The 530,902-nt window shown below is 41.3% G+C and overlaps 12 protein-coding genes and 1 long non-coding RNA gene across 44 annotated transcripts; 4 read left to right on the top strand and 9 right to left on the bottom strand.

Moving 5' to 3' along the window:
* Positions 1–10,569: 10,569 nt before the first annotated feature.
* RPS6KB1 (ribosomal protein S6 kinase B1) lies at positions 10,570–32,894 on the bottom strand. 3 transcript variants are annotated; one of them, XM_030536239.1, is made up of 15 exons: positions 32,706–32,893; positions 28,558–28,607; positions 27,087–27,207; positions 26,692–26,760; positions 26,113–26,260; positions 25,560–25,617; positions 24,466–24,566; positions 23,100–23,190; positions 22,803–22,893; positions 21,942–22,049; positions 21,276–21,338; positions 19,398–19,475; positions 17,023–17,130; positions 15,247–15,359; positions 10,570–14,662 (listed from the first exon to the last, which is right to left on the bottom strand). In XM_030536239.1, exons 1-15 carry the CDS (start codon positions 32,775–32,777, stop codon positions 14,425–14,427), a joined length of 1,509 nt encoding a protein of 502 aa, XP_030392099.1. In that variant the 5' UTR covers positions 32,778–32,893; the 3' UTR covers positions 10,570–14,424. The 3 variants fall into 3 exon arrangements, with proteins under 3 accessions (XP_030392099.1, XP_030392100.1, XP_030392101.1); XM_030536240.1 differs by lacking the exons at positions 10,570–14,662; positions 15,247–15,359; positions 17,023–17,130 and adding an exon at positions 17,147–17,316 and having other exon boundaries at positions 32,706–32,894; XM_030536241.1 differs by lacking the exons at positions 10,570–14,662; positions 15,247–15,359; positions 17,023–17,130; ... (1 more) ...; positions 21,276–21,338; positions 21,942–22,049 and having other exon boundaries at positions 22,805–22,893; positions 23,056–23,190; positions 32,706–32,894.
* A 173-nt stretch (positions 32,895–33,067) lies between these two features.
* TUBD1 (tubulin delta 1) lies at positions 33,068–44,332 on the top strand. Of its 4 annotated transcripts, none has more exons than XM_030536243.1 (9): positions 33,068–33,316; positions 34,993–35,187; positions 35,971–36,118; positions 36,637–36,853; positions 37,937–38,168; positions 40,335–40,499; positions 41,151–41,291; positions 42,242–42,425; positions 43,989–44,332. In XM_030536243.1, exons 2-9 carry the CDS (start codon positions 35,016–35,018, stop codon positions 44,089–44,091), a joined length of 1,362 nt encoding a protein of 453 aa, XP_030392103.1. In that variant the 5' UTR covers positions 33,068–33,316; positions 34,993–35,015; the 3' UTR covers positions 44,092–44,332. The 4 variants fall into 4 exon arrangements, with proteins under 4 accessions (XP_030392103.1, XP_030392102.1, XP_030392104.1 ...); XM_030536242.1 differs by having other exon boundaries at positions 33,069–33,360; XM_030536244.1 differs by lacking the exon at positions 33,068–33,316 and adding an exon at positions 33,988–34,121.
* A 14,243-nt stretch (positions 44,333–58,575) lies between these two features.
* On the bottom strand, positions 58,576–141,787 carry VMP1 (vacuole membrane protein 1). 4 transcript variants are annotated; one of them, XM_030536622.1, is made up of 13 exons: positions 141,690–141,787; positions 135,487–135,620; positions 129,213–129,314; positions 126,472–126,607; positions 123,651–123,741; positions 121,460–121,570; positions 105,680–105,847; positions 99,820–99,951; positions 81,154–81,234; positions 75,670–75,786; positions 73,100–73,161; positions 60,711–60,813; positions 58,576–59,403 (listed from the first exon to the last, which is right to left on the bottom strand). In XM_030536622.1, exons 3-13 carry the CDS (start codon positions 129,286–129,288, stop codon positions 59,260–59,262), a joined length of 1,221 nt encoding a protein of 406 aa, XP_030392482.1. In that variant the 5' UTR covers positions 129,289–129,314; positions 135,487–135,620; positions 141,690–141,787; the 3' UTR covers positions 58,576–59,259. The 4 variants fall into 4 exon arrangements, with proteins under 4 accessions (XP_030392482.1, XP_030392483.1, XP_030392485.1 ...); XM_030536623.1 differs by lacking the exon at positions 141,690–141,787 and adding an exon at positions 141,288–141,476; XM_030536625.1 differs by lacking the exon at positions 135,487–135,620.
* Positions 141,788–141,837: 50 nt separating this feature from the next.
* PTRH2 (peptidyl-tRNA hydrolase 2) lies at positions 141,838–145,178 on the top strand. 5 transcript variants are annotated; one of them, XR_003997001.1, is made up of 2 exons: positions 141,838–142,104; positions 142,982–143,021. XR_003997001.1 is itself a non-coding variant. In XM_030536933.1 (2 exons), the coding sequence occupies exon 2, from the start codon at positions 144,523–144,525 to the stop codon at positions 145,039–145,041; it is 519 nt and encodes a 172-aa protein (XP_030392793.1). In that variant the 5' UTR covers positions 141,845–142,058; positions 144,502–144,522; the 3' UTR covers positions 145,042–145,178. The 5 variants fall into 5 exon arrangements, 4 of the variants coding, with proteins under 4 accessions (XP_030392793.1, XP_030392791.1, XP_030392794.1 ...); XM_030536933.1 differs by lacking the exon at positions 142,982–143,021 and adding an exon at positions 144,502–145,178 and having other exon boundaries at positions 141,845–142,058; XM_030536931.1 differs by lacking the exon at positions 142,982–143,021 and adding an exon at positions 144,502–145,178 and having other exon boundaries at positions 141,846–142,104.
* Positions 145,179–151,144: 5,966 nt separating this feature from the next.
* Positions 151,145–205,300, bottom strand: CLTC (clathrin heavy chain). Of its 2 annotated transcripts, XM_030537142.1 has the most exons (33): positions 204,963–205,300; positions 184,557–184,764; positions 181,148–181,416; positions 180,513–180,674; positions 179,156–179,269; positions 178,477–178,650; positions 175,880–176,077; positions 174,675–174,875; positions 173,412–173,564; positions 172,748–172,870; positions 172,160–172,297; positions 171,500–171,664; positions 171,153–171,333; positions 169,288–169,451; positions 167,281–167,406; positions 166,384–166,526; positions 165,626–165,860; positions 164,900–165,022; positions 164,631–164,776; positions 164,166–164,349; positions 163,444–163,636; positions 162,647–162,804; positions 162,173–162,337; positions 161,876–161,983; positions 161,514–161,681; positions 161,036–161,185; positions 160,433–160,564; positions 160,123–160,233; positions 159,687–159,857; positions 159,176–159,397; positions 157,602–157,622; positions 154,052–154,127; positions 151,145–152,170 (listed from the first exon to the last, which is right to left on the bottom strand). In XM_030537142.1, exons 1-33 carry the CDS (start codon positions 205,002–205,004, stop codon positions 152,046–152,048), a joined length of 5,049 nt encoding a protein of 1,682 aa, XP_030393002.1. In that variant the 5' UTR covers positions 205,005–205,300; the 3' UTR covers positions 151,145–152,045. The 2 variants fall into 2 exon arrangements, with proteins under 2 accessions (XP_030393002.1, XP_030393003.1); XM_030537143.1 differs by lacking the exon at positions 157,602–157,622 and having other exon boundaries at positions 204,963–205,299.
* A 10,822-nt stretch (positions 205,301–216,122) lies between these two features.
* On the bottom strand, positions 216,123–235,376 carry DHX40 (DEAH-box helicase 40). Of its 3 annotated transcripts, none has more exons than XM_030536611.1 (18): positions 235,222–235,376; positions 233,889–234,096; positions 233,369–233,514; positions 232,356–232,475; positions 230,282–230,512; positions 229,965–230,031; positions 228,537–228,668; positions 226,748–226,847; positions 226,136–226,222; positions 225,435–225,617; positions 224,067–224,147; positions 223,153–223,310; positions 220,929–221,043; positions 220,551–220,659; positions 220,125–220,219; positions 219,447–219,516; positions 218,550–218,778; positions 216,123–216,951 (listed from the first exon to the last, which is right to left on the bottom strand). In XM_030536611.1, exons 2-18 carry the CDS (start codon positions 234,070–234,072, stop codon positions 216,812–216,814), a joined length of 2,247 nt encoding a protein of 748 aa, XP_030392471.1. In that variant the 5' UTR covers positions 234,073–234,096; positions 235,222–235,376; the 3' UTR covers positions 216,123–216,811. The 3 variants fall into 3 exon arrangements, with proteins under 3 accessions (XP_030392471.1, XP_030392472.1, XP_030392473.1); XM_030536612.1 differs by lacking the exon at positions 235,222–235,376 and adding an exon at positions 235,099–235,200; XM_030536613.1 differs by lacking the exons at positions 233,889–234,096; positions 235,222–235,376 and having other exon boundaries at positions 232,356–232,508; positions 233,369–233,456.
* Positions 235,377–239,602: 4,226 nt separating this feature from the next.
* On the bottom strand, positions 239,603–359,223 carry YPEL2 (yippee like 2). Of its 12 annotated transcripts, none has more exons than XR_003996953.1 (8): positions 358,923–359,124; positions 329,116–329,159; positions 328,214–328,322; positions 325,468–327,305; positions 321,811–321,861; positions 312,889–313,009; positions 270,011–270,155; positions 239,603–239,684 (listed from the first exon to the last, which is right to left on the bottom strand). XR_003996953.1 is itself a non-coding variant. In XM_030536614.1 (5 exons), exons 1-4 carry the CDS (start codon positions 359,037–359,039, stop codon positions 327,216–327,218), a joined length of 360 nt encoding a protein of 119 aa, XP_030392474.1. In that variant the 5' UTR covers positions 359,040–359,124; the 3' UTR covers positions 322,162–325,506; positions 327,189–327,215. The 12 variants fall into 12 exon arrangements, 3 of the variants coding, with proteins under 3 accessions (XP_030392475.1, XP_030392474.1, XP_030392476.1); XR_003996951.1 differs by lacking the exons at positions 239,603–239,684; positions 270,011–270,155 and adding exons at positions 281,421–283,473; positions 302,893–303,034; XR_003996952.1 differs by lacking the exons at positions 239,603–239,684; positions 270,011–270,155 and adding exons at positions 281,421–283,473; positions 302,944–303,034.
* A 10,088-nt stretch (positions 359,224–369,311) lies between these two features.
* Positions 369,312–377,747, bottom strand: LOC115636474. The gene is made up of 3 exons (XR_003996961.1): positions 377,624–377,747; positions 370,405–370,559; positions 369,312–369,552 (listed from the first exon to the last, which is right to left on the bottom strand). It is a non-coding gene; the product is annotated as an uncharacterized LOC115636474 (long non-coding RNA).
* A 7,186-nt stretch (positions 377,748–384,933) lies between these two features.
* Positions 384,934–420,225, bottom strand: GDPD1 (glycerophosphodiester phosphodiesterase domain containing 1). 2 transcript variants are annotated; one of them, XR_003996891.1, is made up of 13 exons: positions 420,032–420,225; positions 411,676–411,718; positions 406,724–406,859; positions 405,851–405,896; positions 404,185–404,303; positions 400,493–400,582; positions 398,307–398,440; positions 397,035–397,094; positions 395,924–395,975; positions 394,130–394,780; positions 390,124–390,200; positions 385,983–386,049; positions 384,934–385,353 (listed from the first exon to the last, which is right to left on the bottom strand). XR_003996891.1 is itself a non-coding variant. In XM_030536322.1 (10 exons), the coding sequence occupies exons 1-10, from the start codon at positions 420,168–420,170 to the stop codon at positions 394,658–394,660; spliced, it is 942 nt and encodes a 313-aa protein (XP_030392182.1). In that variant the 5' UTR covers positions 420,171–420,225; the 3' UTR covers positions 392,673–394,657. The 2 variants fall into 2 exon arrangements, 1 of the variants encoding a protein (XP_030392182.1); XM_030536322.1 differs by lacking the exons at positions 384,934–385,353; positions 385,983–386,049; positions 390,124–390,200 and having other exon boundaries at positions 392,673–394,780.
* Positions 420,226–422,713: 2,488 nt separating this feature from the next.
* SMG8 (SMG8 nonsense mediated mRNA decay factor) lies at positions 422,714–433,250 on the bottom strand. Its single transcript, XM_030536318.1, has 4 exons — positions 431,537–433,250; positions 428,875–429,020; positions 426,660–427,535; positions 422,714–423,674 (listed from the first exon to the last, which is right to left on the bottom strand). The coding sequence occupies exons 1-4, from the start codon at positions 433,233–433,235 to the stop codon at positions 423,477–423,479; spliced, it is 2,919 nt and encodes a 972-aa protein (XP_030392178.1). The 5' UTR covers positions 433,236–433,250; the 3' UTR covers positions 422,714–423,476.
* A 739-nt stretch (positions 433,251–433,989) lies between these two features.
* On the bottom strand, positions 433,990–445,464 carry PRR11 (proline rich 11). Of its 2 annotated transcripts, none has more exons than XM_030536319.1 (10): positions 445,346–445,464; positions 442,648–442,762; positions 442,014–442,167; positions 441,167–441,289; positions 439,088–439,330; positions 438,856–438,951; positions 436,643–436,755; positions 436,457–436,516; positions 436,275–436,371; positions 433,990–435,037 (listed from the first exon to the last, which is right to left on the bottom strand). In XM_030536319.1, the coding sequence occupies exons 2-10, from the start codon at positions 442,755–442,757 to the stop codon at positions 434,969–434,971; spliced, it is 1,065 nt and encodes a 354-aa protein (XP_030392179.1). In that variant the 5' UTR covers positions 442,758–442,762; positions 445,346–445,464; the 3' UTR covers positions 433,990–434,968. The 2 variants fall into 2 exon arrangements, with proteins under 2 accessions (XP_030392179.1, XP_030392180.1); XM_030536320.1 differs by lacking the exon at positions 433,990–435,037 and adding an exon at positions 435,744–435,825.
* Positions 445,465–445,995: 531 nt separating this feature from the next.
* SKA2 (spindle and kinetochore associated complex subunit 2) lies at positions 445,996–475,339 on the top strand. Of its 4 annotated transcripts, none has more exons than XM_030536526.1 (8): positions 445,996–446,139; positions 446,877–446,969; positions 467,267–467,356; positions 468,195–468,371; positions 469,877–469,963; positions 470,999–471,038; positions 473,234–473,366; positions 474,073–475,339. In XM_030536526.1, the coding sequence occupies exons 1-8, from the start codon at positions 446,107–446,109 to the stop codon at positions 474,197–474,199; spliced, it is 780 nt and encodes a 259-aa protein (XP_030392386.1). In that variant the 5' UTR covers positions 445,996–446,106; the 3' UTR covers positions 474,200–475,339. The 4 variants fall into 4 exon arrangements, with proteins under 4 accessions (XP_030392386.1, XP_030392388.1, XP_030392390.1 ...); XM_030536529.1 differs by lacking the exon at positions 446,877–446,969 and adding an exon at positions 466,501–466,628 and having other exon boundaries at positions 446,005–446,139; XM_030536528.1 differs by lacking the exon at positions 446,877–446,969 and having other exon boundaries at positions 445,997–446,139.
* Positions 475,340–478,783: 3,444 nt separating this feature from the next.
* On the top strand, positions 478,784–529,540 carry TRIM37 (tripartite motif containing 37). The gene is given in 27 exon segments (XM_030536509.1): positions 478,784–479,054; positions 481,412–481,513; positions 483,938–483,978; positions 484,329–484,445; positions 487,001–487,088; positions 489,041–489,163; positions 490,298–490,421; positions 492,476–492,543; positions 494,970–495,094; positions 497,453–497,503; positions 499,936–500,017; positions 502,794–502,870; positions 506,589–506,768; positions 507,473–507,587; positions 507,874–507,898; positions 507,901–508,057; positions 508,059–508,083; positions 508,684–508,820; positions 509,498–509,589; positions 511,146–511,346; positions 516,860–517,168; positions 520,984–521,115; positions 522,355–522,541; positions 523,446–523,564; positions 526,601–526,753; positions 527,959–528,043; positions 528,787–529,540. Coding segments are annotated over 27 exon segments (2,940 nt in total). The 5' UTR covers positions 478,784–479,033; the 3' UTR covers positions 528,791–529,540.
* The last annotated feature ends 1,362 nt before the right edge of the window (positions 529,541–530,902 follow it).

Here is a 530,902-nt window from a genome sequence, read left to right as displayed (position 1 = left end):
TAGCCTCTCCTGATGCACTTTCCTCCCTCCCTGAAATCAACAGCAAACAAACCAAGCCTTTTTCATGCCTTTTTTCCTAAGCCTGGGTTACACGTGCAGACGCCATAGCACGGCAAGCATGGACCCTGCTCAGCTGTACACTCTTATGAGCATTGCAAACTCCTCACGCCTTATTCTGTAGTATTTGCTCGGCCGAAACAGGAGCCGCTGCATGGAAAAAATGGTTACTCACCTTCTCAGACTGTGGTTCTTTGAGATGTGTTGTTTGTGTCCATTCCAATCAGGTGTGTGTGCACACGTGCGCAGTAGCCAGAAGATTTTTCCCCTAGCAGCAACCGTAGGGTCGGCCTGGGTGCCCCCTGGAGTCACGCCTTCATCTGCCGACCCTGCATCCCCTCAGATCCTTCTTGCCAGCTACTCCGACATAAGGGTAGGAGGGTGGGGATTGGAATGGACATGAACAACACATCTCAAAGAACAAGAGTTTATGAGAAGGTACCGTTTTTTCTTCGAGGACTTGTTCATGTCAATTCTAATCAGGTGACTTTCAAGCCCAAATTCAGGAGGTGGAGTCAGAGTCGTCCACTGACTGGAGCACTGCTCATCCGAAGGCCGCGTCGTCTCTGGCCTGTTGCGTAATCGCATAATACATGGTAAAAGTGTGGACAGAGGACCACGTCACCGCCCTGTAGATTTCCTGAGTAGGGATCTGAGCCAGGAATGCTGTTGACGAGGCCTGCACCCTAGTGGAATGTGCAGTGATCGAGGGTGCGAGAACCCCTGCCAGACTGTAGCACTCGCATATGCAGGACATGATCCATGACGAGATGCGTTGTGAGGACATGGGTAGGCCCTTCATTCTGTCTTGCCACCGCCACGAACAGCTGGACTGATTTTCTCAATGGCTTTATTCTTTCGATGTAGAAAGCTAGCGCCCTACGAACATCTAATGAGTGGAGTCTGCTCCCTGCTGCTAGAATGCAGTTTAGGGTAGAATACTAGGAGAAAGATGCCCTGCTTGATGTGGAACTGCAACACGACCTTCGGGAGGAAAGCAGGATGAGGCCTGAGCTGAACCTTGTCCTTACAGAACACAGTATAAGGGGGCTCTGATGTCAGGGCCCTGGGCTCAAACACCCTCCTGGCCAAGGTTATCGCTACCAGGAATGCTACCTTGTAAGAGTGATAGAGCAGGAAGCAAGTTGCTAACTGTTCAAATGCAGGTCCCATGAGCCTAGGGAGGACCAGGTTGAGGTCCCAGGCAGGGACAGGTTGATGGACATTAGAGTATAGCCTGTCGAGCCCTTTTAGGAACTGGCTGACCATCGGGTTAGCAAACACAGAACGGCCCTCCTCGCTTGGGTGGAAAGCTGAGATGGCAGCTAAGTGCAGCCTTATTGACGATAACGAAAGTCCCTGCTGCTTCAGATGTAGGAGGTAGTCCAGAATAAGTGGCACTGAGGCTAGCATTGGGGGTGAAATGGTGCTGCGCTGACCAGACTGAAAATCTCTTCCACTTGGCAAGATATGTGGCTTTCGTAGAGGGTTTTATGCTGCCAAGGAGGACTTTTCTAACCTGGCCTGAACAGGAAAGCTCCATCAGTTTCAACCATGGGGCTTCCACGCTATGAGGTGAAGCAACCAAAGACGGCCGTGATCTTGTGATACAAGGTCCAGGCAGAGTGGGAGGGTGATGAGGGCTTCTATGGACATGTCTAGGAGAGATATGTACCAGTGCTGTTGGGGCCATGATGGAGCTATCAATATACCTGAGCTCATTCCCTTCAGATCTTGAGGAGCACCTTGTGAACCAGTGGTATGGGTTGAAAGGTGTGTAAGAGAGAACCTCCCCATAGGAGGAGGAATGCATCAGCACTGGAGCCAAGGTTGTGATTTTGGAAGGAGCAGAACTGCTGACACTCCCTGTTGCACTGTGTGGTGAATAGGTCTATCTGGAAGATCAAAATCACAATGTCCAGACAAAGGGGCCACTCCTGGCCATGAAATGACCTGCTGCGGTGGTCCACCAGCTCATTCCGTACCTCAGGGAAGTACGATGCATGCAGGTGTACTGAATGTTCTACACAAGTCCCACAGGATGAGAGCTTCCTGGCACAGGGGAGAGGAGTGTGCACCCCCCAGTTGTTGATCTAGAACTTTGCCATGGTGTTGTCCATCATGACTAATACACATTGTCCCGTTAAATGTGCTCGGAAGGTCTAGCACGCCAGGTGCACCTCTCTCAGCTCTCTGACTTTGATACAGAGAGCCAGATCCACCTGAGACCAGAGGTCTTGAGTCCTGAGGTCTTCCAGATGTGCTTCCCAGCCCAAATCTGATGCATCCATCACTAGCGTCAGAGACAGGTGAGGACTGGAGAAGGAGATGCCTGAACATACCTCCTGAGGGTTGAGCCACCACAGGAGGGAGTCGAGTATTAGGTGAGACAGGGTCACTATCCTGTTTATACTGTCCCTGGCTGGCCAGTACACCGACACAAGCCAAGACTGAAGAGGTCAAACCCTGAGTCTGGCATGCTGCACCACATGTGTACAGGCAGTCATGTGTCTAAGAAGCCTCAGGCAATTTCTTGCTGTGGTGGTGTAAAACTGTCTGAGGCCTTGGATGATATTGGTCAGGGCCTGAAACCTCACTTACGGTAGGTGTGCCCTAGCCTGGGTCAAGTCCAATATTGCCCCTATAAATTCTATCCTCTGGTCTGAGGACAGAATGGATTTTGATTCGTTTAGAAGACAACCTAGGCTGTCAAAGGTGGTTCTGATGAGTCTGACCTGAGTTTCCACTTGGGTCTTGGAGTGGCTCTAGATCAGCCAGTTGTCGAGGTAAGGATACACCTGTACCCGGTGCCTGCGCAGAAATGACTGCCATGCACTTGGTGAAGACAAGAGGTGCTGCTGACAGACCACTTGGGAGGACTGTAAATTGGTAGTGGGTATTGCTCACCACACACTTGCGGTACTTCCTGTGGGGTTGGGCAATTGTGATATGAAAGTATGCGTTCTTTAAGTCGAGGGTAGCATACCAGTCTGCTGGATCCAATGAGGGAATGATGGAGGCCAGAGAGCCCATGCAGAACTTGTTTTTTTATGAACTTTTTGAGTTCTCGCAGGTCCAGGATGTGTCTGAGGCCACCTTTGGCTTTCGGTATTAGGAAATACCAGGAATAGAATCTCCTATGCTCCTGAAGAACCTCCTCCACTGCCCCTAAAGATTGGAGCGACTGCACCTCCTGGATAAGGAGTTGCTCATGAGAGGGGTCCCTGAGGAGGGACAGGGAAGTGGGGTGGAAGGGTGGCAGGGCACAGAAGTAGATGGAGTATCCCGTCTACCGTGCGGAGCACTTATCAGTCCGAGGTAATATTGGACCATGCATGGTAGGAAGGGGATAGACGAGACGGTAAGGCAGGGTGGATCCATTGTTAGGTGTGGGAGGGATTATTTTAAAAGTGGTCCAGTTTTCTTTCTACTGAAAGTAGTATCTTGAAAAGATCTGTATGCAATCATGTAAAAGATGTTTAATTTGGGCTAACTATAGCTGAGAGTTGATCTGTCAACAAGCAAGAGCCCAGCAGCAAAGCTTTATTTTATGATGAAGTGAAATATATGTGGATAAGGCATAGATCATGGAGTAATTTAAGGGCAAATTCATTACTTGTTTGAGCTGCAATGGCCAGCTAAAAATAATTACTTTTTCTAGAACATTGGGTGGGAAAATAACTTAATCTAGAGTTATTTGTCTCTCTCAAGGAACTGGTGCTAAGTGACTGAATTCATTTTAAACTGAATTTTCTCTCTCTCTCTCTCTCTCACTCACACACAGACACACACGTTCATTAAGGACTGTAATATTTCTCTGCTGTAGTCTGAGTGTCAAGTTTGGGACAGAGTAGCTGACTATGTCTCCTAAAGTTCCAGCATCAATATTTATTTGAAACAGTGTCCTGACAAATTACTATCTGCCAAGATAGACTATAACAGCACATGAGATATCTAGGCACACTTCTGGACTGTTGTTCTGACTCGCATGTGGCTTTTAGGTAAGGATGTTTGGTAATATCGATGGAAGAGCAGTTGAGTTACATGCTAGCTATGCCTGTGATATTAGAGTGAGGTCCCACTACATACAAACATTTGTTTGGGAATTCCTTACATGATAATTAAGTGGAACACTTTGTTTGTTCGATTTTTTAAAGGTAGCTTTCAGTAGGAAGTAATTTTACTGAGAAAGGCATGCAAAATTGTACTTAGTACCTCAAGTCCCTGTATTTTTGTTTGCTTTCTTTGACAAATGTTTTACTTGTTAGCTCTACTCACGGTATGGCTAAACTTACAGCTGTACAGCGCTGGGAGTTACAGCTGTCTTCATACAGCTGTGTAGGGAAAGCGCTGCAGTGTGGCCACAGTGACAGCTACCAGCGCTGCAGTGTGGCCACATTTGCAGCGCTGTTGGGAGTGGTGCATTATGGGCAGCTATCCCACAGAGCACCTCGTCCCATTTTGGCGCTGTGGGAAGGGGATGGAAGGGTGCGGGTCATTCCACTTCCTGTCCCAACGCCCCGTGGTGCATCGCCTCACATCCCAGCAGTCACTGTTTTTCTGTCCACGTTTGGCGCCATTGTGAGTCTCCCAACGGTTTCTGTGCAGTGCGATTTCTGTGGGAAGTGGAGCCTGAGCTGCTGAGGACTTTGCTGATGAGTGTTGCTAGCACATCACGTTTGGCAGTTGAGCTATTCCTTCAGCTCCAAAGTGATAGCGAGTCGCCTGATGCGTATGACACTAAATTGCTTGTGGCATTCACGGAAATGCTCAGCACCGTGGAACACGCTTTTGGGCTCGGTAAACAAGCAGAGTGGTGGGATCACATCGTCATGGAAGTCTGGGATGACAATCAGTCGCTGCAGAACTTTCGGATGAGAAAAGCCACTTTCATGGGACTGTGTGCTGAGCTCGCCCCCACCCTGCAGCGCAAGGACACGAGATTGAGAGCTGCCCTGCCAGTGGAGAAGCGGGTGGCTATTGCAATCTGGAAGCTGGCAACTCCAGACAGCTACCGATCGGTCAGGAACCAGTTTGGAGTGGGAAAGTCAACCGTTGGAGTAGTTTTGATGCAAGTTTGCAAGGCCATTAATCGCATCCTGCTGAGAAGCGTGACTCTGGGGAACGTGCAGGACATTCTGGATGGCTTTGCACAAATGGGTTTCCCTAACTGTGGAGGGGCGATAGATGGGACGCATATTCCTATTCTGGCACATCCCACCTAGCATCCGAGTACATTAATCGGAAGGGGTATTTCTCTATGGTTCTCCAGGCGCTTGTGGCTCACTGTGGGTGTTTCATTGACATTAACACAGGCTGGCCTGGAAAGGTGCATGATGCACGCATCTTTCAGAACAGTGGCCTGTTCAGGAAGATGCAGGCCAGGACTTTTTTTCCAGACCGGAAGATCACAGTAGGGGACGTCGAAATGCCCATTGTGATCCTTGGCGACCCCGCTTACCCGTTAATGCCTTGGCTCATGAAACTGTATACAGGGAAGCTTGAGAGAAGCAAGGACCGGTTCAACTACAGGCTGAGCCGGTGCCGAATGACTGTGGAGTGTGCTTTTGGCCGTTTAAAAGGGCGCTGGCGATCTCTGTATGAGAAGCTAGACTTGGGGGAAAGCAGCATCCCTGTGGTTATATCCGCGTGCTGTACCCTCCATAATATTTGTGAAGGGAAGGGTGAAACATTCAGTCAGGAATGGACCTCTGAAGTTCAACGCCTGGAGGCTGAATTTGCACAGCCAGAGAGCAGGGCTACTAGAGAGGCCCAGCACAGAGCTACAAGGATTAGGGATGCCTTGAGGGAGGCTGAAAACCAACAGTAATGTTTAGTGCCTTGCACGGGAGTGAAGTGCAGTGGTTACAATGTTAGTAGGAATCTGTTTTTCCTGAAATGATTTGCAGTGCCTGTTTCTTTCCTGGGCTACAGTATCTTTCACTTTCTGCAATAATAAAGACTCTTTTGAAAGCCAAGAATTCATTTATTGAAAAGAAAATAACTTTCTTGACAGACATACAACATTTTGGGAACCTAAAAGGGCAGGTGGGTGGGGTGGTGAACTGTACAGTCACAGGTTTGAATATGTCCTGTCTGGAGTGCTGTGCAATGACTCTGCACTTCAGGATGAAAATACTGCATGGTGATGAGGGTTGAGTGCAGAGGGTAAGGGTCGTAGTTCTCAGGGCTGGTTGATGAATGTACAGGTGTTGGGGGCAGCTGGCGGTGGTAAGAACCTGGATGCTTGGGCAGGGGGTTTGGAGCTGACATTGGGGCACAAGGGAAAGAGCTTTGGGACGGGGGCGGGGGGGAGTCGCACGGTAGTGCTCTGCCTGCATGGCTACGAGTGACTGGATAGAGTCCGCTTGACACGCCAGGATGCTTATCAGCTGTTTTGTGCTTTTCTTCTTAGCTGCTGCGTTTCTCTGGCGCAGCCTGCTTTTGCTTTCCCTTTCCCTCCAGTTTTTTACTCTCTCTGGCAGTGTGATCCATAACTGCTTTCAGCATGTCTTCTTTGCTTTTTCACGGCTTCAGCTTGAGGTTTTGTAGCCTCTGAGCAGTGGATGATACGGGCAGTCGAGTTGTCAAGGACACTTTTCGAAAGGCAAAAATGGCAACAGTTAACAGGCAGTGTTGTTTATAATCTCACCTAGACAGTTATTCCCACACAGTGAAGGAGTTTACAGTCTTCACTTTAGCATACTTTTCCCATATCAAACAGAGCACACATAACCCACAGGAGCCACGAAATGGTGAGTAAGGGGGACTGATTGCTTCAGGGATGTGCAGGGGTTTCTGTGCATTGGGGAAAGCAAACTGCTGCAGGGGGCATCTGCACTGAACACTCTCCCAACATTTTCCACAGGAGTCAATTCTGGAAGATATCTCGCTGCTCCGGGTCACCTGGGAGGAGTGGGAGGGTCTTCTACAGCAATGCGGATTCCGCCCTGGCCCCTATGCAGCTTGCCTGTGTGCAGCAATGGTCCCCCCACTCCTTGCAGCACAGTGGTTCGGATGCGTTAGCCTGACTGGGACAAGGACCACAGTGGCTCTCCCTATAAACTTGCGCAAGCGCATTGCCCACACTCTGGCTGAAACTTTTGAGGAGGTTACTGAGGCCGATTACTGCGACGTGATAGACCACGTCAATGGGCTATTCCACATCTAGGCATGGATGCAGCCCTAACCCTCCTCTCCCGAAACATTTACATCCTGAAAATAAAAGCCGCTTACCAGGAACCCGCTCCTCTGCTTGTCGTTCACCAAGTACCGGCTGCTGCGACTGGCTACCTTCCTCCTGGCTGCATGCCTCCTGGGACTCCACGGTGTCTCCCTCCACCCCAGTACCCTCACTCTCGGTTTCCTCCCCCACCCCGCTCTGAAGTGTCCATCATGGTCGTTGGATTGGCAGTGGGGTCACCCCCAAGTATCATGTCCAGCCCGCTGTAAAAATGGCATGTCCTAGGGGCAGCACCGGAGCGGCGGTTTCCCTCACGGGCTTTGCAATAGGCACTCTGCAGCTCCTTCACTTTAACCCTGCACTGCAATGTGTCCCAGTCATGGCCCCTTTTCAGCATGGCCCTTGAGATCTGCCCATAGGTATCGTAATTCCTACGGCTGGAGCGCAGCTGTGACTGCACAGCTTCCTTCCCCCAAACACTGATGAGGTCCAGCAACTCGCCATTGCTCCATGCTGGGGCTCGTTTGGCGCCTGGAGGCATGGTCAGCTGGAAAGATTCTGATTGCACTCCACACCTGGCTGAATAAACAGGAAGGGGTTTTTTAAAATTCCCAGGGCATTTAAAGGGCAAGTCACCTGAAGCCAGGGCAGTAGACTGCGAACTGATGAGCAGAGTGGCTGAACAGGCATTCTGGGATACCTCAGAATACTCTGGAGGCCAATAACAGTGCTTTTGGTGGCCACACTGGCGGAGCAACACTGCATCACCAGCGCTGCAATCGTTATTCCCCAGGTAGAGCAGGAGTACAGCCAGCGCTGCAGCCAGGGAGAAGCAGCGCTGTATGTGCCTTGCAAGTGTGGACGGTAAGGTGCAGCGCTGTAAACCCACCACCAGCGCTGCAACTCTCCAGTGTAGCCATACCCTCAGTAACTCATCTAAGAGGAGAGAGGGGTTTTTTTTTTGTTTTTTTGCGATACTTCAGAATTAAGTTGGTTAGTTTTATCTGTGCAAACTTATGTAAGAAGGTAAGGTTGCAAAAGTGGCAATGGGTCTAATTTAGCCTATGCAACCTTTTATTAGAGGAAAGACTACTGCAAGGATGTATGTGTGGCAGTTAATCAAAACTGAGTACAGTTGATACGGCAAGCACACACCAATATTGTCAGAGTAGAACCACAGCAAGCAGCCGCTTGCTGATGAAAAAAGAATTGTTTCGACAAGATTTAGTGGGAGATATCACTTGAATTGTAAGTTGCTTATTAGAACAAACGCTAAGTGGTAATTTGTTGAACCACAGGGAAAGTTTTACAATAAGTGTTCACTTCCTCTATTAGTTCCCAGCCACCACCTCAGCTCAAGTTCTGGCATACAGGCATGGAGAACAGTGATGTTTCTCTATCCATCTCCTATTTCGTTCTAGTGAACCACAGTACGAACTACTTGCAGTTTAGGCTAGGTATACTGATAGCAGCACAGAGTGCCTACTGGTAGACACTTACAATGAACTCCTGTATGAAGGTACCATTAAGAATTAAACCTAGATCCTTAATGAGGGCAGAGGAAAAAGTGGTGTTTTAGAGACAGTGAAAAAATATTTTTTAAACACCCTTCTTCACTCAGTTTGCATAGTTTCTTGCTGGCTTCCCTCAGTCCCATTGTGTTCAACACTGCAGAGGCATATTTTAATTGATATGGTTTGAAAAGATTTTAACCAAATCTTTTTTGGGGTGTGAACTACTTTTTCACCTGTTCATGGAGAACCCAATGGGAAAATAATTTGGAAGCTAGGATTTCTAATTAGAATCTTGTATTCTGAACAGTCGCAGGTGCTACCATAAGGTAAAAAGAACAGGTTCTCCTAAGCAATTGGTTTCACAATAGCAGAGTCCCACAAAGACTAACTGAAAACAGGTGCATTTCATGTCTGTGGGACCACAAAACTGCAACTTCTATTTGTTGAAGCTGTAGAATATGAATTGTGGTGAACTAGCCCCATTAGTCATTCAGCTAGGCAGGATACATACAGACTGCTTACACTGTCCCTCAGCAGTCTGTTCACATTCACACAAAGGGTATCAGCCAACATGGAAGAATTTAAACCTTTTGGGGGAGACCACCCATCAAATAGCATTTTAAAGAAATTGGAATCAATAAGATTCAATGAGAGTGTGCACATCTAAACAATCACACTGCTTTGAGATTTACCCACAGGGAGGCTGGGAGAGAGGACACTAAGAGAATGGACTTCTTGCTAATCAAATAAAGAACAAAAGTATGTTTTTTGAAAGTTTAGTAAGGGAAAGTTAAGTAATATAGGCAACAGCATTTAAAAAAACGGTTTTCAACAAATGCTTCCAGAAATTAATAAAATTCAGTGAAGAGGAGTTTGTTACATCACAGCATATATACCCCAACAACACATTAATACGTAAGAACCAGAAAGTGAAACCTTCCTGCCTAGTTTATTTGTAAATAAAAGTAGACATATTGTATTTTAAAATATTTAAGGTATTAGACATTTAGTTAAGGAAATTTAACAAGTTTACCTGATAATGTTCTCTGACCCACAGCGATCACTTAGGAATTTTCCTGTAAGGCAACCAGTGGACTATGCTCAACTTGAATTGGGAAAAAAAAAATCATGGCTAACTTGGCTGCCAACTCATCTCTAGCTTGGTCCTTTGGTGTTCACGCAATACACAGAGAGGACACGTCAGACAGTAGGTTCCAGAAACACTATACCACCCCTCCCTGGGATGCTCTTTTATTTGGGGAGAACTGACTAAAGTTATCCAAACCCAGTAATCTTAATAAAAATATGTTGATTACAAAAACAAAATAAGGAACTAAAACAAAAGCTTGACACTTCTCAGATGTGAGAATGCATTTCAGCTTAGATGTAGAAGAAAAAAGTGAGTAACTTACATAACTTGAATGTCATCCTTCCTCTCGTCTGCTTGTCAACATCATGCTCCTGTCTAAGGAGAGAAGCATCTCCCTTCCCTATCAACCCCCAAAGCACTGCCTTCAGCTACACATACACAGAGAGATCCATGTCTCATCCTGAAGGAGGCAGACTACTGACAAGTGGATAACTAATGGCAATTCACAGCCACCTTTCAAAGGCTTAAGGATCTAGCTGAGGTACCACACTGCATAAACCACATTACTTGGTTGCATCTAGCTTCAGCCGGGCCACTTCTTAAAACTCACTAAGGTTTTCCTCCATTTCATGAAGTATAAATTATGGATGAAGGTCCAAACTGTCAAACTTAAGGGTTACCCTATTTAACAAAAGAAAAAAATAAGTCACTTCTACTAGCATATGTTCATTCAAATTTGCATTTAATTGCTATTTACATCCATTCACAAATCAAGTATATTTTATTACAGTAAACTAAATACAAAATGAAAAGCAGACCGGGGATTACCCTCATACCATTCCTAATAAGGCAGCTGAAGAGTTTTACAGATAGATACCAAGTCAATTTGATATAGCAGAAAATAATAGTTTGTAAAAATACACAACGAACCACATACCCTCAGCCCCCAAGAATCTACACACGTAGCATAGAAATGTCTTATTTCCTTGAGACAATACTTGTGCTGTTCACGATAAGGACAGACTCTTGATTAACAGGAATTTCCCCCCCAGTCGATTAAGTGTAGCAGTACCTGGAACAATGGACAAACAGTATCTTGCTTTGTGAACACAGATTACTTGAGACTATTGCTGCAGAGACTGGGAAACAAATGCTTGAGTTTTCCGATATTAACGAGTTGCAGTCTCCCTCTTGATCTGAATATGTACTCTTCCATGACTGTTAACAGACCAGGAGTTACTCATTTATTAAGGAGACAATAAACCCAAGAAAACCAATATCTCTAGAATTAGAGTGGACACAAACATTAATGTCTGTTCTCCAGAAATTTAGCTTTTCTTATAGGAATACCAACTTTTTTTTTTTTTTAAAGGATATTCAAGAGAACAAGTGATGCATTTTTATATTTTATTACCAGCTAATACCAAGATGACATTCAAATGTCAGATGGCACAATTAAGACAGTCTCGGTAGGAATTATTCCAGCATTCCCAAAATTACAAAGTTCAGTACATCAATGGAATCAAACGTATGTATGTATCACTCCTTCTATAGAGAAAGTGTTGAAAGTGTTCCACATCAAATGGGAAAGAAAACAATGCTGGTAACACAGCCAACCTGTAAGTCTTTATAGTTTCTAGAATGAACTGCAGAACAAAATAGCCCTCTAATTTAATATCTCGTAAAAAAAACTGAATCTGGTTCAAGTTTAAGATTTAATACTTTTACATGGTTACCACCCACAGCAGATATTACCTCAGTCGTAATATATTTTTGTAATGCTACAAAAATCCTATAAAAGTCAAATGATAGCAAAATTTTCAGTGATTATAATTAAAAAAAGCACAGCTTGTAAAAAATAAAAATAAGATTCTATACTCTAAAGAAAAATTTAAGACAATTTTTGAAATTAACAAAAAAAGCACTTGTTAAGCTCTCCAATATTCAATGCATTCTGTATACTAGCATTTGTCTGAAGTAGCTATACAGGAGTTAGAACTCCACTCCCCTTAAAAGTTCATGACTATTAATATTGACACTAATATATATATATATATATAAAGAAGATCTATGTCTGATATTTTTACAAATAAATACAGGATAAACCATATTGCATAGTGTGTGCTTGCTGTCTGAGTCACACTCCTAAAGTTTCACAGTTATGATAGGGTATTAGACTTATGTCTAGGCAATGAAACATTTTTAATAGTACATGAAATTTACTTTTAAAATAACAAACTGGATATGTAATTAAGCAATGAACTCTGACAAACAACTCTTGCCATTCTTGCCAGCCATACTAATCAATTCTATTGGATGATTATATCCAGCCAGCCACAGCACAACTGTTACTTGTAAATAGGAGCAAGAGATAATTGTTTGGCTTTTGGGAAAAAAAAAAATCAGATTTTGGTCTTTCATATCACTTCTGCTGTATTTAGTAAACATGTTTGGAAACTTCTATAACACGTGGCACAAAGCAGATACTGCTTGAAGTGATGCCTGTTGCAAATGTGCTTTATATGTATAGAGTATGAGGGTTATGGTCTCAGTTCCACAACATGTCACCAATGGCCCCGTAAAAGAATGAAAAATGGCACTCTTCTTCTAGTATAATTTTTGGGCAGACGGTGCTGGCAAACTCGTGGAGCTTTATTGTTACCATAAATTGAATTTCCTTATAAAAATGAAAAACAGACCACCACAAAAGGCTCCTCAGAAAGAAAACTGCTAACAGTAATTTTGCTAATCATAAGAAAATTAAAAAGTCAAGTACTGATATTCGCATTTTTTAGGGGGATTAGTAAGATTTCATTCAACCCTACTGACTTGCAAGTTGTAGAAGGTGGTGCCTCTCTGACTGGATTCAACGTGCTTAGAGAGTTTTATGGCTTGGATCCTATGGCTCAAGAAGATTCACTATACAAAGAGCAAGCAGAATTTATAAAGAGATCGCCACTGTTATGAAACACCAGAAGTAGACTTTGCACAGTCAGACTAAAGATAATGCAACATGACGCAAGCGAAAAGTGACAGGACTTGTATGCAGTTACATGATCACTTACACACGCACGCCCACACACACACCACACACACACACACTCTAACTAGGGTAAAGCTCTGCAGATATTAACCCTTTCACCAGCTATGTTCATGGAAATGCTTTCTTTAAGGCAGGAAGTATTTAAGTAAGGTACAGTTACCTTTATTTTATTCTTTGTACCTGTAAATCATTTGTACAGCTTTAATGACAATTTCAAGAACATAAATAGTATCTTTAGAACATGTTTCCTAAATTAAGTTGCTAAAGTTCTGACCCACTGTGGAAGACATTCATTGAAAGGCCATCTAATACTTTTCTCTCTCTCTTTTTTTTTTTTCAATACAATCAGCAAACTTGTTGTCCCAGCACAGGGGAAAAGTTACTTTAATTTTTGTGGAAATGTGAGACAAAAACCATACAAAAATCCCTCCAATTCTTACCCATTAGTTGAAAAGCTTTTATTCACTTATGACTTGTTGAACTTGTAGATGTTCACTGTGACAATGCATTCCCTGACCCTTGCCTTCTGATGGATTTTATCCTGACCTGTTTAGATGGATAAGAATCTGAACATGTTCAGCTGTCTTGAACCAAATGACTGGCATACAAATGAAAGGCAATTTTTCCAGTGAAATGTCTGCCAAAAACAATAGTGAAATATGAAGGACATGTGTGCAGCCCATGGCTTCCAGTTAAGCCTAGAACATAGCAGCATTGCCATTTGATTAGGTTTTGTTTTTCTTAGCAATACAGATGATATAGATACTTTAGCTGGGTAAGCAAATAAGACAATTCTCTCCCTCCTCTTACACCCAACAGCCATGTACGTAATTAACAATGATTCCTTTACTAATGTACTGTTTCACCAGGAGAAGAAAAAGAACTAAGTGAATCTACCTTTTCTTCACATAAACAAATATTTGTTTTAAATTTTGGGATACTTTCCATAATGAGCTGAATCAAAAAATCTATTTGAAAAATATATATTTATATAAAAAAAATTCATTAAGTTGTTTGCACGTGAAACATCAATTGTTAAGTTTATCTTTCATCTTTGATTCCACACCACTGTAGGAAACAGCTGGACCAGGCTTGCATGCTAATTAATCCTCAGACGCAAGAATTATAGGCATTTCACACTCTGCCCAGTGAAACGGCTAACCCTTCTCGACACAATCATGACTAGACAGTGATTCTGGAGCAACATCCTACCCTTAATACTGTCAGTTTCAAGCTATCAACCTGAAAAATCCTTGATAAGGCGAGATGATGTCACTGGGAATCAGTTAGCTGATGTGCCTAGAGTTCTGCAATACCATTTTGCTTTAGTTTTTTTATGCACCATTGATTAATAGAAAAAAATCCATGTGTTTGTTTTACTTTTCTTTCCAAGTCGTTCTGTGCAATGACTTTGATAACTGTCACTTTTAAAAAGTAAACCATATGAGCCCTCACATTTCAACTGGCAGGGGGCTTATGTCCATTCTTTGTTTTTCCACCTTTATGGGTTTAAAAAAAAAGAAAAAAAGTTGTGTTGTCATAGATTCATGCGCAAGTGCTCTGGCCGTTTGGAAATCATGGGAAAGGCTTGTTTTTTATATGGCCCAGAGTTTGGTTGTCGTATTGGAAGCGGTGCTGAGGCCTCTCCACAAACTGTCACATCCATTTGTTCTATTCCACTTGTCTCCACTGGATATTCCACAGGTGTCTGCGTATTTGGTGCACTGGCCGAAGCACTTCTTCCCCAGAAATCCCCAGGGGAGAACTTTACAGGGCTTTAAGACAAAAAATATAAATTACTTAGCACTGAGGATATGCGCGATGCTAAGACATTTCCTTCACACTGCAAGAAGTGGAGCATAAATGCCTGTTCTCTGAAGTATTTAGTTTTTGCTCCCCTTTCCTGGCTTGAGAGAAGCATGTACCTGGGCTAGTTCCTACCAAAACTCACTATAAACTAGACACACTGACACTAGACTTTTCTCATTTGGCATTCACCATGTAACATACTTGTAGGTGTGTGGAAGAAGGGAGATTTTGCACTAACATTACTCTCATCATGAGCAGCACAGGAACACACAAAGGATCCAGCAGCAGTTTTAAAGGATGGTGTATTGAAGTCACCAGAATGACAGGATGTACCAATAATGTGTATCAGGCAAATCAGTCTTTCCTGTGCTGCCAAACATAATGTTTCCTGCAGGGAAGCTGCTTGTAAAATGTGCAGAAAACATGTTGCGTTTAAAAATAAGCACCCTAGTTCTTTCAGAAAAAAAGGTCAAACTCTTAATGTTTTTAATGGAGATCATTTACAATTGCTCACTGAAGAGTAAATTGTTAAAAAAAAATTAAAAAATACCTGACTGGTGTCCTAGGACTGCCAATGAATCTGCGAGGTGATCGAATTTTTGGTTCAAAAGAAAACTTCTCTTTTACGCTTTCAAGTACGGATGGAGCCACATACGTAAAACCCTGGAAGACAGGAATAATTTCATTGTGATTGGTAGGAAAGGTTTATTTTTATGACCACAGAATCACAGAAACGTAGGGCCAGACGGGACCTCAAGATGTCTGCTAGTCCAGCCATCTGCACCGAGGTAGACTAAGTACACATAGGCCATCCCTGACAAGTACACATAGGCCTAAGTACACATAGGCCATCCCTGTTTCTCCAACCTCTTCTTAAAAACCTCCAATGATGAGGATTTCACAACCTCCCCTGGAATCCTATTCCAAGGCTTAACTATACTTATAGCTAGAAAAATTTTCCTAACCCAGACATCCTAACCTAAGTGTTCTTTGCTGTAGATTAAGAACATAGACATGAAGAACAACTGATCACTATCCTCTTTGTAATAGCTCTTGAGACATATTTGAAGTCTTATCATGTTTCCCCTCAGTCGTCTTTTCTGAAGACCAAAAGTGGCCAGTTTCAACCTTGCCTGACAGGTCAGGTTTTCTAAACTTTTTATCGTTTTTGTTACTCTCTTCCAGACTCGCTCCACATCTTTCTTAAAGTGTGGCACCCAGATCTGGACACAGTGCTTCACCTGACGCCTCACCAGTGCTGAGCAGACCAGAACAATTACCTCCAGAGTCTTACATAGAATCATAGAATATCTGGGTTGGAAGGGACTTCAGGAGGTCATCTAGTCCAACCCCCTTCTCAAAGCAGGACCAATCTCCAGACAGATTTTTACCCCAAAATGGTCCCCTCAAGAATTGAACTCAAACCCTGGGTTTAGCAGGCCAATGCTCAAACCACTGATACAACACTCCTGTTAATATACACCAGAATGCTATTAGCCTATTTCAGAACTGCATCTCATTGACTCATACTGAATTTGCAATCCGCTAGAACCCCCAGATCTTTTCCAGAAGTACTTCTGCCTAGCCAGTTATTTCCCATTTTGTAGTTGTGCATTTGACTTTTCCTTCCTAAGCGTAAAACTCTGGACTTGTCTTTACTGAATTTAAACTTGTTGAATTCAGACCAATTCTCCAATGTGTCAAGGTCATTTTGAAGTCTAATCCTGTCCTCTAAAGTGACCTAATGGATGGCTGGTACTACGACTCCTTAATTCCTTAGTTGGGGAATGCAAGTGTAATCCCCCTCCACGGATACATGCAGTGTGCTTGGGCAGCCCAGACATTGCTGTTCAGATTATAGATCCATATAAGCAATGCTCAAAGACAACATAATTTTGATCTACACTGTAACCACTTTGGACATAGTTCTCTCTGCATTCCTATTAAAGTAATGAGCAATTTCTCTCCTACTGCAATTAGAATTAGTGTCCATTTTACTACAAAATGTGAACAAGATTCCCTTTTTAAAATCTAGAATCTTATCATCCTGTGTAAAAATGAGGCTGTAACCCAGAATAAGTAAATATCAAAGGTTACAAGGCAAAATGGCCAAAAAGAAGCTACACTTCTGCAAGGAGTAATAAATTTAACATTTTGATGTATTAGAACTTGTCTGACACAAATAGTTCTCACTCTCATAAGTGGTAAGATTCAACCTTTTCTTTCCAGAGATGGAATTCACTTGAAATGCACTATACCATTTCCAAACAAGAACACAATGTACCTCTCCAAAGTCAACACACACACAGATCCCTGCCTCACTTACCAGGAAGACCCGGTTGGCACTTTCACTGAGAGTTGAGTCATCTGGGCTATCAACAGGTGTCTGACGTGTAAACTTTGAATCAAACTGGCTCACATCCTCTTCGGATTGCTTTGCAAAAACAAAATGATTAAGGGTTTATAATACAGATATCAACCAAATGGCTTAGCGGTGATCAGTGAAGCCTCTGCTTGGAGTTCATCCCACATGTTTTTGGCAGAGCTCTGCTGTAGTAAAACCTTGGAGAGGAGTCCGAATCCTGCTGTTGCCAGTGGGAGGTCACTATGGGCACTGACACTGAGAAATAAAGGCAAGGGGGAGGGGCAAGAATTATGGATCAAAAAGGAACACAAAATTAAAAAGATGTCTTTAAAATAATCTCAAATTACAATAGAAACAAATGCCAGGTTCTTGTGAGAGCTAAACACTGGGTCACTCCCAGTATGGAAGTTACACCAGTTAGTCTACTGGAATTTCACACACTAAATAATCCAGCACATTTTTATAGACACAAAAATGCTTGTCTTGCTAAGGACAGGAAGAATCATTTGAAAAAAATGACTATCAAGTAACTGTCTATTGTTCAGCTGAGGAACTGAACAGACTTTTCCAACGGCAGTTCTCACAGTTTGTTTTCTCACAGATCCCTGAATGATTGTTAAAAAAATCAGCCTCACAATTATACAGATATCTTGCCTTACTTTAGCAATCTGGTTAGTATAACTGATTAGCAAACTACAGAATTTGTTGAAGTTATCAGAAGCAAATTCAGTCATCATGTACAGGTGACATTTTCATAAATATCAGCCTCTTTTTTGAACTTCAGTCCAATAGATTAGGGGCTTGGGCCTTATTAACAATATTGCCATATTAAGATTAAAGTTAAATCATGCTTGTAAAACTATGTGCAAGACAAATATTAGTGAGGTAACATTCAAGATGTTGAATAAAGTGACTTTTTACTGAGTGACTATTTAAAATTTTAGTTTCAGTCAAGTATTGGCTGCATGTTTGATGCTTAGAAACAAATTCAGAAGTAAGAATTGCACCTCTGAGCTTGTTTAGCCAGAAGGTTACAAATAAAAGGATGTAAAATTGAAATGGAACTGCTCCACTTCCTCCACAATCTGGGATTAATGGAAAATAATCAGTAAAACTAAGAATGAAGAGTCTACACTGGCTCTGTTCAGTAACTCCTCACTTAACGTCCTCCCGTTGCTGTTCAAATAAGGAACATGCTCGTTTAAAGTTGTGCAATGCTCCCTTATAATGTCATTTGGCTGCCTGCTCTGTCCACCGCTTCTAAGAGTCTGTGGAAGAGCAGTGACTTTACAAGGGAGCATTGCACACGTTCCTCTTCTCTACCTCCCTCCCAGCGCTTCCTCCACTGTCTCCACTCCTCCCACTCCCTCCCAGAAAGTCCTAAGCGACGCCAAACAGCTGTTTGGCAGCATTTAGAACTGGGGGGAGTGGGGATGCGGCTGCTCCAGAGAGGAGGTGGAGTGGAGGTGGGAAGAGGTGGGCCTGGAGTTGAGTGGGGAAAGGAAGAGGCAGGCCTGGAGCATCCCCCAGCAAAATTGGCACCTGTTCTTCTCCAGGGAAGCTGCCGCTGCAACTGCAAAGGTGCTTCCTAGTGTCCTTGCCTGCAGTGGGCTGTACCTGTGTGGGACAAGCCAGGGGCACTTCTAAAAACCACAGTACAGTACTTTACAGTATAGAAAGCCTTTTGTCTGCCCCCAAAACGTTTCCTTGGACTCTAACACCCTGCATTTACATTAAATCTTATGGGAAAACTGGATTCGTTTAACATCATTTCACTTAAAGATGGCATTTCTCAGGAACATAACTACAACATTAAGTGAGGAATTACTGTACTGAGTTTCCCGATCCTGTCCACTTAAAAAAAGCAAACTCTCCCCCGAGCGCAGAGAGTACTTGAGGTGGGAGGAACACAGTAATGCTATCCAGTGTCCTCAGTACAATGGCAAGTGTCTGTGGACAAGCAGTCATGACAAGGCCTTTTAATTCCTGAGTGTTTTTACTGGCATCAGTTCTCAAAAGTGCCCTATGGAATGTCCTGAGATGGGTGGTTTCTTCTAACCCTAGGTCTGATAGCAATGCTACATCTGAGTACCAGTAACTCAAGTTGTTTCAATTAAGTGTGCAGCTTTTACAATACTATGAGCAGAGGTTCTCAAACTGTAGTATATGGGTCAGTTTATCAGAGTATAAATCCATAATAACTGAGTAGTTACAAAGGTAGCATGACAAGTACTTTTGAATTTTAGATCCAATATGGTAAGTCATAAAGTTTGAGAACGGCTGCTAAAAGGCACACAAGGAACAAACAAACAACCTACTGTATTCCCAGTACGTACCAATAATGGTTTAAAGGGAGGTTCCACCTTCCGAGCTAGCAGCTCTTCCCAGTTAATGTGTCTGAAGAAAGGGTGAACCTAAGAAAATTCACAAGAATGAAAAGCATAACTGGTCTTCCTGGCAAAAATTAAGAATGGATACTTGGCGACCTTGTAGATAGGAAAATGAGCTATATTTTCTAATGTTCATAAAGCAAGCTAAGATGAGAATATCTGAGGAATAATAAACTAGGTCTCTTTAGACCTCAACTTTGGGCTCCTTTCCTTCCAAACTGTGTGTACTTCAAGTGCAGCATCTATTATTTGTCCTACTGTGCTATTTAGAATAGTCATGAATAGTTTAAAATTGTCACTGAAAAATTCTTAAATATAAACTTTCAGTAAAATGTGTGATTGTATCAGGATTTCCTCATGAGACTGCCTCAATCTAACAAAAATTAGTTCACAGTTCATTATGTACATGTCACTAGCAGTGAAATAGTGGATTAAAAGAAAATGGCAGGCGGAGGTTGAATGAAATGTAGACCGGGAATTTCATTTGCCTACACATCAAATCTGATGTCATTCTATTGACTGAAAATGTATGAGATGGAGTAATACCACGGTCACTTGATGGTTTATGATTTCAGTGTGATAGTATACATGAGCTTCTTAGGGATATTACATGCCAAATGTATTTAACTTCATAGATGCAAAAATCTATTACCACCAACAATCAAAGACTGTATGTATGGCAGATGTATTGGCTTTTTACAAAGTGTCACTTTCTAAATAGAGTCAAGTATCAGAGGGGTAGTCGTGTTAGTCTGGACCTGTAGAAAGCGACAAAGAGTCCTGTGGCACCTTACAGACTAACAGACCTATAGGAGCATAAGCTTTCATGGGTGAACATCCAACGAAGTGGGTAACCACCCATGAAAGCTTATGCTCCAATAGGTCTGTTAGTCTATAAGGTGCCACAGGACTCTTTGTGGCTTTCTAAATAGAGAAATTTGGGGAAATTTGCCATCCTTTAGAACATAAGGATGACTGACAATGATTTGTGAAAGATTCTCAGTACCTGATATCTCATCTTCTGCTACAACTTGCTGGGAATGGTGAAATATTGCCATTCTGCACATTATGCCTATTGTCACTTTTATGCCTATGTAGGCTTTCGTTTTGCTTATTATTCTTTTAGTTTCTGATCTGTTCAAGTTAAAGAAATTAACTCCATATTACCAATCTAGGTAATGTGCCACGCACATCTACATCTCTTGAAAATATTTCAGATGAATTTCTAATAGCAATGTCATAAAAACTGACACAATTATCCATAGAACTATTAAAACATGAAATGATGCGAGTTGTACAGGAGATGTTTAAATATAGCCAAAAAACCCAATCTGTGTAGGCTGGGGACAAGCTTTAAATAATTTTGTAGTAGATGAAATAATTGAGTTACACCTGTTTCACATTAGGAGTGCAAAATGTAACATCTTTCCTGAAAAACATTCAACCTCAAATGCAATGTGTCGGTTATTCACCAATCCACTAGAATACCACAATGTATCAATTTGTTCAGTGAGTAACTGATAAAGATAGGGGGACACGGGAATCATAGAATCATAGGAAAGTGAAAAAAAATTGAGGGGGAGAAGAGCAATTAAATCCTCAGGACCCCATCCTTCACCTCGCTGTTTCCTTGAGACTTATTATTTAGATATCTAACTCTTCCTTAAATTCCTCAGAGGAAACATTTGACCATTTGTCTAAATCCCTGTCTCTGCTCTCACCGTACTTCAGAGAATGACACGTTCTCCCACGTCTATTCTTCTTGGACTATCCTTGAATCTTGTTTCTCAATAAGATAATCAAGAGAAATTAAACAAGATCTACCTGAACTTCTCCAGCATCTCCAGAACCAGCTCCTAGACGTGAGGCAGCATTTCTTTTTAGCAGCTTAGAGGAGAAAAATTACAACGAAATAAAAATTTATTGAAATGGTGAAACAATTTTTGAAGAGTATTTCTACTAAAATCATTAATAGAAACACTTTACATCCGTGTTAAATTATTTGAACTATCACGTAGTAGTTACAATAATGGAAGATATTCAAATCGTAATTTCATTGTACAGCATGTGTGCTGTTCTAGCCACGCTGGTCCCATGACACTAGAAACAAGGTGGGTGAGATATCTCTTATTGAACCACTTCTGTTGGAGAGAGAAGCTTTTGATCTTACACAGAAGATCTCTGTATAAGCTCGAAAGCCTGTCTCTCTCTCCAACAAAAGCTAGTCCAAAAAAAGACATTATCTCACTCTCATTGTCTCTGTTAATCTTAAGGCAGTTCTCAGAACAACTTTAGAATTGTGTTTTCAAACAAAGCATTATTTTCTGCTTCATGCAACTTGAAGATTGAACCGAGCTCCATTAAAAGATTAAGTTGATTGAACTATAGTAGCACTATGATTCACCTGGGAAAACGCAGTACAGCAATATTGATCAGTATGTTTCTAGTATCTGCATACACATGTAGGTTTAACATTAATTAAAACTTTACCTTTTTAAGCAGATCTCTGGCTTCTTGCGTGAGGTAGGGAGGCAAGTTGAGTTTACATTTGAGAATCTTGTCAATGGTTTTCTTTCGGTTCTCCCCAGTGAACGGGGGCTGAAAAACATCATTGCAGTGTGAAGAAAACCAGGTGAAAAACTCTAGCACAGTTGTTATAGACTCATAGACGTTAAGGTCAGAAGGGACCATTATGATCACCTAGTCTGACCTCCTGCACAATGCAGGCCACAGAATCTTACCCATCCACTTCTATAAAAACCCCCTAACCTATTCTTTAACTTTATTGCACTGCAACCCCGCTCCTGAAATTACCATGTGACCCTAGTGACCAGTGTTACTCCAGAATAGTTAATATTTTAAATAAAAAATGCATTGCAAGCAGAGCTATTGCATGGGGCCCCCATGCCACAGGGGGCCCTGTGAAACTAAGTTACTCAGGCTTTGGCTTCAGCCCTGCACAGAGGGTTTCGGGCTTCAGCTTTCTGCTCTTGGCCCCTAAGAGTCTAATGCCGGCCCTGCCTAGGCAACCCCATTGAGATGAACTTGTGACCCACAGTAACTAACAAATACCTGTTCAGCTCTCTTCATTTGCATATATAGAACAGGGCTAGTTTCAGCCACTTGTGAAACAGGGATATACTTGCTTCAAATGTGACTTCCAAATATTTGCTTGGGCTATTACAGAACAGCCCAAGACCATGGTTAAAAAGGTCTAGCCATTTTAGTTAGGTTTCTTAGCAGCAGCTGATATAAGTACATACATATCTTATCTATGCCTACACCTGAACGGGAGTTTCAGTGATTAGTGATGTAGAATAAAATGTATGCAGTTTTTAACTGTGCACCTACTGCTCCAGTCAGCATGTCATACATCAGTGCCCCCAAACTCCACCAGTCCACAGCACGATTATGCCCACTTCTCATCAAGATTTCAGGGGCCCTAGAATGAGAAAAATTAGAAATAAGAAAGTATTTTATTAAACACTCAATTACGGCTCAGGTTTCAAGTTTTTAAACATAATCTACATTTATAATCTGAAAGTTCCATAAATAACTGAACATATTTAACCATCAGTTAAAAAAGGTAAAATTTAGCCATTACCCCCAGACCAGAGTAATACTTTTCTGTTTCATCATGCAGCTCACATGTATTCTATTGTTCCACAGAAAGTGTGTGTGACTGTTCCATCATGAATAGATTCTTTACATAGTCCGAAGTCTGTTAGTTTTACGTGACCTGAAATAAAAGAAAAAATATTTAATTCTAAAATCACTCCAAATTCTGAAATGAAATTACATGCACATCAGCAACTAAACATATATGTAATTTATAAAATGGACAGCGCAAATATGTCTACTGCCTACAGTAACAAAACAGGACTCCTCCCAGTAGGCATCAAAGTCTTCTTCTATTGGTCTGGTAAGACTGAAAAATGACTTCTTAGTCATTTAAAAAAAATCTTAGTTAACTATAGTCAGTGAAGATACAGGCTTATTTTTGCACGAAAAAGGGTTGTTATTCGGTGGAGAGAAACAAAAACACAGCCAAGACACCAAGAGAATCTCAAAGCCAGGAAAAAAATTGTTTCCTCATTTTCTGTTCTCATTACTTAGACCTGTAGAAACGCAAAATAAACTAATTGTTCACATCTTATTGCAATCCTTCTAGTAGTTAGATCTATCTGTTTCTTTGTGCCTAAGTAGCAGCCTCCTGACTGTTTTTATACGAGCTTATTCCCATTCATGCAGAATCAAGTTGTTGATTTGCACAGTGCACTAAGGTTTTTTTTAATTAATCATATACAAGTTTTTTTACATATATGCAAACAATATCCCTATAAAAAACTGCACTGCTGCCGAGATGAAATCAAGACACCTAGTCTTATGCTTACTCCAGAATTTAGAAATCAAAATGAGTGTCACAATTCATTTCTAATTTACAACCTTCACTCTCCAGAACCACTATGCACTAGTAAACATTCACACTCAGTGAACAGCTTAAAAGTAGTCTTTTAGCTCTTTAATGTTAGGATTTGCTGGCACTAATCAATAGTGCTGCAAGCATTAGTGCTCAACACACACAGAGCTTTGAACCTGCTGCTACAATCAAGTAAAGTGACAGTTTTTTTCCCTAATTGTTTCCTTTTAAAAAGCTAGAACATTAGTATTAGCACAGTTATTTGTAAACATGAAAATTACAGAGCAGGTCTGAATTCAGATATCATGCACAGATGACTCAGCTGCATGAGAATATCCCATTAATGAACAGAAAAATCTCTAGTGGGTTTACTCTAAAAGTCTCTTGCCCGTTCCTAAAGTGCTGTAACTACTAAAACGAACGCCATGCCATGACTAGAGATCAGCAAATGGCAGCTACTTGTATAGGTGTATCAGGAAAAAAGAAGGATAACAGTAGTAACAGTTTTCTGAGGTAATTTTATATTATGCTGTGACCTGTGAGAAAGGATTTTGAGAGGATTATTGGCTACACAATTGTTTACTATATTTCCACCTTGACGATTAAGCATGATATTTTCCGGCTTCAGATCTCGATAGATGATTCCTTTTTGATGTAAGTGCCCCAAAGCCATTGAGATCTCTGCCAAGTAAAAGCTGAAACAAAAGGGATTTGATACAATTAAACTCATTCAACCACACAAAGCATCTTAAGCACTAAAACAATTATACTTGCTAGTACATAGCAATGATTCCTTGAAAGCATAGTTAGATGTGCATCATAGAATAAATTACTAGAATAATTATGCTATTGAGGTTTATTTGCCAAAGGGCAGAGGGACACAATGGAACAACAAAATTACACCATCAATATTAGGTTAATTTGCTTAGTAGTTACTCTGTCTTGAATACTTTTGTTGCAATCTGAATTTGCTAGTCATTAAGTCTGGCTCTAAATTGATGCCCTGTTCTGGGAAACGAAGAGGAAAGCACGCTCTCTGTAGCATACAGCTGCAATCCTATATGTATATCTGAGCTGTTCCAAAACACTCACAGCATATGTTGTGGGAAGATGGAGCTTGTGTGCTGTGTGAAGCCTAATCAAGAAAGTGCACTTCATTTACCTAGGTCATGTGTGATATGTAGCTACTGAAAAGGCTCTCTAAGCAGAATGATCATTTACACAGAAGTTCAGTTCTTTCTTCATGTATGTGCTCAGAACAAGTAGGATAAATACAGTAATTACACCACTTCTAAAGTGAACTGCAGCCAACAGAAGCTACAATCTTTTACCCAATGCACTCAAAGCAAGGTTTCGAACATTTCTTTCATGCAGAAGGTTCCCAGAAATTCAGGTGTAGGCTGCCATTCCCCAACAAATCAAGTGCCTCCCCTCTGCAAGCACATGCCTAAGTTCCAGTAGAATATAATGACAACCTTCAATAGGGTGGGCAGTGAACCTTCTCACAGACTGTAATGCCATTCCTACACTAGCTGGTCAGAGATTCAGCAGAGTAAGATATGCGGAACAGCCACCACCTCCACAAAACACTAATTGAACTGCCTAGCTCACTAAACTAGATTATTAAAATACAGTTGTATGTTTCTCTTTTGAATTCTACGAAGCCACAAAAATTTTGTTTCACATACCAGGCTGTGTCTTCCATAAAAATTCCCTCTCGCTCTAACTGCATAAATAGTTCTCCTCCTGCAAGGGGAAAAATAAGATGTTAGAAGCAAGAATCCATATTTCTGTTACACTGCTACTGAAAATACATTTTTCATTTCTAATCACAATTAAAGAACTACCCGTTCCCTTATCAGTGGATAGATGACGGAATTATGCTCTGCAGAAGACAATTTTAATCCAGGGTTGTTAATGCGTGAAAAGTGGGTGAATATTCACTAATACAGGAAGTATCAATTAGGAGTCAGAAGAGGACCTGGAGACAGAATTCCTGGTATATGATAATTAGAAATTCCCCCTTCTTTACTTCCCTGTAAGATATTCTTAACATCAGTTTTGTGATGCAGTTTATATAGATTGAGTTATAGGTTAATTATGAAAATGTGCAGACTAATTTAAGTCAACTACGAGAGCTTAGCTGGGATTTTATAAAGGGAAAAAATAAAAACTTTTCAGATTCTGGATTAAATAAGAGATACTGAAAAGCTCCTGTGTAGCAGAATTAAATATACTGACCACTGAGATACTCAAGGATGAGGTAGAGTTTTCCACCAGTCTGAAAGGCATAAATTAAATCTACAATGAAGGGATGCTTCACTTCCTCCAGGATATTACGCTCAGCTTTTGTGTGTGCTGTATCTTTTGCATTCCTTACAATCATTGCCTACAGAACAAAGAAAAATGACATCAGAGCAAAGAACATGGGATTCCTAAATGAGGCAGAATTCTACATAGGGTTCTATTTCCAATTTACAGAAGTCTCCACATAATTGTCACAATAACACTGAGTCAGCAACATGATAAAAAACTGCTTAATTTTTCTTGCATTACTGTTAAATATGAAATCTCATCATGCTTTTAAAGTAATTAAAAATAGAGAGACTGTCTAGAATCACACAATAGATGCTCGAGAAAATGTGATAATACATATTTCAATTTTAAATGGATGTAAAGATTAATTTTAATAGATTAATGACAAATGTTCAATCTTGGCACATTAGAACAATTATTATATAGTAATTACATTGCAAAGGGAACAAAAATACCACCTTTTTTGGATTGGAAAGTAGCCAAAAGAGTGAAAGACCAAGTTACCTTTTTAAGAACTTTCATGGCAAAAATTTTTCCAATATTTGCTCCTGTTACTTTTCGTACTTGAAAAACCTATGGAACAAAAGTAAGTAAATTCCTTATAAGTCACAGTGTCAGTTAGAATTCCAATATTTACTTTAAATTCTTCTATTACCAACTGGTGATAAAATTGTGCAACTAATCACAATCACTAAAGTCAATTTTGATCAAATGCATCGCCAATAAAAAAGAATGGTGACTTCATACTGGACACTGGCTTGCATCAGCTCATTGTTGCCTATGGAAAGGTAGAATTTTTCTGGAAACACATAGGACATATAACAGGGAGCCAACAAGAAAATTCTTTCATTGCCTCCACCGTGATGGATAATGGATTTTCCAAGATGAAGATTTTGTACCTTTCCATAACCACCTTTGCCAAGTACACGTAGTAACTCAAAGCATTCTGGTCGGATCTTTTCTGGACCTCTGTTTACACTAGTTTCCGAAATCTCAAATTTTTCACAATGTTCCATGCCACTGAATAAAGACAAAACAGTATATTACAAAATCAACTCAAGTTAAAGAAAGAATAATCATGCAAATTTCTCTGCAGAAAGCACATTATATTCACTGGCACAACTGACAGTGTGCTTAGGAAATGTCCAGAATCGTAACACCAGGAATTCTATTAATGTGTACATATAGCTATGAGTGGCAGCTTGCATAATGCAGAAATTTGGAAAGTTCCTAGGATTCACAGAGTCATGCATTTCCTGAAATGACATTTTATAAAAGTGTACATGTTCTGACAACTGAAACAGGCACCCTTGGCAATTTAGTTAATTGAGGAGCATTGCTGCTACCTTTAAAATAAAAATTACATTTATAAATTCCATTAAAAGTTATGGGACTCACAGGTGTGATCTGTAGGGTCATATTTACACGATGAAAGTATTACTACCTTGCAAAAATAGTTAGGTAAACTAAAATATGGTTCGATCTTGCCAAAGTAGAGGATTAACCCAATACTTGATGATGTTTCTAAATTATGCTAAATCCTGCAAAGTATAAATCAGTAACACAGTTTGGTTCTGTCTATGCTGACAATATTGAATTGTGTTTTAGCTGTGTCACTACCATGTTCTCACTGAGCCTTCCAACATGATGCATTTTCAGACTAAGCCCCGAAGCAACCAAGAAAGTTTTAATGAGACTTAAGGGCAGCAATGTTTTCTAGAAGACTTGAAGTCAGAACTCCTGAATTCTAGTCACCTATCTGCCACTGGTTTGCTATGTGAACTTGCAAACACCAGAACTTCTCTATCATTGTCAGAACCTTCTGTAAAATGGAGATAACATCTACCACTTCACAGGAGGCTGCAAGATTTCATACAGTGAAATTGTTCAAACCAAAGTACAGTAGTTTTTAAACCCCCCCCCCCCGAAAGGTAATAAATCGATGTAGCCTATAATGGAGTTTATAATTCGTTTTTTTAAAACAAGATTAGGCTTGATATATACTGGTTAGGAATGCACATTATAGCACTTTCCGGGAAAAGCCACGTTTAAATGAGTATTCAGGAGCTTACGGAATGTAAAGTCTTCTTGATAAATTGTGTTTTATAAAAGTGCACTATATTAACAACATTTAATATATCGGAATGAGTGTGATTACAAATAGTATTCAAATAAAGTAAAAGTGTAGGAACAAGAAAGATACAAAATGTAAGACATTGCAGATTGTTGCCAATTTCTCCATAGAATTCTTCTGTTACAAGATACGGCTATAAAACTTGAATTAATTTAATTAACTTTTCTATTAAATTCGAGAAAAACTATTTGTAGTTATCATGAATGTTATAGAAATGTTTTCTAATAGGAACTTACATTTCATATTGGCCAACTCCTCCATGGTCCATGCTTTCACTTAACTGACCCTGGGATGGAGGGGGAGAACATTTAAAAAAGTCACTAAAATAACATCATAACTGTAAACAAAAACAGTGAGTACTAACAGTAAGCTTTGTTTAAAAACAAAAACATGTCACTGTCTGACTGATTTAGCTCTAAAATTTGTTAAACTGGCCAAGAAGTCATAAGCAACAAATTATCAAAAGGAAGCAATTTGTATGATAGGCTTTCACAAAACATTTACAGAGTTCTGCAGAAAAGTTGCAAAATTCCTAAGGATCCCACAACTACAGCAGGCGAACCCACTACTTTTTAGCTAACTGCAGTTATCTGATTATGTTTGTATACGCAGCAATTAATCCAACTCCAGACAAATCTTGTAAAAATGCAGTGGTATTTCAATTTTTATTTTTACACCTGTGTTCATGTAAGAATTTTGGTGAACAGGATTCATACATGTAATGGCTATCCTGTACAAAGGTTTCCTCTAAAGAATCTGACTTATTGTGGAGCCAGATGACTAAAGGAACTGGAAACAGATATAGTGACTTAACTGTGAAATTCTAAATAATTAGGAAAAGGAAGACATAAAAAGGTCTGAAAGCTGCAGTTTTCATTTTTACGTTGTAAAATATTCAATAAGTAAGGCCCTATGTAATTGACGATATTGTGGATCCCGCAATATTAGGCTTCCACTGGAATTCTGATTTTAATTAGCTTACTTTGCACAGTCCACAATTTTGCATACATTTTGAGGTTTGCAACACACTTTTTTCACCATTAGTACAGTACTTTTTCTATTTATCCAAGCTGACGGTAGCAGGGTTCCTGCTGTGTGTTTATATTGCACCAGCAAATTTTTCTTAAACAAATAGGTCTTCTCTGGCTTTTCCAAATTACCGTGAATAATAATGGTCCATTATTACTTTTCCATGTCTTGTCTGCAACTCAGCCACAATTATTTGACAATCATACCATGATTCAAGTAGGCTTGACTTATACTGGTTAGGAAATCATGTTAAAGCTTGCACTACTGCCAGCAACACTGGTCTTGTTCTGTAAACAGAGGCTTTCATTTTCCAAGTCTCATTTTCATCAGCATTACACTTGTTTTTTAAAAGTTTTTTTTAAATCTGTTTTTCATTCAAGAAGCCATGAGTCTTCCCCTTCTTGTCATCTCAGACAACCAAGCATTTGAAGATTAGTGGTATTCTAGCTGGACAGTCTCACTTTGGTTTCTATTTACTGTCATTTGACTTTGTTACAGATGAGAGAAATATTAAAGCTGCTGTTATATTCAATAAAACTCTGTGGCAACCAAGAACTGTGGCTTAATTGCAATCTCTCTAGTCAGAAGTCTTGTGGCAATTTCATTTCCTAGGTTAGCGGTATCTGTAGGCACACCTGTAACATCACTTGTTCTTGTTGCTGCTATAATAGCTTTTTGGAGTGAAAACTTTCCAGCTGCAGGATTACCTAGTCTAATATAGTTTCACATCCAGCTCACATTCAGTTTGATGATTTCAAACTCTCAGTTATGCACTATGCCACCTGGAGGTAGCTTTTAGTAAAGCTCATGCTTTCCTGTTGATCCTCCCCCATCAAATTATTTGCTCGTGTTCTCTTTGGTTCTATGTTTTGCTTTAACTATACTAACTCTACAGTGTCTCTACTCTTATTTATTGTTCAAAAGCCCTATTTTATTGCTTTTTTCCCCTTCTAGTGTTACTAACACTGAAAATGAAAGTAGTCATGAACTGAAATTGATTGTCCCACTAGTTTGTTCATCCTGCCTGAGAGCCAAGTTTGCTTGCTAATGGGCATTAACTCTAATGGAAATTGTGCTGCAAATATTACCCACATTTATGGGAGAGTACAGTCATAACGGTTGATGAATTAGGATTCGCTGACTCTAGGTCCTTAGGGTTGAACTTTTGGGAACTCTAGGACGGCAATTTGCTCACTTCCATAGACCATCTGAGACTGCTGGCAGCCTTCAAGGTGTGATCTGAGGGACATTTTTAGCCAGGCATTTTGTTGGTTACTGATGTTGCTCCCAGGGTCATTTTTTTAAAGTTGATAAATTATATTGGCTACAAAAAGAACAGGAGTACTTGTAGCACCTTAGAGACTAACAAATTTATTTGAGCATAAGCTTTCCTGTTACTCTCTAAGGTGCCACAAGTACTCCTGTTCTTTTTGCGGATACAGACTTACATGGCTGCTACTCTGATATATTGGCTACAGTGAGCCAGCAAAATAACGTCTTTACTGTTTTTAAACTATTGACACTGACGGACACCAAATAATCTGTGTAAAAATGCTGTAAACAATGGCTGGTTTCAGACTGTAATGGTACAACCCTAAAGACACAAGATCAAGAGCAACATCAGATTGGCAAGGTAATAGGAGCTTGACATAAGGTGAGGCACTCAGTTTATTTTGGAGAGGCTGTAACATTCATCACTCTTCTGTACCTGGTAATCACTATAAATTTTTTGCAGTTCAATGCCTGTGCACTTTAGACAAGATTGACAATTCCCTGGGGAAAAGTAGTTTGACCACAGCACTGATAAATACCATCTTAAGCCTGGTTTAAACCAGAAAATTGGTAAAAACTAATTGCATCGGTGTCCAGCAAGGGCAGAAAAAAATCTTGTCAAACTCTGGATACATCCATTCAAAAATGAAGGAATAGTTTCAGTCTTTCCACTACATCAAAATTGGGCTTCTGCTACAGAATGCTGGATTGCCAAATGAACCTGGGTGGTTAGTCTGAAATGCTGTATGCTTCTGACTGCTTAAGGCTTCAAGCCTACAACTCTGCATTATTGCAGTTTTCATATAACCAAATATTTCTGACTTTTTTCTATACAATATTGAAAACTGAAATGAGCCATGATATGTATGACTTCCTTGAGAAAATATGAAACCAAAATATAAACATTCAGCTATTCAGTGTTATAGTTATATATTTACTGTTATAACCACTGCAGTTTTACTTTCTATTTGTAAAACTCTGAATTAATCTATGAATATATTGCCATATATAACCACAATTTGAATACCTAACAAACAATAAGTGTAATACAGTATGCATTAACAAAATAGTTTTTAAAGCAGAAAATGCCTTAAACTGGGACTAATTAGTTGTTCCCAGAGTAATAAAAAACACCTCTGGTAAATACCAAGCCATCTCTGACTTTAGATGTTAGCACAGAAGTGATGATTACAAATTTCCAATATAGATGAGCATTTCTGGGCTGATCTAATGTGTGGGACACTTATGTGAAACTATTTTGAACTGAAAATAAGTAGTTCTGGGTTATTGTTCTTTTTTAATTATACATTAGAAAAGGTAAAACAACCCACTCATTCACACATAAAAGCATCCTCAAATTTAGACTGGCATATTATGGCGTGTCAGCTAAAAGGCAATCACTGACAATTCTTAGCTCCATATATCTATTCTTAGAAAAATAAATCACGGTTACTGAGTTACTTAAGATTTGATCCAATTCAAATTTATTATCTTTAGTACCAGACTGAGTTCTACACTATGGGAAAGTTTTATAACTACAAAGTCCAAGCACGGGGCAGATCCAAGCCTCCTGAAATAAATGCCCCGCAACAGCCTGTGCAGGTCTCAGCCCTCACCTCAAAAGCCGGGCGAGGGGGAAACCACCAAATATGAAGGGGGAAAGGACGGTGACGCCTGGCTGAGGCACATCGACGTTATAACAAACCGTTACCCAAGCAGTAACTGCCTAGGACTAACGTCAGGGGACGCGTCCTCCACCACCGCCTACAGCTGCACCCGCACAGCGGTGCCACCCGCGCTGGATGGTGCAGCAATTGCCACAGAAGCAGGCAGCAGCTCATCCAGACAGGGCACCTCGCTCCCTCACCAGGCCGCCCCTCCTCTCCCGCTGACTAGGCCGGCCCCCGTCACCCTCCTCGGCGCATCGGGCCCCTCACCGGAGCGGACCCGTCCTACGAGCCCGGGTCTCCCTCTCGGATCCCAGGTGGGGCCGCTCACCGGACTGGGCCGGGGCCCCCCGCCCTACCCCAGGCGAGGCCCGCTCCCTCTCAGCCCCTCGCCGGCTCAGGCTCCCCCCTCTCACCCCCTCCTCCAACTCCTCGTCCGAACCCGCGTCTTCGGGCTGGTCCAGGTCAATGTCGAACACGCCCGCCATGGCCTGGGTGCGAGCAGCGCCTCCGCCGGCCCTTCCGCGCTGTGCTGAGTCCGCGGGGCCTGGGCCGCCTCATGGGCCCGCAGCCCCTAACGCCGCCACAGCCGCCATCGCCGGCTGCCAGGCTTCAGCGCGGCTGCGCCCCCGCCCTGACTCCGTCTACGGCGCAGGCGCACGACCCAACCCCGTGACCGCAAGGGACCACACTGAACATGCGCAGAACGCGCAATAGCGTGCGACCTCAGTTGCGGTTCGTACTGAGCATGCGCAAAGCTCCGTGGGCTGCTAGATTTACTGGCAATGAGAATGCGCAGACTGCAGACTGAAGCTTCTCGGCGCGGTGCATGCGTATAAGGTTCATTGAAGCCTCCAACGCTGGTACTGGACCTGCACACTGAAGCCCCCTACACCGCCTCCTGCTGGCTCAGAGCATGCGCAAGCGGTCAGTTGAAAGGCGGCTCTGTACGGATGCCGGAGGGGCTAGGAGGCTTGTTGTGATGGTAACGCTGCGCGCGCTCCCTGAGGGAAGAAGTCTGGACCTGGTGAGTCAGAATCCTGGTGTGAGACCGTGAGGGGCGAGACTCAGGTACCGAGCTGGGCCTGGTGGGGAGGCGCTTGGGGCTGGGGTACGGTACGCGCCCTGTGCTGGCGCGGGGCGGCGCGGGGCGGGGGGTTATGAAGGCTACACGGGAAGGCGGGGATGCAGGACGGGGACAAAGAGGCATCGCTCTCCGCGTGGGAGCAGGATCGGGATGGGGGGCGCCACGTACGTGGCTGGATGAGGGGGGCGTGGGGTCAGGGAGTGCCACATATGTGGCTGGATGAGGGGGACCTGGGGTCGGGGGGCGCCACATACGGGGTCCTGGGATCAGGGGGTACCACCTACATGGCCAGATGAGGGGGGCTTGGGGGGGGTACCACCTATGTGGCTGGATGAGGTGGGCCTGGGATTAGGGGTGCTAGTTCAACTCCTACTCCCTTCTGCCCTCCCCCACAAAGATAGAATACAGTCATTCTCCACATTCTTGATAAATGGATTGGATATTAAACTAGAATTTACAATTGTGGGAGTGTAATGAGTGGGCTACGGTTGGCTGCTTTAACAGAGTGATAAATACCAACTATTATAGTTTCAATTGGATGGATTATGTAAGTGTGAATGGTTTGTACATGTCAGTTTAGCTTCTCAGAGTAATTCTTCTCATTGATCTAGCTTGGTTTCATCCACCCCCGTAATGCATGCAAGAATCTAAATTCTCACATTTGAAATGGGATCCTGTAGATCTTTCAGCAGGAGGTGCTTCTTTGCATCTGCAAGGAAGGGACTATTGGCAGAGTAATGCCCGGGTAGGTCATGTAGGCAGTGTTGGAAAAGATTTTGTTTCACTCAGAGGAGAATGTGAGGCTCTAATCTGTCCATAGTTGTATCCTGAATTAGCCTCTTATTTCTAAGATTTCCTATTGTTGCTACCACCAGTGCAGCTCCATCAGTGGGAGCATTAATATAATCCAGCATTTTAACTTCAGTGTCATTTCAATTTGGTGGTCTAGGCAACCTGCTAGTTTAAAATACCAGCGTCTGGTCTATATTAGAGCTTCTACCATGGCTAACAACAGACTAACTCAACCACTGGAATTGCAGAAAAAGAAGTAGACAACCCTGCAACAAGACTGAATGTCAGTAATGTCTAAGGAATGACAATAGAGTCTTCATGTGTCAGCTGAGACTTGCACGTACGAACAGATAGTGTAGCGCAGTTGTGCTTGAGCATTAGTCATTGTGGTGCATATTAGGCACCTTAGCCTTCAACCTGCAGTTTCTGAGGCAGTTAAATATAGGCCGGCTTTGTGTGACATAAAAGAGAGATATAAGTACCATGGAAAACCCAATTGTTCTGTTTTTTTCTGGTTGTCCTGAGCAGCAATTGGTGGGGGAAAAATTCAGCACCTAACCCCACTCAAACACAGCACAGCCCCACTGTGGCCACTGTCAACACCCAATGATGGCCGCAGCTCCTTCAGAGGAGCTTCAGCCGCTAAATCCAGGTAACTGCAGGGTTTAAATAGTCTGGAAAACCACACAGCTGCCCTTTGTACAAAGGAAATTTCACTGCCCGATCGTGCTTTTCATGGGTTATGAAGCTGGTCCAAAGTCTTCCACTCTCTACAGCTTGATCAACCACAGTAAAAAGCCCAAATCTATATTTTTTCTTTTTAGGATTAAATCCAAGGTGAAGGAGAATGTCAATAGTCACAGTACAGCTTGGTCAGTGTGGTAACCAGATTGGTTACGAGGTGTTTAATGCTATCTGCAATGACTTCCACAGCACACATGGACTGTGCTCCAAGAAGGAGAATGAATCCTATCAGGAAGCTTGCAAGGAACGTTTCTTCAGTGAGGAAAAAACTGGAGGTACAATTTTTAAGGATTTTTTTTTTCATACCATACTGAGCCTGTTAGAAATATACGTAGTAATAAACAATACTTTGCATTTCTATTTAAGGATGTGCTTTAGGTATATTTATGAACTTAACATCTCAGCCCTGTTGTCATCAGCATTTAACAAATGGCAAAGCAGACACTGAGAGGTGAAGTGACTTGCCCAAGGTCACATACCAAGTCAGTGGCAGAGCTGGAACAAATCCCTGCTGTCCTGAACCCTGATGCTGTGCCTTAATCCCAAGCCCACCTTTCTCTTTCTTACAGTAATAGAACTATAGCAGTGAGCTTTGTTTTTCTTATTTTGTGCCTTTGATTGCCATCATACATTCAAGAGAACTAATAAAGAGCTTTTCTAGATGAGAAACATGTTTTTGTTCTTTCCAGATTTCTGTTTATTACACACGTTAGGTAGATCAGATTAAGTACTCAGGTATGAAGCCCGTCCATTTCAAATGCTAGCCGACCTGAATGGTTTCCCTACTGAGAAGGACTCCTGTCTATGTAGAGTTTGCAAAATACATTTTGGGATAATGAAAGGTTCTATGTAAATGTAAAGCTTTGAGGGTCAGATCCCGCTCACCTTATTCTCATTTACTGTCCCCCTGAAGTTAATGGGATGACTTGCCTGAATAAGTATTATCTGGCCTTTCGTATGTTTTTATGTCCGTTATGTGAACATTGTTCTCTAGTTAAAAGGTTTAAGTATGATGCAGTCTTTCTGATTTTGCATTTTTTATCTCTCTCTCTCTCCAGTACCTGTTGCCCGAGCTGTGCTTGTTGACATGGAACCAAAAGTAATCAGTCAGACCCTCTCAATAGCTGCTAGGTCTGGCCACTGGAGATATGACCACCAGTCACACTTCTGTCAGAAACAGGGGTCTGGAAACAACTGGGCAAATGGGTATAAATGATCACCGCAAGCTTTGCTAATAATAATAATACAACATGTGAATACTAAGGAACTGCCTAGACTCACAGCCATCCTCTCTTAGAAGCCGAACTATTGCTGCTGTGAAGTAATACACTGCATGCATAACATTACCCTGATTTTACTGCTATTGTAGAGTGCTTGTGCTCTTTTTTGCAAGGAACTGAGATTGGTATTAAAAGTAAAGACCTACTACTCAATTACAGAAAAGTGAACAAAATGTCACCTAGACATGTAACTACTTGATTTGTGGGTGCAGAGTGGGAGGCTAATTTTAAAGATCAGGCTCTTACTGCAGAATAAATGGCACAACAAAAGAATTGAGGATTGTTCACTACAGGCAGCATTGGTGATATAAAGAGTTAGATAAATGGATCGGCATTTTTAAAAAAGAAAAACTACTTTATATATTTGTGTGGCTGATTTTATTGCTTTTATTTTGCTATAAAGTAAGAGTTCTTGCTCTTTTTGCTTTCTCTCTTATGCTCCAGTTACTCTGTTCATGGGCCCAGGTACAGAGACGTTATCATGAACCTGGTACAGAAGGAAGCAGAGAAATGTGACCGACTCAGTGGATTTTTCACAGTAATGAGCATGGCTGGTGGCACAGGATCAGGCATGGGAGCCTTTGTGACCCAGTGCTTAAGAGATGCTTTTCCAACCTCATTTATACTCAACCAGGTTATCTGGCCCTATGGAACCGGTGAGGTGAATGTTAAAGCTCCATGAGGGTTCTGCAGAATTTTTAATCGGTATTAAAAGGCCAGTCTAGCAATAACAAAAAAAAAAACAGCTCTACACTTGCTTTACCTTCTAGTGTTACAAATAACACCTAAAATGCCTATAACTGAAATATATTGGAGAAAGGGAGAGAATTGTTTCTTCACAGTTTATTTACTTTGTGTATTTAATATCGCCTCATGTATAGTCAGTTTCATTGTTTGCCTGTAGTCAGTTGCTGTGAGTTCTTCAGAAGTGAAAACCAAACATAATTTTTAAAATATGATTGTAAAACTGCACATCCCAACTATGAGACTTACTTCATTAGTGCCTGAGGCTAACTTAGTACATAAGGCCCCCATTGCCATAGTACGTGAGCATATCACAATTTTTCTCCATGTATTTATCGTTACAACACCTCTGTGAGACACAGAAGTACTATTATCCCTGTTTTACAGATGAGAACTGAGGCACAGGGACACTGGGCTAGTGTACACAAGAAAGGCTTTGCCAATACAGCTGTAATAGAGACACAGTTTATAACCAGCATAAGGAGATCTTTTGCCAGTATAGTTAAACTGCCTCACCAAGCAACATGAGCTATGCAGACAAAAGGACCTGAGGGCAGGGAGGGTGGTCTGCCGGCATCACTATGTCAGATGGAAGTGTGAATTTTTCCACACACCCTGTACTGACATAGGTATGCCAGCAAAACTTTGTAGTGTAGACTTGGCCTAAGTGACTTGCCCAAGGTCACACAGGAAGTCTGTAGTGGAGCAGGGAATTCAAACAAGCCTCCAGTTTATTACATGGCAAGTATAATAAATACAGCACGATCATACTGGTTCATTCTCAGTATCTTGCTATCAGTGCAGCTGTGGATGATAAGATCAAGGCAGGCATTGTTCACTATCTTAAATGGAAGCTAAAAGTGTTGCTGAATTGCGTGCAGGATCTTGGTAAAGGGGGAAGCAGTCACTCCATGAAGAATATCAAAAGAGGTGACATAAGTTATGTAGACAAAAATTCTTAATTTAACTTATCCTTGTTGATGTGCGTTTCTGTTTCCAGGTAATTGTTCAAAACTACAACTCAGTTCTGACACTCTCACACCTGTACCAGTCAGCAGATGCTCTCCTTGTTCACGAAAATGATGCCATCCACAAGATCTGTGCTCAGCTAATGAATATTAAAAAGATCTCCTTCAGGGATGTAAATCAAGTAATTGCACATCAGCTGGGAAGTGTGTTCCAGCCCACTTACTCCTCAGAAGGTGCCTCACAGTATAGCAGAAGCCCACTAGGTATCTAATTATAATAATACTTTCATTTCAAGGATCTCGGAGCTCTCTTCAAACTGCGAGCTAAACATCAGCCCCCTCTGTGAGTTGGGTATTAGCCCCTCTTTTAAAGATGATGAAACTGAGGCAGAAAGAAATTAAGTGACTTGCCGTTGGTCATACATCAGTTTTGCAACAGAGTTAAGAGTAGAGCTTCTGACACCCGGTCTCATGCTTTACCACCAAGCGATGCTTCCTCTTTCCAAGTGGCTGGTGTCAGCCTGGGACTGATTTACATTTTAGGTGAAACCATGTGCAAGTCAGTGGTTTTGTTTCGAGTTTTCAGGTTTAGTTTAGAACTATATGCAAACTGAAACCAGATAAAAAGGCTTGCATAAAAAGCTGCAAACCGGAATTAGAGTATTTTGCTGATCTTGTTAGTGATAATACAGGTCTGTGGTGTGTGTCATCCTGGAATGAGAGAATTCATTTATTTATAGTACCAAGATTTGGGGTTGCTACCCAAAATTTCCACTTTGGCATTTTCCCATTGGTCCCTGCAACAATAGACTTGGAGTGCAGCCAGACAAATACAGAGGAGGGTTTATTATTTTCTATACTCCATATCAGACAGAAATGCGGGGCTGGGGGGGGAGTGGGCTGTTTGTGTTTACATCCTTATGGATGATAAGGAACACAGGGTCATTCCCTCTGTTCCTGTTTCTGTGTATTTACGGTGCATCTTCATTGTTTTACCCTTTTGCTATACAATCTTTACCATGAAGAAGGAGAAAGCAAGTTTCAGTTGTCTAATGAAACATGATTAAATGTCATAAGACCATTAGAATTGCCATATTGGCTCAGAGTAGCGGCCTGCCTCATCCAGTATCTTTTCACCAACAGTGATCGTTACCAGATGCTTTTAGAGGGAGGCATAAGAAACACCGTAGCGCAGTGGTTCTCAAACTTCATTGCACCGTGACCTCCTTCTGATAATAAAAATTACTACATGACCCCAGGAGCAGACCTAGCCAACAGACGAAGACCGAGCCTGCATGAGCCCCACTGCCCTGGCTGGGGGGACCAAAGCTAAAGCCCAAGGGCTTCTGCCCTGAGTGGTGGGGCTCTGGCTTCGGCTTCAGCTTCAGCTTCAGCCCCTGGCGGTGGGGCTTGGGCTTGGCCTTCAGACTTGCTGATGCCCAGGGCCAACACCAGCCTTGGTGATCCCATTAAAATCGGGTCATGACCCACTTTGGAGTCCCTGACCCACAGTTTGAGAATCTCTGCTCCAGTGGACAACTATGGAATAACTTTCCCCTAGGGGAAATTTCTTCCTAACCCACATCAGTTAGTAGCAGGTTTTTGCCCTGATTTGTGAGCATTTATATCCCATCTGAATAATTATCCTTTTTTAGTTTCAGTTTTGCCTATTTCGGTGTCATGTCATATCCTCGTGGTCTTGTATTATGAGAGAGTAAATTAGTTTATCTTGTCTATTCTATTTATTATTTGTATAGTTCTACCATGTCTTTGCTCTAAATAGTCCCAATTGCATACAGAATTGGCTTTCTGCCTCTAATCATTCTCATTCTTTTTCTTTAAACTCCTTCAATTTTAGCTTTCTGTCTGAGATGCCTTCACTGGAATTGATTTATACTTTGACCTAACAAGAGCATTGTAATACTATCACTGTTTGTTTTCCATCCCATTCTTTATACACCTCTGCCCTGATAGAATGCTGTCCTTGGGAGCCAAAAAATCTTACCGCATTATAGGTGAAACCGCATTATATCAAACTTGCTTTGATCCACTGGAGTGCGCAGCCCCGCCCGCCCGGAGCTCTGCTTTACCACGTTATAGCCAAATTTGTGTTATATCGGGTTGCGTTATATCGGGGTAGAGGTGTATAGTCCAGCATTTTTGCTTTTTTTGACCACCACTAAACAAGAAGCAGATTTTTTTCCAGTGATTTATCTGTGACCTCTCCAGAGTGCTAACATGCCAATATAGACCCCAGTAAAGTGTATGAGTTTTTCATATTGTTCACTGTGATGTGTATGACTTGCACTTATCTACTCTGCATGTTGCCCCTTCATCCTGTGTCATTAGGTCCCCATGAAGTTCCTCACTATTGTCTCTCATAGACTAGCCTAAGTGATTTTTGATTCTCAGGTGTTTTTTGATTCTCAGGAGACTTAATGGAGTCTTTAGTTCCCCATCCTGAATTCAAGATGTTGGGTCTTCGTAACATACCGCAGATGTCAGAGAACTCCCTGACATACAGCACATTTACTTGGCCTGGGCTCATCAAACATTTAAGACAGATGCTTATTGCTAATGCTAAGATGGAAGAAGGTAAGAGGTGTGTGCACACCTTGGAAATCAGTTACTCTTTCAGCATAAGTTTCTTTATATGGAATAAGGTTTATTGCCTTTGGGAACTCACTGAATAGCTTTAACCAATTCAGGAAGACGTAGCCCCCTTCATCTAGACATCCCTATATACCCACCAGCTACTTCAACTAATAACACTGCTGCCATAAGACCTTCCAGTTCATCCCTGCTTTAGCTCCCAGACCTCTCAACTTCCATGATTCACTTGGAACAGCTGTTGGATTCCTAGTGCTGCTTTGGTTTTTAACACATTAATCCTTGACAGGTGGTGAACTGTAATATGGCTTCCAATTACATAGTTTAGGTGCCAACAAGGCACAAGAATGGTGAACTGTTTCCTATGCAGTAGGAACAGTGACTGCAGTGGGAGATTTCCCTCCATAAGACCTGCAGGTTGAGCTCCCTTACCATCTAAGAGTCACGTAACTGCTGCTTGATCAGTGAGTGGACTGTGGCATACCCTTGGCCATACGTCCAGTGCCAGGTACTGAACATCACTAGCACTAGACTGTCTCCAAGTAGCCCGCAGTACCTCTTTCTGAATACAGCCATATTTCGCATCACATGACTGAAATATAGTTTTTAGTTGGTTTCAAAAACTTCTGTTTCTAGGTATCGATTGGCAGGTGCGACCACCATTGCCAGGGCATCCTGTCCCTCCAAAAGCCTCTCCAAATAAGGCACTACATTTTAACACCTCCATTGCCAACCTGGTTGTCCTGCGAGGAAAAGATGTGCAAAGTGTTGATCTAGGTGAGCAAAAATACACAGTACGTTAGTTATTCCTTCTTCCGTCTCCCACTGTTTTCATTGTGTCAGTCACCGGCAAAAGAGAAAAAAGCCGAAGGCTGCATACTTTAAAGATTAAGGTCAACATTCTCTCTGCAAACACATTCTAACGTCCAAGGCTGTATTATGCAGTCATGAAGGACTCCTATATTTACATACGTAGATGCTACACTGGCAGTGTCTATCAGGGCTTCCTAAAGCAACCTGCGGGAAAAGAGAGGTACCATCAGACTGTAAAACTAAATTCTATCTGTGTGATAGTATTCGTTGCTATAGTATACTGCCACCTGGAAAGATACTGAGCCGCTACAGGAGTGAGAGACATCGTAGCTTGCTTATCATAGAGCACTGAAGCCGTGCTGGGATACTTTTATATCCTGTCCTCACCACATTGTGTGGGAAGGAATCAGTTTGAACAGTTACACTTTTACTGGGCCCATCAGGTGGAATTATTGCTAGGAAGTCTGACTTGATCTGCCAAGCAGCAGCTGAGGCTTTAGAGAACTGGTGGGACAGAAATACATGGATAACTTACTGCAGCTGTTTTTTCTTTCACATCACGGTCTTGTGAGATCACCCACCTCATTCTACACCACTCCCAAAGCCCCAGCTTCTAATTATTAGCTGGGACACAGTGGACATGAGAACAAATTTCAGTTTTCCTTTCCACTTATGTTGATTTGTGAGGTTGAATGGGTAGTATCTGCAGCAGCTCCATGTTGCCCTGATAGGCACAGAACCAGTCATGAACTATCCTTTTTCAGGGTCACTTTTTAGTCTGTATTCATGCAGTAGATTTAAAGCAGAGATTCAGAGTTCTAGCATACAATACTCAGTGTAACATGGTGATGAACCTGTAACGAAAATCACTTGGTAAAACTTTGTCAGAAAAGACTGTTATATTCCCATTGCAGGAGGTTTCAGAGATCCAGCATTGTATACATCCTGGCTAAACCCTCAAGAGGCCTTTAAAATATGGAAAACACCAAGAGCCTTTAACAAGTATGAAAAATCTGCTTCTTTGGTCAGCAACAGCCAGTTCCTGCTGAAACTTATGGACAACATTGTGGGGAAAGCGTGGAATATGTTTGCTTCCAAGTAAGTGAAAATAAGACTGTTAGTTTTTCATTTAGACTTTTCAATATTTTCATTGGAAATAAATAGTTGCAAACACACATCTCAGTTTAAAATGCTTCACAAATAATTCTGATTTGGGATAAAAAGGTGTCGCTTAACAGTAAAAGAAACAGTGATACCAGCTTCATTACAGAATGTGTGTAAATATGGTGGTAGTTTTCCAGATAATGTTCGTGGGTGATTTGGGTATAGAAGCCTCTGCGTCACAGATTCAAATCCAAGCCGGGATGTAAGTGAGTGCAAGTTGCTGATCAACCCTGCTGTAAAATATGAGCACAATAAATATATATAGGAGTACATCCATTCCTGCACAGAGGAGGAACAAAGCTCCCATCGATCAAAACGACTTAAGAGGAACCAGTGCTACATGGCTGATTTCCTAGAACACTGAATTCATTTCAGAGAAAACTTGCCAGAACAAATTTTTTTTTGCAGGGCACTCTAAGACAGTAAAACTAAGTCAGACCAGTGGCTATTCCCTTACCTTTGTTAAATGGTGAGTGGCCTGGAACCATTTCTCCATGGCACAATTGGTTTTTTTCCCCCCAGCAGTCTCTGCAGAGGAACTTGAATGATCATGGAGGCTGTTACCTTGATTCTAGAGGAACCAATTCTAGGGTTGAGGCACCGTGGCAGAGCGGTGGGGGGCAGCTTGCATTACCTCTGTAGTATCTGTTCCGTAAATAGGACCAGTTTCTAGTGCAGTGAAGTTGGCTCTTTCACCAGCACTAAAAAAACCCCAGTTACTTGTCCATTCCAGAATATCCATTCTGAAACAAATAGATACAAACTCTTTTACTGATCACACAGTTTCTAGGTTGTATCCAGCCTTGCTGCTCATTCCAGGAAACAGTGAGATTTCTGGCTTGGTTCAAAAACCATTTTGGGAGTTGCTGTGTTTATAAAGGCTCTGACCCCTGAGGTTTACTTTTCCTTAAAACCAGACTTTAACTCAAAGAAAAATTGCCTCTTTTCTTTCATCACGAGGCCAAGATTATTGGGCGTCGGAGGGCAAGTGTCCAGGAAATGTGGGAATTAGCCACACGATCTGTGTGAATAAGAGCTGAATAGTTTTATTCCTAAATTTATCATCTGTTAAACTCATGCAACAAACAGCAGTTTTACGTTTATCCCGCAAAGACTACTTGACACTTTGCCCATCATAAATGAGTAAAGTGCTGCCTCCAAGTACAATCATTGCTTTTAGTGGCTCTGCTGAGATTCAGAAACAAGCCAGAAAATGCTCTTTGCATTTCCCCAAAAGCTAGCCATTGAACCTGAAATTGTATTGTTCCTTTAAAGCAGCATACCTGAGGCTATAAACACTATTAGAACTGGATTATGTTGTACTGTCCAGTATGAATTACACAAGAAGAGTCCAAACAAACAATTCAGTTCTGGGTTACAGGGGTACAAGCAGCTCAGGCTGATGCTGTACTAGGTGTCAGATTTTTAGGGACCAATGATTTGTAATGTTTTGCTGTCTAGTTCTTTGTTGTTTACCCAAACTCTTTGCCCCCTCAGAGCTTATGTTCACCAGTACACTAAGTTTGGGATCGAAGAGGAGGACTTTCTGGACTGCTTCACAACTCTGGAACAGGTTCTCTCTAGTTATGCCAGCCTTTGATTTTTCAACCACTTACAACTAGGGCTTTGTCAGGGAGAGTACACACTGAAAGGCTTTCTGTGTCAGCTGCCCCAAGCTGAAGTGGCTAAGGGAGGTACAGGGGTGTAAATGTTCTTTTTATTGTTGAAGGAATAATAGTCTACATCAGGACTGAATCTATTCCTTGTCTCCCATAAAGACAAGTGTATTTTGTATATAATGAATTTATATATTGAATATTTAATAAAGTTTTATTTTTCAGTACATTTTCCTTAATTTACTCTGATTTGAAGCCCTCTAGTGCCTACTCCTTCTCCTCCTGGCCGTGCATATTTTTCCTGAAGAATTTCCATAGCCTGAAGTTTTTTCAGGTTGAAATCTAGCGTCTGAATTAATATTAACTGTCATGGTAGAGTAGGACTGAAGGATGCTGTTAGTTACAGTACTAATACAATTTGATCTTTCACTTCAAACTTTACATTCTAATACTTGGCCTGAGTTTGTTTTACCAATAGCTACCAAAATACCCATTAGCAAAGCAGTACTAATAAAAATAGCTAAGCATAACGTACCATTACGTATTTGCTAATATTCACTAAGGCCCCATTTGCTGCAGCAAGCTGGTGTTAAATTCTGTGGCAAGACTCCTGATCTCTGTGGCACTTCAATAGGACAGACTGGAGATTCTGCAACATTTTTAAAGTGTTTTTTTTTTTTTAAATTGAAGTTCTTAATTCATATGAAACAATAATAAAGTTACACTGAGGAGACTTTGCTGATTATGGTAAATTCCATTTATTTTCTGCTGTCTCTATATTGTCCAATGTGCCACATTTAGGTTGTCAGTCTTTATGCTTCAGAATTAACAATCCCTTGAAAAGAACCAAGCAGTTCAGCTGTCTCAGCTACTGTTGCAGACTCTCCTGCAGATTGAGGGATTCACTGCATCCATTTATATTTGGGCTCTGTTTATAACTTTTTTCTTTCCACAAGGAGGGCAGAAGTAGCTTTGATAAACGAAAGATTCTAGAGCAAGGTCATGCTGCAGATTCCACAGACGCAGGGCCCTCCCTGTGTTGGGAAACTTCAAAATTCCCCCTTAGAAATGTGTTGGACTTTAGACAGATTTTTCCACAACCACAAGGTGGTGCCATTGTCAAGTAGAGACTCTAAATGTTCAGCCTGTGAACTAATTCAATAGGAAGGCTGCTGCAATCGCATGCAAGGTACAGCATCAGCACATAAATCTGCCCTAATTCCAGTGTATGAGCTTTCAGCCCTGGTTGTTCCTTGTTTTGGTTTTTTGTTTTCCTTGTTGCACAAGATAGGAGATGGAAGGTTTTCATATGGTAAAATATTACACTGGGAAAGATAAATGTATTTATTTTGTACTAAATCAGACCTCCTCCTCCTTTGCTGACAGGAGCCATTTTCATGTTGTTTCCTTTGTATTTCTTATCCTCCAGTTTTTGTTTTTCTACCTACATACATCAGGTTCTTCATTACAAATAGCCCCTTTCAGTGGTCACACCATAAAATTCAAGCTCAAGGACTCTTCCCTTATGATAGTTCAGTAGATACATACAATAAACTTTCCCTTAGGTCCTGATTGCCTTGTAGTCCAATTAAAATGCGAGCAAGCACATACTGGGGTGGTAAATGTGTTTCATCTCATTTTTATATATATTCTCACTCTCACACACACACAAAATAGCTGACTATTGAGGTTAAATATAGAAAGGTTGACCTGTTTTAGACACACTTGAACTCTCTCTTCCCTCACTCCCTAGGGAGAGTTTTTTGGTTTGTCAGCATGATTAGTTATTTTAGATCCAGAAAATATCTTTCACACGAAGTCGAACATAGGGGCAGTCCCAGTTGCAGAAGTGATCTTGTGACTCACCTGGGCCATAGATTGACTTGCAAAGTGCCTGCTATCATCCTGTTTCCCCTTACTGCCTTCATTGGTTTACGCACCTCTGCGTTCTTCTGTTTAGACTGGGAACAGTAGCACTGAGGTCCCCTGGGAGCAGCTGTTCTCCTGGTAGTTCTAGCCTTTCAGGAAGAAGGAACTGGTAGAGCTCATGAGTCTTCTTGCTGAGGGTTGAATAAGTGAGTAACTGATTGCTGTGAGATTGAGCCAGTACTGGGGCTAAATTCACTATTGCTTGAGTATCATGATAGCTAATTGTTGACGCAGTGTTAGCCATTTCAGGGCAGGCCCCAAATGATTCTGGCGAAAATGGGGCTAGCTGCTGGGGCATTGAGGTTGAACTCTAAGACAGACACGTCTTTCCCCATCCTATTCCCAGTAAAGGAGAAAGGTCCACTGGCTGTTGGCAACATGAAGCCTATTCAGCTCACCCCTTATTTTGTGTGAACTAGGAGTGAATTCGGAGACTGATCTTAATTCCTTTCTGTTATGCACTAAAATTAGCTCTGTAAATAATATTCATGCTAGAGTTTCATATCTGATTTAGGGACTATTATAGCTAAAGCCTTCAACATTTCATGGGACGGCAGCCCAGGGACTTGTTGTGGCAGCAGTGGTAAACCTACCACTACTGTTCTCACACTAATGCACTTACATTTTTTTCTGTCCAAGAGATGTCACAACATTGCATCATAGGATTTTTCCTCCAGAGACCTAGCAAGGAATCCAGTCAAGCGCATCCTCTCACTTGCTTTTTCTTAGCCAGTCTTTACTTAGCCACTCTCGTTCCTTCTTTAAGGCCCATAAACTCCCCCAGAAGTCAGTGAAAGGACACACATCATTCTAATAGCCAAGCATGTTCTTGAAACAAGCTTAGGGGCTAATATTTGTTTTATGCTGATTTTTTCCAAGTTGTTGTGGGGATTTTTAAATTAGAATTTCTTGATAAAGAAAAATATTTCTCTGTAAAAATGACTGTTTCCTAGCTGCTGGGTTGCTAAACTAAATAAAAAGGTTTGTTTGGTGGGTTTGTTTTGTTTTTAAACCCTTCTTGAAAGTCTCACTTGCTTATTTTTACTGAAGAGACTGAAGCTTCTTCAGAAGGAAAGATTGCACAAGAGGTTAAGATAAACAACACAGACTATTCAAGGAACAAAGGGTCAGGAAAAGACAATACAGAGAATGGAATTTTTCCCCCTCTTCTTGTTAGCGACATAGTAGGAATTCTTTTGCCTCAGTGTTTTAAAAGAGCACTGCTGAAGTATCAGAAAAAGAAGTAGTTCTCCTATCAGAGCTGACAATAAGTAACCAAGAAATTTAATGTCTGAAGACTGGAAGTTCCGGGAACACATGACCCAACCTATAGTTCTAGAGAACATGGTGAAACAAGATAAAATCTTTAGCAGATAAACCTCCTTGGAATCGGAGAGAGTTCTTACTGCTACATCAACAAGTAAGCAGATATTCCTTCCTGCATGACTGTCATCCCTTTGTTTCTCTTCTGCATGCTTATTATTCCGAGCATGGACATAACTGATCCAGTTTGTCTTGACTTGACAATTTTTCAATTTCAGAATTAAGAGATTGTTGCTAGAATCAGGAAATTTAACAGCCATCTAAAGTGTGATTTCAGTGCTAGAAAAAAAGCAGGAAATTCCAAATACAGGTAGAAAGGTAGAGCTGCAATTACGGCGACTCAGCAAAGATTGAAAAACAAAGAGGACAGATTTCAGTAGCTCAAAGGCAGAGCAGAACCCACCTATTAATCGTTGCTTTATGAGGATGCCTGACAAAACTTGCTCACAAATAGGATTCAGGGCAAAACATTGCCAATTCCAGCAAGGAACACACCTCTGTGCAGTAACATGACAGGATGGCACCCAGTGACCAAAACAATGAATGTTCAGAAAACAAGTTTCATGCCAGCAAAAATGGCCTTGAGGCTGTGAGAAGAATTTGAGGGGAGAATGGAAGTGTAAGCTTTTGCACCAGCAGTCACCATTATTTTCATTGCTTAGCACAAGAAATTGATAATTGGTTGGAATCCTGTTTCACCTCTAGGCTACTTCCTCTCAGGCTGTTCTTTAGCAGGGACCGTGACTTTGGATTCAGCACACTCGCCTCATTCCAAAATGGACCTACTTTTCTGGCATGCTGCGCGGCCCCTCTATTTTCCCAGGGCCTTGGGGAAGAGTGGGCTGAGAGTTAGCGGAGCTGGATGATGTGTGATTTTTATTATTGTTTGAAATTATATTAGTCGAGCAGCCTCAGCAGTCCCCCTTTTTATTTTACTGTGAAAATTAATTATGTAGGGTAAGCCAGAGCCTTGGATAGGGCCTTTAACGTTAATGTAATTATATCAACTTAGTGGCTTGATTCAGCAGTCCTCACAAGCTTATTAACTGAAGGCGTCATTCTAGGAGCCATAGGAGTCAAGTATTCACATCGCAGAAACTATCAGAGATGACACTGTTACGATAGAGCTATTGGAAAGAGGCCAAGGAATGGAGCATAATGCCTGCACTACTCATTTGCCCAGTGTCCCGCCACATGAATGTCGAGGCAGACTGATTGGTTGGCAGAAGGTAGCTTCTGCTGAGGTTGAGTGTTGTTGATCTGTTTGGTGAATAAGGGAACTTTACCTTGGTCCCACTAGGCTGGTGCGATTCAGCAGCACCAAAAATTCACCTGTTAAAAGCAGAATGAAAGCATGAAATTGTTTGAGGGAGTGACAAAGCCTTGAAGTGGCTATGGACATAATCTACCTGGCTCTCAATATGCATTCATCCCCAAGAGAACCTACATGTGGAGTATTGCAGAAGGTACAGTCTGCACACCTTGACTGTGTTGGGCCTTGAATGCAGAGGATAATTTAGTGAAAGCAGTTAAAGATCAAGGAGAGCAATTAGTTAACCATGAAGAAATGTGCTACAATCAGCTAATGAAACTCAGATACAAGGAGCCTGAGTATTAGTTTTTATCAAATCCAGTGTAGATGGAAGAAGTCTTATGAAACCAGGCATCAAATCCATGAAAGAAAGCACACTCACAAGTCAAAGTCTGTGTTCCAGAGAAGTCCGTGAGTTTTGGATACCACTTTAAAAACTTCCTGTCCAAAGTTAACAATAAATCATCTGGAATCCGTAAGTCAAGGTCTGAATATAAAAATCAACTTGTTAGAGCAATACAGTGCAAAAGCCACATTTGAAATAATACATGGAACTGATTTTTGAGCTATAAATATATTAAAGAAATTGAGCATGAGCTGGTGCCTTTCCCAAACTGCTCTCATGGCACAGTGCGTACACAGCCTTAGCAATACAACCAAGTTCAGTGTAAGGCTCCTTTCTGGATTTGGCTGCTCCTAAGATTCCTACTCCAGGTTTGCTCTGCCTACATGCCCCCCATGGCTCAGTGCAGCACTGCAGCTGTAGAGAGTGATTGGATAAGATTATCACAATACCCCCTTCTGGCTTTATAATCCTCTCTCTCTAGACAGCCATTTCCCCTATAGCTGGGTGGGGTAATGAGTCACCCGGCTTAGTGAGTCAGCACAGCCCATTTAACCCTTCCCCAGCAGGCTAAAGGGTGTGGTGTTTCAAGCAAGCACTGGCAGCCTGTTACATGGAGGAAAGGGTAAATGATGAAAATAGGAGCTGAGATAGTCACTGAGTTTACAGAAACTGCCCCAGTTTAATGAAACAGGAGCCACAGGCAACCTTGTGAAGTTGTGATGGGAACAGGTGTTGCAAATGCTCCAGCGTTATCAAGGTAGTGGTTTGAGCACTGGCCTGCTAAACACAGGGTTGTTTGTTAGTTCAGTCCTAGAAGGGGCCATTTAGGGATCTGGGGCAAAAATCTGCCTGGGGATTGGTCCTGCTTTGAGCAGGGGGTTGGACTGTTAGACCTCCTGAGGTCCCTTCCAACCCTGATATTCTAGGATTCTAACAAATGGAAATATTTAATAATTGAAGATGTACCTATCTCCTAGAACTGGAAGGGACCTTGAAAGGTCATTGAGTCCAGCCCCCCACCTTCACTAGCAGGACCAGATACTGATTTTTTTTTTTGCCCCAGATCCCTAAGTGGCCCCCTCAAGGATTGAACTGATAACCCTGTGTTTAGCAGGCCAATGCTCAAACCACTGAGCTCTCCTTCTGAACTTAACTCCATAGTCCTGTTAAAGCTGAGGGATTCTAGACAGCAATTCCTCCCTCAGAGAGAGTAATTAACGTAAAACAAAACCGCAGACAGCTGTATGTACACCTAGTTCAAAATGAGGCTTGATCTTCTAAACCTTATTCATTTAAGTGGGGCTTACTCACAGGAGTTCCATTTAAGTCAATGGAGTATTCATGTGAGTTAGGCCTGTTTAAAAAAAAAAGTTACGTATCACAAGATATAAACAGCAGAAAAAAAAGTGATAAAGGTTTCTTGGGCCTAAAATTATAAAAGATACTGACTTTGATGAGTAGTAGAATTAACTAGAAGAACAAACTAGTTAATGATTCAAAAATACAAAATACAGCAGAAAGCTGCTCTAAATCATCACACACCAAACATTGACAGTTCCTTGTTTGAACCTCACTTGCTGTTCAAGAGTTTTTGTTCCATATTTACATGCAACAGGAAACACAAACTCTATTCTATTAGTATATTATTTGCACATTTAAAGGTGTAAGTTCTATTCTGTGGTCTCTGAATATTTCTTTATACATATTAGATTACATGCACAGTATAGTGTTTATACACAGATTCACAAAAATGCACTTCATCTGCTTGAGAATGGTGTAATTGTGGTCAGATGACATGATTTAATTTGATCTTTTGCCCAGTGAACTTCAATATGTAATAGATCATTTGTGGAGCATGTAAGCAGAACACCGCCAGAGGAGCCAAGTGGAAAGCAGCCCTTCTCCCACAAGGTGTAATAAAATACTGACTCTTTGTATTTTGTGTTTGGCAAAGGCAGCTGCAGAATCGTTATAACACTGTCAGTAAGTACAGGGAGACTTGGGCAACAGTTCAGAGCCACTGCTCTCCAAACCGGTCAGTACAGTATCTGCGCTCAAGAATATACAGCCAACTTACACGCAACTTCACTCATTGCTGGACTATCATTGTCATTTGTATCTTGCAAGGGAAAAACCAGTGGGGTTTTCCCACTCTCTGGACAGTTCAAGCTTGTAGTTCTGCCTATGTTGTAACTGCTACATTATCTAGAAAGTGACTATATTACTCAGTAGTTCAACAGTACAAGGTAACAACTTCTCGTTTCTTTACTGGATTTTAGGTGAAAAACCAAAATGGTAATATATGCAATGGATGAATGTAAATTCAACTAAACATCCTTATCCCAAGAGGAAATATTTGATTCTTCTGCACCTGCTAAGTCTGAATATTTCCACTGAGTTCTATTACACACAAGGCCAGGTATTTCCCTCCACCAATCCAGTATTTTAATTTCAGAGTATTGTTGTATATAAAAAGAATTTGACCCAAGGTCAACTGCTGTATTTTGAATGGTCTGGTGATATTCTGATGACATTACAAATGATGGCCCCAATCTTACCTCCACACAGGTAGACTTCTGGGCCTGAGCTGAGCCATGCTGAAGTCAAAAGGGCTCAGTCCAGGCCAAAGTCACTGAGCCAAGGGGCTGCTCAGACAGAGGTAAGCATTGGGGCTTAGGAGAGCAAAGTACACAACAGAAAATAATGCCAGGAAAACTATAGAAAAAAGAGATTGTTATAATCCCAGGGAAAAAGCTGAAATTATGGTTCATGTAAAATAATACCTAGCTCTTCTCATCTGTACATCAACAAGCACTTTATAAAGGAGGGCAGTGTCTCTATCACCATTTTACAGAACTAAATGATTGGGGGCGGGAGGGGAGGAAGAGAAGCAGCACAAGACTGACTTGCGAGGCCCGGATTGCAGACCTGTTACAGGTGTATGAAGTTGGACAACTCACTGACCCTCATTATGTCTTAATTTCCCCATTTGTAAAGCAGGGGGTAACATCCACCTTTGAAGAGCACTTGGTCATTACTGACCAAACACCTGGCAAGTGCAAAGCATTTTCATGGACTTCTGGGCAACAAAAATAAGTGTTGAGATACAAATTGTAAGCTCCCTCCCCACCAAGAAAGCCAGGGGCTTTTATCATCTTGAGTCAAATCCGGAAGTCTTTACTCCAGGTAAAAATGCCACTGAAGGTCACAGAGTTTTGCTCAAGTATGAACTGCAAGGATTTGGCCCTTGAGTAGTGACTGAAAGCTAAGCAATTCCAATTTAGCCTCTCTTGAATGCCCTTCCCAGAACCAGACCGAAAGTAGGCCTCCATAAAAGGGCCTGGGAAATTTTCACACTATGGCTTCACCTAAAAATGCTGCAGCCATTTGTGGGCTATAGTCACCATCTTCTCACTCCTGAGCACAACAACTGTATTGGTCAATAGTCAATGTAGTGTGTGTATATCCGGTAATTACACAGGCAATTCAGCCCTATATAAAATGCTTAAGGGAGGCACCAGATTAAAGCTCACCTGCTGCACCAACGAATGCTGCTTCTAAGCAAGCCTGCTTAGATAAGCGTCCCCCCACCCCTTTTTTTTTTTCCATTGACCTTTTTAGGCAAAGCTCTGAGTAATAAACTCGCCCTGGATTTCTTTAGAATTCTTCTCTTCCTGTTGCTTGTTTCCCCACCTGGAGTCCCTCTTATGCAATATATAAAATAAGTTCCATAGCAACCAGTGGTGATGTCGCAAGCAGAGGTCAATAAGACAGATGAGGAATAAGCAGCAGGAAACAAGCCTCTGAAACCAAGAGGCTGTTTTTATGCAAATATCTTCAGTAATAAGGACCCAGAGGAAGGGAAAGGCTGTGAATGACTGACATGGAGACAGAATGGTTTTTGGCAGAGAGAGCAACTTACCTCAGATCAAAGTCAGTGGCAGAGATGGGAATATAACCCAGGTTCCCATCGCTGCACCACAGCTGTAATGGTTAGTTCTAGGGGAGCATTTCACTGGGGGGAGGTTATTTGGGTAATGCTGCATTAATAGGGGAAATGTAGTAAGTGATCGAGTAGCCTTTTCCCTGCCCTAGTTGCTTTGTTTGTAATACCATGTGAGTGGGCAGTTTTTGATTACTGACTGTGGAAAATGCTAATTCTGTACAGACACTCCATAGGATCAGGGCTGCTCAGATACACCTATTAAGTTGCCAACATTTGCAATAATTTGAATTTTGTCACTTTTTCTCTCTAGAGCAATTGATGAAGCCTAATTAACTGCTCAGGGAAAGCACCTGAAGAGGCAATAGCGTAATTAGTAGTTACCTCATTCCACTGTGGAGGCTGTGGCCTACACAGAATGTGGCCTAAGGAATCCTGGAGTCCTGGGACAGCCCAGGGTCAGACCTTGGGAAAAGCACTTGAGTGAGATCTGAGTGAGGACGATTCCATGGACAACTCTTGCTAATAAAGCAGCAGGCTTTATTCCTAACAGAAATCCTGTCCTGTAGAGCAGGAAGGCCCTTGGCAATTTGACAGATGTTCAGCTACAGTATAGTGCTGCTTACAGCACAGACTTCTAGGCTGCCTTAAACAGCAGACAAATCACCACCAAAAAAAGTGTTTATATAACTGGGATCTCAAAAACTTTGTTTAGATCCACAGCTACATCTTCTCTCTAAATAAGGCAGTTTACAGACTGGTATAACGCTCCGTGCAGTAACAATGTCTGAAAGCAACACACACCATCAAGGCAAAGGGAAGGAGACAAATGGTTTAACTAAACGGGGGTTTCTAGTATGACTGTCTAGGTGAAACACCTCAATATAACTGGCCCAAAGATTGGGACTAACATGTCCTGCATACACAGGGCAGGGTTGGGGGCCATTATGAGAATGGTGAGGCTGTAGGGGAATTTATCAAAACAGGGAACAAAACACTGAAATGACAAGACCTGCCTCTTTTCTTTCAGTTGGAAATGGCAGGCAACTGCTTGGGCAACCTAGTTCATATTTCTCAGGAAGTTACAGGAACAATTAAACCCAAGTGTCACTCCCATGAAATGCTGATTCATTTGTAATACACAAGATATTAAATATAAACAACTTAAGTGAGGTTTAGAGAACGCTGCCCTTTGGTTTTAATGTTAACGTGTTCAAGGTTCTCTTAGTCATTCAGTGAATGATAAGAATTATGCACAGTAAAGTCCAGTGTTAGCTTAAAACAGACTAAAATAAGGTTCAGCCCAATTAACTACATTTAAAAAAATTATATTTACATGTTTAGATTCATTTTAGAGCATTAACACTTCAGAGCGCGCTTTTTTTTCAACAGTTCACCAGCCCCACAGCACAATCAGTGAGCGGACTGAATGATGTCACAGCTAAAAAGCCTGTTGAGGCTGAAGTAACACAGATAAATGCACAACATTTTGCCTGCAATAACATTTTGCTAAGTCTACAGCAATAAGACTATTCCAGACTCTTGACTTCCTCCAGCGTGCACTTTACTTGAAATCAAATACAAGCACCAGGATGAAGCTAGACCAATGTTATGACTGTAGCTTTGATTAAGCAGTTTTTGTGTTTGGGCAGCATCCTAAATATTAGGTCTGAGGGTTTCAGAAGAACCTAAATTCAATGGCAGTTGCACAGCTAACTCCCTTAGGCTCCTTTGAAAACTCCAACCTACATTACATCCTCTTCCTTCATCCCCCAAGACAAGTCTAGCAAAATGTATTGCTTTGTTGCCTTTAATAAAACTTTTTTTCCATGGGCATTTTCACCAACGGTGTGGCACAGTAAAAAGTGAAGTGGGTGAAAGGGGAAGGAATGCACCGTTGGCATTCTGTGCCCTCCAGCTCGTCCATTAGAGAAGAGCACTGCAGCAGGCTCAAAATACATTTTGCATAATCACATTTAAAATGAGCCTGCAGGAGCATATGCAAACTTTGCCTGTTGTATGGTTCTGACTGTGCTAGCAGAGCATGTCTTATCACAGGGAAAGTGTTCATCCCATTCTAAACTTCCTGAAGAAGCTATCAGGAACCCCCTCAGCAAAGTCCCACCTAGGCTAGTCTGTTCTCAGTGAGGTGGATCAGAGCCTAGCAGAAAACATTGGTTATTGTTCTCTTGCACTTTTCACACACGTATTACTGCATCCCTGTGGGAGCGAGGAGTAGTTACTTTCATGCATATGAATAATTTCACCCTTTTCACATATTGCTGCTATTAAAAGGCATTTTTAACGATGTGCTTCAAGGAAAACAGCAATTTTTATTGTTGCCTCTGAGGAACAGACATAATCACCATCCTTTTATTTTTGCACCTGCCATCAATGATGGGCACAATATTTAGAGTTTCAATTGTGCCTCTTAATCATGGAGATGTCTAACTGCTGTTTGTGCCTGCAATTAATTGTACATGCAAAGAGACTGAAGCTGGACCGAGACCAATTTACAAATTAGGTCCAATATGGACATTAAGAAAGGATACTATAGAATAACCACCATCATATGCTCCTGAATACTAAACATCTCCATTAATATGAGCCGGGCATCTGCATAATCCCTAGGGCAGCCATTTTAATGATAATTCCAATAAGGATAAAGACAGGTGGTTCAGAGCTACAGTTAGACAGGGAACAGGCAATTTCCACAGCTATTTTCATGGGTGATAGGAGAAGTACAGAACTTGCCTATAATTCCCATCACAGATGGTTTTCTTTGAGATCCTCTAGGCCAGTCTAGACATTCGACAGGGCCTGGAGGATCAAAGAGGAGGATCTGTTGAAATCCTTGCTGTGATTTCAGCTCTGATCTAACTGGCTTGATAATTAGGTCGACTAATTGCTTTGTTATTTCATATTTACAGTGGACATGTGAAATGAGTGATTTAGTCACGTTTTATACTGGTGATTGGTAATCTGTTTCATCTTGCAGTTTTCCCTTTCAAAGCCGGGTTAAACCAAAACATTAATTGCCACTGCTAGGGCTGCTAATAGCTCATTGCTATGTGGTCCTCAACAGTACAAGGAAAATATGTGCATGACAAAGTATCAAGGCATGTAAGAACAATGAGAGTGCAGAGAAAATAAGGAAACTTTACTCGTCACTGCAAAGATGATAGTATATGCACACAGTACACCTTTAGTACTGTAACAAAGCGCATACATGTCCGACAACTAAGAAATTACCTATCAATATTTCTTCATTAAATGTAATTCAGCTAAGCTCTAAATGGATCATTTTCTCCTTTAATACTGAACATCCATGTGATCTGAAAACCATAGGAATCTTGTTTTTTGGAAGACCAAACCCCATTTCCACATACAGAGTTAAAGGCTTTGGAATTTCCTTTGAATTTGTCATGCAGTTGTGAAATCTCTTCTTGAATCATATTCCTCACTGAATGTCTGTGTTGGGACAGCACATATTTACAGGATAACATGAAAAGGCAAAATATACAACATGGGCTCTATTCAGCTGAAATGAAACAAAAGAAAACACTATACCACTTAGAGATATTTATTTTTATTTGAGCAAAAACATGAAGACATCAATTTGAAAATCTTTATTTTTTACCTTGTATTAAGTATTAAAGGATCACCATCCAGTGTCTGATAAGAAAGAAGCAGGTATAGTGTTCAGTCCATTCTCTAAATATCAGATAAAACATGAACTTTAGAAAGCTTTCAGAATTACAGCACAGTTCATCAGAATGGGCACACACAAATGTGGCTTGCAGAGTAATCTATATATACACACGGGGGAAAGCTTGCAATTTGTTTGGTTATTATTCTCTAGGCAGAGTCACTGTAAAGACTTTGGATAAAAGAGGCAACTAAAAGTGTGTTTGAGAAATCATCTGAAGACATACTGAGACAGAAAGCTCTAGGGCCAGATCCTTTGTTACACATGATCCTTTCATCTCACTCTGGTACCATGAACGGACCTTAAAGGAGGCCTACATTAAATACACTCTTAGGGCCCTTTCCCTGCCAGAGTGGTGTAAAACAGCTTTGGTGTGAATGAGAATAGTGCCCCATATATTTAGTAGATGTTAGAGCTGAACAAAACAAAGCTGCTACTAAATAAAGTGGTACAAATGGCAAACCACAATGTTTTCCTAAGTCAAAATATGTTGTGGGAAAAATAACGTAAGTGCCTCAAAGCTGCTGAATATAACCCATGACTAACCAAAAATTGCATAATTTAAGTTTTGGCTGATTTAAACCACTGCTGTGAAATATCAAATAGTCATGATTTTATGCATGTATAATTAGTCATATGAATTTGTTGCTACATTTTGCTCTTTTTAAATCTCCAGGCACAAACAGGAGTGGGGCCCTTTGTGCCTTTGAAAATGTCCTACTGAGATTTTTATATCAGAAGCAATGTTACAGAAGTCTATATAAAATTCTCTTCATGCATTCAGGTAACACTGTCAGTTTGTTTAAAGTTATGTATGATGCACACAAAAGCAAAAACGTTACAAATCTCACACACCTTGCAATGTAATTTAACTATAAATTTAATACTTAACTGCTATATTTTAAGAAAAATAGTTACGACACATTTACATTTAAAATAATTTGCGTTCTAAACTTTAAACACTTATATGCCTGTTGATGTTCAATGAAAAACAGATTTTGAGATGGATGAGCAAACGGTCAGATGAAAGATACCAAAATGTCAGACAGCCTACCGACTGTTGTTGCCATGAGATCCAACAGTCAACATCAGTCTGATAAGCTATCCGACAGGATGGTACAGCCATGGAGATGTCACGACGGTAGGCAACACAAGTGAACATTCAGGCAGAACAAAAAGCATGTTTACTGCACCTTGCTCGAGATGGGCAGATGCATCTAATTTAATAGGTATTGAGCCAGTTCTAGCCTAAATAGAATCCATGTACCACCATTTAAGAACGTCTGATTAAACAAGTCAACTTATTTTAATTTTCTTATAGATAAAACAAAACTACATTCCTACTAGTTCAGGGATTATTAGAGAAGCGTTGTATATACACAGTAGCAGTGGAATAGTCACCCATTTACTAAGAAAAGAACAAGTCTACCCCTTCAATACAAGTTAATTTCAAACACACTGATTTATAACAATAAAAAAATCCCGATATTTATTCAAGTATACTTTAATGTTCTTTATTACGGTTATTAATTACCATTCCTGTGTTTAATTTCTGATTTCTACGCTTCCCCAACTTTTTTCCTGCAGTACTCACGGTGCTATAAATCTGTATTCCTGACATTAAGCAAATATCTAGAGTGATCTGATAAAATTAGTAACGTCATTTAACTAGCCTATTTAAATAAATCATATCATACTGCAAGGTGCTAAGTACATGCTTTCTACTTCCTTCTGCTGAGCAAGAAGTTCGAGAAAAATTAACAAAAGGTTTCTGTGCTTACTGTACAGGAAGCATTAGTAAGCATGCAATAAACTGGACATAAGCTTAATAAAGAAACTAAAGAGAAACTGAGTATACCAAAGGTGTTGAGGGAAAGAAACAGCTTAAGAAGACCGACACAAGAAATTCTGGAATGATCAAAGATGACTTTATAAAGTTTTATCTTGACTTCATTCTAAATATACAGAATAAAAAAGTGAACTGCACCAGTTTGACATCTGCCATCTCTGCTTACACCATTATGAAGTTGGCAAGGGTGGCTTTTCCAACCGAGAGCATGTGCGATGACCCGGCATTTCTGAGAACTCAGATGGACTCGTATTACCATGAGGGACATGCAAGAATGTTACCCAGTCTACTATCATTTACATACATTTCAATGACCTTGAAATTATGAGGCATGACAGCCATCCTTCAAAAGAAAATTGTTACTTTTAGGCCAGGCTGCAAGTTAATCAGGAAATCTGGAGCTGTGCTAAGTATTAAATCATCAATTTTGGAATTAACTTGAATGGAAAGCATTCATGTTCAACATTAGTCTATCATCACACGTGCCACCCCAGAAAGTACAACTCAGACTGAATTAAAGAGAGAGTATATACATTACCTTAACATACATACGTTTGTAAATGAAAAAGTTATTCTCTAATAGTGAATTACTTTCAAAAGAAAATTAAAAAATTGATACAGCTGGAAAATTGACGATTTTTAAAAATGTTTCCCTGTTTTGAATAATGCCGATTTTTAACATATGGTAAGACCTGTCACTTGCATGTCTGCTAAAGCCCATTTCAATGGGTTTTACCCAGCTTATTTTGTCTTTTCTTCAGAGTACATCTTCTGCTGCACTCGTTTGGCATAGCTCTGGGCCATGGAGTTTATTATAGACAAGATGAAATAGCAAACCATGACAATCACAAGTTTTTCAAACATCCATGATAACCAGTTCTCCCCCTGCAAAAACAAAAAACAGAACAAGGGGAAAAAATTCAGATTAGCAGAATACAAAAGATTTCTCCTCCTCCTAGCTGAAGGGAAAGAAAGAATCTAATCTCAGGATTCTGCATAATTTATCAAACTACAACAGGAACCCTGCAGGCTTCTTTGTAAAGCTAACTTTGGTCTTTTAAAGTCAGCATGAAAGGTGCTGCCAAATCACTGCAGGCAACTGATTATTTCTGGTCAGTGAGTCGATAAGTGATTTATTAGCCATGATTTTGTTTCTTTTTGTTGGCGTCTCATAAAATTCACATAAAGCCTGATGTGATCCGTAGTCATTTGCACAAGGTACAATACGGTCACTGGTTCAGTCAGTTTTTACTGAACTGCCTACAGCAAGTTTGATACTAATTGGAAGCTATTTCAAGTTATGTAGCTGGAAGTTAATGGAATGGATTAAAAAAATCATGCTTCTGCAGTGTTCTCCAGTCCGGTGCTTTTTTCTACTTTCTATTTTGGTCAAAGGAGGGCAGCAATGCACTGCACAGAGATTACTTCAAAGGGCAGAAGTTATTCCAGACTGGTCTTCCCTTAATTACCCTTCTTTTTCTGTTAGCAACTAGGAAAGCAAATGTTTATAGAAACAAAAGGGTTTAGGACTTAAAATGTAAGGTTAATAATTTGTCTATATCAGTATCTTAGTTGCCCTAAAAATGTCATGTCTAAAATTTAGGGATTAATTAATCATTTTATATCTAAAGCTGTGGGACATGTATTTAAAGATTTTTGCATGAAAAGGCCCCCACATTGTATTTTCCTAATATTTTCTCTTTGACCATCGAGATGTGTTTTGGTTGGTTGGTTGGTTGGTTATTTGGTTATTTTTTTGGGGGGGGGGGAGTAGGGTTAAGTAGCTAACAAGAAAAACGGAAAGTCAAATCTTAGATGCTTCAGTAATATTTGATGGTGGGGGGAATTCTTTACTCATAATTGTCCATGGAAAGTGAACTTCTAGCTGTCTTTAATAGCTTGCCTCTTGTACCAAAAGAAATGACTAGAAAGTCAGGACAAACCACCAGCTTTGCTTAGCTGCCTAGCTTACTCCCAGATGGATAGAATGTCTAACCCAGTTCTATGTAGTACAAATACAGTTTTTCCTCTGAACTTCCCAGCTTGTTTTTAAAATCAATTCAAAGCCTTATCTCCTTTGAGATCTGCAAGTCTTTGAAGGCTAGAATCAAAACTTTATCAGATAAAATGGGTAAGGAGTCAAGGAGTAGCAAAGAAGAAGAAAGGAAAGAGGTAGTGGGTGGAATTCTTACCTGTGGCACTCCATTGTCAGATTTGTGGTGAAGTTTAATTCGCTGAGCTTCCAAGTACTCTTGAAACGGCTTCTGAAGAGAGGGACCTATACTTGGGACAGCACTGGTGCAAATTTCATTCCAGAGAACAAGACAAAATTTGGAGAGAAAAAACAAGAAAACAATTTATTTATTTTTTAAACTTACCACTTTGGCTCAAAAAGAACAAAGTTCAGATTAGAGCCATAGATCAGAAGGCATCACCCTGCACTGGATATTTGGGAGACCCAAACAATACAGTGTTTGTTATCGATTCATCTGAAGAAGAGAGACAAGTGGGTCCCCCAGACTCTCAAAGAGGAAAAAAAAGGAGTAAAAAGAAAAGAAAAGGATTTCACAGCAGATTGATGATAAACTCAGAGGTAACACAGAGAGCTATATGCTCCACTACTTCCTCAAAGCCAGGGAGAAGTTCAGCTAAGGCTGTGCACTGATGCACGGCTGAGAATAAAATGAATGACTTCTCAGAAGTCCCACATTTATCACCAGCAGTTCCTGTAAGAACTGGTTTGAACCGATTAATAAGGAAATGACTTGTGCTTGTGTCATCCCTCAGTTAAAAAAGAAACTGCCCACCCTATGACTTGCCCCTATCTTCTCAAAGAAGGCGGCTCCTTTCTCAAACTAAATCCTTATTAGGACAATCTGTGCGTCATCCTTATCCAAAAAGAATGCATTAGCAAATTCTAAAGGCACCTCCCACTAGTCAGTGATTAACAAAGGAACAAAGAAGGAACTATGAACCTTGTTCTGATTCATTCCATGTTTTATGGCAGATGACTTGCATAGAAACTACAGTATGTTACTAAACACCTTGTTCTCAGATGACTGTAATAAGGATCTCTGATAAGTTTATGTACTCTTCTCCCATCTATAAAGAGCTGGAAATACTAAACTGGACAGGCTTAGCAAAATAGTTACCAAATTTCATTCTGGAGATGCCAGAGCATTTTTTAAATTGTAACTTGAGGCTACTCAAATGAATCAGTATCATTTTTTGTACCCACTATCTAACCATTGCAGACCATAGCAGTCAACAGCAACATAAGACAAGAGCTGTATCCTCTTCCCCATAGGGACCTACTTGCTCCTAAATACATGGTTCTTGGTGCTTTAGAATTACCCACAAGAGACACTTTAAGCCTTTGTGTACACTATGGCAACTTCATCAGTGGTGACAAAGTTCCTATGGCTGGACCCTTCTTCTCTACACCAGGGATCTCAGTGAAAACCAGTGGGCCCCCCCCAACTTTCCCAATGCAGACATGCCCCATCTGATTTTCAAAATCATTTTGTGTGCTTTAAAAAGGGGGGAAGAGCACTTCCCAAATTAAATGACATTTATTTAGTACACTGCATTACAATTCACTCCTTTTCACTAGACAGATTACATTTTCCTGGGTAAATAAAACAAGTTAGAAAGGAGGACAATGGCTTTCTAACATTTAGAATTTTAGTAAATCCACAGAATCCAAGAAGTACAAATAGCTCACTATCAGCCTTTCTAATTAGATTTGCTCCACTAGCCTGGGGCAAGCAATTTTACTAAATGCCAAGTTTAGAAAAAAATCTTCAGTGATTCCTCATCAACATGGATAAACTGGTGAATACATTTTGTGGCTGGGCTGGTAAGTTTTCCTAAAAATTTTGCAAGGCAACTGTAACTATAGATCCATGTATTTTATGGAAGGGGATAGCAGCTTTTACAAGGTATTTCCAGTTCTTCAGAAAACTCCAGTAACGGCCCAGCTGCTAGTTTGCGGCAGAAGTTCTCCCGAATGAGTCGCTGGTCTGTACGAGTCACTGGTTTAAAACCATCTCTGGGGTATTTTTTTTTTTTTTAAATAAGTGACACATACAACAGAAGGAAAAAGCTACTGAGAGGTAATATTTCACTTTTAAAAAGCTTTACATGAATTTTAAAATAGAAATGTTTAAATGATGAGAGTTGAACTAAGTAGTTGTCCAAACCCTTGGTTTAAAAAAAACCCCCAACCTCATCTACTCAGTCTCCAAAATTATAATGACTATCACAGCAGTGAAATGAAAATTAGGAAGTTCACAGGGCTCAGATTAGGGAATTGCCTCCTGATACATCAAGAGTATGTTTTTAAAAAAGTCTTTCATTTAAAGCATTCTGCACAACTTTTTATAATGGTGAATGATGATTGAAGTTCGCTTTATGACTGAACTTCATTAAGCTATTTTATGGACCTTTGGGCCATGCATACAAGGACCATGGGAACCCTAAACTAGATCCTGCATAACTCAACAATTAACAATATTTTATGGCATATTTATACTTATACACACAGTTGCCAAATAAATGTGTGTTGTATTCATTTTTACTCGAGTGAAATGTAGAAAGTAGCAAGTTTATACATTTATATTTGCAATACTAGAAATGAAATTTTTCTTTACCTTTAGTGGTTAAAACCTCTAGTTTTGATTATTTCTGTAATCGTCCACTAAAATCCAGCCATTTAAGCAGTACTAATTCTCTGACCATTTCCTCACACACATTCTGAAGAGCTAACATTTTACTGAATGTCCAGAACCCAATTTCAGTTGCAGGGTATATACATTTTTAAGGTTAGCAATTGATCAAATGCATTTTAATTACATACCACAGCTCTCCCATTCCTAATGGATCTTTAGGAAAGTATGTCAACCCACTAACTCAACAGCCATAGACTAGATTTCAGCATCAGTTTCAAGAATTCTATCCATTTGCTGGATGCAGTTGCGACTGCAGAAGCAACAGCATTTTGCATCACAGTTCTGCGCCACTCAGCAATGGGTTTAAGATGTAGCTTCAGAAGAGAACTGTGGTTCCAGTTTTCTAAATGCAAACCACATACATCATTGCGCAACTGGCTGAATAAAGGAAGGCAATGGAAGATATCCCCTCCAACAATAAAATGGCGTCAAGCTACCCCTTATCTACCATTCTGTTCAGATCCTCTCACTTCCATAGTTAACAGAGGAAAGCCTGTGGTCTTTTAAAAGAAATAAGAGTAATAATAATAAGAACTCAAGGACCTAAATGTACAATAGAATTTTGTTCATCAATACACTTTATAATCTGCACACAAACAAAAAACTCCCTACCTTTCAACGATTTAGCAACACGGGTAGTGAACTGATGTATGACCTCAATTTTTGTTTAAATAGAAAGATCATCACTAAGACATTATGAAACATCAAAAGCAGTGATAATTGTCATAAGTAGTGAGCAAAGGACATTCCATGAAGTATTCTCCTTTATTGTACTTATTCACAAATTTGCAGAATTCATTAATTTGTATTGCATCCCTAACATTGATGCAAGTCAGTGAGGTTGACTTTATTTTTATATTAAGTGTTAGAAAATATTTTTAGATTTTACCTTGCTTGCAAAAATAATCTCTCTCAATTTGGATTCAGAATGAGAGATTTCAGAATAAAATAAGAACTATTTGCATACCCTGAAATTGTACTTTTTATTTTACTTTGTAGCAATCCTGTACTAAATCTGAATGTTTCTTGAGGAACTGTGAATCATTTCTGTTTAACTGGAAGCTACAATTAGCTTAAAAAGATTTCTTATTTTCATTTACCTGTGTTAAATATATTTTTGGATATTCATCTGAAAAACTGATTTGAAAATTTTTCAATGGAACAAAAAACTTTACAAATCTTGGAAGCTTCATGATACACTTTCGGTGATCCTGCATTAAAAATCTTAGCCTTTTTTAGAAAAATATTACTGATTGAAGAGAATGTCTATCAGCTGAATGGAGTTAAAAATTTCTCTTAAAGAACTGTGAAAAATTGGTTATTTTGGTTGAACATTTCTGCTCTAGTTACCAATACACTTGGGATTCACTGATAATTTATTTGCAGATTATAGTAAATCAAAACCAATTTGTCAAAGACACTACACACTGCACCTTTCTCTCTCTCTCTCTCTCTCTCTCTCTATTTTTGCTTAAAACAAAAATCACTGTCTCTACAAAACTCCAGATACCAAACGTATGGTGGTGATAACGAAATGGTGCTTATGATTTGAGCAGAAATCTTAGCCTGGATCTCTATGGGTTAGAAGTAGGGTGACCAAATAGCAACTGTGAAAAAACAGGACAGGGTATGGGGGTAACAGGAGCCTATATAAGAAAAAATCCCCCCAAAATGGGACTGTCCCTATAAAAACGGGACATATGGTCACCCTAGTTAGAAGAAGATTTTTCTCACAAAAAATCAAGTGCTTGGAAGAGATGCACCAAAAAAATTAATGATTTATCAAGGATTTGTGATGGATTCTCCATCACTGGGAATTTTTAAATCAAGACAATGTTCTTCTAAAAAGATATACTGTAGTTCAAAAAGGAATTATTTTGGGGAACTACTGCGGCCTCAGTTCTGCGGAAGACCAGACTAGATGGCAACCATGCTCCCTCTTTTAGAACCTATAAACACCATTTGAAAAGGGTTAACGGTTTTCATTTTGTGAATGTTCTCTTTAAAAATACACCCTTCCCATTAAGCTGGAAAGACTCGCTGCTAATATAAGGACTGGGCTTGTCCAGACTACACAGCTACTAAACACACAGGCACTGTGCTTGCTCAAGAAGAGACAGTGTTCGTAAGAATTAACTGTTCATAGGAAAAAGGACCCGACATCACATTCTGGTTAACATGTCAGAAGTCCTACAGTTTTGGCCAGAAGTAGCACACCTATAGTAAAGTATTGTTTTAAATAAATCTAGAGCTTAAGTCAAGTAAATACCTGCCCAGTTCATCACAATGGATTGCCCATGTGAGACTCTCCTTCAAATCAATTTTCTACAGGGTTTCCCAGAGTGAGTGAGTGAGAGAGAGAGAGAAAGACTGTGTGCACGTTTGTGAACACACCTCTTACTAACCTGGCCCTTTGGCTCTATGCAACCATATGTTGCCTTTGTGGGTAATAAACTGTAGAGACCAGATTAACACCTCTAGAGCCCAATTCTGAGTCAGAAAGCATATGTTCACCATAGCTGTGGGAAGAGTTTTTGAACTGGCTACTCTGTCCCTACCCTTGGACTACCTGAAACACCAAACAGATAGAAGATCATGTCATGATCACATTAGGGGGCTTTTTTAAAATGGATTTTTCCCTCCCTTTCATCACCAAAAATCCTTTTGCTTTTTGTCAACATGAGCCATGAACATATTCTGATTTCACTAATAAAGTAAACTTAGCCTGCAGCCAGATTGATTCTCTGCCTCTACAAAAAAGAAATGTTCATTGGTGACAAAGAGTCAAAAGTTTAATGTAATGAAGGGAATTCACTGCTCTGGGCTCTCCTCCATTATCTGTGGCTCTGAGGAAGACTGGTTCTGCTTGTTGATCAAACTTGCAATGGCAGACAGGGCAATGGCTTTCAACTTCCACATAACTGTGGAAAGCTAAAGAAAAGTTTTACTGTATATCACATACAACTCCTAATATACCCAGCTTTGAGTTGCTCTGTTCTGATTTTCACATTTCTTTCTAGGTTTTCCCCAAAGGACACAGGAGATACCTAGGAAGCCGTATGTTTTACTCTTCATATTGCTGCACAAGAGGAATGAGGCATTCACTAAAATAGCCACAATTAGACATTTTCTATTGTCTCTTCCTTAAAAGGGCTCAAGATGTTATGGATTTGTATGGCCTAAATTTTCTCAAGAAGAGTTTTATGCCTCAGTTATAACCCCCCCAAACAAACAGGTTTGAAAGGATATATTTTAAGTGACACTGGACTAGTAAGTGAAGCTGACTGATTTGCATGCCTCCCTCACCATCCAAAAAGTACACCTTCTTCTGGCAAGTTATCTGAACCTTCAAATGGTTAATTTTTTTTTCCAGACAGTGATCTAAACAGGCTTAACTGTTAGTATTTTAATAAGCTGTCATTTCCTGTGCTGATAAAGATTCTCACAGTATTTAAACCATCCATTTCCCTGAGGCTCAACCAATACCAGGACACAATTCATGGTGAGTCAGAATGGACCTCAGACTCCTTGCCTGACTCAACCATGATAGATTACACTGCAGCAAATCTGGACTCACTCCTAAGGTGCCTCTGGCTTAAACAGACCTGACTTCTAAAACTCAGGGCAGAGTCACTGGCTTTAATTTAGATCAGTGCAGCCTTGGGTTTTAAAACATTTGGGGAAATAAAGATAAGTCATCTGTATTATTTTAAAATTGGAGAACGAAACTGGTGATATTTAATTAAATAAATCTGGTTTATGCTCAAGGTCCAGGGGAGCAAAGCTGGGGTTAAAAAGCTGCTTTGCGTTTTCATTTTGATTTAATCTGAAACATTATTAGGAATAATCTTCAAATAAAATACTTGTGTGATCATGAAATTAAAGTTGCCTTAAATGTGATCTAATTTATCTGGGACGGCCTCAAATACACAAGTGACCTAAATGTCATGAACAACATCTCGCCTTGAGAGATTTTTATTTTTGGTATGTTAAACACTAACTTTAACAGAGTTGTCACTGCAGTTTGTATTAGATTTCAAATCTGTTGGATATTGTTATTTGTAAAGAAATATTTCTTTTAACTGAGGGCAAGAAAAATCAGAGTTGTACCTTTAAAAAGCAAAACTACAGCTTTCAAGCATTCACTTGCTAGTTCAGATTTAAATCCTACAAGCCCTATTCAAATAAACTCTTAATTCTATTGTGATCCATCTAAAGGTTCTAACATCAAAACATCTCAAATTTCATTAACATCTGTGTCCCTTTTAAGCTATTAAAACCTTTTTTGTGCCAGTTTCCCCATTGTGTACACAACTGTATTATAAAGGCACAATCCCACAGGTTTCTAATATACTTGTGGGAGGAGAGCCATTGATTTACTGCACCAAGAAATGTCAGGTGTAATGTTGTAAGCTTCCAAAAGCATTTCTACCTCAGGTGACTTTATTTAAAGTCACTGCTAAATTATCTATGTTCTCAGACGTTTTGGATTATTTTCAACAGAATTTTAATAAATAGCAAGTCAGTCTAAAATGCAAATTAGAAGCAATTTTTTAATATATATTTTAATTCTGGTGCCAATTCAGGAAGACTTCTTCCACCATATTAGTGCTGAGTTATTTATGTAAAACAAAGGTCCATATAAAGACAGGACATGAGATTTGTAAATCAGATCTTGCTCCTTGGACCGTGTTCTGTTAAAATCAAAGTGATGTGGATTCTGCCAGTTTGATGCTTACTGTTCCAAATTATATTGCTGGGGTCCTGAAGCTGCTAAAGAGCTTCACTTTGCATATTAAGGAGAATAAATCACAAAGCTAAACTATTCTGCATGAAAAGATAGAAAAGGCCACACTATAGATTACTATAATTGTCCTCACTGCTAAAAAAAAAAAAAAAAAAAAAAAAAGTATTGGTTTTTTGGGAAAACTTCAAAGGAAAAAATTAAAACCTTTTGGGTGGCTGACGTTTTCTGACACCATTTTTGGATGAAAAATTGTGTCAAGAGGAAAGCACAATGCCCTTTACAGATAAAGTCACAAGAGTCAGTTACGACTAATTTGCTGCTGAGTCAATGGGTTGCGTTGTGAATTGTAACGTAACAAGGAGCGGCACACCATTAGTTCATAAAGTCAGTGATTCAAGTATGAATACAGGCTGGTTTCATGTAAGCTGTTTAATTACTAGTGCAAACTAGTCAAATTCCAACTGGCCTGTGTGGCTTTAAAGCATCAAAAATTGGCTCAGGTGAAACCCTAGATTGAGAAATTGCTCAGAAGAAATATTTGATACTTCGGGTTAGATTTTCAGACCTATGTCTTCTGACTCAGACTTTGCTGTTGCATTAATGGAAGTTATAAGTCTAATCTGCAGGACATGGCGTTGACAATTTAGCCCTTAAACTGCACAGGAGTGCTACAGTCTATATTTTTGCATAAATACCACTGACTGAATGGACCCCACTTTTTGTTTGTCTTTTGCAACTAGTTAACAATTAATTTCCTGAGGCATTATTTTTAGAAGGGAAATTGAGACTGTCAAATGGAGCAAGTGTACGTATTTCCCCAGCTCAAACATTGCTCATACCTTATCCTGATCATCACAGGAACATATACTGTACATACAAAAACTCTTTTTCTGTGAAAAGAAGAGTGGCCACATCCCTCTGACTGTGTAGGCAGCAGGACTATGATGACAGCATTTGCTGCCTGAGCTTGGGATGAGCTTCCTACTGGCAAGTTCTAATGAGGATCATTTGCACGGGGTTCCTGAAGGATGCTGAAGTGTTTTAACAACAGGTTTTACGATCTATATATATGTAATAAAAACTTAAATTATGGAAGTGCAGCTACTTCTGGGGTGAAACTTGGCAGCCATTTAACATTACACAGCACTATGCTAGAGCTCAGAACTCCCAGCAGGAACCTAGAACACAATTTTTTTTTCTTCTGTCCTCTTTTTTGATCACTAAGCAATGGCAACTCCTTAACAGCAGGATAAAACCAAAGGGTGGACTTTTCTTTCTGATAAATCATTCAGCAATGTTACAGCTTGCCAAAGTTCTTTGTATGGTTGCTTTTGAGCTTTAGTAGCTTTCTGGGAATTCCTAATGCCCATTTGAAATCACCACTTCAAAGTCAAATGTGATCATGTTTAAAAGCAATATGCTCAGTGACTTCATAAAAACATTCCTGCAGCTGTAGGTAAAACAATTACATCGAAAGATTAAAAAACACAAAAGAAAACCCACAATCTAGCTACTAATTAAACAATTTTAAAATTGGTTAATTGTGGCCTGAAACTAGTACAAAAAAGTATGTAACACGGCTGCTTAGTAAACTAACCTCCTCTTTAAGTCAGAGAATACAAAAGTAATAGTTAATACATACAATACATTGCAACCTCCAAATTATTTGCTGATATCATTGGTAGCTGAGTGATCCGAGGCTCCCCCTGCCAATCTTTCAATGGCCTTCTGCCTTTTCTCAGCTCAGACCTCACTTGGAATTTCAGCAGCAATCCAGAATCCAGCATGTGCAGAATACTGATGCCCACCTTCTTGCACATACAATCAAGTACAAGTACACTCTCCCCCATCCTAAAACAACTTCACTTGCTTCCCATTCATTTAGACTGGAATCTTTCTGGGGAAAGGACTGACATTTTCTTCTGTGTTTGTACAGCACCTAGCACAATGAGGTCCTAGGCCATGAGTGGGGCTTCTACAATAACACAAATAATCTAACTCATTGATTTCCTGAAAAAACTAGCCCTGCTGCTTAAAATCCTCTGTGATCTTGCTCCAACTTCTTAGGGCCCTCTCTTATTCTCTATGCTCTATCCTCTTCAGCTAGCACCATTCTCCTTTCCTGGGTGCTCTTCCACACACCCTGGCTCAGTTGGTGAGATAGCCTTGCCAACATGGGGATGCTGACCAGAACAGCTCTCCATGTGGATGCTCTTATTTCAGAATAAGAGCACCTTTTTCTGATTTAAATGAATAGCACTTTGGAAGTAGATTAAGCTAATTTGGAAAAAGGCACTCTTCTTCCAAAATACAAGTGTCCACATGGGGAACAGCTACTGCACTTAGAATTCACACCCTATCTTAATCCAAAATAACCCTTAAGTGTAGACGAGCCCTTAGGTCTTTGTACCTCAGACTTCTCCATTTTATTTCAAAACTTGGTTGACAACATTTCCCTCACTAAGCCTCTCAGTATCTTTCAGCTTTTGATTTATGTAATGGCTTTTAATTCTGAAGTGTTTGGGTAGGTTGTTTGTAAGAAAAACTTTCTACAAAATAAAATTGTGAAACCAAAGCACCCTGAACTGTATTAAAGGGATGATTTTGCAAGTTCAAGATACAATGAACACAGACTCTGGCAATATCAGTAAAGAACTGCAATCCTAAGGAAAAGAACTGCACAGAACTCTGTTTTTCATTAAAGATTAAGACTCATCTATTTATCAAAGAGAATATGGTCTAGTGCATAAAATCGCAACAATTTCAAGGACGTTAATAATTCTCTCCTTACAGTTCAACTTAATCTTCCATCGAGGCTTTGGTGATCCTGTACATCAATTTTCTTTTAAAAAAATCTTTCTGGTTAGAAACTGTTTTGCAAAAGGCAACATCTAGGAATTACAGACTCTCTCAAGTCAAACTAATGGCATAAATGTGATTAAAAAGGTTAATGTTACTGATCATTGAGTATTCTCTTTGTACTTAATAATGATTGAGAACTTCTAATGCAAGCTGTTGCTTAAGTGCTTTATATACTACTCTAGAGAGAAATTGATGAGGTAATGCTAGCAGACTGTGTTTGAGAAAAAGTCAAGGATACTGGGACATTCCAAAAAACTTACGGTCTCCCAAGAACATTTTTGAATTCTGACATCAACTGTCTAATAAAAATCTGAAGCCAGCGGAAATCCTGTGAATATGTTCAAAAGTCTCCAAGACAGATGAAGAAAGAAAAAACTAGCTTTGGCCCAAAGATTGCATTTGAGGAAGTCTTTGGAAATATACCTTACTCAGCAGCAGTGTTGATCAAAGATAAACAACAAATCAGTTTTGAGTAGCTAATGTCAAAAAAGACAATTTAATGATTTCTAACCAGTAGAATTTTTTTAAAGGAATATTCAAAACAAAAAACATTCATTTTGAAGTTTGTTACAATCCAGACTCCTAATGAGAAACTCAGGAAGCAATAAAATCAGATCTGTTCCATCAGTGAAGTGCCCAAGAATGTTGCATCAGACCCTCCTATTTCTTTGTATAACATTACTACTTCAAGTTTACATATTTCAATAGCAATTATTTCCAGACATTCCTATCCAGAAACTCTTCTTGAGACCAAATTTTTTTATATACTAAAAAAGCAGTTAACGATTAGACAACAAAAATAGTCCTGGCTATCAATCATGTGTCCTCAAAAGTGAGTGAAAGTCCTTAAGGAGCACGTAAACTCATCTTTAGAATTGATTTTGAAATCAGATTGTTAACACCTTATGTATATCAGACATCAGATCAAATACTACATTTAAACCACTGTTTAATAAAAATGAAAAACCACCTCTTCTAATGTCAGAGCAGTCCGAACAATATATTAAAAAAAGTCTGCAACATTTTTGTCTTTGAGCCCACAGTTAAGCACAATTTAGTGATGCAATACAAGATGATTTGCACTAAGTCATGTATATTGAGACAAATTAACTGCATATTTTGTTTGTATTCACGTAGTTTTATGCACTGCTTAATGCTGTGTATTGGGAACATATTACTTAGATTGCCAATAAGGGATGATCAGATTGACTTGGGCTCTTGAAATTATACAGCATTTTTGACTGAATAGGTAAATCTTAAGTGACACGGTGAAAATCAGTGCTTGATTACATATACTTTTCAATTAGTATTAAATCCCATCATGCCAATACATTCATACATTGTATTTTAAATTATCTTTTTTTTTTTTAAACTGGGTATTACATGTGTTCTTGCTCTACTTCCCCTGACGTTTTAAATCAAATCTGAGCTTAGAACAAGTCTGCATCATTTCCTAACACACACACTAGTCTGGAAAAAGACAGGTATTTTCTCAAAATAGGAACAGTTTATCCCTAAACAGCTCGCAACTTTCTCTAATGAAAAAACATGTTTGTAATAGAGAAGATTACAATGCTATGCCCAGGTTTTCATCCTAACATATTATAAGGTATTTCATATAATAAAATATTTGGAATGTCTCTTCTAAGGGCCTCCACCTTTAAGCTACTTGTGAACACTATGTATTGTAAGTAGTGACAGTTCATTCATTTTCTAATAAGGAGTCACAATATATCATCACAGAAAGCTACCAGATTATACTGCAGATCTTCAGCTAGCAGGGTCACTAATTCATAATAAGAACATGATATGTACACACATCTCTACCCCGATATAACGCGACCCGATATAACACAAATTCAGATATAACGCGGTAAAGCAGTGCTCCGGGGAAGGGGAAGGAGGGCTGTGTGCTCTGGCGGATCAAAGCAAGTTCAATATAATGTGGTTTTGCCTATAACGCGGTAAGATTTTTTGGCTCCCGAGGACAGCGTTATGTCGGGGTAGAGATGTACTACATCCATCCAAACTGTCAGGATATCACTTGAGGTAGCTGAAATCTTTGGGATAAGAAATGACAGCTCAAATAAGATCTAAACCAGCTTTGCTGGCCAAAGCTTGCACTTCGAGAATAAAGCATTGCCTCCTCTAGCAGAAAGTTGACTTTCAGCATACTAGATTGGACTCCTAGTATTCTTCCACTCAAACACTGAAGGTATTAGTCAGTCATAGAATTACTCACCCAATTAGGGACACCATCTGCTCCACTATATGTTTGCTGAATGTTATAATTACGAAAAGTTTCTGTAGGAAGGAAAACATCAGTTAGAGAAATGTTTAATCAAAAAGGAAGCGAGGACAATGGAGCACGACAACTTATGTTCTTTCCAATTCTTCTTCTGCACTTACAGATAATTTTCCCTTAACTTTTCTTTCAGTGTCACTGTTTTTCAATATCATCCTTTTCAATGAAAGAGGCAGAACAGATAAGCGCTAGTTACTTTTAAACTGTTATTCTATTTCCTCATACATTTAACTTCTTGCAATGTTTTTCCAGCCTGTGTTGCTAACCATTTCACATCCTCCCTAAACCTAAATTCCCAGACGCTTAAGGTCACAACTCCACCAGTGTCTTCATGGATAAAAAACACCCATCTCTGTGCAGAAAGACAAATTTATGTCCCCATTATAAACATACATTTGGGTAGATAAAATTCAAAATTTCATGGTAGTGAAATATAGTGAATCTTTTTGGTTCCAAGACTTTATCCCCTAGAAGGGCAATGTAAAGAACACAGACCTACCACGTTAGGAACAAAATAAAAGAGATCATGGGTATCCAAATTTGCCTTTGAAAATTAGACTATTTCTCCCGTTAGAGGCAGTGACCTGGTTGAGATGATTGCCCTAGATACTGAAAGTTAAAAAATTAAAATAAGAATGTATTTCAGTGACAGAAAGGTGAACGTAAGTAGATAAAATGCCTTATGTGATAAATCCAAAGCCTCATGATAACTGTATTACTCTACTTGCTACAGTTAAAGTTATGTTAATGTAGCCACTGTTAATCCCATTTTTGTCAGATTTGATAGCTTGCCCTTTTACAGATTGTAGGTGAGACGATACATAGTGTTTATATAGTCTCCACTATAGTGTATTTATAATTTGATGAGAGGTAAATTAACTGGGCTCTGAATAAGGAAATTAATAAAACTTTGATTCAATGGTCCAGATTAAAAGGGCCAATTAAATGCAACTATAAAATGGCAATGCTTATGGACTCGCTGGCTTTCTCTCTAATTTTATTATAGTTCTTTTCCACAACCACTGCATTTCCAAAAATTCCAATTTACAGCAAAATCTCTACAAAATCCAGATTATTGCACAATTTGCCTGAAAGAAAACAACACACAAAATGTAATTCTAATAGCTAAACACATTTATGATGTGAAAGGGTTTACCAAGTAAGAGTACAAGGCACTGGGAATATTTGTTGCTTTCACTATCCCAGTGTAGATCACTGGAAATTACATTGCAAAGCAATGGAGAACAACAAACTCTCTTCAAATTAATTTCACTGTACAGATTAAAAAAATCTTGGGAATTACTTCCCACAGAGACTATTTTATTTTTAGTCTTTTCCAAGTCAGAATAAATAAAGCTTAACTATACACATTTCAGTTAAATATAAAATTCCAAGGAAGGCAAAAATGGCATTGACCAATGCAAGTCTTTTCACAATAAACTCAACATCAAGATTTCTGACCCATGAATTGGCCTTCATTTTAAGACTATGCAAAGTAGGATAGAAAGGCAGATAAAATAAGGTGGAACGAATACCCCTTTAACAGGAGTTCTGGTCTGGGATGAGATCCTTCTGGTTGGGTGTATTGAAGAAGTAGTAATCTCATGCAGCCACCCACTATCATTACTTTAATGAAGTAACGATAAAGATTTTTAAGCTATACAACTGTGGCCAGTGCATTACTACTGGGGATGCTGAATCAAAAGACATTTGTTCTACTGATTACAAAGCAGGTGACATAGTTAGGGACACATCATATATCCAGCTGTAGCATCACCAATAACTATAATGTAACTGAATACAATACCAATTTATCTTGCATTGAACAGAATGGTGAGAAGCTCCTCCAGTTACTTTAAAAGCTAGCATCAACATTTTCAGAAGCGACTAGTGATTTTGGGTGTCCAACTTAACGTACATTGAAAGGGCTTCATTTTCAGAAAATATTACCTGTTCTCTGAAACTCAGTCCCCTTTGAAGTGTCTGAGTCACCAGTGACTTTTGAAAATAATGGCCAAGGTGTCCAAACACATGGCCCCAGGTTGGCTTCAGCAAAGACCATCAGTGGGATGAAAGGATTGGGATTTTCTTTAAGACTAACTCAAGTGAAAGTGAACATTTAAAAATACTTCCTGACTGATAAACGCTCATTCCAGCGCTCTCTGAAAACGAACATGTATGTGTGTTACCAAAAAGGTAAGTTCATTATGAGTATGAAGCCTTTTCCATCTGGTAAAAACCCTAGGTAAATAACTTGGCTAACCAATTTCCTGAGTGGTGTAGGCGGTGAGTTTATAGCCATAGATTATTTAGTTGCCCAAGTTTTGAGTACAGTAACTCCAACAGAACCTTTATTTTAAATCTGTTGCACCAAATGAATTTTCACCACAGTGAGTCAGGAAGGGGTCACCACAGCTCACTGAAATACTGCAGAGATAACGGTGCAACAAATCCTCCTTACAACAAATCCTCCCCAGTGTTTTATAAGAGGTGTAACATGTACTTGCCTGGATGTGCATTTTAATTATTGCTTTCCCAATTAAGGTTGCGCCAAAGAAGGTCCAAAAGGGAACCAGAAAGTGGCCACATGTTATCCCTGCCAGGTCAAACAGAGGATTTGGAATCTATGAAGTATAAGGGAAAGAAAAAAGAACCAGAACTCAACATTACATTCACTTTACTTAATATCTCAAACTTTGAAAAATGACCTCCTCCTCATTCCTCAAAACCATCCCAAAATTGTGGCTTAATACACACAAAAATGTTATTATAGCCCATAACTTAAATCATTAAGCTTCAGCTAGACAATGTCCCAGACAATTCCACTCTGATTGCTATTCTTTTAATCTGAGGATAAAAGAGTAACAGAGGTTTTCCATATGAAAAGCATAGAAAACACAGCAAGCAGTTTGAGTGATATCTCAAATTCTCTCCCTGACAAGCACGTTGCTCGTGTGAGTCAATGCTCAAAATGATCTGCAATGATTTCTGTCTGAAAGGCATAAAACCCCTGGTACTTACAGTCATAAATAAAAAGCAAAGATGTTTATTTAAAGAACAAAAAGCAAAGATGTTTATTTAAAGAACAAAAAGTATTTCATTAAAAATTAAAGGATTTCTTTATTGTTAAACTCTTTCCTTGAATTTTTATTTAATTTCAAGAACATTTTAGAGAAGGGATCATAATACTAAGAAAAGACCAACCGATTCCAAGACTTGATACTTAACCTACAGCCCACAGCATACTGCATCTGTCAGATAAGAGTAAACACACAAGGATATTTTGCTTACAGTAGCAGCGAATTACACTGCTATTTTCCCACAGTATTTCTGCTTTCCCTGTTCTGTTACGTGAATAAATAAATATAGGCAAATTAGATACTGAGAGAGCTATAAAAGTGACATTTAAGATTTCAAGTTTTAATATATGGTTAACATTTAACAGGTTGTTACAGATTAGTAATTCCAAGTTTAATTAGAAGTTCATTTGAGCACCCACCACTTTCCTAAGAAGGCAAGACACATCAAATGGTATCCACTCATGCCCATCTTTGCTTAAGCTGCATCTTGACCACACTAATAACCATCTTACTTTTAGAAAGCTACTAACTGGATTTACCTATTAGAGGGATGTATTTCTCTCACAAAACAAGTCTACACTAGTCTATAAGGTGTTGTTTTTTTTTAAAAAAAAAATCACATTACTCAATACACTGTAACTATTACATGAAAACAAGCGATTAACGCAAAACAAATTAACTAGATTAAAAAAGTCACAATTAATTGCAGTTTTAATCACACTGTTAAACAATACTAGAATACCAATTTACATTTATTATAAATATTTTTGGATGTTTTTCTACATTTTCAAATATACTGATTTCAGTTACAATACAGAATAAAAAGTGTACAGTGCTAACTTTACATTAATTTTTATTACAAATATTTGCACTGTAAAAAAGAAACAAGAAATAATATTTTTCAATTCACGCCATACAAGTATGGTAGTGCAATCTCTATCGTGAAAGTGAAGCTTACAAATGTAAAATTATTATTATGACTTTAGTGCCTACAAGTTGAAGCATGGATGGGTATACAAATGTTTAGCCTATCTGACACAAAAACCTTGCAACGCTGGCTACAATGGTGCCATGCAAACGCCTGTTCTCACTTTCAGGTGACACTGTACATAAGAAGTGGGCAGCATTATCTGCTGTAAATGTAAACAAACTTGTTTGTCTTAGCAATTGGTTGAACAAGAAGTAGGACTGAGTGGACTTGTCGGCGCTGAAGTTGTACATTGTTTTGTTTTTTTGTGTACAGTTATATAAAAACCCTATATTTGTAGATTAAAACTGTGATTAATTGTGATTATTTCTTTAAACTGTTTGACAGCTCTACATGAAAACCATAGCATAGATGAGGTAAGTTGTATCTGAACATGCATTAACTAGGGGAAACCTAGGGTTCCTCTCAACCAGCTAACACCTGTTAAAATACAAGATGAGCTGCTCACGTTAGGATGTTAAAATATGTTGCTAACATGTGCTGTCTTAACACTCCTTTTATCCTAATCTAGACATACCCAAAATGAGTATGGAAGGACGTCAGAAAAAGCTAACCACAGGATGTGAAATCCTCACTGGCCTACCATAAGGATCTATTAGGCTGCTTTTGCCATTCTGTTCATAAACTGGAGAGCCCTCACAGATCTAGACAAGTTATCTGAGCTCAAAGTACTGGTAAAGGGCTAGTTAGTTGCTAGGTTGCCAAATAAATTGCTATTAATGGAATCCAATGGTGGATAGTCTTTGGAGGTTAGGTAGGGATAGCAGATACCACAGGCTAGGATCATTCTGCTATGGCCTTGTCTTCACTAGGAAAATGTGTATGTTTTTAACAAGCGTTAGCTAATGTGTTAAAATTCTAATACAGACAAGGTAATTTATAGTTTTAGCTGGTTGAGGTTTATTCTAGATGTTAAAGCTACAGATTGCATTGTCCATACTAGGTTACAAATTAACAAACAAGTTAAAAACATGCTTTTTTCCCCTAGTGACAACTGTCAGACTCCCCAGGGTTTGCCCAACTGTGAGCATAGTCCTGTCCAACAACAGAATAACTTGGGAACACTGGGCAAATACTCTTTATGGCCAAGTGGCTGCAGCTTCCTCAAAATAGGAGCTGCAGGAATTATCTTCAGGACAGTGCCAATGCTTCATTTCAAATTGCCATTGAATAAAACTATAGCCAATCAGCCCTGCTAGCTGAGCTTGTGAGGCTTTTGACACAAATATGGAATTGTGTGTGTCTCTAATGTGATAATTTCGGAACTCTGCACAATGTAGTCCCCTTCCCCAACCCCCATGTCAACTCTGCCTATCTTCCCAATACAGTTTACAATGTTAAGACCCTGAGTAACTTACCTCCCAGCCAGAAAACAAAAGTAGTAAGAATGATGGGGAGAAAGAGAAATGCACGCAGAGCCCCTTGCATGTGGCAAAGCAGGGCGAGGGGGGGACACAAAGCCCCTGATATGGGGAGACTCAGGGAGTCCCTGAAATAGAAAGGGATGAGAAGATGGCACACAGGGAGCCGTTGGTGGGAATGAAAGAGTCTCTGTTGTGCGCAATGATTTTGGTCAACACAGGCAACAAAGCATGCCTCCCTAGAATTATCCAATGTCTTCCTTGAAGCATTGTCCATGAGAAGTTCATATCATGCTGTCTTCATAATGTTTTCATAAGCAAAATTCAAAAGTTACATTTTAAAAAGGAATTCATCACTTAGTGTACACTAGTCATCCGGAATTTCCACATGCATGAAAACAAATAGCATACTGTACAGCAGAAGCAGACTGAGCTGATAGGCTAACTCACATTTAAGATACAATGCACCTTAGTTGGTAATACTGCATCACACTAAGAAACGACTGAACACTAAACCAAAGCATTACTAAGTAACACCCTCCTCCCATGTTTACATATGCTCCTGTTTTCCCGATATCCACATTTTACCCAGTCCAACTGCTCTGATAAGTCATCTACCATTTTTAAATTGTTTTTCTCATTAAACAAAGCAGATACATTAGGCTATTCAGTAACGTCTCACGAGATAGTGACTGCAGAATGATGAGTCAGACCTGACAAAAGCTTACTAATTTGAGAGCTTTGAGTATAATTCAGCTCAGTGATCTAGCTCTACACAAGGGACAGTCAATAGGTGGACTGCATGCCAAATCTGGATTGCCAGATACTTTTGAATGGACCCCTATATCTTTTTATTTATCATTTTGGGGGCGGGGGGTGGGAGGTATTATTTTTTCTGGAGTCTGGCCCTTGACTATACCTGGATGAAGAAATTTGGACCTTGACAAAAAATAATTGACTGCTTAAACTGGAAGGAGTTTGCCAGCTACGTGATAATGAGGGCCATGCCAAAAACTGTAATCAGATTGATCTTTGCCAGTAAATGTAAGGGCCCTAACTTTTACAAATATTATTATTTGCCATCTCTGAAGTTCTGGAAGCTAATAAAGAAGCTAGGCTCACAGAGGGTGCCGAAGGACGGCAACAGGTCTCAACTGGGATATGCAATGCATCCCCACCAATAATCACATCTGTCAGCAACAGCAGGGAGAGAAAAAAAAATCCTAACAGCTTCCAGTTTGCTTTCAGAGGGAATTTTAAAGGTGCTGGATTAAAACCCTACAAGCTGTGAGACGTTGCTACTTTTGCTTCCCCTGTATAAGGGCATCACCATAGCCTTTAGCGGAGGTGCCTGAACGAACACCCTCCTGGTTTAGAAGACAGGAGACTGCTAGAGGGCTGTGACTTTACGATTCACTCCCTTTCCTTAGTCCATTTGCTCTCTTGGGCTCCTTAGGGTAGGGTGAGCTGAGAGAATGTCTTATAGACACATTTTGAGGAATCACTGTGGGTGACCATTGTAACCTGGTTGTGTGTTTTGCATAGACAATTTTATGTATGTGGGGGATATTTCTATTCCTGCTTCTTGTTTAAAATGCAGAAGTGCGGAGAACTATTAGCCCAGGTACGTCATAGACATCTACAGAAATGAAAACACGGTTTTATCAAGACCCTAGGGTAGTGCCTGAACCAGTCATAACAAACCAGGATACATTTTTTTTATGACTAATCCCCAGAAATCAGAACTGGTTCACTCTCTACGGAATCAGGATAGGAGGAGCAGGCCTGCTTACGCCTTAGTCACAGGATAGTGGGCAACATGGCACGCTCTTGCATTAGACAAGACCGATACAGACTAATACAGAGTCTGCTGCCTGTTATGAAGTAGAAGCTTATGGGCATTTAACTTGCTTTTAAGGATACCTTTGTTTACTCTGCTAAAACTTCAATGTGAGGCACACTGGACCATAAATCTTTCCAATTCATAGGCAGCAGCAGCATCACAGCAAGCATCAGGCTTCACTGTAACAGGCTTTACCATATAACTAACCACCGCATCTTGTGGATAGCAAGCCATCCTGACACTCATAGGGAAGCCCTGAGTTGGGGGTTGTTGGGGCTTTCTTAAACTTATTAAAAATCTTCCTTGAAAGTATGCATCCCCCTTGTTTTGTTCTCACTGCCTTGTTAATCCATCTCAGTTTTTGATGAGAGCTGAGACAACAAGGAAACAAAATACTAAGCTCTTCGGGGCAGGGGCCATCTTTGTTCTGTGTTTATATACCGCCCAGCGCAATGGGTTCTGGTCCATGACTGCAGCTCCTACGTGCTTCCACAAACAATAATTACCACCGCCAACACTCCATTCCCCCAACATGGAGAACAGCTCTTGTTTGATGAACGTGAAGATTAAAATTGGGTTACTAAAAACCAGACCAAGCCATGGGCAATTTAATGTTATTTCACTGCAGGTAAGTAATAAATCTCACATAGATTATTCACATTTTTGTGACACTTCCCTGCTCCCACACTCCCCAAACTGTGTTACTGGAATGAACTTACTGAAGCACAGGCCAAAATGCCAAAGAATCCAACCTTCTGCACCAGGTTCTGGACGGCCAGTTTAGCTCGGGAGGCAAAGTCCTGTAAACAAGGAAGCAGGACATTAATAAGGATGGAAACGAAACAAAAGCATCTCTTGAGCAACGTACAGCATATAATTTCATATTCTCAAACCTGTCCTCTAGCGTTTGTATTTTACAAGCGAGCAATTAGAGAGCTGTTAAGACAAGAAAGCAAATCTAACACGTCAGTGAACCAAACAGTGAACCAAACATTCATCATGTTTAGCCAAGTTGAAATTCTGAACATTTACAGTCACCAGTTTTTAGCTTTTCCTGCAGACATAAATCTTCCAAATTATGTCACATAGGTACAGATTACTCCACTATAGAATAATCCCTTCTAGTATATTTTCCCTTCCACACCCCTGAGTTGCTGCTTCCACTACTGCTACTCCTAATGCTGCAGAAGAGGTTAATCCCTGCAAGGCCATCAGCAGTATGTCACAGACGGTAGAAGGTACTTTCAGAGGGTGAGGTCAGCACACAGTATTTCCATAATACCTCACGTCTCTATCACTGTGGAAAGATGCTCTCAAACCAGGGTCTCCAACAACATGTGCTCCTGGTTGCTACAACAATTGAGATTCTGAGGCCCCATCAAAGTTAATGGCAAAACTCTTACTGATGTTATTGGAGCTAGGATTTCACCCCTGAGATTTAAAAAGCAATGAAGAAGGTGGTCATGTCAATGTTAAGGCTATATTCCCTCTGCATCAGAGCCATTCTAACCACGTGTAGCCTACCTCCAAAATATTTTTCTGTGAACAGTGCCATAATGCATTTAAATGACTGAAGTCTATAAAAATGATAGGGGTGAACAGTTCTATTTCCCACAAATTCCTTAATCTAAATGCTTTATCACTAAGAAAAAGACAAGGTGGGTGAGGTAATAGCTTTTAATCGGACTAACTTCTGTTGGTGAAAGAGACAAGCTTTTGAGCTACACAGAGTCTTAAGAATGGATTTAATTAAGAATGGAATTAATTTAAGAATGCAATGGAATGGAGCTCTGTTTAGCTTAGAAGCTTTCTCTTTCACCAACAGAAGTTGGTCCGATAAAAGATATTACCTCACCCGTCCTGTCTGTAATATCCTGGGATGAACATGGCTACAATTATCACTAATAAGACTGTAAAATACTGATTTCAGTCACTTAAAACACAATAGCTTTGTCATTTAATGTGCTGTTTACTTTCTGATTTTTAAAGTCAGAGAAACATTTGACATAAACTTTAGAGTGTCTGTTGCTTTATCAAATAGACAGTAAAATGGCTATTTTAAAATCATAGTTACTATAAAATGTAATCCCACAGAGGTATATTAATTTTACTTAAAAATGAAGGAAGTAAAACAGAAACCTGCTAGAATATACAATTGTTATTCAAATTAAAACAGGTCTGTTTAAGTGGATCCATGTGCAAAGACATCTATTCAGGCTTGGAGCAAACTGTGCAATATAAAATGGGAATACTTTGATATTAGGGTGCTTAAAATTGGGGGAGTTCACATTAATAAGATTTTGTCAAAAGTCAGATATTATGTATGTTTTTATATTCTGTTACAAAGATTGTTAGACACAACCTCCTTTCATAGCAAGCATCTTGCCTAACAATCTGATTATTAACCCCTCTACCCCTTTCATGGCTAGATATGCTAATGTATTTCAACCTACACATTTTTAAAACTTATTCTCATTACTAAAAACAGAACCTTCAGAAACGTAAACTAATACATATAAACAGCAAATATTTTTCATGAACAACAGCAGTAAGCAAATGGATGTGATTCACGTATGTAAACGTTTTTAAAATAAAAATTTAAATATTTAAGCAACTTAATATTTATTCCACTTGTTGTTCAGCTTTATTAAAAAGATCTTTCATATAACATTGTATCTTTTCTCCAAACTACAGTAAAATAAAACCTATTCATTATGGCACTTTTAACCAACAAATTTGGAGGATTCTTAGTAATTAACTGAGTTCTTTGAATTGGAATGGTAATTTTAGGTTTAAAGATAGCTTTTGACAGTCAGGCAGGTTATTGTTCTAACCTAAGTATTTTTCTGTTTAAACACAATTATGTCAATGTTAAAATCCACACTACAACTTTACTTACTGTGAGTTTTATACTCTGAGAAAAGTTTTCAATTTAGAAATTCTATTATTGTAGAAAGAGCGATCATTGAAATTTTCTCTTTTAAACTACTGTTTTTAGAACACTTCCAAATTAGGACTAGCAAAAATTAATACTATAAATTAAAGAAAATAGAAAAACAAAGTCAGATTTTTATACCCCGCCCCCATAATGGGGCATTTATTGTTTATGTGGATTTTTTAAAATGTGCTCATCCGATATTCCCTTTTATGATACTCCAGTGGGAAATTTTGCTATACGAATAGTAATAACATCTCATATATACCATCTCAAAACCCACTATCTACACATTCTATTGACAAATAAAATAGGATAAAATAGTTATATTTAAAACTCCTTCCAATTTGTTTTCTGCTTTAAGTTTACAGGCTATTGAAACCACAAGTAGGTTACAAACAAGTTCCCATTCCTGCTCCTGTTTAAATCTTAAGACTTCCAGTGGCTTCATTGGGACTGAGACTAAAAATTTAAATTTGGGAAAGTATCTATAAATATAGAATATTTTTACTTTCTCATCTTTATACTTTGAACTGTCTTCCCAAAGAAGAAAAAAAAGTGTCTGAGAAGAAGCAGTTTATTATACTAATTATATGGAAATGCATATTTGAGACATTTCATGGTACCATCTTGCCTTTTAGCTAAATTGAGAAGCTACCACAGGATTATCAATGCTTTCCACCACTTTATCTTCTATTTTTGCATTTATAAGAAATTATATTAAGGGGTTTTGTGTTGCCAGACTTTCTGGATAAAGCAACCAGGGAAATTCTAGGCATTAAAGAAAGCAGCTTGTTATGCAATAATCACAAAAATATACCTACATTTTAGTTACCAGTTAAAACTTGTGGCTGTAAATAACAATTGATCTATGAAGTAGGATAGCCCAAAACTTTTCATATGTCAAATATATTGCTCTTTGTCAGTCTGGGTGGCAGCTTCTCATACTAAAATTTCTTCAAAATTATTTTTTAATTGAAAACAAATATGAAATAGTTTAATGCATAAGCACTTGTAAGAGAAGAGATACATGGGAAGATCTCATTTGCTCAGTACACACACAACTTCCACTAAGGTTAACATGAGTTAGGCGTGATGAGCAGAGAGGAAATGAGACCCTTTTAAAATTTCAGTATGATCACACGGCCACCGATAAAAGTCGTTAAGAGCAATACAAATGAAGGAAAAACACAGCCTAATGAAGATCAACATGGAAATACTGTTTTAAAAGCGTACCTACTGGCAATTTTATTTATGTTGGAAAAAGCCTATTAAAGTATTGTTTTAAAAGCCAATTTTACTTCAGAAACAGAATTCACATCTTTGTTGAAAGGATAAACTAAAGAAAATGCTGCCTTCTGCACAGGAATTTCATAAGATGTTGCTCTAGGTATTTTATAACAAAATTCGATATGAGCATGACATTTTCAGTTCCTATTTTGCCAACCGTTTCACAATGTTCATGGAATTAAAGTGACATTTGCACTTTAAACCAAGTAAAGTTTTCACACAATATTGTATTAAACTAGGTTTAATACATCTTTAAACTAATTTTAAAAGACATTAAAATCCAGTTACTCAAACAGGTATGTGCTATATTACAACGGAAGTAGATTGCATTTAATTTTTACTATTATATGTTTATGAGTTAGAATTTGAAACAAACCCTCTAGCGAAAGAACTATGAGGTAACATTTAGCAAAACATTTATAGAACATAATTATAATATAACTAAATTATAGACAGATTTTGAGTCTATGCTAAGCAGCATAAATATAAATTAACATTTTACTTTAAAGAAGTAAATACTTAGCTTTAAAAGACATTTGTAATCTAATACAATCACCTACAATTCAAAAAGTGAACAGCCTACCTCAAATTAAAATATTTTCTTCCAGAGAGGAACAAACATTTCCCATTTCAGAAAGCGTGATTTACAAAAATTAAGGACAATTGTAAAAAGCTCATTTTATTCTTTTTTGAAGCCTTTTTTCAGTAGTAACAGTATAATATTCCATGTTATAGATAACTTTAGTTATTTACTTTTCATGTTAACTATTTTCAGTTTAAGATTCTCTTTCTCCTGTTTTTTTTGTTATGTTTAAAATAAAACTTAAAAAGACAGCACTATTTTAAGTTGGAGTAAATTAAACTAATTTTATCTGTTTATGGTCTGTGCATTTTATACTTTACTCCAAACTAAAATAAAATCACAGCTACATAAGTCTATTGGATAGCAATATACAGGTTAGAATCACTATCAAGTTATGCAGTTGCAGTGTTTAGCAGTTTATTTTAATGGAAACAAATGTAGAAAACTTTATTGCTTCCTCAAATTTAATTTGTCAATTTTTTAGAACATCTGCAATAATAAAAAACCCCTCATAAGTTTCATTTCTCAGACACTATCATCATCAGTTTCACAACTTTTACCTATTTCACAATACAAGCGCACAAGAGAAAAGACTGATGTTGGGAACAGATTCTTTTTCAATACATTCTTTAGTGTTTAATAAAACAATTAACTCTCATATAATTAATCTATTTCTTACTTTAAAATAAAGAAATACATAAAGTTAAACTACTTACAGGCAAAACATATTCCCTCAAAATTAAAGAATCTAGACTTTCCTCTCTTCTCCTCTCCGCTACTATGATTCATTCACCCTAACATTACAGTATTTTTTTTACTCACTATGTTGCTATCAAAGAAGATTTGTTTTTGGTTTGGGAATAGATTTCCTGTGACTACTGCAAGACAGGCAAGGGAAGGTTAAATGATTATATATTACTTCACTGGGTTAATCATCAGATCACAAGAACTGGAATGGAAATAAGCATCATCAAAAAATAGACAATGTTGAAATACTGAATCACAGGTCTCAGTTGGCAGTTTAAAAAGTTTTGCTCCAGATCTGCCTTTTATGAAAAAAAGTGACTTACTGAAGTACAATGTATTGATGATAACATTTTGTTATTGCAAATTGCAGGCGAACAAAATCAAGGGGAAATTAAAAAACAACCAAACCTTTTGCTTCTCAGCAAGCTTTACCAAGAGGATCCAGCTCACAACCCTATAGCAATGGTTTGTGTATATCTTAACATAGATCATTGGCAACTATAAAAATCACTGTTCAGCAAAGTGCACATAAAGTAATTCTGTGCCTCATCTGCAAGGCCTCATTTCATTCCCTTGGGTTGTTTTGTTTCCATTTTTACAAAATTTGTAGTCACATTTCCCCTCTTCCTTCCTTCGTTTTAAAACATGAGTGTTTCCTTGCTTTTACAAGAAGGACAAAATTATACTGGACTTTAAAGGATTCTCTTCAATGTATTAGCTAAGTAGATGCATTTCCAGCAGCATAAATCATTTCCTGATATTGATTCAGATTTTGTATATACAAAGTGTACACAAAATTGTAATTAGTGAATCTTAAAGGACAGATTGGTGTGGGTTTCAGAATGTGAAATGGCCAAAATTCAGGCAACTCTGTTTTTCTTCTTTAAAGCAGAGAGACTCATCCAGTTCACAGCCCCATGGCAGATAGCTAACTGAAAGTCACTAAGAGCTCTGAACATTAACAATATGGGGCAGCAGCCAGTAACCCTTACATGAGCAGTCCTTAAAGTTTCAATGGGCCCATTCATGGGAATAAGGTGTATCCCTCAAGGGACAACGAGACTGGGTCTATGGTAACCATGTAACACTGAAGAGAACTAGATCTTCCAACATGCTGAGAGCTGCTGTGAGTGGTGCGGAGTATTGAGTCAAGGTGAATATGCCTCCCTTTCACAAATTTGCGCACGACTTGCCATTCACTTGTGTCCAGCAGAAAAACTGCTGCCGTGGTGCTAGCATTGTAGGCTCTGTTTTGGAGCTATGGCTTCCACAAGACAAGTCAATTAAAAAGAGCAGGAAAGAATAGCAGGACCAGAGGTTGGTTCATTAGTATTTGAATGTAGCTATCTAAAACACACAAGAGATCCACAGACATCTATAAGGAAGAATGCTTTTTGAAAACAATTCCTTGAATTGGCATTCACATTTTGACCCAGCACAAGTGCCTCTATCTGCCCATCTAAGCATTTCTAAACACGTGTCCACATGGTGCAGCCATGTGCGCTATAGGGGTGCGATTTCTGAAGTGTTTACACAGATCAATTAATGTGCAACACATTAGTGTGCATTGCTGCACCTTGTAGACAATCCCTAATACGCCCATCATTGTGATATCCAGGGGCACAAGCATAAAGAAGTTTTATCAAGTGGGAAATAGATATATCGTTTTCCTTAGGCTTGTGAAGCTTATGAGCCTTGTTACAACAAAGAAAATGCCAAATTATGAGGCTCTATATATTTTAAATATAATGTTCTTTAAAATGGTCTGTCTGTAGGTTCATTTGTAGATTTATTCAGCAGTTTTAAGGCCAAAGGGACCCATTGTGCGACTAATTCGGTCTCAATGAGTATTACTGCCTTATAAAGATCTGAATGGACTGGCCCTGATTATACTTGAGACTTCCTCCTGCAGCTTCCACCTGAGGGGTTTTTGCACTTGCATTCCACCAGCACCTAGTCATTAGGTGATTTTGGAAACAGTGCCTGGAATAAGAACAGGAGTACCTGTGGCACCTTAGAGACTAACAAATTTCTTTGAGCATAAGCTTTCGTGGGCTAGAGCCCACTTCTTCAGATGCACAGAATGGAACATATAGTAAGGAGATATATATACACATATATATGTATATATATAGTAAGGAGATATATATATACACATAGAGAACATGAAAAGATGGAAGTGCTTGGAATGAAGGCTTGACTTAAGCAACTGTCCAGCAGGACAGCTTAGCAAAATAGAGTCTTTAAAGTTCAGACAAAAATATTTGGGGGTATTAAGTGCAGGCTTTGCTGTATTTAACAACGAAAGCTGGGATTGTTGGTGGAAGTTTAATGGCTGATATCAAAACAGGAGTAATTTGGGGTCCGAATTCAGTAATTGTTGAGGGCACCCAGCCTCTTCTAAGATCAGGACCCTTGGCATTCCCATCTCCCTATAAAGGCACCTACATAGTCATTACCTATCCTAGTGTTGACCCAGCTGCCTCGCCTCTCAGTATGAGTGTGTAACTCACATGAAGGGTAGTTCTACGCAGGAGTGCATAGACCTCCAAGGTTTGATTTCTAATTGGGTTGTAATGTTCGTTACCTGCCAGAAGTTTAAAATTAATTTACATGATGCAAGATATGATAAAAATCACATACATTCTTCCTAGAGACATTATATAAAATTACTGTTATGGATTATTAAAATTAAAAATTCTTGATGTCTTACGTGCTGCCTAGGAAGACAGAGCTGCTTTTTCATTTAAAAATCTGAGGTATTTTAAAAATGAGCTTCACTATATTTTGTTTCTTTGGGCTTTCTATTCTAACACAATGGAATCAAACAGAATTTATGGAATAAAGACCATTTGTGGTTAGGCACTGAATTCTAGAATTTCAGTGGACAGGGAGGGATTATTAACTCATCGGAATAAGATGTTCCTAAGTGCTAGCTATAGGTTCATATACTATGCATACACAAGCCAAGAAAGCAGCACAGAAGCTACTATGCCTACTGATTAGTACATCATTATCTAGACCTAAAAATGTTGAAACTGGTCCCTGCTTTTATCTGCAAAGTGATGAACTCCCAAAGGCAGCCAATGGTGCGCATTACAAACCCAGTTCCCAACATACAACTAAAATGATTAGTGTGCAAATACACACAAGAACACCAGGTATCAGAGAACAGAGAAGAATATTAATTTTGGGAATTTATAAGAATAAAAGGATGGCCTATGTAAACCAGAGTCTAGTATTACAGTTCTGAGGCAGGCAAGATTCTCACTACCTTCAATGGAAATTTTGCTTGTGTAATGATTACAGAATTCAGCCAGTAGCAGGTCAATAATCCAGCTAATACTTGCACCATTCTTTTGCATTTTAGAGGGAAGTTAGAAAAGAGATTTAAAGTGACAAAAATGGTATCAAACTGCCACATTGCTAATTCATGTGTACACACTATGGACTTCCTAAAAGGGCCAAAGAGAGAGGAGAGACGCCCATGAGAAGTAGGGAGTTTAGATTGAGTGGGAATAGGCAGCTTAATTAGTTAGTGGACTACTGCAAAGGAAATCAGTTAAATTAACCAAGCTACGGAGCTTCTAATAAAGATTCTGTTCAAACCAATACATGTTGGCAAACTAAAAACCCCATTGAACTATGGAAATAGAAGATCAGCAGCAGAGTATACCAGTGTACAGGCTGCCTGCCCCATGTACTGTACAGACTGAAGAATACAGAACTACTCATCTTGTGGCCAAATTGAGTATGTAATGCAGCTGAAGGAGAGTTCATAGTTTCCAGACCCCATGGGCAGCCACTTAAGGGCAGAGTTGCTTACTGGAGTAAGAGAGGGAGAGATTTATTAAAAAGACAGGAAATAGGCACACCGTGGAGTGGGGCCATCTCCAAGCTGCTTTCCTCAATCCTGTAGGTGAGGAAGCTAGTCTCTCAGTGGGAGAGAGCTAAAATGGAATGGAAGGTCAAAGTCCTCATCTGGGACCCAGCTTCCAGTAGAGGTAGAGGCAGCTGATTCTTCCTCAAATGCCAAGGAGTTGAGTCCAGGAGTTCAGAACACTGTTGTGAGATGCACAGGCCCTGGTGAATGACTGACCTATCCTTAGAAATATCAACAGCTGGTTATCTGGTGACCATAAAAACAGTTTGTGACTCACCTGCCAGGTGTAAAGGTGGCAGATCTCATGACCCATCTAAAAAAATTCCAGTAAGTGCTAGGGAGGGGGATTCTAGTCCTTGTACATATGGGATCAATGATGCAGTAAAGCGCAGGAAAATGATACTGGAAGCTACATTTAAATTACTAGGAAGGCAGCTTTTGTCCAGGTCCTCTATTGTAGGCTTCTCTGAAATACTTCCAGTTCTATGCAAAGGGACAATGAGATGGGGGAATGTTCACAATCTGGGTGAGAAGATGGTGAAAAGAGGAGAGGCTTAAACAAATTTATCACAAAAGGAACTCTTTACAGAAAGAGGGAACCTGTACAAGAGGGATGGGATCCATTTAACAGACATGGAGCCAGACTGCTGGAACAGAAAATTAACAAGGTTTTGGAGGATTATTTTAACTAGGAATTAAAGGAAACCTGACAGATGCAAAAAGCACCGAAGCTGGACAAAGGCACCTGCTAGGGATGCCCTAATACAATTGTACAGTGAAGGAGAACACAGAAATTCTGGCTGAATAGGAGACTCTTGGGTACTAAGGTGATGAAAGCCACATAAGTACCTAGAGAAGAGTACAGGTTTAGAACAGAGGTAAATTCTAGAAAAGTATCATATTAAGGAGCCCAAATAAAAATGGGCACTTAGACAAAACAAAAAGGATCAATTTCTATACACCAATGTAAGAAGTTACTAGATAAACTAGAATGACTGGTAATGGAAGAGGACCTTGGCCTAACTACTACATCTGGTTATAAGCTATAATGAAAGGACAGATATGGTCATGGAAGCGGGGAGTTACACAATACCTAAACGATTTCATAGAATTTACTGAGAATATTTTTAGAAGAGAGTGACCGTGCAGTAAATACTGTATAGATGCAAATCCCAACTAATAAGAACATACATATGGCAATTAAATTACACTATTAGCTTACTGATCAGGAAAAGGACATTCAGTACATGATGTTGAAGATCAAAGAAACAATTAAGTAATAAAACAGTAATAAATGGCCAACAAGCTACTAACATTAAATTATCTGTCAAAATGTGACAAAGGTTTGGAGGAACACAAGAACTAGGTGTGTGTCTTAAGAAATATATCAATGCATTTCCACCAGCAAATCTGCTCACATTAATGCCTTTCATGTAGCTTCCACATTATCTGAAGATACTGCCAATTCACTCAGGATGATGGAACAAGGCCTAATTTTGGTGCATCACATATTAAGAGAGAAAGTACTTAAACTCAGTTCCCATCCCTTAAAATAAAAGTGAGGGGAGAGGAGTTCTCTGATAAGAAACACAATTAGCCTTATTGCCCTTCCAGCACAGGAGTTTTGAAGGTGACTACTAAAGAGAAAAGGGGCTGAGAGTGCCACATAGGATACTAATGCTGTTACAGTGAAGACTCTCAGACATTATAGTGATGAAGGCCATATATAACTAGACAGATAGGTAATTAGGTAGAAAAGGCCAAAACATAATGAAATGAGGTTTTCCTTGTAATGGCCATGACAATTTATTTGATACTTTAAACCTGCATTTGAGCAGAAATAGGACCCTTACCAACAGTAACCCCTTATTTGAAAAATAAGAGCTCTCACTAAAATCTGCGGATCTAGGTTGATCAGTGAAATGAATGCTACACAATTTACTGCTAACTGCCTAAGCGTAGTAGCAAGAGAATGTAGAGTCCTGTTTTAATTAGACTCTTTGGCATAAATAAGAGGCTTTCTAATTTTCTTCAGTACTCTGTCCATCTTGGAATAGGAAGGGCTTGGAATAATTTTCCCCATCCACCAAGCATCTTGGGATAAGGACTAGCAAATGTACCTGTGAACTACCAGAACAAATTCTTAAAACACCAAAATCCATAGTATCTCCAAAGCCTGCCTTACAAGCCTCAAGATAACAGCAATTCAGCGTCAGTTCTGTGGCAATGATCCATGGGGCTGAATGCGTTTAAGTCAGAGCTCAAAGCGAGTGGAAACTCTCACAAACTGAGCTCCGGCACTTGTCTCCAGCTGGATCTGACGCTCTCTCACTTGTGAATTAAAAAAAAAAAGTTCTGTTTCATTTCAACAGAAAGAAATTATGCAAAGAATGAAACAATTAAAGGAAACAGTTTAAGGGAAGAGGAAGAAGCATGTCGTTTCAGAGTCTTATCAGATCTGTCCTCTAGTACACTAGCATGTTTTACCACATCCCCAGCCCTCAGTGTGTTCTGCTCCCCATCTCAGACCAGTGCTGGAGCATTACATGACTTACCCACTTCAGCACCTAGCACTTAACATTTTCAAAGTGCGATCTAGATATTACACACAATTTAGTATTATTTCACTCATCAAGGAATTAAGGGTACATGGGGTCTATACTCAGTTATTCCAGAGGTTCACTTCTTGCGAGAGATCTGGCAGTGCGTGGATTCTGGAATTGGTTCCATGCAAGACAACTAAGCATTTTTTCTATATTTGTCACATGGTAGAGAAGGCAGCCAGGCCACTGTTCTGGTCAAGGAGAAGTCAGACCAGTGTTAAATTAGTCACCACTGCTCTACTAGTAAAGAACAGTGAAGTATAGAAAACCTGCCAGACTCATTCCCACACATTAGGCAGTGACCCCCAAACCCCATTCTGTCCCCTTCCTCTCTGAATGGGCTTACATCAATACTGTCTATTGATACTGCATCTGACAAGGTGGAGGCTGCTCAAACACTATTATATAGCATCAAATTAAGGGTTCATCCATACCAAGGCTATAATCAGATTCCCATGGCCACAGGCAGCTGATCTAGCATGCTGGTGTAACTAGCAGCAGTAGGACATCCTGAAAATCTTGTCCTATCCAAATTACAAAAAAAAAATTTACAGGATTTGAGCAAGATCTAGTTATTTTAACAAAGGCTCTTTGTGTCTGGAATGTAGGGAGATTGATTACTTACCCCCAAACGCCCACAATAAGGAAGGAAGCAATTTTGGATAACCGGATGAGCATTGTATGCAATGTTATTTCGTCCCCAGACAAATCCAAATTTAAAAAAAATCACCAGCATTAAAAATACATATTTTATCCCTTTACAAGGAACTCGAAATCAGGGGGGAAAAGAAAAAAAAACAAAACACAAGCAAAGACATTTAAATTATTAAAAACAGGCAAACAACCAATTACACAGCTGACCAGCCTCCCTACATGCAAAGGCTCCCCCAATAAGCCTAATCAGCAGAGGATGTACAGAGCTCAGCATATCTTGCCACTTTTTATTAATGGGAAGCTAACATGGCTGCCAGATGACTTAAAGAGAAGTGGTCTGTGTACCACTCTCCTACAAGGGTAAGGATTTAAACAGTGTTTGGAACAAGAAAAAAATGTAGCCATTTTCTTGATGACAAGAATTAATCTCTATTATTTATTGCAGGCTCCTACGGGGGGGGGGGGTGAAGGGGAAGGGGAGGGCTGAGTGGTACTTCAAGCATCTCCTTTGATCTCTATCCTATACACAGAACATTAGGGTGTTCTTCTGTTTGACAGAACAGACCCTCGTATGGAAAGGAGTAGAAAAATGAACTCGCTTGAAGCTTTTATAATCCAAACCATCTTTAGAAGCTCCTTTGCTGAGGTGTAGCATGTTTTCCCAAATACAATCCACATACAAAATGGTAACTAAAGGTTTGGGATGAACCTGATTGAAATTAGAGGGGAGTCCTAAAGGAAAATAAGATCAGGGATGAAGTAAGGGAGCTAACAAAATCCTGGGTAAGGAAGATGGCACAGCTTATACATTTGAATTGAAGAGCAACAGAGATCATGATCAGAAATTTCTGACTAGATACCAGCTTCCCAGAAAATGCAAACTAAGATTCAGAGATTTATGCAGTAGTTACTGATTGTTCTCCAGAGAACACAAGGAGAATTAATCTCATCTGAGACTGCAGTACTGTACCATCAAGTGTTAAGGACAAATTGTATCCTTAGATATGTACATCGAATGCTCTGTGACAGCAACATGAATTCCCCATGAACATTCAAGGGCGGAGTTCAAACTAACTGCTCGTTCACAATTGCTATATGACAGCAGCTCACGACATCAGAAACTCACATTGGACTCTTTTTGGCATGAGGGGCTTTTATTGCAAAATAACATGAGATTTGTAACTGGACTAATTTCTGCTTTCAATGCTGATAGTGGGCCAGGCCACTTCAAGGTGATCAAGATTTCTAAGTTGGTGACTTTGTATTAGGAAATTATTCATTTGCATGTTCCAGATTTAAAAAACATAGAAGCATGTAAAGAAGTTTTAGTGCATAGAGCCTCTATTGCATTTTGCAAAGGGCATGTCAAAGAGAAAACTGGAAAGACATCTTTAAATTAGTTTAAACAAAGGTAACCTAATGCTTCCTACTGGTTATTTTTTCCTTATCTGTAAACAGGTGTGCAAATGAACAGAACAATGCCGGCACAAGACTGCTGTATTTACTGCCTATAACCAAAGAAATCAAGCAAGAAACAAGGCTTATGTTATTACTCATAGCTTCTACTGTCAACAGTCTGGCTATATTAACTCTTCATTGCCCCCTTTTCTTGGGAAGTCCTCTTTAATATGGTTTCCAAACTCAAAGTTTTCACTGATCCTTTACAAAGCCCAGATACTAAAGACGATACTGCTATTTAGTAGGCTCTTTCTCCAGTGAAAAATAATTTCACTCTTAGCTCACTATAAAGCCCTGTATTTCACAGAAAGTTTCTATTTTTAAGGGGAAGCTTCACCAGAGTTAAATCAGTGTGAAGTTATATTTTTAATTCTGGCTCAAGGTGAAAGGGTTAAAAAAACTCCCATACATGTATTAACAAATGCATGCATCAAACTTCAGGAATGCACAATGTGCAGACAAGCCTCCTGGTGGCCACCCATTACGAAGCCTAGACCAAACACTGACAATCTCTTTCTTGTACAGCACAATTAATAAAGACAGGAAGCTGATGAGGGAATGGGGCAATTGGAAGACTAAAAGAAAGATGAAGAATGGCATTTGGAACTGGGTCCAAACAAATACTTTCTGAGAAGGAAAAATGATTTCCACTGTACTCTTCTTGCTGCACTTCCATTTTCTTTACAACTCCCTATGCACTATTTTAAGCATAAAAATGTCTTGAAAAAACCAAGGCAACAAAATAACCTTTCAATCCAACAAGCGGGCAACCAAGGAAGCCTTTTAGAGAAGTCATATCTGAACATGATGGTTAATTTTGTTTTACCCAAGAAACAGACCAAAATTTAATTTAATCACAGACCAGCTCCACTTTGGTAATTATATAACAACATTTCGACTTATTCATGCCATGTGAGTGAAGTCACCATGCCGTGTCAGAACATACAGTCCTCCCATCCTCACAGCAACCATGGCTGGGTGTGGTGGTGTACTTTGCATCCTTTTTTCTGAGACGAGAAACTCTACATTAAGGTGTGGAAAAGCAACCCAACTCAAGGCACAAAGCCTTGAAGAAATGCTAGAAAGATGGGCTTAACACATGTCTAGTGGCCAGTATCTTCGAGTTTATCAGTTTAACTCATTGCTGACAAGCAGCATACTCTTCAGGCAGGAAGTTGTTCTATGGAACTCCTGACGCAATACAAACCAAAGCAGTTACAGCGAACTTTAATACAAACCCTCTAGAGTCCACGTTGACAAATTCTTTAACAGGCCCTGTGGTTACAGGGAAGCTGGTTTCACTCTGAGTCACTCCTGTTCAAACAGTTTACTGGAAATGGAGGGGAGGGGGAATTTTCAGAGAAGTCATGTGATGGCCAGACAAACCACAACCAGTAAAGGTTCAGTGGAGTCAAAAACAGGTCCCAGCAACGGCTGATGCTCAGTGCACAGATGGCACTCAATCATTTACAACGAGTCCTGTTTTATCTCAGGGCTTATATGGTATTAACCCTTTTTCAAGTTTGTATTCTTTAAAGGAAGCCAGAACATAATTTGCAAAGTAAACAAACAGCAAGTAACCGATAGTAACACAGGCAACTAGAAAATATTTTTTACAGGGAAACTTGGCTCACACAGCAGTGCACAGAAGCAAAGCGCAAGCACTCAGTGTAAATCATTAGTCCTTAAAGAATATGCCACTTAAATATGAATCCAAACATACAAAGTCACTAATGATCAGATGTACAAAGAAGATTTAATTAGCTTTCAGGCCCCCTTTAGTTATGTTCTCCTCTTAGTAGAGAGCAGCATGGTATTGCAAGGGCCCACACATTCAGTACTTTCATAGGGTTGTATTAAGTTGCATTAAGCTTTGTTTTCACCGCAAACTTCATCAGCTTTTAAGTTGTTCAGTATGATACAAAAAGAGATGCAGACGTTAGAAAATACTTTATAATCAGTAGCTATCATACTGGCAAAAACAGAGACAAAGTATCTATAGGAAACTGTACAGTTACATGTGCACTGTTATTGCCCATGCGCTGCTCCAGCAGTGAGCAGTAGATTCAACTTCCCCTAATTGAGAGGTCGGTTTGAAAGGTTTCACTAGTGATATTCCTCATCTTTAGAGTGGGGAGCTCTGATAGAAAATTTCAGCACACTGGTGCTTAACTGGACAGAACAGAAATGACAGCCTTTGGAAAAACCACTATTAAAATTCTATAAAAAATCAAATTCATAATATAGAGAGGAAATATTTACGTATCACAGGCCAAGTTAGTGTAGTTATACAGCCAACCGCGCTTTGCACTCACTGTAGTGTTCCGTGAAAAAGCAATCCTGATTAGCCAAGGCAGAACTAGAGTACTGCCAACGAGATGACCAAGCAGAATAAAAGGTGACATATGAAGCAATAGAAGACGTGAAGCTCTCTTTAGTTAACTTACACTAACTGTAATTGACAAAAAAAAGAAGTGGTGTTCCATTAAGATGAAGGGCTTTTTCTAAATATATTAATGGAAAAATACAAAAACAGTAAGTTACACATCAGCCAGCTCATGGTTTCTCTCAAAAAGTGACTGAAGGAGCCAGATCACTTGGACTGACAGTTTATGAAAGAAAACTTGCTAAAATATATTCTTTAACTTTAGGGAGACAATATTCTTTCCCTATTCAAATTTTAACGGAATGATTGGTCTAAACCATCATGCTGTATAACCCATTTTAAATCATTTTTTTCCCCTTTAGTCTTTTTTAAAATCCACAGAGAACATTTTTTTTTCTTCTGTCAATCACACAGACTGGATATTACTTGACAGAATGCCACAAGTATCCTCATCTGTTTCGCAAAAACAATGGTATTTCTCAGAAACAGTAGTGACAAATTTTCTAAATAAAAAAACATACAAAACATGCAAAATGCCAATCAATCAATTTGGCTCTGCTTTGTAGGCAGCCATAGCAGCTCATTAGAACTAAAGGAGGAAGCTATTCTCTAATACAACACACCTATTTTCACACTTCCCAAATAAGTGGGGAGGAGAGAGGCCTTTATATTGAAAGGATTCCTTTCAGTGTTAAAAGGCACCAAAACATTTATAGTTTTCCACTGGCATCAGATTGCCATGTTCTCTATACCCTTGGGCACTGAGGACCAGAACTGGATAGTGAGGCAAGCTGATTTAGGTAACACAAACATTGCTATTCAGCAATTATAAGGAGACTTTAAACTGCACAAGAAGTAGTGATTGTGCAGTGCAAATAGCGACAAAGCTTCACTTTTGCGAACAATGTCAGGATTTGCTCAAGGCCGTAGGATGACACATTCATGCGTGCCTCATAGATATCTAACGAAAATATGATAGGAAGCCAAAAGCACAAAGGAAGTCATATTAGCGAGTGGAAAATAGCATCCAATCTTAAATACTGGAATATCAGTTTAATAATCATACTACAATTTAATCAGATTGTTATAGCCTCGCGCTGGAGTGTCTTATACGCATCAAACTGCAAGTGAAGTTTTAAGAAATGTCATCCTGAAAACATGTGCTTCAATCCAAACTCGATTGCTGAGAAAATGAAATCAAAGCACTGATAAATACAATGTTATTTATTCTCGACGAACTACGCAATTTCACTTGTTCACCAATCACACAGTCATTGTAGTTAAGGGTATTTCTGGTCTATCTTGACAAGGTTCTCACTAGCAAAGGTTTTGTATCCAAGAATCCTACCATGCATTTTGGAAACCAATCTTGGCTGCACCTAGAACTTTAAAAATCTCACATTATTTACTGTGACTCTCCCAGCAAGTTAATATGGACAGTAGTTCAGTTTCGAGCCATGTATTTGATTGAGTTTGTGTTTTGCTGGGATTTTTTAAATATGTATATGGATCAAGGATTGGTTTGTAAAATTAACACCTAGCAATGAGGCAAAAGTTAAAATAGGTGAATTTTTGGCCATCTGCCTTTTAAAAGACGGAACTCTTAATTTACTATTATTATTTATTTAGTGCAAATGTGTTAGGCATTTTCCTGAATAGGTATTAAGATGAGGTGCTTGTCCTGAAATGCTGGCAAGTTAGATAGCATTAAATACTTTGATTAACACTATTAGACTAGAATTAATGTTTGCAGACAAGTCCAAGGAAACATAAGGCTGTTTTCGGATGAAAATTTTCAGAGATTCTTGGGTTTATCCAAATGCTCTCTCTCTTAGGGCTACTTTTTCCTGCATGCAATAACTTATCAAAAGAGGCTAAGAAACATTTATACTTCTTAAAAGTCAAGATTGGGTGGTTTTTTTTGCTACAGTAAAGGGTTGGTCAAAGAGAAAGCAGTGTAAATTCTTTTTGTGCATAGTAGATAACATTAGCTTGATTCCTTCATATACAAATGTATCGTGACCCACTTCCACCTAGTGGTTCAGTAGACAAACAAACACGAGTAAAAAGGAAGCAGAATACAAAGGAGAAATTCAGCAGCAAGATGTTTTTGAGACTCCACCCCCAGAATTGTACACTTAGAAACTACATAGTTTCTGAACTAAGGCACACAGACTGCTGACCTGAACAGAAAGCTATTAACAGTCATATACTCTATTAAGATCTAATATGAGACAATGCAAGTTGTAAGAGATCTATCAATAAAACTGAATTGAAAAAGGCTAAGAACAAAAAGATTCAAAGCAGCTTTGGTTGCTTTTCAACATCAGGAAGAATGTGTTTCTTCAGGTTAAATCGGCCAAGACACTGGCAGCACAAACAGCTAGTGGCAAGGTAGGTGAATATTATCCAGTGAAAACAAGTTGGCTGGCAATTATCTCCTCGTTAAGAGAGATTTAAGAAACAGTTTGGCAGTTCAGCTATTTCATAATCACAGTTGGTTTAATGACTCCTACATCATTTATTAGTGGGCCTCACCTTCCCTCTAATACTTCCTTTGCTATATTTGTAGAACTTCTTCGTATTTGTAAAAGCCATTGTTTGCCCTAATTTTTTTTGTCTACATTAACATATCCCTGCCTTAACGGACTATACATTCTTGTTTGGTTTTCTCCACATGTCTCTGTATCCAGTGCAGGTTCTTTTCTAACCTATGAGCAGCCCCTCACAATCATATTGGTTGCTTTCCTGCATGTTTGCTTCAGTGGAACTGTTGTCCGCTGCATCTTAATCTTGCTGTGTTTTGTGATAATTAAACGCATTCTAATGTTTTGCAGTGTTCTTACTTGTGCAGCCTCTGCATGTTCCAGCATCTCCTCAAATTCCTGATACTCTTCATCATCAGGTTCAGCACCAGAGAGTCGGGCTGCTCTGGCCATGAAATAAGGAGGCAGTTCTCCAATAGCTGTGCCAGCACCCTGGGAAGAGAATAATGATTTTAATTTCATTGTTCTTGATTAGAGCTCTTTAAAATAGCTCAACTGATGTTCACAATTTTTCTTGGAAAGTTAAAAAAATACTCATAATAAGAGTCACAAATACACACACCTCTACCTCCATATAACGCTGTCCTCGGGAGCCAAAAAATCTTACCGCGTGATGGGTGAAACCACATTACATCAAACTTGCTTTGATCCACCGGAGTGCGCAGCCCTGCCCCCCAGAGCACTGCTTTACAGTGTTATATCCGAATTCATGTTATATCAGGTTGTGTTATATCGGAGTAGAGGTGTATAAAGTTAATCCCACCAGAATTGCACGAGTCATTTGTTTCCAATGGAAGCTTATTATTGTTACCAGGTACACAAAGTTCTCCCAGCTTCAAACGTTACCTAAGTTACTTTGAGAAACTATATTTTTCCCCCTCTCTTAGGGCTGGTCTACACTGGGATGTATGTGTGTGTTCCAAACCAAGATACGCAACTTCAGCTATGCTATTCACGTAGCTGAAGTTGAAGTATCTCAGTTCGACTTATCTGGCATCCTCACGGCGGCGAGTCAACTGCTGCAGTGCCCCCAATGACTGCACTTACTCCTCCTGCCGAGGTGGAGTATGGGCGTCGATTAGCGGATCGATTTATCGTGTCCAGACGAGATGTGATAAATCGATCCCTGATACATCAAACAGTATCCGCCAATCCGGCGGCTAGTACAGACGTACCCTTAGTTTAACCACATGCATTCTCCCTGCCACCCAAACTATAATTCTGTAGAGTTGCAATATAGTTGAATTGTCGGTCCTGAGACTTGGCACACTTGTTTATTGAAAAACATTGCCACAAGTTCTATTACAGTTTGAGCAAATGAAAATACTGCTGAATAGACCGTAACTTATCTAGTATTTTATCGGTCCATAAAATGGGGTCAAGAAAGACAAGAGAAATAAGAATCAGAATAGGGTTGCCTTTTCACTGCAGGAAAATGATTGGTTTTCTTGGGACATCAAATGACTCATTTCAGCCTTGTGGGTAAAAACAGATTTAGGTTTTTTTAAAAATCAGTATTAGACAGAGATAAACAGAGGATAATGAAACAGGACCTTGGATTAAATGCAAATGGTTTAAAATATAGGACAGGTAATAGCACAACAGTTGGCCGCTTTGCTGGAAAAGTGCTAAACCTTAGCCACACACAGATGTCTTACTAAGAACCATTAGCAAGTGACAAATGCTTTTACATTCCTTTAAAAGCAGCATGAAGTCCTACAGTTTCCTTTGTTCATATTCTGTATGCAGCTGTATGTAGGGAAGAATCCCAACTGCTTTGATTTTAAACACTAAAAAAAAAAGACATTTGTTGTACTATTACCCAAACTCCCTGTTTGTGTAGTGTATAAATACACATCCCTCATATGATTGTCTTCCGATTGGCCACATGCGTAACAAATTTGCATGAATACAATACCACCAAAACATCATTAGCCTGTCTATTTCTGATACATGGAAAGCTAAGCTTGGAAAGAGTTATAGCTATTTTTCAGAAAAAATAAATTTAGATTATGTTCTCAAGATGATGCAAGAACAACAGAAATAAGGTTTGCTTCACAACTATGTGCCAATTTGCTTGGCTTCATTTTGTTAATGAAGGAAAGGTTCACATGTGTACTAGAAGTGAACTTTCCTTAAATTGGTTAAATCCAGAAGTGAAAGTAAGCCAATACGGTCCGATACGGTGTACCGGCAAGAGCCAGTATGCTGTGCTGGACTGGACCAGCTTCCCCAGGCTGACGATTTAAAGGGTCCAGAGTTTCCTGCAGCAGCCAGAGCCCCAGGGTAGTGGCAGCAGGACTCCGGTGGTGATTTAAAGGGCCCAGGACTCCTGTCATAGTGGGGAGTCCCTGGGCCGTTTAAATTTCCACTTGAGCCCGGCTGCTGAAGCCCTGAGGTAGCAGTGGCAGGGCTCCAGTGGTGATTTAAAGGGCCTGGGGCTCCCTGCACCAGCCGGAGCACAGGGCCCTTTAAATTGCCTCCCAGGCCCCGCTGCTGGAGCCCTGGGGTCACGGCGGCAGCTCTCCGGCAGTCATTTAAAGGACACGGGTCTTCACTGTGGTAGTGGCGGCCAGAGCCCTGGGCCCTTTAAATTGCCCCTGAACCCCGGGGCTCCCAGCTGCCTCTGCAGCCGGTAGCTCTGGGGGTGATTTAAAGACCCCAGGGCTTCCAGCTGCAGCCGGAGCCCCATGACCCTTAAAACTTGATTTAAAGAACCCGGGTATTAAAAGGCCCCGCCCCTTCCAGTTGAGGCCATGTCCCCGTGTGCAGACCTCTGGCATACCGTTAAGTCCTTTAAGTTACTTTCACCCCTGGTTAAATCACAAGGTCTTGTTACAACATATCTCAAAAATATGAGATCATATGATTCCATGTATACTCAAGACAGATTGCCTTAATATGTAAAAAAAAGGAAGCATTTAAGTGATCCAAACCAACAACTATATACTACTTTTTGCAAACATGGCTGTTAACTCTTACTTTTAAAATTTACATCTGATATTTGTTAGAGTTCCCCTAGATCAACAAGGAATTAGAAAGGCAAGTGCTAATCAATATTCTTTTGCACAAATACATACAGTTAAAATGGGAAACTAGTCATCTAGAAAGCTTTTTTTAAACTTTATTCCGGTCAAGAGACAGACTACCTGATCTGTCAATCCTGAGAGATTATACATTTTTACCTTTTCAGATAATTTCTAACAAAAAACACAAAAGAGATGCAACACATTTAAGGTGCTATTCAATTCCTAGCTTCTGTGGGGTGAAAGGCTCTGAAAACTGGCCTACCTTCCAGTAGGCTGAAAGCCCTTTAAAAATACCTTCTGCAAACCAGGATTGGTGAGGCTCATTTTATACTGATTGTCACCTTTTGATCAAAGAGGATGGGCCAGGATTCACTTTGGAGCCACTCCACAGGGTTACACACTAATTGTCTAAAGGAAATTAGTGTTTAGCAACGTTGCTTCACTCCCTCACTGGGCACCAGGATGTTGTCACCAACACTTCCAGTCCCTGCTCACCCAATGAGCTGGGGAACCTGAGAATTAGACAATGCAAAAGGCTCCCTCTAACAGTCCCTTTATGTTTGAATTTTGAACAGTTGTATTGATAATTTCAGATTTTAGAGATTACTAGAAATTGGTACACCTCTACCCCACTATAACACGATCTGCTATAACACAAATTCGGATATAATGCTGTAAAGCAGCACTCCGGAAGTGGAGGGGGGGGGGCAGGCTGTGCGCTCTGGTGGATCAAAGCAAGTTCAATATAACACGGTTTCACCTATAATGCGGTAAGATTTTTTGGCTCCCAAGGACAGCGTTATATTGCGGTAGAGGTGTAGTTCATACCTTTTTAGTTTTCATGAGTTAGTTTTCCATAATCAGACTCTAATAAAAAATTCAACCTACTATTCTTGGTTTCAGTTTGCAAGGAGAAAAATTAATATTGCTATTTATTTATCAGATTTTGAGTTACTAAAATCGTCAGTCGATTTACTTCCTTTTCAGGAATTTAGTACTGTGTTGCACATAAAAGGATGCTGGATTTAACAGTGATAGGACCAAGAATTCTTCAGTGGTTTCTATAAAAGCAAACTGGAGTAAAGACGAAAGAAAAACAATGGAAGCAGCAGCGCAGCTGCCAATTTGATTTGACCTACAGGAAATTAATAAACAATGTTTAGGTACTCATGAAGCAGTCCAAGAAAAGATAACATTATAGTAGACACCAGCACAGATTGAAGATGCTCTCATGGGGAAATCTACCACAGACGAAGTTCAATAAAAAGGTAGCTGACAATATATTTGGAGGAGGGTAGGAAGAAAGACAAGATTACATAAAACGTTTTGGCTTGCTCATAGTCTTGTAATTCCCCTGGTCTGAACCAGCAAGCAGCACAAAGGAAGGCCTGAGAAGGTACCTCTTGTTCTCTCTCTTGTCTCAAGATAGGGTGCAATCAGTTGCAAGGTATGCAACGGTGTGTTCATTTCCGTCTAAGCTACTTATTTTTCAGTTAGGTTAGTAATTTTATACATTAACAAAGATGTGCAGCAAGCACATTTATCTTGAGCTACGTTTTCCTTGCAACCTTAGAACTTCATTTTAAGTGATATTCTTATTGCTCCAACTTCATGAAGACTGATGTAGAGCAGTGGGAAAAAACAAAAGAGAGTCTGAACTTACTGTCTTATAGATGCTTGTTTGTGGGAGATTTTCAGTTAACTACTTATTTTTCGAACATTAAAACATTTATGCAATTTTGCTCTCTAGTTAGCAAAAGGAAACATTAAAACTGTATATTGTATTTGTTTTTGAGAGGGCTGGGGGTTTGCAGTTCTTTCTTTGTAAGATTTTTTTTTAAAGTATTTTTACACTGTACTTATAAACCTGTAATGTGTATCATCTACTTTAAGTTCTTTGTTGGAGATTGGGTCACTAACAAGTTTTAAAACCGTAATAACCAAAATATAAAGTCTATTATAGGCTATTTTCACACCTTTAAGGCTTCTAGAAACAAGTTAGAAAAGATTAGATATCATATACTATAGGGATCCCATTCCATCCCCCAGGTCTGAACTGGAGAACCAAGTATTTAATAATTAAACCAACGGTCAGAACAGGAAGTCATCAGTGGTAAAATGAAGCCTTTTGGCATAAAAGCAGTTCACAACAGATGTGTTTGTGTAAGTTTCAGTTCAAAACTTACGGGGAAAAACGTCTTAGCTGACCAATATTCTTCAATAAACAAATTTTAAAAAGTCAAAGAAGTGAACACGAAAGTAAGATTAGAGTACATTTCCACATCCACCTCACTAAATCCCTGTCCTAAGAGTGTGCTTCAGTGTTTAGCAGATAACTTTTTTCTTTTTTGCCTTATAAGAAGGGTGACCAGATGTCCTGATTTTATACGAACAGTCCTGACTTTTGGGTCTTTTTCCGATATAGGCTCCTATTACCTCCTACCCTTGTCCCAATTTTTTACATTTGTTGTCTGGTCACCCTACTTATAAGTGAATGTTTTCATCAGGCAAACATTGATTTTTAATTTCAATGCGTAACTTGTGAACAGGCTACATGTAACAACAGAAAACTGATGCAACCCCAAGATCAGGGCATCTGCTACAACATTAGGCCCTGATCCTTCCACAACATACGAATAACTTCATTCACTTGAATATGCCCATGGACTTCGAAGGGAGTATTCATGAGAGTGAAGTCACTCACTTGCCTCACTGCTTGCAGGATTCAGCCCTTAATCTGCAAGCGCAGCGGGGCAAAGAATCTTTCAAAAACTTGTCTTTTGCACTGAGTTTCTCAAAAATGTCATGCATTTTCTGCTAAAGTACGTAGAAAAAACAGTTATGCTTTGGAAACAGAGGTGATTTTTATAGAGCTCTACAGAAGAAATTCTTATAACACAATAGATTTCTTTCTTTCCCCAACCTTACTCCAAACCTGGAGCTGATAACTGACCCAACCATTTTCAACTGCTTCTGTTTAATACATTTTTAAGATGCTCGGATCTAATACAGACATCTAAAGTGAATCAGCAAATCATGCCTCCAACGTGAATAGTTACATGTAATTGCTGTCAGCAAAAGCCAGCATTGCTATGTTTATTTTAGGTAAAATTGTATAAGTTAAACCTTACCCACATGCAGGCCTCTAGCCTGACTTTTGAGATTATGGTCCATAAAGAGATGGATCCTTCAATCCCCTCCTCATCAGGACAGATAATTTGATCAGGGTACGGTGGTTCAGGAAAATTAACTGAGTTACATTCATACGCAGCAAGTGTAACTGATGCTATGTGTGGACCCTGAAAAATATATCAGACAAGAACATTTCAGTACATTTTGTGTGCATTAAACAAGAGTTAGCTTTACCTTAAATAATATTGCTAATAGGAAACCTATCAGGACACAAAATGCATACAGGAAATGGACTTCCACACTTGACATTAGACATAGCATATAATGTTGTATACAATGGTCTTAGCCTTCCGATGCATGTGAGTAAATAAATCTCCAACTCCAAACATGAGAAGACTTAAAGTGCTCCTGTTTCAGTTTTAAGAGACTATGAAGTTAAAATACAAGTTTCCTTGCCTGTGTTACTGTAGACTTAAAACTGGAAGAACTTCTAAAATAAATATCAAAGTATACTTTTAACCAATATTTTGGGGGTTTTTTTTCCTATTTCATTCCACACGAACGATTAATAAAAGAAGCAGAGTAGTCTTTCCATTTCTCATGCATTGGCACAGACCAGCAATATTTGAGATACAAATACTGAAAAGGAATCTTTACATCCTAACAACAACAAAAAAATGCAATTATTTCAAATATTTTTAAAAAGATCCCATAAAAGTATTTCTACTGATTTCAGTTTTGCATAACCTAGGTTTTGAGCCTAGTTGGGCTTGACAATATTTTGAAGTGTTCCTCCCCTTCTCTCCACTCTTTTCTTAAGATATTAGTTAGTACATCAGCCATCTCTTGTGCAAGTCACAGTCTTTCTGCTTCAGTTTCCAACGTGTAAAATGGGAACGGTCTGACTGAGGTGCTCAGAAGACCGTTTGTAAAGTGCTTTAAAATTCAACTGTTGTGCAAGTGCCAAGTATCATTATTAATAGAATTAAGCTGACACAGACTCTGCCTTCTATTAAAGATTACCAATGTGTTTTATTGAGCCCAGATCTCAGGTACAGATGGCTTAAATGTATACAAGAACTGAAGTGCAATACATTTAAATAATGAAACAAACTGCCATTGTATGACTATAAAATAATAAAATTACTATAAAATCTGTGCAAATAGTTCAGATTTATCCTTATGTTGGACATCAGGAGTTTCAAAACAAAGAATCAGCTTAAAAATCACCTTCCAACATCTGTGTTTCAGCAAGACGCTTAAACTGTATAAACTGTTTAGAAAGTTTGCAAAAAATCTGTTTTAATAAAAATACCTTAATTTCACCCGAAGTCTTAGCCTTACCAGAATAAATTCATAATCAATTGTGTTCACATAGACAGCAAGAATTGCTCAGTCTTTAGCTTCTGCTATTAATTACATGGTGGTTTTTTGTCATCATTTTGGGAGATATTCTGTCAATTTTCCTCTGTTTTTTCCTTAAGTGAGTCACGGTCTATTAGACTAGCAGGGAATCACAGTATGAAAATCAAATTGAAATTACATTTATTATACAAAGACTAAATCTGTAAATGTGATGATAATGGGTACAGAAAGTTCTTGATGCACAATACCTACTGCTTGGATAGCTCTCTTTCCCTTTACACGGTATTTTAAAAATGTATTTTAATACAGAGACCAGGGACTATTTAGGAGAGTTTATGGACTTGTTGCAATTACTGGGTGAAATTTTATGGGCTGCGTTAAGCAAAGAAGTCAGAGTAGAAGATCGCTCTGACCTTAAATATCTATGAGAATGAGCAACTTACTGAATTCTTTTCTAGACATTGGGAGGTGGTTTTTCATTGGGTTCACTCTTGTCAATATTAGCAGTTTCTCTGAACCAACTGGAACAATGGAATTACAAAATTTAGTATATATAGCAAAGTTATTTTAGGTACATGAAATAGTGGGAAAGCCCTACTGAGAAAATATCTGGTCTATTTTATTTTTCAATTTGTAACTTTGGCTATCCGTCATAGGCTATTCAGTTTTAGACCACTGTAACAAGAAAAAAAATTCCCACTTTGCTGTCACGCCAATTCTTGTACCTATACCTCTCCCTGTTCTTTTGTTGGGAGACTGACCTAATGCTCAATAGGCACTAACTTGAACTACTTTCTGTAATTATTTAAATAAAGTTATAATTCTGATTTCATGGTAAATTAGGAGCAATTCCGTCAAAGGAATTGCACTGAAGTAATGGGACAGCAGATTCAGACCTGTTAAATACCAAATAATGTTTCTGATTCTGTGGGGCAAAGAAACTGTAAATGGGTGAAAAATTACTAATTATCTGCATTGCAGTACTGTCTAGAGGTCTCTTAGGCTGGATCCTGTATGTATCCATAGTAAATGACAGTCCCTGCCCCAAAGAGTTTACAATCTGAACAGACAAGACAGACAAAGGGAAAGAAAAAGAAAGTATCCCCTTTTTTATATATGGAGAATCAACACCAGAAAAGATTAAGTGACTTTTCCAAGGTTAAACAGCAAGTCAGTTGCAGAGCTGAGAACTGAATCTAGATCTTGAGTCCTCAACCAGTGACAATCATAAAGTCATCCCTTCCTTGATATGCCCTAAAATCTCAAGGAATCTTGATTTTTTCCTCCTATACCCAGATAGCTTCATGCACTAAAAGACCTTTTAAGGTTTTGTGCCTCAAGCTCTAAGCGCCAGCTATTCAAATCTGCACCATAATTCTCCTCAGCTGGAAATTTGCATGGAGGAAAACCCCAAAGTCAAGTGCCATTGCTCATGGTCTCTTGAGGGTAAGGGCAAGTTCATTGCCAAGGTTGTCAGAGATGGTCTGTGAATCAAGAAGTACAATTTTCAGTTCCACAAAATTTGGAAGACATACCACAGTATAATGTAACTGTGGCCAGATGTGATGAAAGACTGCAGAACCGGTTAGTTTCAATCTTATAGCCGTATAAGAAAAAAAAGTACAATTGCCAGCACAGTAATGCCCTCTGCCATATTTCCATAACTGAAATTACCACTATCTCGAAGGTTGAGATTTTGAAATGAAGGCCGGTGGACAATTTAAGATGAGTCCCTGCCTGGAGAAGCCTACATTTTAACTTAGAGCACAGCAAGTGAAGACAAAGAAAATGTAATAGAGGGGTCTGCTAAGGATAATTGTTATAAAAGCAAACCACCCATACACATAGCTCCTATTCACTGTTTAAAACTTGCCACAATTAGTATCCTAGGTTCCCTCAGATCTTTTAACAAGTGTTGCCATCTCTAGGATGCCTTAATTGTCTCAAATATACATCTTCCTATTAATCCAGCTCTAACAAACAGTTTCAACAACTGAAGTCTGCAAAAGGAAAAATCCTAAAGCAAGAAACAGCTAATGGAAAAATACATTTCAGAATAGAGCTGAAAACATCCCTCCAGCCACCTGACGGCTAAACCAATTTAGCACAACTCTTCCACTGAAATGCAAACAATTCTATAATGGAAAAAAGTTGAAATTATGGATCCCACAGAAACCACATTTTAACTGGAATAAGAAGTAAAATGTAAAAGATTCATTTTGAATGATGATCAAGTGTGGCGTACTCAAATTCAGAACTAGCCACGTAAGGGAGGCAAAACAATCTTGTGCCTTTTACTTAAAGCAGCTGAGCTCTGCTGCTTTAAGTAAAGTCAACTGGACAACATATCAAGGTTTGGCAGACTGTATTTTGGATATGTGTTTTTGTTCCAGTTCAGACTTGCAAAGCCTACATACAGTATCTATTCTCAAGAACCGAGCCCGCATTATGAATGCACAATGCCTTGGTCCACAAGTCCATAATCTCCCCTTGAGACGCTAACACAGTGGTGGGCAACCTGTGGGTCACAAGACAATTTGTTTACACTGACCATCCGCAGGCATGGCTGCCCGCAGTTCCCAGTGGCCGTAGGTTACCCACCACTAGACTAGAAATGTGGTCCTGACAGGGCAAGAGCTGTGGTATGATCATACGATAGACGTTCCAACAAAGACATGTGCCATTTTATTTTATATTTAGCAATAATGATAGTCAAACTATGTGGGTGGGGTGATTTTCAAAGATACAAATGGGAGTTGGTACCCAATTCTCATTGGCTTTCAATGCAATTAGAATGGCCAGCATCTCTAGGTTCTTTGAAAATATCAGCCTATTTTCATCAAGTGTTTCTTTTTGCTCTTTGAGTCTAAATATTAGTCCTCAGTCACAGTTTTTGACCTTTATCTCACACACGTACCCATGTTTGCTTACCAAATTTTATTTTTAAAAAAAGGCATTAATGGCTTTTCCAAAGTTTGAGTTAATTCTTATGGTGGGTCAATTTATTGTAACCTATTAAGAAATACCTGCTGCTTGAGTCTAATTTTAGGTCCACTTTTAAATGGACATACATTTTAAAATCACTCCAATCCCTATAATGATAAATAAGCAACAGCAAAATTGGTAGGTTTAGAAGAGGCACTGTTTGTCAAAGAAGCTGAAAGAATCATTAAAATGTCAAGTTAAATATCTAATCACCAATTTTCTTCTCTTCCCCCCCAATCCTATTTTCTTCTTTTTAATTGCAGGAGCAAGCACCGACAGGGGCAAAAACGTTGGAGTCAGTAATCTCCTGCTGATTAGGGGGAGAAACATTTGCTCTCCAAACTCTTACAACGACCAACAGGAGCCTGTGGTTAGACTGGAATGTGATTTGTTAGAAATTTTTGTGCAATTTATAAATCAAATGAGACAAGGGGTGGTCATCAGTAAGGACTTGATGCAAATCTATTTTTGCAAAAGTATTTCAGAGGAATCGCTATCTAAAAAGCCCTGATTTGTTATAAAAGGGAGCTTTATTTGAACCCATGGATACATTTGGAGCCCTACATTTATTTTTAGTTCAATGCTTTGATCAATCACCAGAGTTAGAATTTACTCACTGTTATTCTAGGTTAGCGAGTTATTTTGGAAGGCAACATTCAAAGCCTCCAGAAACGTAGATTTCTTAATAGGTACAAAATATATATAAGTAGAAGCAATTCGTACAGATTTTTTTACAAACTATGTATTTCAAGATAAAGTCAAATCGCATCTTCAAAAATGTCAACATGTACATTATATTAGAAAGTCTTCAAGGTAAGCGGAAGCGAGTATCAAAAATATCCATGGTATTTCTATGTTACTTATCACTTTGGTATCTATGCTATGAACAAAATTATGGAGCATTGAACTATCTCAAATGCGGTTTTCTCAGCTCTCTCTTTACAGATCATTCATATTGTTGAAGTGATGCTAGCCCCACAAGTCCATCTGGCTCCAAATTTTAACACTTTCTGTTTAAGAAGATATAGTTTTAGACTAGCTCTAATTTAAAAACATTTTATGACAAAAAATTATACCACTTCAACAGAGGTGGGGGATTATCTTGAACGCATTCTGGTGGGCTAGAAACTTGTTTTCTTCCTTGGATATGGAATTTTTAATACTTGGTACAAGGCTCAACCCTTACACTAAAAGGGGAAAATGTGTCATTCTATATTTGATGTAAGATAAATAAAAAAAACAAGAGCTAGTTTCTCATGGGAAACAGCCGGCTAGCTTTGCCACAGCCTGCGACTCATCTCATACTTATCTACTAAGTCATTACACCTCTCAGGAAAGCGAGACTAAGTTACAGCACCTTTTATCTTCAGGACTGGCGGGCAGCTAAACACACAGAAAACTGTTCATTTCAGATGTGACTAAAAGGGGAAATTGGCTCGGAGATAGTTGGCTAATAAGCCAAGGCATTTTCACCCCCAACTGCAACAGTTGGGTATCAGAGAGGTTGCTAGTCCATATTCATCTAATAAGTAAAGACTAGGAGCACAGGCAGATTTCTGACTCTGGGAAGATTTTTTCCCCTTCCTCTTCTGAAATCAACCCAGTCTATCCACATATCACTAGGGCCCAAGAATGCCTAATGATTTCACATATTATCTGAGTTGCAATGCAAGCTGTAAAGCGGGGGTTAAGAACAAAGCAGTTTTCTCAGCTTGGAACTTCTTTAGCTTTCCAAATCATTTGGGCTAACTTTGATGTACTAATTTTGTATTCCCATAGTTGCACTCATTTTACACCGGGAACCTAGACATTTAATTTAGCACTTTTCTATTCCCACCTCAGTAAAGTCTTTCCCCTCAGAGCACGGCTAATGGAAATCCCAGATGATGAACAACAAGCTCCAAATACAACTGAACGAGAGACACCAGGGGATGATGCATGTGGTGCCGTTAAACGTGCAGCATAGCCACTGCATTACTTCCAGGAGAAACTCCGGCTTTGGCGTGATAGTATAACAAAATACAGCCATTTTACAAGAATACTTATTGGAAATTAAAGATGCCACCCAGAACACCCGTCTGCCCCCACAGTAGCAGTTACAAGCAGATTTCTGGTCCCATATCGGCAGAATTGAAATGCGAGGCAAGGTAGGAAGTGTGAGGGTTTATACTCTGCTCCTGTCCTCCCTCAGCACCCATCTGCCCTCAGGTCTGCATTCTCCCACTTTTCTCCTTTAACCAGTGATATATTATGATCAGTGAAGAGCACATTACAATATCAATTCAAACTGACATGGTGTTAAAGCCTACTCAGCCTTTCCAGCTGTATCATGGTTTGCTATGTTATGTTGTGCCTTCTCTCTGCCCTGTTCTTGTGAGCAAAGAGCAACATGAAACATACAAAATTCAGATTTGCATATGGGAACAGAACAGAGGAAATAAGATGTGTGCATGACTGGGAAAACATAATACACCAGGTTTATTATTGTAGGGTCTCCCAGCAAAGTAGTTTGAACTGCAGGCACAATGTGGAACAGAACTGAGTAAATAAAAACAAAACTTGCTTTCATAAGAGAGTTTGAAATATGCAGCTTGTCAGTTTTTGAAAGATCAAAATATCATGCCAAGCATCTACTCTCCTCTCTTGCTGGACAGAACTTCAAGTCACCTCTGCTGGCTAAAATGTTCAATATTGTTTAAGTGCCACCACTACACTAACATCTTATAGACATTTAAAGACTAAGTACCAGGAAGCCATTCTCTAGTGTATTGCTTCACCTCATGAAAGAGGTTTATTATAATGATTCAAATGTTATTCAGGCTTCAGACAAGATGTCTAGATTCTGATGTACGACCACTTTAAACACATTGGGAAGACACACACAACATTTCTATAAATCGCTCAGAATTCAGTTCCCTGCTCTGTATATATTTACAATTAATACTGACAGATAAACATTAGCATGGTTTGTCCCACAAGCCTTACATTTTATGACAGGCACCCTTAAAATAAACAAGATTTCACCTGGAGAGAAGACTGAAGAAAATCAGCATAAGAAATTTACCCAACTAAATTGGCAGCACTGCACAGTTTAATCCACTAGGACTCTTGCTGGAAGCATTTAGACTAAAAACACAACTATGCATTGTATCAAGGAGAATACAGCCCATGTGGAAATTAACGAGGAGTTCCCAGCAAACAGAGATAGAATTAATTTTCTAAGCTCCATGTTGATCCGTGTGTTCCAGGATGTTTCACTTCATTGTAAATAGCTTAGGACAGCTAAAGGAAGTTGGTTTTAAAGGCATGAAGGAAACACATGAGACAGAAACAGAGTTATCAACAATCCTCGTACAAACAGGCTCCATTTCAATATATTTTTGAATCATATTCTGTGTTCAATACATTTTTGAATCATATTCTGTGTTCAATACATTTTTCTTTCAACTACCTTACCCGGTCAACAACAGTAATCTGATCCCAGATATTGGACAGGACAGAACCGACCCTTGTTTTGTCTGTTCTAGGTTTGTAAGCCGACATGCAAACTGAAGAATGATGCAAACTGGAAATGGACACTTTCTTCAGCTAGAAGAATTACACGCAGGGAGGAAAGAAAATACATTCCCCATCTTGCTAAAGAAGCAAGCTGTTAGTTAACCACATTTTTCTACCCACATGGAACCCATCAATCTTCTAATTACTAACATTAATTTTGAAGGAACCATATGAGAAGGGTAAGACTCCTTGCAAACTAGTGGAGAATCAGTAAAAGGCAGAGTCTTCCAGTCAATAATTTAATAGCAACATTTTATACGTGAACAACAAAATGGAGGCTGCCATTCTGTTCTTACAATCAAAGGCTGGAAAGGCAGGTGAGTGCATGGCATTTGCAAAATTACCAAATAGTAACATTGTTCCAATCCCAACACAGGGCAGAAATGAAAACAAGTTTGGTGATTCTCGGAAATAGTGTGACCACTTCACAAAATTACCACACAACTGAACAAAAACTCTCTCCAGTGTTACCAGCTCTTGCATGAGTCTTGGGATATTCGGTGTTCTTAAAAGCCCAGCTCCTGGAGTTAGTTGATTACAAAGAAATTGAAGATTTCATTTAAGAAAAATAAGATTTTCCTGATTAGTAGAGTAAAAAAACCACCACGACTTGACTATATCCTAAAGGCCCAAAACCTAGAGGCAAATAAGAACCCCCACATTTGTTGTTTGTTTAAAATTTCATGATTTAATGGCATCCTCATGACATTGGAGGGCCTGACATGTTTTTTGAATGATTGGTGTTGGCAATAGTATTAACCAGTGACTATTGCACAAGCTGTTTGGATTTTAAGTCAGCAGATCCCAGACTGAATTACTTGATATTTAGGTCAGACCAAATGGGTCTTTTTTCAGTTCCAAGCTGCTGAACTCATGGAAGAACAGTTTGTGAGTTCCTGGCTCAATCAAACAAACCCCCGAGCTGATCGAAGCACAAAAATGAACTAATCTCCAGCCTAGAAGGAATTCAAACACACTCCTTCCGTGCCCACTTAGTTGTAAGGAGGATACAACGTATTTAATTTATCTTCTGTCTTCATAAGACTGTTTTTATCACTTGTAGTGGACGGCAGTTACTGCAATGTCACTTCCTTTCTTTTATTACAAGATTTTTCACTGAGGTTTCGTTACAGAGACTAACCCCACATATGAAAACTTTGAAGAATTTAACGTCCCTTCCATCATCCACACACAATGCATTCCTGTATTCTGCTACTGTGGGTGAGGCCTGGAGGTTCTCATTACATTCTTACATTTCCTGTTTGTTCTATTTCATACCAAGACTATCAGTGAAAACCTATTCAACAGTTGCTCCACTTGGCTCTAGTGGCAATTAGACATAAAAATTCATTTTTACAAATATCACATAACTCGAAGAGCTAAAACTGTTCCCGCTCCCCATATCTGATCCGTAAGGGATTCACTTCCACTTAGCCATCAGTGTTAAGACAGAAAACAAATTATAAGCTCCATGAGGCCATTGACCTTTTGTTTTTGCACAGGTTTTTTTAAAATGAGCAATAATTCCAAACTTGTTTTCTGCTTGTCTCAGTTTCATCTACTTTTGCAATTTCTATGCCAGAGATGAACTGAAACCAAGTCATGAGGCAAGGAGTTTTGCTGAACACTACACAGCATTTGCAAGCAATACTTCAAACAAGTGCTCCACCTAGCGTCAATTATTATTAAAGTATGCACTGCAAACCAATCATATGGTCACAAGTTCAACTGGCAGCTCATTCATTACTTTTTGTAACAGCAAAGAGACCTCCTTAAGTGATATAAATTCCTTGCATATGACTAGATACCTCTGGTCATCTGCTCTTCTGGTAACTAGGTGATTCATTCTGTTTCTGTTTGAAAATGCCAGCAATTTGTGAGAAGTTATTTTTGACCGTAGAAAGCAGCAGTGGGCCGATGGAAAAAACGTCTCAATTAGCGGCCAATAGATTTTGGATCCCTACAGAGCTACATGTCAATTTCTATTTTTAAAATGTTATTTTCAAAAGAGATGGAAGAAAAACAGTGTCTTAAGGAAATTAAGCCAGCAGGCTTGTTTTGAAAAGTGTCAGAATGAAGATTTATCGGAAGAAACATGTAGTCTTCTTCCATAATATATTTTAAAGCCATATTCCATTCTAACCTTGTGCTCAGAGTTACACTTAGTGGCAACAGTGAGCGTTATTTCCCAAAAGTCTAGTAAAATGTTGCATTTTTCACTGGATAAAAAAAAACAAAACACAAACAGAAGCAGCATGAAACTAGAAACCGATCCAGAACAGCAATTTTAGATACAGTCTAATGTCAAGGAAGTTCCTCAAGATAACTAGTAAATGGCAGTTAAGTGTAAGAATAACCTTTAAATATTAAACATTGACACTCAGGCACACTCAATAAGATCCCTCTAGTAGTCGAAGAGCAACAAAACCTAAATGCAAGCAAACAGATTTGAATTGATACTAACCACAGTCTCTTACTGACAGTAAACCACCCCTAAAGTAGAGATTGCTTTAGATTTTAAGACCTACCCCTTCATGCAGGACTGCCACCCCCCATGCTCTTTTACCTTCTGATATTATGATCTACCTCTCTGTGGATGACAAAATTAGTAGCTGGATCGAGCTTCTTTGAAAGACCCAGCCAAACCATTTTTTTAACACTAGGAAAACAACCAAGTAGGCCAGAGAGAGCAAACATCCACGGTCATTCACATATTGGATCTACTGCACACAATTCCACCAAATTATTTGCCAAGCTAACAGTTTGCTTGTGCAGAGTTTTTTTACTTTAACTATAGTTGTACATATCAAATATAGGACTATATTTTAAAAAGATGCACCTGTATCATATATGCTATATGCTAGCACGTTCCAGAAGTCGGTACTTAATAGTGAAGACATTATTGCAAATAGCAACAAACATTCAGAAGCACATGGGTCGGCCTGATAGCACTATTATCTAATCATGTAATTGCACTTTCAACAATCTCACTGTGCACTCAAATTTGGTATGAGCAATTAATTATGAGTAATTTAAAGAAAAAAAACAAAACACCACACTTTACAGGTGCTCTACTCTCCACTCCCAACAAATCAAGTCACTGAGGCCTGATTTGATTTTTACATCATTTTGAAATGTTTTCATCAATGGTATCAAAGCAGAAATTCTTTTACCTGCTAATGACATGTACACAAGTAATTTATTGTTAGATCTGGTTTAAATAAGTATGTTGAAAATGGGAGGTGAAAATATTAACAAAGGAGAATGTATAATGTGCAATGAACACAAAATCTTTTACCTAGAGTGCTTGGGGGTTATTTAAAAAAAATCTGATATATTGGACAGCTAAATAAAACAGTTTGAGAGACCTAATATAACTGTATGATGAGTTGGAGAACTTCTGAATACACCTATTTTCACTTGGACTAATAATTTATACTGCTCTTCTGCAGACTTCCATTAAACTCTGCAGTTGCACCAAGCAGTTAGTACTTTGTGTTTCCTTTGATGTAGGGTATAAATTCTCAAATTCAGGAGCTATCGGATACAAAATTGATATTATACTTCACATACACTTAATTAACTCAACACTGCCCTTAGAAATAGAGAAAAAAAATTAATACCTTTGAGCCTTAAATTGGTAGCATTCTGGAAAGTCATTAAGAGCTCCACATATTTACATTTAGAAGGATTATATTTTTATTGGTAAATGTCTGTAAATGTCCATTTCACCATACACATGGGCAGATGACAAATATTTCCATAGATTATATCAGAAATTTATAGATTGGCAAAAAAAAAATGTTGCTTGAGAACTTAGAGTTCGATTTAAGGATATTTAATTAATATATTTTGACATGTGATGTTGACAGTGTTTTAATGGTATAAAGCTTTAACTTTTTGAATCTCAACATTTACTGTCATTAAATAATTATTGTCTCACCAATATTATCTGTCAAAATTATAAAACTAAAAATCTGTTTCCACCAAGCCTACATACATTACAGATTTGTGTTTTTACATGTGTATTGCCACCTAGTGACTGCAGGACAAGCACTACTGCACGTAACTGAGTTAATGCAACTAAGTGACACCATGGTTGAAAACAATCAAGAAGTGAGAAATTCTCAAGTTAATGGTCCACAGAACAGTCATCACTGGGACCTCTTGTGTTCGCACAATGTAAGTATTTATGAAAGGAGGAAAGAAACAGCATCTTTGCTTCCTCTACCTATTTACCACTAGGGACTTGTCTACACTGGCATGCAAAATCAGCACTGCTGTGATCGATGCAACAACATCGATTTAGTGGGTCATGTGAAGACACATTAAGCTGATGGCAGAGTGCTTTCCTGTCGACTTTAGTACACCATCTCCCCAAGAGGTGGAAGGTAAGTCGGCGGAACAGCGTCTCCTGCGAACACAACGTGGTGTACACACTGTGTTAGGCTGATAACAGCTACGTCGCTTGGGGGGAGGAGTGTGAGAGATTTTTTTCACACTCCCAAGTGATGTAATTCACATCGACCTAAGCAGTGGTGTAGGCCAGGCCTAGGACAACTTACAGCATTCCCTCCATATAATGAGAGCTTGCTTCTCTGCTCAATTTATCCAAAGAGTACGTAAACAGCACACACATTTTTCCTGTATTAATGCACTTAAATTAATTGTGTTACATACCTATTGAATTTTAACACCCTATAATAAATTCGCTCTAGTTATTCAGAGCAGTCTATTTTGTCTGTTCTTTTACATTGAAAGATCTGTGTTTAGATGTTGCTGTTTTCTGGTATGACTGTTGAATTTACGTTAAAAGGTCACCTGACTCACCATCCACACAGGGTCATATGCTGGCACACAACACCAGTATGTGGATGTCTCCAGTTCTCTCAGTGTTTAACTGTACTGTGGAAATGCATTTTCAAAGAGAACCTAGTCCCCAATCATGAAGTCTTCCACTACACTAGTCCAATTTTCTGCTTCTCTCAAGTAATGTTTCAAATTGGAGTCAACATCTCAGTTACTTAATTCTATACTAACATGCAAATTTTCAACAAGTCAGTGCTTTGAGTTAAACTAAATCAGTGATTCTCAAACTTTTGAACTCGTGACTCCTTTCACATAGCAAGCCTCTGAGTGCAACCCTGCCCCCCCCTTATAAATTAAAAACATTTGTTTATAAATTTAATGCCATTATAAATGCTGGAGGCAAAGCGGGGTTTGGGGTAGAGGCGACAGCTCACAACCCCCCCCCCCCCCCGGAATAACCTCGTGACCCAGAGGGGTCCCGACCCCCAATTTGAGAACCCCTGTGCTAAATGGGCTCACTATGGTAGATGGATGATCAGAAGCTGCTCAGAGTTTGAATGGCAACTAGGAGGTGCAGATAATAAAAACAGGTTAAGATCCTGAATTAGGGGCACAAATGGAAACGTTTGGTGGGTCTCATCCTAATATTCACATTTCCAATACAAAATCCACCACATTTGGCATTATCTGCTCAAGAGAAATGCAAGGCTAAGACAAGAGGATGAGAATCACAAATAAGACATTGTGAGAACTTAGAAGAAACTTAATATCTGCCCACATTGTATCTGGCAGTTCAGAGAGAAAATAGCCCCTCATTTGCGATTGCTACACTCGCCTTCGAAGTAAGACATTTCAGACAAAAGACAAAGCCTATTTTTCTTTATCAATTTTCGATGGAGTTGAGAGATTGACAACCATAGATTTGTGCCCACTTAGTATGAATGTCTGATTTAAGTTAGGCAGGCAGATGATGTGCCCTTGAAGGCAACTTTATTAGCAGAAGGATCTTACAAGTCCCACAATAAGTACTTTCAATAAACCAGCATTAATCCAAGCTTCTCTGCCTACATGATGTTATTTTATGTTGTGTTAGGACAGCTGTTCACTCATTCACTCTGCAGACACAGTTAAGGCAAGTTAATAACTTGACAAAAATTAAGCAAGCTACACAACTGTCAGTTCATGTATCCTGCTTCAAATAGGCAAATGTAAGTAGAACACTGCCCTGTTTCATTTGCTTTTCTATTTTAAAGGAAATAAAACACTTACATATGAACTCTCTTTTACTATAGATCTAAAAAGGCTATTCACTGTACCTTATGGTGGAGCTCTTCAGGAATGCTGCATCTCCAAAGTTTTTTTCTATCCCCTATAAACTCTCCACTGTGTTACAAGAAGTTGATGAAATGACCCTCTCAGATTTCAGGCATGCTTGGCTGCTACGTGACTTTTCACACTTCACAGAACTAGCAATAATATATAGCCTAGGATTAATGCTCTGATGCGCAGTGGGGTAAATGTCCAGTTTTCCCAATAGTCTTATTCAGTTAGAGTTTTACCAATATGCTGTCAGCCACTGCAGCAAGGGGCCATGTCTTCCAATCCGGCCCTGATACTGCACAGGACTTTTGGGTGCTATCACAATACAAAAGACATTCCAGTCTCTTCCAGCCTGTAAGCAGAGAAAAGCTACTATTTTCTAGTTAGAGCAAAAGATTTTTACAGTAGAAAATCTAGGCAGGATTCTCAACAGGAATCCTGAGAGCTGTCATTTTCCATGCACTCTCTTCTACTGTCAACAACTGTCTGCACATGTAACCCTATGCTTTAAACTCCCCCCCCTGCAAACAATGGAAATGTGTGTTTTTTAAGTGCGGGATAGACAGTTATCCTGCACTTGCTGATAAAAATATAACCTCTTTATTTACATTTGCACACACATTCCTCTTTACTACTCTTTCCATTTTACAGAGGGGAAAAATAAAGTAAACCAAAGCCAGAGTGTATTAAAACATTACATATAACTCAAATTAACAACCGAGTAACCTTATCAAGCTCTTTACATCTTAATTCAGAGTGAAGATGACAGTTATGTCTCCTCTTTTCTGCTCCCGACAAAGACTTTAGGAAAGCAGTTATGGTGCAAACACATCCCTAATGCTCAAGTGAACACATCCTACATAGCTGTCATTCAGTCTGAGCGGCATTGCTCTATTGCATGGAAAACAACAAGAGTTCTCCTGTTTCCCGAAATGCTTTACGTGTTATTGTTCATGATTAAAGCAATCCTAAAATTAAACCATCAGTAATTGTTCCAAGTACAATATGAGGTTGGTTGCACAAAATGGTTTTATTATTTTTTGCAGCCTTTTTAAAAACCATGACAGTTGTTTCGTAATCAAAGAACTAACCCGATGGCCAAAAACAAAACAAAAATTTTCCTGTCTTTTCAAGGTAATGAAGTTGAGATAAACACCACAATGTGGTTTTCTTCAGAGAGATTTAGAGGTTAATTTACTATGGTATCTAGACTTGTTTTTCCTGTATCTTATTATTTATAGAACAGAATTACTGTGGACTGAGCTATAAGAATAATTTACTGCATGTTTCGGAAGCTTCAGCTAGGAAAATTAACATTTTGATCTACCAAAAAAACCCAAGCATCCTAAAAAGTCCAGTCCAGACCCCATTTTCCATCGGTCACAGCTACTTCATACTAGAAAACTTCCCTGCTTATTTAAGTGCATGAATTAGTGCAGATAGCATTGAAAATTATTACAACAAATTATGGGTCCAGTTCTGCAAGGTAAAGACAATCTTCAACTGCAGGACCTCACCAAGAGTTCAATATGAGATATAGCATACAGACAACAGAACAAGGTTACAGAACACCATTTAACAAAGATAACATCACAGAGACTCAACAGCATGGATGAATTTCTTTAAAAGTCCACAAGTATAACACCTAGGTCATATATAGCACTTTTCATCCACAGATCTCAAAGCACTTTATAAAAAGGAATAGCATGATTGGAAAGAAAATATAGTTGTAGGTTTCTTACCAAATAGAGTAGAAAGGTATGAAGACCTGTTCCAAGTCCAACAGAGGACAGAATGCCTAAGCCTACCCAGTAGGCACACCACAAGAATTTTTTCTCCGTATACTGTACATACTGAAAAACAAGAAAAATCACAAAAGAAAAACAGGATGAGTGAATTCTCATGGAGGAGGAAAGAAAGGTGCAAGTGCTTAAATTAATTTATCAGTGTCAAAATGACCAAACTGGAATTCTAGACAGTTCTCAAAACAGGCTGATCTATGTAAGGTACGCTAGGGTTAAAGATGTTATATGTAAACAGCAATGGTCCAAAGAGGATACTAATGAGTGTAATCAATGGTATAGTTGTAATTCAATTCCAGACACCATTAACATCTGTACGATAAAGTAAAAGACCTGTCGGGAACACAGTGCCTGTGAAAGGTTATGGGATGGATAATCAGGAGACTAAGGTTCCATAGGTATCCACAGAACAGGTACGGAAGCAGTGTAAACTTCCTCACGATGCTCTGCTGAACTACCTCAATTCTAATCCGTCAGAGCCACCTAGTGGTGAAATGGGAGTTCAGTTGAACTCTAAACTGACAAAATTGTCAGCTACTACCAAATGCAGTTTTTGTGAAGCAGATTCTGGACTGAGCCATCAACTCATTTCAGAGGCCAACGAGCCAGATGGTAGTGACTTAGTTACTATCTACATGGGGTGAGTTTGAGTGATTCTATATTTTCTTAATAAAAGCAATGGTAAGAGAACACTTGGAAAGGGAATTCTAAGTGATTACTCTATTAGCCTGTGGATTTAAATAAAGCTGTGTCTGTGTTAAAAACAGAACAGCAAGTGTAGGAGTTCTGCCATGTAACAGACTCTTGATTTTCTAGGTCAAGGATAAGAACAAGATGAGTCACATCAGAGGATGGGAGAAAACAAGCACTAGAGGCCATTTTCAATATTGAACTCCAGTCAGTGAAAGGGAACACGACCAATCAGAAAATGGCAGCACTTGGATCTCCTGGCTGAGGTTGGGAATCAAAGCCCAGCTGAAATGCAAACGGTAATTTCTCTAGCACCACCAAACATTTACATAGCAAAGGTGAGGCTCTCACTATGCCTGTAAAAGCACCTAAAAAGCAGTTAGCCTAACAGTTTGACAGAATGAAATGTACTTTAATGCTTCAAAACTGCACAAGATTCTTCCCTATGTACATGACTCATCGGACTAACCTATTCTTAGGTCTCACAAAACTATACCAAGGGATTCAATTACAATCAGAAAAGTTATTGTGCTAGGTTACTACACAAAAGATCTGGTGTAGGAGTTAGGACTCTTGCTGCACATGTTGCAAGCACCACAGGTGGCCAGCCGAATTTCTGAGTGGGGAAGTAGGTGGAGGTGGATTTAGGCAAGATTTTTGGAATATGAAGGGGCTGCATGGAAAAGAGAGAGTCAGGGCAACAAAAAGGGACAGCTGGTGGCTTGTAGCCAGCCATCTCCTTTGCAGGGCTGGGCTGACAGGGCTGTCTCCCACAGGACAACATCGGAGACTTGGTATTGCCTTCCTCCCTGCCTTACATTTCTATCGATGCAAAAAGTATCAATCTTCATGTCATCTGAGAGGCAGGTCAGTATTAAATCCATTTTAAAGGAACTGGGAGTAACAGCACTAGGATTTGAACTCAGGAGCTCCTGACTCACACCCCCATGCTCAGTCCATTAGATTATTCTATTTCCGGAGAGAAAAGACCATCCCAGATGGTTTGGAGAATCCTCTGCAAGGAGGAAGAAAATCTACCTGGGAGCCCTGACATTTTGGTAGATTATGGTTCCATTTAGCCTTAGTTTTCCTGACAGCAGAGCCCAGTGCTGAACACTCTGAAAAGCAGATGTGGATCGGCACTGCAGCCTTGGACAGAGTTACTTATTCAGAGATGGATGACAAGTAGATTACACGTGGCTGCAGAGAGGTGGACTGAATGATCTGATAGGTCTTCCCTATCTTTACCATCTATGAGTCATATGCTATGTGGCAGAAGGGAGTGCAGCTACAGGGAGAATTAACAGCTGCATAAAATGAACGCTCAGGTAGATGTATTGCCATTCCTGTATGACATTATTCAATTTCCTCAGTATATGTTTTGATAGGAAAGGCAGGAAGTGCCAGCCACAAAAGAAAATAACATGGATGAACTGCATACCTGTTGATGTGTTCCTTCTATATAATACGCAGCTGTAAGCACTGCAAGCAGCAGCAAAAGAGACACCACGATACTTCGGCGATGCCACAATCTTAAAAGACAAATTACAGTTAGTCATATTCATATTTTTCCATGCATTGCAAAGCCACCTCTATGTCATTGTAGAACAGCTTTGTTGGGGTGCATGAAAAGGGTAAAAAGGCAGTCGGACAAATTTTGTTATTTTAGATATAGGTCAAAGCTCTCTTAAAAGAGCTGAGAAGTCTTGATGTTTTCACTTGGAACTGGAATAAAAGAGTTCTACTATACAAACTGAAAACATTTTTCATCCAATTAACTCCATGTTCTACAAACATTAAGCCTTGAACCAAAGATAACTGACACTGCCGTATTATCAGTTTTACTGGGGGGTAAAGCAAGATACAAAGGAGTTAAGTAACTTGGCCAAGGTCACAGTAAGTCAGTGGGAGAGCTGAGAACAGAACCTAAAACTCCTAACGCTGAGTCATAGGGTCTGACCAGTAGACCAAAATGGCATTAGAAAGGGTAGCCTAATAACTATTTGGGTGCTCTCTATCTGTTGAAATTAAACCTTGAAAAGGTTCTTGTTGCAGCTCAGAAAAATTAAATGTGAAAATCATCCAGTTAATTATCAAGTGTAAGAAAATTATCAGTGGGGGCGGAAGGGGAGAAGTATTTCTTTATGTAATTTGAGATCCAGCTACTTTGGTTTTTTTGTCCATCTAGCTTTACCAGGCTGCAATAAAACTGTTCCTCATGCTTGGCTGTGCACAGCTAGTTAAGGAGAGATCACTTATTTTATACTTTTCTTGCCAATCTAACACAATTACACTCTCATCTATTGCCATATTATGGAAATTTTAATTCGCTGTTTCCTCACGTTTTTAAAATAACACCATCAACTGCAATTAAGTAAATTTTAAAATAGTTAAAGTTTCAGGTATCACACTAGTCCCCTGCCAATTTTTGTGTTTTTACAACCACATCTGCCCTTATATGGCATTTTTCTCCCCTACTGCAGTGTAGGAATCCCACCCAATCAACAGGGGGGAATCTCCATATAGCAAAAACAGTGAAACTGACTAAACACAAAGCACTCAAATGCATAATTAAACAAGGTAAAAACCTCACTAATCTCTTGCAATTATATAAATATTTGGTGTTACTTGTAACAATAGGTTACGAATTCAGACAGAAGTGCAATTCTTAGATTGACAGTCACCCTTTAAAGCATCATTTAACAACAATATAGTATAATCCAGCATAGGACAATCTGAATTTGTGTCTGTTAATATGTTAAAGCAGAATCAGGAAAGTTATTTTCTGTGAATACTGCATAACGTTAGTGTTCAAAATACTGCTGTGTTACAATACAAGATGTAAGACAGATACCTGGCTTTCTATATTTTAAACTTGTGTAACAATCAAATTGGATAAAATATCAACTCAAATGTTATTTTCTAGGGTGTACTTTAGTAATGTGTTAGAGAATTTTAAATAAACAGCTGTCACAAATGTATAACACGGGACATGGAAAAACAGTTCTCAAAAGGAATAAGCCCAAGGACATAGAAAGAAAGCAAGTGCAAGACGATATTTTTTAGGAATACACTATATAAGCCACAAACTATTTTTCACTTGGGTCATTTCAGAAGATCAGTATTTAAGTTACTTAGTCCTCTGAACGGGTCCCATACATCAGCACTTTGCTTCTGGCCTGGAAAGTGGGTGAAAGCAGCTTGTAATCACCATGCTCAACTGACTAAAGAGCTTATCTATACAGAGACTTGATGCACGGCAAGTCGGGATGTGAATCTATGCACATCAGCCTGCTGTGCTGTGGCCACGCAGACCCTGCAGCCATGCACTAGAAGTTCAGTGTGCTTTGACATACACAGCAGGCTGGTGCACATCCAAGCCTGCCATACACTAAGTCTCCATAAAGACAAGCCCTCAGTAAGGGGCATTCTGACAATGGTACTACTAACATTACCCAAGACCACATCAGAGCATACCTACTGGGCTGGAAAATGATCCAAGGCTCTTATCTGAACACATGCGCATTAATTATCAACATGTTAGGATGGCATGTTATTAATGCTGTTCTCCCTTGGTAATTTTATTCATATTTCTCCTTCTCTAATACAAACCTTTTCATGTTTATTACAGTAAGAATCTTAACTCTACAGCTCCCTATTAGGAAAGGATGTTAGGCAGGTTGGGGGTAACAATCATAATCATAGTGAGAGTCTATTCAACATACCGTTTGCAAATAATGGTTTAAAGACAGCACCACTACAGATTATTTCTTATTGTGGAAGGGAACACGTCGGTTAAAAGCAAAGTCCTCTCTAGTTTCATATACATCAGTACAAGTGACAGGCAATCTTGAACTTTGCCCTGATAGGGAGTTACTAATATCCCTTAATGAGTTTCAAAGGGATATAATAATAAAATCTGAGCTCCCGACTAGATGCAGTCATTAACACAATAGTTCATGCCATCAGGGTCCCTAAGCACTCTCTTATCATTTCAAAGACGGATATTTAATTATTCAGAAATAAAGACTCTGATTCTTTTCTAGCTATCAAGGCAATTTGGAGTTTGATATCAATGTAATTTACACACAAATTTTGGGAATATGATTTGTTTAAAATAATTAAAAAAGAAGAGTATTTTTCTTTGAAACAGATTTATAACCATGAATCATCACAGAATGTGAGATGCCACAATGATCTACTGAATCAAAGCATCAGTTTCCCCACAGAGCTCAGAGGTGGAAATTAAAGGTGATCTTTACTTTATGGTCCATTCCTTCAAGTTTATTAGGGTTTCCAGGAAAAAATACTGCAAGGTAATGAGTGGTTGTCTCCAGAGCACAATATTCTGCCTCTCTTCTTGGTCCCTTCGCTTCCGTTCACATGGCAAAGAGGGGTCTGGAAATGAAGATGGATGGAAGAGTTAACAGCTGACAGTTGACATTCCACTCCAACCAAAAGTTCCATGATATTTTTAACTTCTCTGGGAAATTAACACTTGTGCTCACAGCAGCATCTCCTCTCCCCCTTCTAGAGAGTTCCTCCAGTGGCTCTATGCATGTGAAGTGACCTACAGCAAAGGAAGGCTCATGACTCAGCTGACCAATTGCTCCAGAGTTTGATGGCCATGAAAATATTCAAACAAGAAAAGTGCCGACCCGGGCTGCAAGGAACTTAGGGTTTGTAGGTCTTAATGCAAGAGACTACGCTACTTGTCTCCATACCCGGCTACATTCAGTCAATATCCATTCCCCATTGCAGGAGACAAATTTTATCTTGAATTTTTTAATTTGGTTCCCTTCTATAACTATTTCCAATCAAATTGGATTGAATTGCATGTGCTCTTTACACAGTTTTGTCTGCTGGCCACTGTGTAACCAGAGAAGAACATCATACATTGCGCAAAGCACTTCAGGCCATGCTTGAATGGTTACTTACAAAGGCCCATCCGCACTATCTCCCAGACAAAGTGAATCCACTGAAAAATAGGGATCCCACCTAGAGAGCACACATTTTTGTTTGAACTGCTGTCTTTAGCCAGCTTAGACATTATAAATGTGAAGAGAAGTTTCATTGCAGTAATTCAGTTACAAGACTAAACACTGCACACGGTTTAACAATCCCTGGTGCTTCCCCTTTGAAAGTTAGAGAACAAGAATCGAAGGATTTTATGGGCAGTATTTAGTGCAGTTATCGAGAGTACCATAAACGCTAATAAAAACCAACTAATTTGGATCAGGATGACTTGTCCAAGACCGTGTAAATCAATGATTTTCCCAAGCTTGTCAGAAAAATTGGAATTCTGTTCACTCAGAAGCGCATGTGTGCACTGAGATAAACAGACAAGATTACGAAGCAAACCAAGATATAGATTGGTTACCCTCATATTCCAACTAACAATGACTTTTCTATTGTTTTGTGCATCTAATAACATAAAATATTCTTATAGTGCGTTACAAGTTCACAGCATTTTACACACATTAACTAGTAAATCTCACATTCCTGTGATGTAGATAGAGAGGCCAGCCCACGGCCATATGGCATAATCAGGACTAAAATTCAAGGTCACTTGACTACCAGTCCTGTTTTAGACACTGGTCCACGTTGTCCTATAAGATAGTCTCTGAAACAATTTATTTCACACATGAATTGCATATTGGATCAGACACAGGTTCCATCTAGTCCCATATCTTGTCTCTGACAGTAGCCAGCACCAGATTCTTCAGAGGGATGTGCAAGAAACCCTACGGTTGGCTGATATGGAATAACTTGCCTTCCAGGGGAATCTCTTTCCAACTCCTACTAGCTAAAGGCTGGTTTAAGCCGCTGAAGCAGGAGGTTGTGTGTCCCTTCTAAAACTTTAATATAAAAAGCTTGCATATTCTTGTTATCCATACAAATATCCACCCCCTCTTTGAACAGTGCTATTTCACTGCCATTTCACAGAACATCTTTAACAAAGACACTTCACAGTTATTAAAAGTGCAACAAGATAGACTATGAACAAATACCAATAAAGGAAATGAGGGGTTGAAAAAGACCACAAACTTCACAATAGAAAACAGTGTGAGGAGGAGTAGAACAATAGGTTGAAGAGCAATAAATAAGTGGTTTGAAGAAATGTGGGGAAAAAAAATTAATGATGATATCGTAGATATCACAGAATCATAGAACTGGAAGGGACCTCAAGAGGTCATCTAGTCCAGTCCCTGCACTCAAGGCATGACAAAGTATTATAAACAGAGAGATTATTCCACCTAAGAAAAACAGAAAGAAGGGATGCAAAGCAAACAGAGATGGCACAGGCACCCACTGGTTTCAGAATGGTGAAGTCCAGACTATACATATACGGTGACCAGTGACTAGAGACGAGGTAGGTAGGGAAAGAGAAAGAACCAGAATGCTAAACTGCACAGGGGCATGAACTGACACATACAAACCATATGAAGCTGATGGAAACAAGATAAGATTATTTTTATGAAATACAGCACAAAGCAGCCAACAAGTTATTTATGAAAAGATAAGATCCTATGCTCTAAGCATTATTTCTATGTTAGTTCAAAGAGTAACCAAGAGAAGCTAACTGTTTTGTCAGCAATCCATCTTTAGCAAATGGTAAACTATAGTTTACAGATGGGCTCATTCAGAAATTAAAATTTGGGTTTCTCCCAAAGTAGGGCAGACTTTTCACTGTCCAAGTACAAACTCTTGTGTCAAAGGGTTGGGTTGCTTGGAATGCTTTCTAAACACCTGCCAAAAGTTTGTTTTTTTTTTAATTAGCACCTGATGCTGCAGTCCTTAAGCATACACTCATTCAAGCCAATAGGATTTGTGCATGGTAAGGATATAGAACAGGTTTAGGCAGTATATTTCTAGGTCAGTCTCCCCCTCAGTTCTACTTGGGCTAAGTTTCCCAACCCACATATTCCCTCAGAGTCTGTTGAGGGTAACTGCAGGTACCAGACTGACTGGACTGGAGAAGGAACAGCCATTTTCAGCCTACCTGTAAAGTTCCCATTGTGCTGTTCTTTGATCATTCCTATGCGCCTCTGGTCACAATCTGTTCCATTCTCTGCCATTTCATAGATCAGTCACTTATGAGGATCTAATAGCAAACAAAAAAAAGTGTAAGTATAATGATTACTCATAACAGACAAGATTCCATTTATTACTTATTCCAAGGATGAAAAGGAGAGATCCTGCATCAGTGTGCTTTTTGCTGGTTCCATGAGTGGTCACTGAAGACAAATTTCAGTTAATTTAAGCACTAGCTTTCTTTAATGTGACACACGTGAGTTCGAAACTGAAGTGTGGTGAACACAGAAAGTAGGGACACGACTACAGCTGCTGGAGCTCAGACAGATAATGGTATGCTACCAGCTGGCTTTGCAGTTGACCAAATTACAAAGCCAAGTTGTAACTCAAAAAATCCTACTTATATTAATTCTGAAATACTTACTGAAACCATATTTCCATATTCTTCGCACCAGAAACTAGATCAGATGGCATGATGGCACACGCCCACCAGCTAATCATGCATGAAACAAGCCACCAAAGTAGTTCACATTCTTAATAAAAATAACCTAATTCAAGAAATAGGATATAGATTTGTCCCTTGTTTGCTAAAGCACAATCTAAAATAATTAAAAAAAAACAGTAAAAGCATGCTCTAAATCAGCCTCCTTCTAAAGCGATCTGAAAAGTATACATTTCCTCCATTATCTGCTCTTTCCTTTTGTCTATATCTTTTCATCCTTAAAGAATTTTAACAACCAGCTACGTTCTTCCTTATTCCCCAGTATAAGTGGTGCAACATGTGGGAGGACAGCCTGAAATAGAATGTTGCAACAGAGATTTTCAACTGACCAGCTGACAGTTCTTATGCAATGAACAAACAAAACACCCCCCACAACCCCGTGAAGTTCCCTACTTTAAAATTTAACTCTTGCATCTTGAAATAGCCTCTCAAAATTTGTTTTGGAAGAAATACTCTAGGAAGCTAAAACATCTTCTTTGCAGTAAGTTTCTCTTGGTTGATAAAATAAGATTTACAGTTTTTGATAGGCTTCTCATGTCAGAAGGACGAGAAGACTATTAACATGATAGTTACATAAACTACACATTGGTAGGAAATGAAAACAGTTTTCGAGACAAATATTTATTTTTCCTTTATGTTACAAACATGGAAAAAGAAGCAAGGGGACACTCAGCTGTGCAGGAATGAGAGAGGTTCTCCCTTCAGTTTAAGGGGAAGCAACAACTTTAAATCTAGTCAATTTAAAAAATAAGTTGAAATATGTTTCAAATAGTAGGACTTGGCCCAAATGTCCCTTCCTGACTTTTGTAGTTTTACAAATCTCATTTTACTATTTTAACAAATGTTTTTCACAACACTGTTGCTGTGTAAGAAATCCCACACAAACAGAAGAAACTGACTGCACACAAAAGTGCTGGCAAATGCACCAAGTTATTCTTTCTTCCCTTTTTATCTATATTATAGTTTAATTTCTTTCAATTGTAGGAGTCTCGTTTGTTACTTGTTACACCAGTTGGCAAAAAATTTTCAGGAGGAAGTGTGATTTTTAAATTGTTATCCCTTTAACTAAACAACCTATTTCCCTGCACAAAGATCTAAGCTTTAGGAACAAAATCAGCCAAATGTCAGTAATCACTCATGCAGTCTTTTCACCAAGAAATATTTTCCCATAATTAACAAATGAGCAAAAGCAATGTAGTGTTTAAACAAATTAGTAAAACTGTTACAGTTATTTTGCAAATAGAAACTGTTTAGTCAAATGCTAAAGGGTTCCAAAAGGACTAAACCAACAGCAGACAAAGCAATGTGACCTTGCAAAAGCTTCCTTTTGTAGAATGATAGATATCTGAGAGACTGCAAAACCTGCCATGCCCTAAGGATCACACAGGGCAGAAATGGTACAGCAGCAGGTTTACAACATAGCTATGCTGTCACATGAGAATCCTCAGCTCAAGGATGTTCTCAGAACTGCTACCAGAGCAGACAGAGACTCTCCCGATTTGTCACCGCACCAGTTTTACACTAGCATAACCCAATTGTCTGCAGTTGAATTGCACCAATACAAATCAGAACATGGCATTGGCACGGCTATGTGACACAGGGACAAATGTTTGACTATCTCCTGATTTCAGCAGGGCAGCAATTCCACGAAGTGGCAGATTGTATCATTTCTAGTGATCACATTTATTAACCGGCTATGCAAGAGATTTACGAGGCTTGGGGCTGCAAAGGGAAATAGTGAAATTGGAGGACGACAGTTGCATTTACAGATGATTATACAGATACCATTTTCTTAGGGAAGTGATTTTTGAAAGACTGCTCATCTCCGGGATCAGCAAAATTCAACAGGTACTATGCATGACTCAAATGTAGCCAACATGCATTTCAAAACTGCATAAATAAGATCTATTTATTCTTTATTTTAGTTTAATTCTTTCTTTTGCACAGTTTTAGCCTCCAAGATAGGAGAGTTTTAAACAGATGACAGTGGGGAAAGATTGTGTCTCTACACTCTGCTTAATTATGTTTCAATAAAATGGAGCTAGTGCAATATGAATACAAAGAGTTCTGTCAGGTTTGATGCTACAATCTAGTTTCCATGCAATTCTCCAATACTTAATTAGCTGAATTCCACTGCTGTCCATTAAACACTTTAAAGGTAGGAAAAATCTACAGCTCCCAAGAGCTTAAAGGCTCAGTACTATACAAATCCAGCTAACAGAGGGCAAATCTTACCTTGTCTGCTTGGAAAGGGATTAGCTTTGTGTAATGTTACCTCAAAATACACAAATTAGTGTTTACAGTAAAGCATATAAATCTCCTAGCAAACCTCAGTAAGTTATATAATCATTAAGAAGGTCCCAAGTACATTTACTGTATGGCTAAACTAGCAAGTTTAAGAACTTGGGTTGAGAAGTAGGGAGTTCAGTGCTTTCCACACTGCAGGTCTGACTGTGGTGCAGTTAAACTTTATCCAGTTTTTTTTTTTTAATTCAAAAGTTATTTTTGTTTTACTTAATTCATACACACTCAAATATACAAACATCTCGCAAAAAGTGGAAGGATGCACATGCAGAAAGTAAAGCAAGTTTAGCTTTTAGACATTTTAATCTGTTTGAGGCCTAACAGACACACTGATCCTGTCATAGAGTTTAATTACTGTACTACCTATATGATTAGGGCCAGAGATGGACAGCAGCCCCTGGTTTACTGGTGTCCACGTAAGACTCTTCATATGTTGCTGAGCATCCTCTATGATCTTTTGCCAAGTATTTAATGAATAATGCCATGATGCCTCACCCAGAACAAAGAGAAACGGTAAGGCTATACCTGAGGAGTCTGCTCAGATCTATCTATACTGGCCTGCTGAACCCAGGTTTGTGAGTTCAATCCTTGAGGGGGCCACTTAGGGATCTGAGGCAAAAAATCAGTACTTGGTCCTGCTAGTGAAGGCAGGGGGCTGGACTCCATGACCTTTCAGGGTCCCTTCCAGTTCTATGAGATAGGTATATCTCCATATATTATCTGCAGAAGGGATGCATGCGCGGTGAGCGAGTTAAACCCCAGCACTGAATCAGACCCTCACCTCTCGTGAGCATTGAAAACGAAATGCATTCCATATCTAGACAGAAAGCAGCCTAATATAATGCAGTGACCAGCAAATAGTGGAGTAAATAATTCAAAACAAGGGGTTAAAGAGGGCAACTTTCCTTTAGTTTTGCATCTGAGCTACTTACACTGTGTGTGTGTTAGAGCAATCCTGGGATTCGCTCACAAAAGGTTCCTGGCGAGCTGCCTACCCAGCCCCACAATACTCTATTCAGCTTTAGTGTGATTCATAACATTTTTCATCGTAAAGATAATTACTGCTAGTCAAAATGTTACTTTGTCAACAACAACAAAAGGCTTATAAAAATGGTGGCTGTTACTACCCAGTAAAATTACAAATAATTTGTAACAAACTATTGTAGTGTCAAAATAAAACCAAATTAAAACTCCTGATTTAGAATTCCAGTCAACTGTACTTAAAGCAGAGTCAGGCTGGTGTATAAAAACTTTCCTTTCAGTATTGTGAGGGGCCTGCTGGAATGCCCTGCCCTGGAGCTTACCCAAAGCTAATCTCCAAAAACATCAGCCTGGAGATGTTCCATTCACTCAGGAACTCGCTAAGGTATCTTCATCTTCCAACTCATAGTAACTGAAAGTCATACAGGAGACGTACTTTGCTCTCCAGTCTGGGGGAGCGAACAGTGCACTGCAAGAGGTAAATAAATGCTTCTTGAGAATCCCTTATTTCCTCTTAATCACTGCACCTAAGATTTTTGGAAGAGCTCTCCCCCATTATGTTCAAATACCAGGGAAACAAGTAAACTGTTTTAACAACTTCATGGTTTTCAAAGACAATACAGGGTAAGTCCAAGGCCAAGACCTCATTAGGACCAATAACCCCAAATTAGCACATTAATCCTTAACCCAGTACTAAGCAGCATACGGGTCTTTAAAAGTCCTACTCTTAGGCCTGGACTACACCTAAAAAACTTAGGTCATCCTAGCTACCTCACTCGGGGTTAGTTAAGTTGACCTAACCCCTGTAAAGAATTCTTCGTTGATCTAGCTACTGCCTCTGGAGGGGATGAATTTGCTACAGAGATGGAAAAACCCCTTCTGTCACTGTAAGGTGTGTGTACAGCAGGCGTTACCATCACACAAATATTAAGTGTAAATTTAAATTGCAAGTAATTACTGACCAATGTGAGAAAAGCTACGTGATGTAAAACCACAATTTTAGATACATTTTTACAAGACACAAAAAGCCCCCTGCTCTTCCACTTATAATAGAAATAACTCTACAGAAATGACAGAACCTGAATAAGGCTAAGATTTAGTCACGGGAATTTTTGGTAAAAGGTCATGGACAGGTCACAGGCAATAAATAAAAATTCACCCCCCATAACCTGTCCATGACTTCTACCAAAAATACCTATGACTAAATCTCTATTTCTGGTGCCCGGGGCTCTGGGGGGGACCTGTGCTGGGGGTTGACTGCCCCCCAGCTGCTGGTCCCAGGGATCGCTCTCTGGCCAGCCTCCAAACGCCCAAGGGCTGCTGCTCCAACTGCCCTGGGACTGCTGCTATCCGAGTGGTCCCCATGGCACTCCCAGGACTGCTGCTCGGGCATTCTCCAGAGCCACCCACATCAGACTCTGTCCCTGTGACCAGCTGCCCGGTGCCTCCCAAGCAGCGGCTGGTGCTGAATCCATGACTTCCGCGATCTCTGTGAAAGAATCACAGCCTTAAACATGAACAATGTGATTTATCACCGGTGAACTAGACTGTAGCCACTAGAAGTCTACAGATATTTGACATTGTTTTGGAACAAATGTGAAACAACCCCAAAGGCAAATGCTATTCGCATCAACTTGACAAGGCCCCTTGAAAGAAACATCTTCACTAAAAGATAGCCATCCAGTTCTGACTCACTGTCATAACACTGCCTAACATAACTCACTGCAGTTCTCAAGCATGACAGGCCACTAAAATCCTGCTCACAGAACACAAAATAGTAGGAAGGCATTTAAATGACCAGTTGCGAGTTTCTTTGTCCACTAAGGGCTAACATTTCCCTTTTTACAACACCAGATGACCAACTAAACATTGAAGTCCATTCTTTCCACAGTAAAGTAAATACAAGAGGGCCCAGGACACAGACACATGCGCGGAGAGCAGAGACAGTGATCTAAAACAAAGGTTTCTTTTTATTGTAGATTTCATCACCTCCCTCCATCACTCCCACACTCATTACTAATCCAGAGGCAATAATGTAGGCTTGGTCTACACTGGCAACTCACGTCCCTGTAATTTGTCACTCTCAGGTGGGGAAAATCCACACTCTGGAGCAACATAATTATACCAACCTAATTCTTGGTATATACAGCACCATGTCAACAGGAGGCCTTCTCCCCTCCACACAGCTACCACTTCTCGGGGAGATGGAGTGCCTACACCGACAGGAGAACTCTCCCATCAGCGTTCGGAGTGTCTTCAGTGAGTGGGGCAGATGCACTGCTGCAGAACTGTAGGTGTGGACAAGCCCTTAATGAAGGCTAGACTGACAATGCCTTGGTTCTTATCAAAATAAAGACACACTTTCCTCCACTAGATAGTCATGGATTATCTGCTCATGAATGAATTTCTGCCAGTAAAGAACAAAAACCAGCCTGCAAATGAATCATTAATATACCTTTTAGCTTCCTGTTCAGTATTTCAGATCTTCTTCCTCCTCTTCTGTGTATTAAGCCAATGGGACAGTCGACTATCTTGTCAGCTCGGTAGACATTCAAGACCCAAGTGCTCTTCTCCCAGATCTTCTGCCCTCTATAGAGGAAGATATTGCCCGCTCATCACATGACATAAAACTGACAATTCATAATCTGACAGTTAATAACTCTCCCAAAAGTCCACAGAAAATATAAAAAGTAGCAACTTGAGACGTTTTAATCCTTTGAAAACTCAAGGGGAGCATTCAATTAAAATATAAAATTAGGACACATCTTAAAGGCATTCCAAATCTCCATAGAGCTATCTATAATAGGTTACTTTGATATATATATGCATATATTCCAGTACTAAAACACTCTTCCAGCTAAAACTGTTTAATGCCACAAAGGAAAGGACAAGTAATTTAAAGACCACAGGCTTCCATTTAATGGGTCATGCCTCTGTTCACCAGACCTACTTTCCAATTTCTAGTCATCTAAAAAACCCCCAACAGCTAACATTTTCATCTTTTCAACAAGACTTTGGGATGCCTTTTAAAAAGAATTAATCCGAAGTGTCGTAGCCCTCCATTTGTAGTGGATGCCACACATTTCTCTTTCCAAGTTATTAAAAGCTCAGACTCTGCAATCAGATCCACATGGACTGAACATGTGTGCCTGTGAGGAGCCTCACTGACTTCACCAAGGCTCTGCATGGGTTAAAATGGTCTATCTGTGCAGCTCCAAATGGAAGATCAGGAACAATGTGAGTACCTGAGTGATGCGTATTTGCATTAGTCCTTTTTATCTATATTGTATAAATATTAATAGCCAAAACGCAAGCCACTGAGGCTGTACAAGTTATCTTCAGTAGTGCTTATTTGTGCAAACTCTGCCTGTTCTTCTCTAACACCCAGAAGTCTTTTAAAAAGTTATTTCCTTTAAAAACAAAAACAAACGGGACAGACATAACTTTATAACTAGTATCCCCACAGCTTTGTAATTTCACATTTTCCTAGTGAATTTCAGAATGGAAATAATGTAAATAAGGAGGCTTAATTTAATTCTTCCATTAGAAAAGCAAGAACGTGGCTTTACTCCATGTTAAGGAGCAGGAAGGAACTCAACACACTCAGAACATAAACCCATTTTATTCACCCTTTTTAGTAGATTTTAAAAGTTGCATTTTTATAGCCAGGCTCACTTCCTCCTCACAAAAGAATGAATTCTTACTCCCTTTCAAAGCACTTCAGGTTGGGTTTTTGCCATCCATGTTTTTCCACGCAGCAAGTGAATTAGCTGGCCCAGCAGTCTAGAGCTGCATCACTACACGCTGCCACGATGGAGATCACAGGCCAGAGTCCTCACTCTGCAAGCTGTCAGGAGACAACATGCTTAACCTAGGGGTGGATCATGAAGCAGGGAGCCAGTTCCCTGAATTATTTTTAATGAACTCCTCTGGGCTGTCACAGGCAGTGCTCTGAATGGCATTGATAGGCTGCAGACAAAACCACTTCTAGCCCTCCAAAGAGAGAGGGTGATGTATGCCCCTAGGAAGGGAGATGTGAGGGGATCCTCAAAGACCTCATAAGAAGTATTGCAGACAAGTTACTGCACAACTCCAGTACCCTGTGCTTGAACAATGTGACCAGAACATGCTTCTTTAAGCCTTTTACATATCAAAATGTCACTGGAAAAGCTATTACACCCCGGCTGATTTTGAACCAGAACATACTAAGACAACAAGCTCTTCCTCTACCACATTAAGCTAGTGTTTGGAAAGCACTGTACCTTATAAACAGAGATGAAGTGGTAAGTATTACACACAACATCCAATCAATGCCATGAGGATGCTCTGTGGCTCGGGAGGACAGACTGGACTAAGGGTCACAGTTTCACTCATCCATATCGACCAATTGGGGCAAGGTTTGAATTGTCCCTTCGGCAGAATTGATGATTTGAAAAGACTGATATGAGGATAAATAATGGATTCTGAGCAAGACATGACAGACTAGAGAGAAATCTTCAAAAAAGAACATAACCCCATTTTTAAGTGGTTAGACAGGTACATCGCTTTACCTAAACCCAATGTTAAGAAGCACAAAGCAGTTCATGCAGGGCCACCGGCAAACGTTAGTGCTTTTAATACAGCTCTAACACAATATTCAACAAGGCATTAGTAAAGTTTAGACTACAGCAGCCAAGCGGACTATCGCCAGCTTCCATAGACTTATAATACAAACATAGGCAGGAAATGAGATGGTCACAAGGTAGAAATAAGTTTAGTGCCAAAAGGGAATGTCAGTGGGAATTAACTGTGGGGGAACAAACAGACAGCAAGGCTACAGTGAAAGTGAATGGGCAACACTGTAGTCCTGGCACAATAGCAACCTGGAGCTTCACAACCTCTGACCCCCAACCACTGGCTGGTGGAGCAGAAGGGTTTTATACCGTAGTTGATTTGACTCTATCCTGTTTTCTAATCAGAGGATGACACTTGGTCCCAGGAAGTGGATGCCCAAGCCTGCCTGGTCATTAAAATTAGGAAGTGTCTCTTCTGTATGTGGAACTACATACCCTGGTTATTCAAATCTGAAAAGGAGAAAAGAGAGCGGACTTGATGGGAAACACTGACTGCAGTACTCTACAGCTGCCACTGGGGACTTTGTGTCTCTATTCACCTGCTCGGCATGATTCCCATACACTAAACTACATCTTTCAAAACATGAGCGTCTACAACTAGGACATACATGACTGGACAGCAGTAACCCAGCAACACCAGTTGTGTCACCATGTGAATTCTGGCTCTTCCAGTAAGGGAACAGTATCCCTTGAAGAGGGTTCTTCAGCAGGGGATGCTAAGAAATTAATTTAATTAGGAAAAATATAATAGTTATACTAGAGCTGCTGCTATGGAAGAATGAGTCAGCCAACTTAAAGGACATGCCCTTCACATCCCTGAAATACCCAAAGTCTAGCCAGCTAACACTCGGACCTGGCTCAGCAGAAGCAATTATCCTCAGGTTGCAGAAAAAATTATAAATTTACCTCCCAGATAACAAGTTGTCTCCTGTCATATCCATATACCAAAAGATATGGCCATTCATATGACACTCACTGGGAGGCTGACACCTGGGGACAAGAACTGAGAAGCCAATTCAAAATCTCAGTTCCCTGAACGATGGAAGACCAACTGCACTCATTTTCTAGGTGAATAGGGGCAGTAACACCAAAGTTGGCTTCATCCAGTCCAGCACTACTGTTAACACAGGTCTAAAATAAAGCCAAATGGCAGATTTGGTCTGAACTGAAGTAGAGAATGGGTTAACCCAGAAAGCAAAAAACACTTGTTTACTAGGGGCAGCAAAATACTAAGTCTCTAAAACACACCAGTATATATTTTACAAGCACTTTTCATAATGTGTATTTTTCCTATACACATTAAATCTATGTAAACTGAGCCATAAATATTCAATAATTAGATGCTACTCTTTTTCAGCAGTATTAAGTGTTTGGGAGATCTGATTAAAAACTGTGATTAAGATGGACTAAAATACAGGAAGTATCCCACAGCAGAAAAAAAAAGTTTGTCAGTACAGGATTTAAACATGGAAGTGTCAGAAATTGTGAGGTCAATATTTTCTTTCTATCTGCTCTCCTTTCCCACCTGCCATTCCCCATTTAAGAACAGGAAACTGACTCTCCTGCTCCTAACCCTGCTCGCAGACAATGCACAGAACTGCCAACTTCAACTGCTAAACGTAGGATACAAAACTCAGTCCAAATTAATAGATGGTGCGGAGAGAAGAGGACATTTCCTATTGCACATGTTTTTCCAAACTCTGTATCCTATAAAAGTTAGCTGAAGTAATTACACATCCAACAGTTACAATGATTATCATGGAATAAAAATATATATATATATTCTCAAGCAGCAAAACCGACACAATGTTGAAAGGGAAAGGGCTGCCATTAGTATGAATTTTTCCAGGGGGGCAAATTCATGCATCAGAAAGATCTGACATTTATTTTGTGACCGTTGTGACAGGATGAAGGTTTGCAACCCCTAGCAGGACTTATTAATATTTCTTAGTCTTGCAGAATGTGGAATCACACCACCAAGAATGTAATAATTTTAGATGATCAAAAGCCCGTAGGAGAAAGTAAAGGCAAAGAGCAAATGCCTAGACAAGCTTAATACAATTAAGTAATATTACTTTGTTTCTTTGCACTACCTTCCCTCCAAGATGCTCAGAGCACATTACTAAAGTTAATTAAACCAGCAAACCCATTTGATAAGCAAGTGTTATTTTCCTAGATTGTAGATTAGCCTACTGAGGCACAGAAGATAACTAGATTTTGAAAAAGAACTGCATGTACAATATACTGCCTATGACGGTGGTACTTCCAGTTCTCCCACTATGACACCTCTTACTGATGCTCAGTTTCCCCTGTCTATAAATCAAGGATAATACAAATCAGATAACTGGCAGTTTCGGCTCACAATTATTCTGTTTCATGCGCCAACAGTAGCTGCTGCCCAAGTAATCATACAGACGGCTTTTTGTCAAAACCAGGCAACTTCTCTAAAGTCACACAAACTGTCAGTGGCAGAGCTGGAAGATAATGCAGGAGTCCTAATGCCCAGTACTCTGCCATAATCACTAAATGACATTGGCTCTGGTATGAGGGAATGAAAGCTAAGAGTCTAGGTCCCCAATACAAGCCCAACACTGGTCACTAGCCAAAGGGAATAGACTATTACCTGGGTGCAATAGGTAGGGTGGCATTTACTGCTGAAGATGGAGCTGTGGGTAATGCTGCTGCTGGAGGGTGAGGAAGATGAATCCCTGGTGAAGGGGTAATTAGGGAACAGAGACTCTTAACAGCTAGAAAGAGAAATTACTTATTGTGTCATCAGTCATTCCCCCTGGGGCCAATACAAGGATTCGCTTTTCTACAATTTCCAGAGTTCTGTCCAATCTGGTTTGAAATGTCATAAGCAATGGGAGTCCCATGTCCGTTGGCAGACTGTTCCACAGCAACACAGCTCACTGGCAAGGAGTTTTCACTGTAATTCAGTCTATTTTTCCCTCCCATTGCTTCTAGTCATACTCCCAATGTGGCACTCTTTAAATATTCATAGGCTGTTATGTCCCTAACCTCAGTCATCTCTTAGTCAAGCTATGAAGAATTAGTTCTTTTAACTTTTTCCTTATGAGTCAACCCCTACAGCCTCAATCATTTTTGTTGCTCTTCTTAGAGCTCCCTGAAATTTTCCACTCTTTCTGGTAATGTAACCAGCCATTAGCACAGCAGCCATCACACAAGAGCCATATGGAGCCTCCCTGCTCACTGCACTATGATATTATGCCCGTGCAGCCTAGTACTAGGATGTCCTGTTTTGGCTGCCATATGTCACTCCAAACCGATGTCTAGTTTGCAGTTCACTCTCCCCCTTAAGCTCTCCTCAGGTTTCTGTCTCCCATTGAATGTACACACTGACAGTTACTTTCCTTCTCCTCAACTCCAAGAAGCAGCCTATTTTCCTGTTATTTCTTGCCTATGTATCCAGAGCCTCTTTAATAGTTCTCTATCCTCTCAACGTAGTATTAGCTGCAAATTTCATTAGTGGACCCTTCACTCCTGCCAAGTTATTAATGAAGACGTTAGTGAAGGACAGACCTAACACAGCGCACACACACACACCCCTGCCCTGGCTCCACAGACTGCTGTTGAGCATCGCTCTCTGTTCACGGGCTATGAGCCAGTTTCCAGTGCTCACCACAGCCTCCTGCCGGGCTGGCCGGACTTGGCTTGCAGATAAAGTGTCACACGATCACAGAGGATTCTGCTGCGAGAACAGCACATGGGCTCGGCTCGCCTGGCAGGGTTTCCTACCCCCCCCCCGGGGCTCCCCCCTGGAGACGCTCAGTGACGGGAGAGGAGCCGAGGGCAGCTCCCTGCTCCAGGGTGACCCCCCGTAGGAAGAAGGGCTGGCCCCGGGGAGGGGGGGCGGATCCTCCTGCCTCAGGGAACGGGGCAGGGCATGAGGAGTCCCCGCTGCAGGCTCAGAGCCGGGGGACGCCGCGCCAGGCAGGCCCGCGGCTGAGGCAGGACACGCGCGGGAAGTCTTATTGCGGGGGGGTCGCTGCTCCAGAGGCTGCGGGGGGGGGCCCGCACTCACCCTGATCCAGCTGCGGCTTCTTCACCCGGCGCCTCCGGCTCCTGCTGGGCACGAGCCAACCCAGAACTGGAGGGAGGCGGGCAATTCTCGCCCACTCCACCTACCGGAAGTGACCGATGATATCATCACTTCCTGCGCGCCTCCCGGAAGTTGTTCTCTACATCACTTCGGCTCAGGCCGGAAAATTCGTGCTCGATTTTTTTCCGCTTTATATTTAATTTTCCTTCCCGTTGGCCGTTGATGACGTTTCAAGGAGATGCTACATCCCGGATTAAATAATTTGCGATTGAGACGTGCGCGTGACGTCATAGGCAGGCGACGATTGTTGGGGGAAAGTGGCCGGAAGTGCCTCAGGCTCGCGCGTGGTGGGTAGGTGGCAGCGGGCTCGGTGGTGCGAACGGAAGGCGGGTCTCAGGTGAGATGACACAGCTTCCTGTTCCCTCGCCCCAGGGGCCCTGGGCCTGGACGGGAAGTGGAGCAGAGCGGCCTCGTCTCTAATGAAAGGCCCCTTTCCGGGGGGGCGGCCCCGGCATCTCCCCAGCGTGGGGGGGGGCATGAGACACTGACAGGCTGTGCCTAGGGTGGTGACTGGTCTCCGCGGCCCATGTAGGCTGGGGTCCCTGGTACCCGGGGCCTGTGAGACACGCGGAGATGGGAGCAGGGTTGCCAGCTTCTGTCAGCACAAAACCGAAAACCCGACCCTGCCTCGGCGGCTCGCTCTCCCCCACCCTCCACCACTTTCACTGGGCTGGGGGTTGGAGTGCGAGAGGCGGTGAGAGCCCTAAATAGGGCTGCGAGCTCTGGGATGGGGCCAGAAATGAGGGTATCAGGGTGCGGGAAGGGGGCTCCCTGCTGGGAAGGGGGGGGGTGAGGGCTCCGGCTGGGAATGCAGGTTCTGGGGAGGAGGGATTCGGGGTGCAGGAAGGGGGCTCCTTGCTGGGAAGGGGGTGGTGGTGAGGGGTCCGGCTGGGAATGCAGGCTCTGGGGAGGAGGGATTCGGGGTGCAGGAAGGGGGCTCCTGGCTGGGGCTGAGGGATTGGAAATGTAGGAGGGGGCTTTGGGTTGGGGTGTGGGAGGAGTAAGGGCTCTGGGCTGGGGGTGTTTACCTCAGGTGGCTCCTCATCAGCAGCACAGCAGGGCTAAGGCTGGCTGCCTGCCTGTCCTGGGGCACTGCGCTGCACCCTGGAAGCAGCCAGCAGATTCAGCTCCTGCAGGGGGACAGGAGGCTTTGCAGCATGTGCTGCTTTCACCTGCAGCCACTCCCCCTCCACCCTTGCTTCCATTTGCTGCAGAGCCAGTGTTTGGGATGGGGGCAGTGCATGGACTATCATGGCCCCCCACCTAGGAGCCGGACCTGCTGGCTGCTTCTGGGGCACAGAGTGGTGACCCAGGACAGGTAGGGACTAGCTAGCTGTTCTTTCTCTAATCACTAGATCTGTTTATATAGCATGGTCTGGACTGTGGGGAAACTGTGCACACAATGCACTGGAACTTGGATAGAGAGAAACTTTCCTTATATTGAAGGAGAACAAAATATCTCAAATTGTGACACTGGATCATAAAGTGCAGAGAGTGATTCTGGTTATATTGAATGTTCTGTGGAACAAGAAACATGACCTCACTATAAAACTATTTCTGTGCTCCAGATCTTTATAGTCTGTTGCAGCTTCTCCCCATTGCCTACTAAAGCAAATAATGCTTTCTGGCCATGAATCATAGAATATCAGGATTGGAAGGGACCTCAGGAGGTCATCTAGTCCAACCCCCTGTTCAAAGAAGGACCAATCCCCAGACAGCTTTTTGCCCCAGATCCCTGAATGGCCCCCTCAAGGATTGAGCTCACAACCTGGGGTTTAGGAGGTTAATGCTCAAACCACTGAGCTATCCCTCTCCCCCCCTAAGCCTCACATACAGTTGATTTGGGTGTTTTTTTTACATTTCCTCAAGTAGAGCAAGATTTTGGCTGCAGAATTTCTTTCGAACAGTGCATTTCCTGGGGATGACTGCTCCATTCAACATTATTGCCACAAAGCAAACTGAGAAAAAAGCATAGTTCATGTCTGGTGTCCACTGAACTGTGACACTAGAATTTGCTGTTTATGAACCACATAGCATCATACTACCGTGAGGCTTGCCTGCCCACAATGACCTAACTTTCAGTGGTGCTGAGCACTGCAGCTCTCATTAATTTAAAGTATGGTTGTCGCTGCTGGGCCTCTCCAAAGATCAGAAAAGAGGCATAATATGATTTCATGTTTATCTCACTAGCACCAGCTCCAATCTGTTCTGTAAATATTTACTAAGTATATGCAAATAAACTTTTTCTCAAATTACCAGCTCTATAAATGCCACATGGAATCCAGAAGTTGTTCTGAGTTCCTTCTGGCTTGTGCCTCATCAGCAATGAGAATTTTGCAATCAGAACTTAACACTTTTGTTGATGTGTGAGTAAGAATAATCTGAGGCACTAGAGGAGGCAGATAGGGAGAACAGAAGTTCCCAGTCTCATAAGTACATGAAAATGGAATAGTTTCTCCACTTATGAATGTCCTTTTGTTTCTCAGTGATAAAGAACTGTCATGATCCCAGAAAGCTAAAAAAACCCTAAAGATATTATAAAATGTTAACATGTTATACATTCTCACCTGGATGAGTATCCTCTAATAGGAAGCCATGGGGACTAGGATTCAGGAGACCTGTATTCTGATAACTACAGCGTCCCATGCTGTATGGTGGTGCTCCAATGAAAGGTGTAATGTAAAATGAAAAGATTATCTTAATAAAACATATCCTAACATCTCTTTTGTTTTAGTCAATCTCCCAATCTCCTACTATGGATTCTCTCTTTAAACCGAGTGTCCTCAGCGTAATTGCAGGAGTCGCATGTGGAGTATGCCTGGGCTGGGGCATTCGTGGGCGATTCTTTAGACCATCCAGAGCCAAAATGCCTGTGTTTGCAAATGAGCTGGGGAATGAAGCCAGTATTATGGGAGAGTCTGGAGAATACAAGATGGTGCTGATAGTCCGTAATGACTTAAAGATGGGAAAGGGTAAAGTAGCAGCACAATGTTCTCATGCTGCAGTTTCTGCCTACAAGCAAGTTCAACGAAGAAATCCTGAGCTCCTTAAACAGTGGGAGTATTGTGGACAGCCAAAAGTGGTTCTCAAAGCCCCTAATGAAGAGTCGCTAGTTCAACTCCTTGTTGATGCTCAACAGCTGGGACTGACTGTGAGTATAATCCAAGATGCAGGTCGTACTCAGATAGCACCAGGCTCCCGGACTGTACTAGGGATCGGACCAGGACCAGCTGATGTAGTGGATAAAGTTTCTGGCCATCTCAAACTCTTCTAAGATGGAGAACAAGCCTAAGTTTTATTGGAGCAATTGTATCCTTCAGCACCAAAGTAATGGGGATAAAATCCAAGCTGTTTTCATTTCTATGGTTCTGCTTTAGTAAAAATAAAAAGCATGTCTATCTTTAGACCTTTTCTTGCCTAGTATGGTCACTTTGTTTCTCTAACGGCTGGGATCAGCACAATGAATTGCAAAGGAAGAGCAATCCTAAAATTCTCCTTTGGAGGGAGTGGAACACAAATCCTGAACCAAACAGATGGCACCTAAATGTCTGAGACCTAAAATAGTGCCTTTTAGGAGATTGCAGAAGTGCAGTAACCCTGGAACTGTAACATAGCTTACTTTTACAACCTAAAATACCACCTTATGTACTGCAACCATTTCAGCCATCTCTAGCATGAAATACAACTGTTAAATAGCAGCAAAGAATCCTGTGGCACCTTATAAACTAACAGACGTTTTGGAGCATGAGCTTTCGTGGGTGAATACCCACTTCTTCAGATGCATCTGAAGAAGTGGGTATTCACCCACGAAAGCTCATGCTCCAAAACGTCTGTTAGTCTATAAGGTGCCACAGGATTCTTTGCTGCTTTTACAGATCCAGACCAACGCGGCTACCCCTCTGATAACTGTTAAATAGCATGCAACACCACTTTAAAACAAAGGGAAAAATCCAGTATCCAACAGAATTTGCAGGGCAAATGGTAGGTGGGTAAGATGTCACTACCCATGCTGAAAGAGCAAACCTAACCCCACAATTCTTTGAAAGAGTACCAAGCAATGTTGGACAGTGGGAACTTGTTAAGAGCTTGACTTTAAGCTCAGCAAACCAGAATGAAGAAAGGTTCTGTGACCAATTCAGCAGAGTTTGTTTCCTTTGCCACTAAGGTACTTAAACAGTCACATTCTCTTCTCAGTTCCACATATAAGGCAGCTGAAAAAAAGATAGGTTCTGATTTCCTTGGAGACTAGCATGTTGGAACAGGTCTGAGGTCACTGATTCCTTCCCTCCCCATCCAATATCTGGGTGTTGTGTTTTGGCTTGCCCTGTGCCACCAGGGCTAACTGCAAATTAAATGTTTTAGAAGAGTATCTAGAAAATAGCTCCCTTAATAGTTTGAGGCATGCACTTGGGGAGATGAAATAACAGTAGAGCTATGAAACCATAACTGTGAGCACATTAGCAACTGTCTACATGAAACATTTATGCAATAAATCAACTGATGCAACATCATGTAATCAAATAAGACTGAAGCTCAACTCCAATTGCAGCCTTCGATCCTTGCCTTTAAGAAAATAGTGAAAAGCAAAAGGTGGCCTTTGATGTAGGGTGCAAGCCATGTTATTACACTACCCCCTGCTGGTTGGCTTGTGTAATGGTACTTGGATTGAAAGGAAATTGGAACACTGCCAACCAAGGTAAGCCTCTCTCTACCGTTCCTTGTATCACGTATCAGTACTAACCAGAAATTAATGTGAAAATTATTGGAGGGTGGATGTACCTTGCACCCCATTTCCCCCTTTGTTGAGGATTATTTTTTGACTCTTCATTCCTTTGGGTTTGTTTTTACTAGGAAAAGTGGTCATGTGTAGGCTGGATTTAGCTAACTAAAACCAATCTGTGACTTTTTCCTGGTGTAGGTTAAGGGTAACACCTTTTGCTGGTCAAGTTGTAGCATAGGGTAGAACAGCCCCAGAAAATGGAGCAAGAGGCATTCTATTGAATCTATACTAAGGAAAAGGTTGAATTTTGTCCATGCTGCTAGAGCAGCAACCTGTGTTGTAATTGATCATAGTTTTGATGACCAGGCTGTGGTCACTGGGAAAACTGCCCTTTAGTGGTTAAATTAATTCTTGAAAGTGAGGTCTTGGGGGAGAGTTAAGGTAATTGCTCATTGTTTAAAAGTCTCAGGAGGGGGGAAGCACAGCAGTGCTTTCTAAATGTAATCTAAATGGGGGGGGGGGGAAGAGAATGAGACAGTGGATGAGTTTAGGCCAGTCACTTTTTCTAAATTAGTGGCAGAGGTAAGAATAGGAGCTGTCTCTTGAGTCACCATCCCAGTGCCATATCCCCTGCAGCATGTCACAAGGGGGCTCTTAGGAGATTGCTCTGGGTGGGGAAACATATGGCTTAGTCAACCTAGCTAGCTCAAAAGGTAATTGTGTAAGGAAAACACTAAGTGACTTGCAGAGGGACTTTAGAGTTCTGATATTCAGAAACAAGCTATTCTGCGAGCACAGAACTTGAGGCAGCATTGAACACAAGGCTATATTGCAAAGGTAAATGATAAATTTGTGCTTAAGGCATTGATCTAAGCCTTTGTAAAATGTGGAAAGTGCTTTGAGATCTACCACTAAAAAGTGCTAGCAGAACTAGAGATTACTTGACAGTCAGGACTTTGTGGACAGAGGGCCTCCCTGATGTGGGCATAGAAGCCTTCCCTAGTTAGATTAGGGATAACTTGCTGGAACTTCCCTTCATGTTGAACTTACAGGGACAGAACATAACTTTGCATGTGCTCTTTCACAGAGCAGCATTGCCTAATGAGTTGCTTAGTAGTTCATAGAGCTCATGTGTTAAGATTATAGAAGACAAGAAGTTGCACCATCCTCTTACCCTAAGTTAATTTAGTTGAAGCAGCATTAATTCAGTCTTCATGGGTAAAGAGGAAGAAAAATACCCAAATAAATACCTGTTTGAGGCAGCTTGTGACTAAATTTCAGCTCTAAACTGGGCCTTGATCCCCTTCTCTAATATAGTCTGTCTAGCCTGCTGTAATGATTGCTAGTTTTATGACCCTTGTCCCCACTAAAATGTAGAAAGGGGACACTTGAGAAGGCCCCAGACCACAAGCTGTTAGAAGATGCACACGTTCCTGTTGAGTGTATTTTGACTCTAGAGCAGCTCTCATCTGTGGTGGATTCAGCTCTAACTCACTTAATTATGGCTGAAGAGCACCTGGTGTGGATACAAAGTTTAAAAAGACACTAGAAGACAGGCCTTGCTCAGGTAAAGCTCAAGTATGGTTGAGAAGTGACAGAGGTAAAGCTATGGCAGGGTGCCTATAGCAGAGGTAGGAACGGTTAAATTCTTTGACAGTACTTCAAAGCCAATAAATGCTTATTTCAGACATCAAACCAGAAAGACACCCAGCCCTTCACCTGTAACTGACCCTGCAGCTGGTAAAGAATTTGCATAAGCTGCTCTCACAAGAGAGCTATGAGACAACCTGAATTCTTCCAATTGTCCAAGTTAACTGGAGAGCGTTTCAGTAGTGGTTACCAGAGGCCAGAAACCATCATAGCATAAAGACTGCAAGTAAGTTGATTTTATATTGTGATGTGAAGGTTTTAGTTTGCTTAGCAATAAGTTAAACACAGCTTTAAAAACTGCAGTGGAAGATTGAGCAGTACCTTCCATGGAAGATAAAGGTAAGTTTCTCTTGTACAGGCACATCCATTCTTGTTAGGAGGGTGGTCTCTCCACTCCCTCACCCATGACATAATTGTCTATTCAGTTCATGTTTTACAGGCACATGTGCTTTATTCCTGAAGATGTCTTGGTACAATAGATTGATGTAATGTCACTAGAAGAATGACTACATCAACTCACTCAAACAACAGTTTAGAAACTGAAGCTTTCCTCTGAAAGGTCTACATACCTATTGCAAGTGAATAGGAACCAGATCAGCTTGTTTAATCATGATTTTCACTGTTGCCATGTCCATTTGACAGGGTTAAGCAGGATAAAGTTACTGGATGGTTCTAGAGACCACTAGTGGAAGGGAGGTGTTAGTTCAGCCTCAGTTGAGTGCAGTCTCGGTGTTCTGATGGAATCTTGTTCAGAGCAGCATGTACAAGCACCTGGCAGAGTGGGTCCTATTACCACAACAGTAATAAGGAACTGTGGCGTAAACTCCCATAGGGCAGCTACAAGATGTACAAAGCAGTGGAACAAAGCAGAATCTGTAAATACATGTATAACACTGGGACAGTTTTGGGAAAGCCTGTAGTTCCTATTGCTGGACTGTGGGCCATGGTTATGAAGTACCATACTTACGTTCCCTAGTTACTAGTGGTTAGTTTTAACATGCAATATAGTCGTCTCAGGGAATTAGTTTAACAGTTTCCTTCCACTTTAAACTTACAACTAAATGTATAAGCAGTGTTCTGGGTGGTGCTTTTCTCCTTCTGAAAAGCCCCAGGCTTAACTTAAACTGAGAAAATTTGTTTTAAAAAAAAAAAGTGTCCGCTGGTGGTAGCTCAAGAGTAAGCTTATCTAGCCTCAAATTTACATAGTAAGGTAGAGTTTGTCAGATTAAAGCAGCAGAACCAAGCTTTAATATCATGCCCTTACCACATGGACCAAAACAGGAAGAGAAAAAAAATAAATAGTTCCCCTCCCAGTCAGATGTTTACTTCTAGGTTTTAAGAACCTTCTGTACACCAAAAATGGGTACAAGTTTACTCTTTACTCTTTCATTACTTGCTCTGCTCTTCATGATCACCTAGAGTTAAGAAAGGCTACCCAAACCCTTGGGAGATGGTCTGATTTGTCATGACAATTTGAGGCAGTCTAGCTTTACAGCTCCACTAAATTGAGTCTGATCATTTACAGCTATCTAGCCAGAGTAGTGTACTTTGAGCACAGATGTACATTAGTTGGGCAAACTTCCAGCTTTGGCAAATTAGCTCATCTGTACATTTTAGATGAAGCGGGGACCCAACCAAGTCTCTTGGTGCCCCTGCCATAAATACAAAATTAGGTGGCCTGCAGAGCACTCTTCTCACTCCACACTTCTGGCAAAGGCCCACCTCCACAGCAGCCCATGTAAACATGGCTTAGCACTCCACAAGTCAAGATGAGAGCCATTTTGGAGTAGAAAAGCCAATTCCAGAGCTGATGAGCCCTTTCAGAGAATGCTGTACTGCCAGCTCCTCTACTCCAAACAAAGGGTGCTCATCTGTGATAAGGAGACGGAATTGTGACAGTATGGCATTAGGAAAAGTTGTCTCAAGTAGCAAGACAATGCATGCAGTGCTTATACATCGCAACCACCTTCAGGAGTGGCTCTAGCTTTTTTGCCGTCCCAAGCACAGCAAACAGGCTGCCTTGGGCAGCTTGCCTGCTGGAGGTCTGCTGGTCCCATGGATTCAGCATACCTGCCACCGAATCCGTGGACCTCCCGCAGGCAAGCCACCAAAGGCCGCCCTTGCAGGGACCAGCAGGGCACCCCCACGCTGGTGCCTGGAGCTGCCACTGACCACCTTAAATGCAGTTTAGAAATCAAAGTAGATGCAGATTATGTAGTCCTGCTGACATGTGCCACCACTGAACCATTCCTTAATAGATGGACTGCTGCATTCTGCACCAGTTTAAGTTTTCAGATAGACTCAAGAGGCAGTGCCCTGTAGAATAAGACTAAGTTGTTACATAAAGTGACGGACTTGATTCATCAAAATGAAAGTGATAAGCAGCAAGGGAGTGGAGCACACTTAGATTTAAAATTCGTTTCAGTAGAAGTTGGTTTTAAACAAAAAATTCATAACCAGCAGCTATGATATTAAATTGTACTATAGCTGAAATACAAATGCTTAGTCTTCAGGAATTGATTTGGTATGGGTATCAGTGCCTCTAACAGATGCATTAAATTACATACTCAAATATGACAGTATTCAGCATTGTCAAACATTTAAGTCAATTTTATTTGAAGCTAAATATATTAAGGCAACTTAACATACCTAAAACATGATCTTTGTCAATTTAACTGAAACAGACTACAACCTTAAAGTATCTCTCAGTCAAGATGCTGTAGCTGACCACATGTAGCCAACTTTTGAAAAGTGCTATTTTCAACTGTCTGGTAGAGTCCTCGCTATAGGAAAAGCATTAATACATATTTACTGTATAACCCATCAGTGCAAGACACTTTCCAATAGTCTCCATTCTCACAATTTGTTTTGCTAAGATGATGGCCCCTCCCTTAACCTAGGAATGCTGTCTGAACTTGGGCCCTGACACCAAGTGAACCATTGAGACCAACTATTCCGGTAGATAGTTTTGAAGAGAAAAAGATACACAAGTGAAACCACCACTATACAGGATGTCCACAGTCCAGTAATTTATTTTTAAATTTGAGTAATTTCAAATTGCACAGACAAAACTGAACAGCAATATTTTGTTTGAATTCTCTCTTCTGTACACTCAAAACAGTGATCTAAAACACCACAATATCCAACATACACAAACCGCAGGGCAGGGTTAGTAAATACAGATTGGAATCATGGTGCTCTGTTCCCAAATGGAATGATCCCACAAAAAAGCACAGGATACAGCACAAACGTAAGGTCATCTGTTACATATGGAGTGAGCAAAACTAGCGTTTCTATAAGCAAAAACTGGAAAACCTGCATAGGTTAAGGGAAATTTTACTCATTTTTAAAGATCAGGCAAGGTTGTCCATATGCATTTTTTAATCATTTTAAGAGCTATGCAATCCAGAATAGCATATGCTGATTAGTGTTGTCTGTCATCGGCAGTCTTGCAAGTTCAAATACAAATCTCTGCTTTAGCATTTTCTTTGAATACACAATGAGACTTAAATGCATTTAGATAGACAGTACATATTGTAAGCTGCTCACATACACTAAACGCAAGATTCAATATTGAGAGTTTAACACTACAGAGTGCAAACTGGAATCTCCGCAACAGCCTGTTTTAATGTTAAGAAGCAGTCCTGCAAAAAAGAAAGCCCACTTGAACAAAAACATTTAAGCTATTCCTCTTTTCAAAGTAAAATCTATATGACATGGAATGTGAAAAAAGATTGAAGATAGGTGTGATCCAAACAGTTTGCGCTAGAAAACCATAGTCCTTCATGAAATAAAGGTTACAAGAACACAAGGCAAAATGCTTGCTTTTCTCTTAGAGTTGAAGCTGGGAGGGACGGTGGAATTTCAATACGAAAATATGCTAGCTCCAGCTTGATTTGCACTGCACCTTACATGGTGTACCCGAAACCAGGCTGAGGTTGCCCATATGGAGGTGCTGTGTAACCATAGCCAAAAGGTGCTTGTGGGGGAACTGCAACACTGGGTCCTGCTGTCAACATTAGTTGTGGCTGACCTGAAAATGGGAAGAGCACAATGATTGTTTATAACTATTTCAGTCTGCTCTAGCTACTAAAGTTTGCCTCATTTCTACTCTTTCCCAGAACTGTAGAAAAGATGTACAATAATTCATTATTTACAATAATGCTGGTAATACACATTTAGGGAATGAGATTACCTACAGAAATCAGGCTATTTCTGGCCACCTCAACATTTTACAGAGTCCTTGGTAATCTACCTTCCCTTGCCTTTGAGTTTTATGTTCTGCCTTGCCTCTAGAGATCTAAGGAAGTACATGGATTTAGATAGCTTCTAAAAATTAAAGTACTTGTAGCATCTATTGCACAAGATGGAATGGCAAGTAAGTTTGCTTCCCTATGATGCAGTGAGCTGTTTATCCACCTCAGGGCTGGGGCGGGGGGGGGGGGGGGTCGAAGTAAGTTACGCAACTTCAGCTACAGGAATAGTGTAGTTGAAGTAGACATCTTATTTTGATGTCCCTCCCATCCTCACAGTGCAGGATCAACAGCTGCGGCTCCCCCATCAACTCCCCTTCCGCCTTTTGCCCTGGAGGAGTTCCGGAGTCAACAGGAGCATGTTCAGGGATTGATTTATCGCGTCTAGACGAGACGCAATGTATCGATCACTGATCCAGCGGGTAGTGTGGAGACACCCTTAGCCTACATGGTGTCCTAGCCCAGTCCCTCTAATCCCTGATCAGTTTGGATTAGTCTTGATTATGCATTCTTTAGGTCATGGACTGTTTATATAGTGGCTTGCCACAATCAGGCCCCAGCCTAAACTTTACACCCAACACACAAGTGCTGTAACAGCCTTTTGTGTACTCCCACTTTGGTCAATTTTACTGCAAAACCAATTAAATAGTGAGGAAGGCAATACTGTATACTCTAGGGACTTTGAGTCGTCTTCTAGATACTCACAGTAGCTCAGGATTCTGGTCCCAGAACTGTTTCTGCCTAGATTCTCTTGACAAAGTCCTTTATGTTCCAATTTTAAAAAAAGTTATTGCAAGTTTAGGTATTAATTGTGTGTGTCTATGTAGAAGTCCACCCAAGACTGTCTATAGTTATTGCCACAGATCAGAGTCTGAATCATCAACCCTCCCATAGCAGAACAAAGTTTGATACTTGTGTTCTATTTTGCTTCACAAAAAGGTTGATTCATATGGTAGTGCCCAAAGACCAAGCAAAAACAGGACCCCATTGTGCAAGACGCTGCACAGAGGGGCAAACATTCTTTTGCCCAGAAGACTTACAATTAAAAATACCTACACACACGGGAGGTTGTTATGCTATAATAGCAAGTTAATAGTGTTAAGGTGGCAATTTTTAGTTTTTAGTTGGGGTGGATTCAGTTGGGGGGGGGGGATTAGCTACAACATGGAGAGAGTCAGGAGGGAGGCATTAAAAGGGGAGACAGGTGTGGAATGAAGCTGAATAAGCATGTACTACTCCAGATTTCTAACCCCCTGGAGCATGGTTAATAAATATTTACCTTTGGTAAGAGTTCCTTGACTGGGTTGGGGTGTATGCGTGATTTAAGAGAGGGCTATGCAATCTTCACCCAGCCTCCTACAAGGGAGGTGAAGAACCACAAACTGCTGGATTCCTTCCAAAGGAGACTTGGCAGCGTTAATGTAGAATTTAGACACTGCTGGTCAGACTACAGTCTCAAACCAGCACCACCCTGCTTAATTAGCAGAAGCTTCCCAGTTTCAGGGAAAGTTCTTTGGATATGGGTAGGAAGAAGTGAGTTGTCAGTATAATGCATTGATCTTTGGAAAGAATATCAATATCAATATTTAGTGCATACTTGTATATCTGGACATTAATGCACTGATTATTAATAGCGATAAGTGAATCAAAAGAAAGGTTACCATAAACAATAGGTTGTGTTTCTGTAGCTTGCTCCTCTTCCTTTCTCAGCGACTCTGAGGCATCCAGTTTATCCACCTAGAAATATGAAGGCCCAAAAATTAAATGACCACCTCTCTATAGAGAAGCGATACTTATTTTTTCTGGCAGACGTGGAAAAGCCTTCACGTACATTAACCACCCTCAAGAAAAGACCACTGCTTACAAATTCAAAGAAGCAATGTTGGTACTGCTGCAGTCAAGTTTGTCTCAGCATTTCCATGAGAATGGCCCCCTGAAGGCTTTACAGGACAGCTGTAAAAGCTCACACCAGGCTGAAATTTGGCATGCAAATTTTCTGCAGCCTGGGGAAACCAATTAGTTTTTTTTTAATCCTTGACCATATTTAAAATACCGTAAGGAAAGTTCACTGGAGTCATTTTAGTGCTCCAGCAGCTTTAGACTGTAGAGAGAAAGTTCGTCAATCGAGTGTGACGACAACATAAGATTGTTCAACTTGGTACACACACATTTGGCACCACACTTCAAGAGTGTGCAGCAATTGATAAGATTCAGTTCATTCACAACGAACCCTTGAATTAGACAAAGGTCTCCAGGTCTAGAATTTCTATTAAGAGAAAATTCTTACAAGGGCACAGAATAGTTTATGAATATCAATAGTATCAGTCCACATCTGACATTTCACTTGAGCATCAAGGAGGTTAGTTTCACTAACAGCCCTAGGGAAAAAGTCAGTCTGTTCACTCATGCAGTTTGACTTAAGCAAAAAGTCAGAACTATGGGGCAAGTTCTTCAGAACCATGCTGCAGAGGGCAGAATATCAGAGCCTAGGTGCATAAATGCAGAGTTCCCACTGTATTTACACATGGAGGACAGACTAAGTGATGTGTGGATCAGAGATAAATATTTGGAGCAAAAAAAACAAACAGTGTTTTCATCCTGATCATGTTAGGGCTATGAAGACTGGTTAGATGCACATTAGAGCTTAGTGTATGTGTTATTAGTTGGCTAGTCTTCCTCTTCCCTGCCCCCCCACCCCTCCAAATAGAAACTATAGCTTTGTAATGGGAAAGTTGCTTATATTTAACTATTCCATACCACTTTATATATAGCAACTAGAGGACTCCTAATAGTCATAATAGTTGCCACAGAGACAGACTTAAACTTCAGCTTCGGTATCATAAGATGTAGGAGACTTATCTATGAAAGTTACTATTTGCAGTTATACTAAGGTGGTGTCAGTGCCAGAAGTTTCCTCCTTAAGTACTGACAACTCAAAGGAGCATAACCCACAGATGTCAAATCTGCCATCTTTAAAGAGATCACATTTTTGTCCTTGATATTAATCAGAGTTGTGAGGAGGTCACTACCCTAGTTGGTACTCCAAAACTTTGATGCATGCCAGATGTCCATGAGAGCATTAAAAAAAAAAAAAAAAAAGTGTTGCCAAACTGAGCACAAAGAACTAGCATCGGTTGTAAACTTTCTGAAGCAAGCCGTCCTTCATCCAGAGAAAAGACCAACTACATTTATGGAATCTAATGGTTTTACGAATCCACATTCACTTGTGACCCCAGTTACCAGGCCACAGTTCATGCATAGAATAGATTTCAGAAATACAAGTATTGGCATTTGAGAGTTGTAGCATCTTTCGCTCAAATGTCAGGGGTGAGTAGCAGAATCTTGTTTTGAGACATTAGCAAAACACCTCACTGAAAAGTTGGTTGTCAAGTTAGATTCACAAGAGAAAGAATGCCATTAAAAATCTTAAATTTCATTCAACATTAAGTCTGTTTCAAGAATAAAAATGGGATTAACTAGAATAGCTGGGAGTATTGGAATGCTCAAGCATAGATCCAGATAGGCACTGCATAGGATAGTGGGATATTTTGCAGTAGCAGCAACAGCTAAGCAGAAAGTTTCAGGTTTCCATATATTTGGCTAACCCCTAGCCCAGAATATTCTGTTTTAAGTCTCTAATGTTTGCCTTTCCTTTATCAGACCTGGTTTAGATGCCTCCTTAAAAAAGGAATTATGAACACGAGCTTGTTAAAGGTCTGAAGACAGTGTTCCTTATATACCACTTGATTAAGCCTCACTGGGTTCAGTGCCCTGTTACAGTGCTTTAATAAAGTAATAAAATTGCATTAAAAAGGCTTTTCCACAAAGACTGCAATAAGCTGCAGAGGAAAAGTAGTAACATGCAATCGATGTTATTTTGGTGTTATGTGTGCATGAAAAAGAGGCAAGAGTACTGAAGCAAGTAGTGATATCTGAAGATGATTGCCACACAGGCTCCCCCCCCCTCAAAAAACCACACACAGCCCACAGCAAATGCTTTGTAGCTCGAGGAATAGTGGGATGTAATTGCAATGACTGTTGTACATGCTCAGTTTAATAATGCAGACACTGCAGTTCAGTTACCTTTTTTCCACACACACGCTTTCTTACTGCCTCACTTACTAGCTGCTGAAGGACCTTACGTGATGCATTTTACTCAGGTTAGCCTTGAGTTCCAGTGGTGACTAAGATGGATGTATAAACACAGCAGAAGGTAGTTTGTACTGAATTAGTCTTCAAGGCACTTACATAAGCTTGCTTGCCCTTTGCCCAACCACATTTGACAGACAAGTGTTACACAAACTATGCCAGCATGGCTCATGTTCCATGGAAAATTGAGAGTGGGTATAGGGTACAGAAAAACAGATGGACAGAAGCTTTGGAATCTGCCCTCAGGCTGGGCATAATTGAGCAGCAATAGGCAAGTACCAGAGAGGCATCAAAAGAGTTCAAGTTTTAGCATTACCACTTGTTTCAAGGTTTCTTTTAAGAAAGGCAGCAAGCGGTTGTGTTTTTTTAAGAAGCTGAAGAGCCCTGAAGGCAGTCTTTGCTTGTAGCTGAGCAAAAGTGATGGCATGAGAAGGGTAAACAAACCTTAAGCTATTGTAGCAAGTCTTAAGTTACTGCATGGAAACAGACTAGCAGCACCATAAGAACTGGAAACCTGAAGAAACATGAGGAAAAGTCTCTTCTGAAGCAGCTAGTATCTATTCTGCCTACTGTCAGCACACGTTAGTAAAAGTCAATAAATCAGAGTGGATCACAGTCCTTAAGTTTGCAAAAACTGCTGCTAAAGCAAATGCACGTAACTTCAGTTTAAGCTAGAGTCTCTGGCTGGAGTTGGAATAGCTTTAGTTACTGCTTTTTGTGGAGAAAGTGGCTATTATCAATTCCTTCTGTTTGTACAGTCCATTTCTTCTGCACAGTATTGGTCAACATTAGTATCTTTAAATTAGTACTCTGACTGTGATCCAACTGATCAGCCTTCTGCTCTTCCTGAAAAAAAGAGTCTAGTAGCCGATTAGTAGCAAGTGTATCTACTTTTGTCCTACAGTTCTAACTATTGTAGTTAATCTGCAGAGGCTTTAGTGAGATATTGTTGGGGAAAAAAGCGGTAGCAGCAGTGTAGTAAAGGTAGAAAGGAAAAAACTCATGCAGTTTTTTTTAGACTTAGTCCTCCAGACTTAAAGATGGAAAAGAATCAACTTTCACCTTTTCCTTTATTGCATCAACCTGCAAAGGAATTCAGAAGTGCAGCTTAGAAAAAAAATCAAATTCCATATGTAGCATATAATGGTAGAATTAGCAACATAAGAATCAGGGAAGAAACAGTTAATTGATGATACAAGAGACCAATAAAAGTGTAAAACACAAACACCAGAAGTATCTGCTTCAGAAAGCCAACTGTGGTTTGTATTGGTTACTAGTACTTATTGACTGATAAGTCAAACTAAAAATACAATAAGGTAAGTCCTTTTACAACAACATTTATACTGGAGGTCTATGCACTAGAAGTTGTAATTCAAGACTAGCATACTCAAAAGTTAACAGATATTAGTTTGGACAGATGTCAAAGTATCCTATAACCACTAATAGAAACAACTTTTTCAAATGTATCCCAAAGCACTAACACCAATTGCTTCCTGCCAAAAATTCTCTGCACTAGTTTGGCTCTGCAACAAGTGGCTTTAGAATGGCCATAAACACACACCCCCATACACACCCACCTTTGAACATTAACAGGCAAATCCTCTGTGCAATGAAATACGCATTATCACTGTTTTATCACTCAAAAAAAGATTACCTAGTAGTCCCTAGCTGCAGAAGCTTTATCATAAAAATTCAGGAGTCCAAAGAATAAGATGTATGGAAAGTGATTGACAAAAAATGCTCAAAGTCAGTGTAGCTGAGTTGTCCAAGAAAAGTCCTGTGACACTGGAATTGAAAACACTACTAAAAGTGAAAAGGTGCTACTGTTAAATAGCTTATGGCTTTTTCTGGAGGTTTATGCCTACATAAAGCCCCAGAGGAAAAAAAATTCTTATATAGTCTGTCAGATTTATGTGGAGAGTCCTGCTGGAAGGAAAGAATCCTGAAAATAAAGGAGTTTCTTCAAACAGAAGAGCAAGCAAGAGTGAAAAAGAGGCTAGTTAAAACTAGCGTTGATTGTCTTATGGAATTAGAACCACACGTCCTTGAATATATGTTCAAGTAATCTGCTTCATAAAGACTTAAATTTCTGAGATTCACCCCAAAATGAGCCTAGATTGATAGGATTACAAATTTGTCATATTTCAATTCACTGTATCCTTTGACTATTGAAGTTAATTGCTGAGCTATCCAAAATATTTTTCACTTAAGAGCATTGCAGATGTGTATACTCAAGAGTATCTATAAAAGCCATCTTGTTCTAATACTCCTGTCCACTGGGGGGAAAAGCCTGCACACACACACACACACGGGCATGCTAACCCATAATACGTGGGTAGTTTCCAGACTTCTCTAGTCTAGGGGGAAGAACAGTTCGACAAGGAAGAAAGTTTTGGAGCAAGAATCACATTATCTGTATGTTGGGCAGAGAATTATTACAGACGCAGGTTCTTCTAACTGAGAGCTAGGGGTGTGTGGGGGTGTTTTGTTTTTCCTAGCAGGGATCACTTAAGTGAAGCCCCCTGCCCAGGATGAACAGAAAATAAGAGTGAACATAAGGCAGACATTTGAGAAAGTCAATATCAATGTTAGTGGTAGGTGAAAACACAGTCTCAACCAACAGCAATAGCTTTTACCTTGCTCAAGTACTCCTTCATGACTTGAATAAAGTAGGGCATGGCAAAGTCCATGATGTTGTGTCTCCATGCAGTTTCCAAGACAACATCTGGCCTTAGAAGGTCATAACAAGTGAAGAGACAAGCTCCAAAACATTCTCTCTTTTCTTCCTGCAAGAACCACTGCAGCAATTCTTCTGCTAACTCTGTATCTTTGGATTCTGAAGCATATTGCATTGCATCCTAGAAAAAAAGACAAGAGAACCTCTCATTTTAAAAAAAAAGTCACACAACACACTGGAGCAGGAACTATGCTAGGCATACCAAGTTTGGTCAAAGCAGTAATGAGCCATTCCAAAATAAAGCCACACCTCACAACATTATCTTGGGGATTTAGGCTTCCAAGATGCAAAAACAGCTTAAGTGCATTATAGTAATACTATCAGAGGGGGTAGGATCACAGATACTAGTATTAAAGCCATGTGAACATAGGTCTGCATAGCTGTAAGTGTTATATTTTCCAGTCTGTTACCTTGTATAGTCTGTCTTTCTTGCAAAGTTCTACACTCTGTTTCCAGCGATTGTTGCCTTTAAAGAGATATGCAGCAATTCTTCTGAACTCAATCAGCTCATGCTTCTCCAAACGCTGAGCAAGGGAGATGTTGTCAAAGTTGTCATAGGCATCTATAGAGGTCCTAAGAGCCTGAATTAGAATAGAACTAGTCAAACCTCAGTGCTTAACCATGTACCAGAAAAGGTCAATCAATTTATGTTTTAGATAACATTTGAACTGCTCGCAGAGTTCCTTTGCTCAAACTTTTGAGCTGATTTTCAGATATTAAGCAATCCTGCAGTCTTTGTTATTGCAGCTAGTGGATGCATAGTTACACCAGTTTGTTATCTATACTAATTAGCATGCACAAAAGAAAGGTTTTAAACAACAAGGCACAAAATTTAAAAAAGCCTACCTGATAGTCCTCTTCTATAATGAAGAGATTATTCAGAGACTCATTCACTGATTTGTTGTTGTGGTTTTGAACTGAGCGCAAGTAGGGTTTAACAAGTGGAAGCTGTTTAGTCTTTAAGAGAAGAAGAAGTAGTTTTGACATGAGAATCCTGAATATAGCCACATACATCTACAAGCTTATAGTGTGCTATCTGCGACAAACATTCACTGTCATTTACTCAACTGGAGTCAAAAACCTTTAAAATGTAGCCAAATGCTTCATCTCCACTTGTAAAATCTTTCATAATTATAGGAAAATAAAGTCAAATTACCTTACTGAAGAAGTTTACAGCACGAGTATGATCCAGCCGGGGAGACAGCACCATCAGCAGATCATTGAGCAACAGGGGTTTAAATTCCAAATAAAACTGGATTGCTTTATAATACAGCTCCACATTCGCCACCTAGAGACAGCAGAGACGATCATTTAATAGATCTTTACATACTTGTTCTATGGGGTTTATATATTTTCTGCATGGGTTTTTCTGGTTCACAAGCATCTTATTTTCATTAGAGGTAAAGCTACCTGAAATATGCCTACCAGCATTAAGAAATTTTGCTTTAGATATCTCAGATTTGCTCAGTGTACTCAATTTCCTTTTATATTTAATCAAATAGCACAGAAATCTTCAAAGGGTAATCCAAACAATCAATCATTTGTGGCACTGTAAGTCTACTTGGCATTTTACCATGTATCCAGGGTCCCTGACATAAGCTTAAGATAGTGATGTAGAGGGGAAAAAAGTTATGCTGAAACTAGTACCAGTTTTTAAGCTAGGATAGCTTCTAATAAGACCATTAGCTACAATACAAATAAAACATGCAGAACTGTGTTGTCTTTAAAGAGGCATTTCTCTCACAGGATCAGGCAGTACCTTGGTGATGATATCTTTAAACTGTCCTTCTTTCCATGCATCTGTTGGGTGATTCATCATTGTGATGATGGCATTATCATACTCTTCATATTTATCATACAAGAACACCAGCTCTGCCCAAAGATGGGCTTGTTCTGCAGCTCTTAGAACCTGTACACAGAATTTAAGTGTTTAAACACAAATTTAATAGATCAAATACATACATTTAAGGCCAGAAGGGGCCATGATAATCTAGTCTGACCTCCTGCATAACACAAGCAAGTGGTTTTCAACCTGCGGTCTGTCATCAATAGCTTTCAGCACTCTTTCAGATTTGAAATCCAACACAACTTCAGAGCACTGATTTACTTTCATCTTGGTATTTCATTAGTGTTGAAGCTTAATAGATCAGGTGGTTTTATTAAGTGTGAAAATCTTGTACTTTTATTAGCTGTCCAGAACTGCTTAAAGACACTTCACATAGTTTCGAGACTGTTACCTTGGGAATGTTGACTCTGGACCAGAATAGTTCCAAGTGCTCCCTCATCTTCTGAGGCTTGAATTTGGAGTAGAGAATTGCTAGCTCTGTAAACATCCCCATGTGGGCACGCTCAAGTCCCAGTGCTGCTTCCAACATAGTTATCAGCTCTTCAAAGTATCCACGATCCTTAAAAGACAGGTACAGTTAAAGACCAGCTGTAGCAAGAAGTTAAGTACTAAATGAATAAAAGACAGTATGCCAAGTTTGAAGCAGAGGTGATTCTGTAACACTGAGTTACAACAGCATCTGTATAGGTATGTTTTGGTTGATGCTTTCAGTAGCATTAGAATCAGGAGTATCTAGTACGTTCTCTTCATTACCTGGTAATAGTTGATGAGCTCTTCCAATTCATCTGCATGCACTACAATATGAAGTCCACACATCTGGGCTAGACGGAATTCTTTCCCGTCAACACATGCAAAGCAAACCTGAAATTCAGGGGATAACAATTAAGTTTTGTCCAGTTTATGAAAAGCACAGCTCTATCCAATTGTATACTGAAGAGTCTTGTCAACATAGGTATATTAGGATTTAAATAAACACTATCAGTAAGATCTCAGAGGCAAACCTCCTTTGGATATGTTCCTGAGCTGAACTCTTAAGACAAGGTAATTTACCTCTTTCCATGTTCGAGTGCTGTTTGCTTTCCGAGCACCATCAACAGCTGCTTGGTATTCACCTAGGTGAACCAATGTGGATGCCAAACGGCCAAAGTTTGACACGTTATTATACAATAGCTTAGCAGCATCGTACATCTTCTCATCATAGCAGCGATCACCAACCTAAGATTAAGTTTAAACATTAGTCTCAAGTACTTAACACTAATAGAATTTTGTATAGTGACAAATGGATTTTATTCTGAGATATTTCTCAAGTTAGATCCATCCCCAAGTCTGAGCAAGTTCTAGCCACTAGCTAGTCATGGCTAAAAGCTATTAGATAAAGTCAGCTCTGCCTCAAGTTATTTGTATTTTTTAAGACTTCTTGAAGAACTACATTGCATTAAACCCAATAAATGCTTGGCATTCTTGTTGGCTGAACCCCCAAATCCTATTACCATGACAGCTAAGGAACCAAGAGCAGAAACTCACTTGCTGTATGTGAGCATTATTAGGTCCATTTATGAATTCTTCCAGCTCAGCTAGACGATTTGTTTTAGCAAGAGCAAAAATGAGTTCTGTCTCCACATAGGACTCTCGGGCTTTTTTGCGTGCCATCTGTAGGTATTTCACCAGCTCTTCCCAGTTTCCTAGGTGAAGAAACCTTACATTAGAAATAGTAAACTTCTCATGACTGCATCACCTATATTTTAAGAGAATGAACAGGACTGGACATTTGCTCCAGTAAGTTAGTTTTACAATGACAGCTTCTGCAGGTAGCAAACATACCTTGGTCCTGGCTAAAGTAAAGAATTTGCCACTATGAGTGGCCGGCCTCTCATGCTAGAGACTACAATGATCTAAGTGTTTCCCCTTGACTACAGGAAACAGTTAGAGCTCTATCAGTTAACTTGCATTTTACTTACTATTGTTAGAGTTGTTAAATGCAATTCTCACTGCACAGAATTCAGAAGCCTAGGGAAAATTTAACTCTGCAGCTAGAACAGCTGACCAGGAGAGGGCAGTAAAGACTATGAGGAGCTAGCAGTGATATGTTCATTTGATACTATCAACCTGAGTTTTTGCTCTTTGATTTTTAAGTATTATGATACAAGACATACACAAGATCAAACACATTTCTCTAGTTCAGCAGAATTTAGTGCTACTCATAACAGACTGTAGTTTCATTTAAATGACTAATGGCTGACATGCTTAGATTAAACTTCAGATATCCCAACATACCAGAACAGCACAGAAGATTCAGTTAGACAATAAACTGGAAAACCTACCGCTAGCATTGGCAGCTTGAACAACTTCCATGTAAGAGGAAGGATCATCTGCTTTAATGTAGGAGTCAATGGCTTCTTTTACCATCCCTTTCTGAAGCTGGGCTTTAGCAAGCTGACTCCACACAGCAGGCTCATTGCAGCGTTCGGCAAATTCATAAGCACGATCCAGGTTTCCAATGTGTTCAATCAATACCTGAGGAAATAGCATCAGTCACCATCAGTACAGAAAGTTAATCTTAGGTTTTAAGACAACTAATGGGTTGCACCCAACACATTAGTTTGTTTTTTCCTTTAGACCAGAGAGTAATTAAGTTTTGTTGGTTCTTTGAGATCCAGTCTCACTAATGCTCAGCATGACTCTCCCAATAACTGCTAACTTCTCTTCCACCTTCTGAAAGAAACTTAAGGGGCAAGTCTAAGAATGCATAAGCAGAATATGGCTGAAGTCTAAATGCAGCTGTGTAGCTCTGATTTCAACACTCAAGGCTTGTATAATCAAAGCTGAGACCAAATTTCAGTAGTAGAAAGAGAAACTAGATAAGCCAGGAAGCAATAGGAAGGTGACTGCCCTGTCATCTTTGGAAGGGGATGCTACTGCTGGTAGTCCACTTCAAAAAAGATGCACATCAGAGCCAGCAGCACACTCCACCATACAGGCTTTTATGCTGTCTCAAGAGCTTCAAGATTTCCTAATTGGAGAATCAGACTAGAATTTATGATACCTGCACAGCTGAAGTGTTGACATCAAATTTCCTGAAGATGGCAAAAGCCTCCTCAAAAAGTTCATTACTGATAGCAATGTTAGCAATATCTGGAGCATCATAATTATCCAGACGGTTAATATATTCCATGACACGAGTACGGTCAGCTTTAATAGCTGTGAGAATGAGGAGGTTTTGCAGGTTCCTAGTAAGAAATAGACAAGGCTATTAATGAGTGCTGAGTCAGTTACTTCACGGAATAAAATCCACTGGCTATTGTTAGAGGCGAATACTGTATTGAAACTCAAATCCAAGAACTTCCCCATTCTAAACTCTAATCCCCAAACCAAAAAGAGTGAACCTAAAGTTATGTTTACTCCCCAAAGCAGCTGGAATTTTTACTGCAGCAAGCCCCAGCACAGAGCTAGATGGCCTCCGTGAAGTTTACTGTAGCTTCCTATGTATGGTTTAGAACTTTACACCCACCTGTGTTCACTGAACACTGAGTTATCAAGAACTATTTTCTCCAGCAGTTCAATGAGCTCATTGGGAAGATCAGCAGTCATGAAAGCTTTTACAGTAACAGACACTTCTTCGGGGTCCTGTGTCTCAGACAATGCAGTCTGCACAACCTATAGATAGAAAAGTCAAGCCATGGAGAAGCTATAGTCAGCAAGTTGCAAATATTTCACCTTCAATTAGAGCTTGTTCTGTCATTATGTTACATGTAGTAGGAAGTTTGAAGGAGACTATACCTGGTCAATAAGTGGTCTTCTGTAAGGATTGCTTTCCAGCAGTACACTCCCCCACAATTCAGGATCCTTACGGCGAACTAAGTAACGTGAGAGGCTCTTGAAGAGGGAGTTTTCATTGCATACCTAAATGACAAAAAAAAGTAGATAAGTGAAGTCATCTGAAGTTACTTAAAGCAAATCTTTAATAGATTCATAGAAATGTAAGGATGGAAGGGACCTTAGAGGTCATCTAGTCCAACCCCTTGTGCTAAGCCAGGGTGAAACATACTTCGATAAGCACTTTTTTTTTTTTTTTTTTTTTTTAAGTGTTTACCTCCAAATCTTGGGACTGGGGAAAACAAGTTAATTTCTAATTATGTGGTTTGAATTTGGCAGCAAGTAAAGCTCATTTCAAGATTTACACCAGAAATCTGAGGACTTTCCACAACACACAGTCACTGTGGTAGTTCAAAGGAATCTCACAGCTTTCAAATTTGGATCAGATCCTTGGAAGAGTTTACTTTTTCATCTAAATTAATCTGATTAAACAGGGACATGCCTTTTTTTTTAAACATTTAAAAAGTTCATGGTGCTATACTTATGCCAGTTAATTCCCACTTGTAACTTCTGCTTTTGAAGCTAAAGTTTGTTGGAATAATGCATAAAATCTCTTCCAAGATCACTCAAGTAGTTTTACTTTGTGGGCGATTCCACCCCATTTTCCCTGAACTCACTGGATATACGCACATTAATAAGCTCCAAGTCACACTGCCCACGCTCATAAGCCACACATGCCAAATGAGGATCTCTCTTCTCACAGTACTTCCCCACAACACGGCTGTCATAGTAGGGATTCTCACGCAGAAATCTTTCCGGGTTGTTGTTGCTGTCTATGTAGATTTTGGCCAGTGCATTATGAGTAGCAGGTTCCTCACAACCCTCATGAATTCTTGCTTCTAACCATGGAAGAAGCAGTTTTAGCCTAGAACAAAAATAAGTTTTATTAAACAAACCTGCAGGATCTACCCAACCCAGAGACCTCCCCAGTTTCTTCCTGAAGGCATTACACACAATGGTAGAAGGAGTATTTATCTATAGTTTTCTTTATTGAAAGCTATCAAATTAGCTGAATGCCAAAAACCAAAAGCTACCTCCATTAAGTCTTAATTGCAATGCCAAAGCATCCAGATGCACCTCAAGAGTCTACAATTAAAGATAATCTATTCTTTTCCATTAGCTCCCCAGTGTCCCATACAGGACACTATTGGAAGCTAAGGGAGAAACTTGTCACAAGGCTATAATTTGTCTTTTATAATTTAAAATCACTGTAAATGCAGTAGCCTAATGAAGGTCTAAACCCTTTCCCCTTTTCAGATAGCTTGTGGTTAAAGCCTAGGGCCTAACAATCAGAAATTGTTTATTCAGTAAAAGTTTATTCTGAGGGAACAAACATTAGCCCCAATTCAAAACCATGTACAGAGACTGTTATTTGTGGAGTTGGATACCTGTTTCTTTTTTCTACTTCTGCAACAAGCTCATCAGTGGAGAATTGACCTCTCACAACAAGGATCAAGTTCTTTATCACATCTTCAGAGCAATCCACATCAAGCAATCCCCCAATTACAACAGGCAGACGGCTTGGATTCACCTAAGCAACAAGAACACTTTACTCAAGTGACAAATTGGAGTACCAAACCATGGAGGTATTGCATCTTCCTTCCCTGAGAAATCCATTTCCATGAATGAGAATTGCTAGAATATTGTTCAACTTCAAGTGGGCCTGCTTCATTTTCCCTACCAGGACTCCAGACAAGCTCTTGAAGACTATGACCAGTTGAGAAATCCAAAGCATCTGCCTCAATCATGTGAAGATTGGCAAGAACTTACAAACTTCCTCAGACTTCAGCAACAGGGCTAAGTAAGTGAACTATGTAGTGTGCTATTCTCATTCTTACAGGGAAAGAAAGGTATGTTAGGCCATTGTGGCATTCCCCTCAAATGCAGCAGCTCCATTAGCTTTCATGGAGGGGAAACTGTTTGTTGTACAAAACAGAAGGAATAAATAATGAAGAGTCAAATCACAATATTTTGAAGGTTGAACCCTCCTTCCCAGAAAAGGGTCTGTTTTCAATACTAAGGTCGCCAGAAGCAGAACCAATTTATCACATAGGAGATTATATAGCTATTTGTTGAGAGCACAAAGGAAGTTACATGGTTAACATCCTCTCCAATTCTGATAGCAAACTTGGAAGTCTGTTTGAAGTGATTTAGATTGAGTTTTGTGGTGTTGATATTGCATGTGTTTGTAGCTATGGACAGTCCTTGTGAAAAGAAACTGTATGAGACTGTATCAAGCCATTTGGACAGAAGCTTTTAAGTCCTTCTGGACATTTGGCTCTTACCTTCTGTACATAAATCTCAATATATTTTTGGAGGTTATTTCTATACAGGTACAGCACGAGGTCATGGACAAAGTCAAAGCGATCACATACAATGATCAGTGGTAACTGGTCAGTCAGTTTTGCTTCCTGCAAAAAGAAAAAAAAGCAGAGCTATGAGAGTTACATTAAAAGCTGGAGAGCGTTAATAAATGAGGCAAGTCTGAGGAGGAGACCAGTCTGTGATTCAGAGATAGTTTACTGTTTAAATTTCAGCTGTTTTGGTTTCCTAAACTAATTTACCTGACAGCATGTTACTATTGTTCCCAGTTCTTTGAAGCCATGCACACAGTGAATTGTCAAGGTTTACACCAGTTTATAATACCTAGAGCACAAACCCATCTGAAATGTCAGTCACTAGTCCTTGGCACACCCACATCTACAAAACAGCTTTACAACACAGGACAACAAGTATTATGAATCTAAGCTATACTTCAGCACGTGTGAACTGCCACTGGTGTTCAGCGTGCAGGATTAACACTCTGGGATCGCAACAGGAGTCTAACAAAACCATTTTAAGGATGATGTGGTCTCAGTCACTTGTGAGACGACCAGATATGCATGATTGAGCTCATTTCTCACCTCACACCTTAATCTGAAGAATCTCTGGTATCTGCAAGGAACCCACTGTTTCAGAGTTTAACTAGGATACCTGTGCAGAGTCACATCCATCTCAGGAACCTACCCAACTACCACATTGTTGCATCACTTACTTGTGACTGCAGAGGTCAAAAAAAAAAATCAGAGCATGCATCAGTAGCCTGTATGTCCAAAGACCTTTGGGAATGAATGCCCCAAAATTATCTGGCAAAGGGCAACATGTCTAGAGTGGGAGCCAAATACTGTATGTTTAGAGTACCCTGAAGAATCAGCCTTGTCAGACCCAGCTACTAGAGTGGTTTAACATGCACATCCCAGAATGTAATTCTACATACAAATTGACACTGAAGGAGTTGACAGATGGGGGGAGACCTAATCGGGGGCGGATTTACCTGGTACATGTCCTGCACATTCCACAGACACAAGGAACAGCACAAAAAACAACAGCTTCCATCAGGAATTTGTTGACACAGTAGCCATTCATTGAGGATAATGTGTTGTCAATAGAAAGACTGCTGAGTTACACACAAAACCCTTCCCCCCAATAATAGCAACATTTCTCTGAGTTTATTTTCTGGGACATTAATCAGTTTTTCTGCACAACAGATGTGAGAAGTGTTAAGTAGCAATAGGTGTATTATGTTATTTAATAGATTTTGCTGTCACACCACTAAATGGCTATACAACCAGGAAAAAATGTGAAGGCAGGAAATGTTCCCAGATGAAGGCTGATTCTCTGGCAAGTCTGTTTAGAAACAACCTTAGCTAGCAGTATTGACTGACATGTCTATAGACACTGTAACAATGTCAACTGGCTACTGATTTTCAACTTCAGGTTTGAGGATGTAAAGATGCCATGTATGAAGATTTGCTCTGATTTCAGGTTATGGATACCACTAGTTCTCTAGTACTAATTTTCACAGAATTGTTATCCTGTAGTAGTAAGAAACTGAAATGGGATTTGAGATTACAACATTCGTGAGGGGAAGGAGACAACTTTTTCCATTCATAGCTCATGTAATTAAATTCAACTGGCATTGTATGTTGAAGTTAAGTTTATTCAATGTGTCCACCTCCAAGATGCTAGGGAAAACAGACTGGCTCAGCAGTATCCTCCAATACAGATAGTATCTGCTGACTTATGGATGCACATGCGACCTGAGGAACAGCATTCATCTTTCATATATTACAGAATGTTTCTCATATGGAGACCGATTAAGAACTTTGTTTTGGACTTTCATATGTGTATGTGCAATCCAGAGTTTCTGTTCAAGATATCTACTCCCATTAGGTTACATCACTAAGTAGTGATAAGTAACAAGCAATCCTGCTGTAAAATAGAAAAATACTGTAGTGCTAATCAGACTCTACCTTGAGGAAGTTTTTAACACGTTCTGGATCATAGCAGTTGCTCTCTCTGCAGATTCGTTCTACTTCTTTAATTTGCCCTGTCTTGCATGCAGCTTGGATATATTTGAAGTGCACATCTGGGTCCTGGCTGAAGTTTACAATTGAGCCCAAGAAATAAAAGAGACCTTAAGGAAAACAAGAGACTCCATATTAATTGATTTTTATTTGGTATGAAGACAAAGTTGATTATGTGATACAGTTTGCTCAAAGGACTTCTCCTAAGTCTCAGACTGCAGCAGAGTAGCCATGGGATACCCAAGTAGACATATTTAAACTGGAGAAGCTAAACAGTGGGTGGACCACCACACAGAGAAGTGGAAATGTAGCTGAAGTGCAGTACTGTAATCTCTTCAGCAACTGAGACGGCATGCACAGAAGGGAGTTCCAGGCTCTTTGGAGCAATGCAAGCAATAGCAAAGTCACAAATCATCCCTCTCCCTAGGGCATATATTACACAAGTCCATCTGCTCCAGGCAAGTAACTGAAGCTTTATACTCGAGTCTGGTTAGGAAGAGTCATGCCTCCCTTCACTTTGGGCCATCACTGATCCTCTACACTCAAGCTGTGGCTGAATCATGGTCCAAGTATGCCAACTGAAATACATTCACTTCCATTTCTAATTTCCCCATGCAGTTGAGAGGATGAATACATGTCTTACTTTGGAAAAGTATTAGGCAGCTCTGCTTCCAAGATGCTCCCTGGTAAGTACACATTTATAAGTGTGCAATATTCAGTTAGCTCAGTTTTGCCATGTATCTAACGTCTCTTGCACAAAGTTTGATCCTGCTGTGCAAACAGTTAACACTCCTTACTTGACCTCCCTCAAATGCAGTGTAGAGCTGAGCAGAGCAGTGATAGCTAGCTACAGGCCACACAAAGATGGATTAAGGTCAAGTGTTATTTAACAATTACATGCGTAAAGCAACTGCCATGTCAGTTAAGAAAAATACTTGTGCGAGAAAGCTTAAGTCTCGCTGAAACAAATGGCCAAAAGGCCAATGCTTGATAGTGAGTTTTTGGGCAATGCTGTTTAGCTACAGGGCTTTTACACAGAAAGCAGCTTTGAAAGGGGACCCTGTTCACCTATATGGCAAAGGCAAGATATTCCCTAATACAAGGAAAGTCAGACTGAAAAGCTTTCCAACAGCTAATGTCTCCATCTATTCCTATCCCAACAGTCCACTTGGAGTTGCAACAGGCCAATCAAAATCTGCAGTACCACTTATGCCATTTAGGATATTTCCCCCCACCCTGTATAGATGCTGAAAGTGGATAAAAATTCAGTCAGAAAGGGCTGAAAAATAGATTGGGAATGGCTAAACTAACTACCAAGAGGGTGAGAGTGTAGAGGAGATACAAATATATAGAACTAATCTCTAAATATGAATAGCCACCAGTAGAGACAGTTTAGAAAAGCATTAAAAAACGGTAGGAGAGCTGGCAGCTACTTCAAGTATATAAATTTGATGCAGACACACACACTGCCCTTGTCCCTATGGAGATCCTTTTAGGAGTCCCTGTTCTAAAGGCCTCCAACAAGAATCTACTTAACTAAAATAGTTTACCCAAGAAGTTTCATGGCAGCAGTGCAACTGGACAGTGAAGTAGTCAAAATGGCAGATTCAGACAGACTTCTTGAACTCTTGCTTTTGGAGGGTCAGACAAGCCCTACAAATGCGAAACTTTCTAATGTCTATCAGGTTGCCAAATGGACTCAAACACTCCTGTACACATTAGCATACAGACTATTACATCTGCAGTATAATAGATACTTATGTTTAAGAAAGTGAAGTAGTGCTAAACAAAGTATTCCTATTGCATCTTACCTTCAAAGCTCTTAAAAGACTCAAAGAGCTCAATAAGTGACTGTGTTGACAGTTGTTCATGGTATTTTGAAGCTACCTGAACACAAATCTGCAGGTTTTGACGAATATTAGCAGAAAGCATGGCACGCAGACACTCCAGAGAGTCTTCTACTGATAGGGAGCCAAAATAATTCACCAGCCACTAGAGAGATAGGAAGATTACAAAGATTCTCCATATAAATATTAACACACTAATTTTAAAGCTGCCTAAATACTGCAATTTGAAAGATACACTGCAAGCAGTGTGATAATTTTAAGATCCTGGAAGGTAAGCTAGCCAAAGCTATATAAGATTTTGGATTCTGTACCTCAGGGTTGAGAAGATGAGTGTGAACTACTGCACGCTTGATATCATACAAGTCAGTGAAGTGTTCTAATGCTCTCTGCAGCAGGCCAGCTTTCTCACAGAGCTGTGCAATGTGAGCCCTGTCATAGTGGGTAAACATCTGGTTTCCCAAGATAGCATCTGCAACCTATAAAGAGAGACAGTTGGAACAAGACAGTTTATTCTAGTTCTGGAGTTGTACATTGGATTATGCATGACGACTCATCAGGAAGACTTACTACCCCAAATCAGAATGAGGTCTTGAACTAAAACTACAGAAGATCCTGTAACTATTTTAAAGAGATCACTTAGGATACTAGAATTAGAGCCAAGGTGAACAGTAGGTTTCTAGGCATGAACTTTGGAGCCAGGTCCAGATTTTTGGGGGGCATGAGAGTTGTTAGACCTGGAATATGTAGATCCTAGCTACAGAACAGGGAACAAAAAACCTTTTAAATAATTAGTTCTAGGCAAAAAGTTACTGTTTTCACTGAGTTTAAAGTGTATCTAGTCAGATATTAAGCTAAGTAGAAACCCAGAAGCTACTACAATGTCCTCTAAAATTATACCTATGCTGATGGAAGTCTGGCTACAAGATACAAAAACCTGTTCAACTGAGTTTGAGGACATCCATAGGACATACCTGAGGTGCATGCATGAGGTTCATCTCAAGTAAACGTGTTTGTAGGGGACCTTCAGAAGGGCGGTTATTCTTCAATGCATCCAGCAAGAAGGCAGTACACTGCTGAATTAGGTTGTACTCCATAAAAACATCCACAATCTGGAGGGGTAAAAAAAAAGTTTAGAACTGCAGTACTACTTTAAGTTAAAACATTCCATTCAAGAAGTGAACAAGTTTAGATGCAGTCATGAGATCTAGCTTGATTTTACTAGTATTATCCCAGACAGTGGGAGCACTCATCTCATGTTCTTGTAAGAGTATGATTGCCTCCTCATGAGGACAAGGAATTTCAACTAACAGGTTATGCTTGAAACCTCACAAGGCAGAGCCAAGTACCTGAGCTATCACTTCTTGGAAACACTGCTGAAACAAGCTTAGCTTACCTATTTAAATTGCTTTTCAGTGTTAGAAAATTTAATTTTGAAAAGCCACATCTTCAGGAGGCAATTTAATACCCTTTCTCCACAGGCAGCTGTAAGTGGCAAGAATGAATCCCAACTCATTTGCTTAACAGTCTTAAGATTTGCAAGGTATTTAAGAAGTTATTACTTGTGTGATATCTGCAAGGGGTTCTTCATCCTGAACTAGCATTTGAGCAAACTGCTGTCCTTGGTCAGGGCTGATTCGCATTACATTCCTCAGCAGGAAAATCCAGTCTGGAGTATATCCAACCTGTAAAAGTAGCCACAATCAAGAGTTAGTGCTTCAAGAGAAGTTAAGTAAAAAGTTTGATACAAAGCCAAGGAGCAGCTACATGAAAGCATCAGTTCTTATCCAAATGAGTGTAGATTCTTCATTTATATCTCAAAGCACTTTTCCCATCTGTGTGGGGAATGTAAAAGAGCTACATGGGTAGACAAGCATGGAGATGTTGCCCAAGATCTGTCAGTGGATCAATCAAGATTTTAACTCGAGTGCCACATACCCCCTTTTAAGTAGCAGACCAAAGTGTAAGTTTTCAATTAAAAGGATAGTCTTGAATGCAATATTTCATATATAGCTAAATGTTCTGGAAAAATAGATATCCTATGAGAACAAAAATTATATCATAGTGGAACACTTTAAAAACACAAAGTGGCTAATTTAGCATATTTTGGAAGTTTTGCTTTAAGTCTGTTTCTTAAACCCAAGTAGTTCCCCTTAATTTGTGCTCCTGAATGCAGTAGGGTTTACAATTTCAAATGTTATCAATATGTAGTTAGCACAGTCTCACCTTCTTAGCATACAGAACAATCTTCTGGACTTGTCCTGTTTCAGCAAAACATTGAATGACCTTGTTAGGAACATTAGCTCTTAGATAGACACTAAGTGCCAATGTAGGGTCCACAGACTTCACTAGATCTCCCAATTCTTCTGAACACTCCAACTGTTTAGAAAGAATATAGTTAAGAATAACTCATTTTAATAAATGTAGACTGGATGAAGGCAGATCTACATGAGGGCAGGGGACTGGACTCGATGACCTCTCGAGGTCCCTTCCAGTCCTAGAGTCTATGAATCTATGAATCTATATTCTAGGTCTAAAGGCGCATTCATGGATAGTGCTGGGATAACAATTTTCATATATACATATAGCAGGTTGAAGAGATGTCAAAGTATTTTCCAGTAACTGTGGACTTAACTGTTAAGTTCCTTTATGAAAAAATGCATCCTAGTTGGTCATTGTTCATGGGCCAAAGTTTTAGCATTACAAAAATATTTCAGGGCTACTTTCCTTAAATCTCAACCTATGATAGGATTAAGGAACACCTGTGTATCCTTATTACTTCAGCATAAATTGGATCATTTTTCAGTTTGCCTTTGGATTTTATTCCCTCTATCCTCCAGGTTTGATTAGCACCACTAAGTGAGATTTATATAAAAATCCCAGTTGATAGAGTCAGATTAGAGTCAACTGGCAATGATCCAGTAGGTCTGCATTAAAATTCTTGTTCTGGTTGTTCTAAATTGGGGCAAGAGTGTACTTGTTCAGCATTGTGAGGAGGACTGGCTTACATCATTAGTGTCATCTCTCTCCAGCTAATTAAGGAGTGGCTGGGGGGGGGGGAAGTGTCCCTGCCCACAGCATAGCATGAGTCACAGTAAGCATGACAAGGGCCTTGAATATAAAAAGTTGCTCAGAAATAGGGAAGAGGGAAGTCTTTGAAGGGACACTTAAATTATATTCTTCACACACACTCCCGCCTTTACTCCGCCCTGAGCCTTCGGAAGTAGAAACAGTTGTCAGTGTCTGTCAGTGGGTAGTAGATTAATGTAAAAAGTATCATGGAGATGTATTGTTTACACTGAAACACTGTCTGTCCTACATTTAAGGGGGTGGAAAAAAAAATATTCTACCACAAAACATCCCACAAAGTCACATTACTGATTTTTGTGCAGGATATAGGTCTCAGTCCTTCCAGTGGCCATGACATGACTGTTACTAGTACAGATTACCCCAAATTATTTAAAAACCACACATGCACTGCAGCTTTACCTTATCCTCTTTTAACCATTTCTCCAGAAGCTGTTTGCGTCCCTGCTGAAGCACTGGCCTGCAGAGTTCCAAGGATTCATATTTGTTCAGCTGACCTTGGTCTAGCAGAATTCCAAAGTACTGGAGCAAGGGAGACGTCTGACCTGGCTGTGCTTGAACGCTCTGGAATCGGCGTATGGTGTCTGGAGTACGCAGGATTCCCTTACAAAGAGTTAGGGGATGCATTTTATTCACCAGTTCCATTACCCAGTGACTTTAGTTTTCAGTCCTGTAGGTTGTCTGATCTTACATATTCAAAGAATTGTTTGAACTATTTCTTCACCTGCTCTGGTTAGTAGCTACACTAACGAGAGTGACATTTTCTCCTGTAGTGTCACAATTGAAGAGTTAAGCTATTTCTGAATGCGCTCTGGTACAAGCCCAGCACTGGCATAGATACATTAGAGATAACGTTTCCACCTTAGTTTGACAGTTTTGTACAGATGCCTTTAACATCTAGTTGGAAAATATTATCCTGATAACTAAGAGTAAAAAAACTCCAATTCTAGAAGCAGTGCAGCTGTTCGGTATGCCCAACAGGCACTACTGGATGCCAAAAGGAATGACCACCACCACCGGGTAAGCAGTAAAAGTCCGAACAGCTACTGTCATGAGGAGCCTTTACAGCCTTTGACTTTTCGGATTTCATGTGGACTCTGGATATTCTTTGCTGCTGGTTGTCTCCCTTATCCCATCTCTTACCACTGTGAAGTTCACTCCTCTTACTCCCATAATCCTTTTCTTTAAACCCAATTAGTGCCCTCTAATCCTGCAAGGTCTGTTTTTAAATAAAACACAGAGCTACAATATCAACTTTGATCCAGATTACTATGCTTGTGTCTTGTACTATTCTCCCCACTTATCTTTGTTCCTTCAATTTAGTCTGGCTGAAGGCCTGACTTTTTATATTTGTGTCCACTGCTGCAGTACGAACAGTCCGCTGAAGAGGTCTGTTCTAGACGATTGCTTTGGTGAACATACCTGTTCAAGCCATTTCAGTAGTGCTACTTCCAAGAGCAAAATGTTGATCCTTCCAACTCTTACCCATGTGAGTAATCACTGACTTCAGTGCACATCTCAGATGAAGACCTAACCTTGCAAAGGTTAAGAATGTGCTTAACTATACATTTTCAGCTTTGATAAACATCTGTTTAGCAACACTTTACCTTTGGTGCATTTGCTGCCACTTTTGCTGCCTCTGAGTAGTTTCCCTGGGCAAACAGTGCATTGAATTTTCGGGCAAAGAGTTCCTCAGCTCCTGCCAGATTGTTGCGGACAGCCATTCGCAAAGCTAGGTCAGGATTTTGTAGTACATTAGTGATGTAAGGAATTATGTTCTCTTCCTCTACACAGACTGAGAGCACCTGAATTGGATTTAGAGGGGGGAAAAAGGGACATTTACAATCAGTGCATCTTCAGGCTGCAATTAAGATAAGTATACCAGCTGCTCAGAGTAGATGCATTCTGCAAGCATTTTCAATATAGTGCCACAACAAAAAAAGTAATTGTTTAGGGTGAAGGTAGGAGTAACAAGTTAGATTAAGCAGAGAAATATTTAGACTGAATGTCAGGAAGTATTTGCCACTGCGGTAAGCTATTTCTGCAGGACAAGCTCTGAAGTCAAAGCCCCATTTCTTGGTCCTACAGTTGACTTCAACAGCACCATGAAGCAATTCCTTCACCCCAAAGAGGGATGAGCACTAAGTTACCCAATAGGTCCCCACCATCTCTCCTTTTGGAGATGAAAAAAATAATTCTAGAGAGTGTAAACACATGAATTAGGGTTTAATAACTTTCCAAACATTTCACTGAATCGTCTCCTGAAATTGCAAGGCTGAATATACTGGTTGCCTGCAATGTCAATTTGAGAGGTTTCCCTATCCAAACATTTAGATCTAGGGTTTCCAGACAGAGCCCACCTGTTCAGAACCCATAGTTTGCTTTGTGCACAGCACTGAAATACTGAATACCATTGAAAAACTGCAGAATTACTGCTTAGTTAGCAAGTCTGTCCTTCCAAAATTCCATTGAACATTAGATGCTATAAGAAACGCCCCTGAAGGGAATTTCCTCCATCTTCATCCACAAGAGTTTAGAAACCAGCCCATTCACATATTGCTCTGATTAAGATAGTTCTGCAAATAAAAAAGTCAGAGGGGAAGGAGACCTCATTCTCCATCACACGTCTTTGCCAGAACGATTAGTTGAGTCTCTGAAGAGACTTGGACTGCTTCCATTCATCTGCAAGATGACCTGACATTGTCTATTCCTTTCAAGGATTCAGAAAGCCACCTAAAACAGTATTCCTAGCACAAAAGGCTGAAAAAAAATTAAACCTATATCTAGGGCCCCAAAGACCACCACTATTGCACAAACCAAAGTCAGTATCAATTTTATTTCTTACATGTAGAAGTGTTCAGCATCTGCATTCTATACCTAACCCTAGTTGGAAATAGTGACTAATATTTAGAGATTAGACTAGATTTTGCTAGTTACATAGCTACAAGCTCTTCCCACTCAGTAGAAAGCACTCATCTCTACCTAGCACTGCAGATTGTGCGCTAGTATGTACAAGGACAGCAACTTGTGATTCAGATGTTGTAATGTCCAAAAAGTTGCCCCACTCATTGCTTCCAGGAGAATGTCTCTAGTAGTATTTTACGGGAAGATTAAACAATCTGAGGGAGAAGTTATGGTAAATACAATTGTGGGATTAAACAGATTCTCCTCAAGTAATTCAGAATTCCTCAAACTTGGTATGTTTTTAGATCTCCTATTCTACCATGTTTATTGCCTTATGTTTAAAAACAGCGAGTTCTTAAGTTTCTGCATTTTAGTGCCATATAGCAGGCATGGAGCACTAACTGAAAGATTTTATACAAGTTTTTCCCCCAAAGAGCCTGATCTACATCAGAGAAATGCCTTGTTTTGTTTACCACCTTTATGGAAGATCTGGACTCAAGAACAGCACTGGCAGCAGCTCATGTTATGTTAACTATTGATACAGATTATCTTTCAACTGTAAATACTGAATTACACTTAAAAAAAAGTTCAGCTAGGTGGAATGAAAGGATTCTTATACCAGCAAGCTGCCTTTCCACACAACAGAAGGTGTGCGCAAGTTACAGACAAGTTTTATATAGGTAAACTCAAGTCTATTTTAATAGACAATTCTTCCCAATTAAGACATGACAACTATTTTCTGCCTTTCCTGTTTTGTGCACCAGAACTTAAGATATGAGCCACCAATGATCACCATTCAGGCATCTAATTCCATCCCTTTTGATAAAAGGAGGGCAGAGTTCTGCACCTGACACCACTATGAGCTTGAACTCTTGCCCACCTTCACCTACCCAAAAAAGGTATGCTGCTAGCGACAGCTTTAGACAATGAGAAGTAGAGCACTTGAATAATCAGTGATGTTAAACATGGTCTCTCCCCGCCCCCAAACAAAAACAAAAAGACCACCACACACAACCTGATGCTAGTCAGACATTCATGAACTCTGATCAGTTATCACCTAGTATCTCATTTAGAGGCCAGTCTGTAAACTGTTCCACAAAGGAGAGAGAGAGTCATTTGAAGTGAAAGTGCCTATGTCAGGATACATACTGCAAGTTTCTCCTAGAAGACTGAGTGTTTGAACAGAAACGTAAAGAGGATACTTGTCAGGCATCACAACTATCACTTGTTCCCATTCCCCTCCCACTCTAATCTTGCTGGGACAACTTAGTCAAGTGCTCTAGGAACAAAATTTCCTTACTTGTCCCTTTCTGTTAACTCCTATAATTCCAGCGGTTGCTTCATGCGGTGCAGTGACAAATATGGTTTCTCCACTGATTCTATTCATGTAGATGCAGGTGCCAGTTTCAAGGTCATACAAATGGATGTAACCGTATTTTGTTATCAGAAACACCACATCATGTTTTTCACTAATCTGCAAGACAAGAGTAAGGTTGAACAGTCAGTGTACTTAAAACTTTGCTTTAAATTCAAATTTGTTGTAGTGTTACAAAGGTTAGCATGAAGGGGCACACTTGTTTTGATTGCACAAAGTGACTGTTTCTTACTGAATTGTGCTTGAGAGTGAGTGTGTGTGCACTTTATAGCATAGTAGCAGAATATCTACTTCATCATATTGTCATTTGGGCTTACATATCAAAATAGCAGGATACTTGTTCTATAAAGGGGAAAGGATAATCAGCAACTAAAACAGCTTACAAAGTTTAAGGCTGGAGGGGTGGGGGAGATATTATACTTAAAGTATAAACTCTGCTGAATTAAATGTATTGGATTTTAGGACATGTATTTTTCTTTGCAAAACCTCAGATTCCGTAGCTGCACAGGAGTGTATATATTTATCATCCTGCTATATTACCATATCCCTGAGAGTCTGCGTCAATCTCATATCCTTCCATCTTGGTCTTGGACATCTACCATACCTGCATTGCTACAGGAAAGTCATTCTGTGCTTCAGGAGGAAAGAAGACATCCACTGCTTTCTTGGGAAATGGTTGGTTCCCTGTTGGTGGTGTGCCAACTTCAATGATATGCAACTGTACAACAGATGAGGTTAGTTAATACATAATATATATATTTTCTGAAATATTGCATAGCTGCATGGCTGCTCAAATTCACTGGGCACTGTAGTTAGATTAGAAAGTAAGTGCTTTGTTTGCTGCCACATGAGCCTCATTATCAAGCTTACAAAAAAATTCAGATTGTGTGAACAAGAATGCTATATATCAGGGCATCTGATCTTACTGTAGATCACAGAAGCTTTTCCTTAGTTAATTCATATATCACATTAAGCCACAGGTCTTCCCATATTCATGAGGCCATCAGAAGTTCCTCTATCACTCTGGGTGTAACCATATTCCCCAATATTGCTATGAAAAGCCATTATTGACTACTCAGTTGTACTGCCATTTAACTGTCAGCTTGTGTATTTCTACTTATACCTCCAATCTGACAGCATTGGGCACAGAAATTCAAGTTCAGTCACTTACAAAGTAATAAGCTGCAAGTTTGTGTTTTATTTAACTGTCAGCCAGAAGCCAACAGACAAGTTCTCTTTTCCAGTTTAGTCTGTTCCAGTCATGAACTCATTTGCTATTCCAAAAATAGCTGAGAAGGCAAGTTTGGCTCCTAATGGAATTCTCTAAAGTTAAGAATTGAAGTGAACACTGTCCAGTATCAGGACTCAGACTTTAAGGTCAGAAGGGAACATTTTGATCATCCAGTCTGACCTCCTGCACAATGCAGGCCACAGAATTTCACCCACCCACTCCTGTAACAAACCCCTAACCTAAGTAGGAAGAGCTCTGCCATCTAAAAGAGTATGAGGTCTACTTTCAAAGTCAAGCACCAGAACTTTCACTTACCTCAGTTCAAATTTTCGATATTTGGACATCTGAACAAGTCATATCACTAAAGTTTTCTATGTCCCCAAAAATATAGATTATACATGAATAACCCATTTGGAGAATCATCTGCAGGTACCTAAGGTAACTGGTAGTGAGTCTGCTAGGAGCAGTGTTAAGATTTACACACATGCATATAAAAAGCTATTTGAGGCTAGAGATCACTTAAAGCCACAAGATTGCTACATAACGGAAGCACTTCCTTCCAAAACAGAGGAGAAAAAAGGCAAACACTAACAAGCTCAGGGAAAGTCTATCGATGCATGCACTATGTAGTCTAACCTCTCTATGGTTGCTTTTTGAAACCCCTTGTTTGCTCCCAGGCTAAATATTCTTAAGCAAAATGAGGTAGATAGCATCCACAATCAGAGCTTACCTTGCCTCCCGCTTGACCTCTTACTGCAAAACAGAAGAGAGTAGACTCCTCAGCATTACCTTCCATCTTGAACTGAGCAAAACTAGCTGCATGCCCCTCAATAGGCTGGGACACTTTTCTATCTACAGAATAAAGCTGCATGGCTCCCACAACACGATTTTGCTAAACAAAACGTAAAGAGAAGTTAGTGACAAAGCATATCCCCCCTCACAATACTACCTTAAGTATGGCAGATTGTACTGTGAAAAACAGTTCTTGTTTAGTTTGAGTTAAGTCAGCATCTTGATTCTGTAAGCTAGTTAATTTTTTTGCTAATCAGATTTGATTGTACAGTAAATCCATTGTATCAGAATGATGACAGATACAAAACTGAAATGGCCAGCTGAACACTGGACGGAGAAGAAAAATAGAGTCTCCAAATAAGCTCATTCAGAGTTAAGGTACCCTCCCCCCTAAGTCTCAGTTTAAGATGGTCTTTGGCCTTAGCATATCTAAAAAAATCAAACTATTCATTGTCTTTGTAATGAGAGGAATCAGAATATCATTACAACTGAGGGAAGTGATGCGGCTTACAAAAAAGCATGTCAGTCAAGTTTTGGCCTTCTAGACTGGTATAATCAATAACTATTAAGTACCTGTGCAGATATGCCAGTCAGAAGTAACCATTTCTGCTTAGCATCTGTACGATAGTTGATGATCTGGCATCCTGCAAGACTAGAGTGTCGGTCAAACATTTTCACAGGCTGAGATTCTCCCTCCATGCTCCAGTGGTAGACTGCATTGTCAGTTACAAGTGCAACAGTGTTCAGCGAAATCCATTTCCAGAAGGTAACATCATCAGTCATAGTATGAGCCTTCATTTTACTCTTCATCTCAATGTTAAAGATTTGAAGCGTTTTCCCAGCTAAAAAACACACAAGTTCAACGCAATAAGCTGAGTTAGTAGATGTCGCCCCTTCAAATACCATGACAGCTGCACTATGAAGTTAGACAGCATCTAGCCTTCCTTTTAGGAGGATGCCATAATGCACTGCATTTGCCTATGACATTCATAGTGATAAGCTAAACTATTAGCCAGACATTTCTAAAGCTATGTTATTAGCTGTACAAAATACCCTGACCTCTCAATTGGCTGTTGCTTAACCAATTTTGAACAGATGGTGGAAACAGCTTTTTAATTAAGTGACAAACCATCTGAACAATTTCAGTTTTATCAGTTACAGGTAACCACATTTTTAAAGGTACATATTTAAGAACGCATTCAGTTGAATTTCTCTTGAAACTTGTTAGGTGTCAAATGTCCATGTCTGTTTCAAGTATAACAAACCACAATCAAAAAGTGGGCTCTGTCAGGTTTTTTGTAATTCTGTTTCATTAACCAAAACACTTATAAGTTGGTAAGCTAATAAAACAAAGGATCTTTGGCTGCAACAGACCAGAGATAAATATAAACTACACATGGGACAGGGAGGGTAGGGGGGAGAACCACAACAAGGGACTAATGCAAGCTCCAGAGGATAGGGAAAGGCAAATGTTTTGAATTACATGGAAGGGTAAATACACATGTCCAAAATGATGCTGCCACCCATTTTACTCCTTCTGCCACCAGAATAATGCTTAGATTCATTCTACAGTAGCATATGCTGAAGAATCATTGCTACTTTTAAAGGGGAACAAAAAAAAGTTTGAAGTGGCATGCCAAAAAATTTCTGGCTCAGCTAGTTGCTAATCAAGGGAATGCAGAGAGCAGAAAGTTCAAGCTATTCCCATTATTAATAGACACGTACTAGTGAAGGACTAGCTAATCACATTTATATGATCTTTACTGTAAGATGCAAAACAGAGGCTATTTTATTTGCACTGGTGGCTATTAAAAGCTAACTGTCAAAAGTTTGTTGCATACTTTCAAAACTAGGTCTCAGTTAAAGGTTAGAAAGGAGTCCCATATGGATCATGGTGACAGTCTACTACAGATTTGATTTGGTTGACAGTCACTCTGCTAACAAGATAGCCGTGTTCCAAGGCATATAAGGATTGAAATAGGGGTTAAGGAATGCTGTATCTGAACTGCAAATAATGAGAAGTTTGGTGTTATGTGCTAGAGATACTACAGTTCATCTAATCTCAAGGTCTCGTTTTGCACCATTTCATAATGCTATTTTTCAAGTATGGGGCATTACAGTTAACACAAGGGATTATGTAAGGGAACTAGAGTACAGTCCAGTTTTATTTCCATCCCACACAATATGCAAAGCACACCAAGGGAAAAAACAACCAGACTTGAGTTGTAAGTCATAATCCTGCTTATAAAAAGTCTGAAGGGTCCTAAGTTTACTGCTTTAGGCCAAGTGCAACTGTAGAGCTTTCAAACTGGTACTTTTTGAAGTAAGTTTCCTAAATTTGGAGTACATGGTTTCCTTAACCTCTTCAGTGCTACTCTAAAGAATATCTAGGGACGAGCATGCAGGCCGTTGTCTGCTCTTACACCTTAATTATTCAGTAACATGCACTGTAAGCCTTTAAGCCTGTAAGCCTTTGGACTTTGGCATTCTCTTTTCATAGAACAGGACAAAAACTAATACAATCTAAATTGAGAACTCACCATCTGCATACACAAGAAAGCATTAGAGATGCAAACAAAATAGGAGTACAACATTAAAACCATCAGAAAGATTAATGTAACTATTTAGTGTCTGAGTCCAAAGCAATACAGGACAATAGATGAGAAATTAAGAGAAAAACCCCTTACTTTAATCAGATCTAATAGATTAGCTCAGGGGTAGGCAACCTATGGCACATGTGCCAAAGGCGGCACGTGAGCTGATTTTGAGTGGCATTCACACTGCCCAGGTCTTGCCCACTGGTCTGGGGGGCTCTGCATTTTAATTTTAAAATGAAACTTCTTAAACATTTTAAAACCCTTATTTACTTTATGTACAACAGTAGTTTAGTTTATATTATAGACTTATAGAAAGACCTTCTAAAAATGTTGAATGTATTACTGGCATGCAAAACTAGAGTTAAATTAGAGTGAATAAATGAAGACTCGGCACACCACTTTTGAAAGGCTGCCAACCCGATTAGCTTGTTCTAAAACAAAGGTTGCATAGACTAATGAATGACTTCAAAAATTAAGCTAATCATTTTAATTTCCAAACAGTTTATCCTCCCCAAAAAATGGGCAAATACACAGTACTCTTTTGAGCATAACTGTCAATGGATGACTTAGTACATGTTTGACCTTGCACTACAGTTTTAGTGTAGCGTGGAGGATACAGGTTTTTAATTTTTTGTATAATATGTAGCTTGACAGAGTTTGACTTCTGTATCTTGTAAATCTGTAGAGCATTTAGTGACTCATGAATTTTTCAAAATGCACTAAACTATAAAGTTGTTCGTCCTTGTTTGACTCACTTGGCACACCCTCTGCCCCCCTCCCACAACCCCCAGGAGGTCAGATCTGAGAACAGATGGACAGCAATAATCCTTTTATCCTCCTCTCCTCCCCCCAAAAAGGGAGTCCAGGTTTTTTGGGGCAAGGAGGTTTAGCAAGGAGTCACCTGAAATCCCTTTTGTTCCATGAAGAGTTACTATTAACTAGGAATTTCAGACAACTATCTCTGGCTTCCATAGCTGGACTAGCCACCACAAGCTGTAAGATTGTGTTAGTCTATTCACCAAGCAAAATCCTGATCTCAGCTGTAGGTGGACCAAGACTAGAATATAGAAAAGCAGACAGCAAGTCATTATCAAAAAACACTCACTGCAAATCAGCAGCATTCTATTCAACAAGTTAGCTATCCTCAGCTAAGCTGTCATCCTAAGACAAGGATCCAGATTTTCCATGGTGAATTTTGGGAAAGGCAGACAAACATCTTAGAGCAACCAGCATGCTCTTAGAATGTCTTCCCAAAATCGGGGTTAACCTTTGATATGCACTTTTCAGTCTTTAAAAAACAAACAATGGATTTTCCCTGAACTGGTAGTTTACACAGAAAGTTATACAATAGTCAGATCTTAAAACATAAGATGTTCTTTTCATACCTTTTAGTGCAATGACTTTGCTAGCAGGATTCATGATAGCACTGTCAGCCGAAATTGGTCTGCGAATGGGATTGCTGGGGTCATTCATGTCAATAATCACCACTTGTGCTTGTTCTCCTACTTTCTCTCTTATGCAGATGAATTTGTCTGACTCCATAGTCAGAGTACTGAAGCCAATGTTAGCTGGGTTGATCCCCAGATTTTGGAGCTAGAAGACAAAAAATAAAAAGTTTAGTCACACTAAGTTTGTATTACATAGGATGATTATCAGCTGAAGTCTGGTTCACGAAATCTACTCTATAAAGTGAACAATAACCATGAAGCTTTGTCAGAAAGTATTCTTTTGCAAGCTTTTCCCTATAATAGGTCTTTTACTGGGAAGAAGGGCATGAGATAGAGGTCCACCACCTGGAAGGTGTGTCTGAGCACAACTGGAGGAAAGCCTGCTATGCTTTATTCCAAGATGGGTTCCAGAGCATTTTTATAACATTTAAGAAGGTTCAAAATTTTAGTCTGATCTTGAGTATGAGGTATGCTCTCAAACTTTGTTGCACTACAACCCCCTTCTGACAATGAAAATTACAACATGACCCCAGGAGTGGGGACTGAAGTCTGAGCCCACCACCCCTGGTGGAGGGGCCAAAGCCCAAGGGCTTCAGCCCTAGGCTGGGCAGGCCTGTAACCTGAGCCCTGCCACCCAGGGTGGAAGCTAAAGCCTGAGCCCCCGCAAGTCTAAGCTAGGCCTGGTGACCCCATTAAAATGGGGTCCTGACCCACAGATTATTCTTCTAGAGCAGCAGTTCTCAAAGTAACTTATGGCAGGTCCACATGAGCAGTTTTCAGGTATCTAAAAGGGTGTCGTCAGGAGGAGGGAGAAAACTTGTTCACCTTAGCCTCCAATGATGGAGCAAGAACCAATGGGCTTAAACTGCAGCAAGGGAGATTTAGGCTGGATATTAGGAAACAGTTCCTAACTGTCAGGGTAGTTAAACACTGGAATAGATTGCCTAGGGAAGTTGTGGAATCTCCATCTCTGGAGATATTTAAGAGTAGGTTAGATAAATGTCTATTAGGGATGGTCTAGACAGTATTTGGTCCTGCCAGGAGGGCAGGGGACTGGACTCGATGACCTCTCGAGGTCCCTTCCAGTCCTAGAGTCTAGGAGAGCTGGAAGGTGCAGTTTCTAGGCTGAGGAGACATACCTGCACTCACTGACAGAGAGTGCACTAAAAAATATGAGTGGAATAGCCATGGTGTTAGGAAGGGCTAGCTGCTCAAGTACAATTCCATCTGAGGCCACAGGCAGGTACTTTGAGTGGTCAGCCCCTCTGGTTGTTCATGCTGCCATGGCTACACTTCTACTTTTAGCGCACTATTTCAAACACACTGCTCAAGCATAGGTATCTCCCCCCAAGCAGGAATTTGTGTCATTCATGTAAGTTTCTGGTAGTTCTCTCCTTCCAAAAAGGTGTACACTAAAGCCAGAGTGAAGAGCTTAATCTAAGAATTGAGAGCAGTGTGTTGGACAACTCAGCTGCATCTGAGCCATTTTTGTTCTGATGTGGATGATGTATTCAGTATTCAAGCCTCAAACTTGTTTCTAGAGAACAGGCTAAGGATTTAATTTCTGCACTTGACTACCTCAATAAAAAAACATTGAATTTTAGACCATTAACTATAAACCTAAGTATGTTAGATGAAGTTCTCTCATTTGTCTTAACCACTTCTGTACTGGTTAGATTAGAGGGTAAATTTACATGTAGTGATTCTTACAATATTCGGTGTTTAACAAGGACTGCATAACAAACAAAGTCAGGATAGTGGTTCCCAGAAGGGCAAGGGTGGAGCACATAGAACACTGCCTACTACTGCATAAAGAATTTACTGAGCCAGGCAGCCACCCCTTCCTGCTTAGACCTGATCTGCCTCTCTTGAGAAATCTGTTGATTAAAAGCTTACTTTAGAAGTAGGAGCTTAGGGAAAAAAGGTTCAGTTCGAGTGCTTGAAGGGAGTATGCTTTGTTTAATTTTAAATGCTTCAAGTGTTTAAAACCAAAATTTTAGCCAGCAAAGCTCGGTAGTACAAATAGTCTTCTGAGGGTCAAGGTATTGAGACCCAAGTTCAGGTCCTGTTTCTAACACACTGACTTTTAGGACGAATGACAACTTATGCCTCAGTTTCTCACTGGTAGAAGTGGAGAGTAGCTACCTAACAGGGATGAGACATTTTGTAAAGCTTGGAGCTTTGGATAAAACTATAGGATTGCAATTAATTTACATTAGTATCAAAGTTGTGGGAAGATTAGTGGTCTTATTCTACCACTTAAGGTTCAGAATTTTGCATTCATTTATGAAAAGACAATGCTTAGTAACCAAAGTATATTTAGTTCAAAAGGGAAGAGGTCAAACACGTGGCTCCTTGACAGAGTTTGGTCTTTAAACAAAGCTACTTTTGAAGAACAGTGTTCTGGAAACCACATGTTAAATTTGAGTAAAATGTTGGTGTTCTAACACTCTTATCAGTTATCCTTGGTGCAGGCTTTATGAAAGGCTCCACCTTAGCAATTCTATTACAGTCTTCTCTTGCACACTCCGATAAAGAGGGTGTGTCATACTGTGCTATTCTGCTCAACCTTCCCTTTCCCACAACATTGTGAAAGGAGTTTATAGAAGCAGCCAACTTACAGGGCGCCAGATTAGAATGGTGGATGCCTTAAAAACAACTTTTAGGGTATGGCTACACTTGAAATTTCAAAACAATGCCGCGGCAGCATTTTGAAGTGCGAGTGCGCTCCCAGCACTGCAGCCCTGATTACACTGAGGCTTTACAGCACTGCAGCCATGATTACACTGAGGCTTTACAGCACTGTATCTTGCAGCGCTCAGGGGGGTGTTTTTTCACACCCTTGAGCGCAAAAGTTGCAGCGCTGTAAAGTGCCAGTGTAGCCAAGGCCTTAGAAAGAATCCATATGATCTAGTGCAGTGGTTCTCAACCATGGATAACACTTACCCCTGGGAGTATGCAGAGGTCTTAGGGGTATATCAATTCATCTAGATATATATCCTGTAGTAAAACTAGGCAAATAAAAAGCAGTAGTGAAGTCAGTACAAACTAAAATTTCATACAGACAATGATTTGTTTATACTGCTCTATATACACCTCTACTCCAGTATAACGTGACCTGATATAACATGAATTTGGATATAATGCGTTAAAGCAGCACTCTGGCAGATCAAAGCAAGTTCAATATAATGCGGTTTCAGCTATAACATGGTAAGATTTTTGGCTCCTGAGGAGAGTTATATTGGTGCAGAGGTGTACTATAAATATTATAACTGGAATATACACTGAAAAGTACATAAGAATGATAACAATTTTAGTAATAGTGTACTTTGACACTTGTGTATTTTTATGTCTGATTTAGTGAACAAGTACTTTAAATGAGGTGAAACTCCGGGGATGGGGGGGGGATAAGAAAACAAATCAGACTCCTGCAAGGGATCCAGTAGTCTGGAAAGGTGGAGTGCCTCTGATCAAGTGAATCGTGATTGGAGTCAGAAACCTAAGGCTTACCTCAAACTGCTACTGACTTACACAAGGCAACAGAGTCACAAAGGCTTACTACTTCCTCCATATTTCCCTCCCAACAAACCCATCATTACTTCCCAAATGAGGAAATTCCTTCTTAGTTAACGAAGGCATTGTGAGCTTCATGGTTTTCACAGAAACTTAAAATATTAGTTTTATTCTACTCTAGCTTAGCTTGTCCCATTAATATTAGGTTGTCTTTTGGATCAGAAGATCTAAACTACTTCTGCCACAAAGTGAACAGATGTTCAATGCTGAACAAGTCCCCCCAACCCCCAAAAGAGTCAGATTCTCCTGTGAAGCTCTTCAGTGGATGATCTGCCTGCTATGGACCAGATTTTTAAACTTAAGCAAAAAAGTGTGCAAGTCAGCTTTTCTGCATGCATATATTCACATCTGCATCAAGGTTTGTATGCTGTTTGAAAGTCTAGGTCTATTTATAAAAACATAAAAAAAGAGGCACCATTCAATTGGCAGGTTAACCAAGCTTTCACTTGTGTTGACTGTGCCATGTCTTGTTTAAGCTGGGCTCCTTGGGGACAGAGATGGAGTTCTTCTGTACAACTTAATGTGAGCAAGGTCAGACAATGTACTAAGTCACCTAATCCATTTAAACTCATTTTAATTCTATTTAAGTTCCACTCTATCCTTCCAGTCACTGCTGGACAATGCAAGCCACTCTTCCCCTACAAAGAGAGAAGTGCCTTATGTTTACACTAGACAGTCACAGCTAATCCAAGGAACAAGAGGCTAGCCACTACTACTGTAATACTATAGCTCAGTGAAACCTACTCCTCTGCTTAAGCATCCCATAAATTTCTCCTGAATGCTTGACATTTAAAAGTTGTTGTATTTCACATTGCAAGCCATGTTGTACTCGGCATGGGAGAGACCACATTGGAATTTGGCTTACTACAGTCATTACTAGACTTTTGTTTAAAGAGGAAGGCAACAAAACCAAGCAACATTTGGGACAAAACAAGTGATGTGTAAAAAAGATTACTCATTTTATACCCATTGGTAAATTGGGAATGTTGTGACAAATATGGAAATTTCCTGCAATATCCTTAAACTTTGTATAATAAATGTTTTCAAGTATTTTTAGATTAAATGCAAAGTTCAAGTCTTATTGTGGGCTGGGATTGCATGCAACTTCTCAGGGAGGGGGAGATGGGAAGTGAACCCTGAGGAGTGTAATGAATTTTAAAGAACTTCACTGAGTGTGCAGACAAGAATGTACTTCTGGGACTTCAAGTGGTTGCCTGGAGAATCTCTAGGGGAAGGAAAATGCAAATTCCCGACTTCCAGTTATGCAAAAACCAGAAAAAAGACTATGAACCTTTTGAACCTATAGCCTGAAGAGAGGACCACTGTCAATTACCTATTCCTGAAGTCTCAAGATCAAAGGCTCAGCTATATGAAGAGGTTAGTCTCGCCTTTATAACTAGCACACCTATGAACTTGTTACCACAGGAAAGCCCTGTTGAGGTTTGAAGGACTCACTACCAGAGCCCATGCTGGAGTTGGGGGGTGACTGCTGACAAGTTTATCTTCTTTTGATTGTAAGATGTTTTCACTTTAAGAAAAGTGTGCTTGCTTAGAGAGCTGTGTGGTAAGTTAACACTACTGACAATTACATTATTCATAGCCCTCAAAGAGAAAGCAAAGTGCAGGCACTGGTCTGTTTTGGCAGTCTGTCTTGCTGGGAATACTAGTGTGGACATGAAACTGAAGCCTAAAAACTCCTGGTCAAGAGGGAGAAAGTTATGGGTCTCTGCCCAAGAAAGGTGATGATTAAGGAGCCTGGAGCCTAGGTGTGCACTCTTGGTGGACCAATGAGGAGGAACACAGGTGCAGTTCCCATGGACTGTGAAATATGTTATTTTTCGTCTCATTTCTGACTTTGGTATTGAGGCAAAAATTGGTACAATTCCTGACCTCAAGTCAGTGCTCCAACCATGCTCCCATGGAAGCTTGAGTCTGCTCAATCACTTTTCTTCCCACTCACTCTGCAAAGAGAAAGTCCTGCCCAAGAACTGAGGTGGCAGATCATGACCTGATCTTTTTAAAACCTTGAACAAACATTTCCCACATTTGTCATATTCTGGCAGAGGCACTAAATAAAGTGGATGCTTATTTAGAATCCCACTTTTTTAGTTGCATGATTTCATCAAGAGCCTAGGTCTCCAGTCAGGCTATCCTTGCTGCTAAATTATATAACAAGGTTCAAAATGGCTGTATGAACCAAACTGTGTGCAAAACTGTCAAAGTTATAGTTTCTACAGTAAACGTAAGGCAGACCTCAAGCAGACATTGTACAATTTCACCCTAGTATGGTAGTTGCATTGCTGTGGGATCCAAGCTAGGAATTCCCTGAATCTATGTGCTGAGTAACTTGGTTCCATTTCAGATTGTCCCTTGCCAGAAAGTCAAGGGAAAAGTTGAATTTCTAACAATCTGAGTTACAGTAGTCTGAATTATTTCATATGTCAAGTCACTCTGCATAAGGAAATTCAGTAATTTTTATCTCGAGTAACCGGAGGGTCAAAATTAAAGCTTAAGCAAGTTTGTGTCTGTATTTAACTCGAAGTATAACAGTTTTCTGAACATTATTTTTCCACCTCAGTGGGTGAGCATATATCCTGTAGGAGACAGCATACACAAAACTTCAATTGCTTTTAAGATTGATTTTTCGAGTCAATATTCTTGCTTTTGTTACCAAAGAACTGTTAGACAGTTGGAGTTGTCTATACAAAACAGGTTTACAGAGTTGTATCCCTTTTTCCTATCCAGGTGATGCAAGTCAAGCTTTCCAGATCACCAAGGATGTCCGCTTTTGGATTAACACACAAGAATTCATTCCAAAGGTGTGCCCCCCCCCCCCTCCCCGCACACACTAGAAGGACACGATATAGTATCTTGGACCTGAAGTGTTCCACATGAGTAAGGAGTATATGATTAAGGTGAAGAGGGAGAGTGTCATACTCACTGCATGATTTACCTTAGACACATGGCCAAGTGCAAATACTACTGTAAAAGCCACACCTTCCTAAGTAGCCATTCACATACATGTGATAAGATATACTACTCCCTTACTACAGGTATGTGCTAAAGGGCTTGTCTACATCACAAAGTTGCAGCGCTGGTGAGGGGGTTACAGCGCTGCAACTTACGAGGTGTACACATCTGCAGGGCATCACCAGCGCTGCAACTCCCTGTTTGCAGCGCTGGCCGTACTCCCGTTTTGTCTCGGGTGTAGAGGATCCAGCGCTGGTGATCCAACACTGGTAATCAAGTGTAGACACTTACCAGCGCTTTTCTTGACCTCCGTGGAATAAGCAGGTATCCCAGCATACCTGAGGAAGCCTCTCTGGTAATCAAGCAGGTCTCCTTCCCCGCGGTTTGCAGGGGGGTTCGGGGAACGCAAGAGCAAACCGCGGGGAAGGAGACCTGCTTGCTCAGGGGTTCGGGAACGTGAGAGCACACCGCGGGGAAGGAGACCTGCTTGCACGGAGGTTCGGGGAACACTGGAGCAAACCGGGGAAGGAGACCTGCTTCCCCCCGGTTTGCTCTCGTGTTCCCCAAACCCCCCTTGAAGCCGCCCAACAGCGCTGCAGTGTGGCCACATCTAACACCACTTGCAGCGCTGGTTGCTGTAAGTGTGACCACTCTGCAGCGCTGGCCCTATACAGCTGTACTAATACAGCTGTAACAACCAGCGCTGCAAAATTGTAGATGTAGACATACCCAAAGTTGCAATTCATTTATCTTCAATCTTCTGCAGAGCTTTTATTTGAAAAGTCTTCTCTTAGGTGAAGATTACAGGACGTTTCCTCCCATGTGCTCCACACTACTCCTGAGCTAGACCACCACAACTATGGTGTTATGATCAGTAGAACAGCAGCACTCACAGTCTAAGCATTGCAATTGCTTGCAACTTGAACAAGAACTTTGTTATTGATACTTGCCTAGGACACTTCAATAGTGAATGTGATTACTTTTGTAAACTTGACCTGTATTTCACCTCTGCCTGAAGAGATGCACCTTTACTTAAGCAGGATTGAAAAGTGAAGATCAACAGGAATATTTTCAGGTTAATTGAAATCTGAGATTAGACAAATGCATTGCTGTTCACATCTCCCAAGTGTAGACTTTAAACTTCACTGCATTTAAATCAATTCAAGTCAGGAGTGTCTTTTTCTGCACTGTCTTAAGGTTACCCATGTCTGGCTAGATTATGGCCCTAAACTCTAAAAAGTTTACTTGTTTTTAAATTCTGAGTTACTCTATTTGTAACGGTTAAGACTTGACAGATGGTAGTCAGTCATCCCAGTGAAGTCAGGACTTCACCACCACAGTATCCAGGCAGTTTCACCTTAAATAATCATGGCCAAACTGTACCATCTGCCAGAAGTAGTGCTTTGTGTACTTGTGCTTTCGATGCTGGTGCCACAAGATACACGTGTTATCAGATTGCATTTAGGTTGGTTAACAGCAGACACAAGTAGCAATTTAACTTTGTCAAGCTGGATCCTAGTTAAGTTGGTTTAGAACTGGCATCTTTGAAGTTCAGCTATTACACAAAACTGGTCCAAGCTTTAGATGTTCACCATGGCAGCTCAGAGTAACTAGTCTGATTTTATTGGCATTTGCCCATAGATCATGGAGAAACATTCCCTTCCAAGCTCTGATAGTGAATGCATCTAAACAATGAAGCTTCATTGACAGACTAGTATGTTAGGGTCATCCCTAGCCAGCTTTCAGCCTATGCCATACTTCTGTATGGTCAACATGGCATTTCAGCTACTCTAATTCTAGAAGTGACGGAATGAGGCAAACCTGGCTTTTCCTCCCCTAGGTCTTCCTAACCAACAGTAGTTAGGGACTAACTTTACGGCCTTCAGAACATTCCTAGATGTCCCAGTATCAAACTCATGTAGGCCAGGTAGGACACTTATATCCATAATAATTGTAGCGGAATAGTAAATGTTAGATCTTAATATTGCTATATGGCAGTAGAACTTATTGGTAGATGGCAAATGCACCCTTTCAAATGCTTTAAGGGAATGTCTTCATACCAGCTGGATCGAGGGGCAGCAATCGAGCCAGTGGGGATTGATTTATTATGTCTAGTCTAGATGCAATCAATCCCTGAGCGCTCTCCCATTGACTTCTGTACTCCAGCTCAGTGAGAGGCGCAGGCAGAGTCGCTGGGGGAGTGGCAGCAGTCAACTCACTGCAGTGAAGACCACGGTAAGTCCATCTAAGTATGCTAACTTCAGCTACGTTATTGACCTAGTTGAATTTGCTTAACTTAGATCGATTTCACTCTCCCACCCCAGTGCAGACCTAGGGTAAGTAAAAACTAGAAATTGAAATATGCTAACTGCATACTATTGTGACAGTCTAAACCAGGGATCAGCAACCTTTCAGAAGTGGTGTTCCGAGTCTTCATTTATTCACTCTGGTTTAAAGGTTGTGCCAGTAATGCATTAATGTTTTTAGAAGGTCTTTATATTATAGACTTATGGAAACTAAACTAATTGTAAGTAAAGTAAATAAGGTTTTTAAAATGTTTAAGAAGCTTCATTTAAAATTAAATTAAAATGCAGAGACCCCTGGACTGGTGGCTAGGACCCAGGCAGTATGAGTGCCACTAAAATCAGCTCACATACCGCCTCTGGCATGTGTGCCATAGGTTGCCTACCCCTGGTCTAAACCCAACCACCTCCCTTAAATTTACTAGGCACCAGTGTACTTGTCTAGGCAGAAGACAACTAGTCTATAATTAAAAATCAGTGAGGCAGGTGAATTTGAAGACAGGACGGAGTTAGATTTGCTTGGCTCTGCTCTAATAAAATATTGAGGTAAAGAGGTTATTTAACATGGGCTAGTGTTTGTGGTCCTTGCAGAAGTAGTTTTTTGGAGTTTGTTCCATGTACAGTGAACCATTATGGAAGTTTAAAGGCAACCAGGAATGAGAAATTTGATGTATGCCCTTTTTGTCTTTGATGTAGAAAGGGCTTTGTTTGTTTTTCCTAAAGATGCTCCTGCTTGGTTTTACATGTGGAGTTTGGATCATCAACATTTTTCCTCAAAAGACAAAAACTGGAAAGCAAGGATCATAAACATATCTGCAAGTGAAACCTGAGAGGGAATGTAATTTGTGTTCTTAAAGGAAGTTCTTATTTTATTAAAGAATTTAAACTCATGTTCCTAACTTCTCTGGCAATTCAATTAAGTAAAGGGATCTCTGGTAAAGCAGGACTTAAAGTGTGAAGTTTTAAACAAAACCAGTGCTTTTGCCGTTCAGCCTTTATTAAGCCTGCAGAGGACAGAAAGATACAAACCATTTTTCTCCTCCATCCTTGCTCTATATCACCTTTAAGCAGGGCCCCATTTATTCTGCAATGGAGGAATTTGCTGCAGAATTGTTTTCTAGCATCTCAGCTTTCATTTTAAAAATCTTGCCCTTATTGTTTCAGATAACCTTCATAAGCTTGAGTCAAATGTAAACCAATGCACACTCAAAGAGCCGGAAAAACAATGGCCATGAGATATGGCTGAACTGACTGGAGCAACTCAAGGCCTTCTGAACTCCATGGTTGCAACACCAGGAAATTTAACATTCTACCAGTCTCAAGTGAATTCAGTATATTTTGCAGGAAAATTTGTTAACTTGCTGTTGTTAGGCATCCATAATTGTTTTCATACACACACACGCGAACTGGTTGACTTCCAGTGCCTATTCCCTTCATTGTTCTGTCAGCTTAGGTCGACTGAGCTCCGTGTAGTGTAGGCCTGTCCTAAATGTAGCTGAGTTGACATAACTTAGGTCAACCTTTTGCAGTGTCTACATTGCACTGGGTTGACAGGAGAGTTTCTCCCATCAACTTACCTTATGCTTCTCATTCTGGTAGAGTACTGGAATTGACAGGACAGCGATCAGTGGTCAATTTAGTGGATCTTCACTAGACCTGCTAAATCAACCCCCAGTGGATCAATTGCCAGGCATCTATCCCCCAGTAAGTGAGGACAAGCCCTTGGTAGTGGGGGAGACTGAGACCAAGTCCAGCTTGCAACCAGTGAACAGGAAGAGCCAGAAGTTCACACGGCCTAGCAAACTGAGGAGATGGACTGATGAAGCAGACTACAAGCTTCCCTAGTACATTGCATGTAGGCAGACTATTCTTAGTTGAACCAACACAACTATCAACCCCATAGAAGTAGGCCTGCTTTCTTAGACTTAAGATTCTTTAGGCTAGCAGGTACCAAGTGAGCTCACCACATTAAAAGCCTTCATAAGGTGACTCCAGTTAGCACAAGAGACCAATGCATTGTTTGGCAGTGCCCATTTGAAACTTCCTGCAACTTCTACTCTAAGTTCAGAAACCAAGTGGGTGAGAGAATCTCATATTGGACCAACTTCTGTTGGTGACAGACAAGCTTTCAAGGCACAGAGCTTGTCACAGACCTGAAGAGCTCTGAGAGACTCAAAAGCTCGTCTCTCACCAACAGAAGTTGGTCCAATATGAGATTTTACTTCACCCATCTCATCTCTAAACTGCTAGAACTCTTCAAACATGCAGACAGCTTCTCACACAGAACATGTTACTGCCTATGTCGAGTCATTAAGATTTAATCTTTGTGGGCTGGGACAAATTTTAACCACTACAAGATGACCCAAGAGAAAATCCTATTTTAAAAAGGAACAACTATAACACAAAAATGATTATGCCATCTTTGGTCTGGTGGTTGATTTTAATGCTGAATTTGAGGGCAGATCAGGAACCTTTTCTTCACACTTCAGTTTAGTTCAGCACAACACAAGTTAACACCACAGTGTGAAAAGGAGGTGGACTTAAAGAGTGAATGGATCTCTGGTCCTGTCTTCATCTACAGCAGCCCAACTGCAGCGCTGTATGTTAAAATGCTATTACAATGAGAGAGCTTCTCCCATCAGCATAGTTAATCCACCCAAGAGGCGGTAGCAATGTTGATGGGAGAACCTCTACACCATGGAGGGGGTCAGTTATACTGATTCACCTCTGTAGTGTAGACCTGGCCTTAGTTTGCAGTAAGATGCCTGAGTCTCCTCTAGTCCCCATTTAAAAGGGGACCTCCATGGCAGAGTATCTAGCTATAGACCAGTCACAAGCATCTTCAGTTATTTCTTGCAGCTTCTGTCATAAGCTTTCCAATTCAGTCTACCTTAGAACTTAACATGGATGCCCATGCTAATGGGTGCTTAAGTGCCTACCCAAATTACAAGGGACACACAAGACAAGATGGTTGAGGTAATCTCTTATGGGGACCAGCTTCTGTTGGTGAAAGACAAGCTTTTAAGCTTACATAGAGCTCTTCTTCAGGTATACACAGTGTTTATTACTATGTTTTTTAGTAGAGAAAACTTATTTCAGTCTTACTTTCCGTTAACTTAGACCCCTGCTGGTAACTAACATTAAAACTGTAACCTGCAACAAGATATACTTGTTCAATTAATGATTATTGAATGTACCCAGAAGTACTTTTACTGGTTTTTAAAAAGATACCTGTCAAATCTACACTGAAACTTAACCCACTATTGTTATAAGCAACTCTGGATGTTATTGTTATCAAATGAGAAAAAAGTTCACTTTGTGCAGATTCAGGGTCATTTCCCCATTTGTCAGCAGGTAAATTCAGAGGCTGAGACAGTATTTGAAGTTATCTTGAAAAACAGTAAACTCAGCGTGAAGGTAATATCCCACCAGAGGGAAGGGAGAATTTTTAGATGTTATTACACTACATTGGAAAACTCAAATCTGTTGTATTTGTTTTGTGGCTTCCAGGGGAAGAATTAGGAAAAGAATGAAGGTTAGCCTAATTTAGTCATTAGATAGTCACTTCAGAAACTAAATATGGGATGTGAAAAATTACTTCACAGCTTAAGTTTTACAGGACATCTTGCCAACTCTGAAAAGTTTAACCAATGATGATCTCCAATGCTGCTGGTTATTTCATAAAGCAGTTATAGAAACAAAGCATCAAACTTATAATGCTGCTTCATAAAGTTCTGGCAAGAGCAACTGCTGTTTGGCATCCAGTCTGAAGCTAACTTCAAGTTTTTTAAAACAGAACTGAAGGTTGGAGAGTTCAGCTAAATTGCATGGTGTACCTAAAGCCATTAATTTTAGATTATGGCTTCATCTGAATGCACTATTGTATGAGCAACAGCCATGGTAAGTGAAAACTATTCAGTAGTAATAAGTATGTACATTACAGTAAAGGCTGTCAATGCAAGTATCTTGAATAGTTTACTACAAAAAAAGATATACTAACAAAAATGAGGGGTAACTAATGATGAAACCTGATGAAAAATGTGCTGACAGCAGTAACTGTTGCCTCCTTCCTGAAAAGCCTGATTTCTTAGACAATTTGCTGAGCTTTCATCAAGCCTTCCCTGCTCCCCAGGGCATAAAGATGCTGAGAATGCAGTATTTCCTAGCATCACTGAACAACAGGATATAAGCCATTGTTCTTACAGTGAGAAATCCCCCTCACCCCCCGAAAAAAAACTGGTTTATCTACAGGACTAGGAAGCCAAACAGCCCTGAGAACTGAGAGATTTGTAATAACCTCTATAAAACAAATTAAGATTTTAAATTTTCCTAAGGAAAGTGTTACCCTAATTATTTTAAGTGTCATGTAGCTAATGCACATTGTAGATTACACTACAAACACCGAAAATACAAGGGACAGGCTTAAGGAAGCCTTGCTGGCACTTGTTTATCTTGTGCTGCTTGAGTTGAGTTTCAGCTTTACTCCCTTATGTTACAGAACGTTTAACTATCTGTGCTGGCATTTGCCAGAATGTAGCTTTGGAGCAATTCTTGTTTTAAGAGATTGGTGCAACACTGTTGTCTGTTACCAGCACAGTTAGAAACTGTTTTGGAGTTGCATAAAAGCATGTCACATTTTTCAAACACACCCCTGGGACTCTCACACTAAGTTTTAGCCATACAGAATGGACAGTCTTGTGTTGCATTTGCTGCTTGTCCACTAGCATTTGGGCAAGTCAGTGGAGGGCGGGGAGGGAGAAGGGGACAACAATCACAGAAGTCTTAAGAGCACTCTCAGGCCATGTCTACATCTAAAATTTTGCAGCGCTGGTTGTTCAGCTGTACTAATACAGCTGTATAGGGCCAGCGCTGCAGAGTGGCCACACTTACAGCAACCAGCGCTGCAAGTGGAGTTAGATGTGGCCACACTGCAGCGCTGTTGGGCAGCTTCAAGGGGGGTTCGGGGAACGCGAGAGCAAACCGGGAAAGGAGACCAGTTTCGCCGCGGTTTGCTCACGCGTTCCCGAAGCCACCCAGCAAACCGCAGGGAAGGAGACCTGCTTGCTCGGGGTTCCGGGAACGAGAGAGCAAACCGGGGAAGGAGACCAGCTTGATTACCAGAGGCTTCCTCCTTCCACGGAGGTCAAGAAAAGCGCTGGTAAGTGTTTACATTGGATCACCAGCGCTGGATCACCAGCGCTGGATCCTCTACACCCGAGACAAAACGGGAGTACGGCCAGCGCTGCAAACAGGGAGTTGCAGCGCTGGTGATGCCCTGCAGATGTGTACACCTTCAAAATTGCAGCGCTGTAACTCCCTCACCAGCGCTGCAACTTTCTGATGTAGACAAGCCCTCAGACAACTTGCTAACAGCTGAAGCTTCCTTGTGCTAGGATATCTATGAGCTGCCTCAGCAAATCAGAAGGGACTGTTACCAAACCACAAAACTAATTATGTTTCCAGGATGCAAGTAACTTGTTCAAATTCTAGGTTAATATGATGGTAGGCTGTATAAGCTAAAGCTAAATATTTAAAGTGTTATTTCCAAGATTCCAACAGCGTTCTGACAGTCGTAAAGTAACCATTTGTATGACTCAGCTCTGTCCTTGTCACTTTCAAGGCTCCCCAAGTCCCTTCTGTAAGTTCATACAGCTACAATACAAGCTTGAGATCCCAAATAAGATGGCAAAACAGGAAATTCAAAGTCAAGATCTAGCTCATGTTACTATAGCAATTGTTATGGCTCCACTCCTACAGCACCATATCTCCTATTGTCACTGTTGCCTTCCATATTGGAGATGGCATTTCAGCTGGAGCCTATTCAGCTTGTTTCAGTACATAGAGGGTATAGGTCATTTGAAATTCACATATGCACATTGAGAATAAATTTAGTCCTCTGCCACTATTGCTCAACTTTCCATCTGAAAAACTCCACACTGAACTGTAGGTTTCCTTCCCAGCTGCACTGCTTGACATTCACCTGTCTAGAACAGGCATAGTTTTGCTACATTGCTCTATTATGAGGCAGTTTACAATATTTTTGGAGACTAAGCTATACAAAGGTTTTGGCAACTTTCAAAATGTTGATTTAATTGACATTAATGGGTAACGCTATTGCATTAGATCAGAAAAATGCAAGCACTTAGGCTCTAGTTTTTGGTTAGTGTTTGTCTACTTATAAATCCACCTGCTAGAGTAATGAAAGCATGCGGGGTAGAAAATCTCACACACACCCCCACCTATGTTCAATAGTGGTTTAAAATGCTCTTCCCAAATAAGTCAATATTCATACTTGTCCAATGTTACTTAAAAGTAACCTACAAAGCTTTGAGTGATTCTGAAAACAAAGTATTATGGTGCTTAAAAGTGAAGAGCAAATTCACATCTGGGGAGAGACCACCAGAAGTTTTAATTATGCTTAAATTAAAAAGCCCACAACCTTAAGAGTTTCAGCCCCAATTTTCAGTTTGTAGCAAATAACCTGACAGCAGTAATATACAACACAGTGTCCTCATTTAAGTTGTCAGTTGCATTACTTGAAAATCTATATAGTTGGACTAATAAGCTTAAAGACTCAGTAAAATAAAGATGAAAAGTAAACTTGTTAACAAACATACTATTTTAAGCACAATTCTCTTCATGCCAGTAGTTCTGATATATATATAAAAATCACCCTCCAAGACATCTGACTCTTAATACCAGTATTAAGGTTAAAGTGTTGAATACTGTTACCCCAGCACGTCCTTTACAGTATTAACCCAATATCTAGTAGAGGAACGTTCATTAAGAAAGGTCTAATTATTTCACTTTCCTTTGTAGACAGCATGTTAGTCAATAACTGAAACCAATCACAATTCCTCTATGAATGGTAACAAGGGCACATGTCATTTAAGGATGCTTTGATATAGATTCACAGTGTTACATGTTCATGTCCCACCCACCCACTATCTTCCAATTTCTGGAAAAGTAATTAGCCAGTGAGGTTTGTAACTGATTTGAGACCCACTACACTTGGTTTTTATTCTGCAAATAAGATTAGGCAGAGTGTTTTGACAGTTAAATTTTAGATTAACTATTGAATAAGGTGCACAGTATATTCTGTAATAAAGTCTTAGAAATATAAAGCCTTGCTCCTGCAGCTATTTATCTTGAGATACTGGGAGAGGCAGCCTGTTGGTATATAGTGGAGCCATGCTCATCTACATAATCACCAACATCAGTCAGAAGTAATACTGCAAGAAGCTTATTTAAATAATGTGTACAAATAATTTATGTTTACATCATAATGCAATTTGATCTGAGATTTGTCAGTAGTAAAATCAATGGATCATTTAAAGCCCAACTCTTATTTAATTGTCACTGGTTGCTAATCCATTGGCATAGCTAGAAAACAAAATTACACTTTCAGAACATGCTTCAATGAATCACCAGACACCACCAGCGTGCAGGTGTTTGACAGTACCAAAGTATCTAGACCAGTGACCACAGCATTGTGTTAATTTTTTGGTCCCCCACCCCCAGAGAACAGAAGTTGAGTGTTGTCAGAAAGTTACACCTTTGTCTTCTGGTAGAAGTCCCTTGCGTGGGAAGTATTTCTGAAAACTTATCTAAAAATATTCTGAAGAGCACATAAGAAATTAGGCTGTGCACTTCAAATACTCAAAGCCATTTATTTCAGCTCACAGCACTATAGACTGAAAGAAAAAAAAATTGCTCCCAGTAATACAAGTAGCCACTGATGTGAACATTTGGTAATTCACAGTGAGCGGTTATTCTAACAGTCTTCTCTGGGAGGAAGTGACTCCAACACAGGACTCTGTCTCTTTTTACAGATCCAGACTAACACGGCTATCCCTCTGATACTTGAGCTCCAAATGTTTCACTTTGTTGGTTTCTACATTTGAACATTTTCTGCATGCAAGATTTAAGCTAGTGAAACTCCTCCTATGCATTAGGAGAGCCATGAAATTAACTTAATGCTTGCCATCTGTATATCCAATCTCTCAAGGAAGAATGGTTAAGTCAATCAGTGTTTGCATTCATAATAAAGACTTCAGTTTGAACTATAATATGTACTCCCAGAAAGTCAGTTATAATGCATTAATCACAATCTGAGTATAGTGTCCTCCAAGTGGCTTTTGGCTTGTAAAAGATTTACTCCTGTCACAATGGACTGCCACAGAAAGAATTGATGGCCTTGTCCCATCCACACCAGCTAGTCAGATATGCTTGCTGAGACAGCCATCTTAATTTTCAGAAAATGCTTATTCTCCAATGAGAATCAGAATCTCAGTGTATGAGGATACTGGCTACTGACTAAATGGTGATAAGATTTTACCTGAAAGTTTATCATACTGATCTTTAGACATGTCTGAAGCTACTTCCCTACTTCTGAATTGGATGGTGGTTGTTCTATCCGGATCCATGGTGCCAGACACCATAAAGGCAAGCATGCTATACATTTTAAAGCTTTACAATGCATTTCGTTAGTCTATTACCAGACCTATATTACCAAAGGTTGTTGCTAGGTACATGATTTCCCACTGTATCCTAGCCAGAAAAATTTCTCCCTCCTCCCTCAATATTTTTAGATCAATTGGCTTTTGAATATAACATTTTGGATTTATCAAGTTGATTTTTCAAATGAAAAAAGTATTTTAGTATGTGAAATATGATGCTTAGAGACTGCACCCCACCAAAACTGCTTGAAGGTCATACCTGGGAATATGTGCAGCAACTTTACTGAATTCAAGAAGTTGTGTTTCTAGAGTTTGATAACACTATTTTCAAACAATTCAACACTAAAAGAAAAGTTACAGGTTTCAGGAGTTCCCTCTGATTTTTTGGCTCCTATTGCAAAGGATATTGGTTAAGTGTAGAATAAGAAATAAGCACAATACAGGGCAACTCAACTAAGTTTGGGAAAAATTTTTAGACTGATCAATAATGTTTGAAGTTCAGGAATGAGAAAGTTAAACAGCTACAGGAAACCATTTGTTAGTATCTCAAAGACAATACACAAGAAGCCTTGTGTTCCCAGATACTATGGCTAGCTATTCAACTGAATGCACAAGTGCAGTTTGCAAGTATAATTGTAGAAGCTATATATTTACGGATAGGGATCAATTTTTGGATTGAACAGTTCAGCTCTAGAGTAGCATACTGGCACGAAACCCAGTTAAGAGTTCTTAACATGAGCAGGTAGGTTTCATTTGTCACTATAGTGGGATGGTGGGTCACATGCAGAGTTTGCATCTTAAATAATATATTAGAGATCCATTTTCTACAATAGCTTAATACAAGCTGATCTACCTGGCACATAAGAAATTATTCCAACTTGTTCCCCCACCCCCGTCCTTCCTACATATTGAGTTTGAACCAATCCAGTCATTTACAGTGACATTTCTGCTTTAATCAGAAAGGTAATTCCATTAGTGAAAGAGTATTTTAAAATAATTCTATTGTAAAATTGAGATGCACACAATGATTTAAGTGCTAACTTTAGTCCATGAGTTTGCACAGGATTTAAGTTATTTTTCCATAGATTTAAAAAAAAAAATCAGAAAAATTAGTTCTCAGCTGGTTCACTTGGAATTTGAGTGCACTTTGTCTACTCAGTTGGTTTTCCCCATTTGTTTTTCTTGCTGTGTAAGAGATCACTTTCAGTGAGTGAAAGTGACTGTAAAACCTCATTAGAGGGACCTGGGGACAATTCTTGAACTGATAGGGCTTCAGTTGCTAGTGCTCCTTTGAAGGAGTAACTAGAAATGAAACAAATGTAGTCAGTTCTAGGTTTGACTGAGTCAGTTGCTTCAAAAGAAGCATGGATCTCTCCATATCCCCAACTTGGATGTGCTGACTTAGATGTTTCCTTCCATTTAAGGAACAGAAATTATGAGGAAGACACCCCCCTACACACACACACACACACACACTCCAAATTTCACAAGGCTTCAGAAAGCTAGTAGTGCCCAGCTCAGTCATTGCAGAGAGCCAAATCCACCATACAAGGCAAGTCTGAGACAGTTTGTTGAACAGTATAATTTTGTTCAGTCTCCTTCACAAGTTCTTTGGCATGAAGACAAATCACCGCATGACAAGGGTTGGGGGTGCAGTCAGCCTTCCATTACAAGGTTCCCCTAGACCCCTCCCGACATGTGTTACTCCTAACAATTTCAAAACAACATGTTTTGATCTTAGTATTTCAGAACCAGGACATATGTTAAACTTCAGTTCATTGACTACATAATGTGCTATCTATAGCACTTAGCCATAATATTCTTCAGAAATTATTCTGTTATTTAAGAGACTCTTTTAACCTAGAGGTTATTTTAGTACACTCAAATTACTGCTTATCAGACAGACATCCACATGTAAAGTTACTTTTATCAGAGATTATTTGACACTATGCTAACAGGGAGGACAAAATGTAGCTTATGCATTTATTGTCGTATGCTGCCACAGCTATATACTGCTGTAACTTCCATGGTATTACTAATTGCATGGTTCTTCCTGGCACAACGTTAGAAGCTAGTTCTCTACAAGGAAATGAGATTAATGCACTACTGCAATGAGTGAGATTCCACTTTACAGAACCATTAACATCACCACTACAGAAAGATAACATTCGCATCCATATCTCACATCTAAATAGACAGTAACACAAAGTTTATTTGTATTATGTCATCCATTTTGTAAAGCTCCTGCAAAACAAAGTTTAGCAGTTTCACTTGGTTTTAACCCAGAGAGAAACTCGCTCCTAATATGGAAAGAGGAACTAAGGCACAGAGGGATCTTCTCAGTTTACCCCTCCCACAACACTGCACCACCCAGCAGGTGCTACTGTAGGCCTAGGCCCAGACCGAGTCTCACCCACAAAACAGGCTGAAGTACACTACTTCACACAGAGAAAAAAGGAGACACTAGAACAGAATCACAGTAAGGAGAAAACCAACTGCTCTGTTTCAATGGGATCTTTAAGCAATGCCGGACCTTGGATTTTGATCAGGCAGATCATTTTATAGCACTAAAACATGTATCACCTTTAAGAAAATGAAAGGGCCCCAGAGAAACACCCTGGGAGAGATGGGGTCACTAGCAGCTACAGGCTGTTTCGAGGAAGGGACAAACTCCCGAGGTATAAGGGAAGATTCAGCATCCCCGTGTGCCAATAGAGCCATTCCCCGGGCCAGTGGGGAGTCAAGGCAGCGATGTAGTAGAGAGGCACCCCGCCACTCACACGCTGCAGGAAAAGGTGCCCACTGGAGCTGGTGCAAAGGGAGGCTGGGCTGAGGCAGGCTCTGCCATTCGGGGCTGCCCTCCCACGCGCCTCCCGCTGGAAGCGGAGCGAGCGCTGGAGCCAGCGGGCGGGGGCCACAGCCCCGCAGCGCATCCCTCCCCTGACAGGAGCGGAGGGCCGAGCAGCTCCCGGCGCCCCCAGGTGAGATCCGAGCCACCGGGGTGCCCGTAACCCCCACAGCGCCCCCCGCCCCCCTACCTGGAGATGCTCCTGGAACCGGATGGGCAGAATTTGGGCCATGGCGGCAGCGGCGCCTGGTGGGGGCTCCAGCCCGAGACCGGACCGGGGAGTCTCCTCAGGGGCTCCGGGGTGGAAGGGAGGCCGGGGCGCAGAACCGCAATGGCGGAATGGGCCAGGAAGGGAGAGAGCGAGCCGTTCGATCCGGAAACGGCTCCTGCTGGCGGAGCGATACACAAACTGAAGGAGCAGCCGCCTCCTCACTTGCCGGGACCCCGCATTAACAGCGCCGGACAGGCGGAAGAATTCAGAGAACGGCGGTGAAGGGGTTGCGGGGTATCCAATGGGAACGGCGGAGAGATCCTCCTACCGGAAGGGACTATTTTATGACTCATCACTCTTCCCTCCCCCGGCCTTTTTTTTTCCCTGCCACATCATGCGACTCGGGTGCGGATGCGTCATTTCCGTTGCGCGCTCCAAGGCGGACCCTGCGGTCACGTGATGGGGGGAGCCACCGGGCAAGGTGACCATCCCGCTGAGGGGGAAGCGTCAGAGCTGAGCCCTCAGTGACCGCACCGCCCTTCCCCTACGAGCGCCTGCCTGTCTGCCTGCGGGAAACGCCTGGTCTAGGGGTCAGCGTAGTGCGCCTGTGACACAGGGCGCGGGGGGGTTCGAATCCCCGAGCTGCTATTCCCCTAAATACCGAGTGACCTTGGACCATCCCCTGGAAGGGGCCTTTGATGAGCCGGGTCTCTGTGGTCTTTGGCAAAGCTTCTGTTAAAAGCCCCAGGCCTATGGGAGGCCCCTCCTATGGGGGAGCCTTATGATCACCCACCTATACAGTGCTGTCATCTGTTTATTTATTCTTCCTTGTAGGAAGGGCATCACATACACACCAACAAAACATGAAGCCACATCAAACTAAATGCTAAAACAGGATATCCTACATGGTAGGAAACCCTGTGCTATTGCCAACTGTTATTCAAACCTCACGAGTCAGGCCCCAAATCATGAAAGGCTGAATTAATTATTTTTTAATACATTTGGGATTCTTCTTCTTTGCTGATTTTTAACATTTAGGATTCATATTTGTAAAGCTTGTTATCAGTCATGAGTTAGCAATTTACCTTTTTTTAAAAATGGAAAGATATTCTCACATAATCACACATCTCATAAAAAACACCAAATGGCACACAAGTTGGCAATAGTGACAGAAGAGTTACCATACTCGCTTGACCCATATCCTGTCTCAAACAGTGACAAGTAGCAGAACTTCAGGGGAGTGTACAATACAGTGCAATTTTTGAGAGATCCACCTGTTTTCCCTTCCTGACTTCTCACAGTCAGAGGTTTAAAGTCATCCCCGGCATGGTGTTCCATACCAGACCATCTTGGCTAATAGCCATTGGTAAATCTATCCTCCAGGAACTTTCCTAGTTCTTCTTTTAATCCAGTTATACTTTTGCACATCACAAGGCAACGAGTTCCAGAGGTTAATTGTACATTATGTGAAAAAGTACTTCCTCTTGTTTGTATTACACCTGATGCCTATTAATTTCATTGGGTGACCACTTGCTTTTTGTATTGTCGGAAAGGATGAACAAAGACTTCCCTGTTCGTTTTGTCCACACCATTCATGATTTTTGAAGTTCTGCTACTTTATCATATCCCCCCTTAGTCGTCTTTTTTCTAAGATGACTAGCCCTACTCTTTTTAGTCTCTCTTCATGTAGAAACTGTTCTATACCCTTGATCGTCTTTGTTGCCTTTCTCTGTAGTTTTTCCCATATCAGTCCAGAATTCAATCCTTCCCATCCTGACCCTTCAGGAAAAGGTCAATCAGGATTTAAAAGTGAGATTATACATCATGTTCTTCAGGTCAACAAACTGCCTGAGGTTGGCTCCCTTTAAAAAAAATTTTAGGAAACCATACACATAAAAACAAACATAAAAGAGCAAATTAATTCCTGGTGTAACTCTAATGCAACCAGTGGCAACAGTAAAGAGGAACTAGTCCCAGATACTTAGGCAGCCAGACCTTTCAATGTAATCAACTATGGTGATTGTCTCATGAGATTTGTGATATTTAATATTTTTACTCAAGTTACAACTCATGGAGTCATGTAATTACATAAGAATCTCAATTTTTTCTTTTTCTTTAATTTAAATTTCTAGACCTCATGATTGCAGAAAAAAATCTTGAAAATATTAATCCTAGAGGCTCAAATCGAGAAGGCAAATTTAAAAGAAAACACTTTAAAATCTTATTTTGAATTAATCTCCTATTTTTAAGGAGGTCTGCTTCATAATTTTTTAACATTTGGAGTTGATAATAACGAACCCTGCATTGTTATGAGATTTAGGTAATGAATGAGAGAAAAGCACTTTAAGATCCTTGGGCAATTGCCAGCACTACACATACATAGAGTGTTAGTATTAATTATTGTTTCTTGAAAGCCTTACCAATATGAATAATTGGACACTGGGTACATTGTACTGACCTAATAGCAGCTTCCCTGTCCAAAATCAGAGTTAGCCCTAGCCCTTGTGCAGCCCTACATGAAAAAAAAAAAGTGAGGTACCAACTCACCAAATGTGAGGTAGCACCCTTCATAGGAACAGTTATACTGGGTCAGACCAAAGATCCATCTAGTCCAGTATCCTGTCTTCCAACAGTGGCCAATGTCAGGTGCCCAGAGGGAATGAACAGAACAGGTAATCATCAAGTGATCCATCCCCCATTACCCCTTCATTGATGGACCCATCCTCTGTTAATTTATATAGTTATTTTTTCAATCTTGTTATAGTCTTGGCCTTCACAACATCCTCTGGCAAGGAGTTCCACAGGTTGTGTGAAAAAATACTTGCTTTTGTTTGTTTTAAACCTGCTGCCTATTCATTTGGTGACCCCTAGTTTTTGTGTTACAAGGAGTAAATAACACTTCCTTATTTACTTTCTCCACACCAGTCATGATTTTATAGACTTCCATCACATCCCCCCTTTGTTGTCTCTTTTCCAAGCTGAAAAGTCCCAGTCTTATTAGTTGATCCTCATATGGAAGCCAGTCGACTCCCCTAATCATTTTTCTTGCCCTTTTCTGAACCTTTTCCAATTCCAGTATGTGTTTTATTAAGATGGGGTAACCACATCTGTATGCAGTATTCAACATGTGGGCATACCATAGATTAATATAGAGGCAATATGATATTTTCTGTCTTATTATCTATCCCCTTCTTAATGATTCCCAACATTGTTTGCTTTTTTGACTGCCGCTGCATATTGAGTGGATGTTTTCAGAGAACTATTCACAATGACTCCAAGATCTCTTTCTCGAGTGGTAATAGCTAATTTAGACCGCATCATTTCATATGTATAGTTAGGATTATGTTTTCCAATGTGCATTACTTTGCATTTATCAACATTGAATTTCATCTGCCATTTTATTGGTCAGTCATCCAGTTTTGTGAGATCCTTGTGCAACTTGTCACAGGCTGCTTGGGACTTAACTATCTTGAGTAGTTTTGTAGCATCTGCAAATTTTTCCACCTCATTGTTTACCCCTTTTTCTAGATCATTTATGAATATGTTGAATAGGACTGGTCCCAGTACAGACCCCTAAGGGACACCACCATTTACCATGTACACATGATAATTCACAACACCTTTTTTCTATCTCCTGCAAAGTCCTCAGACTATGGCAACATCACTTTAACACTTTGTGAGGCTCCATGACCCCTGGCAACACCCTCTCCCTCCCAAATATGGATAGTAATATAAGGTGGTTGAGGAAGAAATAATTCCTACTGAAAGAATGAATGAGACACCAGAACAAGTAAAGTTGATTGCTATTAGCTGTACTGTATGTTGTTGGCAGGTCAGGGCATCGGGATGAACGCTATGAGCAGAGGTCTACACTATGGGCTAGATTCACAAAGGTACTTATGCATTGGAATACCTACCTCTTAGGGGTCCTGCTGCCTAGTGGAATTCAGTCCTGAGTTAGGCACACGGGCTCCCCTTGTATAGTATGGAAAGAATTAGGCACTTAAGACAGTGAGTCCCAGAAGCTAGAAAGCTGAGCAAGGAGCCACCTACACTAGCCAGAAGTGAAATGCAGAGGAAAGAGGTGGAGCTTAGGCCAAGATCCTCAAAGCTCCGTAGGCACCTACCTCCCACTGATCTAGGTCTTACGCACCTTACTGAGGGGCCGAAGGGGCCTCCCTCTGCCTGGGATTCTCAGCCATGAATCCTCTTATGGAGATAAAAACAAGAAGGAGTCCAGTGGCACCTTGTTGTTTTTGTGGATACAGACTAACATGGCTACCCTGATACTTCTGGAGATAGGGACTTGAGCCAGGTCATCCCTTTTTCATTCAAAGCTAATAGCCAGGTGGTTAGGATGCTTGCCTGGGAGCTAGGAAACCCAGACTCAAATCCCCATTCTACCCAAGGTAGAGCAGGAATTTGAACTTGCATGTCCCATATCCTGGAGAGTGCCCTAACTGCCAGACTATTAGGTATCGTGGGATAAGACTCTCTGAATCTCTATGCTTAAAGTTGTTCCACTTTGTATAAGTAATTAAATATCTATTGGGCCAGAAAAAGAGATTGATACTGTAACCCAGTGGCCAAGCCCCACCAGGGATGTGGAAGACTTGAGTTCAAAGCCCTAAGCAGGCAGAGTAGAGATTCAAACCAACATATGCCACATCCCAGGTGAGTGCCCTAACTAACAGGCTATTGGATATTCCCTGAACACCCACACACCAACTGCCTCTTGTGCAGGACCCAACCCTGTAGGTGTGCTCTGAACATGCCTATGCGTTTGGGACCTGCTGTCGAGATAGGTAGGGGAACAACCAGTTTGAGAATCCCACTTTGCAGCCATAGGGTCTTTAGCTTGTGCTAGGCTCCAAGCAGCTAGTTAGTTGTGGAATGGCATCAGGACTCAGGCAGCTTTATACCTGCCCACCAGTAGAGACTTTGGTACGTAGGTGGATAGAGAGCAGTTGCACAGTGGTTTTAAGCATCTAAGTGGTGCCTAAATATTGGACTTCAATACCTCCATGAATCTGGCCCTATAGGACTGCATAGGTGGCACAAGCCTACAGCCCTCAATATCCAATTATCTTAATCTAAAAAATTAAGAGTTGTTGAGCATGTCAACAACTCCCTGTGAGGTCAATGGAGATTGACAGCACTCATCAAGTCCCAGGAAATACTCAGCACCAACTGCTCTTCATGGTCTTGGTTCCTCCTGCAGAGAAGCAGGAATTTGTATTCCTTGTAAATGAACAAGATGGCATCAAAGAAAATACCAGACTCCGTCAATTTCTACCTCCAACTGGCAATCCCCCCTGCTCTGAACTTTAACTAGCCCTGCAGGCTGAAAAGGGGCAATGCTACCCTGCTCTACTGTGTAACACACACAATGAACTATGTGGGCTGTAGTGAAATGCTTAAAAGCTCTCAGGCTGACATCATTGATCAACATCTTCATGCTAAAGAGTGGATGAAGGCTGTATACAGACTGAGCACCCTGGCTTTTGTCACTCTGAAACTACACTAGGCAAGTAGGGTCCACATTTAGGAGAGACTGAATGCAAAAGGTCAGTCTTTGAAGAAGACAATGAGGAGTAGCCCCTCAAAGGTCACTTCTGTCTCAGCTACAGAAAATTGTTACATGCTCTATCGGGAAACCAGCCCATTATACTTGCAAGAGACCACCTCAATTACGTCTTCGGCATTTTATGTCGATGAATCTATGAGACAGAACGTAGAAAAAATTGTCCACATTGTCTAGTTCAGGGATTGCCACAGTGCATCACACAGGTCACACAAAGCCCTCCACTACTCATCATGGGACCTGTTCTCCACATTGTAATTCTGCACAAAATAAATGGCCAGGTTTTCTCCTCTCCACAGCAGCTATGATACAGTAACAGTTAGACAGGCCAGCACCAGCTTCCATTTGACTTTTGCTCTGCTCAGCTCCTGCAATGTCTTTAGATAAAAAAGTCCTTATTTAAAAAACAAAACCAAAAAACCCATAGAAGTGCTATGCGGGGCACTCCCTACTAAAGCGGAGGATTCTTCCTCTATGGCATTTTTCTTTTCTACTTCAAGAAGGATGGGGCTGCTATTCTAGCTTCTCTATACCTTTTAATGACATTAGCTTGCCTGATAGGAATCTGAAGATTTGTCTCCATAAGCCGATCTCAACCCCTGTAGGGCATACATGTTTTCTAGCCCATTTTCTTTATAAATCAAGTGTCTCCTCCTTACCCTTGCATGAGAGAGCGCACAAACCAGCAATTTCTAATGTGTTTCAGTAGCTTATTCAATAAATTGGTGACTTGCAGGCATCTAACTTTAAGTGATTTTTAATAAAAAAAAGAGCAAGTTAAAAATCATTTAGATGCCTGCAAGTCACCAGGGCCTGATTAAATGCATCCTAGAATACTCAAGGAGTTAATAGAGGAGGTATCTGAGCCTCTAGCTATTATCTTTGGAAAGCCATGGGAGACGGGAGAGATTCCAGAAGACTGGAAAAGGGCAAATATAGTGCCCATCTATAAAAAGGGAAATAAAAACAACCCAGGAAACTACAGACCAGTTAGTTTAACTTCTGTGCCAGGGAAGATAATGGAGCAATTAAGGAAATCATCTGCAAACACTTGGAAGGTGGTAAGGTGATAGAATAGCCAGCATGGATTTGTAAAGAACAAATCGAGTCAAACCAATCTGATAGCTTTCTTTGATAGGATAACGAGTCTTGTGGATAAGGGAGAAGCGGTGGATGTGGTATACCTAGACTTTAGTAAGGCATTTGGTATGGTCTTGCATGATATCCTTATCAATAAGCTAGGCAAATACAATTTAGATGGGGCTACTATAAGGTGGGTGCTTAACTGGCTGGATAACCGTACTCAGAGAGTAGTTATTAATGGCTCCCAATCCTGCTGGAAAGGTATAACAAGTGGGGTTCCGAAGGGGTCTGTTTTGGGATCTGCTCTGTTCAATATCTTCATCAACGGCTTAGATGTTGGCATAGAAAGTACGCTTATTAAGTTTGCAGACGATACCAAACTGGGAGGGATTGCAACTGCTTTGGAGGACAGGGTCAAAATTCAAAATGATCTGGACAAATTGGAGAAATGGTCTGAGGTAAACCGGATGAAGTTCAATAAAGACAAAGGCAAAGTGCTCCACTTAGGAAGGAACAATCAGTTTCACACATACAGAATGGGAAGAGACTGTCTAGGAAGGAGTATGACAGAAAGAGATGTAGGGGTCATAGTGGACCACAAGCTAAATATGAGTCAGTGTGATACTGTTGCAAAAAAAGCAAACGTAATTCTGTGATGCATTAACAGGTGTGTTGTAAACAAGACACGAGAAGTCATTCTTCCGCTCTATTCTGCGCTGGTTAGGCCTCAACTGGAGTATTGTGTCCAGTTCTGGGCACCGCATTTCAAGAAAGATGTGGAGAAATTGAAGAGGGTCCAGAGAAGAGCAACAAGAATGATTAAAGGTCTTGAGAACATGACCTATGAAGGAAGGCTGAAAGAATTGGGTTTGTTTAGTTTGGAAAAGAGAAGACTGAGAGGGGACATGATAGCAGTTTTCAGGTATCTAAAAGGGTGTCATCAGGAAGAGGGAGAAAACTTGTTCACCTTAGCCTCTAATGATAGAACAAGAAGCAATGGGCTTAAACTGCAGCAAGGCAGATTTAGGTTGGACATTAGGAAAAAATTCCTAACTGTCAGGGTAGTTAAACACTGGAATAAATTGCCTAGGGAGGTTGTGGAATCTCCATCTCTGGAGATATTTAAGAGTAGGTTAGATAAATGTCTATCAGGGATGGTCTAGACAGTATTTGGTCCTGCCATGAGGGCAGGGGACTGGACTCGACCTCTTGAGGTCCCTTCCAGTCCTAGAGTCTATGAATCTATGAAAATTGCATCCCTATCCTCAAGCTGCTAAGGATGTCAGAGCCCAATCGATATTTTTCCTTCTCAGAGATTTCTCCCAGTTCACCACTGTGTGCTCCATCCAGATTTCCTTGCTTGATTCTGACCATGTTCTGCTTTCCACTGTGTATTAGGAAACAATCTTGTTTTACTTCATGGAATATAAAAGTTTTAATGTACAGTGCATGGATTAGCAGTTCCTCATAACAAGCAGGAAAAGGGTCAAAATACAATCTTTGACCATATAGCAAATCATCATTCATCTCTTTCCTTCACCAAAATACATGTGCCAGGATCTTTTTTAAAATTACAGAAAGCTATACAAAAATGAAAAGTATTCCAAGGTTTCAGGTGTCCCCTACAGTTCCAGGGCTTGTTAGAGGAATTTTTAAAAAAACATTATTGCTTTGTGCAGTGGCAATAATTAAAGTGATTTCAAACTTTACCCTATAGTAACTTTAAAAAAAATAAGAAAAAAGTCCTCTTGTAACCTAACCCCATAAAAACAAGATATGTTGAGTTAAAGCTGTTAGAGCTTCTTTAACCAATGCATTACAGCACATATGGTCCTTTATCAGAGGATTTTACATACCATATGTACTGCTGTCGCTAAACAGATAAGTTAAGGACACCATGGAAAACTTAATTCATATTTTCCCTTATGCTATGGGCTTATGCTGCAGCGATACTTTCTTGTATAGTCACATTTTCAAGCCTGTTTGCCAGAACTGCCGCACAATAGATTAAAAAGGCTTAACAAGCAAGAGAGGAGGCTCATTATAACCCTATGTGTTCAGTTAGAAAGATAAAAAATTAAATATAGTATAGCTTCTCAGTAACTATTTTTTAAGCAGACACTTCTGCCATAACAAGAAACCAGTTGGTTCCTATTGTTGAGGACTTGGTGCCTGCAAAATCTGGGATACTGATGTCATATTTCAAGTTAAAAAAAAAAAAAAAGGATGCCTCACTGCTACTAAGGAAGTCAAAGGAAATCCCTGCATAACTATATGTCAGGAGGGACATGGGCTCTGAGTAGGAATTTGTGTCGTACCTACAAATATGAGACTCAGTATATGGTACAGACATCATTTGAACGGACACTGCAAGTGCATTAACATTAAACAATATGATACTGGGTTGCAGGCCCCTTGCAAAAGCAAGGAAGAACATATACAATTAGTGAGGAATGGAGTGCTGGTTGCTAAAAAGCACACTCTGAAGATAAGACTGAGAAAGAACAAAAAGCTCTTCCATTTGAATACACTGTAAAACACAACAAAGCGAGAGCCTTTGACATAAATTTAGATAATGTTTTCACCCCTCAGCCAAAAGGCCTAGCTACTACTTACATTGATCTCATCCAAGAATATTTTGATTCATTCATCCCTGTAGGAACTAGAAAGGCATTCATTTGGCAGCTACCTCTGCATTTGGTATACACAAAGAGAATAAGAGGAGTGGTGGGCAGCACTGCATTTCACATTGTTAAGGGCAACATGACTGCAACTTACACAATCTGCAGGCATTAACACGTGCTCCTGTTATTACTATTAATATCTGTAATATAGCCTTAGCTAAGCCTCTTACGGTCCAGCGAGTTAATAATGTTCTTTGCAGAGCAGCATAGGGAGTACTCGGTAGCCTCTATAGCTTGTAAGCTCCTTGATGAAGGGATCATGCTTCTCTCTCTGTTTGGAAAGCACAGCAGACATGATGGGCCCTGCCAGAAATACATAATTTTAATATTGATCACAAATTGCAGTCCAGTGTATACTAGACACGCTGCTTTTTATGCAAGACAATGTTTTCCTGCAGTCTCATCCAAATTAGTATCCTGCAGGCTTTTGAGACCTTACTTCCTAATGTTAGTCTAGAGTCCTAAAAACATTACACAACTCAGATGTAAGAATTAATTTCCACAAACTGCATCAAGTCTTCCCCTTCAGAATATAGCACCTAGGAAGCCTCCTTGTTCTAAGGCTCTGAATGCCGCACTGCTCCAAGAGTGTCACTGTCTTGTAACTGAGCGGTGCTGTATTGACACTAATAGAAATACACGTGAGAGGAGCTAGGGAGCTGGAGATGTAGGTGCTCAGTACCACTCTGTGAAGCCAACAGGAGTTTTGCTGTTGATTTTCATCGGAGTGGAATGGAGACTCCTGGGTTTCATGTAAGCTCCTTGGGACAGAGGCTGCCTTTTTGTTCTGTGGCAGTACAGCACCTAGCAGACTAGAATACAATAATGAAAAATGTCTCAACCAATTAGCAAAGAGGGTGGGCAGAAGAGAGCACATTTGGACACTACCTACAAATGAAAGCCACAAGAACCATGAGCTCAGAAGTAGGAATGTTATACTATCATTTTTGGAGTTGACTACCTGCAATAGGGTTTTATACACAGTTTATTATGTAACTGAGAATCAAATATAAGCTTAGCTCCTATAACAGAGAGGAAGACATGGTCCCTTCCTTCTGGCACTTACTATCTAAAACGATTTCACCTTAAAGATACATTATACGATTATCGTAAGAGGAGGAAGCCATCTGTTTTGTGAAAACTTGTCCACCAGCTTTTTTTCGCCGTCTATAAAAAGACAGCTGCTAGTGACATTCACTCGGTCCTGACCTCAGGCTGTGCGGTTTGGTCATATTATGAACTGGTACATAAAAGTGGCAGCCAAATGCATGTGATTTATGCATTCATCTCAATATCTAACCAACCAATCTGCATATATTTTTAAATGACCATTTTGATTTTTAGTCCAGCCCCAAAGTGCTCTTGAAGAAAGGGGGCATCCACACACAATAGCTTTCTTCTCTAAGCAACTTAAACATCAGCAGGGAAACATTATACCCCTTCCTAATGCCCTACACCAAGCCTAAACACAGACTGATGACAAATATTAGAAAGCAGACACACATCTGGAAGAGGAGCATCTTTCCACAGTTACCCTTGATTCAAGAATGTAGACACCTTCTTTTTTACCCCATAAATGCTTCTCAGAAACCTTCATCATTTTAAAAACATTCTAACATTAAATCAGACAGCTCTGAGGAGGCGGTGGCCTGTTGGTGGATTGTGGGATGTAACCATCTGGAGAGGAGAAATGGACAGACCGCTGTTTCTTTGCCAACTAGATGATAGCAATGCAGGGAAACTTCCCTATGACAAGCAGGCTGTACCTTGATGGCAAGAACGTAAACATTCATTTGAATTGGTTGGGTTTTTTTGGGACATTTTAATGCCAAAGCAAACACTGTGTATGGTACAGCTAAATACAGAGTAGGTACTGATCCTGCATGAGGTAGAACATAGGTAAATGACATAAGCCTTTCTAATTTGGATTCTTATTATCCCATTGTTAAAAGAGCACACGAAGTACTATACAATTTAAAAATAGTAATTATACATAATTTAGCAAAACGATCACACCACACAGGTCCTATAAGCCAACAATTTACAGAAGGAAATAAAACAAATACATATTTTTTAAAAATGTAACACAGGACAGTTATACTCTATTTCAAAAGGTTTTCAAGAAAATGTGATTAAAAATTGCATTGACACAATGCCCATTTTTGTAGGCCAACTCCAATTCCAACTGAGTGACATAGAACAGGCTGTAAATACTGCTTCTTCAGCCACATTTGCAGTGAATAAGCTACTGCCTAAGACACATGGCAATGAAAGTTCAGCTCATTAACCTTTCCTCACTGTCTGTCAAAAAAACCAGCAAGGAGTATCAGGTTTGTGCCCCCAAGCAGACAGACTCCACATGAACTGGCAGCTTCCTTCAGTTCTCCCTTTTTTTTTTTTTTTTTGGTGTGGTTATGCTGCAAGCTTATCAACAAGCAATTGCACTGAGTGCCTTTGCTGGCGTACTCATCACTGCACTAGCACATCTCCTTCAGCGTGGCATTTATACACTGTGCCCTTTGCTGTTTTCTCTGGAGGTAACGCACTCGGGCATCCTGTATTGATTTATCATCATTCCTTTTCTCCATCTTCTTTGCAGAGTCATCTTTGATTTTTTCTACAGAAAAACAAAACATTACAATTCTGTGTCATAAATGCCACTTCCACCCCCTGACTTCACACTTACAGGGTCAGCTGATCAACTAAAACCAACAGAAGCTCAATTTTTTCAAGTGCTGCTCTTGGCCATGCCAATGGATGGTCCAATGATCTCCAGAAGAGACAAACAGCTAAGTAACTAGGACGTCCTTTCTATGGAAAAACTAAAGTCTCAAAGACAAATATAGTGTATATCCAGCTATACTTAAGTTATAGAAAAAATCATACCCTCAACCCTCTTGTCAATATTTGCATGTGCATCACCCCTAGTATATGTCTGGACCATGCTGGTTTTACTATAACTGAGCCTTTGGGCCTCAAGTTCTACGCATCTGTTACTTTTCTATGCTACCTCTTCCATTCTGAAAAAAAAAATACTACAAGGCTCAGGGAAAAATGCCTTCCCGGATTTTCTTGAAAGGAGAAGAAAAAAAAATGGAGGTAGATCCCTCTTCCAGGACTTCTCTATTAGAAATGCAAACTCTCTCCCGCTCCCACTGAGCTGTCTCAGATCATGGCATTGGATGAATTCACCTGCCTGATTGTATTGGAGAAACATGAATTATTTGTCATAACATTAAATGAATAAATTTATAAAATAAATACATTTTTTAACAAATATCAGAGGGGTAGCTGTGCTAGTCTGGATCTATAAAAAGCAACAGCGTCCTGTGGCACCTTATAGATTAATACACATATTGGAGCATAAGCTTTCGGGGTGAATACCCACTTCATCAGATGAATGCCGAATCTGACGAAGTGGATGTTCATCCACAAAAGCTCATGCTCCAATATGTCTGTTAGTCTATAAGATGCCACAGGACTGTCTTTTTTTTTTTTTTTTTTTTTTTTTACAATTAATTACTCTTTTAATTAAGGGAAGTACTGATGGTAAAACATGCTTTCTTGAAGGCTGAAGTTCCCTATTTATCCACAGGTCAGGTACAGCACAGGCAGAGACAGTTCACGATTCCCTCGCAACGCCCTGCCAGTGTCTCTCAAATCCATGTTTGGAAAGAGCAGCTTAGGGGCTTCTCTACTGGAACCACTGACAAAAGAATTCAGAGAATGTCAAGCTGCTGAATCAGTTAATATGCACTAGTTTAATTAAAACAGACCATTATTTGTAAATCAGGTGTTAAACTTTGCTGGATGTTATTTTGCTGACAAGGAATTTGTAATGATCTCCTCCCTCACCCCATCTGTAATATTATAGCTCTTGGAATTTCTCTCTGACAATATCAGGTTAGCAAATAATTATACTCTCTACAGTAGGGGAAATACCCTTTCCAAACCTAAAGTAACTTGTGAAAATAGGTGTTCATGTTCAAAATGCTTTTCTTCTAGTTACAGGAGTGTGCATAGCTAACATTACTGACAGAAGACAAAAGTCAAAAGAGGTGTGGCCAGGTTAACAAGCAGCATCTAGGCTAGTGACTTCACGCAATACTCAGCATGCATTTTGCCATCTCTCTCATTCACAGCCACCTAACATGGCTAAAAGAGACAGTCAATTTCTGATTCAGGTTTATGGAAAGCTAAGACCAGTTTGCTCACCATACTGTCGTTTGAGGTCTGTCTTGTTTTTCCACTTGGTTATTTCCTCCTCAGTCACCTCTTCCCGTGCCACACTGCTCAGTTCATACACATCAATTTCATGTAACTTAGGCAACAAGTCTTTGACCCACTCATAGTGAATAGGACACGCTATCCTCACATACATTTTAGATGTGACCAGGACATCGTGGAAGATGATCCATTCAGGTTGAGGTTCCTGGTCATGGAGCTAAAGGTAAAGTTAATCACATTTTTTCAGATTACTATCTTGGTTTTCTTTCAAAAAGTGTGCTCTGCAGATTGACAGCCTTCCCATGGCTTTTACTTTGGAATGCTGAAACATCCCATATTTAACCAGACTAATTCAGAACCTAGAGTTGTCTTCAGTAACATTTATCAATAATGGTTTTCATTTCTAGAGCATCTTCTAGGAGAGGATCTCCAAGTACTTCAGACACATGAATAGATTAATCCTCTTTAAAAGCCTGTGAGGTAGGTTAATATCATCTCCTTGGGATGGGAAAACTGAGGGATAGAAGTTAGTGACTTGCCCAAAGTTGCACAGAAAGTCAGTGAGAGCCAGAATTCAGATCTACTGACTTTTCCAGTTCTGGGTTATAGCCACTTGATCACGCTGCCTTCGCAAACCAAACATTTGTATGAATTCTGTGCGATTCCCTAAGGAAAGGTGTGGTATAGTCTAGACACTATAGGCAGTGTCTTACAGTATGGAGGCTGTATGCAATATTTCACATGGCCAGAAGCTAGCTTCAAGCTTACACCAGGAACAAACAAGCCAAAGATCAGGGAAACAATTTGCATAGCCTGCTTTTTTTTCCCCATTTACCTGAAAAAAAAAAAACACCACAAAACTATTAGCAGAAGTAAGTAACTTACTGCTGATGAAGGATGAAGATGGACTATGCTACCATGTCCGTCCATTGTGCAATACGTCCTGCCTGCAGACCTAAAAGCATGGGGAATATTTTTATATCCAGTGACATGTTTCTGTTGCTGTCTAAGCACAGCTAATCTAAAAAGAGCAGCAGCAGGATAGGATTAAATGCTTTAGGATAGAAAAAATAAACTTTCCAGAAATAAGTGTAAATACTAGATGAGGATTAAAACGTCTCTTTATACACCATATTAACTCTTTTCAGCCCACACTTGATGCTGAGACAAATGTGGTTTTAGGATTTCCATCTTGCTGACAGATGACGATTCAGACATCAGCAAAGCCCTTTACCAATATTAGCTAGGCCTCCCACCGCCACTGCAAGGTGGGTAATTAAATATTATCCCCCCACATTTCACAGATATGGAGACTGAGATACCAAGAAGTTAAATAATTTGTCCAAAATCACAATGAGAGTAAGTGGCAGAGCTGGCCCTGGTAATTAAGACTCTTGGCTCCCAGGCCTGCACTCAGACAGCTCCTCTCCTGCTGTAACAAGTGAAGTTGACTCTTTTAATAAACTGTGGTATAGTTTTGCGACTATTTGTTTTGATTTATAAGCACATACTAACAAATGCGGCAAATCTTTTCCATGCAATTCCCCAAACTCCACTCCTTACCTTCTGGCTACATTGGTGAAGTATCCTGTGCATAGACATCTTCTGAGTATCTCATTTCTGGAGCCATCAAAACGCTCTCTTGGGAAGTCTGACAGCTGCATAAAGAGCAGCACAAACTAGATTAGTGTCTTTGTTAAAGGAAAATTGGTCACACTTTTCCCCCCTCAGGAGCTTAAACCTTGTGTTTCACACTTCATAGTCTGCTATTTTATATGACCTTCTTTTTGTCCGTTGCTACCATTACACCACATATTTAGAGATGTGTACTAATAAAAAACTACCTAATTGTAGCCTAAAAAGATTAGTTTAGATTAGGACAAAGATGGCAGCCATCTAGTGAAGACTCCATACTGCAGTACACATCTAACGTAGGCACTTGTGCAAAGACAAATGCCATTAATTTATATTAGAAGGAAGTTTGTTCACCTGTTTAAGCTTACTGGTTATTTCCTGAAGTTGTGCTTCCACGCTAAAAGCAGATTTTAAAGCTCTGAAATGGACCCAGTGTTTCTGGCACCAAGCTGCAGGAGACTTGCTAGGAATAGAGATACTGGTGTTATAACGAGGCCTTTCATAAGTGGAAGGCAACAAGTTGCTGCTATTTTTTATTATGGTCATACAAAGAAGACAACAAACATTCATGTAAATTTGGACAGCAGATTCCTTGTACTGTACATATATTACAGTGTGCAAAAATCCGCATCTGGGTATGAGCACATGTGCACATAGACGGGCTTTAGAGAAGAAATGTACAATAGAGCTCCCAATTGATGTCTTCTGTGCATTGAACAAACACCTATGTACCTTGATTTGCACTGTTCAAAGATGTTTAAAAGGGTTGCAAAATCATTGCATCCTCCTGCCTCTAATGACAGTTCCTGGTGGTGGTGTTCTGCTTCCTTTTGTTTCTGAAGGTCACCTGAGGAAATACTAAGTTATATTTCACTTTAACACATTCAATTTTCATTTGTCACTCCTACCTTAGTTTTCTATAATCTCTCTGAAGTGCAGCTGAAAGTCTTGACTCTTTATTTAGATTAATTTTAAGACTCGTTTCTTTCCCACTCACCCCCAACCTCAGTTTTGTCTCGCCCACTTCTGAGAACACGAAGCTGCTATTAAAGCTGTGATTAAAACTGTCAGCCAGCACTAGAGATGTAGCTTTGATGCCAGTGCTAAACTCTTTCCTTGGGAAAGGTTAGTGGGTATTGTGTTCTCTCATGATCAATTCTGAGTGGTCACGTAGAATGAAGACATGAAAATATACAAAAGCAACAGAGTTTAAAGAGTTTCTAGAAATTAAGTGAGTGGAAGATTTGATCATCTGAGCAGCAGTACCTCACATTTCAGATGAGACAGAAAAAACAGGGCCCGCTGCTGCTATTTGTGGGTAGTTTCATTTATCCTGTTGAACCTAACTTATGTCATGAAGTCTAGATAACATGGCAATGGATAGATAGAAGAAATAAGTAGTTTGGCATAAAACTCAACCCATGAGTCTACGGAAACCTTCATGACAGGTTCCAGAGTAGCAGCCGCATTAGTTTGTATCCGCAAAAAGAACAGGAGTACTTGTGGCACCTTAGAGACTTAACGAATTTATTTGAGAGCACGAAAGCTTATGCTCAAATAAATGTGCTAGTCTTTAAGGTGCCACAAGTACTCCTGTCCTTTTTGCAGAAACCTTCCTGTAACTGCAAAGAATGTGCCATGCCAAAGAAATAACACCTCAGAATTTTGACCTCAATTTTTGAGCTCAAAAGGATTCCCCCCGCCCCAAGTAAAGACAGATATGGGCTGCTTTAGGCCAATGCAGTATGCTGCTGCACTTCCCCAGGCCACGACCACACACACATTCAGGTATTTAATTTCAAACACACGTGGCACCACTAAAGTCAACAAGGGTACTCATGCACTTAGCTCTAAGCACATGAGTACGTGTTTGCAGGATATGAGTCTATGCCATGATCCCTTGTTTTCAGATTGACAGGTACACTGTTTAACAGGGACTGGAGTCCCTGCACTAGTTTGTTAGCTGGCTGAAAAGGAAATGTGAACAAGCTGCAAAAGAAGCCAGAGGGAGAATGGGAAAGCAAAATCAAGTCTATGGGAGTGTGAGGAACTGCAGAGTATCATCCAACAGCAAAAATCTTCTGATAGCTCACTTACAACTGAACTGCCTTTTGCCATTGTATCAGCAAAAATGAGTTAATACATTACGGAGATAACCAGACACTGACAGTGCACATAAGCAGAAAGGACAAAGTTCTCCCCAAGACTTTGCTACACATACTGTTTTCAAAAGCGAGTGGGCTCAGTGCTAGTGAAAGGTGCTGACCTGAAAGTCCAGCAGAATTAAATCTGTTTAGTCGCTGAATTGGCACAGGACCAGCAGCAGCAGTTCATGCTCCCCCCACACTGACTAATAATCCTGCCCCAGAGGGAGCATTTATAGGGCGAGTTCACTCTTTTAATCTAGTCAGCTCTTGGTCTCTCATTGCAGACTGGCCAAAAGTGGATCCAGGTAGCAGCTGATGAGGTGTTATTTTTTGTTATGATACTAGATCTGAGCTGCCAGTTGCAATGGAATCTTTCAACAGTGACACTCCCCACGCTGCTACAGACAGCATTTATGAAATACACCGGCTTAGGGTGTGCAGCCATGTCTCCCTCTCGTGACTGGGCTAGTTGAGAATACAAGCTTGCTCCTTACTGATAGCTCATGGAGTCATTCTTTTAACTTAAGTGACAGGAGCTTGTGGGGGGGGGGGGGGGTTGCCAGAGATTCCCAGACGATTCCCACTGATGACTGAAGTGCATGTATGTAATGAGCTGTGGCTTCACATAACTAATGACAATAGGAATGGGAAACTAGTGAAGAAGTGAAAGACAAAATGCATAAGGACATTAAGAACAAGTTCTCCAGACTAAGCAGTGTGTGTTGATCAACCACCTCCCGGCAGACATTCTGCTCAGGGTACAATTTGTAACCTGAGATGGCCTGCTTCTGGAGAACAGGGCTTCTTACCAGGTCGTATGAAGACATTTTCCACAGACAACATCGCAGCTATGGGAAGCAATAGCTCTTCGCAGTCGAGAGAAGCTGCCTTTATGACAGCACAAGTCAGGTTTGGAGGGAGAGGAAATTGCACCAAAAACTCTCCCAGTCTTGTCACATGGCCTCTCCTTATTGGGAGGAAAAGATTCAAACATCAGATTGAACAGACTCAATCTGTAAGGCCAGAACGTAGGTACAAGACCCAAGCAGCCAGAACATCTCCAATAGAGCCTTCATTGGCTCTTATATAAACACACACTTCCCAGAGGCCCAGGAGAGAGAGCCCTTGCAAATCCAGATAGCAGATGACCCTCTAGCCAAAACTCTCCCTCAGATTGCTCACATCCTGTCCCATCTGCACTGTCAATGGGGGTTTTGAGTGCACCAGGAGTGCAGGATTAGTGTGAAGAATTCTTAGAAGATTAGGATAAGATATGTGAGTTTCTCTCTTAAGTATTATATAGGTCCCATTACTGTTATGTCTGAGTATCTCACACACTTTAGCACATTTAGCCTCACAACAGCCCTGTGAGGTGCTATTTCTCCCATTTTACAGATGGGGAAATGAAGCACAGAAAGACTAAGTAACTTGCCCAAGGTCATACAGGGAAATCTGGGGCAGAGCAAGAACTGAATCCAGGTCTCCTGAGTCCCAGGTTAGTGCCCTAACCAGTAGCCCATCCTTCCTCTTGGATCAGAACATTCTTTTCACACTGGAAAATATTTAAGTTCATGGGCAAACTAATATATGGGCTCTACTGCTGAGGAAAGCAATCTACCTTATGTTCCCACTCACTAACAACAGTACAAAATTATGTCACAAATTTTTTTTTTTTCAACTACTGAGATTCAAAAGGTAAAAAGTTGGTTTCTGCCCTTTTTACCTGTCAATAGCATCACACTGGTAAAGTTGCTTAAGAGCCTCTAAAATATGCCTCTCTTCAGGGCGGTCCAAATAGGGGAACCTACAAACAGAAAGGCAGATTAAATTCCATTGCTTGGGCTCAAGGTAGTTTGCTAAAGCTGTAAGTGTTTTATATTACAATGCTCCTGGAATCCTTCAATACAGGTCAACACCCAAGGGAAAGCGTGTTTGCACGTGTATGTATAATAGTTACACATTTCTATTTAATGAAGGAAATAGCTTCCATATCCCAAATGAGCTCTGTCTGCACACACAAATATATCTATTGTGACAAAGTTCCTCCTCTACCTTGGTGTGTCCTGCACTTACTGGCGGATTTGCTCACCTCACAGATTCACTCTGTGGGTCAGGAAACAGCCCAGAGACCTTCCCCTCTGGTAGAAGCCATAGTCCAGGTCAATTCCTCCCGTGTTTGATCAGAAGTTGGGAGGTTTGAGGGGAACCCGGGTCCGCCATCTACTCCAGATTCCAGCCCAGGGCCCTGTGGACTGCAGCTGTCTAGAGTGCCTCCTGGTACAGTTGCGCGACAGCTACAACTCCCTGGGCTACTTCCCCATGGCCTCCTCCCAACACCTTCTTTGTCCTCACCACCGGACCTTCCTCCTGATGTCTGATAACCCTTGTACTTCTGAGTCCTCCAGCAGTGTGCCTACTCACTCTCAGCTTCTTGCATGCCTCTTGCTCCCAGTTCTTCACAAGCACTTCCTCTCCTCTGGCTCCCTCTGGCCTTACTGGAGTGAGCCCTTTTATAGCATCAGAGGGGCCTTAATTGGAGTCAGGTGCTTAACAGCCTCACCTGACTCTTAGCAGGTTAATTGGAGCCAGGTGTTCTCATTAGCCTGGAGCAGCCCTGCCCTGGTCACTCAGGGAACATAAAACTGCTTATCCAGTGTCCAGTATATCTCCCTTCCCTAGTTCCCTTGGGAACTACTCTGCTGTTCCCAACTGGCCTGGGTCTATCACACTATATTTACACACATACCCGGCACATGGGATCCTCAAGTTACTTATTCCACAAGGGGCAAGTTTTAGGCATACAAACCTCAGCAATGTTCCTTTAAAACACTAACAAAGATTACTGTTATTTCAGGAGCTAGTTTTGACCGATCCCCAAAGAGATGTGAAGCCTAAAACACAGCCAAATGCTGGAGATTTTTAAGAGAATGACACAAGAGTTGATGTTGTGAAATCGTCCCATTTACCCTCACATCTAATTCTGTTCTTGGTACCAACAGGACATAGTGTGTTCTCTTCTGGTGCCAACACTCTCTAACATGCATTGCCAAGACTCAGGAGGGAGGTTACAATTCCTTCCTCCATGGGTTACCTTATGACATCATGTACAGCAAGGCACTTCAAGGTCAAGATCACAGACGTAAGACTAGTTCTCTTAATCTCTGGGATCATGTGATCAGGCATACACTGATCCCAGAATTCCTTGCTGTATACCCTGTAGCATTTTCCAGATGATGTCCTGCCAGCTCGGCCTGCTCGTTGCATTGCTTCACTCCTCCAAAAATAAGCGAAGAAAAATAATATTGTGCTTGTCATCAAAGTAGCAAAGCACCCTATAATTATGATCAGTGATAGCAATTTGTCTTTCTCTAGATGAAGAAATTAATATATTGTACAGGAACCCTGCTATGCAAAATGTAACAGCATAAAGAAATAATATTGGGCAAAAACTTCCTGAACATCTTTGAATTACTTGTGCTCAATGTTGGAAAGATGGTGTAAATAATTTTCAGATTACAGATAATACATGGTGCATTCTTCTTCACTGCTCATGATTAAAATTAAAGTACCATGCTCTACTAAAATGTTTTATTTACTATTCCTGATGTTTTCTAAATATTGATCTAATACAGCTGCAAATGAAAGCTAAATGTGCTGCAGTGCCTCCAAAATCTCTCTGCTCTTCTTTATATTGCGAATATTGCAGTCATACAATACATTCAAAGCAACTTTCAAAGGCAATCTGAGGACTCTTCTCAAACCAGAAAGTAAATTACCTTTCTTCTAACTTACTTTGAAATGGGAACCACCTCCAGTATGTCCAAGCCAACCCTGGGGTTATGATTTAACTGCTTCACGAATCCACTATCAACTACATACCTGAAAAAAAAAAATTAAAATACCATAAGATACAGGAAGAGGGACCTAGATCAGGCAGTGGCTTAGATTCCTTATCCTCAGCCACAGTAACATGTCAGATGGAACCCCATTGGTCTGTAAATGCAGAAGATGACAGTTGCACTCTGCTGGCCAATTACTGAACTACAATGGGATGGACCTTGAGGGAATTCCTCACATAGGGCTTGTCTACACAGAAATTACACTGATTTAGTGGAATCAAAGTACTGGGTTTGGTTTCAAAATCAGATAAAGAATTCTAAATATCAGTTTAAGCCTACTTAAGAGTGCCAGAGCAAAAGGGATGTATCATTTATTAAACTGACGCAAACATATTTCTGGTCAACATACAGAGAAGAGTCACTTACTGCAAAAGGGCATGTAATTACTCAGCAGGATCAGAAGAGAAACAGAAGGGGAGGGGAATTGGATGAGGTTTTCCCAATTCTAATGCAGCATTGAGTCATTCCTCGGTTACAGCTTTAACCAAGGATAGGAAATAGTTACCTGATTCCATCAATGGTCAGAGATGTTGCAGCAACATTTGTGGATACCACACATTTTCTAATGCCTGGAGGTGGCGGCAAAAATATTCTTCTCTGCTGATCTAAAGAGAAACAGTCCATCAAGTAATCCTTTATGTCAGGATGCACAGAAGTCAAATTTCATCTCTAGAAAAGGACAAGATTACCCACTAAAGACAGAAAATTAATGGAGGTCTTTGGGTTGAAACTAAAAGGTGAGCCCATCTTTTTGTTCCGTGTTTTATACTGCCAAGTACAATGGGGCTCCCAGGCACTTCAAGCACTATCCTGGTACCTTTGCTGTTGTAAAAATAAATAACTCCTCTCTCATTCAACCCTCAGTCCATCTTTTTGGGAGGGAACAAGGTCTGCACCCTCCCTACATGTCATCAACCAATATACTCCCTACAAAGGTTTCCAGGCCTTAAGATTGCTGACCTACTCTTCTCATGTACATTTATTCTGCCTTTTGGCATTCTACACATTGCATCCACAGAATTAATACCACATTCAAGATCATCTGAAGTGAAAACATCTGTTTTTATAAGGGTCATGAAGCCTTCATTTCTGAACTCTTCAAAATTAGGCAGCGACACTGCAGGCTGACTTCGTTCAGTAATTTACACCTTCTACATAGGGCAACACCACATTATTTGTATCTTCTCTTGTATGTATCATCTTATTGCTGCATATCTTATTGGCAACACTTTTTTTTTTAAAGGTAACTTTTGATTAAGATTAATTGGAGCAACACAACTGAGTAATTAAGTCAAATCCCTACCAAACATATTTTAATTGAAAATGGGTATCCTCTCCCTATAACAAACATTATCCACAAATTGTATGTGAAGCTTTTGAAATGATACTTTATTTTAAAAGCAAACACTGGACTGAAAAGAAGACAGGCTTCCTGGCACTCAACACTCCCATTAGCCAGTTAAAGAGCAGAGTTAATGAGCTCTAACAATCATTCCATCCAGTCCTCGAGTGGAAGGACAGTAGCTATAACAGGAATCCTTAGGGCAAGTATGATGATCTACTCATAGCTAGGGAATCCTCCAGCTTCTAGTTACGCCACAAGAATCTTCTCTGCTGGGAGCAGAAGAATGCAATAGCTTTACAAGAAAAGTTATGTGTGTTTTTAGTACAAGAAAGACAACATGTCATTATGAAAAGGCATTGAAAGGATCTGACAATTTAATGGATTTTTGCCAACTACCATTATGAACCAGCACGCAATACAATTCTTTTTTGTTAGAGAAAATAATACCTTTTCCTATTGAGGCTGCAAGGGGAATTTCAAAGAGGCAGAATGTCATTATCAGTGCTGAAGTTTGGCCAGGACATCAGAGCCAGCAAATTCTTGTGAAAACCACTATGACATTTTTAAATAACCACAAGTAGTCAGAACTTTGGGGTTTGGTACAAACTGAAAGACTGAACTTCCAACAACACAGCATTCACTTTTTCCACGCTAGGACTGTCATTCAGGACAGATTTGGAGAGAAGGGCACTGCCTTCTAAGCCAACATTGCCGCTTCCAGCAGAATATGGACTTTAATTCACAGTCCCCGAGCAAGAACTGACCAGGCCAAATTATGATTAGCTTGTGACAATACTGCTTTATTAGTCTCTCAAACAGGTAAGCAAATAGCTGGGTTGTTTCCATTCAAAATTAAAGTATTTGACCAGGATGTCACATATAACAATTAACTGCAGCTAAGATCTGCATGAACCAAATATAACATTATGTTTAATTCAGTAACCCTTACCTGTTGGCATTGACCCATACAACGGTAAGATAAGCAAACCTTCAACAGAACAATCTTGCACATCATAGCAGTAATCAATAGATTCTGCTTTCTGGAAAAGTAAGTCGCACGTTCTTTCTATCTCAGACTGTCCTAAAGCAAAACACAGAAGCACTTAAAATACAAATTAGTTAGTGAGGACTTTATCTTGTTAGTTTGCAACAGCTCTACACAATCTGGTCTTTTACACGTACTGTGGAGATGTCAGTACAACTGTGAGGGTAAAGGAAAATTAACTGGTCATTTGCAGTCTTTCCAAACTGGGTTTTATCCTTAGGGTTTTTTTGTGCAACACTGATGGTTTAGATATGTATTTTGTATCGGGTTTTATTCACTATTTCAGCAACCTGAATTATAAATTAACAAGTTTTTGCCAGGGGGATTATTTAAGGAGCTTCCCTTTTCCAGAAGAGCAGCAGCGAACCCTTATACCGTACAAGTATACAATGCATTGCTTCATTCTCCTACATGAACACAGAAAAACCAACCTGGAGTTTATCTTCTCTCCCACATTGGAAAGAGTTGGTCAGCATGATTATTTTGTTTGTTTAAAGCCCCTATGAAATCAGGGAGAGGCTCTGGTGCGCAAGGAATGTAAGAACAGGTCCTTAGAAAAAAAAGTGACACACCAGTCATTTTCTTTCCCCTTCTCACATCCCATAAAACAGGATTCCATACTCCTGCTTCCTAGTAAGGCGAGCTGTGTAACTTTCTGTATAGAATCTCTCTTTTCCAAAGGGCAGAAGAGCGGATGTAGAACTAGATGTGGTTTATTTTCAACTTTTTGGTTTAGTCTTTACTATCTAACATCACCTCTCTCAAGGGACTATATCCTGCCCTGATAGGGGGCTGGACTCTGATCTTGCTGTTTTGTACTTCTACAACCACTAGTGACTAATGCCATCATACAATCAAAATCCTGAAAGACTCTTGGCTGGGTTTATAAAGGAGCAGGGAGTAGTTAGGGCATCTTTCTCCACATTAGGATAGGACAGAAACATCAGGAATAGAGGCAATGTTAGAGGTATAACAACCACCACTGTTGGAAAAGCTATCTAAACAGCGTTAGGGTAGGATTTTTGAAAGTGCCTAAGTGACTTAGACTTTCAATGGGATTTGTGGTCCTAAGCCACTTAGGACCCTTTGAAAATCCCACCCACAATCTTTAAAATCATTACATGTTTGCCACAGCCACTTTCTCGACATTTGCCTTCCATGCCCTAGTTCAGTTGTGCACTGCTGCACTGATGCACCTAGACACAGCTCTAATGCTGCCAGTGCCCATTGTTCTAGGATGATCTGGGCATTCAGCAGTAAGACAATTATTTCTGTTGGCAATGCCACCACTTGGTACAGGATAGAGTTTTTCAAGTAAAAAGGAATTCTCACCAGTCAGAAAAACCAAGATGTCTCCTGCTGACTCATTCAAGTGGATATCCAGGGTCGCTTTTACAGCCTGAAACAAGCAGCACTAACAGGATTATCTACTGGAATTAGAGCTTTTCTCATCACTAGCTGTAACTGACAGTGTAAATCAACTCCCTCCTCCCCCTTTCCACCACCAAAACTAGGAAGCTTGAGAAACTAGCCTTGCACGAAGTGTTTAATGCTTCATGCAGAGATGAGCTCCAATGCTCTTTGAGAGCTCATTATCATACAGTTAACAGTGAGAACATGGCAAACAGACAAAGAAAAATAAGCAATACCTCTGTAACATAAGCAGAGCTTTCTGCATCCTTTGGACCAAGCAGGCTGCAGAATATCTCCTTGACAGGATAATTCCTTCCTGGAATGTTCACCACTGCGCAGCCTCCAAAGAACTCTGAGAGCTTGTCTACCTCCAGGGTGGCTGACATCACCACCACCTTCAGGGCTTTCCTTCTCTTGAGAGGCTTCTTTTGTTGAAACAGTTTCTTCAGCAAGCCAAATAAAATGTCCTGAAAGAAAGAGTCACCTTAGCTTCACAACTCAACTCTTCTGACTACAAATGCCCACTGAAATACATGTGGAAGGGTTGATTTTACCCCAGAACCACTGGTAAATGGGACAAAATTAAGCAATGTGCTTTGGGGGCACAAGTGCTTTAAAAGGTTTTTTCCTTCTTGTAAATATTCTGGTTGCTCTCTAAAGCTTAGCAACAAAATGTTTCGTAGGCTTAAAGAAACGCAAGTTTTTTCCACAGCTCTGTAACAGCAAGCTGAAACAACACAGGTAAAATACCTTATTTCTCATTCCTAATTCTCCCCTCAGCTGCAAAATGGCAACTGTTTTTAAAGCAGTGCCAAAATTGTTAGTACTGTAGTTCCCCCACAGAAAAAAAAATGGCCCTTGCTGGTGTTTGTGCTGCACTCAGAGGTGGTCTCTGTTTCCTCAGTTATTATGCAAAAAATCAAAAAATGCAGAATAACTGAAGTAGGGAGAGGTGTGGGAAGAAATCAGATCCACAGGCTAACTGTCAGAAAAGTGTAACCCTTCCCCCTATCCTCCCATCTCAGGAGAGACTTATAAAGTGTAAATGTGCTTTAGTTTAAATCCCTTTGACTTAATGCCAAAGTTTAATAGAACACTGGAACTTTCAATAATAGAACAGTTATATTTTTTTGCAACATTGATAACTGCAGCTGTATCAATAAAAATATGCTTGTAACATGATAAAACCATGAGTGTTACAAACTATGTGAGGAAGTAACCAAGGGCGTGGTTTCAGCTAGCACGTTTGTGCACTGGAACCTTGCTAGTAACATTCATGCTGAAAAAACTGACAGCTTGACTGCTGTTTTTGAACAGAACTGTAGCGAACAGTGCCAGGCACAGTGCTGACAGGACCTAAAACTGACAGATGTTCCAATTTCAGTAAAGAAGCAGCCAGTTCATGCTGTGGTGAAGTCAAAAGATACACCAGAAGCACAGAAGATCATTGGTTTCAGAAGAGTGCCTCACACCCAGCCAGAAGGCTGTAGGGATTGTGCAACAGCCAAAGGAAGGAATAAGTAGATCACAACAGTGGAGAAAGTGACCCAAACTGAACAGTCAAACAGAAGCACTACAACTTCATATAGACAAACTGTAAACCTCAAGGCATTCAAAGAGAAGAAAAAGTCTATGCTACATGGACCTTCTCTATCTGGATGGTGCAGATAGGGAGGAACAACATGTTTAATTATTAGAAGTGCAGCAAGGAGTCAGGACCCCTGGGTTCTAGTCTAACCTCTGACACCAATTCACTGTATGAGATTCTAGATAAATCACTTAACTGTTCTATGGATCAGTTAAAAATATTTCAGTTGCTCCTGTAAAATGGTGAAGTCACACAGGAAGGTCATGAGCTTTAGTTAGCACGTAAAGCACTTTGAGATCCTTAAATGAAAGACGTTATCAAGGGGCAGAGTATCATCTTTTTAGTCTCTTATAACTGAACTAAACAGAATTAATGCTTCCAGGAACTAAGGACCAACACAAACCTCATCACTTTCCACACTGAAGTGTGCTTCTTTGACCTGGGCTTCTCTCTCAAATACACAGTGACATGTACTTTCATTAAAAAACAAAAAAACAAACCAAAAACCACACACACATCCCACCAACCTACAAAAACAAGACACTCCATTGCAAACACTTCTCCCCTGGGAGAAGGAATGGGAGAACAAATTCATGACAGATGTTAGTCATATCACTTCACGTACTAAGAGACAGAGTGCAGCACAAGAACCTATAGAGAACAGAACTGCAAGTTTCTTTTAGTTATACTGAATGATGTGTGTCAAATGAAGCAACACTCACTGTGCTTAAGCTCCGCTCATGGGCTTCATCCAGTATAATGACACTGTATTTGGTAAGATGGAGATCTGCCAGTATCTGTCTCAGTAAGCAGCCATCAGTCATATACTTGATTGCAGTACCCTGAATAGTTTAATCATCCATTCAGTTATTGCCCTGGATATGGATTTCATTACATACAGTCACATATAAGGAGTGACTACAGACTGAAGTTGATCATTTAGACTTAATAAGGTTCACTGAGAGACTTTGGATGCTATAATTAACATGCTAAGCCACAGCTACAAAAGACACTTGCTAAGTTTTCTGAAATACTTTACAAATACACAAAGTCCATTATTTACAACATTTCTGAAGTGCTATATTTCTAATACGTGCAAATCTTTTCTTAATTGTGGGATCTCAGCATCACCTCCTAATGACAATCCAATAATTCTAATTACAAAATCACAGTCAAGTATTCACCTAGCATGCACATTCAGATTGTTTAAAAAACAACTTTCTTGATGAGAATTTGTGGGTTCTGTGGCAAAGTTTCAGTTGTAATATGCTATGAAAACATGTTCAGCATATAAAGTTGATTTGAGCCGTATTTCAGACTGCTAAGATTGAATCTCTGGTGGAGATTCACAACAATGAACATATAGAATGCAATTCAAAACAGACTTCCTGGTTGGCGAAAAGCAATTTTAGATTTAAACTAATCCACAATATAGATCAAGATGAGAATCCAAACTCTGAAGCAAGCACCTTTATGTAACGTGCATGTAGCTCAAGGACAACCTCACTAAAAGGTATTGACACACAGCTTTATTTTACATAGGTCATATTGACAACTTGCCAGGAACTCAAGGGCAGCACCTGATTTGTATTAAATGGAATCACTTGCAGTCACCTCTTTTAAAATGGAGGATGTGCCACACAGAGACAATAGGGCCCAGAATGCAATGATTTATCTTGCTCCATTAAGATAATTTTTTTTTAAATAACATTAATAAATAATCTTCAACTTGTACCTCAGAGGTGCAGTCATCAAAGCGAACCTGATATCCCACTCTGCTTCCTAGTGAAGAGTTCATCTCCTCAGCCACTCTCTGAGCCACTGACATGGTAGCTACTCGGCGTGGCTGAGTCACACCAATCACTCCATGCTTTGCAAAGCCTACAAAAGGCAAGGAAATTGCTTCATCAATGAATTACCTTCATGGCATATTAACTGTTGCTAATATATTTTTAAAAGCTTCACTGACTGATTTCACTGACTAATATCTCCCCCTCCTCTCACAAACCTGTGAAGTCCAACATAAATCATCTTTGTTCTAAGTTTTAAAAATATATATTTATTTTCTTTGATCTATTTTGCTGATAATTTCTGGAGAGGGGAGTGACCAGCATTTGTGGGCCTCTCCTGGAAAAACGGAGGGGGACAAGAAACATGAAGATTACTTATATTTTAAAGAGTATATTAAGAGTATTGTCTAACTGAAGGGTTTTACATTTCACCAATAGCATCTTAAGGAGAAAATAAACAGTTACCTTCTTCAAATAGATATTTAGGGAGCTGGGTAGTTTTGCCACTCCCTGTCTCTCCAGTCACAATAAGAAATGAATTCTCTCTCACAGCCTCAACTAGTTTCTTCCTGTATCTGTGAATAGGGAGGGCTCTGAAGTCTGAGTTTCCTTTGTCCTTTTCCTTTAGGCAACTGGCTTTTCCTTCCATTTGGGCAACAATTTGAGTGCTTTCCTGTGGTGCACAGATAGATGAATACACCTCCCAAAGTTATAATTACATGCATGTTTGATATTTGTATCACAGTATACAGTAAGTGTTCTATATTTCACATTAGCATTAAACAGGGAAAACAGGTCCTCTCTCAGACTAATCCTAATGAGATGAAATTCAGGAGCTAGTAGAAGGTGGAGTCAGCTCAGGATACTTTCCAGACAGTTTCCCAACAGCAGAATTCAACCCTGCTAAAGCACAAACTTGGGACCCTCACAGGCGAGAGAATACAACTCTTCAATTAGGATGGCTAGTGCAAATACTGAACTCCACTATTCTGGGTTTGTGGGGATGAAATGGTCCCTGCCCAAAATCTTGCAGTGTACTGGAGAACACAGCTACACTTTTACACTGCGTACATGTACCCCCCATTCCACATTAACGGGGGGCAGGGGCAGGCAGGTGCCATTTAACTCATCCCCAAAACACAGATAGTAACCAGGGAAAGAAGAGAGCTGGGCAGGATCCATGACACCCCTCCAGACCCAATAACTAGGGAAAGGAAGGAGTTGGGGCACGAGCCATGACACCCCCTAGTAACCAGGGGAGGGAGGGGACCAGGTAGGAGCCATGACACCTCCACACACTAATAACCAGGGAAGGAAGGGGGCCAGACAGGTACCATGCCATAATCCTCCCACCCCCACAGTAACCAGGGAAGTGAGCGGGCAGGGTAGGAACCATGACACCCACCTCAGTAACTAGTGGAGGGTGGAAGGGGGCCAGGCAAGAACCATGAACCCCCACCCCAGAGCAACTAGGGGAGGGTGGGACGGAGCCAGGCAGGAACCATGAACCGCCCCGCCTCCATAACCAGGGGAGGGTGGGAGGGAGCCGGGCAGGAGCTATGACACCCCCACACACTAGTAACCAGGGAAGGGAGGGGGCCGGGCAGCAGCCATGACACACACACCAACTCCCCCGGGGAGGGAAGGCGGCGAACAGAAACCGTTACACACACCCCCGTCAAAGCCCCCGGAACGCGGGGCGGGGCCCCATTACTCCCCACAGGCCCCGCAGTGGGGACAGGACGCCGCCATATTCGTGGGCCCCCCCCCACACCCCAGTGGGCGGAGCTTCCCCTACCTTTTCACAGGTATCCGCCACGTGACTCCAGCCGGTCTCTCCTCCCTACTCGGAAGTTGAACCCGGCGCGCTTTGATGACGTTTCGTGTTTACTTGAGGTCGCTGCAGCCGCCGGGGAAACGGGGCAGGCTCTGGGAAATTGTAACCCCACCCCCTCCTACCCAGGCCACGCCCCTCCCGTCCATCATCACTTAGCCCCGCCTCTCCCCCTGCACTGGTCTCAACATAGCCCCTGCGCCCTGCTAGGGGTCAGCTCAGTGCCCCAGCTCTGCCCTGGGCCCCGTTCTCCACTCCCTACAAGCTGGGGGACACGGGACCTGCCCCGAGGGGCCCGCCACCCCAGGAACTCTGCTGTCCCGCAGCCCAGTGGGGCGGCTTCGGCCAAGGCCTCTCCTTGGGCCCTGCGTGAATCCCACACCTTGCCCTGGCAGTATGGGGATAGGTGCCATAAAGCATGGAGAGGGGCACAGGCCCACTCGGGCGCACAGCAGTCCTTTGAGCCACGAGGCTGCCCTATTAAATGTAGTAGGCCCCTGACCTGCCCAGGCCCTGTATCAGTCATCTGCCCCAATGCCATCTAAGTGAATGTGAATGTGAGACCCCACTGGGCTGAGAGGGTAACACTTTACCCCCACTTGTCACAGGTGAAAAGAAGGGTGCAAGGTGGGGGTGAATAAGATCCCTGCTTTTGCTTAAACCCTTATCTCTGTCACTAAATATTAACAGAGTTGGTTATTCAAACCAAAAGACTCTCATTGTCACTGGTTTTTGCATTTCACTTAGCTTGGAGAATGTGAATAGAGCAGCCTGTTCTAGTTTGCTTATACAGGCTTCCTAATTGGTTTCATTTTCTGGTTCTCATGCACTAGCCCAAAGGCTGCAATGTTTGCTGTAAACCCTATATGGAACAACTTAAATAATAACAAAAACATTTGTTGATTAAATAAAAAAAGGTTCAGGTAGTGTTTAAACAACCTGCAAGTGACCCATTAATAGGAAAATCTTTCCCTAAAAGCAATAAATTGTCACAACGTATTTGGAAATATTATAGTACAGTTTCAAACTTAACTATATTGTAAAGTGACATTAAGTATATGATGAAGCAAAGACATCTGAACAAAAAAAAAAGCCTCCTTTTGCTTAATACAATTCAAATACACACTTGTGATATTTTCATTTTGATTGAAGAACCTCTGCTGAATATTTTCTGGTTTTGATACTCTGGTGTGTAAATCCCAACATGCCCAGAAGGTGGCAAGCTAGGCATACTTAAAGATTATGGGAAAAAAACACAAATCCCCAAGTAAAAGGTAAATGCAGTATTACTGTTTCCACTGAAAGTAAGATTTCTATGTTATTTAACAGTAAAATCAGTAATCAAAGGATTAAACATGGTGAAGAGAAGGGTTTGGATGGCACTTCCTTTCATCAAGGTAGTCATCAATATATTCGCTATTGTTAGAAAGGATATGCAGAAATTGTTTCAAGTATCAGAGGGGTAGCCGTGTTAGTCTGGATCTGTAAAAAGCGACAAAGAGTCCTGTGGCACATTACAGACTAACATAAGTATTCATAGACTCATAGGCTCTAGGACTGGAAGGGACCTCAAGAGGTCATTGAGTCCAGTCCCCTGCCCTCATGGCAGGACCAAATACTGTCTAGACCAACCCTAATAGACATTTATCTAATCTACTCTTAAATATCTCCAGAGATGGAGATTCCACAACTTCCCTAGGCAATCTATTCCAGTGTTTAACTACCCTGACAGTTAGGAACTTTTTCCTAATGTCCAACCTAAATCTCCCTTGCTGCAGTTTAAGCCCATTGCTTCTTGTTCTATCATTGGAGGCTAAGGTGAACAAGTTTTCTCCCTCCTCCTGATGACACCCTTTTAGATACCTGAAAACTGCTATCATGTCCCCTCTCAGTCTTCTCTTTTCCAAACTAAACAAACCCAATTCCTTCAGCCTTCCTTCATAGGTCATGTTCTCAAGACCTTTAATCATTCTCGTTGCTCTTCTCTGGACCCTCTTAAGTTTCTCCACATCTTTCTTGAAATGCGGTGCCCAGAACTGGACACAATACTCCAGTTGAGGCCTAACCAGCGCAGAGTAGAGCGGAAGAATGACTTCTCGTGTCTTGTTTACAACACACCTGTTAATGCATCCCAGAATCACATTTGCTTTTTTTGCAACAGTATCACACTGTTGACTCATATTAAGCTTGTGGTCCACTATGACCCGTAGATCTCTTTCTGCCATACTTCTTCCTAGACAGTCTCCTCCCATTCTGTATGTGTGAAACTGATTGTTCCTTCCTAAGTGGAGCACTTTGCATTTGTCTTTATTGAACTTCATCCGGTTTACCTCAGACCATTTCTCCAATTTGTCCAGATCATTTTGAATTTTGACCCTGTCCTCCAAAGCAGTTGCAATCCCTCCCAGTTTGGTATCGTCCTCAAACTTAATAAGCGTACTTTCTATGCCAACATTAAATCGTTGATGAAGATATTGAACAGAGCCGGTCCCAAAACAGACCCCTGCGGAACCCCACTTGTTATACCTTTCCAGCAGGATTGGGAGACATTAATAACTACTCTCTGAGTACGGTTATCCAGCCATACTCAGTTATTGGAGCATAAGCTTTCGTGGGTGAATACTGACGTGGGTAATCACCCATGAAAGCTTATGGTCCAGTACTTCTGTTAGTCTATAAGGTGCCACAGGACTCTTTGTCGCTTTTTACAGAAATTGTATGTACATCCTAAGATTTAGTCTGTCTTTAAGAATCCTGTTTATGTGCATTAAGAATGTTTCACCTCTCACTGGGATAAATAAGTGATGAGTACCACATGGTAAATTTCTCTTACCACATAAGCACAGAACTAGGAACCAGAAACTCCTAGATTCTAATCCTACACCCACCACTGACTCCCATTGCCATCATGGGCAAGGTATTTAACTTCTAAACTTTAGTATCTCCAACTGAAAAAAAATGGGATAATATTTAAATATATTACCTACGTAGCTCACAGGAAGTTGCAAATACTGATTAGTTAATATTTGCAAAGCTCTTTGAAGATATATCGCTTTGAAGATATATCACTGCCAAATATCATCATCATTAGACACCTCCAAACATATATACACACTTGTTATGATCAGTTCATCAGTGCAGTGAACCATTTGTATCCAATGACAAAAACTCATCTAATAGCCAATAGCACAAAATTGCTCATCAGCTTTTGACAAATCGTTCACATACCATTCTGTCTTGTAGTTTTCATATTCCCATGTTTGATTACAACATATTCAGACACTCAGGAGCCATAAAGCCTCCATATCTACCTGAAAACTTCTACAGAAATTACCCAAAATGACATTAATGTTTATCTTGAAGCATGAAAAACATTCTGTTTTACACCTATATTAGTATAATCAATATATAATTATCTTCACTCAGGATACAGTACGGGATGTGACAATACACAATATGCTATGACTTCATTTTAGAAATATGCACCTGATTTATTACCTTAAAATGTGGTAGTGTTATGTTGCTACTAGTAACTCACTCAGCTAATAGCATTCAAATTATCTGTTTTACTATTCCCTAGTGAGGACTGCAAATATCCCATCATTGCATTTTCTTGGCACATTTTTAGAGAGGGTAATTTATTAAGTGATACTCAGATGTACATGGTTTATCTTCCTAACAGGTTTTATCTTAATCAGACATGACTCACACTTTGTGCGTAAGCAATGTTTCACTGTAACAGTTTATGGAGCCAGGTGAGATGCTTTTTTTCCTCTCTTAGGGTAGGGATGACATGTTTGGTTTTAATCATGCTCTTTGGCAGTTTTGAACTTTGTTTCTGCTGTATATTGTGCCTTTCAACCAAGAATCTCATGCTGCTTAAACATTAATGAATTACACTCCACACCCCCTTGAGATATTATCTCAGTTTTGCAGATGGGGAAAACAGACAGATTAAAAGGTTTGCAGTAACAGCAATTTGGCAGAGCTGAGAAAAAAATCCAGGAATCCTATCTACAATTCCTTGCCCCAACTACTAACAACATGTCATCGCCATCCTTATAGCACATTTATTAGCATAGCAGCTATGTGGGGTTGCACTTTTGCTTTCAGGTTTGCTAGAAAAAATTGCTCTTGGCCTAGGGATTAGGTTTAGACACCACTGCAAATTTGCTCACTGAAAGAGGACAATGCTACTCTGCCACCTACTCTAGCCAAATTGTGCTGGACGCACAACAGTGAATGTGTTTTGCTTTCTGCTGAGCAGAGAAATAGTTGAATACAGGAAATATTTCAGTCCTTAGTTGTATAAACCTGTTTTATCACCAACCTTCCAAGAGGTGAACTCTGAATTCCTTGGGGAATTTCTCTTTCTCTGTTCTGGAAGAGATGGTCTGTTCCATGATGAACATAGCATCCCTTAATGGCTGGAGAGAAAACCACATCTATTAATGACACTGAACAAGCAGAGACAGATAATCATGAGCCCGGCATCTCCATATATGGGAGCTGACAAGAAGAGCAATCCCTGAGCTTTAATTTGGTTGCAGACATACATAACATAAGCCAGTGTTTTACATAGCCCAACCTCAGATAGTCAAGAGTTTCCTTTTTCTGATATCCATTATGTTAGTGCCCATCCTTTGTGTCACTAGCTACAAGTTAGCAACATTACTCAAAAAGAAGATCTGTATCCCTACCTGGAAGATGGTTGCTCCAGACATAGTATTATTTGTAGAATTTTTCCAGGAGCATCACAGTTGGAAGAAGATGCCTCCTATACTCTAATTTTTCACGGATTTTCTCTTATAATACTTTGCAGTTCTATAGTACTTTCAAATGAGGAATTTAAAGTGCTTTACAAACAGACAATTTTTGCCTCCAAATCCCATTATGAAGTTACTAAATATTGTCTTCTTTTACAGATAGGGACATGGGGCTTATTCTTCAGTCTTCATATTGAGTAGACTGCGTTCATGTGTTGAGACCCATTAAAGGCAAACAGACTGAGTCATGGTTAGGAGGTCAGACGAGATGATCTTAATGGTTCCTTCTGACCTTAGCATCTATGAGTGCTTCTCAGAATGAGTAATGGTTATAGAATCAGGCCCTCATGCCCCAATCCTGCAAAGACTTATGCATGTCTTTAATTTTATGCAGTTGCATAGTCCCATATATATCAATGATGATAGGGCTAAGTGGTTTTTAATCAAACTATAAGTTATTCCTTTGCATATTAAACCTTGGCTATGATATTTCTGCCCAGGTTATCATTTCACTATGGTACTATACCACCCTTACATGCCTGGCCAAATCACCCTTTTTAATTTTAACTACAGACTCAGACACACAGCATACACCAATTATTGCTGTGCTTGTTAGAGATGTCAGGTGCAAGTTATGAATAAAAAGATCACTGTGGTTAATACCTGGACTCAGCTGTTTGCAATCTCTCCCTCAGTTACAGAAATCTAGAAATGCACAGATGGTTCGGGTGCTGAGTATTATAAACTCTATGACACTCTTTTGAAGCCACTGCCTAAGATGTATCATGCAGTGCAGTCTTTGTGGGGGAAAAAAACCAAACACATTTCCCGCAACCCTTAAAACATTTTTGATCTCTGTAACATTTTATATATAGCTCCATAAGGCCAGGGTCCAAAGCAGTAGTCTTACAGGAGTGTAGACTTTAGAACAGTCTAGATCTTAAAATCTTACCAAAGATTCTGTCCTTAAGATTAAAACATTTCCTTCCCAGTCTCCTCTCAGAAGATCAGGCACAGTTAGTTAGAAATAGATGCTTGTTATATAAATGTACACAGAGTACTGGAGGCAGTCTGGGCAGAAAAATGCATAGTATTAGCCTTTTTAGATGCTGAAAAGGCATTTAATAGAGTCTTCTGTGTTTTTAAACCCTCATAACTTGCATATGTTTAGATTAGGGACACATTTTGTACAGTGGATTCAAAACCTAAAGCCTCTGTTAATATCAGTAGCCACCGCTCCTCTATAGTTTTCCTGGAAAGAGGAGCCAGATAGACTGTTCCCTTCTCTCCACTACAGTGCTTGCCCAGCCATAGAGTCCCTAGCTACATAATTTCAGAACTGTGCCATCCTTCAGGAAGTCCACCTTAAGCACTGCACAGTATGTTCTCTTCAAATCCTAGTTTTTTATACCTGCAGTAATTAAAATTATTAGGGACTTTTCAGGCCTGCACCTCAACTAGTCATAAGCTTTGAAGATATCCTTGCATATCAGATCTCATCCCTTTTCTGATTTCCTTATCAAATGATCAAAGGAATCAATAATTTACCTAGGCTTCCAATTCCCAATAGACTGCATCTAGAAAACAACTAGGTAAGAAACGCTCCTCAAAAAAGAGCTCTTATTTTTGGCCTATACAAAATCATTGGGCTTGGTTCTCAGTTATTCCAGTCCTGCCGTTGGTGCAGGGACAAGAGGAGGAACAAAAGTGGCCCTAATCAATCTTTGTGTTGCCAATATTCTGGGGAGCCAGAGGCCTGCTTGGTCACTGGTGCAAATCAGAGGACGCTCAGGTCTACTATAACTTGCATGTTATTTCCCACTGCCCCCCTGTGGACTCTGAAAAACAATGAACAGTTGTAGGGCAGTGTGGTCTGGCCACACACAGTTAGCTGGGCACATGGAGTAGGGCTGGCATGAGCCCTTATGTTGGCTACACGAGCCAGGGAGACTGCCAGAGGATGGATTTATTCAAGAGGCTACTTATGCCCCTTCTAGGACTTATTTAGTTTTCCTGAATGGCATAAATTGGACACCTTTCTGCTACACCTACAACCCCACAGTGGGAAGAACTTAAGAGTTATCTGGCAGCAAGACATCGGTAAAAAACTCTCCCTAGAAAACCAGCAGGACACACTTGCCTCACTAAAAGTGGGACAAATTCTACTTCAGTTATATTGATGTAAATTTGATGAAAGTCCATTGAAGTCTGTGGAGTCATTGTAGAGTCACACCAGTGTAAATTACAGTAAAATTTCTCATTAGACATTTATACCTCCCTTGTCACCATGGTATCTCAGTTCCTTGGTCCCTGTCTTCCCATCTTATCAGACCCAGTACAGATTGCTAAATGGAACTCTCCGCAAATGCTTCAAAACTGCCCGACACATACTCTATCATTGTGTTTAGAACAGTCTAGATGTTGCCAAGTTTTTGACAAAAATCTGTACTGATCCATTCATCTCTTATAACAAGGTTGATATTTTGCCTTTAGTACATGATCCCTCCTAAATGACAGCACTCTGAGATAGAAAAAACAAATCAGTGATTCTCCCTGAGATATAGCCCTGTGACAGACAAACTAGAAATGGACTGTCCAATTCCCTGCACTGGACATTTTGATGTGAGCATTTCTGCAACCTATTAAGTAGGATATCCTCTTCACATAGTAACCTTTTGGGTAGCACAAAGGACAAGTCAGAATCCTGGCATCCTTTCATTCAACAGATGCAAGAGGAGCTTCAGAATCACTTTGGGACAGGACAGTATGACAGATATTGCAACTTTTTTTCAACAGACCTGAATGGGAACTCAAAATTCTGTGGACCTCACAGCCCTCGTTGCACATTGTGATTAAAGGATCACTTACCTCTTTTCTGCCACCTCCTTCCCTTGCCTTCATTATGAAGGAACTGCTAGATGTATCTTAATAAAGAAGATAGCTAATATGAGATCTGTTAATCTAATATAAGAATACATATGTCGCCTATCACCATAATGTGTGAGCACCTCAAGGCCATTAATGATTGCATCCTCATCACCTTTGTGAAATATGTAGTTGTTACCTACATTTTACAGATGAGGAACTGAGGCACAGGGCAAGTAAATGACTTTCCCAAGGTCACAGAGAAAAATTTTGGCAGAGCGGGGAACTGAACCAAGATTTCATGAGTTCTAGTCCAGGGTCTTAATCACAAGTCATACCTGCAGCATCTTAAGAGGAAGGTTTAAGTAAAACACCGTACTCTGGACAGCCAGTATTGTCAGTGAGTGACAATAATATTACGAACTTGGCTTTTTCTCCCAATAAAATACATTTAAAATAAATCCTCACTCTCAGCAACATTTTTGCTCTTAATTTTCAACTTTTCATCAGACACACTTTGTAGCCAGGTCACAAAGCCCATCACCCCCTTCCTCTTTATTGCCATTATGCACCATCATGACCAATTCCCCAAGGTTACCCTGAACACTTAATAGGTTTGTCTGAGCATCAGCAACACAAGGGGAGCACATGGCAGCCACACACACACCATGTTAATTACTTAATTTCTCTCCGTGGCACTGAAAAAAACCCTGACACTAGATAATTGCAGCCCGGTTATTCATGAGTCTTAAATTGTGTGTCTTCATGAATTTTAATGGGCAGTCCATTTTCTGTCCACTAATCCTGTAATTAAAGTAATTCATTTACTTATTATGATCATCATTGCTGTTGTTTTGTTATTAATATGTTCTCTGGAGTCTATCCTTGATTATATGTTGACCAAGACATTTGTACCTTGACAAAAAATAATTGGCCACTCCTGCCCTAGACAAATCAATCCACTGCTTCAAACTTCAGTTTCCCTAGCAATAAAATGGATACAATACACTAGGGTGTTTTGAGTTTCATTATTATTTACCATTTGTATTACTATATATCTAGGAGCCATTGTCATGGACCAAGACCCCATTGTGTTAGGTGCTGCACAAATACAGAACCGAAAAGATGGTCCCTGTCCCAAGGAGTTTACAATCTTGGTATAAAAACAAGAGATAATAGATAGATACAGACAGATGGGTGAGTTTAAGTAAACAATGAAAGAATATTGATCAGCATGATAGGCAGCTCCCAAGCAGCCTAAGTGTTGTCAAGTTCCAGTGAGCAGCATGGCAAAGGAGTTTTGAGGAGGGATTTGAAGGCAGAGAATGAATTAGCTTTGTGGATGCTTACTGAGAGTGCATCCCAAGAAAGAAGGGTCAACTAATGTTTGGGAAGCACTTTGAGATCCTCCAAAGTAAGGAACTACATATAAGTCTGAAATATCCTTATATGCAAACAATTATACAAAGACACAGATTTACTCCAGGGGAGGGTTCTAGAAGAATCAGAATTCCAAGTAAAACAAAGTATCTCTACTGTAAACTGAGCAGATTTTTAAACTTCCTTGGGAAGCAAAAGTTGGTGTTATCAGAAAAACATTGTACTTATCCTTCAACTTGAAAGAACATAAAGAGGATATAGGCAGATCTATTCTCTTCCACTTAGTGTGAATGGGATTTGGCAGGACAGTGCCCATTAGCACAGAACATACCCATTACATATTTAATACATTTTGTGCAATGTGGAATAGAAAATTAAGTGGGGAACTGTAAAGGTCCCCACTCAAAGCCTTTATGTTAAAAAGCAAGTTTACAATGTTTCCTCAAATCCCACATAAGCTAATGAATTTTTTAAATGGAACCTGTTATAACTGCATTTAGTTAATGTGCTGCCTTGTTTAGAGAGGAGTTGTCTTCCATTCCTTCTTAGGGGCTCTTATCATCGTTCAATGTGGATAATCTCCTGACCATATTAAAAACACATTATTCACTCAGCTCCAACTCTTTAACTTAGCCAGAGATTTCATTATTCCCATTATAAGGACCATATGTCACATTGTGTTTGATCTGTATAGCATCTACACTCACATGGTACTCTGTGCCTATCTTGCTCTCAAGTGTACAGGAGCTGGGAGGTGCTTTTCACATCATAGATTGAGCCCTTAGATTTCTTTCAGGTCAGGATCCTGGTATGTGGCACAAGTAAGCTATTGCACAGCTCCATGTACACATGTCCCATAAGAATAATTAATTATTATTTCCTTATCAAGTGTCATTGTCTTGAGGATTTGTGTCTGGCATGTTTTGCAATGGCTCCCAAGGGAGATAAGGATTTCAGGCTAGATCCTAAATTGCTTTGGGATTTTGCACACGATAGGCCTGTAAAATTGCCTGATATCTGAAGAGAGCTTTTAAGTATTTGAAGAATATTTTCCCCCTTTTAATAGCTGGCTATTTTAATTTTTTTAAATAGTCCAATATATTATTATTATAGTCCAAAATATTCTTGTAGGAAGTATCTTGATCCAACAGTGGGTGCTTCTTTTTTGCCATAGATATTAAGCTAGTGGTTGGATGAACATTAGCCATCTGTTTGAGTTGTGGCTCCCATATGCACATCTAGATCTGCCCCAGTTAAACAGACACATTGAAATCTTTGCCTCTAGAGACTGATTCCCTGAATAAAGATCAGTCCCTTATTCTAGAAGGCAGCCTAAAGTAATTGGGGAACAAAATTACAGCAACCTTAATCAGAGAGTGATCCAGTAGAGAGTATTGTACCAGTGGTAAAAGTGCATTAAGGTAATTGATCATGTGCAGTTTAATTATACTATTCTGTATGGCAGAATCTGAGCTGATAGTTAATAATGAGTCTTTTTAAAATTACATTTAGTTTTCCCAGCTGGTGGTTGCTGCATATATTTAATTTGCTGTTGGAGTCTTAGGCCCTTACATTCTGTCTCACAGTTTAGTATTGACTAAACTTCAGTCTCTTGACATCCCAGTCTGGATTTAGAAGGCCATGGTCTGGTTCACTTCTACTGTGAACAATATTTTTTAATTATTCTGACAAATGCACTTTTCTGTAGTAGGCACAAGAGATTTCCTTGGCTTTCCAGTCTTGTGTCCGATGAATATTATTCAAGAGGCTCATGTTTGTATTTAAACCAAGGTACCTCCTAGGCATTGTATTTGATCTGACAGAGACCTGTGCTCTACAATGCAGGTTGTGATGAGCCAAATTTTTAGAACTGAGATGCAACTCACAGGTTTCATAAGGGATTAACATAGAAACTACGGGCTTGTCTACACTACCACACAGGGACGATCTAAGATACGCAACTTCAGCTACATGAATAGCGTCGCTGAAGTCAGTGTACTTAGATCTACTTACCATGGTGTCTCCTGTCAACTCTGCTTGCACTCCTCATTCTGGTGGAGTACTGAAGTTGACAGGAGAGTGCTCAGTGGTTGATTTATTGCATCTATACTAGATCCTACAGGTCCTAGCATCCAGTGTTCCAAAGCCCCAGTTCAGCAAAGCATTTAAACACACTGGTGAATCAGGGCCCAATGACTTAACTTCCATATTCAGATTACAGTGACTGTAGTCTGCTCTATTTGATGCAAACCAGGTATCCAATCCTGAAAGGTGCTGATTGAAGTTAAAGTTTGCGCATGCCTGAGTGTTTGAATAATCTGACATGACTCAGGTCTTTCACCACCAAGACAAGTGTACTTGGGATAACATTAGCCTTTGTTAGAATGATTTCTGTGTCAATCCAAGTTAGAGAATAACTAAGTAGCCTGTTCTGTGTTTGGCACAAGGCATCTTGAACCCAATGACACATGGTTAAAACTATCACAAGTTACGGAGCTATTGATTAACACTAACCATAACTGTGGGAAATGAAACAATGTGTACCTAGTTCTGATATGTGCCTCATCACTATTATATCTAAGAGCCTATAGAGTCCTACAGGAGGCACCTAACACCTGTCAAGGTCAGATGCTCGGTGTGACCCTTAGGTTCCCAGCAAACTGCAAACAAAGCCCTCGTTTAGACAAAGATCAAATGCCCCTGATGTAGGTCTCTTTGAAATGCACAGGCTCAAACCATATTTTCTCCCAACTGTGACAATGCTATTTACTATAAGAAATGCTCCTTCAAGTCCTCCTCCTTTGGTATAGCAGATACCCTCCAGGACTGGGTATTTGGATTTTTTCTGTCTTTGCCTAATGATATCACTCAATATGGGCTTTAAATATCTTTGTTATGGAGACAACACCAAGATGAATTGCTTTGTTGAAAATTGTCTGAAACCTTTTTTCCCCCCTTTCCCTGCACTTCGAGATGTTTAATTTAGATGCAGTAGTGGATATGCTCCAGTAAATTGATTCATAATGTCTTAAAATGAAGTTATTGATTACCAGTATTCCATCCCTTTTGTGGTGGTACTTTTGTTCAGTACACGGTGTGCACAGTTTTTTAAATCGCTAGCCCACACACTGGGGATTCAATAGCATTCTGTTTTATATTCTGTTCAAAAGCATAACAAAACATTTATCATCAGGTTTTCTTTTCTTCAGCTACCGCTGGCCTGTGGACAATTCATAGGATTTTTAACCAGGCTTTTTGCAGCAGAACCCTCCTTTCATCATTTCTCACAGTGATTACTCTAATTACTTTCTGGTCTCTCCTTCCAACCTATACTTTAGTCACAATACTAGCTCAAAATGCAGCTTCTTGGGTCCTCATCTGACCAAAGGAAAAAGATATCCCATTTCAAATTGGATTAGAATTCATTATTTAAAAAGTAAGTTTAACGTGAAGTCCTCAGAACTGAGAGAGCACAGAAAAGAGCAGTGACTGTGTCCCTCCATGATGCCTTGCCAAGGAACTCTCAAGCCTGAACTAAAGGGTCCACAGCTAGCTGTTGAGATGGGAGTTCAGTTTCCATGGCCCTCTGCCAACACTACCATGTGGTTGTCACCTGCAATGGTGTTTTTTGGGGTGCGGATGTTTGTCCATTAGGAATTGAAGAGTGATCCATAAGTGAGGGACATTAGATCTAAGTACTTAGATTGTAAGCTCCTCAAGGCAGGGACTTTCTTATTGTTCTACATTTGTGCAGCACCTAGCACACTGGAACCCTGGTCTATGACTGGGGTCTCTTGGTGCTACTGCAGTATAAATCACAATTAGCAAGCCCTTGAGCCAGCTAGTCCTATCCCCCTACAGGCAACATGATTTGTATTTTAAAGGTCCTAGCTCATTTAATACCAAACTTAGTTAATTTTGTGTAACTGCTGTGCAGCTGTTCAGCCAGCTACTTTTATCTTTCCATCACAGGTCATCATACAAATCAATCCATCACATTTATTACACTTGAGTGCTATTTTGCAGATTACTTTTTGGACTATGATAGCGACCACAAGCTCCCATCAGAGATCAGGGCCCCACTGTGCTGGTCACAATACACACATACAAAGATAATAAAAAGGGACAGTCCCGTCCCTCAAGGAATTTGCATGCCTACTTTGTTTCTGAAAATACTGATGTGATTATCAGGACTTCCTCCTTTTCTTAATTAGACTGAGAAGCACAGTAGCCAGAAAGTCCTACTAGGTTCTCACTTACAGCAATATAAATCAGGAGTGTCTCCACGTGATGGCGCTCATCTCCTTGCAGAATCAAGGCCTTACTGATAATGTTCTTTGTTTCTATAACTAGGTTGGCACTGCAGATCATATTGTTCATGAAGTTTTGTACTCAGCGATGAAATACAATAGGGGAGTAGTGAGCATAACATCCATATGACAGCAGGATGATCCTAGTAACAGGAGCAAAAAACCTCTGGGTTTCAACCCACAGCTGTGCGACAGGTATCTAATCTGTGATACTGGGAGTATATAACCAGGCAAGCAGCATATTTATTTACAAACAGAGGTGACTCTCTTTTATATTTAAAATCCAGATAATTGAAGCCAGAGTACTAAATTCATTTCATCTATTGTTTTCTACAATGACCCTTGAAATGTATAATGCGACCCCCATACAATGTAGCGATTGATAAAGCATGACACTTTTAATGCGTTTTTCACATTTCACTCTGACATACTGAAGACTTGAGTATAGATGCTTGCCACAGACGATCTGAAATGCTTTAGGCATAGCAGCTTGAGAGGGCAGGGGAGGAACTGGATGGTTGAGGGGATTGTTGGTAACAGGATACAGAGCCTTTCGCTTCTCAGTCATTGGATTGATTGAGGCCCTAGTTGGTGGGAATGGCAGTTGTTGCAATCTCACAGCTGTTCAATAGCAGATGTGAAATGAGTAGAGGTTTGGGGGAGGGAGGCAAGAAAGGTGAAGGATGTCAGTTATGTTCCCAGTGGATAAATGTCCTCATGACTAAAACCTCCATCGTAATTGTCACCTTCACTAGCAGGCTCAGGAAAAAGGCCAAGGAATTAACTTCCCTCTCTGCACTCAGCCTAGTCCCTCCAGATCACACCAGGGGATCAGTGCTGGAGGCGTGTCATAGGAGAAGCTTGCATTGCACCTGCCTGTGCTGTATCTTCTGTGTGAACCAAGTGAGGAAACTGTCACTCTTGTATCTTTCACTAGTAGAGTTGAGTAGTTTACAAACCTTGTACAGCAGGAGCCAACAAGTCTGCATACATCATGATGAGAGATTGGGACAGTGCAGGGCTTTCTCCCCCGTGTTATGATGTTGCCGTTGTTCCAAGCTGATTTCACTCTGGTTTCCACTCAGATCCTTTCAAGTCCATTACACACTAACCTAAATGGTTCCCTTATAATTGGAGACAGCATGCAGACTCCCTGGCTCCTATAAAAAGCCTCATAGAAAGAGCTGCTGGAAGGATTACACTGCATCTCGCCAGGCCCACGTAGCTCTGCATCTGTGCAGAGACTAGAGAAGGAACCAAGCTGCAAAGATCCCAATTTCCCCTGAAATCAGGGCCACTGGATCTAGGCCTGTCTAAACTACAATTTTTCCCCGTGTTTGTAACCATTCAGATTAATAGATGTCAAGGCTAAAAGGAGACAAGATGAGTGACGTAATATCATTGATTGGACCAACTTCTGTTGATGGAAAGGACAAGCTTTTGAGCTTCCATCCACAGAAGTTGGTCCAATAAAAAATATTACCTCACCCACCTTGTCTCTCTCCTATCCTATGACCAACACGACTACAATAAATATTGCAAATAACAAAAGGCTGGAAGGGACCATTATAATTGTTTAGTCTGACCTCCTGTATATCTCTGCCCACCTCCCATCGCTTTCATCAATACGAGAAAACTTCCCCTTCTTAATTCCACCTATCACCAATGGCCATATGTATCATTTGCCATCTGTCTGTTACACTCTAATGGCAGGCAGTATGGGAAGACCCTTCATTGGTTTAACTTCTCTAACTGGCTTCTAGTTAAGTGATACTGATGTAAAGGATCCATTTAACCCTTCTTCTCTAAAATAAATATCTATTGAAATCCACTGCTGAAGGTCTCTGAGGTCTGGATGTTTCTAACATGAAAGAGCTAATATTAATATTATATTGTCATCGTTAGTCCAAAGTTAAACACTCTGCTGAGATAAGGTGGGGGCGATTCAGGCCTCTCAGAACTATTGTTTCGGGCTGTTTGCAGAGTCAGTGAAGCAGTGCTGCCAATAATAAATGTCAGCAGTGTCTGTGCACTGTGCCAGGAGCTTTCTGGCCTATGGCTTTCTAAAAACAAACAAAAGAATGTGACTCAAACACAAACAAAACAACGTGTCTCAAACAGTAAAATACCTCTCATTACAATTTGGAAAGGCATAATGATATGTTTACAGCCACTAAAAGTCTATAAATTCTTGTTGATGGAAACAATCAGACACAATAATTCAACTCCTCTACCTGATCTATGTACTTTTCCTTTTACTCTTTACACATCAGAGCTCTTTCAAAAGTGCCCTCTCCCCCTTCTCTAATTGCTGTGAGCAGTCTGGTCAAAGTGCATTCCTGCCTTATTAACAGCCTGATCCAAAGCCCACTGAAAACAATGGAAAGATTCCCGTTGACTTCAGTGCACTTTGGATCAAGACCTTGGAGCTTAATGCTGCACCACTGCAATCAATGAAAGATTTAGTTGGGATGCAGGCAAGGGCCTAGGACACTGATCTTGAGATGACACAAATCTGATGTACTAAAAATGATAAGGCCTAAATCTTCTCCATGAGTAAAGGTTGAAGGATTGGGCCTCTAACTACATTCCCGAACACAGTTCAGATCTTAGATACAGTCACACAATATCAAACAGAGACAGGGTGTTGGAATGGAGAGAAGTGTAAGGAAAGAGAGGCACATATTCCGCATTTCATTCCCAATGCACATTACAGGCACAAAACCTGTGGGTCTGATTCTGATTCCACTTACACTGGTGTAAAACCAGTGTAACTCAATCAATTTAAATAGAGTTGCTTTTGATTTACACCAGTATAAGTGAGATTAGAATCAAGTTCACTATCTGATCCATGATCTCCTAATGTATTTTGTCTGTTGCAAAGACAATGGGTTCAAAACTCTTCCCACTTATACAGGTGCAAATCAGGAGTAATTCCATCAGTCAATTGAGTTCCACCTGGTGTAAGAGGAGAATTAGGCCCAATGGGTCAAATTCTGCTGACAGTTACACCAGCATAAATCCACACTAACTCCAGTGAAGCCAAAGACATTATTCTGCCTTTGCACTCATATGATAATAGAGCATAATTTACCCCAGTCTTTATTTGCAGAAAATTATTTCATATATATATATATTCAGGATTACTTCCTTTCTTGGGACTCAGCAGTTTGGCTGCTAGCATCATGTCAGAGGATATACACTATTAATTTGATAGGGAAAATGCTTGTGGCATTCACAATTTAGAGAAGCTGCTCTAATAAAGAAAAGGAATTCCAGGTAATTTTTATTCACTGCTTTAAGGCAATTTCACTGCAGTTCTCCAAATCCTCTCTTTTCCTCCCCTCTGTTCCCCATCCTGCATCCCTGTGTCTCTGGAAACCCTGGACCCAATTCTCTGTGGGTGTGAAACCTGGGGGAACTCCACTGAATCAAGTGGAGCTTTCCCACAGAATCTGTCTCATCATGTTTTAGGATTAACCCATTTGTCAGCCACCCACAAACATGTGTATTAGCTCTCACAAAGTTATCACGCTCAAAGCACACTGAACTTAAGCAGATAATCAATGCACTTCTGAGAGTCTATGTAGCTCAGTTCAGCAGGCAATGTGCCATATGCTGCAGTATGCATTTTAACGGGGTCTGCGGACACAGTTTAGCTAGTCCCACTATACAAGACATATTTTCACTCATTGGGTACAAGACTTAGAATGTGCACGTTCCTTTCTAAGCATGTTCCACCATTACACCCTCTACCATTGTATTCTCTAAAGTCAGTCTGCCATGGTGGTTGCATGGCTGAGGTATAAAGCCTAAACACATGATTTAAAACATGTTCTCAACATTCTGGGAAGCAAGGAGGGTTTTATTTTATAAATGGATATTTTTACATGCTGAGTCCAACACACACGCAATCAATCCATCAATCAGATCCTGCTGAGGGGAATGGAAAATCCCCCAAGCAGAACGACCCTGAGAGTCCGTTGCAATCGTTACAAATGTCAGGTAATAAGACTGCATCCCAAGGCGCATGAGGATTGCTGTGCCAAGGCTCAGACGTAGTTCTGTGTACCTTAGCGTTGATCTGGGAAACAGATGTTTCTTCAGGCACATTTTTTTGCTAAGTTGTAAAACCCAGCGCTCTTGGGGGTAAGCTTTCCAAAGGCAATATGTGGGTGTTGCACACACACAGAGATCTCATTAACAAAGGATGGGATCTGTGCCCAGGCCATCCCAGCACCACTCTGAATCATTAACCCTTCCAACTTTTAAAACTTCATTCGCTGCTAATTCTTCCTGCCCTTATTCACAACCATTTTAACCCTCTTTGCTTAGGCTCAGGGCAATACCTTTTAATAACGTGAACCTTCATTTGCTAGGATGAGAGAAGAGAAGTCAGGATGATTAACCAAGGATCTGCCTATTTATATTCGGTGTTTAAAGCACAGTCCTGCAAGGGGCCAAACACCAAGACCCTGATCCAGTACAGCCCTAGGTGCTGGCACTAGGGGTGCTGCCGCACCCCCTGGCTTGAAGTGGTTTCCATCATATACAAGGTTTACAGTTTGGTCCAACGGCTCTCAGCACCCCCACTATACAAATTGTTCCAGCCCCCGAGTACAGCACTTAAGCACTAGCTTAACTTTAAGCACACAAGTAGTTCCAACTTGTAAGTAAAGGTAAGTAAAGCACTCAGGTAAATGCTTACCTCAGGGCCTTGGTGCTCAGCACCCTCTAGTCCTAAGCCCTTGTTCAGAGCTCATCGCTACTATCTCTATGCACAGACTCCTAACTTAAATAGTGATGAAAAACACCAAGGGCTTGATTCTTGACTCATACTACTTCTATGCCGATGCAACTCCACTGACATTAGTGGAGCTACTCCTGATTTACATCAGTGTAAATAAGATCAGAATCAGGACCTGAATAAGGAGGTTGGAACTGAGCCCCTGCTCTGAAGAAGCTCCTCTGGGGGAGGACCAAGATTGTGGAATGAACTGCCTGGGAAACTCCAGGCCACCACAAACCTCACCACCACTTTCCACGCCAAGTGCAAAACACCTTTCTTTGACCTTGCCTTTCATAATATAAACACATAGCAACAGGTATAACAAACTACCAAAACATGACACTCCAATGCACACACTTCTCCCTCTGGGGATAGGATGAACAAACAACGCGGGCCAGATGTATAGTCAAGTTGCTTAATGCACTGCTGGAAGGCGCTCAGATACAACAATGAAGTGCCATTATAAAAAAAACTATACAGAATAGAAAGAAGCCCCACACTCTCAGTTCTTCCCTAGCCTCTATATTCCAGTGATATTCTGCCTAGTTGGGGTATTCAGGTGTCACTGAGGGAAGAGTTTGATCCAGCAATAGGAATTTAGGCACAGATCCTCAAAGTATTTAGGTGCCTAACTCCCAATGAGTATGTAAACTGGCTTAGCCAGCAGCATCTGCCTTTGGATAGAACAAACCTAAGGACCTCATTGCAATTACAGTTTGTTAGCAACAAAAAAATTATCATGGTAGGCTAAATTTAACTCAGTGGCACTTTAAACAATTAAATGTTTTCCTCTTCCTCATTGACGCTGAAGAATTATTATCATCATCATCAGAAGCAAGAAAAGGGGATTAGAAGACAGGTCCCCTTGCTCCAAGACATGGTCAGACAATGAGGAAGGTAAATCAATAGAACAAGATGCATGCAACCATCACTCTGGGGATATTAGCACTTACAGTCAGCTGGTATCCTTCCCTTTAAGGTATATTGGCTGCAGAGGACTTCCGCAGGTCTGTCGTTAGGATGCTATTTGTGCCAGTGGAAGGAAAGAGGGTCTATGGGTGGAGATCTTGGGTGTACATAGTGATGTCCATTAAACCCACCATTTGAGTTTATTAAAGAACTTCTCCAAGAGTCAGGCTGTTAAATTAATCCCAGTGTAAACCTCTGGTTTAACTTACCAGCCTGTGCACCAAAGACCACTCTCCAGCCATGAGGTTCCAGTCTCCATTTGACTCAGTTTAATTTCCTTAAAACAAAACTGTTTACCACAAGTCGAACAGGTCACGCAAGCCTTTTTCCTCGTAACTCAGGTCCTCTGCAGGGGCCTAGCTACTATCTATGGGATTATACTCCACAGGCCCTCTGTCCAGGAGTCAAAGTGAGCCTCTCTGTTCCCTTCTTTCAGGGTTGCACTTGATCGACCATCCCTCCAAGAGTCACATATAAACTGGATTCTTTTTCCTGCTAGTCTCACCCTCAAGTGAGCTACCTGCCGGCTTTTATGAGGACCAAGTGATCTTCAAGCTATCACAGGATCCCTGGCCTCAGAAGATCAGCTGGGAGGCAGCTGATTAGCTACAGGCAGGGCTGGGATCAACTTCCGTTAAAGGGCCAGATATCCTGTGACATCCAGTTTCCCACTAAAAACCCAGTTCTGATACATACATCCTGACCACCTACAATTAATTCATTTAGAAGTACAGGAGCTGCAGGGCCTGGGCAGGTCAGTTCTTTGCTGGGACCAGAGGGGTGAGGAAGGGAGCTCCTCTCTGGCCACAGACGATCAACAGGCTGCCTTTACTGGACCTGGGAACAAGAGGACCTGAGAACTTTAACCCTAAGGTAATGAGTGAAAGGAAAGGGGTCATGTGGGAAGAGGCCCAGGGAATGAAGCAGCAACTAACTGAAGGAAGCAGTACGTGGCTGCTCTTTATAGGGTCGTTGGGTTGGAATCCAGAATAGTGGGCAGGTCTGGGTTCCCTCACTGGCCGAGTGGCCTAAGCCTCGAGAAGGGGACAAGATGCTTGAGCAAAGGGCAGGATTTAAAGGGTCCAGAGACAGGGCTGAAGACCCTGGTGAGGACAGATAGTTTGTTGCACTTTTGCTATCCCGGAAGGGGTTCGCCCATTTTTGACTGTATGACTTGATCAGAGGGACGAGCCATTGAAGACCTACCAAGCAACATCAACAACCTACAGGGGGCACCAGGAGCAGGAAAAGTCCTTCAGTACCAGATGCAACAGCAGGAGGTGCTCAAGAGGTGAGCAACCCACATTACAGGCAGTAACAGCCTTTCATTTGATGGGCCACTGACAAGGCCCATCATTCCATACTGATCTTAAAAAAATCAATTTAAGCTTGACCAAACCAGATGCAACTTCAACGCCACTTTCCCAATAACTTTATATAAACGTTACTCCTCCAGGTTCAGGTGGATAAATTAGTCTCCATTTCCCCTTTTTAAAAAAAAACATGTGAAAAGTGCATAGCCATGGCTGCTGTGCTGCACGCAAGAGGCAGTGGCATTTCAATGGTGGCATAAATTATCTCTGTTCCTAATCCTGTTAAAGCAACTGTTAAAATCATTCGGCTTGTACAGGATATAAATCTTAGCAGGATTTGTCCTATACTCTGGAATCCTTCTGGATGGAAGGTGCTATATAAATGGAGGTGATTATGACTATGAATGAGAGAATTAAAAAATCATAGTGGCTGGATAAGGAGGAGACCTGTTAAGCCATGAGTTGCAATCTCTCTGCAGCACAGACAGGATACAGTCCCTCAATAGAGGACATATTAGATGTTAAAGAGATATTTGTTCTTATCCAACCAGCGAAGACAAGTTTGTCTAGGTTGTGCAGCAGCCTGGGAAACTTAGCTGGTGTCTCTGTATCTTGCACCCTACAAGTGACGCAATGGGATAATTTTGGTTCAGGAATCAAGACTAGACAGAAAACTAAGCTGTGGCCAAATCACCAACCTGTGGCAAATCCATGGCAGTTTAAAGTTTTGCTCAACACAACCCTTTAAAAAGGTAGCAAATTAACAATGATCCAGGAGATCCAGTGGAAGACTGGAGAGATCTAACTAGGGGACTTCCAGGGAAAGAATTGTTGCCTTGCATTGTACATTTAGGAGGCCTGTGCCAAGACTGTTTTGTAGTTACACAAATGCTGTGAGCATAAAACACTCGTGCACGTCAAAGAAAAAACATTCTTTACTTCTTTCACTGATACCACCTTTGATTATAAAACTGAACAGCTCTTTGCCATTTATGCTGTTAGTTTAGTGTTTGAACTTCACTCAGGAGTGGCGCCACAGTTTTTGGCGCCCTAGGCAGGGGTCTTTCCACACCTCTGGTCGTTGGCGGCAATTCTGTGGCGGGGAGGTCTTTCCGCAGCTCCCGGTCTTCGGGGCACTTTGGTGGTGGGTCCTGGAGCGAATGAAGGACCCGTCGCAGAATTGCCGCTGAAGACCCAGAGCGCGGAAGGACCCCTTGCCGCCCTCCCAAATCCTGGTGCCCTGGGCAACCACCTAGGTCACCTAAATGGAAGTGCCGGCTCTGACTTCACTCAAAAACAAACTGGTCAGTTTCATTTTCTGGTTTTAATTCCTCTTAAAGCAAAAGGTCTGCACAAGTCCTACACTCTGGGATCCTTCTGGATGGAAGGTGCTATATAAATGGAGGGCTTAAGTGAGCCCTAAGTGTGCACAGGCCATGAGCTGGCTGCTCTGCAAAGAGGTGAATCCATCATAGGAAAATATTTCAATATTTGGGCTGGAATCCCACAGCAACAAAAAAAGAATCTCTGTTTTTAATTGTTTTTAATATAATGGAAACATTTCCATAATGTAAGCAACCAGTCCCTGTTACATAGTTAAGGTTGAGTTCAGTTTTGCAATTAAAGCAGGGATTCAGTGATTCTGTTCAAACATAACAAAAAATGTTGCCAACTCCCAATCTGATCATGAGTCACACTATAGTTGGTGTATTTCTTAAAGCTTCAGCTCCCAGAGTCATCTGATTACATGAAAATCTCAGTTTTTATTTAAAAAAAACCACCTAACCCTCAGGTTTCAGAGAAAAACCTGAAAATGTAAACCTAAAAGCTCAAAACCAGAACGCAAATAAAAAGAACTAAAACATTATTGTTAAAAATCTCATTTATGGGCAGGACTGACTCATGATTTTTTAACACCAAGGATGAATATAGTGTATCCTCCCCAAAATTACAACACTTACTCTTTGCATGCAAAATTAACATTAGGTTTTGTAACACTTTTTTCCCTTTCAAAACCTAAATATGGGGCCATGTCCCTTTAAAAATACATGCACTGACGTACCTATGCAGCAGCAATTTCACCTACCTGGCTTAACCTTTAAAGAAACACTACCACCATACAGATCAGATAAACAATGATTCAAACTAGCATAACCTCGGCCTGACTTACTGATTTTCCCTAAATTAATTTTTTCTGTCTAGAAATGTGATTTCCTCTATCTAATGTGAATTGATCTTTTCACCGAATCTTATTTGACAGCCCTACAATTTACTGTGCAATTAACATTTCTTGAATAAAAACAGTTTGCAATGCAGACACTAATTCCAGGAGTGAACTTCAGATTTCCATATTCACTCTGACATTTCCTTGCCAAACAAAAGAAGATCCTCAAGGCAGCCTGGCATCTTGTCTTTTAATGTCACAAACAACAAAACAAATGCAGAAAATGGAGCTTTTTGCCGAGAACTAAAATAATGGAACAATTTGTTTGATCAAGGGAAAATTGTTGAGGGCTTTTAAATAAAAAATATTAAACTCTACATGACACTGAGATGCCAGTGGAATACTGCAGACAAGTGGAACGTCTCATGGAAGGGAAGCAAAAACAACACAACAAAGGGACTTTTTCTATTGAAGCAGCACTGCTTTGTGTAATGGAAATGCTTTAAACTGAAAATCTTTCTTTATGAAAGAAGCTAGTAAATGGTTAAAGAAGGAGGACACTGGACTAGGACTAGGACTCAGGGGACCTTAGTTCTGTTCCTGGCACTGCCAATGACCTTCGGCTAGCCTCTGTACCTCTGTTTCCCTTCTTGGCCTTGTCTAAGGACTGCAATCTCTGTGGGGCAAGGACTGTCTCTCACCGTGTGTTAGTACAGCACCTATTATAACACAGTTTTGGTCTCAGCTGGAGTTTCTAGGCACTATCTTAATACAAATAATAATAAATTCCATCAGATTAAATGGAGTCAGACCTGTTTAGGCCTGCAGTGAGGTTAAGAACGAGATGCCTACAGTGTGAACTGCAACGTACTCATGGGGCTATATGCTGGTGGTAATCCACACCTGTATCTCTCATCGACATCAGCAGCAACTGCACATGTGGTCTGAGAGTGAAAGAAGGCTCTTAATTCAATGCAACAGCCACTGTGCTCATTTCTCACTGTGAGAAAGTGCCCTCCCCCAATCCAATTAAGAGTATCTAAATGACTTTCTGAACTTAGATGACTTCCTTAATTATACCAAACATTACAGTTTAATCAAGAAATCAATCTTTATACCACTATATACCCAAGGGTGCTGAGCATCCAGCTAACAAGCTGGCAGAACATGATTCACTCTGTTTTAAAGGTGTTTGTGTTCTGGGTCTCTTTGGATATGTCTATATTGCATTGTAATCCCGGGTCAGTGGGACCTGGGCATGTGGACCTGGTGTTTCCAAGCCTGTATTTGAACCTACACGCTGCATTGTAAGCTTGGCTTACAATGTTAGACCCAGGTCTTGCAGCCATATTAACATGCCATACTCCACTATGCAGCCTTTCTGACTCAGATCTGTGGTTTGAGCTGTGTTCACACTGCAAAATGACAGGGCTTGGGTCTGAATCACAGTGGGCCTCAGGCTCTGACCCACCCTCCTAGCAGGGTTCTAGGATCTGGATCATGAGTGCTGGCTGACCCAAGTCAGACTGATTTGTGAGTGGATGGCTTGGGCTCAAATCTGAGTTAGAGCCTGAGCATAGTGTACAGTGTAGACATACCCTCTAGGGCTCAGGGTTCTATTCCCAGCACCGTTACAAACACACTATGTGGCTTTAGCTGAATCACTGCATTGCTCCATGCCTCAGTTTCCCCACCTGTAAAACAAGGTCAGAAGAGACCATTATGATCAGCTAGTCCAACCTCCTCCATAACACAGGCCATAGGATATTCCTGCTTAAGTCCAATAGCTGTGGTTGAACTAGAGTGTGTCTTTTAGAAAAGCAGCCAACGTTGATTTAAGGAATTCTAGTGATGGAGAAAGCCACCACAACCCTTGGTATGTTGTTTTTCTGGTTAACTACCCTCACTGTTAAAAATCTGTATCTTATTTCTAATCTGAATTTGTTTAGCTTAATTTTCTAGCCCCGGGTGTTGTTATAACTTTGTCTGCTAGATGAAAAACCTCAGTTAACAGACTCCTATTCCCCACGTAGTTACTTATAGGCTGTGATCAAGTCACCCCTTAACCTTCTCTTTGATAAACGAAATCGACTGAGCTCCTTCACTAGAAAGGATGTTTTCCAATCCTTTAATCATTCTCAGAGCTGTTCTCTGAAACCTCTCCAATTTTGATATTTAATGAGCTCTGGAAAGCAGATGGAGATCTAGACAGTAAAAGTTCAAAATAAGAATTAGTTATTGTATTGCCCTCAGCCCTTCGTTTACAGTGAAATCCATGCTGGTGAGAGGGGATGGACTGAGAACCTTGATGGTTGGAAGCCTCTACCCATAGTATCATATGAGCAGTAGCTGTTTAAGCTTCTCAATAGATCACCCTCTCAATGTGCCTCAGAACTACTCACAGCAGAGAAAGAGGAATCCAGTCTGCACCTCTGCTGAGACTGCCAACAAAGGTAGCAATCATAGTGACGGTCTTTATGACACAGAAACATGCCCACTAGTGACGTAACTTAACTTAAACTGGCAGCTCATTTCAGGTAGGCTATTAAATAGCCTTCAGATGGTAACAACTTTTAGTTACTGGTAACTTGCCTTGGATCAAACTGGTGATCCAGAAGTGAAAGGTCCTACCTGTTACCAATCCAACCAGACAGTACACTAAAGTGTACTGGTTTTATTAAGATACAGTGTGCTGGTGTTGTAGGTGCCTCACAAACACATTATGAAGCCTTCTTCTCAGTACGCATAACTCACAGATTCCCATTAGGAAAGGCTTTGTCTGATTTTGAGACTCAAGCTCTTTCTCAAGCTCATTACAGTCACACAGAGAATTGATTAAACGACGGCAATATCACTACTTTTTCAGGATTATCCAATTCCTTTAACTCAGCAGTCCTGCCATTCCACCCACACACACCTCAATGTCTCTCATCTCCTGCCCCCTCACACCCGGTACTTCTACAGAACAGAAGAAATAACTGCCACAGAAGCAGTTGTACATTCTAAACCTTCTCAGCACGACTCCTATTTATTTCCAAAGACTACGCCCTGCTCTGGCAGCCCTGTTAGTTGGAAAAATTAGTATCCAACATGATAACATCATTGGGTTAGGGCCCAGAGGCAGGTCACAGCCCCTTGTTAGGTAGGGGAAGAAAATCACATTAACCAGGATGCACAGGAAGCAAACAAACAATCCACACACAGCAACTGAGAGATTTATTGGGTGGTGGTTAGTGGGCTCACTAACCCACTTATATGTCTCTGAAGACAGCTCCAACAGTTGCCATATCAATTAAAAACTTGCAAGTTCAAAAGTGTAGAGATTTCACCCTCCAACCAGATCCATCATCATTAAGAATTTGGAAACAATACAAAACAGAGATATGCCAAACTGGAGATACCTGCAAAATGTTGCTAGTTCTTTCCTATCTCATCAGAGTATGGGTTAGGGGCTGTCATTAATTACTGTTTGAAAGGCGCTTTCAGGTCCTAGAAGGTTCTATTAAGGGGCAAAATATTATTATCATTTCTTCAGTGGAAGCCAGAGTCATGCTTTTGCTTAATCCCATCAACTCCCCTCGTTCCCCCAAAGTATCTTCAAGATGGAATCCACTGTGCCTTCTCCCCGTTGAGTACAGAAAAAAGTCTGTACCCTCCTCCAGCCTAACCTACCATGCCCATCATTCCCACTGCTCACATGTCCAGAACCCATTGCCTTCCCCTCCTCTTGTTCATTAGATTTTGCTTTGGACATTCAACATGTTTCACCTATGTTGCATTTAGCAACATGCACCTGCTGTCATGATAAATATTCACTGCAAAGGCTGCATTGTGAGCCGTGTGTGCAAAAAGGGCTGGCTCAGGGTTCACCTTATGGTTCAGCTAAGCACTGCACATGTGAAAGGCTGGAAAATGAATTATGATCGATATCAGTAGAACATAACAGTGAATGAGCCGCATCCCTGAAAGGTTAAATGATTTGCATGCATGGTGCCAATCAATTATTTGCTGTCAATTCAACTGCACATCTTTGCCCTGTTCCCTTCAGACTACAGAGGCTCGTTGATAAGCCTCAACACAGTCTGTTACATGGGCACAGGAGAGACATTTTCACACTGAGTGCAAGTAGGGGAAGTTCTGTTGGCCAATCATATTGCTACATTGACAGCCGAACTAGACTTGTTTGGGTTTTAAGATCAATATGCATCCACTCATCTCGAATACTGACGACAGCATTGTTCCTGTGTTATGCAACGGTCATGAGACAAAGGACATCGCAGACAAGACAATCGGTATGATAGTTTGTGAATGATGTGTTCTGATTTCCCTGCAGAGCCTGCCTCCAAGACCTGAGCTAACCTTGCTAGTTCTTCCCCGAGGAGAGGGGACTACGGCCACATGACAAACTATGGAGAGAGACACTTCTCCACTATAGTCTCTCCAGAGTTACATCAAGTTCTGCATTTGGTGTGTTCGCATGAGCTGTATGAGAACTTGGTAAAGTGGTCATGGATGTGGGCAGGAACTTACACCAGAAGAAGAGTGTGTGGTCATGTGGTTAGTGCAGCAGATAATTTCTAGCTGAGTTCTAGCTCTGCCACCAACTAGCTGTGCAAACTTGCACAAGTTATTCAATTTCTATTTAAATTCTTCCTTCTGTGAAATGGGGATCAGGCTTATTTATTGCACACAGTTGTCATGAGCCTTTGTTCTCGGGGCACTTTGGGATCCTTACACAGAAGGCATTAGTGAAGTGCAGAGGATTAGTATTTAGTGGTAGCAGCAGCAGAGACTGGAGTCACAACTTGACTGCATAGCTGGAAGTGAACAGACACGGATCCTGCAAACTGCTAATAATTTATGGGATTTAAAGTGTGGGAGGTGATGGGAGAATGTATTGGCCTTGCCAACCTCAGACCCTTGTACAAAGAGTAATCTTCCTTCTCCTTATAGCCTACCCCAGAGCAAAAAAATGAAAAAGGGAAGAGAAAGAACAGGTGGCAGAGCCTTTCATCCCTGGGGGCTGTTACCCTGGAAAGCATCCCTTCCTCTTATCCCATTGGATCTCTTCCCACTTTGCCCTCTCAATAATACAAAGGAAAGAAGATTTATATTTAACATACACACATCAAAGGAGTCTTTCTTACTTTGGCAGGAAAAAAAATAAAGTGCTGGATGGAATTTATACCTTGTGGCTCTGATTTGGCAAAGAACTTAAGCATGTGCTTAACTTTAAGCCCCACTTGATATCAATGGAGTTTTAAGCATATGCTTAAGTGCTTTGCTGAACTGGGACCTTATTCCATCATGCTTCTCTTGGTGTAGATATGTGAAGCAGCAGTCGAACCATGAGCCACAGTGCAGCAAGTATCTGAACTGGAGAAGTATTTTAATTGGTTATGGATAGATTGAGCGTTCAGGTATTCAAATTTGTATGGATAGCGGGGGTTGAAAAAGTGAACCATAGACTCCGATGTTAGAGATAGAAAAGTCTTTCTTATTAGATCTAGCTCCATTTCTCATTTCAGGCAGAGAGTTACTGAAGGTTGAGAAGTCACGTATTTCAAGTTCAGCACATGCTTAAGTGCTTTGCTGGAGGAGGACTTTGTGCATCAGGACACACATTTACACATGCGGCAGGTGTATGAGCAAACCTGGGAAAGGCATGTGGAAATGGAGACGTATAAATGCACCCAGACTTCTGTGGATTCCACTGAAATGGGGCCCATTTGGTTGGCTGCAACTATTCCAACTCTGCTTAAACTAGGCGAGTATTTCTCTAAAACAGATCTGTACCTTGCCAAAGGGATACTGTGAAGTATTGTTTTAACACAAAACTGATTGTAGAGCACAGCTAAAACAAATCTGACAACATTCTGCAAAATCTCTCCTAACCTCCTTCTTCCCCCACCCCCCTCCGTCTTAAATCTCTGCATTCAACAAACGCGGATAGACAGTATTTGGCATTTACTCAAATACCTAAAAAAATGGATTGGTCTCTTCCTTATTCTTGAATTTAAGATTGATATCAATCCAGTGTGTAAATGGAATCCTGTTTAGTTTAGGCCCTGAAGAATGTTCTTTTAAGCACGGCTCTTTGGATTTATGCTGCAGCACAACACACACCTAGGGGGGCTAAATTCTGCCTTCACTGGCATCTGTGCAACTCCATGGAATCAATATAATTTAGGACAGAATCTGGGCTGTGGTTGACATTGACTAGGCCATGTTTGTTTGTTTGTTTCTTTTTTTTTTAAAGGAGCAATATTGAATTAATTAAATGGAATTTGGAAACTATAAATACCTATGCAGAGCTCATTACTGAATCTAGTCTAAGTGATTTAATTAAGATCTCTGTACAACTCTGTGCCTGTGCTCCAAGCCAATTGAGCACTTACATCTTAATTTTAATTTTGTTACTTGTCTGATCTATTACGCAGGCAACATTCAGTTCTCATATGTAATCTTATTTCCTTTGTTTACAATCTTATGATGCGAGGAAAGTATTTGCATTTTCAGGCAAGCTGTTGCAGCCACAACAAAGCCTTACAGAGACTTCACCTACTGACAATGTTGTGTACAGACAAAAGCAGCTCTGGATACATTTAATGACTCTGTAAACCTGCATTTCTCTTGTAAATATATATAAATAAAATCACTAGTTTCCTGTCTTCTGCTTTTAGAACAAGCAAGTTGCAAGGTTTCTGTCAACCAAAAGAAAGAGCAGAGTGAGAATAAAATATCTAATTAAATATTAACCTTTCTTGTTTGTTCCCAGTTTATGGAGCTGTAACAGCCATTACGCCAAAGGCGGATGAAAGGAGATGTCAGCTCACTGCTGATCTGCAGCATTTTTACAAAGAAGAAAACACAACAAACAAATCCCGTTGCTTGTGTGTGTACACAGCCCTTCCTGCTCCCAGAGAAATATCACAGCTCCACAGCCAAACATTGCAAGACAGACAGGAATCGCATGCGTCTAGCATGAAATTCTCCCTCTGTATCAGAAAGAGTGATCAAGATGCAGTATCGGCTGTTTAAAAATATTAAAAGGTGGAGGGACTGAACCTTGACTGTGAGTGCTGGCTCACGAAAACATTTCTTGACACTTTAACCACATCCAGTAGTGTTCCTTGCTTCATTTGTATCAGAAAATAAATCTCTCTTTTTTTTTTATCAGGAGGGACTCCTTCAAGAAGCTACTGTGTTCAGAAATTAAAAGTACTGCTACAACAGACATCTGCATTACTGCTGCTGTACGTTTTACTGTGAATCCTGGGACGCAGTGCTCAGTGGGTCCATTGGGTGCTCTCAACTCCCTAAGACCTAGGCCTGATTCACCACTGCCTTGTATGTCATTTACCTCAGAAGACATCTATGACTGTACATCTGGTAGCACTGGGCCCCACTTGAAACGGATGTAGATGACACTACAAGACTCTACCCCACTATGTGCAATGGGCTCAGAGGATGTTCTCTGATCGGTACATCCAGTGAGTGCACCTGATGTCTTCTGAATTTGCCGGCTCTACAGGTTGTGCCAAGAAGGGGTAGATCTACATTTTGTCCCAGATTTTAGAAAAGGAACCTCTGCAACATCCATAATCCTTCCTCCACTTCTTACAGTACTTAGCACTAGTAGTGTTTCTCCTCTGGAAGTCTCTGGGGCCCGATTTAAAAGGTATTTAAGCATTGCTGTGCTCAGCATTGCTTGGGACCCTAAATCTCATTTTTTAAGAGTGATTTAGGCACTCAGGGGCCTAAATCCCCAGTTAAGTGTTTCACAGCAATACCTAAATACCATTAAAAATTGGGGGCTGAGTGCTTTACAGAAGGTGGGCGAGCATCATAACCCCCATTTTCCAGGTGGAGAAACTGAGGGACAGATATAGTGTCTTGCCCAGTCACACAACAGTCAGTGACAGATTTGGGAATAGAGTTCAGATGAGTACCCTTTAATCCCCATCTGTGTAAACTCTCCTACTGCACAACGTCTTTAAACTTACAGTATAGCCTGGTGCTCCCTGTGGGACTGCTACAAAGCCTGTTAAAGTCAATATAGAGCCTTTCTATCAACTTCAGTGAGCTTTGGATGAGGCCCTGTGATGGACAGGATGCACGTAGGTCACACAAGCCCATTGCTATTTATGTTGCACCTGTGTTGTAACTAAAAAAGTAAATAGGCTAAATTCTCAGTTCTTCCACCTCAGAGTGTGAAATTCATATTTTATCACCCATTCTTTTGATCTTCCGAAGCTGGAATCATGTTCTGACCTCTAGGAGAGTTGTCTTGAATGGATTTTCCTTTCTGTATTAATATTTTTTGTAACTGTCATTGCATTACTTAGGATGGTTGTCCCACATCCCAACCGATCAATTTGTCCCAATATTTCACTGTGTAGCACTGTTTTTTTTTTAATTTTCGATCCGCCGGCAGCACTCGGCTTTTTTTTTTTTTCTCGGCCGGTGGACCCTCGCCCTGCCCCCATGTGTCCTGATATTTTCTTCATCTCGTCTGGTCACCCTACATTTATTGGTTTAATTTAATAAGCTACCCGTGCTCAGGAATCTTATTAAAGTTTAGGTTCATTGTCAAAATCACACAGAAGCACAGAAAGACTTAATAGAGGAGTAAATGCAATAGCTGGAAAACAGAGCTATACTACTATGCTGACTTGTGGTTTTGTATGTAAATAATGTGTATTTTACAGCATCCCACGCCTATGTGCGAGAAGAGGGAGAAGTGGTGATGCATCTCCTACCTGACTGGTATTCAGGCCAAAGCCAGTATCAAGACCTTGGCCCAGATCCTTGGTGTCTGTTAAGGAGAATATGATGCAGTGCAGGATGAGGGCACAAAAGCAGCACTTATGCTCCCCTAGTTCGAGGCCAGCTGTGTCAGTCCCCAGCTGTCTACAGGGCTGACCTCAGTAGTAGTATTCCAACAGCACCTGATATATACTGGGATCCAACATGCTGGGCATTACACAAACACATAGAGAGCGTGTCTGTCCCAGAGAACTAATGATTGAAATAAGCAAGGCAAACACAAGGTGGGAACAGAATCCGAGGCACAAATAGGGGAAGTGACTAGCCCAAGGCCATGCTGCAGAGCAGCAGAAGAGCTGAGAATAGAACCCAGCTCTCCTGAACTGCTGATTGCTGAGGGCATAAAGAAACAACACCCGGGCTCCTTTCCTTCTGGCCACGTCCCCTATTCCAGCGGCAGCAGTGGTACAAGAATCACTGTGTCAGTTCTATGCTGCTGAGAGATCCCACTGCACAGGCCTTATCCTCCTGTGTCCGGACATACCAGCTTTATGGCTGCTCTGCACTGGCCGCATGGCACAGGACGTAAAATACTTGGCCAAGATCATCACTTAACTCTGTGACATTACACCAGGGGTGAATTGGCCTGGTGTGTTTTACGCTACTGCCAGACTATTCCTTTCATTTGAGGGACGATCAGCATAGGCTAAAAATGTGGGTTCTTGGAACCAGTGCTATTATTTTAGGAAGGTCTATTCAACAGGGGCTAATTCAGCATTAAATTGTTCCAGTCATAAATCCTTAGACTTTAAATTTGATTTAACTCCTATATATTACCTGTAAAGTAAACAGGGTTTCAATTAACAAGTCAACAGGGTATGCCTTAGCACCTATTAATTTCTGTGCCAGGGACATATAGCGTTTCCGTAGAAAGTAATTTAACATAAAATGTACCTGGGAGTTATTATTACATTGCTAATGAACTCTTTGTGTGAAAAATTCATTCCTGGCACAGAACTCTCCCGCTGATCATCACCATCTGTTTGCAGAGTTGACATAATCCGTGTTCTACTAAGTACATGCAAGATGGACAAGGTCACAGTTCCTTTGGGCCACAGTGAATGGAGTGTTTGAAGAGTAAAGATAAAGGGAGGGTGCCTCATCTGCACCCCCTACTTTACACCCTGAAAAAAAAAAGAGTTTAGGAACAAGGGCCGGGTTCTCATTCATATCAAAGCCCATTTAGGCTGCGCTGCTGTAAAGGGGCCTTAAAGTGGACATAAAACCCAGAATAGTGTAAAAGGGGCCTTACTGTAAATGAAAATCCAACCCTAAGCATCTAGTTTCATGGAAACTAATGGCCATTCCTTCCTCCTTCTGATATGTTGTGGTTGGGCTTCATCGTGTGTCCTGATGCTAACTTGGTTTTAGCTCCTATTTCCTATGGACCCCATGCTGATTCTTTACCCCAGTACTGGACGTGTGAAAGGCCCCAACTGCACTTCTGCTGTTCAGAGAACCATAGGAGAGAGGCCAAACCATGCAGGGGAGACTCTACCCTCCTGTGCACCAAAGCTCAGCTTCATGGTGCCTTTCCCCACAGCTCCATGGGCTAGGGAAGAGATAGAGGAGCAGCCCCTGGATCTGTTGCTAAATTAGTGCCATAGGCCTAACCTGCCCAACATAGAGAGTGTGGAAGACTAGCTGCTACTCCCACCTAAAGACCTTAATAGGGCAGGGGTAGGAAGGATTATCTAACAGAGGCTCTGGGCTCAAGAGATCTGCGTTCTACTCCTGGTGCTGCCACAGATTTCCTGTTTGACCTCGGATATCTCAGTTAATCTACTCTGTACCTCAGTTCCCCAGCTGAAAAACGGGATAGTGCTCTCCTACTTCACAGGGGATTGAGAGGTGCTTGCATACTATGGTGGTTGGGACAAAGTAGGTAGAACAGGTGGGAATTCAGTCCTGCCATGATGGCGGATTGAAGGAAGGACAATCTCTTTACCATGTCCTTGGGCCCTGTGTGCAACCAGACAAGGGAGGAAGAGTAGTCTTGGGGTTAAGAACAGGTGTGAGAGGCAGAAGCTCTGTGTGCTGCTCTTTGGACTTGGAAAGAGCTTCACTTCTCAACTGTATAATGTTTCCCCAAGTCCAATGGGGATATTATTATTTCCCTGCCTCCTGAAAAGAAGATGCAAAAGAAAGTAGCACAAAGAATTATTACCACCAGCTAGTGTCACTCAGACATAAGAACGGCCATTCTGGGTCAGACCAATGTCCACCTAGCCCAGTATCCTGTCTTCCAAAAGTGGCCACTGCCAGAGGAAATGAACAGAACAGGTAATCACTGAATGATCCACCGCCTGTCATCCATTCCCAGCTTCTGACAAACAGAGGGTTGGGACACTCAGATCATGGTGTTGCATCCATGCCTGTAGGCCCTTCTAAGCTTTGGTATGGGGATCAAAGGAGGGTTAGAAAGAAGGGAAAGGCTGTTCTGAACATAACCACATAAAACCTATCCACCTGGTTGAAGCACGAAAAGGCATGAGACAGTATCAGACCAACCACTCTTGTCTGAAACAGCTACAGAATTCTGAAACTGACAGGAATGCGGTAGTGATAGCAATGTTAATGAGCTAGTGAGAGTGATTTCAGCTAGAATACCTCACCTCCTGGCTAGGGTTATTTTGATGAATGAGCCTGTGTTGTCTTGATTGCCTATTGATTAAAAAAACAACAACAACCATGTTTTCCCTTTTATTTTTCTTACTCTTCATTTCCAAACAGTGTGTGTGTGTGGCACCAGAGGCAGAGTCTGCTCTCAGTTACATTAGGGTCAAAAATCAAAGTTAATCCACTGGAGTTACTATCATTTACACAGGTGTAGCTGAAAACAGACTCTGGCCCACACTATGTAAACACTGAGTTATTATCCAAAAATTAAATAGAATGCCACGGCTCAGGTTTCTTGTCTCTTAACCCTATGCTAAGTTATTTTATAGGTAATTGAATATATAAACCCCAGAAGTATAGTAGGGTATATTGCTTATCAGTAGGCAAAGCTTACTGCTTATCAGAGCTTTGGATACCAGAAACTGTTTGCTTTATAGATTTGCAATGGGACCATAGCATGATCTAGTGGGCATGCCATTGGACTGAATCAGGAAACCTGGTTTTATTCCTTGTTTTGCTACCAACCTTCTGTGGGATTCTGAGGTCCCAGTCTCGGCTGGGGCCTCTAGGTGCTATTGCAGGATAAATGTTAAACAACAAGTATAAAGGTAATTCTGTGGGTAGCACAACCCTGGCAGTGCTAAAGGAGTACTTTGTTTTCAGTAATGAAATGAAATGTCTGTAAGGAGGCAGGATGACAAAATGCAGACAGCAAGGTGATGATAGTCAGCAGCAAGAGTGATACTTACCAACAGGGGCTATTTGCAACAAACACAAATGAGTTCCGGAACAGAGGTCCAGTGAACACCATGCTGTCCTCCGGGGGTATGATCAGCCCATGATGCAATACTTCTGTCTTGTGTTTCATTGGCTGAGCTGTCACTCAATATCCTGCTGGTGAAATGCAATGAAAAAAGGGAACTCACTGAGACCTGGAATTAACTTTATCCTGCTTGTGTAGTTTAAATAAGACGTTATTTTTCAACTTAATCTCTGGGATCCTAAATGCTATTATTCCCAAACCACAACATAACTAAAGGAACCGTATGTAGTGGCTAACGCACAGAATGCCTGGTTCTAGCACTATCTCTGCCACAGACTTGTTGTGGGACCAGTGTGAACTCTGAATATCTGCAGTCATCTGTGGAGCATCAAGTATTCAGTGAGGAAATTCACAAATAATGTTGAGCCATAAACACATTTGACTTTTTTCCCCCCATTTTGTTCATGGACAATTCTCAGTTTATTCAATTAATTTCATAGATTTGTGTGTGCTCTACAGCTGATCCAGATGGTAGATGTGAACTTGACTTTCCAGGATATCAATGTGAACCTTTAATGGGTAGCTTCAAGGGACCAGGTACTATTCTTCAAAGCAAGTTACTATTTCAGCTAAATGTATTGGTTTGTTTGGCCAATAAAGCTATGATTCTCTTGGGTCTAATTCTCTTTACACCAGTTCAACTCTCATTAACTTCAGTAAAGCAAAAGCAGCAATGGGGAGAGAATTAAGCCCTTTGTGTTTATAGAAAGATTTTCTTTCTAATTAAATGCAAATAAAGGAGGCAAAGACGTGATACAGCAAAATTATTTGTTTTAAAGATGTAACTTACAGAACCACTAGGCTTATGCATTCCAACACCAGAAGAAAGAACAATGGGCCAGCCTTGGATCTCTTGTCATACCAGTGTAAATGCAAATTAACAACTGAATTCAGTGGAATTACTCTGGCTTTAAACTGGGGTACCAGTGAACAGAATCTGGTCCATATCTCTTCTTTGCATTCCACAGCGATCGAAAGAGAAAGCTCTTCGGGGTGATTGAAAATAAACACTGAGCTGACTCACCTTTTGAAGTTACACAGATACCATACATAGACATTTGAGGCTAGAAAGGGAGGACGGTTTTAGGATTATGGCACTGGCTTGCAGTTCAGCCCATCTGGGTTAAATTCCCAGCTCTGCCATAGATGTTCCACTTGACTTTAAGTTAGTTACTTAATTTCTCTGTGCCTCTGTTCCCCACCTGTAACACAGGGATAATACCACTTCCTTTCACCCATCTTTTGTCTGTTTAGATTGTAAGTGCTGTTATCAGACGCAACTGGTGCGGTGCTCTGCTCTATCCAATGTTGATAACAGTTGGCTGTGTGCATGTGTTCTCTCTGTGTGCTGCCCTGGCTCTGCGCAGATTGCTGACACAGCAGACACCGAGAAAACCCTCAATGACCACAGACTCCAATAAGGTACGAAGGCACCCGGCCAGGTTTATTGTCAAATTTAGCACAGTAATAGTTTCCAGCAGACTCTACAGGACATACTACAAATATGTGTCCCCTGAAAATGGATACAGCTCAATCAATGGCGGGACTCTCCACTGCCCCCTAGGCCGGACAGACATCCACTCAGGGGTGCATTCTTATACACAGGTACAAACAAGTTACCAATCACTCCCCTCTACGCAGTAAGGTGCCGCCTCTCACCTAGTACATGTTGGTACGAACAAAACAACTCTATCCATCATATTCCCCTTTTGCTCCTGCCCTTGTTATCTGTGTGGAATGTGCAAGTATCAGAGTGTTGTGGTAACTCTAGTGTCCAGTACATTTTAGATATGTGTATTTCTGCAACATCAGCCCTTTCATTGCCAGCTTCTGTGAACAGGGCCTGCCTCTGGCTCACAGCTTAACTTTGCTTTATGTTAGCAAAGTCTTCACCATTCAGGCCTTAGGTAGGGTGACTAGACAGCAAATATGAAAAATTGGGACGGGGGTGGGGGGTAATAGACACCTATATAAGAAAAAGACCCAAAAATCGGGACTGTCCCTATAAAATTGGGTCACCTAGGCCTTAGGCCTCATACCGGGCCTCTGATAAGGGCTTATGTTTCAGGGCTTCATCTTATTGCAAGTGCTTTGGGATAGGGACAGTCTCTTACTGTGTGTTTATATAGTACACAGCACAATGGGGCTCGCAGCACAACTGGGACCTCCATGTGCTAATGGAGAGAACCACCAAATGAAAGAACCCTAGACATTAGAGATGGGAAAGCCCTATTACCTGCCCACCTGCCAAAGCAGAATTAATTTTGACCATCTTTCAGCCAGTGCAACATAGTACCTACAGCCTGTCCTCCAGTTCTTCACATGTGTACAGCACCTGGGTATATTACTAGACACCAAGCAAGCATCCACCATTTCTTTATGCAGCCTACAAAGGGTAAGAGGAGCTGAAGGGGGAGGAGACTTTGGGTAGGTGCCAAATTTATACAAGGAACGGCTAAAAATAAAAAGCTACAGCTAAAAATAAAGTATGATCGTAAAATGCTAAACCTCTGGGAACTTCCTGAAATCCTGAGGATTAGCTTTCATCTCACTTTAATCCAGACAAAAATAGCCTTCTCATTGCCAAAAGGTATAGCTGGGCTTTAGGAACAGAGAGAATAATTTTGCTTCCCTACACAGGGTGACAAACATCCCCTACAGATCCCTTCCACACAGACTCGCATCCCCCTCCCCATGTGGGATTTCAGAGGCAGAGCAATAAGCTTCTTGGGTACTTTCAAGATTAAAGACTGACAGAAGAATGGAGCATTTCTCTTTGGTCAGATAATTCCTCTGACATGGCAGTTGAATCATGAGCCCCATGGAGACTATCTGGCACAATCCTGCATCTAAGTGATCAGTGAATCTTCTCTCAATATATGCAAAAGAGCCCAGTTGGTACTCGAGATGGGACCAAATCCAAACCTCAGCTGTGGCCTGGGCACTAGGACACATGCATGTGCCAAAGGACCAATGTTCTGTTACCATGCTGTACAGCAGGGGTCGGCAACCTCTGGCATGCGACTCACCAGGGTAAGCACCCTGGCGGGCCAGGCCAATTTGTTTATCTGCCACGTATGCAGGTTTGGCCGATCATGGCTCCCACAGGCCACAGTTCGCCATCCCAGGCCAATGGGGGCGGCGGGAAATGCTGTGGGCCGAGGGATGTGCCTGCCGTGGCTTCCCGCCGCCCCCATTGGCCTGGGACAGTGAACTGTGGCCAGTGGGAGCCGCGATCGGCCAAATCTGCTGACATGGCAGATAAACAAATTGGCCCGGCCCGCCAGGATGCTTACCCTGGTCAAGTTGCGTGCCAGAGGTTGCCAACCCCTGCTGTACTGGAATAGAATCTAAAGTTTGCTGCTGCAGTCTGTTTTTCTGTGTTGCCAACTCTTTTGATCTAAGTGCAAGTCTCATGTTTTATGGTGTTTTTCTTAAAGCTCCAACTTCTGGAGCCATGTGAATTCCTGAGAGTATCAGCTTTCATTTTTAAAATGTACATTCCTATCCTTGGTGGTTGCAGAGAAAAGCTTGAAAAGATGATGCAAGCGAACCCAAAAGTCTCAGAAACCAGAAAGCAAACAAGATCTCCGAATTTATGAATTTTTTTAATCTAATGATTTTTAAACCAACCCCATGTTTTTTTGGGGTCTGATGATTTTCAATGATTGAGGGTGGCAATGTTGATTTGTATTCCATAATCTTGTTCAGCATGGGTAAAATACATCACTGAAGCGCAATTTAAGCCCACAAGGCCTATGCACTAGTTATGTCCTACTAAAGCACTATGGCATTCACCGGGATTTAAGAGAGGCATAGGATTTTGGCTTGCTCCTTTACATAGGTATGAATTTCACCCCTTAGCACAGATAAAAGATTTTTGCAGCACAATAGCCTCCAACTCCATCCTTCCAGTTATTGGACCAAATCTATCACTGATGTAACTCCATTATCCAGGTCAAGGCATGTTGGCCTGGAGGAAAGCTTGCACTGTTTATATCTTCACGGTTCCTGATGTGATAAATCAGGGACTGCAATTCCAGTATTTCCATAGAAATTGCATTCACTTAAAAATAAGAGTAGCTACAGCTTACGATCGTTGTGAATTAGTGTTATGTTCCAAATAGAAATGCAATCCAGGTGATTGAAACACTCATATAAGCAACCATGAGGGACTTGTTCCTGCCAGCTGCCAAGCAACCTGCCCCCATCCAGTGGGGCTGTTTAATTTTAAGCATGAGAGGTCCCATTGCAGCACCTCACAGGATCAAGCCTAGAAACCTGTAATGGTTTCTGGACAGTAGTTCTTACTCACTGCAATATTTCCTTTGATTTTGATAGGATTATTTGTGAGAGTAAGAGTTGTGCCATCAGACCCCTGTTCTGTATCATGATGTTTCCAGCCTATTATTTTGTTGCATACAATGTCTTCAGATACGGGGTGAAAAGGTGACCACATGTCTCTGGGATTATGAGTTGGACATTTTTAAATAAGATTTAGCAACAACATTACCCTTTATCTATACAGGGAAGAAAATGACTGATTAGAATGTTTGTTAGTCTATAAGGTGCCACAGAACTTTGCCGCTAATTAGAATGAGTTACTCTTAGTTTACAATCATCTAAGAGTTAAAACTAATCCCTGCAAAATTTATTTATTTAAAGGAACAAACTGTTATTTGCCTGGAGCTGGAGTTCATATAGTACGTGGCACAGAAATCTCACATGCAGGGGAGATCGTGGGGACGAAGTAACCGATGGTAACAGTCACCAATTGCTTTATGTAAATGATGTTGCAATGACAGGCTACTGTGCAAAAGAATGATCCTGGGAGGAAAAAAAATCTTAATTCTCTGAATAATTCAGCAGTTCTCTTACCGCTGTTTGCTGCATTAAGGATAATGTTCTGGTGCACTCAGTAGGACGACAGTGCTCAGCTCAGACCCATCACTCAAAAGGCATCAGAATACAAAGTGGGGAACCAGTGGTGAATGCAAAGATGTTGCCAGTGTCTAAAGCCTGCATGATACAGCTCAGTCATTGCTGTCTGTACCTGTCACATGCATAGCAGTAATAAGATCTACAGAACTGCTTCTGAAAATGATTGCAGGGAAACAAATATTTCTAGTCCTGTTTTTCCTCTTTATGTTGAGAGCGTGGAGAAACATTAAGGAGAGGGGGACAGAGATTAAAAGCCAATGCTCTCAGTGACAGTATCAGTTCCTCTCCTCTGCCCACACTTTTTTTTTTTTGGGTGCAGAAAATGTTCTCTAGAGATACTGTATTGGGCAGTATACAAAAACAAGCTATTACTTCTATGTGATCATAATCATCAGTCATATGTAACTGTGTACTTCTGAGATTCAGTAAACAGTCACGAAATTATTTTCTGAGTAGAGCCCTACCAAATTCATGGTCCATTTTGGTCAATTTCACAGTCATCAGATTTAAAAAATAGTAAATGTCACAATTCCAGATAGTTAAATCTTAAATTTCTCAGTGTTGTTATGGTATTGCCACCCTTACCTCTGTGCTGCTGTCTTCAGAGCTGGGCCCTCAGCCAGCAGCTACCACTCCGTCCGCCCTGCTCTGATGGTGGCAGCACAGAAGTAAGGGTGGCAATATCACAACCCTCCTACAATAACCTTGCAATAAAACCCAAGCCCCCTTTTGGGTCAGAACCCCCAGTTTGAGAAATGCTGGTCTTCCCCGTGAAATCTGTATAGTATAGGGTAAAAGTACACAAAAGACCATATTTCACGGGGGAGACCAGATTTCAGAGTCCATTATGGTTTTTTCATGGCTGTGAATTTGGTAGGGCCCTGCTAAAGGGAGCACTGTTCTGAAGTATGTCCCTGTGTAGTGACTGGTTCACATAGTGTATAAACAGCCTACTACTGCTACCCACTGACACTAACTCTATTAGCCGAAGTGGGAGAAATGTACGCTTTAGTGCTAAAAGGCCCGAGTTCAAGTCCTACTGATGACCTCTTAGGGAGAGACATCAGTATCTCAGGGCATTGATGATACTGCAGTCTTTATATCTTCATCTGTCCAATACAGCATAGCCACCATTAGCCTCTGGGAAAATCCTGTTGTTCAAAGAAAAAGCAGCAGGGGTCATGTAGTATAATGCTATGTTTTCCTAAGCCAGTCTTTAGAAGGGTTCTGTAAGTACACCTATTCTCCTACTGCTCTGTTCCTGTAGGGTCAGTATAAGTTTATGGTCCTAAACATCTGAATACAGGCATTGATTAGTTGCCTGCCATCTTTGGGAAAGAACCAGAACATATAATAGTAGATTGCAGAGCTAGCCAGTTAGTTCTCTGACCCGTGAAACACCCACCTACCTGACATAGCTAGTGTCCAGTGTTGTAGCAGTCTCCTTGCTGCTTTTATCTTATGTATGTGGAAAAGTCAGAGAATTTCAGCCCCATCCTCCAAAGTCTCCAAGACTGTGTCCTCACTCGGGGGTTGAATATCTCATGGCAAAAGACTAAGGTCCAGAACCTTGGAGCTGGGCCACCAGAACCCCTGGTTCAGCTGGGGGTGGGTACCACGGAGAGCACCGATAAGTTCATCTACCTACACTGCAAGCAGAGTTCAAATGGTTGCAGCAAACCAGATGTTCTTTGACAAATAGGTTTCATTGCCTCCTGCATGAAAATTTGTGTCTTGCTTACGGATGCAAAAATGTCTCTGCGCTAAGACAAAGTTCAGCATCTATCACACCTCTGTACTACCTGCACTTTTTGCATGGCTCAGAAACTTGGATCCTCTTACAGGCAGACTTGAAGAGGCTAGAGATATTCCATATGTGGTCAGTGCCAAATCCTGAGCACAAAGTGGTTTGACTTTGTGCAAAATGTTACAATTATATTTGAAAGCGGTGTTGCATTCTCTTCGGCCATCTTGCCAGGATGGACGTAAATAGTCCAGCACACCATGCTCTCAAACTCTCCTTTGAGACCCTACCTGCCACCATCCACGGGGCCGCCCCTGAGATTCGTGGATTTGCAAGATTGAACCAGATCTGGGAACTTCATTACACAATGCTTGATGCAATGCCATCTATCGCAGTCACTTTGTCTGGTGCAATGGTCCTTAGTAGACTATGCATGTTTGGTGATCATATGTAATGCCCAAGAGTGACAGCAAAAACAAATATCAGAAGTGAGACGAAAATCTACTGAGAATCCTCAGCCCTTTGAAGAGTCACATTCCCTGATTCTCCTTTCCCTAAGCCAGTGCAACTCCACTGAAGCCCATGATTTACAGCAGTGAAAATGAGAGGAGAATCGGGCACACCGTTTTTGGCATTTGTATTTCAGCCCTGATCTAAAGCCCAATGTAATCAACGGGAGTCCTTCCATGGACTTCAGTGGGCTTGGGATCAGGCCCTCTGCATGAAAGTGGATAAAAGCACCAATTACTCAGTTGTGCTTTGGGATTTAGTTTTATTTAATAGAATTCTTGAGCCTTGTGGCATTTCTTTGGGATACTGGATAGCACACCAGACATCTAGCATTTTGCTGCATTAGGTCTGTTCTGAAGTCCATGAAACAAGACTGAGGTCAAACATATATCTTTTCTCCACTTCTTCCTACATCTCGGTCCCCAAGCTATAAAAGGGGCACATTTTGCATCTAAACTCATTCTTTTATTTTTCATTTGTAAATTATTCTCAGAGCTTTTGCCGAAGCCTTGCTGACTGCCCCTTCAACTCACCCACAAGGGGCCTCAGCAGCAGCACCCTAACACCCAAGGAGGACTGGATAGAGGCGCTTTCCCTTAGGCAATGCTGTTCTTTCATTGCACAGAGGAGGTTGCAACCAAAAGGTATTTTCCTCCCCTTTCAGTGTCTACTCCCTATACAGAGATCATTCTCCCTGAGCTCCAGAGGCCTAAGGTTATGAGGTTAGGCCTAAACACTACTATTAAAACCACCAGTTCCCAAACTCATTCATTTTGTCTGTGTTGTTACCTACACTGTATCTTCTTACAGTTTTAGAGAAAAGGTAGCCTCCACCCTACTAAGATGACTAAGCATTTTTTGCATGGTCAATGATTATTTTTATTACTGTAGGACCTAGAGGCCACAACTGAGATCGCGGGCCCACAATTGTGCAGTGAGCTGCACAGACCCACAGAAAAAGACAGCCCCCACCCCACACCCAAAGCACTGACAGTCTAAATAGACAAAAGGTAGGAGGGAAATCAGAGGCACAGAGAGAAGTGACTTGCTCACACACCAGGACAGTCACAGAGCCAGGAATACAACTCACATCTTCTGATTCCCAATCCAGTCCACTTGACTGCATTGCCTCCCCTTCTTCCTACTGCTGGGCAGAACACAGGCGAAAGCCAACAGACAAAGGGATCAAATGCTGCAGAAATGAATCTGCGTGGATATTTGCTTAAAGTTGTTTTTCAGGTATTTGCCCCAGCTCTATGATAGAGGAACATACACCAACGTCCACAGTGGAATCTCACACATGAAAGCATGAGGCCCAAGGGACCTATAAAGGATGCCATCTTCGGAGAACCCTAGTCACAGGTCAGTCATTTCCCTTTCCTGTTGCCTGCTTCCATATAAGTGACTCCTGTTTCATCTTATCCAGGGTTGCTGGTTCCAGGCTTTGCTGAAACAGTAGGGGTCTTAATAAGGAGATCTGCAACAACATTCTGTTTCCTAAATTTAGATTTCGGTCTTCAGCCAGGGCAAAGAAGCCCTTGTTAAAGCAACAGTGAGTAACTCCTTACCTGCCCCAGGAGCTTAAAGGGATTTATTGAAGACTACCAAAAAAACCCAACCACCACCCAGGTTCTTTCATAAAAATAAATGTTAAAAAAAAATTGGGTAATATTTTTACAACAATTTTCCCTGAAAGTGGAGGCCTTTTTCCTCCTCTAAAGCATGAAAATAGTAATACATTCAATTGTACCCAATTTTATGTTAGTTGGTTAAAGAAACACTGTATATAAAGCTGAATTGAAATTAATTTGCAGTTCCCAGCAAGGAAAGGATGGAGAGCAGATTTGACTTGATTGAAAGGGCATAAATAAGTGGCAACAGATGTGATTGCCATCTATAGGGTTATTACAATCTCACCTTAATAGGAACTCTCTCTATATATAAAAAAATGTAGAGAGCCTAATTCCTGTTAGGGTGAGATTGTAATAACTGTATGGATTGCAATCACATTTGTTGCCACTTCTCCTGGTCTTACTACTCAGCTATTTATGCCCCTTAGCCAAGTCAAATCTGCCTTCACTATAATGCTGCTTCTGTGGAACTGTAATGGTTACATATCAATCCAACAGGCATCTCCCTCGTCAGAGTTCTACGCTAAAAAAAAGACTACCGATTTTTGAACCAGTTTGCTTTAAATGTGCTTTTAATACCAACAGTGACCAGAGAAGTAAGCAAATATTTTTATAAGAAGGAAGATATATTGTGTTTACATCTAATGCCATTTGCTAAGTAACTGACTGGAATCAAGTTCCACCCTACCTAATATTTACCCAGCTGGGGGACAAGGTTCAGTGGTGTTTATCCATGCATGATTAAGTTGTAGCTCAAGAAAACAGTGTGACCCAGTGGACAAATCATGTGAGTATGACTCAGGAGACCTGGGTTCTATTTCTGGCTCTGCCACTGGAATGCCTGGTGACCTTGGACAAGTCATGTTGCTCTGTGCCTCAGTTTCTCCATCTATAAAATGGGTATAACTAACCTTCTTTGTGAAGTGTTTGGAGATCTACAGATGAAGAGCACTACATGAAAGCCAGGTATTATAATATTCTCATGTAACTGGGCTCAATTCTGCGCTCACATATATGGATATAGAACTGTATATGTGTAAGCGAGGGCAGAAATGGGCAAGCTGGGGGCTGGAAGAGGATATAAGTTATACCAGAACAAACTCCTTTCACATTCAGACTCACTTTTGAATTTTACTCAAAATATCTGTATTCCAGAAACATACTTATGAGATGAAATCAATGGGAGTTGCACCTTTGTAGAGTTCCCAGCTCTTGTGAATTTATTGAGTCTCCCCGCTCCCACATTCAGCGTTTTACTTAATGGTCCAGCTCCTAGAGTCGAGTGATTAAATGAAACCAGAGTTTCTCACCTAAAGAACTAAAGTAACTCTCTGGCCCTCATGGTTGTGAAAGAAAGCTTGAGAACATGACCCAAGTACACCTAGAAAGCAAATACAAAGAACAAACAGTATTTTTTAAAGTCAGTATCATTTAAGTGGTCCAAACTCATGATTTTTGAACACTTGGAGCTGGCAATAATTCCTCTGTGAGAAGGCAGAAGTAAGGCCTGGGAGTTAGACATATTTATTGCATATTGTTTTCATTAAGCTACAAGCTCTTCAGGGTCAGGTATGACTCTTATAATACTATGGTAACAGTGTGTATCAGCTGGATTTTTAGAGAAAGAGAGAGAGAGAGAGAGAGAGTGTGTGTGTGTTATTGCATCAGGGAAGCCGTGTGCATCACTTTGATTTAATCACTTTGATTAAAGTGATCCACACTGCCACCATAATAGACACTCCCCCATACCTACACACCATATATGTGATGGTGATACCCCTATGATAAACTGAATTTATTCTGCATTTTTGACCACTTCACCTACATTCCGCTTACTAGTCTGTCTCCACAGGGACATAGTCAACCCTGAGCAGCTTAAACCAACTACCATGCATTTTATTTTTAAACTAATACCTAGGAGAAAAAAAATCCCTTCTTTCCTTCTCCCAGCTGTGAAATCCTCTCCCAAAAATGACACTTGTCTAAAATAAAGGACAAGCTCTATTTGGTCCTGAACCAGTGACAGAAGGATGAGAAAATTGCTCTCCAATTATGCTTAAAATGACATTTCTCTTTAAAAATTACTATTTATCTTTAGTAGTATGATCATTTTCTTCCTTTGCAGACTTCCCTGATGGGCCTTCTATGATTCAATGGTTCATCTTGGCTCAGATACCTCAGAAAAAAGGAAAACAAGTTGAAAGAAAAAGAAGCTTTTTACTCTCTGTGGCAGTATGTAATCCTGCCTAATAAGGCACAAGAGCCCAAGTTCAGCAAAGCATTTAATCAAGGGCCTGTTCAAGCTGCCTCTGGACTCAGTGGAAAAGCTCCCGTTAGTTGAATAGAAGCAGGATCAGACCTCAAGTGCTTAAATCCATTTATTGGAGCCAATATTTCTTTTTGTTCTGTGTTTGTACAGCACCTAGCACAACGGGGTCCTTGTAGTGCTAATACAATACAAACAATAAATCACCATACTAATAATGTTCTGCGAAGTTCTTGGCCACATATTTAACTTTAAGCACTTGCCTAGAGTTGAGCATGTGCTCAAGCATGTTTCTGAATAGGCTTGGACTGCTGAATTAGCGGCAAGATGCAGTGCAGAAACAACATATGGAAAATACTGAATACTATCACTGATGTGAGCGAAAGAGCCTAGTGCCCTAGCCTGGGACCCTTTCGCCCACAGCTAGGGTTTATTCTGTTACCCATTTCTTCCTGGATATTCTGACAGATTGCTCAGAAACTAACAGAAATCTTGAGTTAACAGGCACAGTCAAACTGAGAAACTACATTGTCTAAACTTGCTCTTTCTAGGATTGCCACAGAGCTGCCACAGTATATAGGTAACACACATTAAAAATGGAGCGATGGGATTGGGGGTGTGTGGGGATAATCATTACACTGTGATGACTGATTTAGGATTTAATGAGCAAACACATTCTTGCAAATCATGTGTGTGAGACAGTTTATGTCAGACACTTAAAGCTGGACTGGACAAGGCACTAGAAAATATTCTGCGGGAAAATGATCCTGCACCAGATGAGTGATGCTTTCCATTAGGTTGTCTGTCTTTTCATTTCTAGCTTCTAGCATGTAGTCTGGTGCAACTCAGAGAGAATACACTGTAGAGTGTTGCCCAAAGTCTAGCAAAAGTGTGAACTAGAACACGAAAGGAACCATATCAAATACACACTATTAAAAATCATTACATATTTTTCATGTAAATTGAGTCCCAGTTAAAGTCTGTACAGACTGAGAGCCCTGGAGATTGAAGTCAACTCTTCAGCTGCAACATAGGCAGCAGCAGTGCAAGTTTCCCCAGTGTTGTGTCACCAAAAGACTTTGCATCCCCCTGATCTGGGAGGAATCACATCTAGGGCAGTTCAGTCTGCTATCATTCTTCAGTCCTCTATGCCTCTCACTTCTCTGCTGCTACTCCCTATTAGCATCATTTGTGGTGGTGACATTCGGTCCACGAGAACCAAACTTGAGCTCATTCACTCACTTCACATCAATCGTGCAACAGCCACCAGCTGGCGATAACTTTTGGTTGCTTCAGAACAGGGCTAGATTTGAGCTGATTATCTAGCTGGGAAAGGCCCTATTGCCAGGCTTTTCTGCCATCCAGGCTGCTTACCAGTGATTGGCTGGAGAGGCAACTCACAGGAGCATCTTGTTAAAAGGTTCTTGGCCAAAACTGAAGGGAGATTTGGGATGATGTTCCTACCTCTGGTGGAGTCACCCCCTATTCTCTCTTGATTCTGCTGAGTCATCTATGCCAGTCACTGGTCTGAAGAGAAAAGCTTTGCCTTGGGAATGCATAATTGCACTGATCCCTCTGATAGGGTCTTCACCCCACCACTGTCAGTTCAGATTATACATATTTAATACACGGTGCTCAATATGCTCTGTATCTGTGTTCGGAACAAAGTCTAAATGTTCCCACCAAGTGAACTTAATCAAGTTGTTTACCAAGGGGTACATGCTAATACATTGCTCTTTGCTGCCTATTGGCAGTGTATGACCAGCCAGCAGCTTTACTTAGGGATTCTAGTGATGTAGATAAACTCTGAGAGAGAAGACAGAAGCTTGGGGGGGAAGGAGGGAGAAGGGAATCACAGCCAGACATAATGTATACACTCCTAAGGTTTAAAATGCCATAAAATATCATGCTTTGTATAAGCAATAAAGCTCGTTAGATTGTGTTTCTTATAACAAAACACCACCTTGAAGCATGATGCAGGCATTCCTGGGTAACAAAATGCAAGCTTTCATTGAGACCCATGGGTCCAAATGTTTGCAGATTACTCGCCCAATAAGCCTCTTGCTGACCACCCTTTCACAACACACTGCAGTAGTACATTGGAGTCCCACATTTAGCCTTGTTTTCCTCCAGTTTCTGGCTTCAGCGTCTGTAAACAGTCTGCTTCTTACAGCTAAAAGTTCTCCTTTAGCTCAAGAGGAAGAGGTGTGTGTTTTTGGTGTAAAAGCTCCCAGTTCAATCTCAGTTGATGACTGTGGCATCAAATGAACATCGCTACTGTTTGTTACATTCAGCTTCTGTAAAACATAAGAAGGCATTTTGTAGCATAGTCTTACTGGTCCCCTTCCCATGGGAGATGATGCATATTTGCAGTAGGTTTAATTACTCGTGGATTGGATACTTAGGATCCCAGTCAAAGTGTATATTAAATAGTCTCAGGATCATCTTCCATTTTTTTCCAGCCATTTTTAGCATGCACAGGTGAATATGAATGAATGCACCGTGGGCTCTGTTGACTTAACATTAGATGCAGCCTCTTTAATCACGGATGTCAATGCAACAGAGCAATTATACTGTATGGAGAAAGGTCATCATTCAGATCGGACATCTGCCTCACAAAGAGCAACTAAAATCAGATCCTGGCTCAATTTCTTTTGGTGAACCAGGAAAACAATGTCCTTAATCTAAATAACTTCCCTGAACCGTTGACACAGATAAGTCAAATCCACCCACTGTTGCAAAGCAGATTTCGATGGACAGTCCCCATTCGTATTTAATGGAGCCGTGTAATGCCTCTGCTCCTCAATCTGGGAATAAGCCTGATGTTTTGCTTACCTTGGCTCCTAAATTTGCAGAGATTCATGGAATATGGATTCAATGGAATAATTTCCATTGACTAAGGGGGTTTGTGCAGCAAAATCCTCTGCAAAATCTTTGAAAATTTAGGAATAAGTGATGTTTGTTATTAATTTGTTCAAGGATGTCACTGGGCATCAACATCTTTACCAAAGCACTTTAATTTTAACACAGAGTCCATTCTAACAGAAACAAGCTATTGATGCCAAATTTATTTAACTCTGCAATCTTGGAGCCTCTAGCTCCAAATCCCAGAATTTAATAGCAAGAGTAGAAGTCTACTCTTCATACAGACAACAGGCTGCTGGTTTGTTCCTATCCCTAACAATTTATAAACCTACCATCCAGAAAATTTTTCTAGCTCTTTGCGCAAATTGCATGCTTTGAAAATATTCCCTCCATCCCCTCATTAAAAGCTCAGAAGGTTGAAGTTTGCTGAAAGCATCTTTGATTTTCTCAGATGTTATTTGTGGCTTTATTGCAACAGGCTTGTTGCCTCTCTGAAATTGAGGGACTGTATCATTGTGACAGACAGGGCAGCTGGAGCCTTCTGATCCCTGCAGCATTCATTCCTTATACGGCATTAATTGCATCATTACACATTACTTAAAATGGCGCCATGAGGTTTCCCTCCCACCCCCACTTACATTCAGGCTCTAGAGCAAGTGGAGTCAGAAAAGCTAAAAGATCAAGGTGTACAGCAATTCTGAGCCCTTTACCAAAATAGTCTGAATCAAAGAGGAGAAAGCAAGGATGACATTGGTGAATTTCACACAACCACAAGTGTATATAGTACATGGTCTGAAATTGACATTTAAGCAACAGAAGGTGTCCAGATACCTACTTTAATTGTCACACTATAATCTAGTATTTCCTAACTGGGAGAGGGGTGGAACAGACACAGACTGGCCCTGTGGTGGTCAGGGCAAAGAATGGGCAGTAGCAGAATTTCAAGAGCGCCACTCAATACACTGCCATGGCTACAGGTAAAGTAGCAGTTAGTGCCTTGAAAACCACCTACAATTCTGTTCCCTAATGTAGCTAGCTCAGATTTGGAGCCAGCTCACACTTCTCTCCTCTGCTCAGCTGTCAGAGGTTTTAACGCATGGCCCTCGAGTAGCATGTTCTCTTCTGATGTGTGTGTAGTGGTAGAGGGACGACATTTTTTATGGCAGATAGCTGCTAGATCTCTAGCTGCACCGGCTGTGTTAGCAGTCAGGTTGTGCACAATGCCTCAGGAGACCAGGTGTATGCTGCACTGTGGACTAGGAGGTGAAGCAATAGGTCAGCTGATGGGTATGTTCAGCAATTTTAAATTGCTAGCTATACTTCTTCCTTCCACTTGAATTTTCTTCTGTGGTTTTCCTCAAACTGAGTTTCTGCTTCATGTGAAACCTAAGTTCCTCAATCTTGAGGTGATCTGAGTGGCATCATTACAGCCCTCCTAGGCACCATAAAGACTACAGACCTTTAGCCAGGATTTTGTACACTGATATTACTATGCATTGCATGGGAAAAAGATTACCTGAAATCTTGGGAAGGAGCATTTTTATGGTTCAAAATGCAGCTAGTTCTGCTGTGAAACTCGCAAAGATAATATCAAACCCCCACCATCACCACAGAATGCAGTGGGCACATCCCCCTTTTACCCTATATCAGAAAGGAATGAACTGATTTAATTCCAAGTTGTATGTACCTAGTTTAATCACAGAAGGGAATGTCGTCTACTTGTCAGAGCAAGGGACTAGGAGTTAGGGCTCTTAGGTTTTATTCCTCACTCTGCAACTCCCCTTTAGCAGGTCACTTCTCTCTGTGCCTTAGTTTCCAATGGCCTTAATAAATACCTTCTTTCTAAGGACTTAACTTTAACACCCATTAAGCACTTTGATGAAACAGATCCCATAGACACAAGGTATCATCATCAAGGTAACTGATTTATAATACACCTTCTCTAAACAGTAGAGAATATAAAAGCACTGACAAATCAGTATAACCACTAGCTGAAGAGTAAAACTGTAATGAACTGGCCTGTGTTACGTAGCACTGCCCTCTACTGGATGGAATCAGAACAGTTCAACTGAATGTCATAGCCCCCCTACTACTGCTGACAGGTAAAGGATAGTCTCCTGCAGCACAAGTGGTAAGAGCCACTCCTTTTGGAGCATGATGATCCATGCGCTATCCTTGCTCTTGCCATGAAATTCTGAGTGACCATGGAGTCCAGCTAAGAAAAAAATCTGATGTCCACAAGGTCACAGCAATGTTGCAACATCTTGGCATGAAAACTGAGCCAGGTGAGATATCAGGTATTGTATTAGCAGTTCTGTTTGAGGAAAGAATACACATCAAGATGAAGAGCAGTTTCCTCAACTGAATCAGAGTACAGCTTTATAAACTGTGGCAATTCTTAGGCCACTTACATCCATTTGCATTTGGAGAGAAAAAAGCTCAAGAATACCTTCCTAAAATATGAACTCATGTAAGGAAAAAGATATTAGAATGCTTCTTCATCCTGCAACCAGATCATTAAAAGGTAGTCACTGTGACGGCCACTATGTCCTGCACCAAATTGATTTTGCCTAAGGAAAGGATCGTCATCTCGGCCTTGAAAATCCCTTTTTCTGAAGCTGTGTTAGCTGTTGGAGCTCTGACTAGAAACCTGGCTATAGAGAGAGACTTCCAACAGCAGGAAAGATAAGACGGTTACTCACCTTTGTAACTGTTGTTCTTCGAGATGTGTTGCTCACATCCATTCCAGTTAGGTGTGCGCGCCGCGCGTGCACGTTCGTCGGAAACTTTTTACCCTAGCAACTCCAGTGGGCCGGCAGGTCGCCCCCTGGAGTGGCGCCGCCATGGCGCCCAATATATATCCCTGCCGGCCCGCCCGCTCCTCAGTTCCTTCTTGCCGGCTACTCCGACAGTGGGGAAGGAGGGCGGGTGTGGAATGGATGTGAGCAACACATCTCGAAGAACAACAGTTACAAAGGTGAGTAACCGTCTTTTCTTCTTCGAGTGATTGCTCACATCCATTCCAGTTAGGTGACTCCCAAGCCATACCTAGGCGGTGGGGTCGGAGTGAGAAGTCGCGGCATGGAGCACTGCAGTTCCGAAGGCCGCATCCTCTCTCGACTGCTGTACCAGGGCGTAGTGGGAAGCAAAGGTGTGGACCGATGACCAGGTCGCTGCCCGACAGATTTCCTGGATGGGTACACGGGCGAGGAAAGCCAGCGACGACGCCTGCGCCCTGGTAGAATGCGCAGTCACACGGCCCGTAGGGACATGGGCCAAGTCATAACAGGTCCTGATACAGGACGTAACCCACGAGGATAACCTCTGGGAGGAGATAGGAAGCCCTTTCATACGGTCCGCTACCGCCACGAAAAGCTGGGGGGATTTGCGGAAGGGTTTGGTCCTCTCTATGTAGAACGCGAGAGCTCTACGGACATCCAGCGAGTGGAGCTGCTGCTCCCTGCCTGAGGAGTGAGGTTTTGGGAAAAAAAACCGGGAGGAAAATCTCTTGGCTGACGTGGAAGGCTGAGACCACCTTGGGTAGAAAGGCAGGGTGCGGTCTAAGCTGCACCTTGTCTTTGTGGAAGACCGTGTATGGGGGGTCTACCACAAGGGCTCGGAGTTCCGACACCCGTCTAGCTGAGGTGATAGCTACTAGAAAGGCAGCCTTCCAAGAGAGGTAAAGCAGGGAGCAAGTAGCTAACGGCTCAAAGGGGGGCCCCATGAGCCGGGACAACACCAGGTTAAGATCCCAGGTTGGAGCAGGGGGACGGACGTTAGGGAATAACCGTTCCAGCCCTTTAAGGAATCTCGACACCGTCGGGTGAGAAAAAACGGAGCGACCGTCCGCACCCGGGTGAAAGGTGGAGATAGCTGCTAGATGGACTCGCAACGACGATAAGGCCAGACCTTGCTCTTTGAGGGACCAAACATAGTCTAAGATTTCGGTTACCGAAACTTCCATAGGGCGGAGATTTTTCTCTACGCACCAACAGGAGAAGCGTTTCCATTTCGCCGAATACGTGGCTCTTGTGGACGGTTTCCTGCTGCTCAAGAGCACCTCTCTCACGGGCGTGGAGCAGCGCAGCTCGGAACCAGTTAGCCACGCAGGAGCCACGCCGCTAGGTGCAGCGACTGCAGGTCTGGGTGACAGAGAGACCCGTGGTCCTGGGTAATCAGGTCCGGATGAAGGGGCAGGGGAACTGGGTCGGCTACGGCCAAGTCCAGCAGCATGGTGTACCAGTGCTGTCTGGGCCATGCCGGGGCCACCATGATCACACGAGCCCTGTCTCTGCGCACCTTCAGGAGGACCTTGTGCACCAGAGGGAACGGAGGAAACGCATAGTACAGGTGGGTCGACCACTGGATGAGGAAGGCATCCGCTATCGACCCCGGCTCCCTGCCCTGAAAGGAGCAGAACGCTTGGCACTTCCTGTTCCCCTTGGACGCAAAGAGGTCCACCCGGGGATAACCCCACCTCCGGAAAATGGAGAGAGCGACGTCCGGGCGAAGGGACCACTCGTGTGACAGGAAGGATCTGCTCAATCGATCCGCCAGCGTGTTCCGTACTCCGGGAAGGAAGGAAGCCCTGAGGTGAATGGAGTGGGCTACGCAAAAGTCCCAGAGTCGTATCGCCTCGAGGCACAGGGAGGAGGACCTGGTGCCGCCCTGCTTGTTGATATAATACATGGTCGTCGTGTTGTCCGTGAACATGGCTACACAACGACCCTGAAGCTGATGACAAAACGTTTGGCAAGCAAGGCGGACCGCTCTCAACTCCCTCATGTTGATGTGTAGCCCCACCTCCTCCTGAGACCACAGGCCCTGCGTCCGCAGGGTCCCTAGGTGGGCCCCCCAGCCTAGATCTGAGGCATCCGTTGTCAGGGATACCGAGGGCTGAGACGGGTGAAAGGGAAGACCCGCACACAATACGGACTGGTCCAACCACCAGCCGAGGGAATCTAAGACCTTCTGGGGGATTGTGAGTAACATGTCTAACGGTTGCCTTGCCGGCCTGTAATGACTGATAAGCCACAGCTGGAGAGGTCTCATGCGGAGCCGAGCGTAGTCGGTCACAAAGGTGCACGCCGCCATGTGGCCTAACAGGGTTAGACATGTCCTCACTGACGTCAACGGGGCTGACCGCAAGCGTTGAACGATCGCCGCCATGGTCTGGAACCGCTGCAGAGGCAGCGAGGCCCTGCCCACAGTGGCGTCCAGGACGGCCCCGATAAATTCCACCTTCTGAGAGGGCCTCAGGGTGGACTTGACTGTGTTTATCAACAGGCCCAGACTCGCAAACATGCCGGTGATCACGCGGACATGGCTGGTCACCTGCTGTTCCGACGTGCCCCGAATCAACCAATCGTCCAGATAAGGGAACACGTGGACACGGTTGCGCCGAAGATGCGCCACGACAACTGCCATGCATTTTGTAAACACCCTCGGGGCCGTGGACAGGCCGAACGGGAGGACTGCAAATTGATAATGAAGAGCCCCCACAACGAAGCGGAGAAAGCGTCTGTGGCGCGGCCAAATGGCAATGTGGAAATACGCGTCCTGCATGTCGAGGGCGGCGTACCAGTCTCCCGGATCCAGGGATGGAATAATGGTCCCCAGGGATACCATGCGGAACTTCAACTTCACGAGGTATTTGTTGAGCTCTCGCAGGTCGAGGATAGGCCTGAGGCCCCCCTTGGCCTTGGGGATCAGAAAGTAGCGGGAATAAAACCCCTTGCCTTTCTCGTTTTCCGGAACCGCCTCTATAGCTCCTTTGCTGAGGAGCGTCTGCACCTCCTGCCGAAGGAATTGCTCGTGAGAGGGGTCCCTGAAGAGGGACGAGGAAGGAGGGCGGGAAGGAGGAAACGAAACAAACTGCAGGCGGTATCCCGTCTGCACCACGCTTAAGACCCAGCGGTCCGATGTTATTTGGGACCACGCCGGGAGGAAAAACGAAAGGCGGTTGGAAAACGGGGGGGAAGGATCCATAGGGGAAACTGTTACAGCGCCCTCGAGCGCACCTTCAAAATGAAGGTTTAGGACCAGGCGGGGGTTTTGAGGAGCCTTGGTTCTGCCCCCCTTGGTTCCCCGACTGCCTGCGCCTCCCGTTCCTGCCGCGGCGCCTGTAAAGGTCCTGCCGCTGGCGGAACTGGGAAAACGGCCTGCGTTGTTGTTGTTGTTGTTGTTGCGGCCGGAAGGGTCTACGCTGCGTCACGGGAGTGTGCATCCCGAGGTACCGCATAACGACTCGGTTATCTTTCAGACTCTTGAGTCTGGGGTCTGTTTTGTCAGAAAATAGGCCCTGGCCTTCGAAAGGAAGGTCCTGTATAGTATGCTGGAGCTCCGGCGGAAGGCCGGAAACCTGCAGCCAGGAGATGCGACGCATCGTAACACCTGACGCAAGGGTACGGGCAGCCGAGTCCGCAGCGTCCAAGGAGGCTTGCAAGGCCGTGCGTGCGACCTTCTTGCCTTCGTCCAAGATGGCCGTAAACTCTTGGCGAGCATCCTGTGGCAACAGCTCCTTAAATTTGTCCACTGCCACCCAGGAATCAAAGGCATATCTGCTCAGCAGGGCCTGCTGGTTGGAGACCCTGAGCTGCAGCGCCCCAGCCGAATACACCTTACGGCCAAGGAGGTCCATCCGCCTGGCCTCTCTTGATTTGGGGGCCGGAGCCTCCTGGCCATGACGCTCCCTATCGTTCACCGATTGAACCACCAGTGAACACGGGGTCGGGTGTACATGGAGATATTCGTATCCCCTGGAAGGGGCCATGTACTTCCTCTCGACGCCTTTTGCTGTCGGAGGGATGGAGGCCGGAGACTGCCAGATGGTGTTGGCGTTGGCCTGGATGGTTCGTATAAAGGGCAGGGCGACCCTGGTGGGAGCATCAGAGGAGAGGATGGTTACAATTGGATCCTCTATCTCCGAGACCTCCTCCGCCTGCAGACTCAGATTTTCAGCCAATCGCCTGAGGAGGTCTTGGTGCGCCCTGAGATCCAGCGGGGGGGGACTGTTGGAGGAGGTACCCGCCACCGCCTCATCCGGGGAGGAGGATGATGAGACCCCCGGCCCGAGAGTGTCTAACTGAGGGTCTTCCTCAGCCCTCACCTCTGCCTCCGGAGCCACAGCGGAGTCCTGCTGCTTGGACCCTTCCTCCCCTTCCGGGGAGGGAGGGGGGCGAGACAACGAGGCTTCCGGGGCCCTACGCTCCGCAGTCGCCGGCCTAGGAGGAAGCTGCTGGGGGCCCTGGGCCTGATGGTACGCCCAGGGTGTCCAGAATCCCCACTGTTGTGGGCCTTGGTCCTGCAGCGGCGGATCACCAAACAGCGCCGCCTGCCGGTCGGTGCCCAGCGCATAGCCGCTGTCCGTCTGGGAGGATACGGACGGCTGTCTCGAGGGCCACGGTGGGGCCGACCCTGGATGGTACGGGTCTGCGCGGGCCGGCACGGAGGATCGTCTCGGTGCCGGGGACCGGTACCGGGAGTCATACCGGTGCCGGGATCGGGACCGGGACCGGGATCTGTCACGGTGCCGTGATCCTGATCGGTGCCGTGATCCTGATCGGTGCCGGGCGCCGCTTCGGTGCCGGGCGCCGCTTCGGTGCCGGGACCTGCTACCAGCTCGGTGCCGGGAGGTCGACCGGGACCTGCCACCAGCTCAGTGCCGGGAGGTCGAGCGAGACCGGGACCGGGACCTGCCACCAGCTCGGTGCCGGGAGGTCGACCGGTGCGGCGAGTAGCGTCGGGACCTGCTCCTGGAGTCGCGGTGCCGGTGTCGACTGGAGCCTGACCGCGACCTTCTCGATGCCGACCGGTGCCGCGAGTGCGACCGGTACCGCTGAGGGGAGCGGTGCCGGGACTGCGAGCGGCGTCGGGATCTGGAGCGCCCAAGACGTCGGGACCTGGATCGGGAACGACTGTCTCTGGGCGGTGCCGACATCATGGGCTTGCCTCTGGACACGACCCGCACCGGAGGTACCGGGGGTGGCAGCCGAGTAGGCTCCGTCAGGGCAATAAGGTCCCGAGCCGAGGCGAAGGTCTCCGGTGTGGACGGGACCACTATCTCAACCCCAGATCTCATGGGGGAGCTCGGCGGCACCGGACTCAACGGACCCGCCGGGCCCGGAGTCAACGGTGCTGACGGTGCCGGCGGCGCCGCGGCCGATGTCGAGGCCGGGCGCTCTAGCCGGGTCTGCCTGGCCGGAGTATTAGACTTCGACGGCCTTGGCTCTGGCTCCAGTGCCGGAGAGGGTCGGTGCCGAGGAGTCTTCTCGGTGCCGGAGCGATCCGGTGCCGGTGCCGATACCACGGCCTGCGAAGCCGTCGGGTCAAGTGCCGCCTCCATTAGGAGAGTTCGGAGCCTTTGATCCCTCTCCTTCTTTGTCCTCGGCTTAAAGGCCTTACAGATGCGGCACTTGTCGGATCTGTGCGATTCCCCGAGGCACTTCAGGCACGCTTCGTGGGGATCGCTGGTAGGCATAGGCTTCTTGCAGGCCGCACACTGCTTGAAGCCCGGCGAACCAGGCATGAGCCCGGTGCCGGGTGCCGGGAAGGGCTAAGCCCCCGGCGATAGAAGTACTTTACAACTAATTAACTTAACTATCAACTTAACAAACTAATTAACAACTATAATGAAACTAGAGATAACGATAGATAACAATAGATAACTAGGAGAGCTAGGGACGTGGAGGACAGCTATGCCGCGCTCCACAGTTCCAACGACCGACACGGCGGTAAGAAGGAACTGAGGAGCGGGCGGGCCGGCAGGGATATATATTGGGCGCCATGGCGGCGCCACTCCAGGGGGCGACCTGCCGGCCCACTGGAGTTGCTAGGGTAAAAAGTTTCCGACGAACGTGCACGCGCGGCGCGCACACCTAACTGGAATGGATGTGAGCAATCACTCGAAGAAGAAACTTGGGTTCCACCTGTTCCTTAATGAAAGGGGAACCAATCTAGCCCAGTATTCCCAATCCTAACCTGAGAAAACATTAGCTCCCGGTTGGAAACTTCCTCCCACAATTAAACTCTAAGGAAGAAGCAGCCACACGGTACAGAATATGTGGTTATTAGGAATGTAAACATTTAGTTTGACAGCTATTTCTGTGCATTGCCTTTGATAATGATGGGCCTGATACTCATTTACGGTATAGCCTCTTTACACTGCTTTGGGAGCAAAGAGAGATCTTAAAGTGAATACATTACATTTACATCTACTTCAAGGCCTCTTTTACTCTGCCGAAGAGTGTGAAGGGCTTTAGTGTAAGGCCTGGTCTACACTATGCGTTTAAACCGAATTTAGCAGCGTTAAACCAATTTAACCCTGCACCCATCCACACAACGAAGCCCTTTATATTGATATAAAGGGCTCTTAAAACCAATTTCTGTACTCCTCCCCAAGGAGGGAAGTAGCGCTGAAATCAGTATTGCCATGTCAGATTAGGGTTAGTGTGGCCGCAAATCAACGGTATTGGCCTCCGGGTGGTATCCCATGGTGCACATTGTGACCGCTCTGGATGCACTGGCCGGGTAGACAGGAAAAGCCCCGCAATCTTTTGAATTTCATTTCCTGTTTGCCCAGCGTGGAGCTCTGATCAGCACGGGTGGCAATGCAGTCCCAAATCCAAAAAGAGCTCCAGCATGGACCGTACGGGAGATACTGGATCTGATCGCTGTATGGGGAAACAAATCTGTTCTATCAGAGCTCCGTTACAGAAGACGAAATTCCAAAGCATTTGAAAAACAATCTCCAGGCCATGATACAGAGTCCACAGCACAGTGCTATGTGACAAGCGTAACGGAAAGCCAAAGAATCAAATGGACGCTTATGGAGGGAGGGAGGGAGGGGGTACTGAGGACTCCAGCTATCCCACAGTCCCCACAGTCTCCAAAAACTATTTGCATTCCTGGCTGAGCTCCCAATGCCTGAAGGGTCAAAAACATTTTCCTGGGTGTTTCAGGGTATATGTCGTCAATTTACACCCTTCCCTCCCCCAAAAGAAAGGGGGAAAAAAAGGTTTCTCGCCTTTTTTCAGTGTCACCCTATGTCTACTGCATGCTGCTGGTAGACGGGGTGCTGCAGCGCTGAACACCAGCATCCCCTTCCCAGTGGCAGACAGTACAATATGACTGCTATCCATCGTCATCATCAGCCCATGAGTGCTCCCGGCTGGCCTTGGTGAGGTCAGCTGGGGGCGCATGGGTAAAAATGGGAATGACTTCCGGTCATTCCTGGCAGATGGTACAGAACGGCTGGTAACTGTCCTCATCATAGCAACTGGAGGCTGAGCTCTATCAGCCCCCCCTTTCATGTCTAAAGAAAAGGTTCTGTACTGCCTGGACTATCATAGCAGCGGGAGGCTGCACTTCTCTCCCCCACCCCCTTTAATGTCCTGCCTGGGCTATCATAGCAGCTGGAGGATTCCTCCCCCTCATTTTATCTCACTAAAAAGTCAGTGTTTCTTATTCCTGCATCCTTTATTACTTCATCACACAAATGGGGGGACACTGCCACAGTAGCCCAGGAGGGTTGGGGGAGGAGGGAAGCAATGGGTGGGGTTGTTGCAGGGGCACCTCCTAGAATGGCATGCAGCTCATCATTTCTGCGGGATCTCTGGGGCTCTGACCCGGAGTGACTGTGCTCTCTGGTTCTCTAGTACACTTATCCCATATTCTAGGCAGCACTGACTATTTTTAGACAAAACATAAAGAAGGGAACAACCCGGGGAGTCAATTTTGTCCATGTGCCCCCAGCCGACCTCAGTGAGGCCAGCCAGCAGCACCCATGACAGCCGCAGATGGTACAAAACGACTGATAGCCGTCATATCATCACCAATTTACAACGGCAGACGGTGCAATAGGGATGGTAACTGTCTCTGCTACCTTGCAAAGGCAAATGAATGCTGCTGTGTAGTACTGCAGTACCGCGTCTGTCAGCAGCATCCAGTACCCATATGGTGACAGTGACAAGGCAAAACGGGCTCCATGGTTGCCGTGCTATGGCGTCTGCCAGGGCAATCCAGGGAGAAAGGGCGCAAAATGATTGTCTGACGTTGCTTTCATGGAGGAAGGATTGAGTGACGACATTTACCCAGAATCACCCACGACACAGTTTTTGCATTAGGATCTCAACCCAGAATTCCAATGGGCGGAGGAGACTGTGGGAACTATGGGATAGCTACAGGATAGCTACCCACAGTGCAACGCTCCGGAAATTGACGCTAGCCTCGGTACATGGACGCACATCGCCAAATTAATGTGCTTAGTGTGGCCGCGTGCACTCGACTTTATACAATCTGTTTTACAAAACTGGTTTATGTAAAATCGGAATAATCCTGTAGTGTAGAATACCCTAAGTGAGAATCAGGCCCAATTCTTTTGTCAGAAAGGATAGTTTAGAACAGTGGTTCTCAAACTAGGGCTGCCGCTTGTTCAGAGAAAGCCCCTGGCAGGCCAGGCTGGTTTGTTTACCTGCCATGTCCGCAGATTCAGCCAATAGTGGCTCCCACTGGCTGTGGTTTGCCACACCAGGCCAACGGGGGCCGCAGAAAGTGGCGTGGGCCAAGGAACATGCTGGCCACCCTTCCTGCAGCCCCCATTGGCCTGGAGGGGTGAATCGCCACCAGTGGGAGCGGCTATCGGCTGAACCTGTGGACACAGCAGATAAACAAACCGGTCTGGCCGACCAGGGGCTTTCCCTGAACAAGTGGCGGCCCTAGTTTGAGAACCACTGGTTTAGAAGACTTTATTGCATCTGGTTTCCCTTGTAACAGACAAAGCCTTGTCTTGAGTCTAGAATGCAAACTTTCACTGAAATCCTCTGTGGTTATATTAATACTTTGCTCTTCTAAAACACCTTCTGTGCCTGTAAGGCAGAGATGTATTATCCTCATAGGGAAACTGAGGCACAGAGTGGTGAAGTGACTTGCCCAAGGTCATAGACTGAGACTGCAGCCAAGCTAGGATTAGAACCTAGATCTGCTGACATGCCTGCCCATGCGCTAACCACCATGCTATGCTGCCTCAGTTATTAATGTCATCCACTTCCCTTACATGAATCTACAGACGGCCTGGTTCTTCTTTGCCCTGCAGCGGTCACTTACACCAGTGAAAAGACTAGTGAGTGTAAGACACTATCTTTCTGATCTGGTAGCATTTTATACTCATTTTGTACAGGTGTCCCTGAGTAGACAAGGTGCAGGGCGATGGAAAAGTCAGCTCAACAGTCACCATGCCCTACACTCACCCCAAAGCCCCATCCTGTGACCAAAATCCCTTGCAAACAATTATGAAAACTTTGTTTTAAATGTTATCTTTTTTATGTTTCCTCAGATATAATACTTGTCAAGAACACAGTAAAATAACATTAAATTTGCAGGTTTACCACAGCGAATATAACAGCATGGACTCTATTGTCTTGTGCTGGGGCTGCTTGACTTCTTTGATCTCAAGAATAGTTTCCCTCCTATAATTTTCAGGCTCTATGCACAATGCTGTAAAGTGAGGAGTGCAAGTACCTTGGAAAGGGGGAGGGGGAATGTTTATTTTCCTAAGAGCATTTAAAAAAACTTGGAAAGTTTCTGTTGTCTGCCTGTCTTTTGCGTTTGGAAAACTCATGGCCTAATCCTCCTAAGTGGAAGATGGTTTGTTGAAGGCCTTTTCCTTATTGGTCACCTCATGTGCGTAAGGACTATACGTGAGAATAAGAATCTGTAGAATCAGGCTTCTCCATATACAGCCTAAATTTAACTTGACATTGCAGCTCAGGCAGTTGATCAGGGATTAGAGGGTCAACTAAGTGTTAACAATTTTGCTTTTGTTTATGCATTATTTCCTTTTAAGGAACATTTAACTTCTCTCTTCTACAGGACAGTGCTAACACAGAGGAGGAAAGCAAATAAACAGAACACTGTGTTAAGCAATTAGGCCCTTATGGTGCAATCTAAAAATATAGCCCTGAATGCTAACTCATAATTGGCAGTAAAATAACTTAGATGCCAGGGCTGTTGAAACTACTGAATGCTGGGTAGTTATAGCAGATGCTAGGGCCACACGTGCATTGTAATTGCCTTGCCAAGCTGGAGATCATCTTAGCCCCAGTACCACCACCAATGGCCTCACTGTGGAGTCACAGGGAGATGACATTAAAACAGTACAACTCCTGTGGGTGACTTCTATCATCCTCATAGCTATTCCTCCACATATAGGCTGAAGGGATGACTAGTCTTGACCCCTCCAGAGCCCACAGCTATAGTCAAAAGATGTTACTATGATGTCAAGGCTCATTTACTAACCCTTCGAGTCATCTGGGCAGGTAGGAATCCCTTTCAATCATATCCCCCACGGTTGCCAGATTCCATTTGCTGCCCTAACATTGGTCCAAATCTCCATCATAAATCTGTTAATCAGATTTCATGTGATTAGCTCAAATACATTTTCAGCCTCTGATTCAAAATAGCTTTTCTTGCTAGAAGACAAGTAATATATTAACATAAACGCTTTAATTCTCTACCAGCCAATATCTTACAGCAAGTGTTTTTCTCAAGAATTTAACCTGATCTAGTTCCTGGATTTATTTTAAATTAAGAAAGCAGGATGTGGAACACGTGCAGTAATTGGCCAAAAGTGAAAATTAATGTCAACGGATTGCATATACAGTAAGTTCTTAGGGGCGTCTTTCCCAGAGGGAGGGGAAGGGATTCTGAGGGCCTGATATCTATGATTAATAAATAGGTCCAAATTAAAGCTCTGGGATCAGAACCATCCCTCATCTTTGGGGAAATTCAGATCCAAACTTCTCAACAAGATCCAACCAAAACCTTGCAACTGAACATTCCTGACTTGGAGGAAATTGGGATCTAGAGTCACACTTTACAACTGGGTTTCAACTCAAGAAATGAGATTAGAGATGCGTGTGCTGCACAGACACATAGCAAATAACCGCCCAGAAAGCATTTTATGGGCCCAGTCCTGTCAGGCACTAAAGAGGGATTTTCAAATGTGCTTAAGTGAGTTAGGAACCTTTCTCAATGGGAGCTGAAGTTTATAACACATCAACAAGAGCAACAACATGCATAATTAGTGGAACCAGTGAGCCACCCGTCCTTTGGTACCTAGGCACAATGGAGCATGCCAGCAGCGATTAAGGGACATCCCATTAGATCTAGGTATTGGTATAGAAGACAAGCTGTTAATTTAGGTACATTAGAAAAAAGGATCACTGAGCCAGTTCAAAGGCAGCCATTCAGTAATGGTACAGTGAACAGCTGTTTCTCCTCTATCCATCAGGCAAAAGGATTCAGTCTGTATTAATCATTTGTTATAAACGTAATTAGATCAACAGAACAGGATGGTGTTACAGGATCACTGGGTTTGATTCTCCTCTCACTTATTCCAGTGAGAAGGAGGAGTAATGCCAATTAAGACAGTGGTGTAAAATCAGCGTAACTGAAATGAGAATCTGGCTCCTTAATATCTCTAGCTTTGCTTCATTGTTTATCTATCAGCAAGAGATCGTTACTGTGTGATAAGATACTGTAAGTGAAATGAAAGGTTAACTATTAGCTCACATACAGTTCATAAGCATAACACAGGAAATAGGGCTGGATCAAAATAGGGAAACACTGTTTCTGAAGAGCAGTAGACTATAGAATTAACATGTAAGCAGCCTGAGAAAACTAGATCATTAGGCCACATCCTCAAGCCTGAGGATCTGAGTTAGTCGTTCTGACTTAACGCAAATAAACTGTGAAACTGACAAGTACACACTGTGTAGGAGGCTTGGACAGTGGGATCCCATTCTTCCTTTGTCACACAGAGGGATTCATTACATGTGTAAGCATCATTAGGATCAGTGTACATTACTGAGATGAAGCTCCAGTACATCAGCGAGAGAACAGAGCACAGCCTAGAAGGATACTACATGGAGAGGCTGTACCAGGGGTGCTGCAATAATTTGTATAGTGGGGTGCTGAGAGTCATTGAACCAAACTGTAAAGCCTGCATATGAAGGAAACCACTTTAAGCCAGGGGGGTTGGCAGCACCTCCAGCAACCCTGGTTCCAGCACCATGGCTGTACAGCAGGATCCTTGGAGTCTTCAGCCAACTCTTATTCATTAGTTAAGCACTGAAAGAAAGGCCAAAAGGGAAAGTCAGGTTCATAGGGTGTTTTAGTCATGAGTGTAAGTGCTGTGTGTGAGGTAGTTATGGTGAAATCAGTAACTATATCATTGCTGGCTCAGTAATAGTTCTTGGAGCCTTCTGCAGTGGTAATTCTATCGACAACAGAGACGTCACTGAAGACAGAACTAGCTTATCTGACTACCAAAGTCGATGTCTATCAGTCTTCCCAACACCACGCAGAAACTCGCAATCATACATTTTTAAAAGGTCAAATACATTTTCCCGCAAGGTGATGCACATAAAAGATCAAATTGATTCAAATTGCCTGATTTCACCCATCCTATCCGTGGCAGCTACATGGATTTCTTAATTCAAATACATTGTATGCTGTACTGGAAGAGCAAACACACACCAAGAAAATTCAAAAAAGTTACCACCAAGAATCTAGACACATTCTCACTCTGATTATATTACATGATAATACCATCAAAATGTAGTTTTTGTCATCCTACTACAAGAGGTACAGAGCATCCAGTCCCGGAGGAGCTTAATAATAACCACTTCTAAAACTTCACACGTTTACCTCCCGTGTTTTCCTGTGTGCCAGTTTTGTATCAAATTTGGGGGCATCATAAGGTTTCTGTGCTATTAAATAAGTGTACCGGGTGTGAATATTCATTTGATCCACAGCCCAGTGAAGTCAGTGAAAGGACTTGCATTGAGTTCAGTGGGTCTGGACCAGTGTTAATCACGCTCGTTCAATAGCATAAAGCCACTGGAAGAGTGCAGGGTCATTGGAGAAATGTCTCCAAGTCAGCAGTGCTGGTCTCTGCCTCACATGTGTCTGTCAGTGGGAGGCCATCATGCTAGGACAGCACTCTGCTAACTGTGCTCTAATCATCGCTGAAGATAATATAAATCTTAGTATAATGGTAAATTGACCCCAGTGCTGCTTGAGCCTAGCATGCCCAGACCTAACAGGCCTCGTTCACTCCTCCCTTTCAGCCATCTTTCACGCTGCAATAACAAAAGAAAAAGGAGGCTCTGACTCACAGTTAATTAGCGGAGCCTTGTCTCTTGGTGACAGATGCTGGTTTTATCACTCCAAGTGCTCCTTCTTTAGATGCATTAGGATTAAGCAGACACTATGCAAACTTGTTACTTGAGCCAGACTGCGTGGATATACTTTCACTGGGCCATCTACTTGATTGCTGATGTGTAGAATGAAAAATATAATAAATGTCTCCGCTCCTGTATCCTTGCCAAAGACTAATGGAGGAACAAGCAGTGGACTCAATCAATCCTGAAGGCTTGCAACATTTGTGGGAAAGTGTGTGTGTATATATACATGTGCATGCGTACACACACACACACAGAAAATAACTATGTTGAGATTGAGAGTAACTATCAGTAATTTAAGGCTGAAACACATTACAAGAATATTGCATTATTCCAAAACCAAACATTATAAACCCAAGAAATTCAGAGTTGAGATTACATTTAAAAGAAATCCAAACACATTAAGGTATGGAAATATAGCCAAAAAAATAATGACAGCCTAATTTCATCAACTGTAACCTAAGCACAAGATTTTATGCACAATGAGTTTTAACTATAGTTCATGGGAAGTTTGAAGAGTGTGCCTCATTTTGTTATTAAGATAACTCTAGATAAAGAAAAAAGACTGACACAGATGTTCAATTTCTTAAAGGATCCAGTTTATAATTAATTTTAAGTGAACCTAATTAACCGATTTTCAGAAAATAATTCTGTGCCCACAGAGTTAATACTGTAAATTTGGAGACAATATGGTGCATTTTTTAGTAAAAAAACCAACCGACCAAACAAACAAAACCCACAACAAAAGAGGCTGAATCCCTTCAGTTAAAAACAGAACTCAAACTTAACTATGGAGTCTCAACCGGTGACTCCATAATACACACACACACACACACACACACACACACACACACACACACACACACACACACACACACACACACACACACACACAGAGGCCCCCATTCTCTAGAATCATAAATGCAGTGCAGCTGGTGTGTCCCCATACATTGAGGGCTGGTGGATTTGATGTCATGATGATCCACTGAGGAAAAAAAATTGTAGGTCCTTGTGATGTGGCGCGGCTGCGGTTTGTCCCACAGCGGGACTGTGGGATATCCCACAGCCTTGCTGTTAGTAACCTTAGGCCCGGGCCCTGGTCAGAGCGGGGCAACAACTAACGTGAATCACTACGCTCGGGCCCTTAGGCAGGGCTGAGCAGCAAGCACAGTAAGTCAATAGGCTCAGGCCCTTGGGCAGGGCTGAGCAGCAACAGTTCTAGGCCCAGCCCTTAGGTCAGGGCGGGGCAGCAAACACTGAGTCCAAATGCTCAGGCCCTCAGGCAGGGCTGAGCAGCAGTAGTAGGTTTCGGCCTCCTCAGGCCAGGGAAAGGGGGAGTCTGCCACCCCTGGAGAGGTGGCGGGGGGGGTGCAGGCCCTCCCACTCCACTGCCTCCCGGCCCGGGGCCCTAGCAGCGGCGGGGAGTCGCTGCTGTCAGTGGGGATCCTGACTGCAACACGCTGACATTGGTTCTGGCAGTGCTGCAGCCAGACTGGGGTCGGCTACCCCCGGGCCACTTCCACTCTCCCCCTCATTGAGTATCTGAGTCGTCATGGTGTCAGCCGAGGGGTCAACCACCATCGGCTCCTCGGGGTAAGTGTTCACGGGTGGGCTTAGCGGGTCCTCGGGGTAGCTGGCGAAAGGTAGGCTTGCCTCCTCCTCGGGGTAGCTGGCCCGGGGAAGGCTTGGCCAGTCCTCCTCGGGGTAGCGAGCACGGGGTAGGCTCAGCTGGCCGGGCGTGAGCGTCAGCGAGCAGGGACCGTAGACCTCTGGCCGCTGCAGGGGCTGGGGCCCCACTGACTTCTGCGGGTCCACTTTTGTACTTCAGGGTCTGCGCCGTGACCTCTGAGGGGCGGGTGCAGGCCCCAGTGGCCCCGCCCACAGGGGGGTGGGAAAGGTTTGTCCTGCAGCGGGGCTGTGGGATATCCCACCGCCTCGCTACAGTCCTACATAAACAATAGCTACTGTTGATGTTTTTAAAAATCACCAAAGTAACTGTGTACAAAAACCTCCAAAGAACTATGGCCCAGAGCCACAAAGGTATGTTCTCCATCAGATCAAAATAGCTGCAGTTTTGGCCCTAAACTACTTGAGAGTGGACCTCTATAATTTCAGATTAAAATAGCAAGATACCTCATCTCTGTATATACTACTGGTCACCAATAAATATAAATAAATGTTAAGAAGAAGACATCCCTGCTGTTTATTTCACAGATCGTGGGCACTGAGCCAGAATGTTATGGATGTACGTTTCTGCAATGCTTAACATATGAGAGTCTTTTCTTAATAGCCCCATTATATAACATTATCCATGTCCCCAATACATTAGAAAGAGAATCATTTGAAGTAACACAATATAAAAGTCATTTGTAGCACAGGAACAGTCACTGATACAAGAGAAAATTAATTGGCCATGCAATCTGGGGATCTGGGAATCAAAGCTTTTTACTGATTCTGCAGACATCAAAACAGCAGTAAGTACAACTTAAATCTCTCCTCTGCTGGAGCTGCTAACCGCTTGTTCTCACGCACCTCCCACATGGAAAGCTTTTCCAACCCCTATAGGGGAAGCGGGACAGGAGTTTTTGGAAGCCAAGGGAAGCGAACCACCTTAGCAAGTGGAGACAACGAAGAGTAAGGTGAATCCAGACAATTTTTTACCAGACTGCATGCTGAAGAATATTACTCCCTCCACTGCTGAAGTCACTGGCCTGTGTTAAGCTGGAGGTCAGATCAGATGGTCTCTTCAGGCCTATGAACATTGAAAAGAATGACAATCCTGACTCTTTGGTTTCTAGGTCAATGATTTCAACCAGGGCCGTCCCTAGACATTCTGGTCCCCTATGCAGCCCCCCCAAAAGCGATTGCAGAGCGGGCCTGGCCCCGCACTCACGGGGTACCGGGAAGTGGAGTGACCCAGCCCCAGCCCACTCTGCTCCCCTGGCTCCCAGCCTTGGGACTTGCGGGGTAGGGGGAAATCGCCCCCGAGCATTCACCAGCAGTGTGGCTGGGAGCCAGCAGAGTGGGCTGGGGCCCGGTCACTCCACTTCCCATCGCCTGGTGAGCGCAGGGCACGCCCGACCTCTGCTGCAGTCCTCAGGGGAAGGGGGGGAGTGAGGGCGGGGCTGGGGCAGAGCAGGGGAGGGAAGGGATGGGGGCTTTGGGGAAGGGGTGGCGTGGGGGCAGGGCAGGGGCAGGTTTCCTGGCAAGCTTAGCTTGCCGGGGGATTGAGTCGGCCACTGAAGCAGCACACAGCTGCATAGGGCACCAGGAAAGTTGAGGCACCAAGTTTCCTGGTGCCCTATGCAGCTGCATAGTTTGCGTATGGGTAAGGACGGCCCTGATTTCAACATCCCAGCTTCTCAAAACAAAATCCTAAACTCCAGTGAAGTAAAACACAAAAGTGGCAAACCCATGCACCCTACAACTGAGAGAGAGAGAGAGAGATTTCTATCACTCATTTGCACAGCATGACAGTGCCATTTACTAGCATATGTTAACATACTGTCTAGATAGGAATTCACAGCTTGAAAAGCCTAACCATCAGGGCTTAAAAATGCACAATCCAAACTTAAATTACATGTTCATAAGTTATGGAGGAGGAATATTGGCTTCCAGATCAGATCGACTTACTAATATTTGCATAAATAAGACCACTATACATATACAGGGTGCTTTACAGAGAAAATGAGGCACAAGATCAGATTCTGACATCAAGGTCACCAGTGTAAATCCAGGAGTACCTCAATGAGATTTACACTGGAGTCCCCAAGATGAGAATCTGGTTCATAGTTCCTACCTTGAAGGAGCATATAATCTAGATGAATATCTTTTATGGATAGAAGGGACTATTGGGAGTGTCTAGTCTGACTTCCTGAATAACACAGGCCAGAGACTTTTACTCAATAACTTGTGGATGAACTAAAGCACACCTCTTAGTAAGACATGCAATCTCAATGTAAATATGTCAAGTGATGGAGAATCCACCGCATCCCTTGGTAAATTGTTCCGGTAGTTGATTACCTTTCCTGATAAAGATTTATGCCTTCTAGACTCCAAATCTTGCATCAGGATCTCCTAGAATGCACTCCTGGGCCTGTGCTGAGTTACACAGACTTCAGTATCAAAGCTTAGCTATGTTAGGGCCATTATTAGGAAGGCAGCAGCTCCTCCATAGATTCTCTTAAAGAGTGAAGTGAAGATGTTATTTGAGCAGCAGTATCGTTCTGGAAAAGGCTCCTTCCAAAGGTAAAACAACATTAAAAAGTTGCCTTGAGAATTACTAGTCTAGTACATGGAAAGAATATCTGGCACCATTGTTTCGAGGAAGGCGATTGTGGGGAAAAAAAACCCCAAAAAACAGTACCCATCTGATGAGCACTATCAATGCTTCCCCTGGAAAGTCAATAATTTCTATAGTCTTCAGCAGCCAGAGGCCTTAGTAATTCTCATCTGTACCTGTGTTCCCAGCAGTTATATAGCACTATGACTTTCCCATCAGTGATAATTTGGTGTATATTAATAAGTTGAATAGTCATGCATAAAAGCACCATATCCTTCAATTAAAATGTACATTTACTTAATGCAGTGTTCAATACCTTGCCTTCCAAGCATGAATTCTAATTACATTAATTCTGTACATCAGAAATAAAAGCACCTTCAGTTGTGCAATGGTATTATTCTTTCTGTGTAATGACTCTCCTTCTCCAGTACTAGATACTGGGCATTACAAACCAGCTGGTATCTTCCAGCTAATGATTTCAAAGTGCTTCCATCCAAAGGCTCCATACATGCTTCACACATCAAGGAATTAACCTTCACAAAGCCTCTTTGTGGTGAGGCAGCATCACTATCCCCATTTTAAGAGACAGGGAAAACTGAGAGGTGAAGTAACTTGCTCCAGGTCCCACAGTAAATCTGTAGCAGAGGCTAGACTAGAACTTGGATCTTCTAATAACAAGTTGTATACTTCAGTGTCTAGACCATGCCCTCACTGGTGGGTACACTTTGCCTTCTACTTAAAGCCTCATAAAACCAGCACAATTATGGGAAAATCTCCTTTCACATGGATAAGAAAACATCCATTTGAGTTTAACAAGCAAACATAGAGTTATATAAAAGAGCACTGCTATACTTTGTTATTTCTGTAACGTGGCCAAGATTTCTAACAGATTCTTTAGAAAAGGCTGCATACATTTTCCACTAGAAAAAAAAGTTAGGCCACTAAAGTTTTAATTTTATTTTGTCAAGCATTTTACTTCCCACAATCAGCAATTCCTTTACAGGGAGAATAAAGCATCCATTAAAAAAACCATTTGCCCTGCAATAGGCTGTTGCAGTCAGAACACAATAGCTTATTTCAGTGATGTCTAATCATAAATAATAGGGCAGATTGGAAAAAAGTGTTGATGGAAAGTTTTCCAATGGAAAATTGGTTTTTAGAATAAATGAAAGTTTTCACAGCTAGGGAAACTGAGACAGAAAAAGATTAAGCAACTTCCTCAATGACTGAATGACTCCCAGTGGGAGAGTTGACAATGGAATCCAAACTCCCACCTCCTGTTTTCCAAGCATTAGACCACGCTTTTTCCCCATACAGAGTCAACAAGCAACATTAACCGAAAGTTGGGGTGGAGGGGACGAGAAGATACGGTTATAAACATCAGTAAAATATTTGCATCTATCATGCAGTTTCACACCCATGCTTAAATTGTGTCCCTTTCATGTTGCATTTTCAAAGCATTCTCCCATGGTCACAAAATCCTTAGGTGCCACCCAGCCTCCATCAAATGAAAGAGATGGCTGAAATGTGGGGGAGGTTGCTGGCAGACTGCCAGGGTCCAAACACTACCTTTCACTGAGAAACTACTACACACAGTTCCCCGCTTTGGGGGCATGTGTGGGGAAAGCAATGCTGACATGATGTTTAAAGGAGAGGTATGAGCCAATGCAGTGTATGTAAACAGTCCCCATCTCACACAGCTCCAATTCACTGAATGTAAGAGACATGGGGAGACGTCTCTTCACTAATGTCTCTTTTTGTAAATATTGAATGTTTAATTAACGTGCCTAACCCCAGCGAGCCAGCTGCCTTAAGTGTTGCATTCATCTGCCTGCCCTGATGGCTAGACAGTTAAACACAGAGTTTCCTTGGTGTGCGTTTAGCACATGAGCAGACTAGTTCTTGCTGCTGGAGTTGGGAGCAGTTGGTTGGCCTCTGACTGGGGACTGTTGCTCATAGCATTTTAGAGCTGGGACTCAGCAGAGTAAAGATGAGTTCTACTTGTTTTACCCTGCCAAGTACAAAGCCATTCCCCTTTTCACTGCCTTCTCCTACTTTTGCCATTAACCTCTCAAGTGTTATTTTATGCACCAATAACCCAGAGAGCTGTTCAGAGGGGACAAGCCATAAATATCCTCCAGGTCTCTTCCATCATCTCGCCTCCTCCCGACAAACAGCATCTGCTCAGCAGAAAGTGTCAGGAATCATTTCCATCTGTTTCCCTCCCTCCCCATCCCCAAAGTTCTATCCCTCCTTCCCAAGGCTGATCAGCTGTCTTCTTCCCCAAGGAGAGCCCACAACTCTACCAGATTCCTGCTGCATCCCGCTTGGCTCACTAGGATTCCCCATGCTTTCAATTCAGTTGGGAAGGGGTCATACATTTTTTCCACTACCCCAACCTTTTGGGGCTTGGTTTTGTGATCGAACCCACAGGAATCTCAGCAAAACACTCCGGTGGATGTATTTATCCTCTCCCTTTCTGGAAGCATGCACATGGTGCAACACAGTCTCATGGCTAGGGCCACTGAACTGGCAATCAGGAGATCTGGAGTCTATTCCAATAACTGGGGAGGTGGATCTTGGGGAAGTCACTTCATCTCTCACCCTTTGTCTATCTTGTCTACTTAGATCATAAGCTCTTTGGGCAAGGACTGTGTCTTACAGTATATACAGTTCAGAGCACAATGAGGCCCTGAGTGATGGCCAGGTGCTACTGTAATACAAATAAACCTCTGAAGCTTGAACTTGCCTTTTGTAAAATCCCTGTGCAAGCTTTTCCAACACTCTGGCCACAATCTTGGGATGGTAACAAAGCTGAGGGATGTTTGGTCGGGTTTTGGGTTTCAAATTCCTTCCAGCCTCTGCTGCAGCCACATGCCGCATGTACTCACAGGACAGGCCCAGCTTCCCCTGAGGGCATCTGTCCCGACCAGCTAAATCATCTCTAGGGTGTGGCCATGAGGGATGGTTTTAAATCTAGTATGTAAAATTAGGGATGGGCCAGAACTGCTGAGTTTGGATACACATCCACGAGACCAGCCAAGAAGCGTAGAGCCATATGGGAATGTCACAGAAGTCCCGGGTAGGGACAGGATGCAATTGAGTCTGGAGCTCTGCTCTGGGAAATACATGAGTGGCTTGAACAGTGCCAGGCTGGGTGAGCATGGAAACTGTATGATGACAGGAGAACTATTTCCATGTGAACAGAACAGGTGCAGGAAACTGCCTGGTGACCGGGTCAGCCCTGTGTCAGCCCTCAGCCTTTTGAAAGGAGACTCCTTCACTGGGGTCTAGTTTTACGGTCTGTGAGGAAGGATTTTCTTAGGCACCTCAATGAGATATTTACAGTCATGCTTTTTTTTTTTTTTAATCTCCTTTATTAAAAGCCATCCCACTCCTGAGTCCCTCTCCTGTCACCAGCATTTGCCAAGGGGGCCAAGGCACCCTGATCAGTAAAGACGCCATCAAAGCTGCCCACTGACCTAGTGGACATGGGAATTATCCCCGATGAGCTGCATGGCAAGCTGCCTTGTAAGTTACATACCCTCTGTGCACAAGCCTCTTTCTACAGGATGTTTATCTAGCTATGCCAGTCAGCTGTGGGAAGAACAGCCCTGCCTGCTATTTATACCATGAGCTGAAACTTGGGTAAAAATAGCTCTGGCATTTTTTCAGTCTTAAAATTCCATTGTAAACCTTTTTGTAAGAAAATCTCCCATCTCTGCCTACACATATTCTTCCTTCCCTGGGGAGGAGATGAGAAACACGAGTGGAGGTGAACTGAGACAGCCAAATTCCCATAGCCACAAAACCAGCATCTGGCCCACCCCAAGCCCTCTGTGCTCTCTGTATGACCTAATTAAAAGTCCAGTGAGAGTTAATGAACTCTGACAAAGGGGACAGATGTCAGCTTGCTGCATGGCTCAGAAATCTTCTCCTAAGTTAATGCTATTACATTCTTTGTATTCCAAGATAGTAAAAAAAAAAAAAAAAAAAAAAGTGATTAAAGAGAAGGGGCAGTAAGATCAATTGCAAATAGACTCTCTCACCCCAATTGCTGCCCTCCAAATGGGCCTTTCACAAAGCAGATTTCTTTCTCTGCCTTAAGATATCTGGACCTCTGCAGCTACTCCCCTGCCCTCTGAGCCTTTACAAGCCAATTCTATTTGTGAAATGGTCCAGCTGAAGGATGAAGCCCAAACCACATAGATATCCCCCCCAACCACTCACACATATCCAGCCCCACAGTGACTGTTGAAGGAGAAAAGAAGAAATCCCACCTGCTTTGTTAACAAACCCTATAGAACACAGGACTATAAAAACTGGGCAGGAGCTGTTGCCTAGTGGTGTGAACAGAGAGTTGAGAGCCAAGCTTCTTGGAATCTGTTTCTAGCTCTGCTACCAGTTGGTGACACACTGGGTAAATTACAACTGCCCTGTGCCTCAGCTTACTCATCTGTAAAATGGGGACAAAACCAGTGCCTACTTTGGGGGTGGAGTAGGTTGTCCTGAATGTTTAGAAAACACTTTGAGATCATGGATGGAAAGAGCTAGAGGATGACATAGGATTATAATTATTAATAACTGAGAAACAGTGTTGGAGAGGGAAGAATCAAACTCCTGAAGTCTCAAAACCAGAGACGGGATCAAAGAGTCAGATGTGACTATTACCCAGCTCCAGGAAAGGTCCAATCTGGGTCTCAGCATAGCAGCTTGGATCCCTCTCTATTTTAAACACATGTCAGTGTAAAAGACGACATCCGAGCCTCAGGGCAAGAGCCAGTCCTCACTAGTAGCCTGTGGTTGATGAGCTTGTTCCCAAGTTAGGATTAAAAGGCCACAGGCACTGCTATATTTATTGCCTGGGATTGCCATTTTTTTTAAAAATTGCCATTAGTGGTGAGAGAGAAGAGCTGCCTTGCTCCTGAGCCCTGTTCCTCTCCGTTACCAGCCCCTTGGTTACTGATAAAAGGTTCCCTCATTCCAAAGGCACCAGAGGAAGGGATTTCTGTTGAGCATCCTCATCGCCATACAGGTGTTACAGCAAGGCTATCAAGAAACCAACCCAATTATTCCCTCCTCCAAGGGGAAAAAAAAATTAACGTACAAGCTTCTTCCCCCAACCTCAGTCACCAGCCCCCCAGCCCCCGTTCCTGGACTGTAGGCCAACTTGGCAAGGGCTGCAGCCTCTCGCCAAAGCCCGATCTGTCTCTGTCTGAGTCAGCTTATCTGCACTTCACTATTAATAGACTGCTTCAGCCTGCTGCACTCCCAGTATAATTGCAGTTTAATAATATATCTAATGTGAGAGAGGGAGATAACCTCACTGTACTGCAAATACAGTACAATATTCCCTGCAGCTTGCAGCACGTCTCCCTCCTGGCTCTCCCACCCCGAAGAACCGGGAGAAGACAGGGAGACTGGTGTAGGTTTCAAGGAGCCCTTGTTCTTAAGCTCCAGGCCTTTGGAGCTTCAGACAGGTAACATAAAAGGCATCACAAGCGAAAGGGCTCACTTTTAATTTAGCGTCAACTGTATCTCAAGGCCATTTCTTGGTTCCAGGGCTCTTCCACTCCCACTTAAATGGAATCAAAAGGCTGACACGGGATTTTGGGTTCTCCTGCCTCCTCTCTGGGACTAACTCGCAAGCTGCATCTTTAGGGACCTCTCCTGCTTTTCTGCACACCTCTAGGCTGCGATGAGAATTGGATCCAGATGCCAGATTGCCAGTTTCATTGCACATGTTAGCAAATACTGAGCCGCTCATGCTCTCACTACAGGAGAATGGAAAGGACTGAAGAAAGCATGTCTAGGCTTTGCCTAGCCAGGGGCTGCACTGGCAACTCGCCCATAGCCAAGGTACAGCATTTACTTTGCAGACAACAGCTGCTCCTATCTTGAACACAGAGATGCCTCTCTGTCTTGGGGTTCTGTACTGCCACCAATCCCAGTCATAACCCAGCACCCTCCCAGCGTCTGAGCAGCCTACTCTTCGCTGGCCATATTAAAGACAAGCATAGCTATCCTGAGAACTCCATGGACCATGAGATTAGCCTGCCTGGGGTCGGATTTTGGGACATTCTAGAAGCTCACTGCTACATTTCCACTGTGAACATCTGCACCACTGGCCAGTATCTAAGTCTTCGGGAAAAGCCAGAGCAACGAGCAACACAATCTGCCGCAGTTACTGGAAGTTAGCAGAGCCCACGTTCTTTGCCATCAAATGTTTTGCCTGCACAGCCATAATAATTAGCACTTCCTTGGCAGCCTTCACTGGAAGAACTCAGTGTGCTCTGCAAACAGAAATGAGTTAAACACCAATCTCCTGGGAAATCAGTATCATTGGGGGAAACTAAGGCAGAGACTTTAACTTACATTCCTGTGGTCAGATATTTTGTTTAGAGATGAGCTGGGAACAGAACCCAGGTCTCCTGATGCCCAGTCTTCTGTTTAGGCTATCATTCCTTTTCAACATCAAATACTAAAGCAGCAGGGGGAGGAGGGAGAGAACGAGACTAGCTGTGTGCTAGCTATGCTGGAATCTGGTCTTCCTCTCAGGCTGTCAGAGGCACAAGACAGCGACAGCCAGCTAGGCTCTCCCACCTCAGCCCCCACCCCGAGATCAGTTCTGTGCAAAACACTCTGGCCAAGATTTTCCACAAGTTATTTTGGGTGCTTGTGATAGGGCAGTTTCTTCCTGGGGCACCCTCCTGCAGCTGACCAGTGCACCTGCCTCATTTCCCCCTTTCTTGGTTGAGTCCCCAGAAATTCCAAGAGTAAATAGCCTTTTGAAGGGTTAATTTATTACAAGAAGTCCCACAATTATAAATCAGATTCCCCCAGCACAATCCAAACTGTACACTTTCTCTTTCAAGTCCCAATAGTCCATCAACACACCAAATAGAGTCCAGCATCCCTCGCTGTGCACCAGCTGCCTGGAAGGCTCCAGCATCTCACCATGCCTCAGCTGCCCAGTATAGGCTCTGGCATCTCTCACCCCACTCTATCCTAGCCCCTCTAGCTGGGGTGATTCTGCACCCTGTTTCCTTCCCAGGTATAGCTCCACTCTTGCCTGAAGCCATCAGCGGGCTCCTCCCGACTCCCCATCATTTAACCCTGCTGCGTCTCCCGAGCCGCTGGCCACGGCTGCAGCTGAGCAGCTGTGGGGGGTCCCCCCGCCCACCCAGTTGGGGGCCGGACAGCTGCGAAGGCGGAGCTGGCTGGGAGTTCCAGCCCCAGGGCAGAAAATGTCACAGAGGTCAATGGAAGTCATGGATTCCATTACCTCTGTGGCATAATTGTAGCCTCCTAGGCACCCAGTTTCTAATTTGCTGGGGGGGGGGCAGCCAGTTCTATCCAGGCCCCACCCCAACTCCACCTCTTCCCCCAATGCCCCACCCCCACCCTTCTTCCCACCCCTGCCCTTCCTCCAAGCATGCTGCACCCTTGCTTCTTCCCCATCCCCGCCCAGCGACTCCTGACACCACAAAACAGCTGATCTGCAGCTGGAGGCAGGCGCTCGGAAGGAGGGGAAGGTGCTGATTGGCAGGGCTACCAGCGGGCAGGAGAGGCATTGATAGGAAGGCTGGAGAGCATCCACCATTTTTTCCCCATGGGTTCTCCAGCCACAGAGCACCCACGGAGTCAGCACCTATGACAATACTCCTTCGTCAGCCTTGTCTATTTAGATTGCAAGGGGCAATCTTGGGCAGGGACTGGCTCTTTCTATATGTGTTTGCTATGAGACTGGGCCTAGCACAATCTCGGTTGGGGCCTCTAGGCGCTACCATTATATACATAAAATAAGAATGAATGGTGGTGTGTGTGGGGGAAATCTCTGAAGAGGAGTGAATTGACATCCCTCCCCTCTGACCCCACAACTTAATAGACAGAGAATAACAACAATGAAATTTGCAGAAACTAAGACCTCATGCCTTCATTTCAAGGACGAAGCAAAGTTTGCTTTGGAGATGCCATTGCTTTACACCCCCCGGAAGAGGTTTAGAGGCATTTTGGAAGCACACATACACATTCTGATTTGATTTTACTGACGGCTTTTGGGCATGCTAAAAGAAAAGGCTTTTATGATAAAGAAACTGGGGGATGAGGGGATTTTTTTTTTAAATCCTTCTCTCTCGAAAATGTTGCCAGACGGAGGAAGAAATACTTTTCAGATACCTGAGGGGCTGAGAAGGAAAGTCTCATTAATACTTTGGGACAGGGTCTGAAACCAGCATGTTAGGCATAGAAAGCCTTTAGAGGAACTACTGGAAGGAGGAAAATGCTACCAGGAGGGATACAGTGAAAACAAACTCTGAACTCACCTGGAACATGGATTCTCTCTGAGGTGAGTCAGCTGCTTTGCAGCAGAGCGCAGAGCAGTGGAGCTGCAGGTGTTTGCCTGGAGCAGAGCCAGAGAACCGCTCCAGAGCCCTGCCTTTGACTCTGTAGAAGCAAAGAGACCAAGGCTGGGCTGTCACTGGAGAGTTAAGTTGGGTGACTGGCACCTGGGTTAGCCTAACTCAAAGCCCTACCTGAGTTATCATAGCCTCGCTGGCGCTCTATTCTCTGTGTGTGTGTTGCTAGGATGGCAGGAGGGCCATCCCAGGGGTCTTTGTGCTGAGCTGCTCTATGATTTGTTCCTGAGGATGGTGAGAAAACTTGTCTGTCCTTCTGGGTACATGGGGGGAATTATGGGAAGGCAGGGGAGGACTATCCGCACTAGAGGGGGTTAGCCTGTGTCCTCACTGCAAAGGAGGTGGGTTCCAGCTTGAGTGAAAGCAGCCCCCCTCTATCTCCTATGCCTGGCAGAACGAGCCAGCCTAGATTTAAAACACCACACATCAGGTGGGAGGGTTTGTGCCGTGTGTAGAGGGTACTAGGGTTGCGATAGCGTCTGCGTAAGAGCCTGAGTTAATTCTGCAGTGAAGACAGATCCCGAGTCTCTGCCCTTTGTGTACTGCAGGCAGACATATTAATGCGGCGAGAACATGGGATCTGGAGTGTTTGTGTGGGGGGTGCTGTTTAGCTCAGTGTCTCTCCTCCCACCCCCACCCCCCTTGAAGGCTTGCTGGATGGTGTGATAACGTTAGTACATTTATAACAGGTTATTTTGGGCTTTTGGGAACTTCAAAAAGGCAGATTTTTGGATAGTAAACTTGAGATTTTTGTTCCCTCTTAGCTGCTTTAAAACTGAAGTGAGTGAAATGAGACTGAACCTTTTTGAAACCAGGGATGATGGGAATGTAGCTTTTCACTATGAAAGTTAAGTCACCATCCAGGCTGCTGCTGCTGTCTCTCCTCTATGTTCTTTGACTGTGGTATGTCCGGTACTAGCAGCAACACATAAAATCCTGCTAGCCCTCAAACTTAGACAAGGTCCCCTTTAATTAATACTGTGGTAATGCCCCATTGTGCTAGGAACTGTACAGAAACATATGAGCTGGTCCCTGACCCAAACAGATTATAATCTAGATAGATGAGACAAGTAAACAGTGGGAGATAGAGACATAGAGACGTGATTTTCCCAAGTTCACACTGCAGATCAGTGGCAGAGCTGTGTTAATACCCCATAAATTTTACAGGCTGAACATTCCTGATCAGACTCCTTGTGTCATATTGGGTGTTGCAGGGACGTGTGACCAGATGGCTTCTGCCAAGTGCGATGGAATGTATCAGCCTTTCATTTGTACCCCTAATTTATTGCATAACCAAATAGCACCAGCTGCTTGTTTAGGGGAAACCCAATCTCTCCCCCTGCCCTCCAATATATACATATACACACACACAAACTCTCTCACTATCCATGGGACAGAGGCACTGTTGTTGAGTTGGCCTTTTGATGCAGTAATTACTTGTCTTGACAACAGGAGATGGAAACAGACAAAGCAAGCAGAGTTTTTCAGCTTCTGGAGTAACTCGGCAGCAGCCATGTGTGTGTACAAGTCATCTTTAGTGGTTTGTGGCAACAAGTCTAATTACAGAATGGAGCCTGAGGCTATGGGGATGACAGTGGCATAACTGTGGTGCCATGGCAAGGCTCGCAAAACCCCAAAAGGATTTTTTCTGTTGCTATAGGAACTCCATCTTCCTAAGCAGTGGTAGCTATGTTGACAGAATCATTCTTCTGTCAACCTAGCTGTATCTACGTCAGAGGTTAGGTCAACGTAGCAACAGCATGTTTGTTTTTTTACACCCCTGCCCTGAGTGCTGTAGCTATGTCAACCTAAAATTTAACTGTAGACCAGGCCTGAGAAAGAAAGCGTCTAATACACATCCAGGGTTGGTTCACAGGTTACTGCTTGATGCCCAAAGAAAGGATTGACATCATATTAATTGAAGATATCACCTTATTTAAGGCTTTGCAGGCCCCAGTGTGTATGGCAAAGGATTAAGAGGTGCACTGAGGTCACAAACACTTAGTTCTCATGGATTTGGTCTCAGGGATTTATATTTGGTTTCAGGGATTTATATCATACACTGCATCCCTCATGATGGTCCTATCGAACTAAATGCATGGTTTGGTCAGAATCAGAACTTGGATGACGCTGGGTTTGTTGGGCAGGCACATTGTACTGACCTCTCTGCTAGATGAGACCATTTGCCGAGGATGAACAATAACTGTTGTGTGTTTGTGGCTGTCTCTACACCCGCTCCCTCCTACTGCAGGAAAGTTTCCAGTCTAAGCCAGGCCTTTCAGAGCAGATTCTTCAGCCCTCCTCCACTGAATCCTGCTCTCCCAAATATCAGACAAATCCTCTTTGGCTGGCTATGCTCAGGTGAGCTTTCAGATGTTGCTTTGCACATCACAGCCTGCAGGCCCCTTTCTGTTCCTGGAGCTCATTGTGAGTTCAGGACATTCAGCACCTTGTAGGATTAGGTCCTCACTGTGCAGAGGGCCCCTTGCTCTCATGCTAAAGTCTAAGGATTTAGAGGCAGGCCCCTACACATTCAGATGGAGAGTCCAGTTAAAGGTCAGGATAGCATATCTAGGGCAATCTATTGGCCCGGTAAGACCTCTTTGTAGAGGGCAAGAGAGAATCCCATGTCATTTTCAGTGATGCGGGTGGAACAGTTTCATCAGCACTTTCAAAACAAGCTAAAATAAAGTGTTGTTCTAAATCTAATCAGATACAGTTTCAAATGGATTTTAGAACTGAAGTCAGCAAGAATCAGATATGTTTTATAATGCTCATCTAGCTCCACAGAAGCAATTTTGGCCTTTAAGTTAGCAGCACTAAATCAGCTGAGAAATTTGGCAGGTTGTGGTATCACCTAGTGAGAGGGATGACTCATAAAAATGCTACTATGTGTGTTTGAGATGGACACGGTTCTTCCATTATTCAAAGGAACTGCTCTAAATTATAATATTTTAAAAACTCACAGTGGTGCCTTCATTTTCTCTAAGCCTGGAGTATTCAGCCACGGGTGCTGATCTCGGTTTCCTTCCACTGTCACCTCTGCTTCTGGTCCGTGTGAGCTGACCACAGGGAAATCTCTCTCTTTTAATTTCTCAATCTCTCTCTCTCGTCGTCTGACCTTGCCTTTCCTGGTGGATATCTCTTTATCCTGCTACTATGATAGTTCATTCTCACAGCTGGTTTGGTCCCAGTTATGTTAATTAGACACATAAGCGGCCTTGAGAAAAGTCTGTCCCAAAGGGAACTCGTGGGGAGATGCGGAATGGGTCGGCTTGTAAAGACTACTGTTTGACTTCCAGTCTGGCTCTTCCGGGAGGTGGAATTCACAGGTACAAGGGGCTCTGCTTAAGGTTAAGGAGGGATGGGACTTGAACTACAAAGGCCAGACATTATTTGAGCCTTCCCAGAGTTTGATGGTGTTCGGACTTTAATCCACTTCTGCTTAAGATGGATGTTGGTTATCAAGCTGGACAAGAGACATTTCTCCTAACCCAAGCATTCTTGACTGCAGTCAGGTCCTGCACTGAGTGTTTTGGGGAAGGGACTGTCTTTTTGTTCTGTATTTGTACAGTACCTAATACCATGGGGTCTTGGTCCATTACTGGGTTCCTAGGTGCTCCGAGAATACCAACAATGGTAACTGTGTAAGACACACAGAGAATGGGTCCTCCTTTGCTTCCTTTTGTCCTCGGTGCCTTTCATCCTCCCCAATCCCTCTGCAACCTGATGGTTCTATGAGGTGCCCCATCAGCTTCTTCCCTTTCCCCAGCCTTCCTGCAGCTTCTTTTCCTTTGCTTAGGGCTTCCTGCTGTGTTCCAGCATGATCAGCCTCTTCCCAACTCCCTCCACCCTTCCCTCTCCTTTTGTCAATGTCTACCCAACATGTCTGAACAGCCTTTCCCACCTGCCTCCGTGGACAACTCTGTAGCTTCCTCCATGGCTCTTCTGGCTGTTCTAGCCACCTCAACTCCCTCAGATATATAAACCACATCCTGACCTAGCCCAGTATCCCTCCCCCACCCACTCCATCCTTTCCCTCCTTCATGATTCCCTGAACCCCTTCAGCAGCCTCCCTTCCCCAGCAACCCTCCAGACTAGTCTACCTCCTTCCTTGTTCCCACTGTGCTTCTCCCATCTCCACTGTGACCTCCTCAGAGCATCCCTGCTTCAGCTGAGACAGAGACTGGTTAAGCCAGACACATGGCCTTATGGTCCTCTAACTCACAGGGGAATGTTTACTCCCTGCCTGATTGTGGTTGCTGCTGGAAGGGCCTGTTAGGGGATGGCATGAGGTCTAATGTTCCCACCCTTTCGTTTTTCAGCCACAGGGGATGACGTAGGGTCTCAGTATCCTAAGTTCTCTGGCTGGCAAGGAGACCAGAACCAGCACACAGGTGTCTTCTGTCTCCATGGAAACAGCTTTAAACCTGAGTGCCTGGGGAGGGTTTTTTCACCCCGTTGTCAGGGAAATGCAAAGCTACAAGCAGCCTCGTAAAAATATAAGTTCTTTGCAGATGCAAGGAGAGAGAGAGTGGAAAGGTACTGCATCTGGGCATGTGGTAGACTACAGAAATTTGCCCTGATGTAAAAACATTGATGTAGTTATATTAGTCCAAACCCCTAATGCAGACACAGTCCCCATGCAAAATGAGACTTGGATTTTTGTAATTTAGCCTGGGTTGTCTGGTACACTGCAGTACAACATGTCTGCATCAGGAACTTGCATCACTGTGTCTTCATTGGTGGAAAAAAACTAATACAGAGCACAAGTGTTTTGGAAAGGATATAAACCCTCCTGCTTCAGGATGTAGGCATGAAGGAATGTAAACCCTTCTGTAATTCAGCCTCTGCTGCAAACGTACCAAGGCAGAAATACAGATGCTTTCCTCCTGCTGCAACAGGTGATCTTACAAAACAGCAATTTAAGGGTAACATATCAGCTTCAAGTCTGAATTTCCTGGCTCTTGTCAATTTAAGCTAAACCATTAACTTTATTTTAACAGTGTGTGTGTGTGTGTGTGTGTGTGTGTGTGTGTGGACGGTTATGATGGAGCCATTAAAATAACACTTGAAAATTAATGAGCTGTTACAAGCAGCAGATGTCCTATCCCCTGCCTATGAGGTGTGAGAACGGTACAGTGTTTGGAATAGTTTTATAGCAGCTTCTGCTCCCAGAGCCAGATAGGAATGACAACCTCTCTAACCAGTTATATCAATTAGGAAACTGCCCTCCAGTTTAATAACTTGAATGCATCTGGGAAGAAAACAACAGCTCCAAAACACAGGGATATTCCTTTCTCATTCTTGTGCTAGATGATTTTTGCTAGCTGGCAGTTTTCTGTCTCTGGAGGGCTAATACACAAAGCATTGCACAAGGCCATTTTTAATGGAAAAAAAGATGATCAGTGCAACTGGGGAAAAAAAGTGTTTAGTGGGACACCCAAGAGATATATATTATAGTATCTGAGAACTTGCTTTTAACAGGGTCTCCCCAAATCCTGCCTCAGTTCACCCACCATCTTGCAAGCAAACTCACCAGTCAGTGTCAATTAAGTTCTCACTAGTGCCAGTATTTCTTTCTCTTTTCTGAGAGATGCTTTGAAACACAGACACAAGTCAGGCAAACCAGGCCCTGCAGCCCATCCCCTCCAAAGGCCTCTGCCTCCAAGGGCTGCTGTTCCCATTGCATTGCACCTGCCCAAATCATTATGAGCAGAGGGAATGAGCACCTCACAAGACCTAGCTCTAACATGATCAAATATTTACGCAGGGTTTGACTGAGTAAACTGTCCTGAGCCAGGCACTTAGCTGCACCACATCACAATTCCCTCCCTGGTTCCTCCCTTATTCCAAGTGTAGGGCTACACGATGCAGCAATGCACACCATGGGGGTGTGATTTCTAAAGCACACTAATGTGTCATGCACTATTTGGTCCATGTCAACTCCACTGCTGTGCACTAAAAGTTCCTTAGCAGGCTTTAAATGTGCAGACAAGCCCAGAGACCATGCTGCCGGCTTGGCTGCGCTGGCCAACCTGCCTACTCATATCCTGTCTCCTGGCCCAGGCTGAGTAGCAGCAGCTCCGTGGAGGCTGCTCTTTCCCCTTGCTGTGATAGGCAGTACAACTAATCCTCTTATTTCTTTGCACATTGTGGTAAGGGTGTGGTCACAATCCTGACCTAGATGAGAACATTAGAAATGGGTCCAAGCTGCAAAGACTGGCTCCAGATCTGAGTTTCACCAGAACCTGGAGGCAATGGGATCTGGGCCCCTCATTAAAGAATTCATATAACAAGATTAATTTGTAAAAAGTGCATTTAGGACAAATATAATTTTGTGATTCATGGTCTCTCTAACGGTGAATGCAATTTACCAAACTGTCAGCCTCCTTTTGGTCATGTATTTAAAGGAGAACTGCGTTTCTTGAATCCTGCTCCAAGGAGCAGCACCAGCGTATTTTGAGGTTACAGAGCATCGTGACTCCTATAGGTGAGCAAATGTGCTCCATATGAAATCACTGTAGGAGAGGAAGGATTGTCCAGTGGTTAGGGCACCAGCCTTAGGACTCAGAAAACCTAGTCCCTGCCCTGCCACAAGCTTCCTCTGTAACACTAGGCAAGTCACCTAAAGGCCTAAACATGCAGCCAGCTGGTGAGACTTTCAAAGCATGTGACTAATTAAATCAATGATTTGGGAATGAATCAAAGACTTTATAACAGAAGCTTTCACTCTTAGAAGTGGTAGAATTGGGCCCATAAGAGCTTTCTTGACCATGTGAGCACTGCACTGATAGCCACACTGGCTGGCATTTTGGGAAAGGCTCAGGACCCACAGCTGGTTTGCCGCTGGATGCTGAGCATTAGAAAATTCACCCTTGAGCTCTTTCAAATATCTGTCCCTAAATTCTGCAGGACAGTGCAGAACTGTGGAAGGATTGTCTGAGGACTGTCTATAGTGCCAGGAATGTCATCTTGAGGGGCCAGAGCCACAGCTGGGGTCAACTGTCATAGCTCCATTGACTTCAGTGTAACAACAAGAGTTTACACAGATTGAGGAATTAATCTCTAGGGCATTACATTTTTTGGGTGGGGGAGTAGTGAGGGAGATCAAATTAATTAATTCCAATTACAGATCATTCTGAGATGCCAATTCTGCAGTCTTTACTCAAGCAAAATTCCCATTTAAATCAGATTGGGTCTTCCTTCATGTACAATTCAGCCAATAGTGTATAGAATATAGAGCAGTATAAACAAGTCATTGTATGAATTTTTAGTTTGTACTGACTTCCCACTAGTGCTTTTTATGTAGCCCATTGTAAAACTAGGCAAGTATTAAGATGAGTTGATTAACTCCCTAGAAGATCTGTGTGCCCCAGGGGTATATGTACCCCTGGTTGAGAACCATTGGCTAAGCATCTGCCCAAGTGAATTTGCCTGCTGGTGTCTGAAAGCTCAGGATTTGTTTGAAAGTTCGGCATTTGTTTCACCAAATCCCGATTAACTACACTAATGCTTGATGAGTGACAGGATGAAATGACTATGACAAACTTCTGACATTTGACTGTGTGGAAAGAGAAAGGCAGGACATGCTGCAATTAATGCCTTTGTGTACCTGTTAAATATTTGCTCTTACAACTTAAAACTGGCTGTACCCGAGTATATGACAGGGACACAACCAAGTCGTTCAGGCTTGAAACTTAGGTATTTGTTAATCTAAAAGAAGGGTAGGGAGGGATTTTACAAACCTCATGTGAGCAGAAACCTTTCAAGAGTATTTTTTTTTCCTTTTAATTTCAACAAAAGGAACAAATTGAACAGCCATCACGAGTGACTGAGAATCGCCAAATGAGGCTGGCCAGCTTGGCGTCACCATCCAGATTTTTTAAAAAGTGAGCAGCTCTCAAGAGGAGTTTGGGGTGAGGAAAAACTGGAGGATCAGGCCTCCTGAGAGGGAAAGACGCATTGAATTGAAAAGCATTAAGAGGAGGATGTTAAAACCCTTCCCTCACAGCATGTGGGAGACAAAATAAAGAAAAGTTAAGGAAAGCTTCAATCTTGGGCCTTGATCCTAGCATTGGATTCACACAGGCAAACCTCTGAACCTGTATGGAGCCGCATAGAAGTCTGTGTTGATCCGATTCCAGGATCAGGGCATTATAATGTAAACTATTCAGCAGGGGCTGTGAAGCACCGTTTAAAGTGAAGGAGCCACAGTTTTGCCACTTCCCCCCCCCCACCTTCCTCTTCCCCTTTCAGGTGCTCCCTCCCCCACCCAGAAGCAGACTGACCCCACTGACCCATAAGCCCCTTCACCCAACCCCCCAAATCTGAGTGAGGTGCATAGGGTTGCAGTGCTACTCAGGTTTGGCCCAGCCAAAAAGTGGTTTGGCCGTGGCCTGAGAGATCACCTACCCTCTGGCCCCGCAGCCTATGCTTTTTGAGACAGGGACTAGATCTACCTCTGTGTTTGTACACTCCAAGTAGAGAGGCCTTGATCCTGCTTAGGGCCTGTAAGTTCTTCCCATCACAATAACAGAATAAAAATGATAATTAATAATGATGGGAGGCAGACTGGTGTAATGGACAGGCAGTGGTTCTAATCCTGGCTCTGCCAGTAACCAGCTGTGTGACTGGTGATTTAAGTGGGTAAATCACTTAATCTGTGCCTTTTTTCCCCTCTTACCCTTTGTCCTGTCACACTAGATTGTAAACTCTTCGGGGCAGGGATGATGTTTGTCCAGCCCCTGAGACAATAGGGCCCTGACCTTGACTGGTCCCATTTTAATACAAACAACAATAATGTGATTTGGGTCTTTTCAAACTTACAGGTCAACTGAATTCTGTCCCCTTTGGTCAGTTTCCACTTTGTTCGTGGTCCTAGGGACGAAAACAGAAAAGTAGATCCATGCTTTTAATATTTGAAAACTTTATTTTCTCAAATGAGCACCAACACATATTGTAAATCTGACAAACAGTATGCCTCCCTCTAATACTGAAGAACTATGTACAATGTACAAAGACACAGAGGTGAATACAAATTATCTAAAAACAAAACAATTGCATTTATTACCGAAGCAATATGACCTGAAACAATATGCCAAAAATATAGTTAAATCAAAACAAAGAAATAAAAGTATACACAGTTTGTAAACACAAGAGCATCAATAGACAGGCTGGTATTGGAAATATTGTCTCTTCATTTTGTCAGTGGGAAAGCACTCCCATTTCTTTATGAAAAACAAAACAAAGGATGTGTACAGTTTGTAACTACAAGAATAGCTTATTTGTGATTGTACCTTACACAACATCATTCTGCTTGCATTTAAATGTCAATTTTTTTTGTTTTATATTAAATGTGATTTTATTTTCCCTTCCTGTTTGTTCTTTTAAAACAGGATTCTTCCAAATCAATGCGTAACATTTTTGTTTCTGAACGTTCCATTTCTCAGGCCTCTCATCTGGCAAGGAAAGCTCTTACTACTTAGCTGAGCTCTGCATTTCAAATCTGTTTATCCAACAGGATACTTGTCCAAGAACTGGTTCATATAGAAATGAAATGCATGATTAATACACTCATGTATCAATTAGGAAAATGCATAAAAAGAAAATTCTTAGCTGATCCTCACAAGAACCACAGAGTCCACGTGCAGGTTTTGTTGCCTTTAAAATGTGTGCACCAAAAAGAGAAAATAAAAGTGTGTGCAACAGTTACTCAGCATGGCAAATAGCTCCTTACTCAACAAAACGCAGTCTAATGATTTGTGCTGTTGGTCCACTTTGAGATAAACAAGAAGACCAATGAAATAAAAATTAAGGGAGAGAGGGGAAGGAAAAAAAGGCAAAGAGGAGAGGGGAAAGAACTTTACTGCCAGAAATGTAAACTTTTACTTTAATTCATTATGTAGCAGCCTGGTTTATTTATATTAAAAACAAAATTAAAACCAGGATCCACATCCAAAAATATATGCAAAGCAAATCAGAATTCCTGATTAGTTAGAATTCTCTGTCCCCTACCCGCCACTGCCCCAAGCAATGGGAAATAAAGATTCTGAGATTGCAACTTAAATTCACTTCCACATTCTAAATCTTCATTATTTATTTCATTCTAGCCAATACTGGTGCAAAAGAATATTTCAGGCCCAGATCCTGCAATCAGATTGACTTAGGCAGATCTATGCACTTACACGGAGCCCCACTGACATTAAAGAGACTCCATATAGGAATTAAGGTCTTCCCAAGTGGATCTAATTGCAAGTGAGGGGCCTCAGGCACTGACTGAGGAAGGTACTGAAGCATGTGAATACCTTTAAACACATGTGCATTCAGATGTGCCTAAAGTTACACACATGCTTCAGCACCTTCCTGAATTGGGGGCCTGTTTGTAACCTGGCAATGGCCTGTATAGGAGGTAATTTCTGCCGGATGGAACTAGAGGTTATTCGTCCTTTTTCTGCCTTGTCCAGGTGAAAAGTGTAGCAACTTAAGAAAACAGCTATTTATGATTGTTGTTTCCCTTTAAGCATATTTTCCAACTAAGACAGAGGAAACAGTATAATTTAAAAACAAAACAAAAAAAGTGCTCTCAGGGGTGGGTTCTGAGAAAACAGCACCAAATATATTATTTTTTTTTAAAAATTAAATATTATTTACAAAAGTATATTTCACAAGATAATGCTTATTATGTTCTGTATATATTATCATCTGAATATTTATTACAGGGTCACGATTCCACACAGAATAATCTGCCTGAGCAAAACATTTAAAACCTACCAAAGTTTAGCTTTGGGGTACACTGGCTGTGATGTAAACTCAGGGGTGCCCAGAATTTGCACTGCCAAAGGGCCTTGGTGGCAGCTTGCTAGAAACTAAAGGGGGAGGGGAGTTAGGGGGGCAGAAAATGGAGCAAAACTTGCAGTTTTCATTTTTGCTGAGGCTGCCACTCATGGAGACTACAAATCCCAGTATGCAGTGCTCCACCGTGATCTGGACAGTGGATGCTGGGGGATGCTCGCTCTCTGAACTGCAGCTCCACCTTGGAAATGAAGGGCATGCCTTGCCCATCCTTCGATGTAACTAACTGGCTACTGTTAACTGACTCGACCAATGACATGCAAGTGGTGTGGTTCTTTAGCAATGTTCTGAATCTATTGTTTTGCAACTAATCAACTGAGAATGCCCTGATTGTTATAGCCTATAAATTTCATCACTCTGTTTTGTTTTCAACTCCCAATACTATCATATGTCTTAATACAGCAGGTCACAGATGAGTTAACAGTGGACCTTACATCATAAGAAGCACTTTAGGTTTAGCCGACATGCGGGAGAACAAATATTAAATGAGCCTAGCAGGCCATTTTTACTTATCTCTTTGTACAGTGTATAAAAATCAACCTATAGTCAAGTGCGTGCCTGCGTGTGCACGTATGCGTGCAATTGCGTACTTTGCATACCAGGATTTGAGGATCTGGGCCCAGATCCTCAACTGATTTAAACTGGTGTAGCACCACGAAGTCAAGGAAACTAAGCCAATTTACATTAACTGAGGATCTGGCCACAAATATTCAAATTTACAGTGGTCGCCATAAAAATGCAATTTATGTAAATTGTTACTGCGTATTGCCATCTGAGATATTACTTCTTGTTCTTGGTACACAAAGAATAAAAACGGTTGCATCTGACACTATTCTGTGCTCTTAATTTTTAAGAGGTACAGTGTATCCTACACTAATGATGCAAAAAATTACAATTTATAGGGGTAACGCTGCAGTATTTGAGACTGAATACTGGAGGATTATTATAAGTATGTTGGCTTTTTGTTGGCTATCATTGTAGTGCATAAAATTATACTCATTCAGGGAAGATTAGCAGAGTCTAGGTATGGCTCTGTATCCCATCTGCACACAAGCTATTGTGGGTTATCCCTTATTTCTCCAATTTCAGATCAGATCGCTTTAAAGACTGTTTTCAAGGAAAGATAAGAGCTTTTCAAAGAAAGCAAATAACTCTTACTGGCCAAAACCAACAAAACGTTGAGTGGAAAGGGCAATGAAGAGAAGGCCAATCCCAGAGTCAACAAGCTAATGGGTACTGAGGAATTATTTTCGTTGAAGGTAGCGGTGATGGAGCGGAATGAGGATGATGGAAGTAGAGTCTACCAGAAGTCAAAGATGAAGTGGTCTTGTTATTCACTTCAGATAGGGTGAAGGCAGAAGCCACCTCCTAACTCAATGGCCAAAGAAGGCATTTGGTACATCCCTTCCAGAAGCAACACTCAGTCTCCATCTTGTCACCTATTTCTGGGTAATAACCAAATGTTACCAGTGATGCCATGGATCCCACACTCATCTAGTGAGCAGCAGAGAAAACACCCATTTTTCACATGAGCTATTCAGGTTTTAATCACTGGTACTGAACATAGAAGTCTAATCCCACTTCTAACTAGTCTCTCTCTCTCTGCATTCCCCCCGACACTCCCCCACTTACCAGCAAATGTGTTTTTGAAATCCTCTTAACTCTGCTAACCTGAATATTGGAGAAAAAGGCGGCATTAGGTTCTAATCATCAGAAGGTTCAATTTCATAAGGAGCTATGAACCCCTGCACATTATTTTTCACTCCCTGGATTGAGAGGGATTTTCCCCAGAGAATTAACCTACTTCAAAAGAATTCCACGAACAAAAAGAATTCACTCAATGGATAATACTAATTCAGTTAAATAGTCTTGTGTTCTGCACCAGATACTGACTGGACTGTTGTAGAGGAAGCTTTGCACTGTCATTTATGTGTATACTATCTTCTTTCATACATATTCTCCCCCTCTCCCACACCAACAACATAAAGATGGTCCATAAAAATTAATTTACATAAATTAAAGTAGGACTTGTCCGCTGCAGTTAGATGTCAAAACTTCTTCTCCCCCTACAACTCCGAGGCTACCCCATTTGGGGAATGCTAAGTTTCAGTCTTCCAGAGTATGAAACAGGTTTTTTAAAAAGCCAGGAGTCAAGGTTGGGAGGGATACATCAGGGCTTGAAATAGCCACCTGTGAAATATGATATTAAACAGCCACCAGAGCCATTTACTGTTCCATCACATCTCTGATGGATTCAAAGAGTGGAGCTGATGGCTGGAGTCTGAAATTTTAGAGCGCCTATTAAAGCCATTTTCCCATTACATATTAAGATGACTGGATCCCAAGCTATAACATTGCCAATGGGAAACAGATTCGCCCTAATGGCACACAGTAAGGATTGGAAAATTAAGCTGGCATCATATGTTTCTGGGTTTGCCTACAGCCCTCTCCCCATTTTCCTAGCACATGCCCATATTCTTGCATGTCTGTCATATCTTCTAAACTGCAGCACCATCCCCACTACATTACATGATTCGAAGACTCCTCCCCTCAGTTGCCCAGGATCAGAATTTTGTTTCCTCAGCAATGCTGAGATCGTAACCATGCTCTGATGGGACGGTTTGCCCATCCGCTATGAAACAGGAGGAGGAGGAGGAGGGAGAAGCAGAAGGAGAGAGCTTGGGGAATCTCTCTAGCCATCAAGCTCCACAACAATAAGTTCACAAAAGGCGACTGTGTGAATAGTATGAAACAACCTATCAAAAGATGGAATTGCACATCAGTTTCAGGAATTAGCTAGCAAGGGGCTTTTGGTTACAAGTTGTGCTCAGCCAGCTTAATCTGGAGCTCTGCCTCTGGAACAGCAGGTTCGAGATTCAGAGAGAATGCAGTCATGAGGTATATTTCTGTCCATAGTTTCAAACCTTGGTTACCAGGACTTAAAGGAAAAGCAGTTTTGTTCCTGCTTACTTCCCCTCCTGCCCCCGTCCCCTTCTTCTCTCCTCCTGCCCAAAACTCTGGTCTCCCTCCCACACTGAGACCCTCTGATAAAATGCCAATGAAGAGCCAACTTCAGTTTGTACTTTGACATTCATAAACATGGAATGCTGTCAGGCATTTGGTGCATTCTCTTAGCCAACGCCAGAACATAGAGAGAAGCAGCCAGGGTCAATTCACAAACAGATAAAAAGCAAAGAGACGGAGAGACAGAAATTTAGAGGCCAGTCACCAATAAAGATGGAGAAGGGTGTGAAGATGCTCCCAAATGGCAGAGCCTCTAAATGCATGGAACCAAGCGTTCGGTCACTCTCTCACTCTTGGATATAATGTTCTGTTGGATGGCATTCTCTTACACGCTGGTTTGGCTGGGCTTTTCCCTTTCAATCCCAGCCATTATCCTTGATCATGTGAGCTAGTTCGATGATGTATTTGCCTTCTTTATACTTCTGGCTGCTCTCAAAAGCATGTTCCTGAAAAATAACACACACACAAAGAAAGTGGAGTTAGCAGGCGACTTGAGAGGTATGGAAAAAGAAAGTGCAATCTAGTGATTAGAGCAGAGGTCTGGGCGTCAGGAGTCATGCATTCCTCTCTCAGCTCTGGGGCATACGGTGCAGGAATATGGGACCCTGCTGATTTTCAGGAAACTTTTTGTTTTCAGGAATCCTAGACTCTAGTCCCACTCACACCACTGGCTCACTGGTGCCTGGACTTTGGTAAGTCCCTTAACCTCTCACTGCCTCCTGTTAGACCAGGGTTCTCAAATTATTCCCATAGTCTATACTACATCTTTATAAAGAGATTATCTTGTGGACACCTCTCGTCCCAAATGCGTAACATCCCTAGAGCAGCTCAAATAATTGTTAATATGAAAAAAGTAACATTCATTTTTAGCTGTCTTTAATGTGATTTACCAGTGGAAACACAGAGAAGAAATCAGGATCGTGTGACCAGCCACCTCTCTGCAGGCCACCAGCAAGTGCTCCACGGATCACGTTTGGGAACCATTCAGTTAGGCAACTAGAGTATAGCTTCACTGCATTTGGGAGTGTGTCTCCCAGCCCAAATAGACAGACATGTACTAGCTCCACTTCAGCTAGTGTGCTAAAAACAGCAGTGTGGACACTGCGACAAGAGCAGTGACTATGTATAGTAACATATGGCCTCTGGCACAAAGACCTTACAGTCTAAATATTCAAGACAGACAAAAGGTGTCAGGAAAAACAGAGGCACAGAGAGGGGACCCAATAGATCATTTGAAGAGCCAGGAAGAGAACCCAGGTTTCTGACTCCCACTTCAGTGGTCTGCCTCATCATACACACATCTTCAAAAAGGATAGGGACAAATGCATCCACACGAACAATAAACGATACTCACATATTTCCAGCCCAGTGTGGTTTTGCAGTTTTCACAATAAATGTCTGCAACTGCGTGTAATCCTGTTAGTAACACCCGTTCCTCTGCGGGGCCGCAACCCACATTCACTCTGTGAGGGAAGGGAAGAGAAAGATATGGTTCCTATCAAAGTATTGTTTCCTTTTTGCATACTGCAAGAACCTTTGCAGCAATTTTGTTGCAGTACTGGAAAATATAAACTGGAATCTCTAATAATAAGTGCTACAGCTATTCTAAAAATAGAACTTTCCTTTCACAAGAAATTTTGATACTTCAAAATTATGTTCTGTTCCATATCAGAATGAAGAGATGAAATATTGAATATTTTCACTCAATGAAAAATTCCTAAAAACACTGAGCTGGAGAATCTCAGTGTTTTCTACTGAAATGAAATAATTTGACATTTCAGAGTGAAATTTTCATTTTGATTTTCATGAATGGACAACAGGACATTTTTTTTTAAATCCACGTATTCCCAAGGCAAATGCTAATCTCCAGAAAACCATATTTGTCTAAAGGAGATTCTTTTCAATTAAAATTATTTGCCAGCTCTAAAAAAAGCCATTAGTATTTAGCACTTCTATATGTCTTTATATTTACAAAGCTTTGACTGATTGGTCTTCACCACATCCCCTGAGAAGTGATTATTTCTCAATCCTATGACTAAAAAACTCTTATCCAGCCCCTTATCTGAAACCTAAAGGCAAAGTCAAGTGTGAATTAGTGCTGTTTCCTTTTAGCCACTCTAAAGCAATGATGCAAGCTCATAAGTCAGTGCCTTCCTGTCAAAAAAAAGGCAACTCTTTCTCCTTATTTTAACCTCAGGGTGATATATATTTGTATCCCAAAAGATGGAGCAATGACATTTATGAAGTAACACTCACACTGAATTGAAGAGGTATGCTCGCCCTTGGCTTCCTTGAAAGGACTAAAAGGCAAGAAAACAGAAATCAGTCGGTTGATAGGAAGCCATCCTGTGCATGAACAGTACCCAGATACCAATGTTATTGACTTCAAAGGGAAGTTGGAGCAACTGATAGTGGAGTTCTGAGAAATGCACATTATTACACTATGCAAGATAGAGAAGGCAAAGAATGAAACATCCATGGAAGATGAAAGCTGATTAATGAAAGTCTGTCCTGGAAATGGAAATTGAAAAAGCCTGTCTCAAATTCTAATGCATGCACATTTTAAAAGGGACACTGGCAGCCTACTTGGAACCTTACCTGCTTAATTATCACTTGAGATTATCAGGCCTTGCAGGACTGTGAAAATCCAATGTATTTTTCACAAATTAAACTCTATGCTGCTTGTTTGTTTTCTGACTTCTGGTAAAAACTAAAAGTTGGTCAGTTTCACTTCCTGATTCTCATGCACCACTTCAATGCCACTGCTTATGGGTTTCCAATCTCAAACAAACCTTACCCCCAAATTATTATTTTAAATTCTGTTTCTAAAAACAAAACCTAAAATTTGGACCTAAGCTACCTGACAGCATTGCTTCAATATTTTGAACATGGCTCTGACGGTTTGAAGTGTCTCCATCCATGAAGGAGGCACAGAAATACATGTTATTACTATTATTTATATCCTCATCAGGGACCAGGGCCCCACTGTGCTATGTGCTGTACACATATATATTGAAAAAGACAACTCTGGTCCAATGAGCTGACAATCTAAGACCCCAGTCTTGCAAAGCTTTATGCAGATACTTAAATGTATGCACTTTAAGCAGCCCCACAGATGCCAATGGGATTACTTACAATGCACAGTTAAGTGCCTTTCTAAGGCCAGGTCTACACTACAAATTTATATCAGTAAAATTACATTGCTCAGGGGTGTGAAAAATCCACAGCCCTAAGCAACTCAATTATACCAGTCTAACCCCCGAAATTCTCCCGTTGATTAGCTACCACCTCTTGCGGAGGTGGATTAACTATATTGACGGGAGAAGCTCTCCTGTTGGTGTAGTAGCATCTTCACTAAAGCGTTACAGTAGTGCAGCTGTGCCACTGCAGTTTTTAAAGTGTAAACCTGCCCTGAGTCTTTTCAGGATCAGAGCCTAAACCAGGGGTAGGCAACCTATGGCACGGGTGCCGAAGGCGGCACATGAGCTGATTTTCAGTGGCATTCACACAGGCTGGGTCCTGGCCACAGGTCTGAGGGGCTCTGCATTTTAATTTAATTTTAAATGAAGCTTCTTAAACATTTAAAAAGCCTTATTTACTTTACATACAACAATAGTTTAGTTATATATTATAGACTTATAGAAAGAGACCTTCTAAAAACGTTAAATTGTATTACTGGCATGTGAAACCTTAAATTAGAGTGAATAAATGAAGATTCAGCACAGCACTTCTGAAAGGTTGCTGATCTCTGGCCTAAACATATGACAAGAGACATCTGAGTAGAGATAAACAAACAAGGAAAGGGAAGGATAAGAGAGCAATGAAACTGTCACATTTGGCAGCATTAGCAGCAATTGTGGCATTCCCAGTGCCTGGGCATATAACCTTCACAATGATAAAACAGTATTTTGCAATGAAAGGTTGGCAGCAACGACCACCTCTGACTGGGACACTTCAATAACGCTGCTTCCAAGCACCTACTAGCTCAATTTGTATCTGGCCTGTAATATTACCTGCAACAATGCCTTGCTGACAGGAGCAGCTAATAGTGAAGCAATACAACCTGTGTTTCAATGTGCTTTGACAAGCGCCAATTGAATTAAAGATTTTGACCTTCCCCATAATTCTCCCTCCTCACAACTGTTAAGGTGAGGGAGGTGGTGCAGACTAGGTAATAACAAGGTAACATTACTCTGTGTATAGATGACATGCACACCCAGTGACAGAGGTGTGGCATCCATAACCGTGCTCTGTAGAAGCATTAGTGTTTGGTTTTGTTTATGACTGCTCTATTTGCAGGTCAAAGAGAAAAGGAGGCTCAGGTGAGTGGAGACAATACAAAGGGAGAGCGACTGGGTCAGAATGGGTAAAGGCTACTTTGCCAGGAGGGCAGATTTCAAGGTTTAAATGAATTTTATCCCCTTGGCAGTTTGTCTCATTCGGGGGGATGTGAACAGCTTGCAGCAGTGGGGCTGGCTCCAACTAATACAGAAGGGATCACTACACAAGGTCCTGTTCTTCCACGGAATTCACTCAGCAAGATTTGTGACAGGGTACGGCAAATGCCAAAATGCCCATTGTCCCCCAGACAGAAAGGCCACAACCCAGCCGCAGTGCCTTGTTCCACACTGTTCTCTTCATGCCATGTAATTTACGCTAACACAATGCGTCTCTCTCTCTCTCCTTCTAGTGGATAAGCCACGTATAAAGGTTTATGAGTGTTGATGCACTCAAGCTAACAGTCCCAATCCTTTAGCTTAGGCACTAGCAGCAGATGTTTTCAGATCCAGGGTTGCCAAATTCAATCCCTACAGACGACCCCCCAACAACGAAGGTCACTATATTTAGTTTAGGGAAGGCTCCATCTTCCCAAAGAGAATGTAGCACATGGTATAATGTTTGAAAATACAGAGTGATTGGAAATGTCAGATTAATCCAGGAGGTATTTCTTCTCTGCACAAGCGTCGGTGTAAGTGTTGGTGGCGCACAGAGCTTTAATGATCTTAACCAGAGAGAACCCCTGCATCACACATCCTATTCATTTCAGATACATGCAGGAGAAATTTACTGAACAGTGTATGAGATTAAATTCATTAAAGTCTGGGTTTAAACCCCCCTCAACAAGAGAGCACGTTCCGCCCCCTCTGGCTGCAACTCAGTGTATTTCTTGGCACTGAGCTACTTTTCAGTGACAGCACCATGGAGCCTGCAGAAAGATCTATGCCTGCAAGCATGCAGCAAGAGAGCATGTGGGTAAAAGCAGTGCTGTGGGGCAAGCTGACAAAACACCATATCCAGCACTAGAGCTGCCTGAGAGGCTCAGATGGCAGCAATGACCCTGCCAACTACAGAGGAACTGCCTGCCAAGATGATTCAGACAGAAGCCCAAGATTAGCTGCCAATATTGGGGAAAAGAGATTTGTGGGCTCGGAGGAGATGCCTGAGGCACCTCTGCGCTCTCTTGGCATAAGCCCCGGATCCTGTGCAGTGAGAAATGCCTCATTTCCCAAGAAGCAAATTAACTAGGACACATGCCTCAAGCATGTTTGTGAAATTGTATTTATTAGAGCAGCTTCTTTAAATCTCTCCTCAGCACTGAAGTCCTGTATTATTATTCTCATCTGTATGATACCGCCCAATCTAACTGTATCTGAGCTGACAGTGCTACAGAATACCTGGTGCACTGAACACTATGCCAATGTAGGATAAATAAAGATGAGACTCTGTAAGCTAATGGCCTTCATGCCAAGGCTGTCTCCCCTTTGGAAGGACTAAACTGGGGCTGGCTCTGTGTTGTGCTCTACAATGACATGTGCAAAAGGCATTTATTCTCCAGGCTGCAAGAACTGCATAGAGGTTCTATGAATTTGGATGGATGGATCCTGGGTGGGTGATATGCATCAAGGAGGAGGGATCCTCAGGGACACAGGCCCTTGCCACTAATCAAAGCAGGATGAGAGCAGCTAAAACTCACTAACCTTCCACTCCCTCCCAGTAAATAGTTTTCCATAAACACCAAAGTGATCGAGTTTGCCAATAACAACAGCTATGGGAGGAGAGTTTTACTGGAACAGAAATAGCAGTTTCCATTATTGCTGGCTATCAGTCAGCCTTTAATAAAGAACAAAACCAAGCCCTTAAGCTTTGCGTCAGAGGCTCCCTGAACATTACTTCAGCCAATTGCTAGAGGATTGTGGTGTCCTCCTGGTGGGCCCCGTCCTTCTACTTTAGGTTAGGACATGATCTAGATAAGATCCTGAAGATCTTTGGGCCTTTTGTTCTGGAGAACCACTATTTTCTCTCAATGGCATCTCTACCTTATAGTGCCCCAAATGAAGCACTCATCCCCTGGTTTGAAGTATAGCCAATAATGCTCCACATAGTCACCACAGACAGTCACTATGCATAGTGCACCTATGCAAAGGGTCTCCACCAGCTTGAAGAGGACACCAAAGGATGATCAACTTCACCACCTATCAGCCGTGGTTTTCCTATTTCCCTTCCAGCCACAAGCTTGCAACTCTCACCTGAGTATGCCGCCTTTATTGCCCACCCAAAGACACTAATATTAGTCAGCAGCTGTTGCCTAAGGATGTTGCTGTCACTGAAATGCACTCTCTTTACCATCAGTCTATGGCCACTGCACAATACTGTCACCTTCAGGGATGCGAGGCTGGAGCTTCCCACATCCCAGTGCTCAGCATTTGGTGCTGCTGATGCTGTGTTTCAAGAAACATCCCCCCCAGCCCAGGGGGATTTTGCAAATGCAGATAGAGAGAAAGTGATGAAAAGGGAACAGGTGTGTCATATTTTGGGCTTGTATCCTCAACACATTCCCTTTACAATCCAATAAAACCCAGTGGGGTGGCCAGAACCTCCTCTTTCTGTTCCATTTCTAGAAGGATTGATGTGCTGCAGTGATTATGATGAAGTCGCAGGAAAACTATCGTATCCTAATCTAAGCAGACATTCCCTGCACAGTTCCCCCCGCCCCAACTCTTCTGCAAAACACATTTGCTTTATATCAAGTAGTGACAGCCAGTAATGTGGATAGTTTCCATGTCATGCATTTTTTCAAAGCAGATTTTGTGATGTGAATTAAAATTAAAAACATTTATTTATATTATACACACATACACACACACACACAATCCAGACTTCTTCCCCTCTAAAACAACAGCTCCCAGGACATACTTTCCAATCCAACTCAAAGAAATTGAAAGGATTTTTTTTGTTTCCCATTGAAAGGCCAAGCCATATTTTTCTCTCCTTTGCTAATTTCAGAAGTTTGGCTAGAAACACAGCCCGCCACGCTTGCAACAGAATTCTCCCTCCCTTCTTCCCCTTCCCAATCAATGTCTAGACTTTTTGGTTAGGAGGTACAAATGAGAAAATATACATAATCTTCATCTTGACTATCAGTATTCAAATCCCCTTCTGCATCTGGGAGCTCCATTCAGCATGTAGACATCTAAAATGGGTACCTAGGTAATGCCCTAAACAGGTGATTTGAATATCCAATGGAGACTCATGAGGCAATGAGATAGGCATTCACGCACCATCAAGAGCAAAGTTCCTATCATGCCAAAATACCCTATCCTGCAGCCCTTCTCTCACTAAGTGCTCAATTCCTCACTTTCTTGCCACAAGAAATGGAGTCAATAGCTGAGTCCAGATTTCAAACAGCCACAAGCTTGGAATTATTTCAATCTGCGGTTTTGTTTTGGTCCGTTTGCTAAATTCTGATCTGGATTTAAAGTGTCCAAATTTCTGCCATTCTGATTAAATTTATATTCTACCCTCTGAAAAACAGGTGCTGCTCTTCCAGGACTTTCTTGAGCGGAGCAATACTGCATGGGACAAGTATAGATTAAAATAGAGACAAGGCTGTTCATTTTCTTTTCCTACCATCTTGTCCAAAGCTCTATTTGCTTACCACCTCAATCACCTGCTTGTACCTTCCCAATTCTTTACTGGCAGTGACCACTGGATGCAAGGAGGGAATCTTTCATCTATAGTCTGCACTGCAGCAGAAACCTATGAAATGTGAATATGAAGCAAACACACACACACACACACACACCCCTTCTACCTTTCCTAGTAGTAAGGATTTCCCTTACACTCACTCAGCAGTCCCATGCATTGAACAGATGACAGGATTAATTTCCCAAAGCTTTTGTGATGGAGTTAGACAATAGCACAAAATGTGATTAGCACCAGCTGGAAGACCAAGCAGCAGCTGCCAGACATGGCACCATGATCCTAGCAGACCAGATCAGGAAAAGAACACATCTACCTACACCAAGCACGCAGCCTCTACACAACCCAATGAAACAAAGGTGAAAAGGTAATTGGTCCCACTGAAATCCAAGAGGAGAAAGGAATCTGCAGCCTCACCACATTGGTTAGCTATGTGAAAGCTACAATTAAGTCTCATTGCCAGAACAAGTTCAGGAATAGAAAGACCAATGTTTGTGCTGGAGCTCTAGGGAAGTCTACGTTGTCTGAGTGTAATGGGAGGGGACAGTGAAGGGAGGCGCCAGCTGATCAGATACTTATATGGAGGACAGTTTTATTGTGCCCTGTTATTTTCCTGTCAAGACAGAATGATGAAAAGAACAGAGCGGGAAAGGCATATTGGGAGCTCCTAGATTTAAAGCATCCCTTATATTCATAGGTGAAAAAAAAATCATCCAATTATTCTATTCAGAAAGAGCTTTGTTCTCTCTCTCCCTCTGCCCTATGTACACTCCTTTTATTTTTTAAATTACTAAGGACATTTGCATGAAGACAGTCTCTGCTCCTGACTCTGCATTTAAACTCTTAAGCAGAGAGTCTGTTTTCATGCTAATGTCCCTCAAGGGGACACAGTGTGATAGAGGCTTAAAGTGGAGCCAACTGGGTCTCATGCAAGTCCTTGCAGATGAGGGGGTGTTGTTACATGTTAAGCCATCTGAGTTGTAAAATTTCCTTTTGAACTGATGAACACTGCTCTCTTATACCATTCTACTGAGGCTCTTATACCATGCCCATCAGCGTGGTATTTTTGTGAGTGACATACCCACCATCTCTGTAAGAGCACTATATGCCCTGCCAGCGATAAAGAAGAGGAGTGGAAAAAAATGGTCACTAGAAGTCACTGGACTCGATGCCACAGATACCCTGTGTGACCTGGGGCAAGTCACAATCTTTCTGTGCCTTTAATATGTCCTTTCCCCCTCCCTTTGTCTGTCTTGTTTATTGAGATGGTAAGCTCTTTGGGGCAGGGACTGTTTCTTACTGTGTATATTTATAGTGCCCTACAATGGGGTTCCTATCTTGCTTATGGCTTCCAACTGCAAGCAACTAACACCACCTAGCTCTTTTCTCCCATAGATCGGAAAGCAATCTACCAAAGGGGTAAGTATCATTATCCCCATTACAGATGGAGAAACAGAGAGAGGTGAAATGGCTTGCCCTAGGTCAACCAGCAAGCCAGCAGGAGGGCCAGATAGAGACTCCAAGTCTTCTGAGGCTTATTCCAATGCTCTATCCACATACTCAACCCCCCCCAACCCCCACGGAAGAATCTATTTAGGTTCATGTATTGCACTCGTCACCCAGACCCACACAATAAACTAGGCTAATACTCAGCATTTAGGTGATACTTTCCTTCTTCAAGGGGCTTTAATAAATACAGCTTTGCTGATTTAAACTTTCTGACCACAGTGTGGTTCCAAGTTTCCCACCAAGCACCAGCTTGTTCTTGAGATACTGTATTTCAGGGTTTCTTCGGTGAAAATGTGGACTTGATAAAAAACAAAGTAAAACTATTCCTATCACAGTCAAAGAGTGAACAAATCCAATAGCAAAACAGTGTGCTTTGGTCTCTCATGATAATATTTTATTTTGAGGACTCCATTATATAAATGGGGAGCAGAATCTGTTTGTGTGTCCCCCACCCCACAGCATTGCAGAGATATTTTATTTTCCACATCCACATCCCATTAATATCTATCCCAGCTGAAGGCTCCTTTATGGAGAACTCCAGCCAATTCTCTTTGCAACAAACCTGACTGAAGCTGTTAGAAGAGCCTGAGGCCATGTCTACATCTAAAATTTTGCAGCGCTGGTTGTTACAGCTGTATTAGTACAGCTGTATAGGGCCAGCGCTGCAGAGTGGCCACACTTACAGCAACCAGCGCTGCAAGTGGTGTTAGCTGTGGCCACACTGCAGCGCTGTTGGGCGGCTTCAAGGGGGGTTCGGGGAACGCAAGAGCAAACCGGGAAAGGAGACCAGCTTCGCCGCGGTTTGCTCTCGCGTTCCCCGAACCACCCTGCAAACCGCAGGGAAGGAGACCTGCTTGTTCGGGGAACAAGAGAGCAAACCGGGAAAGGAGACCAGCTTCGCCGCGGTTTGCTCTCGCGTTCTCCGAACCACCCTGCAAACCGCAGGGAAGGAGACCTGCTTGTTCGGGGAATGAGAGAGCAAACCGGGAAAGGAGACCAGCTTCGCCGCGGTTTGCTCTCGCGTTCCCGGAACCACCCAGCAAACCTCAGGGAAGGAGACCTGCTTGCTCGGGGTTCGGGGAACGTGAGAGCAAGCCGGGGAAGGAGACCAGCTTGATTACCAGAGGCTTCCTCAGGTATGCTGCGATACCTGCTTATTCCACGGAGGTCAAGAAAAGCGCTGGTAAGTGTCTATACTTGATTACCAGCGCTGGATCACCAGCGCTGGATCCTCTACACCCGAGAGAAAACGGGAGTACGGCCAGCGCTGCAAACAGGGAGTTTCAGCGCTGGTGGTGCCCTGTAGATGTGTACACCTCCTAAGTTGCAGCGCTGTAACTCCCTCAACAGCGCTGCAACTTTCTGATGTAGACAAGCCCTGAGTGTTTCCAGTTATTAGCACCACAGAAGATGGGTCTAAATGTGAGTTCCAATGTAAATTCATTTCCAGTGCTTTTCCCATTATCCTGTTAACCCTGGCAGCAATGGGTGTTTGCAGCTGACAAAGTCTTTGATTAGCCCCAGAGAGAAACTCAATTACCATAGAAACATTTAGCTGAATTCAGAGAGGAAAGGTCAGCTCAGCTGAAGGATTTGATCCCATCAGGGTGAGAGAATAATTCAGATCTATTTTTAGTCAGAACCCCCAATTCTGACTCCCAGTAGGCATTCAGAGATTGCTTTTCTAATATTGCTGATCACATCCGTTTTCTTTATACAACCTGTTTTGTAAATGCTCTACAGCTCAGTTCAGTTCTCTTACACCTGTCTGATAATTTTTATCATACTGAATTACATGCAAGTGTGGACTATATTCAACCTCACTCACCATGGCCAATGGGTTGCCAAGGGTGGTCTATCAGAGCCAAATTTGGTCCACTGGTAGGCTTTAATGAGCTCTAATATTTATTATTTACACCACTGTCAAGCCAAAGTGTTCAAAAATCACGAGTCACACCAAAAGGGGATGATGACACATCAAACAATAAGATTGGCTTAAAAACCATGAGATGTTTTTAAAACAACAAAATTTGGGCTACTTTATATTTGCCTTCCAGTGTCTTTGCTTTCAGGGTGCTGCACTCTCTTCATGTGTTGGAGCTTCTCTCTCTAACCATCAGGGCTGAGTGACACTTACTATTTTATTTACTTTTAAGCTAGGATTCTCCTTCAGTTTTTTGCTTCTAGCAGTTTAGGGCATTAAGGAAAAACACCAAACATCATGAGACTCGATATAAAAAAATTGCAAAAATTGGCAACACTCTTAATGGTAACCCCGAGAAGCCAGAACTAAGATCAGGGCCCCATTGTGCCGAGTGCTGTATAGACACATAGTACGACAAGGAGAAAGGAAGTATTAACACCCCCATTTTGCAGATGGATAAGAGAGGCCCAATCACCTTGAATTCAAGGGAAGTCTTTCTAATTATTTCAGTTCAGCCTAAGGACTAGATTTGTAAAGGTATTTAGATGCCGAACTCTCACTGATTTCAGTGGGAATTAAGTGCCTAAACACCTATAACAATTTGGCCCTAAGTGACTTGCTAAAGTCAAATGGGAAGTCTGTAGCTGGGCAAGGAGAGCTCCTGCGTCTCAGTTCTGTGCCCTGAACACAAGGGCCCCAGGGCCTAACAATATATGTATCAGAGGCAACTAAAGGTTTATTTTTACCAATCTGGGCTGCAGTTTGGTAACAACTTTGGCCAAGTCACCAGTCTCAACAAGAATCTGTGGCAGTATCCTGGTTAAATAAGACCGGGATCGAAGAGGCATGTGCAAAGGACGTTTCATCTTTATATTAGGCAACTCCTGCACAAATTATTTGCAAACGTGGGCATTAAAAACACCTTTGGCCACCTTATTTTCAGAGAGCAAACATATAACGCTCATTCCTGGATTTGACACAGATCTAGTACTGGAGTTGATGAAGAGTTACTGAGTAAAATCTTCATGCAGTTTAACCTGCGGCCAGGCCTAGCTTGTCAGATTAGAATATAAGAGACTACAGACTGACTTCAGTCCTGCAGGTATTCCCAATTCCCACTCCCCCACGCACCACAGTAGCTCCTTGTTTCTAAACATTAGTATTTCCATCTTCCCTTTTCTATCCTAAAGCAGAAGCATTAGCCATTTTATGTGCACAATTGTGCCAGTTCCAAATTGGATTCCTGTACTGCAGAAACAGAGCCAACTAGTTGATCAGCAGCAAGACAGAGCTCTGGCTTGTTCGTGTCATTACAACACTAGTGTATGCAGCAAAGGGATGCTCCATCACCAATGCAGTCCTGTTTGTCAGAAGAATTTATTTACCTTCCTTACCCCTCTCCCCTTTCTTCTTCCAGCCCCAGCTCTAATCTGCTGGTAACCCACTTGCTAAGCAGTATCACCAGAAAGCTCAGCTTGAAGAGCATCTTTCAGGCCCACTGACTGAATAGGCAAAAATGATCTGAGGGCAAGAAACAATCTTTCCATAGATTTATAGTAACCAGTATCCTTGGCCCTAGTGCTAGGTTTGTGACGATTTAGGAGTTTGTGAGTTAACAGCTTGAACTTTAATGGAAAGAAAGATGGGAAGATGTAATTCTAAAATGTGCTGTGGGCTCTGGAATTCTGTGCTGTGAAATTAAATGACTTGCCTTTCTCCAATCTGCGCCAGTTGCTCTCAAGTCTTTCCGGAGTAAGTACAAGTTTAATGAGCTAGGTCCTAACTCATGACTGACTGCAGAATCCTCTCCAGGTTCCATTAATTCCACTTGTCCTCCAGCACATTAGGGACCATGAATGGTCAAATGAAACTTTGAGCCAATTCTGCTCTGTCTATGTTACATATAGAATCAGATCAGGGGACCTGGTTACAACACTATTCCATCTTGCAGTGCAGATGTGGCCTAACTCCATTGCAACCATGTTCCTGAGTTTCAGCATTGGTCCGTAATGCTATCTGAGCCCCAAGTAGAAGTGGAATTACAGTGAGTTGGCCAAACTCATCTCTGGGTTAATTAAATTACTTCAGTTTGGCCTATGTAAATTATTCCTCTGTCAGTTTCAACTGAATGCAATATTCTCTTCAGTTTCCTCTCTTATTGCTACTGTGCAACATTAAACAGCTTTCACCTCAGAAAGAGCTGCATTTCAGGTATGGAGTAAGCGAGCCCTATGTGCTGCTCTGTTATTCTTTGTAATGAAAGGCAATAGGTAGTAGAGAAATTGAGACATTATTTAGTGATTATTCCATTAGCCAGCAGCTGCAAGTGCCCGCTAAACCCCTCAGTTCTATCCGCACCCAAATGGCACTGAGCTTGCTCTAGAAGCTCAGTTGGCTAGTGTCATGCTGCTGATAAACACTTTTTGTCCAAACAGGAAACATCTCAGCCTTTCCCTGCACAGGATAGGTGGGGAGAGACTGAGGGCAACGACGGTACTAAGGGTCTATCCACATACACACTAAACTACCACCTGCTATATCAGTGCCACTACCACCATCCCAAGGGAGCTAAATTCTCTGATGCCAGCCAAAGTCTGATAGGATGTCACTTTTGACTGAGAAAAAGCTCACCACCAGCAAGTGGAGTATTTAGACAGGTCTCTCAGCCAGGTATGCTGAAATGGAGACTTACCTCACACTACCCAGCACATCATAACAAATCGATGCCCCCCCCCCCCCCCAAGAACTGTGTAGTTGTCACTATGCTGCATCTGATTCTGTGCAATAGGGGGCAGCAGTGTACACCCATACAGTAGCCACTACATTGTTAATGAAGTGGTGACTTCATATCCACAGCCTCTCTTTCACTGGAGGAATGATTTTGCACCAGCTGGCTCTCTAGTCCTTGTCTCATTCTGTCACATAATGGAAGAAACCTAAAAGCTTAAGACTGGGATTCCGAAAGGGGTTTAAGGGCATTAGTTCCTCAGTTCACCCTGAAAGACAATCAAAGTCAGGCTTCTAACCATTTTAGGCCCCTTTGTAAATCACAGTCTAAGGGCCTACTAGCCTTTGTCTTCAGGCTTTGCACTATTGACAAACCCAAGCATTCAAGGGTCTGGCTTCAAAAAAACATCAGACTGGCTTTAAAAATCATGTGTCAGAGTCAGACTCAGGACTCACAATTTGTTAGACCACTCTGTTTATTAGCACAGTGCTCTGCTACCACCACCCAGGTAAGGTGAGCACTATGCAAGACCCACACTACATTATTTTATAGAATACAAAGGGCACAAACTTGACAAGATAACAAAGGGAGCAGAACTGACAAGTTTCCCTGAGGCTAGACATACATAGTTAATTTCCTTACTAACTTTTACCAATCTCCGGTTAATGTTTCACCATTAGCTTAAGTGGACTCATTGTTTATGCCTTAATTTTTCTTTTCCTGACACCTGTATTTTAACATTCCTCATTTCTGCTTAAAAAGGTACATACAGCATTTCTTTAATCCTTTCTATTTTTACAATATAATTCATTCTACTTTCACACATGACAAAAAAATTAAATGTGGATTTTATTATTTTTTTTAAACTTGCCTCCTGATATTTGAGCTTTCAGAGTTAATGTCTTCCACCTTAAACTGGCAATTATGAAGGCTAGAAAATACTTTAAAAAAATAAATCAAGATTTTTTTTTTTCCATATTCCCCTGATTCAAGGAGCTGGGTCTTTCAAAAAAAAAAAATTGCAAGACTCATGATTAAATAATGGAAGCTGGCAACAATGGCTGGAAATACATATTTAGGAGCACCAAGGGAAATGTAGCCTTAGCTAGGAGGAAATAGCCTTAGGTCACTGTACACAGTGCAACTTCAGTACTAGAGGTATTCAGTTGTTTCGAAGAAAAATGGAAAATAGCTGGGTTCATGCAGGTACTGATCAGATCAGAAAGGAGCCATGAAAGGGTGCCCTATGCTGTTTACTGGGATGGCAGCATCGGAAAGGCATGTCAGCATAACCAGGAGGCAACACCCATGCCATACTGGGGCTGCTTTGCTTTCAGGCAGTACAATGGATTCAAGTTGGTCAGTGTCCAGAAACAATTTCACCATTACCTAATCAGTTCATATGTCAGTCTGATCACCCATTAGTGTCAGGAGGGATGTGACTTTTTCCAAAGATTTTTTTTTTTTTTAAATAGTGTCCAAGCAATTTTTAGAGAGGTAGGGGGAAGAGCACTTCAGAGCTGATGGGATTAGTGAATGTCAGTAATTGGAAAAATACTGAAGGTTGGGGAGTTTTCCATGCATACACATTCCTAATAGCCATTTACTCTGCAGAGCTGAAGGCTGGGGAAGGCTCAGTTCAGTGTTTCAAAACACAAAAAGTAGATACAAATCAACCTGTTCCCAACCTCCACACACACCCCCAGAAGCCAAAAATTTAACTCAAATGCAGTGTTGCTAACTCTCATGATTTTATCATGAGGCGTGGCTATCTCATGTTATTATTAAAGCTCAAACTCCTGGAGTCATGTGATGTTTTTTAAAAGCCTTGAGTTTTTAAAACAAACAAAACAAAAAAACAGAAAAGCAAATTTCTAGCCCTCACACTTGCCGAGAAAAGCTTGAAAACACAAAATTATATAGGCTCAAAAACAGCAAGCAGATAAAAAAACACCCTAGATTTATTATTTTGTAAAACTTTCCTGATTTTTCCTCAGCCATGAAGTCTGAATGCTTGCAACTGGCACTACTGTAATCAAAACCTGGTTTTGTCTGCCAAAGGGATGAAAATACTCAAGGAAATAAAGCAGATGCAATTTTTAAAAATGATGCAGCCAAGTTGTGTAGACACATGACACCAGAGCCGCTTTGAGATAATTGACACATGGCTCACCCACAAACAGAAGAGAGAGCTGCCTTTGAAGATGTTAGCTGTGCTTGCTATACATACTCAGGCTCTGTAGGTGGGATGGGAATTTAGCACTAAGTCACCTCAGTCCTATGAATGGATTAATTCTATTCCTGCTGAATACGTTCTTATGCTCACAGATGCACCTTTTTCCTCCTCTCCTGCTGGGGGAGAACAGAGTGCTATATGGTTACTGCTGCACAGCTGACTAGCTTAGATAAAACTACTTCCTGTCTCAATGGTAATTCTCCTTTTTGGAGAGTAAAAGGAAATCCAGGTTTTTCTAACAAGCTCCATCAATCTTCTGGGGAGTATTCATGTATAGGCACAAATCAGTTAAACAACAAATGAGAGAGAGCAGCACAAAGGCTATTTATGATCATGTGAGAGGGCAGTTGACATGTGGCTTAGAATCCTTGCTTCACTTTCCATACCAATGTTCTAAGTTATGTTAGCCAAGCGATGCCACACCAGGAGCTGTGTTTAGTGCAGGCAGCACATACCCTTGTACCCTGGGAAGTAGAGGCCTGCTTAGGCCTAATTTTAGAGCCCAACCTAAACCCAACTAGACCACAGCCAACCTAAATCCTACCTGAGCACAAGAGCATCAAGTCATTTTCCATCCTGACCCAAACCCAAACCTTCCTCCAAAACTGTGTCAATGCCCATGCTTTACTCTTGGGCTTAGCCTGGCAGGGGCTTCTTCCTCCCTATGTCTCATGCCTGTGCTCTGGCTCTGATCACCTCCTGCCCATGGGCTCAGTGTGGGAGCAACCGCATGCCCCACTTGCGCACTTCAGCATGAAAGGTGCTGCAACTTATAGGCATGCTCCCTCCACAGCACAGAGAATGCAGCAAAGTGGCAGCAATTGGCAGGGCAGTAGGTGGTGGCCAGAGAGAACCTGACCAGAGCCATAGAGGATCAGGTTGTTTTCAGACTTGACCCATCCCAGCCGTTTGTAGCCTTGCATCCTGTCTGGCTCAAATCAGGTTGCAAGGCTGTGCTGGGAAGGCTGAAGGTTAATCAGTTTCAAAGCACAGATAATGGGAAGGAGTGTTACCTAGTACTCAGTGCTTTACCCAACTCTGATAGGTCACCTTGGCCAAATGGGTTGACTGTCCTGTGCGTTAATTTATCCATCAATGAAATGGGAACAACTGTTATGAGACAGTCCCTTCATGTTTGTAAAGCACATTGAGATACTCACATAGGAAGTGCTGTATTGAGAAGGAGTTTTATTACTGCCTGGCTTCATTACTTACAGGTAGAATACAAGGTCTATATTAATCCTCTGCCTCATTACAAACAGTTGAGAGGCATTATGATGTCTGGACGTGGTGGGCGCTGTTTAAGTACAGTGAGAGACAGTCCCTGCCCCAAAGAGCTTACAGTCTGAACAGACAAGACAAACAAAGGGTGGGAGGGGAAAAAGACACAGAGGGATGAAGTGACCTCCCCACAAGTTGACAGCTGGGAACTGAACCAGTATCTCCCAATGCCTCCTCCATTAAGCCAGATCGCAGAATTCTGCCATTTAAACCTTCCCCTCCATGACTTGAGGTTCTACAGGTACTGAGCATCCTCAGCTCCCCATGAAGTTGATGAGAGCTGCAGCTGCTTGGGACCTCTGATAATCAAGCCATCAACATCAGAACTAAAATGCAATGATGGAAGCCTCGGGACATGACAAGGGCACTTTGAAAAGATCCATTTCCACTTTACTACTATTTATTGTGAAGGATCTGGAAAAATAAAACCCAACAGAAGGCCCAGCTGTTTCTAGCTGGACACAAAGAGTAATGAAAAATGCCTTTTATTCCGGCAAGTCCGCAATTGCTGCAGCAGCTGCTGATTCTGCCTGCCCCCCCCCCCCAAATTTTGAATGCTGCTGTTATTCTGTAGGTTAGTGCCAGCTTAGTGTGTTCAACAACTGAGTCTCTTGTAAAGAGACTGGGAACGAGGGCAGGGCCCTTTTTTCTTTATAGATTTTAAAGATAAACACAGAACAGAGCTGGAATGATAGATGGAAACTACTAATGCAACACAGTAATATAAATTATTGCCTTAATAGTAACTGTCCATATGGTATTACTGGAACATTGCATTCTGTTAAGGCAGCCAGGAGGTTCATAAACAGCAACTGTGTGGCAGTATCTAGCATATAAAGTGCAGGCAGGGTCTTTTCTGTTTAAAAAAAAAAAAAATAAAGCTGTTCAATAGATAGAGAAAAGTGGGGGATTGACCCTCAGACAAGAATCATGACAGTGAACTAAGGCATTAGAAACCTTATCCTAATGCAGGGAAAAAAGAAAACAAAATTTATTTCCCCCTCCTCAGTCTGTCATGATGCCTAGATTTGTGTGCTCCTCCCATTTTAAGAGCAGGGATAGGGTATTAGTCCTCATTTTAATATCACTATTATGCCCTTGCATGAGGCTGAAAGAGCATGCTGCACACATTAAATGAAGCAGCCCTATAAAGGGAAGCACTATCCCCATCATGTAGATAGGTAAACAGAGACCCTGAAGGCACCAGGTTTCCCCAAGGTGCCACAGCATGACAGCAGTGGAGCTAGGATTAAAATGGAGGAGTCTTGCCTCTGAGTTTGTCAACACATGAAAATTATTCCAGAATAAAGTAGAGAGAATTTAAAGCAGAATTGCTCTTCCAAAATGAGTGTCTACACACATGGAGTTATTACAGAACAGTTTTTCTACTTACAAATTGACACCATGCCTTATTCTGGAGTAACTTTTTTGTGCAGAGGAGCCCTCACACTCTAACCCCTAGACAAGGCTCTGTAACTGGGACTGAAACCCAGGAGTCCTCACTTCAGATCCCTGCTAACTGGTTTATCCAAATTTGTTTTTCCATGGCTTCTTTCCTGCAAGTTAGGTACGTGGAGAGATCGATGATCTGAAATTCCAGTTTTCAGGGAAAGATGGGCTCGGTCTCAGCCTCCCTCTGTAACTGCGTATTCTAGCCTACCAGTTGGGCTTTAGCAGCAATGCCATAGTTCATTTTAAGAGGAGGAACACAGGATGAGTTTCCCGCTCTGTGGTTGCGTTTCAGTTCTGTCTGTTTCAACTCCATGGGCTAAGGGGTTTGACATAATCTTCCAGTTCAGAGCTGTAGCAGTTGATGGTCCTCACCTAGCCTGCAGCAGATTGAGCATAGGAATGAGTCTATCAACAATATGCAGAACAACAGAAACCAAGCTGCTGAGCAGATTTGCACACCACAGGCCAGAAGTAACAAGCAGTCCTGAGCAGATGCAATTCCCTCTCCTTACAGCATTTCCTCTTATCGAAAGGGAGAATGCAGTGGAAAAGTCTCCTCTGGTGGGTCAGGATCATCTCCACTTGAGGGCACATTTATAGTAGAGGGAGGACTGGCCCGCCATTGCATTTCCTTAACACAATAACAATCTACAATTAGTGCCTCCTTATGAGGCCAGAAGAAGAGTCCTCATGCTCTAGCTGAGGTTTAAAAGCTATGTGATTTTTAAAAATGCTGCACTATCAATTTGGAGGACAGTTTTCCCTGCTAACACACTCCTCAAACCAGGCAGCAATTCCTCCTCTTGATATTAGAAGCAGCAAAAAACACTCAAGAGGCTCAGAGCTGAACAACTTCAGTCTTCAGGAGTTTGCAGCAAAAATTAAAAAACCCCCACAGAGATGATTCACTACCCTGCAGCCCTGGTGGCTCCCTGGGTAATAAATGGGAATGAGATTTTATTTATGCCCAGATCATTAATACTAAGGAGGAGGAAGCTGCAGATCATGGGATGCTTACCCCTCTCCCCCATCCAGAGAATTTTAAACTATGTTGATTATTTATTTATTTATTAAGAATAGCACAAAATGTTTTAAATCACCAAGCATTTAATTGCTATATAAACAGAACTACACAGGGAGATAAGAACAACGTTGGGCTCTTCCTATTAAACATCCAAGAGCTGAGTAAATAATAGGCCTGAGCACTATCAACATCTTGAAAGTTGAAGGAACTCAGCAGCGCGCAGGATCAGCCTCCAAAGAAGCAATTACAGCACAATACACCATGGGACCTAAACATCTAATTTAGGGGGCTGTGCAGCGTAACACTTCTTACATGGCTCAGATCTCACATTCTGACTCTGCCAGGAATAGGCATTTTGTTTTCTTCATTTTTTTATATTTTAAATAAAGAATTCTTTGTGCGGGCAAGAGATGCCAGAATGACAACCCTGGGGACTGATGTCCTCTGCACAGGTGCAGAACTACAACAGCATAGGCAGCACACACCAACACAACTCCACTCTGCCCTAGAGGGATGCCCTGAGGAGGAGTTAAGAGGGTAAAATCTATCTCTGGGGCCCATTCAGTCTTTGGACTCTCTGTCAAGATGGTGAATAAAGGGGGTCCAAATTAATGGCAGCTGTGATGTAGACATCTGTTCTGCTATGAATTCAAGTGAGATCCACCAATCTCATTTCATATAAAATAAAGAAATACAACATACTGTATATTTAAATATACAAGCCTTTAGTTAATATCACTACAAATGTAGGCTCCCAAAAGGATTATTTTCTAGAGAACTGTTTTCCTGTTCATTGCTTTTATAGTCTAAGCTCTTGTAAGACTACCAGATAAGTGCAAAGCACTAGACACTTGATGAAAACAACAGCTAGGAACGGAATGAAATTAAGGAGACAACATTAACTGGAGGGCAACTGAAAACTGTTACCAAAATTATCACACCTGGGTGCCTAATGGGGTCAAAGTAAAAAAAATAAGTGGATGTGAGGTCCCAGGGTGATGCTTTGGCAAATGTAATCGTTGGACGTATAAAGAGGGGAACAATGAGGGAGGTAATTTTAGGGGTGGTGAGACAGATCCTGGAATTCTGTGTGCAGTTCTGCATGCACATGTTGAAAAGGATGTTAAACAACTGGAGAGGGAACAAAGAAGAGCTACAAATATGATTTGTAGTGTGGAAAATAAATTCCTCACAGTAAGAGACTCAGAAAGCTCAAACTGTTTAACTTATTAAAAAAAGATCAAGAGGTGACTTGATTACTGTCTGAGTACTGTTTTGGAGAAAAAATACAAGGTATTAAAGGGCTCTTTAAATCTGGCAGAAGAGGCATAACAAATACCAATAACTGGTATCAAAGCCAGACAAATTCAAAGTCTATGATACAAATGCATACATTTGTAAACAGTGCCGGTAGTTATCCATTGCAACAAACTACCAATGGAAATGGAGAATTCTCCATCTCCAGAAGTCTTCAAATCAAGACTGGATGCCTTTCTGGAAGACATATTTTAGTCATGATGAAATTCTCTGGTCCTACAGGTAACCAAACAGATGATCGGATGGCCTCTTCTGGCCTTAAAATCTATGACACTAAAACAAGGTACTGAAATTCACTAGGCACCTAAATTAAGTGGTCTGATCTTCCAGGTGCTAAGTACCTGCAACATGCGTTGACATCCTTACACAAAGATGGCAGTTCAGATACTTACATTGAACCAGGTACCTATAAAAGCTGGAGACCAGGAAGAAATAACTAGTTTTCTTTTTAAAAAAAATAAAGAAAAGAAAAAGGAAAAGGAAAAAGAAAAATGAGAATTGAACAATATGAATTTCCCTGGTAAAAAAGGATGAATATATTTTTTTCAGTTGCTTCATACCATGACAACCCATAGGCACTTCCTAGATGTCCTCTGCTACCCGAATCAAAACTGTTTTGATGCAGGGGGCTGCACCGTGAAGGGAAAAGTCCAAGTATAATGAGATCAGAAGTGCAGAAAGGGCCCCAAATGCTTCAGATTAAACCTTTTGTTACTATCAAACATGCTGTTTTAATTCCTTAACCTTTTTAGGATTGATTGTCGTTTTAAAGGAAGGTGGCACAGACATCATGGGCTTGAACCAAAGCCCACTGAAGCCAATAGAAAGACTCCCGCTCACTTCAATGGCCTTTGGAACAGGCCCCGTTATAATAAAGGTGGAACACTGGTTACTTTATCCATGAAACAAACAGTGGAGTTGCTTGCACCTCCCTCTGAATCATCTGGTGCCGGCCCCTGTCAGAGACAGGGTGTTAGACTAGATACAACCAGTGACCATTGTGGCAATTGCTGTGTAATGCTCTCCTCTAGGTAAGCTCTGCAGTTTTGGTAAAAATCAGTTCTCTCTGTGCTGTCGGACTGGATGGCTCGAGGACACCAGCTCTCACCCAGCCAGTGCCAGGAGTTGACCAGAAGAATGTTCATGACCATTTGAGTAGCCCCTGATCTCAAAGCAGATTCCAGCTCACTGGTGTCACTGTATCACAAAAGCCACAGCTGGCATTAATTGCATCCATGGTAATCTTAGAGATACCAAGGACTGACTGGAGCTTGAAGGCTGAACTTGCTTGATCTGGGAGTATGTCACCTCTAGGGATGTTTGTAGGGTGAGAAAGCATGCCTTAGTGCAGCCTGTGAGGCATCTATTCTGGGGATAAATGGAGGACTTGATTCACCAGGACTGTCAATCCCACACTACAATATTTCTCTCTCTCACACACACACGTTTGGCAGCTGCTGCTAATTTCCAGGCAGGCAAAGTAGTTGGAATGTTACATGCATGCTTACTCAGATATGCAATGACAAAATAAATACACACTAATAACAATGCCTGCCACATATAGCACATATGCTATTGCTAAGATACAGAGCACTTTCCAGCACATGCTACTGAATATTTAGAAAGGAAGGATAGAACTCCAGATACACAGAGCATAAAAACCTCATGGGGGCGGGGGAGGGAGAAATCAGTAACACAGCTTCTCATGCAAATCGCTGCGCTTGGGACCAGAACTCTTGCACTCCAGCACTTACACACAATGTTATGAACCTTTTCTAGTGCACAAGAGGCTGCTAACGCCATCCTCCATCTTGCAGGCTGCAATACACATTGAACAGCACAGCATGTTCATAACCTGCTCTTATATACCCACTTCCCCCTCAAGCTTTCGAGAGTACACACCAAACTTTATTATTTAATAAATAGCACTAAGCAGCCTTAGTACAGTGCACTCAGCATTAACAGTATCTGCCTTTCTTTATGTGTCTGAATTCTGCAACAGATACTTGTGATTTCTATTATGAGAGGGGTAGCCGTGTCAGTCTGGATCTGTAAAAGCAACAAAGAATCCTGTGGCACCTTATAGACTAACAGACATTTTGGAGCATGAGCTTTCGTGGGTGAATACCCACTTTGTCAGATGCATGTCACCCACGAAAGCTCATGCTCCAAAACGTCTGTTAGTCTATAAGGTGCCACAGGATTCTTTGTTGCTTTTGTGATTTCTATGTGATGTTTTGAAACTGGTTTCCCCAACTCCACCCCAAAACAAGAGAATGAGATGAGTAATCTTAAATCCATGTTTCTGGTCCACTGAGAACTCCACTTCCATCATTAAAAATACTGCATGACAGATTTGGAAGAGAAATTGCCTGGTCAGGTATCCCCATCCCACATCTTGATTTTTCTGTAGTAGTGAGAAAAATATCCTGGACGGTTGAGCAAAAAGGGGATCCAGCAAGAAGATGGCAATCTAGAGCTGGTCAGGAATTTTCTAAGGAAATATTTCTTCAGTTGGAAAAATGCGGTGTAACAGACCCAAACCAGTGGGGTACAGGAGTCTGGTAGAAGGTGAATATACTGGTCACTGGATGAGTAGTTTTCTGTTCCCTGAGTGACCAGAGCAGGGGCTGCACTAAAGTAATCAGGAACCTGCTAGAACCAATTAAGGCAGACAGGCTGATTAGAACACCTGCAGCCAATCAAGGCAGGCTAGTCAGGGTGCCTGGGTTTAAAAAGGAGCTCACTCCAGTTAGGACAGAGGGGAGGAAGTGTGTGTGAGGAGCTGGGAACAAGAGGCGCAAGGATCTGAGAGGGAGAGGGTGTGCTGCTGGAGGACTGAGGAATACAAGCGGTATCAGACACCAAGAGGAAGGTCCTGTAGTGAGGATAAAGAAGGTGTTTGGAGGAGGCCATGGGGAAGTAGCCCAGGGAGTTGTAGCTGTCATGCAGCTGTTACAGGAGGCACTATAGACAGCTGCAATCCACAGGGCCGTGGGCTGGAACCCGGAGTAGAGGGTGGACCCAAGTTCCCCCCAAACCTCCCAACTCCTGATTAGACACAGAAGGAGTTGACCCAGACTGTGGGCAAAAGATCACTGAGGTGAGCAAATCTCCCAATAAGTGCAGGACCCACCAAGGTAGAGGAGGAACTTTGTCACAGCAGATTTGTCAAAACTGGAACTGTTTACAGGTATTTGAAAAATATTTGAAAAGTTCTGAAACTGCTGAAACATCTCATTTTGACATTTTTGAAAACAAAAGTTTTGTTTTCTGATTCAAAATTTCAGTTAATTTATACTAATAAAAGATTAAAATGTAAATGGTCAAAATTGAAACAAAATGTTCTGATTGATCGGATCTGAATTCCACTGCCCTCCCCCAACATTTTGACAATTTCATCCTAATTTGGGATGGGAGTGCGGGGGTGGGGGGGGAATCTAGAAAACAAGATGGGAAAACTGTTTCCTGCCCCCTCTCCTGATGTGCAGATGCCCTGCCTGTACCCATGACAGGAAATGTATGGGAACATGGGGCCCACTGGTGAATAGCAGAGGTCCTATCCCTGAAGCAGTACATTCCAACCACTTGTACACAGAATGCTACTTGAAGAACAGGAGTACTTGTGGCACCTTAGAGACTAACAAATTTATTTCAGCATAGACTGTTAGTCTCTAAGGTGCCACAAGTACTCCTCTTCTTTTTGTGGATACAGACTAACATGGCTGCTACTCTGAAACGTGTCAGAATGCTACCTGTACTTCAGGACTTCTGTATTTAGGCTTCCCTCAATCCTACTTGGGAGTGGACAGTCCTGTGAAGACAGGGACCGGCTAAATGTCATTTGTATTTGATTCGTACACAAATCTGGCATCTCTGAGATGTGTGAATTCATCCAAGTCTTGTCCAGAAACAGGCACCAAGTTTCAAATATGTCTGTGATCTTTCAGGTGCAACGTGGAACAAACTCTGACCTCTACAGCATGTGAGAGGGGTCATTCAATCAGCAATCTCAGGGCTGCAGCCATCAGTGCTCTAGGCCAAAACTTCATTCTTACAGCGATGACAGCAGTCAGGCTAGTGCACAGATGAAGAAGATACAGAGTCCCAAGTACATTCTGTTACTAAGGTTCCCTTCTGCACCCCAATCACACGTGAAAAACAAGCAGCACATATTGCACCTCTCTCCTTTTTCCTTTTACTCGGGGTAATTCACTGCTCCAGATACAGCTGCCTATACCAAAAAGGAATCCTTCATGAGGAGTCCAGTGTAAATATCAAGGAGGAAACTAAATGTCTTAAGCAATCCTTAAGTCAATTTCAAAGACTATTTCACTGTACAGTATTTAGCACTTGGATCACAAAACTCCATGAAAAAGCTGTAGGAAGCCCATAAAACATTCCCTAAATACTTCCATAATCAAGCACATTTCTGGTGGATTATGTTTCTACAACAAAAAAGGTAGCGTCTCAGACACAAGAATTGCTATGCTTGGCTGAGATTTTTCAGCTCTTGGTTTTGATTGGCACTACACGGACAACAGGTACAAATTAATTCCAATAGAAAAGGCTCACAAGCGACACTGGGATTCCACCCATGTCACTGATGATACTGGAAACAAAATAGAAAGCAGCACCATTCCTACAAGCCGGAGAAGCAGAAAAGTTATATTATTTACACTGTTAAAAGTCCATTCCTTAGCTTGTAAGCCACAGCTCAGTCAAGTATGATGCAGAAGCCACCCTATGCAATGAATTTCCCCTCAATCAAGGAGGCTAGAGATATTTCCCTAATGTCAGTTACAGATCATATTTTCCATTAAAAAAAATCTGAAAACTTTATAATTGTGTGTCTGGGGAGAAGGGAAAAAAAAATGAAGAAACCTCTGGATAATACCATATACATTTTTCTCATTCTTTAGAAAGTCTAGTTCAATGTCTGGCAGTTGCTAAACTCCAGTTCTATGTCACAATTATTTGTATTATAGTAGCACTCAGAGGCCTCAGCTGAGATTGGGGTCCTACTGTACAAATCCCTGCCCTGAGAAAGCTTAGAATCTAAGCGGACAAGACAGACAGACAAAGGAAGTATTATGATCTCCCTTTACAGGTGGAGAAGCCATATACAGAAATCAAAAGACTTCCCCACAGTCACACATGGAATTTGTTGCAGAGCCAGGCGTTGGGCCAAGCTCTCCTGAGTCCCAATCCACTGCCTTAACCACACTTAGCATTGGAAAGAGCAATGGAACTAAAGCATGTGCTAAATATGACATTTTTCAGTGAAGAATTGCCATGAGGAAATGAGAAAAATTAGACATGCAGAACCTCCATGTTAACTGAGGCACCCAAAGAACATGCAAAGGAAACTAGTTACTCCCTCCACCCAAACCATCTGATTATCTTATATTTCCTTAGTCACTAAGAACTTTCTTGGCCAGACATTCAAATCCATGTTTTGGATCTTAATATAAAACAGACATTTTATTAAACCACTTTCTCTGTCTGACCATGGAAGAAAAGGCCAAGTAAGCAGGCGACATTTTGGTAACTTAGTCCATGGAACAGCTTTGGAGTTTGTTAAAGCATCTTCATTGATTCCTTTCCTTTAAATAGCAATCATGATTAAGAAGCTGTCAACCCACCTGAAGCTTACAAGGTTTCCCTTTTTATAATCAGCCACGCCAAAACCTACTTATCAAAGTGTTTGCAATCCTCAGTTTTGGCAAAACCCTGTAAAACCAGATTAAGTCAACACTGGTGATGCAGGAGCAAGAGGGGAGACTAGGGATTGAAACAAAATACTGAGATTCAATTCAAGTTTGAGCTTCAGTCAAAAAGCATCAGCCAATGCTGCAATTTTATATATCCAAAAGAGTTGAAAGCCTATGGCATTCAAAGCAGCACAGCTCTCATGTGATCTCTGGGGAAAGAGGAGCAGAAGAATTAAATTCCACTGAGCCAAAAAAATGGCACCCAGCCTTTATATAACAGCTCATTTTGTACGGAAAGTTTTCAGTGACAGTGCATTTGGATCATTTTGGTTGAAGTGATACTGTCAGGTTCAAAATCATCCATATCTTCTATGACCCTAACATTGCAGATTATTTAGAGCTGAAAGGGTATATAAGTAACATTTACTTTTCATTTTGCTGCTTCTTTCTTACACTGTTCTGGGTTTCCATGAGGAAGAAAGCAGGTCACTTTCACAATCAGCTTCTCACATGCAATGATAGTAGGGCTGCAAAGGAGTACATTTAAATCCAAACAAAAAAGGTGATTTATGTCACTATTCAGGGCAGCTGCACATGTACTCCGCATCTGAGAGATTCAGTAAGGGCACCAATTCTCAGGCTTCCAGTTCCCCAGTCATTATCTCTAATGGGTGGAGACACGTGTTTCTCTCCTTCCTGAGTTTTTTCCAGGCTGCACAGTTCCCTGCCTACACTGTGATATCCCCAGCAATAGCAATTGCCTCAGCAGACCTGGTTTGCTTTCCTTCCTCTGAGGCTATAAACACCATGATTACTTACAGTTAAGTTACCACACAGCTCTTTCTAAGCAAGCACATTTATTTTTAAGGTAAAAGCACAACACAGAAAACATTAAAAACAATGAAAAACCCTTAAACAGACTTGCCAATAAGCTTACCAGAGGTCACTCTAGCTCTCACAAGGACTGTGTCAGGTGAGCAGTTCTTCAAATGCTACCAAGGGTTTGTTTTTTTTTCCCCTGTGGTCACAAGTCCATAACAGATGTTAGCTCAGAACAAGCACCCTCATGAATGAGTGAGTGTCTGGGGTCTTTGATCCAAGGAACAGGTAATTCATATACAAGGGGTTTCCTCTCTTTGCTTCAAAAGGATGAGTCCAGAAATGAGCATTTGCATTGCCCTCCACCCAAGTATTTCCTAGGAAACCCACTCAACTAAAAATTCTTTCTGGTCTGGACTATTGTTTAAGAGAGTCCTTTGACCTTTGTAATACCACTTTGCAGGTTTACATTAGTCACATCTTCCCCTCAGAGAGCATACATACAATCCCACAATAATACATAAACAAACATTCACTTTTTAATACCATGAGCTCCTAAGATACTTAAGACTTAGAATTGGAGCAGAAACTTTCTGATGAAAATTAAAACAAATTGTGACAGATATGGTAATTTCCTGCAATATCCTGGACAAAAACTTTATCAAATTAAGTTTGTGCGTTTGTACTGCATCTAGCACAATGGGGTCCTGGTCCATGACGAGACCTCTTAAGTGCTACTGCAATACAAACAATTACAAGATTTAATATAAAATTATGATTTTTTTTTAAATAAAACCCTTTTGGGTCTAAGCCATCTGACCCTTTAAGGCTCTATCAGTTATTTCATTACAGTCCCTGATTAAGAAGATTAACTTAAATATGAATTTACACTATAGACCACAGTGGGAACACTGGGGAAGAGAAAATAATTTTAATCAATATATTTGCACATGATTAAATACAGGCAGGCTTATTACAGCTACCATCTCTCCGTGTGTCTGTACTTTAGCAGTCAGCATTCCTGGGCAGCTGTTATACACCTTCATGGCTTGAGGCACTGATCCCAGGCAGATGAGATCTGTTCACACATTAGCACCAGCATCAGCTCTGCTGGAAGCTGTTCACCTGCAAAGCTGGCTGGCTGAATTGCACAATGGAGATGACTAGGATGGGGAAAGACAGAGCAATGAGTGAATAAACAGCAGCCGCCCCCCCCCCCCCCAAGGTGAAAAACCACTGAATATATCTAGCATCATACTTTTCCAAGATTAGGAACCTGCTGTGTCAATAGAAAGGGAGAGCCCAAACCCTGATTCCTGGCACAAGATTAGCACAAGCACTCACCCCCTTCACAGCTGAGAACTTTGCAAGCCCCACCCTGAAATCCAGTTCTGACATCTAACTGATGGATCAGGAACTCCATTCACAAATCCAGCTGCTCTAATGGCCAAAGACCACTTCAATAGTTGGAAACCATTTTTTATAGTGGATTTTTAAAAAATAAAATACAACAAATGCTGTATGAGTCTCCACCCTCCACTCCTGAGAGATGCATTTTAAACCTTCCAAACAGCTTTATGAAGTGAAGATAAACTCAAGTAGTTGGGAAGAGAGAGAAAGTAAATGAGGAGCACACAGAGACCCTGTACTACTTTAAGGGGGGGGGGGGAGGGGCGGCGGTGGAAAAGTGTGTGGAACAGAATGCAGGGGCTGGGGGAATTTACATGTAAAAGGAAGCTAATCCAGAATAACATTTACAGCAGCAAGTTTATTCATAATACTTAGCATTTCTAATTAGCTTTACACACTAATTTATCCTCACAGCAGCCATATGTGGTATGAAGTTACTACCCCCATCTTACAGATACAGAAAACTGAAGCACAAAGAAAATAAGTGACTTGCCTCGGGTCACACAACAATAGAACTGGGGTTTGAACCTAGAATTCCTAATTCCAAGTCCTCTAACCATTAGATTAAGTTGCATGTATTTATATTTCAAAAGCCTTGAAAATGGCCCTCAGAAGTGAGTTGTTAGGGGTTCCCCATGGACGCCCAGGATCTATCCTTTCACTTTATAATAGTCCCACAGCTGCAGCATCCAATATTCTCCTCAAGATTAAACAGATCACAACAGGCTGCCAGGCCTACATTTTCCTCCCCATTTCCCCTGCAGCCAGGAGGGCTTTGTATTTTACCCCTTCACTTTCGCATCTAGCCTTCACCCCTCTTTCCTCCTCCTCACTGTATTTAGGTGCGCCTTTGGGAAGGCTAAAGCAATGAAGTAAGTTTTATGCTTTTCTCTGTGGGCCAACAGGTTTGTGGCCATTCTAATTCCCTCTGGTGAGGTGCTCTAGCGGGAGTGGCTCTGAAGCCCAGTCTCCTGCACTCAAGGCTGACAGCTTTATCACTGCTGAGGAAGGACATCATGGTCACAGAGAGAGAGAAACCCTCCAAACTACCCAGGGAAGGCCTTGAGAATTAGGCCAGAGTTTGAATTAGAGCTGGTATTCCACAGGGAGCCTGTACAGTAAGCAGAGCACAGGGGCCATGTGCTGGCTGGTGCTTCAGGTGAGACTGGCTGTTCTGGACTAGGAAGACTTTTTCTCAGTGCTGGAGTGCTCAGATGTCCTTTGCGTTACAGTCGTCAAGCAGGGAAGTCATGTCACAAAAGGCATGGAGCACCATGGAGCCCATTAAGCATTCAGCAGGATCGGGAGGAGAACTTTCATCTAGCCAGTCTCAGGTGAAGGAAATGTTTTTTGCAGCTGTGCCCTATTTGAGCATCAACAAGAACCCACACAGATCCCTCCCTCCCCCGGCTATCAAGCATTTTAACAAGCCAGGGACTGGCTCCCGCCATACAAGGTAATTCATCCAAAGCCTTTCTGTGCACAGGGTAAAAAGATGGCACCATGCACTGTCTAAACACAGTATGCAAAGCACCAACATACCATGAGATCTAGGTTTGCCCGTCTCAAGGGTGCACTGTTCCAAGTGGCTGAGAACTGGTTTAAGGGCCTGTCAAGAACCCATGCTGCAATTTCCTCCTCTGTCTCAGCTAATAAATCTCGTGGCGTGTCTGCTTTTCCTGAATCCAAACTTTATGAGGTGAATACATTTTATGGAATGCTTGGCTGCCAAGGCAGCCAAGACCTGGAAACTTGATGCTTGACCCCAGCAATGCACAATGGGCTGATAGCCGCTCTGCAAAGGGCTAACAGTAGTTTCTACACTTTAGAAAGAGCTCTCTCATAGGTCCATTTCCACTACCCCATCACTTGGATCTCCTATTGCTTGGCTCTTAAAACTTCTTTTTCCTTTTTAAATTCAGTTGACCATCAGAACCCTTCCCCAGGGTGTTTCACAAATCAGAGTATGAGAAACAGCGGCTTAGTGCCACCCTGTTATCCCATTGCTTTTCCACTTCTGCTTCTAACAGCCACGCTCCCTTGGTGTCTTGCTAACAGGCCTACAAAACTACAGCAATTTGAGCACAAATTCAGCAAGTCTGAGATGCTACCTTATACTTCAAAACAAACTACAGTGGAATTCCCTTAAAGTAGGGGCCACCCAAACATTTCCATGGTGCGGACCACATTTCAACAGTGTCTTGTGGGTACCTCCCTGTCAATTCACAACATACTTGTGGCTACTTTAGCAAGTACTTACATGAAAAAGCAGTATCAGTAAGAGTTTTGATATAATTTCTAGCCATCTATTAATCTAGTTTTGAATCAAGAAACAAAGGGGAAGAGAGCCAGTATCATGGGATGAGACATGAGCTCTCCACAGATTACCAGCAAGTGCGCCACAGGCCAGAGTTTGGGAACCTGTGCCCTGAAGCTAGTTTATTAATCAAATGAAAACAAAAAGACTGATAGAGTTGCAAGAGCCATCACAGGGAGATCCATTTTCAAAGCCCAAATTGCAATGCCAATAATCCAGACATCTCCACAAGCAATGAGAAAGGAGTTTAATTGGGCTGCAATCCTAATACATGTCTCAGATTACATTAGGGATGTCTCCTCCCTGGGGAGATTCAACCTGACCATCTGCAAGGTGAGGTTCTTGCACGTACCTTGGAAATGAGTTCATCGTGATTGGCAAGATGAGCCCTGCAGTGAATGCAGCTATAGGTTCTGTGGCATGAAGGCAGATATGCCTGGAAAGTCTTGGACCTCGTCATCTTCACCATTGGAGCCACTGAATGTTGCGTAAACTCTGGGGTAGCCCAGGAGGCGCTCCCACAAGAAGGGTCGCACGGAAAACAGCGGAAGACACAGGTAAAGGCCGTGGTTTGGTAGGTGATGGGTGTGGGGCAGGCTCCACACACTGGTGATGGCTTCAGAGGAAGAGATTCTGGTAGAGGCAAAGGGTGGATTCACATGGACCTAAGTTTAGAAACAAAAGAATAAATAGCATAGCTAATAGCTTCAAATTCACACCAGACAAACAGACACTACCTGGGAAGGTGACTTCCAATGACGGTAGAGTTTGGATAACGGTCTATTGTTAGAGCATAAGGTCCATGGAGGAGTTAGAAGAAGGCTACAGTAAGAGGGACTCGTTCTATTCCCGGTTCTATTCCTGGCCACTGCCCTGCTGTTAGATCTTAGTCAACTCGCTTCTTCCTTCATTTATTCCTATCTAAGGTACTTATCTGGCCCCTTTACCATAGTATCTGAGCAGCTCACAGTTTAGTGTAGTAAAGAACAAAACTGTCAGACACACAGATGAATGTAATTTGTTGGAGAAGAGCCAACATGGTTTTTGTAGAGGGAAATCATGCCTCAATCAATCTACTACAATTCTTTGAGGGGGTCAACAAGGGGGACCCAGTGGACATAGCGTACTTAGATTTTCAGAAAGCCTTTGACAAGGTCCCTCCCCAAAGGCTCTTAAGCAAAGTAAGAGGTCATGGGATAAGAAGGAAGGTCCTCTCATGGATTGGTAACTGGTTAAAAGATAGGAAACAAAGGGTAGGAATAAATAGTCAGTTTTCAGAATGGAGAGAGGTAAATAGTGGTGTCCCCCAGAAGTCTGTACTGGGACCAGTCCTATACAACATATTCATAAATGATCTGGAAAAAGAGGTAAATGGTGAGGTGGTAAAATTTGCGAATGATATAAAATTACTCAAGATAGTTAAGTCCCAGGCAGACTGCAAAGAGCTACAAAATGATCTCTCAAAACAGAGAGACTGAGCAACAAAATGGCAAATGAAATTCAATGTTGATAAATGCAAAGTAATGCACATTGAAAAACATAATCCCAACTATACGTATAAAATGATGGGTTCTAAATTAACTATTACCACTCAAGAAAGATCTTGGAGTCATTGTGGATAGTTCTCTGAAAACATCCACTCAGTGTGAAGTAGCAATCAAAAAAGCAAACAGAATGTTGGGAATCATTAAGAAAGGAAAGATAAGAATACTGTGTGCAGATGTGGTCTCATCTTAAAAAATATATACATATGTATGTGTATATATAGATATAGGAATTAGAAAAGATTCAGAAAAGGGCAACAAAAATGATTAGGGGTATGGAACAGCTGCCATATGAGGAGAGATTAATAAGACTGGGACTTTTCAGCTTGGAAGAGATGACTAAGGGGGATACGATCGAGGTATATTAAATCATGACTGTTGTGGAATAAGTAAATAAGGAAGTGTTATTTACTCCTCATAACACAAGAGCTAGGGGTCACCAAATGAAATTGTTTTAAACCTGCTGCCTATTAAACAAAACGAAGTATTTTAATCACACAATGCACAGTTACTATGTGGAACTCCTTGCCAGAGGATGTTGTGAAGGCCAAAACTACAACAGGGTTCAAAAAAAAAAAAAAAAAAGAACTAGATAAATTCATGGAGGATAGATCTATCAATGGCTATTAGCCAGGATTGACAGGGATGGTGTCCCTAGCCTCTATTTGCCAGAAGCTGGGTGACAGCGGATGGATCACTTGATGATTACCTGTTCTGTTCATTCCCTCTGGGGCATCTGGCATCAACCACTGTCAGAAGACAGGATACTGGGCCAGATGGACCTTTCGTCTGACCCAGTATGGCCGTTCTTATGTGTTTATCCTCATAACACTCCTCTGGCGCTATGGAAGTGCTATTATATATGTTTTATAGATGGGGCATTGAGACACAAAGAGAATAACTGACCTCCCTAAGATCACACAGAAGCCTGTGGGAGAATGCGGAAGCGAAGCTTCCCAAGTCCCAGGCAAGTGCTCTACCCACTAGGTCATCCTTCTCTTCCTACCCCAGTTTCCCCATGTGTAAATGGAGAATTAACAAAATATGCCCACCTTGTACATATTGTAAGTTCCAAAGAGGGATGCCACTATATAAGTGCAAGATACCATTTAGTGCCTTGCCCCCTAAACATCAAGTAGTGGCTATGCTTAGCTGAAAGGGGAATTGTTAGGCATGTGACCAATCACTGTCAACACACTTTTTAGGATCCAATATATTTAATGTAACCAGTTCAGAGCACAAGATCTTTCAGCAACTCCTACATCAGTATGTTATACAATATATAAAAATGGTTTCTTTGTATCTTTAGATGGGGTGGAAAGAACATACCCTAAGAAGGGAGCAGCTCTCTCCATCCCCCCTCCCCCACCCCAAAAAGAAAAAGTGACGTGTGTTCAAAAAATTGAGGACTCTGACTGCTCCTCCCAATAGGATTTTTCCTTTTTATAAAATATGTGATTTTCTTGTTGTTCTCCTGAATTTGCACTGTGTGGGTCAGACAAATACAGCAAGATTTATTTATTCTCACAATAAGCTGATTTATAGTGGAAATTCCTGAGTGACCCAAACAAAGCTGCACAAGAGATGGTCTCCATGCTGGCAGTAGTAACTCGCCTGAAGCATAGCTGATTATCTTCCAGGTCAGCTTGGTGATTTAGGCTGGATTTATTTATTTAAAATGGCTCAGTATTGCAGTATATTAAGCCAGTTTTGCTACTGCTCAGATGGATGTGCTGTACTACATCAATGACCAAGAACATGGCAGGGTGGGAGGGATAGAGTGGCTGGATCTGGACTAATCTAGGAAGCTGGATCTTTCTCTCACACTTGCAAAAAGGCTGAATAGTCTGCACAGCATGTAGAGAAATCATGAAGCTATTCAGAAAGCAGAGGTAGAGCTTCAGTAGGAATGATATAAAACAGAGTGGGGCATCCAGCTTGGGAGGTCTCTTATGCTCCCTATAGCTCTGCTACTGCCTATGATAAGTTAAAGCAGATCAATGCAATGGGGCAATTCCCTTAGAGGGGAAACGAAGAAGCCAGTTAAACATTTACAACCCACAAAGCCAAACACATAGCCACTGATTGCTAGAGAGCCCTCCTCGGGTCCACATTCAGGACAATGGGTAAAATCTGCAAAGGTGCCTACATGATTTAGACATCTATTTTCAAAGTACTTAAGCTCCTAAGTAACTGCTGAAAACAGGCCTTACGTACCTAAGTCACTTCGGCTCTTCTGAAAAGTGTATCCAACACATCTTCCCTGCCATTGCCAACACCTAAAAGCAAAGCATTTTACTTGCAACTCTTACAGTAAATAAATACCACGTGCATCTAATAACTATGCAAGGAAAGTTCTAAGAAGCTCACCAATCTATGCTAAATGCAACACAAGGCAGGGCCAAAAAATGATGATTTAATAGGGCTGGGGAGTGCCCAGAGGTAGATATTGATAAGAAATCAGTTATAAAACTAATCAGAAATGTGGTCTCTTTGGATAGTGTTGTCACTTCTTGTGCTCCCTGAAGCAATTTCTCTCTTCCCTGCCGGGCCCCGCACACAGAGCTGCCCTGAGTGCGTGCGTGACAGGATTCTTATTCACTCTGCAAATTGCTGATGAGGCAGATCTATCATCATTATACTACTCAGCAAAAACAGACTAATCAGATTAGTCCTTTCACGTTAAAAATAAAGGGAACCTGGTGAGAACTGTTCTAACACAGACACGCAGCTTTGAAATCCTATAAGACTGATCCAGCTCTCACTGAAATCAATGGGAGTCTTTCGCTTGGCTTCACTGGGAGTGGGATCAGGTGATAGTAGGATCCCTGCAAATCCACAGATATCCACATCATATCTGCAGGGCATGTCTGTGGATCGCAGATGGATGTGGATCCAAATTTTGGATCTGCACAGGGCTCTAGCGAGGTTGGCTCTGCAAACTACCTACTTTCTCAGTGCTGTAAGCAGAGTCACAGCTCTGAATTACAGCAGTCAACAGGGCCTGTCTTTTGTCACAAATCAGAGAAATGAGAGCCACCACACGTACACAAGGACTTTCAAGACTGAGATTGTGTTGGGTTAGAGAGCACTGGTTTCCCTCTATGGTGAAAAGTGCTTAGGGGGTTATATGCTCAGACCTGAATTCAGGATTAAGATTACATGATGACAGGAGCAAGACAAGTAAACATATAGAGGAATCTGTTCTGCTCCCTATTCTTTTGATGTAGGCAAGTGGAACACGTTCCCAACTGTCCTGAACTGAGCGCCAGCATTCATGGTCATAAGACAACAGAACCACCCCCAAATTCCAAACTCCTGATTCAGTATTTGATACTAAATCCTAACTAACTTGGAGCCCAGAATGCGTGAGCCATGCACCTTGCCATCCAAGAGCAGGAAAGCAGGAGACGAAAAGTGCTCCTACTTGGGCCAAATGCAGCTGGATTCCAAGGCAAAGAACCAAACCCTGTCAGAAAGGAACAGAATAGTGAAAAGACCAGCTGGAGGAAAGTGACAGTGGAAAAAAGACTGGCAAGTGCTTTACCTTATTTCCAAGGTTTATACAGCAGCCGTGTCTGGCTTCTCATTCTGATTGCTTTCAAAATCATGCATGTAAGAGAGACAGTGTAACTTTATCTCTTCTTTTCTGCAGGAACGGCAGGGAATATACTAACAGGCTGTTTTGTCCCTCTCTCCCCCATACCCTAAAGCCAATTCAGATCTCATTTCTGACTGACCCCTAAGATAGCAGCACTGGCTCTGTACTGCACCATTAGTCAGAAAAAAAGCAGCCAGTGGAGTGTCTCAACCAAAAGGGATGCATAAACAATGTCTAGACAAAACCTAGAGGAAACAGTCATGGTGATCTCCGCTGTTAGCTGCCTACTCTTCCTACCCAAGGTAATTGAACAATGGAACATAGGAACCACAGTTAGAATGGGGAGGTATCACAGGCACCTTTAAGGGGAGATTGGCCCAGACACACCTGTGCTATAATTAATTAGTTGCTTCCTACCCTAAGAGGGGCTGGATTAAAGTGGGTCAGGTGAGAGTTAATGGATACCTGGGCCTTACAAGAGGGCTGAGAAAGCTCATTTTGGAGAATGGAACCACGAGGAACAGGCAGGTTCCCAAGGAAGACCCTGAGTATGGTACTCTAGGAGAACCAGCCTGGGAGCTAAGTGCTCTATCCCAGAAACAGGCCCTGAGAACAGGATCCAGAGGGTGGGCTGAAGAGAAGCCTCCATGGCAGAACAGAAAACAAAAGAAGAGTTTTGACTTTTGCTACTCCAGAAGGGATTAAGTGTTTTGTTTTTAAATCAATTTGCCAGAAGGCTAAACCACATCTCTAGCACAGACCGGTATGTGGAGAGCTGAGGGGACCCATCTCAGAGAAGGAAACTGAGGCAGGGAGCACCAACAGTGCCATGGTTGACCAGCTAAGGGCACTTTTGGCAGCCATGACCTATGCGAGGAGGAGACACTGAAATGGAGTTAGTCTAATTGGGGAAGGGAAGGAATAAAAATACTTGGCACTTGTACAGTCCTTTCCACCATCAAAGCATGTTAATGTTTGTAACTTATCAGCTTTCACAACATGCCTGAAGTGGGTAAGTATGGTCTCAATTTCACAGGTGGGGAAAAAGGAACAAAGAGTTTAAGTGAGATAATATCTGAGCAAGGGGCAGAAATTCCTGCTCTCATGACTAGACCACTCTCTCTGCTGAATATAAGACAGAATGCTCACAAATAGTAAACTAAGATCTTGGTCATCTGCTAGGATTGTAAAATAGCTTTAAAAAGCCTTAGTTAGCTCTGAATACATTAGTAGGTGTGACTAACTTTAAATTTATATTTTATACATGTTATTTATTGTTACACCCACAAAAAGGTTCAGAACACAACACTGTTACCATCTTATGGCCTAGTGCTATCACCATTAAAAGGGAGGGAAGTGCTAGTCAAAAGAGTCTGTCTTTTTAGCCCAGGAGAGCACTAGCACAAAGTTCTAAGAGCCTCAAGGTACATCTGCACCGCAAAGAAAAACCCCTGGTGCAGCATCTCAGAGCCCAGATCAATTGATTTTGGCTTATAGGGCCAAAAATAGAAGTGTACATGTTCCATTCAAGCTGGAGCCTGGGCTCTGAAATCTAGCAAGGGAGTGGTGGCTCTTGGAGCCTGGGCTCCAACCTGAGTTGAACTGTCTACACTGCTATGTTTAGGCCCACAAACCAAACCCCACGAGCCCAAGTCAATTGGCCGAGCTCTGAGACTCAGCGCTGCAGGTTTTACTTTGCAATGTAGATATACCCTAAGTCCTGCTAAAATGTCACCTGAAAAATGTGTAGAATAGTAGACTGTGGTCTCAATATACCACTCCCACCATCACCAAGGGTTTGCGTTCTTTTCTTCTGCAGTAGATACAAGCATAACTGGGCAGTAATGAGTCAAATACAGTTAATGCATCGTGGCAATCTCACTCAGTCAAATACAGGACAAGAACAAAGTCATGATCCTAGGCCATGCCGTCTAGCAGCCACACAATCTAGCATTACTCATCTTCCATGCTGGTGGCATTTGCTCTCTCTGCTATTGGCTGGTCTCCATTGCATTAACACCTTTCTGTAAGACAAAGCCTTTGTAAGAAAAAGCGTTTATTATTTTAACAATAAAAAGCACAAATACAGACAGGGAGGGGCACACACAATGGTCACCACCAGCTGCCTCAGTGTCCACTCTACCTGACTGAGACCATAGCAACAGGAGTCTACATCCTTCCAATAAAGTCAATACTTAGAGCCAAATTCATTGCTAGGATAGGCCCATTGAAGTTAGCGAAGCTGGAGTTTGAGCCTTGGATTTAAATAATCAGGGAAAAAACATGTTACAAAACAAAACAAAAAAACCACCACACCACACTAGTGTGTGCCGGGGGTCCTGGAGCGTAATCCTACAGCAACCCTTTCCCACAGCTAACCATCAATGAGAATTGCTAGAACATGGTGTGTGTTTTTTTACAGGCACGTGTCCCTTTTTTAGGGGCATGCTGTCTAATACTCCAGGATAATCAATCAGTTAATGCATCTCTCTATAGGAACTAAACATGCCAGGTGTTTGTGATCAGACTGATGTTTATCCAAGAGCTTCTTCAGCAAGTATTCACTCATACCTCCACACACACCCAGTCCTCCATGGCAGCTTTTCTCATGAGGCTGCTCACCCATGAAGGAAATACAGTCATGGTTGGGACAGGAAAAACAAACAACAATTAAGTCCATCCCAAACACCGGCATCCTTATAGATGCATGCTAGACAATGCTGCTGCCTGAAGCAGGTCACACACAATGGCTGAAAATATAAATAAGTCTAGTTTTTCTTAAAACTCATATCTATTGCAGTTAAGGGGTCGGGCCTTTTTCATTTCATTTTCAGAAAGAAAACACAGCATGGAAACTTTTTGAGAGGATGAAGATGAGAAATGCTAATCAGTTAAATATAGGACAGGGAATGCTTGGATACAGAGTACTTAAAAAACCTGTCCGTTTGGAAACCAGAGACTCCCTTCTTGGGTATCTCCAGTCATGAATATGAGGAGATACTGATGTACCTGCTCCCCGGGTGTAATTCCAGTGCAGGGCATCCAACTTCAAAGAGCTCTTTGTCTCATCAGGGTCATGGACTGTAGCCACCAGGCTCTCACTTATGGTTCTATCAATTCCTTGAGGTCATTCATTCACTTGTCATGGAGCTTTAGGTTGGGTTAGCCACAGGATGAAGCTAGTTTGGGTGCTGATTTGTACACTGCTGCTTAAAAGAGGAAGGATGTCTTCTGGTGAACACACTGGTCTGGGACACAGAAAACCTAGGTTCAATTCCCAGCTGTGCCATTGTCTCTCTTTGTGACCTTGGACAAGCCTCTTAATACAGATCATCAAAGGCACTTAGCACCCAGCACTGCAAACAAAAAAACAAAAACAAAAACCAAACCACACAACTCAGTGGAACTAAGATGTCAGTACACAGGTTCATAGAATCAGGTCATTGATCTGCCTGGGCCTGGAAACCAGGGATAAAAATACGATTTTTTTCATATCTTGTCTAGTCAGATGCTCTTTGGAGCCTGGATCGTGTCTCACCATGTGTATGTACAGCACCTAACCCAATGGGGTCCCAATCTCAAGCCCACTGTAATATAGAGATCTTCAAAGACCATTCGGTAGCAAATGATTGTTTACACCACAGCTGGCCAGTCACTGCTTCTTGGAAAGACAGTGTCTTACACATGACTATCAGTCATCAAACTGTCTGCACTGTGCATACAACTTGAGTCTTTTTCTCACTTGATTCTAATATTTGGGTTTATTTCACTCATCAAGGCAATGTAGCATGATGAGAATCAAGCCAGCAAGAGGCTTGCAATTCAGATTTCTCTAGTGCCCACCTATGATGGAAGAGATTGTACAGTGACAGTTCTATCATGGACAAAGAAGGATGTACACGCAACTCTGCAGCACTGTACACGCAACTGTGCACCCCATTCTGAGGGTGGATAGTCAGGTGATTCATTATCTACAGCATTAAGTCAGGTGTCTCCCTGCCCCACCAAGCATGCAGTTTTGTTAAGGATAGGCCCCTACCTAGATTTGTATCCTTTTTGGGAAAATACTGTGGTAATTCGTCAGCTTTAAGTTTACTCTCATAATAAACCTTAATTATCTGGCACTTTCCATTTCAAAGCTTTCACATTAGTTAGTGGCTTACACTAACACCCACTCCATGCACGGCTATACTCTTCTGATTTAGCACGAACCTATAACAATGCCAGACATTCACATTTTATGGTATTCCTATTAAAGTTGTAATCTTATATTCTGCCCAAATCATGGGTCAAAATGGGACTGAATCTCAACATCTTTATGAACTGACAGTTTTATCTGGAGGCTGCCATCTTTTGCTCAAGAATCTGAATCTTTATTTAAAAAAATTAAGGTTTAAGTCTTATGGATGCAAAGAAAACCTTCAAAATATGAACCAGATTTAAACTGGACACATCTGTTTGAGTCTGCAGATGACTGACACAATAGTTCTAAGAGGGGTGAACTGCCCCTAGTAGGAATTCTAATAATCAGTTTAATGTCAACCTTCTTATTTCACTGCTGATCCAAACATGCAAGAAAGAGGAGGGATGTTCCTATGAAGATTTGCACAATCTGCTGCAAATGGTGTTTAATTCTGCAATCTTTTAGTTTTGGGGTGCAACCTTAGAATATCACCATCTGTTCCTGTTTCCCCTAACCCTTCTCAGTCTGACCACTTGCTAGAAACAGTCAGCAAGGATAGTCTATCCTATTGATGTAGCACTGGCAACCAGAAATCCTGGGGGAGAGAAGATTCTGTAGCATCAGACAGAACTTGAATGGGCTCTCATGCTTGAGAAGATGAGCATAAGAGCTAAATGTGGGAGGCTCTGAAATCAAGGGTAATTAGCTCCAATTCAGACAGGAACCGCCAGGGGAATCCAGAAAAGGGGTTTAAAGAGGATCGAGGCAGAGACAACAAACCCTTTAATTCCTTCACCCTCATAGCTCTGAAATGCATCCACCAAGATTCCAGTTAAACACCAGATGATGGGACATTCCATGCAGCCTGTCAATAATGTTTCTTAATCAAACAGAGTAATCACTGCTATGTGAGGTGGACATGCACTTCCTTAGGGGCAGTGTGTAAGCTCCGTATGGCATTCCTGGGCCTTCTGGCCCAAAGAGACAGGGAACACTAACAATGGAAATCATGACAGACTGGCAGCAAGGGTTGTTCGCATTTTCTTCTGTTCATCTCCCCTCTCCTCAGCTTCAAGGGCACAACCTCAACACAAATGATAAAGTCAAAACATGCAGCAGATTAAGCCTCAGGCCCCTCCCCTGCTTGAGACAACTGCATCCGATTTAATTCTCTGGATGCACCTTACCAAGCCATTTCACTTCTCCCAGCCTCAGTTCTCCCATCTGTATAAGGGGGATATTACCACCCCCCTTGGTAAACTTCAAGATCCCCTGATCAGAAGTGCCATATAAATACACATGATTATTTATAGAAATTGCAAGCTTTGCTCAGCAACCACTAGATGGTACTATAAAAGGCTTTGGAAAGCAACAACTAAAGACTAGTGAATCAGGGAAAGGCAAAATGCCAAGTGTGCTGCACCTGCCACACTCCATATATCATAGCCAGATTATCCAGAAAAGCAGAAGAGTTTATTATTCTGTTGAAGAGCCATCAATACTAAATCAGTCATTGCAATTATATTAATCATGTTTTAAAGTAAGTATCTTTTACACAGCAGTATGCCACTCTGTGATGTATTACAAGTCTTCCCATCAAAACAAGACTCAGCGCATGCTCCAACCATTCAGATCCTCTCTAAGGAGAAGACTTCTGTGAAGACAGTTTAGAAGCTGTATTTAAAACCTGAGATGGGCATTTAAGGGGATACTGACATTAGAAATATTGGTTTGTTTTTATAGTTATTACTTCAGTTATTAACTCCTTAGATTGTTAAAACAAATAATTGATTCAAATCTAATATTTATTTTTCCATCAATTTATGTAGCTGCTTTACTTTCTACATTTCGACCAGTTTGGAAGATAACAGATAGTCAGTTTCCCTTTTGTTTATAGACAATTTCACTCCATTTCACTTTCAGATTCTCAAGTGTTAGCACAACCTTTGGGTTGGGGTTAGGGCATTCTCTACATAAAAAAAATATTTCAATACAATTCATAATTTATATTGAGGGAACATTTATAAGTAGTTATAAAGAAATAATATACATTATATGCATGTTACAGACATGAGAAGGTGGTGTAATTTTTGGTTGAATTTTAAAACCCCTTGAGCAGGTGTTACAGATGGTTAAAACAAACCTTTGGATTCTATAACAACTGATAAATGATTATCAGTGTTAATAAATTATTAATTATCCCTATGGATGTATACTTTATTATTCACAGTGCGTGTATGTATTTTTTATATATGTGGCTTTGTACAGATATTTAACAAGATCTATATTTTAGACCTAACCTACTTAAGGTGTTCTTCCATCACTCAGCAACCAAATTTTGAGGTAACCTCTTAATTTAAAAAACTAGGTGCTTATATGGCCTCTAATCAGTGTAGCACCTGAATGCCTCAAACATTATTTTATCTTCAAAACATTTTTATGTGACAGTGTTATCCCCCATTTTATATATGGGGAACCTAAGGCACAGAGAGATAAAGTGACTTACCCTCCATCACACAGGAAGTCTGCAGAGCAGCAGCCGCTGAACCCCCATCTCCCAGTCCAGTGCCTTAATCACAAGCCCATCCTTCCCTGCCTCTCTGTATTCTAGAACTCATGCACTGTTTAAAAAAAATATCCAGTTTGATTTTCACGTGGCCACTGAATTGAAAAAAAAACAACAACAAAAAAAACACATACAGTTACTTTGGTTACCTTTAACTCCCCTTTTGCAAGTTGAGCTCAATACAAAGGACACATGACTTCTGTTTTCAATGTCACTTACAAGACTGGCCTGAAACCTAGTTGTCTTCCTGGCACCTCATTCTGCAGCCTTATTCATGCGAGCAAAGGCGCAAGACCCATACCTTTAACGAAAGGCCAATGAACAGCTAAATCTCTTCTTCACAGTCTTTGAGGACCTGTCAGACAGCAGCAACTTTGCAATGCAAAGAAGTCAGTGCTACTGCTAACGTATGGCAGGGAGAGCAAGCATTGTAGCAGCAGGGCGCCCACCTTTGCTTTTCATGTCAGTTCCATTACAGCTGAGTCTAGAATTCAATAACCAGTTAAGACAGACAACAGTGTGGACTGCCAAACTGCAGGAGAAAAGTGAACATGTAGAGAAGGTGCATGGCTGGCAAGGAAAAGGGATTTGAAACAAATCATTTGCTTTTGCTCCTAACCAGCAAAACCTGCTTGGGCTATAAATAAATAAGAACTGCAGGAAGAATACACACACACACACTTACTTACAGCCTAACAATTTGTGTAATGTGATGCTAGCCCTAACCTGAACTGGCTAAACTTAACAAACTTCAGTAGACTAAAGTGAGATAGTAAGCAATCACCCAAAAGGTATAGTAGTAAGATGCAATTCCTCATCCCTCAGCTATATTCCTATACGAGGTAAACTACACGTCAAACCTGTAATTAAAATAGGAGTCACAGTATCAGGACATGGTAACATTCTCAAGTTATTATTTAAAATAATGTAGCATCATAGGGTGTAAATGGCCTTTGAAACAGTGAACAAAGACACAGGCCCTACCTGAAAGATCTTACAATCTAGGTTAGGACTTGAATAAGGACACCAAGGAAGGGTTCTTCCCATTCAATACAACTGACCATTTACTGCAGACATAGAAAACATTTTTTATTTGTAGCCTCAATTTTTCTTTCCCTTTTAATAGTGAAATACACTCACATTTCAAATGCTCTTACCCTGTTATGCTGCTTCTGTGTTCCTTACATTACTCTGTTATCTGAATGTGAATCCTTCCCATGGCAATACATTTTGTTTAGGGCATAAATGCCGCTCCACTATCCCTGTCTATCCTGGACCACTCTTTGCAGTCCCATAAGTTTCTCCTCTCTAAGTACTGTTTGATGGAGGGATTCTTTTGATCATCCCCCTTTTGCGTGTTCCTCCAGCTACCCAATGGCTTGCCTGCCATGGCACATACTGTGGCTTCATTCTTAAACACACATCCCAGATAGTTCCATCTTCTTTTCTCGATAACTTTAGAGATAAGGAGTTGTTGAACACTGATGAATCTTAGCATTTATTAAAAATTCATTCCATTGAATATCTAGTATTTTCTGAGGCATTTGCTTTCAAAGACATTTAGATGTCCATCTGTACCTTTAGTGGATTTCCAGCTTTCACATCTATAGATTATGGTAGAAATAACATTGAGTTGAAGGTATGTAGTTTGGTCTTTGCATTGTAGATTTCTGATGATCAATCTTGTTTAAGCTGCCACTTTGCCAATTCTTGAAATTATTTCCTTCTGAATATCCCATTGGCTTGCATGTTGCTGCCAAAGTATGTGAATTGACTCAGCTCTGTATGCCTTCTTACATAAAGCTTGAGTTGGGAGTGCTGGAGTTTTCATTAGATTAGTTTTTTTCATAACTAATTATTCACCCTGTCTTTATTTTTTTAAACAATGGTGGATAGTCTTTTGGTCTTGGCTTGCACGTTTGTTGAGCTGTTGCTTAGAAGATCTACATCAACAAAATCTACATCTTGTTGAGTACTGTTAAGCCAGACAATACCTGTTTTGTATCCATCTACACTTTTCTCTCATAATACATTAATAGCAATATCAAACAGGAGACGTGACAATGCATCCTTGTTTGATACTACACCTCTACCCCAATATAATGCTGTCCTCCGGAGCCAAAAAAAATCTTATCCTGTTATAGATGAAACTGCATTATATCAAACTTGCTTTGATCCGCCCGAGTGTGCAGCCCCACCCCCCCGGAGCACTGCTTTATATCCGAATTCGTGTTATATCGGGTCGCGTTATATTGAGGTAGAGGTGTACTATCTGTGTTAAACCATTCACTCAAATGTGCATTTATTTTAACAGAGCAATTTACACATTAATATAGAGCCTTGATTATGTTAATTATTTTGTTGGCATACTATAGCACTTCAAGAAACCACATTATTCTATCTAGTAAGTCATCTGCCTCCTAAATTGGAATATTTGGACATTACCAGGACAAACTAGTCAATCTTACATTTAGTAAAAACTTACTGAACTAATCTCATATCTGTTAATGTTTTGTAAGCTGCATCTTTAATAAGATAAGATGTTTGCTGAAAATTGTACTCTCAGGCGACAGCTGAGAGAAAAAAAACTTTTCATTAAGACAAAGGGAGTGTTCACATTAAGGAACGGTTTGAACACCAGCATAATAATCCAACAGCATATATACTTTTCCACGCCTATAGAAATCCTTTAACTGAAGAGCATTAACAGATTAAGTCTCACAAACACCCCTCTGACGTAAATAAGAATTATCCCCACTGTATACAGCTGGTAAAAACTTCTTTGAAGGGCAAAAGCAGACATCCTTACCTTCTGTATTTTCAATAATCTCTGTTTGGTTTGACAGGAATAGCTGTACCTATAGAATTAATATTGCAGCACAAGAGAATAAAAAAACTGCACATATTTTTGGGAAGCGTTGCTGACCTGCTTCTCCAAGTGCTGCTATCACAAAACTGGACATTTTATACGAAGACCATCATTGGGACAGAGAGTAGTTCAGTTACAAAAGGAGACTGGAGGCCAGGACCAGTGACTTTTGCTACATGGCTTTGGACAAATCATTGCTTTGTGCATTAGTTTATTCATGAGTCAATGGGGATAATATTATTTACCTACATCACAGTAATGCAATAAGACATAATTAATGTTTGTGAAGTGCCTCAGGATTGTTGTGTGCAAGATGTGGGAGGGCTAAGTATTATTAATTATGGTATTTCCTGCAGTTGTAAGTGGCATAGCCAGTCTGGTGACACTTGAACTTCCTGAAGTGAAGTCACCCCCAGTTTCAGGAAGAAGCCTATATATAGCACCAACAAGTGAAAAAGCTCTCAAACTAGACTGACTGATAGTGACATTGGGAGAACAGTCTCAAAGCAAAAAGCCTGGACTAGGCAGGTAGATATATTGTGAGGCCGATATCATGGGCTATGAGTCATGCTCCACCAAGTGTAGAACCCAAAGGCAAGTAAGACGCTGCAGAGAGATGAGAACAAAGTTGCCAGACTCACTCATCCCACGATGAAAAAGGGCAGGGACTGAGGGGGTGCAATAGTAAGCATGACCTAGGACCAGGACATCAGATGTCTTCAGACCCAGATGCCATATCTAGCAGTTCACCAGGGAAACTTCTCCCCACCCCAGGAGAGCAGACTGCAGTTTTAATTCCACTAGCGAGACAGAGGGTGCCAGACCCTCAACTGGTGAAAAAGTCATTGTAGCGCCACTGACGTCAATGGAGACATGTGGATTTACACCAGCTGAGCCTCTGGCCCAAAGAGGTCAAAAGGCCTTATGAATGCAAGAAAGCCAGAAGAATCTCATCTTTGTGCTCCAGTTTCTTCAAACTTGAGCAAGAGAGGATTTTGGAAGGAAGAGGTAACTTTCACCCTGAGCCTTTGGATTGTGGGATCTTTTGTGATTGTGTCTTGGAAAAAAAGGGAAATCTGAAGGGACAAATCTGCAGGCCTCCAATGTGAGGAAGAAAATAATTTAAAGGACATCTTGATTCTGCTTTTGAGCAATGGGTGAGCCCATAACCCTAGCCATAACCTCATTGGCCTAGATAAAGCCTACAGAGCCTCACTGCTGACAGCTAATGGAAATCTTGCTTAAACTCAAGTAATCAAGGCCTGGTATTCATCTTCTAGGCCACATGGGTGGTTTACATGGTGACTGATGTCCAATGCAGCCATCTCTTCACTGCAGATGGGTTTTCTACCACTTCCTTTGTGACCGGAAAAGCGTCGATGAGTATGATGGAAAGCAGTGCCCAGTGCAATAGAAAGGGAGGAGTGGCTTTTTCCTCTTCCCCAACTCTTGTTGAGAACCAGAAGAGGGTTATGGAATAGCCTCCACTTTCCAAAATGCTTGCCAGGATCTTCATCCGTGTGACAAGTGAACTTAATTAAATACTTTTAGTACCATGTACTCAGTTATTCAGTGAGACGCAACACATTTGAGAGAATGTAGGTTTACAGATAGTGATGCTGCCTTTGTCAACAAGAGACCCACCATCTGAGTTCCGTCCCCCTTATTCCCACCACACACAAACACTAGAAACTCCATGACACAAAACTGTAGACTCAAAGTATCCAAGAGGCAATTCAACTACACATCTAGTTCTGCCACTGCTACTCAGATTTTGACACCCTGTAGTTGAAGTCTAGCCCTTGGAAGTGAGCCCTAACAAACCAAAAATAGTACAGAATTACACTCTAGTGTCCAAGGCATCTTCCCTGAGGAAGAGAAGTGAAACACTACCTTTATTTCCTGCCTGGTGTCCCCAGAGCTTAACCTGGTCTTCCCAGCTACTTAGAGGTCTGCTTTATTGGTCTGTCTGTTGGGACAGGAATGCTTTAGCTAATCCAATGGGAATGGAAAAGGAGCCTCCTCTGCACTTACTTCCAAATATCTTGGTTGCTAAACACTTATATTATGGAAGTCGGAGATCATGGCCCTGCTAATCCCACTAAAACCCTATGCCAAGTAAATAGGGGTCTTCTGTTATGCATGGGAAATTAAGATGCCCCTTATAAGTGGACTCCTCTTTCAGATAATTAGTTCCTTGGTATCTACTGTTTGCAGGGTGTCTAGTACAGTCAGGATGCAACCTGTTTGAGGCCTCTAGGCATAACTGCAACATAAATGTTAAATACAATAATCATGAAAATGCACTGGCAGAAAGTTACCATTTGGAGAAACTGCCAGGTGACTGAAGAGTGCAATAGTAGGAGACTAGTGATATTACCACCACCACCACTCCCCATTTACCTACTCTCCACTGGATGCGAACACTAAATATGCTTTCTGTACTTGAGGACAAAGGGCAAACACACAAACATAAGTGCTAGATTTTTGGTTTTAGCTCTAATCTGCTTTTCTAACCTCCGTCCTGCAATACCATCTTTTAATCTAGAACATTTGAAATCCTTTGTGGCTCCAAACAAACATAAATGCAACAGTTTCAATCCCATACTGTATTATGGATGCACAGTTTGGTTCACAGCTTCTCCTAAAATCTCAAACCCCTGTGTCTTGCTGGATCAAAAACTGAAGCTTGTGCAGAGCACCACACGGCAGGGGAGCCCTAGCTCTGATGCCCCAGGACCCCCATCAAGACACTTTGGAGTGTGGGGGAAATCTGCTCCACACCTCAACAGGGTGATATCTGTGGCAGGGACTGTGCCATTGATCCCAGTTACCTGAGGGTGTTGGTTTTAGGAGATGCTGTGCAGCAAGCCATAGAGAACTACCTCCCCAGTGCACAAAACTGCGTGTGTGGAGATGACAGTCCCCTCTCCCCATGCTGTTCCTCCTGCCTCATGATTTCTCCTTTGCACCACAAACAAGGCAGTGATTTCATCTCCTCCAAAGCAGACAGAACTGCTGCCCCCAGCCTGAGCTGGGAAAGGTCCAGTTTCCAGGGGCCCACTGGCAGTGTTAATAAATAGACCCAGTCACATGGCATTTAGAGCTGGACAGCAGCTCACCCTCTTGGCTGTCCTGGCAGCCATGCAGGGTGGATAGCCCTAGTCTAGAACCCTCCTAAGAGGAGCTACCATCTCTGCCTCTGGAATCACGTCCCTTACTTCCCCCTGCCAAAAAAAAGAATAAAAAAAATAAATAAATAAAAATCATTTCTCCATTTCAGGCTTAGCTTGAATGAGCTTCAGGATTTCTGATTCCCCAGCCTTATGCTATGCATTCAATTGGTACAGCCATCAGCTTAATTCAGAACTACTCTCCCCGCCTAAGTACTTATATCAACCTATCATCAGTATCTGACCTCCACATATACACAACAGCAACTCCTGTAACTGATTCAGATTCAGACACGTGGATTTTCCTAAAATTAAATCATCAGAAGAAAGAAAAGGCAAAGACACCGCCACCCTAACAGCGTTTTAAACAGGCAAGCTAATTTGTGCACTTTCTGCCCCTTTCAAGCTCTTATGCCTGTTATCTTCACACTCCCATATCACTCCAGGGGCCCCTGCTTTGCAGAGCATGGATTGCCTGACATCAACCCCCCCAGCGAAGTGTAGCAGGCAGAAGGTGTTTGATAGGAGCACTTGTGAGAGGGTGGCTCAGAATGGGGAAGGTGCAGTTTCCAAATCTGGGATCCCTTGAGAAAGAAGGATGTAGAGGGCTACCTCTCCTCCAAATTACAAAGAGGGGATGAATTCTGAACGGATACAAGACGTCTCCCTTCTCCACCCCCCTCCCCCCCAAAAATCAGTGCAATACGCTCCTACAGAGATGCTTTTACCTGGAGCCCCTCATTCCAGGGGACAAACAGCATCTGATTAAAGTGAAGGGAGAGAACCCAATGCTACATTTTCCAGTTGCAGCAGCTAGGTCTGTCACGACCCACCCTCCCTGCCCCCGCCTAAGGTGCCTCGGCCTCTGGGCACAGATCTAGCCTTGGGCAGAGGGCGCTCCTTGCCCCGACATCCCCCCCAATGCACACCGTCCGAGGAGCCCATATTTTTGTTGCCCAGGTTTCTGTGGTTAGGTGACAGATTTTCAGAGCGTCCGCAGCAGTTCGCTGTCCCAGTGCCCCCGCGCCGCTTCTGTCCCCTCCCCCAGCCTTCCTACTCCCCCCTTTCTCTGACGCAGAACCCTGATGCGCTCCCCCCAGCGCCCCCAGGCACTTACCAGCCCCACCGCAGCACCTCTGAGCGTCCCCAGTGCAGACGGAGCGGGGCGGCTGGAGCGGACCAGGAGCCTCCTCTCCAGGCAGCTCCCGCCCCCTTATAGCTGCTCAGCCGAACCTGCTAGCTCTGACTGCTATCTGGCTGTGCCTATGCTCACCAACTAGCACATAGCAACATCCAGACGATTGGTTGGGGCCAAGCCCAACCCTTTTTTGAAAGACCAATCAAGCAGCAGGGACAGGCCAGTCTCCCCGCCCCCGCACCGTCCTGGAGTAGTAGGTTGCAGGGAGCAGACAACAGCTGGAGAGCAGACAGCCAATGGGAAAGACGCTGGCCCTGCAAGCATGAGATCTGGGAGGGAGGATAACAAACAGCTGCGTTTTTTCTTAAAGCTATAGGGCTGCAGGAGCAGCAGCATCATTTGGCAAGGGGCAGCTGCTTGCACGGTGCATCACAGCATTTCCTGAGACAAGGAAATATTGCACTGCCCCTCTTCCTCCCAACCAAAGCTATAGGACTAGGGACTGGAAAGGATCTCCCAGCAGGTTTAGAAGAGCAGCCTGCCCTGCTCAGCATCGGAGTTCCTTGGGGACATTGTTAAGGTAGGCAGGCCCATGAGAAGAAAAACAAAACATAAGGGACAGAGCGAGGGACCTCTGTGGTAGAGATGCCATGAAGAACCTGCTACGGACTAAGTTTCATACTGTGTAATCATGTCTATTTGGCACTATGGTCTAATTCTTGAGTGGGTGGTAGATTGATGCCAAGGCTGTATTGAGCAAATCTCTTTTCATCTAGGATTATGCCACCCTGCAAACTGGAAGATTCAGCGCATCACCATCAGGCTGTTCTCTAAAGCATATGCATCAGGTTTTTATCCAAAGTAGTTTTAATAACCATCCTTTGCACTGCTATTGCACCTTCCTTCAGAGAGTCTCAAAAGACCCTTTACCGGTAATACTACAACAGCAACAACAACAACAATTTGCAGTTTGTGGATGAAAAGTGCCATATAAATTCTAAGCACTTTCCAAAGATGGCTAAACATAATTATCCCTATTACATAGATGGGGTAACAGAAGCATTGAGAATGTAAGTCACACAGCAAATGTATTGCCGAGCCAGGAAGTGAGGTTCCAATACCTAAATTTTAGCCATATAGTCATACTCTCCTAACCCAAGGGATAAGGCATCCAGCAATTCCCTGGGAGAAAATATTCCACCTGCCAATCTCCCTTGTGGTTAGAAAGTTTCCTCCAACTTTTCAACCTAAATAGGAAAAACATGGGTAGCAGTTCCACTGCAAAATGATGCTAGTCACTGAATTTTTAAATGTGTTATTTTAATTTATATTAAAAAGTCCACGTATGCCTGAATTTATATTAAAATCTCTCTTGACCTCCAATGTGAAGCTTGCTTGCATTTTTGGGACATCTTTACTCTAGTGCTTCTCTTTCCAAGCTGGAGAAGCAAGTCCCTTGTCCTGGGTGCCTGGTCTCACCAAAGATTTTAGGAGATTTATTTTTTGAAAGTACTAAAGGTTGGGAAAGTTAAGGGGTGACACTTTCCAGTGTATTATTACATGAAAGGCTGATAACTGCAGAGTACCTTAGTAACTACATTGTCTATTGTTCATCATCTCCATAATATTTTGGCGACAACAATAATTGGTAACACTGACCAGGGATTAAATATGTTGTGTATATGCAGATGAAGACAGTGTAGGTACACAGTATATACACACCAATGCTGACCAGGATGTGGCATTCAGTGTTTTCCCTTGAATTTCAATGGGATTTGGGCACCTAACTCTCTCAGGCGCCTTTGAAAAAATCTATCCCAAAAAAATTATGGCCAGGATTTCAATAGGGATTTTGTCTGCCACAATTTTTGACTGCTGAACTTGAAACAATTTAAAGGTTTCTGATTTTCTAGAAAGCAGAAAATCAACACTTTCTGAAAATCAGGCCCCTTTAAAATCCCTCAATTTGGATCTCCCAGAATTGAGGCACCCAAAATCACTGATCCCTTTTGAAAATTTAGGGCTCTGCAAAGGATTTACAGTCAAACCCTGAAGAATTACTACAATGGATAGTTATAAAGTCACTTTCTAGTATACAATATTCAGTTTTTAAATACTGAAGCAATTAGTCAACATCAGTAATAATGATCTTACATTTATAGAAGTACTTTACACCAAGTTCAGTTTAACCTTCACCTCTGAGGTTAAATGAAGCAGCTGCCTAAATAGATACAAAGCAACACAACAACATAATTTAAGGCAGGAAGTGAAAGGAACATTTAAAATTACAAAGGGAATTTGGGTAGACAATATATTTATCTGAAGTTTGTCAAGGACACCAGTTAACAACTCAACTTCTATGAAAAGTGCCATTGGATTGTAAATTACCATCTACAGTCAGGATTTTGGGTTTACATTTAATCTGAAAGACAAATCTCCAGTAGCACATTGCTCCTACTTACCACCAACCATTTCCTGAAGGTGTTCCTTGGCAATCTTGCTCCCAAGCACTGAACAGGCCCAATCTGACTTTGCTTGAGATCTTGCAAGATCACAGCACAAGATGGCATGTCCCTGAGGGAGAGGGGGAGAGGTCCGTTTTTTTTTTTTTTTTTAATAGAAATCCACAAGTGTCTAAACCAGAAAAAAGTGCCAGGGCAAAAATTAAATAAAATCCATGCAAAGCACTGTTATGAGTTAAAAAGGTAGGACCTATCTATAACTTAAAAACAAGTTGTGTCATCAGAATAATGCTCCCTGCACCACATATTTTTCATGCAACTTCCGTTAAAGAAAGCTTATGGATAGGACACTTTTGGAATGCCGATAGAAGATACAGCACTGGATACAACAATGACAGTGTAGTATGAGCCCTTCTCTTATACAGCAAATGGATCAAGTTACTAAGTAGATGTATTAAATTGGAATGTATTTTTTTTTAGGTTTAATTTAGTGCTTATCATTTTACAGATATATTCTGTACTATTGTCTTAAAGACAGTTCATAAAAATATTTCAGGTGATTCCATGGCTTGGACTCCAAGTAGCATTGAAGCAACCATCTGATATTAGCCTTGACATATATGATCCTTTATTCCATGCATTAGCTCCACAGAGGATAATACAGGTTAAACAACAGAAACCATGAAGGAAATAACTAAGTTAGTTTGCATACTGTACTCCCCTTGGTTAGAGTTAGTAAAGTTACCTTGGGTTCTTCTCAGACAGCTGCGTTTCACAACAGTGAAATATTAACACACACACCCCAGCACCACTGTGAAAGAGGGTTATTATGCTAGCTAACAGAGAGATTCTGTAACATGAATTTCTCAAGAAGGCATTTCTCTAGGTTGTGGCTATTGCTACAAAGTATGATTTAAATATCCTGTTTGTTAAACAAATAAATTAATAAAAAGACTCAAATCTTACACTTGTTAGCAGTGACTTATTCTGACACACTTGCAACAAAACAGCATATTGCAGATTAAAAGGGATATAGTCATGTTCGGTCCTAAGGCAGGCCTGTGGCTGGTCTGCCATGAGTGTGACTCTCTTTGGGGAAAAGCTGACTTCAACAAAAAAAAGAAGTAGTAACTTCTGACATCTTAAAATTCAGCAGCAAGAGAAAAAAACAAAAATATTTGACTTTCAGTGCAATTTACTGTAAACAGATTAGTGTTAAGTGCACCACAAGTGACAACAGAGCTAGCCAGTGCTAATGTGCAGGAAGTAGTAAGAGCATCTGTCTGAATTTTAAATCACCAATGTCTCCTAAATGAGTAACTACAAAACATTCAGAGTTGAAATTGCCAAAGAGAATTTAAACTGACACATCATTAAAAGAGGCTAGTTTGTAACAGAGGCCATTATATTAGATTTATTTATTTATTTAAGGTGTCAGCGAGTTACACACCAGAATTGATGGAGTCTGCGCCTCAGAAAATATGTTTGTCAGTAGGGCAAAAAGAATAAGCAAGGTGTATCTTGAGAAGCTCAGTGTTGTAATAAAGGTGGGGCTGGAATAGTGTTTAATATGAATTACACTGGTGTGAATCCAGAACAGTGCCATTAAAATCAATTAGCAGAGGGGTAGCCGTGTTAGTCTGGATCTTTAAAAGCAGCAAAGAATCCTGTGGCACCTTATAGACTAACAGACATTTTGGAGCATGAGCTTTCGTGGGTGTCATGCATCTGCTGAAGTGGGTATTCAGCCACGAAAGCTCATGCTCCAAAACGTGTTAGTCTATAAGGTGCCACAGGATTCTTTGCTGCTATAAAAATAAATGGGTTTAATGCACAGAGTTTAAAGTAAAGGAAGAGCTGGTTCCCATATATTCAAAACACAAAATTCTCTGGGTGACCTGCCGCCAGCTGTGATTATTAAAACTGAAAAATTTGTCAAATGTAATTTCATTTTTATCATTAATGCTGTTCTACTTTTGGAATTTCACCCATCTTGGACAATGAAAATCGACCAGTCAGGTTCATTTTGTTTTAGTCACTTTCAGATTCTGGGTCTGTGCTACAAAGTTTGGGTTGCAAATCAGGCAAAACAACAATTTTTACTTATTATTTTTAAATGTCATGAATACATTCTCACTGATAGGTTGTGGAAAAATTATGTTCTTTAAAGAAAACCAGAATTTTGGGTCTGACCTACCTGACAGTGTCTCTTTCAGTTTGAGACAGCCTAACAATACTTAATGGCCCATTATTTGCAGATTCTCTCTTAGGAGCCTGAAAATGTGGCAAACATTTTTTCTTTTCCTCTCTATTCTGAGTGGATCTGAAACTGATATAGCCAGTGCAGACTAAAAAGCTTTCCTTGTTGACAAAGCATCACTTACTGATGTCAGGAAAGGAGATTCTGAGGATAATCTTTCCCACTTCACTGTTGCTGCAGAGACAGAAGGGAAAAGGAAACTATTGTGGGAAACCTTATTGTTTCTGAATTCCTTAATGATGCATTAGAATTAAGAGCAGGACTTTGCCTAGAGAACTGCTTAACATCACAGTTTCTCAGGACTCCTGGATTGTATTTGTAACTGATTTGTAATGTGACAATGGAGGCAAATCATTTAACTGGCCTTTGCCTCAATTTTCTCATCTGGAAAAAGTGTGGATGATAATACTATCTTTCTCAGAGGCACTGTAAGGCGCAACCTTTTTAAAATCACATTAAGATAATCAAATGAAAGGTGCTTTATAAGTTAAAAGTCCCCCTCCCCTCCTCCTTCCCAGTCATAGCATCACCATTTTTGGTTCCACAACATAATTTAAAACTTTTAGAAGAATGAGAAGTTATTGGATTGTTTGATACTAAGAACCTCCATGGTTTCCCCTTTAAGCGTTTTACTTCTTATTTTGTGTAGCAGTATTCTGCCTTTTACAATTAAGAACTAGAACAACTGCGGTCAATCACATTAAAACCATCGTCCAGCTTAAGTGGCCATGGAAAGTTGGCAAAGCATAAAGATTAGGATCTGAAACTTGGAGGAACATCTTCTATCCCTGCATTGCAGTTTCTGCATCATCTCCCCAGAATCAGCTCACATGCAGAAGCTTGGAGCTATACGTAAAAGATGTACGAAAACAGTAAAAGGGCTCTGGTGACCTCCTGTGGCAAGTTGGGCAAGGACAAGTAGATAAAAACCCAGGCTCCACTTGGGGGCAGACTGCTAGCAGAATGCATTTGTAGTATAATGCAGTGATAGCTAAAACATGTATTATTGAGCTATATCTAATCAAAATGCCATTTATATATTTTTTGATGGAACATGTAGTCTAAAAGTCATCCATTCCTTCAATAGATCTCAAATTTCTTTATCTTGATAAAATGAGAATAAAGCCAGGGAAGTCTGCAGCTGTTTGGTTAGGACATGTTTTCCCTCTTATTATCAGATAGTACAGGCTGGTAATGCCCAGTTAGTTCTAGGCTACAAACTGATAAGCCTTACTTTTGGATATTGGTGGTTATCTAAATTAGAAAACTTGCATCTTTCACTTAAATCTAGTTAAAGATAGTTTAGTTATACTTTAATGTAGCTGTACTTAGATAGGTTTAAAAAGAGTTTACACTGATGTAGTTTAACTCATTAAATTACCAAATTAAGTTTAAATAGTTTAAGTGCATTTATGTTAGGGGTGCTCACCAGTGTAGCTAGATCTATTTTGGTTGCATCAGTGAAACAAAATCTATAGTGGTGCAAAAAAATTGTTTGTAGATTAGTCCTAAAGCAGTTCAGAAAAATTATTCACCTACAGCCAATCAAATGCACTAGTGTACCAGATTTTTTAAATGTAAAATAAATTACTGAGGTGTTTGCATATTGGAGATAAACGTATTTAAATTAACTTAAGATGTCTCTGATAGAACACAGTCTTCTTACAGGATCAACTAGGATGCTGTGTCCAATGGTTAGAGCTGGCATTCAGGACTCCTGGTAGAGGTAAAAAGTCTCTATATGTTGCAGGTTATTCATATATTTTTTCAGGTGCACAATTCACACAAATTGCTCCTTTAGTGATCCTTTCGGACCTTGTAGCAGTAAAACATCCTCTTAGGACCACAAAGCTGGCCATTGTAATTCCCTCTTTACAGGATTTCTCACTCACTCACAACTTGTTTGGAATGCAGTATATTTGCTAGTGGATTTGAGCAACTGAGATTACAAACCTGCCTTTTGCTGTTTTCTGTCAATACAGTGGTGGGTAGATGTTACACTGCCATTTGCTAGTTCTTAAAGCTCTCTATAGTGTAGGCCCGTTATATTAGAGGTGTCTATTCATCAAGCCTCATCTATGCTCATGCATCAACCACGTTTTGTCAGATGTCAATGTCATGTCTCAGGTTGGTAGGCAATTTCCTGCTTTATTATGAGGGGCCCCTAGGATAGCTAACTATCCCTCCTTGAATGTTAGTCTCTCTCTTTCCACATTTAAAAAAGATGCATGTTTTTTTCATCTATCAGTTTTGTTTTGTTTTTCATTTGAACACTGCTGGCCAATTAAGGGCTATATTCTCCTTTCCCTTCCCCCATCTTAGTAAGTTGTATTAACATCAAACATTTTGTACCCTATAGTTAAAATGTGGCCTATGTACACAAATTCATTCTCCACTTACCTGGAGTTCTGTGGCCCTTGGGATGTTAGTAGAATGCAACGTCTTATTCCATATCCATATGTTTTTAATTAAAAAAGGAGTTAACTTTATAAGAATCCAAGCGCACACAATAGTACTGTTTATAGCTTTTAAAGCAGGCTACAGTCATATTGCAGAACCATGTTTGAACCCTGCTAGGGAGGATAAGATGGAGAGTCTTGTATGTCATTCACCATATCAGCACTTGAGTGTGCAGATGCCTTGAACTAGTTCTGAGAACCAGTGCCTCAAAGATCAGCAAAAGAGTGAGTTTCATTGAAGATTTGTAAACAGGTTGATTTTTTCAAGTACAGAACAAAGAGTATTGACTTTTTTGGGAGGGTAGGCTGTTCGAAGACTTTGTCTTGCTACCTTTTCCATTCTATAGAATACAAACCAGTTCATTTTTCCACAACTATATAGAGAACTATGTCTCAAAACAATGTGGTACAGTGGACTGAGCACTCTCTGGAAGCCAGAGACCCCCAAGGATTACTTCTGACTCGGATACCAGTTTGCTGTGCGGCTTTAGGCAGTTGCTTAATCTTTCTTGTCTCAGGTTTTCCTATCTGCAAAAAGAGAAAACGTCTCTCAAAGGAGGGCTATGAGGCTTCCTTGTCTACATGAGACTATTGTCCAATTTAACTACATCTGTTTAGAAACCAATGTAGTTCAATTAGTGCAATCCCTTTGTGCTGACACGCTTATTTCAGGGAAGGAGTGTCATCCATTTAGCTTGCGTAGACCAGGGGTTAGACTGTTTTAACTAAATTGGTTTCTAAAATAATTTAAATTAAACTAGTATGATTTTGTTACATATACAAGACCTTAATGGGAAAAATCAATAGAGTAACACTGCCTAACACATCCAAGTATGTGCCAAGTGTCTTGGATGAGTACATACTTGGGGTGGCAAGCCCCTCCTGTTGCTCATGGCCTTGTGGCTACACTATTTTTAGCATGCTAGCTTGATCAGAGCTAGCACAAGTATGTTTCCTCAAACTGGGAATTACATGTCCCAATCAAAGTGCAGACATACCCTAAGAAGGTGCCATTGTTATATGGTCATTTTTCCAACTACAGCACTAGACTTTGTTCAACATATAATATTACAGATGCAGCTCTGTCCTTCTTCCCTCAACTCCTCTGTACCTTTTTATTTTAAACACCTTTTTATTGTATTTTGTCCAAAACTAACCTACAAGTTCTTCAGGTCAAGAATCAGTTTCCTTTCTATTGTCACGTGTCCAGAACACCCTTGGGTACTGTAAAATAATAATAGAGTAAAAAGTAACCAAATTATTTAAGTTGCTCATTACCAAATGCTACACACAACCATTTTATTGCTTCAACTTATCTGTAGTAGCCTTGAACATTAACCTATTGCAAATTATTTATAACAGATATCTCCAGTGCCGCTGTTTCTGGTGTCCCTGAACATTTCACTGATACAGAGGCAAAGAAAGCCATAATTAGAAGTGATATTAGCTTAATGCCTGGGAATTAAGATATCTCTGTCCCAAAGTGGTAAGTAGGTGTTCTTGGGAATGGAAAGCATCACAACTCAGTATAAAACTGAAAGGTTTATTCATATTTTAGTAAGACTTCATCTGACACTCTTTTTCCTGGCAGTTTAAGAACTACTTCAACTGGAAAATAAAACAGAGAAAATATTTTAAATATAGGACCACTGAAACTATAGCTTCTTAAATGTCAATATATACATGAACAGCAGTAAATGGCTTAATTTTCTATTAAACTGGCTATTCCTCAAAACCAGCTTTTTAGAATAAATTATACTTTACCAAATTCAAGTGTCAGACAGCTTTTCCTGCTAGCCAGAGATTGATCATTCATCTTTTCCAGGGGAATTTAAACAAAAACACCACCAACCTGCTTTAAAAATGGCCTACCACAATCATTACTTTATAAAAGTTAACTCATGACATTACATGAAAATAAGCAGATACCACCCTGCAGCACAATATCTATCTTAGTAAATGCTACCTTTAAGTACACAAATATACATTTGTAACAACATTTTCCATCTGAAATGGTTTCAAAATGTTTTTTATGTACCATAGGTTGTAATCAACAGTGGTGCTGACAGAAGGGAATAGTGTGGTAATGCACAAAAATAGCTGCAGGCCAAGCTGTATTGCATTACACAAGGAAGTGTGTACTATAGCCTAAAACTTCTTAGAATACTCTTTAGCCTTTTCAGGAGCAGGTTTATGTTACAAATATGGGATTTGTTACCCCTTCTGAAAAGGTAAATTCAACCTCAAAGTTTCAACATTAGGAAGACCATACACTCCATCTCCACTCCAGATATGTGGTGCATCAGTTTCTCCTCCCCCAGCAATTTCACAGTTAGATTTTCCAGCAAGAAATAAAATTGAAATAAAGTGCTGCCTCAAACTGGGTAAATATCCTTCCCATCAGCCGCCACATAAAAGCGATGGAATGCTTTGATCCCTCAGATAGCTACCCATACTGTCCTAGAACTTAACATTTCACCTGAAGTGGAAGACTTTAAAACTTAAAATCCACAGCTCAAGTGTTATTCAAAGGATTTCACGCTGCAGAACAGGTGGAGTTGTAATTCTTGAGGCCTATAGAACTACCAACCTGCTGCCCCAGTTGGGAGAAAGTGCATGGTCATGAGCATGCTCCAATGAAGACCTTCTTTGGTCAAATATGCTGAAAATGTATAGAATCTCTTTATTGAAATTGTGCCTGAAAGTGGGTTAGCTGTAATCAGAAGCATCATTTCAACTTATTACTTGGTAGGTTCATACTTTAAGAGCAGATCTTTGAGAGTATCAATATGTTTATCATAATTTTTCAACAGTTCTTTATTACTAGCGTGAGAAGTATTCATCACCTGTAGGGAAATCTGTTGCAGTTGACCAAGTATTCTAAAGAGGTTACAAAAAGGTATCTCTGCAGAGGATACAGTAAAAGCAGTTTACAGAAGCTACATTGTAAGATCATGTTTCAAACTATCAAGTTATCTTCAACTTCTCATTTAAGTGCAAGTCAAATGGAAAATGTTAAATAAAGAAAGTTAAAATGAAGCCAATTTTTTTTTAAAGGGAGTCGTGTCACTTTTACAAATAGCCTCTCTAGTTTTCAGCCTGTTGTACCCAAATCCTCAGAGACAGTAGTTTATGTGCACAGAGAATGGGAAAATTGCATTTTTTCCTTAGGTTACATACAAAATCCTCCACATCTGCAAAACTACTACATTCTATGGTTCTGCTTAATGAGCCTAATAAATATACATGAATAGGTCAGAACAGATGCTCAAACAGCCATGACACATGAGATCATCCTGTTTTGTTTTGAAAGCCTAACTGTAAAGTTACTGCATGTCACTTTACAAATGTGTGACCTTAATTATGGCCTAATTCTGATAAATCTATCAGTCACTGCTCCAGATCAACCACCAGCCACAGCATGACATTTCTATACAAAAAAGGTATCAACAAATATTTCTTATAGCCACTGGTGAGGCAAAGTGATGTCTTACTGTAGTTTAAAAACTAAAACCCATAATTTCTACAACAATGTATTTACTAAGAGCTTAGAAAGGGGCTATTATACAAACAATAGGTCTCACGCTGAAAGTGCTGAGCACCAGCCAAACTTAAATGGGAGTTGCATATGCCCAGTGCATCTCAGATTCAGGTCCAATATGTTCACAAATGTAGCCATTTACTAAGCCCACTTAATATGCGCTACCACCATGGTTAACGTTCAAATGCTTAATTCACAGTTAATACTGGATGCTATTTCAGTTTCTTGGATAAACAGTCCCTTTCCGGCATATTCCATTGGGCTAATGGGTTAGATTCTTGTCTAGGGGCAGTGATTGTCTCAGACTATCACTCTTATTCCTCTTGCTCAGTGACATTCCAAACAACAGTTTTACCTACCTTACACAGTGCAACACTACAGAGCAATGCTTGCACATGTCAGAATAGTCTGAGTTAGCATGTGGGGGAAGTCTTCTGTATGAAAAGGCATAATCTAGTTTGGCAAATGGAAATGCCAATGCCTCTTGCTGCCTAAATCAATTTTATATGGCTGCTGTTGGAGACAGAATACTGAAGTAGATGGACCACAGGTCTAAGCCAATACGGATATTCTTATGTTCCTCTGTAACATGTCCTGCACCCATTTGTTTTGCTTCCATGTATACCTGAAGCACAGCGGAGGTCAGAGAAGCTATACTTAGCCTATTTGAGATGGACAGACTAGGAACATTTAGAATATATGTAGCCACTGATGCATTCCTCACATCATCCCAACTTGCATATGAATTGTTAGATACATACTCAAAAGCAAAACCAGTGCTTAAATAGGCGGGACGGGGGAGGAGAGAGTCACAGACCTGGCAATTTATTTATTACATCTAGCTCTGCTGCTGAGGAGTGCACTTTAAGCAGTTTTACCAAAGCTGCTGCTCCCAGATTATGACCACCTTAAGAACTGACCAATATAGTTTTCATACTACTTCCCTTCTGTAAAAATTCCCCCCTGCCCCTCACTACCTTCAACCTCCCCAATTACATGGTTTGTTTCCTCGGTACTTTTTCTGTTTGCAAATCATGTGCCAGTTCTGTGTGGTTACAAAATCTGAATGAGTTTATGATGAAGACTCAAACTCCGATCTAATGTCTTCCTGCATTAGGCCAGCAGTCTTCACCGAAGTAGATTATGATAATTCTAAATCCCTACTCTTCAAACCTAGAGCCAGGGAGTGTGTATGTTCTAGCCCTAATTGTGCAAGGTGCTCAATACCCTTGGGTGGATGGTGCTAACCAATATTACAGTTCAAGACAACCAGAGAGAATTGTCACACAAACAGTTCCTCCATCATGGAAAAATAATGGTGATTTGAAAAAAGGCACACCAACTGGGCCACATTTGCACTCTAAGTTTTGGAATGTCTCCTAGTGGTTAGATGCAAGGGCTCTTCACACTTGGCCTCTCTTGCCTTAACACAATCACACAACCTCATCTACATTAAGTTTAATACCTGTGATAATACTGTAAGAGTTTATTACAATTTGTAGATTCATCTCTCTCCTTCCGCCAATATGTGTCTGAAGAATTTTAAATAACCAAGATTCAAACAAGTTTGTCATTTTAGGAGCATCTGCTGCCTCTTCTGCAGAAGAGCTTTCTTTAAACATTCATGAAGCACCACTAACTGGATTCTGAAGCAGAGTTTTGAAGTCACTGTCAAGCACAAGTCCCAAGAGAATAAAAACAGGCAGTGAGATGAGCATATAAAGGCAGTGTTTAGTGGGTGAAACATTACTACTTACCCATGTTCAATATCTGCAGCCGGACTTTCCCCAGTTTGGTTAGCATCAGTGACCTCTTGTACTGCATCTTCATCTGTCTGAATACAAGCATGCAGAGGCCACTTCAGAGAATATGCTTAAACCCAGGTCCTTCAATTAAGAGCACACGGTGCATTACTGGCCCTATTCCAAGACCTATCACCGCTATACGAGGGAACTAATGCAGTTTCCCCAAGGATTTCTACAAAGTTCACAACAGTAGTCATCTCCCAATCTGAACAACCCTCACACAGACAAGGAGCAGCACTAGATCATGATGTTCATTGCATTTCAAGAGTATAGTGACATAATCCCAGAAATCAGTCTTTAATAAAGGCAAGGAAATTAGAATGAATGACTATTCAGACAAGATCTTTTTGAGCAAACATGTTTTAATGTGTCATTTCATAATTCTTAACCTATCTTTAAAAAGAACTAAAGACATTGCTTCATAGTTCTGCACCAGCAAAAGGAGAGGCACGTGACAATGTTTTCAAATTAAAAGTGCATGGAGTATTTTGCCGTATCCTTTATACATAAGATATCTCTGTCATAAGAAAGAACGCAATGAACAAATGTTTAGAATGACAAGTACCTGAAAACATCCCCTCCCTCTGCCCTGACAAAGGGATTGATACACAGCACATTCTCTTGGACAACAGTGCAAGGCTTGACCACATATTCTTCTTTACAAGAATCTGGCATTTAAACCTCTACACTGATTTCTGGAGTATTCAAAACAATGTTTTAAATAGAACAAACATTTCTGTGTTCTTGTATAGTTAGCTAGATCAGTAAATGATTTGTTATAAACAGGATATCACAGCCTTACAAGTACTATGCAACAGCAGTTCAAAATATCATTCAGCCAATGCCTTCTGGTGTCCGCTGTGTGCTAAGGGTAATCAAACTTTGGCTCTTAGCGGAGGTAAATAGAAGTGAATGAATTACGCATATTTTCCAGAACTGACCTCCACTAATCCTCAGCGACAACAAATTTCAGACAACCAACAACAGATTTATGGATTATCAAGACACAGGCGATTTACAAACATTGCAGTCATTTACAAACATTGCAGGCGTTTAAATGTGGGAAGTTCAGTAGTCAGAGTGTGCTGAGCTCCTGAAAAGAAATCCATTGGCACAAGAGGGCTGAAGAAGCCCTGAAATGATGGAACGTACATTTTGTTAACAAATGAAATTTCCTATCATTTCACTTTATTATTCTATATTGAACTCAGAAGTGTAGTAATTAAAGCAGAACTTGGGATGTGGAAATTTGAGTCTCATGCTATGAGAAAATAGCTGAGAAGTCTAAAAGCCATGAATGCTACATTTACAAAGCTTAGAGCTTTCCCCAATTTCAAACAACTTTTGGCTTTAAAGTGTAGGTGATAAATGTCATTCTCCAACAACTAAGGGTTTTTTTTTTTTTTTTAAATACACCATGCATGTTGTAAACATGGAAGCAATGCATCCAGAGAAGGAAAAATAAATCATTCAGGCTCTTGTATCTAGATCCAAACACTCAGCTGATCTCGCAAAATGATGACAGGGGCAACTTTCCTCTGAATACAGGCTTGCCCAGAAATTAAACTGTAGTAGGCAGCAGGTGCATAGGTTCAGAAGGAGGGCAAGTGTTGCTCATATGTGTGGGGGCGAGTGTTGTTCCCATATGTAACAAAACAGTATTCTGCAGCTCTCCATTTCTGCTAAAAAGCAAGACAGCCATAACTACACTGGTCACATGCAATTATCTGGCTGAAGCTTAACTGGTCTGGACAACGATCTAGAAGCTTAGCATGTAACTAGTTACTGAAAATACATATTTTTCATTGTTAGAACATTACTTCTAGTTTGCTCTCTTTCACTGAGATGCCATAAGATTGATTGTATTAAGACACAATTAGATCCACATCTATTTAAACCTAGCTACATATTTGCCCAAATCTCTAATGGGGGTTCACTTAAAACATCTTCAGAAGAGGTTTCTTCCATATAATCTACTTAGGAAAAATATTTCTCAGAATACAGATGACATTTAGTAGCTGTTACATAGGGTGATTATAATGCACTTGTGAATGTTCATTCATCCAGACAAGCTTAACATTCTAACACTTTACTTTAGAAAGCTGTTCTAGTGCACAAGCAGGCCTGCTAACAGGTTGCAAGACTGCTGCTTTGGGGCACAAGATGTGGGGTGGGAGGCTAAGGAGGGAATCAAGATATCCCTTACAAGTTTAAAGGAGGCAGGGAGAAAATGCTTATTTTAAGTCATTCTTTAATTAAAATATTTGTAAGTATATTATTCCTACATCTGACTAGGTCTTATTATTGAGTGAGGTCACATTCTCACAGCTGAAGTCCCTCAGAAGAGGTCAGGAGCAGATATTATTGTAGTTTAATTCCAGTCATGTCTAATGACTAAGTTACTGAGCCTTTTACAGCTCATTCCATACATACAGACCACATCATCCAAAAAGACATGAAAACAATCAATGCTAAAGTAGTAATGCCAATACACACAAGAATAAATCAGAAGCTCCATTCTTTATTTGACATACAGATGCAACTCCTGCTGGTGATAACGGGAAGAGAGAGTGTGCATTTCTAGGGCAATCTCCTTCCCTCGATACTCTAGATTTCCTGGCTTTTCCTAGTAACATTATTTCATCAGTGCGCATGTCTAAATTTCATGCATAATGAATTTATTATTTTTTGGTTAGAGAAAAAAATCCCCTTAAAGATGAGACAGAGCTAATACAAACCACTGCCACTCTGATTGTCAAGATATGTATTGCAAGGTGGTGGGGGGGAGGGGGAGGGAGGGAAGGATGTCTTGTTTTTGAAGAGGCAGGACAATTAAGTAAATCTGTTTAAAGGATTGTACACAACAAGTGCTGACCCAGTGGTTCATAATACACATTAAAATGTATATTTGTCCTTCTTGGTAAATTATTTTTAAAGGCTGTTTTCTTCATTGTTCCCAAGTCCCCAGACCAATCTTTGGTCTCATCTTTGGTTCCTCACATTAAATATGATTTCCAATCCATCAACCCAATGGAGATTGTGCCTTAACATCTCAGTCAAGCAATTCATTCCTGTGCTAAGTCTTTGTGCAGATATATTCAACAAAATTGGTGTAGAAAGCGAGATTAAAGTATCTCAGAATTCCTCTGCTATCAACATTCCTCCCCAAGAGGCCCTTGGCTCACATTAGGCATCAACAGCAGTTTAAAAAATATCTCCAAACTCTTTTGGAACTACAGGAGTGAAAAAAAGAAAAAAATCTAAACATTCATTTTCCCTTTGTAAAGATTACTTTAAACACAGAACTGATTTCTGTTTTCCTCAATCAATGGTAAGCGCAACCCTCCTTTTCTGGAAAACTGGCTAACGAATTGCCAAGGCAGCATTGTGGGCATTATCTACCAAGTGAGCTACACTTGGTCTGTTATTCATTCCAGATTAGCCCTACGGTACCTCCAGCCAGAACTATAGGGTTCTGATTGTGGTAAAGATTATTAAAAAAGTTATCTTTAGTTATACTGAAAGAAAGCTGAGAAATGAATCCTTCTGTGGATTTTTCATCTTTAGCACCTTTCAAGTTTAACCTAAACTAATTAATGAAGATATACAAATATATGCAATTTATACAACAAGTCTGGAAACAACTACCTTTTTTAATTTTAAAGCAGTAAAATTGGTTTATAAATTCAGATTTAGACATAAAAGATTGCAGCCCGTGTCAACAATAAGTAACTTTAAAAAAAAAAGATAACATAACAATATGATAATTCCAGAAAGGAGGGCTAGATTCTAAAAATACTATGATTTATAGACTGAACTTGATATTATTACACCAAAAAGAGGTCCAAATTACAGCCGGAGACTAACTCCAACATTCTCATTAATAAAAGCAATTAAGTAAACCTATGTTGGTCTAAGGATTTAGTTTTAGTCAAAATACATTACTGTAAATTACTACCTTTACTGACTACACTTTGCAGGGTAATCTGTCCAGATATCCACAGATCCAACGTCTTACTTTTCCTGTGTGCTAGTTTCTTTTCCTCAATGCAGATTACCTGGAAATCAACAGCCAGCTCAATCAATGAGATGTAATTACAATGACACAGTGCCAGCTATTAATCTCTACCCAACAGCATTTGACTGGAATGCTCGGAATTTGTGACTGGTAAAATACTGCATATTATTTACAAGTACCCTTATCCACCGCCTTCTTTCTATACATCACCATTAGGATAGTGTACTCTTGCTAAACAATCTATTTACAAATGTAAACTATGCAATTAAAATTTTAAATAAATAAAACTATATACAATCTCTACATCATGTAATGATTTGAGGTAACATAACCAAGCTAATTATATCTTTCACCATTGGACAAGTGATTTATCTATATAGTGCTAAAAAATTCTGATGAAGGAACGAAATCCTTGGCTCACTCCGTCCACTTTGTAATGTCTTGCTTGATTTCCCCCCCTTCCCCCCTTCATGCTGAATAATTGTGTAAAAACTCCTTGAGCTTTGTTGGATAGTCCGTCATCACTCCAGTTGCTCCCAAATCAAATGCTCTCTTATATTCTTGTTCTTCATTCAGTACCCAAATATACACCTAAAGACAAAAGTACAGAATGGACAGATCATCTAGGAAGTCACTAAAATTAAAAGAAAATGTGCACAAAAATTAAATAAGGAAAATTATGATCTAAATAGTTTAATATTAGCGAAAGGGGAAGCCAGGTATACCTAAGATGCTCACATAATCATGACGTTAACATTATACATAAAAACAGGTACTTGACTGCAAATCTAGGAAAAGAAGTTCTCTAATGACAAATGACAAACTTCAACCTCTAACTGTCTATAGAAGAATGTGAATCTCTCTGTTCAGATGTTTCCAATTAGCAAAACTAATATTAGCTAATGCAAAGCTAATAAGGGACAAGTCATTTAGCAGGTTTGTAGAGGTTTAAAAAACATCAAATATGAAAAGAAATGTTTTAATAAAATCAAAAAGGGTTTTCAGTTAAAAGGGCTTTCCCCAAGCATCTAAATATTTCTTTACAGTGCATGTGTTAGTGTCTGAGAAACAGAAAGCGACTATAGAATAGAACATGAAACCTATAAATCTGACTACAAACAGAATAGTATTTCATAATCTAGCTTGACTGCCTGTGATAAACAAGGTACAAAAAGTACACACCAGTGGTGAAAAACTAGTTAGATTTAAAAAAATCTGTTCAATTTGGATAATCTCTAGTATTATTAGCAACAAAGGTAAGGAATTAATTTAAAATGTGTTTATTTTGATAAAGTCCCTTTAAATAAATACTTTGGTGGAAGATACTCTTGCCCCACCTCCACTTCCTGCATGGAGCCTTATTAGAAAGTAATTTCATCTGAAAATCTGTTAAAAGCCTTTTCATATTAAAATGTCAAAAAATAGGTAGTGAAAAGTAAACTACAAATATTAATTAGTAATCAGATGCAAGGCTAAACTTAATCCACTGCAACTTTTATACATACCATAAAGATCTGAATAAAGAGGACGCCTACAGTAAAATTGTACACACCAAGAACCCCTTCAACTATTAGGAAGATCTGGCTGGTCTAACTGCCTTCAGTTCCTATCTTCAGGCCTACTTTTAGGAATAAGGGGAGTGGTAGTGGGAAGAGGGAGTCAAACTTTTAAGAATATTAACAAAATGCCATGTAACTATGAAACAGCTTGACTTCTGGTTTTATCACACTGTACCTGAATGCCCCGAGCAGTGAGGTGATCAAACAATGCTTTCCTCATTAACAATCTGCAGCAGTGAGAAAAAAACTATTATTTTTACAGAACCCAAAGCATGCTAAGCATCTTAGACCATGTCGAATTCTCAACATCTGTATGCTCTGTGGCAACTGCTCCATGTCACACAGTTTCAAGGGCTTCCAATGAGGCACTCTGCTTAAAAGCTTAAGTAATTAAAGCTTCCAACCTAGCTACAGCATTCCAAACTATTTGCATTAGTAGTGTATTTCTGTGATTCATTAACTCCTCTCCCCACAAACAAGCTCAACTCCAGGTAGGAATCCTTTTTTTTTTCAAAAAAAATAAAAAGGAGGTCTTTATACTTTATAGCAGCACCATTCTACAACAACATCAGTGAAATATGAATTAAGGAGCACCACCATTAGGCAAGATTCTTATCTGATTTACACCCTTAGAATAATCCTCTTTAGCCTCAAGAACTTCATCCTTGATGCCAACAGACATGACATTTTTCTTAAGTGACCTCCCATTAAACCAGATTGCCTATCAGAGATCTTTACTTGGGTTACAGAAGTAGTGAGACACACACACAAAAAAAAAAGATTTATTAGATCAAGTCCAACTCCTGCAACTTTTGGATTTAGTGACCCTGCAGAAGACACACATTTAACACTATCTTTTAAGGTCAAGCAAAGCTGTATAGGATATCTTGTGGACACCGTGAAATGACCACATGAAGTAAGAGGCCAGATTTTGAAGCCACTCACATCCATGTAAATGGAGAGTAACTCCACTAAAGTAAAAAGAGTAATTCAGGATTATTTTATGGGTATAAGCAAGATAAGAATCTGCCGAGTGACAGTGCTCTTTCATGCATATTTCACTGTATAAATGTACATGTAATATGAAATATAAATCTATAAAAGATATTCCCCCATGTGCTGCAGGAGATGCATACTGGCATTACCTCAAACATACAAAGTACCAAAATTTGACAATATACAAAATATGGTTAATTTCACAATAGTAACTCTGTACTAGTCACTTGAGGCAATAATCACAATGTATATAGAAAATGAAGTGTATCAGGGAAATATTGAAGTCTTACACATCAGCAAGCCAGATAACAAATTTTTGGCTTCTCGTCATCTTCTCTGGTTCTTTCAGCCTAAGAAAAGAAAAAGGAACTTAAATTTACCTCAGCACAGAAAAGTGCCATTTCAGACTATGTTCACGCAAAAGAAGTGTGCTGGATCAGTCTTTTGAGTTCAAAAGCAGTTTCTCTATCACCCACAAGAGTATGGGAAGAAGAATCTTCCCCTGGCTCTGAGACCAATGACTTGGATTGTGCCACACAGGAGAAACGCCTAACTTTAGGTGGAAAGCAGGAGAGATGGAGACCTAGAGGCAATTTCAACTAATCGTTTAGGCAAAGGAATGACAAATCAAGAGATTCTGAGATATAAAACAAGCTCTGATAATACCATGCTTTTTGGCCTTCACTGGCTCACTTCATCCCCGTGTCAGTTTCAACATCTGATAAAAGGTACGTAGATAGTGTCAGAATAATTTCTTTTTGCAGCACTGAAGAATGTATCACTATATAAATGCTAGATAGTGCTCTTTAGCTAAACTCAGCATAAATGGTGTCTGCAAAGACAGCTGCTTTTCTTTGTGGGATGATATGTTAGGGAGACTGCTGTAAACAGGAAATGTGCTGGGTGCACACAGTTAAACAAACATCCCACCGCTAACCACTAAAAAAAAAAATCAAGGATGTCAAGTAGACGTTTCTTAAGTGAAGAATAGAAACTTTTGCTTAGACATGCACAAAAAAAAACAACACATCAGAGAATACATGAATCTTCATCTGTTTTGGAAGAAATGCTCTCTCTTACCACAGATATTATCTTACATTCATACGGTGCCTTTTACCAAAAGCACTTTACCCAATAATTAAATATAGTAATTATTTCTCTCACCTATGAAAGGCAGACACCTCTCAGTTTTAATAGCACACAGCAACACCACACAAACATTTAGGACAACAGGAGAAGAATACTTGAAATCAATTACCCAAACAGGCCTGGACACTGAAGTCAAACTCTCTACTCCTGCTAGACGTGGGATGGAATCTTTAGATGTTTAAATGTACTAATTAAATACTGACCAAAGGGAACAGTGCCACATACTAGATCACTAACATCACTTATTTTAGCATTCAGATTTTCTTGGAAGTCTCCATACAAGTGTTGCCCCAAATTGACCATATATAGCTGGAGAAATGTAACTAGATCAGAGCAGAAGACTGCAAGGACATTTTATTGCCTTGCTGTTATGTCACTGGAATGACAGCCTGATGAGCGTGTAAATCACTTACTTCAGGATGATTGAGGGCATAGGAATTTCTAAGAATTCCTCCCTGATGGGAATGAATGGCAGCAGACCAGTGTAAAACAAGCCAACAAGAAGCAGGACACGTTTCAAACAGAAAAGGATAGGAATATCAGCATTCTGTAAAAATACATAGAAAAATAATGCAAGCTATTTATTAGGTCGTTGAAGCTTTCGTATCAAAACAATCTTCAGCAAATCAATGTGTTGTAAAGTTTAACATTTGTGCTTAGACTTAAAACATCTAGCAGAGTTGCCAGCTGTCCAAGTTTGCTGGGTCTGCCTTTGATTTGTGTAGTCCCAGCTAAAGTTCCAAGCAATTGGAAGAGGCAGGAGCTTCCGCAAAAGAGCCAGCCATTGCCTGTGGTCTCCATCCCCTGCCTCTGTAATCTGATAAAATTCTGGGGAAAACCAGGAGGACATTCTGACACTAAGCACTTCCTGTCTCTCATATTTTCATTACCATAGGAGCTGCGCATGCACAAAGGGGCGCTGTTCAGCTTCAGAGCACAGATGAGCTGAGCACCCTCACAGAAAACCAAAAGGGGAGAATCCAGGCACCACTGGGTGCCTACTGAGTGTGGTTCTGACTGGCTCCAGGGCAGTCACCAGCCTGGGGAAGAGGGCTTCGGACAAGAGAAACCAACTGCCATTCTAGCAAATCCAGCTCAGCTGTGACTGGGAAACATAGACATTCAGAAAATAAAAGACTCTGAGGAACAGAAGAGACAGCAGGATTCAGAGGACAGAAGTGAGAAAGGCAACAGTCCTTATTCCTTCCCCACAATCCACTCGATAGATTGATTTCTCTTCCCACCCCACCAATTTTTTTCCTCCAGTATTATTGATCCCATATCAGAGATGTATGCAATATTACTGTGCAGTGGGTAAATCTTGCTTAAAAAAAAAAATCAAACAAGCCAGGGGGTATCTACAGTTGTACTGCTTTAACTATAAAGTGGTACAATTCTCCTATTGCAGACACAATCATACCAGAATTAAAGGTGCTTGTAACTGGTATAGCTTATTCCTGTACGAGAAGAGGAATAAGCTGTATCGGTATAGGTCACCTTTACACCAGTAAAAGGGACGGTCTGCATGAAAACAGAGTGCCTGGCATGCTGGGGTGTAAATCAAACCCACAGTAGCCTGCTGCACACTAAGTGTCACTGTGGACCCTGCTGCCGAGCACTGTGGGTTCTGCAGTGCACTATGAGCTACCCCACTTTGCAATAGGAGTAGATTAAAGCATACTAGAGAACTTTGGGCGCACATCATCAGGGTTCACATGGATAGTTAGTGCACAGCAGGCTAGCACAATGTAGATTAACACTCCGGTTTGCTTGTACAGATAAACCCTAACTGCACCTATGCTAGGACTGTTGTCCAAATTGAACAATTTTCAGTAGAAAAATTATACCACCATCAAAGTAGTTAAATTGGTGTAAAGACTGTGTAGATCAAGCCTAAGAGTCCCTACCACAAACATCTTACAGCCTAAAGGCATAATACCCAGGGCATTACAATCCAGAACAGCACAGCACAGAGACAGTTGTGGGTAGGCTTTATGACTTGAATGTTTTTTCACAGAGCAAGTGAGTTTTCAGGAAACCTGTGAAGGAGAGGAAGTGCCCTTGGTACCCCTCAGCTGGAAGGCCATTGGTGAGACTAGCAGCACAAATTAAAGCGTGTAATGGGACAGCATGGAATCAGGAGAGAACTTCAGTAGGATTGTAAGAGTAGGATGGGGAGTTGAAAGAGATGGAGGAGTAGAGAGACTTGAAAGCAGGGGGTGGAATATTTAACTTGATGGAGAAAGACAGCAGAAGCCAAGAAAGAGGTCAGAGAAAGATGTGGAAGAACAATGTGTGGGTCTCACTCTCAAGCATCAATTAAATACATTCATATGTATGAAAATTAACATAAGTCATTTTAAAAAGTTAGGACAAAAAAGCAAGTGTCAATATTTTATTTAATTTATATTTTACTGTGTGGAAGAGTTAATACCATATTGGTACCACAGTTCTGACCACCGGTGAAAAACCTGAGTAAATGGCTAAATACTCAGCATTTACAGAAAAATACTGCATCAGCCAACCACCATACAGTTACAGACAGACTAGGTGGAGAGACTGATCCTTAACAAGGGCATAGTTATTTCTTGGTGCTTACCTCTTTATGACACTTCTCCACAATCTCATAATTGACATTGCCCCATACTGTCAAATGTTCTCGTTTGTACTGGCTCACCAACTCTGAAACCTGCGATCAGTAATCAAAAAGCAGAATCCTGACATTTATTCACTGATACCACCCATTTGAGATACGTTTATTCTACATCACTTGCACAATTATTCATTGGGACCTCAATATACTGCAATTTATTATAACAGAGTTCCTTCAGAAAAAGATAGCTCTTCATACTCTCTCCCACCACTTTAACAACCACTTCTAGGACGGGATGCAGCAGCTGTTCAGAAGAGCATTTCAGGATAAGAGATAAAGAATACTGAGACACTGTGTTGTTAGTGGCTATAACTAGAGCCCTTTTTGGGAACCAGCATCCTGGTTTCCTAGGACATGTAGGGGCACTGGGTGTAGTTAGAGTAGGAAGGAATTGGGTAATGTGACTGGGTTTGAAAGGTTAATGGAGATCATTTGCACCTTAGGGAGTCTGATGAGCTAATGACGTAATTAGCTAATGAGCTGGATAGCTCAGAGAAAAAAGCAAGCAGTATAAAAGGCTGAGTCAGGGAGCAGGAGGGAGCCCCCATCTATCTGCTGCTACATTGTGTTGTACATGGAGCATAAGGCAAGAAATAATAATAAAGACTCTTGGTGAAGGTACCCTGGAGGAGCACGTTATGCTGTTTAAAAACCAGGCGGGCTTTACCAGCCAGCCATATCAGAGGTTTCTCTCTTCTATCAAGTGCTGTTATCTTTACCTAAATAGCATACAGTACACAATATCTAGATGCCAGTGTCCGCAACTGTCAGGACCTCCATTTTGCATCTCATCTTAAAGATGCCTCTAGCAAAACAGCATCCCCTTCCTATTGCTGTGAGGAGGCACAGGTTCAATCCAGACTCAGGGGAAAAAACGATTACTCACCTTCTCGTAACTGTTGTTCTTCCAGATATGTTGTTCATGTCCATTCCAATTAGGTGTGAGTGCACAGCATGCACAGTCATCGGAACATTTTCCCTTAGCAGCTCCCATCGGGTCACCTGTGGAGTTCCCTGGAGGGGCGCCTTCATGGAGCTCAATACATGATCCTGCCCCTCCTCGGTTGCTTCTTGCCGGCTACTCCGACAGAGGGGTAGAAGGATGGGTATTGGAATGGACATGAATAACACATCTTGAAGAATAGTAACGAGAAGGTGAGTAACTGTTTTTTCTTCGAGTGCTTGTTCATGTCAATTCCAATTAGGTGACTCCCAAGCTCCACCCCCCCGTGAGGTCAGAGCTAAGGAACCACTGACTGGAGCACCGCTCTACCGAATCCTGCATCATCTCCGGTGTGCTGGGTAATAGCATGAGAGGTGAATGTATGTACCGAGGACCACGTTGCTGCCTTGCAAATTTCATGTATCAGGACCTCGGCCAGGAACACCGATGATGAGGTCTGTACTCTCATGGCCGTTAAGTGCCAGGGCTGGGACCTTGGCCAGCTCATAGCATGTGTGGGTGCAGGATGTGATCCAGGAAAATATTTTTTGAGATGAGACCAAGAGTCCTTTCATCCGGTCTGCTACCGCTACGAACAGCTGGTTCGACTTTCTGAACGGCTTAGTGTGCTTGATCAGAACGCTAGTGCCCGTTAAACATCCAATGAACGTAATCCCTGCTGTCGACTACTGGCATGAAGCTTAGGATAGAAGACAGGTAGAAAAATGTCTTGGCTAGTATGGAAGTGTGATACTACCTTGGGAAGAAAAGATGAGTGAGGCCCAAGTTGCACCTCATCTTTGTGGAAGACCGCGTAGGGTGGATTGGAGGTAAAGACCTTTAGCTCTGACACCTTTCTGACTGACGTGATGGCAACCACAATAGAGAAGGGAGCAAGTCACTAACAGTTCAAAAGTGGGCCCCATTAATTTGGAGAGAACCAGATTGAGGTCCCATGCCGGGACAGGATGTCTAGTCCAAGGATGTAGGCGTTCCAGACCCTTGAGGAAATGGCCTACCATGGGGTTAGCAAATATGGATGTGCCACACGCTCCCAAGTGGAAGGCTGACATAGCAGCACGATGCAACTTGATGGATGACACTGCCAGTCTGTGTTGTTTCAGGTACAGAAGGTACTCTAGAATGAGCGGTATAGAACCCTGTAGTGGAAGTATATGCTGCTGGGCACACCAGTGACCTTTTTCCACTTAGCTAGATATGTGGCCCTAATAGATGGTTTCCTACTGCCAAGTAGGACCTCCCTTACTAGTTCTGACCACAGAAGCTCCACGGGGTTTAACAATGAAGCTACCAGGCTGTGAGATGGAAGGACTGGGGGGTCTGGGTGATGAAGGCGACTATAGTCCCGAGTAATCAGATTGGAGTGCAGTGGTAACTCAATTGGAGTGTCCACTGACAGTTCCAAGAGTGTGGTGTACCAATGTTGTCGGGGCCACACTAGGGCCACCAGATTTACTTCCACTCTGTCCCTGTGGACCTTGAGAAGTACCCGGTGCACAAGAGGGATTGGAGGAAAGGCATATAACAGGCAGCCTCCCCAGTGAAGCAGAAGTGCATACGTAATCGAGCCAGGACTGTACTTCTGGAAGAAGCAGAACATTGGACACTTGGGGAACTGCTGACAGGCTGAAGGGGAGGACCATGAACTGATGTTTTTGGTCAACCACAAACTGTAGAAATTATCTGTGTGCAGGTTGAATAGCTATGTGAAAGTACACATCTTTCATGTCAAGAGCGGCGTGCCAGTCTCCCAGATCCAGAGAAGGGATAATTGTACTTAGGGAGACCACGCAGAACTTCAACTTTATCATGAATTTCTTGAGTCCCTGCAGGTCTAGGATGGGTCTGAGACCCCCCCCCTCCTTGCTTTGGGAATTAGGAAATAACAGGAACAGAATCCCTTGCGCCATAGCTCTTGAAGAACCTCCTCCACTGCCCCGATGCAAGGAGCATCTGCACTTCCTGGAAAAGGAGTTGCTTGTGAGAAGGGTCCCTGAAGAGAGATGGGGTTTGGCAGTCCGCAACAGATTGTGGATGAAGGGCAGATTCCATGAGCAACTGCTTCAATCAGAAATCTCCCTCTTTTAGCTCTGGGGTGGAAAGCCCTGCAGATCTTGCACCTGTCTGTCTGGTTCACCTCCCCTAGACACTTCAGACATGAGTTGTTGGAGTCACTCATTACTGTAGCTTGCTGCAGGTTCTGCAGGGTTTAAATACCGCTCTCAAAACCTCACTATATTTACTAACAACCAAGACTAACCACAAATAAACTAGGCTAAACTAACTATATGAAAGAACACTAAGGAAAGCACTTGCTAGGCAAGCGATTGCAGTTCCAATGACCATCACTGGTAGTAAGAAGAAACTGAGGAGGGGCTGGGTCAGCAGGGTCATATATTGAGTGCCATGAAGGCGCCACTCCAGGGGGCTCCAGAGCTGACCCAACGTGAGCTGCTCAGGGATAACTTTCCAACGACTGTGCATGCAGCATGCACACACCTAATTGGAACTGACATGAACAAGTATTCAAAGAAGAACACCACCTTCTACTGAATCATCAGTTCTACTTCCTGTAATCTCTTATCCAAGTACAGATTAGATGTGACCTTTGCGCAATTTCATTCCAATGCAACTCAAGGTGCTAATCGTGGGCAGCAGGTACTGTGTTGTGCACCTTTTTAATCAGCACATTGTTGTTCACTTTGATGTCAATGTTGACTGGAGTATTTGGAAATGCCTCAAACACCTCCTTCAGCAGTGGAAGGCGATTGTCTTCACCCTCACAGTGGCATTCTGGAAAGCAAATGGAGTTGTGTCACTGCTGTGATTTGCCTCTCAACATTTTGCAGATAAAAGCAAATCTATAGAGCACTCAACATTTTGATAAAGAACCTAAAAGAAATATAGTTCTGAAAAGCTAGCATACTCCTCGTAATGAGAAGAAAAACCCTGCAACTATCTAAGTGAATCAAAATCATTATCAAGGCCAATCCTATGGTCCAGCATACAGTGCAATATGCTACCCTCAGATGCTCATACTTGGGGGAACAAAATAAACCCTCCTGGACCAGCATACTTGTATAGGAATCTGGAAAGCATATACAAATTTAGTTCTAATTTTTAACCTGGATGTGTGAACTCATAAGGTGCCAAATGGCAAGTATAAAAATCCATCCTATGAAAATGATGTGGCAGAGTTCATCATTTCAATGTCCACCCTGTTCAAATCCTAAGTTAATGGTCACTCTCAACTTCCAACAGCTCCAACCTGCTAAATTTAATGGTTAACAGATAATGATAAACAGAAGATGGGACTAATAGAAAGAAGAATAGATAGGTATCATCTAGAAAAGAAAGTGTATTCTCTTCTCAAACTTGTATTTACTGAGGAAGCATTATCTAGTGGTTGGAGAAGGGAACAGGAGCCAGGAAATCCAGGTTTCAGTCCCACAGATGCTATGTTACCTTGGGCAAGTCAGTTGATCTTTGTACCCTTATTTCCTCATTTGGGAAATAGGATAATTGTGAAGCTTCACTTAGTGGTTTTTTAAATGCTTTAAGATTCCTGATGGAAATCTTGAATAACCTTGGGCATATCTGAAACAATGTTGAGGACCATTAATACTAAATACAGATACTAAGTCCTTCAATTTAGCCCATTTGATAAAGTCTTCAGAGGTTCTGAGGCGGGGGAATTACTCTTAATTTGAGTTTGTCAACATGGTGAACATGATCTATTTAAGTAGCAGCCTGAGAATAAGCACCTTGTTTTCAGGAGGAGTATTTTCACCATTTTATATGCTTTCCTCCTCTCACAGCTATATTGGTGCTTTGCTTAAACCCACTAATAGAGCAACTCACTCTCTCCATTCCTTCTGCTAAAAATGCATTTGTGTCAGCCAGCATATTGCAGAAGTCTCTACAGCGTACAGAACAGCGTAGTAGACCCAAAAAAATCTCTTGAAGTCACAAGCAGATAACACACTAGCTAAATGCCATGAGTTGGAAAGAGAAAAACCATTCCTCCCCTCCCCCATATCGGGGATCACGAATCAACAATCTTAAAAGAAATCACAGGGGAATTGGAAAGTGGATGTACCTATTGCATGGAAGTAACTGAACAGGAAAATCTCTCTTGCCAAGTAAACATCTTAAATTAAATCACTACCCACTGATGTGGAATATATCAATTTTTTTTAAATCAAGGCAGATGATTTAAACAATCTTCCATTTCATTTGCCAGAATAAGAACTGCACTATTGTTAATTAATGGAAAAATATTGTAAATGCTGTTGCAATTTAAAATAATAGGTTTACCTACAAAGAAACAAAAAGATTACCTTTCTGAAAGGTGACATCCAATTTGCACAGATATGGTGGGAGTTCCTTAAAAAAACAAACAGAAAAAATTAACATTAGCAAAAATACACACAAACAGTCATTGTTTTTCTTGAAACACATGGAGCAAAACAAATTTCAAGCCACAAATCATATGAACATTGATTATCTTGAAAAGATAACTAACAGTTTGTATATATTTATAAGGTCTCCTTGCCTCTGTATTAGAAATAGTTTTGCGAGTTGTTTGCACAATGACACAAAGCAGAATGAATATTCTAAGAGCTACCCTAGCAGCAACTGGATAAATCAAAGAATGATTTTGAATTTATCATCTATGGGCTCATCTACATTACCCGCTGGATTGACGGGCAGCGATTGGTTTATTATGTCTAGTCTAGACGTCGTTATAAATTGACTGCTGAGTGCTCTCCCGTCAACTCCGGTACTGCACCGGCGCAAGAAGCAGAGTCGATGGGGGAGCGTCAGTCGTTGACTCAGCACAGTGAAGACACTGCGGTAAGTAGAGCTAAGTACATCGACTTCAGCTACATTATTCATGTAACTGAAGTTGTGTAACTTAGATCGATTTCCCGCAGCCCCCAGTGTAGACCAGGCCTAAGACTTCGGTAATTCTATTAAAATGTTAGTGAAAAATTACAGTTCTGCAAGAGATGTATTTTTGAAATAATGGCTCAGTATTTAGGTATTGAAGGACACTTTACAAACGCAAGACAGCACTTTGGAAATCACAAGTGCAGTGTCCTTTGCTTCCTTCCCTAGCCTAATGTCTTAAAGCAATATATATCTGTTGTCTATTTTTTAACCATTAGGTTTTGTGGGTTGTTGTTTTTTTTTAATTTTCTTAAACTTACCGAGTACTTGAGGTCAGATATACTGATGTCAACTCCAGTTGCTCTCTTCAGATTCTCGTCATGCGATATCACTACTTGTTCGTCTTTTGTCAGATGACAGTCTAGCTCCAACATATCTGTTCCCACATTAACTGCACTGCAGCAAGCCAGAAAGCAGTCTTGAACCACAAGTACTTTGTGGAATGCACAAATAATTTAAAAACACACAAACTTTTATCCAGTGAACTTGGTCCTGGTGAAACCAAGAGACTTTAAATTATTTACATGTATACCATTTGAAGATGAGGAACAGCAAAGTTAACAACTTGCACAAGACCAGTGTCAAAATCAGTGTCAAAGCTGGGATTTGAACTTGGAAGCTCCTGACTCCCTGGCCCCTGTACTGTCTAAGCCTCAACACACAGTCTTGCTAATCTCTCTCAACCCAGAGGGACAAACTTTAAAGGGTGACAGGGTACTTCACTCTCCATGGTCACAGTTTAGTAATTTTGGCATCTGACACTTTCTGGCCTCAGCATATTTACTGTTAGGAAAATTATAAATTTAAACACTCTTTAATGAAAATTATTTGAACGGCATAGGTTTTTCTTTTAAATTAAAGATTTTTTTTTTAAATTGTTAAAAAAAATTTCTTTAAATTACATACAAGAGACAGCTAAAGAAATATTCAACACTTCAGTACTGTGATTCTTTTCTTTTTAAAAAGCTTGTCTGATTTAAATTAGCAGGGATGGGATGGCTCAGGGGATTAGCAAATGGACATGCAGCCTTGCACCTTTTGGATACTGGACCAAATGCAGCTCAGGTTAGAACTAACACAAGCTGTTACCATCTGAGAATTCCCAGGTGACCTATGAGATCACCAAACTCTACAGTCAAATTACTAGTACACTGGAGCCCACACCACAAAAACCAAATTCCATAACTGGCACATTTGATAGTCTCATCTGAGAGACAAAGGACTGAACAAACCCAGGAGATTAAATTCCCTCTGTATTCTTATAGTGGGTGCCTGGAGGAAAGGGCTGACAGACTTTTTTTTTGTGAAGGGAAAGGTGGAAGAATGGAGACGACTGATGGGTATTAATTAAAAAATAAAACATAACATTTAAGTTAGTTGAACTTGATACATCTGTTTCTGTTTATGGTTTTATTTCACTTAAATAGAAAAAACCAGAATTAGATTTGAGTGTCTAATTTCTACTTGTAAAATCAATTAGAGCAGATTGGTCAGGAATAATTTGCAATATATTATTAAGGTTTATAAATTAAGCTTCTGAAACCAGTTTGTAAAAAGCAATCAATCACTGACTTTTAAAGCTGTAAATATCACTTCCTTGGAAGATATAACCTCATTTTACCACCAACAAGTAGTCAAAATGCTAAATAGTGACAAGTACGCACATTATGTAATGCCTCTTTAATGATCTAAAATTACTAGGGATTTGGACACAGTAAGGACTCATCTGTTTGTTTCTTGCTTTGTGAGTGAGGGCTCGTCTAAACTGGCAATTAACAGCACTGCAACTTTCTTGCTCAGGGTTGTGAAAAAACACACCTCTGAGCATAGCAAGTTGCAGCGCTGGAAAGCACCAGTGTAAACAGTGCCCCAGCGCTGGGAGCTACGCCTCTCATTGAGGTGTTTTTTTTAGTACACTGGGAGAGAAAGAGCTCTCCCAGCGCTGTGCCATGACCACACAAGCAGCAGCGCTTTAACATTGCCAGTGTAGACTAGCCCTACGACTGTCAAGGAAGGGACATTGCTTGGCATATTACACACACACAAAAATATTACTTTATTGACCTCATTTGTCTTTATTTAAAAAGTTAGCACTCAAACCTCCTATCTAAGCATTCTCCACCTCATTAAATAATCCAGGTTTAGATTTTCAGAGCAGTGCAGAGGACTTTGCCACATATCTTCCATTCTATTATTTAGATTATCATAACCCTAGTATCAAAACTTATATGAAACTCTCAGTACAGTGCAGGTAAGGCAGAGAAGTTTAATAAAAATATTAAACTCAAACTGGGTTCTAGTCTCCAATGAAAATTGAATTCTCCATCTATCAACATCAGAGACACCCAGGAGGTTAAGTTACATCAGACAGTTAAGAAATATAAACTAAAGTTTGAAAGCCTTTTGGTTAAAACAGAATAATATTTTTCTTAGCTGTTTGACAATGGATCTTAAAACATTTACCAGTGTGGCTTGATTTCAGTATTTTCGGACAGATCCAGTGTTCATTCAAGTTAATGGGAGACTTTTCATTGATTTCAATCTGGCCTTTTATGATTTAAGCATAATATGTACGCAACACTACAAACAAACATTGTAGCATATTGCCATAAGGCTGCTTAACATGATTTCTGACCTAGCTGTTATGATGATCAAGAACCAGGAATATGCCAAATTAAAACCTCTCTGCTATTAGCTACCATTCAGTCTCAATAATTAGGTGCCAGAAGAGAAGAAAATACAATATCAAGAGTACTCTGATTTTCAGCCTGGTTTCAGTTGACTGGATCTCCAGAAAAAACAGCATTTCTATCTATGTTACAGGACAGAGGCCAAGTTCATGAATGACAGTCCAGTATCATATATTACCAAAACTTGTTATCAAATGATACTATTGCTTAAAAAACATAGAGCTATTGCTGAATGGAAGCAGGAAAACCACAGCTCCTATTGTTAATGATCCTAAGTGTTCGCCAGCCTGTAACTAGTAGCTACTGCTAGAAGGTTTCTCTTCTTACTACTTAGTGGTTTCAGCTGAAAATAAGAGTCTGCTCTACAGCACAGTCAGAACTTCTCAAACTCACATTGCACTAAAAAAGACAAGACATTCCCCCGACTCAAAAATACAAAATATTCTGGTATTGCTGGACAACAGACTCATTCACAATCTAATGATAAAACCTCAACCAAGCAAGATTTTTTTAGGTTTAGAGATAAATTCACAAAAATACAGCTGTTTGTTTTCATAAAGCCCTAATTTGTTCCAAGTAGTGAAAGATATCAGAACAGAAGGCCTAACCAAAAGATGCATTCCCATTTGGCCATGCCTGTAGTTTATAAACACCAGACTGACAAAAGTTCTCTTTTATTTCCTGAAGCCCAGCAAACTCTCTAATGAACTCTCACATCAACAATATAGCTTTAGAAGAAGAAACTAAAACTCAGTGAAAAGATCTGTCAATCTCTTGATAGCTTCTTTATCTGATTCCTGCCAAGATCCCAGAGACATGGTGCTAAGGTGCATTTTGTATTCTACAGGCAATTAACATTTCTATTGTGATTCTTATATCACTTTGCATGCAAGGTCTCAACATAATTTTAAAGATTTTTTTTAAATCACACTGTGTTTAGAAATAATTTTAAACCTAAAATCAGAGTGTGTGTGTGTGTGTTTATATATATGTTGGGCACTTTAAATTACAAATAAGAAAAATGCAGCCCTTGGTCTGAAGAGCTTACAATGTAACTGATATTAACTGTTAATCTGACAGGAATAGATAGTAATGAATACAAAAAATACCTCAAAGTACTATTTTACTCTTACTATATTCCTTAGGGCAGGAACCATGACCCTGTACACCTCTGAGCATTGTAGGAACTTAAAATAGTAAAATCTAGTTATCCAGGTAAGAATTATGTAACACACAATACTGATACATAAATATACTAAAATGCAGATGAGAAAACATGCAAAGTTTTGCCCCATGTAGTTGTATTTAAGTTAAGAAAACTTTATCTAAAGTTTTAGCACAAATCATCAAAATGACAGATTTAAGACAATATACTACATAGATTTTAAGAAAATTGGTAACAGGTTGCTTTGAGGAGCGTGTGTTAACAGAGTTTAAGAAAAAAAAAATGGAAGTAGTTTAAAAAAAAATAAACAAACACCCACTAAGCTGTCATGGAGATTAGAAGCCCTGTGGTGATTTTCAATAGTGCTGTTTGGTTAGGAACACTGGCACTGCTGCATACTCCGGAAAAAATGTACTAACTGTAATTAGGCTGTTAAATACAAATTAAGATTTGTTTCTTTCTGGAATATTGCTGATAACTTTGTTGTAATCGAGGCTTTGGAGTTCTCAGCAATATTCCAGAAAGAAACAAATCCAACATTCCTCTCAGTCACCTAAGAGTAGAAGGCAGAAATGTCTTTTTTTTTTTTTAAACTTAATTTGTATTTAACAGCCTTGTTACAGCTGATATTGGGAAGTCTTTTCTAAAGCCCCTCAAACTGCAGACTTTGAAAACAGTGAATTACAACCAGGGCTTTGGAGTGGAACCCAGAGCAGCGGAGCTGCAGGTTTTTGCTTCGATACAGAAGTCACTAGACAATTCCATGAGTAGAACCCCCTAGCCCACTTTGTTCTCCTCCCTTTGCCCTCTGCAGTAAATCTCTTCAAGAGACATCTGTGCAACACAAGAACAATGCAAAAAGCTTTGTAATTTATTGAAAGAACACAATGAATCTCTATATGGCGGCCCAAGTGCAGTGCCAAGAACTGACACCGGGCTACTCTGATTTTCAAATACATTGAGGTCAGTACTAACTGCTATCTTCATAACATAAGTCTCATTCAGCTAAATATGTCAGTTTTCAAAGGCAGTATTAAAGAAACATGCAGTATGTTTTCATAGTTTGAGAAGGGAAGATACTAATCAGCTCTCCTGGGTTCTGTTCCCAACAGCCACTGTTTGCATGGGGAAGTCACAACATCTGTGCCTCTGTTTCCCCATCTGTAAATGAGGATGATATTTACTGTGTGTAAAGCACCTGGATGACAGATGTTATAGAAACGTAAAGTATTATTATAGAAATGGAATACTGTATCTTAAACAGCTGCTATGTGTCAAATACAATTCTTTAAAATCTCATATATAGACAAAATTATTAAATAAGACTATTTTAGATATTTGTTCCTTTTCTACTTACTGGTGAAAAGCTGCCATTGTGTTTTCCAGGTTCTCTCCAGCACCTGTGAAAACACCAAGAACAAATTTAATAAAAGATATCTTTTTATTATACCCTGAGGAAAAATATACCAATGAACATAAATAATTCAATGGGTAAAAATGTCAATATTATGAGGGAATGTGGTCTGGAGGAATGAGCCAGGAATCCTGAGTTCTAATCCTACCTGACAGTGACTCACTGTATCATCTTAGGCAAGTCACATCACCTCTTTGTGTCTCAGCTTTCCAAACTATAAAACGAGGCTAATTCTTATAGAAGTGTTTTAAGTCTTAGCGTTAGTATAGCACTTTGAACACAGAAAACACTGAAGTTCTTACTGAGAATTATATACATTAGAGACTCAGACTTTCCCCAAAGGGCCACACTAGGAACTTGCCAGAGGTCCCCACATAACTGACAAAGTAGAGCAGACTACTCAATATACAGAGTACAGATGTGTGGTCCACAAAGACTACTACTCCCAAGACGCAGTGCTGTGCCCTGAACCTGTATATATTAAAAAAAAAAAAGCAACCGAAGGCTGTTTTGTAAAACTCCCTAGACAGCATTTGATCCTCATTGTATATGATCTGCAAATCACAAACAAGACATTTAGAATACCACATACTTCAGACTATTTCTCAAATTGCATTAAAGTGCTACGTCAATAGCACAGATGAAATGAGCCAGACACTTAATTATCTACAATAAGACACTTACCACAAAACAAGTCTGCTTCAGACAAGAGAACTTTGACTGGTATCAGTCAAGAATAATGAATCCTGTATGACTTCTTGACAAATTCTGCAGATTAACTAAAACATTGCTAAACTTATTGAACATGCTAACACAAAGCCCAGCTGCAGGATTTAAGGTTAACCTACAGCCCTTTTAAATGAAGGAAGTATGTGCTGTAGAGAAGATTATTTCAGCTTCCAGACAGAGATGGTGCAAACTGCATCCTTTAGAAACTGAGTTGAACAAACATCTTCATCCCAAGAAATGGCAGACCAATAGCGTAACACCCCACTACTGGAGAATTTTGTCTCAAATATCTTTGTTAATGAAAATGGGTTCCATGATATAACAGTAAAAACACACAGGAGATCTATTTCAGGGACAGGGGGATAGGGCGAGAATGAACACTGTGAAAGAAAGAGGGGACTGACCACGTTCTTGAAGCCTAACAACACAGCCCAGCCAGTGTTCAAAATACTCCTCTTCACTACTATAGCTTCCAATAGAGACATTAAAAACTTTGCTCTAAATGTGTTCCATGTTTATATTCCCTGGGGAATACACAAAAAACAGAATATGGCTTCAGAATGAGAAGTCAAGACTTAATTATATTTGTGAACAAATTTCGGAATGACTACACATCAGAGGTTTGCAAACTGCAGTCAGCAAAGCATATGGTGGTCCACAGACCTGTTTGGTTACATGGTCCTGGGCTCTGAATGGCTAGAGTAAGGTTACTGTAGAATTATGACAAATTTAATTCTACCTGCCAAAAATTTATATCTGATAAAAAGTTGGAATTATTAGAAAATAGAAGCCTGTATCTTTACATTTAGGATACTTCCTGAATCAATTTGAGTAAAATAAATAGAAGCCTAATTAGCATCATAAAGGATTTTTGCCAAGATAGAGAGGCCTGGCATGGGGGTAATGAAAAGGATATTAGTTTCGGCTGGGATAAGGACAGATATACAAACCTATTTTACTCTGAGCCAGGAGTAAGCTAAAAAGAGATTTGCAAGACTAAGATGACCCTTCCCTAATGTTGAACAAGCCTTTGAAAGTAGCCTAGCATGTAGATACACTTGTTTTTAAACAAGGATCATAGTCCATAAAAAAAAAAAACAACAAAAAACTGGAAACATACAAGAGCTACAGTATCTGGAAGCAATGTCTGTTGGAGAAGGCACCTATGCAAATATTTGCTCCCTCTTAGCTGTGACAAAGGGGTGGGGGTGGGGGGGTGAGAGAGACTTGATAAAGAATATGGTACAAATTGATAATGAGACCTGGTCTACAAAGCTGTAATGGTTTAACTAGAGATGATATTTTATTCTGATTTAGTGAAACCTATACAACTGTATGTGTGTGTGTGAATACTCATATCAATTTAAACTTATGCACGTTTAGCGTGGTAAATTTACAAGTGCAAGTTAAAGTTAAATACTTTTAAACAGATGTAAGACTCCAGATACAAAAACTGCATGACATCAATTTAAGTTAACTGGTGCAGCTTCTGTGTTTAGACAAGGCCCCACTCATTTCCACTAGTTCACAGAATTTAACTGCAGAGGTCACTGGCTGTGGGAGCCTCAGACTGACAGGTTGAATGGCAACAAGTTTACTATGGTTAGACTGACAACATGAGACACTGATGGTGTGATACAAACTTACTATTTTTTTATTTCATTTCCTAAATGTGTCTCTATCCATCTGTTTTGAAAAACCTCCAGGGATGGGGATTCCACCTCTCTTGGAAGCCTATGCCAGCATGTAACTAAACTTAAAGTAGGAAAGTTTCTCCTAATACCTAACCTAAATCTTCCTTTCTAAAGATAAAGCCAATTATGTCTTTTCCCACCTTCAGTGGACAGGGAGAACAACTGATCATAGTCCTCTTTAAAACAGACCTTAACATATTTGAAGATTGTTGTTAGGTTCCCCATGAGTCTTTTTTTCTCAAGACTATAACATGCCCAGGTTTTTAACCTTTCCTCACAGGTCAGGTTTTCTAAACCTTTTACATCAGAGTTGTTCAAAAACTTCAGATCTTATTCTGTTTTGATATTTACACAGAGCTAATTCAAGAGATGTAATGAAATTCAGCCTCAGAAGAGAAGTAATGAAAGGAGATTTGGAGTCTAAGGCCTTGTCTACATTCAAAATTGCACCAGTTTAATTTAAATGTAGGATTTTAAACTGATTTAGTTATACTACAGAAAGATTGTGTGTTGACACCTTTAATTTAATTGAAACATGGCTTATATAAATGTAGCTTAACTCAATTCCTTAGATAAGGCAAAGCCACACAGGGCCTTAGTGACAAGGATAAGAATCTTAAACTATCTTAAACTTTGACTTCGTTGTAGTAACACAGTCCATAAGTCCAAAATGTAAAGAGAAAACAAAAGCAAAAATCAAATTAATCTTCAGTAGCAGCATGGAAGTCCACAAGTCAGGCTTTAAATGATGGGTGTGGCCAGCCACATGACACAGGTAGTGATGAGACAAACAGATCAGCAGCAGACAATCATGCTAGTGGGTGCTTTCAGGGAGCAGAAAGAATAGCTTAAAGAACAGCCAGAACATAAAGTTGATTGAAGATTCCAAAGGCAGTGGAGTGAACAGAGAACCCAACAGCCAAAGAAGGTAGCTGAGCTAGAACTGGAGTTCTATTGCCTGGCCTGCTGCTAGCCAGATTCCTAGAATAGGGTTTTTACCAGCTGGTTATGCAGTGAGAAAAGAGAATATTACAACAGTCTGAATGGGATGAAACAAACCCATTAGCAACAAACAAAATCAGCAAGAAAAATGGGAGTTGCACTCTGACAACGTATCTGAAGTGACCAGGAATTTTCCACAGCAGAAACAGGAGTCAGATATCAGCTGAGGAGATGATTCCTCCTAATGTTTCAAGTATGGGAGAAGGCTACACAGAAAAGTCATGATGGACAGAAAATTACAACTGTTGACTAGATCCTCCTGGTATTGTCTATTTTGTTTGAATTTCATTTTAAAACAGATTTATAAACCAAGCCTTATAATATGGTTAGCAAGCAAGACAAAGGTACTCAAAGGCCAAAATAAAGGACATGGTGCAAGAATTTAGACAGCGGAAGGAAGATTAAAAAATGTGTGCATCTCATGAATGTAAGAATGAAATTTAAGACCACGCTGACAGGTTATATTACCCAGTGCAAGAATGTACACTTTAATGAGAAGAAAGCCCTGTGTGACATTTGGGACACATATAGTTACCAAGTGCTCTGCACCAGTAGTTCTCAGAAAAAAATAAGTTTAATCACTGACTCCAGTCACTAATAATCTTGACAAAAACCACTGTTTAAAACAAAAAAAAAGTTACCTTTACCAGAGTTACAGAAATTTTACCATAGGACAAATATTTTTCTGGGTCTTTCAACTAAAGGATTCATCTCACTCATTAACTACTATGGGTAATTGTTCAAGTACTCATTTAACCATTTTGTTTCTCAATACTACATAAGAAATTAAGGATTAATGATAAATTACACAGCTAATACTACGAAAAATGTTTAAAACGCACCTGCTGTATTTTTATGTTCCTCATCAGATCAACAATTTTCTCTTGGGCTAAGTGCCCAATCTCAGAAATATAAAAGGCTACAGTTAATAACTGAGACAAAACTTTTTGAATTTGTAGGTAGGAAATCTGGGAGAGTACCAGAGGATTAATTAAGTCCTTTCTATAGAATTACCATGTCATCTTTCAGATTCCAGGGTGGATAAAAATCAATGATAAAAAAAAAGTTTTATTCTTTAAATCAGCTTTTTTTGGCTAAAATGCTTTGAGGAAAAAACCTATCTAAAGATCATTTTAATTAAGATACGTTATAGCTCAAAGATATCTTATCATGGAATAGGGATTATAAATTCTAATTCTACAGTATGAGACAATATATTCATGTAATGTTTAAGAAAAGTTTTGTAAATGAGTTCCAGTAGTTCATGGATTAGGAACCCAATCTTATGGGGTTCCAGGGGCTTCTGTATTGATTATTTAGGTTAATCTTTCTATCTACCCAATGGGATGCAGTGCTCAATCTAGAAGATACCATCAGAGATGCTTAGTTTTGCAGTTCTCAAACTCTGGATTTGTGTCTCCAGAGGTAACATGCTTGTTAACAGCAAAAATGTTTTAAAATAATTAAATAATATATAGAGGTGAGAAATAACACACCTCAACCCTATTGTCCCTCTGCAAATTTGTGTACACAGAGCCAATCCCTTACCTCTCTCAAAAGTGCAGTTTCAAAAAGTTCAATGGATAGAAGATTGTTGGGGGCACAATAGATCTGGACAAGGAGAAGTAGTCTGGAGATAAATGTGAGAGGGGAGGGACAGGCAGTAGAAACAAAGGTGAAACTATTTGAACAGCATATTCCAGAAGTCCTGAGATCTTTCTGAGTGTAGCCTTCACTGATTTGAGATCTACCATACCTTTCACCCTCTAGAAGGGAAAACCTATAATGGCAGCAGGCTGTAAAAGAGACCCAGTTTGGGCATAAGAACCATTTGAGAAACATATGTTTGCTGATGATGTTTTAAAGAAAGTAACACCAGTGAACTGTTGGAAGTCGCTTAAGAACTTGGATTCAAAGACCATTGAAGTGATAATCTCACTTTTAACAACAACAGGTTCTTCTGCCCATGTAGAAAGAATATTTTCTTCCTTTGGATGAATTAATTCCAAATTGAGAAATCGTTTGGGACTTGAAAAAGCAGAAAAGCTTGTTTTTCTTTTCCAGATTATGAACACCTTCATTTTCTTGTTTGAAGATGACTGAGTTAACTGCAGAAGCCAATATTTTAAGTTTCTTATGTTGACCTGTCTGACATATTAAAAAAAATTAAATTGACTATTTCATTTAACTACTGTAGTTAAAAACAATTTTAAACAAACCTGATTTTAAAAACTTGAATGTTTAAATTCAAAATTTCATATGCTGTTTTATTAAAATATTGTATGTTTGCTGTTGAAGAAAAAAAATCCAGAATATGTAATGTTGTTGTTTTAGTTAAATAAAACAATTTAAATGTCTGTCTGGTGATGTTCTCCTCCTAATGCAGCATGGCAAGAAAATCCTCCAAATATTAATGATTAACCTGTTGAATTGGAGATAGTTCACCTTCCAATGACATCATAAATATCTGCTTCAATTACCTTTGGTAAATGAAATAACCAAACAATGATTAATTTTCTGATATAGCTGTAAAACTATATCTGAAAAGTTCTCAAAATAAATCACTTAAAAATGTATAGTGTGTACCTTCTAAAAATGAAACCTACATCTGAGTTGTGAAAAATATGTATTAAGGTTATAGCAACAGAAAAGAATACACTTTTACGTAGAAATCCATTATTAAATCAAGTCTTCCTGACTAGTGATTTAAATCATGATTTAAATCAAATCCACCCTGTCAAATTCCCTGTAAATGTCTTGTGACGTTTTGAAAAAGGAGCCCTAGTTCTGCAACACAATCTCCATGAACTAACTTGTGACAGAGGAACTGCAACAGGGAAATTAACTGCTGCAATGAATCATCTTCCTTCCTTTGAAATGCAAAGGCTGGGTTTACTACATGCATTCTGACATATTACATGTTTAGGTACCTCTCCATAGTGATGTATTGCTTGGTATGTCAGCTATATAGCCAAAGGTCCAAACAAATGCAAAGACCTCCTTCCCTGCCATACTTGGCACTGAGCTCAAGTGGCCACATCTAGAGATTTTCATTTCACATTCTACTTCAGAGAACATCAACGTGGGGCAGACGAGAGCCATGAACAGAGCCCCTGGATGAGTCATAAGATGACAGAATTTGACAAAACCATATACGAAATAAGAAGCCTCTCCTCCCTCTACTTCATACATATAGTAGACCAGGTACAAACCTCCAATGACCACAAGAAAATATAGTTCATCATCAGTTAAAAATGTACAAAGGGGATGCCTATTTGCAATGAGTGTGACTGGTAAGCAATGCTTTCAAAATGGGCTGCAACTCAATCTGCAAAGCCTGCATGGATTCTAGCACAGAATATCAGGGCTCAGTTACTGATCTATGTTTTGAAATGGTAAATTTGAAAGACCAGCGGAAGATTATCTACAAATAATGGATGAGGACTTCTATGCAGGTGCTTTAAACTGAGATAGAAGGGTCAGAGTTTGATCAGCCCTCTCAGTACACAGAAACTCAGACAAGTTAAGAGAGATCTTGATTTCTGAATTTCATAGTGGTAACACAGTAAGGTCCTGATAATATATCCAAAGCAGTAGATTGAAGAAGTTTTACTTAGCAAACACTATGTTATATATACATCTAACTCACTTCTTATAGTATCAGTCTTACATGGCGAACTAGCTGTTTCAGTATCCTGAGGTTACTACTACTGCCCCAGTTGTACAAACGCTGTCCTTCATTCGGGTTGTAAAGGTTGTTTGCATAGAAGTGCCTAACAGATAATTCTTATTCAATAGGATGGTTATCTTTTAAAGCTGCTGATTGGTGCAACTATGGAGGAGGTAAACCAATAGGCTGGTTATATACTAACATACCCTAGAAAACAATAGGAGCAAAGTTACTTAGGGTCAATCAGTGATCAGAAATGTAGTTTTTTGTAAAAATTAGGTTTTAGAAAATGTCAACTATCAGAGGGGTAGCTTTGTTAGTCTGGATCTGTAAAAGCAGCAAAGAATCCTGTGGCACCTTATGGACTAACAGACGTTTTGGAGCATGAACTTTCATGGGTGAGTACCCACTTCGTCAGATGCAAGATGAAGTGGGTATTCACCCACGAAAGCTCATGCTCCAAAATGTCTGTTAGTCTATAAGGTGCCACAGGTTTCTCTGCTGTTTTAGAAAATGTTTCCATTATTTTAATAGGACCCAGAGGTCTCCCTCCCAATGCCCTGCTCTCACCACTAGACCACACTTTTCACAAAGAAAAAACGTATAGTGAATCTGGGCCCAGTTTGAGTTTGGGGTAGAAACCACCAAAATGTAGATTCCACGCAAAGTCAGGTGGCTCCACATGAGCTTTGGCTAGAGTTGGAGAATTTGTTCGACCCTGAAACCAAGAACAATTAGGAGGTGGGGTGGGATAACGATGGGGTGCTGGGGGGAGGGGGCCGTGCGAACGGAAATCGCTGGGTTGCACGCAGCCAGACACACACAGCTGGCTATCAGCTGCCTAGCAGAGCCAACCCGCCCCAGGGAACTGGCAGATCAGCGTGCCAAACACAGCGCGTCAGCGTGGGGGATTACAAACCCTTTGCGGCACAGCCCGGCTTGCACGCTGCGGGCTGACCCGCACTCCCGCAAGAACAAGGCCCGCGCCATGGGGAAAGGGGTCTGAGGTGAGTCCCCCACCATCGGGCCGGGGAGGAATGGGGGAAAGCGGGGAGGCGGTAACCCCTCGCCTCCCTACCCTTCAGGGTGCCCCCCCCCCAAAACTCTTGAGGCGAGAGGTGACCCCAGGCCCCTCATGGTTACGGCGGGAAACGACCCAGCCCCCGCAAGAGCCGCCCGGGCCCCCAGCCCCAGCCGGTCTCACCGCCGCGGTGGGAGATGTGCCGGCAGCGGAAGCGCTGCCGCTTAGGCCGGTGCAGCAGTCCCGGGCATTTGAGCAGCAGCGCCGAGGTGAGGAGGTAGCCGCCCAGCGTAGAGACCAGGTACAGGGCGACGCCGGCCATCCTGCCCGCTCCCGCCGAGCCGGCCGGCCTGCCTGCGGCAGCCGCGCAAAGGGCCGCCCCGCGCAGCCGCAGCCACTCCCCCCCCTCCGTCAACCTGGGCGAGGGAACGGAGAGCGCACGCGCAAAAAGGGGGCTTGGCCCTCCTGTGGGGGGAAACAGACCCAGGTCCAGCACCGGGGGGGGTCACAGAACCGGAAGGGACCTTCAGCGGCCATCTAGTCCAGTCCTCCGCACTCCAGGACTCACCCCCACCTCCTCGAGGGGGACTCTAACCCTCAGGGGGCTCAGCCCCCCTTGAGGGGAATTGACTCCCTCTTCTAGCCTCCAGGGGACTCAGCCCCCCCTTGCCATATACACCAGGGAGGGGGGCTTAGTCCCTTTCCAAGGTCTCACCTTCCCTGAGATAATCCCCTGCCCCACACACAGAGGAGGGAAATTAACCTCACCCCCCCCCCGCTATCCGAGGAGGTGGATTAATCACCTCCACACAGATTGTACCCCCCTACTGTACACATGGGGTTAACCCTACAGCCTCTATCTTCCCTGAGAGGGCTCATCCCCCAAGGAGGGCAAATTAACATCTTTTTTATTTCCTCCCCTCATTGGAATATTTAGACCTCTTTCTTTCCCCATAGCAAGATTAAACCCTGTCGCCCAGCACAGGGGAACTTTATGCTATGGAAGAAATTCCCCTTCCCATCCCTCATAGATGTGGGGCTTACCCCCACCCCATTTCACCTCAGCGGGGGATGCTCCTCTAGGCTTCCTCCTCCAGCCTCTAAGGGGAACCTCAAACCCTCTCCTATTTTCTCCAGTGGTTTAGGCAGAGCATCTCTCTGAATCACCTCTTTCCCCTCCAACCCAGCATACAAGCACTGGTGTCAAGTTTTATAACTTTTCACCTCACAGCCCTTAAGCCTCTGCCTATGGGCATCCTTACATTCTCCCCCATCCAATTGTCCAAGCAGCTACTGGTGCTACCCCTTCCACCTACTTGGGATGGAAGAGGTAGCACCTGCACAGAAATGGAAATGATTGAGAATGTTTTGATTAAAGATGCCAGTCACATGCGCATCACTGGGTTTAATGCAGCCCTAATATGGACACAAGCTAAATCAGCAGAGGATAGCTAGCCTGGAAACAGCCAATTGCTTGTGATTCAACTATTTATTGTAAAACAAGTGATTGAAGTACAATTGACTGAGTGTGTCTGTGAACCCTTATTCTTATGGAAAGCACTATGGATGTTTAATAACCAGCACTGTAAAACCCCATCTAAAACAAATCATGCTTAAAAGATTATTGCAAGAATGGTTTCTGGGATCAACAAAAATAATCTCTGTTAAACTTTCCTTTTTGGAGGACAGTACCAATGTAACTGATAGTCTAGATGTGATCAATAAACACCAGAAACCCAGGAACATGTGTAATGTTTTGCTTGTTTTATAGAGGGAGACCTACAGTGCCTATTATATTATCATAATCCTCAATTCATTCTAGAGTTTCTCACACCACCACCTCAAAGAGATTAGAGGCAAACTTTCCCACATAACAAGGCCAAAAGCGGGATAAAGATCCAAAAGTCTGATAGATTTTAGAAAATTAGACATTTAAAATTAATAGAGACTGGATGGGAAATTAAGAGTTTAGTATTAAGGAAAAATCAATTGTACTTTTGCTTGAATTGGAAGCAAGCTGCATTTGGCCATTTAGTGTGTGTAAAACTGCACTACACCCAGTCTTCATGTACTGATCATTTATGAGTTTATCAATTATAGCAAACTCTTGCTAAATAAATTATTCCACAGAGACAACATAATCTGCACCATTTTATCCTTGATATTTCCACTCCAGTAATTTATGATCAATGACAGCATATACACAATCTGACTGAGATTGAGTCAATGACAGCATATACACAATCTGACTGAGATTGACTCTCTGAAAACCAAGCCATTCACTTCGGAGTTATTTGAGATGGAAGAGCCTTCCAGTGGGCTAGCTGCTCTAATCACTCTACAACTGTATTCGTGTACATAAGTGCCTTTCACATATAGTATTTGTATAGGCATTTTACAAACAACATCAATTGTTATCAGCTGTTTTGGGTTCCAGCAGAATTTTCCTCTTCTTCCAGTAACAATTTAAACATCATTTCAGTTTGTGTATGCAAATTCTTCTCCACTCACTGATGTTTCTCTATTCAATTGCTATATGAAGAAGTTTGAACAATTTAGTAATCTGACTCCTCCTTAAGTCTTCTGTTCCAGGATCTCAAAGCACTTTCTAAACTTTCATGCATTAAGTCACATAGCAGCCATCAAGAAGCAAGGGAGGTATTATCCACATCTTATAGTTCAGAAAATGAAGCAGACATTTGAGTAATTTACTTTACATGGCAAATAATTAGAGGGGAAAAGAACGCACTTATCACAATTCCAGTTCTGTGCTTTAATTGCCATAGTAGAGCAAACTGGGAGACATTCTAATCTTTTGTTATATGCTACTGGGGCTTTTTTGTTTGTGTTTTATTTTTAAACTTGTTTTAGAATGGGTTTAAGTTGTCAGTATTTTGTCTTTTTTTTTTTTTTTTTTTAAGCACACCTAACCTTGACTCAGGCATAGGAGCTGATTTCTTATGGGCACAGCTATGGCACTGGATAGATAATTTTCAAAAACAAGATCGGGTTGTCTGATCCACAAATGTAGACATTTTTTAATTGTTTTTTTTAAAATGTGTCTGACCTGAATGAACAGGGTTCCTGGCTCTGATGGAATTGAGAAGACAAAACCAAAAATGACTAAAGGTGTCTGTAATAACATTTTAAAAACTCAAATACGAAGTTTCTGCTAACACAATAAGAGTCCATATTTTTTATTTATAAAGGCAGGTTAGAGAGAGAGAGAAAAAGGTTCTCTTTTCGCTGTCTCCATCTGACAAGTAACAGCTTGATTCCAAGCAGGGGTAATTTTAATACAAGTTCCTAAATATGTAATTAGAGACAAGGAGTCGACTCATCAAAACATGTAGGAACACAGGCTCATACATATAAAGATAAATTAAAAGTTGTTGGTTTCTACATATGAAAACTGAATAGGTAAACAGAGAAAGTTGCCATGTTCCTTTCTCCACTTTGATACTCAGATCTTTATTCTGAATCTGGACCCTATTCACTTTACATGCAGTGGTTTCACTATAGCAAGCAGTGATTACTGTTTAAGTATCAACAGTCAGGAATCAAAATCCATAATTTGGATTGAGAAAACAAGTCACCTGAAACCACGACTAATGTACCAGAATAATTCTTATTGTGTAATGGCTTTTAGTATTCCTCGAACAACCTTATAACTCATTAACTGCTGGTTTTCTTTAGGAGGAAAACAGGGTCCACGTTCTGTCACATAAGCATAAGGGAATCGCAGCACCCACAGTCCATCAGGTGGGAGGGTTATTTCCTGTTTCTCAGGGTAAAATACAGGGCAAGGCGGAGGCCCTGGCTGAACCTGAAATAAAACAGTAGGAAATAGGTTAAGTGCTTTAAAAGATAGAATTAGCAAACTATTGGAATAAAACCCTCTCAAATAACTAAATCCACAAGGGTCTATTAAGTCCCTACTAAAATGAGTTTTGAAGCCACTTTAGCGCATTTTTAGAAGACAGTGTTTAAATGCTGTTCTTGCCAAAAAGGAAATAAGTTTCAAATCCCAGTGTGATCAACATGCTGGACTTAAGATAGCAGATTTGGCATCAGCTCACTAAGTCCCTGTCTCACACTACCAAAAAAATATAAATCTACATTTAGGGACACAGTTGCATCTCCATAGTGCTGACAAGACTAAATTGTTTCAACTGTGACTCAAATTGTTCTACCAGCTTGGATTTTTCAGGACTGTAACATGAATCAAGAGCACTTAAAATATTGTTTGTTATCTACTGCACTAGAAGACTGAGCGGTGTCTTAATCAGGTCAAGAACTGATATGGTGTAATTTTTTCCTTCAGTATATTAGATTTTCACAAGGTAGACAAGGGCCTTAGAAATCATATCACTTATGGGCATAAGTATCACCAGTTGATTTAGCTTTTTCCTTGCCATTTCATCCACATTCACCCCTAAAGGGGAATTCTGAAATATCACCATTAGAGTCTGATCTTGCAGCTCATACAAAGGCAAAACTCATGGAAGTTAAATGCGAATCTGAAAGGTAGACTACAAAACTGAATCTTAACCACTGAAGTGAATGGTGCCATTTCACTGCTGTGTGTAGCTTTAATCATTACTACTCCTGCTTGAACTTGCAAAACAAAAAAATAATTTAGTATGTGGGTCTTTAAGATCTCCTCTAAACCAAATTCTGTTTGCTTTGTAGGAACATAGCACTGGAAGGGACCTCTTGAGACACTGAGTCCAGTCCCTTGCTATCAGAGGCAAATCAGTCATACAATTCTGTTCTTAAACTTACAAGCTCCATCTTAAAATTAGATAGGTTGTTTGCCTCCATTACTCCTATTGGAAGGCTGTTCTCTAGGATCTCACTCCTCTGATCAGAAACCTAAATTTCCAACCTCTCCCTCTCTCTCAAATAGCTCTTCTCCATCCCTGATGTCCATGCCCAATGCATTTATAAACAGCAATATTTCCTCTCAGCCTTTGTTTTGCTAGACCAGGGGTCGGCAACCCTTCAGAAGTGGTGTGCCGAGTTTTCATTTATTCACTCTAATTTAAGGTTCTGCGTGCCAGTAATACATTTTAACATGTTTAGAAGGTCTCTTTCTATAAGTCTATAATATATAACTAAACTATTGTTCTATGTAAAGTAAATAAGGTTTTTAAAATGTTGAAGAAGCTTCATTTAAAATTAAATTAAAATGCATAGCCCCCTGGACTAGTGGTCAGGACCTGGGCAGTGTGAGCGCCACTGAAAATCAGCTTGTGTGCCACCTTCGGCACCTGTGCCATAGGTTGCCTACCCCTGTGCTAGACTAAACAAGACACTTTAGTCTCCTCATATGATATAGGCTTCCCACTCCCAGCTCATTCTAGTAGCACTTTTCTGTTCAAGTTTGAATTCATCTCTTTTGAACATGGGTATATGAATGGTCCAGGGCACTTTAGGGGAGTAGATGGTTTCTCCCCACAACTGATATAAACATACTGTGTGCTGGCTGCATTTCAATGGTGCTGTATTATTTACTTTCAGTACCAACAAATGAAAATTTTTGCCATATTTTACAAAGTGCTATATAAACGGTAAGATTATTCCATGACAGTACTATTGGAAAACACATCTTGTTCATATTTCATTATTTAAAAAAAAAATAAGTGGGCACATATCAATTTCAAATATCAATTTCCTTTTCCCAGCATCTAGAAACAGATGAAAATTACATCTTTTTCAGTCTACAGATTCTCTGTCCCCAGAGTTCAGAGAACTGAAGATAAAAATCCAACTTAGCCATGAATCACCATTTTTCTGTGAAGACATTTTAATTTTTAATTTATGTTCCCATTAAAAAAGGCAGGTTATTCTCATGCATTTTTTGTGGCATATTATTTAAAATGTCTTCTCAACCTATTGGAACCCCACTATGTCATCTGTGATAAAAATGTGCATTAAGAAGAAAGTTATGCTAACAAGTGCTAAAGTCATAACAGCCTTGGTGACTGAAGAAATATTTGTTTACAGAACATGTACAGTATTTGCAACTACACAGCAAACTTCTCCACACCACCACTGTACTCAAACCTGATCTGTGGGGACTCTCCCTAAGGAATGAGAAGAGACTTCTCTTCATTCCCCATTCAGTCCTTGGCTGAAAGTATCAAGGAGCATTCCCAATGATGTAGTGGTTTACATGTCGTCTGTCTGAGAATTTTTGAACTAAAACTGGCCTATGAGAAATGGCTTTAGTGGCAACAATCCAACAACTTTTGGCCAGTACCAATTTGGATTGACCTAAAGAACGTTACAGATGCTCCCTGAGTTACGCAAACCTGACTTGCGCAAATCCGCACTTATGGAAAAAGTTCCGTACTTTTTTTTTTTTTTTTGGTGTGGAGGTGGGTGTAATTGTCAGGTATACGTTCCTGACTTACACAAAATTCAACTTACGCAAAGCATTCTGGAACAGGGAGTGTCTGTAATTAAATCCTGATTCAGGTTGGGGGGAGGGATAGCTCAGTGGTTTGAGCACTGGCTTGCTAAACCCAGCATTGTGAGTTCAATCCTTCAGGGGGCCACTTAAGGATTTGGGGCAAAATCAGTACTTGGTCTTGCTAGTAAAGCTGGGGGGTTGGACTCAATGACCTTTCAGGGTCCCTTCCAGCTCTATGAGATAATCATTTATATATATATGGAGAGATACCTATCTACTCCAACAATGTAGGAGCCTACATTCCTTTATGTGTCCCACAATAAGTGTTGTGAATACACTTTTCAAGAGTTACATTTTGCAGTTCCTACAGTCACTTACAGATAGCTTTCTTACCTGAGGTGTCAGTATTATCTGCAGTGGAGCATCTGGCACCACAACAAAGAGTCTTATAAACTGAGCATAATACGGTTTAAGTCCTCGTCCCTGAGTTGATGAGAGGATGTATAAGGGCATATCAGAATTAAGGGCTTTTATAGCAGATTCTTTTGGCCCACCTCCCATCACCTTCATTACTTTCTCAGGCCCTGAACACATGAACCTCCGACCACGGGCGTCTTCATATTCAAATCCAACAAAGGCTCGAGCTATGTCATCTCTTCTTCTTCCTCTTCCCATTACAACTGCACTTCGTTTCCCAGGAACAGCTTTATTAGGAGCAGGCCAGGAATTAGTGTCTAGGTCTCCCTCATCTTCAGCTCTTGTCCTGATGACAATGTCCCAAGGCATTAAGTAGTTTGTTCCTGGGATGAAGCCCTGTTGGTCTAAGCCTGTGTGGAAGTTATAAGCCTTAGCAGGGCCAAGTTTGACCAGTGACCAGCTAGAGAATTTGGGAAGAAGACCCTTAGGGCAATTAGAATGGAGCATGCCAGGAAGATACTCAACAGTGGATGCTTGGCGATCTACCAAGCTTGGCCTCTTCTCGCTTTTAGACTCTGATGCTTGCCCGTGAGCCTCTGCATTGTCTCCTCCACCTTGAGGATCAGCTGGGTAGGTGCCCAGGCTATCCGTTGATTGACCCAAACTAAGGGCTAAGCTCAAGCTGGTGCTCTCTCCCTGGGTTTGAGGCTCTTTTTCTTTAAGTTTCTCAGCTTCTCCTTCTGGAGGGGCAGGTGAGGTCTCATCCTTGGCCGGTGCTGGATCAGGTGTACTCGGCTGAAATATCGGGAAGTTGATGTGGTCCAGTTTCCCACAACATTTCTCTTCCAGCAGCTGTGAAAGATGGAACACAGTTAACTTGTCATCTGTAGTCTCAATGTTCACATAGCTCTGAATCACAAAACTAACTGAATGCAGTTTAATATAATAAGCTTAGTATTAACAAGGCAATGCAATCTAGCCTCAAGCAAATATTTAGAGGCTCTCTTTTGGTGAAGTGGGAACCAGTGCACTTCTGAATGAACTACAGACGCTATGCACATAACTGTTATGCTTAGGCCTGGTCCACACACTGTTTTTGTACTAGTATAACTATTTTGGTTAGGGGTATGATTTTCTACACAAACAGATAAAGATCAGTGCAATCCCTAGTGAGGATGCAGTTATATTGCTATAAAGGTGCCTTACACTTTCCCTTATAAGCTACACCAATATAAACACCTCAATGCTATTATTGCTGAACCTCTGACTGGAAGGTATGGAGTAGTACTGCTTTAACTATCCTAGTATAGTCTAAGTGGTACAAATCTGTGACTGTAGAAAAGCCCATACTTTACTGCTTTCATGGAAAATGAACAGTTGTTCACCAAGCTATTCAGATGGCTTGGGTCTGATCCTGCAAGGTACTGAGTACTCAACTGCCGTTAAGGCAATAAGAGTAAAAGCTGCTTGGCTCTTACAGGAGCAGGATAAGAAAAAAGTAATATTTAAATACCCTAAAACTCCCTTCTTTCTCCCATGCCCCCTTTTCATTTAGGTCTCTCTCTCTCCTCTTGTGGTCAGAGGACTCATTTTCTTCCATCAAATCCCTCCTTAAAACAAACTAATGCAAAGACCATTTTAAAAAAGGCTGTTCAGTACTCCCATGCCAGCTTAACTCTTATTGGAACACTAGGTACTAGTTGTGTCTGCACTGTTTTGTCTGTCTCAGACCTAGGCTCTGATTTTGAAGCCTGAAGGGACCATTATGATCAGCTAGCCTCATCTCCTGCATAACACAGGACACAAAATCTCACTCAGTAATTCCTGCATCAAGCCCATAACTTCTGTTAAAACTATAAAACATATATTTAGAAAGATATCCCAGTCTTGATTTACAGGTGTCAAATGATGGAGGATCCACCATGTCCCCAGGCAAATTATTCCAATGGTTAATTACCCCTTGCTATGAAAAATGTGTACCTTATTTCTAGTCGGAATTTGGCTAGCTTCCACTTCCAATCACTTTTTCTCTTCCCCCCCATAGGCATTTATAGACCACAATCAAGTTACCTCTTAACTTTTTCTTTGGACTCTTCAGGATAAGCTGTGTCTTGTTTGTACAGCACAAGCATAGCTATGGTTTAATAAATAATATTTTCCCTTAAAGCAAAAAAGGAAAGCTAATGATTACCTGATAGAAGTCATAATTGGCTGCTTTGATATCAAAGGGATCATCCCGGGGTGCTTGCTTCCTTCCACAGTTACAGGCACCAGTGGAGCGAGCCCGGCTGTTGTGATACAACACTGGAGGGTTTCTATCTGGCTCTGGTTTTTCCCCTGAAAAAAGTAACAAGATTAATTGGTATTTGCTTCACCCCTTCTGGAGAGATACTTGTTCATTTGGCTATCTTCAACTCTCTTCTGCAATGATCCCTCATACTTCCCCCCCAAATTACTTTCCAAAATTGCCAATTTATCATGCAACTTCCCCTTCCTTGTGTGTGTTATACAGCCAGTTACAAAGGCCTTTTGTACACATTGAGCTGCCTTTCTTGCCAATTGCTTATTGTGCAGGATGTGAAGCTATGTAATAATTTATGTTCCACCATTTGATTGTTATTGCGTTTGCTATATGACTGCAAGAGGTTAATTTAAGCAGAGGATAGATAGCCCCCCATTTATCAATACTTAAAAGACAATTATCAGAGAGGTGGCCGTGTTAGTCTGTATCTGTAAAAGCAGTAAAGAGTCCTGTGGCATCTTATAGACTAACAGACGTCTGTTAGTCTATAAGGTGCCACAGGACTCTTTGCTGCCTTTAAAAGACAATGCAACTACTATTTACTTTAAATTTTACCTCTGACCAAGCTGATTTCAACCATCTGGCTTGGGAGTCCCCATAGGGGAATCCAAGCAGAGTAAACTGGAACAATTAAGGTTGGATGGATAAGATGGTCCCTCAAAGATAGGAAAAAGTGAGGCAAAGACTGCTAGGGAATAGACTGAACCCCAGTCCCTAGAGGCAAAGGGGTCAGGGATTAACTAGGACTACTAAACCTTTAAGTAAGGCAAATATGCATATAGACCTTTTATTGTGTTGAAATCCTTTTTTCTTGTTATGCCTTGTTCCTGCTGTTAAGATAAAACAATATGTTGTTTTGAAGAGCCTGTTTTGAGTCACTGTGTTAAGCACTGGTGCTCAGTCAGGCCTGCAGAGTAATCACGGGTGGTACAGTGTACTGTATCCCAGTGACCAGATCTAAGGGTGTGACAATTGTGCTGTCCTTTTACCAGGTGAAAGCAAGAGAACACACAGGTGAGGGGATGCATTCAGACAGGTCAAAGGTGCACCTAGACCTTAACCATGACACCTACCAGTTCTTGATTGAAAGGACAAATAGTTCTTCTGGCTATTTATATATATATTCCCTGCAACTTCTATTCCTTGCACAGTAAGGCTCTATTTTAAAATAGCATTTGCACCTTCCTAGGAAACCATCTTTCTAAGCTGGATATGAGTCAACAGTGTATCCTTGTTGCCAAGAAGGTTAATGGCATTTTGGGCTGTATAAGTAGGGGCATTGCCAGCAGATCGAGGGACTTGATCATTCCCCTCTATTCAACATTGGTGAGGCCTCATCTGGAGTACTCTGTCCAGTTTTGTGCCTCAAACTACAAGGTGTGGAAAAATTGGAAAGAGTCCAGCAGAGGGCAACAAAAATGATTAGGGGGCTGGAGCACATGACTTATGAGAAGAGGCTGAGGGAACTGGGATTGTTTAGTCTGCAGAAGAGAAGAATGAGTGGGGATTTGATAGCTGCTTTCAACTACCTGAAAGGGGGTTCCGAAGAGGATGGATTTAGACTGTTCTCAGTGGTAGTAGACGACAGAACAAGGAGTAATGGTCTCAAGTTGCAGTAGGGGAGGTTTAGGTTGGATATTAGGAAAAACTTTTTCACTAAGAAGGTGGTAAAAGCACTGGAATGGGTTATCTAGGGAGGTGGTAGAATCTCCTTCCTTAGAGGTTTTTAAGGTCAGGCTTGACAAAGCCCTGGCTGGGATGATTTAGTTGGGGATTGGTCCTGCTTTGAGCAGGGAGTTGGACTAGATGACCTTCTGAGGTCTGTTCCAACCTTGATATTCTATGATTCTGAGAATGAATGTCCAACTAGCATGGAGAGAACCCAAGTAATTAATAATGAGCCCAATCCTGCAACCTTTATTCACACCAAGTAGCAATTAGTTTTTTTGTTGTTGTTGTTTTTTTTTGGGGGGGGGGTCTAAATCAAAGTTACATTTGGGGGGAAGTGATGACACAAGGGACTGAGAATAGGGTATGGAGCCTTTAACCTCTAGATTACTAGTTCTAATACACCTGTTACCACCATCTGATTACTGTTTTCTGTTCTCTATGAAATGAGTTTGGTGGTCCCATCCCACGTATACACATCGCACACACCACCACAACTGGTAGTCTCTGCACAGACAACAAGGACTGAACTGACCATGGAAACGCAACTATTTTCAATTCCTGGGAGTGGTCACTCCCAATCAGGAGTGGGCATATCAGTAGGGGTAATTAAGGGAATGCTGCAACACAGCCTTTGCTATAACTATCCTTCAATAAACAGATAAATGGAATCTAAACCCACCATTCCTGCACTTTTCATAAACATTAACATTAGACACAAGACCTATTTTTAGAGTCTATGATCTACTGCACCTAACAGTATTTCTTTTAAAATAAAGCCAGTTTTAAAATTCAATGGCCAGTCAAATAGGAAAAAATTTTATGGTTTAAAACTTGTAAACATAAACTGCAAAAGGATCCTAATGCAACTGAGCTTAGTTACCTGATTTTGGGAGTAAGTGAAATTTATGCACACAGTGCTGATCAGTTAAACTTCGCTCCTCACACAGCTGATGCCCGTTGCTCCAGAACTTGTAACAGTCTTCATGAAGTTGCATGGCATACTTGTGAAAGGCTGGTCCCCGGGCATGCTGGCTGTACACACGCAAGGCTTGTGCCAGCTGATTCTTATGAACTGTCATAGTGTAATTGTGGGGCAGGTTGGACTGGTAGGCACTGTGGGCCATGGGGAGAGCCTTTTGGCAACGGTTTTCAGAAAACTTGGTGTCTATATCTAGGTACCCCTCCAAGACTTTGATGCTTCCCATGATTTTGGAGGTCAGTTCCCCAGTGAGGGAAGCTGGGTCATCATCTTTCCCCTCAATAGCCACTTCATACAATTTCTGAGCTGCAGCAACCCACTTCTGATACGTAGGAAGCTCAAAGTGAGAGGGCTGAGGGTTTCTCCCCACACTATCATCAAAGCCTTTCTTGCTTAGCACCAGCTCCACATGTTGCCACAGGAACTCCTTGAGGGTGCAGTCCACCAACTGCCCAGAGGAGCTGGAGCTGCTACTGCTACTCTCAACATGGAAGGATAGCTGCTGCCTGCCATGTCTCATCATCTGATATCTCCTGGGCCCTGCCAAGGCGGGTGCCAGCAAGGAATCTGTCTCTTTCATCGTGCAGTTGCTCCTGAGCTGCTCCAGCAGCATGGCCACTGGGTCCTCTCCATCCTGGGCCCCACCAGCCACAATGTAGACAAAGGCCTGGTTAGCAGGCACAGTGAAAAGGCAGTTGATGCTCTGGTTGGTCAGCACCCGACTCTTACGGAAGATGCGGTAGATCTGGTCCTCCAGAGCATGCTGCAACCTCCTCTTGGGTGAATGCTTCTTGGGTGGGGGCTTCTCCAGCTGGCCGCAGAGGTCTTGCCCCCTGCCTGGTGGGGGGTCCACCTTGAGGGCCCCATTAAGCTGGAAGAGGAAGAGGAGGCGGGGCGGGCACGGCCTGCAGTTGAGCTTCCACTCCTTGCCAATCGGGCAGTCCTTGATGGCGGCCTTAAGGGAGGGCAGCACCTTCTGCCTCAGCCCATCCAGGGCCCTGAAGACACGGTCATAGGTGATGTCGAAGGAGCAGGTGGGGTGCACCATCAGCAGGATGTGGCAGACGGAGAAGAGGTAGAGGAGACTCAGGCAGTGCAGCTTCTCCTGGTGCTTCCAGAACTCATGGGCCTCGGCATGGGGCAGCGGGGCGCCAGGGGGGTGGCCGAGCCCCGGCACCCTGGCGTCCCCGGCGCTGAGGCCCCTGCAGGCCTGCAGCAGCTGGGGGGTGTCGCAGATGGAGGTGAGCACCAGGTACAGCACCTTGCTCTCCTGGCTGTAGTAGGCCTGCAGCAGGTTGTAGTCCTGGGCGGCGGGCTCCCCCTCTCCGGCCGCGGGCTCCCCGCCGTCCCTGGGCTCGGCCCCGCCCGGCCCCGCGCTCTCCCGCTGGAAGAGGGGGAAGACCTGCCGGTCGCACACCGTGCTCACCAGCGCCGCCTTCTCGGAGCTCAGCTGCAGGGCCGTCTTGCCGAAGATGCCCACCACGCACACCTCCTCCTCGCCGGGGCCGGGGGCGCCCGTCCCGCCGCCGCCCCCCTCCGCGCCGCCGCCGCCGCCGCCCCCGGCCAGCAGCAGCTCCCGCAGACTCACCGGCACAGCCATCGCCGCGCCCCAGAGGGCCAATCTTCCTTCGGCACTACTGGGCATGCGCGGTAACTCCAGAAGCCGCCGTGTTACTGCGCATGCTCACAACTCTGGGCGCTACTGAGCAGTAGGAGCGCAGCGGCCGTCAGATTCGGCTCCCTGAGCCACGTGGGTTGTTAGGTTGGGTGGGTGCGGAGAGAAGGAAAGAAGATGATGGGGGAAACTAGAGAAGACGAGGGTCAGGGAGCAGACTGATTATCTCCAATCAAACAGGAGCACCACGAGGAGAGAGACTATGCCAGGAGACTTGCACCCAGCAACTCTCCTTCAAATCACCCACAATCTAGAGGAAATATGTACCTGTGGGAACCTAACTTCTAAAACCATCCTGCAAACAAGTAACTAGTACTGTAGTCCTTCCAATGGGCAGTGGTGTGACCTTTCTAGGTTATGGAACTGAGCAAGGGACCTAATGGATCTTTCTACTGCAACTTGCAGAAGCCACATCAAGTGGAATTCCCACTTGTTCCAGCTCATTCCCCCACGAAACTTTGCATACAGGGGTGCTGGAACAATTTTTCTAGTGAGGGTGCTGAGAGTCATTAAACCAAACTGTAAATCTTGCATATAATAGAAACAACTTCAAGCCAGGGGATCCTGCGGCACCTCTAGTTCTAGCACCTATGTTTGCATAGTTAATTAAAAGGAAATAAACTCCAGCCTGTCAACATTCATGTTTATTTTTATATATAAAAGAATGATCAGGGCTATTTTAGTGGTTTAGTTTCAAGTTAATAAAATAGGAAATGTGTAATCACTGGTGGAAAATATGCAGTGTAAACATGTAATAATTAGAATAAACAAGACTGGATACTGGCAGTAGGAGTTTAAGGTGGCTTACAGTAACTATATATTTGTTTAGGAACCAAGCATGTTCATTCCATTCCTAAAAGACCAGTTAGGACCTCTGAGCTTTCCATTTTGAAGCATTTCATTAATATTATTAGTTAATTTTCACAACCTTCCTGTGAGGTCAGTATCACAAACCAAATTTTGCAGATGGGGAAACTGAGACACATTTAGTGATCATGCTCAAGGTCACATAGCAAGTCAGTGGGAGAGCCAGGAACTTACGGGTTCCTTACTTCCAATCCCCTGGCTCTAAACACTAAACAGTGTTGTCTCAAGTTGGATATGTTAATTTAAACACAAGCCAAAATGGTACATGCTGGAAAACTGTAATAATACTTTCTTATTGAGCCACATAACTATTATTTATAAAAAGTTTTGCAGGCCTATGTGTTACAGGAAACATTGGAGTCTTAAATTACTTTCCTCTTTTCAATTTTTTTCCTCTAACATTACAAATATTCCCAAAGTCATCTTTAAAAAATGTAAGACAAACAACGTTAAATTTAAATTACTTCCTTGTACATATGCATCTATCTCACAAAAAGACAACACTTTTGGAAGTTTCAGAAGAAGTCAATGTTCCAACAGACCAAAGAGACTTCATTCTCTTCTCATCATTTGAAGAGGTACCCCAGTATGAAGACTGAGACACATTAGGACATTCTGGGGAAGGCTGTACCTTCTGTGGATAGAAGACTTCCCTCTTGAGGACCATCAAAATGGCACTTTTTATGTGGGCTAAACTTACTTAAAATTCTTTACTCCTTAGTGGTATAAAATTGGGATTAGACAAGTATCTACCTGACCCTCAACTGACATAAAAATATTGCAGTACAGATCTAGTTCTGTTCATCAAAGCTGCTTGCAGTATGTAACCGAGCTGGAGAGGGAGTCTTTGGGTGAGCCATCTGTTAAAATAAGAACCAAGTTAGAATTTAGATTTCAGTAACAATTACATATTTACTAGTGGGTAATTCTTATTCATCGCATCCTAAGTGTAAGTGAACACCTAGTCCAAGAGGATTCCTAACATGTATAACATTTTTAATCCTCAGTTTCTTTCCAGTGTCAGCAGCAGTCTTATTTTTAGCTTATTGTTTTTTGGGTATTTTTGGTGCTCAAAAAGCTGCTACCACCACAATAGTCATAGTCTTTGAGAACCTCTGCATATTCCCACTTATGGGGTGTACTCCTGCAACCACTGAGCCTCAGAGACATCTGGAAAGCAGCACCTTAAATAAGCCCCACCTCACATGAGCCCCAGATGTTTGCAATCAAAGTTATAGAAGTGCCATCCAACCCCTATCACCTCAGCTCCTCCTTCTAAATTTTAAAATCCTCTGAGAAAAGAACTCTAAGGGAGAAGGGAACACGGGGAGATTCTGCAAGGGTGTTCCCCACACATAGGAGGATGCAGAGGCCACGTTGATGAAGAATCCCACCTGCTGTGCATCTATTTTGAGAACTTGATTATGCTTTGAATTAAATTCTAAGATTCAAGTTTGTTTTGTATGCTACAAATAATATTTAGTACTTCTAGCATTCTTTACATTCTCAAAGTATTGAACATACATTAACTAAGTGGTAGGTAGCATGAGGCAGTAGACTGGGTATCAGGAGACCAGACTTCTACTCTTCATGACCTCCTGGCTGATTTTGGTCAAATCACATCACCTTTCTATGGCTGTTTTCTCATCTGTAAAATGGGAATAATGACCCTCCTTTATAAACCACTAAGATCTATGGGGGAAAAGTTTTATTAGAGATAAGTGTCACTATTATGAGTAGTATGTATCAGGGGGTAGCCGTGTTAGTCTGTATCCACAAAAACAACAAGGAGTCCGGTGGCACCTTAAAGACTAACATTTATTTGGGCATAAGCTTTTGTGAGTAAAAAAGGAGTTTTTTTACCCATGAAAGCTTATGCCCAAATAAATCTTTTAGTCTTTAAGGTACCACCGGACTTCTTTTTGTTATGATGAGTAGTAGTAATTATGGGCTCAGCTGCAGGAGGCACCAAAAGCATTCATGTCCCACTGCCAAGCTATATAGCCAGATGACATTTTGGAACAATATCTTATAATGGGCTTTTAAAACTCCAGCCAAACTTTATGCAACAAGAAACTGACAAACACAAAGTCTAACCTGAAATTTGCGCCTCAGTGCCTGTGTCATTATTGGAGTCAATCCTGTGCCAGTTTCCATGTTCTCTTTGTTAGTTAATGGAGTTCCACCAGGACTCCTGAAGAGATCATAAAAATGGTAAGGAGCATTATTCTTAAATTTCTGATTAATGAAAAAACAAAAGAAAACAGAAAGGAAGTTACCTCTGAATATTGACTTTCTTAAGATGTTTTCTAAGGTCTATTTGATTTTTGCTGGGAGTGCTGATAAAAAAAAAACAACAAAATGTTAAAACCAACATTTTTTAAGTACTATCAATGCTGATTATTATGCTGAACATATACCATCTTTTCCCTGTTTGACATCAAATAATGTAGAAAGTTCCTTACATTAGGTGGTTTGTAATGGGAGCTGGTAGGAGCTTGGATTTAGGTCTCAGATTAATGCTTTGTAAATCTGAGACTGTAATTAATGCCCTGTGCTTCTTCATTGGTGATCCTGCCTAAAATTAAAAAAGAAAAATGTTATCAAAAATACATTAAAAGCCCCCACAGAACATACAATCTATTTAATATTTATACCCTGCATGTTTTTAGTGCACTATGGCTCATCAGCTGTTTTGCATCATTAAGATTTAATGTACCATAGACAAAAATAGCCATTTTATAGAAGACTCCTGTGCACACATTGTACAAGGAAAAATATCCATATATGGTTAGAATTCAAAAAGCTACAGGAATGCTGGATGCTATTACCCTAAACTAAAAAGGAATACACCACGCATTGACCCTGGCTCTCTCTGTGGCAAGTCAGCTCTCTGCCTCAAATTCCCCATCTGCAAAGTTAGGAAAACAATATTTACTCAAACATCTTACTGCGGATTTGGAGATAGGATTAATCAGTCGATGAGCCCAAATTCAACTTTGGTGTGAGCCCACTGAAGTTTCTGAATGAACTCTACATAAGAGATGGATTTCATCCAATGTTTGCAGAGCGCACTGAAGGTTTATATAGATCTGCTAACTATGATTAGCTGATCTCTAAAATCTGTCGTAATGTATTCACTGAACTACTTTATTAATTGGATTTATCATCATTACCCCAAAATGTGTTGTCTAGAACTATAAAGGGCAACATAAGCAAAAGAATAGAGTAGCTAAGAATATGAATTAATAAATTATTTAAAATAACATCACACACATGAGATGGAAAAGATCAAAAGGCATAGCATATATTCAGCACTTCAATAGGGAATATTCCTTGAGGCAGGAATAAAAGGTGGTGCTTAAGTTTATTTTTAGGAGAATGTTTGCGAGTTGAACTGTCAAATGCAATTTTTCAGCTAACCAGAGTACAGGCACTAGGCTTGGTTAAAAATGTGGCCTGAAGAATTCAATGCATGGCTCTAAATGAGAACAAGAGAAGTTTTGCAGAAGCCAGGAAAGATCAGGAATATGATTCTGGTCTCTCCAACACAGATTCTCAAAACGTATTTAGGCATCTAACCCACACTCATTTCATTAGATCTACAGCTGTACACCAACTGAGGCTGAACAACAATATAGATTTCTGGATTTAGCAAATGTTAGTTTATTTAGCCATGAGTAGGGCCCTACCAAATTCACAGTCCATTTTGGTCAATTTTATGGTCATCGGATTTAAAAAATCATAAATTTCATGATTTCAGCTATTTAAATCTGAAATTTCAGTGTTGTAATTGTAGGGGTCTTGACCCAAAAAGAAGTGTGTGTGTGGGGGGGGGAGTGGTTGTAAGGTTATTGTAGGGGGGGTTGCGGTACTGCTACCTTTTCTTCTGTGCTGGAGAGTGGTGGCTGCTGGCTGGGAGCCCAGCTCTGAAGGCAGAGCCGCCACCTGTTGCAGCGCAGAAGTAAGAGGGGCATGGTATGGTATTGCCACCCTTACTTCTGCGCTGCTGCTGGCAGAGCACTGCCTTCAGAGCTGGGGGCCTGGCCAACAGCCACTGCTCTCTGGCTGCCTAGCTCTAAAGGCAGCACAAAAGTAAGGGTGGCAATACCACAGCCCCCCTAAAATAATCTTGTGACCCCACTGCAAATCTCTTTTGGGTTAAGACTTCCAATTTGAACACTGGTCTCCCATGGGAAATCTGTATAGTATAGGGTAAAAGCACACAAAAGACTAGATTTCACGGTCTGTAATGTGTTTTTCATGGGCCCTAGCCATTAGTGGCAACCATTTCTGATATGGTCCTGGGAAACCAGGAATTATTTTTGTTAGAACAGAACCTCAAGACACAAATCCTGGGTATAGTGCACAGTCCAACCAAATGGACTACGCACTGAGAGCAATCTTTCCTCACACTCAAGCAAAGGAGTTGCTTCACAGCTACTGCTCCAGACTTGAGGGAAGAAAAGGTTGTGTATCTCCTCAGCAGAACCATTAATCCTGCACTCAGATCCCCAGTGTCCACAGAGCCCCTATGGAGCCGGGCTACCCAGTATATAGGGGTTCTACAACTGCTGCATGAGGCTCCTGCCAATACACAGTGGAAGACATTGGTTTGATAGCAGGCAGGATTTGCCCCAGAACAGCACTATCCAGTTATACATGGCCTTTGGTTTACCTGGTCTCTTTCTGTGTACTTCTGTGTCTTCTTTAGTTTCACATTCAGGAGATCCTTGAGAGTTATTTGTATGGGCCCATCTTTTACGGATGTAGCCTGAAAACAAGGGGAAGTGGGAACGAAGGGTAAAATCAGCAAATTGTGTGGCTCTCATAAGACACATTTCCCTCACTTCATACCAAAATCCGTCAAAGACCAACTGAAGAAATACAATAATTCCATTACTCCCTACCTGAAGTGCTTTTGTGCTGTTGCCCCTTTTGAGTGGTAAAGGTGCAGGTGGTGGTGGTGGTGGAGGTGGGGGGAGAGGAGGTGCTGGAGGTGGAAGAGCAGATGCAGGTTGCAGCACTCCTGCAGAAGGCAGAGATACCGGGTCTGCCAAGCCAATTTGTGCACAGACTGGAACAGCCAGTAGCGGTTTATTACATCTTTGGCAAGGAGAGTTTTCTGAGGAACTAACAACAGTCCCACTCATCTGAGGAGAAAGAGAGAGAAAAAAAAAAGGACAAAATGAAGAACATTACATTAACTGTTCAAAGAATAGGAATGTTTAGGGAATGGAGTTCCATTGATCCAGGATGCCCGGCCCATGATTGTGCCTGCTACTGGAGTGATCATCAAGCTGGCTAACTGCTGCCTCCCAGCCTCAGAGTGGCAGCATTTCAGTGATGCTGTCTGCGCAGGGAACATGAAGTGATTTGCAATGAAAGGCGCTAAAGCAATGGTTCTCAACCCAGCGTGCTTTTCGTTTTTTGAAGAGCTCTGGCAGTCGGCCCCAGGTGGCTGGGGCTCGTGCAGAAGGGCCGTGCACCCCAAGAGGTGGGGATAAAGGTGACAGCCAGAGCACTGCCACCCGGGGTCTCTTTCGCCCCTGCTCAATATCTCACCAGGAGGCAGCCCGGTCTCAGCCCCTCCAAACCCCAGTCCCTCACCTAGTGGGGCAGGGCTCTGGCTGTCAGCCCCAGGGTGGCAGCAGCAGCACAGAAGTAAGGGTGCTAAGTCTGCTGCTATTGTGCCTCAAAGCTGGGCACCCAGCCAGTGCTCTCTGTTCCGCCTGCAGAGCTGGGTGGCAGTATATGTACTTTGGGGGGAGGGGAGGGTAAATGACTACAAATAAGGGGGGCCCAAATCAAATAAGTGTGAGATCCACTGAGCTAAAGAAATGCAAGATATTTTTTATTTACCCAGGCCCTATAATTTCCAAACCTGACTTTATACATTTCTCTAGCAATTCTATTCCATATTAGGGGTGGGATTTTCCAGAGCACTGCTGTGACTTGGGGGCACAAGCTTCATTGTCTAAATTCATTTGATCATCAAAACTTAGAGAGCATTCTCTACTTTTGTGTATATGTAGTGTGTGACCCAATTATATCCTACTAAACATCATCGGGGGAAATAGTTAGGCCATAATAATAATAGCTCCTCTGTCATCAGGGAATGTTATGGGCTGGAGAATTTTTAAAAAGGCAGAAAAGTTCAACCAGTGATTTAGACCCCACTCCTGCAACTTCTTCCATTTCACCAGTTCCCTGAACCTGTGTGTAGCCACCTAAATTTGGAGGCGGCTCTATATAGACATAGTGGTCTCTGCATAGAGCAAGTTACAAGGCTGCAGCTTTCATTTCAACAGCATCTTTTACTATGGAAAGTTACTAACAGCTATTATAGCCAAAGCACAGTGAAGATCTTTTTAGAAATAAATTATTATTTTTTTAAATATTTTACCTACCATTGTCGCATACACCATCTTCAGCCATTGGAAGATGGAGAGATGGAGCAAAACATTACTCTATTTTTTCCAGTTTGTGTACTTTGTGCATTTAACAATGCTTTGCTGTGTGTAGAATCAATTTGGCACACAGAGTCCCACTGCCAGATCAGGGCCTTATTGAACCTGTTTGAGCAGGTCTTTCACACAGTAGTTGGGGAAAGAAAAGATACCTTTGAAGAATAGGAAAGTTAGGTTGTAAAACCACAAACACTGACAGAGAGATTCAGGGACACATGTAGAACCTGAAGACTACTTTTAATACAGTATTTATCAAATTGATTGGATTTCAAGATAATGGTGTCTCTTCAGTAGCATACACATAGCACAAACACTTTTAGTCCCCATCACTGACCACAGATCTTTAAATGCTTAGGCCAGTGTTATTAAACCTTTTTGTGGACCCCTACAAAGTTTTAAATGGAGATGCAAACCCTGTTAGAAATCTTAGGAACAGTCTGTGGACCCCCAGAGTGAAAACCACCAGCTTAGCAAATATGAGAAAAATCACACTGCTAATGAGACTAACATGTGACCGACCTGGATCGCTCCTTGTAGTCTGGAAAATTCAATTTCCAGCTTTTCCACGTGTTGCTTCAGCATGTTCAGTTGCCGCAGGTAGAGTCGTGAAGGAAATATGGTGTCTTTGATGACTTCAAAACTCTAAGCATCACAAAGAAACCAGAGGACTATTTTCAGAGTTAAACACAATGGCTGAAATTTCAAAAGTACCTTAGTGACTTGGGAGCACAAATCACATTGAAAGTCAGTGAAAACTCTTCTGATTGTATTCAGTGGCATTAAACAACATGGATGGGCCATTTCAAATTTGCTGTCATTTTTTTCCTTTCCCATCATTTGGTAAGAGTACACCAGAAAAGCAGACCTGCTACATTCATAAGATCTCATCTTACAATTTGCTAATTTTGAATGTTACAAATGGCTGCAAACTGGTAGACCACGAGGAACCGAAAGATGGACCACATTTCTTTGGAAAGGTGTTGTCCTGCAGATGCTCAGTAAGGTTTCAAATTTTAACTCTGAACTCTATAGTATGTTTTTTGTCCGACCCAAAAGGGGCATGCACTAACATCTCCTAGGCTATTAAGAGTTGTAAACTGGGTCCTATGTCATTGCAAATCCTCCAAATATTGCATTCAAGTCTCCAACTTCACATACAATCTCAATGTCACCTTAATTTTGGGCCTATTCCCCCAGCAGATACCCCCCCACTTGAACCTTAATAATTCCTTCCAAACTTTTCACTAGATATAGATTCTCCAATAACTACAATTGAACTTTCGCCTTTCTTTTGGAGTTAGGTGCAGTACACATGCTCAGAGCACGATGGTAATCTCAGACAGAAATAGAGATTTAAAAAACATACCTGTGCAACACTGTTCTGGCACCACCAGTACAAAGACGATGCTGTCATTGCCAAGGGCCTTACTGCATCCTTTACACTGGGGAGGACTAATGGCCAGACTGAGAAAGTGCTACTTTGGCTGTGGGGGGGATTTGGAGGAAGACCATCCAATAACCTGTGAAAGAAAATTTCAAATTTAACTTTACAAGTCAATAAATCATTTTAGCCATCCAAACATGTAACAGTGGTCAATCAGTTGGTCATTTAGAAGTGACAATATAACAGGTGAGTTTTGAGTAAACATCAGTGCAAGGGAACGGGATGATAGGAAAATTGGTGTTACACTGTAGGGAACATTCGTGCCCTGGCAAAGGAATAAGATCTTCCCAACAGGTTTCTTCAGGCTCCAATTACTGAGATTTTGTGATAACTCTTTTCCAAGCCCCATTTCCTGACACGTTTAAAATTAGATTGGATAGGAAGGACACTGGAAGATGTACAAGAGGGAACAATTCTGCAGCAGTCAGGCCATGACGTAGCTAGGACCCAACAAGTCTCCTCCATCTCCGATTTCTGTGATTCAATGTACTCTTTGGAACTACCAATGGACCTATGAACTGGGTTAATGAGAAAACTAAATGTAACGTGAGCTTACCTTTGAGGGAGAGGATTCAAGCACTGCAGTTTAATGACATCTCCCTTCTTGTTCATTAGAAGTTTTGCTCGGGCCCGCAGCTTCCGCCGGCGTTGCTTATACTTTGCCATTATTTCTAGGGAGCCAAGTTCAAAAGCAGTTCAATCACTCTACAAGATTTTATAATAGGCACCGCATTTCAACAAAGATGTGGAGAAATTGGAGAGGGTCCAGAGAAGAGCAACCAGAATGATTAAAGGTCTAGAGAACTTGACCTATGAAGGAAGGCTCAAAGAATTAGGTTTGTTTAGTCTGGAAAAGAGAAGACTGAGAGGGGACATGATAGTAGTTTTCAGGTATCTAAAAGAGTGTCATAAGGAGGAGGGAGAAAACTTGTTCATCTTAGCCTCTAAGAACAAGAAGCAATGGGCTTAAACTGCAGCAAGGGAGGTTTAGATTGGACATTAGAAAAAAGTTCCTAACTGTCAGGGTGGTTAAACACTGGAATAAATTGCCTAGGAAGGTTATGGAATTTCCATCTCTGGAGATATTTAAGAGTATGTTAGATAAATATCTATCAAGGATGGTCTAGACAGTATTTGGTCCTGCCATGAGGGAGGGGACTGGACTTGATGACTTCTTGAGGTCCCTTCCAGTCCTCGAATCTATGAATAATCCTGCTTTTATTAAAGAGCAGAGCTGCTGCAAGAAGTTGGAAAAGACGAGGGATGCATGTCAATAATCCCACTTCAAGATATTTGAAATTGTCTTGTTTGAACAGAAGTAATGCTTAGAAACATTAATTATTACCTCCTTTAAAGTATTTCTGTGATCACTCGGAGAGAGTTTGTACATGTTAAGACAGCTGATAAAATGATGTTGAAACTGACATTTTAAACTCTCCCATTTTAAACCATCCCATGCCATTGAATTTTTGACAAGGAATATTGGGAAGAGGGGCAAATCATAGATTTGGTAGAGGAAATCATATAATTCTGCCTAAGATGAGGAAATATAATATATCCAGGACCTATGTAAAATGCACCGCTTGCTCCATGGGTGCCAAGAGAGTGACCTCTTTGTCCTCCATGACACAGGCCTGTTTTGAAAGACGTATATTCTCCTTGGCTTGTTCAATCTTCCTCTTCTCTACTGAGAATGCCAACAAGAGGTCCCTAATTGTTCCAGTTCTGGTGATGGTTTTGTAACATGTATATCTCTCTACTGAAAAACAGATTGAAACCTATCAACTCATTATACATAGCCATTCCCACCTGATGGCTGTTTGTTGAACTGCCAATCACTACTGACAGGCATTCCTATTTGAACTGGTGCCCTTAAGGCAAAGCCCACCTCCGTCCAACAAACATGCATGTTAATATTTTTAGTTTAATTGTTTTAAAATAAGAGAATTTAGGCACAGGTTCTCTAACAGGATTACCTGGCTTCTGCTAGCTATGGCAAGTGAATGCCTTTAGTTTGAATTTTTGTAAAGATTCTTAGAGACACAAGGTGGGTGAGGTCATAACTTTTAATGGACAATCTTCTGTATTTGGGACTGACACGTCTACAATTACACTGCACATAAAGGTTATGAGACAGCGGAGTACAGTTTCTTATGATGTTCTAAATGAGCAACTCGGGAGCTATCAAAATATTGCAGCCTATTAGACATGGGGGCGGTCAGGGGACAAGGAGCAGGGTGGGTTGGATGGGTTGGCGGTTCTGAGGGGGGCAGTCAGGGGCAGGAAGTGGGAGGGGGCAGATGGGGGCAAGGGCCGGGCTGTTTGGGGAGGCACAGCCTTCCTTACCCAGGCCTCCATACAGTTTTGGCACCCCGCTGTAGCCCTCAGGCCAAAAAGTTTGCCCACTCCTGGTCTAGTGTATGTATGGGGATCTGCAAAGCATTTTGGGACCCTTTGCTGCAAGAGGTCCCACAATAACATGGCTATTATTACAACTAGTATGACTATTCCTGTGGCAGCCATTCTCCTCTCAGCTTCAAGTTAGAGAAGGATTTTATTGTGGTTAAGATGCCAGACTGGTGCTTACACCGGGTTCAATTTTTCCAGCTGTAAAATGAAAATAAAATCCTTCTTTTCCCCCACCCTTTGTTCAGCTTGCCTAGCTAGAGGTAAGCTCCCTGTCTTACTCTGTACAGTAGAACCTCAAAGCTATGAACACCTGGAGAATGGAGGTTGTTCCTAACTCTGAGCAAAATGTTATGGTGGCTCGTTCAAATGTTTAAAGCTGATCGTTGACTTAATACAGCTTTGAAACGGCAGTATGCAGAAGAAAAAGGCTGCCTTCCCTTTATTTTGTCACTAGTTTACATTTAGCACAGCATGGCCCTGTATTTGCTGCTGCTGCTTTTTTTTGGTGGGGGGGGGGGGTCGCTGCTGCCTGATTGTGTATTTCTGGTTCCAAATGAGGCATGTGGTTGACTGGCCAGATCATAACTGCGGTTCCCTGTGTATGTGCCCAGCACCTAGCACGGGGCCCTGAGACGGTAGATAACAGATCAGTGGGTCCCCAGACTGCACTGCTTCCCCGCGGCAGGATACCTAGCAGGGCACGCGTCACTCTGGGAGCCTCCCAGCGCCCTCAAGCTTTCCCCAACCTCTGGGCTTTGACCCCCTTCGCTACCCACCCTTGTACCTCAGCCGCCCGGGTGGGGGAGGGGTGACCACTCAGCTCGCCCCCTCCTTCACTTACTTACCTGCTCATCGGCCCGGGCAACCTCCCTGCAATTCAAAAATCGCTACACCAACCATCCTAAGCCAATCGCAGCCCCGCTCTCTTCTGCCTCCCACGGAGTCCGACACCCTCCCTGAGCTATCCAAGCTCTGATTGGTTACAGCGAATTCAGGCCCTGCCAAGAGTGTACATGATAAGAAGAGGGAGGGGAGAAGAACCAATGCCAGCATAGCTCTCATCTGCTATAAGCACACCCTGCGCCACACGAAGAAAAGATGCCTCACGGTTGGTTGGAAGGGTTTCACCTTAACCAATCAGTTTGCCAGAGTGTTTGTTTTACAAAAGACCAATCAGATTAAAAAGTGGGAGGGGAGAAGCTAATAACAGAGCAGTGGAGAAGGTAAACGAAAAAGAGGCATAGTTCCCCCGCCCCCTGAAATAGACCAATCAAAAACAGGGGTCACCCTTTTACCAATTATATAGTAGAGCTTCAATATCAACCAATCATAATTGGAATTCACTCTCAGCCAGTCATAATTCGCGGCTCTCCTTTCCTAACCAATCACATGGTGCAGTTTTTCTCCCAACCAACGGCCGCATCCGTGTCATAAACAGGGTTTACGTCCTTCCCCGTCCAATGGGCGCGGGTCTGTGTCAGCAGAGGGCCAATCCCAATCAATCAGTGAGTGACAGCTGCCCAATGGCGACCCCGGGCTTTCCCATCCTGTGAAAGAGGGGGTGGCTATATCTCCGCCGCTGCCTGAGGAATGTCAACTATTCAACATGGAGACGGCGGTTACCAGGCTTGAGACCATGGTGAGTTCAAGGGGCGGGGGACCAGGCCGAGAGCGGGGCTGGCAGGTACGAGGTAGTGGGCCCGTGTCTGGGGCGCGAGGCTGGAGGTAAGCGCGCGCTGGCGCAGGCTGTGGGCTAGACGGGTCAAGGGGACCGTCCTTATCTAGAGTCATAGGGGTAACTGGGGATTGAAGCGGGAGGCACAGGACCGGCCCATTCTTTCGAGGGTAGAGGGGAGGATAGATTCGTCTGGGTCTGTTCATTTTGTTCTCCCCCTGGGGAGGGGATAGGCAGAGCTTCATGGGCAGCTCCATTCACTTCTCCCCGTTCGAGAGTGTGTGTGCGGCGGGGGGGGAGGGTTGTGGAGCGGCGCTCGCCTGGGTCGGTCCATATTCCTCTCAGGCTGGGGAGTGGGAGGTGGAGCAGAGGTTGCCTGGACTGGCCCATTCTCGGGGGGGGGGCATGGAACTTCCAGCCCAGGAGCATGTGGAGCTGACCTTGGCCGCTCCGCTCTGTTCTCCTCGTGGTGGGGTGGGTGTGGAGCAGCAGAGTTCATTCGGGCCCGTCCGTTTTTCTCTCTCCTGGGAAGCAGTGGGGTGGGTGTACAAGTTTTCTGGGCGGTCCATTTGCCTCTCAACCCGGTGGGGTGGTGATGGAGCAGAACTCCCCAGGATGGATCCATTCTCATATTTATCTTGGAGGTGGACTGGGGGGAAACTGGAGCAGACCTCATCAAGGCCACTTCTTCTTTCATACAGGGCCCCTCTTGTATGGGGGAAGGAAGGCAGAGCTGTGCTGAAACTGATCTAGGCTCTCATCTGGTTGAGAGTGGGAAAAGCTCGCTTGGGCCGGTCTGTTTTCGCTTACTTTGAAGGATGAGTGGTCAAAACTTGTGTGGGACATTCTAGTTCCCAAAAATCTTGTGGGGGCAGAACTCCTGTTGGCTAGTCTATACCCCACAGACTATGCTGATGGAAGTCTTTCATAGGACTTAAGTCTAACACAGAAATCAGGTGCCTTACTTAGACTGGTATTTGGTGCTCAGCTTAGTGGGGGAAGTGGACTCACTTCAGCCCTTCCAGTCCATAGGTCTCCAGTCCCCCCCAGGCAGGATGCTCGTTTCCTTTTTTCCTATCTCCAGTCATGTTAAATTGCTGACCACAAGTCACTTTCATAGTGCAGTTAGGCCCTAGAAAGGATTTCCTCTTCATAGGCACCAGAGCCCTTCTGTTGCATCCTTCAGGAGGTAGTTCATGTGTTAAGCTACTTTTTTTTGTTTCTGGAGTTTTTATGTTGATTTATTTCAGTAGTTATTGGGATTATTATAGGTACGTATTTGTCTATTTACAATTTTGTTTAACAGGCTTGCAGATGTTTGGGAATGGTCTGTGCATTCTAATTTATTATGGATATTAATTCTTACATTGTGCCATAAACATATATTTTATAGGCTTTCATATGAGAATTACACACAATAAAATGTGATTCTGCAAAATTATCTCTATATTGTTTTCTTGTGGTATTTCTCACAAACTTCCAATTACCCATTTGTCTCAGTAATGCTACTTGTTTTGGTAACCATCTAATAGACCAGCAATAGCTCCATAGGGAACACACGTAGGTTATTGAATACAGAAAGTTAGCAATTGCAGTAGGTTAGTACTCATTAGGTGGAAAGTGAAAATGAGTTTGGTGTTCTTCTGGTCCTTATTTATACATTTAAAAATCTCTATAACAAGCTTCTGAAGAGACACTCACAACTAGGAGGTACAATGGCAGAGCTTTGTGGGAAAGTGTTCATGTTTTATGTCCACTCTATCCCTGAATCTAGTTAGTGCTTTTAAGCCCTTCACTTTCCTAAGCACCAAATTAAAGCACTTTCTAGCCCCTTGTATTTCATTTAATAACTTTTTTCGGTTACCTAACTGTCCCTTCCATTCACATTTTTGAACTTCCACTTCCAATGTAACTTCTTTAATATGTTAGCAGTATGCAAATGAAGCATTTTGTCTGAAGATAAACAACTTAGAAGGCATTCAGCCAAAAGCATAAGCTTGTTCTTCTAATGTGCCTCTGTCATCTCATTGAGTGACTCACATTATCTTCCTATTCCAGTCCAATGGCTCTTCTGAGTAGTGCTGTAACATATGTAGTGGTTTATGACACCAGGTTACAATTTAGGAAAAAAATAACATTCTTTGTATCACATTATTAGAAAATATCTGAATCTAATGCTCCAGAGTTAAAAGGTCACTGCATTAAATATGTACACTATGTAAATCTCAAGTTCACAGTATATTTGAAAGATGCATGCTTTGTTGTGTTAAGCTGTTGTGTGTGTTTTGGGTTTTGTTTTTTTTTAAATCCAAGCCATACTTTGGAATCTGGTAAATTATACTTTTATAGTTTCCTGTATCCAGTATCTACTAAAGTGATGTCATCATATTCAAATAATGTTTGGAATGGTAATAATATACTGTATTTGACTTGAATGACATGTTTAAATTCTTCTCAAATCTCTGAAGAACAATTTTTTATTTTAAATGTAAAACTGGTAATAATGTCCATACAGTCAATTTGTTTTGAGATCTACCTGTCTCTTCTGTTGCTTTTTTTCTTGTCCTAATTTTAAATTTAAAACTATTTTTATTGTGAAAAACTGCCTAGAAACTATCAATATGTTGAATGCCAAATTCTGTGTCAATATTACAAATACTCACATTTTAACCTCACTTTTTAGAATCTGATGGTTCACGATTTTTGCTTCAGGACACACAAATAATTGCAACAAAAATAATCAAAGAAATTACTGTGCAGGAATAGTGAGTGATATCAAGGCCCCTTTAAAGTCAATAGGAGTCTTGCCATTGACTTAATTGCAGCTAAGATACCAACCAATGTTTTTATGACCTACTTTCCAAGTAGACATCTTGACTTGGGGGGAGGGATTGCTCAGTGGTTTGAGCATTGGCCTGCTTAAACCCAGGATTGTGAGTTCAGTCATTGAGGGGTTCCATTTAGGGAACAGGGGTAAAAATCTGTCTGGGGATTGGGTCCTGCTTTGAGCAGGAGGTTGGACTAGATGACCTCCTGAGGTCCCTTCCAACCCTGATAGATATATATAATATATATATACACTCTACCTTATGCTATCAGTGTTTAAGACTATTCTTTGTTCCTTTCTCCTATATTGGCAACGGCCGTCTTGCATTCTTCTGTTTGATCTTGGGGGTACTGTTAACTTGCTCCAAAGGGAGACATGTCCAGCTGCCTTCTGCCATTAGGAAGGACCATGAGTGACACAATGCAGAGCCATCTAGAATTTTTTTTTGTTTTCTCGATCTTTTTTTTTTTTTTTTTTTTTTTTTTTTTTTATACACAAGATGTTACCATTTTACTTCTGTTTTACTTTCTTGCACACAAGCTTAGTTAGGTTTTCAAAAGAGAGTGTGTGTGTCTTTCTCTCTCTGAAAACATTAAATTATTTAAGTTAATGGGAATTTGTGTCTTGGTAACTGTCCCTGCTATTGCAGCTGTGTGTCGTATTTATTCTTTGGCTTGTTTGTTCTTCCTGTATTTTCTATGAAGTCATCAGCTCTTTCCATATTAGTGTGATAAAATAGTATTCTGACTTCCCCAGTTCTGGTATCTACTTCATGAAAAGCTTTTAGTCCCTGGAGGAACTGAGGATAGACTATAGTTGTTTTGTAGGAAAACTTTAAAAGAACTAATTTTTTAATAGCAATTTGAATGATAATAGTGAATAACCCCATGTGGCTTAAAAGCAAGTCTGCATACATTTGAAAGACAAATGACCAAATTACAATAAGAGAGGAGTCAGAGAATCCATAATGTGGTAAAATTCATGATGTAAAAAAAGCATAAACCTACTCTTTTTTTATTATTGTTTTGTGTTTTTTAAGACTTGTTGCATTTCAGAAGGAGATATGCACCCAAGCTGAGGCTCGATCCAATGCCCATTGAAATCAATAGAAGACTTTCTACGAACTTCAGTGGGCATTGGATCAAGCCCTATTGGGAGTACTGTACAATACGGGGTGGTGAATTATGATTAAAGAAATGGTGGTTTTATAGTAAGTATTTACTTTTAAGTCTCAGACCTTCAAACGTTGGAGGTAGCATAATGGTCTGAGGAAAATACATTCAAGTATGCAACATTTCAGTGTTCCTTACTGTAAAAACAGAATTGCTAGATTAATCATAAAATGCTTGTTTGAGAGCAGTCTTGTTCCATTTATTTCATTGTATTTTTAGTATGTTGGACCTACCTTTTACTTCCTGGTGAGTGGTATCTGTCCAGTGCCCTTTTTATGTTGTACTACTAGTGATCATGCACAAAAAGCAGTGCAATGTTAAAAGGGCATTGGCCAGTGATACTGTCGACATTAGTAATTTTTGTGTGTGGTTTTTGTTGTTGTTGTTTTTTTTTAATGGAATCACAATTTATAGGTCAGTGTATTTGTCTCTTCAGAATGGAAGACTGTGCTACAATAACAATAAAGTAGGATTGCCACTTACTCATTTTTCACATGTGCTGTCTTTATCAAAACTACGATCATGGCCCAAGAAATATGTTCCACATGCAAGAAAGGGAACATCTTACTAGTTTCCCTAGGAAAACAGTGCAGATGATATCATTGATGTGGACTTGGCTCAGGTTGCAGCCATGGTGATTTAATGCACCTTCACTCAGTTCCTCCATTTGTCTGAGTTTTGCTGTTAAGGATTTTAGAATGTACAGGTGGAGATGGCCGATGGAATTATCTAGCACTAGAGGTTCTGAAGGTTTCATATTGTAGACCAGATTTTAATAAAGAATCTGTCTTTTGGACATCTCTCCCCTAATTCACAATTCTGTTGCCCCTGCTCCCATTTGTGGTCATGTATCATTGCTCCAGTAATCACAGCATTTGCTAGAAAAATATTAGGAAACTAAAATAAACTTAAACATTTAAAGTAATTTAACAGCTGGGAATAAGAACAAATAATTTCATGTGGCCAGAAAGTGTTCCCTGGATTACCAGTAGTCCATGGACCACAGTTGGAGAACCTCTGTCCTATGGCATCTCATTATTTTGTTCAGCTGCATAACACACATGAAAGAGAGATGTATTTGGAAATGTGATTGTCAGGCAAGAGCAGCAGCAGCAAAATGTTCTTAACCCAATTCACAACAGATTTTTGGTGTTTTTTATCATTTTCTCTTGGTCAAGAGAATCCAGACATTCCATAACTTGTTAACAATTTCCAAGTCCTGCATGTGTCTAGTAGGCCTGATGAACATTAACCTTAGCCAGATTTCCATAACCCACAAGATGCCAGCATCTGACATCAACTTATTTTCACTTAAAGCGTATATATAGATGGTGTTGACTAGATGTTCGGGATTCTGGTTTCCTTGTTTCAAAAAGTGTCAGCCTACTAAATAAATACATTGCTTTTGTTCAAAATATACCTGATGTAGGTTATTTTCATTACAAATTATTTCCACTTACCTTTCCTATGTCTTGCTGCTAACGAATGCTCTGACTTTATTGCACTACTGTACTTTACAGCTAGCAGTGCAATAGTATTGTCAAAGCATCTGAAAGCAGAGTACACAGCATATAATATACCTTGATTCTTGCCCTGCAGCTTCCAACAGTTTCTTCAAAGCCTGTGAGTAAATCTGCATTTAATAAATTTACATTTTCTCATTGTTGTAAAATATTCATTGTGCAAAGATTCCAAATCTATAACAATATGGTGAGATTTTTAACACTGAAATTAAATTGTATTTTACTATTCTTAGATTTAGAAAATGGTGTATCTGTAGATTCTAAAAAAAAAAACTTGAATGGAGATTAAAGATCAAATCACTATAGAAGTTTAAAAGATGCATTTGCTGAAACAGATATTTCTTATATTTTCATAAAATAAGAAACAAGTGGCAGATGGGAGGGGTGTATCTCAGATACATCTAAGCTGTTCCGGGAAGTTTTTTATAATAGGCATAATTTCTTAAATGTATGTAGATCTATTTCTACAAAACAAGCTGTGATATTTAATTATAATATTAGTTACATGATAGACAAGGAATAGCATATTAAAATTAAACTTTCTCAATTATACAAGTAACCTGCAGTTAATGGTTCACTGTCGGTCTGTAAATCTCAAATTCGGCCTTGCTTAACATGCTTTATATTCTTATGCACTGTGCTTTGTACTTTGTAAAGACACACACACATTTATAAGCCAGGGTGACCAGACAGGAAATGTGAAAAATCGGGGCATGGGGTGAGGGCTAATAGGAACCTATGTATAAATTGGGACTATAAAAATCTATAAAATCAGGACAGCTGGTCAGCAGGGGGAGGGATAGCCCCGTGGTTTGAGTGTTGGCCTGCTTAACTCAGGGTTGTGAGTTCAATCCTTCAGGGGGCCACTTAGGGATCTGGGGCAAAAATCTATCTGGAGATTGGTCCTGCTTTGAGCAGGGGGTTGGACTAGATGACCTCCTGAGGACCCTTCCAACCCTGATATTCTGTGATTCTATTCCTTCCTTCAAACATATTTAAACAGTATTATATTGGAAACTGAGTCATCTTAGATCAGTAACATCAGTCACAGTAATCTGCATTGCTGTTATCTTCATTCTGAGATTATGTGGGTGCAGATAAAGAAGTAAACAAAAAACCCACTATTTTGATGGCCTGTCATTAGAAACCAATAATATAAACTTTCTCCCACAGAGGATGACAGAATTACTAGGACAGATTTTAAAATCCTTATGAAGGTTTTTAAATAATAGAGTGTAATTAAAAAGTAGTTTACTGTATATTTTTATGACTAATGTAACTTTTAGGATTGGACCCCAGGAGCAGTTTTGTCAAAGTCAAATGGTAAATTATTGTATTAATAGGTTTAAGAAGTGTTTTCTTTTTGTTCCTATAATTGGAGGACTTCTTAAACTCTTCCACATCTGTCCTGTGTTTTAACTACTATGCCAAAGTTAGCCAAAAGAAGTATCTGTTGAAGAGAGTAAAAGTTTTCAGTATGCTGAAAGGTGAATCTCCAAATTAAAAGTATATACGCTTTGAATATACCCTGCTCCCAAACAAGTCAGTGGCAAAATTTCCATTGACTTGGGGCCTGCTCCAAAGCCTATTGATGTTGATGGGAATCTTAGGAAAGCACATATGAAAAATACATCCGCATCTACTCATAGTAAAACCATTCACTCTGTTTGTGTGTATTTTTCCTGTCATCTTCATTTGTTCAATTTAAGAAACCCATTTTAGTGACTGTAAATGACAAATGAGTCTATATTATTCATGATTTAATGTTTCTATAATCTGTATTTTCAAGGTTACATACACATAATTTCCTGATTACACAATCTGTTGCTAACTTGTAATTGAAAGATGTCTGTAAGGATATCATTGTCCTTACTGGAATTTTTAAAGCTATAAAGAAATAATGTGAGTTATGTTAATTTTGAGTTCTGTTAGAAACACAGGACAACATCAGTAAGGAAATACCTTGAAATCTGAACTATAATTTAATATTGCAAAAAACAGTGACATAAGGAATGCAATTGTAAATAATCCAGGTACTAATATTATAATAATGTAAATGTATTGGCTTGTTGGGACAACTAGAAAAACTAATATCAAAGTTCAATAGGTTCTGTGTGTTGTTCAAAGATAACACCTATTTTGTAACATTTGTTTCATGGTTTTTCTTGAAACTGTAATGCATTTTAATTTTAAGCTACTTAAATAATCAGCTGATGTAGTTTACTATCAATATGAACTTTAATATTTGTTATAGAAACAAGAGCTAAGTATTATGATTATTGTGAGTTTTTTGTCCTAGACATACCATTTGTGTATATTTGACTTTTTAAAAATTGACTGTGCTCAGAAGAATAAATTGTGGGTTTTTTAAAATTTAATCTTGGTTTTTTTGCCCCCATTAATATTTTGAAATATTTAGCAGGTGTTTTATTAGACTGGAATATTTTTTTTTTCCAAAATTCTTATTAATACAGACCAGCACCTTCTCATTAGATCAGTTTAGGATGTGGTTGTCAGATAGGTTTACCACTTGTATGCTACATAGCCATTTATTTGTGTACTTTTGAAATTGAAAACTGTATTTTGAGAATGTTGGTGTGAAGTTATGGGGTTCATAGAATTGTTTCAGTGTTTTATTTTTGTGTCTTCTCAGTCTCCCTTCTGGAGCAAAAGGAACCTTTCAAGGAAGTTAATTGTTGATGGAATACATAACTTTTAGTGTTTAAGTGTTTTATATTTTTGTTTGTTGGCTGTTCTGTTTTTTTTTTTTAAATAAGTTTTTAAAAGTAAATCTAATAATGAAGATTTTTTTTTTCTACTGGTGATTGAGTTTTAAATATTGGACTTTTTGATTCTCTTATTAAAGTAATCCCAAAACAGTTTAATAACTTAAGTGATACCTAGACTTTAGTAAGGCATTTGATACAGTTTCGCATGATATTCTTATAGATAAGCTAGGAAAGTACAATTTAGATGGGGCTACTATAAGGTGGGTGCATAACTGGCTGGATAACCGTACTCAGAGAGTAGTTGTTAATGGCTCCCAATCCTGCTGGAAAGGTATAACAAGTGGGGTTCCGCAGGGGTCTGTTTTGGGACCGGTTCTGTTCAATATCTTCATCAACGATTTAGATGTTGGCATAGAAAGTACGCTTATTAAGTTTGCGGACGATACCAAACTGGGAGGGATTGCAACTGCTCTGGAGGACAGGGTCAAAATTCAAAATGATCTGGACAAATTGGAGAAATGGTCTGAGGTAAACAGGATGAAGTTCAATAAAGATAAATGCAAAGTGCTCCACTTAGGAAGGAACAATCAGTTTCACACATACAGAATGGGAAGAGACTGTCTAGGAAGGAGTATGGCAGAAAGAGATCTAGGGGTCATAGTGGACCACAAGCTTAATATGAGTGAACAGTGTGATACTGTTGCAAAAAAAGCAAACGTGATTCTGGGATGCATTAACAGGTGCGTTGTAAACAAGACACAACTGGAGTATTGTGTCCAGTTCTGGGCACCGCATTTCAAGAAAGATGTGGAGAAATTGGAGAGGGTCCAGAGAAGAGCAACAAGAATGATTAAAGGTCTTGAGAACATGACCTATGAAGGAAGGCTGAAGGAATTGGGTTTATTTAGTTTGGAAAAGAGAAGACTGAGAGGGGACCTGATATCAGCTTTCAGGTATCTAAAAGGGTGTCATCAGGAGGAGGGAGAAAACTTGTTCACCTTAGCCTCCAATGATAGAACAAGAAGCAATGGGCTTAAACTGCAGCAAGGGAGATTTAGGTTGGACATTAGGAAAAAGTTCCTAACTGTCAGGGTAGTTAAACACTGGAATAGATTGCCTAGGGAAGTTGTGGAATCTCCATCGCTGGAGATATTTAAGAGTAGGTTAGATAAATGTCTATTAGGTATGGTCTAGACAGTATTTGGTCCTGCCATGAGGGCAGGGGACTGGACTCGATGACCTCTCGAGGTCCCTTCCAGTCCTAGAGTCTATGAGTCTGAGTGATCTCCGATCACGCACCATGGTGTTCCCCCACTTACTGTTGCTGTGTGGTTAGAAAATATTTAATATTAATTTTGATTCTTTTTGTAGAAAAGGACGTTGGAGACATTTGAGCCTGGTGGGTACGGATCATGACATTCCATGTGATCTGTGCAATAGTGTAGTCCTTCCTGGAATAATATTAGCTAAATAAAAATGATAAATGTTAAATAGTAACAAACGTTTGGATAAATGAGTGCAGATGAAGGGAAGTGCCTCTGAAGGAGAGAGTAGTTCTTATGTATTATTACAACTTTTGGCTAATTCTGTATTGCAAGTCTGCATGATTCACCAAAAGGGTCTGATGGACGTAAATCAGAAGAAAGAAGTTAAAGTGGCTTGTTTATCGTGCCATAAATCTGAGATAGTAGGAGAAGCTTTGTCACGCATTGTGGTTTGTTTAGTTTTAATCTATTTAAGAAGAGTATTGTTAAAGGATTTCTAATTTTCAAGAAATTGTGTTTGCATATAGACATAAGTCTTAATGGGCAAAGATCTTGTGATTTCCATTATTTTGTGTGGAACAATCTTCTATCAATATAATATAATTGGATATACTTAACTACCTAAATGTGGGCCTGATCCAAAATCCACTGAAGTCATTGGAAGTTAGGTTGCATTAGTGCATCACACATTTTTTGGTCATTTCAAACAGTTTAAGTTATACTGTAATTATTGCTGTCGAGTTAGATGTCAGTTTAAACAGTGAAAACCACATTGAGTTAAATTAATTCTATAAATAGTTATCTTGCGTTCAAAACAGCCCCTCTCTCAACTATAATCCCAAATGATTATATGAAGAAATTCATAGTGTTAGTTTTGTGAACTGGGCACACTGCCTTTCTGTAAACCAGAAATTCCTAATAGACATTAAAATGGCAGATGATAGTTAATTAAGCAATAATCTTATCGCCTATTTCACAGGGCAATTATCCAATTCCCTAGTGGCTCATTTATCCCAAGAAAAGAATTGCGTGAAACATGTTGGTGATGTCATCAGTTTAATTATCCACTAATCTGTCTGATTTATCAGGGAATAATTAAATTTGTTGTGAGTATCTTGATCAAACAAGAGGACACATTCTTAGTATAATCAAAAATAAAATCTCTGATATAACCAGATCCTGAAATGTCATTGATGGTCTCTACTCACAGCTATTTACACATTATTGCTAATAGAGTTTTTTAGTACTGAGAAAGGACAGTGACCAGACTGAGAGAGCTGTAGAAATTGATGGAGAAGATTTAACACCTTTAACTAGAAAGAAAAAAAAATTTTTTTGTTTCATTAGTAAAGTCTTACATTTGAATGTCAGATACCAAATATTTAGTCTCTAAGCAACTGATAAAACTAGCAATGTTATTGTATGAAATACTTCTTGTATTGGCTTACTCAAGTAACAATCTTTCAAAAAAAAAAAAGAGAGAGTGTAATAGAAGAGCTGGATTCAGCCCTTAATGTCCTTGTAACAAACTCATGTAATAGCATATTTTAGATTGAAGCAGCAGTAACTGACTCTTAAATGCAGTTACATTATCAAGTCCTGGTCTACACTACAAACTTTTGTTGGTATAATAAACTACGTCGCTCAGGGGGTGTGGAAAATCTTACCCCTGAGCAACATAGTTTTAGTGACCTAACCCTTGGTGTAGACTGCACTACATCAATGAGAGGGCTACTCCTGTCAACATTGCTACCCCCTCTCGAGGTGGAGAGGTGGCGTAGATAGTGTCTTTGCTAAGTGCAACTGTGACACAGCTGTGTTGCTGCAGTGCTGTAAGTGTAGACAAGCCGTAGGTACAGATGTTTCTTTATGGATGTGCTAGTTCTGTTGTGGCACTTCTGTCCTATATACATTTAATACTAAAATGTAACTTTTTAAAAGCGTATCAAATTTACAAGTACAAATAACAGGCTGTATAATGCATAGAAGACAGCGTCTTTCACAAGGATTTACTGTTTACATAACACAATAAAATTCAGGTGCCTAATACATGAATGGATCAGGCAAGGTCCAGTTTCTGAAAGGTGTTTTCTTTGCTTTTTTTTTTTTTTTTTGGGTATAATTTCACACTTTAGATTATCATTTTAAAGCTCCACAGAAGAACTTCACCTTGAGAGATGTTAATTAAGAAAAGGTGTGTGTTTGGTGTAATAAGAAATTGATGGTTCCACACAGTGGGCTATTCAGATAATTGTGAAAGACTGTACAAAGACAAGAGCAGGAGGAAGGGAAGAGTAGGTGTGTGGATTGGGTTAGATAAGGGGAGTAAGGGAGAATAAGGAGAAGTGGAGATTCTACTTGAATAGAATGTTTCTAGCTCATCAGGGTATCTGATGGTAGCCTAGAAAATTCTTCCAGTGTGGTTACTCACTGTGACAACACAACTTTCTTCTTCGAGTGATTGCTCACATCCATTCCAGTTAGGTGTGCGCGCCGCGCGTGCACGTTCGTCGGAAACTTTTTACCCTAGCAACTCCAGTGGGCCGGCAGGTCGCCCCCTGGAGTGGCGCCGCCATGGCGCCCAATATATATCCCTGCCGGCCCGCCCGCTCCTCAGTTCCTTCTTACCGCCGTGTCGGTCGTTGGAACTGTGGAGCGCGGCATAGCTGTCCTCCACGTCCCTAGCTCTCCTAGTTATCTATCGTTATCTATCGTTATCTCTAGTTTCATTATAGTTGTTAATTAGTTTGTTAAGTTGATAGTTAAGTTAATTAGTTGTAAAGTACTTCTATCGCCGGGGGCTTAGCCCTTCCCGGCACCCGGCACCGGGCTCATGCCTGGTTCGCCGGGCTTCAAGCAGTGTGCGGCCTGCAAGAAGCCTATGCCTACCAGCGATCCCCACGAAGCGTGCCTGAAGTGCCTCGGGGAATCGCACAGATCCGACAAGTGCCGCATCTGTAAGGCCTTTAAGCCGAGGACAAAGAAGGAGAGGGATCAAAGGCTCCGAACTCTCCTAATGGAGGCGGCACTTGACCCGACGGCTTCGCAGGCCGTGGTATCGGCACCGGCACTGGATCGCTCCGGCACCGAGAAGACTCCTCGGCACCGACCCTCTCCGGCACTGGAGCCAGAGCCAAGGCCGTCGAAGTCTAATACTCCGGCCAGGCAGACCCGGCTAGAGCGCCCGGCCTCGACATCGGCCGCGGCGCCGCCGGCACCGTCAGCACCGTTGACTCTGGGCCCGGCGGGTCCGTTGAGTCCGGTGCCGCCGAGCTCCCCCATGAGATCTGGGGTTGAGATAGTGGTCCCGTCCACACCGGAGACCTTCGCCTCGGCTCGGGACCTTATTGCCCTGACGGAGCCTACTCGGCTGCCACCCCCGGTACCTCCGGTGCGGGTCGTGTCCAGAGGCAAGCCCATGATGTCGGCACCGCCCAGAGACAGTCGTTCCCGATCCAGGTCCCGACGTCTTGGGCGCTCCAGATCCCGACGCCGCTCGCAGTCCCGGCACCGCTCCCCTCAGCGGTACCGGTCGCACTCGCGGCACCGGTCGGCATCGAGAAGGTCGCGGTCAGGCTCCAGTCGGCGGCACCGCGACTCCAGGAGCAGGTCCCGACGCTACTCGCCGCACCGGTCGACCTCCCGGCACCGAGCTGGTGGCAGGTCCCGGTCCCGGTCTCGCTCGACCTCCCGGCACCGAGCTGGTGGCAGGTCCCGGTCGGCCTCCCGCACCGAGCTGGTAGCAGGTCCCGGCACCGAAGCGGCGCCCGGCACCGAAGCGGCGCCCGGCACCGATCAGGATCACGGCACCGTGACAGATCCCGGTCCCGATCCCGGCACCGGTATGACTCCCGGTACCGGTCCCCGGCACCGAGACGATCCTCCGTGCCGGCCCGCGCAGACCCGTACCATCCAGGGTTGGCCCCACCGTGGCCCTCGAGACAGCCGTCCGTATCCTCCCAGACGGACAGCGGCTATGCGCTGGGCACCGACCGGCAGGCGGCGCTGTTTGGTGATCCGCCGCTGCAGGACCAAGGCCCACAACAGTGGGGATTCTGGACACCCTGGGCGTACCATCAGGCCCAGGGCCCCCAGCAGCTCCCTCCTAGGCCGGCGACTGCGGAGCGTAGGGCCCCGGAAGCCTCGTTGTCTCGCCCCCCTCCCTCCCCGGAAGGGGAGGAAGGGTCCAAGCAGCAGGACTCCGCTGTGGCTCCGGAGGCAGAGGCGAGGGCTGAGGAAGACCCTCAGTTAGACACTCTCGGGCCGGGGGTCTCATCATCCTCCTCCCCGGATGAGGCGGTGGCGGGTACCTCCTCCAACAGTCCCCCCCCGCTGGATCTCAGGGCGCACCAAGACCTCCTCAGGCGATTGGCTCAAAATCTGAGTCTGCAGGCGGAGGAGGTCTCGGAGATAGAGGATCCAATTGTAACCATCATCTCCTCTGATGCTCCCACCAGGGTCGCCCTGCCCTTTATACGAACCATCCAGGCCAACGCCAACACCATCTGGCAGTCTCCGGCCTCCATCCCTCCGACAGCAAAAGGCGTCGAGAGGAAGTACATGGCCCCTTCCAGGGGATACGAATATCTCCATGTACACCCGACCCTGTGTTCACTGGTGGTTCAATCGGTGAACGATAGGGAGCGTCATGGCCAGGAGGCTCCGGCCCCCAAATCAAGAGAGGCCAGGCGGATGGACCTCCTTGGCCGTAAGGTGTATTCGGCTGGGGCGCTGCAGCTCAGGGTCTCCAACCAGCAGGCCCTGCTGAGCAGATATGCCTTTGATTCCTGGGTGGCAGTGGACAAATTTAAGGAGCTGCTGCCACAGGATGCTCGCCAAGAGTTTACGGCCATCTTGGACGAAGGCAAGAAGGTCGCACGCACGGCCTTGCAAGCCTCCTTGGACGCTGCGGACTCGGCTGCCCGTACCCTTGCGTCAGGTGTTACGATGCGTCGCATCTCCTGGCTGCAGGTTTCCGGCCTTCCGCCGGAGCTCCAGCATACCATACAGGACCTTCCTTTCGAAGGCCAGGGCCTATTTTCTGACAAAACAGACCCCAGACTCAAGAGTCTGAAAGATAACCGAGTCGTTATGCGGTCCCTCGGGATGCACACTCCCGTGACGCAGCGTAGACCCTTCCGGCCGCAACAACAACAACAACAACAACGCAGGCCATTTTCCCAGTTCCGCCAGCGGCAGGACCTTTACAGGCGCCGCGGCAGGAACGGGAGGCGCAGGCAGTCGGGGAACCAAGGGGGGCAGAACCAAGGCTCCTCAAAACCCCCGCCTGGTCCTAAACCTTCATTTTGAAGGTGCGCTCGAGGGCGCAGTAACAGTTTCCCCTATGGATCCTTCCCCCCCGTTTTCCAACCGCCTTTCGTTTTTCCTCCCGGCGTGGTCCCAAATAACATCGGACCGCTGGGTCTTAAGCGTGGTGCAGACGGGATACCGCCTGCAGTTTGTTTCGTTTCCTCCTTCCCGCCCTCCTTCCTCGTCCCTCTTCAGGGACCCCTCTCACGAGCAATTCCTTCGGCAGGAGGTGCAGACGCTCCTCAGCAAAGGAGCTATAGAGGCGGTTCCGGAAAACGAGAAAGGCAAGGGGTTTTATTCCCGCTACTTTCTGATCCCCAAGGCCAAGGGGGGCCTCAGGCCTATCCTCGACCTGCGAGAGCTCAACAAATACCTCGTGAAGTTGAAGTTCCGCATGGTATCCCTGGGGACCATTATTCCATCCCTGGATCCGGGAGACTGGTACGCCGCCCTCGACATGCAGGACGCGTATTTCCACATTGCCATTTGGCCGCGCCACAGACGCTTTCTCCGCTTCGTTGTGGGGGCTCTTCATTATCAATTTGCAGTCCTCCCGTTCGGCCTGTCCACGGCCCCGAGGGTGTTTACAAAATGCATGGCAGTTGTCGTGGCGCATCTTCGGCGCAACCGTGTCCACGTGTTCCCTTATCTGGACGATTGGTTGATTCGGGGCACGTCGGAACAGCAGGTGACCAGCCATGTCCGCGTGATCACCGGCATGTTTGCGAGTCTGGGCCTGTTGATAAACACAGACAAGTCCACCCTGAGGCCCTCTCAGAAGGTGGAATTTATCGGGGCCGTCCTGGACGCCACTGTGGGCAGGGCCTCGCTGCCTCTGCAGCGGTTCCAGACCATGGCGGCGATCGTTCAACGCTTGCGGTCAGCCCCGTTGACGTCAGTGAGGACATGTCTAACCCTGTTAGGCCACATGGCGGCGTGCACCTTTGTGACCGACTACGCTCGGCTCCGCATGAGACCTCTCCAGCTGTGGCTTATCAGTCATTACAGGCCGGCAAGGCAACCGTTAGACATGTTACTCACAATCCCCCAGAAGGTCTTAGATTCCCTCGGCTGGTGGTTGGACCAGTCCGTATTGTGTGCGGGTCTTCCCTTTCACCCCTCGGTATCCCTGACAACGGATGCCTCAGATCTAGGCTGGGGGGCCCACCTAGGGACCCTGCGGACGCAGGGCCTGTGGTCTCAGGAGGAGGTGGGGCTACACATCAACATGAGGGAGTTGAGAGCGGTCCGCCTTGCTTGCCAAACGTTTTGTCATCAGCTTCAGGGTCGTTGTGTAGCCGTGTTCACGGACAACACGACGACCATGTATTATATCAACAAGCAGGGCGGCACCAGGTCCTCCTCCCTGTGCCTCGAGGCGATACGACTCTGGGACTTTTGCGTAGCCCACTCCATTCACCTCAGGGCTTCCTTCCTTCCCGGAGTACGGAACACGCTGGCGGATCGATTGAGCAGATCCTTCCTGTCACACGAGTGGTCCCTTCGCCCGGACGTCGCTCTCTCCATTTTCCGGAGGTGGGGTTATCCCCGGGTGGACCTCTTTGCGTCCAAGGGGAACAGGAAGTGCCAAGCGTTCTGCTCCTTTCAGGGCAGGGAGCCGGGGTCGATAGCGGATGCCTTCCTCATCCAGTGGTCGACCCACCTGTACTATGCGTTTCCTCCGTTCCCTCTGGTTCACAAGGTCCTCCTGAAGGTGCGCAGAGACAGGGCTCGTGTGATCATGGTGGCCCCGGCATGGCCCAGACAGCACTGGTACACCATGCTGCTGGACTTGGCCGTAGCCGACCCAGTTCCCCTGCCCCTTCATCCGGACCTGATTACCCAGGACCACGGGTCTCTCTGTCACCCAGACCTGCAGTCGCTGCACCTAGCGGCGTGGCTCCTGCGTGGCTAACTGGTTCCGAGCTGCGCTGCTCCACGCCCGTGAGAGAGGTGCTCTTGAGCAGCAGGAAACCGTCCACAAGAGCCACGTATTCGGCGAAATGGAAACGCTTCTCCTGTTGGTGCGTAGAGAAAAATCTCCGCCCTATGGAAGTTTCGGTAACCGAAATCTTAGACTATGTTTGGTCCCTCAAAGAGCAAGGTCTGGCCTTATCGTCGTTGCAAGTCCATCTAGCAGCTATCTCCACCTTTCACCCGGGTGCGGACGGTCGCTCCGTTTTTTCTCACCCGACGGTGTCGAGATTCCTTAAAGGGCTGGAACGGTTATTCCCTAACGTCCGTCCCCCTGCTCCAACCTGGGATCTTAACCTGGTGTTGTCCCGGCTCATGGGGCCCCCCTTTGAGCCGTTAGCTACTTGCTCCCTGCTTTACCTCTCTTGGAAGGCTGCCTTTCTAGTAGCTATCACCTCAGCTAGACGGGTGTCGGAACTCCGAGCCCTTGTGGTAGACCCCCCCTACACGGTCTTCCACAAAGACAAGGTGCAGCTTAGACCGCACCCTGCCTTTCTACCCAAGGTGGTCTCAGCCTTCCACGTCAGCCAAGAGATTTTCCTCCCGGTTTTTTTCCCAAAACCTCACTCCTCAGGCAGGGAGCAGCAGCTCCACTCGCTGGATGTCCGTAGAGCTCTCGCGTTCTACATAGAGAGGAACAAACCCTTCCGCAAATCCCCCCAGCTTTTCGTGGCGGTAGCGGACCGTATGAAAGGGCTTCCTATCTCCTCCCAGAGGTTATCCTCGTGGGTTACGTCCTGTATCAGGACCTGTTATGACTTGGCCCATGTCCCTACGGGCCGTGTGACTGCGCATTCTACCAGGGCGCAGGCGTCGTCGCTGGCTTTTCTCGCCCGTGTACCCATCCAGGAAATCTGTCGGGCAGCGACCTGGTCATCGGTCCACACCTTTGCTTCCCACTACGCCCTGGTACAGCAGTCGAGAGAGGATGCGGCCTTCGGAACTGCAGTGCTCCATGCCGCGACTTCTCACTCCGACCCCACCGCCTAGGTATGGCTTGGGAGTCACCTAACTGGAATGGATGTGAGCAATCACTCGAAGAAGAAAAGACGGTTACTCACCTTTGTAACTGTTGTTCTTCGAGATGTGTTGCTCACATCCATTCCACACCCGCCCTCCTTCCCCACTGTCGGAGTAGCCGGCAAGAAGGAACTGAGGAGCGGGCGGGCCGGCAGGGATATATATTGGGCGCCATGGCGGCGCCACTCCAGGGGGCGACCTGCCGGCCCACTGGAGTTGCTAGGGTAAAAAGTTTCCGACGAACGTGCACGCGCGGCGCGCACACCTAACTGGAATGGACGTGAGCAACACATCTCGAAGAACAACAGTTACAAAGGTGAGTAACCGTCTTATCCTACCACCAGATGTTGGATGTTACCTGCCTGTTTCTGCTAATACAATATTTTGATTGCCATTTTCTTTTTCTACAATATTTGTACTCCTTCAAAATTGTAGACAATATAGGGTAACATTTCAAGCTAGATGTGTGGACTTAGCTACTGTCAAGTCTCACTAATATCTGTGGCAGCTGTGTATAAGTCTCTATGAAATAAGTCATCCTATGAAAACCTATCCTTTATGCACTTAAAATATTTATTACATTTGTCATAACATTCAGTCATTCAAAGAAAGCTCTGCATAATAAGATGTCAGTTAAAGGTGGATCACTTTGTGCATTATATTTCCTTTAAAGAACAGAAAGCTACAGAAAAGATCTTGTGATTGCTGTCTACATATAATGAATGTTAACACCACAAAGGCTGTTGAACTGACAATAACATACAAAATGTGTTTAAAAATCAAAAGAAGTTTACAATGGATCTTGTCAGTACATAATGTAAACAGTTAGAAATTTCAGCTGAAGTTAATACTTTTAACAGTTTCCGTGAGTTTAATGGGAGAATTGCAATGGGTTTTTAGTTATAAGAAATTCTTGGAGCTTTGAAAGGTTCTGTGAAAATGATAGGGAATAGCAACCTTTCTTTCATATTTCATTATTAAATATAATTTTTTAGAGTACAGAAAGCCCTTGTTCTATCATAACATCTAAACCTCTAACTTCACCAGGGAAGTGTGCTTATACAAACAGTATTATTGGGGGAGAAGTTACCAACCCATGAACATCCATCGTATCTTAATTTTAAATTCCTGGAATATCAACATCTCAATGACTTTAGTCATTTCTCTGACTTTAGTCAGAATTGAAAACTATTTTCTCTGACATTGTTGGGAAGGTAACTACTTTCCTCTGACAGTAGTTGTGATTATCCAATAAAGTAAGTTCTCTGAGAGAAAAATCTTCCCTAGATCCTTCAAAACCTACTGTGTCAGAAAAGCAAAGTCAACAATAAACTACTGTAGGCCTACTGTATGAGTGAATACCTGTGTGTATATACTATTTGTTTCAGTATCTGGAACTCTGGTCACCGCTTCTGGGTATTCTGCCCACATCCACTGATCTCAGAAGTGTGTTATAGAAAGACTTCTTACTGAATAATTCTCATAAGTGCTGAGCCTGAATTTTCTGAAAGTCCAAGAGTTATCCTGGCACCATTGAAGTTAATGGAAAAACTCCCTTTGACTTCACTACTGTCAGGATTTCACTCCAAATGGTCCACATCAAGTACAGTGCTCTCAGTTCCTTCAGTTTTCTTTTGAATCCCCATATCTCTCGTTTCCACTTCGCATTTTCTCAGGATTCCCCTTTCAGAAATCTATGGCCATATAATGGAGCCTAAATTGGGGTATTTCTAACAAAGGCACCTTTTAAACCTGCAGTGGAAAAATCGCCATATTTTCTTAATCTCAAATCTCTTTCCCACTGGCCATTGTGTCCATTAGGGTTATATTAATGTAGTAGCCCTCTTTATCAAAGGGTTTTATCTGCAGTTTCTTCCAGACAAGGTGGTTGTCAAATCACCTTATGATTTGTTTGTTCGTTTATTGTATCCCAGAGTCCTCATACAGGTTGGAATAACAACTTGATATACCATCTGTAGTCAGGACTCAAAATCTACTTTGAATAAAACTAAATATAAATCTAAGCAATCCTGATTTCATATTTTCCTAATCAGGAGCAACTGAAAGGAAATTCTGTTCTCTGGCTTTGTAAGCAGAAACACATAAGCAGAATTATCTCTGTATTCTTGTTGATCAAATGTTGTAAGATGTTCTTTCCCTGCTTGCAGTTCTTTTAATGCAAAGCCCTTCAGTTAGCTTTAAATGCCATGCATTACCATAAAACCGAAGACGTGTATATATATACATAGAGAGAGAGGAATAAGGGAACGTGGTTCCTGCCTGTTTTGGATCACTTGTTTTGAGGGTTTCTCTGGATAATGTAGCTGATTCTGGTTCAGTTTTTCTCTTTTCCTCCTCCTTCCCTTCCCTGTTTATTGAGGATGTTCGTGCACGACTGGCTACTTCCCAGAAGTAATTTCAAGAGCAGTTGGTCCTAGTTGTGGAAGTAAAAACTAGGAGTAAAGAAACTAATTTGATGTTTAAAAGTACATTTGTCCTTTTTAGGTCTCCTCCAGTTTTATGGAGGAAATGGGCCTTCCTTAAACTCAAATTACAGATAAGTAATATTGATTACAGCTGACTTGTTCTTAGAGAATGTTTTGGAAAAAAATTCTTTCAATGAGTTCTAAATGGTATAATACAGCATGTAGCATGCTGCACTATGCATATGTTAGAGTGTACCCAAAGAGAGATTGCCAGAGATGAATGCATGTCCTTATGACAGGTCACAGAATGTTACCCTGGTTTGACTGATGTAAAAGTTTTTTAATTTACCCTCTCAATTCTGGGTTGCTATTTTCCTTTGTCTAAACTACATATTGGCAACAGGGACTTATTGTATAATATGCAGCACTTACGCTGTGAAAGAGCAGTGAGCTCAATTATCAGATAATGCAAGAAAATGCTGCAGACTGTCTCTTCCTGTAAATTTTTCAAGGACCTTCTTGGCCACTACGTCTCATTGCCTGGCAAGTTCTTATCTAGCAAATTGCTTTAAGGCTACTTACCTTGAATTACTTTGACTATAAAGAGTTTGCAGGTTTACTCTTTGGTGTGTTTATAAGAAGGTTAGAATAACCTACTAACATTAGTAAGTGGGAGGAACAGCTCCTTGCTTATAGTACATCAGTCTTTCAAACTGAAACATCTTGATTTGTGGGCGTGGGGTGTTGGGTTTTTGTTTAGTTAGTGCAGGAAAGCGTGATAGATGACTATGCTTTTTGTCTGATTTTGTTATTCAATACATTGTGGTTGATCTTCAGTGTTTTAGTTCCAGAAGGCAGAATCTGATCTGGATTACATTCAACACAAATTGGAGTTTGAAATACTGAAAAACCTTCCTGATAATCCATCAACAGAGGTACTATTTTCAGATTAAATTTGTAAATTTTGTTGTATCTTGCACAAATTCACTGTAAATGGGTAGTTCTCTTTAATCATACAACACGTTTTATTGGTATATCAAAAACTCCTGGTCATCTTGATTGTTTTTGTTCTATTTTTGCGATGTACCAAGACAGTTGATGTAGATTTATTTCAAAATAACCACATCTTAGTATAATGGAATGCTCCATACTTGTGTTTTGAGAAGTCAGCTGAAGTCTTAGCAGGCACTGTCAACTTCAACACCCTCCTCAAGACGCAGCTCTGCTATGACCCTTGTAATAGATCAGCCAACAAATGATGACTAGACTCAGGGCTTGTGGGAAAAAGAAAAAGGGTAAGGGGAGTATAATACATTACTTTTACAAAAAAAATTATATATCTTCCTTCACCCATCCAATATGTTCAGATGCAGTGAAAAAGAACATTGATTTTTACAAGAGGTGTCTTACACGTTCTAACTCAGAAAAATTAAGAAAGCAGCAAAACACAGGATCTGCATTCTACTGTTATCTTCTGTGGAACCAGAGAGTTAGTGGCTTATTACTATTTATGTTTGCCTATGAAAAGTTATCATGTGGCATGGGTAGATGGAGTAAGACTTTCCAAAACATGAAAGATGCCATTTTATGGATAATGTGTTACTGATTGTAGTTAAGTGCTTCCACTATAAAGTGTCTCTTTCAATTCTTTTTTTACCAGCTCTAGTTGCCATATACTTTGGGAACATCTAATCTATGTTTAGTCTTGTGTAGCCAAATTGATCATCCATCTAATGTCTTGCTAGTTTAAATGTACTTTTCATCTTGATGTAGGAAAATCCAGTGACTCTCTTAGAGAAACTCTCAGTAGTGAAGTCACGTTATAAAATGTTATGTGCGCAGCTGGAAGAAATTTCCAAAGAGCAAAGAGAGTCTATGAGCTGTATTCATGCTACTCTAGAAAACACTATGAAGATGGTGCAGGCATTACAGCGACACGCTGATCTTGAGGTAATGTTTTCAGTTTACTAATATGGGCTCCAGTCCTGTAAATGCACACATGTAACCTTATGGATGGGAGTAGTTCCTTTTGAAATAATAAACATGTATGTACAAAAAGGTTAATGGAACAGGGGTTAGGTGTGTGTGTGTGTGTGTGTGTGTGTAAAATCTTTCTTTTTCTGTTGCGAGATCTGATATTTCACATTACCGAAGTAACAGCTCAATAGATTGTATTCGATCCTAAAAAAGCTTTTGCATTTGAGCAGCCTATTGAAGTTAGTGGGGCTACTCACATTTAATTAAGGTTTCTGGGACTGAGCTCATTGTTGAACTCATAGATCTGATTCACCATCGTGGTAATCCAAGGTAATTCTGCTGGAATTCCATTGATTTCAAGATGGAGTGTAACAATGGTGAATCATACCCCATGTCTCTGAATAATTTGATGGAAATTGATGTCTCAGACACTGAATTAAATCCCAATTTTTAAACTGCTCTTTCAAGTGTTATCTATTGTCTTGAAAGCTGGCAGTTAGAAGGTGAAACTGACTGTAAAGAAAACTGAAAATGAGTAATGTATTTTCACTGTCTGAGTGAAGGTAGATATAAATTGTGAACAGTCTAAAATTATTTTTTAATAGTCTCAGATGTTAGAAAATGTAAAGCTTTTATAAGCATTATCATATTTTTAAAAAGTTTTTCCTTGTGTTTCTAAGCGCTGTGCAAACATTGACTACTTAATCCTTAGAAACCCTCTTCTTGTTACTTTACAGACAGGGAAGGTTAGACCTAGAGATGTTAAGTGGCAAGCCCAAGATTAAACAGAGGATGTTACACTAAGATATTCCTGGATCCCAGCCCCGTATTCAGTACACTGACTAGATGGCACTGCCTCTCAAAATATTATACTTAATCTGACAGTGTCCCTAACTAAACATTGTGACTCTTAACTTTATATATAAATATAAAAGTATGCTTTCTCATTATTTTAAAATGACAGTTTTCCTCACAGTCAGAGGAGAAAATATAGTTACCCTTCCTCTCTATTTGTGCCAATGTTAAGCTGCCAAGTAGCATGTTGAGAATAATTGTACAGGTTTCTGTCCTGAAGTGAAGTAATAAAGTCATAAGCCACTTACTTGTGCCAAGGAGGATTAAGCAACAAGTTTTCAGCCAGTAGTTTGTGTATTTGTTTTTAGCCATCTCTATACTTACTGTAGCAGAGACTGATGAAACAATTAAAAGAAGGGATTAGAAAAATTTTTAAATGGAATACTTATTTTTCAGATGTTAATCTATAGTTCTAACACTAGAATATTATGAATAGATTTTATTTGGAGTTTGAACATGAGTTTACTGGTGGGATTTTCAGAAACACTCAGTCCCTTGCTCTTCTCGCATTGAAGTTAATGAGAGTTGACCATAGTTTTAAATGGGAAAAGATTTAAGCAAACTGAGTACTTCTGAAAATCCCACTGCAAGTGGTGAAAATAGCAGTTTCTTTTTTCCCCTAGCTTTCACCTCTGTCTGAAGAAGAACAGGCTGCAGCACAACAGTTAGCATGTAAAACTGTTAAAAGAACAGATCCACCACTGGAAGAGGTAATTGTGGCTTTACATGCTTGATTCTGCAAGCCCGTTTCTCCTGAGTAATCTCCGTGAAGTCAGTGGGACTATTTGTGTGAATTAAGACTGCTCACTTGACTAGCAGTTTTCAGGAGTTTGACCTGAAATAGATTATCACTTTTGACTTTTCTGGTTTATTGCACAAATGTTTTCTTTGGTCTTTCACCCACCCTACCCTCCCTGGAAAGGTTTTGTTCAAGAAAATTTTGTTTTGGAAAAGCAACTTTAACTTGTTACCATTTACTAAGAAAACGGTGACATCTTTGTATTTATATGATAGCATATATTTTTAAAGTACCAGAGGATGGGTATATCATGCTGCTTTAGATCACATCTAGTGTGCAAAACAAACATGAACAGTACCTTGAATTCAGAAGAATATTCTGTTCTGGTTGGTCAGTTTCTTGTCACACAAGTGCTCTGTCAGCTCATTCAGTTATTAGAATAGATACTAAATCTTTGGGATGGGGGTGAAGAGCATAATTACTTCAGTCAAATGCCTATAAATATGGAAAATTATTCTAATTTCCTGTTAAATATTAAATATAATATGAAAACTAGCTAAGACTAACTTAACCACATTACAATGCTGATGGAATATAATATGAAACTAAAGAGGTCTAACGCTTTTAGGCAGAAACTCAGGATTTCTGCCATAAAACCAATCATAACAAAGACTTTTTATGGTATTAAACAACAAATATCAGCAAAGAGTTAGTCAGGGTCTTTGTTACATTATTACAAATATGGTTTAGGTTTAGGGGAGGAACCTAGACTTATCTTACCTGTTTGGCACTAGGATTTCTGCATGCTGACTAGTAGCTAGGTGGTAACTCACAAAGAAGCATACACTCAATGCTTAAGAATGCTACCATATCAATTCCTTGGCAATTAATTGCCAACAATCAACCATATTTCTATATCGGTAACTATGTTAAAAACTACAGCTACTACTTCACAATTGTAGCACAGTATATATGAATCTTGACGTCATATTCTATTTATTTTTAGCCACTGTGTTCAGTGTCTACAGTTCCTATTCCAGATGGGGGTAAGTGCTGACAACCCCATTCTACTGATTCACAGATATCAGCTTCCTTTTCTGAGCATTAACACTTCATTTGTGTTCTGGTTGCTAAAAGTGTGTAGTGTGTGTGTGTGTGTGTGTGTGTGTGTATCTACACCCAAATAACCTTAATTGTAAAATACTCAAACATACCAAGTTCAAGATTGAGGACATCAATATGTATCTTAAGACTATATTGACATTTTTAGTGTATTTCATTGTGGACCTATATATTGTGAAATTCAAGGTTAGCATAAAAAAAATATGCCCACAATGAAGTGCATGTGTATGTACAGATGGAATTTTTTGGATGCTTGCCTTAAATTTCATAATATAGGGCAACAATGAAATACACTAACAATGTCAGTATACTCTGAAGATACATACTGATGTCCTAAATATTGAACTTGTGATATATATTAAAATATATCTTAATTACAGTTAACCTTAAGATTTTGTCAGTTATTTTTAGTATAAGTAATGGTCAGGTTGCAGGCAATAAACAAACTCATGGAAACTTGTGACCTGTCTGACTTTTACTAAAAATAATGGATGTGAGGGAGGGGGACTGATGGGGGATGACTGAAGCCCAAGCCCTGCTGGGGAGATGAGAGCCTGAGCCCCGCTGCAGAGGGGGCTCCAGTACTTGCCAATACGGCAACTGAAAGCTCCAGGGACCCTGCCACCTGTGGCAGCTCGAAGCTCCTGGGCCCCCGCCTGCTGACAGCTCTAGCCTCACCACCCCAGGGCTGAGGCTGCAGCAGAAAATATCACAGAGGTCTCTGAAAGTCATGGAATCTGTGGCTTCCATGACCTCTGTTACAATCTCTTATCCTTAATTATAATCATCATTACCAAAGGATAGTTGGATGTAAGGCCTTGTAAATAATTTCAGCTGAGAAATGAAGGCCCATTCTTGCTCCTGCTACCACTGATGGCAAAACTCCCATTCATTTCTGGGGGAAACCGGATCAGGCCGTGAAGTTTTTGGTCTGAGCTGTCTGTAGACCTTAGTGCTTGAAGTAAACTGTTAATTTACTGTAGTTATAAAATAAATGAACACCGATGTTTAGTAACTAGTTTTTGACATTCATTGGAGAGTATATACTTTAATGTAAGAAACTAAGGGCCAAGTTCAACCCCAGGTACAACTCCAGTTTACTTCATTGGGAATTATGCCAGGACTGAAACTGGTCCTAAATCTGAAATTATCTTAGTTTAAAAAGACAGTGTTAGTCTTAATATGGGAATAATCATTGCTTCGTCCAGACATGATTATTTGTAACTGTTTTTTTCCCAGTGATCTCTTGTTACACCAAATTGATAGACCTATATTAGGTTTCCATTCATATCTACTTTCGCCCCAGGCCAGTAGGAGCCTTAGCACTCTGGAGGTGTTACGCAAGCCTGGGGATGGGGGAACCATTTAAGAGTGTCCTTTAAGGGTTCTGAGAGGAACACTGTTTATTCTTTCTTGCCTGGGAGAAGGCCGTTTGGTGCCTGGCCACCAGTGGTATCTAAAGTGGGTAAAAATATAATCTTTAGGACTCCTTTGATGTTCCTACAGGAACTTGCCAGGCTAGAAAGATATGCTTCACTGATTTAAAAAAAAATAAATCTGTATTTTGTATTTTAAAAATTTTATTCTTCCACTTCCATGATTTATTATCAAAGAAATTACCTATTTTGCTCAGCACATCACTCTGAATGCTATGACTCAAATGGTGAGAACTGCACATTATTGCGTAGAAATGTGATGTACTGGAGGGTTTGGTGGTTAACAAGAATTGGTACTCTTGAATCTGCTGCTGGCAAGCATTGTGTTGCTGAGATTAAAACTAAATGGAAAGTTACATTCTATATGTTTTGATATTGCATGTGCATAGTGATGAACATGCCAGTAAATAAATGTCACTTTTCAGCAAGGATTACTGCTTCCAATAATATGTTCAGAACAGTATTCATGTAACTGTGTTATAGTTGATACATGGGAAGATATGCCTTTCACCAGTCTTCCAGCTTTCCGACATCAGTGCTGAGCAAAACTTGTGTAAACTAGGTGTTGCAGCAGTTTAATATTCTATGTAGGCAGTATTATATGAGCACTTCTACATTTTAGAGTAACTCTAACTTTTTATTTGTGCATATTTTTTTAGTAATTTTTATTTTAAATTTACTAGAACCACAGTTCAAACCCGTGACTAAGGAGATGTTTATGGCTGTACCAAGGATTATCAGAAGCACTGTTAAATTAGTGGACCTGAACAGCTTTTACAGGGAATTATTTAACTACTTTGTTCCAAATGGGAACAGGTAAGAATTGAAAGAGTGTATGATTATTGGTTTTCAAGCCTTTATTTTTTAGTAGTTAATTGGTGTGACTGATAAATCATAACTTAATGTAGGCTGTTTTGAAACCAAACAGCAACTAAGTCTGGAGTTATCATATTCCGTGCCCCTCCCCCCATCCATACTCCTTATTTGAGTAGGGTTGTGTTAAATGAAAATACCAATTATCTTTACTAATATTATAGCAAAATTAAACAGCAAGTTCAACAGAAATAAATTGTTTAACTTAGTTTAGACCTGGCCTTAAATATCTATGTTAGAAAAGATTTGCAGGTATAGCTATACCAGTAAAACCTCTTAGTGTGGTTGCAGCCTATTGGTTAAAAATACTTTTGCCAGTATGCCTTATTCCAGTTTGACAAGCTAATAAGCTATGCCTATAAAATACTTTTTACATTGGGACAACTGTGGCTACATTAGGGTTTTTCCCAGTATAAAATTGTTACAAAGCCTCTACCCCCACTCCCACATACCTACCTACCTACCTACCTACCTGTATGTATGTATGTATGTATGTAACTGACATTGCTATCTCAGGGAAAGTTTCTGCTGTAGACCTGGCTTAAGATATTGAGTAACATTTTTGAGAAATTATTTGAGAAGAACTGGGGGTCTGTCTTTTCAGATTTCAGTAAATACTTTGCTGAATAGTCTTACTCTTGTCTTGCAGAGCAGCATTGAGTGTTGCACAGATGAACAAGATGAATATGAAAGCCACCAATTCCAGGCTACAAATCCTGAAAGAACTTTCCATTGTAGAAATTGACAAACAAGGAAATGCTAAGTTAATTGTGTAAATTTAAGCCTAAATGAACTAATCATCTTTTGATAGAAGGAATTTGGGTGCAGCTCCTGGCATATTGGAAGACATAGTTCTCTGTTTATAAAAATGATACATATTGTGAAAATTTGTTGTTAATGTGACTGTATTAGGATTCTCTTTGTAATACCGAATTGTGAATTAAAAAGCATATAACAAGTTTTCTAAACTACTTTTTGTTTTTAAGATTTGTAGGACATAGTGGACAGAACCATGTTTTTAACTCCATCATGTTTCAGTATTTGTTTTCCTGCGTGGGTATTAATGGCATCTAGCCAAAATTTTTTACTTGTACTTGGATTCCTGAGTAAGTGATATGAAAGCCAAGTAGGCTATTTAAGTTTTACTACTTTTATAGGTCACAGTTTAGGGCAACTGGCCATGTATTCCCCATCAGTGGCCCAGCAAGGGCACCCACTTTTAGGCTTCTGGTTCCTCAACTATTACCTGTCCTGGATGGAGAGAGAAACATCTCACTTCCTCCTGACCAGGATATTTCCAGGCTGCACAGTTCCCTGCCTACGCTGTGAAATCAACCACAAGACCAACAGCCTAGGCAGGTTTGCTTTGCCTTCTTTTCAGAGATTGAGCCCTTTGTTTCCTCTTTGACATAGGACTATATGCAACTCCCAGTTTAGGTCAATGGGAATCTTTCAGTTGACATTAATGGAAGCTGGATTGGACCCATAGTCACTATTAAAAGATAATTAATTCTTGGCATGTTTTGTCTGGTGTATCGAAGTCACAGGACCAAGGCATAATTTCTGGAAGCATTTAGAGCATTTACATCTATAAGTCCTTGTGGCAAGTTTTACTGTGTAAGCTTCAGACTTAATGTTTTTAAAGAGATGTAGTGGATTACTTGCACACCAACTGTTCATAATTGATAGATTTTGTTTTTAAAACAAAAAGCTTCCTGAGGAATGCTAGTCTGTTTTGTAATAACATTGTTTGTTCACCAATGTATTTTTAGGCATCTTGCAAAAATGTAGTGCAGTTAAAACTACAGTAGAACCTGAGAGTTACAAACCCCCACAAATAGAGGTTGTTCGTAACTCTGAAACATTCATAACTGAACAAAACGTTATGGTTCTTTCAAAAGTTTACAACTAAACATTGACTGAATACAGCTTTGAAATTTTACTGTACAGAAGAAAAATGTTGCTTTCCCTTTATTGTTTAGCAGTTTACGTTTAACACAGTACTGTACTGTATTTGCCCTTTTTTTTTTTTTTGTTGGGTCTCTGCTGCTCCCTGATTATGTACTTCCGGTTCCAAACGAGGTGCATGGTTGACTGGTCAGTTTGTAACTCTGAGATTCTACTGTTTATAACAATTTACGTACAATAGGTGGCCAGAATCCTAGATCTGCTGGGGAAAAGCTCTCCAAAGGCAACTATGGAATTCACCTTTGCTTTGAATATTCTAAAGATCAACACACTGAATAACTTATCAGTGAGTGTAATAAGTATTGAATTAAGTATTTGGAAAATGCAAGAGTATCTGCTTCCTTTTTGAGCTTATGAACTGATACTGTAGAAGGTGGAATAATTTCAATTCTTTAATTTTCTTAACATTTCCTTGTGAATTTTTTTTTAATTTTTAAAGGAATATGGATTGATATAATTTAAGTACAAATTAAATGAATAGTTTCCAATAAAGTTACTGTACATTAGTTTATGAATTTTTTGTCTTCATACTGAACTGGCAGAAGGGAGCTGTTTTATCTTAGTTTGCACTGTGTACAAATAGCAAGCTGTAACAACATTTTTTAGTATTTGTGAGCTACACAAACCTGACATATTGAGAGACTCATAAAAGACTGAGTAAAGTTTTTTGTTGCTAGCAGTCACATGTATCTCTGGACAACCAGAGTACAAACAGCTGATGCTTTTGTGTTGTTCTGAGATGGAGTGGCTACTGTCACATTACTCTTCTGTAATAAGGTAAAATACATCCTGGAATAGTACATATACAAACTTTCTGTAGGATTTGATTTTTGAAAATAATTGTTTCTCTAGATATGTTCACACACTGTTGCAATATATTCTGTTTTCATATTTGCTTGCTTGCTTTTTTTTTTTTTTTTTTGAGGGGAGAATGCAGGAACATACTATGAGTTCAAATAGTGATAAATGGAAAAAAGTATTTTAAAATTTGCTGTTTCACAAGCTTGCAATCATAGTAACTTCAATGGCCAGTTCTACTGAGTGGTAGTGATCAGTTATTTTATTTCAGTATATGCACTTAAAAATACAAAATAAAAAACCCTCTCCTGTACTCTAGGTGTCTTGAAAAGCAATTAAAATTACTATATGGACTTGCTCCTTAAATTCTACCCAGAAAACTAAGTGGCACGTAGTACAGGTACTGCAGCTTTTACACAGTATTATATAAAATATTGTATACTACAGTTAGTCCATAAATATTTATTGCGCTCTGAAATAATTAACATAAGAAACAATTTGTAGCTATCAGAGCAACTCTTGTGAATTTCAAAGTAAATGTCCTTATTCTAATTATTTCAAATTCATTGTTGTTCCAATAGTGTAATGTACAATTGAATGTGCTTTTTCATTAAAAAAAAAAGAAAATAGTGATCTTTTACTGTACCAAATTCTATTCTGCTTCAAGTTGATTTTTTAATTATGTTGCCTGGACAACCATCATAACAAACATTCTGAGGGACAACTATAAACATCAGAAGGGGAAGCTACTGATGCATTAAATAACTTTTTTAGAGAAAACCAGAACATGAACTACTTGCTCAGCAGGGAAGCTTTTCTCTTCACAACTCCTGAATTTCCCTTAACCTATGCAGGTTTTTTTGTTTTATTGGGTTTTTTTGGTAGTACAGTCAAACCACATGCTTAAACTGTTCAATAAAACAATCACTTTGTTTCTGATTCAAGCTATTGTGGCATAGCATAGCATCCACCAGACTGCTATCTTTTTATAAACCTTCCCAGTTTACATGCAGAAATTAAACAATTAGAATACGCCACATTTTTTAATTTGAGATGAACTCACTTCACAGACTGATTATGCTTGGTTAGATCAAAACTGTCAGTCACTTTCTGTTCTAGAGTCAGGCTGCTTTGCTCTTCCTGTCTTCTGTAATGGTAAAGATTAAATTGCTTATCACTTAGATGAAGTGACATGAGTGATTGGGGGTGGGCAACACTGCATCTGAAATGGTGCTGAGCGTGGTTTAAAGGCAAATGTAGCCAAAGATAAACCATCTGCAGGGCCACTTTAGAAATTGGTTAAATTCTGAAAGTCTGTCTCTGTCCTTTGCAGCTAAATTGTGTTTAATGGGGGTTTGGTTACAACTGTTGCTGAAATCCACTGTCAGCAACAGGCCACTCTGCTAAGGTAGACAAAGTTTAAGACAACAGAGTTTAGGATTCCTAGAACTAGAAGGACTAAGGCCTAACAATAAGTGCTTCTTACAGTTGCAGAAACTCAGTAGGGTTGCTGGCACATAGTTTTAGACCTTTACTACCTGTACTAAGTTCAGATCCCTACTTGGAAGAAATAGATGTTCAGAAATGTGTGTGGATTTGCAACAGCTACAGGGAACTGTATTTAAACGTGTTTAGGAGTTAGTGATGTCATCAACTGTAGCAGGGCAACAGAGAACACTCAGCTGTGTATCTGGCAGGTACCTGAGAGGGGTGATTATTAATAATGGCAACCAGAGGCATAAAAAAAGGCATTTTCAGGGCCCCTCAAAACATTAAATTGAAATACCTGTCATGATTTCAATAAACAATACTGAGTTCTTTTTATTTCCCTTCTGTGGGCTTTTATTATATTTTAAAGCTTTTCTTTGCAATCCTGAGCCCTAGAAACAGCCATGCCAGTCTTATTGCTTGTAAATTAGGGCAGCGTCCTCTTCCTGGCTCCAGTAAGATTGGAGGCTGGGGCCGAAGATGGTGCATGTTGTCCATGCTGCTGCCTGCGCAATAAGGGGTGTAGGGGGGAGAGATTTAAAGCTTATTTACAAGCCTGCAAAACTGGGCCACGGTTACAGTCGCCTACTTAATGCTGCAGCAGTGTCGGGAGAGGAGTTACACTCTGTGGATGCTGCAACTTGCAGTCGGGGAAGAAGAGAAGGCTGTATCCTGTCCTTAATTTGTAATGAAAGAGGTGCTGGGGTCAAGCAACTTTTACATTAATAACTCATGCAGCAAGCCTAGAGGTGCTGGGGCTATGAACTGCCAAGCTCTGGCAAAAATTAAGCATGGGTTATAACCTCTGCTGGTGCTGAAACCTGCAGCGGTGGGAGGGGAACCTGTACCCTCTACTGATGCTGGATCATCAGCAGTTGGGAGGTTGCACCCAGTGCGGATGCAGTGCAGAAGGGGGGAGATGCTCTACGTGCTGCAGCCTCAGCAGGTGAGGGGGGCGGGGCCTGCACCCTTTGCGGATGCTCCACCCCAGCGCGCCCAAGGCAGCGTCCAGGCCCCTGCAGCAGGGGGGGGCGGGCGCGGCTTCTGCGGCGCCTGCGCACTGAGGCTGGGCGGGTCACGTGAGAGAGGGGCCCGGCTCCCTCAGCCGCAGGGCGGGCAGGCGGGAGGCGGAGCTGAGGGAGGAGCCGGCGGCGCCCCGACCCCCAGGGCGAACATGGCCGGTAGCTAGTGGGTCCGGGGCGCTGCGGAGGGAGCCGGGCCGGTGAGAAGCAGCCTCTCCCCCGCGGCTCCTTACGCTCCCCCCCCTTCTCTCCCGCAGGGGCTGCGGCCGGGACCTGCTCCCCGGGGCGCTGGGGAGCCTCCCCGCTCCGGGCGGGCGCCGGGAGAGCCGAGGCCATGGACGAGCAGAGCGTGGAGGTGAGGGGATGGGCAGCATCCACCTGCTGGGGCGGGGCGGGCCCGGCTCCCCTCCCCTCCCTGCTGGGCACTGGCGGAGGCCGCCTGCGCCCGAGCTGGGGGTGCCAGGACGCCTGGGTTCGCCCCGGCCCCTTGTGCGGCAGGTCGAGGTGAGCAGCGCTCTGCTGCCGGGTCTCCCTGGTTGAAACGGTGCTGGCCTCCCCTGCTGGCTGCGCAGGAAAGTCGGGCCTCGCCCCCCTGCTAGGATGGTGTGTGCATCAGCCTTGGGGGAGGGAGAACAGGTGGCTGATGTTTGGGTTTCCAGAAAGCCTCCAGCCAAGTCCCTTGTGAGAGAATAAAGAAACTAGGGCCTGGCCTCTACCAAAGACTTAAATTGACCTAGCTGTGGTGCTCGGGGGTGTGAATTGTCCTCTCATTTCACACCCCTTCGAGGCAAAGTGAGGTTGATCTAAGCTGTGGTGTCAACACCGCTAATTCGACGCAAGAATTCTTTCATTGACCTAGCTACAGTTTCTTCAGCAGATGGATTTGCTACAGCAACAGAAAAAACCTCTTCTGTCTCTAGCAAGTGTCTACACTGTGGCAGCGTAACTGCAGCTGTGTCACCATCGTGCTTGTAATATAGACATACCATGAGTAGTTGTGGGGTGAGAGGTTGAACAGTGCTGTAAATTATTGCCCAAGAGGCAGAAAACAAAGTATAGGTGTAAGTGGGTGTTTTTCAGCAGTCACACGGCAATGGCTGGGTGCCACAAGGTTCTGTACTGAGACTTGAGGTTTAACATACGCATTAATGATCTGGAAAAGGGAGTGAGCAGTGAAAGCGACAAAAAATGCAGGTGACACAAAATTATTTAGGTTAGTCCAGGTTAGAGAAGATTTTGAAGAACTTCAGAAACACATAACAAAGCTAGGAATGAAGAGCATGGTGGCTGATTAACGTTAGTTTTGGCACGTGAAAGGTAAAATGCACATTGGAAGGAGTAATTGGAATCCATCAAACACTCTGCTGCTATATTAGTTGTAACCACACAAGAAAAAGGTCCCAAACACCATTGTGGACAGTTTTCGTGAAAAAACATCAGCTCAGTATGCAGTAATAGGAAACAAACAATATTATGGTATAGGAAATACAGAAAATATTATGCCACTTGTGTAAATAAATAAAAGGTTGCCCTCATCTGAAATACTGTATTCAGTTATGGTCACTTTTCCTCAATAATTTGAGCAACAATAGGATTTCAGAGATAGGAGACAAGTGTTTTGAGGTATGGAAAGGTTTATATAAGAAGAGAATTAGAAGATATAAGGGCTTATTTACACTGGGAAATTGACCATCATAGCTCTAGCAGATTAACTATTCAGCTATAGGTACTCAGGAATAAGTGATTTTTGAGCTGTCCTCTGGATTCTTTCTAATATGTCCACCTCCTTCCTAAATTGTGGTGCCCAGAATTGGACACAGTACTCCAGCTGGGGCCTCAGCAGTTCTGAGTAGAGTGGGACAGTTACCTCCCATGTCTTACATACAACACTCCTGTTAATACACCCAAGAATAATATTGGCCTTTTTTTTTTTTTTGAAGCCACATCAAATTGGCAATTCATATTCAGTTGAATGTTGATACATTGGACATGGTTCAGTGAAAAGCCACAAGAATGATTAAAGGATTGGAAAACATGTCTTACAGCGGTAGACTTAAGGAGCTTGAGCTTTCTAACTTAATAAAGAGAAGGTTAAAGGGTGAGATCACAGTCTATAAGTACCTACATGGGAAACAAATATTTGATAATGTGCTTATTGATTGAGCAAGCTATTATAACAAGATCTAATGACAGTAAATAGGCAACTTCAAACTGGAAATAAGGTGTACATTTTTAACAATTAGAGTAATTGGATGTTTCTCTAAAAAATATGCTCTAGTTGAAATAGGAATTATTGTGGGGAAGTTCTATGGCTTGTGCTATCAGGAGGTCAGACTAAGTGATCGCATTGGCCCTCCTGGCTTTAGAATCTGGTTCTGTATGTGTAGAGTGCTTGTTCGTTCAGGATATTCAGTGCCCTACATATACAAGGGGGAATAGTGTCTTGGCTATAGACATATACAGATGGAAAAAAATAAAGTGATAAACCAAAGTGAGCTAACAGCATGTTCATGGGAAAAGGAGAAAATGGGAAAGTGTGATCCATGGTTGTTTATCTTGAGACATGCCACCATCATGATTCAAGTCCAACATGTCATCCATAGCCTTGTAAAGTAGGACTTATTGTTGTTAAACCTGATGCTTTGACTGCTGAACATCTAACAAGCTTCAAATATATATCTTACCACTCGTGTGAATCTTAACTTTTTGCAGAGCATTGCTGAGGTGTTCCGATGTTTTATTTGTATGGAAAAGTTGCGTGATGCACGTCTGTGTCCACATTGCTCCAAGCTATGTTGTTTCAGTTGCATTCGGGTAAGTTCACATTTTATTTTCTAATTTCTATGTATACATAGATTCTTAAATAAAGAGCTACAGGGCAAACGTACTTGTGTCCTTTGTTGGAGCACTGAGAGTTTCCTTACTCTGTGTTCCTTGTTTCTCCCTATGAAAGTTATGACTTGTACCATGACCAACCCTTTTGGATCACTCAATACCAATTAATTGGCTGGAAGAGTCACTTATGAGCAGCAAGCATACAACAATCCCTTCCTCTAACATCTCATAAGAGGCCTTTTCAGTAATGCCAGCCTGGGAAATGAGACTAGACCTGCAGTACAGAGTTGTGCTAGGCCATATCATCTTTGTCATTTGTGAGGCCCCATCCATACTAAAACAGGCTTCAATCATGGCTGCTGAATTGTTTGCCTGGCACCATGTTCAGAAGCCATGCTAGAAGCATGTTGAGTGGGTAGTTGGGTAATCTTGGGCATGGTTTTTCCTGCCACAAAATTATGAGCACTGAAGTACCAAGTCAGTCGCTACTGTTGTATTTGACAGTAACACTTACAGCATGGTTTTGAGTGTAGGATCTATGACTTGTGAAGGTGGAAAATTTTGAGATCTTGGTTAGTGTTTATGGGTCTGGCAAATAGAAAATCCATCCTTTGACTTGTAACTTGTGCACATGATTATAGATCAAGATATTAAGGACTCTAACCGTGATTAAGGATGTTAGTTGGGTTACTGTTGCCCTCTGGAAGTGGTTCTTAACTTTTTTGGGCTCGGGACCCATTTGTAAACCTTGATGGACTGTCATGACCTTGAGAGATGTCCCCAGACTGAATTCTCTTCCTCTCAGTGGTCTGTCCTTGGTGAGGGGGAGCTTAGAGTTCAGATTCCAGATACTTTGGCCAGGATGGGACAACCCATCCCCCACTGGCAACTTGGGGGCACGGTGGTAAGATGAGACCCACCCAAAAATCCAGTCCTCCCCCCCCCGTGATGCATGAGACACAGAAGATAAAGCATGGATTTGGGGTCCTGGGGGTAAAGGGAGGTCAGGGAAGCCTAGGGGTGTAATGAGGAAGGAGTTGGGGGGGGGGCGGCTGGGGAAGGACATGGGGGGGGCGGGGTCTGAGGGAGGTACAGCAAGCCAACACCTCCTCAGAAAATACATACACCTCACACGGCCCATGGGAAGCAGAGAGTAAAGAGGATTTGGGGTCTTTGCGGTAAAGTGGGTAGGCTGGGGGAAGGAGTTATTGGGCAGAAAGGGCTGTGAGTACAGTGAGGGAAGATCCGGGGGCCTAGGGGCTAGGATGGCCAGTCTGATGGGGAGGAGTCACTCAGCTGTGGGGGAAGGATAGATTGGGAGGCCCATTCTGGAAGGGATGGAGGGCAGGATGAGGTATGGAAAATGGGGTGTCACCTGGCAGTGGGGCAGGGAATTATCTTGGAGGAGGGAAAGTATCCACAGGAGACTGTGATACCAACTATACCCTCCCAGCTCCTGTCCTGGGGGTCCAGCTGGGCTCAGCTCCCCATTCTGGACATTGTGACCAGGTGCATGGGGTAATAATGCTCCTCATTCAAATTCGGCCCATCCATCCCTCTGTCATCATGTCAGAGGGGTGGGGTGGGCCAAATCGCTACACTGTTCAACCCATCACAACATTCAGAGCAGAGAGCTCTGAGTTCAGCCAGCCCCATGACCCTTTGACATTTTCTGGTGACCCAATTTTGGGTCATAGCCCATGGGCTGAGAAACTTTGCTCTGGCAGAGAGGAGTTTTTATTTCGAGACTTAAGACGTAGTAGTTTGAATAAGTTAAGCAGTTTTATCACTAAAGTTTGAATTTGCAGTTTATATTAAGGTGATCCAGTTCTCACCTGGCCTATATGTGCCTTTTTAATGAAGTTTATCTTCCCAACCCTGCCATTCAATGCCTACTGGATTGCTAGTCAATAAATCAATTAATTGTAATATCTCCTGAAGGAAAGCTATATGACTAGCTAAGTAGCAGAATGTGGTTCCTTGAAAACTAGACTGGAGAAACACCTGCAATATCTTTGCTTTTTACTAGAATATGCCCCTTAGTGTATAACTATGGGACTGTGAGATAGATTCTGTGGCTTCTGGTGGTATGCCAGACATCTCAAAACTCCCTTTACTGTAACAGTAGAACTGTTGTTAAATCAGCTCTCCCCACCCAAAAAAACCCCATTCTGTTTCCTTTGGGGGTTAAAATAGCTGTATGTAAAACTGAGATTGCTTGTATTCACTAAATCTCATTAATTTAAAATCATGAGTGTAAATAAGGGAAAAATACAGGAGGATTGGCACAGGAAAAATGACTTATAGTGTAAATGAGGCAAAAGTGAAACCAGTGTGTGTGAATGTTTCATATCTTTAATTCTCTTGTGTGTCTCAAAATGTGCCTATCCTCTTTTTCCATAGCGTTGGCTGACTGAACAAAGAGCTCAGTGCCCTCACTGTCGGTAAGATATTTTTAATAAATTAGAAATACAGTATAACTCTGTAGTCAGCTTTCTTATGGTTATTAGGTGTGTGGAGGGTTTTTTTTGTTTTGTTTTGGTGTCTCGGTCAGTATACCATATGTATCACAAGCTTCTCTTTTGAAGGTTGTTCTTAATGTGATATAAAGCCTTATCTAAACTGGCAAAGTAATTATTTTAAATCCTATTTTAGTATGGCCAGGATTGACCTATGTAAAATTTTGGTGGCCTGCAACATGAAAGTCAGACTAGATGATCACTATGGTCCCTTCCAGCCTTAGTCTATGAATCTAACTTTAACATTTTGTTGGTTTTATTTATTTATTTTGCAGAGCCCCACTCCAGCTACGGGAACTTGTAAACTGTCGTTGGGCAGAAGAGGTTACGCAGCAGCTTGACACACTTCAGCTATGCAATCTCACTAAGCATGAAGAAAATGAAAAAGACAAGTATGTAGAATAGACTCTTCTAAAATTTGAGGATTTTGTAGTTTGTCTCAAACAGCAGACATTTAATTCCACTCTCTTAAAATTAGGGAATGGTTTAGTTAGTTCCTAAGTACTGAAAGCTGAAATGTGCTACCATGTAATAGAAGCAGTCAGTAAGTATGCTTCCTTTTACACTGTCCAGCTGAAAGATGGTAAGAGTTTGGCAGTTGATTGATTTGATTATTTATTTCTAGAAATGGTACCAGTTTCTGTAAGTAGCACTAAAAGCTAAGTCTTTACAGGTTTTTCTGTTTTTATTACCTTGAAAGTTACAGTTGAATTAGCCTGTCCTAACATACTTTGAATGAAAGGCATGGGAAGATTGAAGAGGGGTGCCTCTTTCGTATTGCTCGTAGCCATTCACAGTGACCATCTGGACGCCAGATGATGAAAGCAAAGAAGGCATTTTAGAGATTCCTCTGATAATGCATTCAGAAACCTAAAGGGACTCCTGGATGTGCTAGTGCATAAGCCTAGACAAGTCTTTATGTATTTATTTCCCGTATGACATTTGGTCTAAGGCATGCATAGTCTAAAATCCCTCCATGTAGGATTTGCAGTGATGTGGATAACTAAGATTTATTGGTCATATATTGTGCAATTTAACTGTCACTTGTAAATGCCATTTCTCCTGGGATTTCATATAGTGGAGAAAGAACTATGTGAACCAACTTCTTAAATCTTCTGATATGGGCATTCTCTGATACTTGGATAGCATGAAGAATACAGTGCTAATATCACAGCAAAAAGGCATCCCCCTTTGGAGAACTGCAATTTGCAATATTCCATAATATTGCTGATTTATGCAGATTGTTTTATTGCTAATCATTATAGCACATGAATAGAAAGAGGTTCTGGAGTAAAGCTCATTGGAAGAGTATTGAGAGTTCCTGCAAAGAGTGGGCAGAATACAGCAGGAAATAAGGGAGGATGTACAAAGATGAGAAAGGGGATGGGGGGAAAAAAGGAAGGGTAGGAATAGCAATTTGTTTCCCCCTCCCCCCAAGTGAGAATATTTTCCCACTGAGCAGTGGTGAATAAGGCAATAAAATAATTCATAATTATAACAAAGTATAATAGTTCTTCAAGTCTTTGTCCGTGTGGATCCCATTCAAGATGCATGTGTGTCATGTATCTTGAGGGCAGTCCACACTGAGAAACTGTCGTTAAGAACCACAGTTATTTTCAGGTAAGTAACTGTTCTGAACTGCATAAAGGCACTATTCCATCCTTGATCTTTGTGCAAACTTCTCATTTACATCATTCAGAGATCTGCTGTGATGGTGCTTTATAAGCCTGCTCACAGACTATGAAGAATCTGGGATACTGTAGTGACAAAACAATATTTGGAACCACTGCCAGTATTCAGAAATCAGCCATTTTCATGAACAAAGGTACAGAACAAGAAAAAAATTGAGCTGATGAAAACGATAGCACTAGTTGAAGCCACAATTAAAGGCTAATATAAAGCAACCCTTCAGATGTCACATTTCCCAGTTTAACTATCTGATGGTCAAATGTATGCAAACTAAGACATTGAAATATTGAATTTCTGTGTATTTAAGTTGTTGTTGCATTCTTTTTCTTTAATTATTCATTTTAGTTTCTCTATACTCTTCCAGTAAAAATAGGTTGACAAAAAGTCATCAAAGAATTAATCTGAATGTATAGATCTTGCACAGAGTCCTGGAGACAGTATTATAACTGACTAGTTTCACCCTTACTGCAGAAGAAAGCTGGGACTACTTATGATACGTGAATCAGCTTTCTATATTCAGTAGCCATATATAGGCAAGAAGTATCATACCGTTTTTTGGGAGTCTCTGAACAGTGTGTGCTGTCATCTGGGTCCAGTACTGATAGAAACTTTACAGTAAAGCCAGGCCACCATGACCCTCTTAAGTCTTGAAGGGAGTAACTTAATTTCCCTTTAAGTTCAAGTATCTTGGACCCAGATTGTTAAGTGTAGCTGAGAAACCTGTGTTTAAAGAAACTCGTCATTTGCCATTTGGTTTGAGAGAGTAGTCTTGTTACATATGAACCTTCTTCTAGTTAAAATGTTGATGCCTCACTTTGGCACTTAGATGCCACATTGATCCACACCTCAGAATACTTTAGGTTTACAAAACCTTTCTGAGTTACTAGACTGAAATGCCAACAATCATTTAAAATTTTTAGCTTCTAGAATCAGTGAATTCAAAGCCTGGTTCATTAGTATACCATGCAGCTAAGATGGTGCTTAAAACCAGCTTCCAGAGTGCACTTTCTCACCTCCAGGAGAAATTTCCTGGGAAGATATATGTGAGACGAAGTAAAATGATGGCATGCTTTGCAAGGCAAGAAGAATACATCTAATTAATTTTGCTATTGGCTATTGGGAAACCATTTGTAACTCCTAGATTTTGAGCTTTGCTCTCAAAATCATGTCAACAAAACAAATCAAGCTTCTGAACCTTTTCAGACTCCGCGCACCACTATGTAATTAACCATCACTGTTTTTTGGTTGTTTTTTTAAGGTGTGAAAACCATCATGAAAAACTCAGTGTATTCTGCTGGACATGTAAGAAATGTATCTGTCACCAGTGTGCTCTCTGGGGAGGAATGGTGAGTAGAAGACTTGTAGCATGTTATGTCCACGTGGAGCACAGGAAATTATCTTAGTAGTGCCTGAATTGTATTACAGAAGCAATGCCAATGGCATGAAATTGTTAGCATTGTTTTCAAATTACCTTTAAAATACTCTAGTTACAGTATGTGAACAAATGTGTCTTATGAATTTTGACATAGATAATATCAGAGGGGTATCCCTGTTAGTCTGGATCTGTAAAAGCAGCAAAGAATCCTGTGGCACCTTATAGACTAACAGACGTTTTGGAGCATGAGTTTTCGTGGGTGAATACCCACTTCGTCAGATGCATGTAGTGGATATGTCCAGGGGCAGGTATATATATGCAGGCAAGCTAGAGATAATGAGGTTAGTTCAATCAGGGAGGATGAGGCCCTGTTCTAGCAGTTGAGATGTGAAAACCAAGGGAGGAGAAACTGGTTTTGTAGTTGGCAAGCCATTCACGGTCTTTGTTTAATCCTGAGCTGATGGTGTCAAATATGCAGATGAACTGAAGCTCAGCAGGTCCCAGACTTCAAAGAGAAACTACTGAGTCTGTAAGGTGCCACAGGATTCTTTGCTGCTCTGACATAGATAATGTTTCCTGTTACAAGTTCAAGCTTCTTCTGGAAAGATGCTAGAATTACCATCCTGAGTATGAATTTAGTAACCAAGACTGTTGTAGATAACCTGAAAGTGACAATGAATTCCTAGCACAAAAAATAAATCTTTCACATAATCATGTAACACAAATTACATTTGTGTTGTACATACTCAGCAATAATCTTCAGTAGTTGAAAGCTAATCTTAAACTCAAAAGAAACAACCATCTCTCTTTTTGAAACACTGTCTGTAGGCATCTGCTCAGTCTTCACCAACCTGAGTGGAAACTAGAACACACTTTCCCTCATTTATCTTTTATACAATGTGGCCAGCTGTAAGAACTACCTTAGACTTCACTGTTAAGTGTTATAAATCTGAATGACTGAGGAGGCACTCTCTAGTCTCTAGCCCAAAAGTGAAACTCGTTAACAAAACTTTTTTTAAACACAAAACAGGTATTTTTGTGACACTTTCAAATGTTGGGTTTTTACAATTCAGTTTATTTTTATTGTAGGAAAAAGTACCTGTGTTGTAAAATCCATGAAGTAATTAATTGTCTGTTTTAGGAAAAAAGGGAGAACAGGATACAAAGGCTTCACATTATGAATCATCTGTTAAACACTTAATGTTTTTAAAAAGCTCTGCAACTCTGTGAAAGCCCACAAGAACCTGAAATTGAAATAGTTAAAGCTGGTGTGGACAGAACTGGAACCTGTCCCTAGTTGACCTAAATACTGTTTTTAAAAGGGTGGGGAGGAATAGCATAAATCATAGGAAAAAAACCTGTATTTTTAGTTTCTTAATACTGTTTTTATAACATTGCTTCTTTGTTTTATTTCTGACAATCTTTTAAGTCTGATATCCCTTTACCCCATATTGAAAAGGAGGAGATCCCTTGCTGGCACTCAGCGCTTTATAAGCCCCTCAGATGCCCAACTATTTAATACTGTACCAGTTAAATAATCCCAATTGAGACAGACACACACCTCATACTTGGGAATGTAAGTGGTTGAGTGTCACTAATTCAGTTTTTTGCTATCATGTTAGCTCAAAATACGTATACCTCTTTCCCCCTAATTTAATTAGCCCAAGTGCTGCACAGTAAATGCTGGGACTCATTTTGGATGAGTGCTCAGTCTCCAAATAGCTCTCCACAGAAAGCATTTCTGGTGCAGAAGCCAGATCCAAGACTTGTTACTAAGGGAAGTGAAAGACAGACTTCCTACAGACAATCTGCTCTGGATCTTTCCCAAGTTGAATGGTACCATAGAAGGGGAAAAAACTCCTAATTTAACAGGGATGGAGTATAGCTAAAATATGATATTCTGTTGATCTTTTCTTTTAATAGCATGGAGGACATACTTTTAAGCCACTAGCTGAAATTTATGAGCAACATGTCACAAAAGTGAATGAGGAGGTAGCAAAACTTCGGAGGAGACTTATGGAGTTGATCAGTCTAGTGCAAGAAGTGGTAAGAAAATGTTTCCACTCTCTTATAACTGTATAATGTATTGATATATTCAGGTTATCTGTAGGAGGTGGTATAGTTAAAGCAGTACAATTCCCACAGTGTGAGTGCAGTCATATGCGTATAAGGGTGCCTTGGAATGAGCTATACTGGTATATGGCAGCTTTTATACCAATATAACTCTGCCCGTGCTAAAGATTGTACCAGTAAAAAAGCGCGCCTACACATCTGTAACTGGTATAGTGTTACATGTACAAAAAGTACCAGGCCTTCGTGGTGTAAGCTGAAGATTTGAAATTCTGTTGGGGAGACTCAACCCCTCAGTTTTGGGGGAGATTTTACTGATATCTATGCAGTTTAGTGTGCAAACCTTTTTGAATAAGATTGAAAAGAGAGTAAAATAGGGCTCCATTTGCTCTGCATGGACACATACTATCTCCTTTGCACTACTGTAAGAGAAGGAGTTGCCTGTTGCTCTTGGTCATAATTTTCTCTTTGTTGTGCTGTGCATGTACTGGCTAGTTAGTCACCCTTCATCCCAGAGTTGTCTGAAATTTTTTGGTGCTGTGGTATGTGTATATGGTCGAGATGATTCAAGGATGAAAGGCACTATGTAAAGAAAACTGTGCGCATTCATTTTCCCTTTTCTGTTTATGGATGCTATACTCAAGAAAGTACTTGTTCTATGTAGTACCCTGTGCAGAAAAAGAAACAAGTAGTTCCAAGAGAGTGTTTAATTTGTCATAGCAAGTGTTTTACATGTTTGTCTATGATGAGAAAAATGTATTATTTTTAGTTTTAACCTTCAGTCAACCACCAGAGGGCAACTGCATTCTCTGCTGTTTTATGCTGTACGTCTGTAGCTTTTATGAAGTTTCAAAAAGGGCTCACTCTGTACCTTAAGAACTCAGTTTTGGATGTGTACAATATTCTTCGTTTTGATAGTCAATTTTTCTAGGCTATCCAAAGAGAGAGAACACTTTTGGCATGTCTTTTAATTAGGAATTCTGTATTTCCAAATCCTTGTCAACGGAAAAGCACTCCATTGAAATGGACAGGGTATGATGAGAGGCAAAGATATGGACAAAAAACAGAAGATTATTCCTTTTTGTACATTACCTCTGAACTGTCCTTTAGGAGAGGAATGTAGAGGCAGTGCGCAGCGCAAAGGATGAACGAGTTCGGGAAATTAGGAATGCAGTGGAGATGATGATTGCCCGATTAGACACTCAACTGAAGAACAAGCTTATAACACTAATGGGTAGGTATTAATCTTATCTGATGTAAGTGGAAGTAACAGACTAAAGGAAAATCTTCTGGCAAGTTTTTTTTCTAGAAACACAACTACATACAGCAGTTTCCTGGCGTCAGGTTGAAGACAGAAGACTTCTACATATAGCAATGTCATTAGTTAATTGCGTGGTTACTGTGATATAATGCATTTTGTTAGATGTAACTGTTTTCATTCCATGAAGCTACTATATGGTAACTCAGATTACATGTACCACTTTGCTACAATTAATGATTGTACGCTTTTGAAGATGTAACGTGCAAAGTGATATTTCCTGATTGCTGTAATTTGTCACTTCTGATATCTACTATCCAAACCTAACTTTTAAAAATATTATTTCTGTATGGAATATTTCTGCTGAGTAGCATTTCAGATTAGTAAATAAATAAATATTACCCTGCTCTCACTACTGGACATCAGGGAGGAATCAGAACTTCTAGATTTTGTTCCTGAGTCTGTCACTGACTTTGGTCCAGTGATTTAACCTTTCCCTCTATTTAGCCTTTTTACAAATGGGAAGTAGGTAGTATGTATACACAGGGGAACCGATGCTTGTATAACACTTATATACAGGTATCTCATTTTTTTTAATAAGACTCCACTTATATGCAAAGCAATTTACAGTGCAGTCTTTGGGTTTCCCTCTGTAAATGTTTTTTTTAAATAAAACCTGTATTTTAAATGAAATAGTTTTGTTCCAGATTGGAAACATCTCTACAATTGACTCTTAGGTTCATTCTTGAAGACAGTATGTTTCAATGGCTAGAACGTTGGGCTGGAAATCAGGAGACCTGGATTATATTTGCAACTCTGCCACTGACTGTGTGACTTCTTGCAAATCACTTTGCCTCAGCTTCTCCGTTCATACTTGCATTCCATTGTTAACTGCTGTGTAAAAGCTAAATATTATAATTATCCTAAACTGGAATATCAGTCTCTTTGGAAATAGGGGTGATAAGAACAATTTTTTTTAAGGATTTAGTCATGCAATATACAAAACTAAATCTGTTAGACTGGAAACTCATGGAGATATGGACTGTCTCTAAGCCCAACAATAATACAAACCATAAATAATAATAAACTATGCTGAAAACTTACTCATGACATTTGAAATTTTGTTCAGAGGAAAATATAAAATCGGAACTTTACATACTGGAAAAGGATACAGAATGTAATCAATACATCTTTTCAAAGCTACCATATTTTTTATTGCATAGACACTAAATCAAAACAAGTATAATACCCTATCTAGAGTTTTAACAGAATCACTTAGTTTTTAGCAAAAAAAAAAAATCGTCTTAAATTCTTCTGATTAAACTATTTGTAAGTTAAAATCTGCAATGAGTGCATTTAACCATATCATACTGAATACTGCAATCAATTGCAAAATTTGTTTTATTGGTTCAGTGTTTGAAAGTCAGTCATTAAACTATTTATGAATTCTCTCTTTATTTGGTTAACACAGAATAACACTTTGCACTTATATAGCACTTTTTCAAGGCCCTCCGATTCATTTACAAGAATTAATGTGTGATAGACTCAAAATAAGAGTTGATTTTTCTTTCTTCTTTGTCTTGTCACAGCCTTAATGGTAGCTGTAATACAGAAACACTATATTTAAATATCAGTGTTTAATTATTTTTTCCTTAAAAGGTTTAAGGCCTACAAAAGTCATTTTTAAATTAGATTTCAGATGTTACAAAAGGAGGTTTGGTCAGATCAGAGAGAGTTCAATGAAATCCAGATCTGCTTTTCTCTCAAAAGCCTGTGTCATTTCTGGGACACCAAGAATGCTTCATTAATGTCTTAAACCTCAAGTGAATCATTCACTGCAGCTCTAATTAAAACAACAGGCTTCCTTTAAAATGTGTTCTCCATCAACCTTGATATATTTAGAAATTCTTTAACTTAGATTTAGAGCAATCTCCAGAAGGGAGGTTCATTTCTTTAAAAAAACAAACAAACAAACAAAAACACCATAACCACACAACACACGATCACTAAATCTCATTTCTTTTAAACAGGTCAGAAGACATCACTCACCCAAGAAACTGAACTTCTGGAGTCTCTGCTACAGGAAGTAGAACACCAGGTGATTTTAAAAAAAACAAACAACCCACTACTGCCCCATAGTTAAAATGTTGGAAGCTGCACAAAGACACTTTATGAACTTGCCTCTTTTGTTACTCTGAATTATGTATTAATGAGTAAGGTAGAATTAGGTTTGAATTGGGCTTAGATAGGTCACCCAAAATTACTTTAAAAAGAAAAAAACTAACTGTGGCTTCTATCTCTAAATCAGGAACAACCTTGTTCTAGTTAATCTTTTTTGTCTTTTGAATAGCTAGTACAGAAGTAATTAGCAGTTATTATATGACAACATTTGTTATTTATTCATTTATATAGCATAGCTTAGTGCTTGGAGCACAAGACTGATTTTTGTCACTTTCACTGCTGCCCACAGGTTATGAATAGCAATAATTAAAACAAAAAAAAACCCACAAAATTGGCCAGTTTTCACTCTGCAGTTCTGGAAAGTTATGAGATGCGGCAAATGCTCTGGAGGTCTCAGACGGCAGCTGTGGGAAGATGGCACAGCATTGTTTTTTTTCCTTCCACTCAGTTCACTTTTGGAAGGTTGTTTTTTGTTTTTGTTTGTTTTTTTCCTCACAGAGGGTTAGAAAATTTTTTGTAAGTGAAAGCTTAAATTCTGCAGAAGTTGCTGTTAATCCTGAAAGAGGTCCTGCTTATCCTGAACTAGTGTGTTCCCAAACGGATTTTTCAAGCCTTAGGTGTAATAATTCTCTCATGACACTGCTTGATGCTTTAAATTGCCAAAAAAATTTTCAAAGCTCCTGAAAAGGAAATCTTTTCTTTGCATGCAGTTAATCTTCTGTCCTGTATTCTTTTTTTCTGTGTTCCAGTGAATGTTAACTCAAATTCACCATCTGTTCTGGAAATGCCATTCTCCCCTTGCACTTGAGACAACTTTTTTCAGAACGATGTTTTCATGCCTGAGGCACCAGCTAGTGTTCTTCAGCAAATCCTGTTACACGTTGTATGTGGGCCTATTTTTTTAAATTTTCTTTCGATTTCCACTACATTCCAAAACCCCTTTTTGCTATAGAGTGACCTCTATAGATGAGGACTTTTTAAACCTTTTTCACCCTTTTAATGTGGTAAGGATTTCAATCCATGTGCATCTTTGCAGAGCAGTTTTGTATTGTATAGAACTTATTAAAATACAGTGAACTGGAACTATAAGAACATGTCCCAAAAAAAGGTAGGTAACTTAAGTCATATTTCAAATATTTACTGTAACCATGATTCTTAAGCAGTAGACAGATGTCTCTGTATCTCCCAAAATTCTGAGGTTTATTAGTACTCTTTAAAAAGTTACATTACATGTGCACCAGTTGGCAAGAGGCTTTGGATTTAATAATCTTTTTATTGATGTAATATTAAAAATGCATATCATTATTCTTGTCTGAGCATGGTAGAAAGTTTTATATTTACAGCTCAGGCCCACTGTTCCTGCCTTTCAATTATACAGAAGAAATAGAGTATATTTAGTTATTTTTGCAACTACCTAGCTATTTTTAAAATGTCTATTTCCAGCTGTTCAGAGGACGTAAGACTGGATTATTTCCCCTCTATCTTTGTTCAGAAATGGTTATTACTTGAGGCATCTAGTGTTGAAAAGGTACACTTTATTACACGCTTAAAACATCTTGGCTTTGTGTGCTGAATTGAAGGAAGGAAGGTTACATTTATATTCCCGGTTATTCTTTTGTGAGATAATGTACGTTTTGAGTAGTTGATTTGAATATTGGCATAATATTTGAATGAAAAATTAATATAAAACTATGTTTAACAGTGAGAGTGCCACAGAATAACTAAGGAAGGAAAGTATAAAACACTCTCCTTAATGTACTGGGTTATATAATAGATTAAACTTAATCATGTCAACGCGTAGTTAAGTTTCACCTATACGCTGCATAACAACAGAGTTCACAGCTGGTATAGTACTTTGCCAGGGGCAATGACAAGGTAAAACAAACATACTTGTATCTAGTACAAATACTTATGGCCTTCAGACTGAAAAGTCACCTGAGTACACAGTAGCTGCTAATGAAATTTTTAAAACACTTTAAAGTTGTTTAAATACTACAACACTATAATTCTCACATTGTGATTCAAGAACCCTCAAAATCATGTGAGTAGAGAGAACACTGGCTTAATTTTACTTAATTTCTTGTAAAAACAATTATGAGAACAAATGGCAATTTTTTGTTGCCGCCACCACCACTTCTTTTACAACCTTCAAAACAGACAAATTCCAAGGAAGTTCTAACGAACGTAACTCTCAGTCAATATGGAAAGCACTATTGTAATCTTTCTCTGTGAACCTGTAGTAGATGTTACCTCTTGTATTGACAGATCTTCATTTAAAAACTTAAGCCAAAATCTGTGGGTTTTCTTTAACGATATTGTAATTTATCTGCTTTCTCTCCACAGCTACGATCATGCAGTAAGAGTGAGTTGATATCTAAAAGCTCGGAGATTCTGATGATGTTTCAGCAGGTTCACCGGAAGCCTATGGCATCCTTCGTCACTACTCCTGTCCCTCCAGACTTCACAAGGTACAGCCTGGTATTTCCTTTATTTTGCAAGTTTTTGTTTGATCTTGAAAGCTTAAGCATTAAAGCAGGTTGGTTTAGTCTTAACCAAACAAAAAAAACCCACAACAAAAAAATTAACTTCACAAACATCTGAATGATTTTGAGCATTGTGGAATGGTTAGTGTGGAGAAAATTTCTCCTAATATATAAAATACACCTCTACCTTGATATAATGCTGTCCTCGGGAGCCAAAAAATCTTACCACGTTATATCGAGTTTGCTTTGATCCACCAGAGTGCGCAGTCCCTTCCCCCATCCCCCAGCACTGCTTTACCATGTTATATCCGAATTCGTGTTACATCAGATCGCGTTATATCGAGGTAGAGGTGTATTCAGAAACTGCACTGTAAGAACAAATTCTGCCCCTGCTTTGGAGGGATGGGAAACAGGAAGCAACTGGAGGATTTGCTATTGGAGAGATCCCCAAATCCATCCTAAAAGCTACTTTAACCATTAGGGCTATGGCAGTGGTAGCCTGTGGGGGAAGATTTCTCTCCATTATCTGGCTTGGCTTCTCAGGCTGAATGCTGATAATCTCAATAATTGATCACTTACCCAATTCCCCTCACCTCCTTCAGAGTCTTTTTATTCTCCATGAGGACTTCACTTGTAATTGATGTTACATCCTAGCATTAGAAGTGGGATCCAGTAGAGTAAAGGAATAGGTTTTGAATTATTGTATACTGTATATGTATGACCCTTCTTACCCTTGCTGTTGGGGGCAATCAGCCTATAATTTTAGGGCTTTGTTATTAGCAAATGCTCAAGTGGCACAATAAATGTGGATGGGGTCTCATGAGATGCCTGTACAAGTCACCTTTAGTATATAATAAAACCCAAATGATTTGCTGACACAACTCGCTTTTAGAAAGGAGCCATCGGTGCAGGTTTATGCAGAAATCTGTGCACTTGTTAGGTTGGGTGGCTGCAGCATTTTACGTTTAAAATGAAGATGCAGGGTTTCTATAAAATTTGAAGAGAATTTTGCATTTGAGTAATTTTAAAATTACTCAAATCTTTCTAACCATATCAATCAAACACCAGTTTGGCAGGCTTTTAAAATATAGCCTGGAAAAGAATACATTGAAATGTGTGCACTGTGACATGACTACTTAAATTCATTACAGAGAAATGTTTAAAAGTAAATACTTATTTTAAAGGAGGTGGTAGCAACTGATGGTCTCTCTTGCTACAGGCCTGCGCTGAAACATGATATATTTTGGATGTTTTGTTTCTCCAGTCATAAAGCAGTTCCATCTCTTTAAATACTAAAAATCTATAGTTTTAGATTTCCCTTGGTTAAGTAATCGTCATCCCTTGCTGTCACAAGGCAAATCATGTTAGGTTTTCTAAAGTTAATAATTGATCATTTTTGGACATTCTTGTCCACCTCCCCTCTGACTATAGTTGAGTTGTTCCTGCATCATTTTACTTAGGGGACAAGAGGGATATGTATGCTTGCAGTGCCACTGGGAGAGGGTGGGGAGCAGAAAAATAGTTCTGACACTGGAAGCCCACAAACCTGCTGTGTTCTCTAAAAATACCCTCCAAAAGCAATCTTGCTTTTTCTAAAATTTGAATTCTTGTTTATATGTAACTTGTGCAAAGCCTTTGTGGTTCCCATAATATAGCTGATTTCATTGGTGTTTTCTAAAAGTTTACCATCACTGTGTAAATTGTATTTCTTCCTTGCTAGGTGAGAGGCTATGTAATTCAGCAGAACCCTAGAGTAGACTGGAATGTACAAATCTGTTTTCATTTCCAAGCTGAAGGAAATGCAAACCACATACAATTTAACAAGAGAAAAATAAATTGTCTTAAAATTTGTCAGTGTTAATAATCCCAGATGTTATTAATAGCACATGGATCCAATACATGAATGTATTCTGATACTCATTTTAAATAAAAACATTTTCACACCCTTCAAAATCAGTTACTGCTGCTAAAGATATACTTGAAAGTGTAATATCTACCCTGGACATATGTAATATAGTAGAATGTATACATGCATTGGTATAGCTACTACTGTCTTCAGAAGTTGCAATTAAAAAAAAATAATAATTACAGTGGTACTTATGTTCTGTTTTCTAGAAACATGACCACTGTTATGGTGGTATAACTATTAGCTTAATAACCTTCATGTCCTTTTAAAGATCTTGAGTGAGATTTTCAAAAGTGCTGAAGTGATTAGGAGTGCAAGTCCTATTGCCTCCTGATGGGCCTTGTGCTTGCTTCTAAGTTACTTAAATACTTGTGAAAATCCCATCCTCTGATTTTAATGCTACTTTCTTCAACTCTACTAATATGTTTTCTCCCCAGCGAATTAGTACCAGCCTATGACTCAACCACCTTTGTCTTGGAAAACTTCAGGTAAGAATGTGTCCTAAGAAATTACCATGAATGTCAAGGAGTATGTTTCTCATTTGTTCTTTTATTAGGTTTTAAACCACTGAATAGACCTATTGAAAACCACAAGATACCTGTGTGCAAGTGTAAGGAACTGAATCAAATCTCTTGACTTTTGTCTCCAGTAGTGAACAGAAAAAGTAGCTACCAATTCAGTAAACTGACTGCTTAAAAAAAAAAATCCATGCTGAAGGAAAATTACTTCTCTCTAATCACCCCACAAGTTTAAAAAAAATCTGCAAGGAACGTTTACATGATCTCTACATGGGCACTTAAAATTCTGCTCAGCTTGCAAGTTTTGCATCTTTCTAGATCATCCGATTTATTTATTTATTATTTTTTGGTAATGCAACCATTAAAGAATTAATTTTAGAATACTTTGATTAAATTAGAAGTAATATTTGAGGCTAGAACTTGATAGTCCAATTTCCTGTGAATTCTGACTTATTTAAGTGAAGATTAGAAGTAGATTGAAAGAAGTTGCAAATACCTTTATTCTTCTCACTCTCCTCTGGCTTTTCCCCCCTCACAATAAAAGCATGCTTTAATCTCTCCCATTGTAAAATCCCATCCTTTACTCCACTTGCCTCTCCAGCTACCACTGCTTTTATCTCCAAGATCACTGTATGCGCTGTTTAAAATTGCTGTCTGCAGTTTCTCTTCTCAGACCAGTTTATTCCTACCTACCATCATCTCTCTTTCACTATCGAGGTTGACTTCTGCCTCTGTATTGACCCACAAAGCCAGCCTCCATCACTCAGCTTGTTTCCGTTTTCAAACAAGCCTGTTTGTACTGTCTCCCATCCTGCTCCTCATGCTTGGAAGAAGGTGCCCATGAGCATGTGTAAAACGAATGCATTATCCTTCTTCAAAACTCATTTTCTATGGTGCCTACAAGAAATTTTGACAATGGCTAGATCGGGTTTGGCAACCTTTCAGAGGTGGTGTGCTGAGTCTTCATTTTTCACTCTAATTTAAGGTTTTGTGTGCCAGTGATACAGTTTAACATTTATAGATGGTCTCTTTCTATAAGTCTATAATATATAACTAAACTATTGTTGTATGTAAAGGTTTTTAAAATGTTTAAGAAGCTTCATTTAAACTAAAATGCAGAGCCCCCCGGACCAGTGGCCAGGACCTGGGCAGTGTGAGTGCCACTGAAAATCAGCTCACTTGCTGCCTTTGGCACACGTGCCATAGGTTGCCTACCCCTGGGCTAGGTTATTGGTGTGCTGAGATCACTGCTGATCACGCTGACCAGTGTTGTCTCATTGTTTCCTTGTTCTCCCCTGTCTGTGTGTATCCACTTGTTGTCTCTTGTCTTATACTTAGATTATAAGCTCTTTGTGGCAGGAACCATTTTTTGCTTTGTGTTGCTACAGTGCCTAGCACAGAGGGGTTCTAATCTTTGACTAGGGTTCCTAGGTGCTATGGTAACACAAATATTAACCATTGAGGACAAAGAAATAATACGAAGGTATCTAGACAGGTTGGAAACATGGCTAGTAGAAGATTTAAGGACAATTGCTGCTAATACACTTGTGGGGAAATGGGGTGGGAGGGCAAACTTAAAACAAACGTTCATTGGGGAAAATGTTATGGAGAAAGCTGGGAAGCAATGATGGCTGAAAGATACAAGGATGATGATGGATCTGTACCATAGGAAGGAAAAATAATCATGCACTTTTATCCTGTACATGCAGAGGCATCACATCATGGAGCAGAGAGAGAAATTCCTCTCTATATGGCTCCTGTGTGACTGCACCAGTGTTATGGTTATGAGCATTGCATCACCAGAACAGCATTGCCTAATGAGCTCAGATAAGAGCACCAAAATGAAGGGGTGGATGCGAATGGGTGGAAGAGATGATTTCTTACAGGAAAGATTAAGAGTTAACTGATGTAGCCTGGTTAGTAGATATCGAGTAGTGGGGAAGGAACAAAAGTCTACATCTCTGCTGCTTATGCTCTTTATATATTTGGAGTGGAATTATTTGTGTGGTTTGATATAACACTAAGTAGTGGAATAGTATGTAGAAGAAATTGGGATAAGTATCAGAAGAACTTTGCTAATAATGAGATATATTAGGCAGTGGAATAGGCCCAAGGGATGTTGTGGCAGTCTGGCTGCTTGGAAATTCTAAAACTTAAAAAAAATAAATAAAGTATAATAGGGAACAATAGGCCCCATGGAAATAGATTAGAGGAAGCAATGAGTCCTTTCCATCTCTAACTGCTGTGATAGCTTTAAAACATGCTGCTGCATTTTATGTGGTGCAACAAAATCAATAGTTCTAACATTCAGCTGTAAATGGAACGCTGTTTATTCTCTCTTGCCTCCCCACATAGGGGTTTGCTCCATCTCACTGTTGAATATTCATCCCTTCTTTCAACAGCACTTTGCGCCAGCGGGCAGATCCTGTGTACAGTCCACCTCTTCAAGTGTCAGGGCTGTGCTGGCGACTAAAGGTTTATCCAGTGAGTTTGTATACTCTTAAATATTTTTCCTAACAAAAATTTATCCACGGGTATAAATACACTAGGTAACGAGCTAGCTTAGACCCCAATCATGCAAACTCTTAAGTACATATGTATCGCTGCTCATGTAGACAGGTAACCTTACTTCAGGCCTTTCCTAGCTTTTGAGTATTTGACTTTGCAACTTTAATATTCTTTTAAGGTAGTTTTGTGTGTGCATGTGTGATTTCCTAGTTTAAAAAAAAAATTCATCAAGTGATGTCCTATAGACACCATATGACTTATCAGCAGACCTCTGTCGCTGGAGCTAATGGAGGGGTTGATAATACTAGTAAGTTGCCATCCCCTATGGAAGGCAGTGTGGCCTAGAGCACTAGACTGGGACTTAGGAAATCTGGATTCTGCTATCAGCTCTGCCACTGGCCTGCTGGGTGACTTTGAGAAGTGACTTCTCTTCTCTGTGTCTCAGTCTCCCCGTCTGTAAAATGGGATAATGATATTGACCTCCTTTTGTAAAACAATTGGCACTTACTGGTGAAAAATACTGTATAAGAACTAGATACTGTTATGTGGATTACACCAGAGGGGGATGACACACACTTTCCCATTGGATTTCACAGATACTTGCTGACAGAAGAGGAGTGGGGAGACTCAGGAATCTTTAGTTCCATTAAGGCTTCCTAGAATCTAGTGGGCAAAGACTTCTCCAGTCCTCCCCCAAGCTTGTCCCCTCTAACCTTTCCCTGTACCGTTCCTGGCTTTGTGTCATTCTTTTGTGTACCCAGTCCTCTGTCTGCCACTTGGGCTTCTCATCTAAGTCCCAGTTGTCGCGCCTAACCAGTCCCAGTTGTCGCCTCTCACTTCTTCATCAGTCTGTCTCTTCCCAGTGTCTTCATTCTCCCTACTTGGACTCTTCTTCCGTCTTCTCCCATCCATAGCTCCTTCCCTTTCTCTCTTTGCCCAGCGAGTCCCAGGTCTCCTTCTGTACCCCGACTTCTTATCAGAGCATCTCTCTAGCTCTTTCGCAGTTTCTTGCCCAGCTCATTCTGGTCTCTCCCCTCCCTCCCCGCCAGCTGTTCATTTTTTTCTCCTTCTCTCCTCATCCCTTCAGTCTCACTAGGCTCTTTGTCCCAGTCTACGGCTTTCCCTGCCCCAGGTTCATCTCCTTGTCTCCTCTGCATTCAACTCAGCTGCCTTCTGCCTCTGCTCTACCTTGGTCCAGCAGAGGGGTCATTTAGAGGGAGAGGAGACCGGCTCCTTGCTCTCACTTAAAGCCTAGCTCCTCCCTGGCTCAAAGTATCCAGGATCACAGTTCTAGGGAAAGTGCTTCTGAGCCTCTGTAGTCCTGAGGTGGAGCACAATTTAATGTGGTTGAAACGTGTTTTTTCCTTAGCCTCATTCTCAGAAATGACTGAAATTTTCTAGTAAAATTCAACCTGAGGCAAGTGGAAAACTTCAGCCAAATTGTTAAAGTTTGGCAAAGTTATAATAAGCAACAGAAAACAGGGTTTTACAGTGAGAAGTATTGTGCAGCCTTAATAGGGGTTGCTACCTGTTGCACCTGTAATATGTGTGCTTAATTGTTCGCAGGATTGGGGCCTAAACTAGTTGTTGTATTTATAACCATACATAGTTGGGTCTGTGTTGTGCGCACCCATCCATTACCTGAAACTGTTTTGGGAAGTTGGGAGGAGGAGAAGGTTTTGTTTTCCAAGAGGAATTTCTCTTGTACAGAGTCTGATATCTGTCACTGAAATAGAAGAAATATCCAATGTGAATGACATTTCTTACAAAATCACATTGAAGTGCAGCATTCAGACCACCAAGACATTGGCTCTACATGAATGTTGGAACATGAACCACTAAGTTTTGCCTTTCTCCAATCCTCCAGTTCGGTCAATGCTTTAAGGCAGCTCTGGGTACTATTTAAACTGTGTATGAAGTAAAAATTTTCTTATAGTTTACTGATCTGAATACAGCACAGCTATACTTAAAGTCAGGGGTCAGCCCTGTATGTGACATTGTCAAAAGGTATAAAAATGCTATTTTAAACAATGGTATGTTATGACACATTGTCAAACCCCAGGAAATTCAAGATAAGACTAACACTTCATCCTTGGCTTACACCACTGAGGGAGAAGGCTTTGCCATACTACTGATTTTGTTGTAATCTCCGTGCTACTTAACATAACTCTTTAGTGAGTCTTGGTTAGTTAGTTTTCAATATACAGATTAGAAAACACAACTTCATTTTGCTTCAGCCCCCAAAATAAGAGTTTTGGAATTCTGCTCTCTAGTATTTTCAGATAACAGGATATTTAATATTAAAAGTCCTCATTACATTTGTGAGAGAGGAAAAAGGGTTGTAATACTCCTCAAGCTTAAAAATCTACCAATCATTTTTATTGCCCTCTTTATACACACATTTAATATGAAAAATCAATTCTACACTATGTAAAAGCACTTGCCAAACTATTTCTGTTTACACTTGTTTGAACTACTGAAATGCAAGAATAGGAATTGTAACTTTCAAGTTTTCTATTGTGAGATACAGCTTAGCACCCAGATACTACAGTCATATGCACACTTTCTAAATGTGTGTTGATTTCTACCTCAATTCACGCTATGGTAGTTGTTTTTAGTCATGGCATGGTTTAAGTCCATGTAATGTTCCTGTTCTGACTGAGGCTGTAGGAAATTGTGTATTGAAATTCTGAATTTATTTTCTACAATAACAGATGCTTTTAATAATTATACCTCCTAATTTCTTTTTAAGGATGGAAATGGAGTTGTACGTGGTTACTACTTGTCTGTGTTTCTAGAGCTCTCAGCTGGATTGCCAGAAACATCTAAGTAAGGAAATGTCTGTTTACACTTCTTTTATGTCTCTCACCCAGAGTTTAAAGAGCTTTACAAAAGTGTATTCAGTCTCATGGCTCTGCTAGGACCTGATCCAAAGCTCGCTGAAGCAGATGAAGATTCTTATTGACTTCACCAGGCTTTGGATCAGGCTCCTCGTCCCATTTTACAAGTAGATAAGATGAGGCACCAGAGGTTAAGTGGGTCTGCAGAAGGCAACAAAAAAGTCAGCAACAGAGCTGTCAGTAGAACCCAGGTCTCATCTACCAGTCCTGTGCTTGGTCAGCTAGACCACTCTGACTCTACGGCAGTGGTTCCCAACCTTTTTGTGGCCAGTAGCGCATTCATGTTTTCAGAAGTGTGTGGCGGGCGCCAATAATTTTTCAAGACTTATTTTATATTTGTACATTAAATAATACGAAAAACATCGTATGTAATATTACATAATATATGAATCCAGAGAGAAGCCGCGAGGACAGAGAACACCGGCACCCACAGCCCTGGAGTTCTCTGTCCCCGGCAGGCGCGAGGCCGTGGCTTCTCTACCCTGCTGGGTATAGGCGGGCCCTGTGCCTGCCGGGAACAGAGAACACAGCGCCCGGAGCCTGAGTTCTCTGTCCTCCTCAGGTGTGGGGCTGTGGCTTCTCTCCCCTGCTGGGCACTAGGCAGGTGAACATAAATGCCCTGGCGGGTGCCATGATGCCCACAGGCACCGCGTTGGGGACCACTGCTCTAAGGCAAAGAGTTCAGCTGAGAGAGATGCTATAAAGTGACCATTGTACGGTACTTTAGCCCTCAGATAAATCAAAACCATGTTATAACTGCCAATACTATAACCTTGCCCCTACAGTCCACAGTTGTTCCAAAAAATGTTGTGCCTGGCTCCAAAATAATGTCTAAATTTCTCAAGAGTCTCTTTAGTGTAATAGGACACTTCCTGCAGCGTTTACTTCTCAGAATATTTCTGGTTCTGTTTAAACTTAGAATGTAACTGCTGACTGGAGGTATAGAGGCATTTTAGCTGCTGGAGAAGCAGAACTTGTGGGTCCTGAATCTCTGCTTAAAATTCACTTGCCTATGAAAGACTGACTTGCCAGGGCTTAAGAAAGCACAATTTGGAAGAATTGAGTAACATACTCTGATGGAGGAGAGGAAAGAATTAAAACTAAGTAATGTGCTGGGCCTGCTCTGGAGGGGATATGTGTATGGTGACTTTGAAGGGATTTCAGACCGACAACTGAATGGAGAGCCCTTTCTGGTGAGGAGTTCAGGCATAATTTGGATTTGAGGTCCTCAAGAGTTCTAAGGAGAGGATTCTAAGACCTAATGGGAGAGAGGCTTTTCAAAAATAAAATGGCAGAGCATTCATGCTAGCCAACGTGAGAATGAACACGAGATACTGGCCTGATGTTAGCAGACTTTAATAGCAAAACGTAATGCAAAGCTGTTGAAAAATCCCTAGTCTCCACACATCCAGAACCACTAAGATGCAGTACGAGGCAGGGCTTGCCGCTTCACATTAAGACCACTTTATAACACTTAGTACTAGAGCAGGGGCAGGCAAACTTTTTGGCCTGAGGGTTGCATCGGGTTTCGGAAAGTGTATGGAGGGCAGGTTGGGAGGGGGGTCATCTCTTCCACCCCCACCTCCCCCGGGACTCCTGCCCCATCCAACCACCCCTTCCCCCTGGCCCCGGAACCTCCACCCCTGACTGCCCCCCACTTCCCCATCCAACTCCTCTCTCATTCCTGACTGCCCCCCCCCAGGACCCCTGCCCCCATTCAACCCCCCTATTCCCCACCCTCTGACTGCCCTGACCTCCATCCATACCCCCACCCCCCTGAACTTCCCTGCCTTCTATCCAACACCCCCCCCACACACTCCCTGCCCCCTTATCATGCTGCCTGGAGCACTGGTAGCTGGCAGTGCTACAGCCACACACCATGCAGCACAGAGCATTGGCTCTGTAGCTATGCTGCCTCAGGAGCTCACAGCCCTGCTGCCTAGAGCATTGCGGCAGGGCAAGCTGAGGCTGTGGGGGAGGGGGAGGGATCGGGGGCTAGCCTTCCAGGCCAGGAACTTGGGGGCTGGGCTGGAGGGTCCCACGGGCTGTAGTTTGCCCACCTCTGTACTAGGGGCACCTGCCATCTGCAGCGCTCTTGGTATTTCACAATTAGCGTTGTGTGGGATGGCGAAGAATCTGCATGTCTTTTTGTATACATGTATTTCATAGGCATTGTATCACTTGTATGTGTCATCCCCTTTCAGCACTGTTGCAGAGGCAATCTGAGGGTCTGGCCACACTACGAGCATTACAGTGACACTGCTGCTCTGTAGTCACTACAGTGACAGAAGGGGTTTTTCCATCACTGCAGTTAATCTACCCCCTCAAGATGCAGTAGCTATGTTGACTGAAGTATTCCTTTGTCACCTAACGGTGTCTAATACCAGGACTTAGGTTAGTTTAACTGGGTCTTTTGGGGTGTAAATTTGTACACCCCTGAGTGACACAGCTAGGTCAACCCAAGTTTAGGTGAAGATCTGGCTTAAGTGGCGTGTTTTACTATTGTGTTGTCATGGCCCCTGTGCAGCTAGGCTGAGAAGGATGCACATTAAGGTCAACCATAGAAAGTAATACAATATCCACCTTACTAGAAGAGCATTTTCTAAGAATTATGAAAGTAACATACAGTGCAACTGCTTTCTGCCATTTTCACATATTTGCAAAGGATAGGAAGAACTTGATAGAAATGTATCGTGCGCATATAGTCCCAAAATCGCGCTCAACCATTATAAACAGATCCCAAAATAATCTTAAATGAAAGTGTAAAGGACACAGTAAATTTGAAAATCATATTTCAAGCTTGAAGCTACTTATAATTGAAAAGTTAAGGAGAGAGAAAAATATTTTCCTCTTTTCAGTTTGATTATGCATTTGACAGCGTTTTCTGTAGTCGGTTTGACTGTTTCCGCTGTGCACATGCGGATAGGATAATTCTCTTCCATTCCTGTCTGAAGGACTGGAAAATGATTGTAAAACTTTAAAATTTGACATAGGGATGTAAGAGCTGGTAGGGAATCCTGGAGCTACTTTATTTTTATTTATTTTTAAATTGATTAGATTTCAAATTGTGTCCCTTCTTAATTCACTTGTTCAGTTCTATTTAAGAAGCCTGTCTTCATCTTACAGCCCAGCTACAGTCAAATCGTATTGCACTTATTTCTCACGTAGAATAGATTGGCAGATGCACAGAGCTTTGACTTCAGATTTTATCAGCCCTGACAGAGTTAGCCCTTGGCACCAGGAGCCTAGAGCGACTGCTGTGAAGCTGTAATGCAGAATGCATTAGAGCTTAGCATTGAGAGAAATCCTGATCTGTGGCGTTAAACTGCTGTAGTTTATAAATACACAGTAGTCCTTTAGCCTGTCTTTAAAAGTAGCATTTGTTGCCTGTAAGCTCAGCCTTATACCTTTACCTCTTTAAATGTGTATATTACCCAAAAAAGCCATCAACGTGCTGTTCACTTTCCACTCTAGATTCTTTTCTTGCTGAATCACCTTTTTAATTGGAAATCCTATTTCTTTTTAAAATATGATGCTTGTAGTAACTTAACTTGACCTGAAACAAACATAACATATGCATTTTTCTTATACTGAAATCTGGTGATGTTTGTTACTGTTCCAACTAATTTCATTTTGTCCATGTTTAGGTATGAGTACCGTGTGGAGATGGTTCACCAGTCCACCAATGATCCTGCTAAAAATATAATTCGAGAGTTTGCCTCTGACTTTGAAGTTGGAGAATGCTGGGGTTATAACAGATTCTTTCGATTGGACTTGCTTGCCAATGAAGGGTATTTGAATAGACAAAATGACACTGTAATTCTTAGGTAAGAGAGATCATTGGTTGTATCTACAAACCTGTTTTCTGTGGCATTTTTAATAAAAGTGCTATAGTTATTATCAAAGCAGGAAATAATTAAAATAATTAATTTAAAAAACATTATGGAATGCTCTGTCATAAAAGGAAAGGATTTTTTGTTCTCATGATCTTTAAAGGAGTGTTTGTTTAGGAGAGGAAGTGGGAAAGATTTACGTGCATAGATTTATTTGAGATGAAGCAGTCATCTGCAAAAACTACACTTGACACTAAAATGCCTATATTGGGCATGCATAGATAGAGAATTAAAAATTATTTCAGGAAAATTCTGCATGTGTTTTCAAAGGGGATTAATAATGCATTCCATCCTCCTTTTGGGTATTATCATTGAGATTAGTGGAACTTTGAGAAAGGAGGGTGTGGAAGAGTGTTTATAATGGTATTGAAGCTAACTTTATTAGTGGAAATTTCAGCATTATGGCTAAATATAGATATCCTGCACTTCTACTTCAAGTTGGGTTTTTTAAATATCACTTGTGATTTGTCTATTCTGGTATTTCAGAATTCTGTATTATAGAATATCTGCAGAAGTGTACAGGAATTAATTTCCCATCAGGCTTAAGCTTAATTTTATTACCTGGTTTTAAGCATTGAATTATTTTAGGTGGGACTTCTCAAGCATTTAAAATATTTCATTTTTGTGGCTTTCTAAAGGTTCCAGGTGCGTTCACCTACCTTCTTCCAAAAGTGCCGGGACCAACAGTGGTACATTACTCAGTTGGAAGCTGCTCAGACAAGCTACATCCAACAAATAAACAACCTTAAAGAGGTAAGTATGAGGTGTGATGTTTGAATTTGGCATTAAAATACACATGGATTTAAATCTTTGATTATATTGGCCATTGACCAGTAAGCTTGCTTCACTGTCAGGTTTATTTGGATACCCATTGCTATTTTTAGAGCGCTGATGGTGCTGGATTTTGTTTCGAGTTAGTTTCAATGTCTTTCATATTAATCTATTTAAATCTGTGAAATGCTGTTGCTTCTTGTAATTTGTTCTTAACAAATTTTCTTTGGCATACACTTACTTGTTGTTTTTTTAAAATATATTTAAGAGACTTGCAATTGAGCTTTCCCGTACCCAAAATCACGAGGCATGTCGCCTCCAGACACTCATCTTAGCCCCCAGAATGATGATGGTCCAGAAACAAGACCAAAGAAATCTGGACCGAATCCTGAAGTACTGCTTGAGAGTGTCACCACTCCAGCATTAGCAAGAGATGCTAAGGATGACGAAGAGGAAAATCCGGCATGAAGATTTTAATGTAGGAATTCTCTTCTGTTTTCATTTTAAATTTTTATTTATTTTATAATCCATTGTACTATTACAGGAAAATTATAGAAGCATGTGTTGTGTGGTTAGATGAACTATTCTCTACAAGTGCAGAACTAGTGGATAATGAGGGGAAAGGATACAGACTTTTAGGGAGCAGCAAAAAATTGTTTAAGGAGAGAAAAATTCCAAAGGCATGGTAAGCAAATCAGAGAATCTAGCTATCTAAAATGGTACTGTCAGGCAGGCATTTTATCTACTTGTTTTGCACTTTCAGACCCTCCTCAGCTCCTGGGTGATATTACTGACATCTGGTTTTGCTTTCTCTGTTTAGAATAATATAATATATGGAGATATACCTATCTCATTGAACTGGAAAAGACCTTGAAAGGTCATCAAGTCCAGCCCCCTGCCTTCACTAGCAGGACCAAGTACTGTCCCTGACAGGGTTTTTGCCCCAGATCCTAAATGGCCCCCTCAAGGATTGAACTCACAACCCTGAGTTTAGCAGTCCAACGCTCAAACCTTTGAGCACCCAAATAAGTAAGATAAATTTCTGCTGTACAGAAATTCTCATGTTTTGTTGCTCCAGTATGAGCTCTCGGATGGTGATCTGGATGTAGACCTTGCTGGAGAAGATGAGGTAAACCACCTAGATGGCAGCAGCTCCTCTGCTAGTTCAACAGCTACTAGTAACACTGAAGAGAATGATATTGATGAAGAGACTATGTGAGTGACTGCAAAAACTTACCCAGAATTGTTATCCTCTTAGCCTAATGTCAGTTCCCATCAGGATAGAATCAATTTACTTTGTATATCATAATGTCTTTGATTGATGTGTGACAGCTCAGAGGTCAAAAGCTGGCCCAGAAATGACACCTATAGTAGTGTGGTAGAAATGCAAGATGCCAAATCTGCAAGCAATTTTTTACTGGTTTATTTCCAGTGTGTTGGCTTATTCAGTTTAACGTGTTGTCCTTGACTAACAATGTCATGTAAGGCTCTTCTCAAGAGATTAGTTAGCTCTGGTCCTACAATAATTTACTATTGTGATACCCTACGCAAGTACAAGTGCTGTTTAGAAGTAGAGCACTTCGACTTTAGACTATTTAAATACTGAAAAGTTGAAGGACACTATCAGATCCACATATTTAACATACTATTCAAGATACATATTCTTGTAATGAATATAGAAGGCTTGCAGAATCAGGTTCTAAAATTCCACCTCTTGGAAACATGTCGATTTTAAGACGACTGGTTTGACAGTCAAGTGATGATGCATTTTGACTTGTTAGTTTCTGCAGTTTGAAAGCTACAAAACTGTAGTGAGATGTTTAGTTTTTCTGTTGTTGACAAATCTTGCAATGCCTAATTGAGGTGATGGTCTGATTTTTCTTTGCATCAAGGTCTGGAGAAAATGATGTGGAATATAATAGTAATATGGAGCTAGAAGAAGGAGATCTCCAGGACGATGCTGCTGCCGCTGCTGGAGCATCAGGTACAGAAAGAAACATTCACAATCAAACTAACTGTAATTTGTCAGGTTTCCTCCCCTGTTCTTTTCAGTGCCACATCAGAGGCAATATTGAGCTGCATATTCTAGAGGCATTTGCTATTTTTGAAAATGCTGCGTCATGTACTGTAAACTAATTATTGCAGTAGAATGCCAGCTTCCCACTGGTTAGAAAAAAAACTGGAAGGGCCTTCTACTGAACATCCTTAAGAAAAAATGTCAGTTTGAAGTTTCTCTGGGAGCCTGGATTTTAAGATATTTACTTTATACTGGAACGGAAACCAGCAAATGTGTCTTTGCTTCTACTCTACTGCTGTCACCATGGTTTCTGACCGCTTGACACATTACTTTAGATTTTGCTACACTGTTGTTAGTCAAGTTTTAATTAAATGAGGGGTGTGAAATGTATGAATCTTTAAATATGGAGCAGGAAATAAATTAAAATATAAATAATTAAGTGGTACTCCATAAGATCACTTGCAGCATAAAGGTGACTGCAAGTCAAAATCTGACACATTTTTACCAGGATTTCTAAAATGACTGAATCTATCTATAAATGCACTCATGATGCCAGTGCCCACAGATCACACCACATAACTGCAGCATAGGTCTATTGGCAATCTTTAAGGAAAGCTGATCTTCATATCCTTGCTCTTTTTTTCCCCTTTCAGTATAAACCTGTTGTGTCTTAGATCCAGTCTCTGTCATAACACAGGCAAATTTATGCCTTTCTTCAAAACATTTCTTGTCAGGCACTTGAGAAGCCTGACTAATTTAACTATGGCATTAATCAGTTAAGAATAGGAGTAGAAACGGGGGTGTAATGTCTGCAGAATACAGTGTTATCTAAGGTTCTCTTCTCTTGTCATTTTAGTGTATTTGTAAATCTGATGCAAAGAATGCTTTTTTTTTTTTTTTTTTTTTTTTTTTTTTTTTCTTCTGTGTGTAACCATTCACTTAAAAGGAGCCTCTCACTTTTAATTGCTCAAGTGCTTTTTCACTCTCAGTACTGATAATGCTGGTTTTGGTCACCTGCTTTGGAAGGAAGCCTTATTGGGCTATCTAATCTAATTTCCCAGATGGGACTTGAGACACAGTGGCTGGGTCTCAGATCTCTTATAGGATTGCTAAACACTATGTAATAACATTCATAGCTCAAAGTAAGGCTTAATTGAAGATCTCCCTAGATCAGATAAAGAAACTCCTCATTTTTATGTTAGTGGGTTGTTTTTTTCCTAAATCTGCAAATCAGTAGGAACAGTTAATGTTCTTTGTATTTTATGAAGTCAAATTCTGTTGATTTTTCCATTTTAGGGGCTATTAGTTTTTTATCAATGTACTTTGTTTTTCTTCAGTGGTTTTAGAATTCGTACTTCCTTGTAACAAGGTTGCTTTTCCGGAGGTTATTTAGAGTGCTTTTAAGATTTCCATCCTTACTATATCAGTGATTTTTCAGCTGCTCTTTTGTGAAATACTGAAACCTAACACATGCAGACAGACATGGTGTATATGTACTTTTCCTATGGTGCTCTCTCTTTCAGGTAGTAGCCATGGCTATGCCAATGCACGTGGCAGATCTTCAAGGCGGGGAGGAAGTACTTTAGGCTCAGCAGCCAGCAGCAGTTTACTAGACATAGATCCCTTAATTTTAATGCATTTATTGGACCTAAAAGACAGGAATGGGATGGAAAATCTGTGGGGTCTACAGCCACGTCCTCCTGCCTCACTTCTGCAGAACAGAGGTAAATGGTGCATTTATATACAACTCTTCCATGTATTCCTGTGACAAAGTTAGATGCACATCAAATCTAAGTAATTTGTTAGAGATTTATTTAAGAACATAAGAATGACCATCCTGGCTCAGACCAATGGTTCATCTAGCCCAGTATCATGTCTTCTGACCGTGACCAATGCCAGGTGCTTCAAAGGGAAAGAACAGGTAATCATCCCCTGTTGCCCATTCCCAGCTTCTAGCAAATAGAGGCTTGGGACACTTCAGAGCATCATTTTGCATCCCTACCCATCCTGGCTAATAGCCATCAACGGACCTATCCTCCATGACTTTATCTAGTTCTTTTTTGAACCGTGTTATAATCTTGGCCTGTGGCAACATCCTGTGGCAAAGAGCTCCACACGTTGACTGTGTTGTGTGAAGAAATAATTCCTTTTGTTTGTTTTAAACCTGCTGCCTATTAATTTCATTTGGTGACTCTTCATCCTTGTTTTATGAGGAGTAAATAACACTTCCATATTTACTTTCTCTATATCAGTTATGATTTTATAGACCGCTATAATATCCCCCTTTAGTCGTTTCTTTTCCAAGCTGAAAAGTCCCAGTCTTACTAATCTGTACCTTTCCCAATTCCAATATATCTTTTTTGAGCTGGGGCAACCGTTCTTCATGCCATATTCAAGATGTGGGCATACCATGGATTTATACAGAGGCAATATGATATTTTCTGTCGTCTTATGTATCCCTTTCCTAATGATTCTCAACACTGTTAGCTTTTTTGACAGCCACTGCTGGTTGTGTGGATGTTTTCAGAGAACTATTCACAATGACTGAGTTTCCATTAGCTTTGTTTGCATTGCCCATCATGAAGAGGGACTGAGGAAAGGCCAGTGGGTTCTGTCAATAGCTGTTGCTGTATTTTCATAATTTCATAGTAGTCACTGTGTGCACCAAACTACAAAGTAGTCTTTGGCTTAATAGCTGCTTTCAGACTTAAAACTGCAGATGAGTATGGAGTCCAAAAAAAATTCTGTGTGGGGGCAGGGACAGTGTCTGTCTCTGTTTAAAGATAACTCGGGGGAAGGAGGTGCTGCCTGAAGAGTAGTTCCAACTCCATGCACATCTTGTGTAGCTGTTGTGGTATCTGTGAAGAGATATTGTTATCTAGTACTTTGCAGTAGTAATCAGTGCCAGATAAATAATGGATTTCCACCTGGAAGGGATTAAGGTACAATAGACATAAACAGAACAAAACACAGTATACACGGAGTAGGGAATGGCTATTTCATCTTCCAAACTTTTAGCTGTTGCTGAAAGTGAAGCTACTGAAAGAGTTATGTATGATAGTGGAGAGGCTGTTTCAGACATTTGAGGTGGCATGGAAGAAAGCACTCAAGAAAGCAGGCACAGAACACAGGTGGCAACATCAGGTGGATTGTAAAGCCAGGAAGGAAGTATAAGAGAAGTTGAGGGCAGTGATCATGAAGGAGGGCTTGAAAAGTAAGGAAAGGGCACTTGAAAAATAGTAGAGGCTGATGCAGAAACTCATGGAGAAAGAAACATGTACAGAATGACCGAAAGAAAGAAAATAGTGGTCAGTTTCTGTGCTGGTACTTATTAAATAACTTTGTTAGTATTTTGCATAAAATGTATTTGAGTTATAGTGTTAGGCTGATGTACCCTAACCTTAATTTTTTGTGAACCAAAGGAAAGGTAGATAGCAAGCTGTAAATATAATTCTGTCACAGCTAATTATTGTTGAAGGTCATATGTTCCTCTCCTTTGTTAGTGAAGAATCATTAAATTGAATCAAACCTCATAAATAGATTTAGCAGAGTTAATGTTTGTTTGGGGCTAATTGGCCCACAGCCACAATATCTTATTTCAGGTCACTTTGAAACAACCATTTGGTGGCTTAATAGAGCAGAAGAGAAATAATAGTCCATCTGGTACAGATATATGCTCTTTCTCTTGACATGATGATGACATTTGCACTGGCCAATCTAAAGATAGGAAGTAAATGGTTTGCATTTTGATGTTAACGTTCAAATTTAGTTGTCGTGTAAAATTCATGCAGTGGCAAGCAGGGTTATTCAGTCAGTTCTTGTTGCATGTCCTACTTGCAGTTGGTCTCTCTGGAAATACAAAATACAAGTTCAGGGTTAGATCATCCCTCCTGCCGGAAAACTGCATGATGATTCTGCTTAGTTTCTTTGGATTCTTCCATTGCAGTGGTGGAGTAGTTTGTACAAGCCCCTGCAAAAAAATGGAGGGAGGTTTTACCTCTCCCTCCGTAGTGCTCTCAGGAGCTCCCCTGCCATAGGCTGGCCTTAAGGACTCCTCTTAAAGGGATGCTCTCCATTGTAGAGGAGACTCTGCAGGAAAGCCTTTCTAATACAGTCCCAGATCTAAAGAAGAGCTATGTGTAGCTTGACAGCTTGTACTTTCCACCAACAGAAGTTGATCAGTAGAAGATATTATCTCACCTATCTTCTGTCCCAAGCTATTATAATGTGCCTCTGTATTTCACTCCGGGGTTGGTAGGGAAATATTGTGCATCCTTGTGTCCCTGCTCTCACCTTCTTCCATACTACAGGACCCTGACCCTGCCAAATGATCATGAATCCACAGACAGATTCCTCTGTGTCCTTTCACATGAGCACAGACAGATCTGTGGGACATGATTTGCTCCCTAAATGTTTGTGTTCTGTAGATGCAAAGAAGTGGGAACACTAAAACATCCTTCCAAAGGATAGTGACCAACAATCTCATGAGCTATTAGGTGTTCAGTAGCCTCTCTAATCCATTCAGTGTAGGAAGTGATGCTGAGGTCTCTGTTTACTACTTAGGGGACAGATGACCATGTTGATAGTCTTGGTAGAGAGATCCAGATTTGGATGGACCATAAAAACCAAGCTTGGCTTCCTCCTGCCGTCTTGCAAAATGCAGATGAAGTATATTGGCAGGAGACTCTGTAGGGCAAATCCCTGTTGCTGTTTGTGCCACACCTGTTCTGCAGATCAATGGAAAAAAGCCTTTGGTCTCTGATGTGAGCTCTCACTGCAAATTTGTTTAATGAAGGTGTCAAGCTCTGATTCCCACTTTGAACTTTAGCATCCAGAAAGTGGGGACCTGCATCTACCCCTCTAAACTTAATTCCTAGCTTAGATCTGATAACGCTGCCACCAACCAAAATATAGTGTTTGGTACACTTTCTGTCCCCCAAAAACCTTCCCTGGGGAAGATATACACTGAGATATACACTGACCCAAACTCCTTGGATCCTAAAACAGAGAGGAATTAACTTTTCCTCCCCCTTCTCTCCCCCACCACTCCCTGGTGAGTTCAGACCCAGTCCCCTTGGGTCTTTCACAAGGACAAAATCAATCAGGTTCTTAAAAAGAAAAGCTTTTAATTAAAGAAAGAAAAAGTAAAAATTCTCTGTACAATCAAGATGGAAAATGTTTACAGGGTCTCAGCTTTACATAGACCAGAGGGACTCCCTCCCCCCTAGCCTAAGTATAAGTTACAGCAAACAGGTAAAATATCCTTCCAGCAAAATACACATTTGCAAATCAAGGAAACAAATATAAAGACTAATTCGCCTCCTATCTAGTACTTACTATTTAGAATATGATAGACTGTTTCAGAAAGATTGGAGAAAACTGGTTGCACGTCTGGCTCCTCTTAATCCCAAGAGAGAACAAAGAACAACCCAAAAAGCACAAACAAAGACTTCCCTCCACCAAGATTTGAAAGTATCTTGTCTCCCGATTGGTCCTTTGGTCAGGTGTCAGCCAGGTTCACTGAGCTTGTTAACCCTTTACAAGTAAAAGAGACATTAACCCTTAACTATCTGTTTATGACAGAAGGAAAGTGTCTCTTCTTAGATTAAAAAGGTTTTTATAATGATGTAGCACTTGATCTAACTTCCAAACTGCAAAGAGTATAAAGACAGTGTAGGGGTAAATAAGTCCTATACAGTGTAGTCTGCTTTAAAAAAAAAAACAAAAACCTGAAGTCTGGACAAAAGAAGCAGTTTGAAGTGGCCGGTGAGCTACAGGTTATGCAAGGTTGCGTACTGTCAAGACTCTGCCTTGACAGAACTAGAGAGAGCAGGTGAAGGCATTGAAGGGATGGGATGAACTTGCACTGTTGGCAGTATGACCCAGACTGAGGCCTCCATGATAGTGTTGTGGTGGGTAGGGTCTCCGCTTCCTTCAGCCACTTATTGCATTTGGTGTGGTCTTTCTGTGTTGCTGAGATCCTTAGATACCTGACTTCGTTCCTGTACCTTGTTCAATCACCATGTTGGAACAAGGCTTCTTTTATGTCCAGAGCTTGCTAAGTTTTGCCTCCGAGGGACTCAGAAGCCATTGGGGTATAGCTCTGGGCCAGTTGAATTTGCAATGAGATGCTTAGAATTCTGAAAGCGTAACATAGAAGATTTCCAAGTTGATCTAATTCTGGACAATTAACATAAAGGCTCATCTAGATAGTATCTCTTAGAACTGACCTGGGGCAGCAAGGGACCTAAGGGACTTCCTTTACTTCAGATTCCTCCACTGAATCGTCAGTTAATATGAAATAAAATTATTCTTATATCCAAGAAATGCACTTGCCAGCAAACTGATGAGCAGGTGAACTCAAACTTATCCAGAGATGTGAAAGGATCTCTGTTGCCATGACTGGCATACTAAGGCAAAGCAAAGCACCCAGCATGAAAGAACCTCTGTCCACTGTTCCCACTGAGGTGGAGAGAGCTGCTGAGAGCAGATGCCCTATGTCACTATAGCCCAGAGGAAGGGGATGGAGTTTTGATTATGTTTAGATGAAATGAGATCATTCTGCATTGGGCACCCATTTCTCTTTCACATACTAGAGTAACTACAGAGGGCACTGTGTACACAACTAGTCTGAAACTTCTTTGAGCGTGTCTGCACTATACAAATTGGTGCTAGCAGTCTTATTTGGGGTGGTGAGGGTCCTGATTCATATTATTGCATGTTGTCTTTTTTGCCAGTGTGAACAGGAAAACATTGCGCTATTCCCATTTTTTTAGGCAGTCTTTTAACACTGAAATTGTTCCCTAATACTGTCCTGTTTTCCCATCTGCACTGGCAATAAAAAGTAACGTGGATTTCTCCCTACCCTCAAGGAAAACATTACCATCACTAATTCTTTGCTCTTATCACATAGGCAGCCTTGGCTCTTGCTATGTTAAAGGGATCGTCAGGACAAATCTAATAAAAGGGAAGCATTTAAAAATCTGAAACAAATAGAAATGTTCCAAGATTTTTAAAAGATATTTATGGAAACAGTTTAACAAACATCCTCTTGTTGTATTTGCAACCAAGACCTTGCAGCAGTTTGCTAGTGCATGGGAACTTGGATGTGAAATTGACATATTCTCTACAAATCCTTCCAGTCTTAATAATGAAAGAGTTTAAAGAAAAAAAAAATACTGATGGAGGTTACAAACATTTTTAACCTTCGTGTTCGTTTAACCTTTTCCTTGTAAAGCATCATTGTACTCTCTAAAAGACCGAGACCAGCGGAGGCACCAGGCAATGTGGCGTGTGCCACCTGACTTAAAGATGCTGAAGAGACTCAAAACTCAGATGGCTGAAGTTCGAAGCAAAATGTCTGATGTAAAAAACCAGTTGTCGGAAGTAAGAAGCAGCAATGGCTCTTGTGAGGGGCAACCCAGCTTCCTCCCTGGTGATCAGGGGCCTTTGGCTGCCTGTGGAACAGAAAGCTGCAGCAAGTTACAAGAAATAGGAATGGAGTTGCTGACAAAATCATCAATTACAAGCTGTTACATAAAGAGTTGTAAGTGTGGTATGGGGGAGGGGAAGGCTTAAAGCTGTCACTTCTCTAGATGGCAGTTGTGTAGACGGATACTATATCTAGGTGTCTGGGAATAAAAATACTCAGCCTTTTTATAATTTAAACTTTATAGCTGAGTTTGTTTATAGTAAATATCTTTTGAGAAGCAGAAACATGAAACTCATGTTTATTGACAAATGGCTTCTCTAGAAACTGGTTCTAAAGTTTTCAGCAAGCGCATTATAGTTATTAATATTTCAGAATGTGATAATCTTTGAAGCCCACAGCAGATGTTATTTATGTAATTTCATGTTGACCTTATGGGTAGGTAGCATTAAGTTTAATCCTCTGTAAAGACAATTTTTGGTGGCAAAGGTTACCTGCAGACTATATGCAGATCACTTCTAAACTTTCTCAAGTTTGTTACTAAAATGTGACCGACCTTGGAAAAATCCAAGCAATCTCGTAGAGCACCAGAGTGAGTAATTTCTTCTCATCGTATGAGAATCTTCTTCGAGTGTGTGTGTGTGTCAGTGTGAATTCCATAGTAGGTGCTTGTGTGTGAGGTCGGAGTCTTTTGAATAGCATTGTCTCACACATGTCCCCGTCCCTCTTTATGCTCTCATACAAAGCCCTAAAGGCCAGGGCAGCCACAACTCTCCCTCAATTCCCTCTTACTGCTCATGGCAGCAAGATGGAACCTCACAACTGTCTGACCTGGTAGTTCTTAACTCCGACTAAAGTTCTCAAAATGCTTCATAAATCTTCATAAATCTTCAGAACTACTGGTATACAACCTTTGTGAACACCTTTGACCCATCTGGATTGAATACTGACTGCCAGATACTTCTGTACGCTCCTTTTGTGTACAAGGATTCTCAACATGGTGGATTTGAAACCTGTGGGCTTCAAGCTTGCACATTTTGTGATGGACTAATTCCTTTGAAAGATGGACATAGCAGGTGCCTCTTCTGTTTAGGAGAGTCACATATACCGAGTAGATGTTCAGTATGCATATCTTTGATCACAAGATTGTATAAGTCATGTGGCCTGGGGTTGAAACTTCATCTCCTGGAGCCATCTATGAAGGCCTCTTCAGATCCTGAGGAGATGGCACCAGAGTCCTGACAGCAGACAAACAGACTTCATCAAGCAGCCGTCTAGCAGACAAACAACTCCAAAGACCAGTGCAGAGATGATGACACCAAGAAAAGACCTGGCATTAGTACCAGTGCCCCCAGCACTGAGGCAGACTCCACCTGTGTTGCAGATGTTGGCACTAAAGCAGACACAGTGACACTGAAGTCTGGTACTGAAGTCCAGCACCAAAAGGGGCCATTCTAGACAGGAGCAGAGACTCCACACAGTGCTCAGAGCCTTCCTACAAGAATAAACCACATAAAATTTCTGGAGACAAATCCACAAAGTCCTGCACGGTTCTGAGGGCTGATGAGCTGCCTGTGGCACAAAGGAAAACTCCTCCAGCACCAACTCAAGATTGGGTGTTGCACTGCTCAGCAATGATGCCTATAGTAGATGAGCCTCTGGATGAGCTAGGTCTGTAACCATTATCGAGGCACCTGCTGGTACCAATACAGACCCTGGTACCAAGAGCGCCATCCACATTTCTCTGTACTGCCCATATAGGTGGTCTATTCATCCTCTCCATCACCAATGCATACGTTCCCAATGTCCTTAAGCAGAGAGCCCTCTCCTCTACAATCTGTGATCAATATCCCGAAGGGGCCTGCCTGCACTCCCTACAGGACCTAACTACTCTCCCAAAGGAATGGCATTGGACTAGTCTATATCAAGCTAGCCAGTGATATCTCCATGACATGCCAGCATCACTCTGTTGGGCTCGCTAGGGGTTGCCATATCAGTTGCTAGGAGCATGCTGGAGAGCGGAAGTGAGCACTTCCCCATCAGCTTTCTGCCAGACCACAGGGAGGGCCATCAAGAACACCCAGATCTGGGGGCCGAGGAACACCAGTGTCCTGCTTTACCACCAAAAGACTTCTCATCCTCGTTGCCTGCTGAAGTGGTGTCTTCAGCGTAACTTTAAGTTTTCCAGGGGCGCCTTCTGAGAATTTCAGACACGCTAGGGAGGGCTGCATTGAAAAAATGTAGTAAGTTTGATATTTTTGACAACTGTGAGTCCATTCACAGAATCATAGAAGATTAGGGTTGGAGGGGTCCTCAGAAGGTCATCTAGGCCAACCCCCTGCTCAAAGCAGGACCAATCCCCAGACAGATTTTTACCCCAGTTCCCTAGATGGCCCCCTCAAGGATTGAACTCACAACCCTGGGTTTAGCAGGCCAATGCTCAGACCACTGAGCTATCCTTCCCTCCCCCCTCGAATTGCTCTTCCCATAAATGAGGGACAGCTTGACCTGGCTAAAACCTTGTGGCAGATGCTGGCCCCTGTACCAGGCAGAGAAGCAGTATTAGGTTCTGTAAGCAGGTTTTGAGTTCTTTATGCCCACCCCAATCCAGGTTCCTTGGTTGAAGATCTAATTTATACTTGGGATTTTATCTTTGAGCCACTATCAGATTGTTCAGTACATCATATCCTTAAGTTGGTTTTCTTGGTAGCTATCACCTCTGCATGGAGGGTCAGTGCACTCCAAGCCCTTACTCCTTGGACCTCCTTATGCATCCTTTTATAGAGAGAAGGTGATTCTGAATTCATCTGTAATGTGGTTTGGGAGTTTCATCTAAATCAATCAATTAACCTACCAGTTTTCTTTTTGAAACCATGCAGCACAAGGTGAGAGATAGATAATACTTTGGATTTTTCCAGAGCATTACCCTATTACATTGATAAGACTAAAGCTTTCAGATGCTCTCTCTCCCACTTTCCATGACTGTAGCTAGCTTGTCAAAAGGCTCTGAGTGGATCCCACTCTGCAATTCCACCTGTTATAACTACTAGCAGACCTCTCCCTTCAGTTGTCAAGTTGTGCTCCACCAGGACACCGGCAGTGTCATCAGCCTGCTTCAGAAATGTGCCCAAATCTGAATCTGTAAAGCAGTGACGTGGAGCCAACCCATTGACTTTTGCGAAAGATTGAACCCTTTATGCGGCAGCTAGGTCTGGTACTAAGTTTGGGAGAGCAGTACATCAGTCCTTCTTACCAATGCAGCTGATGCTTCTTACTCTCACCATCAAAGCAGAGTACAGTTAGCCAGTCACTTACACTGGAAAAAGCACGAATACATACTTGAAGAAGCGAATACAATTTCTTACTCTGTAGTAACCGTGTTTCTTTGAGATGCTGTAGTTAGTGTGAATTCCGTGACCTACCCTCCATCTCTGCTTTTGGAGTCCTCATGTAGCATGTGCTTTAAAACCCTTTAAAACCCTGAGGGAGGGTTGGAGACTACTCTGCCTTCTAAGCGTTCACACCAGGAACACAAGGAGACTTGGGCCGCATGTGGGCCTCAACAGACACTGCTGTTGAAAAGACTCCGATCTTGTGCAACATACAGTGGGTTCTCACTAACAATCCCATCTCGAAGAATTAAGGTAATCATTCCTGATCTGGTCTCAGGAGCATTATTGTTTAAGCAAGTGGCTTCTTCCCAACATACCTTCACAACAGGAATAAAATGTAATGAAAACCTTGAAGGTATTTGAGAGATTCGGAGAGAAGGGGACAATATGGTGGCCCCGAGAATAAAGGGGAAGAGAATGTCTAGTGCCATTGCATCAGTTAGTTCCACTTCAGGCCAACATAAAGATGGGATGATGCAGAGAATTGACTGGATGCCTAGGCAGTACATTCACATGCCTTTTGATTAAATATCTTTGTAGTCACGAGTAAGAAAAGTAATTCACCCAAAGCTACTCGTTCTGGAGCAGCAGGGAGCCTGTCTCTTCGAAGAGCAATGGACTGTGGGGACAATAATCTTCGCTCAAAGGGAGACTGTCAGACTTCTTCTGAAGGTAAACCTGAAATGTGGGAGTGCTTTAAATGTGCTTTGGAATGCATCGGGAAAGAAGCTTCTTAACAGCATATCCTTGCTCAAAGTTCCCATCTTTGATTAAACGTTGTACATAAACCAGATACTGCATGCATCCAATGAAGTGGGTATTCACCCACGAAAGCTCATGCTCCAAAACGTCTGTTAGTCAATAAGGTGCCACAGGACTCTTTGCTGTTTTTACAGATCCAGACTAACACGGCTACCCCTCTGATACTTGAAACCAGATACTTTTTCCCCTAAACATGATTAACATTATTGCACCAATACAGACCTTTGAGAACCCATTACACCATCTTACTAAGCCTTTGTGTTTAGCCTTCATGCTCCGTGTTCCTGGGACTTCCATTTTCTAACAATAACCTGCCTATCTTTAAATAGTTTTACTACAAACACCAATTTAGGGTATTATCTTGTACTTAATTACCACATTTACAAGAAATTTCTGCTGTGCCTTACCAGGCAGGACTTAAATTCTGGGTTCTGTTTCCTCTAAAGGAAATACAAGAGAATTCTGCTTAAGTCCTGGTGTGACTTACTCCCGCACCATGTGGTAATAGAATTTGACATTATGGCCACCAGGAGAACTCTTACAGTTTTTTTTAGTGCAGCTCTACCAGTGATAGCAACAGTGAAAACTGTAATGCAGCAGTTCTCAAATTGAGAATTGCAAATGGATGGTGGGACTGGGGAGGGCGGGTTATGGTTCATGCCAATGGGAGTGGGATCCCAGGGAGAGGTCCCAGAACGGAAAGAGATTGCAAACTGCTGCTCTCGTGTATGCACATGGGAGCAAAATCATCTGTGTACTCTGAACTGTACAGTTTTCACCATTGCTATCCCCAGAGGTGCTGCACCAGTGCAGAGAGAGACCTCTATATTTTCCCTATGTAGACCAGTCACATAGATGGATCTATCTCTATTAAAAAACAGATCTATATTAGTGCACCTGTGGAATTGCTAACATATGAGAAACTAATTTTCATAGTTCACATAAATCCAAAAGGTTAATCTATACTGGGAAATCTTGTAAGTGCTTTTTGAACCTGTACTACCAAAAGTGGAAGCTGTAGGTGAGAGGATATATGTTTCTGGAAAGCACACATTAAGTGACCCTAATAGCAAGCGCTGCTCAGATGGTGACTTGAAAAATTTGAGATGTTTCATAAGTGCCAATTATCTTCACCTTTTCTCTTCTTAGGATGCATAGGAAGCTCAAAGTCTGGCAGTAGGCATGGCTCTCCCAGGTCCCTGACTAATAGTAATGCTCCTGATGTACTGCTTAAGCCAGAGGAAAGGGAATGCGAAGGCTCAGATTCTGATGTGGGCATTTCTGCTTTAAATGGCTTAACAACTATGGAGAAGACAAGAAAAGCTGTCGCTCTGGGGTAAGCGCTTTTCTCGCTGAATTATAAATGGATCATTCAAAACTGCTAAAATCGAGCCTTTTATGTATCAAGGAACAGAAATTACTTTGAAGTCCATTCACATTTTTCTGCTGCTTCCTTTGGACATCCAGCTTTGGTCCATAAGTGAATTGTATGGCCTCATTTTTCTATGAAAAGAACTTTTGAGGGTCATAACAGCTCATTTTAACTAAAGCTGAAGCATCAATAGCTGTAGTCTGCCCATTTAGATTTGCCTATTTAGACTTGCAAGTCAGACTTCTGTCCGTTTTTCTAATATTTCCTACTTTAATGTTCTATCCACCAGGATTTTACATCTAGTTTCCTTATATCGGAGAGGATATGTCACTGAGAATCCACCGTTCCTTTCTTTTCCTCACTTCTGATTTTTCTGTGCTTCTCCAAATACAGTTTCATTACATATGTGTAGTAGTAGTTTTGAAGTATGCAATCAGGTTTTTCTAAATAGCAGGCCAATGAATGGTGGAGTGGGCTGTCTCTTGGTTCTTTTGTGCATCCAGATAGTTACGCTGAATTCTGTGCTTGCTTTCTGTCATTGATATGAGGCAATAGTATGAAAGGGTAGCTTTAAGAAAACTTAAATGTACATGCTGTGTAGAGGTACAAACTCCAGATGCTGAATGTGACATAGCATTGTGGGTCAGGGGAGGATATGTTCTTTGGAGAGCATCAGTTATGTACTTTCAGATCTCAAAATCGAACCCTGTAAATATTCCAAATAACTTCAAAGTTGGAAGTTCTCAGAAGCATAGGAGAGGTTCCCTGACGCTAAACTGAATGTAGCACTAGGAGGAGACGCTGCCACCATGCTTGGGTTTAATGCTTTAAGTTCTAATGCTGTTTTTTCCCCCAACCCCATTTTAAGGTCAAATTCTAAAGGATGTCATATAGAAGGAACACAACTAACTGATCAAGAGAACCACTTGGAAACTGGGGAGCTACAGGCCATTCTCTCTGAAGGCACCTCAGCAGAGGCAGAGGAAGGTAAAGGCAAGATCCAAGAAAATAAATGCTCAAATAGCGTAGTGACACTTTAAAACAGAGGTAGTTGTTTATTTTTTGTCAAGGTCCAGACTCCAGGAGATAAAGATAAAAAAATAACAGTAATGATAAGAAGTAAATAAAAAGGTTGTAGAGGTTCAAAAGTGTCTAGTGGTTTGGACCCACTGCTTATTGACAACCCCTTTACAACAAGAGTGTTTCTGTAAACTAGGTAAAAATCAGTTTACTTGGAGGGCTGAACTTGTGTTGCAACATTTGATAGATTTATAATGAACAAAAGGACTACTCCTCAAGTGTATGACAGTGAGGCGTGATGGAATTCAGAGAGCACAGAGAAACTTTCAAGGAGCTTTTTCTTAGTTTACGTTTCTAGTTTATTTTTCTACCTCTGGATGCCTATTTTCATCTTAAGACTTAGAGATGAGATTTGGCAAATTACTAATTTAAAAGATGGATTGCACTTGTGTTCCTGTTAAAATACGGCAAGAGACCTTATTTGGGTATAAGGCTTCTGCTTGCAGGGATAAGTCTGGTGGTGATTGGGACCATGTCTGCACTGGACACCTCTTAAGTCTAGTTTAAATTGGGTTTTGCAGTAAGCAAGGTTCACTAATTCCTCTGAAAATCAGAAGAAATCTCACAGTTGTTGAAAACCGGGTCTTCAGCAGCATTTTGGGGTGGGGGTGTTCCACTCCGGGTCTTCAGCAGTGGGGAGTCCTTTGGTGCCATGGAAGAGCCAGAGTGGACACACACACACCCCCGCCCCTGCCAAAGCCCCGGACCACTGCCAAGTATTCAAATTGGGCCCCACAGTTCATAAAGCTGGCCCTGTGAAAATGCATTCCTGTCTCTTTCACCTTGTCTTTCCATGCTGGAGAAAATATTGTTGGCTTTCTTATTGATACTCCATGCAGAAGTGTGTTTCATATCTGCTAAAACTCTGCTGCCTTCCACCCCTGCGCTAATTTGAATTTCAATGACTGATGAATTGTAGCTCAAAGCCTATATTAAGGTGCCAGCATCCATCTCTATCTGCAGTGTGCAATATTGTGTAGGTGTTGGCATTTGCAGAAGGTCTCTGTGACATAAAACTGAATTTCTTCTCTTAGTCACTGCAGCATGATCATGATGTGTTCCTGCAGTTCTCCTGTTACAGGAGGAAGCATTAAGAGGGGGAAAAAGAAATTTAAGTAAAATATTTCATTGTTAAAACCCCAGGAAACAAATATTACAATTTATCTCCTTTCACAAAGGAAAAATTGCAGTAGCATAACCATTTGTTTTCAGGTAGCTATGATTAGCTGTGAATTTTGAGAACTAGCTCTTTCTTTGGGAGCATGTTTCATACATAAGAGCAAATCTAGTTTCTCCATCTGACTTCAATGTCAGGTCAACATGTTGTGCTTGTGCATTTATACAATTGTAATTCCAGAAAGTCTTCAGAGAAAAGGGCGGTTGAAGGAGTCACATTTACATTTGTCTTACTTAGGTCTGCTCGAAGATGACAGTGCCTAGAATTTCACAATACGTCAAAGAAGCTGTTTTGTGCCATTTTAAGAGTCCAGTCAACTCTTGGGCAAAGCAGTTGGAAGAGCACCTGGAATTGCTGTTTTCTCAGAACCATTTGCATTAAGTCTTGTGATAAGATCTTTTGAAATAAAGGGGTTTGGGCAGGGGGAGAAATTTATATGAAGAGTTTTGGAAATCTTACTACTCGTTTAGTTGACTTGGGGTGTATGGGCAAGGAGTGGAACATCTTTGCTCTGGGTGACTGTACTGCAAAACCATTGGCATCTTGTTAGTCATCAGTGCCACTCAGTCCATCAGCTGATAGCCAGCACAAAGCTAACCAATCCAAACACCATAAAACCTGTGTACTTTCCTCCTGTTTTGGTTAGTTTTCAACCACTAATCATTAAGGCTACATTTTAGTCACAGGTATTTTTAGTAAAAGTCATGGACAGGTCATGGGCAGTAAACAAAAATTCATGGCCCGTGATCTGTCCATGACTTGTACTATATACCCCTGACTAAAACTTGGGCTGGCCAGGGTGCTGTTGGTGTGCAGCCCAGGACCCTTGCAAGGGGAGAGGGGCTGAGCCGCTCAGGACCAGGGCTGGAGGAGGGAGGCTGGGTGGTGGCATGTGGCTCAGGACTCCTGCTAATGTTGGGGTGGGAGGGTTGGTGGGTCTAGTAGGCTCCCTACTTGTTTCCGCACAGCTCCCCAAAAGCAGGTGGCGTGTCCCTGCAGCTCCGAATCCCCTGCCCCAGCCCTGAGCTCCCTCCCACACCCAAACTGCCCCAGCAATGGCTGGTGCGACTGGCCTAGGGGCTGCCTGATCTGCTCGGGCAGCCCCGGAGCCAGCTGCTGCAGAAGTCAGATATCACGGAATCCATGATTTCTGTGACAGACATGGAGCCTTACTAATTAGTTTCAAGTAGTGGCAAGACAAGGGGCTGTCTTCATTTGAGAGAAATAGGATGAGATATATTTGGAGGAAAATCATGTCATGTGTTTGTGACCTCTGAATAGGAAAGTTAACCTGATTGAAATGTGTTGCTGCTTGGAGGAGTTGGCCTATAAGTCTGCTTAAAAGGCCATGACATGTCTTAAAACTAGTAAAAAATATTTGGACTTCAGTTCATTTACACAGTGGTCCACTGAAGCATTGGTAAGAATGGGCTGGCTGCCAGCTGAGGAAAGCCACTAAAACAGAAAGGAAATGCAGTTATACAAGTTCACACTTACACCATTCAGTTGGATTTTTATAGGGTTGTTTCTTTAAGTCTCCATTGAGTAAGATAACCAGACAGAACATTTTAAAAACTGTTCCCCAAGCATGTTCTGCTATTGATCCCTTAGTGCTTTGGTAAATAAGTTTACACACTGCTCACTTTATCTTGTTCTCCTGCCAAGCCTGAGAATTTGATGTTGGTGCATCTTGGGAAAGAAAGGAAGCTGAGAACTTTGTGGCTACAGGAATTTCATTGCAGCAGGTTCTCCTTTGCTCTTTGCAGCTGGGCTATGTCAGAAGCACATCCTTCACCTCCTGCCAGGCACAAGCAGTGATAGCGACATTGAATGTGACACAGAAAATGAAGAGCAAGAGGATGCCACATCCACCTCAGATGCGTTTAATCATGCCTTTGATGTCCAGCCCTCAAGTGAAGGTAGAACAATTATATTGTGCAATCAGAGGGGGCAGCTTTCCAAATGCTACTCCTGACATGGCTCATGGTTCTTGTGGGTAAAGGATACTATTCGGGGCTAAGTTATTTCCAAAACTGTGCAAGTGTTGGTGCCAAATGAAGCCTTCCAAATATTATCAGTTGGTGCTTGAGATCTCATTTTAAAATGGAGTTAAAGAAAGCGAGAGTGAACTTTTCCTAACTTTGAGATCCAAGACAGGACCTGTCTTCCAGCAGAAGTCCCCTTGCTTGGAGTTACTTCAAAGTAGACTTGATAAAGCACAAGAGAGTAGTCTAAATGACCTATCAGGTTTCTTCCATCTCTAACTTGCCCTTGTCCAAGGCTGAAAGCCACAGAACAGGTGTAATCTTATGGCATTGTGTGATGGCAGGATGCAGAGAGCATCTGCTGTGGACGGCAGGTCCCATGGTTGCTGCAAAGCTGTGGTATCAGAGTGGTGAGTAGGGGAAGAGGCATGGGAACCTGTGGCTTCAGATTCACCATCCCAGTTGGGGAGAGATACAGCTGTTTTGGAGGCTACAATAGCAGCCAGCATGCAGGCTGTAGGATTGTTTCTGCCCTCTGCATAAAATCTGACTAGCTTTGGGGCAGAAGAGTGGATTTGGCCCCCATTATGTAAATTCTCAATTTTCATGCAGAAAATAACAGTAAATGAGTGGTGGTAGCTGAAATGTCCCCTAGTAATGAGTTTGCATCTGAACTGACAGTAAACTGCTTTTGAATACTTCAGCTCAGTTTTAAGAATTGAAAGTGTCTACCATTTTGTTCTGTGAAAATATTCAAAAACATCTTAGAGTACTTTTAAAACGTTTACATGATTGCTAATGCTAAAAAAGTTTTTGGTTAATGATTTGGAATAAATAATAATAGTCTAATATAATCAGTAGAAGATCAATGTCTTATTCTGAATTAGTAGTTTACTGCAGAACTCCACAGCATAACATTAAATGTAACATTGCTGACTCACAAAAAAATTGAAACCGCCACCATCATAGTTTTAAAATTGTAGAGCAGACTAAGGGTTCCAACTTTGTATCTGTCTTTCATATGTTAAGAATGAAATCTTAATCTCTCAAAGAATTGCTAATTATAGAGCTCATTAGATTTTTAAATTTAACTGGTTTGGGAGCTTGGTCTTTAAGGATGCCATATAATTGTTTTTCAGTATTAGAGCTGTGTTCAGTTTTTTCTGAAGGTGATCAAACAGGCCCTGAAGACCTCAGCTTTGGTACTGGAGAGGACAATACAAGGTAATTTCTAAAATAAGAACATTGACTTAATGGCAGTTAACTTAACTTAAGTCTTATTGTAATTTGGTTTGATAGTATATAAAAGGGTCAAATCCATATAAAGTTTTGCTTTGTCAAGAAACTGACCCCTCCATGTGAAATACTCCCAGTGTGATGCACATGCTCCCTGCAGTGCTCATTCACGTGAAGGATATAAAGATGGAAGGGCATTATGTAATATCCTACAACTTTTAAATACTGCCCACTTTCCCATTGTTGCTGAAAGTAGATGAAATCCTGCTCCATTTCTTTGATTTACTTAAAGTGTCAGGACCTGTTAACTAATCTGCTTTGTTGGTAATGCAGTTGCTAGAGGTAATGTAGCATCAAAGCAGGGCTGATTGAAGGGGTGGGGGGCTCACATTCTCCTCCTTGCTGGTTGTTAATTTAGTATTTATGTACTTACCTTGGGAATTTTAAGCACTCTAAATCCTTTCTAATCCACAAAATAGTGCTACTACTATGGGCTCTTCTTTTTAATGATTCCTGTGGCACCTTATAGACTGACGTTTTGGAGCATGAGCTTTCGTGCGTGAATACCCCCGTCGTCAGATGCACCCACAAAAGCTCATGCTCCAAAACGTCTGTTAGTCTATAAGGTGCCACAGGATTCTTTGCTGCTTTTACAGATCCAGGACTAACACGGCTACCCCTCTGATATTTTTAATGATTGAGATGCATATGAACTGTCTCTTTTGGGCTAGGTAGAGGATTGGCTTGTTGACTGCAGAAGACTTTGAAGAGTTGGATTAACACTAGCCTGCTTGTGTCCCTGAGAAGAGGCACACTTCATGATGCTTATTTATTCCATCTGTATTTTTCTCGTAGGGTGTGCACACGCTCCATTGTGCGGAATATAAATTATGTAGTTCTTCCATGGCGGTTTTAACCTGTTCATAGGGCAAGTTGCCCTATGAAAAACCTTAGCAAGACACTATTCTTCATGGCTTTGGCAGGTTCAAATGCAGATTCTGAACAAATGTTCAAAAGGTGCTAGAGCCTGTTTCATATTGTCTCCTTACCGTTCAACTGATACAGCAGAGAATGTGGGGGAATATCCTTCCCTTTTTTTTATTAATGATATGAAATAACACTGTAGTTATATTCATAGGGATCTAAGCTATTTAAAGTTAGGGTGAAAGTGGCGTGCACAAGAGTTAGTGTTTTTCTTCAGACTCCTAATTTGGACCAACTGAGAACATTGTTGCCAAACTTTTTACCACTGTGCATTGCATTGAGCAGCTAAAATGTTTTGTGAAGCTCTAATGAAAGCTGAATAACTGGCTGGTGAAAAAGCATGAATAAGTGTATACATGTTGAGTGTTTCTTGTCTCATCTGACTGTACTTGCTGAAACATTCATTTTGTATGTAATGTTCCTCTGTTTAAGTGCGTACAAATCATATAGTTTAGTTTAAAACTGTTTGCACTTTTTGTTAATAAAATGAACATTGAAATACTATGTAAAATTATTTTGAAGGGACAGGGATGATTGCAGATGCTGATGGGAAAGAATTATGCTGCTACCTAGTTAGTATTCAGTCGGGGGGGCTTTAAATCTACATCCTAGTGGTGCTGAACCAGTATGTTCAGGCCACAGTCTGCTCCAAATGAAATGCTCTGTGACTTCCACAACCAATAGTCCTTAGACACTCCCTCATGAAGCAAATACCCACTTCTTTCAGTCTCTAATATAATGTGGATTTCTTTAGTCATTATCTTGAGCTTGACTGCAGTGTTGTTTGCTCTATCATCAGTTTGTGTATCAGTGTTCTAGGCTCTCTCAAATACAATACTCATCAGATGGTAGGCTGTGTGAAGAGGATGTAGGTAGAAGCATTCATTGGGTGTAGTTTGAGCTCCTGCATTCTAGCCTTGGCTTTTGAATTCATGTTGGTGTATTTGATTTAACCTTCTTTCACTGGTTTTGCTAACTGAGCATTGCCTCCCATCCTGATTACAGGAGCAGTCCAAGTTCATTCTAAGCCATGTGAGACTTGAGGGGAATAAATTAACTCCATGTCTCATGTAGGTCTGGTTAATCAAGTGTTACAGAGCCCCAGAAGCCCATACACTTTGTTCCAAGTTCACTAGCAAGTGTACGGCTGCATTTGTGGATCCAAACCATTGGTCTGTATTCTCATGCTTCTAAGTATCAAGGAGCTGAGTCCTCTGAACATCTGCCAAGTCCAGAACCTTGTGTCCTGCTTGATAATGTAAAGCTGAGGGCCAACAGCCATGACTAGGGCTATGGGAGCAGCTGATTATTTGAAAGGTTGACCTAGGTGCTACACTTTCAACTAGAAGATTTTTACCAGGAAAAGGTGCTGGGGCAAGAGCCTGTTCTTGGATTAAAAATGAAAGCTAGGTATCTACACCTATTTCCTGGAAAAATCTTTATTTTAAACAGCAAAAAAAAACAACTAAGCCATTTGAGCTGCTCTGTGTATGACTCCCTCTCCACTTGTGATTTTTATGTTTCCTATGTGCATAGTATTCTGAAATCCATTAGCTCCAGTTTCATAGGGAAACTCATCTAGATGCTTTTGCTTACATAGTGTGGAGGGACTGATGTGGTTGAAGTGTTAAGACTGCTCAGGCAGCTAGTGTACCAACATACAGCACTCGTGCCAGGTCTGCGGGGCCTTACAGAGCCCACAAGTATCTGGAGTCCTCACTAGCCCAGCCAAAGTTTTAAGATATTTAGTCCTTGAAGCAGTGTGGAAAATTTAACGCTATGAGCAATGTTTAAAAAATACAGGGAATCTAAAAATTTAGGCTTGAAGTATGCAATTGTTGCACTTCCACTAAGGGCTATTGC

The sequence above is a fragment of the Gopherus evgoodei genome, chromosome 17, assembly GCF_007399415.2.
Source record: "Gopherus evgoodei ecotype Sinaloan lineage chromosome 17, rGopEvg1_v1.p, whole genome shotgun sequence".
Taxonomy (NCBI): domain Eukaryota; kingdom Metazoa; phylum Chordata; order Testudines; family Testudinidae; genus Gopherus; species Gopherus evgoodei.
Note: the sequence above shows the minus strand (reverse complement) of the source record. Positions and strands in the feature narration are given on the sequence as shown.

What these genes read in the sequence shown, in the direction of transcription:
- RPS6KB1 (XM_030536239.1), bottom strand. Translation starts at nt 32,777, where the DNA reads ATGGCGGGCGTGTTCGACATTGACCTGGACCAGCCCGAAGACGCGGGT. An exon ending in GGAGTTGGCCAATATGAAAT is followed by an intron (nt 27,208 to 28,557) that starts GTAAGTTCCTAT and finishes GTCTTTATTCAG; the next exon opens with TGGCATGGAACATTGTGAAA. An exon ending in CCATGAAAGTTCTTAAAAAG is followed by an intron (nt 26,261 to 26,691) that starts GTAACTTGGTCT and finishes TTTGTTCTGTAG; the next exon opens with GCAATGATTGTAAGGAATGC.
- TUBD1 (XM_030536243.1), top strand. Translation starts at nt 35,016, where the DNA reads ATGTCAATAGTCACAGTACAGCTTGGTCAGTGTGGTAACCAGATTGGT. An exon ending in GGCCCTATGGAACCGGTGAG is followed by an intron (nt 36,854 to 37,936) that starts GTGAATGTTAAA and finishes TTCTGTTTCCAG; the next exon opens with GTAATTGTTCAAAACTACAA. An exon ending in TAATGCTAAGATGGAAGAAG is followed by an intron (nt 40,500 to 41,150) that starts GTAAGAGGTGTG and finishes TTCTGTTTCTAG; the next exon opens with GTATCGATTGGCAGGTGCGA.
- VMP1 (XM_030536622.1), bottom strand. Translation starts at nt 129,288, where the DNA reads ATGGCAGAGAATGGAACAGATTGTGACCAGAGGCGCATAGGAATGATC. An exon ending in GCATTTTGGCCTGTGCTTCA is followed by an intron (nt 75,787 to 81,153) that starts GTAAGTTCATTC and finishes TATACTTCATAG; the next exon opens with ATTCCAAATCCTCTGTTTGA. An exon ending in TAATTAAAATGCACATCCAG is followed by an intron (nt 73,162 to 75,669) that starts GCAAGTACATGT and finishes TCCTTCCTACAG; the next exon opens with AAACTTTTCGTAATTATAAC.
- PTRH2 (XM_030536933.1), top strand. Translation starts at nt 144,523, where the DNA reads ATGGATTCTCTCTTTAAACCGAGTGTCCTCAGCGTAATTGCAGGAGTC.
- CLTC (XM_030537142.1), bottom strand. Translation starts at nt 205,004, where the DNA reads ATGGCCCAAATTCTGCCCATCCGGTTCCAGGAGCATCTCCAG. An exon ending in GAGTTAACAGAAAGGGACAA is followed by an intron (nt 176,078 to 178,476) that starts GTAAGGAAATTT and finishes AATCCAATTCAG; the next exon opens with GTGCTCTCAGTCTGTGTAGA. An exon ending in CTGTAAACTTCTTCAGTAAG is followed by an intron (nt 160,234 to 160,432) that starts GTAATTTGACTT and finishes CTTCTCTTAAAG; the next exon opens with ACTAAACAGCTTCCACTTGT.
- DHX40 (XM_030536611.1), bottom strand. Translation starts at nt 234,072, where the DNA reads ATGGAAGGAAAAGCCAGTTGCCTAAAGGAAAAGGACAAAGGAAACTCA. An exon ending in TAAATATCTATTTGAAGAAG is followed by an intron (nt 233,515 to 233,888) that starts GTAACTGTTTAT and finishes TGCCTTTTGTAG; the next exon opens with GCTTTGCAAAGCATGGAGTG. An exon ending in TAACCAGTAAGCTTAAACAG is followed by an intron (nt 220,220 to 220,550) that starts GTGAACAAACTT and finishes CTCTTTATGCAG; the next exon opens with CTGTCAGACTTCCCAAGAGA.
- YPEL2 (XM_030536616.1), bottom strand. Translation starts at nt 359,039, where the DNA reads ATGGTGAAGATGACGAGGTCCAAGACTTTCCAGGCATATCTGCCTTCA. An exon ending in GCATACCTCTTCAATTCAGT is followed by an intron (nt 328,323 to 329,115) that starts GTGAGTGTTACT and finishes CTTCCCTCACAG; the next exon opens with AGTGAATGTGGGTTGCGGCC. An exon ending in CCACACTGGGCTGGAAATAT is followed by an intron (nt 327,306 to 328,213) that starts GTGAGTATCGTT and finishes GTTATTTTTCAG; the next exon opens with GAACATGCTTTTGAGAGCAG.
- GDPD1 (XM_030536322.1), bottom strand. Translation starts at nt 420,170, where the DNA reads ATGGCCGGCGTCGCCCTGTACCTGGTCTCTACGCTGGGCGGCTACCTC. An exon ending in ACAATGGCAGCTTTTCACCA is followed by an intron (nt 406,860 to 411,675) that starts GTAAGTAGAAAA and finishes GGCTTGCTGCAG; the next exon opens with TGCAGTTAATGTGGGAACAG. An exon ending in GTTATCTGGCTTGCTGATGT is followed by an intron (nt 395,976 to 397,034) that starts GTAAGACTTCAA and finishes TCACTGCTGCAG; the next exon opens with ATTGTTAATGAGGAAAGCAT.
- SMG8 (XM_030536318.1), bottom strand. Translation starts at nt 433,235, where the DNA reads ATGGCTGTGCCGGTGAGTCTGCGGGAGCTGCTGCTGGCCGGGGGCGGC. An exon ending in CCAATTATGACTTCTATCAG is followed by an intron (nt 427,536 to 428,874) that starts GTAATCATTAGC and finishes CATCTTTCACAG; the next exon opens with CTGCTGGAAGAGAAATGTTG. An exon ending in AGATAATACTGACACCTCAG is followed by an intron (nt 423,675 to 426,659) that starts GTAAGAAAGCTA and finishes GTTTTATTTCAG; the next exon opens with GTTCAGCCAGGGCCTCCGCC.
- PRR11 (XM_030536319.1), bottom strand. Translation starts at nt 442,757, where the DNA reads ATGGCAAAGTATAAGCAACGCCGGCGGAAGCTGCGGGCCCGAGCAAAA. An exon ending in TTGAATCCTCTCCCTCAAAG is followed by an intron (nt 442,168 to 442,647) that starts GTAAGCTCACGT and finishes TTTCTTTCACAG; the next exon opens with GTTATTGGATGGTCTTCCTC. An exon ending in GACTACAAGGAGCGATCCAG is followed by an intron (nt 439,331 to 441,166) that starts GTCGGTCACATG and finishes CTTTCTCCTCAG; the next exon opens with ATGAGTGGGACTGTTGTTAG.
- SKA2 (XM_030536526.1), top strand. Translation starts at nt 446,107, where the DNA reads ATGGAGACGGCGGTTACCAGGCTTGAGACCATG. An exon ending in TTACCAGGCTTGAGACCATG is followed by an intron (nt 446,140 to 446,876) that starts GTGAGTTCAAGG and finishes TCTTTCATACAG; the next exon opens with GGCCCCTCTTGTATGGGGGA. An exon ending in TTTGTTCCAAATGGGAACAG is followed by an intron (nt 473,367 to 474,072) that starts GTAAGAATTGAA and finishes CTTGTCTTGCAG; the next exon opens with AGCAGCATTGAGTGTTGCAC.